The sequence below is a fragment of the Haliotis cracherodii genome, unplaced genomic scaffold (genome assembly GCF_022045235.1).
Source record: "Haliotis cracherodii isolate W230 unplaced genomic scaffold, xgHalCrac1.p SCAF_5, whole genome shotgun sequence".
NCBI lineage: Eukaryota > Metazoa > Mollusca > Gastropoda > Lepetellida > Haliotidae > Haliotis > Haliotis cracherodii.
This window is the reverse complement of record NW_027266308.1, coordinates 31,937,136-32,465,519: the sequence shown is the minus strand read 5'-3', so window position 1 is coordinate 32,465,519 and position 528,384 is coordinate 31,937,136. Positions and strand designations below refer to the sequence as shown.

General features: G+C 38.3%; 4 protein-coding genes, 1 long non-coding RNA gene and 1 pseudogene across 10 annotated transcripts; 3 read left to right on the top strand and 3 right to left on the bottom strand.

Moving 5' to 3' along the window:
* The first annotated feature begins 120,754 nt into the window (after positions 1–120,754).
* LOC139443655 (fibropellin-1-like) lies at positions 120,755–126,457 on the top strand. Its single transcript, XM_071224600.1, has 4 exons — positions 120,755–120,827; positions 124,262–124,782; positions 124,935–125,453; positions 125,606–126,457. The coding sequence occupies exons 1-4, from the start codon at positions 120,755–120,757 to the stop codon at positions 126,455–126,457; spliced, it is 1,965 nt and encodes a 654-aa protein (XP_071080701.1).
* A 951-nt stretch (positions 126,458–127,408) lies between these two features.
* On the bottom strand, positions 127,409–435,389 carry LOC139442525 (melatonin receptor type 1C-like). 4 transcript variants are annotated; one of them, XM_071223342.1, is made up of 4 exons: positions 435,317–435,389; positions 402,259–402,354; positions 189,646–189,702; positions 127,409–131,419 (listed from the first exon to the last, which is right to left on the bottom strand). In XM_071223342.1, the coding sequence occupies exon 4, from the start codon at positions 130,786–130,788 to the stop codon at positions 129,724–129,726; it is 1,065 nt and encodes a 354-aa protein (XP_071079443.1). In that variant the 5' UTR covers positions 130,789–131,419; positions 189,646–189,702; positions 402,259–402,354; positions 435,317–435,389; the 3' UTR covers positions 127,409–129,723. The 4 variants fall into 4 exon arrangements, with proteins under 4 accessions (XP_071079443.1, XP_071079442.1, XP_071079444.1 ...); XM_071223341.1 differs by lacking the exons at positions 402,259–402,354; positions 435,317–435,389 and adding an exon at positions 224,249–225,104; XM_071223343.1 differs by lacking the exons at positions 189,646–189,702; positions 402,259–402,354; positions 435,317–435,389 and adding an exon at positions 224,249–225,104.
* On the bottom strand, positions 296,876–297,811 carry LOC139443654 (uncharacterized; annotated as a pseudogene).
* LOC139443653 (uncharacterized) lies at positions 297,831–299,618 on the bottom strand. The gene is made up of 4 exons (XM_071224599.1): positions 299,383–299,618; positions 298,827–298,954; positions 298,033–298,299; positions 297,831–297,835 (listed from the first exon to the last, which is right to left on the bottom strand). Exons 1-4 carry the CDS (start codon positions 299,616–299,618, stop codon positions 297,831–297,833), a joined length of 636 nt encoding a protein of 211 aa, XP_071080700.1.
* LOC139442528 (uncharacterized) lies at positions 305,202–307,682 on the top strand. 3 transcript variants are annotated; one of them, XR_011651697.1, is made up of 4 exons: positions 305,202–305,307; positions 306,215–306,394; positions 306,938–307,016; positions 307,519–307,682. It is a non-coding gene; the product is annotated as an uncharacterized lncRNA (long non-coding RNA). The 3 variants fall into 3 exon arrangements; XR_011651695.1 differs by lacking the exon at positions 305,202–305,307 and adding an exon at positions 305,881–305,963; XR_011651696.1 differs by lacking the exon at positions 305,202–305,307 and adding an exon at positions 305,889–305,967.
* Positions 435,390–448,791: 13,402 nt separating the features above from the next.
* On the top strand, positions 448,792–514,154 carry LOC139443895 (F-box/WD repeat-containing protein 7-like). Its single transcript, XM_071224781.1, has 12 exons — positions 448,792–448,806; positions 449,152–449,327; positions 450,047–450,171; positions 450,959–451,111; positions 452,100–452,218; positions 452,605–452,756; positions 453,376–453,448; positions 455,081–455,192; positions 470,201–470,325; positions 476,227–476,302; positions 511,903–512,018; positions 512,830–514,154. Exons 1-12 carry the CDS (start codon positions 448,792–448,794, stop codon positions 512,956–512,958), a joined length of 1,371 nt encoding a protein of 456 aa, XP_071080882.1. The 3' UTR covers positions 512,959–514,154.
* Positions 514,155–528,384: the final 14,230 nt, after the last annotated feature.

The window sequence follows — 528,384 nt, the reverse complement described above, 5'->3', positions numbered from 1 at the left end:
TTTCTAAGATGCTGAGAAAATGACCAATGATGAACAGACAATTTTGGGATTACTTCTTTGAGTGGCATTTAGAAGTTGGAGTGATGAAGTAAGACGAGTTCTATGGATGAACAACTTCTTTATTACAATTAGTGCGACGTTTCAGTGTAGATCCTAACACCTTTATCAAGCAAGTGATGGATAGGGCTTACTTACTAACTTACTTTGGAGATTTAACGTGCGCTTTCCGACTGATGCGTATTTCGCACACGGGCCTGGCCAGGCCATTTAATGTGTTTCCGAAAGGGGCGAAAGTGGTGTGTGCAACCCAAGAGGGGGCTTTAGGGGTTGCTTATATAGAATTTGGGAATTTTGAGATTTGGAATAGATGCTGATGGGGTTGGGGAGGAGAACTAAGGGGGCTTGGTATGGTGGATGTTTGTGTGTTTATGTAATTTTGATTTGGTAGATTATAGTGTTTTTAGATGCGTTTTATTAGTTCCGTTTTGATTAAGAATACGCCTAAGGCCTTGAAGTTTTCTAGTTTATTTTGTGGGTTTAGTACTGCTTCTAGAGTGAGAAATATGTATCAGTCGGAAAGTGCACGTTAAATCTCCAAAGTAAGTAAGTAAGTAAGCCCTATCCATTACTTGCTTGATAAAGGTGTTAGGATCTACACCGAAACGTCGCACTAATTGTAATAAAGAAGTTGTTCATCCATAGAACTCGTCTTACTTAATTTTGGGATTGTGTTTTAGAGCTGGGAGTTTAACATGGTGAATACGGTGCTTGTGAGTGGCATAATCGCTATGGCTTGAAGACATCATCCAGTTGTGCAAAGAATTTTGATTGCTTCTAAAATCTAAATGTCATGCCATGGGCTGATCCTAAATGGCGTTGCTGTCACACTGACCTTAGTCAATCCATATGTGACAAAATATTGCAGTCCCAGCACCATCACTGCATGGGCAGTTACTCCCTGATCTCACCCTGTCTAGCCTACAGGGATTGTGCACTTCTTGTGGTGAGAGGGTATTCAAACACAATACACAATAGTTTGGGGCATTTCAAGATCCTGAGCAAATTTTCACAAAAGTCACACATTTTATTTTTTTTCGTTTCAACTCACCACCCCTACAGAAAAGCATTTGGTCCAAGAAATATATTAAACATAAAAATATTTATTTTTATTATGTCTCGCAGCAGTAATATAGACCCTCATATACAATAAAACCTGTTAAGCATAAATTCCATGTGTACATCAATATCAGTGATTCAAGAAGCCAGCTGCAGTTTTAACTCCATGGGAGAATGACTTTCAAATAAATAAATAAATAAATAAATAAATAAATAAATAAATAAATAAATAAATAAATAAATAAATAAATAAATAAATAAATAAATAAATAAATAAATAAATAAATAAATAAATAAATAAATAAATAAATAAATAAATAAATTTGACTAACCTTGCACTGGAATAAATCTGTGAAACTTAAAATTCAAATGTGTGTCCAGAAGGCAAAGATTGGTATTCTGTAATAGCATTTGGTATTTCTTCTAAATTTCATTTCCTTTTCTCCATTGACTGATAACATCTTTTGAAGAAATTTGAACTATAATTCTGAGAACTTCCTGACCATATTCTTGGATATGTTTTATGGAAAAGACTAAACACATATTACAAATTTACAACTGAAAATATCACAAACCAAAAATGAAAATAATTACCTCAGTTATTCCAGTTCAAATAGAAAATAAGTACTTCAAATTTTAAAGAAAAGAAAATCAGTAGGTTATTACTTGATTCCAAAGCAAAATAAAATCAGTACAAGAGTACTTGACGCCACCCAGTAGACTACATGACCTGTGGCTGAACATTGTAAAATCCTGCATGTACAATCCTCCCTTCTTGTTTGTGTATATATAGAACCTTGTTATGACAGAATCATCGTCTTCATGACTGAAATAGCCCCTGTAACTAAGGCCCTAACTAGATTTGAACCCTGTCTGTGTGGTGCATCAGTGTTGTGGTGATTCTTCTAGTTCTTCTGTGTGAAGAGGTCTGGTGGTGCTCATATATACTAAAGGCAAAAGTGTGTGTAACTAAATACATTTATAACAACGATTATGATATTGACGACTCAGCTGATGTACACACAATTGTCAAATACAAAACTGAAATACTTTATAAACTAAATGAGGTCCATCTTCATCCCAATAAAACATCTTCATCCCAATAAAAACACCAGTGCACCATTTATTTCTGAAACAATAGAGGAGTTTTTAATTATTTCTTTTGTGTCAGAGTATATATATTTCTACCTATCATTGTTAATGGACACTGGAACTCTGAAAAGGCATGACTAGGGGTAGGGAATGTCCTAGTTGTCTGAGGTGATGCAATTTGCAGTTCAGAGTTATGTCCCTTAGTATTGCCAGGATCTGATGGTTATGGGTTCCAATTTAAGATTCGGCCCCAATTATGATCCTGAAGCGTTAAACTTACAAGGCCTGCATTACTTCAGATATTCCTCATATAATATGATAATACTGTTCAAATCAGGGTTATATCCATCTCACTCAGAAGTTCACCAAAGTATAGGGTATTTGGCAATTTGTTACCACATATACGACCAACCAATGGGGACGCGGCAAGTAATTAGTCCAGTCATTTGTTCAAATTGTCTTGAGACCGCAAGTGGAAATAGCCTTTAAAAAGAGAGACTGACAATCATACTTTGGAAAATGAAATAATCACAAATAATTAATGTAATTTGAAATTCAATAATAATGGACTTCCGTTTTCTAAACGATAATCAGGAAGTGCATTTTACAAAATGGTAAATGAAATAAATGTGACATCCAAATAATGTAGCAGCTAATGATTAATAAGTCATAAAAAACTACATGAGATCAGAAACACAAGTGACACCATTAATAGCATAGGAAAACATGAAGGGCTTGTTCAGTATGAGGTAATGCAGGCTAATGCGACATAACTCAAAATTTGTTGCTGTTCTCAAAGGAAGACACTGGAATGAGCAATAAAAGCTTGTCCAGGTGCACAACAGAACACTAAGACTCTGGGGTGGTCGGGTAGCCTAGTGGTTAAAGCGTTCGCTCGTCACGCCGAAGATTCCGACATGGGTACAATGTGTGAAGCCCATTTCTGGTGTCCCCAGCCGTAATATTGCTGGAATATTGTTAAAGGCGGCGTAAAATCAAACTCACTTACTAAGACTCTGCTCGCAGTAAAGGTGAAATCTCCTGCTGCAGGTGGGTCGGTGTCAAACAACTTGTGTGACAATTGTATACATAAATATGCCTTCATCTGTACCATGCTGTGGATTATGCCTTAGGCCTCCTCTGTACCACATCCTTTTGAGAAGTACCTGTATACTTGAGGCTGTACTGTTTTTCGATTGCATATGTGTCCTGTGTATATGACTGAATAAAAATTTAAAAAACCCAAAACAAACTTGTGTGACGAGCAACCACACTGACCATTTGGCTACAGTTTCTAAGAACGCCATCATGTGTGAGGGAGCGAAATGTACATGAGATACATCACGGCATGTAGGATTTTATGAGAAATGCCTGAAATCATGGCTTAAATGTTTAGCAGCCTGGTGAAATCCACAAGCACAGGTGCTTACCAAACCAAGAACCATTATCAGAGAGAATCAGTGAGAATAAGTAGTGTCTCTGTTGGCCTTGTACTTCTTGGAAAGAAACTGCTTAATTGTTCATGATTATATTTTTTATCATGTTATTTTCTCAATTGAAAACATTATTACAACCATCTCAACAATGTGGTAACAGAGAAGACATGATGATGGTTGATGACTGACAAGTACATCACTTGGAGAAGGTGAGCTTAAACAACAATCCTTGCGAGATCTTATTGATACTGTTCCTCTCTAAACTAACTACCAAACGACCTGGGCATCACCATTTCAGTAATGGTCAGTTTGAAGTACGTCCACATGTCACTTCCCATAAGGAGACTAATCAATCCTGCCACTACCCACCATAACTGACCATAAGACTGAATGACCACTGTCTGACAGGTGCTCCTACACAGGGACTGGCATACCACTAATGACAATGCATGACAGTTTTTCCCCATACAGGGACTGGCATACCACTACTGACAATGTGTGACAGGAGAGGCCCACACAGGGACTGGCATAGGACTACTGACAATGTATGACAGATGCTCCCACACAGGGACTGGCATTCTACTACTGACAATGTATGACAGAGGCTCCCACACAGGGACTGGCATACCACAACTGACAATGTATGACAGAGGCTCCCACACAGGGACTGGCATACCACTAACGACAATGTATGACAGGTGCTCCCACACAGGGACTGGCATTCTACTACTGATAATGTATGACAGAGGCTCCCACACAGGGACTGGCATTCTACCACTGACAATGTATGACAGAGGCACCCACATAGGGACTGGCATTCTACCACTGACAATGTATGACAGAGGCTCCCACACAGGGACTGGCTTACCACTACTGACAATGTATGACAGAGGCTCCCACACAGGGACTGGCATACCACTAACGACAATGTATGACAGGTGCTCCCACACAGGGACTGGCATTCTCCTACTGACAATGTATGACAGAGGCTCCTACACAGGGACTGGCTAACCACTACTGACAATGTATGACAGAGGCACCCACACAGGGACTAGCATACCACTACTGATAATGTATGACAGAGGCTCCCACACAGGGACTGGCATACCACTACTTACAATGTATGACAGGTGCTCCCATACAGGGACTGGCTTACCACTACTGACAATGTATGACAGGTGCTCCCACACAGGGACTGGCATACCACTAATGACAATGTATGACAGGTGCACCCACACAGGGATTGGCATACAACTACTGACAATGTATGACAGGAGAGGCCCACACAGGGACTGGCATACCACGACTGACAGTGTATGATAGATGCACCCACACAGGGATGGGCTACTGATCATGTCTCACAAGGTCAAACTCTTTGGAGACTCTGTCCAGTTGTCTGGGATTTAGTAATTGTGTCTTGATGAGCGCTGATCAATTATTTGTACTTAACTTTGATCAATACTTATTCATGATGAATATATCAAAGAGAGTGTTGAATTTGTTCAATTCCAATCATTATCCTGTTCTGTGATCACCTCATGATAACATGGATTTACTGGGATTTATAATACATAGATGAATATCTCTCACATATGCTCATTAATGTGACATTTGTGACAGAATACATTACAGCTATGCAGGGTTTGTGAAAGAATTTAATGTCTTTGGGATCGTGTTAGCGTCATGGTCAGGCGAGAGTGAGGGTGAGGGTGAGAGTATATAAAAACTGAAACCATGGGTTTTATTGAAAATTAGGTACATGTCACTTTTGTAAATTGATCCATAATGGCTTTTCAATATCAGACATTATATGTAAAACAATTGGATCTAAATCATATCACTTATCTGAACATTTGTGAAATAATGTCCACCTGCAGGGAGTTTTTCAGTCTAAGTCAGTGATCGCACACAGCTGCAGATGAGCTGCATATACGTTTAAAATATTACAATAAATCACTATTAACCAATTAATTTTTAGTAGCTTGATTACACAAAACCAGTGTATCTGAATATTATTTTTAAAGTACCCAACAGACCCGATTCAAAGGTGTAAGAGGACGTTTAATGTGAATAACAACATGTGAGAATATACTCAGTTGCTACACCAATCATCTGGAGCCCTGATCAATAGACGATAATTTTGTTTTGTTTATAATATCACTTATATGTAGAATGCTTCTAAAAAAATTAAACTGAATTCAAGCCACAGAATAAAAATTTCGTCTTATTCATAAACATCTCCCTCGTAATGGCTGAAGCCAGACAGCATTATATTCATCAGAATGGACATGATCTCTTGATGGCTAAAGGCAATATTAGCTGAATATTTTCCCTCTGTTTCCGCCATTACGTCCAATGAGAGTCGTCACTGCTGAAAAACATATAATATGTCAAAATACAGGAAATTAGAGGCCGCCAACAGCCAGAGTGTGACCTTCCTCTACAAAGGTGACCTTTACTGCTTGCTCATTGCTCGCAGACACACACTACTCATTAAGTGAAATGTACAATTGTCGATTTCGCAACTACATCCCACGGTCCTCAGAGGCATGGTAAATATGATAAGTAAAGACGCAATATGACCTTAATCATAGACAATCCTTTGAAATATACAATCAGAGCTGGATGTCATCTGACCAGTGCTATTGTGACAAGTATGCCATTTCCTATATCTGGTTGTTAAGTACTGTAGACAAACACCACTTGGGGGGCAGGAGATCGACCATATATTGGCTAAACCATGACATTCCAGAGCAATTTGTGTTGACTAATTATGATGAAAAAGGAAATTTCAAGCTGCTGATCTCAAAAAAGAGCATAAATATGATGACCTGAACTCTGGAAGGTCTTGGACAGGAAGGCTCTTGTTTTCAACAAACTCATTTCATGGTAAGAATTGAGACTCCAACAATACATCTATGTCAAAGACTTGTACATCTATATATATCGTGTGTCATTGTTGGCCAAGAATATCATTGAATGTCATTGCTACATTGAACCTTTTTTTCAACCTTCATGAAAGAAAAGTATTAACTTCGCAAAGGAGGGCACGGGTTGAAAAGAGAAAAATGTATGTAGGTATGTGGAGTCACTAAGTACTTACCATAAAGGCAATGATTGATGGTGAACTTTTTAAAGTAATACTCAAATGCTGTCTTAAAAATGTGTTGGTACTTTCGGAAGATATTACATATTTCCAAAAATATTAATTAACTATTCACTGAAACTTCAATTATCCAGCCAGTGTTGTTTCTATTAAATTGCATTATTAACTGTGTTATTCAGTGGTATGCCAGTTCCTGCATCTTTTAATTGGAGATCTATCTTATGTATGGAAACCAAACTAAAACATGACATAATATCGGTTCCTCTGAGAGAAGACAACAGGTGTTGTCAACATGGATGACACCAAAGAACAGATTCATCTGAATGAATTGTGGATTGTGGAGATGGGGCTGAGGGAGAAGCAGAGTTGTGGAGATGGGGTTGAGGGAGAAGCAGAGTTGTGGAGATGGGGTTGAGGGAGAAGCAGAGCTGTGGAGATGGGGTTGAGGGAGAAGCAGAGCTGTGGAGATGGGGGTGAGGGAGAAGCAGAGTTGTGGAGATGGGGGTGAGGGAGAAGCAGAGTTGTGGAGATGGGGTTAAGGGAGAAGCAGAGTTGTGGAGATGGGGGTGAGGGAGAAGCAGAGTTGTGGAGATGGGGGTGAGGGAGAAGCAGAGTTGTGGAGATGGGGTTGAGGGAGAAGCAGAGTTGTGGAGATGGGGGCGAGGGAGAGGCAGAGTTGTGGAGATGGGGGTGAGGGAAAGGCAGAGTTGTGGAGATGGGGGTGAGGGAGAAGCAGAGTTGTGGAGATGGGGTGAGGGAGAGGCAGAGTTGTGGAGATGGGGGTGAGGGAGAGGCAGAGCTGTGGAGATAGGGGTGAGGGAGAAGCAGAGTAGTGGAGATGGGGTTAGGGTTGGGGTTGGGTTTGGGGCATCATGAAATGATATAGAGATAGAGACTTTTTTAATGCTCATGATATCAACTGATCTCTTAAACTATTGAAAGAAATAATACGGTGTAATCTATCTTTTACAACAATGATTTTTCACGGATGGAAATGGTTTTATCTTGTAATATACTCACTGATCTCAACAAGAAATATTAACATTACCTCCTAAAACAAACAAATGGACCAATAAGCATTTGTACAGTTGCTCTTTTATTATATACATATATGTTCAAATTTAAGCTCTAGATAAAACATCACTGCTTTGAAAGCCTGATTTTAATGATATTTGCAAAGCTATAAATCCTGAGGAACAATTTAGTTATTTATTTCAACAAAAATCCTATAAAACCTGGTCGTCAAAGGCAAAGATGTTTTAAATGTTTTCTGTTTTTCTGAAAACTTCAGAGCAAACGTAACCTTAAATGGAATTCAATTAAGAAAACAAGAATCAATTAAACCCTTAACTATCAATCTTGCAATTTATCCTTTTAATCTGTTGTCAAATAAAAGCATTAAAACCAAATTGTAGCAAATCCTGACAGATTGATGCAGAGCAGGCACAAAAGAAGAAAGTTTCTTTTTGCAATCACTGCCGGCATTTGAAGTATAAAGACACCAATATAGCCCTCCAACTTAGACATACAGTAAATATTATCAGAGTCTAATTTTTCACTCAAGTCAAACAACAGAGTTGATAACACCAACTGTTCAAATAAGCAAGGGTTACCAAGATTGCGTAAAGAACACTGCAGACAATTATTACGCTCCAGCATTCTTGGCCCCAGTTATATACTCCAGCAAATGGACATTCTGACATTTTGAATAATTTCAAATTGACAGCTGCAAGGACAATAAATATGCTCTAGCCCCAGCAACGCCTGCCTAAATCTGATTTCCGGCTCTTTTCATGGAATCAAACAGAACCAATTCGTAAATGACCAAGGTCGACCACTGAATCAATTTTCCTTTACATCTTAAGCAAAGTTTCTGCTTGATGACTAAACCATTATATAAAGTGGACGGAGCTGACCGTAAGTCCAGCAATGTTTGATGTGAAAGCTGTGTGGGTTAATATGCATATATGACTCTAAATTAAGCTTGAATAGGTTGCCATTTTACAAATATACCTTGTCATAGTGTTTGCATTTATTGACCAACTGACCGTTTGATGTGGTCAAGTGTCTGAATGAAATTAATTATACCTTCTTTTAACCACTGCATTGACAAATGGCAATGCTAAATATTTCAGCAACTAAGCTTATCTTGTAAGCACATTAAGGCCAAACCAATTATAAATTTGTTTTTACAGATTTTCTGGATCAAAATGCCAAGAGGTCACATGCATGGTAAAAAATATATAATTTCCATAATAAACTTCTTGAAACAAATGATTGAATAAAAGCACCAATATTATTTGCAGTTTCAGTTAAACAATAGTTATTCATCGTTTCTCTTACTTTTGACAAATTTAGAGCAGGCACTTCTATAAAATACAGAAATAAATTGGTCTGGCCTGGAATTGATCAACAATAATCAAAGTAAACAAAATAATCCCTAACAAATATAAGCACTTAAAACTATTGGACTACTTGAACTTAATTTATATCTTGGATTCACAAGAGAAACATTAAGCAAAATTCTCAATACCTCTATATGACCTGATTTACGAGTTTACCCTAGGTTACAATACGGCCTAAACTACAAAAAGGATTTGCACAATGAAGTCCGATAATATGCCGGCCTGGCCCCCTGCATTAGGAACGCTTACATGAAATGTTACTCAACAGCAAGTGACTGAGGTCAATAGTGGTGCTTCTGTTATTTGGGCAGACAGTTTACAATTTGGACTGACAAGCCATTGGGGTGTGAGAAATGGGATAAAAGGTCATATTCTCATTTCTATTCTTTAATGCTTCTCTTCCTATAAGAATGATCTGTGCATATGAATTAGTGACATTTAGATATATTTTTTGTAAAGATGTGTTCAGCTGAGCACGTGTGTTAATAAGGTGCTTTTGGCCACTTTGAACAGTATTTTAGTTAAACCGTAGCGATGTGGGAGGAAGGCCTATAATGATGAAGCCATGGATCTTTATCACTGTGGTGAAACCATGTATGGTGCTAAAAATACCCTGAGTTAATCAGGGATTAAAACCCATGATCCGTTTGAGGATGTAAGCCTGTATTGTGAGTTGAGGTGTCTTAACCACAAGCATGGAGTTGCGAGCCTTTACCACTTCCGGTAGCACTTAAGAGTATTGTCTCTTCTATGATCCTTGGGTCCATTCCCTAAAGTGATCGTAGCCCTAAGATGCTCGTAACGCCTATACTTTAACAGAGACTTGCAACTGTCGTAGCTTTACAGTCGCTTTTGTGGAACGGGTCCCTGCTCTATATTACAGGTTTACATCTTTGACTATCAAGTATATCATACTCACATTCTATTATGATAAATACCCAGGACTTATACGGCCATATAGTTTCGTCTTTGAGTCACACAATGACACAATGAATGACACAATGGTTAAAATAGACCATCAATTAAGTTACACTTTTCTTTCTAACATTGAAACTTTCCAATAGTCCACCTTCACTTATGTCGATCAATATTCCTGCAGCCTCAGCCTTTGGTGTCTACATTTCACAACTTTTGAGATATAATTGAGTATGCTCCATCTAAGAAGATTTCAAAGTATGTCATACGACTTTGTATCCGAAGTCATTTCATCTGGGTGTCTTCCTCTAAAGTTCCTTGATCAGGGTAACAGCATTTAAGATCTTAGTAAAGCTTGCAGTTTTCTTTTCTGTCGACATGTGGAGGACATTTTAAAATTTAAGGCATCAGTGACCAAAATGATGTCTAATGCAATTCCCTATTTTGTACCGTATGTTCCTCTGTTTGTTCAGGTCAACATATTGATTGCCTTTGCATGTGTTTGCGATGGGTGCCATCAGTGTAAGATACAGTCACTTTCATGCAAACACCTGGTATCATCACTAATTATAGTGACTCATAAACACATGCTTATCATATAGTCTGAATTGTACAATGGACTGAAGAAAGTAGTGATTATATCAGTTTTCTAATTGACTTTTGTGTGTCAACTAGAACGTCTTATATAGCAAAAGGGCTCCCCTCCACTGCCCTTAGCATTCATATATTTTAATGTCTTCTAACTTGATTAAATACATCATACACGACCACAATCTTAATTGCAGATATATGGCAAACTTATATTTAGAAGAAGTATTTGGATTGGTTGTTGATTTCAAGCTCATGAGGTGAGGTGAGGTGAGGTGAGGTGAGGTGAGGTGAGGTGAGGTGAGGTGAGGTGAGGTGAAATTGGGTTTAACGTTGCGTCCAAGATTATTGCACTTATATAGCAACGTGCGTGCACGTGTGTGTGTGTGGCTGCTTGTACTACTCCGGACTGATGCACACTGAGATACCATGCCGCAGTTTAAAATGAATACCCCACTCAGACACAGACCCCACTACTGACTCAGAGCCGACCAGTCCTTGTTTTGGCCCCTAAATGCCGAGCGCCAGACAGAGTTACAACAAGTACCTTCTTTTAACATCTTTTGGTATGACACGGCCAGGGATTGAACCCCAGACCTTCCGCTCTCCAGGCAGATGCTCTTATAGTAACCTCTTGACCATGGAGGCGGCCTCATGAGCAAGAGAAATAATGTGCTGAGAATGTTAACGTTGGTGATGCACTACCGAGGTGAAGTTGTATAATGAATGGGTACATATCATAACAAAAAATGGGGATATATAATACATCGGGTAATCAAGGATGTCAAATTTACTGTCACAACCTAAATCAAGAAGAACTGGCTTCACAAGATGCACCAGGTTGGGAATGAAACCTTGTAAGCGCACTTCTCACTAACATTACCTTCTGCCCCAAGTAAATGTAGCAGCCATAAAATTTCCGAGTCCCGTGATAGGATTCGAACCACGGACCTTCTGATCAAAGGTCGGACGCCTTGTCCATATGACCAAAGAGGTTAACCCCCTCAGCAAGCTGACAAGGTAAGGATGTCATCTGTGGGATGACTCTACGCCCTGCTACATACTCCCCCATCAACAGAAGGCACGTCCCGGGCCGCATAGTAGGGTACTGAGGTTTATTTTGCTCAAATTTAATATGAACATGCTCAGCCCTATGTTGGGTGCAAATGTCCCGGGATGGGATTCGAACCACGGACCTTCTGATCAGAGGTCGGACGCCTTGTCCACATGACCAAAGAGGTTAAGTTAACCCTGTCAGCAAGCTGACAAGGTAAGGATGTCATCTGTGGGATGACTCTACGCCCTGCTACATACTCCCCCATCAACAGAAGGCACGTCCCGGGCCGCATAGTAGGGTACTGAGGTTTATTTTGCTCAAATCTAATATGAACATGCTCAGCCCTACGTTGGGCGCAAATGTCCCGTGACGGGATTCGAACCACGGACGTTCTGATCAGAGGTCGGGCGCCTTGTCCACATGACCAAAGAGGTTAAGTTAACCCCGTCAGCAAGCTGACAAGGTAAGGATGTCATCTGTGGGATGACTCTATGCCCTGCTACATAAACATAGTAAATAGAAGGAGAACACTCCAAAAAACTCTACTTACAAATTATTCCTTCTTATCTATTACAGAAAGAGAACATCAACATTATCAGCAATGGCGATAGAGCAGTAGTTTGCACATTTTGGGGGGTAATGGAAGTGAATGCATTCATAAAAAAGATTCTATTTTCGTCCAATTGTTTTTACTCATAAAGATCATTCAATCAACCTATAGCTTCTTGTTGACAAAATCAATTAATGAATTATGCAGATCATCCGATGGTTTCTTGTAAAAATCCTGCTGGGCCTAGGGTGTGTAATAGGAGTATCAGTGAATCAATCACTCATTGTGAAGATCATTATGAATGATAACATCAGACATCCAGCAGTTGCCTACCTTCAATGGTACTCAGAGACCCAGACAGGCTCACATTACAACACTGCACTGACACTGGCCCGACATTTTCTGCACATTGTTCCCTCTTTCATCTTGTATCTGGCTAACAGTTCTTGTCACACAGTGGGTTTGGCTAAGGCCACATCCTTTATTCTTATGGTTTTCATACTTTTTTTCAAATAAATGGATTTGGAAGTGTGAAATAAAAAAGTTAATATCTGATTAATGTAAAGCTTTTTACCATTAATAACAGGATTATAGTAAAAGGCTTTCTCTTCTATCTGAGAAGGACATGGCCTTTTTTGGCTGTTCAATACAGTATCCTCACAGAGTACACTATGTATTTGAGGTCATATCACTGCTATACATTTAATAGTTTTTAGATATGTTCTGGAGTTGTATAAGCTTATTATTTCTAAATAACCTATCAAAACTAGAGCAGACAAAGTGAAACATTTAACTGTGTAATCACTGAACAAAATTGTGTGTCAATCTTGAAAGGAAACAAATTGCATGAGTTGTAAAATAAGAGCATGCTGTTTTGTCTTTAAAATACCGGTACATAAAACCTTCCTTAAGCATTTGTTCATAAAATCCCCACTATCATGGCTAAACTAATATTGATATGATTAGAAAATCCACAATCCCACTTGATCCTTTCTGGATAAAGGTTTGGTACAACCATGGGTCAATGTCAAGGTCAGAATGTGACCTCTGTAAAATGATTCCTGAAGGTCAGCATCAGTGATGTGCTTGATTAGCATTCAGTAGAACCTTGATCTGACTACAGTAAAGAATGACCACCTAATGAATGAATTAGCAATTACTGTTTATCTTGGTAAATAAATATTCACCCCATCAGCATAATGTCCTCATCTGACAAAATGTCACGTTTATTTGGTCACTTTGTTTGATACTGCATGCTGTCCAGTCATGTTGTATTGACCATACACTGATCAAAACAGTCAGGCAATATGTTTCATTTGCCGGCCCTTGAAAAATATAAGTAAAAAAATATTCAACCAAATACAAACTTACTTCTTGTAAATGTTAATACAATATGCCTCCTTGACACATAACTAAATATACCCATTAACAAAAATCAAGCATTTTATCCCTCCAGATACAGGCTGTCACTATAGACTGTATTTATCATGCAGCTTTAGAAATCAGCATGGAAAATGTTCAGACCAGATATTGCTAATACATTATTTACAGAAGGAGAAGTTATGGACATTTAGAATTCTTTTTACATACATCATGTGAAGAACTGACTTAAATGACAAATTATTGGCATGGCATCAATTATTTTCTGTGATAACAGTCCCAATGCTCTTATGCTCTCGTCACTGTATATCAGCAAACTTGAAACTCCAACGATCGTAACCCGTATCGTCCAAAAGCATCCCTGGACGCATGGAATCATTTGTAGGTCAGACAATAATTCAAGTTAATGCCTTGTTACCACAATTCCTGCAATTGGTTTACGAGTCAACGTTCATCAATATGGTAAGCTGACGTCCTTTCAAGCAAATCTGGAGGAATCCTGGGCAAAGAGTGCCCAATATCCCCTGGTCAGCAACATGATGAGAAGCTTGGATGTTATACAGACTTCAATGGGATCAAGAAATATCCATTAGTATGTGCGACAACATTTGTGTTTCAAACTGTTGGCTAGCTCATGTTGCAAGTCCTGGGGGATCTAAGATTACTTGGTCACAAGAAAAACCCATTGTCAAGACAAATGAGTAACGGCGCCAACTTCTAACAAGGTTCTAGTTTTCCATGCTGAAATTAATGCAAATGGTTTTCATAACTCAAAAAAGTGTTTATCATGCTTGTACAAGAAAAATATGTCTGGCACAATGAAACCACTGAGGTGCAGTTATAATAGGATTTATTACATACACTAGCATATAAATCAGTTTCAGAAAATATTGTGTATATCATGTCATAGGTTTGAGTGAATTGTGGCTTTCTTGTTTGAACAAGCTCTCTACAGCATTAGGGAACAGTCAGTTGGAATCAGTGAAGGGTCACCAAAAAATAGGACAGTCTCTAGGGGAGGGCCATAAAATATAATACACATGTTTGGGGACAGTCATGACAAAAAAGTGCTTTTGCATTTTGTTTTTTTCAGGAGAGGTCTTGAAAAATATGTTCATGGATATGAGGATTGTCATTATTTTCAGTACAGTAGTGGATCAAAAACACCCAACATTAGAGACACACACCACGCCACCCTGTATCAAATGACTGGTCCCTTAGCATATATTTGTATGACATCAATTAAAAATATCATTACAATTAGAAAATGTTCATTATGTTACATGAGCAGACAGTACTCAAAATAAAGTCCTATTTACGGAGAAAAAGGACCACGATACATAAAAACAGAACCCAATATAGAAAAAATAGGGTTTCAGGACTTTGGGCCTCTGTATTAAAAAAGACCATTTTTCTTCTTCAGGTATTACAGATCCGCCAAACTGACTTTTCCATGATTTCGAAACAAAATAACGAATAATGATGATTTTCTTTTGTATAAAAAATAACCAACAACACTAAAATATCAATGAATTTCTTAATGAAAGGGAAGTAACTCTTATCACAGAACATTGTCACTTGCCATCAGTAGAAGTGCAAATAATTTCATTGGATGACTGCTGCGTCTCTACCAATCAAATCACTTCTTGCTGAATACTGCTGTTTGCCAATTCTTACAGTTGAAGTTTTTTAATTTTTTTCTTGTCACAATTTCTCATTCAGTTTTGCACAATGTCAACAAAGATCTTAAGCCTGTTTTGTCATAAAACAGAACAGTTAATTTAGAAATTTGCTTACTGATCGACACAGTTTGTGATTTGTCATTGAATGTCACACCCACATGTCCTGCCAGGTCAGATTTACAGCTCCAAGAAGTTTGCTCCTTGGAGTTGCAGAAGTTGAGTATAATGTGCACCCCCCATTCTTGGGAAACTGCTATTTCATGTGTGCTGTCAAAACATGTAGATAACTTATTGGTCAATGAAAATGTGAAATTTATGACAACACATTAGACATGATGATTTACCATTTTGATTGTATTTCCTGTTATTTGTTTTGTATGCAGAGATTGAGATTACAGTGTGAATTTGTCCTGTAAATAAAGCTGGAAAATAGCAATCAGCTGTACACACATTATCTCCCAGATCTTCCAGTGATTCAGTTAAAAATTAAATAACCAACAATATAACTTTGAATTCAAATGCAATGGTCTGATGAGGTGAGGTGAAATGGGGTTTAACATCGCTTTCAAGATTATTGTATTTTTATAGAGATGTGCATGCACACGCATGCATGCATGTCCAGACCAATGCCGATTGTATAGTGTTAGCCCACTAAGATACCACACACAGACACAGTATACTGACTCCAAGCCAACCATACTGACTTTAGCCCCTTAATGCCGAGTGCCAGGCAGGGTAACAACAAGTACCATCTTTTAACGTCTTTTGGTTTGACACGGCCTGGAATCGAACCCCCGACCTTCTGCTCTCCGGGCAGAGGCTCTACCACTGGACCATGGAGGCAGTCTCAATGATCTGATGAAATTGCATCTGAAACTATTATTTTACCAGGAATAATATATTCCAGTATCATGTATTTTTACTACATTATAGCTTTTACATGTACTATATATAAATAAAATAATAAGGCGCATCTTAAGAATTCAGCACCACAAATCCATCAGACTCGAACTCGTGACATTTGGATTGTTAACCCGATAAAAGTGTGTGAGTGAGTATGGCTTTACTCTGCTTTTAGCAATATTCTAGCAATATTCCAGCAAAATTCCAGGAATATCACAGCGGGGGACAACAGCAATGGGCTTCACACACTGTACCCATTTCGGGAATCGAACCCGGGTCTTCAGCGTGACGACCGAACGCTTTAAACAAGTGGCTACCCGACCGCCCCCTTAACCCGACAAGACAACCCACTGAGCCACATCTACACTGTTAAGATTAGTGAAAAATTACCTAGTCATGCCTTAACAGCTTTCGAAATAAATGACAAGGGGCGAAATGAGGAAAGACACTCATGAAGGTTACGGATAACCATGGAGTCTTGAGCCTTTTGTCTACATAAACTAATGAGTGATCCTGATGCCATTTGGCACACTTGTCCTGTTCTGTCATCCACAAGATGTGGAGCAGTTAGAAATGAACTGATACGGTGCAAATTGAAAACATCTCAAGGTGTCAACGTTCAATTCACGAGTATGTGTGTACAAATGACAGTATTTAATAAATCGTTGCATGGTCTTGTGACAGTGAAGTGTGGAAGGAACACTCAAGTTAGGCATGAGGAAAGCACAGGCATGGCTTCCGACATGGCCACAAGGGGGAGGCAGGTTTTGAATCATTACTTTACAAATGTAGTGGCTTGGGTGGAAGTTCCATGACAGTTTCCTGTGGCCAAAATATGGGACACAATTTAATCCTGCTCTCTGATACTGAAAATTTGAAAACAATACAATCCATTGTTGCCATTATAAATCAATTTGTTTACTGCAAAAGATGTCCTATGGTAGATATTGTTTGGACTATTGACGTTTAGATGTGTGCAGTGTTAATAAATTAATACCTACTACCTGCATACCTGTGAATAATACTGAAAATTACTGAATCGAAACATAGAATATATGTATATTATGTTGAAAATAAGACGCTTTCATAAGCTAGCACTTACCACCTCAGGCTATATTTAGGAAACAAGTATTGAAAGCTCTCAAAATCACTGGGATTATTCAATAACATTGCATGGAGAGATGAAAGATTACTAGGGGAGCTTAGGCACACTTGATGAAACCATCAACCCTGCTGCAAGGCCGATGTCACAGAACATCGTTTTTCCGAGATATATAGAAACAAAATTTCACACATGACGACAAAGGGTGAAGTGTTTGTAAACTTGTTGTGCTCAATTAAAAAGGTAGGCCAATAATAAGCACCTTAACCATAGCACTTTCGTATATTGCCGGTTATGTTTTTTTAACAGTTTGACGAGTCGCTGTTTGAGGCTTCCTGCACTTTTGCTGTTTTCATTGCGAAAACAACATGTTGACATACAAAAGTCAAAGAAAAACAAACATGACTTTAAAGAGTCAAAGTATGGCATTTATGGTGTATGGATCCAGTCTCTGACAACTAAAGTTCATTGAAAGGTGTCAGTTGCGGTAATCTGATCTTGGTTCCTGTAAATAACACTAAGTTGGTGTGATCTGTCGATCTCTTCATACACGATTTTGATAAAATTAATGTAAACAGTATTAAATTGAATTTTAAATCAAATTAATAAAATAGATTACAGGCATAAGCCCAGATAAGCAATGAACACTTTTTCTAACCAGAGAGTATAATATCACAATTAACTTTCGTACATCAGTACAGATTTGTTCATATGGTATTTCCGGTGTTACATGCTCATGGTAATGTGTCTTTGCATTGTGCACAAAACCATAAACTCGTTGCATGCATGCATGCATGCATGCATGAATGTGTACCACCCGCTCTACACAGCTGTATTTGTTTTAAAGTGTGCACTAAATACAAAAAAATATGGTTACCAATAAGTCTTTTTTGTTTTTCTTCTCCATCCAACCAATTTGGCTCCATAAATCCGTAAAAAAACATCTTTTTATTAATCGGGGTTTCTTCCCGACATCCATCCAGCCAATTTGGTTCAAATAATTCATAATACAAGAAAAAACATTGGATCTGGTCTTATAATGGATTTCATATTTATTCATTAACCATATTCAACGTATTATGCATCCTACTCTGTTTTTGAAAACACATTTCAAGAATCCTTTATCAAGACACTACAATGTGATTTCTGTAGTTTTTATAATTGTTTTATGGTAATGAAGAATTCAGGAGCTTAAAGCAGTTAAACCCAAGAAGAATGGGTAGTGTTCAGTATGAGCTAACTCTTGGGAACTTTTAATGCTCACTGGGTGATTGATATGTCAAATACGGTAATTGTGTTGAGTTAAAATATTGGCTGAAACAGATGCTACAGTCCTTGGTGTTGCATTGAATGTTTTGCAGGCAAACACAATTGTTAGCATTTCCCTCCAAATGTTGGCACCACAAACATCCTCTATACGCTACTCCTGTGAGCCCCACAACAGTCAATGGGAAGGAGCCACAACATCTATATATTACTCCTGTGAGCCCCAAAACAGTCAATAGGAAGTAGCCACAACATCTATATATTACTCCTGTGAGCCCCCAAAACTATCAACAGGAAGTAGCCACAGCATCTATATATTACTCCTGTGAGCCCCAAAACAGTCAACAGGAAGTATCCACAACATCTATATATTACTCCTGTGAACCCCAAAACAGTCAACAGGAAGTAGCCACAACATCTATACGCTACTCCTGTGAGCCCCCAAAACTATCAACAGGAAGTAGCCACAGCATCTATATATTACTCCTGTGAGCCCCAAAACAGTCAACAGGAAGTAGCCACAACATCTATACGCTACTCCTGTGAGCCCCCAAAACTATCAACAGGAAGTATCCACAACATCTACATATTACTCCTGTGAACCCCAAAACAGTCAACAGGAAGTAGCCACAACATCTATACGCTACTCCTGTGAGCCCCCAAAACTATCAACAGGAAGTATCCACAACATCTATATATTACTCCTGTGAACCCCAAAACAGTCAACAGGAAGTAGCCACAACATCTATATATTACTCCTGTGAACCCCAAAACAGTCAACAGGAAGTAGCCACAACATCTATATATTACTCCTGTGAACCCCAAAACAGTCAACAGGAAGTAGCCACAGCATCTATATATTACTCCTGTGAACCCCAAAACAGTCAACAGGAAGTAGCCACAGCATCTATATATTACTCCTGTGAACCCCAAAACAGTCAACAGGAAGTAGCCACAACATCTATATATTACTCCTGTGAACCCCAAAACAGTCAACAGGAAGTAGCCACAACATCTATATGTTACTCCTGTGAGCCCCAAAACAGTCAACAGGAATTGGCCACAACATCGATATGTTACTCCTGTGAGCCCCCAAAACTATCAACAGGAAGTAGCCACAGCATCTATATGTTACTCCTGTGAGCCCCAAAACAGTCAACAGGAAGTAGCCACAACATCTATATGTTACTCCTGTGAGCCCCAAAACTGTCAATGGGAAGTAGCCACAACATCTATATGTTACTCCTGTGAGCCCCAAAACAGTCAACAGGAAGTAGCCACAACATCTATATATTACTCCTGTGAGCCCCCAAAACTGTCAATGGGAAGTAGCCACAACATCTATATATTACTCCTGTGAGCCCCCAAAACAGTCAATGGGAAGTAGCCACAAAATCTATATGTATTACTCCTGTGCGCCCCAAAACAGTCAATTGGAAGTAGCCACAACATCTATATGTTACTCCTTTGGGCCCCAAAACAGTCAACTGTAAGTAGCCACAACATCTATATATTAATCCTGTGAGCCCCAAAACAGTCAATTGGAAGTATCCACAACATCTATATATTACTCCTGTGAGCCCCCAAAACAGTCAACAAGAATTGGCACAATATCTATGTATTGCTCCTTTTAGTAAAAAACAGTAAATAGGGAATAGCCACAACACCACAATATAGCTCTATTTTACTCATTTGAGCAACCAAATAAACAGTCAAAAGGAAGGAACATTACACAGACAACAGTGAACCAATTCCATCATATCTATTAAGAGCTTCCATGGGAGGTCTGCATTATGTGCTTAAGTGACTATTCCAACTGACTGACCTTCAGCCAAATGCATGTGCTTTAAGGGATATTTATCTGTCAAATTACAGTTGTAGTTGTCGAGAGATTACTTGATCTAATACTGCAGGTCAAGCCCAAGTGACCAGTGGTGTTGCCGAAATGGACAGGGAGGTGATTTGGTGTAATGCTAACATATTAGTCTGGTTGGACATTGTGTTAGCCCATGTTATTTTCGTTCCTGGTTCAAAGATTTGTTCCTGACAAATAAGATGTTGAAGCAAAATAAAAGATTTTTTGCATCCTCTATGTTCCATCAAGGGTGAATCCTCCTAACTTTACACCAACAAGTGTTCATTTCTGTCCGTAAAATGAAATGAATTGTTCTTTGTTTAGGTCTGTGCATTAAAGTGAAAAAAGTGAAAGTCAATGTTCACACACCAGTGCAGCAAATGAATGTTTGGTAATGAACTCAAAGATGAGTGAGTGAGTGAGTTGGGTTTAATGCCACTTTGATTGACTCATAGTCCCCAGTATAAGGATTTCTAAATACAAAACTATAGTGTTTTGTATCAAACATACAAATGGCTTGAGCCATATAATGATATTTGTTTTGTTTTCTTTTATTTTCATCTGAACTGGGCTACAGAAAGAAATGGTATTTGTGCATGTAGTGATTGTTTCCTAACAATTCCAAGGATTATTTGTCAAAAACATTTAAGATAATGTTCGTGGCCATGTTCAAATGTTCATCAGTTACTCTGGGTCAGGCACAGACAGCGTCAAACTGATTAAGAGCCAAATTTACAAACACTAATAAGCCAACACTAGGACAAAATTGAAAACCAAATAGACTGTCCCTTGAACACAATGGGTGACTTGGTGTGTGTTGTCTGGCCATCAAGGGTTTGACCTCAAGGCCTGAGTCCACGGAGATGGGCAGTATCCAGTCAGTGGGAGGCAAAAGGTCACATTGATCCCCATCAGTCCTGATTTGACCACTCTGGGACATTCCTGATGGAAGATTATGATGACAGGTTGCTTGGTTTATGATAAATTCTTAAGTAATTAATCAAATTGAAGACAAAAGTTTGATGAAATCTTACAATGCAGAACAAATAGAACATTAGTAGGAGCAAATCAGGAAATGTGTGTACCATATTTGATATGTTAAACGTTCCGCTCCAATAAGCACCCCTAAAAAACATTATCCTGATATTACATTCCATCACTGCTATTTTGCCTGTTACGCCCAATGGAAACTGTTTCGGTGCATAATCAAGACTGGTCATTCTTTGGCATCAATATATATTTTTTCTTCTCGATAGTTTATAACATTTCATATAAGGTATTCGACGTAATAAGCACCCATTGCCATACCGGGTATTTGTTAATATATTGGCTGGTGAACAATTCCTATTAGCACCCCTTCCAATTGATCAATGTACACAAGACTTATTTATTCGTGTATAATACATGTGTTATATGCATCCTTAATTATGGGCAATTAAATTCTGGAAAAATGTATCTGCCACATATAAACATTTCAGGCTGTCAGCATAAACCATGAAATTTATGATCTTTCAACTCTATTGTTTTTCACCAAAATAATATCCTAATAACAGCCCCCATTTCTAATTTTGAGAGCACTGGGCACTTATCATGTTCAATACAGTAGCAATCAAGTGTTCAGAAGCTTCACTAAATCTAAGTGGTCAAATTTACTTAAAAAGAAGTAAATAGTATGAATATGTGATAAAAAGAATATGCTTATTTGACTATCAAATGGCTTGCATTTTGTTTGACACACTTAAATTCAAAGTTTAATTTAGAACATTAATCTCAATTCAACTAAGACACCTTTCCTTCTTATTTTCATTTGGCCTCCAATCCCTTTTCATGTTGACCACAAGAATCAGTAAAACATGAAGTGAAACTGACCCTGACTCTGACCCTGACCTGATCTCAAGGTTACAAGCAGAGATTTCTTTCCCATCTGTAGTTTTAACATTTTCTATATATCATGAACATATAGAAGCTTAACCAAGATTAAACTGAAGTAGAACAGGTTGTCTATTATGTTGGCACTTGGTAATATTAAACATTATATGAAATATGAAATACAGACAAACAATAATGAAAATGGTAAAATGTAAAGGAAACATGTGAAAGGATGAAAAGTTAAAACTTTTAAGCATTTAAAAGGGTAAAAGGCATAGTGTAATATTTCACACAACTTTCAGTGATATCGACAGAAAAAATTGGCATTAACCATAGTACCTTTGTGGGGTGTCAGGTTAATACACTAAATTACACTAAATCACTTGGTAGCCCCACAATCCCTTATCGAAGACGTTTCAGTGTATCTGATATTGCCGACACATCCCAACAGAGGAAGTCTTAATTGGTGCTGACTAATGGATAGGGATGTATTAATAGAGGTAAACAATGTATGTGTTCAGATTTGTGGTGTTACTGAGTATTCCATGACTGGAAATGTCTTTTGGAGTCGGCAGAGGTTTCCAATGTTAATAGTTCTTCATTTTGAATATTCCAAACGCCCATAAATCTGAAAACGCTAATTGTTTATGGTCATTGTAAATACAAAGTGTTTTCAGAAGGTAAAAAAAGGTGAGGTGAGGTGAAATGGGGTTTAACGTTGTGTCCGAGATTATTGCACTTGTATAGAGACGTGCATGTATGTGTGTGTGTTCGTGTGGCTGCTTGTACTTGTCCGGACTGATGCTGATTTATAGTGCTAGCTCACTGAGATACCATGCCGCAGTTTAACATGAATACCCCACTCTGACATAGTATACTGACACCGAGCCAACCAGTCCTTGTTTTAGCCCCTTAATGCCGAGCGCCAGACAGGGTAAAAACAAGTACCCTCTTTTAACGTCGTTTGGTATGACGCGGCCGGGGATCGAACCCCGGACCTTCCGCTCTCTGGGCGGACGCTCTACCACTAGATCATTGAGGCGGTCCTAGAAGGTAAAGAATGATCGTTTTATGTGTATTGAAGCCGCTGTGAGACATAGATGACATCAGCCTGCAATGCTAAGAGTGGGTATTGTATTCAACGCTTTTAGCAATACTCCAGCACTATCAAAGCAGCGGACACAAATAATTGGATTCACACATAGCAACCATGTGGGGAATCGAACTCAGGCCTTCGGCATAACAAGTATACACTTTAACCACGAGGCTACCATATCGCTACTTGGAGTGCTATGACATCATGAAACAATGGATGCAGTCATATGTGCTTCCACACAACAACCAAAACATCTGAAGAGTTGAATGCAAAGAAAAATCAACTGAAGAGAAGTTAATTCCAGTGGACAGAGCATTTGCCTGGAGAGAAGGTTTGTTGTTTGATCCCGGACATGTCATAACCAAAGACGCTAAAAGATTGTACTTGTTGTTACCCTGTCTGGCACTTGACATAAAGGGGATAAAACAAGGACTTGTTGGTTCAGGGTCAGTATACTAGGTCTGTCTGAGGGCATGGCTATCCATGTGAAACTTTGGTTGGCTAGAACTATAAAACCAGCATAAGTCTAGACGAACACAAGCAGCTACACACACATATGCATGTTGCTATATCAGAGAAATAATCTTGTACGTGATGTTATTCTCCATTTTACCTTACCTCATCTCATCTTAGCTCATTTGCCAAACAGATCCATCCACAAAGAAAGAAACCTGGTCTGGCCTTATATGCGTTTTGATCATGACATGTAGATCTGAGCTGTGTTGGTAGTTGGACAGAGTGCAGACTCTCTCTTTCAAAACACATGGGCCACTGGTAACATAATTCTGTGCCAGACTTTAAAATACTTCTGAAATAAGGTCCTATTTCCTGAGCGTTAATCAAGTAAACACAGACAAACGTTTCACGAACATAATGGACACCTTCATATTCAATTCCAAGATCTCATTATGCTGCATAGATGTGCTGCCACTTTTGTTTGTCACGTGTCATAAACTGTATGAAGCACAAGGCTAAAGGAACATGTGAGCACCCAAATACATTACACTTAAGGAGGACAAAGCCCTGCATGATTGCTATGCTTGTCGGCTTGACATGCGTCCAGAGTGTGATCAAATAACGGCTGACCGTATCTTGGGGGGCTCATCACATGCTTGACAAGAGGACAGTCTCATGTGATGGGACTCCACTCCCAGCCCTCTCAGCTCGTCCTTTGTTCTTAGTAATTCAGTTGGGTTTGTTCACGGAATCAAATTTGGCTGCTGATACCAATGCACAGGTTTCAACATACTTTTGCAATTGCTGGAATTGTAGCCAGATATGGAAAATATTAGCATCCAGCTGAGGCACTGGTTGAAAACCATGGCCTTGGTGATGATGTTTATTCAAAAAAATGGTAGTGGAATCAGTAAACAAAGGGAAAATCTTCCTTTTAGAGTTGATGCGGAATGAAATGCCACTAAGATGAAATGTTGAAGTTGGATTTTCTTGAAGGAGATCAAGCGGGATATATTTCCTTGTGTTATCGGTTTTTGAGCCCCTAAGGAGTATTTCTGATTACATGTCTTGTAACAATCCCAATACAATCAGGTTTTACCTTTGAAAACAATTATTTATGTTAGCACTTGGATGCTCAAATAAGAATGTCTTGTTACTTTTATAGTGATAATGCCACATCGAGCCAGACGAGTCTATCAGGCGCCATCTTGTTACGGTCACATGATTTCGAGCCCCTCCATTACAGTCAAATTGAAAATAGATGCACAACATGATCACACTGGAAGTTTACAAACAGCAACTGATACATTACGAGTGCATACGATTGTTCTGAAGCAAAATTATCATCAGATCAAGTTTAATTAAAATGTGCATTTGTGAAAAAGTAAGTTTTGAGGTATGTTTTAATTACTGAATGAATATTTTACTTCATGTAGCTTAATTCATAACAAAATTTCAGCAGCAAGTGGCGATGTCCTCAGTGGACTTCGAAGCGTCTACCTTGATTACATCATTAAGTGACCCATAAGATCCGGGGTAGATTAGGTCTTCAGCAACCCATGCTTGCTGCATAAGGCGACTATGCTTGTGGTAAAGGGCCACTAATGGGATTGGCTTGGTGACTTGGCTGATGCTTGTCACCGTATCCCAATTGTGTGAATCGATGCTCATCATGTCAAGACTGGAATGTTTGGTCCAGACTTGATTATTTCACAGACAGCCGTCATATAGATGGAATACTGCTGAGTGTGGCGTAAAACAACAAAGAAACATCACTAAGCGAGTGTTACGTATTGTTTACCGCTGTGAAAATTGCTAAAAGCAGCGTAAAACCATACTCACTCACTCATGTACTGTTTAGGGGCTCAAAGAGAGATGAGGCTTAAAAATGTGACGTGGGGATGTATTAGATGATGGAATATTTCAACTGGATATCAGTGGAAATCCAGTTTTATAATAAGCATAAAAGAACTGAAATGAATCTGTGAGTTAGGTTTAATGCTGCTCTGAAAAGTATTTTAGTTATAATATATTAGTAATATATTTTAGTTATATTCTATTTTAGTTATGTTGATGTGGGAGGAAGTCCGAAGTGATGAGGTCTTTGACACTAACCAGGATGATGAAACCCATGAGCAGTCATGGTGCTGACAAACCTAGAAACATTATCAGGGCAAACCTTATAGATTTGAATCTACTTTAATTCTCAAATTGGGATGACTGGGCCACAAGGAACAACATGTACAACATTATTTCAGCAAAGGAATGCTTTATGCCCACTGTATGAAAGTAGCATGAAAGTAATCTGGACTGGACCTGGCACACCAGTGACTGACAGCATGAGCAACACATGCAATGTGAAAGAGCCTGGCCAGCTGAACTTCTTCTCCCTCTCCTTCATAACAATGGGGTCCTGGAGTTCTTTTCTGAACCAGAATTCCAATATAGATCGTTGACCATCCGTTTGGGTCAGCCAAACCAGTGGTTGATAAGATGATCAACGTCCAAGCCATCTGAGTTTGATGACACACATTGTGACCACCTAATCCTCAAATTAGTTGATTCCTGGGGTGTTGACAGCCCGAGAATCACCACAGGGTCCACAGCAAGACAGGTGGTGAAAGAAACAGACACTAGGTTAGGGAGTAAAACATGGTAAATGACAAGGATGAGTTGAAGCGGGTTGTGAGGCTGAAACCATTCACCTAGGGCTGGGACAAATCCGAATGTATTACTAAGGTACCCAATTCCCTATTACCCGACCCTACCAGGATATCCGCTGTAGGTCTCAAGCTGGCAACAAAATGTCCAACTGAGAATTGTTTTAAAGGAGCCTTGGCAAAAACTACATGAAAAATACAGGCACAAAATGATCTGATCATGCATACACTGAAGTTGACTGAAGATTAATAGTTGATAAATAATATATAAGTCAAGAGGAATGCGTGCACAGTCAGAAAGAAATGAGAATATTTGTCATGTAACCATGAACTTTGATTGTTATTGTCAATAACACTTTATCATGTGACTAACCATGTATCTGGGTAGTTCTGTTGGTACCTGGGTCCTACTCAGGACCCACCTGATCCGAGTACCCAAGCTACCCATCCCAGTCCTACATTCGCCTATCCACTGTGATATTTAAGTCAAACATACAAAACATGATACATCTCATTCCGAACGATACACATAATCCAAGTAACTGTTTCAATTATCTGTACATCTCATTGTCTACAAACTGATACTGATTGTAATGTACAAGCCTTTTGTATATTTCGGTCAGTAGTAGTAGTAGTGAGATTAATCATATTGTACATGTTGTATGCAATACAGCATACAACCGTAAAGATATACATTATTGCTACATGAATTAATGTATATCACCACTGATCTTAATGACTGTTTGTTTGAAGTGCAAAAACAAAATGTGAAGACGTTCTACATCAACAGTTTCGATTTGGCAACATGATAGTGACGTCACCTATTTTTGTGAGTCTGTTCCACAAAACTACTTCTTGTAGCATAATGGCTTAAATCTGCCTTGTATGTCTACAAAATTGCATCTAGTCCATCTAAATGCATTGTATATTACTACATAGCCGTGACACGAAGTAAAATAACTTCTGTCACTGGTGGAATGCAATTTCACTACGTCCACTGACCGTATCCTCGTGTGAGAGACTACTTCCGGTATGACGTCACTTTGTTGACAGTTTTGATCAGTTGTAAAATTCTCAGGGAGAAAGAGATTGCGGGCTCCATCCGAGAGATGTGAGTTGTCATTCACATATTTTTTATTTCTTGTATATTTTCTTAACTGAATGAAATACTTAAAAGAATAATTATATTCTTCTCATGTAATCAATGTTATTGTGTATTTCTAAATTGTGAAATTGTTCTGGATAAGTTAAATAATTAAAACTGTGTGGTTGGTGATATTGGGAGTGATCCATGATTTGCTACCCAAAGCTCTACCCCAATACCCACCCCCTGAACCATTGAAAGTAGATTTAAGTGAGTGAGTTAGTATGGTTTAACGTCGCTTTTAGCAATATTCCAGCAATATCACTGTGGGGGACACCAGAAATGGGCTTCACACATTGCACCCATGTCGGTATTCGAACCCGAATGCTTTAACCATTAGACTACCTGACTGCTCCAATTAGATTTAAGCTATGAGGTGAGATGAAATGGGGTTTAATATCACGTTCATGATTTCTGCGTGTGGCTGCTTGCATTAGTCTAGACTAATGCTGATTTTATAGTTCCAGCACACTGAAGGACAATGCTGCAATTTAACTTGAATACCCCACTTAGACATTGTATACTGACTCCTTGTTTTATTGCCATAGTGCCAAGCGACTGGGAGGGTAACAACAGGTACAATCTTTTAGCATCTTTGTTGGACACAACCTGGGATCAATCAAACCACTGACCTTCTGCTCTCTAGCAGATGCTCTATCCACAAAACCACGATTGAAAATATATCATCCATTATCTTTAAATACTATGAACATTGGACCTCAATAGGTATAAAATATTGTAACATGTTCTATTTACAAAATATAAAATCTCAATATGTTCATATGATCAGTCTGCCCTTCCATCTCTAATATTTCTCTAGTCACAAATCAAGCTTGCTAGACCGAGGATGAATGTACCAGAAGATCTAAGTTCTCATCTGCCTCAAAGGTCTTGTGGATAAGATGGAACTTGTTGTTGCCCTGCCTGGTGCATGGCATTAGGGGGATAAAATGAAGACTTGTCACCCCACCCCACCTCACCTCTAAGTGGGCGGTCGGGTAGCCTAGTGGTTAAAGCATTTGCTCGTCACGCCAAAGACCCGGGTTCAAATCCTGACATGGGTACAATGTGTGAAGCCCATTTCTGGTGTCCCCCGCCGTGATATTGCTGGAATATTGCTAAAAGCGGCATTAAACCAAACTCACTAAGTCACTCACCTCTAAGTTTCCATTGACTATGTAAGCACGTTTACAGATTACTTGATTAGAACATGTATAATCCCAACTCCCATACATTTGCCAGACACATGCATGAGTATATAATCTGTCTGCAATGCATGAGAAAGAGTATAAAATTGATAAGCATGAAACCCCTCATTCAATGTTGAAATAAAGCAAAAGTGTAGTTATTATATTCCTTGATGAGTTTATCTGACCTTTACGTGTCAGTGTACTGGGCATTGTCTTTGAAGTAATCTCAACTAACTCAATGTCCAGTGCAATAAATGTCAATATCCTTTAACTTGTGGATCTTCCTGTCAGCATGTCCGGAGAGCAATCAGTCACCATAATCTCATTATGGTAATCAACAAATATAACCCAATTCTCTCAGTTGTTTGCTGATCACAAGAGGTTTAGCTGTACAGTGTAGAAAAACCTAGCTGGTGATATATGACTATCACAACTATTGCTTGTTTACCTAGCAGGTGATATATTGACCATAACAACCATTCATTATTTAACCTAGCTGGTGATATATGACTATCACAACTATTGCTTGTTTACCTAGCAGGTGATATATTGACCATAACAACCATTCATTATTTAACCTAGCTGGTGATATATGACTATCACAACTATTGCTTGTTTACCTGGCAGGTGATATATTTACCATAACAACCATTCATTATTTAACCTAGCAGGTGATATATTGACTATAACAACCATTGCTTGTTTACCTCGCAGGTGATATATTGACTATAACAACCATTGCTTGTTTACCTAGCAGGTGATATATTGACCATAACAACCATTGCTTGTTTACCTAGCAGGTGATATATTGACTATAACAACCATTTATTATTTAACCTAGCTGGTGACATATGACTATAACAACTATTACTTGTTTACCTAGCAGGTGATATATTGACTATAACAACCATTCATTATTTACCCTGGCTGGTGATCCAGGCATATCAAGTTGCAACTGATTTCCATGTTTGCAATGGATAATAAAATGTGTTCAGTTTTCAGAGGAATTTCTTCTATTATTTTTTCTATTTGAAAGCAATATGTGCACTTGATACAATTAACTAAGTAAGATTTTACTAGAAATAAAGAAAGAAGCAAAAGCAATAGATGAAAATGGTGATTGGTCTGTCATACATACCCTGAAACAAATATATCCAATACATCCCATACAAGTCTATAATAGTGAGCACGTCTAGATTACTGCAGTTTCAGAAAATGAAGAGAGTCTCTGGGCTCCTTTTTAATATATTTTATTAACATAATTTAATAACTGTTTTTTTCTGAATTTTTTTTTCATTTCAGAGACTTGATGTTAATCTAAATGGTAAGGGAGACTATAATAAATGAATACCTGCAAATATTGGTGATATTCTACATGTGTACCTGAGTGAGGCCTTTGATAGACACTTAAAAGATTGAAGGTCATAAAGTCACAAGATGTGTGGAGTTCATCTCCCAAATTTTTTATACACATTGTTTCCAAGACACTTCATCATGTGATCATCATTTACTACTGAATTGTAAGTGAAAAAAGCAGCCTCGAAACATTGTGTATAAAAAATAAAGTTGATATCCATAAACATTGCATCTAAAGGAGCCTGAGTCAGAGGCTGTAAAGGGAAAATCCAATAAAAACAGCTTTTGGAAAAAAACCTACTACCAATGAATGATATACCAGAATATAATTGATACTTTTCACTCGTACATGTGTGTTCTTGATTGTAAAATATTACCCATCTTTCAAAACTGCAAAATTGCACGTTGCTAAGCCAATGAATGAATTATCAGTTGGTTGAACAACTTCCATATTATCTCAAACAAAAAACATTCTTCAATATAATTTCCAATCAATTACATGTATACATTGTCTTCATGAATATATTCTCCATAAAAAACTCATTAGTATCTGCATTTCAGAAATAAACGACCATGTTCAGAAAAAACCCTATTCATCAAAGATGATATGATCTCCCACGAACAGTATTTCTTGGGTTACAATGAAGTCCAATGCCGCATAAAAGTGCACTCAATCCTTGCTTAGAAAAAGCAGTCATAAATCTGTCTGTCTGAAAACTCAATACTAAGTATTGCTACTTCTGCTATATCATAAATCGTGAGTGATTTTATACACTTCCTGATAGTCGTGACTTGAGAGCCTATCCATGGGTGACGGAGTGTGAATCAATCATTCTTTCTAATTGTGCATTTGTGGTGCTAAATTTGCCAATTTATGCTGAACATCAAACATGCGCAGTCACTTTAATGTGACTGGCAATTAGAACAAATGTGCACTAGGTTGGTCCTCATTGATTTCAAGTGACCAAATAATCTCTATACGATCCTCAAAGTCCATCTGAAATCTTGCTTTTATGTCCTATTATTATCGGAGCAGAGGTCAATTATTCAGCCGGGATGAACTTGGGAGGACATCAAAGAGCTATGCAATTTCTGTTTTGCTTTCCAGAAGAATTGATGTATATACTATAAATTCCCCCATCATATAACTAGACCAGCATAATGGATTCCTGATCTGTGTTTTTTAAGTAATAAAGACTCTCAGATAAAACTTTCTTGTAATAAAATAAACAGTGACATAGAAATCCTCCTACAGCGGAATGAATACCAGGAATTGCTCCATGGCAAAAGTTTTTTTTATGAACATGATCTTGGAGTCACAGAATCAAATCACGTAACTAACAATGAAAAAAGTGAGTTTTATTAATCTCTGGAGTAAGGAGACACTGTACATGGAAAGAAATCAATGCTCTCATTTTATATCAATGGGCTAATGAAATCAGATGAAGACCTACACAGTAAAATAATCTGTATTCTTATGGTTTAAATCATCACTATCCATGAATTTCCTTATCAAACATCTCTTGAACATTTGCTACATGAGCATGTTCATTTATAATATATCTAAAATTATTTGGGTTATAACTGAAAAACTATTTCAGAATCTTGTCCTTTCAGAAGATATTTGTTCAATTGGTTCCTTGCATTGTAACCATCGTCACATGCTTTAATGATAAACTAGATGCTCAACTGTCTGTTGTCCATTTTCAGTCTATGCCCTATGAGTGAATGGGTCGATGGATGGATGAGTAGATGAATGGATTCTGTTTGACACTACAATCAGTAATATTCAAACTATATCACAGGGGACTAAATGTTATCAGGGGCCCATTGCATGAAGCGATCATAGTGCGATGGCTATTGTAAGTCTGTGTCGAACTATGGGAGTTACGGTCATCTTTGCATTTCGATCACTGGGCCAGGCAAACCATTGACTGAAAGCAAAAAAAAACAATCCACACCATCAGAGTACAACGTCAAGCAATCAGGCAAGACACAACCCTTAGACCTTCCATTCCCCACTGAAATTGACTCTTATTATTATAAGTAAAAGATACTTTAGACCGATTACAAATCAGAATCCACACATGGTTGTCTTCCATATGAACACGCGTTAAATTGGACAAATCTAATAACTGGAACAAAACCAAACCTCAAGGATACGCCCTCCACAAATTCTACAAAAAAACTTTTTTTCCTTTGAACAAGTTTAAGCAGCAAAACATTTCCAATTTATGATGAAGACCTGGTAATGTGCCTTATGGCGTAAGTTCCCCAAGTTGTGTCCGTCCAGGTGAGATGAACATAAAACAACCATGGAGATTTATTATTAAAACTTACTGTATCCCAACGACAGAAATGGATCATTATCCTTAAATAATCTCTCCCCCAATAACATAGCACATCCATCACTAGTCATCGCTTTCGACTGACATTATCAACATGGCGTCTTCTTTCAACTAGTTACACTAATCAAGATGTTGTTGCTGTCCTAGAGGAAGAACATTGCAGTATGAGTTGGCCATCAACCTCCACCCTCTGTCTGTCTGCGTCATATACAAGGGCAATATTAACATTGTTCTTTTCTTCCAGTAATGACATGTCTTGTTGATGTAGCCATTTTTCAGACAATGATGAGAGGATTACATTCCACATCCAGAATACAGACATTATGACCATCTCAACACCATATGATTTACTAATTGTAGACTTTAGATTGGCAATGACAAATATAACAGTTCCTTAAAATGGCAGATGTGAGAAAAGACAACATCAAGTAAGTTTATTATTGTCTTACAGATGACCCTACCTAAATTTGGCAAGAACAAAATACAATTCTAATAATGGGTTAAATCAGTTTGAATTTTTTACTGAACCTTTTAAACAGATTTTTGTCAGGAGATAAACCTTTAATCAATCATGACATGTCTTCATTTGTCTATTTCTCTCCTACCTCTGGGCAAGCTGACCATGACAAGCTGTTAAACAACAACCTCCTGGAGCAATAACAACAGGTCCTTGAAGATGTCGGCAAGCGCTTGGGTGTAATGACTACAGACTGAACCATCGATGCATCACAATTGTCCACGGGCTGATAGCAATATCTAAGTAGCTGACATTGAGCCATACTACACTATTGACAGTATTAATAGACATGAAAATATGAAAACTAACTTCTGTTAATAATTAACGTTTCCATTGGTTTTGATCCAAACTGAACATTATTTCGAGAGGCTCATGAGTTTTCCATTCACAAAAGGTTAAAAAATTATATTAGGCAAAACTCACAGTCTGGAGAACCAAGGACTATGTAAGGCTTTGTCATCATGCCGACCGAGTGAGTGAGCATGTTTTTATGCCACTTATAGCAATATTTCAGTGATTTCACGGGATGATGAGCAAACCACTGGGCCACCCCACCAACCCCTTTGTCATGTCGAAGAATGCAAGAAAGTCTATTTTGTAGGAATGTCAGGCACCTTTCCAATGATCATAATACAATTACAATAGCTGTTCCCATATTGGAACAGTAGTGCAACAGTGTGTTTAACTCTCACTGTAACACTGAAGCAGATAAAATGCTGTCAACAGTCATCCCAAGCAAGAATGAGTTCAGAAGGTTTGGGAAGATACTTCAGGAGTTTGGCAAGAGACATAAAGATTGAAAATGCCATTATAGAAGCCTCTTATAGAAGATAATTACAACATTTTTCCAGATTCAGAAAAAAATAATTAACAGTTTAACTTCTTTGATGTTGTTGTCATGGAAACATAACTTGATGTAAAGATGACGGCCTGTCTAATTATTCGAATAACCACCTGGGAATCTCAAATATATTAGTTTATATAAGTTATTGCTCTCCCCTAGAAATACTGTGAGATAGAGCACAAGGGGCCCACATATCCACAAGGTTGATAGGAATATTGACTCTGTCAAGTAAACCTCAATTTCCTGTCATGGTTTTTCAGCAGCATCAATAGCTGAGCTTGTGGGATTCAGCAAAGTGGTAAATGTCAAAGTGTCTGTGTAACTTTCCTGACACAATATGACAAGAGACCACCTTTATATGACTAAAGTACTTTATAAAAACAGCACCATAAACCAAGCTTCAGTATATTGGCGGTAGTGTATAAGTTTTCAGAAAGTTACGCAAAGTTACACAAAAACAGTGCTGACTTTCCATCCATGCTTCCAGCTCATGCCATCAATTTACTGACCCATTCTGTGCCTATACCAAGGAATTATTACTTCCAGGAAATGGTGAAAATAGGGCCATGAGGCTCTAGTTCACCTGATTTTTTCCTTAGAAATTTTACAGAGGTCATAATAAAGGAATTTCAAAACAGAATGAATATTTCTTGCTGATATCATGTCAGACTAAAAATCCAAAATGACAAATCTAATATGGCTGCCATAGCTGCCTATGTTCAAAATCAGATCAGATATTAGTCTACATTTTAGAGATTCAAGAGCTGGGGTCATCCATGCAGGGATTTATCCTTAAAGGACTTTTGTTTTCAGAGGTGATGCGGAACTAGAAAGGTGTTTACAATATATGCAAAAACAGAAGCAGCCTCGTCCCAACTTTTCCTGAAACCTGCCATTCAGAAACATGTATCAAGAACCACTTTAGCTTCACCACATAGATGTCAGTTGACCTCACACATGCCCAATGCAGAACACCTTTGAAACAGAAAGTTCCATACCTTAATAACAAAAGTTATAAGCACTGTCGGTTAAATGACATCACTTCCAGTTTGGGAAAACACAGGCCGAATGCAGTTGAAATTCAGAACTTGTAGTTACTTTATTAACAAAGCTATGAGCACTAATGTATAATGACTTTTTATAACAACCATGAACTGCCAACAGATCATATACATAAATGTTTCCATTAAATGCCAATGATAGGTGCAGTAAGTGCTCAAAATATAAACAAGCAATTTGGGATGTCTACTTCACACAAGAAATGACATTGACATTCAACATCATCCAATCACATGCAAAATATTACGTGTTGCAATCTTAGGAGTTACAAATATAAAGTCTCCATACCATTCTAAGTATACTTTTGAGATCATACACACTAAGCTCCCTCAAATTCCATTCATAAATACTCAAGTTAATGTGTACCCAAAAACTTTTATATGTATGGTTCATACTTAGTGACCTTGATGTTTAATGTCATCCAATCACAGGGGGCTGCTTAATAAACATTTACAAAAGACTACAGGACCTGGACAATGTATCATTAGCTCACCTCAACTTTTAGTTCAGGTGAAACAAATATTGGGATTTGGCAGGGTAACACAAATATGAACTTGATTGTACAATATGAGTGAAATATGCCCCAAAAGTAATTCATTTTGCTTTATTTATCTCTGCATTATACATAACAGACTCGGTTAAGATGTCGTTGAAGCAAATTATCATCCCATAATCCATTCCTTACTGACATTACTTCATGCAAAAGTTGTGCCATTTGCCGTCACATCTACTTGAGTATATTAGAGTGAGTGAGTGAGTAGGATTTTATGCTGTTTTTAGCAATATTCCAGCAGTATCACAGTGGGGGACACCAGAAATGAACTTCACACATTGTATCCATGTGGGGAATGGAACCCTGATCTTCGGCATGACAAGCGTATGCTTTAAACACTAGGCTACTCCACTGCCCCGAGTATATTAGAGACCATACAAAATACATGAACATGACCTTTAAGAACATATGGAAAAAGTATGTTAGAGAAAATGAACGGTAACTCTTGTATATAAAAAGTTTTCAGATTATATTTAGTATGTCACTTAGTTTGTCTCATGTTAAAACCAAGATCTGGTCGAGTGAGTGAGTGAGTGTGTATGGTTTTACGCCGCTTTTAGCAATATTCAAGCAATATCACGTCAGGGGACACCAGAAATGGGCTTCACACATTGTACCCATGTCGGTAAATCTGGTCAAGACATATTGTCAGTTCCAACAGTAAATCTTGAGGAAGCATCTTAAAACTTGAACTGTTCTTCCACTAAATGTCTGGCTCGTATAGACAAATATAGGAACATAAAATCAAAATAACCATATCAATTACCACATAAGCTCATTTCTCCTCTGCCAAATTCAAAGCTGAGATTTCTGAAAATGTCAATAAATGATCAAAGAAGAAATATGTACAAGAAAACTTAAAGCTGAACCAACATTTTATCGAGTATTCTAAATGATGTGAATGAGGAAGAACACAGTCATGCTAGACATTGAAAAAAATACACACAATCTCAGGGTTACTCATTTGAAGTAATATTCTTGAACTTAATATTCTGAAAGCAGAGTGATCAAAAAGCTCTTCAGTTAAACATATATCACAATCATTCAACATTACAAATCATTTTCAAAGCGAATTTGATTCTTTCAAGCTAGTTAAAATTTCATATGTCTTATTGTTTTGCCACTCAAAGGACATAAAATTGACATGATATAACAGTAGAGACTTAGAAGTGTTGAGGTCATCCAAAATATATCCCGATGACCATAACTTAAGCCAAATCAGAGACTGAATAGTACCTGAAGCAGCACAAAATAAAAAAGTATGTCTTAACAATTCAAACAGAAAAAAATACAGATAATGTACTGCCTAAAATAATACTCTTTCAGCAATATTTCCATCTGTTGCAGAGAGCGTGCCAAAAAGAGATTTTTCAATGTCTCAGTTAAGCATGACAGTATCACGTTATAAGTAGTTTTGACAGGTCTTTGATGATATCTTCCTAAAGACTACTTGAAGTACTGCACTACAGACATTAACTTCATGTTCATGTGCATAACAATGAAATACTTATTCAATAACGTCAATTCTATACATCTGTCAAATCATGTATACCGCTTCTTTCATGTATACTTTATACAGTATTTCTGCTTCAGAAGGTCTGACAAATGATTTACAAGGAATTTTATTTGCCTGACATTAACAGGAAAAAACATACAAAAGCACTGTGGAGAAACAGTTTTATAGCACGAAGTCGACATTGAATACTTTCTTTGTCATCAGCAGGGATAAATGTCAGTGATTATAATGGTCAGGAGTTTTTCCACTTGAAGTGCTTTACATGTCATTACTTCAAAACAAAGTCACACATTTTCAATCTGACAGCAGTTTTGTTTGATCAAGATCTCCACAAAGTTTTGACTTCTGTATAGTGTGAGGTTATTAGCTTTATTCATCTCCTGTCTGAATGATTGTAGTTTTGCTGCTCAGGTCAGCCCAGTAGACACAACTAGGAATTGAATTTCTTGTAATCACTGCATTTTAAAATCAACAATTATGGTTACATAATGTTAAGCAGTAACTGTTAACTGAAGCACTGGTTAAACACTGGTTAAGCACTGGTTGGGCACAGAAGCAAAGGTTAAACATTGTCAAGGTGCTTGCTATTCCTGGGTTATTCTACCACAAAATCACATACACTAATTTTGACCGCTGTGTAAAGGAGACATTCTGTAAAGACAAATTACAATTACAGCCATGTCTGGTTCAGTCAGGAGTTCAATTTTCAATTTTATAACAACCCGTGAAGATCCGTGGTAGAATAGATCTTCAGCAACCCATGCTTGCGATAAAAGGTGAGTATGCTTGTCGTAAAAGATGACTAATTGGATCGGGTTGTCAGACTTGCTGACTTGGTTGATGCATGTATACGATCCAAATTGCGTGGTTTGATGCTCATGATATTAATCACTGGATTGTCTGGTCCAGGCTCAATTATTTACAGACCGCCTTCATATAGCTGGAATATTGCGGCATTAAACAACAAACCAACCAACCAAATTCAAACACAGTTTGAAATAACCATGGTTTTGTGTGAGATGATCATGGTCTACCATGACTATGTCTGAGATGACCATGGTCTACCATAACTATGTCTGAGATGACCATGGTCTACCATGGCTTTGTCTTAGATGACCATGGTCTACCATGGCAATGTCTGAGATGATCATGGTCTACCATGACCATGTCTGAGATGACCATGGTCTACCATAGCAATGTCTTAGATGAGCATGGTCTACCATGGCAATGTCTTAGATGACCATGCTGTAAAGTAACCACAAGTAAATGTGCAATTCTGTTTGTAATGAGTCAAGAGTTGAATGCTCTTGAAGAAGCATACATTGTTTACCCACAAAAGATCTACCATGGTCGCATCCATATGAAATGGAAAGTAAAACAAGTGTGTTTCTGGGTTTTTTTTTATGCAAACAAATGACAAATTACAAGAAACAATAACTAAGCAAGCATATAGTCAACGAAATCATCTATATCCCCTGCCCATTTTAACAGGTTATGGTCCCAAACCAGGTAACTGACCCAACATTTCTCTTAGCCCATGTCAAAGTAGCTGCAATGGAAATTCTAAAATAAACATTTAAAAGACTCCTTAATATCAAATGACACCAGTTCAGTATGTGCTTTATAATATAGACATGCAATGTTTGGCAAGGAAATATTTAACAGTTTATTTGTTATACTCCATAAGTGAACCCACCCTATATCAAAACTTAAATCCAACTTGTTGCCATGGAAACGTAAAAAAATGAATATTTCTAAAATTCCTCAATAGTAAAAGGCACAAGTTCAGTATGTGCCTGGTAGACATTCAAAGTTTTGTAAGAAAGTATTTAACGGTTTTTGAGTTATGCTCTGGAAACGAACACCACCCTTATTGAACTTAAGTCCAACTTGTTACCATAGAAACATAAAAAATATAAATTACTAAATTTCCTAGATAGCAAAAGGCACCAGTTCAATATGTGACTGATAGATTTGCCATGTTTCGATCAAATACACTGAATGGTTTTTGAGTTTTTGCCCCGGAAAAGGAAATGATTATTGATGGATGGACAGACGGACGGACGGCCAGACAGAGCGGCTGATCGCTATATTCCCCCTGCATTATATGCTGGGGGATAATAAATATCAACAGGGGTAATTTAAGATATCCTTTGTGAATATCAACAGAGATAAGATATCCTTTGTGAATATCAACAGGGATGTGGTATCCTTTGTGAATATGTATAGGGATATGTTATCTTTTGGAAATATCAAGAAAGATAAAATATCCTTTGCAAGTATCAAAAGGGATAACATATACCTTGCCAATTTCAAGGCAGATAAGATATCCTTTGTCAATATCAACAGAGATAAGATATCCCTTGTGAAAATCAACAGGGATAAGATGTCCTTTGATACTGATATTTTTGCTCTCAAAAAGAGGATATTTCAAACTCAATCCCCTCCATTCGTGAAACTGACACTATTGGCGCCTCACACTATTTGCCTTATCACAAGCACATAGCTCCTTCTATCACAGCACGTAATGACAACCAATGCTAGAAAGATGAGGCAATAAAGGGTGAGATGGAACCACCACGGTAATTGGACAAGTCCTTTAGGATGCAATACCAATGCAGATTTGCTTTTTACAACATACTGAAAGATTTATGACATTTTTATCATCATCTTGATTTTATCCCCGTAGGACTTTTTTTCTCTCCTCCTGTTCCATGTATTTGTGGATCTTACCAATGCAAGGGAACTGTACCAGAATGAAACCTCGCTGATCAATTGATGTTGATAAGACAACCCTCATGGGACATTTACCCACAAATGTGTTACAATTGGGAGAATTGAGCTCGCTCTATTTGCCTTGACTATCACAAGGTCAAAGCAGACATTACGACGTAAAATAAGTAAAGTTTGACGATAACCCCAAATGATCTAATGGTAATGTGCTTGTCAGATAATGAGTAAAGGCAGAGATGGTCAACAAATCGTATCTTCCAGGCAAAAACATTTGCTATTAGTTTAAAGAAATCCATCAAACAGATATCAGTGGTTAAGGCGATGACAGTCCATCTGCGTGCCAGTCTGCATCTGATTTTATTCAACACAGTTGTCTCCAAGGTTGTTGCACTCTATAAGATAGCTTAATTGGGTATAGTGGTTCTTTCAATGACATCTTGTAGAAAATATTCCTTAAAAAGAAAATTCCTTTTTGATAAAATGTTATTATGAAGAATAAATGAGTGAATTGAACATCGCTGAACAGTGCTTCAGTGATTTCACTGTGTGTCAGCTTAACTTGGTGAAAGGCAGAAGTGACGCAAGTTGGAGAAGTTTTATACTTTGACGAAACCTGCGAGAAGGGAATGGTGCAGACGGGCCAAGGATCATCCCTCGGGGCAGCCTTGAACTTAAGGAATTCTGTTACAGGAATCTCAGGGTTGAAATAAGGGATTGCGCTCGCCGACATGTCCAAAAACAATCTGAATGAAAGAAACTAGTTCATTTATTTCGTCACAGAAGCGCATAAAAGTTGAAAAATTGTGTCCTCATCAGTTTGCAAACCCTCTTCTGCTTTACAAGAAACTGGACTCTTGAAATCATCCTACAAATGTTAATGGACATGATGAAGACCAGTGGACTGATAAATACCAAGAGAAACTCTTTCAGACTTTAATTAACCCAATTAATTCATACTGATATCGATAATGAAAATGAAATGTGGCAGTTGAAAGAGACAGATGTAGAGATGAATTGAAAAACAGACAGAACCCATCTCCATATCAATCTCAGCTTTGTTGAGGCAGAGCATGCTAATGGTCAAGAGTCCTTTCTAAAAAGTGCCATTCTCACTCCAGATTTCTACTGTCTTGAAGGATAACATTCCCAAATAAACTTCATTGAGCCAATAAATCTCTAAATTGAGTCAAGACTATTCTGATGAAATCTTGAAATGGATATAAACTACTCAAGCTGAAAATGCTTAATGCACCTTGAAAAGTTTAATGTGGCAAGCTAGATGTGATATGCACAAGAAGAAGTAACAGATATCTTTTTGCATAAAGCTGCTGGGAGATTTTGATTTCCTTATTTAAGAGCAGAATCATGTGCATGAAAACGTTTTAGATTCAGATTAGTCTTAATGTGGGACTTGTCTTACAATTTACCACATCAGTACTTAAAGTAGAGTGGGGGATGACTTTCTCTACCATCAAAGAAAGACTTATAGATTTGTGTTTACATGATATGTTTAAAAAAACCATCCAGGTTGGCATATGCTGCATCGTTGTGTCTGAGACATTCTTGCATTCACTGATTGTTGGTTCAAATCTTAGATTTGCACTGGATAGGTCCTGTAGGTTCTATACCAGTTTCAGTGATTTCATCAAACTTGCATCAACTGAATTTGGTTTTCAATCTATCAATAGTTGTTTCTGTGATTACCACTGTCCAAGGTCAGTCTGATACTGGACATAGAATCTTATCAATGACTGTTGTCTTTTTTGATAAAATTTTCATAAATCAAAGGATGAGATAAGATTAAGGCTGTTTTGGGCTAGCCTTGCTCCAAGACTGTACTGAATGATAAGCCCATGGGTGGATTGTTATTCTTTACATTATAATAGGCTAGTCTAGATAAGCGAACAGTACATCTAAGGACATGGGTCTCTCATATGGACAACTTGTTCTCATTATTTTTAAAATCTAGAAAGTATGATTTTAATCTAATAATTTTTGGCTTCGAGACTTATGCAAATCTAGTGTTAGGTAAATGAAAATGTTAAATGTTAAAGTTGAAGGAAACTTTGTAAATGTTCATATGGCAGATAACAAGCATTTCTTCTATATTATACTTACAAGATTATGACTTCTTAGATAAGTATAGCTAAAATGAGTGAAAACAGACAATTTTCCAACTTCAAATCTCACCATCTATCTATTGACCTATTGACTATATATTTTATTGAGCTGATGTTTATGCTGTATAAAACACATGCTCATAATATAGTTGGATTCAACTGTCTTTTGACAGAGATTCCAGAAGTCTAGTTTTCATATGAAAATAACTGATAACAGATTTCTTAAATAATGAAGATTCTCTGGGCAAAAATGGGACCTTGTCACACCAAGTCCTTTGCTAAATGTTCATAAACCAAATTGGTCGACAACCTTCACCTGGTGCCCCTTTTCACTGAAAGGAGTTTAAGAGTTGTAGCCATGGTGACCAATACATGCGAAATGTCCAATCAATCATTTTAGGTTAAATTACCCGGTAGACTTGCCATGTATATGTCTAGAATCAAAATCTCCACTGATCAACCCGGACAATGGCCATTAATAACAGCTGGATTCAAATCCCAAAGGAAAATCCAAATCCATCCTCATTGGTAAACTATGGTTATCAGCTAAGCCTTTTCCCTTAGCCATCAATGTCACCTGTGTCAGTCTTCATTGTTAAAATTCGTAAGAGTGAGAGAGTCACTTTGAATAGTATGTTACTGACAAGTGAATGCTTTAACCACAGACCTACCCTTCCTCCCCAAAGAGCACAGGAGCTGACTGATCAAGAAAAAAACCCATCAGGATTCAAACCAATGATTACATTTCTGGAATGCAATGTGATGGGGCATGATGCAAAGTTTACAAACTGGAGTACTGTAAATCTTGAAACAAATGCAAGCATAAATTAAATGTGAGTAAATGCGGGTGGTCTTTGTCAGCATTAATGAAACTTGGCATTTGTCTTGTCATCTGCCTTCAAGTTTGTTGAAGACCTCCTCCGTGGTCTAGTAGTAGAGCGTCCACCCGAAGAGCGGAAGCTCATGGGTTTGATCCACGGCCCCGTCCTACCAAAGGATGTTAAAAAATGGTACTTGTTGTTACCCTGTCTGGCTCTTGGCTTTAAAGGGCAAAAACAAGGACTGGTCGGCTCAAAGTCAGTATACTGTGTCTGAGTGGGGTATTCATGTTAAACTGCGGCATGATATCTCAGTGTGCTAGCACTATAAATCGGCATCAGTCCAGACTAGTACAAGCAGCCACACACACACGTGCATGCACATCGCTATATAATTGCAATAATCTTGGATGCGACGTTAAACCTAATTTAACCCCATCTCACCTCAAGTTTGTTGACACCTTCTCCGCATACCAATCAGTGAACTGTTGTTGGTTCAATAGTTTTATTGCCTTTGAACTTCCTTAATGCCAGTCGACAGAATAAACACATAAACTGAGTGTTGTTTTTAGGAAAACACTGTGTATTGTTTTTAACGGAAGTAATCTACTCAGCGCTAATAGCGATGCTATTTGTGTTTGATTGGATAAAGGTAAGGTTGGTTTAAGGTAAGGATATGTATCATTCCACTGTGAATGGGGTGGGGGGAGTCGCATTGATATTGAGTTGCAATTTGGGCCAGGGGTCAGCAGACGCATTAATTTAGAGATGCATTAATTTCAAGATTTACAGTATCACTGAAGTCCAAGCTCTCCAAATTGCTTGTATATGTAAACCAATTACTTCCTGTGATACACATGGCACTATTACAACCATCATATATGCATTTTTCTGTGAAAATGAAACAACAGCAAATGACATCGATTACAAAATATAATGATTAACTTTACTTTTCATTAACAGTTGAAAGATGAAAGTCAGCGCCACATAATGTAGCTAGCCTCATTTAAATCTTTCATCAGGTGTGCTACAAATCTATAATGATTACCATGGTATTAGGAAAGAAAATCAAACATCTTCAACAAATAACCCCAGATGATCTTCTGTCACCATGGAAATATCACTGGCATGTCCTTCCAAGCATTAGTTAGTACAGCAACTTTAGTTAGTATAGCATTTATAAAGTAGGAAAGCTTAAGAGGCAGGATTGGAAATTGAGCCATTGTTTACCATGACTTAAACATGGTATATTTAAAGAGCCTCCATGTCTGCCCATAAATCCTGGCAGCTGAGACTGTAACACAGTTAGACCATAATGTGCCCGAGAACTAGGCCCTGACAACGTATTTCCTTATAGCAGGATCAAGGTAGCAGTCTCAGCTATATCACATCCCATTCATCATTCAGGGCTGGATGCCGTGGTCTTGTAAACTGGAGAGATATACTTGGACATGGTTTTCAGTGCCACCTGTGCCAGAGCTGGCACATGACTACAATCGTATTTCCGGGACTTGCTGCGGATGTTTTCAAACAGATTATTAGAACTCCATTCAGCGATAAACGGTTGATTATGCAATGAGAAGTGTTATGTGCAAATGAAAAACGAACAACAATACAATCATGTCTGTGTAAAGCTCTCAGTATTAAAAGTGTACATAAATTTTGGGAGCCATGCGTTACCGCGCGTAGTAACCGAGGTAGCGCTTTATCGAAGTGCACAATAGCGAGGGATCACTGTATTATAAAACAAGGACATAAATTGTTTTGACCTTGTAACTGACCCCTTCACTCTCACTTCAAACACCTCTGATATTATTAATAAAAGCTTTTTTTTTGTCTGCCTTTTTTGAATTACTTTTTTGTCATTACATAATTTGAATACCAGTTATGAAGAAAATAAAATGCTTTCTGTCTAAACATTAAAATAAATTGAATCAACGTCACAAATGATGTGATTGTTTGTTCATTATCAAATATTTCTTGTACATATCCAAACTTCTTTAAGAATATGTGAGAACTGCTGAATAATCATAAAATGACTTGCTTCCAGCAAACTGGTTTGGAAAAACTTTGAGTTTAGATGACAAAGATCACCACTGTCCAGAGCAGGCACACCTTAGCTCATAACAAGGGTACAATCTTACACAAGGCCAACAAGGACCTAATAACAAGGTGAGGTGAAAGGAAAGGTTTAACGTCGCATCCAAGATTATTGCACTTTTATAGCAACGTGCATGAATGTGTAGGTGTGTGTGTGTCTGCTTGTACTAGTCCGGACTGATGCTGATTTATAGTGCTAGCACACTGAGATACCATGCCACAGTTTAACATGAATACCCCACTCAGACATAGTATACTGACTTTGAGCCGACCAGTGCTTGTTTTAGCCCCTTAATGCCGAGCGCCAGACAGGGTAACAACAAGTACCCTCTTTTAACGTCTTTTGGTATGACGTGGCTAGGGATCGAACCCCGGACCTTCCGCTCTCCGGGCGGACGCTCTACCATTAGATCATGGAGGCAGTCTCCTAATAACAAGACATCCACCCTTTCAGCCAGAAACAAAGCATATTGTTCAGGTGCTCATTTTAAGGGAGTGAGTGAGTTTGGGTATTTCAGTTAAGTTATGGCATGTAAGTTTAATGTGGGATGAATACTTAAAGTGATGCTATTTTTACTAGTTTACCACTTTGGTCAGACCCCAAAACACTGGTTTGGTGATGATAGATCAAGGATCATAATCAGGGTTAATCTTGGACTGGAAGCTCCTCCTAGCAGAACCTGACATGGCTAAGGGATGCAACTCTGCAATGCAAATGCTCTCACACTGTCTCTATTGTGACATAGTAATTAGCTTGAACTTGTTCACAAACTAAAGTTGAGGATAAAGTGTTGACTATCAAAGTACATGAAATGAGTCAGTCAGTCCTGAGAACTGGCTGATGTTCAATGGAAATAATATACCAGAATAACAGGAAGTTTGTTTGGTTATGATAGTTTCGGTGGGCTTTCATCAGGTCACAGTTTGGACTTGGTGTTGCATCCAAGACCAGTCCAACTTAAGCAGCAATTATGACCATCGGATCTCCATGTGGTCACCCAGCTCTTCTGAAAAAATTATTCTTGCTGGAATCTTGTTGCATATTATCACCACAATCAATGTCCCCAATAAGTTATAAAACATTACCTATCCTTACAAATGTCTATGCAGGCTGGATAAAGTGATCCTATGCCAACATACTGGCATGGTATTAAGATTTTCACTGGTTCAGATCAGTTCACATTATCTGTAGGTTTGTCTATACCCAGCTCAATATTGTTTGTCCACCTCCGTGGTCTAGTGGTAGAGTGTTTGCCCAGAGAGCACAAGGTCATGGGTTTGATCCCCGGCTGCATCATAACAATGACATTAAAAGATTGCACTTGTGGTTACCATGCTTGGAATTAAGGGGCTAAAATAAGGACTGTTCTACTCGGGGTCAGTAAACTGTGTCTGAGGGGGGTATTCATCTTAAACTGAGGCATGGTATATCAGTGGGCTAGCACAATGAAATCGGCATCAGTCCGGACTAGTACAAGCAGCCACACACACTCACACATGCATGTACGTTAAACCCCATTTTACCTCACCTCACCTCAATCATGTGTGAGTGAGTAGAGTGAGTTTGGCATAAAACTGCTTGGACGTCTTTCAGTCATATCATGGTGTATCAGCTTGATGTATAAAAGCCTGAATAAGAGAGTTTGGTATAATGCTGCGCTTAACAGTATTCCAGTTATATCACAGTGTGTCAGCTTACTGTAGTGAATCATGGAGCATGGTGCTTAAAAAACTAGAAAAAAGTCTTGATGAACGGGTTTCGAATCCATGATTGTAGGTTTCTGGCACAACAAATTGCAGCACATAAGACAACTGGGATGCCCATGCCCTTGTACTCTCCACAAGACTGTACAAGAGGGATGATTTCAACTTTCCAATAGTCAACTTTCCCTTCATGTCGAGCAATATTCCTGCTGCTTCAGCCTTTGTGCTTACATTTCACAACTTTTGAAATAGAATCGAGCATTTTCTTTCTTCTAAAATTTCAAAAGCGTCATATGACTCTTGCTCAGAGGTTGTTTGATCAAGATTACAACATTAAAGGCCTCTGTAAAACTTTCAAAAAGTTTTATGGTAGACATGTGGAAAACAATTCTAAATTGATGCATCAGTGCCAAAAATGCTGTCCGATGCAATTCCCTATGTTGACTTGTACCATATGTTCCTATGTTCTCAGGTAAACAATTGACTCGCCTTTGCATGTTTTTGTGAAGGGTGCCACCGTGGGGCAGGATACGCTCACTGTTTTGCAAACATTTGGTATCATTACTATCTGATAGTGATTCAAAAACACATGCTCATGAGAAAGTTGGATATGGAAAGGGTTTTGTTGCCTTATTCACTGAAGAAACCTTTTCATGCTACATTGTACAAGCAAAAATGTTAATATTCAAGAATGCAGGTGATGGACAATGCATTATCTCCTGGTTCACTTGGACCTTCAGTTCTGAAGGGGGCGGTTGGGTAGCCTAGTGGTTAAAGCGTTTGCTTGTCACGCCAAAGACCCGGGTTCGATTCCCGACATGGGTACAATATGTGAAGCCCATTTCTGGTGTTCCCCGCTGTGATATTGCTGGAATATTGCTAAAAACGGCGTAAAACCGTACTCACTCACTCACTCAGTTCTGGAGAGCTAACTTGATGGGAAAAAGGTGGTCGATCCACTTCAATTTTCAATCATTGCATGAAAACTATTAACTGAACTTTACCCTTATTTTGAATTATTAAAGCAATTAAAAGAACATACAAAAAACAAACTACAATCTTAAATACAAAAAAAAAATTAATAAAAAACTTTTGTCAAACCCAATGTAGAGTACAACATACAGTATTAGACATATCAGACACTTACTCATTCTGACAGATAAAGAACAAACCCATAATCCCAGCATATTCAACGAGCTGGTGTCTCCATCAACTAAATCATGCAGAATAAATCATAGATACCCACGTCTTAAAAAATGCATCACGTCTTCTAAGGAGTAAGGAATAAAAATATAATTCCACATGACAAATTTTATCAATACTATAACTTCACACTCCATCACTTTCTTGTCAAATCAGCAAAAACGTTTCATTGTCATTACACCAGATTAGGTTCTGGATACCAGACTTAAATAATATCCTACATTCTTAAAGCATCCCCATAGGCTTCTCTCAGCTGGTAAGGAAATTATTGCTTCCATTATATAATAGATAAGATCCCATTATTGGACATATAACATATCTCCTGTGCAGTCTGATCGGGTAACATCATCATTTTCTGGTAGCACACCAGCTGATTCTCATCATTCAATTCAAATTTATCCCTTAAGCTTGTGTGATCTTGTCATCCTTGGAATTTCCTAAGATGTTTGGCAAAATTAGTTTACAAACCAAAATCACTTTTGTGACAAATTGGTGGTACATATCTAAAAATAGTATAATCTAATTGTTTTGTGTGAGTTTGGGAGCAGACACAGAGAAAGATGGACTTAGAGGAACTTAAACTTGCATCAACCCTGAGGTAAATTACAATGTTTGTAATCTTTTTTGGGTTTCTAGGTTTATCTCCATGTTATTCACTTTCAAATTAATGTGATTAATAATTGATGTATAAAGAGTGGGAGATACAATCAGGCAAAAATAACAAACTATCACAGTCACTCTGGATGTAGCCCATGATGAGGGTGAAGGTCATGCAGATGACCAATCAGGGATTATCAAGTGATGGAGTCGTTGTGCTGTAGTCAGCACTTTCTCAGCCATTTCATTAAGTGATTTTTACTACAATATGATTAAGAGAGAGAATTTATGGATGTCCACTTAATATAAAATTATAAATAATTATAAAGTTATTATTCAAGTTATTATAAATAAGCTGACATCAATAAATTCTCTCTCTTAAGTGTATCAGCTCTAAGTGCCATTCAAATACTAAATTATGATTGATTATATGTGCCATTATGTGTGAGTGAGTTTTACACCATAAGTCCACACAGAATGATCTATTCAATTTTTTTTTTTGAGTGATCGAGTATGGTTTTATGCCACTTTTAGCAATATTCAAGCAATATCATGGCGGGGGACACCAGAAATGGGCTTCACACATTGTACCCATGTCGGGAATCGAATTCAGCTTTAACCACAAGGCTACCCGACCGCCCCACATTTTTCTTTGAAGAAATGTAAACAATGTGTGTGTGCTAATCATATCATCATGCACTGATGGTCATATTAACTACAAAATCACCCCCAAAGTTTGAAAAGGAGAAGAAGGTGTGAGGAGATGAAATTGGGTGTAATGTTGCGTCCAAGATTATTGCACTTATATAGCGATGTGCATGCATGTGTGTGTGTGGCTGCTTGTTCTAGTCCGGACTGATGCTGATTTTTAGTGCTAGCCCACTGAGATACCATGCCGCAGTTTAACATGAATACCCCACTCAGACACAGTATACTGATTCCGAGGCTACCAGTCCTTGTTTTAGCCCCTCAATGCCGAGCGCCAGACAGGGTAACAACAAGTACCATCTTTTAACGTCTTTTGGTATGATGCGGCTGGGGATCGAACCCCAGACCTTCCGCTCTCTGGGCGGACACTCTACCACTAGACCACGGAGGTGGTTGAAAAGAAGAAGAAACCTAAACACTATTACTAATAGTCAACAAGCCTATGATACATACATATATCCAGAGCCATAATGAAATAATAAGTAAATGTACATTTTCATGTGTCATTTTTCATCAAAACATATCTCTGTTGAACCATGGTCATGTACAATACTGTCAACCAGTTGCAATGGTTTACACATGAACGTCACTGACTAAGTCACTTGAGAGTCCACTGCAGCCATTTTGTCCATGTAATTCCCTATACAGAAATGGATACCACCCTGTTGCCAGTTGTAAAAGATGAGCCATTTACGAAGGCAATAGTACATTACACTGCTGCATTTGTAACCTGAGCAATGGCATTGTTGTATACTACTTAACTTCTGACAGGGATAACCATGTGTATCTTTCTATTCAAATATACACATGGCATATTATGAGAATAATTTTTGTGTATCTTGGAAAGATATAAACATCCCCATCAAATTTGGACGCGTATATGAGGTAGAGTTATACAACTGTATACAACTACTGATCTGGTGTTTGCCTTTTTCTAGTCAGTGCATTCTCACACATTTTTAGTCGAGGAATTCTCATCCATTTCTGGCCAAGGCAGCCTCTCCCATTGTAGACAAAGGCATCCTCTCCCAATTTTAGACAAAGGCATCCTTACCCATTTTAGGCAAAGGCATTCTCACGCAATTTAGGTCAAGGCATCCTCTCCCATTTTAGACAAAGGCATCCTCCCCCATTTTAGGCCAAGGCATCCTCTCCCATTTTAGACAAAGGCATCCTCGTCCAAATTAAGCCAAGGCATTCTCACCCATTTTAGGTAGATGCATCCTTACCAATTTTAGACAAAGACATCCTCACCCAAATTAGGCCAAGGCATCCTCTCCCATTTTAGAAAAAGGCATCCTCACCAAATTTAGCCCCAGGTATCCCCACCCAAATTAGGCCAAGGCATCCTCTCCCATTTTAGAAAAAGGCATCCTCACCAAATTTAGCCCCAGGTATCCCCACCCAAATTAGGCCAAGGCACCCTCACTCAATTTAGGACAAGGCATGCTAAACAATTATGGAGCAAGGCATTTCCATTAATTCAGGCCAAGGAATTATGACCCATTACCCCTTCTGTTCAGGCCAGGGCATGCTCACCAATTTAGGCCAAGGCATGCTAAACAATTTTAGAGCACGGCATTTTCATTAATTCAGGCCATGGCATTATGACCCATTTCAGGGAAGAGCATTAGTTCTCCTTCTTTTTAGGCCAGGGTATGCTCACCAATTTCAGGGCAGGACACTTCATCAACATAAGGTCTTGAAATTTTCATCCAATTTAGGCCAAGGCAATCTCACCTAATATTAGTCAAGGCATTCTCAGCCATTTCAGGGCAAGGCATTCTCACCCATCTCCTTGAGGCAATGCACGCTCACCAACTATAGGGCAAGGTATTATGACTAAATGTCTTAACACTCAATGTCCTCATTGAATCTTACATCTGTTTTGTTTGATGCTTCAATTCAATTTATGCTAAGACGATATGCCTCCAAGGCATCCATATTCCAATTAACTCTTACATTACATGTCCCTTGGCTAGTTTGACATACAAGGTACTATGTCTGTACATCTGCAATATGCTGTGATGATGAAATAGCTGTCCTATCTCTGAGACAAAGCTGAAACTCCTCTCCATCAGTCAAATTAACATTAATGCATAACTGTACAATTTCCTAATGACAGCTTCTTCCACTTTTATTTGTAATAAGGAAAGACATATTTAGTATCTAAGAATATTAATTTGATTGATCATCCATTCAGCTTTAACAATATCATTTGATCCACTTTGACGGTTAGACACTAATGGCCAATATTGAGATTAAACAATCTTAATAATAAGCACTTATTCTCGAGAGTTCTTCAGTAGTTGCACACATCACAGTTTACTTGCTTCCCATCAATCAATTTGTCCCATCCCTGAAATTAACTCTCATCATACAACCTTGGGGCATGCATATTATCCTACTGTAACCTGGAGGTAGATATACCAGTCGTGACATAATGGCCCTGTCTGCTACCAGGTCTTTCATGGGCAGTTAGCTAGCATCCAAACTGTCAGAACACGGGTCACTGAGAGGAATTGAAGCAAGCATTGATAGATTTGGAGTTGAAACATATTTAGAAATACACTATATGTTGCATATATCATAGTGTTATGTTGCATATATCACAGTGTCATTTTATTGTAAGGGTGAAGGTAAGGGAGGGGTAGGGGTAGGGGGTAGGGGGTAGGGGTAGGGGGTAGGGGTAGGGGTAGGGGTAGGGGTAGGGGTAAGGTTATAGGTAAGGGAGGGGTAAAGGAAGGGTAGGGATATGAGAGGGGTTAGGGTAGGGGTAAGGTTGGGGAAAGGGAAGGGTAGGGGTAAGGGTAAGGGATGGATAGGAGTGAGGGTAAGGGAAGGTAGCGAAGGTAGGGGTAGGGGAGGGTAAGGGTAAGGGTAAGGGTAAGGGTAAGGGTAAGGGTAGGGTAATACATGTAGGTGTAGGGGTAGGAAGATGATATCAAATAAATAAATAAAAGTATTGATGTTTTCTGTGTTTTAGAAAGCTGCTTATATTCAGGTTATAAAAATATCAAAAGAAACAAGTAAGATCAGCATCACTAACATTTGTAGGCTTCCATTATAAATTCTTGTGCAAATATTTTTGGTTCACTTGTATATCTGAAACAGGAATGATAATTCATAAAAGTCATCAAATGAAGCAAACATCCAAAAATGGCATCACAGAGCAGGATTTCAACCTGGAGTATTTGACAGCAACAATATAGCAACCACCACCACTGACTGATCCTCATGTCGTTTGTTCAACTTGGATCACAAAGTGGAAGAAATCTCCAGTCCATCCAATACTGATCCAAATTACAACATCAGGTGATCAGTTATGTCGATTGTATCAGATCGTTACAAAATATAAGGAGCTTACACAAACTTGAGTCTGTAGGTTTCATGCTATTTGCAGCAAATTTGCAGCCACATAAGAAGAGGAAATACCTTAGTGGGCTTCACTCTGTGTTAAAGGCTTCTTGGGTATCTGTCAATATCACCAGATATACTTCGAAATGAATATTTACTGAAGCTGAAAGAAAAACAAGGAAGCTTTCTGGGTGAAATTTCAAGCTTACATGTTCTTGCCACCATCTTGTTACCACTTTTACCAGAATGGGACATTTGTTCCAATCGATTGAGCATATCTGTGTCTAATACTAATGTTCTTAAAGGAAGCTCAAGATATCTGCCCAAGCCGTGAAATTGTAACTCTGCCAATCAGCCTATTTTACAACTAAATCACGTATCATGCAATTCTGTAATTTGACAAAAACAGACCGTAGAACCTGTTTTGTATCATTTGTCAGTATTATGTTGTAAAACGCCTTATATAATCACATGTGAGCGATACAGGAAGGGTAGGATAATATCTGTCATGGGAAAAGCTGTCGGCTTTTGATTATGCTTACCCTCTTATCAAGTCAAGTACAACCAAGTACTCTATTCCCCTGTACAATGACTTTCATTAATCACAGTCTATGAACAGCTGAAACATGTTATTACTGCTGTGAGGTACACAGATCTTTTTCTAACAGATCCCTTGGACTGGGAATAAACATGGCAATTACAAATCATGCGTTTCCTCTTTGCAAGCTGATGGAAACATTTTGATGTTTGCAGAAACTCATTTAGCAATTTCCAAACAAGGTTTTTGGGCTTCAAATCTTTTAAGACAACAGCCAGAGCCTCATACATCAGAACGTTGATCACTCAGAATGTGATAGTTGTAATGATGCTAGAATGGGGATAAATGAATTTTCTACACTTGAAAAGAAAAGCTGTACCATTTTATGTTTTTTCCAGATAACATTCCATTGTTTTGTTAAAGGACTGAGGTGTTGGTGTGAAGGATTTTAGAAGTTGCTCGCTTTATGTAATGAAATATTTTTAAATCTGAAAGTTGGATAGAGATTGATAGGCTAACCGTTGAATTAACTCTGAAAACATTAAGTAGTGGATAAAAATCTTTTAATTTTAAGATTTTAATGCAATTTCAAACTGAATGAATCAAATGTGTGATTAAGAGGAATAACATAATAATATCATAGCAATAACATTGAAAACACAGAAAACTCATGGAGACCAGCACAACAAAGTCATGTGACACCAACACAGTCAGGTCTTGTGAGACCAGGATCTCACACCAACACTGCCAGGTCATGTGAGAGTAGGATCTCACACCAGGGCTGTCAGGTCATGTGAGAGTAGGATCTCACACCAACACAGACAGGTCATGTGAGAGGAGGATCTCACACCAGCACTGCCAGGTCATGTGAGAGTACGATCTCACACCAACACAGACAGGTCATGTGAGAGTAGGATCTAGAGTAGGATCTCACACCAACACAGCCAGGTCATGTGAGAGTAGGATCTCACACCAGCACTGCCAGGTCATGGGAGAGTAGAATCTCACACCAGGGCAGTCAGTCAGGTCATGTGAAAGTAGGATCTCACACCAGGGCAGTCCAGTCCTGTGAAAGTAGGATCTCACACCAGGGCAGTCAGGTCCTGTGAAAGTAGGATCTCACACCAACACATACAGGCCATGTGAGAGTAGGATCTCACACCAACACAGCCAGGTCATGTGAGAGCAGGATCTCACACCAACACAGCCAGGACATGAGAGAGTAGGATCTCACCCCAACACAGTCAGGTTCTGTGAGAGTTGGATCTCACACCAACACAGTCACTTCATGTGAGAGTAGGATCTCACACAAACACTGCCAGGTCATGGGAGAGTAGGATCTAACACCAACATAGTCAGGTCCTGTGAGAGCAGGATCTCACACCAACACAGCCAGGACATGAGAGAGTAGGATCTCACACCAACACTGTCAGGTTCTGTGAAAGTAGGGTCTCACACAAACACTGCCAGGTCATGGGAGAGTAGGATCTAACACCATCATAGTCAGGTCCTGTGAGAGTAGGATCTCACACCAACACAGTCAGGTTCTGTGAAAGTAGGATCTAACACCAACACAGCCAGGCCATGTGAGAGTAGGATCTAACACCAACACAGTCAGGTCCTGTGAGAGTAGGATCTCACACCAACACAGTCAGGTTATGTGAGAGTAGGATCTAACACCAACACAGTCAGGTCCTGTGAGAGTAGGATCTCACACCAACACAGTCAGGTCATGTGAGAGTAGGATCTCACACCAACACAGTCAGGTCATGTGAGAGTAGGATCTGGCACCAACACAGTCAGGTCATGGCAGAGTAGGATCTCACAACAACACAGACACGTCATGTGAGAGTAGGATCTCACACCAACACAGTCAGGTCATGTGAGAGTAGGAACTCACACCAACACAGTCAGGTCATGTGAGAGTAGGATCTCACAACAACACAGACAGGTCATGTGAGAGTAGGATCTGGCACCAACACAGCCAGGTCATGGTAGAGTAGGATCTCACAACAACACAGTCAGGTCATGTGAGAGTAGGATCTTACACCAACACAGTCAGGTCCTGTGAGAGTAGGATCTCACACAAACACAGTCAGGTCATGTGGGAGTAGGATCTCACACCAGGGAAGCCATGTCATGTGAGAGTAGGATCTCACACCAACACAGCCAGGTCATGAGAGAGGGCAGGGCAGCCAGTGATTAAGGAGAAATAGATGCTCAATTTTCAAATACTGTACCAACTTCTGAAACGAAATGGTTCCTTGGGAGTATTTGCCCCACAATGATACATCGAATCTTAACACTGTCTTCAGACTTCAGACACCTTTGATGCATAAAGGTTTTGTTTCATGTTGAAAGGAAAAGCATATGTGGCTTCTTAAAGGAGATTGTAACTTCATTACTGAGTGAGCTGGGGAAGGTTTGTCAAGTGGCTGATAGTGCCTCACAAACCTGAGGTGACTATAACTTTATTACCCTTCTACAAAATTAGTTTTTGCCACGCGAAAACCTAAATACCAGTATGTGGATAAGAAAGATGTTAAAATGTAGAAATTGAATTAACATGGAGGAGGAAACTGCTTCAAAAGCTCTGTTACATAGCTGACTGTCTCTAGGGAGATGGAAGTACTGCAAGGTTAAGTTTGCATCGATTTCTTGCTGACATGAAAGTCTACTTCCACAGATATCTTCAAATAATATACAACCCTCCAAATGTTGAGACTCATTATAAATATGTGTTGGGTTAAGGAAGGAATATGAACAGCTAACCATTTAATAACTCCCTCGTCAAAATGTTGAAAGTATTCTTATTTGATAGGTAATTATTTACTTAAAACCTGAAGAATGTACAAAAGAAAGGCTTCTTTAGTAATATCATTTTTGTAATAAAAGATGTTTGTTTCACCTGCAACCCCAAATATAGTAGCACTCATATCACACCTATAGGAAACAAATATGAAACAGATCTATTAATATTTATTTATGTAATTAAGCCATGACACTGAAGCTCACCTGTACATATAGTCTAAAAATGTCAGCATAGAAGATTATTGTTAGCATTGCTATATGCAAATACTTTCGGCATATGTACTATTGTCAAAGTATTAACAAATATGAACAAGCTTCGAATGAACGAATGTTCTATTGTTCAATATTCTTAAAATACACAACCGTGAAATTTACTTTACACATAGTTTATACTCTGAGCTTAAGATAATCGCTAATCATTTGAACAAAACTTATGTCCAACAACGAGAAACATTTAAAAAACAGAAATTGTGTTTGGAGCCCCACTACGAAATATACCTATATCAAATTTCATTACATTTGGTGTTAGATTGGATGAAAAATGGCCATAATTCTTTTTATTTCAATATTCTCACTGCGGCAGCTATATTGAAAATCAGATTTGAATCACTTGAGCATATTCAGATGTCATCAATGGTGTGAACAAGTATGTGAAGTTTCAGTTCCATTGGTCCAGTGGTTTGTGCAAAGATGTTTACAGATGGTGCCAATGCTGGACACTGGATGCCAGACAACAAGGCCATGACAGAAACTCATTTCAGTCATGTAAGCTAAAAATGGTACATATGTAGTCCAAAATAGATTACAGTTCAAAAGGCAATCAGAATAAAACAATCATAAAATATTTATAGTCTAAGTGACAATTAGAAATCAACATTAAGCAAAATTATTGATAAAAAAAAAGTTTTGGTAAACAAACTATCTTATTTCCCAAGTTCCACTAAACTACAATCCTTCTTGCAGTACTGCCTATGAACTTGAGAAGACCCTGACTCTTGACATGACAAGGGTCAATATTGTATGTGGAATGAGTGTTTGGTTCTTTTGCTGCACAAGAGAGGTTTGAGCATATGTGTAAGTCAGGTGAATAACACATACTGCTTGTGTTTCAGTAAGTCATTACAGGACAGCTTTTTGTGGACAGCAAGACATATGACATACAATGGGTGGCTTAAAATGTTCTGAGCCTAACTCTGACGAACTGCATTGATGGACATGGCTGTGTTGGATCTCTGATGGAGTACATTGATGGACCTGGCTGTGTTGGAGCTCTGATGGAGTGCATTGATGGACCTGGCTGTGTTGGAACTCTGATGGTGTACATTGATGGACCTGGCTGTGTTGGAACTCTGATGGACCAATGCTACTGATTTGTCAACAAAATCCATTATGAGGTTCATACACTTCTGCCAATGATGATGGTGTCCCTGGTGCAGAAGGCAGCCTTATGGTTGTGTAAAAAGTCATCCACAGCAGAAATGACATTATCACCTTTGAATAATGCTTGTCACTTCATTCTTCAAGTTTGTGGAGAGGTTAAATCTGACAGTGCCAAATCTGGTGAAAGCAAAGGATGTACCAAAAGTTCAAAGCCACACTCATGCATTTGCAGCCACGGCAACAACAGACTTGTGTGTGCATAGGTGCATTGTCCTGGTGGGAAAAACACACCTTTAGTGAGTTTTTCAAGATATTTTGTCTTGATGTTCTCATGCCTTACCAGATTAGCAACATATTGGCTATTAATTGTCTGCCTTTCAGGAGGTAGTCCACCAGTCAATTACCTTAGGAATCCTAGAAAACATAGCCATTGCCTTCATCGTTTGAGATGTTAGAAGTTTCCACTGCATTGAATGTTGTTTAGTGACTGGCTATAGTGGTAAACCCAAGATTCATCTTTGGGGACAAATTGCTCAACAAAATTAGCTGAGTTTGCTTCAAAATGATGTAAATTCTCACAAGCAATGATGAACCTGGACTGTTTCTGATCAGGAGCCAGAAGCCTTGGAACCCAGCATGCTGACATATTTGTCATTTCTAGTTCATTCCTCAGAATTAAAGTTGACACCATGTCAGCATGGATGACTGTTGGAGTTAGCTCTTTTGGCTGGAGATACTTGGAGAGGCAGCATGGTAGCTGATTGTGACTATTTTCACCAACAGAGAATAACTAGGTACAATGAGGCCCACAGAATACATACTGCCAGGTTGTGTATTTAGTTCAGATGCAGCCTGTAAGAATGGAATGTATTGTATCTGAGCAGATAGGAAAGGGAAACAACTCTACACTGAGCGTGAGCCCCTAGATCAAAGGACATTTACAACATTGGTGACTAGGTGAAGCAAATTGTTGACAAATCAAGGATCCAGGCAAGTTAAGGGATACAACTCTGCAATGGCCTCTGGTGGATGGGTCATTTCGTATTCCGTAAGTCCTATCTCAAATTGGTTGTTTATGTTGACATCACAATGAGATGCTGGATCTGGCAAACCCCATGTGATTGGCTCATGTATTCTGGATTTATTGTACATCTTGGCGCCTGTGGGACTGTTATGCACTGACATCGAAATTGTAGATATTTACATTGTTGACACTCATATGATTCCTACACCAGTATTACCTCAAAATATGACAGAATATTGTCCAAAATGATATAAATAAATGTCACACAACTGTAACCATGGTCTAATAAACTGCTTTTGAGAAAAATCTGTCATTAATGGGATCATGCTTCGTTTCATGGGTCCCTTGTTAAGGACATTTCAATGCCAGTCCTTCAGAAGTAAGATTAAAGTTTGAAAAAAACCCACAAAATAGCAACAGGAATATATTCATGTGCAGGTCACGATTTTGCACAACAAGTAACAAACGGTTGAATGATTCACCTATGAAATTCAAATTTTACTGTCTGAGCGGCAATGTTAATCTCTGAGGACAACACCACACTTGATCTAATCAGTGCACTCTATCCTCGAGTCTTGCCACCGGATAGCGTTAGCTACCCATGAAATGTATTCATAAGACACCTCAAAGCTGATTAATGTACATATTTTTTAGATTCTGTTCAAAATACTGATTAAAAATCTCACCAAGTAGATATGAGGCTGATGTTTTTTATCAGTTGGACAACAGACTTATCAACTGGGAACTTATAGAAGGAAAAAAGAATATGCAGTCATCAAACGAATTGCTATGTCTTATTCAAAGGACAAGAGGGAGTGAATGTGAGTGAAATCAGCTGAGAACTCTATTCAAGTTATATCACAGAGGACGGTTAATAATTGAGTCAGACAAGGCAGACCAATGACCTAAAAGAAGAGCACCAACCAATTATGACACACAATCAACAAAGTCACAGAGACTAGTTAATCCCATCCAGTTTCTCTGCCTCTTTAGCAGTGGGTTGCTGGGTACCTTGTTTCTAACTCTGGTCTTCTTAACCATGTCTTTTTATGGCCAACCTTAATATTAAGAGAATAAATTTGGTGAAACACAGCGTTTATCAGTACTCCAGCAGGGACACCAGAAGTGATCTTCCACCATTGTACCCATGTGGAGAATGAAACCCAATAGGTTGCTGTATCCTAGTTTCATTAATGCCTCTACATATTGTCTGCAGGAGTTGTGAATTAACATCCACTGAAATATCTGACCGTGAGTTTTCAAAACATTAACCAGATGAAACAAAACCGTCCCAAGGAAATTAATCTGGTCAAATGTGGAATTTCTACCCCACCATCATAGGAACCTGGTATGTCAAAGGTATGACTTTGAACAAAAAACTGTGGCACCAGAGACGACTGGGCACTTGTATCACTCACCCCAGTTAGTTTGTTTGTTTGCTTGTTGTTTAACGCTGCACTCAACAAACCACCCAAGCCTGTTAATCGCCTCTTATGACAAGCATAGCCGCTTTTTTACGGCAAGCGTGGGTTGCTGAAGACCTATTCTAACCTGGATCTTCACGGTTACTGTCTTCTTGGAACGAGAATGCAGAGAGATATTAACCGTACCAAGGTTTTCTGGCATGTATTAAATAAAAGCTAGAAAACCCTTTCCATGCTCATAAGAAATCTCTGCTAAAAACAGAGTCGACATTACGATTCTGAATATATCATACACAAGTGTTTAGCAAACACAATTAAACAGAGATGACACCAAGTGTTCACATAAAGGTGAGCCTACCCAGCCACAAACACATGGAAAGGCAAACCAACCCCCCAAAAACACGGGACACATGGCACAAGCCAAAACAGCCCCAGGCACCATTCTTCCACCGACGTGCCAAATCTGGAAACAAAACCATCAGAAAGCCCCACAATTTATTTCATAAATACAATATTCAGATCTAAATGTGGAATAGTACATTTTTCAAATTTTAGAATGATAAAAGAATATCTGCCAGGAAAAGTATGTATTCATATATTGCAAAAAGCCAATAATTTTTAAGTTTTTCTTGCTTCAAAACAGGATACAATTTGCTAAAACCAACCACATGGCACACAAAATACTTTACAATTTAATATCCATCTGATAAACTCATTGGGGTATCAATATGATAAACTTGACACTGCAACAAGAGTAATTACCTGTAATTAATGTGTTAAGTACACCATCATTACTGAAGCTATTGTATTCCAGAAAATGCAAACATGAGACATTCAGCTTACATGTATTATCATATTCTTTGAGAATGTACACACATTGTCAACTATAGTAATGATAAACAAACTTCTAACTTTCATCATCACGGCAATGACTTGTGAAACATTAAAATCATGGAGTTATGTTATGTTATAAACAATATTTCTTTGAGAGAATTATTTTCGCATCATTGAGAAAGTCATCTAAACAGCCTTCAAGCTCTTTGTTTTGTCATTTAGTGTTGAGTGACAGAGATCCCTAAATAAACTAGGTGATAGTCATCTTGTCAAAGACTTCGGTATCATAGTGTCTTGTTTCTTATTATGATTCATAATAATGACATTTTGGAATGTTTGTAAGCTGGAAATAATCAAATAAAGTATCATATGATGAAAAATGATATTTTATAAGAGGTGAAGGTTTCAGGATGATGTCATGTTTAGAAGTGATGCCTGCAGGTTTCTTGATATGTGTAACCAGTACAGAGTTACAGAAAAGCCATCTTTCAGCACTTTGTCAGTTAATCCTTGATTGTAAAATAGATTGCTTTCAAGTTCTTTCCCCAAAATACTCTAAATACATCACATATTTCAGAAACTGTATTAAATATCAAAGAGCCAATTTACAAGTCCAACAAATGCTAGATTTAATGACATAACATTTGGATAAAATTGGAAATTTACTTCAAAGTCAATACACTGTTGATCAAAGAGAAGATGCTGCCATATAAGGAGATAAACACCTGCCAACATGTGCAATCTAGAAGACATATATCTGTGTGATGAAGCCCCAGAGGATGAATGGACTTGAAATTGACTTCATCCTTGCTATATTAGCACGGGTATCATGTAAATATGGTGATGCCATGCTTGTAAATAGCTTGTAAATAGGCCATTTTACGCTGGCTTACATGAGCACTGTATGTTTGTGTCCAATTGGCTTCTGGATATCAAACACACTTTATAATCTTTGCTGTGTTATTAGTTTGTGTTATTAGTTTGTTGTTCACCTTACAACCTGTACATGTGTGCTGGGTTCTGTGGTTCACAATCTATACATGTGTGCTGGGTTCTGTGGTTCACAATCTATACATGTGTACTGGATTCTGTGGTTCACAATCTATACATGTGTGCTGGGTTCTGTGGTTCACAATCTATACATGTGTGCTGGGTTGTGTGGTTCACAATCTATACATGTGTGCTGGGTTGTGTGGTTCACAATCTATACATGTGTACTGGGTTGTGTGGTTCACAATCTATACATGTGTACTGGGTTGTGTGGTTCACAATCTATACATGTGTACTGGGTTGTGTGGTTCACAATCTATACATGTGTGCTGGGTTGTGTGGTTCACAATCTATACATGTGTACTGGGTTGTGTGGTTCACAATCTATACATGTGTACTGGGTTGTGTGGTTCACAATCTATACATGTGTACTGGGTTCTGTGGTTCACAATCTATACATGTGTGCTGGGTTCTGTGGTTCACAATCTATACATGTGTGCTGGGTTCTGTGGTTCACAATCTATACATGTGTACTGGGTTCTGTGGTTCACAATCTATACATGTGTACTGGGTTGTGTGGTTCACAATCTATACATGTGTACTGGGTTGTGTGGTTCACAATCTATACATGTATACTGGGTTGTGTGGTTCACAATCTATACATGTGTACTGGGTTCTGTGGTTCACAATCTATACATGTGTGCTGGGTTCTGTGGTTCACAATCTATACATGTGTGCTGGGTTCTGTGGTTCACAATCTATACATGTGTACTGGGTTCTGTGGTTCACAATCTATACATGTGTACTGGGTTCTGTGGTTCACAATCTATACATGTGTACTGGGTTCTGTGGTTCACAATCTATACATGTGTGCTGGGTTCTGTGGTTCACAATCTATACATGTGTACTGGGTTCTGTGGTTCACAATCTATACATGTGTGCTGGGTTCTGTGGTTCACAATCTATACATGTGTACTGGGTTCTGTGGTTCACAATCTATACATGTATACTGGGTTGTGTGGTTCACAATCTATACATGTGTACTGGGTTCTGTGGTTCACAATCTATACATGTGTACTGGATTCTGTGGTTCACAATCTATACATGTGTACTGGGTTCTGTGGTTCACAATCTATACATGTGTGCTGGGTTCTGTGGTTCACAATCTATACATGTGTGCTGGGTTCTGTGGTTCACAATCTATACATGTGTACTGGGTTCTGTGGTTCACAATCTATACATGTGTACTGGGTTCTGTGGTTCACAATCTATACATGTGTACTGGGTTCTGTGGTTCACAATCTATACATGTGTACTGGGTTCTGTGGTTCACAATCTATACATGTATACTTGGTTGTGTGGTTCACAATCTATACATGTGTACTGGGTTCTGTGGTTCACAATCTATACATGTGTACTGGGTTCTGTGGTTCACAATCTATACATGTGTACTGGGTTCTGTGGTTCATAATCTATACATGTGTACTGGATTCTGTGGTTCACAATCTATACATGTGTACTGGGTTCTGTGGTTCACAATCTATACATGTATACTGGGTTGTGTGGTTCACAATCTATACATGTGTGCTGGGTTCTGTGGTTCACAATCTATACATGTGTACTGGGTTCTGTGGTTCACAATCTATACATGTGTACTGGGTTCTGTGGTTCACAATCTATACATGTGTACTGGGTTGTGTGGTTCACAATCTATACATGTGTACTGGGTTCTGTGGTTCACAATCTATACATGTGTACTGGGTTCTGTGGTTCACAATCTATACATGTATACTGGGTTGTGTGGTTCACAATCTATACATGTGTACTGGGTTCTGTGGTTCACAATCTATACATGTGTACTGGGTTCTGTGGTTCACAATCTATACATGTGTACTGGGTTCTGTGGTTCATAATCTATACATGTATACTGGGTTGTGTGGTTCACAATCTATACATGTGTACTGGGTTCTGTGGTTCACAATCTATACATGTGTACTGGGTTCTGTGGTTCACAATCTATACATGTGTACTGGGTTCTGTGGTTCACCTCACAATCCATACACATGTATTGTGTTTTGTGGTTAACAACCTATGCATGTGTATTGGTTTGTTTTGTTCTCCTTACAATCTATACATGTGTACTGTGTTTTGTCCTTCACCTTACAATCTACATTCATGGCTTGGGCCCATGGCGAGTGACCCTTGGATCCAACCATGGCTTGTGACCCTTTGATCCAATCATGGCCAGTGACCCTTGGATCCAACCATGGTCTGCAACCCTCACACATCAGCAAAGTTAGTTCACACTCTTTTCAAACTTTGACTGCAGCATGTTCAAGATGACGTCATATGATAATGCATTTGTACATTTCTGCATCAGGTTTGACAATCTGAAGAGGTCAGTGCCCTGCTATAGATCTCTATTATACATATATAACTGACACTTACTCTATTCAATGTATCAGTTGTCACATCTTTGATGAAACAGCTGCAACAAAACTAATTTTCATGAAGACCGAAACATACATTGAACTCATCACAGACAGGCCTTTTGTTATGACATTATCAGTACAGGGTGAGTTATCTCCCCTCATTAATCACAAGTATTAATTACAACGGGAGACCTAATATGATAGTTGTTGCTACTCCACCTTAGCCCCTACAACAGAGAGCCATACATAACCCATCCCATCGATTCACTGTCATCTTTATCAGCAATTAACACCTCATCTAGTAGCTTTGATAATGGATTAACTTGCAATATCTTCAACAAATGATGATGAACATAATTTGATGGCCTATGAAAAATAAATTAGACGTCCCTCCAACAAACGAAGCCCCATGTAATTAAGCCATTCCTAATGAAGCAAGACATAAAGAACGACACATCGTTAGTCCTCCTCATTAATCATGCAGGTGATTTTTCTCAAAATCATTCCTTCGGTGAAAGAAATCCCAATTAAGAACAGACTCTCTTCCTTTTTCTCACATTATTCATGGATTTGTTGTGTCCCTCATCCTGTGAATTTCATAACTGCACCCAATGGGTGATGCTCCAACCAGCAAACTACACTGTCATCATACTTATAGTCACCCCTCTGTGACATGAAACGTGAGAGTGAGTGAGTTTGGTTTACAGCTGCTTTGACCAGTATTTCAGTCATATCACATACACCATGTCAGCTTGAATTGGGAGGAAAGCCTAAAGTGATGCAGGCCTCAGATGTTAACCATTTTTTATGATGCTGAGAAACCAAGAAACATAGTCCGGGATTCGTACCTATAATCAAATGTATCTGGCATGTTTAAGGGACCCCCATCCCCCCCTCCCCATCCTAAAATCAAAAGGGAACAAAGTCGAAACAAATTGAATGCAACATGCAGAAACATCACTCACCAATCATCACACCATACACAGACACCTCCATGGTCTAGAGGTAGAGCGTTCGCCCAGAGAGCGGAAAGTCTGGGGTTCGATCCCCACCCGCGTCATACCAAAAGACGTTAAAAGATGGTACTTGTTGTTACCCTGTCTGGCGCTCGACATAAAGGGGCAAAAACAAGGACTGGGCGGCTTGGAGTCAGTATATTGTGTCTGAGTGGGGTATTCATGTTAAACTGCGGCATGGTATTTCAGTAGGCTAGCACAATACAACGGCATTAGTCTGGACTAGTACAAGCAGCCACACACACACACACATGCCTGCACGTCGCTTTATAAGTGAAATAATCTTGAACGTGATGTTAAACCCTATTTTACCTCACAACACAATACACAACTGGCCCCAAATTGAAAAAAGCAGTCTGCGTGCTGTTAAACATTGAAACTGAATACCATACATTCCGCATATTTCAGTTGCATTCACTTGTGGCAACATCTACATGAAATTACCACTTCATAGGTGTACCAATTTCTGATATGTTTACATACAATAAACACCATCAAGAAACCAGTTATAAGCCTCACTAAGACTTCAGTACCATATCCATCAGCATGTTCAATGCCATATTTGATATAAAAGTAACTCAAATAAGTAGGCCTGTGGTGAAATGTATCATGTTGCAATACTCATTGTGATTTACTTCTAGATTCTATCTGACATCAATCAGATCTGGGAAAGGGTTCTTCTGTGTGGTGTGCGTGTCTTCTGATGATGCACACTGAAGCAGACATAAGTATTGACAAGAAATAACCAACACTGATTGAAGAATATTCACACGATTTTCCCAAAAAAGGATTTTTGAGATTCCACTGAAAAGAATTTGATCCTCTGCAGTGATGCTGTCTCACAAACAACAGGGCCAATGCACACAAAACAAATGTTTCCACTTATGATGGCTATTCATCATATTCTTTCTTTCTCCGAAACCATTTCTCATTCCTGGTCAATATGGGATCCTATATGTCATAGGTAAATCATGTGATAGTTGAAAACTTTAGCAACAAGTCTCCAAACTTGTCAGTCTTGTTTGTGTCTGTGCAAGGTTTGAAAGGAGTGAGTGAATGCTATGTTGTCGGAATTACTTCTGTTGCAGTTATCAGTGGTGTATACTGGGAATATAGTCATATTGTATTCATATCCACAAGGAATCTGTGGTTTAGAGGTTATATGTTGATCACAATGTTTCTACAAGTAGATGAATCTCAGGAACTGAATCAGGTTCCAAGCATTCAATATTTATTATAACAGCCACCTAAATGAGGACCTGGTGATGAGGATGCTCATGCTATCAACCACCAGTTTGTCGGGGCAAGAGTTCTTATTGTGCTGCTGTGTTATATCAGGACTATTGCTGAGTCTGGCATGAAAAGCAAGAACTTTGGGAAACTCAAAGGATTAAAAACTTGGACAATGTTACCAATTTACATTTTAACTCACCTCACACTTGTAGCAATTTAAACTTCCATTGACTTGAAAGACACATCTCAGTAAACGCATCATGCTTTTGTGGCTAACCCATTGAAGATATACAGAATTATTTTTTCACATGCCCAAACAACAATATTTTAAGAAACAATTTGTTTGTTTTTTATGTGAAAGGTTACAGTTTAAATTCAGTGCTTTATTGAAATGGAAATGAAACAAAATCTTAGATTTAGATATTCTGAATTTGCTCAATGTACATGCTACGTTCTGGAAGATGACTACTTATACCCCACTTTTCCAATGGTTCATTGCCCTTGGATACCTTCAGTTCAGGTGAGAAAAGAATAATGCTGTTCAGTATTTTCCAATATCCCATATCATCAAAAGGCACCAGTTCACCACTGGACTTATCTGTATAGCAAGTTTCAACAAGGAATATTCAAGGGTTTTGGAGTTCTGCTCTGGATATTAACACTACCCTCATTTTCAGTACAGTCCAACATGTTATCATGAGAATAAAACAAAAAGCAAATCCCAAATCATCAAAGGGCATCAGTTCACCACTAGACTGATCTGTATCAGTTTCATCTAGAAATTTTCAACGGTTTTGGAGTTCTGCTCCATAAAAAACAGTGATATAATAAATGGCTGGTAATTGTTGAAAAAAAAACCCTAAATAATTTAGTAACTTGGAACATGTTGTCATGGAAAGTGGAAATAATGCAAATTTCCAAAATTCATAAACAGCAAAAGTTCATGGCTGGACTGATATCTTTGTCAAGTTTGTTAAAGAAATATTGAACAGTCTTTGAACTTATACTCTGGAGCAAAACATGATGGACCTAACGGCACCCATTCTTGTTCCCCCATCCCATTCAGTGGCGGCTGATGATATTTGACTATACTCTGTGTCATTGAACGAAATCAAAAGACTCCAGCAAGGTTTGCTGATGGATGGCTCTACAAACAGTGAGAGAACACAGTATCGATGAGAGAGTATAGTTCTTGATATTGCTTTAAAACGTTCGGTCAAACCAGACTCCACTAAATCAGAAGCAGGCCACATGTTCTGAATTTGCAAACAAGGGAATAATGCTATAAACTTAAGTAACATTCTCAGACAGAAATTAGTTTCCCTAAATGTCCCACAATATTTCACATTTCAGGGACCAACAACAGTTTCATGTTTCAGTACGAACACAACCTCATTCAATTTGATCAATAAAATGAACGTGTTACAGAAAGTGGACTTGACAGCTCATGATATGAATTCCACTACTCGTGGCTGCCAAGACTTATCATACTTCTACCATCCTGTTGGGTTATATAATCACAGGAGACTTCTCTATTGTTGACAATAACCTTTGTTAATTATTCAAATATCACCCAAAATATTAACCACAGCCTGATACCAATAGGGATCATAACAACAAAATCGTTATGGATGCTGCCAAAGAGAATGTCCCAAAATGGGCCAGTAGACAAGCAGACCCCAAATGAATGTCTTTCAGAGTCGATCATGTGTGCATGATGTTATCATTGGTAGAATTTGTGACTTCTATCTACACCCTTTGAAAATTCAGACACCCTTTGTTTGTTTGCTGTGATTTAGCAACACAGATTCTTTTCTAGATTTGATGATGTTGATATTATATATTAAAATGTATATCTTTGTCTACAGTTCAAAAGACATGATTATATATATTGCATGCCACTTCAATAAAAAGGACTCCTTCTAGGAAACACTAAAATGACTTACTTTGAGATTATCCACATTGTTCTCTCACTGCAATACTTTTCTCATCACACATCATTATTTTCCATGATTGGGACACTTAGTAGTATACAAAAGAGCAATAGAAATATAAACTGTCAGGTAATACTTTTTCATAAATAAGAAACACTGAAATAATTGTTTGTGCTCATATCTCTGAGGAGACAGTGTGATTGTCCTGAAATGCTGCCTCTTGTGCAACAAACTGAGTTATTTATGAGATGACTCCAGAACAGAAGAGTATGTTTATACTGGCAATGTTTTCAATCATCATAAAAATGCATACAATCTGAGTTTGAGAAGTTATGATGAATATTATCTCATTAAAATCTGTCTTTTACTCTGGTGTGATACGGGGGCACGGGTGGCCCAGATATCTAAGGCACCGCTGTGCAGAGTTGTGTCCCTTGGGCACACCAGAAACCTCTGATTGTGAGTTTGAATTCCAGTTTGCCCCGATTATGTTTCTAGGTTTGTCAGCACCATACCCTTGCTCGTGGGTTTCACCGAAGTGGTAAACCGTCTGAGACCTGCATTACTTCGGGCTTTCCTCCCACATTAAGCTAACATGCCATGATATAACTGGAATACTGTTAAATACACGGTTAAACCCAACTAACTCACTCACTCACTCACTCTGATGCGATACCTCACAGCATAGAGATCTAAAGGACATAGGAGGTCATGTCAAGTATAAAGCAGCTCTACGATATTGGTGTGGATATTTTACACATCTGGTAATTTCTGAGCACCATGGTATCTGCATCCTAAAAGTGTGAACAATAGAAAGTATATTTATGTACTGTGTCAGTTTTCTTTAACCAAAATCCGAATTTTAAAACTCAGAAGTGTAAAGAAATTAATTTTACTGAGAAAGTGTTAACCCAAATATAACATTTGTTAAAGAAATGAAACCAAATCGGTTTAGAAATGTTACAAAGTTATTGGCTCAAGAACTCATGCATCCTTCATTTTGATTGGATGCACAGAATGTGCTCAGTGTTCAGTTGAAGTGACCTTAGATCTCCATGCAGAGATGTATCGTACCAGAGTAAAAGATCTGATATTGATGAGAATGTGATCTGTAAGTATCAGTCTGGTGTATTGAAAATACAATTATTTGATAATTTCTCCACCATAAACAATTTTCAGACACAATTTTGAACAGCATGGTATTACAGCATGAGAGGAATTTCACAATCTTTCATTTCAGTTTGCATGTTTGTCTGATGCAAATGCTGGTCTGATGCAATACTGGTGTTATTGAGGCTTTGATGCCTGGAAACTTCCATTGGACCCAACAACACCCAGTGATAAACTTTCAGGGCATTGAATATTCAATAATATGAAACATCAATGCCAGAGAACATGAGCAGACTCAATTATCCACTGAAACAGATTCCTTTAGGTGTAAAATGCAAAACAGCAGTGAAAATAATTCACCGTATATTGCTCCCTAGAATTAGTGGGCTTTCAAGGGGGGTTGTCTTATAAACAGGGTTGAATAGTTTTGATGTCTTTTTCCCGAACTCAAAGACATTGTGCTGGTGATGTGGTTCATTCCAATTTGCCTTATAGACAGGGTATAAAAAATTAGCATTGATTGTAAAGGCTTGTACAGGGGGGGTCACCTTATACATTGGGTCGCTTTATAGACAGTGATATACAGTACGTAGCTCACTGATAATCAGTAATGACACCAGTGTTTTCGCAAAAAGAGTATGTCCTACCCCACCTGTAGCACCTGTGACTCACACAAGTTGCACACAAAAGTAAGTCTGTTGGATGAGGTTGTTGGTAACATTATTGGACATTTTCCATGACACTCTCTTTCTGTGTGTACTCAATGTGCTATTAGGAGACTTCACACTGGCAGGAAATATCAGAAGATGATGGATGACATCACATGCTACTGTGAATATGTGTGGTCTACATCATTGTGCCATCAAATGACAAATACTATTCAAAGTGGTGTTTAACCCATCCAACCAACTACCTCACTCACTCAGCTAAATGTGGCGGACAATATCATTCACTTATTCACTCTGTCATACAAAGGAGACAAACATAATTTGTTTAAGATTTTAGGGTATATTGAAAAGTTATTCGTGTGAAAATATCATTGGGAACCAACATTGTTCGCCAGAAGTGTATAATGTTGATGTTGCCATGCTTTATGTTTGGTTTTAATATCATTGAAGTGCTGTATTTAGGACAGGGTTGATGTCCAATGTTGCTTGACAAATTACAAGACAGCAGCAACTGCATGTCACAGCAACATTAAACTCCACTGAGAGCTAATGGCCACGAGTGATCACGGCATTAGAATATAATTCAAAAAAATTCTCAAGTGATGCAGCTCAGACTCTATTTAGTCGAAACAGAAAAACAAACCAACGATCATGATCATGATGAATCTCGGACTGGAACTTGCGATTTGCACAAACTCTTCACAGAAATAGCCTGTTTATGGAACTCTCTACACTATCACTTGCACCAGTTAAACCTCCCCACTGTGATAGGTGACCATGATCATGCTCTGAGTTGAACTCACAACTGATTGACCGTTCTGTATACAAACAAATGATGACTGCCATGACATCGAATACTCTTAACCTTGTTATTTACTTTGTTTGTCAATTTTAATTTCTATTTCATTTCAATTATCATACAATTGGTATAGTAAGAATGTAAGGGGGAAGTTGTATGATTTTTCATTAATCTGCAATCTAAAATCAAACTGATTGAATAAACAAAAAGGAAGATTCATCTTGGAAATCGGGTCAGCCATAAACCTTTTCAAAATTTACTTTGATAGCATTCCTAAAGACATAAACAACAAGCATGAAATACTCACATCCCCCAGCAATATGACATGTCGGGTGTGTGCAATGCATTAGCGCCTGTGAACTATGTTCACTGGGCCATTTTGTAAAGAAATATAGTACGTTTTTCAAGATCTGCTTTGGAAACGAGGACTACCGCCATTTTCAGTCTAAATCAAAGTCGCTGCCATGGAAACTGGAAAAAATAACTTTTTAAAATAATCCAAAACTATCCAAAGGCACCAGTTCACCACTAGACCTATCCATGTGCCAAGTATGACGAAGAAATATAGTACGGTTTTCAAGATCTGCTTTGGAAACGAGGACTACCGCCATTTTCAGTCTAAATCAAAGTCGCTGCCATGGAAACTGGAAAAAATAACTTTTTTAAAATCCCAATCTATCAAAAGGCACCAGTTCACCACTATATCTATCCATGTGCCAAGTATGACGAAGAAATATAGTACGGTTTTCAAGATCTGCTCCGGAAACGAGGACTACTGCCATTTTCAGTCTAAATCAAAGTCGGTGTCATGGAAACTCGAAAAATAACTTTTTTTAAAATCCCAAACTATCAAAAGGCACCAGTTCACCACTAGATCTATCTATGTGCCAAGTTTGGTGAAGAAATTTAGTACGGTTTCCAAGATCTGCTCGGAAACAGCTACCGCCATTTTCAGTCTGAATCAAAGTCGTTGCCATGGAAACTCAAAAAATTATTTTTTTAAAAATCCCAAACTATCAAAAGGCACCAGTTCACCAATAGATCTATCTATGTGCCAAGTTTGGTGAAGAAATATGGTACGTTTTCAAGATCTGCTCCAGAAACGAGGACAACCGCCATTTTCAGTCTAAATCAAAGTCGCTGCCATGGAAACTCGAAAAATACCTTTTTTAAAAATCCCCAAACTATCAAAAGGCACCAGTTTACCACTAGATCTATCTATGTGCCAAGTTGGGTGAAGAAATATGGTACGTTGTTTAAGATCTGCTCCGGAAACCAGGATTACTGCCATTTTCAGTCTAAATCAAAGTCGGTGCATGGAAACTCAAAAAAATTACTTTTTTTAAAATCCCAATCTATCAAAAGGCACCAGTTCACCACTAGATCTATCTATGTGCCAAGTTTGGTGAAGAAATTTAGTACGGTTTCCAAGATCTGCTCGGAAACAGCTACCGCCATTTTCAGTCTGAATCAAAGTCGTTGCCATGGAAACTCAAAAAATTATTTTTTTAAAAATCCCAAACTATCAAAAGGCACCAGTTCACCAATAGATCTATCTATGTGCCAAGTTTGGTGAAGAAATATGGTACGTTTTCAAGATCTGCTCCAGAAACGAGGACAACCGCCATTTTCAGTCTAAATCAAAGTCGCTGCCATGGAAACTCGAAAAATACCTTTTTTAAAAATCCCCAAACTATCAAAAGGCACCAGTTTACCACTAGATCTATCTATGTGCCAAGTTGGGTGAAGAAATATGGTACGTTGTTTAAGATCTGCTCCGGAAACCAGGATTACTGCCATTTTCAGTCTAAATCAAAGTCGGTGCATGGAAACTCAAAAAAATTACTTTTTTTAAAATCCCAATCTATCATAAGACACCAGTTCACCACTAGATCTATCTATGTGCCAAGTTTGGTGAAGAAATTAAGTACGGTTTCCAAGATCTGCTACGAATCAGCTATTGCCATTTTCAGTCTAAATCAAAGTCGGTGCCATGGAAACTAAAAAAAGTACTTTTTTAAAAGTCCCAAACTATCAAAAGGCACCAGTTCACCACTAGATCTATCTATGTGCCAAGTTTGGTGAAGAAATATGGTACGTTTTTCAAGATCTGCTCCGGAAACGAAATGTGACGGCCGGCCGGACGGCACCCATTCCTATATCCCCCTTCCACTTCGTGGCGGGGGATAAAAATATATACTTGTCTAGATTTGGGGTTAGAGGGCAAATTTCAAGATTCTTGTAATAGCTGCTTCCACTCTGATGGCAGTAATGCAACGAAGGAAGGAGCTTGCTTAGGCATGACAAAGGGACATAACTCTGTATAGCAAAACGTCATGCCTAAGTCAAGCCTGTCCCCCAAGAGACCTTGAAATTCAGATGTTGATTGAGTGAGATTTGAGTGAGTGAGGTGTTTACCACCAACCGTATTTCAGTTATACTATTGACAACAGGGCCACCTGTACCCCTCCAACTGCACCTCAGACAACAGGGCCACCTGTGCCCCTCCAACTGCACCTCAGACAACAGGGCCACCTGTGCCCCTCCAACTGCACCTCAGACAACAGGGCCACCTGTACCCCTCCAACTGCACCTCAGACAACAGGGCCACCTGTACCCCTCCAACTGATCCTGAGACAACAGGGCCACCTGTACCCCTCCAACTGCACCTCAGACAACAGGGCCACCTGTACCCCTCCAACTGATTCTGAGACAACAGGGCCACCTGTACCCCTCCAACTGCACCTCAGACAACAGGGCCACCTGTGCCCCTCCAACTGATCCTGAGACAACAGGGCCACCTGTACCCCTCCAACTGCACCTCAGACAACAGGGCCACCTGTGCCCCTCCAACTGATCCTGAGACAACAGGGCCACCTGTGCCCCTCCAACTGATCCTAAGACAACAGGGCCACCTGTGCCACACACAACCTACATTCCAGATATACATTTCTTTGCAACACCAGAATACCACAACTAGAAACTCAAATATTCAACAGCCATTGTTGTTCTTTCAATTGTAAATATCTGAATTTCATGGGAGCAAGGTATTTAAGAAAGAATCAGAGACGAAGTATCTGGTCTTTAGTTTGATAAAATCAAGTTAAATCAAGTACTGAATTTGTACAGTGAAGCTCTCCTAGACAGGACAGTATTGTCACAGTGAAATCGCCTGGATTTACACGTCTGGATAAACAAGTCATGGGAATGCATATATCCCTTTTACTATATATCAATGGTCCAACAGTAACAGTCTGGCAGGCAGGGTTTCTAATGAGGGTCTGTGTGTTGTGTTAACCTCACAGGGAGTGTGTTTACCAAAGGGAGACAACCATGCAAGCCTGTCACCTTCTGTTTACGTGAAAGTTCTCAAACATCCTCTTCGCTGATACAAAGGTAATATGTTTCTATAGTCCCAAAATATGAACAAAGACAGATGCCAGGAATCTTCAATAACCATCCGATACACAGTTTCTGCACGTTAAAACAATTTACAGAAAGGACACACAGAAGTTCAAGGCCAAATTGACAATTTTAAACCAGACTCTTTGAATCCCCATGAATCACATCCATCAGTACACTGTGTTTGCTAAGTGTGATTCCCAAACAAATGGTAGACAAGTATGATAAATCGGTGAAAGCCTCGGGGAATGAACCATTTGAGTAAATTTTTCACATTGGCAGAGCAGAAAATTGCCTAACATAAATTTGTTAAGGCGAAATACCATGTTTACCTGATTCTCAGGCTGTGAGTGGTTGAAAATGTCAAGCTTCACACACTGAAGTACTTCAGAAGTGTGAGTGTATACATGTTGTCAGACAACTACTTCCTGAGTATAGCAACACTTGTTACCCATCTCTACTCTCAAACAAGATGTTTTGCTTTTCAGTAAAGCTTAAGAAAAGAAATTGTAATGGGAATAATATATTTATTTCTATGACCTGTGCCTGTTTTTTCTGCATATCCTACCAAATATTTTCTCTTCATACACATCTTTTAACCTTTTGGAAACAATTGAAAGGTATGGTTAATTTAATGTTTGATGCATGATAATAGTAAAATGAGTGTAACAGATGTGTCCTGCCCTTCTCACATAGATTGGTTACTGTCTGTCTTTGTGTGGTTAAAGCTTTATATGAAGAGAATTCTTTTCATGAAGTACCTATATGCCAAAAGGCCTGCTGGGATTGTTCATAACATGTTTTTATATACACTTGGGAAAAAGTTAAGCACCCAAGACATTTTCCAATGACAAATTATACAAGTGCTGAAATGAAATTACTGACAAAATGAGCTCAGAGAAACAAATGTGATCTGTAAGAACAACCCTCTGAAAATAAGAAACCACCACCAGGGTCAGTTGAGGTAAGATTTTAATCACGATATTGTTGCACAACCACAGGTGATGGTTTCAGCCCTTAACAAAATCCCTTTTAAGAATGGAGCTGTAGAGTTTATAGAGTTAGATAAAAGGTCATGTTGAGTCTCTTGATGACAAAAGTTCAGTGATAGTAAAGCCTCCATGTGTCTGGATGATTGCCTCCACCAAGTGTCTTATCCCTCCAGTAAGACATCAGATCTGGTGAAGATGCAACTGCAGCCACTTCAGATGTAAAGCTGCTTACAATTCATGCAGATTTTGTACAGGAGGCTCCACTGCCTGAATTTGATGTCCTAGCATGTCCCGAATGTGTCCAGTGGATTCAGATCTGGACTTGTCACAGTTCTGGAAGTAGGCTGTTACTGCCTGAGAACGATGGGGTCTGTTGTTATCATCCATGAACTGAAGTCTAGTGGCAAGTGGGTGGTTGTAGAAATGGGGACAACAACTGGTTCCCAAACATCTCGGATGTATTGATTATCTGTGAGGTTGCAATTGTGGGAGATACACCCCAAATCACTACCAAACCTCCACCATCAGGGACAGTTTGCCTAATGTCCCTAGGTGTAAAGGCCTTTTTCCTGTGCCTCCGAACATTCACTCATCTTTCTGAGATATTGAGCACAAACCTACTTTCCTCTATTTGATATTCCGCCAGATTCTCAGATGCCAAGCCTGGCATGCTAAACATTATGCCAAACGGAACCTCTGATGGTTATCTGGTAGTAAGGGACATTTGATGACTCTCCAGGATGACATTCCTGCTGCTGTCAAGTGATTCCTCACGTTTCTGGTGGACAGCCATCTATAGAACGTTGTCACCTCATTGCAAATGGCTATTGTCATACGAATCGAAGCAGTGCCCTGTCTTCTCCCTGCAATGTCACAGGTCATCCTGTCCGTGGTAGGCTCTTTGCAGCAATAGTTGGACTATACTTTCTCACCAATAGTTGATTTCTGTGTAATGGTAGCCTAGTTGATGCCCAATAATGGAAAGTATTACAAATATTTGACATCGTTGCGCCTCTGATATCCTCCTCCGTCCCTTGTTCACAGGGAAGGGTTAAACATTGCAAGACAGCAGATTATACCAAAACATGATCGCTGAACATACTGCATTTTGGAGAATGCATGAGTGGCATGCATGGAACACCATTCGTGTAATAATCATCATTACTGTTAAAAATTAAAATTAACAGTGAAATGATATAATTAATTATCTCAGGGGGTGCTAACCTTTTGTCCAGGTGTATGTATGGTGGTATTACCTCACATACTCGTTAAACAATTGGGAGATATAGTTTCATCTTTCTCAATGTTCGGAAGAATTAATGAGTAAATAGGACACTAAACTGTTTGAAAAGTATTATAGTAATATCATGGTGTGTCAACTTCATGTAAGAGATAAGACCATTGAGGACTTTGATGGGTGCCACTTCAGTGAAACCATCTATCATTATAATCCATAGCTTAAAGATTAAGCCACAGTTACGTCTTTGGTCATGTCAGAATTTCAAAATTTGCAAGTGTAAGAAAGTAAAAAGGCTTGAAAGCCATTTGAGCTTGTCTCATAATTTTCATACCAATATTTCAATTTTTTTTGCAACTTTAAAATTTGACATTTCTCCGTGGCCAAATAGGGTCCTCATCCTTCCTTGTCCTTTGTGGTGGCTTTTCTTGTGGCCTAATTGACAAACTGAAAGCTGACATATATCATCTAAACTGAGTTAGTGATGCTTTTCTGCTTTAGCTAAAAAAGTTTGTCTCAGACAGTTTTTATGATTGTTAATTTACAGCAAAATGTAATACATAATTACTTCACTTCACTACTTGTTTTCAAAACTAGGTCAGCTTGACAATAGCCTCAGTAACTGTTTCAAACCATTCCATTCAAAAGCAAAGAAAGGTCATGTTCAATACTCAAATTTGACCCTGAATATCACTCTGACATTTCCTTCTTTTGCCAAAACACATAGATCATGTCATATAATCTAAGCATGAATATATGACCTTTCCAATATAAAAGATATTCAATAAAAGCAATCTTTTAAACTCTTCATGCAAAATCTATTACGCAACAGACTCATCAGTTTTATATTATGGTATTCATTACCGAACATTGTGCATGATTTATGAAAAGTTCCACCTTGTCAATGTCAATTTGATGGATTCCAATTTCAGTTTATGACTTCTTAATCATACAGTCTGGAGCGTAACACAAATTCAATATTATCCACAGTAGCAGGTGCCCTTTCAATAACTATCAATCGAAGATATGCCCTCACTAAATGCCATTATTAATCACAGTCCCACTGTTCAAAAACGACACGGTCTTTTCTCAACATCAGTGCCGTCTTCAGCAGTCGACAGATCAAAGATTGACGGAAATCAACGATATATCATCTCTATTAGCTTTCCATTGATTCCTTCATGCGTACAACTTTCTGAAGCAATTGGTTGCCAATTGTGAACTGACAATAGCTGGGTTTATGGACTGGGCACATGAACGGCATGTTATGTCCATTATTGTTATGAAAAAGTAGGAGTGAATTCCTCCTGCTGAGTGTAATGATGAAAGACTGCAGTAATCTGGATGATTATGATGATCGAATTGGTTTATTCACACTACAATAGTATCGCTTTTGAGAAATCCTCTAAATGAGCATATTTGATAACATAATCGATGTGGCCAATAGTTGGAAAGAAATCAAGCTGTGCAATGGTTGACAGCTTTCTGTAAATTTTTGCTTGCATGCTGAGATTGTTTTTTTCAAGATGCCATTTTGCTATTTTGTAATGTTATGTTATACGGATGAATTGCTCTTTGATGAATACTGCAAGACATAAAGTTTCCTACAAATTTAGATTATTTCTGCGTCACTGATGAAATGTAGAGTCAAGTGAAGAATTATGTTTTGTGAACTAAATTAGACTGAAAGGCTGCATTGTGTGAAAATGAAAACCATTAAGACAACTGTAAGATCATTAGGGAGTGAGTGAATGAGTGAGGTTTTACGACACTTTCAGCAATATTCCAGCTTTATCACAGCAGGGGACACCAGAAATGGGCTTCACACATTTTACCCATGTTGGAAATCGAACCCGGGTCTTCGGTGTGACGAGCGAACGCTTTAACCACTTGGCTACTGGACCGCCCCCTCATTAGTGAGTTAGTTTGGTTTTACCCTCTTTTATCACAGGTATGTAAGCCTGATTTGGGAGGAAATCCCAAAGAGATGAAGGTGATGAAATTTACAACTGATTTGTTTGTTTGTTTGTTTGTTTGTTTGTTTGCTTAACGCTACACTCAGCAATATTCTAGCTATATCACAGCCATCTGTTTGTTTGTTTGTTGTTTAATGCCTCACTCAGCTAAATACCAGCTTTTTGACAGTGGTCTGTAAATAACTGAGTCTGGACTGGACAATCCAGTGATTGACATTATGAGCATCAATCTACACAACTGGGATACGATGACATGCATCAACCAACTAAGCAACATTAGTCCCCTCTTACCACACACATAGATGTGAAACTTGTGAACTCAGGTCTTCAATGTCACATTTACTTGGAGATGACCCTGTAGAGATACCAGGGAATGCCCCCAGTATCTCATGCTTGTTGAAGAGGCTAACCAACCAGTGATCAGAGGTCACGCCATGGGATTTGGCTGCTTGTCTGTTCTTGTTCACAAATAGCTTTTACAAACAGCTTTTAGTCACTGTTGTAGACATGGTGAGGTGAAATTGAGTTCAACTTTGCGTTCAAGATTATTACACTTACATGTGCGTGTGCGTGTACTAATCCTGACTGATACCTATTTTAAAGTGCTCGCCCACTGAGATACCATGCTGCAGTTTAACATGAATACCCCACTCAGACACAGTATACAGACTTCGAGTCCTTGTTTTAGTCCCTAAATGCCGAGCACCATGTAGGGTTACAACAAGTATCATCTTTTAACATCTTGTGGAATGACACGTCCTGGGATCAAACCCCTGACCTCCTGCTCTCCGGGCAGACACTCCACTTCTAGACGGCAGAGGCAGTCCAGTCACTGTTGTACTTGATCCAGACATGATAAGAATATTGCTGACAGTTGCATTAATGAACTTACACACTTCTGGGCTGCTTTAGTGCCAAAGGGTAAGTATAAATTCTGGACAGTTACAAATACTGGACAGTTACAAGATAGATTGGTAAAAACAATGGTAGCTTACTGCTAAAAGGGAAAGAGAACTCGGCCGCTAGGGCTGGGAAGAGAGTGAATTTTTTTGGTAAAAAATATCTCCAGGGTCCGTATTTTGCAACATAAAATATGAACTCACTCCACCTAAATCATATCATAAATATCTACAAGAATGTTGTATGGTAAAAAGTATCATAGTGTAGGCATATATATATACCAGTTTTTATGTTTTTGCGTGTAAAACATCCTTAAAAGCTCTTAAAGATTTCACGGTGACATTAAGTGTCACCAACCAGAGCATAAACAATGTGGCACAAGGTAAAAAGTGTGTAAACTCATTTCGAATTTTGTTTCTTAGGTTATTAACCCTACTTTCACAGCACATACAACAGTGGGAGACAGATTATACCTGACAACCGGACAAGTCAAGGTTGGGTAGGGCTAAATTCCAGGCCTACATTGTCTGATCTTCTAAATCCTGCAGCTGCAACTCAAGTTAAAGCATACTGTCTCATTAAGAGACTCGGCCATGGAAATATAATCTGAAAACAAAGTATTGAAAATAGAATTGAACCTCTTGAAGATGATGCTGAGGTGAGGTGAAGTGTATCGCACTCATATAGCCACATGCATGGCGCCAGGCAGGTTAACATTAAGAACCAAGTTTAAATGTCTTTTGGTATGACGCACCTGTGGGATCCAACCATTGACCTTCCGCTCTCAGGGCTGATGCCCTACATTGGGTTATTTTACGCGTTATTAGCCCTTTTAATTTGCATTGATTTAATATTTTATGTTAAGAATTAGCTAGCTGTCCTTGTTTTAGGGCACCAGGCAGGGTAACAACAAGTACCAGCTTTTAAAGTCTTTTGGTATACTGCGGCTGGAGATCGAACCCCGGACCTTCCACTTTGCAGGCGGACGCTCCACCACTAGACCAGGGAGGCGGTCTTGAAAGCATGAGCATTGAACTATACCACAGCGATAGGATGACACGCAATCTGCCATGCTTATGATGATGAAGAGAAAATAAAATGTCCCGTGATGCGATTCACTTCAAGAACCTGATCTGAGGTCAAATGCCTCGTCCACATTTCTAAAGAGCTCAACACCATCAGCATGCTGAAAAGATAAGGAAGCAGTCTGTTGGATGACTCCTCGCATTGCCACACTGTCAACAGGCAAGCAGGCCAAAGCATGAAATGGTGATCAAAAGTTGTAACTGCTTTGGCGAAACAATGTTTCATTTATATTCAACATGAAGGGTATTTCAAGTCTTATGTGGTCATGAGATGTGGGAAACACATGTGAAACACAATGCAATTTCAACAAAGTAACCGACTCCCTGCACCCTTTGTGACCAGACAGATACATGAGTCCAGAGCCAGATTAATGATGTAATGATAATACTCGTGATGCCAGGATAGCTGGACAGCAAGTGGCTGAAGCAGACAGGAACAGAAACAAATGGTCAGCTGCTGCCATGAATAAGCTGGCCAGACACAGTAATATCCCATTGATCCATATTAGATGGAATCTGTAACTAGGCCAGAGATTGGACAAAGTGCAGTTTAGGTTTAACTGGGGTTAATTTAAAGTACAAAAGGTTTTGAGTGAGTGAGTATGGTTCAGCACTGTTTTTTGCAAAGTAATATCAGAGTGAGAGAGTGAGTAAGTATGGTTTAACACTGTTTTAAGCAATGTAATAGCAGTGAGGTGAGGTGAAATGGAGTTTAACATCGCGGACAAGATTATACCACTTATTGCACAAGTGCTTGTGTGCATGGATCTGTTTATACTAGTCCAGACTAATGCCGATTTTATAGTGCTACCAAAATGAGATGCCATGCCGCAGTTTAACATGAATTCCCCACTCAGACACCATACACGTATGATGCAGCTGGGGATCGAACTCCGGACCTTCATCTCACCGAGCAGACCATGGAGTGAGTGAGTGAGTGAGCGAGCGAGTTTGGATCTACACTGTTTTTAGCAATGTAATATCACAATAAGTGAGAAAGTATGATTTTATACCTTTTTTAGCAATGTAATACCCCAATGGGCGCATAGGTGTGTTTAATGCTGCTTTGAACTGTATGTCAGTATACGTATATATCATGTCATGTAAACTTGATGTGGGAGGGAAGCACGAAGTGTTATATGTTTTAGACCTTTTCCACTTCGGTGAAATTAAATAAAATTTTGTTAAAGGGTGTGCGAGGAAAACTGTACTTCTCTGCAAGTTGCCATGAAGGAAAGCCTGAATGATGCTTTACAGCATAGTCTACCAGGGTGATCAACAATAACAGCACATTCTAAACAGCCAGTCTCCAATCAGATCGATCTGACAGCTAGCATTGGGCTCTATTTTGGGGTGTGAAAGAGATGATACATGACCTAATCCATTGGTGCCAAAGACTTTAGTTAACATACATGAGACAGAAATTGAATATTATTCTCCTTCTCTTCATCAGTGACAGTAAACATTTCAGTTAAATAGGCTTTGTAAGCTTAATGTATGAGTGAGTGAATGAGTGAGTTGGGTTTAATGCCGTTTTTAACAGTATTCCAGTTTTATCACAGCGTGTCAGCTTAATGTGGGAGGAAAGCCCGAAGTGATGCAGGTCTCAGACGTTTACCACTTCGGTGAAACCCACGAGCATGGGTATGGTGCTGACAAACCTAGAAACACAATCAGAGAGAACCGGGATTCGAACCCACAATCATAGGTTTCTGGGGTGTCCAAGGGTCGCAACTCTGCACAGCAAATCCAGCTCCTTAGACCACTTGGCCACCCATGCCCCCAGCTTAATGAATGAGGAGAGGCCAAAGTAATGTTGGTCATTGACCGTTACCATTATGTGAAAGCCCCAAATGGAACTTGGGTCATTACTGGGCTGAATCTGATATTAGGACCCAAGATCAGTGGATCCTGTCATACATAAAAGGGCTGCTACTCTGCAGATGGAACAGACATTTTTTGGGTGACATTGAAAATGGGGCACAACTGAATCGGGGGGCAAATGAGTGATGATGAGTTGGGTTTTAACCCAATTTGAACATGATTTCAGTTATATCACAATGTGTCAGCTTCATGTGGGAGGAAGGCAACGGTGATACAGATTATGGACATGCAGAGAAACCATGCTAGGATCTCATAATCCAAGTGAGTAACAAACCCACAGCTTCTGAGGTTTTCTAACCCTAAACCTGCTGAATTACCTAAAAATAAATATCACAGCTTTGGTGTGTTACTTAGTCTGAGCCAAAGAAGCAAGTTTAATAGCTTATTTTGTCAGCCATATTCTACCAGGGTAGGTATTCAAGTACCTGAAAATAATCACCTGTTCATGAACCTTGAAAAATATAAGAAGAAAAAGAAGTTCTTGAGGACATTGTTATGAGGCCTATAAAGCTGATGTTGGTGGCAACAAATAAGCCTAGCAGGATTGAAGCTTGTGTCAATGTCCTGTACAAAAGGCTTAATGTTGTCACCTTATTTTGAATGTCATCATTTGGTTCAGTCAGAGGTAATGGAAAAACAACAAGAATTCAGAAAATGCTGGGACATTGTTGTCTCAGGACTCAGTACCTTATTATGAAGGATCTAATGAGGTCAGTGGTGTTTTCCCAAGATCACTGCACGAATGTCACCTCAGCTATCTGGAACTAGATTTTGAACTTGCATGTTTCTGTTCTATTGCCATCTTGTATTATGGTTTAACACTGCCTTGAACCGTATTTCTGCTACATCACAGCTTGTGGGGGGAAAGCGAGAAGCAATCTTAGATGTTAACCATGTTCATGAAACCCATGAGCATGGAGCTGACATACCTAGCAACATAATCAGGGCTAACTGGGTTGCTGGCATGCCAAAGGAATGCAACATGGGTTGTATACTCCCCAGGCAGCTGAGAATGATTGTTGATCGAGTGCATACTGATCAATTGGCGGAGAGGTTGTGTGTGTGTGTGTGTGTGTGTGTGGGGGGGGGGGGGGGTTGGAGAGTCACTTTGAGCAACCGCATTGTGGATGGAAAACAGTGCCAAACTAATGCACTTATTATTATTAATTATCATTATCATTTACAGATAAAAACAAAAAATGTAGCGAAGAGGGTATGGGTGATCCTGGCACAGTCAGGCTGGTTAGACTCATCATCACCTCTGGACCATTACCCCTTCTACACTCAGCAAGACAGCGAGTGGAACTTACCCACCCAGAACTTTTCGGAAAACGTAAAGACTCCCCAACACTGCAGCCTTCTGCATTACACAGGTTTGTTGGCCTGTAAAGGTCTGAGGCTGTTTTCGGGCCTATTCCAAAGAACTTTGTATTTATCCCTTTCCATGATGTCCTCTAAATATTCTGGGCCGTAACCATGGATGGACCTCTGTGTCAAAACCACAAGGATGGCGAAGAGGGTTAACATAAAATGATCGAGCAACACCATCATGTCTCTTAAGATATTGTGTTTGTGCTAAAGATGGACATTCACTGACAATGTGTTGGATAGCCTCATTAAATTCATTGCATATTCTACGTTTCATGTGTACATTTTGATGCAAAACAATACATTGATGGTTTTGAGTGGGAAATGACTGGCCTGTTTCCCTTTTCAGGCCAGCTGACTTCATCCAAGTGAAGGACTCCGCAGGGTTGCTGATCCTCTCAAAATACTGCACATAAACTCAATGCAGTGGTCGTTCAGATAGCCACTCCTTGAAAATACTATTATTATCATTATCATTATTACTATTATTGACCACTTGTCTCAAATATCAGCCAGATCTATTGACAAATGTGAATTACTAGAGACTCTTCTGTTGCTATGGTCAAAACCATAATCTCCCCACTCCGTTATCAAGTTCCCCTAAAGTATTTACTTACCATTTTGCATATTCCACTCACTAAGAACAACTGGATTCACATGTATGCTTATATAAAGTATTTATTTGTTCTAAGTTTGTTTTAACTCTATCAAGAACATGTAGTTTGTAGCCTCTTAATTATAGAGCATTTTCTAATTAATATTATGAGTTGTAAATCATTAATTTCATTTGGCCATACTCACATGTTTTTGTTCATATAGCTGTACCTAACAGAAATTTTGCAAGATTAAAAAAAACCTATGAAATATACTTTTTGTCTATCTTTTTAAACAGAATTAAAAATTTCATAAGTTTTTACTGAAAAAACTAAGAACAAATCATCATTGAAAACATTTTGTGTGTGTTTTTTTTGTCTCAGTATTTTGACAAATGTGTAAATACCTGTACAATAAGGGTGAAATATAGAGTATATCATCAATGGAATCACTATTACATGAGTTCTCTGATCTCTGCTAAGAACTGCCATGGCTTCACAAAAATGAGACAAATAGACATTGCTCTACTCAACATTACCTTCCAATGTGAAATTGTTAAAGGAAGATAATCAATGTAACTTCCTTTGTAGCTGCTGTTTTCCATCCTGTTGATTTCATTTGTTCAATTGTAGATTGACAATAGACTTACAGAGTATGTTGATAATACACGTTTGTCTCACAAAAGACATATGATATAAACGTGTAAGATGTTGGTGGCGTCGCGGTGTGGGTGATGCCATCAAAGAAGGGGCACATCAATTTTGTCTAGACAGAGCAATAAACAAGTGATATAAACAAAGACAGATATCAGCATTCGTACAGGGATTGCCACTTACGGAAAGAGATATGTTGCATTCATAATGATATTGACAAGGTTAACAGACGAACAATCCAGACAGAAAATACTGGATATAGTTCTAAAAGACAAAACGCATTGGACTCAATTTCTTGTAAGTAATAACTGATGAATTAGGTGAGAGAATAAGAAAATTGTGTTTTACAACTTTATATAGCCAGCAATTTTAAAGCAGATCACTGACCTCTGAAAAACATTATCTTCCTTTCTTGGCAAATGGACCTTTGGTACTATACTTCTAAAACCTAGACTCTATTTTCACAGGACCAGATGCTAATCAAGCCTGAGAGTGTAGATCATTGAACATCATAACACTGGATTGTCTGGTCCAGACAAGACTATTTACAGGCCTTAATCATATGGAATATTGCAGACTGTAGTGTTAATCAATGAACACACACACAGTATTGTTGATGGGATATGATCTGGCCAGAGGTGTTAAGCCATGGCTTGATGTCCCATCCAGGTTTCACAGTGTATAACAAGCCTGGTCAGTGTAGGGCTCAGCTGATTCACCAGTGGACCTTCATATACTACTTCATGATACAGCTAAGAACTAATTTTCTTTCAACCAGGATTTCAAAGAGCGTCATGCTACACTTGCTCAGAAGCTGTTTCATCAAGGTTACAACATTCAAGGTCTCACCAATGCTTTCAGAAACATTTATGGTAGATATTTGAGGGCCATTTCCAAATTTGACACATCAGTGACAAGAATGATGTCTGATGCAATTTCCTTTTTTGACTTGTACCATATGTAGCCGTGTTTGTTTTGGGTGAATTGACTTGCCTTTGTATCCAGTGATTAATATGATGAGCATCGATCCACGCAATTGGGATCGATGACATGCATCAACCAAGTCAGCGAGCCTGACCACCCGATCCCATTAGTCGCCTTTTACGACAAGCATGGTCGCCTTTTATGGCAAGTATGGGGTGCTGAAGACCTATTCTACCCCGGAATGAAATATATCATGACTGACAAAGTTTTAGATGTTCAAACTAGATGACAGCAGTCTGTAAACAATGGAATCTGGACCAGACAATCCAGTGATTGATATTGTCAGCAATGATTCGTGCCATCGGGCTATGTTGACACATAATCAACCAAGTCACTGAGTCTGACAACACAATCCATTTAGTGGCCTCTTACAACTAGCACAAGTTGCTGAGGACCAATCCTAAGCTGAAAGCAATAGAGCCCAAGTTGTCAGCGTGACACTAAGCTTTAACCACAAGTCTTCCCCAACGACCCTAAATACACAGTGCTTCTATTTACAAAGAGTCAGTGTTAAAGAACAATAAAGACGCAATCATTACAAATTTGATTGTGGAAAAACATCAAAGATTCTTTCTACTGCACAGAGGAGCATAAGACCCCAGTTGATGACAAGGGCCAACAGGCTGCAGCGTTGATTTGAACACCAGACCTTGTCTTGTCTGTTGCAATAACCCCACACCCTGCAGTAAAAGTGTTTTAGCCTCATCACTGACCTTAGTTGAGACATTTGTTGAAATTGATGGGACCCTGCACCTTGAACAGTGGTTATCTCCTGTTGTGCTATCTTTTGATCCAACACTGATGAGTGATGTGAAGTCCTTAAAGGTGTTATCCTTCTTCTTTGCTTCTAAATAACGAATGAAATCTGGTGTTTTGCAACAAATGATTTTCAGCTTTGGACACATATAATATTTTTGTGAGCAAGGTACTGTCTTATCTTTTGTCAACATTTCTTTCTTCTGTTCTGTATGTAAGGGGTGAAGAGTAGGGTTATGTGGGTTAATGGATTAAGCTTTGGCTCATCACACCATAAAAGTGAGTGAGTGAGTGAGGTCACACCCAGAAGTGTTGGTAAGGTGGCATACTGGCATCATTATAGACTAACATTTAGTCTCTGAAATCTTATATTACACAATATCCTTCTTGACTCTAAAAATAAAAAAAATTCCCTATGCTGATTTCAGAATGTGGAATCAAGCTAGCTTGGGCTAGCTTGAGCTGGCTAGACTGCTTTTGTATGCGTTTCTAGATTTATTTTTTTTCATAAAATAAATTAGTCCACGGTCATGGTGCAAGACTAGCATCATTATAGTGATGCTCTATGACTCGAAACACAGAGATGCGGTGCCTCTGACCTCAAGTCTACCTTCATTATGAACCATATATCATGGTTTGTTGTTCACAATACAATAGGACTGGTATTGATGTTCATACCAAGGCTAAACTTGGATTCAAAACCAGCTACCAGCAAATCCTTCTAAGACCAAGGAATATAACTCTTCAGTGTAACAGAGCCTGTCCACCCAACCCCATTTTAGTTGGCTTTTAAAACAAGCATAAGGAACTGGAGTCTTTTTCTGATCCAGACACCACACAGGAGTTTTTGTTGCCAAACAAATTCTTCAGTTGGAGACAAATTTGAACACCCATGCAAATTTTCAACTTCATAGTTTCTTCTGTTTTGTGGAAAAAGTGACTATACTTTCAAAAGTCAACAATTATAAATGTCATCAAAGACAGTCACAAAAGACAGAACAAAACACAAAAATTTCATGTAAAATATGATGTCATGATAATAAGAACATACAAGCCAAAAGCCAGCTCCATCAATTTGGCAATTTCAGAAGTCTATAGAACCAAATATGTATTTATGAGAATTTAGAAGTATGATCTAAGTTCCAAAGGTCTAAGTACAAAAGGTCCAAACAAGGTCAAAATACAAAATAGTACACACAGAAACAGAACATATATCTTGAGACACTGTCAACTATGGTACACATACACCAAATTTCTTCAAAGTTTAAATAAAAAAGGCAGAGTCAAGGCGATGAACAGGTTTTTCAATATGGCTGTAAGCAGTTTCTGTGAAGTTGATTCTTACAGTTCAATTAAATGCATTTTTGAGAGAGGTTATGAACATGGACAAAGTGCAAAGGTTAAATAAAGGTAAAAACTTATGACATCACAAAAAACAGAAGATATATGTTTATCCCCACTACTAAAAACACATATACAAATTTCATTCATTTTTCAAGACAATGGCTGTGTTGTGGCCATAAGACATTTCACTTTTCAGAATGGTCGAAGTACAAAAGGTCAAATCATGGTCAAAATTCAAATATCACAAAACGACAGAGCATATATCTTGAGATCCACTACGAATGTATCAAATTTCAGTAAATTTTCAAAAACAAATCGCTGAGTAATGGCCGTAAATTGTTTTTTCAGAATGAGACATCAGAATCTAGTTTCTTGAAATAAATTTGGGTGTAAAATTGGTGGGAACATGTATGTGAAATTTTAGCTTCATTGGTAGAGTGGTTTATGTAGAGAAGATGTTTATGACAAGATGGATGACGCTTGGCTGATGACAGAAAATGGACAAACAGGAAATGACATATGAGCTTGTAAGCTTTGTTGACTTTCAGTCAGGTGAGCTAAACATGTCACTTTCTCAAAAAAAACCCATTGTTTCCTGCCAATTACATTAAAAAATGTTTGTTATTTCATTGCACTCTGCAGGGAATATAAGATTGTGTTGTGAAGCGACAGAGCTAATTAGTGTTTTTACATATTCCTCCCGACCCTGACACAAGCTGAGTGACTTGTGGTCGTGTGACAACACTCTTTTACAAACATGGCATGACCACAAGTCACACATCTGTACTTTATGGATCTCTAGAGAATATCGTGTCTCCTTGATCTGACTTGAACTTCTTGCTACATAGCCTATTTCAGGTATCAAAACCACTTTAAGCAACACAGAACTTGATATACTTTCTGCGGGGAAACATTTCTCTGATCATCTGTTTCAGTTTTTAAAAAACATTATTACCTTCGGCATATTCCTGTCACATGAAAAGGAACAAACAAACAATATGGAAGCCACAGCAACAAAACTACTGCAGCTCCCCTGGTCACATTCTCTTCAACAGTCTTAAAATCCTACTCCGCATGACAATTTTGGATCAGGTATCCAGTGTGAATGTTAAATGTTTCATTCCCATATACTGGAAGTTAACAAGCACCCTAAAGTGACCGTGCTGGAATGAGTGGATGAGTTGCATTCAAGGCAGCTTGAACAGAATAACATTTATATTGCAGAATGAAAACAAGACTTTCAAGTATTTGCAGGAAAAGGTGATTCAGTGAAAACAGAAAACAGTTTATAAATTACCTTGATTGTGACCTTGACCTTATTTGTAGGTCACTCACAACCTCTAATGAACGAGGCCCTGTAGCCCTTCTGTGTTAGAAAATGAAAAAATCATTTTCAGGCAATATGACTTTGAAGATGATCTTAAACCTTGACATGACTGATCAATGTTCCAAAAGATTCTTCGTGCTGTAAATATGAATATTCATATGATATTGCAGCGATGTCCAAGTGCAGTGTGATTTGAAAAATGATGGCAGAAAAATTTGGACAAAACCTAAAAGCAGCCCATTTTCATTTAGCTGTTTTGTAATAATTAATTGAAAGGGGCAAATCCTAAGCATGATCATGACAAACCTTTTTTGAAACCAGAGCCCATTGAAAGATTATGACTCTATCATAAGCATGTGTTTATGAATCACTATCAAATAGCAATTATATCAGATGTTTGCAAAAAGGTGAGCATATCCTGCCCATCGGGGGCACCTGTCCCAAACACATGCAAAAGAAAGTCAATTGTTCCCCTGAAAAAAACACGGAAACATATGGCACATTTCAAATAGGGAATTGCATCGGACATCATTTTTGTCACTGTCAAATTTGTAAATGTCCAGCATATGTCTACCATAAAACCTTTTGAAAGCTTACTGATGCCTCGAATGATGTAACCCTGATCAAACAACTTTTGAGCAAAAGTCGTACGGGACTCTTTGTAATCTTTGTAGAAAGAGCATGCTTAATTGTACCTCAAAAGTTGTGAAATGTAGACACCAATAGCAGGAACTGCTGGAATTCTGCTCGACAAAAAGGCAAAGATGTGGAGGAAGAAGGACTATACTAGAAACAACACAGAAGGGCAAAACGTACTAAAACAATTGACAAATTTGTTCCTGCTTTATAGATATAATTACATGCTGACATTTCATTGGTTGTGTCTTGGCTTTCGGGAGTATGTATCTTCTTTCAAAGCACAGACATTTATACAAGAGTATCAAGTCCTGTGGCTTAGTGGCCGTCTGCAATGTTTACTTCTAGTTAAGCAAGTGCAGACGACATCAGTTGACAAAATGCAGAAATGTCATCTGATGTCAAGAATCCAGGTGAAAGATTTCTCAAAATGGTCCAGCTATTAGTGAATTAAGCAGGACCACATGGTATGAGTAATGATGAAATTGAGAAGTTTTTAGCAGAGGGATTGATGGAGAACAAATCGAGGAGCAGCAGGACCAAATAAACAGGATTACCAGCAGCTAGAAAGACTCATGAAAGTCAACAGACGGGACACTCTGAATGAAATATCATTAAAAAGTCAATGAAAACAGACAAGTTCCTCTTAGTAAATGAACAGTTCAGCATTATTTATATTCACATGGTTTAAAACAAACGGTTGTAGTCTGGGAGATCAATCGAATAAAACGAATGGTGTGGTGTCAAGACAAGCAATGGTGGACATTGGATGAACAATGAAAAAAACCCACACATTCTGACCAAAATGTGATTAGATATGATAAGCATGTTTACATGTGGAGACAATGAGTTGCAACCAGATTTAGTGAGCGCAACAACCATCAGAAAGTACCAGGTTACAAAGCGGGGTTGTTCTGCCTGTTTGTGTGGGGACTCCATAATGTCTGTAGATATGCATATACTGACAGTAAGTACCGAGATATTCTGGAGAACAATCTATGGCCAGTTATTGCTAGACATTTCCTAAATCAAGGGTATTTATTTCAACATGATAGTGCCCCAATGCATTGTGCGCCGGGCATCAATGAAAATAATGAAAATAATCAAGACAGTCGTAAAACCTGGAGAGCACAGTTTCCTGATATTAATGTCATTAAAAATGGTGAGGGGGGGGGGAAGATGCTGGTATTTTCGTTAAAGTTTCAGTTGCTGTTTCAAAACATGCAAATATTTTCTATGAAAGGAGAAGCTGAACTCTCAAATCTTTTCCCTTCAATAATATCAAATGGGTTGGTTTCTAATGGTGAAGTTACATGCCTTGCTGGCCTTATAACATTGTTTTGCGAAATACAGGTATACTGCAGGACTTCAAGCCAGAAAGTCCCACATCTTTATACCTTCAAACCAAGTCATATGAAATTTCAGTCTGATGATGTCACTTCCAGGTTTTGGAATACATGCTGGGCTCTTAAAATAACCCAACATTGCTGGTATGTAAAGTGTGTGGGGGTGGGGGTGGGGGTTGGGATTGGGGGAATCGTATTGATATTGAGTCACATTTTTGGCTTGAGGTGAGCAGTTGCATTAATTTCAAGATTTATAGTATTTAAAATGTCAACAAAGATAGCCACTTAGCAGATTTTATATTCCAAAATTTCCTGCATAAGCACTGAGGACTTGAAACAAACACTAAATACTTCAGATATTCACTCAAAAATATATTGTTATCAAAAGAAGAAAAACATGCAAAAATTCAGATTGTCCAGTCTGGCAATTTCAGAGGAAATATTGCTGACAATGCAAGAAAATACATTTTGAGAGAAGTCAGAAGCATGGTCATGCAAGCTATAAAATATCTTGAAATATGAAACAAGACGTCCAGTTTATCTTGTGATCCGTGAGTGAGTGAGTGAGTGAGTGAGTGAGTGGGTGGGCAGGTTGGTGAGTGAAATCTTACGGATAAACCAATGTCCTGATTTTTTCATGAGTGTGCGAAATCTTCCAGATTCACAAATTTCCTGATTCGTCCATCACTTTGGGAGTGAGTGAGTGGGATATTATGCTGCTCTTGACAATATTGAGTGAGTGAGTGCTACATATGGAATGCAGCGTGCAGAGAGCGTGGTCTCATGTTCCAATTTTGCAATTACTTTGATTTTTATTGCCCATGACAGATTGTGACTTTTGTGTCAGCAACTATTATGCTGGACGGACTACTGGATGGACAAACGATGGATAACACACCTTTAAGTCAGGAGGACAGACGACAGAGTGAGTGGGTGATACATGAGTGAGTGTGAGTGAGTGATAGTGTGAGTTAGTGAGGACAGAAGTAAGTGTAATTGTGACAATACATGGGTGAGGAAGATTGTTAGAGTTAATGAAAATGAGAGTAAGTATGAGAGTAAGTATGAGTAAGAATGAGATCATGGATATGAAAGAGAAAAGAATACCACCTCCTAACACCTATCTCACCAAAGTTCAGGTGATAAATATATTTCCGTGCTGTTTGTCTTACATCAACGCCCATGACCCAAAACTGTAAAACGAATGTCAAAATATAAAGAAACAGGATTATCACCAAGGAGCAGGTCCATAATGGCTTTCCATTTCCAAATGGACAGAGTGAAATTGTGTCTTAAACAGAAGAGCAACATGGGACCCTCACTAGGTGTGAACTCGTCAATGATGATTACCAGGCTGCTGCTACAATGGAAATGTGTCCTCTCTGTGTCGTTGCCCAATATATCTGGGGAAATTTGAAAAGTTTTAGTCTAGACTACGCATTTGTACTTAAGAGAATAGGAACTGGCCCTTGTGATCAATACCCTCAAACATGGATTTCACCTTCCCCTGGGAATAAAAAAAAGTTACGTTAATTCTCGTTGTGTGATGTCGACATGCAGAGCTTTTCGCTATCAGTTAAGCAACTGCTGTGTTGGTATGAGCTTCTGTTAGGCAACTTCCCACATCAATCTGGCCATCAACTAGATAATGTTAAAGGTGAAATGTTGCCAGTTTGTTACCAAAATAGCCCATTTGGTGATGCTCTTATGCATAATTTGGGACCATGAGGCTTAAGAATTAATCATAAAATGGTGATGGATCATGTACAGTTTGAAATAATGGGGTCCTGTTGTGAGTCCTTAGGGAAATATTACATTGGGCATAAAAGACCAGGAAAATAATTCTGAGCTCTGTGATGACAGATGTTGTCAGTGTGTCAGTTGTCAGATTTCACCTGGCATAAGCTCCTAACAGGGATAGCTGTCTTCACTCATCTGGCACGATCTGTCACAAGCTCTTCACAGCTACAGCTCTCTATGCACATCTGGCTTGACCTGTCACAAACTCCTCACAGCAATAGCTCTCTATGCTCATTTGGCTTGACCTGTCACAAGCTCCTCACAGTAATACTCTCTACACTCATCTGGCTTGACCTGGCACAAGCTCCTAACAGTGGTAACTCTCTATAGTCATCTGGCACGATCTGTCACCAGCTCTTCACAATGGTAACTCTTCAAGTTCATCTGGTTTAACCTGTCACAAGCTCCTCACAGCAATAGCTCTCTATACTCATCTGGCTTGAGTAATGACCAGGCACAAGCTCTTCACAGAAATAACTCTCTATACTCATCTGGCTTGACCTGTCACAAGCTCCTCACAGCAATAGCTCTCTGTACTTATCTGGCTTGACCTCTCACAAGCTCCTCACAGAGATAACTCTCTATACTCATCTGGCTTGACCTGGCACAAGCTCCTCACAGCAATAGCTCTCTATACTCATCTGGCTTGACCTGGCACAAGCTCCTCACAGCAATAGCTCTCTATACTCATCTGGCTTGACCTGTCACAAGCTCCTCACAGCAATAGCTCTCTATACTCATCTGGCTTGACCTGTCACAATCTCCTCACAGTGGTAACTCTTCAAGTTCATCTGGTTTTACCTGTCACAAGCTCCTCACAGCAATAGCTCTCTATACTCATCTGGCTTGAGTAATGACCTGGCACAAGCTCTTCACAGAAATAACTCTCTATACTCATCTGGCTTGACCTGTCACAAGCTCCTCACAGTGATAACTCTCTATAATCATTTGGCTTGACCTCTCACAAGCTCCTCACAGCGATTACTCTCTTCACTTATTTGGTTTGACCAGCTGGCACGATCTTCTCACAGCAATAACTCCCTATGGTCATCCTGCTTGACCTGGCACAAGCTCTTCACAGCAATAGCTCTCCATGCTCATCTGGCTTGACCTGGCACAAGCTCTTTACAGCAATAGCTCTCTATGGGGTTTAATGTCGCGTCCAAGATTATTGCACTTATATGGCGACATGCATGCATGTGTGTGTGTGTGTGTGTGTGTGTGGCTGCTTGTACTAGTCTGGACTGATGCCGATTTATAGTGCTAGCCCACTGATATAGCATACCGCTGTTTAACATGAATACCCTACTTAAACACAGTATACTGACTCCGAGCCGACCAGTCCTTGTTTTAGCCCCTTAATGCCGAGCACCAGACAGGGTAACAACAAGTACCATCTTTTAATGTCTTTTGGTATGATGCACCCGGGGATCAAACCCCGACCTTCCGCTCTCCGGGTGGACACTCTACCTCCAGACCACAGAGGCGGTCCTATGAACCCTCAAAGAACATTGGGGTTATAAGGGAATTTTTCAAGAATCTTGTAATGGCTGCTTGCACACTGATGGTAGCCATGTTACCGGGAGGGTAACAAAGGGGTTACATGCTGTGAAGGAGCATGGCTTGGCCTGGCGTAAACCTGGCCTAGCTTGAATTTGGCATGACCAGGGGAAACAACTCTGCCCAGTAAGATGAGGTGCTTTGGATCAATGGGTCAACTGTGTCCACACCCTCCACCTGACCCTGGCATTTTTTCTCTCTTGACCCTTATAATAAATTAACACGTGTAACAGCAGGGATATTAAAAAAATAGGTCGATAAAGCTCAAAATAAGCAGAAGAAAATGACCCTGCTTACTTTCGTATGTTTTAACATGATTAAAATCATGATTTTGAATATCAAAGTATTTCATGAACAGCGAAAATCACACATCAAGAATGAAGAATTACTTGAAAATAGTGTGGCAATCTTATTGGCAACATGGCACCCCAAAAACCTCCATTTAATTTAGTGAGAGAACTGAAAACTGAAAACATGATAGCAAATACCTGGTATATATACTCTTTTAACAGTATTCAAGTTAAATCATGGCTTGTCAGCTTAATGTGGGAGGAAAACCCAAAATGAGACATTTACCACTTTGGTGAAACCCACGACCACTGGTATGGTGCCGAGACACAGAAACATAATTGGGGCAAACCAGGAATTGAATCCACAATCATAGGTATCTTGTATGCCCAAGGGATGCAACTCTGCAAGCAAATAGTGGCGCCTTAATGACTGGGCCACCCGTGCCCCATTGTCAATGAGAAACAGTCAATAAGACGCTTGTATCAGCTCTTCCATCACTTCTTCAGTCCACTCTGTAGTTCTGACAGAGTTCACCCTTTCCCCTTTTTCCAAAATGCTAAATCTGTCTGTAGCTGTTCTCTGTTATATTTGTGGCCATTCTGGTGTCATAAAACCACAGCTACCTTACTCTTGCCAATCCTGCTTCTAACTGTGGCCATCAACCCACTTCATGCAAGGTATCCATCATGCAATAAATACTTTAAAAGCTTTGTTACTTTCCACTGTAACAGATTTCATCCTTGATGGTGGTATCAGTGAGGGTAATTCCAATCAGTGTCCAACAGTTCACAACTGTCCATCAACAAACAGCATTCTTCATTGTGAGGTAAATCACACACTTGCTCACTCTGGTTTCACTCAACATGCAAAATCATTCTCATGTCTGGGTTCAAAGAAAAACATGTCTCTGGAGTACTTTCTGGGCATAAATTCAAAGGGTTTTCAAGGTAGAGATTCAGTCAAGTATCTGGTACAAATTCAGACAAATATCTGGTACAATTTCAGACAAGTTTCTGGTACAAATTTAGACAAGTGTCTGGTACAAATTCAGACAAATATCTGGTACAATTTCAGACAAGTTTCTTTTACAAATTCAGAGAAGTATCTAAGTATTTGTCCGATCTTGTACACAAGTACAAGCCATCATGTCCCCTTTGGTCATCAGATCAACTCATGGCGAGGACTGTACCTTAACATACTAAGACATTTGGTGACCAGCCATTTCAAGCTGCAGGACCTTTGCTTTGGAACAAACTCCCTATTTATGTAAGATCAGCAGCAGAACTATTGACTGATTGAAGACGCATCTATTCAATGAAGCTTTCAACATGTCCACAATGTGTTTTTTCTTATATGTTCAGACTCGACAGTACTTTTCAGCAGTGGTATGTACCTGGATACTTGCGCTAGACAAATCATAAGTATCTGTACAAGTGAAATGACTAGTCACTGTGTACAACATGTAGTCTCTGTATCCAGCTAATAGTCTCTGGATACAAATGATTAGCCTTGGGGTACAGTCTTTAGTCCATGGGTACAAACTCAAACCGGTATTTGAGTACAAAGTCCTCCATACCTTTGTGACTCTGTATCTGGATACTAAAATAAAACAATATTCAGAAACATTTAAAAATTCAAGTTTCTACATTAGACATGCTGATGTCTAGATACTTATCTTGAAGACTTCATGCAACCAAATCCAGATCCACTGATCAGTCCCCAAACAAATGTAGTTCTAATATGTGGAAAAGGCTGTGTCATCACTTGTTCCTTTCTTGGAATCAAGAGGGAAGAACATGGACACAGCTATGTTTGTCCAAGAGGGAAGAGTGTTAATGTAGTGTAACATTGCAAATATTACTCATGGACCAGTATCTACTTGTCTCATAATCAAAGTTGTAAATATTCAAGTAATGTCTTTTGTAACTTACAGACTATGATGTAATAGAGGTCCTTGTACCAGAAAGATACATACAAAAACAAAGTGTGACACTGTTGTTGTAATATCCATCAAATGATAGGACAATATCAGTGGTAAGGCCATGCCATTTATTATTTTCGTTTTCCTTTAGCCAACTAAAAAATTTCAAACATCAAAAACACTTATTTTGTTGTTGTGTAACACCAAAGTTTGTCAAGAATTCACAAGAATGAATAGATAAAGCTTGCTTGGTGTGTTCTCATTTTTTGTCAAAACATTTTCAGGATTTTGTTGTGGTAAAAAAATCTCAAATGACAACACTTTGTACTTATATTTTATTTTTCCTCCAATACATCTGTGAAACACGAAACAAAATTAGCATGGCCTTGTTAATCTTCATGATATTAAGGAGAGACATTATCCAACATTTTCCAATGGCAACATACATACCCCTGAGTGATCAGTAAGTAGATAAAAACAGTTGACTAGTCACCTACCTGAAACATAAAAGAAAAGGCATTGCAATGAAATCAGTGAATCTATTGTGATCTGTTTGGTTTCAAGGTGAGGTGAAGCAATGAGAAACCATTCTGCAGTTTAACATGAATACCCACTCAGACACAGTATACTGGCTCTAAGCAGACCATTCCCTTTTTTAGTCCCTTAATCCTGAGCACCGGTGCCATGCAGGGTAACAACAAGTACCAACTTTTAAGGTCTTTTGGTATGATGCACCCAGGGTTCGAAGCCAGAACCTTCCATTCTCTGGGCAGACGGTCCACCACCAGACCATGGAGGAGTTCTGTTTGGTTTCAAGGGATGAACAATTACAAAGCAGGAACAATAAGGTTTAGTTAGAAATTATCTTCCCGAGGCAAGAGAATCAACTTACTATAAAAGTCCAGTTTCAACCCTTGCTGAACTAGGCAGGAATTCATGGGCTCGATCGTAATGCCACCAGTGGCTTCTACGAGTTATGTCCCATATTCTATCTCCCTCCTATGGACAGTCAGATTCCACCTATCGCATCACTTGCATTTGTTTCAAACATAATGGCGGCGCTCAGTCAAAATGATCTGATCAATAATCAAATCTATATTGTGTTAAAACATCATATGCATCAAATCACATGAACACCTTGATTAAAAATATGAAAAGATTTTGAAAATATGTGTTGACAACGAGTTGGCGGTGCACTTGCTTTGCAAATCCTGCAATGGCCAAAATCTGCACGACAGTTTATGAAATGGAGTGAGTGAGTGAGTGAGTGAGTGAGTGAGTGAGTGAGCGAGCGAGTGAGGTATCCATGTTAAACTATGGCATGGTATCTCAGTGGGCTAGCACTATAAAACCGATGCCTAAATCAGGGCTATGAATACAAGCAGTCACACACACATGCATGTTTCTACATCAGTGCAATAATCTTGAACTCAATGTTAAACCTAATTTCACCTCACACCATTAGTTTAATGATGGTGACATTGGCCTTGATCTTGATCATCAATCTTGATGCAATAAAAATCAGACAGGACAAAATGTTTATCATTCTCCACAAAACAAACCTGTTTCCACGAACTACGGGTAATCTTTACAATGATCCGTGAGTTCATCTTTTCTAATTTCTCACTTCCATATAATTGGACTCGTTTCCCATTGACCAAGATATGAATATGAATCACACATTTAATCACCTGGCTCTGATGTTTTATAGATCCCAGCAGTGCAAGAGACATTAAGGATTTCTTTACTAAGAAACAGCTGAAAATTCAGCTCAATCATTAGCAACAAGAGGGATATTAAATATTCAGAAACATATGACGACACAAAAGAATTTGTGTTCACGTGAAGAGTCTGAAACACACTGATGACATATTGTTGCACAGTTGGGCACTATCGAATCTCCCACCTGGGAGCACTAAGAATGGACTTCCTCAATGTTCCCCTGTTGAGAATTAAATCTGAGTGTTATTTCTAGGCCATAGGTCAGCCTGTAGTGGCTAGAGTGTTGGCTGTTCTGGTACAAAGAGGTTGTCGTGTTATGACTGTCATGAGACGACACTAATCTGTGGGAGCTATGGTAGTTGAAGTACACGAAACACTGTAACTACTGTGAGCTATTCAAATACACCAGAAATAAATAACCCTGTTTGATAACCCTTTGGTTTTCATCTATGTAGAGTTGGTATAAACAGAGAAATAAAACCACAGAAAACTGATAATTAGTTTGTAGATTTCTCCCCAAAGAAACATAAGTCGAGTGAATGATAACATTACCTAACTGTTTTTGAAAATTGTAAGAATTTTACATTTGCTTGGCCAATGTTATACGTTATTATCTCATGAGCGAGTGAGTGAGTGAGTGAGTGAGTGAGTGGGTGGGTGGGTGAGTGATTGAGTGAGTGAGTGAGTGAGTGAGTGAGTGAGTGAGTGAGTGAGTGAGTGAGTGAGTGAGTGAGTGAGTGAGTGAGTGAGTGAGTGAGTGTGTGTTGGCAACAAATCGTTCACATCAGGGCAGAGGACATGAAGCGTGGGCTTCAATACATTGTGCCAATGAGAAGAATCAAACCCGAGTGTTCAACACCTCATTCAAACACCTCGGCTATGAGGCTACCAAAAAATTAATGATCCTATAAAATGAGGGAGTATTAATGACCAGATGTGACAGTCTACATTACAGGCTTGTTTCCTTCGACAGACCCTCAACAGAGTTAAGCTCGTTTGGTTTGCAATGTTTCAGACGTATTAGTTTCCTTCTACAAACCTTCATCAGAGTTGAACTATTTTGGTTTGCAATGTTTCAGACTTAATAGTTTCCTTCGACAGACCCTCAGCAGAGTTGAACTATTTTGGTTTGCAATGTTTCAGACGTAGTTTCCTTCGACAGACCCTTAACAGAGTTGAACTATTTTGGTTTGCAATGTTTCAGACGTAGTAGTTTCCTTCGACAGACTCTCAGCAGAGTTGAACTATTTTGGTTTGCAATGTTCAAGACGTAGTTTCCTTCGACAGACCCTTAACAGAGTTGAACTATTTTGGTTTGCAATGTTCCAGACGTAATAGTTTCCTACGACTGACCCTCGGCACAGTTGAACTATTTTGGTTTGCCATGTTTCAGACGTAATAGTTTCCTTCGACAGACCCTTAACAGAGTTGAGCTCGTTTGGTTTGCAATGTTCTGGAAGGTCCTTTTCTCCCACTGAATCACCACAATAGTTCATGATCAGAACCTTCTAATATGAATTTTTTATGGGAAAAGATTATTCTTAAGAATAAACATTTCATGTGTTATTGCCCTTCAGTCATGTTTGTACCATCAATGAACAGTTATACATATATATAGCGTCGGTCAAGCCCATATATTGAGTGTAATTTAATGAAGAAATATGATTCTACAAGATGTTACTGACGTAAAGGATTTTACAACAGTATGTATTTCTGTGGTGTATCAATTCCTGATAGTTTGCCTTCTATTTTTGAAAATGTCACGACATTATGTGGATTTGATTTCGTAATCATGTTGAACATTGATATAGGTTTACTCTTCCACTCTCTCACAGCCCATGACGTCATCTTTGCTTCAGTAAGATTGGTTACCACAAATGAAATCTAAGCAAACAGAGAAATTAATGAATTATTAACCACATAGCAGTTAATTGCCAATTATATTGAAAGTGTGAAAGATAAAATGATGGGATTGTTACTGTATTTTAATATTTGATACTTGTGTCATTACTGCAAAGCAGATGAGTGTGTAAGTTCTGTGGAAATCTAACTATCAATCTTCCACTGGGTATGTTGAAAGACGTATAATCAGATTATGATATCAAATGGTTCCCTGTAGCTTCAGTCTTCATTTCTATCAGTAACTAAAACATAAAAAAAAAGGTTTCCTCAGATTTTACAAAACAATAACTGTTTGTTGGACATGATGGATGCTCTAAAAAATGTGGGGTGAAAAACAATTATATTGTTCGTTGAAACACAAATTGCATGTTTTGATCATACATCTTACAGAAGCCCTAGACTATTAAATGGTGGGTTCCTAGCAGATGAAATGGTTAAAAAGAGATGCCTTGTGTAAAGGATAATTCCTACTGAAATTTTCCACGACAGTTTCTAAAATGGAGTGAGTGAGTGAGTGAGTGAGTGAGTGAGTGAGTGAGTGAGTGAGTGAGAGTGAAATCTTACGGATAAACTTATGTCCTGATTGAGCGAAATCTTCGAGATTCACAAATTTCCTGCCTCGTCCATCACTTGGGTGGTTTTACGTCGCACTCAGCAATATTCCAGCTATATGACGGCAGTCTGTAAATAATCGAGTCTGGACCAGACATGAGCATCGGTCCACGCAATTGGGATCGATGACATGCTTCAACCAAGTCAGCAAGCCCGACCACCCGATCCCGTTAGTCGCCTCTTACGACAAGCATAGTCGCCTTTTACGACAAGCATGGGTTGCTGAAGACCTATTCTACCCCAGATCTTAACGGGTCCAATCACTTGGGGAGTGAGTGAGTGGGATATTATGGTGCTCTTGACAATATTCTCGCACAAAAGCTGGCCATCACAAATTGCACATACCATATCAGTTAATCAAACCCAGCTCTTCTGTGTGATGAGGCAATGTGATAACCACTGTCTCTGTTCAGGGTTCATTTACTTAAAGATACACATATGTATGAAATATTTCATAAATATCATACAAATATATTTGAAGCAAAATAGAGCTTAAGGGCTCTGTAGCTCACCTGAATGTTTTGTTATATATTACCAGTGTACTACATCTGAAAGGTCATACAAGGTTAAAGACGTGTACACTTAACACATGTAATCACAGCATGTTCATTGAATTACACAATATCACATACATAACTTGTTATTTTGATGGCCAAAATTTGACATTGATCGTGGTAATCATGGCAGTGGTGGCAACCACAGCAATACATGAAGGTCAAAATAACACAATACTCAGCAAAATATGACATGATAGTCCAAAAAATAATTGCTGCTGATCAGTCATGTGACGTACAGGAAGTCACTTGACTTTCAGTGAGGTGTGTTAGAAACAAACCTCTGCATGTAGATAAAAGCAACCAAACCCTTTCCATATTCATAAGAAATCTCTGCCCAAAACAGAGTCGATCGTACGATTCCGACAATATCATGAACATGTGTTTATAACACTATCAGATAGTGACGATACCAGATGAACATATCCTGCCTCCTGGTTGAACCCATCACAAACACATGCAAAGGCAAGTCAATTGTTCACTTGAAAAAATTATTTATCTGGAGTCTTATACTTATTCTACTTTGATAACATCAGTTTACACAACATGGCCTTAAAACATTAGATATTTGCTGTTTTGGTTATGTCAGGGGGTTGGGGACAAGTTTGCTTATTGAAACAGTTTTTTCAAGACTGGATTTCAACACTGAAAGCTCAAGGGATAACGTGATAATGTAAAAAGATGTTTCAAATTTTGAATAGAACCAGAGAGGTTTGTCAATTAATAACTGCGAACGTAGAAATTACAAAGACAATCATTAACATTGGTTGGAATATGACAGACATTTAAAGGTGAAAAAATTAACAGTGATTTTGTTGTGAACATCAGTTTTCCTAGATACATAACGTCAATTTTCCGAGAGAGAAAAATCACAACATTTGTAGAAAGTAGAAAAATGTGAAAGTGAAAATACTGAAGTCACACGCTCTGTAATCAGTTTCCAAAACAAACCTATCTGGGGGGATGGCCTGCAGCTACCGGCACAGCGGTGTGTGATCTGGCTGATATGTAGACTTGGTTGCAGCATATATCTTCTCCGTGATCTATCTTGTGATGCTTAGCAGTTATATGGATACATCCAGAAGCGACAATTAAAAAATCATTAGCAATTCCAGAGGTGTGGCTATTTCTGTTGATCCTACAGCATTGCATACATTGTTGAATGCGTGAAACGGCCTTTTATTTTGACACTATAAATAATTAAAATAACAATTAATGTCTGAATCTAGCTTTCTGTGACTAACTTCCTGTTTTGGTACCAAAACCATCTTCTGCCGTTGGTCTTATTCCACACAATGAAAGCCTGTCAGGGATTAATCCCTTGAGTAGACGACCGAAGCCATCTTTTATGTTGTTACTAATACTTGGCATAAGTTTTGCACATGGATGTCAGCAAACAGTAAAGCCCTGTAATGCGATTAAAAAATCAGAGGCGGAAGTGGACAGGTTGGGTGTCAGCCCGATAGTTAAATTGCCCAGCACAACAAACACAGGAATACTGTTTTTTTCCCCAGTGGCGGATTTGTTTGTCTTGGTGACGATGTAGCCTATTATTTTTTACCATCTGTTATGTACTTTTCCATTTTTCAAATTTGATTTCAGTCAAGCATTTGTCTGTTTGTTTCGTTTGTTTGTTGTTTAACATCACACTCAGCAATATTCCAGCTGTATGACAACTGTCTGTAAATAATTGAGTCTGGACCAGACAATCCAGCAATTGACATCATGAGCATCAATCTGTGCAACTGGGATGCGATGACATGCATCAACCAAGTCAGCGAGCCTGACCACCCAATCCCGTTAGTCTCCTCTTATGTCAAGCAAAATCTCCTTTTACAGCAAGCATGGGTTGCTGAAGACCTATTCTACCCCGGATCTTCACAGGTACAGTTGTGCCCCACTTATACGGACTTCAGATATCCGGAAACCTCGGTTCCCGGACGATTTTCATTCAAAACAAAATAATTACTGTATAAATTTACCCGTATATAGGGAAATTCAGTTTCCGGAACCGGATGGTCATTTTCATACACAAAACACTGAAATGCACACAAAATTGTCTAACTTATCTGGACAATACACTTCCGCTGGTGGTAATCCTTTGATTCATAAGAAGTCAATTAACCAAGTGACACTGAGTTACGTTTGAGACAAGCTTGTTTATTGTATACGTAATCCCCTTTGATAAATATGGCATCTGTCGAGGACAGAGGTCAAAGTTGGGTAAGTATGGCCTGTCAACCAGCGAAAAGTAAGCGACACACAGTTACAGCATGCGAAAAAAGGGAAATTTGTCTGTTAAAGGAAAAACACCCGTCAGCAAGTTTAGAAACCATCAGTAAGCATTATGGCTCTGAATTTGGACATACCATAGGAAAATCGACAATTGGTGATATTTTAAAAGACAAACAGAAGTGGCTAAATCTCCCGGAAAATTCAAATGACTTATCACGATCCCCTGTAGCAAAACACCAGAAGATGGAAGATGCATTATATCTTTGGTTGTGTGACATGACATGTCGTAATGTGCCTGTTAATGATGAAATGCTGATAGAGAAACTTCGCGACTTTGGTGGCAAAATGGACATTTCTGACAAATTCAAACCTCAAAATGTGGTAAAGTTCAAACTTCCATGACAGACTTTTTGAAACGTGTATAAATAAAGATTGAATGGATGTATCTGTTTGTTCTGTCATTTGTCATGAGTTGCATAATTGAAGGGAAGTAACTCTTCCAGTAAGAAGCTGGTTTCAGTTATACTGAAATTCGTTTATACGGACGAATTGTGAAATGACGCAAGTGTCCGTATAAACGAGGCACGACTGTACCAATGATTTGTGATTAATGTGCCATAAAGTATCTGCAAGACTTGTCCTGTAACGCTATATATGTATGGCTGACACAAGAGATGCGCATCATTATTTTCATCTCACACATACAGGGACTTTAGGAAAAAGCATATTATGGAGACATGAACAGTGAGGTTAGAAAAAAATTATCTCATAATCGCCTTCCCAATCTACAAGAAGCAATTTTGATCAGTTTGTTTTATGAATTTCTTGGTCAACATGCCTTAGGGTTCAAGGCAAAATCTAAAATATATGTGTTCATGGTTGATTTGATGTTAATTTTCTGTTTTGTTTTTCATAAAATAAAAGTTTAATCAACCCCTCACTTGTCTAGCCATACTATTGATTTTATTCAAGCCTATAAAAATTCTCACGGTTTTAATCAAAAATATTTAAAAGTTATTGGTGCTTTCCGTCACAAAGACCATTTCAAATTATATTTCCAAGACATTACAATGTAATTAAAAGCATAAGTCAAATGTGTAAATGTATTTAAACGTCAAACATGAAGTCTTGTTTGGACTTACGTCATAATGGTTGCTGAACCACATCACTTGAATCATTAAATTCAAAGCTGGCCTTCACTTAACCCCCCACACAAATGAACTGTTTAATTCCCAGTGGAATCTTGCATAAACAAAGAAACCATATGACACTTCCTTGTCAAATTAGGTGAAAATTTAAGAACAGTTTGACAAATAGATCAAAGTAATTTATTTCATTTCTACATTCAATTCACATGAAATTGAAGTAAAGGACGTAAAAACTTTAAGTTTTATGCTTTAATTGAATTTTTTTTTTTTTTAAGATTTTCAATTTCCTGAACAAAGTGAGAAAAAAATTGAAATTTGTAAATTAACATTTGAAGAAATAGCAGTCCTGTCAATCTTCAAGGAAATAACAAAAATGTTTATCAAAAACTTTAAGTGTTTTTTTTCCACCACCTTAACCAAAGAAAGTATCAAACCGAGAGCAGAGAGCTGAAAGATACAAGTATACATGTAATTACAAAGTTCAGACATTTAATGCTGGCAGAGTAATTTTTCTATAGTTCTATAAACATTTGCACCTGGCATTATGTGGTTGGCCATAACAACCTTATTAAACTTCAAATTGATGATTGAAGCAGGAAGTAGGATTTGCTGAATGCCGAAAGAACATCCTGATCTCTCTACAGAAATAAGGAACCCTACTGAGCACAATCCATGAACCAGTCAGTGAAGTAACTTGCCCTGAGAAATAGACTTATGTTAAAACATGTATTTACCTAGTAATAATGTAATTTTTTCAGTGAGAGAAATAAATTATTTAAATGGAATATGTTCCAACCCTTTTGACGAATACAGTGTTAGCCTTGGGCGTCTCAACGTGCGTGATTCCCATGCACCTTTTCGAGTTGAGTTGATTGGTTCAACTGTGTCATATGGCCCTGTGACGCAGGGGTAGCAGTGTGCAGATGGCTGTTTCAATGAATGCTCGTTCCACCCGTGACGAACAGGTCTGGTTGTTGATGAAATATAGTGATAGCTAAATAGACAGATTTTTTATTCATGCACCCATTGTCTTTAAATGTAATATCCAGTTATGTATGACTGTTTAATAATCTCATACAAACTTTGAGTGGAGTATTTCCGATAGATTTTCAGATATTGTTGTAAACGTCGGTACCTTAAATTACCTTCCAGACTATAATGAGGGGGATGACCTGTACATTTAATTGTATCTGTTCAACTAATTAAAAGAATTCTTATGCTGACCTTTAAAACGTATCAATCCAGAATGTGGCTGTTAATAGGTTTTGTAATGTGGTTTGTTTGATGTACAAAGAAAGAATGATCAATATATATAAACATAATATTATCTTATTGTTATGGTAGCATGGTACGCTATATTATCGCGAAAGTTAATTTAAAATGGACTGTAATGGTGAACACTTACTAACATATTAAATATGTCATGCAAAATGTTTCTTGTTCTTTGTTCAACTTTTATGAAACATCAAGTTGACGATGTTGATTTAATGTTAAGTCGTTGTTCGCTACATCTAAAACTGTGTGTCCTTACGTGACCCTTATGACATGGCTTCAAGTTAGGAAGTTGAACGGAGCAAGACCAAGTGATCCTCTCTTTGTGGAATCGAACTCAAGAGCTATTACTAGAACTGTCTTTTTGTCCTGGCTGAACATTGCTCTCACCAGGGCAGGCTTAGAATCCAGTGCTTATTCTGGACATTCATTCCACATTGGTGCAGCAACTACAGCTGCTAGTGCCAGGGTGGAAGATCATTTGATTAAAAAATAGGGCAGGTGGATTTCAGACTGTTTCACCAGATACATCAGAACACCAGAAGAGACATTAAGGAAAGCCCAACAAGCATTATGCTATGAGTGCATGACTCTTTCTTTCACTAGAGGCTTGACCAACGCGTGTGTTGTGACTTACATTATTCTGCTTCTAATGCCGACAGGTATTTTCAAAACCGTTTCATGTTTTTAATCAAGATGCTCAAGTAAGTTTTGCACTTTGCGATGTAAAACCTGTTTGATTACAATATAATTCTCAGATTATCTTGACTGGGTGCTGCCATTTAATTTGAAGCAAATGCAAGTAAATATGATAGGAGGAATCTGATTGGTCAGAAGGAGGGCATACATAACTCGTAATAGACACTGGTGGCGCTAAGATCTAGCTAGGAAATTCCAGCCTAGTTCAGCAAGGATGGAAACTGGACTTTTATAATCAGTTAACACTCCCTTACAGAGGTGCCAGATTTCACATACAATGTTGAGCACTAAGTAACATCATACACCTTTCTTGAGTATATTTATTCAGTTAACAGCAAATATTCTTGAAAGTGGCATCTACTTCTCATAACAACAGGAAACAAGTTGGTGCTGCAGGATAAAGTCAGACAACGTTTCATAGGGGGCTGCATGCCCCTGGCAATATTCCCGTTCTATGGTCAATACTTCATATATGTCAGGACAAGATTAATTACCGATGTGTCTCATATCTTCATTGAATATTTATTGCCATCTATTACTCACTATGTAACTATTTTTCTGTGTATGCATTAATTCAACTGATGTGTGAGTGACACCACTGTGAATGGTACAATGTGTGTGTGGAAAGCCCTAAGTGATTATAGGTCTCAGGTGTTAATAACTTTGGTGAATCACAATAGCATGGGTATGGTGCTGCCAAACCAAGAAACAAAATCACAGTGAAAATCTAGGATCCAAGCACATGATCCTGATTTCTGAAAACAGCTAAGAGATGCAAATCTGTAAAGCAAAATCCGGCACCTGACACAACTGGGCAAAATGTCATCCCTTCAACAACATTCAAAAATTATACATTATGTTGCTAGTATTTTAAATAAAATAAATTGCCAAGCTGCCATCCGGATCCACAGACTTTAAAAGCTGCAGTCCCTGACTAAACTCTTCAAGCCCTTATTTAGATAACTGCTGCTTATTGTGACAAAAAAATTTAACCCGTAAATTTACTGCAGGCCATAAGGACCCAAACAAATTTGAAACTTTGGGAGATCTTCCTGCGATGGCCCCACAGGCTGGTCTTCATTTTCGGGCACTATCTGTTGTCCATGGAAACTGTGCGTCATCTATATATATAACTGTGACACACGAAATAGCTTGTTAAATTGCCAACGACATCATTATTATATAAAAAGAAGAGAATCCACACGCAGAGACCCTGTAGAACATCACTGACTATAGCAACACAAGGCTGGAACTTCTGGATCTTTGTACCTTGCACACTATGTACATACAGTATCACATGGAAACGATTACCCACGTCACACAACTGACTGGCTCAGTGTCAAAGTGGGTTTAAAAGCAGTCCATACCCATATATTACAGTACCATAAGCTGACTTAAATGGAAAGAGATCTGACAGATATTTTCTAATATACCATTTCTGTCATAAGCCACTTTTTCACGAGTCAATAAAAACTTCGAACTTCAGACTGTAACATCACCGGCACATTTGAACAGGCTAATACCACACAGACAAAAATCTGTACCAAAACAGTATGTTTATGAAATCTTCAATCATTTCCATCTCAGTGTCCAAATAGAACAGCAAACTGCCGCCATGAGATAAATATCCTTTAAATAATATTTTCTAAATCTGTTTGCTGGAAAGTCTGAGGCAGACAAATTTTGCACAAATGACTATTTCGAGATCACTTCAGACCAATCTTTCAGACCATCGGTCATGGTAGTCCATTTGAAAGCACAGATCTGCCGTGATACAGTGGTAATGACCATCACATAATACTGGGGGAACAATTTCAGAAGAAAAGGCTTGCTAAAAGGTTTAGAGGAACAGGAATGATTGCTTTTTTATCCGAAGATGGTGCGTTGTTGATGCTTAATGCTATAGGCCCTGAGGGGCCTGCAAAAATTGTGCGCTGTACTCTGCAGTGTGGGTTTGTGAGACTCCAAGACCTACCTTTCTGAATATAAAGTTCTTCGGAAATTGAAAAAATTACCTAGATTAGTTTTTGTATTGACATAATGAAACAAATTTCCCCAGAGATTCAATGAAGGAAAGACCTTAAAACATGGATGACTATCGAAATGAACTGAGGAACATGCATCAATTGGATGGAATCAGTGCTTACATAGTATTTGATTCAAAACACAATGTTGATGTTTTCATCTGTCAAATGTAATGCACCAAAGCAAACACCATTCCAAAGGCCTCTCAAATTGTATTTTGTTAAAAAGGTTTTCAATGAGATTTTGTCAACAGAGCCCATGTTTTTTAAAAGGTTGTTAATAAATAAACAATGAACTGTTCAAAAGTTCGGGATCATTCTCAGACCTGAAGATGTTTGTTTGTTTGCTTGTTTGTTTATTGTTTAATGCAGCACTCAGCAATATTCCAGCTATTATGACGGTGGTTTGAAAATAACATGCTGACATGTGCTGAAAGAACTTCACACTGTCGTGTACTAAGGCCATGCGTTACCGTTGTTCTTCCAGTCTTTGAGAAATGATTCGAAAATATCCTTCAACAAGCAACAAAAGTCATCTGCACGGGGATATAACAGCTATCTACTTTTCAACAGCCCTTTGAAATTAATACTAGCCAGAGCATAGCAGGCAAGCATTATTTTTCACCTGATGCCTGTCATGGGTCAAACCTGTCTGTAAAGTTGTATAACAAGCAACCGAAGACAACCTGCAAACTACATCAGGTAATTCTAGCAGACTGAGTTTGATAGATCGAGAGATATTTCTGAGTATTTTGAGATTCCCTCAGAGCAGGCTGTTCAGCTGCATCATAAGAGGTTCACAGACACAAACATAAAGGCCGACTACCAAACTGGTCCCCGAGCTGACAATGTATCTCCTAATGGATGCCAGTCTTGCCTTACTGCTAATCATCCGCTCAACTTGGAATCAACCCATGTCAACACCATGTTGGTGTCCAACTGTTACTACAATTCACATATGTAAATGTATACAGCATGTAAATACCTAAATGTCAGCACCATGAAGCTGTGTAAATGTATACATAGCATAGATATATAAATGTCAGCCTGTATCGAAGATCTGATAGCACCACATCTCAGTGTAAGGAAACAAAAAGGCAACATAGTGAAAGAGAGTTGAGGCACTATTATTAAAAGAGCAATTCATTTCAAGCAAATCTTTCAAATCCTGAAAGCACTTCAGTGCTTAAGTAGGAGTGTTGATGTTTTCTCTGGCATAGAACACTATTTTGAATTAAAGGGTTTTCCTTTGGAGATAAGAAGAGGATTCTGTAAGTCAAGAACAAATATATTCTGTGTCCAAAGCTACCAGTGACCTGAAGAAAAAGTCCAGTGACTGTCATAATTGTTCTTTTGTAATTTCTGTAACTTTGAATTTGCAAATTTCAGCAAGTCAAACAGGATTATTATCATTATAATATTATCTTTTTTAATTGAGTAATCCTTTACATTACAAGTCTCATAAAATACATTGACGATGTTCACTACAAGGTGACACAGTCTTAAATTTCACAAATCCATTTCTTTCAGGGCCATGACACAATGAATGGCCAAACCATTGGCGCTAATATGTGACTCAAAGGATCCTAAAACATTCCCTATCACCTGCAGGTAATCAGCTTAGATAGGAAAACGTTGTATATATATATCTGTCTCGACAGTGATTACGTAATTGTCATGAGATAAGGCGTCCAAATCACCTTGTATGTTTCACAATGGATATGCTTATCCTTTCAAATTAGTGGCAAATCCTTCAACTGTCCGCTGACTTTGAGAAATAAGCTGCTCAAATCCAGCCAACGGAAATTATGCTTCCCTTAGTTTGGTTTGAGTCTTTAGCAATTAAGACACAGATAGATTTCATTTGTCTCCTGTGCACAATACTGTAACGTCCATGGTATTGATGTATGTTGACAGTATTAACGATGTAATCCTCTCCAATTTCCAAAACATGCTGGGGTTCGGCTGTAATTGGCTAGGTGACAATGTGGGAATATGTTTCTAAGAAATCAAAGACAGATTGACCTCATCAACTCCCATTTCATTTCACAATTTCCAGCCATTATGTCTGTTGTTGAGGCTACCGATACTATCACGAGTGAACCATCTTATTAATATATTGACATTGATGCATTCAATTAATAAAAAACACCTGGCTTTTTATGCCATGGTGTTCTTTGGAAGTTTTACTTTTTATGTTTCGGTTAGATCATGTTCACGACCAGCCACTGTATCCAAGAAACAGCATCGTCTGAAGCAGTGGAATGGTTTTCAATCACAACATGGCAGGTCTTTGAGGAGTTCTTTTATACACAGGAAGACAGATCCTTTTTGAAGTGAAATGTTCCATCCTACGTTCACTCAAGAATGAGAAAATGATAGAGAAGATTAAACGAGGTTTTCTTGGATGCAAGCAAGAGTTTGTCGCATGTTGTGAGTGCAAGCGTCCTTAACATCCATAATAGATAATTGGTGTTTGTCATGAAATGAACTCTGCAACATAAAGGAAATATAATAACTATCATACAACATGGTTGTTATCAAAATGTCTCATTCAGTTTTTGTTCTTTTTTTGGTGTTGATTTGAAATGATGCCTGTTTCATAATGTCAACGAGTTTATAGTCCTTTTGAATTGGTTGCTGAACTTTTTCAGAAAATGGATAAAAGGAATCATTTATTATAGGGGTTCAATAGAAACTTGGGGGAGATGGGGGAAGGAGAAGAGTGAGTGAGGAGGCACGGCCATGAAATGGACAATTATTTTGTGGTTGGAAATATTGAAGAGAGAATATCCTGATTAGAAACAATTTTGGAAGCTCTATTCCTTGTGATACTAATGGACAATCTCTGGGGGAAGGGTCACAAAAACAACAGCATTATGTTCAGGGACGATCATCTATATTTTATACTCATCTGGAGCAACATTCTCATGTAAGTTAATGTTTATTCTAAATGGATTAACTTTGATGTCAGAAGAAAGAAAATTGGAAAATGACTAAAGTCAACAGCTGTAAACTAGTTATCAGAATACACATGAAAATCTGGGTTAGAATAGGCCTTCAGTAACCCATGCTTGCTGTAAAAGGCAACTATGCGTGTTGTAAGAGGTATAGCATGATCGCTGACTTGGTTGATGCATGTCATTGTATCCCAATTGCATAGATCGATGCTCATGATGTCAGTCACTTGATTGTCTGATCCTGACCTGATTATTTACAGATCGCTGTCATATAGCTTGAATATAGCTGAGTGAGGCGTTAAATAACAAACAAACATAACTCTGTAAAATACTAATATGGCTGGCTTTGTAACATAGCTTTGTAACATAGCTTTGTATTGTAACTTAGCTGTAGGGTATTGGAACAAAGCTCTGTAACATTGTAACATTGCTCTTTATAAGACGTCTGGAAAACTGGCTACAATCCCTAAGAACCTAAAACCTTCATGCCAGTGACATGGATACTTTTTTTTAGATCCAGTGACCCTTTGATTAATACAGGATCACATCTGAGAGTCCTGAACGATGATACTATGATCTCCTGCCACACTTTCTAGATTACATAAAGGATGATTTTTGAAATTGCATTTTTCTTGGGACTATCAAATGCATTTATTATGTGACTAAGATACACATTCCAATACATTAATACCCTGACATTTGAATTGATGTATCAAAACTTCATCTCCAGTAAGCCTAAAGTATAAGCTTGATGGAGTAGTGGCAGTGACATCCATGCTTAATATGTTCACCAATTTCTTCATATGACACAAGTCCAGACCAGTTCGTGACACATGCAAGCTATGCATCTCTATAGTCATGACATTTAAATACTTGCTTATCTTAAATCGACCAATCTTAATGTGTGTCAACGACATTTGCTTTTATTTCTCTACAGTGTAGGCAGTTTGATGAGTAGGCAGCTTGACAGGAACTATCAAGCCCAACTGGAATATGAATTTAGAGTGGTACTGAAGCTCACCTTTCTTCAAAGATCATTTGACCAGGGCTTGTGATTGATGTAGAGGTGTAACCTCATGTCACCCAATGAGTGAGTTGGGTTTTACACTGCTTTGAGCTGTTTTACAGTTATTTCACTGCATGATAACTTTCTGTAGAAGAAAAGCCCAAACTGATTCAAGTAGTTGATCCCCCAGAGCATGGCTTCACTAAACATTAAATTGCACACCTTTGACCACAGCTGTTGGGATATGATGCACACTGCATGGTCCATAAAGTTTCACCAACAGCTAAATATTTGGAACAGCTAAATATTGGAAGAATGGGTGGCCTTGCTACCCAGGGTGCCAGTTTACTATGCAGAGTTACAAAAAACTATGATCGTGGGTTCTAATCCCAAATTTGCCCTCCTCAGTACAAGGTTTGGCAGCATCATAAATACTGTCCAATGTTAGATACGTTGTTGGTAAAGCCACCTTTCCTCATATGACAATCATGAGGTAATGAATACCTATTCTGACCTGGAATCTCCTGGGGCTGGAATATATTTTGTTAGAGACAGCATATTTATTCTGTCATTTCTAAAAGACAAACAATTCTGAAAGGAGGAGCTATTTATATTTGTCTTGACCTACAATTTATCGGAACATGCAGTGAACAATTAGTGTGTGTGTGTAAAAGAGTGAGGCAAAATTTGTTATTAACAATATTATACAGTAAACTACAGTTATAACAAACTCAAAGGGACCACTTAATACATTTTAGTTCATATTAACCGTAGTTCATTATAAGCATACATACAGCATATATACAACAAATGGCAGGGACCAAAAAATAAGTTTGTTATATCAGTGAGTTTGTTATAAGCATGTTTGATATAAACATAGTTTACTGTATAAGTAGCATGCCATGACCCTGCAGTTCAGGTGAGCTACAATTCGAACATAATTACATTTTTCAAATATTGTAAAATATATGTGACTGATTTGTTAATTTGGGAGAGCCATTTGTGAAGGGCTGACAAAATAATAACAACAAAACCATTTCCTTAATCAAAAGAAATCTCTGCTAAATGAAATAACTGTAGCCTACTCCTGATACAGTAAATGACCAGTCTCAAATGACACAGCAGTCTCATGCCAGAGGACATCAAGGAAAGGTCTTCACTCCCACCAAGGTCTCCAGTTACAGAAGCATATGCATTGAATATAATGACTACCCCGCCCAACCAACCCCCACATCTACCCACCCTCAACACCCATTACAGGACAGCTGTCCTCGACTAAATCCAAAGTTCACTGTACATTAAAGCCAATTCTGACATTGACTGAGGTGATTGTTGAGGCTCCTTCCGTCCTAGCTTCTTGAAATCTGATGCTGATTCTTCGGAAGGAATCATGTGACATCGGCCAACTCATACCTGTACGTCATTGCTAGTGTTTCAGAAGAAAGGAAGTGGGTTCAAGTTACAATCAGGAGCAATATGATACATTATGTTCAATGTCTTGGTTTACAGCATTGCCCTTTCTTCTGTTCGATGGAAAGCTGATCTCCAAACATAGTGCATTTTGAAACAGGATACTAATTACTTGTTATTCAAAATGAGAAAATACTTTCATCAGGTGCTGTGGAAACATTGTTACCATATAAGACATTTGAAGCATACAGCAGGTAAAATCAATTTGGGTGGGTGCTTATCTGTAACAACCTTTTTCACTTTTATTTGGCCAGATTTTATGAAAATGATAAAGAGTACAGACAGGAAAGAAATCTGATAATCTTCATAAAAATGTATGAATTTTGTTTTCTAAACTTGGGCTGGGCATGAAGTCTTTTTGTAGAAGACTCTGAAGGGCTCTTCATATTGACAGGTGTAAATAATAGCAACAACAATTTAAACATAACAAACTTTTTGTCTAAAGTATCAAGGAAGAAACCTGTCCCAGTTGTCTCATGTTTCACCCTCATGGTAAATATCTGAGACATGCGTCACTTTGGACTTCCCTCAAACATAAGCTGACATGCAGTGATATAGCTGTGATACTGTTCAAAGTGGGGTTATGTCCAACTAACTCACTCATTCTGAAGTAATCACATCATGTCCAGCTTCCTCTCCATTTCTTCAAAATCAGTATGTTGTGTTATGGCTTTTGAAGAAATGATACAGGATTCCATCATTTAAGAGCATTTGAAACTGGATTCTTTTTGAAGTTATGTGTGGGCAGGTAGTTACAATTACATATCTGGAAAGTTTGATCTTATGTTTCCGCATGAATACAGCTTTTCAATTCTTATCTGATGTGTGTAGCAAGAGTTAAGAAAATCAAGCTATGTCCTGGATTTGGAATTTGTGATTCCATAGAAACAGAGTAACATAACTGATTCGAAAATGTAAGTGCTTATTAGGATATAGTTTGTTTTGTTTGTTTGTTGTTTAACACCACACTCAGCAATATTCCAGCTATATGACGGCGGTGTGCAAATAATCTGGACCAGACAATCTAGTGATGACTTCATGAACATCGATCCACATCGATCCACACAATTAGAATATGATGACATGCATAAACCAAGTCAGTGAGCCTGACCACCCGATCCCGTTAGCCGCATCGTATGACAAGCATAGTCGCCCTCTTATGCAAGCATGGGTTGCTGAAGACCTTTTCTCACCTGGATCTTCATGGGTGACAGGTGCAATTAGTATCTTGTGGGAGTTTTGCCTAGTGAACTGAAGGAATACAGCCATTTTCTCTGGTGAACTTCCATGTAGGCAGTTATTGCAGCACAGATCGAGTGCACAGACCAGCTACCAGGGGATTGTGTCTTTAAGTGAATACTCAAGTGACATTTCTTGAATTTATCATTTTACAGAACAACTGGAGACAAGGAGCCAACAATATGAATATAAAACTAAAATAATTGCAGATTATAGGCAAGATGGAAAATACAAGTACTGTACTCAAAGTCACTTAGTAAGTTAATGAACGATGTATACACACACAGCAAGTATGTGGGCAAGATCCACTTTCCTCAAGACGTAAAAACATCTTTTCTGTAAATGTTTATGCTCATGAAATATTTCTTCACTCAGCTTATAGTGCTTTCTAATCTATCTTAATCTTTATTTGTATTCATAAAAGCCCAAACTATTTTTTATGTCTAGAGATGCAAAGCTATTAATTTCAAAGGGTATAGGAAATATCTAAAAAATGTTCCCTCGGGTGCTTTGGTTCTGCAAGAATAACATCACTAGATTCACTTAGAAATGAACATTAAGTATAAAACAGGGGAAATAGTAGGAAAAACACAAGGCAAAAAGTGATCAGGGCTCACTAATATCCCCGACTTCGACTCATGAAAAATGTAATATTTTCTCACTTAGCTAAATCAAACTTTGCACTGCATCTCTCCTATTGATATAGAAACTGTACCCCAAATTGGAGAAGAATCCATGAATAGAAGTAGTTTTCAAGTAAAAGGTCTCACAAATGTTGAAATAAAAAAAAGTTCAAAACATTAAAAAATTAATATTTAAAAAAACAAAAAAACATATCAAAATCAAACTTGGCACTGCATCTCTCCTATTGATATAGAAACTGTACTCCTAATTGGATAGAAATCCATGAAGTAGTTTTCAAGTAATAGGTCTCACAAAACATGAAAAAATTAATATTTTTTTAGAAAATACACATATCAAAATCAAAATTTGCAATGCACCTCTTCTTTTGGTATGGAAACTGTTCCCTAAATTTGAAAAGAATCTAAGCAGAAGTTTTCAAGTTTTAGGTTGAAAATAGCTGTATGTTTCTGAAAATCCAAATTTTGAAATCAAACTTCGTCTGCACCTCTGTTATTGGTATAGAAAGTGTTCACCAAGTTTGAATAGAATCTATGCAGTAGTTTTCAAGTTATAGGTTGCATGAAAAATGTCCTCGGAAGGACAGAAGGAAGGATTGAATTTCTTGGCATAACTACCCCCGCCCTGTTAGGTTGAGGGTATAATAAAGAACTAAAAAAAAGCCATCAAATAACAGTCATGTAAGGTGCATTTTTCACCACTTAAGCAACACCCCAAGTAGAGTGCATATGACTGTCCCAATAAATGCTATGATGAAATCTTAACCACAATGCAGTGCAACAAATAAGCTGTTAGGTTTCTGAGAAGATGATGCTGTGGAATTTTCCTCACTTTTTAATATTCAAAGTGGCATTATAGTTCTACATAGTTTCAAATAGTTTCAGCTCTCCTAAGGTTTCTGAGAAGATTCTGAAAGGTTCGTGAATATTCTTAAAGATGTTGAGAGAATTTTGCAAATTAAAAAGAAAACAATTTTTGTTTTCAAATTAAAAACATTAACAAATTTGAATCAGTTGTGTATCTATACTTCATGACAATATTTCAATCAATGGTAGACTCTGTGGTTTAGTCACCTCCTATTAATATTTTTCATAATTTGAAAATTGACTTAAATGCTACAAACCTATAGCTATGTGCCAATTTTAGGCCCACCACTTTTAGAAGAAGTAAAAAGTTAACAAACCAACAGTCAACTTGGTGAGCTAAACTTTCCTCCACAATGCAATGTTTGATTTGAAACTGTGTTTATAAGAAAGAAGAAAATAACAGAGCACTCAGAATAAAGACAGGTTTATTTGGTCAAACAGTCATTATCTTTGAGTATCAAAACATTCTTGACAAGCCTGCTGGCTTATTTGTTTTAAACATTTTGTCTAAAAAAATGAGCAGATATTAGTCAATCTGACCAAATTTGGGCCTGTCAGATGACCTAGGGTCTATTTTGATTTACGGGTTGACTTGTATTTAGCAGTTTTCTGGGTTAAGTTAATACACTTTTTGATGACGTACTTCCCAATTGTCCGTTCAAGCCATTTTTGAAGGCTGTGATCTAATACCGCCAGTGGTCATGGCATCTGTCAAGGTTGCAAGTAGGGGATGAATTCAATTACATGACATGTGAATCATGCGTCTTTTTTGAACAACCCAGTTTGCTTATAGTAACAAGGAAAACCTTTTCCTGGCGTTAAGCCTGGGGGAGTTCTTGGTAACAGAATCGGTCCCTCTGTTGTGCTTGTTCTTTGAAAAAAATTATATATTGCATTTAAAGAAATTCTAGGTTTCAATTGGGTTTTGGAAACACAAGATATTACCAAGAACAAAACTTTAATAGCATGAAATTGCCAGCTTAAAATATCTGTTTGTCTGGGATTGCCTCTTGCACAGTGGTAGGATAACTGGATAATTCTTCATGGCAGAATGGAAATCTAATATCTCACATAGCATGGGAATCTAATGTCTCACCTACCGTGGGAATCTAATATTTCTCCTAACAAGCTAAACCTTAGTTGCAGAGGGCTTGACAACCTGCCATGGTGCTGTTCCCTGCACAAGGAATGTCTGTGTCATAGCGCAAGTACTGTAGCTCACCTGCAAATATATGTTGTTTATTCGGGGAGATTGATTCTAGATTATATGGCTGCTTATGAAGAGTGTAAAAGTGTGAATATGTTATTTGTTCTATTCTGTTGTTTAATGCCACACTCAGCAATATTCCAGCTACATGAAGGCAGTCAAATAATCAAGTCTGGACCAGACAATCCAGTGTTTTGGATATGATTACATGCATCAACCAAGCTAGCGAGCCTGACCACCATATCCCATTAGTTGCCAATTATGACAAGCATAGTCGCCTTTTACAGCCTAGCGGTTAAAGCGTTTGCTCGTCATGCCGAAGACCCGGGTTCAATTCCCGACATGGGTACACTGTGTGAAGCCCATTTCTAGTGTCCCCCGCCATGATATTGCTGGAATATTGCTAAAAGCGGCCTAAAACTATACTCACTCACTCACTATTAACAGGGGCATGCACCTTGCTAAGCTGAACTCCATTATCTCAAAATATTGTTTAAGAATAAATTACTGTTTGGTCACTATGGCCTAATACGCGTGCTTTGCTTGTCACACTCCATGTGCTTAAAGAATTAACAGAAGAGGGCATTTAGGGGCTGACCATTTGATATTCTGAAATATATTTTAAAAATAAATAAATTGTTCCTGAAAATTTGTAACTGAAAATTTAATCTCAAAACAAACTCCTCCCTCCCCCCTTTGGAAGTCTAAGACAACAACAAACTTAAGTTAACAGCTGATATTACGAACCAATAAAATATTTAGTATAGACAAGGTGACTTTCCACTTTAACTATATTCCCGGTTATGGTGAGCATTATTTAAACACTGTTATCAATAATATTCTGGCAAACTAAGCCTAAATAGCCACATAAATATATACTGACAGTATGTTGTACCTCTGCTCCTGGGTCCCGTTCCTCAAAGCGATCTTAACGCTAAGGTGATTGTAAGTCCCATACTTTAACATAGGCTTACAATCATTGTAGTGCTAAGATCGCTTTGAGGAACGGGGCCCTGTGCTCTACCTACTCAACAGTTAACAATTTCATTCAGTTGTTTTTAGTTCAATCTACAACAATTATTTATCCCTTCTTCTTATTCTGGTTGCTTCTTTGCAAAATTTCTGAAACATAAAAATACATCCTCTGTGTTCAACTACGGCATATGATCAACTTGTTCTGTGCATGGAACAAGTTCTAAAGTCACCGTTTAATATCGACCAATCAGCGGTGTCATCGTTGTGAATCTACAATGATTCATGACTGGGTTTCTGTACATGTGTCATTGTAATATTGCATGGAATCTTTGCATGAAATAGAGATTCAAATATGAATATCCCTGAGGCATTCATGTTTTAAATTACTATGTGTTGCTTTGAAAAGGAAACTTCTTCTTGCCATGAATAGCGGTCTGCCAGGATTAAATTGAGTCAAACACGGAGACAGGCAAATTGAACTGACGATGCAAATCGATCCTCTGTTCCATTGACGTGTGTGCAGAATGAAGATGACACTGTTATAATAATTAGGATACCACAACCTAAAAACAGAATCAAGTTACCTATGAGCTTCTGCAAATAACTGTATGTTCATCATGGCTGACAGGGATGTCAACTCAAGAAAGTTGGCCAAGAATTATATAAATGTCCTTCAAAATCTTGTGATACAAAATGGCTATATATTGAGAAGAATGATACATATTTTAATTTTATGCTATACTGGTAAAAACAGAGCATGTGTCAGACAGAATTCAGTGCTAGCTGCATCGTACCACTATGCCATATATCAAGTGACGTTGAATGACAACAGGGAAGATGTTTGGTTAAATGTGACTTCAAACAGTATTTGGGGGCACAGGTGGCCCGGTCATCTAAGGCGCCGTGATTTGCTTTGCAGTGTTGCATCCCTAGGGCATGCCAGAAACCTATGATTGTGGGTTTGAATCCTAATTCGCCCCGATTATGTTTCTAGGTTTATCAGAAGCATACCCGTGCTCGTGGGTTTCACCCATGGTAAACATCTGAGACCTGCATCACTTCAGCCTCCCCTTCCACATTAAGCTACAACTGGAATAATGTTAAAAGTGGCATTGAACCCAACTCACTCACTCAAGCAGTATTTATATCAGTCTATCAGCTTCATGTGTCAGGGTTCGTCATGCCGAAGACCCGAGTTCGATTCCCGACATGGGTACAATGTGTGAAGCCCATTCCTGGTGTCCCCGGCCGTGATATTGCTGGAATATTGCTAAAAGCGGCATAAAACCATACTCACTCACTCATGTGGCAGGACAGCCAAATGTAATGAAGGTCCCAGACATTTCCCACTTTGATGAAACTTGCAAGCACAGGTATGGTTGATACACCAAGAACCCAAATCTGGGTGAATCTGAGATTCATACCATGAACACTGGATTCTGGCACAGCTAAGGAATGCAACTCTGCACAGCAAATTTTAGATGACTTGGCCATCTGTGTTCCGATTATGTGTGAAGCAAATGTTTTAGCTGTAGTCAGACTTCAAGGACCATCCAATGGAATCATACGTGATGGCCTGGCATCTGGACACAACTCTGCCAAGACTTGACAGCTTTGTGTGTGTCCAAGAGTACATGAGTCTGTGTGAGCTACGTTTCAATCAAAGGAGCAATTCATGCTTCATTGGCAAAAATGGTAGCTTCCAAATGTGCCTACAGTTCCAATGTGCCTATAGTTTAAAACAACATGACATGGTCTGATGGTCAGGATGTAACATGGTCTGATGGTCAGGATGTAGTTTAATTGATTGACCAGGAGATTGCAAGATTAGGATTTGTTTTTCCTCTGATGTTTCACACTGAGATGATAATCCTCAACAGTAAAGACAAGATATACAGGCTCCAGCATTTTCTCATGATTATGCTCATGTTCAGTAAAAACAGATATAATAGTATTGATGTATCTACTCAGGTAATTACAGGATACTTATCAGGGATGTTCCATTATTCTGAGATATAGTCTTCCGCTTCATGTTATTAATGACACTTCCATTATTCTAAGAGGGTAAAAAATCATATTCCACTGTGCCTACACTACTTTCTATAAGCACAATGAGATGTAGGCACCTTGGGACCTAACTCTAAAAATACATCCTATTCTTATTGTGTGGACAACTATGGAGGTGTTGCTACACAGGTCAACTCACACCACTCTTTACAGGTTATGAAAATATATTTGACAAGTTTAGGAGAGTTGTGCCACATGCCTTACTTTACAAGTTACGCATCATACTCCAAGGCAACTGTGTTGTTGACTGTATAAGATTTCACGAACACTTAAATCATAATCAGTATAACTAATGAGGCACACGGAGTATGTCCCAAGCATATCAATGAGGAACTGTCTTAGCATTTGAAATTTGGGAGAGTCTGTGATAGAAGGTTAACAGTCTGTGATGACATGTAAACAGTTGCCGGTGACATGTTAACAGTCTGTGATGACAAATAAACAGTTGGTGGTGACATGTTCACAGTGTGTGATTACATGTTAACAGTTTGTGGTGACATGTTAACAGTCTGCAATGACATGTAAACAGTTGGTGGTAACATGTTAACAGTCTGTGATGACATGTAAACAGTTGGTGGTAACATGTTAACAGTCTGTGATGACATGTAAAAAGTTGGTGGTAACATGTTAACAGTGTGTGATTAGATGTTAACAGTTGGTGGTGACATGTTAACAGTCTGCAATGACATGTAAACAGTTGGTGGTGACATGTTAACAGTCTGTGTTGACATGTTAACAGTTGGTGGTGACATGTTAACAGTCTGTGATGACATGTAAACAGTTGGTGGTGACATGTTAACAGTCTGCGATGACATGTAAACAGTTGGTGGTAACATGTTAACAGTCTGCAATGACATGTAAACAGTCTGTGATGACATGTTAACAGTTGGTGGTAATTAAAAATCATGGTCACACGGATCTTCAGAAATGGGGGAATTGTTTTCTACTTTGATCAACTGAGAGGTTTGCATTCAAACATTACTCTTAACATTACAGTAGCCAGCCGGCCTTGGGACATGTCAGAATCTTTAGCCTGAGCATAATGTTGCTGACAATGGGCTAGCAGGCAGGCAGCTATTCCACACATTGACAATATTAACAGTTTGTGATATCATGTTATCTGTTAGTGGTGCTATGTTAACAGTCAGTGATCCATTGTTAACAGTTTGTGATTCATTGTTAACAGTTTGTGATTCATTCTTTACACTCATTGATCCACTGTTAAGTCTGTGATCCATTGTTAACAGTTTGTGTTTCATTGTTAACAATTTCTTATAAATTGTTAACAGATTTAGATCCCAAAAACAAAAGACAAAAAAAATCTATCAAACACAATGTTGAAGGACATTTCAAGAATAACAACACAACAGATTTTGTATATCATATAAAAAAAAAATGTCACATTTGATTTTACTAAACAGCAGAATTTGGCCTGTCACATCGTCTGTGACCATATGGCATGTTGAAACCAATCAAACAAAGCCCATCTCTTCATCGAGTCTCCAGAAGTCTATAATCATTCACTAATTATCGGTCAGTACCTCTGCTTTGTGCTCATTCCCTCAAGATTCCCCCACTTACAGGAATTTCCCTCTAATTAGTGAGGACAATCCAATATCAACTGGTGGATTTAGGTGCTAACATTGCAAAACAAAATTCATTTTTCAGTTGCCTCTTAGTGTCCTGTAATAAGAAATCAGTGGACCGGGTCTATTTCTGTTGAAACATTTACAGAGCCCATCATCAAAATGATACAATTCTTTGAGGGTTTTTTTATTTCATGAACTCTGAAACAGCATGCTGTTGGAAGAGATTAAACATTAAACTGATGTCACTTTAGTCAAACAAATAATTGATATTTGTTTTAGTGATTCAAAAAATCATTATTTCCTGAGAACCCATACATGATTTTAATTCTCATTTTGTAATCAGCCACCAATGATTAGGTAGATTTCAACAAATGGAAATTGAAGTTAGATCACATTTTTTTTTCTAAAACATGTTATAATAAAAAAGCTACATCACACTACTTCCAAACGCCTCAGTACTGTTACCACTTTGTAAAACCATGACCAACCATGGATTAAACTTCTTCTTCTTCTTAATACATAATTGTGTGCTTTCCTTCCATATGAAAGAACATCAAACAGGCTACATGTTGGATAGAATTGAAACATTGTCCGAACACCATACATTCAATTCAAACGAAAAGACATCAAAAGTTTTTAAAAAATTCCATTTTTTCTGAAACAGATAAAAAATATTCATAACGGTCCATTTACACAAGTCAATATGGATCTAATTTATTGAAAGCATTGAGCTAGTTCAGTTTTAATTTTAGTTTCATCTGAACGTTGCCACTGTAGAATTGTCCACTGACAAAACGCTGCCAACAAAGAAAACTGTCAAGGTCATCACAGGTTTCTGTTCAACAGTGTTTGAAGACAGATGTGAAATGACAAGTAAATTACCAAAGGGCAAGTACAATGTTAATACTGTTTCACAGGAGGGTTTTCTCCTCAATGACAAAACGAGCTTGGTGTGCATATTATTCCATTTAATTTTCCATGATTTGTCCCCATTGAAAGCCCCCTTTTTTTAAGTACGAAAAACTTGTCTTACACAGCATTACATGGTAACTGTATCAAGGGATTCACCACTAACTGTATCAAAGGGATTCTTCACAAACTGCATCAAGGGATTCACCACTAACTGTATCAAGGGATTCACCACAAACTGTATTAAGGGATTCATCACTAACTGTATCAAGGGATTCACCACAAACTGCATCAAGGGATTCACCACAAGCTGCATCAAAGGGATTCATCACCAACTGTATCTAGGGATTCACCACAAACTGCATCAAGGGATTCACCACTAACTACATCAAGGAATTCATCACTAACTGCCTCAAGGGATTCATCACTGACTGCATCAAGGGATTCACCACTAACTGTATCAAGGGATTCACCACAAACTGTATTAAGGGATTCATCACCAACTGTATCAAGGGATTCACCACAAACTGCATCAAGGGATTCACCACAAACTGCATCAAAGGGATTCATCACCAACTGCATCAAAGGGATTCATCACCAACTGTATCAAGGGATTCACCACACACTGCATCAAGGGATTCACCACTTACTACATCAAGGGATTCATCATTAACTGCCTCAAGGGATTCATCACTAACTGCATCAAGGAATTCACCACTAACTGTATCAAGGGATTCATCACCAACTGTATCAAGGGATTCACCACAAACGGCCTCAAGGGATTCATCACTAACTGCATCAAGGGATTCACTACTAACTGTATCAAGGGATTCATCACTAACTGTATCAAGAGATTCACCACTAACTGCATCAAGGGATTCACCACTAACTGTATCAAGGGATTCATCACTAACTGCCTCAAGGGATTCATCACTAACTGTATCAAGGGATTCATCACTAACTGCATCAAGGGATTCACCACTGACTGTATAAAGGGGTTCATCACCAACTGCATCAGGGATTCAGCACTAACTGTATAAAGGGATTCACCACAAACGGCATCAAGGGATTCACCACTAACTGTATTAAGGGATTCTTCGCAAACTGTATCAAGGAGTTCACAACTAACTGTATCAAGGGATTCACCACTAACTGCATCAAGGGATTCATCACCAACTGCCTCTAGGGATTCACCACTAACTGTATCAAGGGATTCACCACTAACTGTATCAAGGGATTCACCACTAACTGTATCAAGGGATTCACCACTAACTGTATCAAAGGATTCACCACTAACTACATCAAGGGATTCACCACTGACTGCATCAAGGGATTCATCACTAACTGTATCAAGGGATTTACCACTAACTATATCAAGGGATTCATCACCAACTGTATCAAGGGATTCACCACAAACTGCCTCAAGGGATTCATCACTAACTGCATCAAGGGATTCACTACTAAATGTATCAAGGGATTCATCACTAACTGTATCAAGAGATTCACCACTAACTGCATCAAGGGATTCATCAATGACTGCCTCAAGGGATTCATCACAAACTGCCTCAAGGGATTCATCACTAACTGCCTCAAGGGATTCATCACTAACTGTATCAAGGGATTCATCACTAACTGTATCAAGGGATTCACCACTGACTGTATAAAAGGGTTCATCACCAACTGCATCAGGGATTCAGCACTAACTGTATAAAGGGATTCACCACAAACGGCATCAACGGATTCACCACTAACTGTATAAAGGGATTCATCACAAACTGTTTCAAGGGGTTCACAACTAACTGTATCAAGGGATTCACCAATAACTGTATCAAGGGATTCATCACCAACTGCCTCTAGGGATTCACCACTAACTGTATCAAGGGATTCACCACTAACTGTATCAAGGGATTCACCACAAACTGTATCAAGGGATTCATCACTAACTGCATCAAGGGATTCACTACTAACTGTATCAAGGGATGCACAACTAACTGTATTAAGGGATTCACCACTAACTGTATAAAGGGATTCACCACCAACTGTATCAAGGGATTCATCACCAACTGTATCAAGGGATTCATCACCAACTGTATCAAGGGATGCACCACTAACTGTATTAAGGGATCCACCACTGACTGCATCAAGGGATCCACCACTGACTGCATCAAGGGATGCACCACTAACTGCATCAAGGGATTCACCACTAACTGTATAAAGGGATCCATCACAAACTGCCTCAAGAGATTCATCACTGACTGTATCAAGGGATTCATCACCAACCACATCAAGGGATTCATCACTAACTGTATCAAGGGATTCACCACTAACTGCATTAAGGGATCCACCTATGACTGTATCAAGGGATTCATCACCAACTGCATCAAGGGATTCATCACCAACTGTATCAAGGGATTCACCACCAACTGCAAGGCATTCACCACTGACTGTATCAAGGGATTCATCACCAACTGTATCAAGGGATTCACAACTGACTGTATCAAGGGATTCACCACTAACTGTATCAAGGGATTCACCACTAACTGTATCAAGGGATTCATCACTGACTGTATCAAGGGATTCCCCACAAACTACATCAAGGGATTCATCACTGACTGTAACAAGGGATTCATCACTGACTGTATCAAGGGATTCACCACTGACTGTACATCAAGGGACAGTACGGCGTCAGCGGCGGGAAGATGCTTCTGACCTGGGTATGGTGCTGACAAAACCAAGAAACATATACGGACTAATCTGGGATTCAAACCCACTGTCATAGGTTTCTGGCAACTTTGAGAGATGCAAAGCTGAACAGTGAATTGTGGTGCCTTTGACGTCTTGGCCACCTGACCCTGAGTCAGGCATATGAACCAGTCATGTTAAATGTCAGCACTTGACAGCTACATGACGGGACCAATGTGGCTTGAAGCTCTTACTTGGAAGCAGTAATTGATTAATATGTTGGTCAAAATATAATATCACTAATTTGGGTAGAACAATCGTGTGCGATAACTTTCCGTTATTTGGATGTGTGCATTTCAGCAATTCTCAGAACTGATTGGTCAACTAAAGACATAATTTGTATGACATCATAGTGTTTTATTGAGAAATATTTGATATGACATTATCCATTGTTCATATGTCAAAACTTAATTACCTTATGTCATCTAAACAACATGGTTCCTCTAGTGAAGCTTCTGTTGAGTTGTTATTCACAAGTTTGTTCTTCATTTTTTTCTTAAAATGTCAGTGAGTACAGTAATATATAGAATAACCTACTTGAAACTTGTAATTAAGGACAATCTGTCCCTCGTGAGTGAATATGCTGCAAGATTAACACCATACATTCACTCAGGACATATGATCCATAATTCCTTGTTGACTATTCTCTTGGTACTACATTGTACAGCAGCGTCAAAAGGGGTGGAGAATATAGTAACTTAAAGCAAAAAGGCCAAAAGTAGTGGAATGCTTATATTAAAAACAAGAAATAAAAGTACTTTGGCCTTGAAAAACAAATATTACTGTCAGTCTAAAAATTCACTACACTCTTTATATGAAGATTATCTTGAACTTAAATTACACCGGGTCTGTTGATTTTGATTATGAATTAAAATGCGCATTACTAAAAAACAACAACGCATAAAGTAAACACAGGCACTTTATTCTGTACTCCTGTATTCAACACATCAGGCAACAATATCGCAACACAGGAGAAACAACTTCCTTACGAGATAAGCTCACATAGATACACGCATAGATCACTTACTGATCTGACATTAGCTGTATCTTAAAACCCATTTCGTCCATTGACTTTGATCTTGGAGATACTGACACTTAAGTTGAAATGGACCACAGTAAATGGATGAAACGTACACCACGATCTACTTAGATCTACACTGTTATATTTCTTTGATGACAAGTTGATGATGAAACTGACAGATCAATGGCCTGGATGCTTACCAGAATGACTGCTGTACTCATTTCTAATCTAAATAAATATCTTATAAAACAGCAATTTTGTTTCTGAAGATGTGTGGACAAACATAAGTATGTGATTTATGATAGACACATGTTCATCCGATAAATAGTGATACATCTGGGAAAGAGCCCAAACATTTCATCTATCATCTGGTGACACTAATTTGACTCTTCAGTCAGTTTGTTATAAAAGCGTATTACTGAACAAAAACGAAGAGATATATCTGAGGTTTTCAAACACTCAACTAACAAACTTGGCAGCAGCTTGTCACTGATATTGCAGTGCTTGTTCAACTTACGGTGTAAATATTAACAGTTGGTTACATGTTAGCAACATTTTCTGTTTCAGAAACTCCTGAAAGGTCAAAGACGGTTGAAATAATTTTTCAGTAGCATCCAGCGTGTCCACTTTTAATATGGAAGGAGCCCAAAGTAATGAAATGTCTCAACTTTAGGAAACGTGCTCAATGATGCAGATCCTTGCCGAATCAAATTTCTTTTCAAAAGCATGTTAAATATTCACATGAAAAGTTTAACTCTTATAAAAGGATGGATTTAACTTTAAAATGATTTTGGTAAACTGAACAGATTAAAAAAATTAATAATATCAGCAAAATAATTATTCACTTATTAAATACTGAACAGAACTGGTGAACAGACCTTATCCTTTGTTAAAGACATTCTTTAATAAGCAGAGTTCCAAAGATGCATTTGGTCAGTGTGAATGGTTTCCTTCCAATGTATTTTCAGCAATAGTGATCATATTCACAAAACCACTGTAGTACCAAATTTGGTATTCATTCACAAACACCAATGATAACAGATATTGAATACAAGTGACATACTTCTAAGTCTAACATGAGGTAGCTTCACAAGGAGTGTGTAGTTCATCTTTTTATTCTGAAGTTCATGCATTTAGAGTTCTGGTAGATAATTGTACTTTTTGTAATTTCAACATAACAACGGACAAGTACAGCTCTCAAGAGCATGTTGAACTATGAATGCATGAAAAGGGGTCTCTTGGATGGAGAACAAAAAGATAAACTACGTTTCTCAAATCTGTGAAACTCATAACAGAAACATTGCTCAGATCACATGGTGCTGAAATATACACAGAAATGGCAACAATATCTTTTTTGATCATATATACAAACAATATTCTGTCAATGCTATACATCACCAATATTTCTCATAAACATATATATGAAAGATGGAAATTCATTTTTAGCATACAAGAAATTCTTCATTTTGTGGAAAAACATAAACATTGTGAAGGGAATTATATTCGAAATAAGTAATACTATTTAACATAGCATAAAGGAAAAAAGAAAAGAATTCTTCAAGTCTACTGTTATAAATCAATTATATGTTTAATGCCAAAACCAAATTATAATATTGATTCATATTATGATATTTAATATTTGTAAATTGAATCACTGATGGTCAAACATTTTACACTATTAATCATATGTGTTTCAAATAAGACTTATATAAATCATATTCAAGAACATAAATTAATTTCTCAAACAATTTTGCACTAATATTACTACATATATTGGGGCATTCATATGAAATGAAACATACATCGTTTGAAATATACACTTTCACTACACACATATATATGTACATATGTTTGTTTTTTACCAACTGGTGTTAAAAACATATATAGTCGTGCTTTTTTTCACAGCCTAAACATTTATACAAGTTAACTTTCTGTCCTGAACATATCATTTGCATTCTTGCTTCACGACCAAGATCTTAGCACAAAAGCAGGCAAGAGCACTATGCAAAAAATAATCATGTGAAGAAAAATAACATGTCTTGTACATGGTTCCCGTGGCACCGAACTTTAAACAATATCCAGTGTTTTTTACCAGTATATACAATATGTACATCATATACCAACATAAATAGCCTACAGTTCAGTATCTAAACCTTTCCATTTTTACAATTGTTCATACAGTTCGCAATTGTTTAAACAATGTTCACCGTGTTCACTTCAGGGGAACTTGGGAGTTTAATGGAACAGCTTCAGTGTTCACATCACTCACAGCGTTCGTTTCACCGTTGGACTTTATGGAAGCTTTTCGTAATTTCGATCGTTCTTCTGTCATACACCTTTCCTCCAAACCAAGAGCTCGGAAACAAGCTCTTCGGATTTTTCGGTCCATAACACCATATATGATTGGGTTACAGGAATTGGCAACTGCGTACAGTACTGTAATCGCAACATAGAAGTCAGCACTAAATTTAAGTCCTTTATCAATGCTACGGACTATACCATAAGGCAAATAACCAATAATAATCAGAAGAAATACAAGCCCGAACATTTTCGTGATTTGTATCTCACGGCGCAGCCATTCCCGTTTTCGACTTGCTCGGAATGCGCTTGACGACTGATGCACTTTGACAAATATGGCAATATAGCACACAATAAGAACAAGCGATGGCAACATCATTAAAACAACGGATACCAACATCGTATAGAGGCCAAAACCTTTTTTCACAACGCAGCGAAGCAGTTTTGGTTGGTACTGGGACATGTAGCCAAGGTGCGGTTGAATGAGAAACAAAAGTGGGACAACTCTTGCAGCAACCAAGACGAATATTGTGTATGCCTTCTTGGAGATTTTCTTGTAGAAGGTGTTGAAAACGACGACGATGAGTCGATGAATAGCTATGAGCCCTGTGTGCCACAGAGACGAACCCATGAGGAGGACTGTGAAATGTGTCACCATCTCACAAACAATGGACCCCGTCGCCCAGGTCATCATGAAGTAAGATACCAACACCAACAGGTTATTGATGCCCAGGTTAAGTATGTCATTGATACATAGACTCACGATGAAAATGTTTGTGATGTTTTTCAATTCCCGCTCTGTAAGAATCACAATCATTGTAAGAACGTTGGCAAAGACGCCCCACATCAACGACATCAGCATCACAATGGCACCGACCTGCAAGGCTGTGGCGGAGGGGCCAGCCAAACCGGAATCATTGGTGTCATTACGATGAAGAGACAAGTTCAAGGAAGAGTTTTCAAAAAGAGCAAGAGACATGTTGAAACTGTTTTATCACAACTTGCCCCCCAAAAATGCAAATATTCAAATTAAAGAAATTGAAATTAAAATTTCAACAACTTGTTAATGACATCATTTCTTCCTGTTCCACTGCCAAGGATTCCAAGCATGATAATCGCAACAAAAAAATACAAACAAGAAATAAAAAAAAGGATAAATGTCTCTGCTTGACAGAGTTCCAAATCCTTAAGTATTGAAAAAGTATGTTAATCAAGTCACGATTTCCCTTCTCCTACTTTTGAGGATCCACAGAAATGATCACACTGTATCCCAGCTGCAAGGAACGTCTCAACAAGGTTAAGCAGTTTACCACACACTCTGTCAACTAATTCTCAATATGGTGAAAGAAATTCTTTTGTTGCAGGTTGATCACATCCTCTTTGGCCACCACTGAATCACATATGGTCGAGCGTGCACGAAAGGCAGTTCCACAGCTCACACAGGTGTTAATAGCAAGGTAATTTCTGTACTTTGTACGAGCCTGACTTGCCAATAGCGATTTCCTCGGCAGTTATTTCACGTTCATTACGCCTGTTGTCGATATCGCTTCGCAGCATACCTGTGCGAGAGGGCGGCTGTCATCGTTGAGTTGGTCGTCGTGATACACACTCTGCAAACAGCAACAGAAGAAGGTTATTGACTGCATAGCCAACGATCACTCATCAATATACTTATGGCATTAACCTGTCATTAAAATCATGATATAAGCTATCCTGTCATTTTCGGGATAGTTGGATTTATTGGAAAATCAATTTAATGAGTGTATAATTCTTGTGAGATGGTAAAGTCAAATAGTAATTTCAGGAAAGTACATACTTGTGCACTGAGCATCCAGGAAAAACATTGATACAGTCAGTATGAGAATCCAGAGTACAATGAACCTTTGACAATTTCAACAATAACAAAGAATTTTTTCCTGCATGCCAGACATTATTAATGACATATTTAAAACACATATTTTGAAATATTCACCACAAAGTGAAAAACTAACTGTTTCATTCTGTTGGTATGGGTAATGGGATCTAAGTGGAATGAATGCCAGGAGATAGAATGATCATTAAAAGTTTTATGTCCATATTGTGTTTAATCTTCTTCTCTGTTTATTCCCATAGGGGAATTCAAATAAATACATATGTACACAAAGTCACAGTAAAGGTTGCCAAAAAAGATCTCAAAAGACATCGTAAGAAACCAAACAAGTGTGCCCGATGAAGGAGGCAGAAAGCTTGTCTGTGCATATTGTTTTAGTTAGAATGACCTTTAAAATTCATACTTTGTGCAGTTGGAACGCTTAAACTAATATTTTAATCAATAGTTTGACAAAATAGGAAAATAAAAATACTATAAGTTATTCATCTCAACATCTTTGCAGATACCTAACAAATGGAACAATACAGACTTTTTAGATAAGTATTTCAACGCCTGATTGATCAAAATCTACCAATTTATTCCATTTCTTATCAGAGCAAATCAATAATAATATTGATGACATTGTCTATAATTAATGTTGTATACAATTAGACAATTTACCCATCAAGGCACGAATACAATAGCTGGGTTCCAATCCAACCATGCTGAGGATAGGTAATAATAAACACTAAAACATGTATGAAGTCTACTGCTGGTCACAGCTCCAAGTTGGCATAAATTGATTACTTGAACTTGATTATAGTCCGTTTGCCGACAATAGTAGGTTGGCCTAACATGGGCAAGTTTCATGTGCGAATGTTTACAGTGCAGACCCCCTTGATGTTTGTTTGTTGTTTAATGCCTCACTCAGCAATATTCCAGCTATATGACAGTGGTCTGTAAATAATCAAGTCTTGACCACACAATCCAGTGATTGACAACATGAGCACTGATCCACGCAATTGGGATATGATAACATGCATCAACCAAGTCAGCAAGCCTGACCACCTGATCCCATCGGCCGCCTCATACGGCAAGCATGGGTTGCTGAAGACCTGTTCTAACTCGGATCTTCATGGGTCGCAGACCCCATTGTAACAACAGGCTTACAAAACACCCACAATTGTTGTGAAACAACTTTTTGGTGACGAGTTGGTAGAGACAAATAAATAACTGTCATGCCATTTAAGATGAATAGTTGCTTAGGGATTTATATCTATTTTGCATTTCATCAGTATGATTTGGCAGCAAACAGACTATACCTGATGTAGATTACCAATGATGTGTACAGTTCATGGTGTTATTTCATAATACATCAGTCAAAATGTTGATCAAAGTATGAAACTAGAAACTGATGTATCGGATATCTATATTCTGTTTGCTTCAAGATGGATGCAAATGACTGAAATATATGAATGAAGAAGGAAAAGACTATTATAACTATTTTAACTCCTCCTCCTATAACCCAAAATCTCTCCTATAACTACATACTCTATGTATTTGACTATATTGGGTATACACATATGTAGAGTTATAACTTGGAGTGAGTTGGTTATAATCCCAAATTATGTCAATTCCACACAATGTAGGATATTTGTCATGATGTCATCAGTGCTAATTCACTTTGGTGAATTAAAAATCCACAAGCTCAGGTAAGTTTGTTACAAAACAAGGATCATAATTCAGATAAATTGGTATCTGATACCAAGATCAGCAGATCCTGACATAGCCAAGGGAGGTAATTTTGCAAGAAGAAGAAGAAGAAGAAGAAAGATTGAGACCTTTGACCACTGGGCCCTAACCCCAAGTTCTTATTTATGATAAGCATAGGTAACTGGTCCTGGAACCTTCAAGAAGCTTCATGTGAGTATGGTTTTATGCCATGTTTAGCAATATTCCAGCAATATTGCATGGTGAGAGACACCAAAACGGCGCTTCACACATTGTACCCATGAGGAGAATCAAACCCGGGCCTTCGGTGTAATGAGCGAATGCTTTATCCACTTGGCTACACCACCACACTATCTCCAAGAAGAACACTGACAAATACTTATATTGAATACATTGCCCAACATAACACAATAGTCAGATCAGCAAGTTCATCACTGACTGAAGCCTTGTGATGTGTTCAGTCAGGTAAGTGAATATATAGTATCAAACAAACCATATCAAACAGTAGTAGAAAACCCATTCATCGCTTACGCATCGTGAGCGAAAGCATTTGGCTTAACGCCGCTTTGAAAAGTAAAGAAGTTAATGATATCACAGAGCCAGCTTCATGTGGAAGAGGATGCAAAGATGCAGGGAGCAGAAACATGATCTGGGCAAATCTGGTTGTTTGCAGAAGTGTAATAGGGGGTGAGTGAGTAAGTTGGGTTTAACGCCACTTTTAACATTATTCCAGTTATATCACGGCGTGTCAGCTTAATGTGGGAGGAAAGCTCAAAGTGATGCAGGTCTCAGACGTTAACCACTTTGGTGAAACACACGAACAGTATGGTGCTGACAAACCTAGAAACATAATCGGGGCGAACTGGGATTCGAACCCACAATCATAGGTTTCTGGCGTGCCCAAGGGATGCAACTCTGCACAGCGAATCGCGGCGCCTTAGACGACTGGGCCACCCTTGCTCCCTAGAAGTGTAATGAAAAGTACTTAGTGTCTAATATGGGATACCCATGGTTTGTTTGTTTGTTGTTTAACGCCGCATTCAGCAATATTCCAGCTTTATGACGGCAGTCTGTAAATAATCAAGTCTGGACCAGACACTCCAGTGATTGATATCATGAGCATCGATCTAAGCAAATTGAGATACGATGACATGCATCAAACCAAGTCAGCAAGCCTGACCAATGTACTGATCCTGATAGTCGCCTCTTACGACAAGCATAGTAATCTTTCATGGCAAGCATGAGTCGTTGAAGACCTATTCTAACCTGGATCTTCACATGTAGTTTGCAGAAGTGTTATGAAATGTAATTAGTGTTTCATTCAGAGAATCCAGTCTAATTTGGCATACGCATGGTATGGAAATAGTAGAAATATATAACGGTAGATAGTCATATTCATGTGTACCAGTGCCAGTGCCAGACCAGTGCTGGTAACTCATTTCAAAAGTGAGGTAGGCAAATAAAAAAAAATATAAAAAATAAAAACTTCTTGGACTTTTTATACTTGACTTTTGTCCTAAAAAGTTAGGTAGGTATAAAAAAAGATATTCTGAAGTAACAAAAGTAATACTCAATTTTTCAAGATCATTTTATTATATCCACTAATGGCAATATAACAATATTCATGTCATGGTGATATGCATGAAAGACGCCACCATTTTGGCAGCATGGGTGATGATTAAACTGGTCACTACTGTGCTTTGCGTTGACAAGCTTTGATGGTATAAGAGAAGGATCCCAGCGAGAAATATCAGAGTGACTACCTTTTGCTTAATACTCAACGAGGAAATGAAATGTTTTTACATTTTAACTTTTTATGCATTTCTTAAAGTAAATTTTGGCGGTAATAAATAAAGGAGTAAGTTGTATTTTTAATTTTTTTTTCACCATTTTGACTTTGAAAGAGCGGTGCATCCGAAAGACCAAGAAATAAAACAAATGTCGCCCAACCTGTCCTTACAAAATTTTGGCTAAAAATCCATTTTGATATTAATTAAAGAAAACTACAGTCGCCTACAATTTCCTTCCTTACAATGACATAGGAAACAGAGATTCAAAGGCCAGATAATGTTAATGAATAATGCTGTAAAAATCTCTTCCTTATTAGCCAAACCATGCATTTAAATGTGAATATTACAAGAAATACATTAATATTTTATTTACACACACATATAAGGTAATCTGAGACAGACATTTGTGAACAGATCTCAGAAATATTTGATTTGAACTTAATGTAATACAGTGCTAGTTGAAGCAAGTTTAATTCAAAATTGTGCTTAATACATTGATTTTAGATTAACAAATGTCAGCAAACACACCCACACTTTTGGTGAGTCCCTGAGACCATGCATTTCCAGTATACAGAGCCTTGTTTTACCTGAATAATATTCTGTAAAGGTTAAAGGACGTCCGAGTTAACACTTTCAGTTCCCACCCAAACTGGCCGGTTATTGATTATTTGTAAAGAAGGGCAACATAGTAACCATCAAATTTATGTTTCAAAATATCATGGTTGTGTTTAAAAGAATTACAATAACAACATTAATTATCATGCCATATCTTCTGTGTTACACTGACAAACTGAATTATTTTATTATACCTCTAATACACATCAAATAAGAGAGCAATATTTTCTCTTTAAAATGAATACCCACACTGTATATAAATATATTTAAATGATATTAATCTTTTGAAATTTAATGTCGACCACAAAGAAGACATAGGGTTAATGGCACAACCTATAATGAGATAGCACCGAGAGAAGTGTCAAGTTTACTCTCTGCCTTAAGTGACCCTACTTCTTCAAACTCTTGTAATACCCTTATGCTGGCAGACAAAATAAAGTACTTCATTGCCATGGAAACCCCAACCCGACCATGACAATCTTAAATGCCAACTAGACGAAAAGTATGGACTTCTTTATAAAGATGTGCTCAATTGCTTGTGTATTGCTATAATACAAAACATACACATTAGAACGGCGATCAGGCAAACACGTCACTGCTGTATATTGTCATTAACCTTTCAAAATGATTCGCTGCGGATTACGTCACAAACACAACACGTATATTTGAAAGGGATGCACTATCTGAATAGAAAATAAAGCTTTATATATGTGTCAATATTTTGGAAGCGTAATGTACCAGAAGAAATACAACACATGTAATTGTTATGTAAATACAGCAGAATTGGTCTTAACACCAAAGTCACTAAACCAAGCTTAAGTCAATTTATCTGGTGTATTTCTTTCACACAATCAACCCTAGGTCTGCCTGCCCCAGACTGGGTATTTACTGACTGATGTGATATTGCTGGAATTGTACTCGCTGCGGAGTAAACAACATTCACTCACTCACCCTGGTGTAACATTGTCCACTAAGTCAAGGTATCTCTCATCCGATTTGGTACATAAACAACTTTTGATAAACATATATGACATGCTATTTATACATACACTTGACATATAACGAGAATTAGTTTATCATTGAAGATAAAACTTTCCCAATCAATTGTGCAGTGGAGTAGTCTTTTAGTAACATGCAGAAACTGATGAAAATTTGGAATGCGAAAGTGAGAGAGAAATATTTTTGAGAAATATCTTCTTGTGTTTGTTGAAATAGCAGCATGTGCATGACAAATATATCACAAGTTCAGAGAATTTCACAACTATCGATTTACTACCTTGATAATCAAAATATGAATATGAGAATTGGGATATTCCTACCTCAATACACTCAACGAAGGAAGATTATTCCATCATAAGCCAAACGATCACATTCCAATTTCCGGATCATGCTGTGGCTGCATACACCAAATCCCATGATCATATTCTATGTAGGAATATTGAAACCTTTATCAAATATGTCTCAATACATGTCTCCATGCGAGAGCTACCACAATGATCAAACACTCTCACAGATGAAACCCAAATTGCTGTTAGCACCGTTGCCGTTATAATCTGATGGGTCTGTATCTTTCACGGCTAACAAGACACACAGGCGTCACATTTCAATATGTTTGTCGATAAATAAACCCGGTGACAAGGTCTATCCCAAATCTGATGTTATTGAATACAAGATAGGAGTCACAGGAAGTCAGCTTAATGGACCTTGTGAGAGACCCTCGGTCAGTTTCATTCTCTTTGAAATGGACAACTGTCAGAGGCATGTTGATTGCTAAAACACATGGCAGCTATTGATTCACACTAAATGATTAGCGTTAATTTCCTGATTGACACGCTCGTTCGTTTGGCTACTATTAACAACCCAGATTTCCTGAAAAGCCAAGGACAGTCGGATGATATTTTCAGCTGTGAAATATTGATAAGAAATGACACTATTTTTATTCTTGTCCTTCTTGCAAATTTGATGGACTCATTTTTAAATCCATGTGTGGCATAATCAAGAAGTTTAATTCTCATTCTAAACAGACACCATATTGAACGTATTTAGCACCATGGCTCATTAAATGCCAGGTGAAGACTGCCTATTTCACTCTGATTTAACAAGGTAAAGTTTCTTTATACTTATTTTTATTAAATATTAAAAACTACAAATGGGAAGGAGACTCAACAAAGATCATGTGAAAGCCTTGTTCTTTGGGTGGGTGGGTGGGTTTGAGTGAGTGAGTGAGTGAGTGAGTGAGTGAGTGAGTGGAGTTTATCACTGCTTTGAACAGTATTCCAGGTTTATCACTGCGTGTTAGTTTGATATGGGATGAATGCCTGAAGTGATGCAGGTCTTAGATGTTTACCATTTTGATGACAAATCTAGAAACATGACCGGGCAAACCGGGATTCGAATCCACGATCACAGGTTTCCAACGTGCCCAAGGGACGCATCTCTGCAGAGTGAATTGGGGTGCCTTGGATGACAGGGCCACCCTCACTCATAAGGGACAAGCATCCCTCTGTTACATTGTGTATTCTGTGGAATACACTTTCAAAACTCTCAGCCTCATCAAACAACAGCTCTATTTGAATACTGACCTTCTAAACAAACAGTGTTCATCACATGTGTATGAGCGACCAAAAAATCCTGTCACGTGATCCATTCATCATTGGTTTGGTGCAATGAGTGTTCCAAGGCCAGTTTTTGAACCTGATCACAATGGACCTGGATGTGACAAACTGTTTTCCAATATTGAACAGATGTCAGTGGGTTAAATAGATAATTCCTTCATCGTGTAGTGGCCAAACTCATTATCTGTTTTAGACTGCTCCAGTCAATGCTTTAACTGCTTTAATAGGTACTCTCCTATATACTATTGATGTGTGTAATAATATGGTAGTACATAACTCTAAAAAATGCTTCAATGAGAATACTGAGAGAGTTTTGTTTTAGCTGCAAATACAATATTCCAAGCATATATTATGGAGTGAGTGAGTTTTATGCAACATTTAGCTATAGTTCAACAATATCATGGCAAGCAACACCAGTAATAGCTTCACAAATTTATTCCCATATGTGAAATCGAAACAAGTTTTAGATCCTGTTCACAATGGACCTGGATGTGACAAACTGTTTTCCAATATTGAACAGATGTCGCCAGTGTTTACACATTACTTAGAAACCAAATTATCATAGGTATTAATTTCCATGAAAGCGCATGGCTGTATACATCTCATAGTGCCTCTGTTATAGTCAGTGGGTTATATAGATAATTCCTTCACGGTGTAGTGGCCAAACTCATTATCTGTTTTAGACTGCTCCAGTCAATGCTTTAACTGCTTTAATAGGTACTCTCCTGTATACTATTGATGTGTGTAACAATATGTTACACTATAATGAGTTTTCACATCAATGGGCTATTTTTAATAGCCTTTTTCTTTTGACAAAATTTGATTTGGACGTCCAACTTAACCTTGAGAAACCATACAAAAAGCAAGTTGTGCCATCTGATCCTCATCTGTGTTGTTCCTCTGTCAACCCTAAGGACACAGTCTCCCTTTGAGTGAGTGAGGTTTTACGCCGCTTTTAGCAATATTCCAGCAACATCACGGCAGGGGACACCACAAATGGGTTTCACACATTGTATACCCATGTTGGGAATCGAACCCGGGTCTTCGGCATGACGAGCGAACGCTTTAACCACTAGGCCACCCAACCGCCCCTTCTCCCTTTCAATCCCCAAAGACCGACTTAAAGCAGTCTCTTACCATAAGTATTTTGTATATTTCGTCTCCCATTTTAGAACGTACATAACTCTAAAAAATGCTTCAATGAGAATACTGAGAGAGTTTTGTTTTAGCTGCAAATACAATATTCCAAGCATATATTATGGAGTGAGTGAGTTTTATGCAACATTTAGCTATAGTTCAACAATATCATGGCAAGCAACACCAGTAATAGCTTCACAAATTTATTCCCATATGTGAAATCGAAACTGGGTCTTTGGTAGTCATTACAAAATTAGAATCAGACAATATATACATATGAGTGGAATCAATATCTTGACAATAGTCAGCTGACTATCCTAATAATGACTTGATTGTGTTCTTCATTCTGAATTCAGTAATAATGAAAATAACAGTGTCATATATGCTTCCATGCCTTAATGCCCATGGTGGATGAACCATGGCAGAAGCTGTTAGATTCTATCTTTATCACCCTATGAATAGACTGTTCATTAACTGTGATACACAATCATTTATTAATATTTATGAATATCAGAATGAGTGAGAGAAAGTTGTTTGCTGGCATTATTCCATCACTGGGTCAGGCAAACCATGGCGACATAAATCATGTGCTACTACCCAAGTTATTCTGCTCGATCAGTAGGAGGACTTATATAATTTTCCATAAAATATACTCTAATTTGTTTTGTTAAAATACAAAGTACCGGGTATCAGTGGTCATTTTACTTCAATACATACACTAAATAAAATGAAAAAAAGATAATATAACCTGCAATCCCAACACACCTACGAGCTAAGACTTTCGTTTGAATGTTGACAAACTCTCCACAGCTCAGTCTAGGAAGTCTCATTACTTTCATAGCTAAAGGAGTTCAAACGCTAAACGTTTACTTTCATGTTTTTATTCTTCACAGCAGACACCAATGTTAGCATCAATACCTTCAACTCCACCATTGACTTTTAGCACTATTTCAGCAATACCACAGCAGGGGACACCACAAATGGGCTTCACACATTGTACCCATTGTTGGGAATCAAACCCAGGTCTTCAGCGTGCCAAGCGAACGCTTTAACCCCTTAGCTAGACAGAATTTATCATGCTCAAACTAAGTATGGAAGACATAGCTATAACGGCTACTGTCTTTCAAAAGTATATTTCCCTCTGGCTTCATCAGTATTCCTTTTTATTTGTGTGTGTGTGTATTTCATGAGGGCTACTCTGAGGAAGACTCGGACTCTCCAATTCCCAAGTCAATGGATCAGTTGTAACCACACTAACCACAATCTTAACACATATAAACATACAAGACACAGTTAATTACCACAAAGGCATCAGTTTGAAATTACTTGAGAATAGTTAAAAAAAAAACCTGAAAGCAGACTGTTAACTATAATGGCCTACAAGATGCACATCACTTTAACCAACATCAGCAACACCACAGTGTACGCCAAGAATGAGCTTCATCAGACCTGGAATCTCAAACCAACCTCAAACCCAATACTTCTTTATGATGAATTGATTATACATTTAAGTTAAATAACTTTCTAACAAATTGTAATCATGTTTCTGATAAAAATATTTTGAAAAACTTACACAATTCTTCATGGCCGAGACTGATACATTTTTACACACTTAAGGCTGTCAATTCAATGGCAAGAAAATAAGCGAAATATTTTTGTTCTCTGTGGCCAGAGAGTGTTTTCTGATGACACAATGGTCATTATAACGATGACAGAGGAATGAGCAACATTAATTTCCTGGTGGACACATTAGTATAAAGCCTGCCTCAGAAGATGAAAGTGACAGGAGCATCATTGGATAAACACATTGAAAGATGGGCCATCTTCAAAGTAAAATTAACTAAAAGAGAGCGTGATGATGACACAAGCAAGTGATGGGTTGCAGGAGAACAAAATTGATTCCAGCCATGACTGTCAATGACATTGATGAAACTACCAATTAGCATAGAGCTGTCACCATTTGTGTTTAATTAATAGACCACAGTGCCATAAATCTTCATGGAAGTGAGAGTGTCAAAGTTGTCACCGTCATTACAAAACGAATATCAATTAATTTACTTGATAATCATGTTAGTGAGTGACAAGGGTTTAATGCTGCTATAAATAGCATTCCAGATACATCACAGAATGTCAGCTTCAATATGGATGGAGAGCGCCAAGCAATGCATGGTGTGGACTTTTACCACTTCTGGGGAAATGGTGCTGACAACACAAGGACCATGACCACAGCGGGTCTGGGATTCGATCAGATGAACAACACCTTCAACCACTCAGCTACTATTCCTTCAGGCTCAATGCAATTGAACACAGCCTTAGGTGGAAAAGAATTATTGTGACATTTTCTTTCAGGCATGTAATGAAACGAAAAACATTTCTGTTGATTTTGTCTTTCAGACTTCTTCAAAAGAAACTAATTTTCTTTGCATGTAATGAGAATAACATTTCTGTCGACTTGCATTTCATATTTCAAAAGTAAATATCAATTGTCATGTCAATGAATGCTTCATAAAATATTTTAAATTCCAGTGTATTTGAGTGACATGATGTGAAATTGCTTTCACACTTATCACCACCTATTTAAATTTCTATCAATCAGTTTGGTTCCATGAAAGTGTGATCAAAACCAAATTCCACAACTAAGAAATTGTTTCAAAACTTTCTGAGATCTATAACTACAAATAGCAGCAATCACTCAGAAACAGAAATACAGTCGCACCTCGTCGTGTTATCCAGGGTTTGAGTGAGCGAGTGAGATGGGTTTTAACGCCGCTTTTAACAGTATTCCAGTGATATCGTGGCGTGTCAGCTTAATGTGGGATGAAAGCCCAAAGTGATGCAGGTCTCAGACGTTTACAACTTTGGAGAAACCCATGAGGATGGGTATGGTGCTGACAAACCTAGAAACACAATCGAAGCCAACCAGGATTCGAACCCAGAATTATAGGCGTGCCCAAGGGATGTAACTCTGCACAGCGAATCGCGGCACCTTAGACAGTTTGTCAGCACCATACCGAAGTGGTAAACGTCTGAGACCTGCATCACTTTGGGCTTTCCTCCCACATTAAGCTGATACGCCATGATGTAACTGGAATAATGTTAAAAGCGGTGTTAAACCCAATTCACTCACTGATCTTGAAGGTCCATCTGTGTAACAGAAGCAACAAACTTCACAAACTGATCTTATTTGCTGCTTATATAGAGTGAAGCACACTTCTTATTTGGATTAAGGAACTAACATACAGAAGCATCACGGTAACTTAACTATTACTTACACCCAAACTTATAAACTACAATTTAAGCAAAAGAAGATAATTACATCAAGTTTTCTTTTCCAAGAATGCTGGGAAAATGAAACCAAAGTTACAGCTTAAGGGCACATAATTATGATTCCCACCAAATTCATAAAATGACCTAATTTTAAGATGAATATTCAGGACTAATTTTTCTGAAATTTGCAACAGGAAGATATGTTTTTTCTATTCATCTTCTATTTTTGATTGGGATCCGGTTTCAGGTAATAATAATATTATCCGTGTTTCACAATTTGCCAAGAGACATACACCCATGTGTGATACACTGACTTTTTCAGGTCAACGTAGAGGCATAAAATTGACTTGTATGACTCATACAATTACAGCACCCAAATTAAAATGAATTTAGAGTAAAATGACCAAATTATAAAAACAAAAAATAACATATGGACAGACTTCATTTCCTGATTACTCCATCTAAGACATGCTTGCTTTTCTTAATCTAGATAAAAAAAACCTGATTGGACGAAATGTCTTTTGATATGATGCAAGCTGGGATTGTAATTGTCCAGATGAAATTTATTTTAGTAATTGTATTCTTGACCTCAAATACACAGGCCATTTCCTCTTCCCTTCCTCTGAGGCGTTTGCAGAATAATGAACTGTTTTGTTGCAAGGTGGTTGTGAAATGAGGTTTACCATCGAGTTCATGGTTTTTGCACTCACATAGCGATGTGCAAGCACTTGTGAGTGTGGATGTATGGCTGCTTGTACTAGTTCAGACTAAGGTCTGTTTTATAGAACGAATGAGTAAATATTGCTTTACCCCGCTTCAGCAATATCCGATTTTATGATTCTAGCCCACTGAGATACCATGCCATAGTTAAACATGAAAACCCCATACACAGACACAGTATACTGACTCTGAGCTGACCAGACCTTGTTTTAGCCCCTTAATGCTGAGCGCCAGGCAGGGTAACAACAAGTACCAACTTTTACAGTCTTTTGGATGACACAGCCGAGGATCAAACCTCCAACCTTCCACTCTCAGGGCAGATGCTTTGTCCACTAGACAACTTCAGCAGTCTTTAGTGCAAGTTGTAGAAATATTACAGAGAGGTGAGTGCAAAGCAAGTGAGATGAGTGACACCAGCATCAGTCATGATACACAGCAACCAATACTGGAGCCCTGCCACAAACAAACCTGCTGTTTCACAGTGTCATTATCGATCCTTAGGGAACAATAAATTTAATTATTTGATTTTCATCACAGCCTGCCTTACAAGTGAGTAAGTGAGTATGGTTTTACGCCGCTTTTAGCAATATTCCAGCAATATTACGGCGGGGGACACCAGAAATGGGCTTCACACATTGTACCCATGTCAGGAATCTAACCAGGGTCTTCGGCGTGACGAGCGAATGCTTTAACCACTGGGCTACCCGACCGCCACTCCTGCCTTATGAGCAAACACCTTGCTCACAATTTAAATTTTCCCCAAGTACTTACAGAGATAAGATAAATTGCTAAATGTGTTCCCTTCTTTCATAACTTGTTGAGTGAGTGAGTGAGTGAGTTTGGTCTTACACCGCTTTTAGCAATATTCCAGCAATATCACAGTGGGGGACACCAGAAATGGGCTTCACACATTGTACCCATGTTGGGATTCGAACCCAGGTCTTCGGCATGACGAGCTAACACTTTAACCACTAGGCTACCCGACCGCCCCTCATCACTTGATGAAAGACTGAGTCCTAAATATATCATGGCTTAACCAATCATTTCTGTTGACATTTAAAGTATACAAAATGCCTTGAAGAGATTTTAGAAACAATATTAGTTTAAAAACTGCCTAACATTTTAAAATATTCGGGATGAAAATCAAATAATTAGTTTGGGCCAAGTCTTAGATTCAAACCCATGACCAGTATTTGTTTGCAGATAAATGATGCAGAACTTACAGTGTACTGAAAGAGTCTTAGATGAAGCCTCCTTTACTGGACAATAATGAGGTCAGAGTTTTTTTTCTCAATCCTTCATGGAAGGCTACAAGTGCAGCAGGGCATTAGCCCTTGCCTTAATGGATGAAGTGATGTCTGTTTTGGCTATGAGTGAGTGAGTTGGGGTTAATGCCGCTTTTAACAGTATTCAAGTCATATCACGGTGAGGATGGGTATGGTGCTGACAAACCTAGAAACATAATCAGGTCGAACTGGGATTCGAACCCACAATCATAGGTTTCTGGCGTGCCCAAGGGACGCAACTCTGCACAGCGAATTGTGGCGCCTTAGACGACTGGGCCACCCGTGCCCCCGTTTTGGCTATGACCAGTCAAGGGGTAACTGACAATCTTGTCAAATTGGTCTTTTAGAGACACCATAGCTGGGAACATTCATACAGTGTCTCTTTGGAGGAGATGTCAAAATTTAAAATCACTCATATATCAAGTGTTCATACCAAAAGATATGTAAAATGTATGAAATACCTTGTTATATTTCAGATTAGCTGTGGGAAGTAACAAAAAGCATGTTTTTGAATACAATTCCATTTGCATTTCTCAAAGGAATAAAAGAAATATTGACATTTATCTCAGCAAGTCAGAAAACATTTGAAGCGTGCTAAATCCAATAAAAGGAAACATTTTCAATAAAAATAATATTTGATTTTTCATCTTTTCCTTCTTTCAGTCAGTCTGATTGCAATATTTCTTATTAAGCTATCAATAGCCTCACAGTAATATTTCATTATAATAATTTACCATTCTGATACAATATTTACTCAGACATTATTAAAGAATAATATCTGGTCAATAACATTCATTCACCTGATTTGTGGGATTGGTAAATCCAGAGGTCTAAGGTATGTTTTGCTCTGAAACAATATTGCTATATGAGTCCATTAATCATATCTTGCCATGATGGTTAATGGAACGCTTTGTGTCTCTGAAGTCCTGGTAAGTGTACTTACTTGAACTCTTGAACAATAACCATTTCCCACCAAGATAAAAAGATGTTTAACTTCAAATTCAAGAAATTCTGAAACTTAGTTGTTAGGTAGATTGATGGATGTCAAGAATGCTGGGTGTTGAATGTGAGATTAAAACAATTAGTGATGAATGTGGGTTCAGTATTATAGGACCCGTGAAGATCCGGGGTAGAATAGGTCTTCAGTAACCCATGCTTGCTGTAAAAGGCGACTATGCTTGTCGTAAGAGGCAACTAATAGGATCTGGTGGTCAGGCTCACTGACTTGGTTGAAGCATGTCTTTGATCCAATTGAGTGGATCGATGCTCATGATATCAATCACTGGATAGTCTGGTTCAGACTCGATTATTTACAGACCACCGTCATATAGCTGGAATATTGCTGAGTGCGGCGTAAAACAACAAACCAACCAACCAATCAGTATTATAGCACTTATATGGTGACATGCACTGATAAATCATGCCACAGGTTTAACATGGATACCCCACTCAGAGACAGTACGGGTATACTGCCTCCAAGGGAACCAGTCCTTGTTTTATCCCTGTAATGCTGAATGTCAGACAAGGTAACAAGTCCCATCCTTTACTGTCTTTTTGTATGACATGGCTGGGGATCGAACCACCAACCTTCTGAAGATCCATATATAGTGATACATGTTTGCTGGAAGGCTGACAGAAAATACTGACTGAAATGTTGGAACATTTGGCATGAGGATGGACAGATGGATGAAGGGAACAATAGTCTGGTAGATGAATATATACCAGTTACAGTGATGCAACCCACCCTCCATCAAAGAATGTCACCAGAAACCGAGACCATTTGTGACAAACAAACCAGTTTAGTGGCACTGTAAGGTATTATCAGCATGTTTCAATTAATAACTTTGTAACATCCAAAACAGCAGTATTAACCCTGACAAAGACATGCTATTGACATTAATATGTTTCAACATTTCCTTCAAGAGTTGAAAATGTTTTGACAGTGGTTCCATAGTTTATGAATTATTCATAGAGTCTCTGCCTGACTACACATTCCAAGTGACAGCTCTGTCATCCAGTTTAGACAAATCACTCCTATCAGATAGAATTCCAATGAAGACAGTCCATCTCCTAATGTCACTCAGTACAAGATGTTCATCCTTCTCTGCTGAGAATAGAGTCACATTTTCTAGATATGATAAACTTGACGATTTAATCACGACGCCCAGGAGTAATTCTGGCAATTCAATCAAATTGCAGATGCACCTGATTTTTCTTTAACAAATCTAAAACTCAAATCCCAGTAACGTTTTTCATTGAAAACACCTTATTAAACAAAAATACAAAATCTGACATGTTATCAAATTATGAGAAAACATTCAAGAAATACAGAGAATTTCAGCAGGAGCTACAGAAAGGCTTCACATTGCTGAGGGCGTGAATTCCTTGAAAATCAATGACTGAATGGGAAAATAAAAATTATGGCGAAACCATGAATCCTTACAAACTTCTGTAGGACTTATACCAAATAGCCTCAATTTCACTCACAGAATTAATTTTGGAATTAGAAAAGTGCAATTAACATATTTACACAAAAGTTGAAAATGGCAAACATGTGTACATCAGTGTCAAAATAGATTTCCCCAACATGTGAATAGGATAAGGTCAAACAGGAAGACTTGAATGACCACAGACTGTGGAACATGAAGACTTGAGAGGCCACAGACTGTGGAACATGAAGACTTGAGAAGCAACAGGCAGTAGAACATGAAGACTTGAGAGGCAACAGACAGTAGAACATGAAGACTTGAGAGGCCACAGACCTTTGGAACATGAAAACTTGAATGACCACAGACTGTGAAACAGGAAGACTAAAGAGGCCACAGACTGTGGAACATGAAGACTTGCGAGGCCACTGACTGTGGAACAGGAAAACTTGAATGACTACAGACAGTGGAACATAAATCCTTAAGAGGCCACAGGCAGTGGAACAGGAATACTTGAGAGGCCACAGGTAGTGGAACAGGAGGACTTGAGAGGCCACAGACTGTGGCATATGAAGACTTAAGAGGCCAGAGACGGTGGAACATGAAGACTTGAGAGGCCACAGGCAGTGGAACAGGAAGACTTGAGAGGCCACAGGCAGTAAAGAATGAAGACTTGGGAGGCCACAGACTGTGGAGCAGGAAGAGTTTTTGTGAAAAAGCAAGCTATACATGCACATTTTCAGTTGATGCTGTTACAAAGAACAAGGATGATGTTAATCATTGATGAAAAAATGCTGCAGTCAGCTGCTGAGTTTCCCATCAAATGTGACCATGAGATGATTTTAGTTGCTTTTATACTTTAGAATAGCAACCAACTGCTATTCAGCTCCTAACTGTTGACTTTAAATGATACAAAACTCACAATGCATTACTTCATTAAAAAAAATAATCTGAAAGAATATTCTGAAATCCCTCCTTTTCAATTCTCCATAAAAAAATAATACGTATACTTTAACACTTTTATCAAATGGTCATAAAGTGTAATCGCACTGACTGAAATTTATTATGTTTTACACATGTTTTTCTGATGAAAATCAATTTCAATTCTGAAGCTGACATTAATTTGGAATGAAACTGACACCTAAAAACATGTTCATTGCATGCCCATTTCAACATCCATTTAAAGTTTCAACAAAACTCTTCAATTAGACATGGGTGGTATTATCAAATGGATTTCACATCTAAATGCTGAAATATCCATGGTTTACTGTCTCCTATACCAGATGCAACCGTTTTCACCATCGACAGCTTCCAGCCTCTTCAAGGCAAGAAACCTAAGATAAGGCCATTTCAATTTCATGTTCTTGTACCCCTAACCAGCACAATTTGCAGCAGTAATCCCTGAATTTGGGCAAAGCAGTCAAGCAAGTACTGCAAAGAGAGACTTTTTCCCCCAACAAGATGAGAATCCAGAACCAAGGCTGGAAATGAATTTCATGGAATGCCCTTCTCATTCTTGTAGCATGTTGGAGGAGGTGTTAAATGCATTTTACTTGTAAAAATAGTTGCAGTCAAGTCTGGAGAAAGTGTGATCAAAAGCCCTACCATCAAAGTAACAAATCAAGTTGACAGTGATTCGTTCCACTGCTATTTTATCTATTCTCTTTGCAAAAGGTGGCATGCATAAAATGCATGTGAGTAAGCAATCTGGGTTTAACAACGCATTGGTGGGTTTTCAGTATCAATTTATTGTGGGTGGAATTCCCTGTGATTGTGGCTGTAGATGATTGCCACCTGATGAAACAAGCATAGGCATGGTGTTTCAAGCATTATAATTGTGGCACTCACAACCAGTTGATCCTGGTAAAGTTGAGTCTGAAATTATGACGAGTTAATCTTGGCATGGCTTAGTCTGAACTCACAACCAGTTGATCCTGGCACAGCTAAGTCTGAACTAATGACCAGCTGATCCTGGCACAGCTGAGCTCACATCCATTTCATCCTGGCATGGCTTAGTCTGAACTCATAACAAGTTGACCCTGGCATTCATCAGTCTGAACTAATGGCCAGCTGATCCTGGCACAGCTAAGTCTGAACTAATGACCAGCTGATCCTGGCACAGCTGAGCTCACATCCATTTCATCCTGGCATGGCTTAGTCTGAACTCATAACAAGTTGACCCTGGCATTCATCAGTCTGAACTAATGGCCAGCTGATCCTGGCACAGCTAAGTCTGAACTAATGACCAGCTGATCCTGGCACAGCTGAGCTCACATCCATTTCATCCTGGCATGGCTTAGTCTGAACTCATAACAAGTTGACCCTGGCATTCATCAGTCTGAACTAATGACCAGCTGATCCTGGCACAGCTGAGCTCAGAACCATTTCATCCTTGCATGGCTTAGTCTGAACTCACAACCAGTTGATCCTGGCACAGCTAAGTCTGAACTAATGACCAGCTGATCCTGGCACAGCTGAGCTCACATCCATTTCATCCTGGCATGGCTTAGTCTGAACTCATAACAAGTTGACCCTGGCATTCATCAGTCTGAACTAATGGCCAGCTGATCCTGGCACAGCTAAGTCTGAACTAATGACCAGCTGATCCTGGCACAGCTGAGCTCACATCCATTTCATCCTGGCATGGCTTAGTCTGAACTCATAACAAGTTGACCCTGGCATTCATCTTTCTGAACTAATGGCCAGCTGATCCTGGCACAAAACCATACATCAGTTCTATCAACTTTTGACTTGACTCTAAAACCTGAAGACATGTCCTCTTTTGTACTGGATTCCGTTGTAGAATAGGTCTTCAGCAACCCATGCTTCCCGTAAAAGGTGACTATGCTTGTCATACGAGGCAACTAACAGAAATGGGTGGTCAGACTCACTGACTTAGTTGATGCATGTCATCATTCCTAATTGCGCGGATCGATGCTCATGATGTTAATCACTGGATTGTCTGGTCCAGACTCAATTATTTACAGACCACCGTCAATTAGCTGGAATATTGCTGGAATATAAACAACAAACAAACAAAACAAACAAACACTAATTAATAGTGATTCATTATAAAACTCATGCTTATGATACAATCAGAATATTACACGGACTCTGGTTTCAGCAGAATTCTAATGACTCTGCAAATGTTTTCTATCTAGCCTGGACTGCTGCATTTTAACAAAAACAATCTTCACATTAATTGTTGTGTTGTAACAAACATCAGGAGTTTCAAGAAATTAATTAACTGTGTTCCATTTGAAAAGGCCTGAAATATTAATCCAATAAGCACGCTGTGTAAAATGTTGTAATTTCATGATCACAAACAGGGGGATCGAGACATGGTTTTGTTACATGTTTTAAACATGTGGCTCTGTCGTATGTTCTAAATGTATGGGTCAGTTGTATGTTCTAAACATGAGGCACTGTGTATGTTCTTGAAGTGAGGTTCTGTGGAGAGTATTAGATCGAAATGGCCACGACAAACCAACATTGCAGATTCCCTCTTACCACTATCACTCTTTCACCTCATATATCCACACTGAGAAACCATCGTGTTCACTAACTTCCCCATGTCACCTGTGCCTTGAATATGACAGTTATGAACAGGTGTAAACCAATAAGTGAAAGAGCTCCAAAATCAGTGCCTCCATCGATGGATAAAAATATTCTACCATCATCAAATAGAACAGTTCATAATTGCTCCATCAATGTGCAGAACATTTTCAGATGATTCCATGAAAACATCTAAACTATTGGTTCAGCTTATTACAAATAGTCCAAAATGAGGTAAAAATACTTTTTCTATTTTCTGTCAATTTTGCAATTTGGGTGACTCAACTCTCCAATCAGATCTCCCTGTCTTTTTCACATTCAATGTGGTAAGATAGCACAGAGGAAATGCCCTTTTCTAGGTGCAAGAGATTAAAGATTTATGCCCCGTCACCGCAATAAAGGATGTATTATACAAGGAACCTGCTTCCAAACAGCCTTCAGCTATGTTTCAATACCAGAACAGTTCCATCAAATTTCAAAGAAAGAGGTAATAAATTCATGCTGATTGGCATCAGACCATGCATTCAGCACTTCTTGTTACAAATTCTTGCAAATGAATATCACCATTCAAGAATTCATCACCGTTTCCCAGCCAATTGATGCCTCAAATTTAGAAGAAACTAAACTAAAGTTTCAGTGTCCAATTACAAAATCAATGCCCTGAACAAAATCATATGCTTTTTCAGCAACATCACACAGTCACTCTCCTGTGTCAAAGGACGGAGAATCAATTGACAACGTGATTCTTGATTCAGACAGTGTATTTTCATACACTGAAATCAGATTCATTTGAGTTCAAACTTTCTTTGAAAGGGACTTTAAATGATTGATAGTTGACATTCCAACATGACAATTTGCTGCATGCTTGTTTTCAATTCAAAGTGAACAAATCCTTCATTAATTGTTAATGATAACAGTTAATCAAATAACTGTCAGTTTAAAAACCTTGATTTCTTTATGACTGTCCAGTTAAAAAATGGAACAAATGCATTAATGCAACAAAATAAAATTAAAACTAGAATATAAAAACCTTGATTTCTTTATGACTGTCCAGTTAAAAATGGAACAAATGCATCAATGCAACAAAATAAAATTAAAACTAGAATAAATGTCACTAAAATCTTCATGTCTTTTAATACTTGCTCAGGATGCTACACAACAACCATCTTTGTCCCTCCACCTGTCACTGGAAAGGCTCATACAAAGCATTATTCTGAAGTAGCACCAATGTCACATCACTTTCTAGCAGCTTTATGACCAATACCTTCCATCTTTCAGTCAAACACAATGGAAACCCCTTATAACCCTGACAAAAAGTAGCTATCCAAAGTTGACTTGTGAGAGTTTCTTGGGCTCCTATGCTGCCCACACTGTGTGGCTAGTGACTTCACTCACCCAGCAGCAAATGCAGTTCTACCAGGACACTTTGATCACATACTCCTAAGGGAGTTGAGAATGAAAACTGATTGTAAACCTGGATAAAAAAATATAAAAAGCTATAAGCATGCTTTGAATTCTAGTATCCAAATGTATATATATATTCTCCCTTCATCATCTTCTTCTCCATCTTCTTGAATGAATTATGTTATGAAAGACACTGACTGATTATTAATTGTTTATTTTTCCCCTGATAAAATGCATTAGACATCCTAGTCACGGAAGCATAATCATAGATCTATAATAATCACATTCATTGTAAATCCATATGCCACTTATACACAATCATGTCAAACTGACATCCTTGTAATTGACAAAGGTTTGGTTTAATAAATATACAACGGCACTAAGACTCTTATCTTGGATTGATCTATGGCAGGCCATCCTGCTACATCTGAACATGAATATCTGTAGGAATCAGATCTCCAATCTGCTGGATGTCTAATGTGAGGAGGTACAATCATGTCATGACCGAAATGACAAACAAACAAGGAAACAATAAAAGATTTAGGGAAATAAGCTTAACTGTCAGTACATTTGAACTAGTGTGTTTAAAGGTTCTACTACACCAAATGAAAACCAGTTTGGACAGTGCGGTTTTCGTAGGGAGCCTTCAGTGCAGATCGAGAGATATCTGCAGGCTGTGATTGGAGGATATTCTGTAAGATTTTTATGTCTTTCAAATGTACATCCATCCAGTTATTAAAACTGACCATGTTTTTCTATATTTAGTACTGTCTTTTTCAACGTGATGACTTACGCTGAATGTGACCACAGCTATTTTCAAGTAGGTGACATTTGGTGCGAAACTGGGGGTGGTGTGTTTAGCTTCCGGTACTCAGAAAAGGAGCTGGCTAAGCTAGTCATTTTTTATTTTTTTATTGCTGATCTAAAATCAAAATATTGCCAAACTGTGCACACACGTACAGGTCATAGCTGTTGAATGCCTTGTTATTTAAAAAAAAAATAAAACGTTACTATAGAAGTCTATGGGAAAACATTTGGCTGTGTGTAACCTAAAAGTTCAACATGTCAGAGTCAATTGTATGTGTACATTATTTCCAAAACGCATTTGGTAGACAAGGCTGGGAACCCATGACAGCATATGACCTTACTGCATCTAAAACTAAGTGATCTCTTGTCATTTCCACCAGTATACACTATGTTCTGAAATATGACTGTTGTTCCTGTTCCTGTTCCTGTTCCCCTTCCCCATCGGGTCAGTTTTTTGTGTTAAGATTGGATGACAATATGGTTTCAAGCATTACATCAGCAAGGTGGACGTCAAATATGCCAATATCTGGGAATTTACATTAAATCTCATGGGAGTGAGTGAGTATGGTTTTACACCGCTTTTAGCAATATTCCAGCAATTTCACGGCAGGGGACACCAGAAATGGGCTTCACACATTGTACCCATATCGGGAATCTAACCCCGGGTCTTCGGCGTGACGAGCAAACACTTTAACCACTAGGCTACCCGACCGCCCCTAAATCACATGGGATAGTCTTACATATATATGTAAAAACATTGCAAAGATTATAACTTGCTCACAAGAAGTCCTTCTGATCCCATGATATTCATATTCAAACGTTATGCAAATTCATGTACACCCATCCAATATGGATAACATTAGTCATTTAAAATTCAGCCCAGATTCAACAGGCCAAAATAATATGCAACATTTAATACCAGTGAAATCCATCACGTATGTTTGGAGACGAAGGAACCATGATAAAGATAATAAAAATAATGTTAACTACCTTTGACAATGACATGCTGTGATATTTCCAAATTACTGTTAAAAGCAGTTTTTAAACAGTGTGAAACCTTCTCCTTTTCCTTCATTATTAAGCAAGATGATACTGATGATTTTCTCTACAAATCCAAGGTAATGTGTCATAAAAGATTTCATGTACTTCCCACATAAAAACCTTAACAGTTAACAAAGCAACATCAGTATCTTACTTGCTCTTTCTGAATTATAAATGACCATTGTGAAAAAACCTACAAATACAACTCATTCAGTTAGGTTTTCAATTCAGTAATTACCGTATGTAATGTGCAACTCTGTGTTTATTCTTAAAGATCAAAAGGCATTTTCCAAAAGGTCAAAAGTATTTCATTTTTGTAATTATATTTCAATCACAACACCATATCACACTTGTTGCAATTCATGTCTCATCTATCTCATTTACCATATCAAGTTGTCACAGGAGATTGGACACCATCCTCTTGCAATACATATCTTTGGGCAAAGGCCATCAGAACACTCAAGTTTTCTGTTTAATTGTCTATAATCAATACTAAACCACTATACTTTATTCATTTTACTTTAGTGTTGAACTGGCATCATGTGAGAATAACCTTACCATGAAACTTTAACATGAAGCTCAACAATACTTTGGTAAGACAGAACAGATATCTTTAAATAAAGTGGACTGAAAATGGATTTGTTTTCATTCAGAAGAGAATTTATGGATATCAACTTCTTTATTATGAGGAACACAATGTTTTGATGATGAAAGAGTAAGCATATAATCCAAAACATTGTGTACCTCATAATAAAGAAGTTGACATCTATAAAATCTCTTTCTTATGTGTATCACTTCCAAATGCCTTTCAAAGTCTTGTTTTCATTCATCTACCTGTCGTGAACTAACATTGGTCAAGACAAAGAGTGTAATAATGCTGCTCTTCGTCATAATGTGATAGGGTGATCAAACAATGAATATCACAATTGGGACCCATGTGGAAATCAAAGATGGGCTTTCATCAAGAACACTGAAGGCTTTAACTGCTAATCAGCCCCCCACCTCCTAATAAAGTGTACTAACAGTGCCATCACCTCCAAGGGGCGGTCGGGTAGCCTAGCGGTTAAAGCGTTTGCTCGTGAACCTGAAGACCTGGGTTCGATTCCAGACATGGGTACAATGTGGAAAGCCCATTTCTGATGTCCCCCGCCGTAATATTGCTGGAATATTGCTAAAAGCGACATAAAACCATACTCACTCACTCATTACCTCCAACCCTGGTTCAATGTCCATCTAAACTTATCAATAAGGCAGTACGTAGGGTTTTACACATCAATGACAAGTGACAAAACCATTTCCATAAGCATAAGAAATCTCTGCTAAAAATAAAGTCAATTGTACGATTCTGACTGTATCATAAGCATGACGTTGTGTTTATCAAATATTGATACAGGTGTTTGTGAAAATGTGAGCGTATCCTGACCCATACCAATCAGAAACTGATACAAAGGCAAGTAAATTTTTCCCTAACAAAACACAGGAACATAACATAAAGTCAAAAAGGTAAATTGCATCAGCCATCATTTGTCCCCAATACATCAGACCCTCTCTGTGGTCTAGTGGTAGAGCATCCACCCAGAGCGCGGAAGGTCTGGGGTTTGATCCCAGGCTGCGTCATACCAAAAGACATTAAAAGATTCTACTCGTTACACTGCCTGGCGCTCGGCATTAAAGGGCTAAAACAAGGATTGCTCAGCTCGGAGTCAGTATACTGTGTCTGAGTGGGGTACTCATGTTAAACTGTGGCATGGTATCTGAAACGGGCTATCACTATAAAATTGGCATTAGTCCGGACTATTATATAAGTGCAATAATCTTGGACGCTATGTTAAGCCCCATTTTACCTCACCCCAATACATCAAATTTGGAAATGTCAGCCACATAATTATGGAATGGATTTTGTCACTTTTATTTATAAAACCATTTGGAAGCTTTACTGAAGCCCTGACTGTTGTAACCCTGATCAAACAACTTTTGAACAAGAGTCATAATATCACAGAGGCACATGCTTCACAAACTGTTCAATTGAACAGAATTAAATCCTGTCGTCATCTAATGCTTCAACCACGAGGCTACCACATCCACTTGAATTATCATTTAAAGCAACACATTTCAATAGGAGTGTTCCATTAAAAACATATACACCTTGATCCTTCTGCCAAGTCAAACCCAAACCCCAAGACTGTACCTTAAGCTACCATTAGACGGGGATTACTTCTGCAGAGAAATTGTGACAACATCCTGCGTGGGTGATTACAGCGTCAATGTTTTCAATCCAGAAGTGATATAGCCATACAAACATTCAGCCACATTCTCCACTGAGGTCAGAGCATGTCAAGTATTACAGAGTAATCAGGCTTCTATAATTCAGGGGGAGATGTAGACTTTGTAAGGTTTGTAACTGTTTACAATAGGGATGATATGCTGTGATGCAAGCTAAGATGCTGCATGAAAATCAATAACTCATTTTGTGCCAAATTTGAAGGCAATTTTTTATGTGAGAGAAAATATTTTTATTTCATTTTATACTTTTGTGCAATTTCAGCTATTTGTGTGAAAAAACACCCCACCTATCATCCCATAAAGAACAGTCTCAAATCTAAAAAAAGACGCAAGCTTGCTAATTCTAATACTAAGCCCAACTTGTCCTTTCTCATCTCCTCTAGGCAATAGCTCTTACTAACATAGGCTGTCTATGGAATGCTTATGCAACTGAAAGACATTTCACTATAATCGTAATTTTAAAAAGTGGCTAAAGTGGCAGTCTGTCAAAGTAAATTTATTCAAATAATTTTCAACACATCTAAGTGTTGTTTGTTTGAAGATGACGAAAGTTTTGACACCGAACAAGCCCCAAACAAACACAATGTAGCTGTTAACCGCAATTGCCATACAGTGTTATAAGAAATACTCAAGACACTTTGGAAGAAAATCACATACCTCAACTGTATTTTCAAAGTTACAATAAAATCAATAGGCCTAATAATTAAGTTTTACCCAACACTCGATAATATTCCAAATCATAGTGGTCTGTTAATAATAATAATCGTAGCATTCAGGCAGGTGGGACATTGGGACCACCCAATCCTCACCTGTCAGCTCTCACAACAAGCATGAAGTACTTAAACACAAACTATTTTAGGCCTGGAATTACTCATGAATGCATAAAATCTTTTGGAGTGAGTTAATTTGGTTTCAAGCAACTTGGAATAGCTTTCAGCGGTGGTAACTTAATGTATGAAGAAAGCCTGAAGACAAGCAGGACTTAGATGTTTCCACTTTGGTAAAACCCATGAGCATGGGTATGGTGCTGACACACCATGCAACATACATGGAACATGTAACAATTTGGAACTCAAACCTACAGTCCTTGGTGTCTGGTATGCCTTAGGGAACCAACTTTTCACACCGCATTGCAGAGCTTTGCTATCGGTTGGACAGGACATGCTTACCCTTTGAACGAACATCTTTAAGTGATCCATTCATATAATTTTCACAGCTATTTTGCCTTTTGTGCCCCAGGGAATCTGTTTGGGCTGTTATTCGAGTCTGTTTTCTGGCATTGACATTATATTTAGACAACTGAACCCATGACCCAAGATCAAATATGATAAGAGTAGGGTTTTATGCAAATCTTAGCATAGAATAGAGGGTGAATGTTAGTATAGTTCAGCTGGTGAATGTTGGTATATTGCAGTGCCTGAATTTGAGCATAGTCCAGCGGTAGAATCTGAGCACAGTCCAGCGGTAGAATCTGAGCATAGTCCAGCGGTAGAATCTGAGCACAGTCCAGCGGTAGAATCTGAGCACAGTCCAGCGGTAGAATCTGAGCACAGACAAGCAGTAGAATCTGAGCACAGTCCAGCAGTAGAATCTGAGCACAGACAAGCGGTAGAATCTGAGCACAGTCCAGCGGTAGAATCTGAGCACAGACAAGCGGTAAAATCTGAGCACAGTCCAGTGGTAGAATATGAGCATAGACAAGCGGTAGAATCTGAGCACAGACAAACGGTAGAATCTGAGCACTGACAAGCGGTAGAATCTGAGCACAGTCCAGCGGTAGAATCTGAGCATAGACCAGCGGTAGAATCTGAGCACAGACAAGCGGTAGAATCTGAGCACACACAAGCGGTAGAATCTGAGCACAGTCCAGCGGTAGAATCTGGGCACAGTCCAGTGGTAGAATCTGAGCATAGACAAGCGGTAGAATCTGAGCACAGACAAGAGGTAGAATCTGAGCACAGACAAGCGGTAGAATCTGAGCACAGTCCAGCGGTAGAATCTGAGCACAGTCTAGCGGTAGAATCTGAGCACAGACAAGCGGTAGAATCTGAGCATAGTCCAGCGGTAGAATCTGAGCACAGACAAGCGGTAGAATCTGAGCACAGACAAGCGGTAGAATCTGAGCACAGTCCAGCGGTAGAATCTGAGCACAGACAAGCGGTAGAATCTGAGCATAGTCCAGCAAATGAATCTTAGCATAGTGCGGCGGATTGAGGTGAGGTGAAATTGGGTTTAACGTCGCGTCCAAGATTATTGCACTTATATAGCGACGTGCATGCACGTGTATGTGTGTGTGTGTGGCTGCTTGCACTAGTCCGGACTGATGCCGATTTATAGTGCTAGCTCACTGAGATACCATGCCGCAGTGTAACATGAATACCCCACTCAGACACAGTATACTGACTCCGAGCCGACCAGTCCTTGCTTTAGCCCCTTAATGCCGAGCGCCAGACAGGGTAACAACAAGTACAATCTTTTAACGTCTTTTTGTATGACGCTGCCTGGGATCGAACCCTGGACCTTCCGCTCTCCGGGCGGATGCTCTACCACAAGACCACGGAGGCGGTCGCGGCGGATTGACACCAGAAATGTACCTCACACATTGTACCAATGGTCTTTGGTATGATGCAAAAATCTTAACCCTGAACTCCAGCCAGCTGCGTCTTATTTGGTATGAAAGTGCTATACAAGCACATATATAAATTGTCAATGCAAAAGAATAGCCAGTCCACATTATCCACCAAAACAAGACAATACTCATTCAATTATCTCTGATGCAGGTGCCCATCACACTTTTCTGATTCACATTGTATTTCTAAAAGTAAAGATGTCACACATCGTCTTTAGATCCCCAAAACTATAAATAAAATGCCTTTCTGCAGCTGTGTTGCTCTCATTGAACAAATCAATTAAATGTTTTCTTGTTTCAGTTCAAAATATGTGTAATGATATAATTAACTTTATATGTGCAGACTGCTGAAGTGAGTTATGAACATGTTCATGAGTTGATCAAACTGAACACTTCAAGGCCAACCAAAATATCATCAATCAATAATACAACATTTGAGACAAGAAAGGGTATCCAAAAAATATTATCTGTAAATAAAGTGAGGATTTAACACAGCTCTGGAGAACCATCATACAATGGCAGAAATAACCACAAAGATTCATAAGAAACCAAACACAAGAACTGAGGTAATCTAGTCAGTTTTGGACCCGCAAACGAATGTAAATGTGTAAATGTAAGACATATATATCATAATAGTTAATCAAATAAAACCGACAGAACCCTTTCCATATTCTAAGAAATCTTCGCCAAAAGCAGAGTTGATTGTACGCTTCCTACTATATTATAGGTATGTGTTTATCAATCACTATTAAATAGTCTTGACACCAGGTGTTTGAGAAAAGGTGAGGATATCCTGCACAACAGGTTGCACCTGTCACAAACACTTAAGGAAAGACTCCATGATATAAATGTTTCAGACATCTGAAATTACTCCTTCTTTTCCAACTACTGCTGCATCATATGATTCTTACTAAAATGTTTTTTGATCAGGGTAACAACATTCAAGGCCACAGTAAAGCCTTCAAAAACATGTTGAGGAGATTTAACATTTACAAATTGGATGCATCATTGCAGAATTTTTCCTATTTTGACGTTTACTATGTGTTGCCATGTTTTTATTGAGGTAAACAATTGTCTTGCCTTTGAATGTGTTTGGGATGGATGCCACCAGAGGGTCACCTTTTTGCAAGCACCTGGTATCATCACTACTTGCCAGTGATTCAAAAAAACATTCTCAAGATATAGTCAAAACTACAGGGGACTGTTAAGAGACTTCTTGTGATTATGGAAAGGCTTTTGTCACTTTTATTAAGATTCTTGTTTTTCTATTGGAAAAAAGGTTGCAACATAATAATCAGTTTGGTCAGTAATATAATATTCAGATTCTCAACACTTCAGCTGCTTAAAATGATCTTGTCCCAAGCTAATTATACACCGTCATTCTTATATTTTCTGGTTTCTCTCTCAAACTAGTAGCCATTAAATAACTAATAACAATTAGTGCAAAATATACTGATGTAAAGTGTCAAAAATGTTTCCAGTTTCAATAGACATTAATTTTTAGTATTAACCCCATAAATTATTATTGTTGCTAGGGTTATCACAGTATCACATGACCAAAAACAGCCTTACTCTTTTGAGATGGAATCTGTTTAATCACAATAAAAAATGCTACACAAACTCAAAGAAGAATCATATCAAGATTTCTTTAAAATTGATTGTAAAATTGGCATTGTGTTGCCATAGCATTGGAGGTTTTAGAGACTTAATTACTATTTCCATATTTAGACAACATCCAAAACTGATTTGAACAGCAACACAAAATGGGCTACTCTAAATCATAAAACAGTTACCATGACGATGACAATTGGTGACACTGTAAATGGCACTAAAAAATAGCTGTGCACCAATAGCACTTACACATGCGCTACACTGACAAATCGAAACAAACTTAGAAACTACACAATTGGCAGACATTTCTGCACTAGACAGACTATATAAATGATAGATAGGAATCAGGTCATAGCTCTACAAGCGACTTTTAGGGCTCTGATTTAATAATAATGACATGTGGGGTCAGTTCATTAATTCAAAGTATTATCGACAAACGAAAGTGGGCCAAGCATGCACATCCGATTCAGAGATCGAAGAACCTTGAATTACTCGCAGTCCGATCAGAACCCTGGTTGCGAGGCTAATATACTTGCCTGCCGTCAAGTATTGAAGATCTATCAGCTGTAAGGTAATCCCAAATGGTCAATTACACTGCAAGATGGCAAAAAGGGGGTCAGAGAATGAAATGGAATAGATTAATTTTGTATCTATTTGACCCGAGATAAACTGTATCATGAATGACGACCAAAGAACTCCATTTCACAATGGTGCTTAGAATATAGTGTATACTACCTCTTTCCAATACCCTTTCTTCACATGTTACAGAAAACAAGACTTTATCAACAAAATATACAAAATTGATAAACTCAGTGATATTTATTTGACATTGTGATTCTTGAAATACCGTATGCTACATAAGTCAATCATAAGTTAATAACTGTTGCTTTTCAATGTTCTGTCAAATATCTTTGCTTTTGCTCCACATATGACAAATGTTGCACATTATAGGGAAAGATAGGAGGCCAAATGTTTGTTTACCTTTTGGGACAGTTTTATGGATGTTGAACCTCTATTTGGAGGATAAATTATATGATTTGTGTTGAAATCAGTGGAAACAAAAAAGGCCAATCATTTTCATCCTATTCCCTCCCCCACATCTCCACATGAGCAATTGAATCTGTAATCCAGGTAATTAAAACAGGTTGGCCCAACCATTGATTTGGCACATTTTCAGTTCCAACACATCAGCATCTATGGCGCCTGATATTTTAAAGAGAAAGTACTGTCTGTGAAACTGACAGGACAAGACCAGCGGGAAAAGACTAAATCCATTTTCGTGTCCGCACCTCCAAAATAGCCATTAAAGAATTCACACTACTTTCATCATCCCCGGCTGTTCGCCAGCATGCGGAAAGATCCCCTCCACGGTAACATAGTCTCAGACCATCAGACTGAATCTGTGAAATGTTCTTACTTATCATCCTTACCATTACGTTGTACAAACATCACCACGTCTCCTGGTCCCTTGATATATAAACCCAATGAAACTATATTGGATGTAATATTTATCAAAGGTCAGTGAAAAAAACACCATACTGTTTAGTTGCCAATTGTGAAGTCCCCAGTGGACTGCATGACTTATTGGCAAATGATAGGATATGTTGCTATGTTCAAAACTATAATTTGCCTTGAAAGAGTTGACGTATGGACTAGATCTTCCCTGCAATATGAATCTAGGTTGAAGCCTTGCTGGGATCAATATCAGAGAAATGGCGATTGTCAGAAAATGTACTGTATTAGTGTAATAATCGTAAAGAATTAATTCTTTCTTTCATCATATGCGTGAGAAGACTCTCAGTGTCATCAGTGTGAAAGGATGCAGGTGGATTGTAATCCACACTCGATGAGAACTGATCCTTGTGATAATGTGCAGACAGCAACAAAAGAAACTCAGATGTAAGGATTGATCACAAACTGAAGTTCAGTATTACCATAGTAAACACGTATTAAAACTAAATACAAGTTAAATTTGTTGTCAGAGATTGTTTTGTGGGACCGATTTCCTTCTGAAACAGAATATTTCTCAGTCGGTTCATTAAAGCAAAATCTTTTCTGACAGGAAGAGCCTAATATTTTTCGGGACCCACATCTCATTTATTACCCTAACGTCTCACAAGTCCAGTGGAGAATTATTTTTGTGCACAACCAGAGGACAATTTTTTTCTACAATTCCCACTTACATGTCATTTCTTTTCCAAACATTTCTTGCCCTGTAAGAGACCAGTAGTCCCAGGGACGTCACAAACCAAAAGTGAATGAATCAGCAAGTAAATGGTGCTGTTTGTCACAGACAGCATTAGTGCACTTCTATCCTGATTTCCTGTAAACGTTGAAGTCTGGATAAAACACACCGGTTGATAGTGTCAACAAACAGCCATTCTGTCTGAATAATAACATACAAACAACCAGTACAGTCCCATAAAGTCCCCCATGGTAATAAAATTAGGGCTGCAAAGACTGATCCAACTGTCAGTGCACCACAAATTTTCACAGCCAGATGGCATTACCTGATGACATGTTAAAATATTAACAGTTAACCTCAATGGATGTGTGTAGACATAAACAACAAACACTGTTGATCATTAACTTGTATTACTTTTTGTATCCCAAATGCACTGTGTTTGAACAGCCTTGTGTACATTCAGAACATGTTCATACAGTTGCATCAGACAATTAAATAAACAGTGGAATCTCCCTGAATTCCCAAACAACTTCATTTGAATAATGTCAATTATCATTCAAAACAGGCTTGGGTGGGATCAAGCCTCAAAGTAATAAACTTATATCTACTTGTCTTGTCAAAAGATATGCAGGAGAGATGCTCTAGATACCATAAGGAATTCTACATCTGGGGAAGGCAACTCTAATAAAAATTAGCAAATTTCAGATCTTTTGAAACCTGTGAGGCCTGTCAACTAAAACCCTGACATTGCCTGAACTGTACAGAACATATGGGACCTTAACAGATCCTACTTCAGAAACATTGAGACAAATCCCCACAGCTTCATTTCAGTTGTTCAATGAGACCCAATTTTCCTGACCATTAACCATGGACACAGAATCCTTGGCTGCGACAAGAGGCTACTAACCAAAGGCCCTTGAGACAATGTTGGCCTCTCCAAGTATATCAATCAGCAGAACCCAGTGTTAGCAGTGTGGCACTAGCTCCTCACAGTAATCTATCAAATGAGCATAAACATAGTCTCTCGGGTACACAACAGACTGGTTTTTTTTCGGTTCCATGAAATGTTCACTACTGTCTTGACTCTTCTGGAATGACAGTTTTCAACGCATCTGTGAATGGGACTTGGACTCAAATTAAAAACTGCCGAAATACATCCATCATTTGGAGAATTGTCTTAAAAAATGGAAATGTTAACTGAATTTGTTCCAACAGTTTGGCAATGTCACCAATGGGATCTGTCAGAGGGGGCTGTATTCATTCTATTTCAACACACAATTCTCACCTTTACAGACTAATTTACTTTGTTGTACAATGAGAAATTGCAAATGTATTCAGAATCTTGACAACCCTAAAGTGAATGATAATCTTCTACTCATGTAAAACAAATGTCAGACAACTTTGTAGAATTAATCAAGGATACTGTTATGCTCAAAAACATAGTGAATAATCATTTGAAAGAATATTACAGTAGCTGGGTACGTAGACATAGCGATTGATCCCCTCTATCTATAGCACCACTACAGCCTACATGTAAACTTCATATTGGAGGCCAGAAAATTTTGTTTTAGTCAATCAGTGTCATCAATACCATACAATGATTTTAAAAAGTAAGTAAACACAACGTTGATAGCACAAACAAAATTCATACAATCATGATGTCACACAATCTGCTTTGAATCCCCAAGGAGTTCCTGAGAAAGAGCCTGCTCTGTTAATTTTGTCATGGAAATGTCTTCTTCGTCAAAGTGAGTGAATTGAGTTTTACGCTGCTATGAACAGTATTTCAGCGATATCACAGGTGTCAGCTTCAGGTGGGAGGAATCCCATGAGCATGAGTAGGATGCTGAGAAATGGACAAATATAATCAGGATGAATATTGGTTTCTGGCACGTCTGATGGACACAATTCTTCACAGTGAATGGCTGTGCACTTAGATTTGTTTTGTCTGTTTGTTTGTTGTTTTATGCCACTCTCAGCGATATTCCAGCTATATGACAGTGGTCATTGACATCATTATTGATTTATGCAGTTGGGAGGATATGATGACATACATCAACAAAGTCAGCAAGCCTGGCCACCCGATCCCATTAGTCGCCTCTTATGACAAGCATAGTCGCCTCTTATGGCAAGCTTTGGTTGCTGAATAACTGTTCTCCACCTGGATCACTGTGGCTTAGATGACTGGGTGACACATGCTCCCGTCCCACCTACCCTCACCCCTACCCCCACCCCACTGTACCCCCAACCCATATCTCTGGACAAGTTTGGGGGAAAATAGCCCTGTTCATTTTAAACTTGAAAAACACTGACCTGCTCTAAATTGTCTTCCTCGTAACATTCAGCCACTTGGGCCATCCAAGCTGCAGTTCAATTGGCAACATAAGTCTCAACAGAAACATGACCTACTATAGTAGATGTACTTGTGAATGAATATTTCATTGCTTTTCTGACATGCTATTTTTCAGCATTTCATAATTTATAAAACTCAATATTTGAAAACCAGCAGAACAAGAACAGAATCCAGACGAAAGTGATGCCTGTTATGTCCTGTTCTTATGGAGCCGGGGGCACGGGTGGCCCAGTCGTCTAAGGCGCCGCGATTCGCTGTGCAGAGTTGCGTCCCTTGGGCACGCCAGAAACCTATGATTGTGGGTTCGAATCCAGGTTCACCCCGATTATGTTTCTAGGTTTGTCAGCACCATACCCATGCTCGTGGGTTTCACTGAAGTGGTAAACGTCTGAGACCTGCATCACTTCGGGCTTTCCACCCACATTAAGCTGACGCGCCGTGATATAACTGGAATACTGTTAAAAGCGGCGTTAAAAACCCAACTCACTCACTCTTATGGAGCCACAGACTTCACAGCTGGAGCTGATTACTATCAAAGCTCATTTACATTGTGGAAGAAATATAGCCACATAAAATATTATGTGTCATGCCTTTATGAAATATTCATATTTGTCTGGTGGAGTTTCAAAATAGTATAATTACTCTTCCTTTGGTAATTTCAATGTGTGCTTTAAAGTACAGCTAAAGTAGTGTCCTGGATATTCAGTTTGACATAGCATGGTGTAGCAGATTACACCAGATCGATTGATCATGACTGTGAGATACATTTGAGATACATATACAGGATATTATTATTAACATTATTACAATACAATACATGAACTACTGTTTTTACTACTCTATTTACTGTCTTGTGAGTGAGTGAGTGAGTGAGTGGGTGGGTGAGTGGGTGGGTGGGTGAGTGAGTGAGTGAGTGAGTGAGTGAGTGAGTGAGTGAGTGAGTGAGTGAGTGAGTGAGTGAGTGAGTGAGTGAGTGAGTGAGTGTGTGAGTGAGTTGGGTTTAATGCTACCTTGAACAGTTTTTCAGTCACCACCTGTCAGGTTAGTCCACCCAGGTTAGAGAAAAGTGGTGAGCGATGCTTGTCACTTGGCTGAAATCCAAAGTGAGTGAGTGAAGAGGGTTAACATTGCTTGTGCAATCATATTTACCTGGTCACAGACATATCTACCAAGTTACAGTCATATCCACCTGGTTATAGTCCAATCTACCTAGTTACAGTCATATCTACCTGGTTATTGACCCATATACAGAGTTACAGTCATATCCACCTAGTTACAGTCCCATCTACTTAGTTACAGTCATGTCTACCTAGTTACAGTCATTTCCACCCAGTTACAGTCACAATTACCTGGTTACAGTCATATCTACCTTGTCATATGTAGGGACATTACATATCGCCAATGTCAAGTCGGCTTCCGGTATGTGCAATATAGATGGACAAAGTTCTTTTATGACTTCTTAAACATCTGTGATGGACATTTCCTCATTACTAGGAATGAGACCAACATGGGATCAACGGGCATAAGTGCAAGTTACAGGAACACTTTGACACATAAAGACACCCACCATCGAGGGAACCATTTTCCAAGTACTGGTGTCATCTCCAAGTGGTTATTCTAGTGCCTGCCATCAGTCACCCAGGTCATAAAACAAGGACTAGTGCAGCAGATACACACAAGGTGATGTCAGAGATCTACGAGACTCGAATGGATAAATGACCAGCATACTTCAGAAATAAACAAGGCCCACAAGTCGTGTATTTTTTACATGAGATTTCAACATTATGTACAATCACTTTTAGGATATAAATACAAATCCATTTTATGAACAGGGGAGAAAAGCTATTTCCTGGATATTTTCACAATTTTCACATTGATTATCTGTGCCTTTTTTCCCAATACTGATATCATATCTCACCCACTTTTGGGAACAACCCTTCAGCCATTGCATTTATCTGCATTTCCCAGCTTCTATGGAAAACAACTCACAAGACAATTTACGATGTCATCAACTTTCAAATCTCCAGGAATGAAATAAACCATGCTTTGTTCTTCATTGTTCTGTGCGATTTACTGCATAGCTGTGTTAGATATGCAGACATATAGATGACCCTGCAGATATTTGTGAACTGACTGACTGAACGGTAGTCTCTGCAGCAGCACTGGATACATGATGGCAAGGTTGGATGAGTGCACCCACACCTGCATCCAAGGGCAACTGTTAAAATACTGGGACCCTCCCAGGTATGCATGACACATTCCTTTCACCAATAGACTGCCTCCGCCCAGAGAGCAGTAAGTTCGGGGTTCGATCCCCGGCCGCATCACATAAAAAAACGTTAAAAGATGGTACTTGTTACCCTGTCTGGCGCTCGGCATTAAGGGGCTAAAACAAGGACTGCTTGGACAGTCGGTATACTGTGTATGAGTAGTGAAGACTAACATGAAAAAAAATATTTTTCATGAGTTTCAAATCATTATCTTTTATGAAAAATTTGCTAAGCACAAATCAACAAAGCTGAACAAAATAAATCTCTTCAGGGTGTACTGTCCTACTCTCAAGGATCTTGTGGGGATTCTAGGTGAAAATAGGTCCCTTGTGATCCGTATTTGTTCCCGAGGGGACTCAAGAAGTCTGCAATATCAAATGCTGTAAGAGCTGACTAAAATGATGATTAGGTGGTTAATGTGGCCCAGACCCAGTATTATTACTCGCCCGTGAAGAGATCACACGTTTAATAAAATTACAGCTGTATTATACATTGTCAAATACCAAGGGTGTGCTAATGTTCTGCAGGAACATGTTTCACCAACAAATATTGAAAACTCCCAACATCCCTGGGCTAATTCAGTGACATGGCGTGTTGAGAGGAAAGATCACTGAGAGGAGCTTAGCACACACGTTGACTCCAGCAACCCTGTTGCTAGGCTGACGTCACATGGCATTGTTTCACCAGTGGATCTTGCAACAAATTGCACCATAGGGTATTGTGACATGATGGTGGTGAACTTTGTAGAGCCTAGTCTCACAAGGCAATCCTAGCGCACAACAGTCCTAAGTCTATGAGTGCCGATAACCTAAGTGCTACGACAGCTTTGTGGAACAGACTCCTGAATTCTAAAGGAAGGCCAGTGTATGGTATTAAATTAATATGTGTCAACTTTTAACATGTTTGAAGTATGATTCTGTTAAACAGGATTCCGAGGATTCATAATGAATTGGATTATGCTGTGGTTTGCATAGATGTCAGTCTATTCACAAACGACAGTGAAATCTTTTAAAAAGTCATAAGCTGCAAGTAATAAATAAAATACAAAACTCACTCCCGTGTAATACCAGTTTTATTAAACTTGTGGATAGTTCTGGTATCTGACTCGCATTTGCTAATCAGATACCATAACTCTTTACTCGTTCACAAAATTGGTACAACATGGAAGCGAGTTTAGAATTCTATATATCAACAGCCCGAATATTACTGGCTGTGGCACAGAAGATTCAGTCATTCATTCAGAGGTGACTTATTTGAAATGACGGTCAAGTATTGAAATGTTGGCAATATGACATCATTCGTCCTGAAATATCAAAGTATTTCAGGTACAGCATACTAAGGATTGCGTCCATTAAAATAGATGCTCGTACAACAACGCTTAATGTGTTGATTAAGTAGTATCCTATTTGTTAGAGATTATGGAGTTATTTCCAGAGGGCTGGTAACAAAAATAACTGGCATCAACCGATCAATAAGACCTCTTAGCTACCTTGTATCAAGTGTCCTCGAAATATCACTGTTTTATTTATGTTATAGAATATTCACAGCAGTATGACACGAGCATCAATGACGCAGAGTTACGTGTGCATTAGCTGGAGGTAACTCAATCATACCAGCTGAATGGTCTCTCGCCTCTCCTCTCCCCTCCCCTTTTTTCCCAACTACAGGTCAACAGGAACACGTGATCTAACGTTCAGCTTGTGAAATCCTTTTTCATTATGTGCAATAAAATCTAGCAATCTGATAGGACCGTCTTGTTACACAACACACACTGTTCGTGAAAAGGGTAAGCCCATCCTGCTCTACCAGAAGCACCCTCCACTCACACAATTTGCATGTTTAGTTCCCTGACGCCGCACAGCAGTACTCCTGTCAAGGGGTCCCTGTCGTTACCCTAATACTAAAAGATTTAAGGGATCCCGATATTCAAACACCTTAGGGGAAGACCTCAAGGGGCCCAGGACCCCACTTGACTCAACTGTTGAGTAAGAGCAATAAGACCATACCTGGCAACTGACAAACACTGAATGTACATCATTCATTCCAGTCAAGACAGTGATATACTCCAGACACAGACTGGTGTAACTCGAACACCACTTCATGGCTGAGGTCGGGCAGTCCATTCACAAGTCTTCTTATATGCTTGGTCCATGTTATATAACATGCAGACATTGTGCCATACAGCTGAATCAGGTGTGCATTGACCTGATGTAAGAAATACCCTCATAACCAATAGCCAGCAAATAATGACGAAATAATAATCAATAGATTAAACAATACATAACTTGATCAGCAAATGCCAACATGTTATGCAAACGTTCATTCCGTATTGATGGTTGTATTGGATAATTGATATGGCTGTAGGCATCTGATCAGGCTCTTGAAGAATTAGTTATCTTTGAATGCATGTTTGGAACCATATGTTGACTCACATTAGGAGTCAGTAAGTGTGTTCGTTTTTATGCCTCTTTTAGCAATATTTCCAGTGAGTGAGTGAGTGAGTGAGTGAGTGAGACGCCATACTGAACAATATGTTCAAAGAATAAATTCAACAAATAAATCTAAGAAACTCGGTTGTAAAACACCATATGGTATTATCAAACAGTGACTATCATTATACTTCACAAAATAGTATGCTCTTATTACCAATTAGATTATCTTACAGGACTCTAATTTCATTCAAAGATAGACGATTTCATTTCCAGACCATACAATAAAAACACAAAATCTACCTTGGGACCAACAAGTAAAGCAAAGTAATTTTCCAAAAGGATGCTTGGTGTGACAATTTAGATGACATTTTCAGATCGGGACAATTTGCCATTAACGGCCTTCACAAAGCTGTCTGAGATCCAAAATAAAATGGACAGGTGCATTTGGTGGTGTATGTGCTTAAGAACTAACCGATCATCGTACCCTTCCATTTATGTTATCGTGACTCCAGTTTAATCGCAGGAAAGAGCAGCTGTACCCAGATCCATCTGATTTCGCTTTATTGACTCTTGCCCATCCTCTTACAACCTGGGCTAACAAACAGCAAAGGTTAATTTCAAAGGCCATTTCAGTGTCGCCAATTGTGAGGGCATCGTTGTTGAGATCAATCACCAAATAAAGACTTTATAGCACTGTCCGCGCCGTCCAAAACATCCACACGATCTCAGAAGGACTGAGTCCTAATTAGTTCACTCGCAGGATAAATTTCAATCGAGGATCACATTTGAAGGTTATAGTCTATTTCAATTTGCCAGAACAACCAGTCACGAGAGACAAGGAAGGCAATAAAGAGAAAAAAAGGCCTGCTGTCGTAAATTTCAATCAGTGTAAATGACACAAGACAGGAAATGGTGGTCATTCTGGACCATGGCACAGCGGACATATCCGGGATGGCCATCATGAACATGAGATTGGTGTGACTGCTAATGCCACTTGTTCAGTGGAAACACATCATGGATAAAACCTTCCAATTCAAGATTTCTTTGCTGAACATGTCACATTTAAGAGCAGATTCATTTATGTAATAAAATATCAAGCTTGGTTAGATTTGAAAGGATTAAACCATAAAGTTTTATGTACACATAATAGCATTGAGAAAGAGGTCAAATGTAACAAATTTTATATATGAGATAACACTTTCTTTGTAAAGTACAGATTCTCATACTTTTTTGGGTGGAGTCCCTTCCCGTCCGAGTACAAAATCTGTACTTTACAAAGAAAGTGTTATCCCAAATATAACATTTGTTACATAATTTTTTTAATTATATTTGGTCAGGACAGAAAAATATAAGGTACAAATGAAACTATCGAAATCACTTTCATGGCACAATTAAGACCACATTTAGATATGGCTTGAAAGCAGTGATTCAACTGCAAACAGTTTAAAATTTCTGTATTCAATCACTTGAAATATTTATATAACAGCCTGGTCAATTACAATAGTCTCAGTTAAACAAGAGTCATCAGGAGGTGACATATCCTCCTTGGTTCCATCCAACTTAGGTGAAATAATATCCCACAGTTTTGAAATTAGTGGCAGAAACACTCAACTGTGAGTTGCTGTTAAGTCCCACTTGTTTCCATGAAAATAGCACCACCACTCAGTGGATATGTGTGCACAGTTTCATGATGAAATTGTAAATGGCTTTAAGTTCGACTTCAGAAATAAACTTCACCAACAGCTGAAATTGAATCCAATTGATTCAGAAAAAACCTTGTAAGTATCCAGTAATAGCATGCAAAATAAACTCTTCATGTTCAAACTGATACATGTGCACAGTCAACTGGAAATATATTCAAATCTTAACTTTCATACAAACACTTTCTTTGTGTCATTCTTCTGAAAATGATTATTTTATTGATGTACAAACAGACATTCAGATCACTCATAGCCAATATTATATGCCAAGGAAAGAGTGGGTCATTTCTGATACACCTTACATCCAGGGCATTACTTTGCAAATATTATATGTATGTCGATCATTATTGGAAATATGTAATGTGAAAATGAATATAAAGTATGACATCCACTTAATCCCCTGTTGGGCAAAGGGTATGAAAACTGTCAAACACATCTTCCATTTCACCCCAACTGGCCAACACTGAGGACATTTACATGCCGGGAAATGAAAGCCACAGTGTCCTGGTTCGATTTCCTTTCAAACAATGTTGCGTCAAACATGGGTCTTCTGCACACAAGGGCCATTGAGGTGTCTCAAGATGCCCTCAGGCAGGACAATAATCCCCATGGATAATTCAAGACAAGGCTTCTTATTTACTCTACTTTTCACATAGGTTTTAGGATTGCATTTAGGTCTGTAGCCCTTGGACAGTTCCTTGTCTTAACTGAGTGAGTGAGAGAGTTGGGTTTAACCAAGCTTTGAGTAGTATTCCAGTCATATCACAGCATGGCAGCTATAAACGTCATGGAGGAAAGCCCGAAGTGATTCAGGTCTCAGATGTTTGCCCCTGAAACCCTTGAGCACGGGTATGGAGCTGACAAACCTAGAAACATAATCAGGGGCAACCGGGATAATCCGGGAACATGCCAAATCAGGATTTAAACGACAATCATTAGGTTTCTGGCGTGCTCATGGGACGCAACTCTGCACAGCCAATTGTGGCGCCTAACTGAAAGTAATATATAAATATATATCATAGGTACATCATGAGGAATTGTTTTGAATACATTATTTAATAACTTTTACACTCAAAAAGGTCATAGATTATCTCAAATGCATATATAAGACTTGTTAAAGAAATCTTCATACCAGACTGAAGGAATATTTTGAACACACTTTTGAGACATGGGGAATAAATTTTTTATATTTGCGCAAAATATTCATACACTTTAAAAAAAAATCAATGAAGTAATCTGTGTCAAAATGCCTTACTGTCCTCTTAACTTAATTACAAAATGAATTAAACTGAAAGAGAATGTGTAATCTAAGCCAATAGTTCAACAAGGGCACTTCAAGATGGTTGCCATAGCTGCCATATTGAAATTAGGATCAAAATTGCCTGGTCAAATAATTTGGTGAGATTATGCAGTATAAGCAGGATTGATTATGTAAGATGGCAAAGATAAGATTGCTCAATGTATAAGGATGATACACTGATGAAGGAGGTGATTGGCCTACCAAGGTCATCCATCTTCAGTCCATACACCCCCATGAAGATCATGGTTAGAAAAGTCCCCATCACTCTTTTGAGTGTGGTAAGAGGTGACATCAATACATCAGGTAGTCAGACTCAGTGACTGGTTGATTGCAAAATGTCCTTCCCCGATTAGGGAGGTTGCTCATTATTTCAATCACTGGTTTGTCTTGTCTAGATTTGATTATTTACAGGATGTGGTGATATAGCTTGAATATTAATGACTGTAGCATAAAAAAATAACAACAATCTATACACAACTGCTGTTGCCAAACACTCATTTTTGTCACTTTAACCAGGCACTGGCACAGTGAAGAAAGGAAACAGTCAGTAATAACTGTTTCCTCATAGTGGTCATATTGACATCAAGAATCAAGCTTAAGTCATTTTTCTAAAAGTGTTGTGTGGCAGTATATATTGTAAGTTTATTCCTGATGATTGTTAGTGGCAGCTTAACTGAAGCACTCGTAAAATGCATTAACTCATGTGACTAAATTATAAGTAGAATGTGACAACCAGAAATTAGAGTTATCTCCCTTCCCAACTTCCTGGACAAACTACTGCATTCGAGCAGCTTCGCAAGGTAAAAGTTTCAAGGAGGCTGGCTGTACCTATGTGACAGTGAGACAAGGGTGAGACAAGGGTGAATCAAGGCTTATACAACCTGATTTGCGACTTATCTACATGCCCAGGGCACACAGAATACCAATCTGAAAACACCAACTATTCTGCACATTTTCCTGGATTCAAGATCGGAGCATGTGTCTCACCTGAGATATTCGACTTTGACAAATACTGGACATTCATGTTAGTGAGAGAGTTGGATTTAACGCCGCTTTTAACAGTATCACAGTTATATCACGGCATGTCAGCTTAATGAGGAAAGCCCGAAGTGATGCAGGTCTCAGACGTTTAGCACTTCGGTAAAACCCACGAGCAGGGGTATGGTGCTGACAAACCTAGAAACATAATCGGGGCCAACCAGGATTCGAACCCACAATCATAGGTTTCTGGAGTGCCCAAGGGACGCTACTCTGCACAGCGAATCGCAGCGCCTTAGACGACTGGGCCACCCGTGCCCCTATGAATGCATTAACTTAATATGGCCTATTAAATATTGTAAAACTAATCCTGTGTGTGTAAATATAATTTGACGATTGTTCATCGATCTTATGTGGTTATTTATTGATTTCACAATTTAGTTCTGTACATCCTGATTTCTGGTTTAGCCTTTGCATTTCAACTTGGGAATCAACACGTAGCAGCTGTGACAGGTACACACCATATTTAAATTTCTGGATACTCTAATGCAAAGACTTGAGAACAGAAAGAAAGCTGAACACCTTGAGTATGCATTTTTCTGCAAGGACTACAGATACAATTATTCCATGCCAAACAACATCTGACAACACAAAGACCAGTCTTGTGTATTGTCTCCCCCGAGACCCAGACTAGCTTGTACTCACACGTTTCTTTCACAAGACAGAAATGTATTTGTGGAGAATTTCTGTTTTGCATTTTTATGCAAGTCTTTTGATGTAAAGACACTGAAGAAATTCTGAATGTCCTGCAGCAGCCAATTTCACTGCATCTTCGTAATACACACATGCATGATGTGTGAACAGAGTGGAACACCTTTGCCAGAATTATTAAGTCTAAATCCGAAATATGGGATGATTTTCTTCATTCATGTAGTTTCTTGGCAAATGTATGCCCAGACAGTGAAATGTATGGTGGCCTGTAAAAAAACAAATATGGACCAGACAAACCAGTAGTTGATAGCATGAACAACAATTCAAGCCATCTTGGTAAAGAAGACAGTCACATCACCATTGTAAGAAACCAATTTTCCATCTTTGTCAGCACCATTCATCGGGCAGAGAGTACTAGAGATTTATTCTGCACAATAATCCCCACATGATGTGAGTGTCTGTACTATCAGCTATCAATATTTACAAACTTGTTCTCAATGTAACCTTTCTTCATTACAATACAATCAAGAACTGACCATGTAATATCTGGTCATTCTTTCCATATGATCATAAAGTTGATCCCATGAGATGCAAATAAATATGACTTAATTTCTCTATTGGTACAATATAAGAGCCATTTATAGCCATACAATCCTCCAGCTGTTGTCACTGAATGCAATCAGGACTGAACTCTGCAAATATGTTTCAACAATTATCATGCTGCATCCATTAACACCACGTGGGATTCTGTTACAGACTAGGTCCCCCAGCAACCTGTGCTGATGGTAAGGGGTGACCAAATGGATTGTGTGTGGTCAATGACTTGGATGAGAGTGTGTCATGGAACCCAGATCCATAGATTGTTGTTCACAACATCTATCACTACACTGTCTGGTCCAGACTCATTTATTTACAGGTCATTGTCAAATACAGTAGCTGGAATACTGCTGTGGTGTAAAGCCACAAACAAACAAAGCACCCATTGACACTGGTAGGGCCAAATGGTCTCACAACAGCAGAGATCCAGGAAACATTTCTAGGAAACATTTCCAGGCACGTCCATGTCACCCTGTCAGTAGCTCATAAACATGTCAAACGCACAGGAAATCAAACCAAAATGCAGATCAACCTTGTCACATGTCATCAGTGACATTTCATGTATCAAGAAATCAAAGCTCTTTTATTCCCAGTGTGTCCTCATTTGGATTCATTGTTGGAACACTGCCTGCAATAAAATGTTGTTTTCACAAGTCATCTGAGGTTATTCAAACCTGGTGTTGCCAATCCAATGAGTTCTCTCACTTACCGTGCAGTCAATTGTTCAGATTATGTCAATCAGGACAATTCCGATTCCATTGATTAGCATATTGATCTTCTGTGACCTTTGACCTATTGATTGGTCAAGGGTTCCATGTAACATCAAGAATAAGTTTTCAATTCAAGATTACCTCAATACAACACAATTCAAATGCTGACAATATGTTTTCTTGCTTGGTTGCCACAAAATCATGAATGAAATATTCTACAGATTCATGCTGCATAGATTCAATTGATCTCTGCCAAGTCTGGTAGCCTGATAAAAAGGTCTTCTGTAAACAACTATCACCATACAATTTTCATTAATTTTGATCAAAAACATCATCTAAATATTGATTGACATGACAAAAGAATGAAAGACTGTTGGATATATTTTTACAGAAAAGGTAACAGACATAAAATCAAGTCAGTGAGTGAATGTATTTATTTACACCGCTTTCAGCAATATTCCAGCCACATCACAACTAGTGGATCCAAGAACTGGCTTCTGACATTGTATCATCTTATGATGAATGTAAACTTTCATCTTTGCTGTGACGAGCAGATACTTTAACTACTTGGCATCCCTAGCTCTTTAAACATCCATAAACGCTTGTCCACCACCCAGTCATATCAGTTTCTGTCAGTATTGTTTGTTTGCTTGTTTGTTGTTTAACACCACACTCAGCAATATTCCAGCTATATGACGGCAGTCTGTAAATAATCAAGTCTGGATCAGATAATCCAGTGATTGATATCATGAACATCGATCTATGTAAGTGTGATATGATGACATGCCTCAATCAAGTCAGCAAGTCTGACCACCCCATCCTGTTAGTCGCCTCTTACGACAAGCATAGTCGCCTTTTACGGCAAGCATGGGTTGCTGAAGACCTATTCTACCCCGGATCTTCACAGGTCATTTTCGTCAGTAACAGTATTTGTAGGTATGTATCCAAACGTGAAAGAGTAATCTATTCCAGCCATATTCCAGCCTGACCATCTGATCACAATTTTATTCCACTCTTATGTCAATCACAGGGCGGTGGGTGAGACCTATTCTGACCAAGAATCCACACATGGCTAAAACCTGCTGACGAATATGACAGAATACTTATTTCAGGTATAGACAGAATACAGAATTGACAAAAGTTCAAAATTGTTTCACAGCTGTCTGTAACCCATTGTCCTGATGTTACGACAGGATACATAAAGTGTCCATGTCTGGGAAACTAAATACCCTGAATGGTGGAAATACAAGTCAGGGAATTATGTTGCAGAAGACAAGATATTCATTGATTTCCCATCATCTATAAAAGGACATAACACATAGTGTTATACCCTTCAAAACAATCTGGAAAGTTTTATCTCTGCATTATTATTTATATGCCTGTGATGTAATTCAATGACTGACTGTGTGACTAGGCTTCTCTGGTGTTGACAAAGCTATTGAGTTTGGTCTTATTCATTTCAGCAGTGAGTGCTTGTAAACATACACCATGTAATGTTTCATGTCACAGAGATAAAATGAAACGCTAGATTACCAGCAGATATTCATTATCAAGTTTACATAACATCAAACTCTCGGAGAAAATTAACAACAGTTGCAAAAATGTCTGCCATTGAAAATTAAGCCTGACATACGCCGATCAGCAACTGATCGAACAATGTTTATAAAGGACAGACAATTTTCACAAAATATTGTTTCATCCGAGCTACATATTTTTACAGAGACAAATAATTATCTTACATGGAACATCCCAAAGAGTATTTTTCAAAGGAAATGTTTGGCATGAATCCATCCCTGGAACCAAGTTCATAGTCACAACACAATAGAAAGTTACCAGTTGTCCTAGAGATTGATAAAAGGTAAATGTATTCCTTGATTAAGCCACTGTTAAAAATGTGTGAGACATCAACACCTCTTCAAATACCTTCCCTCCCCTAGTGCAAGGTAATTAACGCTGGAAATGAAAACTAATTAGTTCAGGTTCATTGGTCTAGACAGCTACATTGCCCATAACCTACAACGTGTCATTTCCAGGCAGAAAACATACGAAAATATCTTGAAATTACTGGTGGTGAAAATATTTACATGCATGTTTATGACAATGCGGTGTAGTTAGGGATGTCTTGCCAGAACTTGTTCCATGATAAAAATGAAGGATATAAGGTTACTTGCAGCTTAATGTACAGGAGCGTAATATATTAGATGCTTTTTATGAACATCTTATAGACTTAACAGGGACAGGTCCAACTTTTTGGAAAAGTGGAAGGAATTGCACATGCAAATTGAAAATGTGGGCCAGACAAGAAATATGGTTATGTGTTTCATACTGTTGTACATGGAGGATAGTATGGCCATATTCTTTTGCCAAGGAGTTACATATAGTCTAAAAGGGGCACTGGTGCCCAAGTGGTCTGAAGAGTCACAATATATTATGTAGAGTTATGTCTCTTAGATGTGCCCCCCCTCCCCCCATACCCCAATGATCTATGGATTAAAATCTCTCTCTGAATCCTTGGTCTGTATAAGCAATGTAATATGAACAGCCAAGTGTTGATAGCGTGACTAAAACAGGCTGTAAATCAAAACATGAAGTTATCTCAATGAACAGGATATGTGAAGCTCGTTTCTGGTGTTCCCTCTCTGTGGTATTGCTGAAATATTGCTAAAAGCGGGGTAAAACTCTATTCATTCACTCACTCACTCAATGAACAGCTTTACCGAAAAATATAAATAAATCATTCCTTATTCAAGGTTCTAACAACAAATATCTAAAAATAATTAAAGGTACTTTATAAAACATTTTCAAAAATATTCGGTCTGACTAACATTCTAAACTTTCATTTGCAGATCCACAATCATTTGGAACAGAAACCTGTTTAAGTAAAAGTAAATTTTCAAAGTCTCAAATTTCAAAATCAATTACACTGCCATGATTGAGTTTTTGAGTTGTTATTTGCATCCCTTAGCGCAAGTGTTTAGATACAACTCTCATGAGAGAACTATTACCTGATTGATAAAACAACAGTTTGTTACTGTCAGGCAAATAAAAGACCTATCTAGACCATTCTACGCCTGTCCATAAACGCCAGTGCCATCGAACCAATCTGACCACACCGAATAGGCAAAATTGTCAATCTAAAATTGAATCGACTGAGTCTACAAGAATGGCGAAATAGAGTTATCAAGTTTCAGCTGATAGATGAGACAACTGATACACTGATAAAAACTCCACCAATGCAATATTACCAAAATGGACCCTTGGGCTGAATATAATAGAACGTTTCAAGATAACATTACATTTCACTCAGGTATTGCATTGTTAATGTATGTGCCTGAAGTAGAAAGGGTCTGATATCAGGTAGATAATGGCCATTTTACATAATCAATGATATCATACCATATTTTGAAAAAACGAATTCACATGCACAAACCTGATCTGATGAACTCCACAGGTAACTTGTGTCATTGGCTATTAACTCCCTTGTTTTCAATCTTATTGGGCATTTTCATTTTTCATTGAGCAGCCCATTTTTTCACACCCTTAAATTTGATCAATTGGGTACTTTTGAATCAATGTTTTGTTTTGCAGCCAAACACTCAATATCAACAACAATATTATATTACAAACAGCATCACAGGTCATTATTAATACAGTAAGTTACACATTGGATTGTTGACCTATTGGGGTTTGGGCATGCAAATGACAATGAATTGCATAAATGTATTTTTGTGTGTGCATTTTACGCAAATATGCTGGTTATCTGGATCGCTATGCTTGCTCAAAATATTGCACAAATATTTAAGAATATTGAATTCAATGCCCAAGGGGTATTCATTTAAGAATATCAGTCACACATGAAATATATAAGTCTAAGAAGTCCACAGAAACTGTAAAAAACAATGAATTAATAATATAATGATCTCTACACATTTCTCAGTAAATACATAGATTCTGTGTCACTTTATCATTACAGAATTGAGCCAATAGAGTAGAAAAAGCAACAATAATTAAAGTTTGATTATTTTTATTTACCTGACTGATTCATCATTCAAATTAGAAAAATGACAAGATGCAGCTTCACAATTCTATCAGAAGTTAGTTAATAACTTTATGAAGGATAGATAGTGATATGTGTTGCATACATTCTGTGGTCATGACAGTCAGCTAATTTTTTAACAAAGCCTCCTGACTGAGTAAATCGAGGTACAGGTTACTGTAGACATATTAAACATCCATCACTTTAATCAGAGGAAGCATTTACTTTTTCACAAATAATCTGACCAGCCAATACAAAAGAAGAAAAAAATTAAAAATTTAGTTACACTTAGTAAAAATGTTCTCCCAACCCATTACAACATGTTTAGCAAAATACATGTATTCGAAAAAAACATAAAAACAGATGGCCGATGTTCAGAGTCAGTCAATTAAGCTCACTCAGAAAGCTGATTAACTAGAACCTTTACCTATATTGCCTGACCTTGTTCCAGATCTGTAGACTAAACAAGATCATGCAGCAAGAGATTTACTAGTCATACCTCTAACATAAGCCTGACTGACCAAGGCTTTCTAGACTAAACAACGTCTGGGTTCGTCTAGACAATTGTCTTAGCATCAATCAAATACTAAGTCAGTTGGGAAACAAAGTTACTTGGATGCAGAAGGCCAGATATGACAACAGCACATGCATCAGTGATGGTTAAAGTGGGAACAAGCACTGTTAGACCATGAAAATGATGTTGAACGAAGTCTTGATTTGGTGGGTATAGCCTATCTCAGATCAGTGGATTTCATGTTTATTTAAGACTTTACTTACACAATAGTCTGGAGTGTTATCTCAATTGGCTGGGTTTACAGTTCCCTTTGATATTTATCACATTATTAACTACAGTCAATGAGCTGCTTATCAGACATTTTGTAATTGAAGGGGTGAGGGAAGGAGATGATAGCTTCACTTACAAGCAGTCTTGTCTCTGAAATTAGGTTGGAACCGATTATACTTCTCTGAGAATCATACAGCAGCGTTGGGCAAATAAAATGCCTGCAGTTATAGGGCACTATAAGCTCTGCATGTTCATTTTGGCCAGCCAGATTACTTAAAGGGCAACTGTCCTTCTGGACAAGTCTTCCTTTGATTGAATATTAAAGGAAGCCTCCCACGAGAAGTCTGATGACCCTTGCTTCCAATTTGACCAGACTGTCTTCTTACTGATAACTGCAATTAAGCAAGAAAAGTTCACTTCTCACATGTCCTGTAAGTGTGTGAGTTGGATTTAATGCTACTTTGAACAGAGTCATCAGTTTAATAGGGGAGGAAAGGGCATGGTCATCCAGGTCTTTTATGTTTACCAATGTGGTAAAAAAAAGTAAAGGGTGGTCTGTAACCTTTTTTGTGCAATATACATATTTACTTAGGGATGGGGGTGGGGCATGGGGTGTGTCGATTTTCAGGAACATGGTTTTGTTAAAAAAAAACTTCTCACATGTCCTGTAAGTGTGTGAGTTGGATTTAATGCTACTTTGAACAGAGTCATCAGTTTAATAGGGGAGGAAAGGGCATGGTCATCCAGGTCTTTTATGTTTACCAATGTGGTAAAAAAAAGTAAAGGGTGGTCTGTAACCTTTTTTGTGCAATATACATATTTACTTAGGGATGGGGGTGGGGCATGGGGTGTGTCGATTTTCAGGAACATGGTTTTGTTAAAAAAAAAAACCCCGCAAGGTGCTTATCTTTGCATCCCCAGAATTGTTTTTCAGTGGGAATCTGAGGGATTTTCAATCTATGTACTGGATGTGCTGTAATGTGCTCATCTCTACAACAAAATCACCATACATACTGACATTAAAGCATTTAAACACTTAAAGTAACAAAAACACCAATGTTAATTTTAGATTGTCAATACACCTATTTCCATCATGTGAAGAATCTGTAAGACCACACATCATCCTGTAACATCTGCAAACTTCTCAATACAAATCTAATCACATTTGAAAAACATCTACCTACCTTGTTTCAAACACATGAAAAACTATTCAGCAGCAAAGAATTTCTCTCCTGCACAACGATTTTCAAAGATAACGATTTTTCTCTTCCTGCTAGCTACCATAAGTGTTTGCTAACCAATTTAAGCATTTACTCAATTGATTACCTTCATATTTGACAGACTGATAGACTCATTCAATGTTTCAAGCTGTGAAACTATAGGCGCTTTCTTCACAGTTGAAGCCATTTTGCGTGATGGATGCAGTGTGAACGTATTAGCTCACTGTTATAAAGGCCATTAATCCGACAACATCTCACATAGAAACATTGGAACTTCACTTTTATCACACATTTTACACAATACATGGTTTAGGTTTTAAGACTGATGAAGAAAAATTTAGATCAACCGTGAACAATCTCGTTTGTAACTTGACTCTAGATTTTTAAACCAGTCATCAACACATTAATTCCTCAGAAATATTTAATGAGAAAAGTTCAACTAGAAAAGTTTTCAAATTTGAACTATGATACTCCTAAATGAAACAACATGAGAATACAGACTCTTAGAAAATTGCAAACTTCCCTTGAAAATTATGTACTGAATTGTTGAGTCAGCTAAATGAGATATCGTACCGCAGTTTAACATGGATATTCCACTCCCAGGCACAGTATAATCATGCATCAGTTTTGCAACAAAACATTTACAATGCAGATTATACAGTTAGGTATACTTTAACATTTCAACCTGCAGATCCTCAACCTTCACAGCCATGTTATAGAACACCTGCTGTTATACTTTTCATTCCTGTTTGGGGAATCATCATAACTGAAGGGGAAATAGACATATTACGAACTGGAATGTAACTCTAGTTCTATCTATACATGTGATATTGTGTCATACCAATATATCAAGCTGCAGCGTTGACATCACCATCAATCAAATCTTTCAAACAGAACATCTCACCAACCAATGATGATTCTCAATTGAACAAGCTTCTCAGGTTTCTACTGACCCTTCCAAGTTATCAACAAGCAAGAATGTTGATCAAAACAACCACTGCAAAGGTAGCATCAGATATTCAAAAGAATGTAGTAAAAAACAATGTTTTGACAGATCAATGGACAAACACTCTTTAGGATCTTATAGATTTCAGATGATCAAAAAAGTCAAAACTTCTAATTTAAATGTATTATCAACATGCCTCCGCACATCAAAGCAGAAAACAGCAGCCAATAAATGAAACAGCAACTAAACGATATTTCCTTTCAGACCAGAAAGCTATAAACGCGGTTCAACTATTACTAAAAGACATGTTACTGACTTCATGTCTCTGTGAGACGGAAATGTCACTCAGTGATGAGTGTTTCTCACCTTCATGTGTCCCTTGGCAATCAGTGCACATGCAGGTGATTCTTTGATGGGATAGTAACAGGGATTCACATAGACTCATTAAAAATGACAGTTGGGACCAAAATTTAATAAGCACTTGAAACAAAGAAGTGGTATTTCTTTGAACTTTGTATATCTGTACAGTATAAGACGGACTGAGAATGGCAGTCAGGTTGCTTGCAATATCTCTTTAAAGGGCCAGTTCTTCGACCATTCTGAAGCATTGTTTGCAAACAATAGCCTATAACCCCTGAGCTTACTTTCTCTGCTTTCTTTATTCTGTGAGAGACATTTCTGCAACAGTGACCATGTGGGGTGTAGGCTTATCACTTTGAAATAAGAACAGACAGGCCTAATGCAAGCTTTTTGGTGTGTTTTACATATTGTTTTGCAGAATTACGTAAATAGGCTGTCAGAGTGAGGTGCATGACAATATAGCTTTACACATTTTCGGTTTCTATGACAGCACATGGAGGATAAATATGCAAATGGAAATTGTTTTTCATGTTTTAAGATATTTTCGCAATGAAATAAATAAAAACATTTGCAATATCATGAATGAACTGTGTAAGATGTGACGATATGACAGGTACTACGCTGGCCACAAGGAACTCTGGGTAGGAGAGTGGCTTTAAGCGACTGACACATTTATATTGCAATCTAGGCTTTGATAAACACTGGCTCCAAATCCAATCAAGCTGGCAATTAGTATTTTGTAACTAATCTGTCAGAAAAACACATGAGATTGCTCTTCAACTTGCGTCTGAAAAAAACATGACCGAAGCCTGTTTTTCTGCACAATGATGAGTTGTTGGCTTCGCTGTGTGGAGCTCTATATTGTTTTGGTTGAGAATTACTGAATATATAGGGCATGAACTAAAGTTGTGACGTCACACTCTGTAATTATTTCAAGCATGATTTAAAGACACCAAGAACCGTCAAAGTACTTGCCTTTTAAATCCACTCATGGAGACTTCAGGTATCTGGAAACATTGTTTCTCAACAATTGTTATTTGGAATTGACAAAGTAATGATTTGTGGGTCTAGATTACCATATTTAGTAACCAAAATATTTAAAAATAAATAATACTGATTTCCTTGTGTTGGTGAGAGAATGTGGAAGTGGATGGGTGGGTGGTTGAGCAGATGGGTGAGTGGGCTTGTGAGTGGATGGATGCGAGTGAGGGGAGGTGGGGGCCGGTGGTGGGGGTGGTGGTGGTGGGGATGGTTTGTGTGTGTGTTAGTGGATGGGTGAATGGATGGATGGGTGAGTGGATGGATGGGTGAGTGAGTGAGGTCTCATGCTGTTTTTTGCAATTTTCCAGCCATATATATTGGGTTCACCTGTATTAAAATATTTTTCCTTTTTGTAGTACCAATAATCCAAATATATCTTATCATGACTTAGCAAGAAAACAACAACATACATTTGGAAAACTTCCATCACTGATGAGATGAATAAAATCTTATTTAATTTCAACCCCTTCAAACAAACAGGGACATAGATAAGCAGACAATTACTATTCCTTGTACCACAAAAATATTTGAAAATGACCATCAGTAAATGTATTCATTACCTTAAAAAAATACATAAATCCCTGCCAAATTGATGGAGCTATAACAAAATCTATTTGGTATAATCAATACATCAATTAGAAGGAATCAAAAATAGCAGAAGAAAAAAAGCAATTCAGAGAAAAAAAATTTAATTTTGCTTCCTTCAGCAATGAACAAATCATTAATGGCATGCTTGATAGACGTGTGTGCAATCAAGCATACTCAATACATTTCAACGGAACTTGGAAATATGAATCTCATTGGTTTTGATGTCTTTACAGAGTAATAAGCATCTACCGGGGAGCAACACGGAAATATCTATGGTGCTTACGTTAAGCCATTATTTCACCAACGTCAAAGCACTATGCACAACTAATACCTTTGAAAGGGAATTTTGCGAGTTCCTCTTGGCGATAGCAAGAGGTCACCAGTGTTTAATCGCCCACACTAATGGGAGGAAAATGACAAACAGAGTGAGAACTATGGGTAAATAGGTCAGGAGGATAGAAGGCCCACAATGCACCAGGAAGACACTCCACGATCAGTCAAACTATGACACACACATTGGGGCACTGACTTTCTTAATGTCAAACATTGAGGCAGAGAAAATAAAGGCCTACTAGAGCATGGATGTTTAGTAATAATCTAGTGCTCATTAATGCTGTCCTGTGCTTTTCTAGCTATGTCCCAACTCTTAATTATCTTTACTTCAGAAGCAAGTGTTGAGTAACTGGTGCTAGCAGGACACACAATGCAATTTCCATTCTGTTTAATGGGTAGTTATCTGTAGATTATGCGACATTCATGATGGCAATGTACGAAAAGAAACCTTGAGACACATAAATATGTATGACTGTCAGACCATTGCCAAACAAATGTTTGGCCCAATCTGGCTCAGTTTTCCACCAGGCCTAAATTGGCATCATCACACGACATCTATAGTGAATCTTCGTTCACGAACCACTCCAGATTGTGTGAATGCATTCAGATTTTGATATTACAGAGTCATAAGACATACTCCCTTAGTCATAGGAGATCTTAGAATGAGTGAATGATTGAGAAGGGGTTCAACAGATCATGCACAGGATCAAGGTGGGAAATTGTCATGTGCAAGGATCACAGATCGCAAATCAGGTGGGTGACAGGACATGAGAAATTCTTCTGCTTCAGTCCTGCCCCACACTGAAACACAATGTTGTCCTTAAACATGGGGTGTCACCTTTGGCAAATGTCTGTTTTAAATTGGGCTTTTTCCACCCTGCAGCAAATGGGCACCCAGTAGGATGAGAGGGTGATGTGAATGCTAACAGGCACTAGGGTTGCATAGTCCCAAGGGAGCTGAGAATGTAATTTGTGTGAACACACTGGATCCACTGACCAGGGTGTACAGTGTCATATGAGTATGCCCCATGGCAAGTATATGATGCAAAAAAAGTGCATTTATTATTTTTCATTATTTATTCATCTCTGTACAGAAAGTTTAAGCACCTTGTGTGGACCATAATTGTTACATTAAATTCTGACCCCTCAAATTAGAAATAGTAATCAGCACCAGCAAAAAGTCACTGATACATGATCACTGATCAAGTTGCACCAGAAAGATACCTTTTTTCACAAAGTTTGCATCATATAATTTGATAAGAACAGGCCAAAATAAACATTTCTGCCCAGCCTTGAATCTGGGATGTAATGCCTGAGAGTAGTGGCACACCCCTATCTCTCCCAGACATAACCAAATGGCCTGTGAATAGTTCATTACACTGCATTCAACAAAGATAATTGTTAATTTTCTTGTCCCATAAGTAATATACAATTTTCTGTGAATTGAACATAGTTTTCCCTCCCATAAAGACAGCTGTCTGAGGCCTAAGGACAATTTCGTTATCTGTATGTATGCTGTTCCAAGACGTTGACATGCACTGTAAAGACTTGCTGAAAAGATGCCTTGGGAAAGGAACTATCCAAACTTAACTAGACACAGTTTGGCCAGATAGAATTAGTAGGTTGTTTTTTTTACAGCTAAATTACCATAAGTTTACGAGAGTTAAACGAAAACAAGTGACAATGTCCAAAGTATCTGTAAAAAGTGTAATGCTCATTTCAAATTTTTTCTTGATAATAATGGTATCTACCCTTTAACTCTAATTCAAGATCTGTTTACAGGGGAAAAGTATACTCATGAAGTTGTCAGATGTATTTCCTAAACATCTTTATGCTTGTATCAATCTTTTACAAAATTGGAATTTCTCTTTTGTCCTGAAGTAATCCAAGACAATGAGGAAGAAATAAAGAAAATAAAGACACAAAAACATCAATCAATTAAGCAAACATTGAGGATGTGTGTTTTCATGTATAATATTGTTCATAACTGTTTTCTTAACCTACAGTTCCTTGATTTTGCATCTCTAAAAGGTCAATAGAACTATAACAATACCATCTCATGTCTGGTGCAATAAACTCTCTGGGTCCTGTGTTGACAAGACAGAATTTCTTTGGAAAGTCTCAATATCAGAACTGGCAACATCTGACTGAACAGCCCCGTTGTCTTGAGACCAAACTTGGCGTCAACAGAACTAATCTATTTACTATTTTTGCTACTTAGCAAGTCTGATGATGTGGGTCTGTCTCAAAAAGAAATTGAAGCTGTTATTTGCTTACAAATACCTACAAGAAAGCAAGTAAATCAAACTATAGTGTTTGCGTACATGACAAAAATATTTGTCAATTTTCCTTCATTAAGGGGAATTTTGAAGGAGCAGCATCAATAATTACAAATCATGAGTTGTGATTATTCCCAAAATACTGTATCCTAGTCACATAAATGGTTTTAATGGCAAAAACTGACAGAAATGCACTCACAGCAAGAACATTCTACTCCATCGTAAATAACTAACAAGTCCATGTCAACTCAAGCCTTGATCATTGTCATGTACTTTGTAACAGAACTGTTTTCGAGAGGATCAGGCGATATTGTCTATAGAACATGAAAAATAATCTCATTAGGACCCTCGGAACTAACTCGGCAAACAAATCAGTGCAATTCTCTTTGCAAATATGACAATCCTTTCTCCAGATCACTTCATCACATCGTGTTGGGGCGCTATTGGCACCAGGTCCTATTCCTAATGATGACGATGTTAACAATAGCAGCAAGGGAGACAACCCACCACCTACACCCAATCTAATCAGGCTGTGTGATACTGACAAGTGATTGAGGGTTCCTGACCTAGAGTCAGCGCATTCTTGAACAAATCTACTATTCATTTTCATAAGACTTTTACACCATGCGAGAAATACCAGGTCCCATCCTAACCTTTGCAATGGTCAACAATAAGCTCTTCCTGAGAGAGCTACTATCAAGGGATTTCAACTGATTTCAGCAACATTTAAAGAGAGAAGCATCCAGAAGTTGGGCAGAGGAATATATCTACTTTGAACTGACATATTTCACGACACTTTTAAATGATTTTACTGACAAACCTCAAACCCTTATTACTCACAATTGAAGTTCAGTTAACATCAAACAGTAATTAACCAGTGTAATCTTTTCTTTAAAACATCAATTGTGACCCACCAGGAGAAAAGGGACCTTTAAGGTGCTAGGATACAATTAAGGTGTGACATAATAAAGATGTTTGATGTCAAATTACTTCCATAAAAATCACCATGTGTGTAGGCTGTACAAAAATATATTTCTCTCTCATTAGTTTGTAATGAAATTAAAACATTATTTCAAAACATTTTAGCACACGTCTACTTTTGATTAATCAGACATCATATCGAAAACCTGCAATCATTACATCAACAGTTATAAGTCATCTTCCTGAAGCAAGGGAGTTAACTGACTATGAAAGTCCAGTTTCCACTCTTGCCGATCTAGGCTGGTATGGAGTTATATTTTGGCTGGACTAACAAGTCTATGCAGAGTCCAATCAAAATTGCAAAACAAAATCAACATCCGGTTCGTAAACTGCCAAGCAGATTTCAGTTGATTGCAGGTTTTGCAAAGCATGTGTACTGCCAACTTGGTGTCAAAAGATATTTTCCAAATCTTTTCATGTTTTTAATCGAGGTGCTCTAGCGATTTGATGCACTTTGCAAAGTAAGACCTGTTTATCACAATTTAGATCTTGATTATCTAAAAGATCGTCTTGACTGGGCGCTGCCATTTTGTTTAAAGCAAATGCAAGTGATATGCAAGGTGGAATCTTATTGGTCAAAAGGAGGGACATAGATCATGGGACATAACACTTAATAACCACTGGTGATGCTATGATCAAGCTCAGAAATACCAGCCTAGTTCGGCAAGGTGGAAAACTGGACTTTTATAGTCAGTTACCCTTGTACCCAGGTACTCCTTTGTCTCAGGAATTGGTTATAAGTCTGAAAATGGGACTTTGTAGAAAATGAATCCAAATGTTTGGTGTCATGTATCTCTGTAATAAATATGAATTCAAGCTTGTGAATTGTATTCTGGTGTTCCTAAGATCTTGTAGTTTTAAAATTTAATGAAAAGTCAAATTTGTTTTCTTCACCCATAAGGTACCGAATCTCATGGTTGGTCACAATTTATCAAATATGAAATCTTATCACTTGACAAACCACTACTATTTCTTTCCTAAAATGTTAAAAATTATCACTTAATTTCATGGAGACACTTTCCAAAATAATTTTCAGACCAAATGACTTACAACAACAATGACATTCTAATCAATGGGATTAAAATAATTTCAAAATCAATCTCATCCAGGTTTATTTGCAGAACACCACCAATAAAAGTAGAAAACGCCCACACGACAATACGTTCTGCAGCACTCAGACGGTCTTTAGGTTCTTCGTTGGTCCTTGGAAAATCTTTTAATCAAAGGATAAGTCAATATCTTACGATGGAAGCTTTGAGAACTTACCATTTCTTGTACGAGCACTGATGTTATCATTGTTTGTATTTGCACTGGTGTCTGACACTGTCATTGGAAAAACAAAAGAAGAAAGTGTATGTAAAAATTCAATTGTATTTCAACCTAACATCTGATTCATCAATAAGTTAAGATTGAGAAAATCCATACAGAACCCACAGTTGGAATGTAAAAAAATGAGGAGGCGTGAATCGAAACGCAAAATATCTGTTGAAAAATTAATCACACAGTGTATCATTTTCAGTCATATTTAAGAAACAAACAGCTTGAAATATCACCGAAGAGAAAAAGATATCCTAACAAAAAAAAGTAATCTTTCTTCATTTTGAACAATTTGAGAAGACAGACCAAGGGTTGACATGGTGTAATATAACTTCTAAAATATGCAACAGAACGGTAAAAAGTGAACACTTACCAAGCATGGCACCAATGGACAATACATGAGCTAATCATTTTAACTTGACATGACATGAAAATATCTGAAAATATTCTAACTGACATCAATGTCTCATGTTGATGCTGGCAGAATGTCATCGGTCACTGCTGTCAATGTCCTTGGACACCTGAGCAATGTCTTGCATTAGTGACAGCCAACTTAACATGACCCATACGGCTCTAAATCATGCTTGATTCAAATCAACATGACCATGCTTTGTTTCACTAGCTTCAGGCATGGGGATTAACAGGGTCGTCCAACATTGGTTGGGACTTACTTTGCAGTACAACTCAAACACACACAATTTACATTACTACCATGAATCCATACTCTTTATTCATTTTCAGCCAGCTTGAAATATCTTTCGCTCAAAACTCATTGTGCATCAAGTGGCTTCAGACCACATCCCTTCATTGACCATGTACTGACCATGTGAAATGACCTCTCTAAGCCTGTCTGGGCAAGCTCAAGTGGTCGAGCTCTTGAAATAACTGGACTCCACCTAAGTGTTTAAATGAAAGACTGCTTTTAATCAAAATAATCTCTTTCATTATCTATTTGTCTGTTAGTTTAACAGCAAACAGACAAGGCTTTCATCATGATCTGTAACTCAAAGTCGGAAAGCCGATGAGTATGTTCCTGGATACCATAAGCAACAAAGCATGGACAAAGCGTCAGACTGTCAGAATAATGCTTTGACATTGTGTAACTGGACACACACAAATTTGTTTTCTAAGACAACCATTGATAGTCAGTCACATAGCTTTATGCATTCAGTGAATTTTGTTACACTGGTTTGCACTGTATGTCAATTTACTGAGGGAGGAAAACCCACAGTGGTGCAGATTGAAGACACTTACCACTTCCATCACGGTTATGGTGCTGACAGATCAAGGATCATAATCTGGTGTAATGGGGGGGGGGGGGGGTTGAACCTCAGGCTATTGGATCCTGGCACAGTTAAGGGATGCAAATTCGCATAGATTTGCAGCACCTTAGATCACAAGCATACCATGGATTCAAATCCAAGATTTGGCCTGTTTATGATTGGTCCTGTGTCTGTCAACGCCATACCAACTTGTGGGTTACCAAAATGAATGAATATCTATGTGATATATATGACCTTTGTCATTTTGAGCTCCCATATAGCTGACATGCAATAATATATCTGAAATATACTGTTCAAAGCTGCATACACTTCCAACTCACTCAATTTAATATTTTATCTGAACTGTGAAAAATAAAACAAAATGGGACATAGTAGTTACATATCCTCATTAAGCCACCCATGTGCTATGGAATCATTCAGTGCTTTGTGAAAAGAAGGGATTCATTTTCACCTAATATTGCCACTAAAGTACAACGTACCATTTCACAAAACTCCCTCTTGGGCTGGAAATAGTTTAAGACTTGCCACTTTAGAATAGACAGCAAGACAGGGTCAAGATCAGAGCTTCATTGTACTCTGTCTCTCAATGGATCTATCAATGGCTAACCTCCTTTTCAACCTCCTTACACTCTCAGCTGAATGCTCCTTGGTGACAAAGTTTTTCCAAATTGGCCATATAGTAATTGCTCAAATGACAAGGTTTCTAGCCTGGAATTTGAGCAACATAGAGCAAAAAATCTTACATGAGACAAGTATTTATTGTCAAGTCCAAGCAAGAGACAGTGGAGTCAGCTGAAGTTCCTGTCTGACCTCCATTTCATTTTGTGGATTGAACTGCGACAGTGACTGATTACCCTGTAAGTTAACTAAACAGCTTGTGGAAAAATTGAGCCAACTTCAATGGGTGGCCATCTTTGTGTTATGAACTTTCCAACCTTCCCATGAGGTCTGACTTTTACATCTTGGGATTGTTAAAGAGATTTCAGTCTTCGTTTGAAAAACATGGTAACTAAAGCTTTTATCACTTGTCACTTTACTAACTTATCAACATTCGAAATGTCTTAAAATCTTTACCTGTATGTACAAATTATCTAAATTATTGTCTGCAGTAATGTCTGACCTTTCTATATTACAGCTTTTTTTATTTTCCTATTTTTTCATCTGTGACACACAAGAATGCTTCAGTGTCAAAAACACCACTTTCTTCACCTTCTGTGACATCGAAACTTGATTCCATAAAAGTTTCATTCAATTTCAGAAATTCTTTGATCCTAGAGACAATAGAGAGACACTGCAATAAATCGTATTTCGATGCCATCTGCTTCAAAGTTTTTGTCCCCATTGAAATATTTCGATGGAAGGATACAATCAGAAACCTCTAGACAGGCAACTCCCACTATTACAAAAGAAATTTTGTTGAACTTTCGTACCTAGCAGACAATAATATTTCTCCTTTCTAAACAATGACCCTATTGACCTGAGGGACTGGTCGATGCCCTGCTGCCCTTTGATGCTTGAAGTTCTATGCCTGTCTGGCTTGGTTTGAGAACCTTGTGAGCTCTAAATTCTCCTGGTACTTGAAATTGTCATCTGCCGATGTTACGTAATTACCCTTAGTCTGCTCCAATCACACAGGAAGCTCTAGTCAGTTACCAAGTTGGTGTTGAATGACAACAAAAATCCCTCATAATTACTGAAGAAGGATTTCGGTTAACTAATGGAGAAATAAACTTGGAATTAATTACTTCCTTTGGTTTTTTTTACTTTAAGAATTGCAAACTATTTTTGCAAGTCTTTTAAGTGAATCAATGAAAAGCAAAAAGTACTTGATTTTATTAGAAAGTTCTTGCTGTGACATTCTGAAAGAAAACACGAACAAAAGTGGCTTGAGTTTTTTCAGCAAAAAATAACTTTAAAATTTGGTGCATTTCAGTTTATATTCTTTTAAATTTTAATACATATTTGTTAAACAAAGTAAAAAATTATTTTTTTTAATGAGATATCTTGGACCACTTTGAGAAACAAATTTCGCAGATGCTCGATGTGTTGTCCAACAGTGCTTATTTGTTGGTAAAGCTACATCAAAAGATTCTTGTTAACACCACAAGGTTTGTTCAAATTCCCATTCCAATTAAAACCATCATCATCAGCTAAATTAAGTATCCTGATGGGGAACTGGCATTCACACTGTCAATACAATCCCGGTCTCATTAACCCAACAGTTCGTGGACTCACAGACAGTCAAAAACTTAATCAGAAGAATTCTCATTCACAGCCGTGATAGTAAGCTAGACCTTGTTGTACCAAGTTTAAAAACCAGAGGCCACTTTCAGCCTTACGTTCACTTGAGCATGGTAATCCCCTGCTATTAGAATACTCCATGTTGGAGGTTATTCACCAAGTGGTAAACACATGCTGTATGGTCCTCAAGACATACCCACTTAGGGCTGGTCTGTCACGGACACATTATCCCTTCCTAAGAAAATGACATAAATTCCTTGAAGCACCCCAGACCCTATTGTTGTATAAATGTCGCAACTGTGTTGGAGTCTAAAGGACGACACTAAATCGTCTCCTGTGGATCCGTTAAGCTCTCTGGAGTATAAATAATAGAATGTTATACAGAAAATGTCATATGTGCCTTCAGTATTGTCATAAGAACTTTCAATCTGTTTTCTCTACTCATATATGTTGCATTGATTATTTCATATTCGTGTACTTTGTTGTTGAGGATAAAAGTTTTGATGAGGCCCATGTCCAGGTAGTCATCATCAGGTAGGATTTGGGTGATGACACAGAAAAATGTATCGGGTGATATATGAGAATGGGTTAAGTAACACAGCATAGTTGAAACAAGATTTCCATAAAGATTGAAACATGCTGACATCTGCAAGAAGGTTTTACTTTTGGAAATCCATCAAGATTATTTTTTTCAAGAGACATTAGATCATGAAGTTTGCATACTATTCGCTGCGATATATTAAACTGTGCATCTGTTTGAATAAGAACATCTGACCTTGCATGAGGTTTGCCTGATATTCATGCTTATGTAATTTGAAGATATGATTGCAAGGCTATTTTTCTTGCTTGCGGATGTGCTTAAATTACTTAATCACTTAAATAAAATATATTTTTTGCTTGTCAGATCAGTAATGCACGATACACGCAATGATAATTCCATCATAAGCATGCAACTCTTGATTCTTAATATGGACTTGCAGAGATTAACTATCCTGAGTTAACAAGCGTGTAAAGGAATTAAAATAATTACTATTTTGGCAGACTTGTTCTAAATTACAAGAATGTAATAATAATGATGATACCATGACCTTGTCTATTCAATATTTAATCTTGAATTCTTGATTAAAATCTAAGCTAAAAATGCCATGTGTCTAACATGTCAAAACATCCAATGTTTTTGAAATTATACATCCCAAACAAGGCAAATATGTGTTGCAAATGAAAACAAATCACAAGTAATATTTGCTTTTTGCATAGTCAGGACATAATAAAAGAAAATCAATTCAAAACAAAAACTCTACATAACCATTAACACAGAACAAATGAACAGTATTAAACAGCGAATTATCAATCTGTTTCTTGCTAGGAGCAGCCCATTTGGTTTTGGAACATGCAGAGATGCAGAAGTAACAAGCCTTATTGAATAACAGTGTAGCAATTGGGTGAAGGGTATGATCAAATTGAAAAAAACATGGCGTTTATCAGCAATGATATTAACAACTTGGCTTCAGACTTTATGTCTTTGGTTGAAATCCCTGCTGAATCCCACAGAGGCCCTGCTGAACTTGCCGTTTAAACCTCCAAATTGGCACGAAAGCCATCTTCTACAGGTCGCCGGTCTCGGATGAAACACTACACGGAATTTCATTGTGGGTCTATACCATCGATAAGTCATGATATATCTTTCTTCCTTACCATTATCGCTTTCTGAAAAGCATTTAAGCCATTTGTAATTGATTGGAGATTTCTAATGGCATTCAGTGGATCCACAAGGATTACCCATTGACTTTGAAATTTATTCATTGTGCCTGAAAGACCATCTAAGCATGTGTCCCTTCCCAGACAGATTTTCCTGTCCGTCTTGAAATGGAAACATTAATTTAACATTAACAAATCACTAATGGTTAGACAGCAGCAACTAGTATTCAAATGTTGTCCAAAATAGACCATGTTACTTTCTTCAATACAACCTATCAAAGAGAGGTTTCAGGAAATGTGAGATGTTGCATAAACATTAATACTCTTTGTAATTTGTTTCTTACCAAAACACCTTCAAGCTTGAAATTTTACTTCAACCTTTTTGCTTCAAAGTGTTAACTAAGATGGATCCAAAACACAAAATACAAGTTGAAAGAGATATGCCAATAGCTTCAAACAAGATGCTCTCAAATCTAGATTTCGATTTCCATTACTTTTGCTAAAAACTCTTCTCCAAGTTTTTACAAACCAAAAGGCTCCAACGAAGTGAGCCTTGTTTCCCTTAATGGAAATTCATACAAAGACATTCTCAGATCCCAAGTCTCATTCAATATATAACATTAATTGAAAATAAAACAGGTAACAGGTATGATCAATGATATATTTTGCAATACAAAAATATAACTGGTGGTTTGAGGTCAGGGATATCTGAAAGATGAACAGATCTTGGAGAATTGAAGACCAGTTTATGCTTGACAATGCTGTCAAAGTTGGCCGGAACATGCTTGATATCACCACCAGTTGATGAGGTATACATAGCATAACCAGTAATCATCTGTCACTGATACTACACAGCATTAACACCTCTACACACATGCTGAAGGGGCTGTCCAACAATACTGTGTCTGGCAGACCCTCATTGACATATTTTTAACCTTCATTACAAGGTATAGGCTTTGGAAAGATGGACATGTCACAGACAAGAAGCCATGTTGGTCACAGGAAGTGCTGGAGATCGATGTCTGGTCAACGTTCAGCTGTCAGCCAGATGAGATTAGAACAATACTGCTATCAAATTGCATGTATGATGGATGAGTGAGCAGTTCTTACACTACTGTTGCAATAGCTCCAGCAATATCCCGTTTTCAAGGCATGTCTGAGACAAACAGCCATGATGGTCGCAGGAAGTATGTGGGATTGGCGTCTGGTCCAAGTTCATCTCAGTCAGGTGAGATTGGAATGATATTGCTGTCACACTGCATTTTTGACGAGTGAATGAGTAGAGTCTTATACTGTGGGTGCAATATGCCAGCAAGGAGGGACAATGGGGAGTGGGCGGTCACAATGGGTGCTGAGAATAGTTACAGCTTTGATGGGTGAAAGAAGAATCTTGCCTGAGACCATGTTGGTCTTTGGACCAGATGAAATGGCTCATTTACATAGTATCAGCCACTGCTTCGTCTTATCCACATCAGCACCGTGACATTAACAATTGTTAACAATATATAAATAGTTTAAGTTGACCGGAAACAATACATTAATAGTTAAAGTGTTTCTTTTCTTTAACATGCCCTGAAATTTGAGTCTACTGTTCTGTAAACAATGTAATAAAACAAAACATGTTGTATTCTGTAGGTTTATCCACAAAGTTGCTTATAATTTCCAGTTGAATAGCTTATATAACCAAGGAAATGCAAACACAGATCAGCACAGCACATTTAGCTCATGACAAACAAATTGTTTTCTGTGAAAGCTAGTACTTTCTAATGACCAAAAAAATATTTATGCATAGAATACTGATCCCTGTTCTACCACTGATTTATATGGAAAAGAGCAGTTTTTCAGCTTGATTGGGTTAGTATCCCCTTTTCTCTCACATTTACAGTGTAACGTTCTGCAGTCCTGCTGAATGAAAGACAATGCCTTGATGCTCTGGAAGTAGGCCCAGGCTGTTGATGATGCATTGTACTTCATCCTTTCCCCATCACTTCAGTCCACCCAGCACAACTCTGAATCTAATGTGGTCATTATTGTCCAAGGGAAAAAGGGCAATAATTATCATCTCAAGCAATAAAAAGGCCATCCTTTGTGGGGGACATGACAGTTTCCCTGCCATGGTTCTGAAGAAGAAGAAACAGCTGAACTTTTGAACTTAATCCTAAATTGAATGCACTGTGGGACAAAAAGAAGGCATCCACATCATGTCATTTTGACATTCCACATTTTATTCAGAATTGTTTTGACAGATTTGACCTAACTCCAATTCACCAATAAACATTTGGTTATAATTGCAATATAGTTGTGAGTGTTATAAAATTCTTTAAACTCAGTAAAGAGACTATATCTAATAATAACCTGTCAATGTCTAAGGCGGGATAGGTTATATGACTGTGGGAGAAATCCCAGTTATGGTCATGTGGGAGGAAAGAGATGTAGCTCCAGGGCCCCGTTCCACAAAGCGATCGTAGGACTACGACTGTTGCATGTCTATGTTACAGTATGGGAGTTACAATCATCTTAGCACTACGATCGCTTTGTGGAACAAGGCCCTGCATGTTTAATTCTTGGGGAAACCTACAAGCCAGGACACGGTGCAGACAGACCAATGATCATAATCATAGAAAATTTTAACAGACGATCAGTGGATCCTTGCACAACTAAGGGCCACAACCATGTACATATAATTACTGCACTTCAGACCTCTGGGATTTCTGTCCCTCTAAGCATCTGAGGGAAAGATACAGTAGTGGTGGTGAGTGAGTGAGTGAGTGAGTCACCATAGATAGCTTCAGAACAATTCTAAGTTTTTTTGGTTGGTTGGTTTGTTGTTTAACGCCGCACTAAGCAATATTCCAGCAGTATGACGGTGGTCGGTAAATAATCAAGTCTGGACCAGACAATCCAGTGATTAATATCATGAGCATCTATCCACACAATTGGGATCGAGAACAATTCTAAGACTGTCAATGAAATATTTACTCTAAAATTACATGGTTGACAACATTTTCAAAGTGAGGCAATCATTATAGCTTACATTGGCAGGTGTCTTCAGTGATAAAGAGGAGTTCTGAAGACCAGAAATAAGTCAGCATTGCAAACAGGTTTTGATGCTTTTGAAATGAACAAACCCTGGGATGACATATTTCATTTTTATACATTTAAATCACATGAAGTATCAGTTGACAGCAATTATGAAAATTAACTGTCAAATAACCTGTCACTTTCACTACCAAAGGCATCTTAAAGTCTATCAAAGGACATTAATATGACTTTTTCATTGTAAATTTTAGTACAAATTCCATAAACCGTTCCATTAGGGCCACTTTATTTCATTGTGTAGAAGGATGAATGGGAACTCTTCAGAGCATGTCAAATACAAACTGCTGCCACTCCTTTTTTGCCCATCAAGTATTTCTCAGATAATTCTTTCACAACGAAACATTCAAAAGAAATTACAATGAATAAAAGTCATTTTAATTTTCATTTTTTTTTTACACATCACAGAATTATATCAGCTTCTTCTTTCATTAATCAAATTTGACAACAACAAATCAATCATTTGTTCTTTCAGAATAATAACTTTTTCTTTGTAACTTTGTCAATTTATTTTTTAACATTTTATACAGAAGTGATTTTCTGATAAATAGCCCAAAAAATTAATTTAAAAAAGTAAACAGAAGGCAAAAAATAAATCAGAAAACAATGTTTCAGTGATCTCCCATAACTGATACAAGATACAATTAAGCCAAAAATATCAATATATCATTCAGTCCTATAAATATATTGTGATGTGACTAAACAATGAAAAGCCAACAATTTGAGTTCTACTCACTATTATTGAGACTGTATCTTTTATACCACAGACCTTCCTGCACTGGCCACAAGTAGTCAATTTCAAATGTTGAAACAGCAGTTTCAAGGGGAGATAACTCACATCATGGGGGGCAACGGCAACATGTATTTGAGGACTTCCGTACTAGTGTGTTGTGAAGACCCACTTCTGGCGATACCATCTGTACATGTATCAAACTGCTTGTCTTAAACCAGCATCATTGACTAGCCTGCTCCAGTACTTGGCATTCACAGAGACAGTGTTTCATCACTTCAAACTGACCACACCACATGGGGCTTGTAGGCAGTTACCAAGTGGTCATTTATCTTTGTGGCTTAAAATAGCAATGCCATCCCATCTTCCCACTATCATTTGCAAGTGGGTGAAGTGCATCTATAGGAGGACACTGCTTTGAAAATATTTGAGTTATATCAGGGATTGTCAGCTGTGAGGAGAGCCTCAAGTGATGACAATTGTAGACATTTATCACTTTGGTGAAACCTATAAGTATGAGTATATAATGGAAACAAACTATGGGTCCTAATCAGTGCAAGTCTGGGATTCAAACCCATCATCAATGAATGATCCTCAAGTAATACACACCACCTATAACATCCCATATACATAGTGATAAGTTTCAATAAATATAAAATGTCAAAGCCTGAGAATAACCAGTCTTGATTATCTGCTGAAACAGGTTCCATTGGGCATAAACAGCACAAAAAATCCTGGTATTATGACATTAATTTTCCATACATGAAATAAATCCAAAATGCAAAACATTATAACTGTGCTATTATTTTATGCACGTATTAATTATTTCATATGTCTGGGCTGACAAGTGAATTCTGTGTGCACGCTTCACGGCATGATGTAACAATTGATGTATGGCAGGAGATAAACATTAATCTTAACTTACACACAAAACTGTCAAATAAAAAATCTCTTAAAATCATGAAATATCCCAAAATTAATGCTTCCTAATATGGTAAAAACAAATTCATTCAACAAGACTAAATCATTTCTGTAAATCAACAGAATGAAATACCAGTTGAAATTTAGGTCAAAATATGCACTGTTCTCAGAGTATAAATAAATATTTATATTGATCAGCTTGCAAAAATCTTGGGTAACATCACCTTGTTAATGTCTTTTGAAAACATGCACAATCAATGATTATTAACTGCTGTTGAGAGAGCTTTTCATATTTCTATACTTAAGAGACATATCTTCACAGCGAGTTTGAGGGCTCTTATATAACTCGACAAAAAGCTTGTCAGTGTTGATGCATGCCAATTTGTCATGAAAAATGCAAGTGCTGTCATGAATTAACGTGAGGGGGAAAGCTTTCTGATCGATTGCACCACTGGACATGAGTGCACATTAGTATTATACCTCATTCCATTCTATACTACATGGACTTCACTGGTGATGCTTGGCATACTGCAGTATTCCCTGATGAAAATGTTTTATTTAGCACTGATTTAAACCTTGCATGTTTGTTATCAATGATTTATTACATTCTAAGCTTTATTTACACCTGCTCTGTTCATAATGAAGTCAGTGTCAATGTTAATTCCAGGAACATCAATCATTCCATTGATAACTGGGCATTAGACAAATCGCACTATCAGACAGCCATGGGTTCCGAAGCTCACCTTCCGGTTTAGCAAACTAACTTTATCTCAAAGCAATTTTTCATTTCTTAAAAGATGACCTATATTCCAATAATAAAAACTTCATGAATGTTGATTCACTTTCTCTACTTTTATTTATCTTTCTTTTTCAATACACTTAACAAAAGAGCTGCAGCAAAACTAAGAAATTGTGTCCTCAATTTCTCCATACTACTACATTGTGCTAATTTGAACCCCAAATGACCTTGTCAAGATTTAATGTCAGTGATAGAACAATGGAACATGAAGCAAGGCAAAATCCACAATATAAGGTCAGAAATAGTATCAAGAAAATGATATTTGCGATAAAGACTCAACAAGTCAAGGTCAAATTGTGAATTAGATTTTTCAAACTTATGGCTGACAACTGTATCTGCATGTGACTCCTCCGATTAAAAACTGCAAAATCCAAATATTATGAGATTTAATTTTGTTGGTAAATAAAATCATTAAAGAGCATTGTGAGAAATTATTCATTTCTTTTTAAATATGTTCAGTGAGTATTTGGACAGACATTTGAAAAGTCAGTGTATGAGAAATATTCTACGTTGCATTTAACTAATACGTGTTCACAACCAAACACCAGTGACAAGAACAAATAGCCCATCCCGTTTGTGTGTAAAACACTTCCTTATACAGGACACATGAATTGTCTTGCTGTTCATCTCAGAATTCTTTTTGATGGTGATAATAAAACAAAGATGATTTGATATAGCACAGGCATAAAAACAATGGCGATGATAAAACTGAAGCTACGATATTTGATTATTGTATGTTCCTTCAGTGAATATTTCAGAGCCATTAATTATCACAATGTGTGATAAATCTATACAAATCCGGAGGAGATTTGAACTGGGAAAACAGAACTATGTGACAAAATAATAATTTCACTGTCAAGTAAAAACTGACTAAACAGCGAAAATCGGAAAGATTATTGGCACTTTAACCCTTGATGACTGACCCTGGGTCATTCCACAAACAAATTAGTCATCAGATTCTGAAATGACAAAATGTCAAATCCCATCCCCTGTAGGGAAATACAGATCACTCAGAAGGCTGTTATATATAGAATGGTGGATTCAGGCTTTGCAGAATTTTTTCAGATTATCTAACCAAAAAGGTTCTAAACTGCTTATTCTAGCATTATCAAGCTTTATTATGTGAGTTGAGATTTACCTTGACATACAACACAATTGATACTTTGTTGCAGATCATTTCTTATTGATTACTTGATAAATGCTTTGTTGTTTCAGTCTGATATTAAAATAATTAGTTGCTGCTGTGATAATCTATTGATGGAAACTTATGTCTAATCATTTAATTGATATAAGTGCTTTAGGATATTGTTACACAACCAAGTGTCATTGTTTCCTCCCGGATGTTCAATCATTAAATGACACATGGAATGATTCAGTCACATATTGCATGCAGATTGGATATGAATTCATTCACTGACTGTTATTATTAGTGTGCAGTTCTGTGTACATGAAACATTTGTCCTGCTTAAAGAGCTGATGATGACACTAAGCGAGGCACACCACACAAACATGTCTGGGTTGAAAGAAGAGGGTTTCATGCCAAAGAATTATTTCAGCTTTGTCATTGTGGTTGCACGAGGCGACCAATGGTTGATAGTTGGAGGGGTGACATGTGACCTACACAGTCACAGCTGAGAGTTGTTCTTCAATGATAGTCCATTGTTCCTGCAAGTATGCTTAATACTCAGCAGCTATAGAGAGCACAAAAGACATTTGATTATGAGCCTTTTGTCGCCAACTGTAACTGTCAAATTTGCAGAAGTTGCAGAAATTGACCAGCTTGACAGTAATGGGACTTGTTATTTTTACTGACAATTTGCCTTATAGAAGCACACAGATAGAATGAAAAAAGAGGCTGATTTTCAAAACAAAACCTGGAACTATAGTAAAGACTATGCAAAGGGTAATTTTTAACTAAATATAGTGACTAAACCCTTTCCATATTCAAAAGAAATCTCTGCATAAAGCTAAATAGCCGAATGGCCTTGTTTTTATCTACAGAAATAAGCTTCAATCAAATCTGTATCCATGTTCAAATGATTTCTTAAAAACTTTAAAATAAACATTTTTATACATTTTAGACCAATTACTTTTAGATTTGGTAGAATTATAGACTATTTATCATTTAAGTAATACCCAAGGCGTATATGTCCTAACAGACCTAATATCATAAATAGAGTGAGTCGGATATTTGAAACCACAATCAGCAGGTCCTGTCACTGGAGACCACAGAGGGTCATTGAAGTACCCTGAACATAGACAGTTTAACTTTAAGTTCCCTAATATTCTCCAACATGGGGGATGGTTTCATCCAGTCGGCAACCTTCCTTTGGGTCGAGCAACAATATCCCAGCGGCTCCTTTTGAAGTACAATCCCAAATGCTCTTTCTATGCAGATTTCAAAGAGCATCATACAACTCAGCTTTATGGTAGATATGTGGACCACATTTCCAAATTTGACACATCAGTGACAAAAATGATGTCTGATTAAATTCTCTTTGTGATGGGTGACACCAGTGGGGCAGGATATGCTCACCTTTTACACCTGGTATCATCACTATTTGACAGTGATTCATGAACACATTCTAATAACGTAATGGTATCATACAATGGAGTTTGCTTATGATTAAAGAAAGGGCTATGTTGCTTATATTTACCACAACAAGTTCCACCACTATATTGTGTGACTGTTTTATTTTTGCTGAATCAGTAAATTTCGGAATTACCCCTACCTCCATTCAAAATTAGTTAGAAAAGAACCAATTGTTTGGGCGATGTCCCTTGACCAATTCTAGGTCATATGCATACTGATTATGCATAATCCAAACAGGATGTGATGTAAACCACATATTTCACACCACAAAACAGTGATATACTGCGATAATATAGAGTTGCCTGCCCTTGAGTTGCTAATGACATGTACATTGTTTACTCAACAAACATGCATCACAGTGGTGTCCTTTCATATCATATGCATGTGAAGGCTCAAAACACCCAGAAATGTTTCTGAATGGTTGCTGATACTGTCAGTAACACTAGAAGGTCAAATTTGACAATATTTACAAAACATGATGCTACTTCCTGAATGTTAAATAATGCCACCTGCATCTACCATTCTTCAGAGACTTTCAGGAATGATGATTAATTCCACAGAATACGAAAGAAACAGTGGCATGTTTCAATTCCTCTGCAGTATTCTTGGCAACTGAGCAAACAGGACCAATAAACAGAACATATTTTTCAGTTCTTTTCCCAGTAACCATGACAACTTACTGAAAGAATTCTTTGAGAACTCTCCTGGGTTAACAGAAAACATAGACTTACAAAACAAGGAATTGAAAAGAGCACTCGCCACTGACAAATTGAAGAGGTAAGGTGAAATGGGGCTTAACATCGCGTCCATGACTATTGCACTTATAGCGGCGTGCATGCACATGTGTGTGTGTGGCTGCTTGTACTAGTCGGACTAATGTGGTTTTTCTGGCCAATTTTATAGTGCTAACCCACTGAGAAACTATACAGCAGTTTAACATGAACACCACATTCAGACACAGTATACTTACTACTAGCCGTCCAGTCCTTGTTTTAGCATCTTAATGCTGTGTGCCAGGCAAGGTAGCAACAAGTACCACATTTTAATGTCTTTTGGTATGAGGTGGCCGGGGATCGAACCCCAGACCTTCCGCTCTCCAGGCGGATGCTCTACCATAAGATCACAGAAGCGGCATACAGATTGAAGAACAGTGTCAGAGTACTGTCCCATATCTTTCACATTTTTCAAAGAATTGATAGGTCACACTGGAAATGATATTTCAATAAAACATCCATCCATTAAATGATAAACCAATATACAATGAAAACGTATCAATGTACATGTGAAAGTGAGTGGATTGTGGTAAACATCACATTTAGCAGTATTACAGTTTTAGCACATTTTCTCATCTTTGAGACCCGAAATCAAATTTCTGATTTCTTCTTCAAAACCATTTTTATTTAGATATTAATTTAACAGATAGAGGAATGTATGGATGGATACATACCGTAATCACAATAATAAGTGCCCAGCTTCAATAAGCAAACTAATCTGCCACGTACTTACCCAGAAGGTCTACATTACAGTTCAAATTTCCTGTATTTCATAAACTTTTAAATAAAACAGCAGTGTAGAAGGGTCTATGCTTGTTTGGTAACTATAATAAAAAATGTTTGGGTTTCATCCATGTAGAACTAAGTTTGTTTTCTACGAACGACGTCTGACAACAACATGTTGGGTATGGGTGTACTTCACTCCCCAGTTTGTCAGTTTTCTTATACACGGTTTGCTTATTGCATCCAATTCAGTTAATATATTTATTTTCAGTATAAGGCTTCTGGCCCAACACTCAGTCATTTGTCGGAGTATGATCCTATCAGCAACTGTATTTTGGGGCTTCTTACTGAAAGCAAATCTTCTGTCTTGCTGCACATACCACCACTATTCATTGCTGTGTCCAACAGAGTTTGCTTCTTTTTCCCCATGCTTTTTCAATCTCCCATCAGTTTGAGTAGCAAGCTAACAATAAACCAATCGAGATCAAGTTCTGCATACAACTGCAATATATCCCAAGTTAGTTGGAGAGAAATATCCAAAAATATCTCCCTAACAAAAGAAACCTATTGTCATTATATATCGCAGAACATGCTTCATGATCATGTAGGTTAGCTTTACTCTGATTCCTCCCTACATTTAAATAGACTTCAGTATAGATTCAGGCAGATCATATACAGCTAAGGTATACATAACTAGGCTGAATGATAGTTCGGAAGAACAGATTCTTCGTAGAAATCTCACTGGGCACGACACACTGCAACTGGACACAGCACCATATCAACACAACAGCCTTCAGCAACACAACACAAGAATCACTCTAGAAGGTGAACAAAATAAAAAGCAGTGAAATATCAATTGTTTGGTAATCCTACCCGTACAGATTCCCTTGTCTCTTTAAACACTCCATTATCAGAAGGGATAGTTACTTAGGAAAAGAAAATCGTTCTGAAGATTGCAAATCGTTGATCACTTGATGGAAACAATAACTATAAAACTGGTGTGTGAATTCCAGAAATGTTTTCCATAACTTTCCATAATTTGCCAGTTAAGTTACCAAATTTTCATAAACAAATCAGTTTCTTTTTGCAATAGTCTAAGAGTGTAATGGGTGTGTGGACTGAACAGCCATTATCAGTAATGTCGCACAAGCACAACATTGTTATGGATATGGAAATACAGTAAGTGCCCTCATAACACTTATTTCTTTACATACATTCTACATCTTCTCACAGTACCACTCAGAGGCAGAGGCAGTCAACTTGATTGGTTCCGTTTTTCAGCCTTCCACTTTCATGAAACCCACAAGTATATGGAAGGTGCTGATAGACCATGGGTCATCATCGGGGAAATCGGGGAATCAAACCTACAATCAGCAGATCCTGACACAGACGAGGGATTTCAACCCATGACATGTTCACTATACATGAAATTAAGGGGTGAGATATGGCACAGGTCTGACATATGAAGCTGATCATGTATGACATAGGTCTAAAGTATGAATTGAGTCAGTGAGTGAGTATGGTTTTACGCAGCTTTTAGCAATATTCCGGTAATATCACGACGGGGGACACCAGAAATGGGCTTCACACACCCGTGTCAGGAATCAAAACTGGATCTTCGGCATGACGAACGAACGCTTTAACCACTAGGCTACCCGACCGCCCCTGTAAAGTATGAAATAATGGAGATATCGGCCTAATGATATAGAAATGGTATGATATGACATAGGCCAAATTCTAAGATAATGGATAAGAGAAATGAAATATGAGATATGACATAATGATGGTTGAATTTATATGACAGATAAATGCACATCCAATTCATGCCAGATTGCAATACAAACCTCCCAGTCACTATGTCTACACAATCTCCAAACTGGTTCTCAATTGAGTTGAAAATAATGCTTTTTAGGAAAGAAAGCACAACTCCCATTGCTTAACCTCTGGTCTACATAACCTTTAATTGATGTAAATGGTGATGTAATAATGGAACTGTTGAAAACCAGATAACTAGGCAACGCCACATAAAAATAAGTCCAAAATCTACATGCAAAAAACACACTTTAGATTCTCAATCTTTCAGAGACACAAATTCTTATTGAAAGCCTATTTTCTTTTAAAAAAACCCTGACATTATATCAGGACTAGTTATTTAAAATGCCTTCCAAGAAAAACTAACAGTGCATAATAGCTAGGTTTACTAGGTACTTGATGGGATCAGCTGTCTGCTTTAACTTAAATTGAAACTGAACAGCATTTTCTTCAAGAACGTTCTTCCTAGATGCTATGACACGGCAGTGTTATGCAGGCATTGCACTGAAAGAGTACAAAAATGGACACTGATTCATTTATGCTATTCAAAGTTGCACATGTATTGTATTCTTACATGCTCAAACAAATACACATTATCCTGTGGTCTAAAAATAGTCAAACTGTTTAAGCATCTCTCTTAACCATGCAATCAGGTCAAATCACTGTAAAAAGGAAAACTATTCTTCTTTAATAAATTTGATCTGAACCAAAAATCGTTCATTAAATTTTAATAAAGAGGAATATAGAAGAGAATGTGAAATTTTGAGTAAAAAGCCAAGTATGTAAATGAATGAGAATGAAAAGGACAGTTATTTACAAATCACAGAAAGATACTGAGCGCCAGCAGTAATTGAAGTGATCCAGGAGGTTCCTCAGAAAACCATCTGTTTTAGCAGTAAAAATCACTATCATGTGAGGAGCCATGCTATGTATGACTGTCATCAATATTGCTATAGATCTCCAGCTTTGAGAAGGAACCGTAATGACTGCTGATCAACTTTGAAATTGACAGGAAGGTATCTGACAGAGAGGAACAGATCCTGGATGATGATAGTGTTGGTAGCATCGTGCAATAGACATAATTAAGTATGCAGATCTAAGCTCGGGGATACTGATCACATTCTTGCGAAATTGACAAGCAATTTACATCCAATAATGCATTGCCATGTTTGGAGATATGAGAACTGCAATGACCTTGGGTTGGAAATAGTTTGGTCAGAAGACATTTAGCCGGGTGACTGGGTCAAATTTCAGCCAAGACGGCATCTTCATGTAAATGAGGACAATTTGTAACAATAATAAGACTGTAAAAATAGTTGAGGAATTTAATCAACAGTTTCCGGGACATTTCCATAAACTAATGGTACATCAACACCGACATGTGCCTTCCATGGAACAGTCAAACTACTGATGTTAATACATCTACAGAAACAGAAAAAAAGTTGTATTTACATCATAAAGGTTACAGTATGCTAATCATATTTTTCTTAATTGGAAATCAATATTTTGAAATAATTCATCCATCATCATAAAACATAGAATGTCAACTGTTGCATCGGAGATTCAAATACCTGAAAAAATTATTTAAAAAGTTTCACTTCCGACACTTTGCAAATTGAATAAATGAATAAACATCTGAGTGAGTGAGTAAATGTTGATTGATGAGTCAGTAATATTCAAGCTCTGGCATCTTGTATCATTGATTCTGGGCTAGTCAATGTAAAGGTTGACTGCATGAGCAACTGCTGTCTGGACAAGATGTACAATCAGTATCAGATCATTGGACAAGCATGGATGCTGAAGACCTATTTGAATGCAAACCAACTGTGTGACAATCCTATGTTGACTGCTCAAGTCTCAATCTGTCGGATGTCAAGTCAGATGGTTTGGGTTTAATTTTTAGGCAAATCAATCATCTCTTTTGAAGCTAATGTACAGCAGCATGGTGTGTCCCTAATGGTCCTGGAAATTGTGCCGGAATGACGCCAACACTCTCACAAAGATTATACTGTGTGTTCCAACACTGATTCCTGTTGTCAATGTACTTAAAATCTTTCAATGCCACTGTTGCTCAAGTAAATTTATTTTGACTGGAATCCCTTACCCATGTTGACTGGTCCATGTCATCAGTATTACACCAAACCATTCCTTGTAGCTTCCTATTTAATATTCCAGATTTGCTTGACCAGTGTCCTTCCGTCCCATTCATGCTACATTAATTTGGTTTCCCATGAACAAATATTGATCAGAACATGCTCCTACCCTGGACGTGATTTATAACCTTACACCATATACAGAATATCCCCTCTCAGAACAGACATAATGGCCATGCATGCTGCAGGCAATATTCCCTGCCCACCATTACCCTAGAAAAACAAGCCACACCAGAAATCTGCCCTATCAAACTGTCCAAGTACATGAGGACTTAATTTTCAGTCTGAACACTATAGAGTAAATTACACAAAGGTTTTCCAAAAAAATGTATAGTTCACGACAGGTTCTAAACAAGTCTGTTACTCACCGTAACGAACAGTTTCCGGCAGCCAATGAGAAGGCCTTTCATCCTTCATATTATAATTCTATTGTCATTCGGAAATAGAAAGTTGGTAGCTTGGGGGCACATGCCCATAATGTCTTCACTCGGATCTATATGGAAACCTCACTGAGCTAATTTGGTGGAAAAATTATATTTGTGCTCTCCCTGTCACCTTCACAATAATAGGGTGAAATGTGCATGCCCACTTTTCATGAACTTGCTTGTTAAATTTTGTGTGTACAGAGATATAACGGCTTAACTTTCATGTTGACCCATATTTTATTTACCAGTGGTTTCTGCAAATTTTGACAAAGGTGTTTGAAGAAATGATACAAAGGCCAGTTGGTTAACAGATGACTTGCAAATACTGCTTCTGGAAACCTTTTCTCTGTAATATCAACATATCAATGCAAATACCATGTCGGTGTTTTAATGCCATGAACATGATGAAAAAAAGATGGGAAACCAGTGATCAGTATCAAGACATATCAGCTGTTCTGACACATAAATAGAGTAAGTGAGTGAGTTGGGTATAACACTGCTTTTAACAGTATTCCAGTTATATCACGGCATGTCATCTTGATGTGGGAGGAAAGCCTGAAGTGATGCAGGTCTTAGACGTTTACCACTTTGGTGAAACCCACGAGCACAGGTATGGTTGTGACAAACCTAGAAACAAAATAAGGGCCAACAGGAATTTGAACCCACAATCATAGGTTTCTGGCATGACCAAGGCATGACGTGATATGACCCTAGGGCACATATAATTTTTTATAAACCTGATATGTGTGCCCTCGTAGGTAATAAATAGTCACATCAGCTGTCATGGCATTAACAGACACATCACAAAGTGTAAGCTGGTCTTCCTTGCCATCCTTCCATCAGCAGACAATATAGCCAACCAATACAAAAGCTAGTCACCTCTTACGTCATGCATGCTGTGTATGAAGATATTCCTACTATAAACTGAAGAAGGAACAACTCAATGGAAACCTGATGATGAAAAAAATGATTCAAAAAAAGATTCATCAACCAGTTATGATCCTGTGACAGCATGCTGCAGCAGTCTGTGGTGACCAAGGTCTTCAATTTCATCCTCTACAAATCACTGACGTAAAACAGAAAAAAAATCCTCAATCACTCTTATAAGAGTTTATGATGACACTGAGGTTTTAATATCTAGCTTTGTCCATTTGAAGACCTTCACACTTGTGATCTGTCAAATGAAATCAACACCATCAGGTGCATTCATTGCAAGGGTATTTGTGAAATATTCTCTTGGTGTCAAGGGTCACGGATTTTACTCGGTCATACCTAAACCTAAAGAAGCTTTTAAGGTTTTTAGAATTGCCCCAATACATTCCTAGATCATCTGTCTAACCCAACTGTCAAATGAAATCGACATCATTAGCCATGTTCATTGCAAGTGTTCTGGGGAATGAACAGGCATCTATTCATGCTAGAAGACGGGCTTGATGAGGCTTATAATGAGGCATATTGATCAAGATATATGACGAGTACCGATTTCAAACCGAGAACAATAGTATCCTTCACCATAATCATCGGATGCCAGCACTCTGACCTAGCTTTCATTGAAACAGACATGTGCAAATGTTTGCCATGGAAGAAATCTTTTTATATTACAGAAAGTCCCAGGGGTACATTGGTCTGAAATTTACTTTTCGTATAATGCTGTGATTTGCAACAATCTTGTGACAGAGTTATCTTCCCTGATTCCATCACACAATCATATATCAAATTAACCCCTGGATTAAGCATAAAGACCTTATTTTCCTGAAAAAGGAGATCTTTGTACTTGTCATCATCTAATACCTATCTATTAATAGAAAATATTAACAAATGTTTCATCCTTAATCAAAGCAGAATTCCACAATATGATCACGGTTAACCAAAATATCTGAAGATTTTGTTCTATAACATAATATTTTCTAAAAGGATTTACGAATAGATTTTCAAAAGGTTTGGAGAATCTGATTGAAATTCTTTGACACTTCTTGATTCAATATTCAAGAAGAATCTAAACACATTCTATTGGAAATGCCTGTATTTCTGTCTCCTCAAGAATTCCATATTTTGAAACTACAGTACCAAAAAGTTAATTAAATCTACCATGCTGTGGCAGAGTCCTTGTGCTAAACATGCTGATTTGCAAAGGATTTATAGAATGTCATCGTGGCTAGGCAATTAAATCTAAAAATGCTGGCCTTCAGTACTTGAGCCTATCTTCATTGATTACTAGAGCCCAATTTCAACAGTAGCACGTACGATGGTGACCAATTGTGCAGATTACAAAATCTTTTTTTTTCCAATTCATAAAATGAAATAGACAAACCTCTTCACATCAATTGTGATAATCAATTCCATATGTTACAACAATGAAAACTTTCTATAGAAAATTTTTTTAAAAATTTAAAAAAATGTTTCATTTGAAAGAGTTTGAAGGAAATATACTGAGATAAAATAAATGTTGATACCTTTCCTGTACTGATAATTTCAGACAAGTTGATTTACAATTTCACATGGATGTACAATCTTGTCTTAACAAAGATTTGTCAACCATATGCCTAAAATAACTTCCAGTTAATAATTATAATAATCTTCAGCAGCAGCAGCAGCAGCAGCAGCAGCAGCAGCACATAACGTCAGAAGGTTTATCCTGCTCGGTACCCATTTGCTGCAGGGTGAACAGTTTGTTTTGTTTTGTTTGTTTGTTGTCTAAAGCCACACTCAGCTATATTCCAGCTATATGACGTCTGCCTGTACATAATCGAGTTTGGACCAGACAACCTAATGAGTAATGTCATAACCATCGATCCACGCAATTGGGATACGATGAAATGCATCAACCAAGTCAGCAAACTCAACCACCCGATACCGTTAGTCACCTGTTACGACAAGCATGGACTGCTGAAGACCCATTTCTAACCCAAATCTTCTCAGGGCGCTGGATGAAGAGAGGCAAATGTAATACTGTATCACCTTTGTTTTAGGGTGGGCAAAGGCTTAAGTACTAGAAACTCTCAGTAGACAAGCTTGCCGAAAAGTGTCACCAATCCGCCTACTTTCCACCACCAACACTGCTCAACTTCACCTGACCTGTGTGCTGCTGTGCCAACAAGGACAACTTGACACAACAGTGAAACTGTGTTTACTCACCAATATATCAAGTTATCCATAGTTTCCAGCTAGGCAGGGTGCCAATTTTACACCAAAGCGCCGACTACGATTGTTCTTGGACCATTAAGGTACAATGTTTTATATAATATGTCAAGTTAATGAAGTTCAAGCAAACAGTATTTTACAGTAGGTCGGATAATGAAAGAGTGGATGGATGAGGGCGGGTTAAGAATGCCATCGTTACCAGTATTGCAGTTATTCTGCAGCATGGCAGATATTGAAGGGGGAATTATCAGTGTGATATACAAAGTAGATGTGTACCACTTCGGTGAAGCTACAAGCCTGGGGGTGATGCTTACAGACTTAAACACATAATCTGGCTGAAACTAAGATTCAGACTCATGAAATGCAGTCCCATGGTGCCAAGTTTTGTTTATGTTGTTATTACCACATACTCCAGCTATACAGTGGTGGTCTGTAAAGAATCCAGTCTGGACTAGACAATACAGTGATTGACATCATGAGCATCGATCTACGCAAATGCATCAGCCAAGGCTGTGCTCAATATTGAGGGGACATACGAAATTAACCCTTAAGGCTTCTAGCCTGAGTCAGTATATGTAATGTATCCAAACTGTTGGAAGAATTAAAGTCTCACAATTACATAGCGGGTACTATCACTATTCTGGAAAGTAAATGTTTCAGCTGACACGGTAAAACAATCAACATCCGCAAGTAGCGACCCGGAAGTACTGTATAAAGTTGAAATGACCCACGCCTCGATGCAGATTGTCAAACCAGCTGACACGGTAAAACAATCAACATCCGTGAGTAGAGACCCGGAAGTACTGGTAAGCATTTGCATATTGCACATGTGACCTAACATGTGATAACCGGTGAAGCTGAAATAAATTCCCGCTGTTTTTACAGTTGTATTAACAACTGTTGGAGACAGATTGTATAAGTGATTGTGGAATAAACACGCTGAATGTGAAGCAAACATAGCCAAGTTAGTTACAACATAGTTAATTGGCAATTAAATTACTCACCATTGTCTCTTATATGTTATTACTTCATAAATGAATTTTATTGTACGGGCACCTTATACACAGCGATATATGGTAACTACACTAAAAATTTAACATCCACAGCATTATTTAAATTTTGCAAAATACTACCGGCCAATAACTGTATAAAGCACAGTTGTTATTGCACCATTCTCCGAAACCAAAGGTGATTGCAATAAGCAGGGTAAGTTAGTGATTCATTTGGGCCTTCTGAGGGTTCGTTTTGAGGGTGAATATGGGATATTCAAATCTAAAAGTAGCAGATCCAAAAAGAACTAAGGGCTATAACTGACATTGCAGTCTGTTGGACATTGCAATACTGCATTGTGTCAACTTGAATATATCCAACAGACACTATCATACATCCATGTCATAATGATGAGATCTGATTGGTCCACATGATATTGATAAAATACTATGTAAGTTTTAAAGCGTAAGAATAAACTCCTTCTACCATGTCACAAAGAAACAAGCTGCACATTGATTTCTGAGCAGGAGAACAAATCCCTTATACCCTGCTTCGAAGCAAAAGGCCACACACTTTTTCTGAGTCAATGAAAGTCACAAGACACAGCACAAGTTAACCTCAGCTCAATTGAACAGCTGTTTTCTATCAATTCTCAATTTGCTTCAATTCCTTTACAATTGCAGATTGATACATGTCGGTAAGATTTGTTGTAGCAGTAACACAAGGTATACATGTGGTTTTATGCATCCCTTGTAGCGAGCAGGAGGCGAGGGGTATCAAACCTAACGTAGGATGCATAAAACCCCATGTACCCCTGGTTACGTCGTTGTTTGTTGTTTAAGGCCACACTCGACAATTCTGCAGCTATATGACGGCTGTCTGTAAATAATAGAGTCTGGACCAGACAATCCAGTGATTGATATCATGAGCATCGATCCACACAATTGGGATACAATGACATGCATCAACCAAGTCAGCGAGCCTGACCAACCGATCCTGTTGGTCGCCTCTTACGACAAGCATAGTCGCCTTTTACGGCAAGCATGGGTTGTTGAAGACCTATTCTACCCTGTACCCTTTGTGATACTGCTACAACTTATAATAATTCTTGCGATATGATCAAGATTTAAGAAGATTTTTGTAAAAGTTTCCATTTCACATCACTCTGAGATAAGTTTAAGTTATGCATGGACAAATTATGTATACTGTGACATATGGTCTTCACAAATAAAGGACTTAATAACATTTATTTCATAAAGCGCATAAAAGTTTCAGGAACTTGACATTTCAGTGGCAGTGTTTTTACACATGCACCCAGGCGAACATTGAAGAACAATATGACAAATTGGATGTTTCTGATGGAACATTTGGTCACCTAATCATAACATGCAAAGGCTTGGGAATTACAAACATACAAGTGATATTTCATCTGTCTTGCAATTCCAGCACAAGCGTGAAAGCAACGTTACTTCCTATTCATGAATTCATTAACAGTATTTCATGAATACTTACATACAAGAATGAATTCTTGTATCCAAAAGCGCCAAATAAAGTCACACTTCCAGCTGTGTGCAGACAGAACATAAAATTCATGAGTTGCCAATTGTATGGAAAAAGTGATGATAAAAAGTGATCATACTTATTGATTTCCTCTCAGTTGTTAAACGAAATACATGATGACATATTTTCTTACATACCATGTAACAAAACCGAGTTAAAAACAAATCAGAATTTATTACTTGTGTTTCTTGTGTTCTGTTAACAAAAACATGGCTTCTATCTTTGTCTGCTTGCATGTTGATATGCTTGATTAAGTTTGAAGATTCATTGTCTTTTAACTTTAACTCAATAATCATTTGTGAATGATCATGTGAATGACCAAATTATATGTAGTAAGTCATAATTAAAAGTCTTCCCCAATATAGATCTGTTGTTCAGCCACCTTTATCCAATTGATTGTTTGAGAAAAACACTTCTCTGAAACAGGGCCTCCATTTTGCAACTTATTCCAGTCTTTGATAACCTATTTCTGTGCACTGGTTATTGGTTTAAACTTCCCTTTAACGGGGCATGAAATATTGGGAACAAACCCTTTAATTCAAACTGATGCTCTGAGATCACTATTAGCAATGAAGCTTTGTTGACATTAAGTCTTGGAACTACCAAACACATATTGATGAACTTGAGAAAGGCTGACATTTTACATAACAAAATAGTTTTGAGTATAACAAGGATTCTAGTCTTTATTTAACCTTACACAATATCACCTGTCTTCAAACAACACTTGGGGAGTATTTTCAACACTGACTGGGGCGAGTTCAACAAAGTTATCTTTGCCAGTATAATGACGAACAACTGTCATGTTGCCCAGCACAAACTGCTTTGAACGAGTGAGTGTGTGAGTTAGGTTTAACGCCGCTTTTAACAGTATTCCAGTCATATCACAGCGTGTCAGCTTAATGTGGGGGGAAAACCCGAAGTGATGCAGGTCTCAGACGTTTACCACTTCGGTGAAACCCACGAGTACAGGTATGGTGCTGACAAACCTAGAAACATAATCAGGGCAAACCGGGATTCAAACCCACAATCATAGGTTTCTGGCGTGCCTAAGGGATGCAACTCTGCATTGTGAATTGCAGCGCCTTAGACGGCTGGGCCACCTGTGCCACCAAAACTGCTTTTAAATCCAACATCAGTCTGAATGATATACAAACATTTAGTCCCCAAAAATAAATTCATCCTATTTAAAAATATATATCTACAAAATAGAATCCAAATGGAGTCCAGAACAATGATTAATTTTGGCTATCAATTAACACTTGCCAAATCATTCTAGACTTGAGTTGAGATTTCTTTTAAATTTTATTCTCTTGGGTCTGGGAGACAGTCTACCTAAATTAGAGCAGGGTCTTTACACCACTTAGGCTTTACTTTAGCAATATCACAGAGGGAGGTACCAAGAATGGGCTTGACATTACACACTGAAACCACTTCAGATCCTGGTCCTCTCATCAGGAGCAAATGCTTGTTTGTGATGGGTGCTACCAGTGGGGCTGAAATACACTCACCCCTCACAAACACCTGGTATCATCACTATTTCATAATGATTCATAAACACATGCTTATGATATAGTTGGGATTGTACAGTGGACTCGATTTCGGTACTTCACGAATTTCGGTACTTCGGAACTTCAGAATTCTGCATTGATCTTGATTTCAGCAACCAGGTACTAATTTAAGGGACTTGATACAACTTGCACCAGATGTATGCATGTTGACATAAAACCTAGTTTCGCAAGACAAAACCAGGTTACATCCTGGTCCCATAAACTTATCAAAGTTGAAACAAAGATGCATAGACTAGTCTAAATAAGTCAAATCTCACATCTCTGATGACTGTCATGTGGCATGAACTACACTGAACACGGGGATTAGTGATTTAGTATAGTTAATACAGCATAGAGGTGTTCAGTGTGTTCAAAGATCACATAAGTATACGTAAGTCAGACAAACATGTGAATATCATTTACATGCATTTGGTGTTAAGATCTATACAAAGCATACATTCCAATATTCCATGGTTCCATTTGAATAAACACCTATGTTAAGATCTATACAAAGCATACTTTCCAATATTCCAGGGTCCAAATTGCATATACACTAATGTTAAGATCTATACAAAGCATACTTTCCAATATTCCAGGGCTCCATTTAAATATGTTAAGATCAATATTAAGCATACTTTCCAATATTCCAGGGCTTCATTTGAACAGACACCTATGTTAAGATCTATGCAGAGCATTCTTTCCAATATTCCAGGGCCCAAATTGCATATACACCAATGTTAAGATCTATGCAAAGAATACTTTCCAATATTCCAAAGCTCCAATTGAATATGTTAAGATCTATATTGAGCATACTTTCCAATATTCCAGGGCTCCATTTGAACAGACACCTATGTTAAGATCTATGCAGAGCATTCTTTCCAATATGGAAAACATGCTATTATTTTTGTTCTTGCCTTCAAGTCAAAGATGAAGTACAAGAAGAATTTTCATTTAATTACCACACCGGTGTTTAATATTGAAAGAGAGAAGAATCATAAGCAGCTAAAAATGATGGATTAGCTGCCACAATCTCTGACAGCTCTTACACAAAGCTGAAACAATTGGAATACATCAGGCGACATGACTTCCAATGTCTTAATTTGAAAACAATAGTTTTAGAAATGGACCAAGAACAAAAAAATAATCAGGCATGGTACGTCCTCTTGGGAATCTAATCTTCGCACCTCAAAGATACATTAACATGACATAGTAAAGCCGTGTTCAATATTCCCTTATTGCAGTTATCATATAATGATATATGGTATTATCATCTAATCTTTGCACCTCAAAGATACATTAACATGACACTGTAAAGCTGTGCTCAACATTCCCTTATTGCAGTTATCATATAATGATATATGGTATTATCATCTAATCTTCGCACCTCAAAGATGCATTAACATGACATAGTAAAGCTGTGTTCAATATTCCCTTATTGCAGTTATCATATAATGATATATGGTATTATCATCTAATCTGATGCACCTCAAAGATACATTAACATGACACTGTAAAGCTGTGTTCAACATTCCCTTATTGCAGTTATCATATAATGATATATGGTATTATCATCTAATCTTCGCACCTCAAAGATGCATTAACATGACACTGTAAAGCTCTGTTCAACATTCCCTTATTGCAGTTATCATATAATGATATATGGTATTATCATCTAATCTTCGCACCTCAAAGATACATTAACATGACGCAGTAAAGCTGTGTTCAATATTCCCTTATTGCAGTTATCATAGAATGATATATGGTATTATCATCTAATCTTCGCACCTCAAAGATGCATTAACATGACACAGTAAAGCTGTGTTCAATATTCCCTTATTGCAGTTATCATAGAATGATATATGGTATTATCATCTAATCTTTGCACCTCAAAGATGCATTAACATGACACAGTAAAGCTGTGTTCAATATTCCCTTATTGCAGTTATCATATAATGATATATGGTATTATCATGTCAATATGAAATTTGTTTCCAATGCCCTACCTGACATGCAATACATGAAACAATAATTAACATGAGAACCAAACACCTGCATACCACAAAAATAACTAATATATCGCTCATGAATTATAACAGTTGATATAGGATAACATGGATAGTACATCCAAACTGAAGATAAATACAAAAGAAGGTTACAAGAAAATAATCCAACATACCTTTAAGGCTAAATACCATCAAGCAAGAAAGAGACCTGACCAAGTGTTGAGGCAAGCATGTGTGTGATACCAGCAATACTAAATGAGTGGCGGTGTACATTGCACAGCGAAATAGACAAGCTCGCTATTGACGTCTCGGTTAACTCAAGCAGCCTCTACTCCACTGGAACCTTTAACTGTAACAGGTTGTGGCTACAGAAATCAAGAATTCCGCCCCAACATGTGACTTCTATTCTAATTGTCAAGCTTTATTGATAATACATGGATGAATGCATACATAGAGTTTATACTTTACTATGAATGTGGTTGGAAGCGTTACTGTGATACTTCATATATTTTTTAAAAATCATAAAAGCAAAAAGCTATGTCCTACATCCATGGTTGATATCAACAGTATTTTTTGTCAAATTAACATATTTTCTTTCTTTACAACCACCAAAAAAACAACATTCTCTTTTCCATGAAGTGTTAAAATATAAAGAGAGTTATTTCCATTAATATCTGTTATACATTATATTGCTCTTAACCATGAAACGTGTCTTATCAATACTTTATATTAATGTGTATATTATATTCTGATAACATTTTTTTTTTAGAATTTGCAAAATTTTGCTACATAAAGCAAAACCTATGACATTTACTGCTGCTGTTTTAATTTGCTGCACAGAAATAATAGGCGAGATTACATTAAAGAAAATACCCATTCAACAGAAACCATTTCAGAAAACTGTTCTCATGAGGTAGCATCGTGGAGTAGAGGAGGTGACTATAGACGAGCTTCTGCTTGAACATGTAGAAAAAGAGGAATTTGACTTTACAATATATGCCTTTTAGAAGCTGGAGAGCATCATTAGTGACATCAATTGTTGCTGGCCTGTCTGGGAAACCCAAGGACATTTAATTCCATTACCAAAAGAGACACAAATAACCGGTCATACCATTAACATTGGAATCTTCCCTCCACAATCAGCATTTGTGCAAATTGAGATGAGGGCTTGCATGAGACGGTACAATCAGGGGATGAACAGAACCCTGCAACACTGTTAAGTTCTTTTAACATGTGAGGGTTGATGTAACATGAAATACAAATTGGGAGAGGTTCTAACTCATTACACCTGGTAAATAAAATGGAGTAAAACCTGCAGACTTTGTTCTTCCTGCACTGAAGTGGAGCAAAACCTGCAGACTTTGTTCTTCCTGAACTAAAGAGGAGCAAAACCTGCAGACTTTATCCTTCCTGAACTAAAGAGGAGCAAAACCTGCAGACTTTATCCTTCCTGAACTAAAGAGGAGCAAAACCTACACAGACTTTATTCTTCCTGAAGTAAAGAGGATTGCAACCTGCAGACTTTATCCTTCCTGAACTAAAGAGGAGTAAAACCTGCAGACTTTATCCTTCCTGAACTTAAGAGGAGAAAAAACCTGCAGGGTCTTTATCCTTCCTGAACTATAGAGGAGTAAAACCTGCAGACTTTATCCTTCCTGAACTAAAGAGGAGAAAAAACCTGCACAGTCTTTATCCTTCCTGCACTGTTTGAACAACGATGTGCATGTGGTAACTCAAAGTGTTATCATAGAGACCATAGGCCACACGGTTTGCATTTACATGAAGCTTATGGTGTCTTCAAAAAGAATTCATATTACCCAGTGAAAATTTATACCACTGAAACAGTAATAAAATGTTACCTGCAGAAAACGGGTAAATGAAGTGTTATCTTCTGAAAGCAGTGAGTTTAAATATTACGTACTGAATATAAATAAGTGTGACCAAAGCCTTCCCATGATCATAAGCAATCTCTGCTATAAGCAGAGTCCATTGTACAATTCCGACTGTGTCGCATGTGGTGATGAATAACCATCAAATACAGCAGGCATATAAAATGTTACCTTCTGAAAGTTCAGATGACATTGCCTTTTAAACATGGTCATTATTTTCCTCAGCTTTGTCTACACTGGTTGCACACTGACTCTTAAGCATCACTCAGTGGCTGTAAGCTAATGACAGGCATAATCAAAGATTTCCCCCAACAACACTTGCATGACATGTTGTCTGATGGAGGTCTCCTGTGGCCAACACTATGAGACAGGATGGCTCAAAAGGATAACACCAATTTCATTTCCCTTCTAACAGTTTCTGAAACATTGTTACATTGGGAAGTTCATGACAGTTTTTAGTTATTTTCTACTCTGAAGCTATGGAATTATCAAGTACAGAATTAAGTTCTGAAGACATGGGAGATGAAGTTACATCCACTGATTTAGAAAAACATCCATTTTAATTTGTTTAGTTTTCAATTAACTTTTCAACTAATTCTTAAGGATGCTAGTTTGAAAATCTAGGTCTGAAAACAGCATCGCTACACACCATGCAAATTACTTCTTTCTAAGAGCAGGCAACAGTGAGTGAGTGAGTGAGTGAGTGAGTGAGTGAGTGAGTGAGTGAGTGAGTGAGTGAGTGAGTGAGTGAGTGAGTGAGTGAGTGAGTGAGTGAGTGAGTGAGTGAGTGAGCGAGCGAGCGAGCCAGCGAGCAAGCAATATTCCGGCAATATCATGGTGGGGACAATTGAACCCAGGTCTTTGTTGTGATGAGCAAACCCTTTGACCACCAGGCTACCACCCACCCTCCCACATGGTTTATGAAATCACACCAGTGCAACTGGACCTGTAATAGTTTATAATAGATTTTGGCATCAACAGCAAACTATATTTAAGACCACAGCAATCAACCTTTACCCAACCCTCAGCTAAGTTCAGTTCTTTTATGAGGAGCATGAGATAGTGTGGACCAATTCAACACTCCACGAGTGTGAAGTAAAATAACTGAGAGGATCAGGGAATGAATTCACTGCTGCAAGGATGCTGTAGATACAGTAATCAGGTTCAACATATGGGCAAATGTGTGTGACATCCCCTGTTGTCTGGGGCTGTGACGCATCTTTAGAATGGAATAAATATTGTATAAAACCTATCTTATTCACTGCAAGAAGTCAGGCTGAAATACCTTATAATTCATTACACAACTGGGATAACCTCATCACTGCAGATGGTAGAAGCTATGCGACACATTTTGCTTCAATAATACAATGGGTATTGAATGAAATGCCTGCTGTTCCTGACAACAGAAAATTAATCTTCTGTGGTTCGCTTTGCTGCCTATACATTTGCTCAAAGTATAGACAAACATTATACAGCCACTATATCATCACACAGTGATAGCTACAGTTTTGTGTTAAGGACTTACCTTCAGTGCCATGGCAACACGAGGACTAAAGTACAAAGCAGTGAATGGCTTGACAATAATATCCCTATTACAAGCTTCTCAAGAGAGTGGTGCACAAATCACTACTGCCTTCCTTCAACCAGTACACTTGTCTCATCTCCTGCTAACTCCACACACTGGATAAGGGCAGCTCATTTACAAATGGGCAAATCACAAAGCTTTGCCTCTGAGGGATTTTGGGACAACCAGTGTTTAAACTCTTGTAAAGAGGCTGTGTTTGATTGCATTCTTACAATATTATGGACAACAACTGATCAACAGAAATGTCCAACAATTAACAAAGCCAAATGCCAGAATATTGTTTTTGGAAAGAAAAAATAATGAGAATTCTAGATCCTACTTACTCTTGTATGAACAAGTCAAGAACTGACCATAGAGATTCCTGTGCAGGGCAAAGAATAACATATACTGATTATGTGGGATTTAGGTATCTTAGCATCAGGAGAGAAACTGATTTTTCCTGCCAATACAGACATAGAAGGTGTTTTCTGATGGTACTTGAAACACACCACATAATGTTAAGCACATCTTAATATCACTAATAATGTTATTTGATATACAGATTTTAACCAATGACGCCATACATGACTCACAGTTTCTTACAATGCTTTAAACTCTTAGCAATGTCCTAACTTTCCTGACAATGCTCAGGGCAAGCCTCTCATAATGTTCAATTCCCTGACAATAATACATGCACAGATTTAAACTTCACAATTCAATACATGCCCCCAAATCACCAACAATCTGATCCACCATTCGAAACTCTATTACAATGACAGGCATGCCGCCCCAAAATCACTAACAAACTGATCCACTTGTCTAAAACTGCCTTACAATGACATGCACGCAGACAAAATTCGCAAACAATATGATCCACCATCCTTAAACTCCCTTACAATGGCACACATGCCGAGAACATTTAGCAGAAACTTTGAAGAAGGCTCTGCTGATTAAGCTTTCTCACACTCAGACAAGCCTTAACTTTAAGGTTTCTTCCCAAGCTATGGACATTGCTAGAGCTTCCTTTCAGCTCTATGGACAAATCTAAGCAAGGACATATTTACACAAGAAAAAAGCCAGGGCATCCTTACAATGGTTCAGACATGGAGCAGAATGCATGCTCCTAATGAAGTCACATTCACGTCAAATTTGGCCTGACAATTTCAAGTAGCCAAGAACATGTTCCGATGTGTTGGAGTTCACTGTTACAAAGCTGACGAAGTTAACATGCTGGATACTCTCACCGAGGAGAAGGTAGTGTTAACTGCTCAGCACTAAAAGCTATATCAATCATGGGAATTCTTGTCAATGGCTGAACACCTTCACAGCATTTCAAAGTGTCACCATCTGGTAAATAGCATGTGGATGGGATGATTTCTTGCTCTGGACAAGTGCAAAGTTGAGAAGAGATCGAGATGCACATGAGTGTGTACAAATGTGACACGCTTCAGAGGGACATTAGTGTTTTAGGCAATCACAATGATGTCGTAAATCTGTGAATATATTTTAAAAATGTATTGATGTTGCAGATCAGAATAACATGCTTGTGCATTTGCCAACACTGGACCACATTTGCACTTTGCACAGAGTGCCCAGTTCCTTGTTGGCTTGTCAAGTGTAATTTAAATCCACAGCACTTTTTCTCAAACATCAAACAATCATTGACAAAAGGTAAATGCATTCATTCTTTGAATGAATAAAACTTTGCAGGCTTTTTCTCTTCAACATTTGATGCTTGTTCATTAGAAGTACCTGTTTTTACACTACAGGATTGATAATCAACGTCAAAGAATAAAACTGAATGATATAGCTTCAACGAATACAAGCAAACACTTTTCAAAGGAGTATTCTACATCAAACCAGGGGCATCAAAAGGTCATGACATACCTCAGTGCTTGGAAACTTTTGACATAATGAAAGAACATGTCTAGTTTTTCAGACTGATGTCATTAAAATATTTTACACACAGACAGGAGAAGCTCAGTTATCATGAAGCAGCCAGTGTATACAGCATCCGTGAGGCAGATAATCAGCTCTCATCAGACCCATCCTTGATAGTTTTCTCACGACTTCCAGGCAGTGTTTCTTGTTTTCAAATATTCAATTTCACTTCAAATATATAGAACTGTATAGAGGGAGATAATTTCAAATTGAAACGAAAGAAATCATCAGAATTTTCATTCTTCTGTGTAATTTTGATTACTGGTGAATAATTCAGAAACAATGAAATAGAACATCCTAACCAACATGCTCATAATAACTACATTCACTACCACTACTGCAACCTGCACTACAGCATCATCTCTACTGTCATCTCCATCAAGACCATCAACACAATATGGACAATCCATCATCAATGCAATTGACTAATCGTGTTTCACTAATTTCAAGGCACTCATTTATTCTTAATCAACTCATTGCACAGGACCTGGAAATATCCCATTTCATTAGTGACATAACTTCTTTCAAAACCCAAACAACATGACTACCATACAATCCTTCGTCTGTTAACTAACCCATTGCAAAACATGACAGAGCCTAAATCCTTCCCACTGAATAACATTCCAAAGGGGAATCACTGACATTAAGAAAGAAATGAAAATAGGCTTACCTGGAATTTTTCAAAATGTAAAGCTGAAAGGCAAGAGCACGTCCAGGCTCTGTAATGACATAGATGTGTGAGCTTGTTAGGTATATTAGCAGCCGTCCCATTAACACAAACCTATGCAATGTTTGTTTATAAATACCTCAGTTGACAAGGGAGGCGGATTGTCCAGAATGGTGAAGGCAGACACGATGAGTTCTGATCAATAATTGCTCACTGTCTCTCAACAACACAATTGTCAAAGTCTTTGCAATAATATCGTCCTGAAAATATGACTGTCACCAATTTGAGGCTTTCAGAAACACAAACTTGACAAAAATGAAGTTTTTCCTCATTAAACTGATATTGTATGGAGGCCCAACTGTCAAAGGAAGCTGACAGGACTTTCGAAATCTTCGGAACTGAAGAGTTACCTGTCAACCGCAAAGCATGATTGGATGACTTAAGCTCCTCACTGTATAAGATAGTCTTCAGATCTGCCAGAAAATAGCAGACAAACACTTCTCCATTTGTTCCAGTTGACAAATCTTTCCAATGTTGTCCCCTTGTAATGATGGCCACAAAAAAGCTACAAAGGCACAATTACCACAAACACATCTCCGACTTTCTCAACAGTCAAAATCAGACGACGACAATAGTACCTTCAGGATTTTTCTGAAGGCAAAAAAAGTTGAATGGAAAGTTTAAGTGAATGAATGTCTGACAATTCCAAAGGCACAGATTTCTCTAAGCGATCTCCATTAACAAATTTCTTCCAATAGCAGTGCCAGTTATAGCCTTGATCTTCTGTTGCACAGGTGTTAAAATTGTCCGTCTGCTCCTAAGGCAGATCTGCAGACAGGGGCTTCACAGAGAGCGTATGTATAGCTTGACAGGGCTGGAATGATTGATATACATGGTTAGGGCCTAATGTCATTATCAGCATATCAGGAATAGGTATAGTCATCAGAATCAGGGCAGACAATATGGCCATGCTTATGACTGGTCAGCCAATGGCAACGCCGGTGACAGAAGTACACACTCACAAGGCTGACGAAAACTTTGCCAATGGAAAAATTTGATTAGGGATTAGAGGGATCGGTCTTCTCGACAATGTTTGCAGTTCAGACCCTCACCCGATTGGTTAAAGTGCCTGTCCGGTATTATTAATCAATACCTCTTCAGTGGAGGGTTCCACAAGGGTTGTGAATCAATTAGTTGATAAAACACCAATCGTAATGCTTCATGTGTTTGATTGACAGCAAAAGGGGCAAAAACTAAACACGTACATTTCATACATGATACCAGCATTGAAACATGAGGTGAAGCTGCAGATGTACACTGCTACAAGGCATTTGTAAGGCATGGAGGATGAGAGGAATCATGAAACTGTTAGATAGCCCAACAGCGGCTGCTGGAGAAGAATCCAATTGCAAGTTTTACAGTCATGCTCTGTAGGAATGATGCTTAGCTGACAAGAGGAAGCTGGTATTGATTTAGATGTAATGGAAATACACGGCAATCTACATCCCATTTTACACGTCAATATCAATGCCCGCTGTCACAGTTTTTTTCACAGGCTAGTCTCTTCTACTGACAAGTTGGGTTCAATATGGTTGAAAAATCTATGACCGTTTTAATATCTTAAGTGGATCTTCAGATTCATCTCTTGAATTACAAGAGCGGTGTACAAAGTTTATAAGTATTTTGTCATGTATAAGATTTACCAAACTGGACGAAAAAGATTAATATTGAGCTGATCAATTATCAAAAATTGTTTATTTGAAGATAGGAAATTAGTTTCTTAAAAAGAAATCAGTAAGTTTGGGAAATATTCTGAGAGAGTACAAACACGCAAATTCTATCTTTAAACACACTGAACTAAGATCTTAACTTTTCGTTTCATTATTTTAAAAAAACCACAAACATATTTTTGCATTTGTATGTGTTTATAAATTACTGTCACTTTCATTTTGCATGTTTCTGTCTTTTCTCGTAAGAGATACAAATGTGAATACTGCTGCTAAGCCATCAACGTTTTTGGTTTAATTCTGTTAAAGGTTATGCTTTCAGACATGCAGGATATTGGTTGATTCAATTTGATATCTTGCAGGAATAACTAATCCTGTTACACATTTGGTTCATTTTGTTAACAGTTATTTTTCTCATAAATATCTTAGAAAAATTTATAGCAGCATTGTTTCAATTCAATAACCTGGAATTCAATAGTGTTGAAAATGAGCGTGTCAATAGAGTTTGCATTTCAATTAGGGCATTTTTCAAAAATATCAGTGAATTAATATTGTAATACCAGGATCAGTATCAAGTTCAAATTGCATAAATCAAACTGTCTCAAAGATCCAATAATTTCAAAATCTTTCATTCAAATTTTCCAAGGACTGACATAGTCGTGCATCTTTCTACCCAATAATACTATTTACATATTTGTAATGATGTTAACGCCTTTTGCAGATGAAAAAACAACAATGTACTGTTGCTCACCTGGTCATATATTCAAAAGACATAAAATGCTGCAAACACAGATGCTTACGTCTCTATAGTCAATTCATTTGTTTATTTTATGTATGAAGAGAATACAGTTACAATGGTGAAAATAAAAATGTGAAAAAAATGTTATCTCTAGGAAGTAATGATGGTTGCGTAAAATAATGCAAACACAAGCAACACCTCCACCCCAATTTCTAAAAGGCTCAAGAAAATATTACATCCAATCACATATTTACTGGTAATCCAGGATCTATTGAATCAACTCACAAAATGTGTTTGAGACAAGTTGGTTGTACACAAAAGTTGGGCAAACATATTTGGTTTCTTACAGAACGAGAGGGAGTGCGCATGTTGTGCATGTCCAGGTTATGACAATGAAATTTACTACGCTCATGTGGATGCACGTTTAGCTCATGAGACTATTAAGAGGTTGGTGCTATTGAACTTGCCTCTTGAACTGATTGTAAGCCTACAAAGGTCATATCCATTGTTCTACATGTCGCAGACCACATGATACCCCTTCCTTCACAATGGTGTGCACCAGTGGGTGGACCTCATACATAGTCAGTCATACAGGGTTAATTGTCAGGTCACAACTCAACTTATCCAGGCTTACAAGTAGCATCTGATACCATCATCATTTGTTTGGAGAAATACAGGCGAGCTACAACCTCAAACCAGTCTACTGATATATCATTTCTGGTTTGTCAAACACATGCCCAATGCAGTAGATCTTTTGTATTCGGTTTACTAATACAAAAAAAACCCTGTTCCATAATCATAAGAAATCTCTTCAATGTATTATATTACTATATCTGACTTAATCATAAGCATGTGTTTATGATTCACAATCAAATAGTTCATGAAATAGTCCAGATGTTCTTTGAAGAAAGAGCATGCTCGATTGTACCTCAAAAGTTGTGAAATGTAGACACCAAGGGTTGGAGCTGCTTGCCAGACACAAAGGGAATGTTGACTATTGGAAAGTTGAAATCATCCCTCTTGTCATACAGTCTTGTCGAAAGTTTTTGTCACTCTGAATCTTTATGCATAAATCTACAAATGAAGCAGATGAGGCGGTCTCACTGGTCCCTTTTATTCCTCATTCAAGTGGGTAAATCAGTAGAAGAGAATTGGTTATCTGACCATTATTGGAAGATATAAAGGTCATTGATATATCCTGAAGCTGAAGTTAAACTTCTTGGCTCAATTCCCTTGTTTTGATGTTGCCAATCAACCTTCTCAGTAAAATACACCACCGAAACAGTTTTGTTACATTATATTATCTACTTGTACAACAAGCATGAGGGAAATATTATGTCATAACTGCAGTTTCAGAATAGGTCTTAACCAAACTGGGCCACTAGTGGCCCAGTCGTCTAAGGCGCCATGATTCACTGTGCAGAGTTGCGTCCCTTGGGCACGCCAGAAACCTATGATTGTGTGTTTGAATCCTAGATCACCCCGTTTATGTTTCTAGGTTTGTCTGCACCATACCTGTGCTCGTGGGTTTCACCGAAGCGATAAACGTCTGACACCTGCATCACTTCAGGCTTTCCTCCCACATTAAGCTGACACGCCGTGACATAAATGCGGCATTAAACACAACTCACTCACTCACTTGACCAACCAGATCTTGCCATAAAAGGAGACTACACTTGTAATAAGAGGCGACTATCAGGATTGGGTGGTCACGCTCACTGACTTGGTTGGTTTGGATTGATGCTCAGGATGTCAACCACTGGATCGTCTGGTCTTAACTCAATTATTTACAGATCACCATCATGTAGCTGGAATATCACTGAGTGAGGTGTTAAACAATGAACGAACAAACAAACAAATACTAAGGATTCACTTGATGAAGGAGCAAGAAGGAGCGCTGTAACGTCGTGACAAAGAATAAAAGAAGTTGCTATACATAAGAAGCGTCAAGTATGATCAAGCTCAAAAGTCAAAATACAAGAACGGAAACATTGAGCACAATTTACTTCTACAAAAATAAATTTATTATTCACTTCTATGGGAATTGAAGACAATAATAGACAAATGTCAAACATCAATACTGTTTTAATCTGACACAATATGTTGTCACGCAGCATAGCCTAGTTGCCACTCAAAAGAGTGATATTGTTTTTCCAAAGAGTTTTATACATTTTTAATAAAGAATATCTAAAAGCATATTGTTTTATTGTTCCAAACTGTTTCTCAAAAACAGAACTATCAGTTTTGACACAACACAATTTAAGACTCTTTTGATATGACAAATATAACCATGTTAAATGTCAGCACATTTGATTCTGAACATGCAGGAGAAAAACACTTATAAAAAAGAACAGCTGGAGGTATGATGCTTCAATAAATACTGGTATATGTCAAGTTTCATCTTCATATTTCTGGGAGTTTCTGAGGAGAAGAAAATAATTATTTTATCTTCCCACAAGTTGGACAGGATATGTTCCCCTTTTCGCGAACACCTGGTTTCATCACTATTTGATAGTGATTCAAAAACACATGCTTAGGATATAGTCATAATCGTACAATGGACTCTGCTTTGAGATTTCTTATGATTATAGAAAAGGTTTCACTTCTATTTAACTATTTTTAAGTTCACATGGGTAGGTTGAAATAAAAACTATTTGCTCCATAGTTTTACTTTCTCAAATGGCATTCAGAGTTATTTTACTGTGGAAAATAAATGCTCATTCTGATTAAGCGAAGGATTTGTAATATTTCATAGTAACATTTACATGCATTTACCCCTGTCTCCATGTCAGAATGATGAGATCTAATTGGTCCATGTGATCTTGATAAAATATGATGTATCCCATCTTGGAGGTAAATAAATTTCTCAGGGGAAGAATAAATCCCTTATACCCAGCCACTAACAAGACAGGCTGCTCATGGATTTCTAAGAGGCAGAATAAATCCTTATACCCTGCTTTGAAGAGCAGCACACTTTTTCCGAGTAAATGAAGGTCACATGACATCGCACAAGCTGACCTCAGGTCAATAGAACCGTTGTTTCCTATAAATTTTGAAAGTTTTATTTCTTTTACAATGTCATATTGAAACGTCAGTTAGAAAAATTCATTGTAGCAGGCTCCCTCAAGTTACATGAGGTTTAATGCATCCCTTGTTTATGTTTTATATGGCTCCGGCTCCTGGTATAAAACCTCACGCGGGATGCAAAAAAACAACATGAACCCCTCATGATCCTGCAACAACTCATAACAGTCGAACATCATTGTATTGAATTTGGGTGTGTGAAATTCCTGGTTCTCTCGAACTTACCTTCCAGTCCCTGCAAGTTCCATCTATATTTCTGAACATTTATACTCAGATCTGTCGAACTGGATGTGTCGAATTCTTTGTTGTCTCCAACTCATTTGTGAATCAAAAGTATCCAAATTAAGAATAATTCCCCTAATGACCCGAACACAGTCCGGATGAAGATTGTGTTAGTGAATCTATTATTCAAGTCAAATATTACCAATTAAACATGGCATGAAACAAAGACTGAAACAAAGACTAGGTTACATGTAATAATCTCTCATAACTTTATGTTTGATTTTCGGAAATTCACTTTCTACGTTGTCCCGAAAGCCGGATAACTCAAACCTTTTTCCAGGTTCCCACAAGTTTAACACATCGAGGTTTGACTGTATGTTTCCTTCCTGGGAAGGAAATACATTTCTGAGTGGGAGAATAAATCCTTTATGCCCGCTTAGAAGCAAATAGCCACATAAGTCAATGAAAGTCACGTGACTTAGGACAAGTTGACCTCAAATGTTTTCCATCAATTTTGAATTTGTTTTAATTATTTTACAATGGTAGATTAAAACATGTCAGTAAGATAAATTTGTTATAACTCTTGGTACAAAGCCTATTATCATACCTCAATGTCAGAATGATGAGATCTGATTGGTCCACGTGATCTTGATAAAATACTTTGTATCCCGCCTTGGAAGTGGATATATTTGTCAATAAATTCTTGTACCTCGCCATGAGCAAGTCAGGCTGCACATGGATTTCTGAGAGGCAGAATAAATCTCTTATACCCCGCCATGAGCAAGTCAGGTTGCAGGTGGATTTCTGAGAGGCAGAATATATCCCTAATACCCCGCTTCAAATAAAAAAGCTGCACACTTTTTCCGCGTCAATGGAAGCCACGTGACCTCAGCTCAATCGAAGAGTTTCTGTCAATTTTACATTTGTTTGTTGTTTATAACACAGGACACATAAAACCCCATGTGCAACTCATGATGCTGCTACAACTCATAGGGCTCTCTTTCTAAGGGTTTCCTGTGGTCAAAGACAACACACATATGCAATAAAATAATTCACACACTTTGACAAGTGACATGGTATTTTTGGTATGATACAAGTAAAAGATTAACTTGACATGCCAAAATGATTCAAAATATACATAAAATACTTAGGGCTTGAAATCTGCCCCATCACCACATCCAACTTAATGACACTACCCAGAGTAGTGAAGTCCTGCATTCCATTAAGAACATAACCTAACAGCCTGGTTCATCATGATTGAATGTATGTGTTGCAGTTAACAAACGCATTCATACATATTGCTGCAACTGTCCGGAGTAAATGGGCCAAATTGACTCTATCAATATGACAACTATGTATAAATTCAGACCTAAATTCTACAACACAATATATCATCGAGGCATTAACAACAGCTTGTTGTGTAAAGTCTCAGCTTCAGATAGCTTTGCATGTTGTTGCTTCAGAGAAGTTCAACATGATGGGAAACGACAAATGAGCAGGTGAGCTATTATAATATATGATAAGCATGATGACATCTGCCATTACAAACCATTTAATTGAGCATAAACAAAAATTACAAAATGTAAAATGTGTGTACAAAAAGCCTTTTCTGCCATTAAGATCCTGCTTGATACAACAAATTGAATACTGAAATAAAATTTGGAATCATATATAAAAGAAATTATACATTTTAGTTCAGTGTCAGTTGATTATGATGATAAAGAATAAATACATTATTCGCTGATCTGAAATACAAAAAAAACACATGCATATTAAATTCCCGACTTGCAATAGTCTCTGTCTGGTTTACATGGTGTCAAGGTAGACGACTGTTCATGGGGTCTGTATTTGCAGTAGTCTCTATCTGGTGGACAGAGTATCTAGGCATACTACTGGTCATGGGGTCTGTACTTGCAATGTCTTGTCTGGTTTACAGGACATCGAGGTATACTACTGGTCATGAGGTCTGTACTTGCAATGTCTTGTCTGGTTTACAGGACATCGAGGTATACTACTGGTCATGGGGTCTGTACTTGCAATGTCTGTTTCTGGTTTACAGGACATCGAGGTATACTACTGGTCATGGGGTCTGTACTTGCAATGTCTTGTCTGGTTTACAGGACATCGAGGTATACTACTGTTCATGGGGTCTGTACTTGCAATGTCTTGTCTGGTTTACAGGACATCGAGGTATACTACTGTTCATGGGGTCTGTACTTGCAATGTCTGTTTCTGGTTTACAGGACATCGAGGTATACTACTGGTCATGGGGTCTGTACTTGCAATGTCTATTTCTGGTTTACAGGACATCGAGGTATACTAGTGGTCATGGGGTCTGTACTTGCAATGTCTCTTTCTGGTTTACAGGACATTGAGGTATACTACTGTCCATGGGGTCTGTATTTGCAATGTCTTGTCTGGTTTACAGGACATCGATGTATACTACTGGTGATGGGGTCTGTACTTGCAATGTCTCTGTCCGGTATTCATCTTTGAATTAGTGGAGACATGAAGTCTTAAACTGACTGAAATAAACACTCCAATTTGCCAAGTGAGGGAACAAATAATATAATGTAATCACTTATGTTTGTGATTGTTCATGCTGTCAACCACAGGTTTGCCTTGACTAGGTCTGATGATGTTCTGTCCATCCCTGAGATCACTGGAAGTTTGCTGACGTATTACACACACAATCACTATTCCTATTTCCTTGGAGTCAAATCAACTGTCTTCAAATCTGATGCAATTCTTTCATATTCTGGTTATATTTAAAGTTCTTGAAAAGACATAAAATATGTCATGTCTCAAGCACATTGTGAAAGAAAATACTCACTCCATTCATCAGATTGTGTCCAGTTCACAAACCACTAAATACATTCATTAAAAAAACAAAGCAAGACAAAAATATCTACACAAACACAATTACAGATGAACTCGAGCAGTAGACACCATCCCCACATAACACTTCTCCCACTCCATAAATCATTGACACATTTCCCATGCAATTATTCCACCACTTGAAAAACCGTAATAGAGGTACCAATGGCCATAAGGAAATGTTAACTATGGACCACTACTGATTTGAATGCTCTCTTGGGTTCATCAATTTATAATATCATATTTTCAGTGGCCACTGAAATGGCCAATCCCTGACCGAAACAGCATGGAGATTCCAAACCCAGCATCACTGATAATTTGATTGTTCTTTGGCAATATTGCAAGCAGAATCATACAATTCAAAATGTCAAAACCAGAAAATAACTAATTATTTGATTCCATTCAGTGTAAAATGTGAGTGAGTGTGTATGGTTTTACGCCGCTTTTAACAATATTCCAGCAATATCACAGCAGGGGACACCGGAAATAGGCTTCACACAATGTACCCACGTCAGGAATCGAACCCGTGTCTTCAGTGCGAAGAGCCACGCTTTAACCACTTGGCTACCCAACCGCCCTTCAGTGTAAAAGGCAAACAGATAACATAGTTAATATGAATGGATCACTGAAACTCTGTGATGACACGAGGTGTTCATGATAAAGGGTAAGCATGTCTTACTCTACTGGTAGCATCAGCCATTCACACAATTTGCATAAGAAATAAACCTTTTGTACCAAGCAATACTCATGTCATACGACAGCAGTCTGTAAACAATCTAATCTGGACCAGCTTATTTACTGATCTTGTTGAATCTAAGAACATTATGTTAACTTGGGATTACTTCTGCTGCTAAAAGTGCAGGGATTCTGCTGCATGCAGCCAAAGAGAAACACTTGAGAAATATGTTCTCTTCGCAACACAGTGGGGGCAGTTTTAATGTCTCAGCCCTAACATTCAGTATAAAACATTTTTGTTCACTTATTAACGGCACAATTTGAGAAATAGCAATATGAGTTACTTCGTAAAAACATGAAAACATCAAGGATGACATCTTGGTTTGTTGGTCAATTTGATGCAGTTGTATGTAATATTAATCTTTTTTTCTGTTTGATCCTTTGTGAAAGCTGGATGCCTATTTGTCACAACGTGTTGCTTTATGAAACAGGATTTTCAGCAGGCACTGAAAACTGACATAAGCTAATATTTTATACTACTTTAGATAAGCCAGGGTTTCTTAGATTCAGATTGACAAAACACTCTCCACATGACTGTTTGACAAGAGGGATGACATTAACTTCCCAATAGTCAACTTTCCCTTTATATCGAGCAATATTCCTGCAGCTCCCTCCCTTGATGTCTACATTTCAAAACTTTTGAGGTAAAATATTTCTACCAAGATTTCAAAGAGCATCATACAACATTTGCTCAGAAATTGTTTAATCAAAGTCATAATATTCAAGGCCTCAGTAAAGCTTAAAAAAAGTTTTATCTACCACATGTGGTGGACAGTTTCAAATTGAAATGCATCAGTGACAAAAACAATGCTGTCCGATGCAATTCCATATCTGACTTGTACCGAATGTTCCCATGTTTTTTCTGGTGACTTGCCTTTGCATGTTTGTGATGGGTGCGAACACCTGGTATCTGCTATATTTGATAGTGAATCAGAAACACATGCTCATGATTTAGTCGGAATTTTACAATCGACTCTGCTTTTGGCAGAGATTAATTCTGAATATTGAAAGGGTTTGTTGCTTTTATTTACCAAGAGGAACTGTATTTCAGTTATATCATGGTTTGTCAGCTTGATGTGGAAAGAAAAGAAAATCTGAAGTGCTGGGTGTGTCTTAGACATTTACCACTTTGGTGAAACCAACAAGGATGGGTATAGAGCTGACAAACCTGGAAAATAATCTGAATGAATTTGCGATTCGAACCTATGACTAAACATTTCTGGCATGCCTAATGGAAGAAATCTGCATAGCAAACGGCTGCGCCAAAGAGGCTTTGTTTGTTGTTAAACACAGCACTCAGCAATATTCGAGCTATATGACGGCTGTTTGTATATAATCATGTAGGGACCAGACAATCCAGTGATTGACATCATGAGCATCGATCCACGCAATTGGGATACGATGACAGGCATCAACCAAGTCAGCGAGCCTGACAACCCGGCCCCGTTAGTCGCCTCTTACAACAAGCATAGTCGCCTTTTACGGCAAGAATGAGTTGCTGAAAGCCTGTTTTAAACAAGATCTTCTAGGAGGCACCCATTTCCTCACCCATTTCTACACAAGAATTGAAGTTCAATTATTGAACCAAGGTCCCACAAGACAGGAATTGAACCAAGGTCCTCCACCACAAGAATTAACCAAGGTCTTCCACTACAATAATTGAGCCATGATTCTACACTTCAAAATAAAGCTAAGGTACATTGCCAGGCGAGAATCATCAAGATCCTCAACCACCAGAGACAGGAAAGGTTCTACACAAGAACTGAACCCTGGTTCAAGTCAAGGTAATTACCAGCAGAGAATCAAGATTCTCTTCTATAAGAGACATGAGGGTCCTTAAAACTGATGCTTTTCATGTCCCATATTCAAGACTCTGCTTTTCTTGCTATTGAAGATTAGCTTCTAAAACGTTGATAATGAATGGTGTGGATTCAATGGTTCACTCATCTTCATTCATTTAACAAAAATTACACTTCTATTGCAAATCCTTCTATATCCGTTATTCTTGTCATTTTTTTCAGCATTTCTCTTATGGGACCACAGTGTGCTACAAGCTTGAGATGTCTTAATGATGTTCCCGACACGATAGCTAGAGCAATGATCGGTTTCTTTGTACTGGGAGTGTTAACATTCTTAAGCTGTAAAACACTTCAGAGAGTTTTATTGGTTTTATTAGTTTTATTTATGACTAAAAATGAATCAATGGTGCAGACATCGCAAGCATTAATCATTTTGATCACGTTGAACTTACAGAAATTGTTGGAGTATATTTTTTCTCTGTTCAGCTGATCATAGATTCTGGATTTTTTTATCTGAAACATCATATAATCTCGTTACTTTTACACATTTATTGGTACCTTGTCTCTTTATTTACCTCCATATTCAAGAAACCTATTAAGAAACATGTTAACTTTGCTTGCATAGACGTTACATTAATAACCAACTTTATCATCAGGCAAATATGCTTATTATACAACTTCTCGCAGTATTGATGAAGGAGCGTCTAGACCATTCTAGAATTTAGATGTTCAGAAATTTGTTTCAAAGCAGAATCAGGCACATAATACAAACGGAACTGAATAGGTACAGTCTCCATTTTGGATTTGATTTCAACATGCCAAAAAAAATCTGTTATTTGTGTTTACAACAGAGTATAGCCATGGTTTCCAGGAAGGAGTCGTGTTCCATGTGAGACATTGTGGATGCTTCATTGGGAAAGGGATGGGCATCTGGTGTATCTCATACCTTATTATTCAGAAAATATAGGATCTTTTTCATAACAATTTTGCACACTGGTTTTGGTAATTCCGATAATTAAATTCTGCTGAAGTGTCAGATTTGACTAAACACTTTGATCAATGAATTTATTTGGGGAACAAAATCTGTATTTATTTTTCATTTTGACTATTTTCTTATTGCAAATTTATCCATACTGCATGTTATAATTGAAACGGATTAACTTTATTAAAGACATGTGTTCTTAATTGCACTGTTGCGAAGTGACTGAATTAAACATATTTTTTGCTTGTCACCAGTTTTCTACCTGTATCGTAACAGCCTGTAAATAATCAGGGTGACAAACGCCAAAACTTATTACCACTCATCATTAGACTGCTCTTACTACAAGTATAGGATGTCATTGTCCTGTCCACACCAGGCTGATTAAAGAATATTAAACAATATTTTAAGAGAGAGTGAGTACGGTTTTATGCCCCTTTTAGCAATATTCCAGCAATACCACGATGGGGGACACCAGAAATGGGCTTCACACATTGTACCCATGTCAGGAATCAAACCAGGGTCTTCGGCGTGACAAGAGAACACTTTAACCACTAGGCTACCTGACCGCCCAATATTTTAAGATGCTTTGGCCTTCATCTTGTAATATGCAGTTTCTTTTTAGAAGAAACAAAAGTGTGTGAAATCAATTTTAACCTCTATGGACTTTTGTTATGACTTCTGGAGAAGAGTGTGCCACAACACAAAGTAAAAGCTGCAGGACTGAGGATGGATGTGAACATATAAAGGTCAGGACTAAAGGTCAAAAACAAAAAAGTCCACAAAAGGAAATCGGTTAGGCTAGTCTTACACCTGTCAATCACATGACTCAATGTGATCAATCACTTCTTTAACCTTTGCGACTGAATGGTATACTTTCATCGATTTGAGATACAGAAAGTCATGATAGTCATACAGAAAGACATGCATTCCCAGCAACACTGCCACAACCACACAATAGTTATTGACTGATCATCGACATAGATGATTTTAATGAATTCTTTCAGATAACAATAACGTTTGTATAAATTATACCACTTATTAATATCACTTTTCTTATTCAGAATATCATGGCCAGAAATTTACTGCAGGATCTGCTGTTCAGGGGTTCAGAACAAAGAACAATATCTCGTTCATTACCAATAACAGTAATATCTCAGCGACTACAAGGAAACCTTTTTTTGATACAGGCTTGTACTCAGTAGTGTTTTTCTGTTCAATGTTTGTGATGTATTGAGATTGATGCAGGTCTTTTGTCTCTTTTGTTCATAACTCGTTCCGGTATACACATACATCTTATTTTTTTCTACACACAAAGGCTTGTTCAAATTCAATTCATGAAAGTTTTTTTCAAGGAAAGGCATTGGTAGTAATGCATCCAAGACCAGTGTTGTATGCATCATCTGATGCAGTGTATGTAGTCTTTAGTGAGTATAAAGATACCAAAAGGAAAAGTAGTTTCACATTTTCATTGGTTTGTCGAATATATGATGACAGGAAGACAAAACTGGATTCAAACTCAGGAATGTTTAAACCCCACAGACACCAGGATTTATGCGAAAACACAAACTAATCATTTACACCAATGACCTTGGAAAATCTACACAGGCGTGCACCTCTGACCAGTTTAAGCAAGTCAAGTAGTCTCTCATCTAAATCCCATAAGCTGCATTGAAGTGAAGTTAATGCAGAAATGTGCTGTCTATAATTGGCCACCAGTTCCCCCAAATATACATATTTATGTACTACATCATCAAAACATGCTCACCTAATTGATCCCGGTGACTGCAGCCACAGTGACAGCCCTAAGCCTACTGTTATACCATATGATGATTGGGACGACTTGATTCCTGTGTACACGGTATCTCTTCCTTTAATATTTACTAATGGCTGCAAGCATTCATCACTTAGGTAGTAAATCTATCTTAATCCACGTACAGCTTTCTCCTTGTCTGGAGCAATGCTGCAAAACAGTATCTTCTGAAAAACAGTTTGGAATGAGTGAGTGATTTATTATTATAAAACATGATCTGAAAAATATGTGGGAATGAGTGAGTTATTATTAAGTGGGGCTGGGACGAGTTCAAATTGACAACCCGGGTACTCTCCACCCTATTACCCGACCCTACCCGGGTACCCGTTGCAGATATTTAGAGACAGGTATTTGGAGACGTTTGACCGTAGCCCTGGCAAAATGTATTTAGATACATGTGTAAAATGATCTGGTCATGCATACACTTACCTGCATGGAGTTTTATCTTTATTCAAACATATAAAAGTCAGAAGGAATGGGTGCATTGTCAGAAAGAAATGGGAACATTAGTGACTTGTATTGTAACCATAGTTTTAGATAATTTTTTGTCATTAAACAATATATCATGTGACTAACCATGGGACCGGGTAGTTCTGTGGGTACCCGAGTCCTACTCAGTACCCAACCATCCCCGAGTACCCCAGTTACCCATCCCAGCCCTATTATTAAGAAAACTGGATCTTCTGAAAAACAGGTTTGAGTAAGTGAGTGCGTCATTACTATTAAAACATCTTCAGATCTTCAGATATTCAGAAGTTCCAGGACTTACATGATTTTACATGCAGTCTTAACTGAACAGAGCAATTTTGTTGAAACCAAGAGCTTTGAGTGATTTAGTTTATGCCATGTTTAACAATATTTCAGGTTATCATGATCTGAAAGTCAGCTTAGTGTGGGAGGGAAGCCCGAAGTGATGCAGGCATTCATGAGCATGGGTAATGTGCTGATTATAATTAATCCTGGGATGCGAACACTGCTGTGAAAGATGCAGTGACTTGGACCACTGCCAGGGCACCATGGCCTTTCAAAGTAATGTCACTATCATCTTAGTCAATTCTGTCAAAGCCATCTCAATTTGTTTCATACAAAGGGGTATTATTTACCATCCTTGAGCTCCTACAAATAGTTGAGTGAGTGAGTGAGTGAGTGAGTGAGTGAGTGAGTGAGTGGGGAAAAACAGTGATTTCGAAAAACCAACCACAGTTTATGGTACAAAATATTAAATGTGTATGTTTTGCAATGGTTAAATAGGAATTCATCATTAGTGTGCTTTCAGTATCTGTTGTTGGTACAATGTATCAGTCGATTGGGAAATATTTTTGAATGTGAATCATTTGAAATATTTCAATTGTGGTTTGAGATAAAACACAAATTATACAGTATTTTAGTGACCAGAGACACAAGTCTGAGGTACAAGATATTGTTTGAATGTGAATCTTGAAGTTCGAGACATGTACAAAAATAATGATACATATACAAGGAGATCTTCGATGTTTGGGACCAAACGTTTGGTTCTAGATAGGCACATTGAGGGAGTTTACTGTGTGGGCATTGGTTGAAATGATACCAATAAATGAGGCTCTTCAAATGTGGTATATGTTTGAAAAAATACATGAATATATTTTCATCTTATTACTTTTATCAATATTATTGATCGCGTACAGCTTGGCATTATTGAATTCATAACTTCATCAATGTTTTGATCAATGAGCAACCTGTTCAGAGCATCTACCCCATGGAGCAGCCATGTTGTTGGGCTTCATCTACTGTATTTCTTCTATTAGAACCTGGGCCATTTATAACTTCAGTTTACTTTTACCAGCCCACAGAGGAAGGTCTTTGTAGAGGATAGGACCTTATTCCTTTCATGCCTGTGACAAGAAGGGATGGCTCGATCAAGCTAAATCAGGGTATACAAATGTAATGGTGAGAAATCATTAGCTGTAGCTGACTGGTTCTTATAAGGCTGGCCTTTCTTAACCTGACCCTCAGACCCAGCTTGTAACTGAGGACAACTATAAATACAGGCAGCTGTCAACAAATCCAGGTTCCTAATAACGTCTGGTTTAAAAAAAATGGCTGGTTTTTAATAAAGGCTGGCTATTAATAATGACTGGTTCTTAATATAGGCTGGATTTTAATAAAAGCTGTTTTTTAATAGAGGCTGTTTCTTAATAGAGGACAACTTGTAATACAGGATAGCTCATATTTCATTCAATTGTTTGTTGTTTAATGCTGCACTCAGCAACATTCAAGCCATATGACGTCAGTCTGTAAATAATCACGTAGGGACCAGACAAGCCAATGATTCACATTATGAGCATCGATCCATGCAACAGGGTCACGATAACATGCAATCAGCCAAGTCTGACCACCTGATCCATGTAGTCGCATCCCAATTGCATAGATCGATGCTCATGATGTCAATCACTGGATTGTCTGGTCCAGACTCGATCATTTACAGACCACCATCTGGAATATTGCTGAGTGCAGCGTAAAACAAGAAACAAACGAATGTAGTTCCAGATTGATGTGGACCTACTCTTACCCAGAATCTCACAGGTTTGAGTTAGGAATACCTCGTAACAGATACCGACTTTTAATGGATGAAATCCAGACTTAATATCACTCAATGGATGTCTGAAAATGTGTGATAATGTATGACAATGTATAACAATATGTGTGGAACACATGACACCATAAACATAACTCATCGTACTAGTGTACTCAAATGTGGTGTTCACCAGTCATAATCTCATAATCAACCACGGTTAATTATCCTAATAAACGTGTGACCATTATTAAATGTCCCACTGTCGCCGGGACACTGTAATGTTGTTATTAAATCGTGATATATGATATTATGGAGCACAACAATACATTCCTGGGAAGATTAGTAATCTTACAACTTGGAGCCATTAGTATGACAGCTGATATGATTATTGTGCGTATACAATTCCTGTTCATTATCATAACAATAGCCACATCGTATTTACAGTGTGCATGATATATCAGAACAATAAATATATCAACTGATAACCAGTAATTAGTGACCAAAACATGAGCAATGAGTAATTCCTGAATGTCTCCAATGAGCAATGAGTAATTACCAACTGTCTCCAATTAATAAGCAATGAGTAATTCCTGAATATCTCCAATGAGCAATGAGTAATTACCAACTGTCTCCAATTAATAAGCAATGAGTAATTCATGACTCCAATTTATCTTTCGCACTGGATTCCAAAGCACCACGAAAATCAAAATCAGTACAAGGAGCAATATATTGATGGCTCACGCAAATGTACCGACAAGTCTCCATATACTATAATCCTAAATACAAACAAAGGACTTTCTGTATTTTCACAGAAAGTATTTCAGACAAGTGGAATTAATACCATGTGGATTCTCGAAAAACTCCAAGGAAATGCTTTTTGCAATCTGTCAAAACATTTGATTAATCAACTTAGTACATCCTCATTCCCTGATCCATGTGTGAAATGCTGTACTTCCTCATTGATAACAGCTTTGTAAAATATTGGGATAAGACATTCAGGCAAGAAGTAGGCATCCCCTTGGGCACCAATTGTTCCCCTCTTCCTGATGATCTGTTTTTATGCATATGAATCAAAATTTCTGCTCGGATTTGCAAAGTCAAATTAAGGGAATTTGGCCAAGAAGTTAAACTTAAGCTTTGGTATGTCGATAACGTTCAATGACCATCCATTAGCCAATTCCCTTCCATTGATTTATCCACCTGAACTCCAAAAAAAAGGCGACAAGGTAGACCTCATCTGTTTCATATTTGGATCTGTGCATAAAGCTTCAGAGTGACTAAACACTCTCCACAGGGCGGAATGACAAGAGGGATGATTTCAACTTTACAACTGTCAATTTTCCCTTTATATCAAGCAATATTCCTGCAGCTCCAGCCCTTGGTGTCTACATTTCACAACTTTTGAGGTACAATCGAGCATGCTCTTTCTTCCAAGATTTCAAAGAGCATCATACAACTTTTGCTCAGAAATTGTTTGATCAAGGTTACAACATTGAGGCCTCAGTAAAGCTTTCAAAATGTTTAATGATAGACACGAGGACATTTCAAACTTTGACGCATCAGTGACAAAAATGATGTCCGATGCAATTCCCTATTTTGACTTGTACCATATGTTCCCATGTTCTTTTCAGGTCAATAACTGACTTGTCTTGGCATATGTTAGTGATGGTGGCACAGGTAGGGCAGGATAAGCTCACCCTTTCAGGAACACCCGGCATCATCACTTTTTGAAAGTGATTCATACACATATGCTCATGATATAGTCAGAATCGTACAATCGACTCTGTTCTAGGCAGAGATTTCTTATGAATATGGAATGGGTTTGTTCTTTTATGGAATATCTGCTGAAACAGATTCCACACAGAGTAAAGAGCAAAATAGTGATGAAACTTATATGACTGCATCAGAGTGATGGCACCAGGTGTAGCATGTCTTGCTCTATTGGTAGAACAGAAAGTCATTGCCAGTGAGCAGGGAGGTGTGAAAATGTCATGGAAAGCTCTAAACCTTGTCAAAGGAGTTTTAACATGAATTTGTGAAGGAGAGATAGTCCATAATTTGCTGAGGCGAGTAGGTTATTCTATATTTTATCAAGTCATTCTTTGTAAAAAAAAAGTAAGGGCTTGGTCATTATATAAAAGCGACATCTGTTCAGTCAACCAATATTTCCCCAACGATGCCATGAAAAAAAGGACAATGGATAATGTCATCTTCAAATATTATGTGACACAAGCTGATTCAAAATATCATAACCATCGACATAACCAACAACAATGAGACAAATACACTTTTCAGGGAAGTTTGCTCAAAATAATTTTTGATATCTTTGCCCCTACCAGTAGTATTCAGGATTGAATGCTCAAGGTACGAAATAAAATAACACAGATCGAGAATTGTGAGTTGATGATTCATGTTGATTGAACAGAATACCATTTTTGTCACTGAATGAGCAATATTTGGAAGGAAAGACAAAAATGAGGGAGGATGAAACCAACAAGCCAATAGCCAACACTGACAGAACTAGGATCATAATCAGACTAAGCTCATCACCAGCTGATCCTGACAACTAAGGGAGGCAACTCTTCAAAGCAAGTTGCATCGCCTGAGACCAATAATCCTTTACCGTTTTATGAAAGATACTCAAAATGGATTTTAGTTCCATTATGTATGTCACAACGAAGAAGTCACTGGTAGTCACTGAATACAAGGATGTAGCATCATATAAGTTTTTTCTGTACTTATCATTATTCTTTTGGTGGCACATTTTGACCAGTTCTCTACCTTAAATACGCCAATGTACAGAGTTGCATCCCTTACACATGACAGGATCCTATGAATATGGGTTTCAATCCTAGATTATGATAATTAATATGTCAGCCCGACACCCCTTCTTGTGTGTGTTTCATCAAAGCGAATAACGTCCATGACATGCATCACTTTGAAGCTTTTCTCGAACATTTAGCTGATACACCATGACATAACAGAAAAACTTTCAATGTTGCATAAAACCCAGTTCACTCACTCATAATCCCTTAACAATGTTCCATCATCCTAGCTGCTGGTAAATCTTCCACACCTGGTCATAAAAGTCTTCTGCTGACGAGAAGTCTGGACTCTCTTGTGACTCCAAGATGCCACCGGACTCTCTAATCCCTGCAAACATCCTGGCGGCCAGGCATTTTAGATAGGTATACGTACCACAGGCCGAGACAGCCCTTTAATCCTGTCTCATACATGATTAAAAGTCTACACTGTCGTGTGTCACAGACACACAAGATAATTTACAGTCAACATGTGTGAGTCATTTCTTATTTACTGTTACTGTTCCTCAGATTAACTCGAACTTCAGGTGATGGAAATTCTAGTCTTTGTTATGTCATAATTCAAGATGGAGGATACTTTTATTTATAATCATTTCTTTCTTTACCATTAAGATTCTTTAAGAATATTGACAAATGTGCAGGAAAAATGTAAAGGTGAGGGAACAACAAATGTATTTCAGATAACAGATACACTAAGCATGTATTTTGGGGACATAATGCCCCAGCATTTATTGGTCATCCAGCATCTGTCAGACCCTCGGCTTCCATTTTTTCATGGCTCCATGAACGGATCAGTTCTATGTCCTGTTAATACCGGCACATTTGGACATTATTAGAGACCGGACCCAATTCTCCTGAATAAGTTTGAGTACTGATGTCTATTTAGGTCCGAAGACATAGTACAGTAAATAGTGAGTGAATTTTATGTAATGGTTCACTCAGCAAAAGTCAAGCTTTATCTTAATGATCAAACACATTTTTAAAAGTAGGAATTATTTGTTCAAGCTATTTTCAAGAACTATTGAAGTAATTTTTGTAGCCTAAGGGATTGTTTTCTGGATATTCTGATTCAAAATAACTACAAAGTGAATATTTTTTACTAAAGAGAAAAGAATTAATCCTAAACAAATTATGAAATATCAGGAAAAGTGTTATCCCAAATATAACATTTGTTACATTTCACCACTTTATAAATGGCATTCTGTCTTCATTGCTTTCGGCCATGGGAGCCGTGCCAATTTACCTTGACTTACATTTTTGTGGAAAGCCTTGGTGGCCGAGTTGGTTTAAATCGCTGACTTTGTGTGCTGTTGATTAGGTGTCTCATTCTGGCAGTGTGGATTCGAATCCTAGATGGGACTCAACCCACAAAAGTATGAAAATCTGTACTCTACTAAAAGTGAGTGAGTGAGTGAGTGAGTGAGTGAGTGAGTGAGTGAGTGAGTGAGTGAGTGAGTGAGTGAGTTGGGTTTTAACATTATTCCAGTTATATTGCTGCGTGTCAGCTTAATTAGGGAGGAATGCCCGAAGTGATACATGTCTCAGATGTTTACCACTTCGGTGAAACCCACGAGCATGGGTATAGTGCTGACAAACCTAGAAACATATAGTTGGGGCAAACTAGGATTCAAACCCACAATCATAGGTATTTGACTATGCACAGCGAATCACAGTGCTTTAGACAACTAGGCCACCCCATGCCCCCTACTTTACTAAGAAAGTGTTATACCAAATATAACAATTTTTACATTTCACCACTTTCTAAATGGCCTACTGTGTTCATAGACAAATTAATAAATGAAAAACATCCTTGTTGGAAGGTCATTAATGTTTTCATCTAAATACCAAAGCAACATAAAGAAAAACAATTTTGAAACATCAAATGCCTTACCTGAACAGAATCCACAACAAGTCTATGAAATACATAATGCTTATTTTCCAAATGACCAAGTTTCTTAGCTTTAACTTTTTTCTCACTCAGTTGGCAGGAATTTAAAGCTAATTCAAACTCCTCTGTAGCCATGGCAGTCATATTTTAGTCATACTGAAACATGACCCTAACATGAAAACCTTGACAATCTTTATAGTCAGAAATCTGACCTAAGAAACAAGACTTGACTAGAAAAAATAAACATATCTTTTTTTAGTTAAAAAGACTCAAACGAATAACAACTATTCACTGTAATTACATCTTGTAAAAAACATATAAAGCATATATCCTCCCAAGCATTACAAATTCAAATCAATGACAGAAAAACTTATTTTGTGTGTTGTATCAAACAACAAGATATTTTTCACCAACATCCCACAGTGAAACCAAACATGTGGCTTGCCTGTTGTCGTGTATGCGTAGGCCGATATTTTGTCATTGAATTTTGGTTATCAGGGACTATTGGCCTGAGGGCCAGCCTGATCAGGCCCATATTAGAGTGAAGAACGCGTATAGAGCTAATCCCAACACATTTCTAATGAATGAATCTTTGCCGAAGAATATTCCTGGCTATTCTAAGAGTGTGGGCCGAGCAGACTGGTTTCCAGACAAGTAAGTTCAGTATTAGATTTGTTAATGCAATGTACCGGAAAGTGTTATCATTGCCGGAGATAATAAATGGACAGAGAAGACACTGATGACCAAATGGCTGTATTGATGCAGATTTGAAGGACTTTACATAACATATTTTTCTCCTTGTTTACCTGAAGGCATTGACAAGAAACACAAAAAATCAGCAATCAATATTGAACAGAATAATTAGATTTCAAGGAAATACCATGGAAATCTTCAGCGTCTGTCAATTTGGAAAATCACAGATTTTTACATAATCAATTAATCAAATATAACAAAGAATCTTTGGAGAAAAGTTTAAGAAGGTGTTTAGGCATCGTTAGGGTGCCTACTAGGTTCATGTCTTTAATGCTTGAGGTCATTTATATTGATCTAGGCATTGTGCAAGTAAACCCACATCATAGGGAGTGAATGAGTGAGATTTTCCGAAACAGTTTGCAAAATTAAAGCCAAATTACAGTGTCCTGCATGTTGTTTTCAATCAGAGGAGCCGACTCCAAAGGTTGTCAGTGCTTGCATGGATTCACATCATGTTGTTTATTTGTTTTTTTTAAATTCCAGCAACAGAGATGTTGCCAGAAATTAATAAATGAGGGGGAGATCACCCCTTAAGTTCCAGAAAGGGGGATTTTTATTCAAATAGTGGATGATCGTACAAGACTAAAAGCAAAGATCATAAATGTGTTTTTTCATACCTTCTTATTAACACTGATATGTTTGTTCATCACTTAACATTCATCACATGTTGCATCATTGTCAATACATATCGCTACATCAATCCAGCTTGGGAGGACATTCATTACCGCTACCTCTCGTATTCTCATTGTGATTTATTTACAACTAATTAAAGTTCCATTGATAAAAATATCATGCACTGTGAAATCTCAATTGCAATTGCTCGTTCTTTCATGCACAACTCGTTTTAAAATGCATGATTAATGAAATTAGCGTGAATCCTGCAATCGGGCAATCGGGCACTCAGGCAAAACCTCTACAGCTTAATGTTGTCGGTGAATAACTGAGTCTGGACCAGACAAAAAAGACAAATCTCAGAATGTACATGTTGACATGCTACTGGGTTGTACAACCTTGTTCTCACATACAGTATCTCATCCCTTCAAATAAAATATTGGGGGGCCTCTGTACTCCCAGAAAACAAATCAGTCGAACTCTTTGGACCAACCTATACTTGACTTCTCTGAATACAATTACATCAAGGAGTAATCTTCGGAACAATGCTCCTAGTGCTAATATATATACTGGCATGAGAAATGTTGTTGTGACAGTATTGAAGAGCCTGCTGAGAACTTGACTGTCTCAGCTTCATGAAGGTTGCTGATAAATGAGACAACTTTCAACAGCAAGGCACCTTCTGAAAGAACCAAATGGCTAATGGATTCAATCGTTCATAATATAAATTTCACGTTTTAGATATTCTGTATTTCTTTATCACACACAGGAGACAGTTCAATTTTAAACTTCATCACTGAATAACAACCTTGAACATAAAAACATTTTAATATTTGTTCTTCTTTTAAAGGCGATGCTTATGAGGCCCGTGAGAGAGTAAATGGGCAGAATGCATTAAATACGCACTTAGTCTTCTTGTGTTGCACGAAGGGACACTTCACAGTTACAATGGTGATATAGGGAAAATTTTAAAGCTAGTTTTTTCATGGAGGCTATTCTGTTATAATAATGACCTCTGGTTAGGATGTTTTAATTTATTAGGTGATAGTGTTCAAAGCTGAAATATTTGTGCCAAATGTCAAATGATTTGCATAAAAGCTAAATAAAAACACTATATTCCCTTCCCTGTCAATAGAAATAACACTCACAGTGAAGTTACAATGATGTGTCAAGGTGTTTAAAATTAATCTCAAGGTCGTCACACAGAAAGCCCAAGAAAATATTCGTTGATTGTTTTACCTTGATAATGAACCAGTTGACAAAGCAGACAATTTATGGATAACAACTTCTTTAATACTGTAAAGGCACATATCTGGTAAAGATCCTTATACCATTTTCCATTTATTGTCCTAACATAACAGCCATTGTACCCATCTGTGCCCTAATCAACAGTCATTGTTCCCATCTGTCCCCCACTCAACAGTCAATGTACCAATCTGTCCCCACTCAACAGCCATTGTACCCATCTGTCTCCTTATCAACAGTCATTGAACCCACCCGTCTCCTGATCAACAGTCAATGTACCAATCTATCCCCCACTCAATAGCCATTTTACCAATATGTCCCCCACTCAACAGCCATTGTACCCACCCGTCTCCTAATCAACCGTCAATGTACCCATCTGTCCCCCACTCAATAGCCATTTTACCAATATGTCCCCCACTCAACAGCCATTGTACCCATCTGTCTCCTAATCAACAGTCAATGTACCTATCTGTACCCACTCAATAGCCATTTTACCAATATGTCCCCCACTCAACAGCCATTGTACCCACCCGTCTCCTAATCAACCGTCAATGTACCCATCTGTCCCCCACTCAATAGCCATTTTACCAATATGTCCCCCACTCAACAGCCATTGTACCCATCTGTCTCCTAATCAACCGTCAATGTACCCATCTGTCCCCCACTCAATAGCCATTTTACCAATATGTCCCCCACTCAACAGCCATTGTACCCACCCGTCTCCTAATCAACCGTCAATGTACCCATCTGTCCCCCACTCAATAGCCATTTTACCAATATGTCCCCCACTCAACAGCCATTGTACCCATTGTCTCCTAATCAACAGTCAATGTACCTATCTGTACCCACTCAATAGCCATTATACGCATCTGTCCCCCACTCAACAGTCAATGTACCCATCTGTCCCCCACTCAACAGTCAATGTACGCATCTGTCCCCCACTCAACAGTCAATGTACCCATCTGTCCCCCACTCAACAGTCATTGAACCCATCTGTCTCCTAATCAACAGTCAATGTACCTATCTGTCCCCCACTCAACATCCATTGTACCCATCTGTCCCCCACTCAACAGTCATGTCCCATCTGTCCCCCACTCGACAGCCATTGTACCCATCTGACCTCCACTCAACAGCCATTTGTACCCATCTGTCCCCCACTCAGCAGTCGTTGTCCCATCTGTCCCCCACTCAACAGTCGTTGTCCCATCTGTCCCCCACTCAACAGTCGTTGTCCCATCTGTCCCCCACTCAACAGTCGTTGTCCCATCTGTCCCCCACTTAACAGTCTTTGTACCCATCTGTCCCCCACTTAACAGTCATTGTACCCATCTGTCCCCCACTTAACAGTCTTTGTACCCATCTGTCCCCCACTTAACAGTCATTGTACCCATGTCCTCAACTCAACAGCCATTGTACCTCAAAAGTTTGAAAAAGCACATCAAAGTTCATATAATCCTAATAGATAAATAATGACCCCAGTGCAGGAAATAACATTACATTTCCACTATTTAACAGAAAACTAACACTGATTATACTCAGAAAACCCCACAGAACCTTCAATCCAACCATCCTGTAGAAGTACATTTTTCAACAATATCTCCTCTCTCTGCAGCTGTGCATCACAATTGAAAAGAAGTCCGAACATATGATTCATCATGATCACTCGTGACTATCATTAACTTCAACTCACAGCTGTAACAACTGCCTTGATCAATGTCATGTCCCTTGTCCTAATGACCATTACTTGACATGACATAGGTTGCAAGATATTATTGTCTCTTATCGGAAGCTTAGTTTCCGGTCATCAAAGAGGCCATAGAACACCTTTCCTGTTTCGTGTGCTTCAGAAGAATGATTTCTTTTATTACCCATTTCAAAAACAAGGAACAAGGACAGGACAAAACTCAGCCTCAAAATAGTCTGGTCAATGCTGAAACAAGTTCACACACCTGGTCAAAGTCGAGGACAAGAAAAGCATCTATTGTCATGTATGCCATTGTCAGCATCTAGGTCAAATCAAGATGACAAAAAGCAATCAGATGCCTCTCAAAGGACACAAAGATGCTATTTGAAGTTTGATGATGTGAAGATAGAGTTTAAATCTTCTTAGGGTATGCAAAGGTTGATATCTGTGTGTTACAGCATATCAAAAGGCATATCATAAAAGAGATGTTTCAGGTTCCATAGGTTTCAATCAAGAAGAGACTCCTTTAGGTTCTACACAGATATAATCACACAGACAACTTGATCTTTGTTTACATAAACACATTCAGACTTGGAATCCAGACATGTTCCTTCATTCTGTTCTTCTAGGCCTCTGTTAGCCTTATTCCAGTATCCCCGTGGGGATTCCAGGAAAGAACAGGTTCCCCGTAACCTAGAGGTTGATAGCATGAGCAATCATCTATGCTAGGAGTACAATGACACACAATCAGCCCGGTTATCCATTATTACAACATCCTCATTTTTGTCAGCTGCTGTGATATAGCCAGAAAGATGCTGACATGGCATAAAGCAACATCCACTCGTTCCTTTCAGTCACCTCTTGAGAGAAGCTGAAACATTGATACATGGGGTGTTTTTCTTCCAAAGATTCCATGGGTATCATTTCGGGAGAACGAAGCAGCAAGTAATATTCTTTTATTTTGCCTTTTTCATTTGTATTACACACATAACATGACATGGTTATTGAGTGTCAGCCAGATTGAACCTATAACTGAAGCTTGTAGTAGGTGGGGTAGAGTCAACTCCTCGTTCAAAAGCTTAGAGTCTGGACATGATTCTAAAAAAGCTATAAGACGTTTTGCAATCATACCCAACAACTATTTTCTTCACTCAAAAAATAGTGTTGCCTTTTGTGTTCTTGTTTCTTTGTTGTTTAATGTCGCACTCAGCAATATTCCAGCTATATGACCGCAGTAAATAATCATTTTGTGTTCAATGAGTGATTTCATGTGGAATGAGCACTGACAGTGTCTGCACCACCAGTGTTTCAGAATTCTTAATTTGCACCATTGGAAAACAAACAGCAAGAATGGAGCTACGAAGGAAACCAAGAATCAGCAAGATGTGCTGTGAAGTTCAGAAATCATCAAAAGTTCAGATCAACAGTGTGGGTCTGGCCCTTTGCACAGTATTTTAGTTACACTCTGTGTGTCTTTGATGTGGGACAAAACACAAACATGTCTTTCTTAGATGTTTACCACTTCGCTGAAACCCACATGCATGGGTATTGTGCTGACAAACGTGAAAACATATACAGGGTGTATCTTGGACCATAAGTTTCTGGCATGCTTGAGGAATTCAATTCAAGTGTGACCTGGACAACTGGGACACCAGTTGTTTGAATGATGTAACAATAGAACAATGTTTGATAATTTCCTGAGTGAATAGATGATGTTTCCTCCCATAGTGTAAGCAGCCATCTCACACTGGGATACTATGACACCCAACTAAACCCTGACATCCTAGTTCAGACATATAGCCATCTTCCACTGGGATACTATGCAAGGCATTGGCCCTCCGGAAATGAGCACTGCCACATGGACAAAGTCACTGTTACAGAAACTCAAATGGGTTTTTTTAAAAATGTAATAGGTGCCTTCTAAAGCCTGTAAAAGGCGCCCAGTGACAGTAAAAATAGTTGACAAAAGGTCTGATTTTTACGGGGGTGCTTTGTGTTGTGTACTCATCTCCCCTGGGCAGTATTCTTTTGTCTTTATGTTCTAGGAGGCTCCTGACCGGGTTACCAATTCTTATTATAGATATAGCACAAAGAGCAAAGTTGGATTCAAAGTTTATTTAACAAAACAACAACGAAAAAAAAAAAAAACAACAACAAGGGCAAAATCCTTCTCCACTTATCTATAACCTACCTATTATTCCCCCTTCCCTACCCACGTAAACCAATTCAACCTTCTTACTTACTTTATCCTCCACCTATCTTAACTCCCGAAAATAAAACGCCTATAAAACAAACCTATTCAATCACTACTGTATTTTTCCACCACCCATACTTCCTAATCTAATATCCCAATGAAAGCCCTATAATAAATAATAAATGGTCCTGATTCAGGGCGCAGGAGCCGACTGTATCTTACCAGTGATGACTGACGATTCCCTACCAAAGGTAGGCTTATAAAGCCAACATGCAGACCATGTGACCCAAAAAATGGACACAACCAATGAACACACTCCTTACATCTGAGCTTTCCGTATCAAGGCTTCCGCCTAGCCGAGCATGCAAGAAGCATGGCATCATCACGTCTTCCCAGCCACTACGCCCGTGTGGTAAAAGCTTCTACAACAAGGAAAACAAAGATAGGTACTACGTCAGCCGTTCAACTCCCTCTTAAAGTAACCCACCCACTTCGTTCTTAAATATATCTATCTACCCGTAATAATGCCCATTCGACCATAAAAACATCTCAAACTATCAAAAGGCATTAGTTTACCACTTGACCTAACTATGTGCCAGGTGTGGTGAAGAAATATTGTACTGTTTTCAAGATCTGCTCCAGAAAGTAGCACTACCGCCATTTTCAGCCATTGCCATGGAAATTCGAAAAAAAATAGAAAATTGAAAACTCCCAAACTATTTGAAGGCACCAGTTCACCACAAGACCTATTTATGTGCCAAGTTTGGTTAAGATATCTCTCATGGTTTTTTAAGTTTTGTTCCAGAAATGAAATGTGAAGGGATGGAAGGACAGACAGACCACACACATTCCTATATCCCCCTTCTACTTTGTGACGGGGTATAATAAACTCATGGGAACTAACAGTCCTGCCTATTATATTGAATGTAAATTCTATATATTACTGGAACTGAAATTTCATATGACATCCATGCAAAGTCTCAACTTTACTGCTGGTGAAGTTTCAGAAGAGGTAACCAGCGTGGTCTATTGGCCAAAACAGAGTCTATTAGTTGTAAAAGGCAAAAATTGCCATGAAAACAATATGAATGGATCACTGAAAATGACACCTGATGTTAGCGAAAAAGGTAAGCATGTCCTTAAAGAAGTTGAAAATGAAAACATTTGTGAGAAACAGAACGACTCACAGACAGAAGGACATTAACCCGAAACACAAGTTCAGATAATGCTTATAACTGTTTGCTACAATGATGTGGAGAACTGCAGAAATAGAGACTATACACAAAAATATAAGCAAACATGTGGATGAGGTGAGCTAAACAGTGATGATAATGCTCCAAAATGATGTAATGTTCCACAGGTGTCCACCCACTATATTCAATGTATGCACCAGTGGCCCAGTCGTAATTGCTGTGCAGAGTTGTATCCCTTTGGCATGCCAGAAACCTATGATCATGGGTTCGAATCTTGGTTCATCCGGATTATGTTTCTGGGTTTGTCAGCACCATACCTGTACTCGTGGGTTACACCAAAGTGGTAAACGTCTGGGACCTGCATCACTAATGGTTTTCCTCCGACAATAAGCTCACACGCCGTGATATAACATGAATACCGTTCAAAGCAGCTTTAAACTCACTCACTATAATACTCATTTCACAGGCGGTGGCAATTAGTTAATGTGGGTTTATTATGCTTGGTTGGATTAAAACAAATTGGTCCTCTGGGTACGGCAAAGTCCTATGTTGAAAAATATGAGCAATAATTGGGAATATTCTTACTTAGTTTGGCTTTTAACATGCGCTTTCCAACACATGCGTATTTTGGGCACGGTCTGGAATATTCCACTGTTCAAGTATATAGTGAATAAATGCTGATCTGGAAATGGAAGAATCCACTGTTCAAGTTTATGGGGAATAATGGGTGATTTGGGCATGGAAGAGTCCACTGTTCAAGTTTACAGGGAATAATTTGTGAACTGGGTATAATCAAAGATTTTTAACAAAACACAATGATCAATGTGTTATGGATTTTCTCATCATTAACTTCAAAATAACAATTTTCATTATCTTTACTAATAATTGAATAAACAACAAAGTATATGATATGTACCGGTAACACTGTTATCTGTCCCCTGCTAATACAAAGTAGGTCAAAGTGACCTAACTCTTGAATGGTGTGCTGGTCATCATTGTTGGAAACCATCTCGATTCCAAACCTTACTTCATCAAGAGCAAAGCAAAGTCTTACAACAGGCCTATCTACCTTGACCATAAAGGTCAACCGAATGCCCTAAGAGGGTTGACAAGCATCACGTTTCCTTCCTGTGTATGAAGCAATTGGGGGCATGACCATGAGAATATCCTTGACCTTTAACAAAAGTTCTTTATATGAGAGAAATTGAAAGAGTGCTGAGAGAGTCAAACAAATTCTCCACAGCTGAAAACAATTAAGATTTTCCAAATATGATTCCCCTCAAGTGTCTCATCATCTCATGGTTTAAAGAACAAAGTGTATTGGTGCCAGTGGTGATGGCAGCTAGACAAATACTGACAATATCATTGAGCAGACAAGTCTCTTGCTTTGTAATTAACTTACTGCATGTATTCAACATATTTTCTGCCTTTGGCAGAAGTGGAAATTGCTTTATGTAAGGAACAGGCTAAAAACATAAACACTCTCATATCGTCCTGTAAGAATACAGTCTCTTGCATAAATACATGACCCCTAAATGTTCTAGTGCTATTGTGAAATTCTTGTGGTCAAATAAAGTGTGTGAGTGAGTGAGTGAGTGAGTGAGTGAGAGATCTTTGAATGCTTTAACCAATATTTCGGCTTGATCATGGTGTGTCAACTTTAATGGTTACCAATTTGGTCTGTACAATTAAGATTAAGGTCATCATAGGCTAGTTCATCTTTCTACTTGACATAAAACATGAATATTTTTAGATGAAATATGGACACTGTGGTGAAACCTATGAGCTTTGAGATAGAGCTGACAATTTATGGGGCATAACTGAGATTTTGTGTTTGTTTGTTGTTAAAGGCTATACTCAGCAGTATTTCAGTGATACAACAGCGGTCTGTAAATAATTGAGTCTGATCCAGACAAACCAGTGAGTGACATCATGAGCATTGTTCTATGCAATGGGATTTGAGAGTCTGGTCCTATCCTGTGGTTGACATAATGAGCATCAATCTACACAATTTGGATACGATGACATGCATCTATCGAGTCTCTGAGCCTGACAACCCAATCCTGTTTGTTGCCACTTTCGTCAAGCATTGGTTGTTGAAGATCATTTCTAACCCGGATCTTAACGGGTCCACAACTGAGGTGAATCTGGGTTCAGTCTCATCATCATCACCTTGGATCACACGGCAAAACCAGGAATTGCTTGTCCTTTTAACCCAGCCCGTACTTTGGCATATCTTTCTGTTAACACCTTGATAACAAGGCATAGACACCGTCACTTAAATGAAAGATTACAAAGACATGTAATTGAAAAAACAGTACATGGGCAAATCAGTCCATAAACAAGGTAATTCCAAAACTTAGCATTTCCCTCAGTAATTGAGTGATATGTATGTCAGATCCGGCATGGCAGGAGACTGGCCATTTCACAGTGGCAAACCAGCATGAACTTCCATACATCATTGGGGCAGGTTACAAATAAGCATACAATGCAATCAGACACTAACAGAAATTTAACAAAACCTTTGGCGACCTCAAGACGGCTTTGCATAAGCTCATTTACCGAGTCACAAATGAAGGCAAAGTTCTCCCACACTTCGGGCATTGATTGATCATGGCTGAAAAGTGCTAATTTAGACCTTTTCATCAAGTCTGCATTTTTATTAATCTTAAAAAGAAATTGAATATATACATAAGAATATTGGACTTCAAATTGTTTGTGAGACTTTAAAGAGATATTGAATGCTTCCATATTGTAATGTGTCAGACTTTAGAATGAGAATCAGTGTGCTGGGTTTAACACAGCTATGAACAAAATTTCATTTGTATATCAATATTAATGCCAGTGGGGCACTAGCTGATGACTACAAAATCCAAATATGGGCAGTTAAGTCCAATCACAATATATTGATTAATTGACTAAGTTCAGGTTCTTTTTACACATCTTTCAGCAGTATTCCAGTAATACCCAGGCCGGGGACACTAGAAATTGGCTTAACACATTGTACCATTGTGTGATATTGAATCAAGGCCTTCAGCTTGATGATTTGTTAGTTTGTTCTCTAAGGCCGCAGTCAGCAATATTCCAGCTACATGATAGTGGTCTGTATATAATCGAGTCTGGACCAGACAATCCACTGATTGTTATCATGAGCATCAATCCACACAATTGGGATATGTTGACTTGCATCAACCAAGTCAGCGAGTCTGACTACTCGATCCCTTTAGCTGCCTAATACGACAAGCATAGATCGCCTCTTACGGCAAGCATGGGTATCTGAAGACCAATTCTAACCTTGATCTTCATGGGTCTCGGAATGAAGAGAAACACTTCAACCACTGAGCTACCCCAATCATTATACAGCTCTACCTGTCTCTGTACATGATCTCTACAGTCACTCCAAATTTGTGAGTGAGTTTGGTTTTAACCTGCTGAAAACATTATTTTGTTTACACCAAGACATGCGTGATGAAACCCACAGGCATGTGCATGGTGCTGACAAATCAAGGATCATTATCAGTGCAAACCTGGGACAAAGTTAAGCTTAAATTCATTGTGGTTTATTATTGGTCTACATGGTACTGACTTACCTGGGATCAGTATTGGGACGTATCTGGCAAAGCCACAACAGCAGTGCCCATCTGCAGGGCAGGACCTTGAACAATCTATCCCATCCCACTCTATCCCAGCCATCCACAATCATCTAATAACAAAACCACCACCACAACCATGTCATTTGTAGCATTGGTTGATCACAGTCGTTTAACACCATGCTCTGTTGCGAACATAAACATTCATAATTACTGGCAGATATTTTGCAAAAACTAAACTAAATATACATACAGAAATTAAAATAAAAAATAAACCATATTTATGATTGTATAAACATATCACACAATGCCACATTCCCAATAAATTTTATTGAGTAAATTTCATTCGTCTCCCAACCAAAAGGGATTTCAAATTGAACTTGAACTACTAAGAAAAATGCACTATCCCTGCAAGGCATCTAGCATCCTGGATTATCCCTTGTCATGACATTTCACGGTATTTTCAAACATGAGAAGTTTCCCAGCAGAAACTTTTCTTGCGTAAATGCCATGTGTGATCAATGTGGCCTTGATAGCACAGTGTTGCATCCTCAATCCATCTACCTGCTCTCTTCACCCCTAACGAGCAACACCGATCAGGTTGTTCTGTGAAATGCCAGCAGGCGTCTTCCTTCCACTGACTTCCCTACCACAAGCTTGATTAGGTAACTTGTATTTCTGGAGTTTGCGCACATTGTGTTCCATGTTGTTGAGATCTTGGTGACAGTTGATCCGTCAAGCTGCACTGAGTCAACTCATTTGACTTCTATCACACTATCTATTGAAAGAAGGTGAAAACAGGGCGAGTGAGTGAATGAGGTTCGTGGCTTTGTCATATTTAATGTACATGTCAATACATGGTAAATCTGATGGTAATTTATTTTCCTGCTTGGCTGGGCAATGTTAAATGTTTTTTAAAGTAAATACGCTCCTAAAACTGGGTCACTGAGTGGCCCACTCCTCTGATTGGGGCACCTAATAGGACAAGCATAGGTTGCTGTGAACCAATTCTAACTCAGAATCCCCACTGGGACTTTCTTCAACCAATGATTGAGAATCTATTTTTGGGAACACTTGATGTTTACTATGTTTACAGGGGGCAACCTCATAGAAAGCATTAACTTCTATGGCTTGTGTCTAGATTCAATATCTCTTCAACTAACTACATCCAAATGATGATATTTGACTTTGAATGTTACCTTGAACTTTAAAAAAGTAGGATCCAATCACTGTTTGTTTGTTTTTTGCTTAACGCCGCATTCAGCAATATGACAGAGGTCTGTAAATAATCAAGACTGGACCATTAAATCCAGTGATTGATGTCGTGAGCATCAATCCATGCAATTGGGATACCATGACATGCATCAACCAAGTCATTGAGCTTGACCATCCAATCCCATTTGTCGCCTCTTAAGTATGACAAGAAAAGACACCTCTTTCAGCAAGCATGGGCTGCTGAAGACCTTTCATAAACGGATCTGGCATGGGGCTCAGTGGCTGTGAAGATGCATGTGTTTTACATACAACTACCAACATTTAGATGTGCTTTGCAAAAAGTTAGTCTATCAAATATAACCCAAAATATCCTACTAAAAATGTGATTTTTAGATTAGAAATTGGAATTGCCTGGCTCTTTCACTGTGAATTATGAATATTTAACTGTATTTAGAACATGGCTATAACAAACTTCAAGGGACTGGAGAAATCAGTTCGAAAGATACGTTTTTGCTCAAAAACATCCGCCATCTTGGCTAAAACAAAACACTATACGCATACATGTTTATACACGTTTCTTCACGTGATTCAGTTAAAAAGTACCCAATGATACAATTTCTTCTGACTATTGCATCAAAATTATCTTAAATTATTACTTTATCAGAATACTATATTCCAATATCGTGTTATTTTAGTTACAGCTTTAGCTATATATATTTAAACTAATAAGAACCATAAGCATAGCACTTAGGTACAGGTGATGGCTTTTGCCAGATATTATGACACATGGAACAATTTCACCAGTCACTTAGGGACTTACGTTATGTTGACATTTAATAGTCAAACTGCCTCAAATATGACTTTTAACATGTCAAAGTATGGCATTTATGATATATGTATCCATACACTTGCAACTAAAGTTCGTTTCAAGGCATCAATAGCGGTAAACTGACCGTGGTTGCTGAAATGACATAATTTTATGGAAGAACAGTTGACATTAACAATTCATCATGACAACACAGTAACAGTATCTTGATCACCCAAAGTTTTGGTCCTCAGCATATATTGAGTAGTATAATTAATGTACAGTCAAGTCCCATTAATCCGACTCTCGTTTATCCGACAATCGGCTTTATCTGTCAGTAATGATGGAGACCTATTAAATCAGTGTTATTTGGACCCGTTAATCCAACAGTCTCGCACTCCGACACAGACACACCTCATTTGCAACAGCTTGCTGAAATCTCTCAGTTATCAGTCTTGTTATTCCGACACACTGATCAGCTTACTCCAGGTCATCTGACCATGAATACATAGCCCCATGTTTTGATGCGGGACGAGAAAGCTAGTAGCTGCATATTGTAATGGCTGTAAAGATAAACTTGCTTAACCACAAACAATTATTCCAGTAAATAGTAAATTTGAAAAAAAAAAAAAATTCATTAAGACCAACAGCTACCGCTACACAAAGATCTGAGGCGACCAATTACAGGTCATGTCAGAAGGACTTAATTCCGCAAACTTTGACCAACCAATGAAACGACTAACAGGAAGTCGGCATAAGCCAAAAAAAAAGCAGCTTTCTCGAGTATTAAGTTTGTAGTACTAGTTTGAAACTGGCAACTTCCATTCCAGACTGTGCTTTGATATATTTTTTTAAATCAGTCATACAGCTGTCGTTCAGAATACCTTTGTTAACCTTTTCAAGGTTGCATATATAATTAAAAAACACTTTCCGCTTACTATATAACTATAACAATAAGAATATTTCCTGTTTAATTTTTTCATTATAACATACATGTATCGTTGTTATGTGTCATTTAGTTGTTCAATTTTTATCACAACCATTGATAATACTTAACTTTGTTTATTTGTCATACTCGTTAATCCGACATAATCATATGGATTAACGTGACTTGACTGTGTAACTTCATTAACAAGCTCTGAAGGCTTGGATGGAATGCTGTTTGTTTGCTTGTTGTTTCACCCCTTACTCAGCAATAATAGATGTTAGAATAATAGATGATCGAAATAGATGTTAGAATGACTTGAATCCAACTTCAAAGACTGTCAATTGGACTGGACATTGCCACCTTCCAAAAGAAGAGCAAGCTTCATGAAGCTACTTTTTTAGTATAAATAATGTGTCAGTGATACTTCTGAAATGACATGTTGTACTCCAAAATCAAGACAGAGGGTATTCACATAATAACATGAATCAACTGCTTGGTGTGCACTAAAGGATGCTCACATGGTAATTAATCATTCCAAAGAAATGGCATAAACACAGGGCACTTTTGTAATACAGGCATTCAAGTTTGAATTGCTTATTATTTCTCCTTTTTTATCATTTACTTCACAGTAGTCTGATATTTTAGTACAAAAACCAAATGATTACTGGCCTCAGACCCTCCCCCTGCAACATTACATAAGGATCTGAAATATATCTTTCACCCAGTTTTCTGACCTTATATTGACAAGAGGCGATTCCAACATCAGGATAATCTCAATGCTGAATGAAATAGGGGCAGTAATGGATGCTATCATCATTATGGATGAAAAGATGGTCTGTGAGTCTCCCGGATAAACCTTCCAGCAAACATAAGTACCATAATACAGCATAACATGGGCATCAAAAACAAACTATTATTGTCTTTTATGTTCCAATTATCTTTTCAAACCATGACAAAAAATACTCAATCCCGAAAACAGTTGTACACTCTCTATAAAATAGTTCTTTTTATACATGACTAATTAGCTGAACTTTACAAACGGTTATTCTGTTGAAGTCAATGACCAGCAAAAATACATTACTAGAGCATGGGTGTGCCAGTGATTGGCAATTTATTGTGCAGAGTTAGGTCCCTTAGCTGTGCCAGGAGTGGCTGTCCATGGATTCAATTTACAGATTGGCCCTGAATTATGATGCTTTGTCACAGCACCATACCTGCTCTCATGGCTTTCATCAAATTGGCAAACGTCTAAGACCTGCATCATCCATAACTGATTACTGTCCATCAAAGCAGGTAACCAAATTTACTCACTGTTCAATCAAGCTGGGATTCCAGTTCAGAACAGGTCCGAAGAATACTGTGCTGGTCGTAAGAGGATTGTGTGGTAAGGCACAGTGACTTGGTTAATGGCATGTTATTAGACCCCAATGGTGTGGATCATGGCTCACAATATCGATCACTGCATTGTTTAGTCCATACTAGATTATTTACAGGCCGCAGTCATATAGCTGGAATATTGCTAAGTGTGCAAAAAAAACAACCAAAAAATGTTCTGTTAAAAAAAGCTACACCAATGACCATTCTGTTCAGTTTGTCAACACTGTTCTGTTCAGTTCAATTATGATATATGTAACAACTCAATTAAAACTGACAAATTAAACCAAATCGGCAAAGGGGCTATTTTACATGACAGTTAACCACAGGTTACTGAACACAACTCAACTAACACCTTCATTCAGGCAATACTACAAAGCAGGCTTAGCGGTGTAAGTGAGAAAGAATTTATCATTCTCATCACGGCCAGACATTAAATTTGATTGCTTGATCAGTTTACATGATGTGGCATGGTTAATTTCCGGCCTTGGTATCCACCGCAAGCATCAATAACATTCATCATTCGGATGGAGCGGGGAGGTGTTTCGAGAGACAGGTTGGACTCTTGAGAGTGCTTATTGTGAAAACACTGTACAAAAACCATTCATCAATACATCCTGACAATATACTCATGACTGTACAATCAATTACATGCACTAGACAGCATGCCTGGATATCAGTTCAATAACACATCACCTTGATTGTACAATACATTACATACACTAGATAGCATGGCTGGATATCAGTTCAATAACACATCACCTTGATTGTATAATACATTACATACACTAGACAGCATGGCTGGATATCAGTTCATTAACACATCACCTTGATTGTACAATACATTACATACACTTGACAGCATGGCTGGATATCAGTTCATTAATACATCACCTTGATTGTATAATACATTACATACACTAGATAGCATGGCTGGATATCAGTTCATTAACACATCACCTTGATTGTACAACACATTACATACACTAGACAGCATGGCTGGATATCAGTTCATTAACACATCACCTTGATTGTACAATACATTACATACACTAGACAGCATGGCTGGATATCAGTTCATTAACACATCACCTTGATTGTACAATACATTACATACACTTGACAGCATGGCTGGATATCAGTTCATTAATACATCACCTTGATTGTATAATACATTACATACACTAGATAGCATGGCTGGATATCAGTTCATTAACACATCACCTTGATTGTACAACACATTACATACACTAGACAGCATGGCTGGATATCAGTTCATTAACACATCACCTTGATAGTACCATTACATGATTACACAGCAAGGGTGGTAAAATACATGACCGCATCATGACAACATATAAGGGTTGATTGAGAAGTTCAAAGCCTTACACAGAAGGAAATGCCTCAAAGTGAAATCTTTTGTTGCGGACATTACATGTTGTCAAAGAGGGATATAAACAAAATCTGGAGTCAATTGAGCAATTTTGCTGTGATAAGTCAGTAAAATAAGCAGGAGTCTGTGACCTCTGTGACCTTGGTAAAATGGACAAACATGAGGAATTTCAAGATCTATTCACAGCCAGTCAGCATACACAAAATAAGAAAACTTAATGCAGATATCTGACATTCAACTCTTTGGTATAACACCTGACTATTGTGTGTTGCTGTTATGGTTGCATATTGCACCGATTCTTTTCTAAACATACACAATGTGGTAAAGACTTTCAGTAAAATATATCATTTGGTTCCTAGCATCATTTTCAATAGATTTAAGCGTTATAATATTTAATATATTATCAGCTGAGCTTACAAAAATACAGAATTTTACTAAGGTTTAGGACATGTCCTGTTAGATGCAGTACTGATATTATCCCATAACCTACCAGCAAAGTGAGTACGGTCTTACACCGCTTTTAGCAATATTCCAGCAATATCACAGCGGGGAACACCCAAAATGGGCTTCACACATTATACCCATGTGGGGAATCGAACCCAGGCGTGATGAGCAAAGACTTAAACCACTAGGCTACACCACCACTCTGAACAGCAAAGGGTCAACACAGATAGTTCTCTGATGTCATTACACGAAGCCAACAACAGGAACGGACATATAATATACTCGGGGGTTTGGGAGTTTTGTCTGAGGCAGAATAGCATTTAGTCACTAATTAAAGATAAACCGTTTTTTTTCTCTGAATGGAGTGAGTATAGTTTTATGCCACTTTTAGCAATATTCCAAGTAATATCACGGCAGAAGACACCAGAAATGGGCTTCACTCATCAAACCCATGTGGGGAATCGAACCCAGGCCTTCGGTGTGACAAGGAAACACTTTAGCCACTTGACTACCCCATGGCCCCTCTCTGAAAGGAGACAAACGATTTAATTATTTTCAACATTCTCATCTGGACATTCAGAATATCCAGAGATTGTCTTTCTCTTAAAACCTGTTGTCAAACATTTTGTAACAATTAATTTAAAAAAAAAAATCCCAGGCCCCATCCCCCAAAATGTCAATGGTTGCTCCCGATGTATGGTTTTGATGGAGACAAACTGTTGAATATTCTGATGTGTCTTGAATACAGTCTTTTAGGAAAAGAGAATATTTATCAGTATATTTCTTCCAAATAACTATAAGCAACCTGTGTGATTTGTCACTGTTGGTGAGAGGCATACCGGTGGCTGACTTGATGTGGGATGCTATCAACACTGAGCCCTGTACACTGGGGATCCATGTCTCTTCAAGTGTGCTGATAGGTGGGCTTGCTGATGGAAATGATGGATGAATGGAGCAGGTACAGACAGCCAGACAGATGGGGGAGACAGGTGGATGTACATTGTGAAAGATGAGGCAGACAAAAATGATGTGGGGATGCATGGAATATCATTTAGATGAAGCGTTTTCTCTCTTTTTTTTGTTTCAGCTCTGCTAACTCTATAACCAAATACACTGACAACAAACTTGAATTGAGATAGATCTCATTGCCTGCCAGCTCAATTCTGGAAGACTAACAAAAAGATAAAAGAACCTCATCTGTATATCACAGAATACAACAAAATAAGAAAGAAGATCAAGAACAAGAAAGGGGTGAATCATAGTCAAGGAGCACTTCATTGTGGAACAATAAAACATTTCTTAAGGTTTGAGACATACCTGAGCACCAATCAACCAAAACATTAAATTTTGAACATGTTGACATCCTCCAAGAGATTTGTTTTGGCAAGCAAGTCCTTGTCACAGAATCAGGAAACTAGTTTGATCAATTAGATTTTTTAAAAGGTTTCAGTCCATTGGTCCATTGAACATACATGCACAAAATATTTTACAAAGCAGTGTATTTGAAGAAAAATTACATATTCATGGTTGATTGCACTATTTAAATTACATATCAAATTATGATAAAAACTATGGATGTTAATGCTATGTATATCAATACTGCATTGGCACGTGACACTTAAAAGCAAAATATACAAAGTTTGACAAAGCTACGTCAGTAAAACATGATGATGACAATAATTCACTAAATTGTTGATGCGTAAGGCGAACATTATATTGAGTATGTAGATATTTATTTCTAAGCTTTGAATAAGCTTTGCATTCTCGCAAAAGATTATATTTATTTTCTACATCATTTCCAAAATGAAGGCAGTTGGCACAAACTCGATTTTGCTGATCTATATTTCGTTGTCGACCATCAGGAAACTAGTGATGCTGAAGAATTTTCATGTATGTCAAGTTGACTGCTTTTTCACCCAATTCGTATCTATACCGCTACCTACTGTGGAGATATTGATCATTTTCAGATGATTGGATCTGTTATTCTTGACTATAACTGTAAATCATCTGAACAGTTGATTTTGTTGGAATGAAATCTTGCAAATCTGTTAATCCCCACTCCTTAAAATGAAGGAATTACGATTTTTATCCAACATCAAACTTTTGTCATTTTTTGCAATCACATGGTGAATTGATTTTTTTCCAAATATCAAATTCAATTTTGGGGTCAGCAAGGTTAAATTAAAACAAGGAGACGAATTCATCAATATGGATGTATCATGCTAAAACATCCCATCCCAATCCCAATAATGTTCAACAATAAAATAGCTGAATTTTCCAATTACATGCCATGAAGAAATGAAAGTCAGATTTTATGGTCCCACACAACTTCATAAAGTTTCAGCTCTCTTGGTCTTGTGGTTTCTGATATTTTATCTTTTCTGATTATATTTTTATGTGACAAGAATAAACAAATGTAAAAACCAATGTGCTGCTTAACACATCACCACATCAATGTTTCAGATTTCAAGACTGTGTGGTTTCTCAGAAGGGGATTCTAAAGTATTTGTTACAATTTCATTTATTCCTTTACCATTCAAAACAACCAATACTTAAACTGGTTAATTTAAAGTGGCAGTTACAGATTTTGTGTGATTGTGTCACCTAAACAAGAGTAAGCATATAATGTAGCTAGCATTAGTATTAACATTAGCATTTAGTTACTAGTATTATTAATATAAGCATTTAGTATTACTATTATTAATATTAAGATTTAGTATTACTATTATTAATATAAGCATTTAGTATTTGGATTAGTAATATACACATTTAGTAGTATTATTATTAATATCAGCATTTAGTATTACTATTATTAATATAAGGATTTAGTATTACTATTATTAATATAAAACATTTAGTACTTGGATTAGTAATATACACATTTAGTATTACTATTATTAATATCAGCATTTAGTATTACTTTTATTATCATATACGCATTTAGTATTACTTTTATTAACATAAGCATTTAGTATCAGCATTATTAATATTAGCAATAAGTATTAGTATTATTAATATTAGCGTTTAGTATTTAGTAATATTAATATTAGTATTTAATATTACTATTATAAATAAAAGCATTTAGTACAGGCATTATTATTATTATTATTATTATTATTATTATCATTTAGTAACAGTATTAATATTAGCATATAGTTATTAGGATTATTTTGCAGTATGGGCTTTAGGGATTTTAATGAAGAGATGACACTGCACCTTTAAGTCAGTTATACTTGGGGCAGTCACAACCCTACCTTCCCAATAGTTTCAGCCCGGGCAAATTCTTCATTGCCTACGTCCTTTAGCAATTTAGGGTCCTTTCTTTCTTAAGTATAAATGTTCTTTCTTTTCAAATGACGTCCTTTCTTAGCATTTTACTATTATATTCCGTACTTTTGACCTTTATTTCAAATTTGTATTTTTTAACTGGCGTCTGTTTGTTTTCTATTTTGACCTTTATTAGTAACATTTAGTACTTTATCAATACATTTGACTATTATTGCGTACTTTTGACCTTTATTTGAACTTTTTATTTATGCCCAAATGGCCACCCCTAGGTGCGGAGATGAGAGTAGAGATTTTAATTTGTTTTATTGGTTCTGATAGTGAGTTTATGTATTACTCTTTCCTAACGTCATGGGGGAAAAACCAGATTAAATGTCCGGCCTGCAATAAGTGTTGTCTCATATTTTTACGCTCATGCTGTGACCGTCGTTGTGTTTGTAAACCTGGAATCTGATGTTTGGAATGTTCTCGCCTATCAGACAAGGCCTTTACTAATTATTTGTGTAAATGCCAGAAACTTAACATCGATTGGAGATCTATATCTATTTGTTGAACATGGGCCATCTACAACCAAGAAGCCTAATCTCATTACTACCAAAGCTATCATCCACTCCAGCATCAAATCCACTGTCAAACTACCACTGACCCCTACCATCACATCCAGCTGAAGAAGTTTCAGCTCTGCCCAAACCTTACTGTCAACTATTTCTATTGCTCTGCTATGTCTGGCAAAATCTCTATCATCTTCATTGAACAGGCACATGAATCTGGCAGTTAATAATACAGACCCATCTACAGTACTACCTATGATGTCTGGTGCACCTGTCATTCTCTGACCATCAGCTGAAAGTCGCCTGTCGCTGCCTTGACATGATAGCACAATTCAACCTGAAGAAGTTGTCCTGCCATGTTCTACCTCCTTTTCCCAGGTTCCACCGATACTATAGACCCTGCCTTCTATCGACGCTTACCGTATAAATTCCACCTCGCCTACAGGGAATAAGCAGGAGTAGGAAACTCTCCCAACACGCAGCAGAAGATCAACAGGGGCAGAATCACTGGTCCAAGGAGAGACATTCCAAGGATCAACAACTAGGGAAGCAACATAAGGGTCGACATTCCCAGGATCAATCTTCCAAGGGTCCACATTCTAAGCAGAAGTCTCAGGGAGATTGCCGTTGCACCAATGAGGATTATTCTGACTCAACTGAGTGAGTGAGTGAGTTGGGTTTAATGCCACTTTTAACATTATTCCAGTTATATCACAGCGTGTCAGCTTAATGTGGGTGGAAAGCCCGAAGTGAAACCCACGAGCACGGGTATGGTGCTGACAAACCTAAAAACATAATCGGGGTGAACTGGGATTCGAACATAGGTTTCTGGCGTGCCCAAGGGACGCAACTCTGCACAGCGAATCACAGTGCCTTAGACGACTGGGCGACCAATACCCCCCCTGACTCTACTGAGCGTCATCACTCTACAGATCGATCCTACACCTAAAAACATGGTCGCCCCAGTTCTACCAATCATCATTGTCATCCAGATTGATCGCGATCATCTGACCCTTAATAACACTCATTTGAGCATAGATATCAAACTAACTTAACGACTTCAGGCTTTGATTCCCTTCAACAGTCTTCTTCTGCAGCACTCTGGACAGTTGACATTACCACCCAGGAACTGCAACTGCATCTCAGTCAGCTCCTACTATTACTCCGGCTACAGCTCGTCTAGACACTATGCCTACGCAACCGCAAGCTACCCAATACAGTCAAGCTTCGCCTCATTCGTCTACTGGCAGTTACGCTATGGTTCACCCTGCCTTGGTACTTCCCTGGATCATGAACACGCTCAATCTCAGGTCAATTGCAGATCTTTCAGTGATGATCTACTCACAGGTTTTGTGATGTCCTACAAAGCTGCCTCTTCCATTACACTGACCCCCAAGCCAATTATGACAGACCTGCCGAAGAAGTCGGATCAGGACTTTTCAGCTTTCTGTCGTCAAAAGGATAAGCTGTCTGCACCTCGGTTTAACATTGCAGATACTGGAACTCATGGGATGTCATGCAGGATATCACAAAGGAAACTCATCTACTCAATACTTCAGTGGACAGAGAACGGATACATATGTCATCAACGTCATAAGACTCGTTAAAAGTCACGTTTGTTGTTGTTTGACTGTTACATGTAAACATAAAATTTTGGTGATCGCAAGTGCTTCGACGGTGACTGGTCAAATTATTCCTTCCATAAAAATATCCGGAAATAGTGACCAGCTGTACCAAAGTTCTATGCTTTTGGTTATTATTATTATAAATATAAAAAGTAAAGCTGCATCTAATATAACACGATATTGGAATATATCATACCTGATAAAGTAATGTTCTCAGACACAATTCTACAAATTATTGCATCAAAATTCTTTAAAGTTATTATTATTGGGAAATTGTTAACAGAATCACAGGTAGATAAAGATAAAATTTTCAAATTTTCACAGATCAAATTTGTGATCACCTGTTCGTTTACCTAAAAATCGACATAATTTTTTTCCAAAATACTGAATCCCCTAGAGGCCCAGGGTGTTCACACTGTACTCAAGAAAATATGAAAAGTGTAATTCAAGGTGGTCTTGATTGATTTCATTTACAGCCAACATATTGTAACACCAGTGTTTTTTTTACATGCAGCAATGATTTATCTACTGATGCATATTTGTGTGGAAAAGGTATCAAAGTAACCATATTCTTATGACGATTAGAACTGTCCATACATACAGCACTGAGTAAGTGTATGATGTCTGTGGTATGAATTAATGATTAACAGGTCAGATGAAGTATCTTGCTTGGGTTTTAATTTTTATATTTAACACTGTGAGGAATGATATTCTCCTGAGCATCTTAATGTATTTCATGGTGTATACACACACAGCTTAGTTATAACTGAGTCATCAATAAATAGAATTCACTCCATTAGCTGTGTTGACTTTATTCTGCAAAGCACACATCTCTGCTACATTAAGACCATGAACAAATCTCTAATTATGATGCAAGACATCCTTCTAAAACTCTCTGGCTCATCCCTTTTGCCATTTTCAAGAAATTCATAGACAGAAAGGCAGACAATCGACAGACAGACAGTGGACAACATGTCTGAGACTGTTTTGTTTACAACGCTGTTCTTCCATAAGATGATGGCACACAAAGTTTGAACCACCACTAGTTCACTTAAGTTATTCATGTGCAGTCTGCAATGACAATGATGTCTGATTGAAAGGGAGAGCCAGGAAGGCAACTAGGCATTTCACTCCACCGTAGATACATCGTTGTTATCTTTCTACCACATGTGGTGATTCTGTAGTAACACTGCCCAAACTAGGCAATTACTTATTGGATAACATCAGAATTTATATAACCTTTCAATCTCAGTGCCCAGTACCAAGCTTGGATAAAACATGAACAGTTAACTTGTATATCATATGTAATCAGGATATTGAGTTTTTGGGTGAGTGAACACTGCTCAACACCATTAACTTTGAGAACCTATATATTCCAGCTTTATAACCATGACCTGTAAACAACCAAATCTGGACTGAACAACAAAGCAACATCCCATGTGACACCAATCAGTTAAATCTACATTTGTGTAATTCATCAAACAATACCAAACACTAAATACGCATTCGCCACTATCTCAAAGTCAAATCAGTATTGAATAAAGTGGAAATAATCGCTAAATCCATAGATTAAACTTCAACCAGTTTGTCTACTGAACATAGCGAATATTGGTTATAGGTAAATTTATCATCCTTTTGTTGTCTTTCTGCATGTATATAATATGCAAGGGCCAACTAGACGATATCACTTAGATCATTACCAAGGTGTTTATTCTAATGGACTACATAAATAAGCACTTACCATGTATCAATGTGACAATTAAAAATGATTTGCATGGCAATCCATCTGTATGTAACTAATGGTAATACTAAGAGTCTGGGGGTAGAATAGGTCTCCAGCAACTCATGCTTGCCGTAAAAGGCGACTATGTTTACCTTAAAAGGCGATTAACCGGATCGGGTGGTCAGGCTCGCTGACTTGGTTGATGCATGTCATCGATCCCAATTGCGTGTATCGATGCTCATGATCTTAATCACTGGATTGTCTGGTCCAGAGTCGACCACCGTCATATAGCTGGAATATTGCTGAATGCGGTGTTAAACAACAAACAAACAAACAAAACCAAGAGACTGAAATTGCACATGATTGCTTCAGATTTATACAGAAAGATATGTACAGAGTAGAAACGTGACATTAGGCCTTGACTGGAGATGTCCTCTTTCTAAAGTCCTACTACAGTAACTGCTATGTGTAAATATCATATATCATAAAACCCATGAATATCCCAGTAGACAATACATCTTCAACAACCCATGTTTGCTGTAAGAGGCAAAAATATTTTTCGTAAGAGGCGACTAATGGAATCAGGTGGTCTGAGGCTTGCTGACTTGGTTGATGCATAACAATTGTGTAGATCAAAGCTCATGATGTCAATCACTGGATTACCTGGTTCAAACTCAATTATTAACAGGCTGCCATCATACAGCTTGAATATAGCTGAGTGCGGCATTAAAAAAATTATCAAATCACAAATAAGAAACATTGCATTCAATCTGTAGCCTGTTTTACCATAAAAAGCAAACTATGAACTCATAATGCAAGACTACATCAAGCTTTAGAAAAAGGACAAGCTGAATATATGTATATCTCTTTCACTCTCAATTTAAACTTGTCAACTTCCAAACCCAATTTGAGTCTAGACCGCCCCCTGCATCACCTGCCGCACTGCACACCTGGCTTGTCCATCTCACTCTTCATTTGTTTAGTCTACTGCCAGGGTCCGTTTCACAAACTGACCCAACACAGACATTGATGTGTCTACCACTCCTAACTTTGATGAATACACTGGCTGATTTTATCTTGGACGGACAGAACAGTTCAGCTGTCAGTGATAACAAGATGTACCTACTGGTCAGCCGATAACATCAACTTCCTTGTTAATTCTGTGTTTTCTTCATGGATATGACTTTTGTACAAAATTCATATTTCAAGCTTCATTATTTCAGAAGTGATATACACATGAGTAGTTGTAGAATTTCTATGTTCAATTTTTATTTGATAGTGATATGTTCTTGAAAACACACAGGTTAGGATCTACTGGTTTGACTGCTAAATCTGCTAAATGAATAGTTAATAAACCGGGGGGAAAGTCTTTGAATAACACCAAAACATATAATCAAGTTATGCTAGAAGCCTACAGTAAAGATCCTTATGAATACTTTTCACCACATGATTCCTTCAATTAAGGAATATGTAAGCTCCACAATCCTGGAGCGCATTCCAATCTCGGCCTGTAAATAGTGCCACCTGACAAGCTGAGACACTGCTTTGTGTCAGTGCAGTCATCATTAACTGTTAGAGTGACATGCATCAATAAATTTGAGTTACCAGACAAATAGAGTTGTGTCAAACTTGCTAGGGCTGCCAATTTGCCAGAGCATTGTGGTGTCGTACCCTTCCTGCACCTCCCACGCTGGGTCTGGATGCAGGCCTCATGACTTGTCATTCTACAGCCTGCATGAAGATCCAGTCACATTTACTTGTGTTTTTGTATGTCTTAGAATACACACCTTGTGAGCATTGTTTCTATGTCTTTCTATGCAAAAGATTGCTGCATCCTTGAGAAAATTGTTCACTGTTGAATGGAAGATGAATCACAATTTGTGAACTTTAAGGTGAGGTGAGGTGAGGTGAAATTGGATTTAATGTCGCATTCAAAATTATTGCACACACATAGTGACGTGCATGAACATGTGTGTGTGTGTTTGTATAGATGCTTGTACAAGTCTGAAATTATGGTGATTTATACTGCCTGCCCTATGAGATACCATGCCGCAGTTTAACATGAATACCCCACCCAGACACAGTATACTGACTCTAAGACGCGACCAGACCCTTAATACTAACTACGAGGCAGTGTAACAACAAATTCCATCTTTTAGCATCTTTTGGTATGACATGGCCAGGGATCGAACCCCCAACCTTCCGATCTCCGGCCAGATGTTTATGAGTTACAGAAAAGTATAGTTACGATTGTTCCCACATCATTGACCATACTGAGTCATTTATAAATTAAATGCTATTCAGCCATTAATGAAGACATCAATGAATAGAAGTTCTAGTTGTTCAAATTGTCAACAATATATTTTCTTGAAATATATATGTATATGGCACTATGAGCTTAATTCAGAACATCGAAAAGAATGATGAGTATATGTAAAAATCTAAATGATCACCTAAGGGCTATAGAAGCTACAGAACATTATTTAGGGGAAACTGGGATTAAACCCATGACACTCAGATCACGGCAGACAAGATATTCTGCAGTAAATACTGAAACAACAACCAACATCTCTCTGTCATAGCAACCGATTTGGGCCATTCGCTAATTGTAGGGCATACTTCATCATGTAACAATCAGTAATAGCGAATCATATTCTTTTTATTGTTTAAATTGTAGTATAAGATATTGTTCATTCTGTTCTTGTTAATAAAATTGTGACTCTGGCTCTTTGCTAACTCTTACCCCACAACAACAGCACACCAATTTGAAGCTTTTGAAGATCAGAACAACAGGACCATAATATCTCCATCCCACCAACCCACACACCACCCCACCCCCCTCCCACACACCATCCCCACCCCACTCTCTTCTTCAGAAATTAACTGCATATGTAAGAGTGAATATTATCCTATCCTATTTGTTATCCCAGGGATGAAATTCTCTAGTGTCAGGATGATTCTCCCTAGTGAATTTGAATCCATACCAGTGTGGCACTAAGGTAGGATACTATACTCTGGAGTAGAACTTCCCCCGGGATGATATTTCGGTAGGATATAATCCTTGCTTACACATGCAGTTCAATGCAGTTGTAAACAATTGTGACATGACTCCTGGCCAGCTTCATATTGGTCAGATTGAATAGGTCCTGGTAGACTGTGGTTGACAGTGTGCACAATGATTTACAGAAGAAGTCTAGGCACATCGGAGCATGTGGCGTCCCTTGTGGTCACTGAGGAACCAAGTTCTGTCTGCTCTGTCATTCTGGTGAGATTAGCAGTCCCATCTATTTATTTTGTCTTTGAATTATTAAACAAAAACTTGAATTTTGATTACTTTAACAAAATTACAGCCCCTTGTGGTGAGAGACAACTATGTTACGTTTCAACACACTCCATTCAACAGCTCTAAAAACTTCAAAGTAAAGGAGAAATTTTTATTGTAATCACATTGTCTACAACATTCGAAGTTCCATGACTCCAGATACTTTATTGGGCTATGGAGTGAGTTATTTGGTTTAAGGTTGCTTTTAATGGTATTTCAGTTAAACTGTTATTCTGCATTCCAGCTTATATGTGTGAGTAAAGATCAATGTGGAGAAAGCTTTATCACTATTTCTCTCTTCCCCCCCGCCCCCCCCCCCCCCAACACACACACACAGAGGGCGCATAAGAATTTAGTTTTTTCATATAGTACCGAATAACATAGATGTTATATGTTAACTCCTTTACGATCATGACCAAGTACTATTAGTGTGTAAAATTTCATTTTTCGTTTTCTGGAATTCTACATTTGGGCTTTCCCTGGGGACATGCTTGTTTGCTGTCAAATACACAGTGACCGCAGTAAGGTCTAGACAGAAATACTCGCAGCTGATTGGCTGGTGTGCAGTCATGTGCAGTTATGCTTGCAACAGTGATCTATAAATAGACATTAGAATTCCAAGTTTCTATTTTATGAAAGTAATTTCAGTCTCATTAATTCTGAAAATTTGTAGATTTGATTATGCACACAACTAGAGGAGTAGCAAAAAATAATGGTAATGTTGACAAGTACCGAGTATTCATTTCTTCGGTCATGACTCATATCAAAAAGCTTCGCAAGTATTTCAGGAAATCATTGCGTCAAACACGCAGAAATTACACATAATGTAAAACCCCATTTTTCTGCTCTTACAAAATGTTCATCTTTGTTTTCCTGCTACCCTTCGCCATTCATGAATGTCACACATGGCTGTTGAACTCGAATAACTCTATAGTTGCTGTCCTTCAAAATTATTTCCACTGTCATCTCAGTCAATCCCAGAAGCAAGTCCCCATGTTTTCAGAGAAAATAAACTGGATCATTGTTTTCCTGAGTGAGTTGAGTATCACACCGCTCACCACAAGTATTCTAGCTCTCTCACAGCAAGTCACCTCAATGTTGGAGAGCCCAAAGTAAAGCAAGTCTTTATGACAAACCAAGGTCTGTAAACAGGGAGCCTGGAACTGAAACCCATGAGCCCTGCATTCTGGCATGCCCAAAGGTGCAAACATTTCGTCCTACAAATACGATATCAAATAAAAAAAATGTTTAAAATTAATGTTCTAATTATCATTTGATCAAAAATCAAATTGTAACTAAAACAATGGCTGAACAATAGCAATAGCATACTGTACAATCCCTCCATGATAATGATGTATTTCTTCTTAATTGCAGACTGATTCTGCTGACACGCGCAAAGAGTTGGTGGGTCACGTTCTAATTATTTGGCTCTAATTTGGTAAATGTCACTGATACTCAGACATTCATTCCAATTGAGATCATCCAATTTGAAACAGACTCGACCTAATCAAACAATAAGCATTATGAATGGAAGTCATGGAAGTGGTATTACAATAAAAATATCTTCCAATTCTAATGGGTTTTTTTTTATAAATGTCATACGGAAAAATATGAAATGATAGACCAAACAAATTTGATTTCAAAATGAAAAAATATGTGCCTTATCCTTTTCTGTATTGTAAAGTTATTCTGCTAAATATAATTTGCCATGATGTGACACAATTTCTTGTATTCCAAACAAAAAACACGAAATGTTTTTGACAAATAACATAACATTATATTCACCTGTCAGTCAAAAATGTCAATTTTGGATTGCTTGTATGGCAAAAAGACCACAGTTTATATCTCAAAGTAAATATTATCATCAATAGTCTGGATATATAATTTTAGCTGTGAGTTGGGTAGGAATGTAATGCAGCTTAATTTGGCCAATATTTCTGTTAAATCAGGGCCAGTCAGCTGAATGTGAATGTGAGGGGACAGACAAAAGTGATGCATATCTTATAGACATACACCACTTTGGTGAAACCCACAATTTGACAGGGTGACATGCAATCCAGCATGGCAAAGTGAGAATCATCCTCTGTGGTGGTCACCTTTTCAAGTTATCACGATTTTCAGCTATTATGACTATTGTTATTGGCAGTGACGATGTTTTATTTGTAGTGATTGTCAGTGGCAGCAAATGCCTGAATCACTCGTAAAATATTGAGTACTGTTGTGGCCTGATTGTAACAGGACATGTGAATTAGAGTTACCTCCCTTGGATGATGACAAACAGGTGTGACATTATCGTTTGAGAACTTTTTGGAATGAGACAATTTCAAAAAGGCTGGTCATACCTATATATATGTGTGTGTGATACAAGGGCAATTCGGGGGCCTTCACAACCTGACTTGTGTCTTATCTATTGGATAGTACAGATTGGATATCTGCATGACTCAAAACACTGCAGTCTTCCGATAATGCAGCTTCCAAAACTATTCCAGATTCAAGAACGGAGCAAGGGCATCTTTCAAGACATTTAACAGTGACAAATTCTGAACATCTGTGAGTGTATTGACATTATGATATGTTATAAGGCCTAATACATTCTGCTGCTGTCACTTATTTGGCCAATTGTATTGCATTTTGTGACTGTAAACCAAAACTGCGTTTCAGTATATTTTGTTGATTATTCATCGATCTTCTCAGGTCATTTGTTGATTTCACAATTAAGTTCTGTTACACGAACGGATTTCTGGTTTGACCTTGCTGTTTCAATTTGGAAATCACCTCGTAACACCATTAAATCTCCATTTTGAACACTTAATCTCCATTTCATTAGCTTCTACAACAAACATGATTGTAGAGTAGCTCTGTTCTGCTTTAGAATCCTCATGAGAGTTAATTGCCTTGACCAAATTTGAAACCAATTTATGCAAAAAGCATGTCTTAAAGGTACATTTTTGTCAAGCTCCAATTAAGTGATTTCTGATAGATTTTCATTTCTCACAACAATGTTGAAAGTTTATCGTAAGTTTTCACTTTAAAATGTAATGAATGAAGAAAATAATTCTTTTCTTTCCAGTTCTCTTGTCACATTTGCAGCAAAAAAAAAACAAAGTCAATCAACAAATATTTATACCAAAAATTTCTTAAAGTGCAAGCTGATTTAGATAATGCTGAAAGTTATCTGGAAAAAGCTTTTGACAAGGCCGGCTCTTTCATGTAGAAGTGAAAAAACAGACCCTGAAAGACTTCTAATGAACATTTCCAGAATAATAACTATTGCAGAAGTTCCTCAATATTGAGGTCCATGTCTGCTGTCAGAAACTCCTCCAATATTCAGGAAACCATGTTCCTAGTCAGCTGTATGTTTTTCTTGCATAGGTGATGGAGACAGTTTGATCTTGATCCATCGTCTGTTGACACATACATGCCTTGCCCCAAACCTAGTATCACAATCTCTGTAGTGTTTAATATCCCGCAGATATAGTCTGGCATTACTGTATTGTATACAATCAGTGTAATCAAGAGGACATAGTAGACACCACTTTCACCATGGTAAGCAGTTTTACTCAGACAGTATTATTTTCATGGCATCCCAGTTCAGTCATGAAGAAAATGGCAGGAAAAATGGTAAGCAACAAATTCCACAATTGCAACCCGTCAGTCTGAACCCAATATCTCCTATCTGATGTCCGAGTATGACTGCAAGACAACTCTCAACATGACAGTTTTCCAATTTAGTGTCATGACGTTCAGGTAGTCAAAGGTAGTCATGTGATAGGAAGTTAAAATTAGGTCAGTGAGGAGTATCAAGATCACAACTTTCATTTTTGTATCCTTCATTAAGGCAAAACAAATAACTACTTGTGTTTCAGGTCAGAGAGAGAATTTCAAATTTGATGAATCAGTGACAAAAATGATGTCACGCAATTCTCTATTTTGACTTGTACCATATGTTTCCAAGTCATTTTTCAGGTGGACAATTATTTAATTGACTTGTGATGTGTGACACCGGTGGGGCAGGATACGCTCACCTTTTACGGAACATCTGGTATCATTACTATTTGATGGCGCTTCATTAAACCAATGCTTATCATATGGACAGAATCATACAATAAACTTTGCATGTAGCAGATTTCCTATGGTCATGGAAATGGTTTAGTCAGATATGCGAGAAAGTGAGTATTTCACTTCCATCACACTATGTCAGCTTTATGTGGGAGGAAAGCGCAAAGTGATACAAGTCCAAATTTTCACCACTTGAAACCAATGAGCACAGGTTTGGTGTTGATAAACCAGGAATAACAAGAAAACAATCGCTATCCCAACGACCATGGGGCACAATTGTACATATAATAGTGATAATAAGTTATAAAAAAGAGTCCTATAGAGCCTTAAGAAGAGGCACTTGGATTGCTTAATGTCATCAGAAAAAAAAATTAAATGTGAATTTAATACACACAATAGGCCCCTTCTCTTGAAAAAATAATTCATGGTACCAATTCTCCCACTCAGCTTATCTAAGAGATACTTATCAAGAAAAACTGAGAAAACTTGTCCCCTTTGCAGACAATTTGTAAAATAACATGGATCAAGGGCCAAAACTGTATGCTCAAAATCTAAAAATATGTCGCAAAGAAAGGAACTTTGAAAAAAATAATTATGGCACCAATTCAGACTCAGTCCTGACAAGTATCTCTCAGCTAAGCATGTAAATTTCATTCATGTTAGTTCAGAAGTTTCTGAGAAAACTTTTCCCCATTGAACACCCCATGCACTAAGTTAAAAAGCATGGAACTGAATTTACGACACCAATTGTCAAACTCATTTGAGATTGTGACCAGTAACATCAATGCATAAAATTTCATTTCTTCAACGTAAATAGTATTGAAGAAAATTTGCCCACTCTGAGAAGCAGATGGACAGATGGATGGATGAACTCTCGATCTTCCTACATCCCCCTCCCCACTTTGTGGGAATCTGGGATCCAAACCCATTATCATCAGATTCTGACACTACAAAGGGACAGAATTCTGCACAGCCAAACCCAAACAAGCATTGATTTTATCATGAAGAAATTCACTCCAGGTAATTCAGACTGATGGCTTCATTGGTAAGCTATTGTTGTAATATTTAAAACTAATTATCTTTATGTAGATAATTCCATGACTCACAAGCAAAAAACTAACTTCAACACATCACAAATGCTTCTGAACATAATGAACAATACCAAAAAACAAAAGTTTTCATGTCATTTCAACAAAAAGGTTTCTTGAAGTTATCTGTTCCAAAATTCATAAAACAAAAAGTTTGATCTGTAGAATATTATTGTAAATCAAGTGTACATGTGTGATTAATAATCTTTTATAGCATTGTATGCAATTTATAAAGCTAACTGAACCCCTTGATACAAGTGATTCCATGAACTAGAGCTTTAAAGAAATCTATTATCTACTGGCCTTCTCTTAAAGGTGAACCATCTATCTCATCTTTTAAAAACTTTATATTCACTTCATTTATGTAACAACATGCAAGAATAGTCAAGTCATTCGATCAATGTTAGTTATGCTTCAAAGCTGGTCCTGTTTCACTGTATCATTTTTTCTAAAGCTTAATACAGACTAAACCATTCATTGAAGTTCTTTGAATATGTATATTGGGAACAATCAACTGTATTTTGTAACAGCTGAAGGTCTTGAATCAAGGAGTGTTTAAAGCTGGCAAAAATTTGTTGTTTATTACTTGGTATCCAATCTGCATTTGGCAAGTAGTTAAGTCACAAGTTAGGTAACAAAAGCCTTGAATTGCCCTCTTGTCACTCCAATATAGGTACAGCCAGCCATTCTTGAAACTGTCCAGTTTCGTAAACAAACAACTTATGATCCATCATAAGAGTGGGCATCAAGAAGGGCCACTAAGAAAGGAGAGGGCATCAAGAGGGGGCACAAAGAAAGGAGAGGGCACTGAGAGTGGGCATCAACAGGGGATGCAAAGAAAAGAGAGGACACTGAGAGTGGGCATCAACAGGGTACACAAGGAAAGGAGAGGGCACTGAGAGTGGGCATCAAGAGGGGACACTAAGAAAGGAGAGGGCACTGAGAGTGGGCATAAACAGGGGACACTAAGAAAGGAGAGGGCACTGAGAGTGGGCATCAAGAGGGGACACTAAGAAAGGAGAGGGCACTGAAAGCGGGCATAAACAGGGGACACAAAGGAAGGAGAGGGCACTGAAAGTGGGCATCAACAGGGGATGCAAAGAAAGGAGAGGGCATCAACAGGGGACACAAAGAAAGGAGAGGGCACTGAGAGTGGGCATCAAGAGGGGACACAAAGAAAGGAGAGGGCACAGAGTGGACATCAAGAGGGGACACAAAGAAAGGAGAGGGCACTGAAAGTGGGCATCAACAGGGGATGCAAAGAAAGGAGAGGGCATCAACAGGGGACACAAAGAAAGGAGAGGGCACTGAGAGTGGACATCAAGAGGGGACACAAAGAAAGGAGAGGGCACTGAAAGTGCATGGGCATCAACAGGGGACACAAAGAAAGGAGAGGGCACTGAAAGTGCATGGGCATCAACAGGGGACACAAAGAAAGGAGAGGGCACTGAAAGTGGGCATCAACAGGGGACACAAAGAAAGGAGAGGGCATCAACAGGGGACACACAGAATGGTTGGGGACCTGAGAGTGGACATCAAGAGGGGACACTTGAAGAATTATGTTTTTATGTTCTGATGAATCCTTCCACAGAAACATTTTCCTGGGTTTTGTATACACCCAGAATGATCTCTGATATACAAACTTACAGAAGATAACAGTACAGATATTTTACACAATCAACTTTCACTTTAATCTGAGGGAATGTGCAAACACCTAACATGCCGAGAATCTAAAGGCACAACTTACCTGATGACATTTTTACATTTTCTACCTCTAGATTGAGGCTCCTTGTCATTCATGTGATGTCTGTGATAAGAACTATATAAGATTATCTTAAATCAATACATGTAAAACATTTCGAATTCATATTGATAATGGTCGAACTCTATCTGATGTTCTGAGTAACAACACATTTGTCTCTAATGGTATAGCAATAGATCCTTCCACAGACAGAATCGTATCATGTGCCCATCATGTACTCTTTTCTAGTAATTTGTTTACTCTCAATTCCACTCTGGTCGAAATTTCACTTATACCTTTAATTTGGAACCCAAAGAAAAAACTTGCAGATTCAAGAAAATAATATTTACATCATCTCATAAGTTGCACAAGATCATTAATGCTTGAGTTATTTTCAGACATTCTTGAATAGGACATTAACTTGGCAAATGACAAATTACATGATATATTTATATCCTCAACTAGGGCTAGGACGGTTACTCGGGTACCTGGGTCAGGTAGGTATTGAATAGGACCCAGGTACCCATAGGACTACCCGGACCTGTGGTTAGCCACGTGATATATTGTTTAATGACAAAAATTATCGAGAACTCTATGGTAACACTACAAGACACTAATGTTCGCATTTCTTTCTGACTAAACACCCATTCCTTGGGACTTTTCATATGGTTGATTAAAGATATAACTTATCTTCAGTGTATGCATGACGAGATAATTTAATACATGTATCTAAAAATGTTTTGCAAGTGCTGTGGACATTTTGTTTATCTTGAGACCTACAGTGGGTACCCGGGTAGGGTCGGGAAATAGGGGGGTGGGTACCCTGGAAGTAAATTTGGACTCGTCCCAGGCCTATCCTCAACATCTTGTTCTGGTGCATATTACCTTATATCCCATCATCATAAGGTTCAAACACCTTGGTATGACAGGGAACACAGAGAGTAGAAGATAGCAAAATACAGATCTGTCAATAAATTTAGATTTAAATGTTAAAATAATCTTGAAAATTACGTTCCTCTTAAAGCCAGATATGGAAAATGTTGTGCCTTAAAAAAGAGATTTTATGAAACTATTATATGTGCTGTGTCAAACATTTCCCCAACGAACCAATTTACACTGGGTGTTTGGATTGATTATTTTAAAGCTTTATTGTCTTCCGATTTAAACAGCATATCACCTAACTTTAATGAGCATGAAGTTAACGCCAGCAACAACCTCTATTGTGATGACTGTATTAAGAACACTCCTTCAGATCAGACTCCCTAGTCTCGTGGCAGAGCGGAACCTCGGGGGTTCGATCCCTGGCTGCGTCATACCAAACAACGTTAATACATGGTACTTGTTGTTACCCTGTCTGGCACTCGGCACTCGGGCTGGTCGGCTCGGAGTCAGTATACTGTGTCTGAGTGGGGTATTCATGTTAAACTGCAGCAAGATATCTCAGTGGGCTAGCACTATAAAATCAGCTTTAGTCTGGACGAGTAAAAGCAGCCACACACACACAAGTCGCTATATAAATACAATAATCTTGAACGCGACGTTAAACCCCATTTCACCTCACCTCACCTACAGATGATTTGCTAAAAGTTGCTATTTCAAGTGAAGAAATCAAAGAAGCAATAAAGTCTGGAGAAGACAGAATTGCATTTAAATTTTATACATTTTCTGAAGCCCTCATACCATACTTGTATTCAATAAAATACTGGACAATGCAATCTTTCCAGAACACTGGAACGTAGGCATGATCATTCCTCTATTTAAATCTGGATCAATGACTGGCCCTAAGAATGACACAGGAATTTCAAAATTAAATGTTCCTGGGAAAATCTTCACTGGTGTAATAGAAAACAGATTGCCAACATGGATTGAAGTAAAGGAACTGATTTCCGATACACAAGCAGGTTTCCATCAGGGATATTCAACACTTTTACATTGCAAATTTTATGTTCAAAATACCTACCGGTATGTAAACGCTGCTTTTATGGTGCATTTAAAAACTTTTAGAAACCCTTTGTTTTGGTTGATCGTAAAAAAAAATGCTGTATATGTCACAAATTAATGGTTGTCATCATAAATTATATAATGTCTTTAAAAATATGCACTTGGGTGTTTAAGCCTGTCTAAAAACCATATCTGGTATTACTGCAAGTTTTCCTACAAACACTGGTGTGAGACAAGGTTGTTGTGAAGGGTAGGGGATACTATGATTGGACATAAACAGGAGATACTCAGAAGGGAGAGGGCATCAACAGGGGACATTAGAAAGGGAGAGGGGACTAAGAGTAGGCATTAACAGGAGACACTAAGAAAGGAGAGGGCACTAAGAGTAGGCATTAACAGGATACACTCAGAAAGGAGTGGGCACCAAGAGTGGGTATCAACAGGAGACACTAAGAAAGGAGAGGGCACTAACAATAGGCATTAACAGGAAACACTAAGAAAGGAGAGGGCACTAAGAGTAGGCATTAACAGGAGACACTAAGAAAGGCGTGGGCACCAAGAGTGGGTATCAACAGGAGACACTAAGAAAGGAGAGGGCATCAACAGGGGGACATTAGAAAGGGAGAGGGCACTAAGAGTAGGCATTAACAGGAGACACTAAGAAAGGAGTGGGCACCAAGAGTGGGTATCAACAAGAAAGGAGAGGGCATCAACAGGGGACATTAGAAAGGGAGAGGGCACTAAGAGTAGGCATCAACAGGAGACACTAAGAAAGGAGAGGGCATCAACAGGGACATTAGAAAGGGAGAGGGCACCATGAGTGGGCATCAACAGGGGACACTAAGAAAGGAGAGATATCAATACTTGAATACATGAATCACAAGAATTCAACCATGCATACCAATTACCTAGGACTACAGTAGCTGATAGTTTTGATGGTGCAGGTCTCACATAAAGGAACACATGAAACAACTTTGGTGACAACAGAAATATTTCAAGCAGGGTAAATATTGCTACATATCACAACTGGCCAAAAAGTATTTCATATTGCAATACATGAAGAGGACACAAAGAATTGGCTCCACAATTACAATTACAAGCTGACCAGAGAACATTTTCAAGAGCACTGATTCAGCTATTTGAAACTAACACTGGAGCTGGGTCTTGTCTTTCTGCCCATTTTAACACACTGGCTACCTAATCCCCTTGTTAACTATATTTAGATGCTGATGACATCAAAGATGTCTTAATTACCATGTTAACCATTCTTGTAATGGAATTAACCTCGTTTCTGTGCTTCCCTCCCATCAGAAGTCTAATGACACATATTCCAAACTGACACAGTTTCGACTCTTGGTAAGAATATAGGTCCCTATCAGCCTCATAATGCTTGTTGCAAGAGGCGACTAAATGGTTTGGGTGGTACGACTTTGGTGACTTGGTTAATTGCATGTCACTATATCCCAAATGAAATGAGCAATACTCATGATGGCAGTCACTGGCTTGTCTGTTCCAGACTCGATTATTTACAGAACTAAAGTTGTAATATTGCTGAGTGCACCTTCCACAACAAGCAAACAAAGTATACTTACATTGATAGCTTCAGGCTCAGGTTTCATCATGTCATCCTATAGCTTTACACACTGAGGACAACTGTACCCAAAAGACTCTTTCTGGGTTCCATCCACAAAACCACATTTTTTTAATCTTTGGAACCATTAACACAAATTCTCTATTGAAAACAGGGACTGGGCTAGGGCTATTTACCTGTCCTGTTGACAGGTTGATTCAAGTCCAGGGGTCACTGTAAACATTTGATCATGACAAGCACCCCAATGACCTTCATTTTTATTTTCAAACAATGGAATGGTAAATAGAATGAATCACTGTTCAGACAATTGGCTATTGGTCTGTCACGTCTATACTTGTCTACTTTTAAGGTCTATGCCATATGATTACTGTAAGTATTTGATAAAGCATGGGAGTTATGATTGTCTTAGCCCTGTAACTGTATTCTGGAACTGGACCCTAGTCACAGCAGTGTCTGCCCACCTGCCTGCCTGCCTGTAGCTGGTATCTTTTCTGTCGGCCTGCATGAAATTTTCCTGCGCCTGCCTGACAGTCTGGCAGATAAATATAAGACTACTCACATATTCAGTTTTATCATAACTCCCAGATTCTCAAGTTATTGTTTGCATTATTTCAACTGAATAAAGAATTTTTCTCTAAATTTCAAAATTGTCAAAATGTCTGAATGGAGGCATGTTACTTTGAAGATGAGCAGGCAACATTTATGGGTCACCTGCCCGACTGTCTTGTTGGGTTTTAATGTTATTTCAAACACTGGGTTACAGTGACATTGCTGCAATGTTACTGTGACATAATCCCTATTCAATCACTAATCTTTAAACCAATAAACAGGCTGACATTTGGATGTAGACTCGTATTATATCATCAGATCCTAGTCCTTGCCAATAACGCTCAGTGTTTTATCACCAACGTATAGACATATAATCAGTTGGATAGTTGTGCAAGACATCATTTGATCAATATCACAACATTAACATTAAAACTGTTGGTACAGCTGCCGTAAACTCTATCTGCACGAAATACAACTTCATGAAAGTTATGTCATAGCAGGTGATTTAGTACAACCTATGTATGAATGAACATTTCATTCCAAAGGCTCATCACCCTAAAGTCAGAACATGTACCAGTATATGGCTTGAATCACTTTACTGCCATTAATTTAGAATACTAATATCAATGTTAATCCCCATTGTATTCAACATTGACTGTCCGCCATCCTGAATATGTGAGCAACTATGTGCCTCGTGATTTACTGTTTTTTTAGATTTATGACCTAATCCGTGTCAGATGACCTTGGATATAAGCCTTGGTCCAGAGATGAAAATAGAAGAAAGTTTTACCCTCAGCCTAGCTCGGGTTAGGCAAGGTGCTCCGGGGCACCCACACCACCACTGCTATTATTATGTGCTGACCTGATACATACTGCTTCTTGTATATATTATAAAATAAACTTGTATAGACTCCATGTTGCCACTTCCTGCCGAGACCTGTACATTGACCCCCTGCACATAGAAATTTTCAAATAATCATTATATATAACGTTTGTACGTCTCTCATGCATGCAGACAACACGTTAATTACATGAACAGTCTGCAACAGGGACCACTCTTCCGGAGCTGAAACCTAGTCTTGTAGTTGAGGACTTTCTTTATATTCACAGAATGTACTAGAGACCAGTGGAATTAACATCATGAGGGTTCTTAAAAAATACAAGGATTTGCTTGACATTTTTGCTATCTCAGAAAAGAACTGAGTCAAAAGATTTGATTTTTCCATTTTGTACACCACTATCCTACATGACAAATCCATGGGGCTTTAGTTACAAAACATGGTGACAGATAGTTACGTATCTTTATACTCAGAGGTCCAGGACAATTTGTCAAAAAAGAAAGCAAATGCCATCTGAAGTAAACTGAAAAAACAATATGTGAAATGTTAGACTTTCTCATTTGGGGGTAAGACATTAAGGCAGCAGTTCCAGGCTTTGCATTCTCCAGCTCACAACTTTTGAGGTACAATCGAGCATGCTTTTTCCAAGATTTCAAAGAGATCCTACCACTCTTGCTCAGAAGTTGTTTGATCAAGGTTATAACATTCAAAGCCTCTGTAAAGTTTTCAAAACATCTTATGGTAGACATGTAAAGGACATTTAAAAATTTGATGCATCAGTGATGTCCGATGCAACTCCCTATTTTGACTGCTACCAAATGTCTTCGTGTTTTATTCAGGTGAACCATCAACTTGCCTTTGCATGTAATAACAGTTCACAGGAGCTAATGAAAATCATGTCAAATTGAAAAAACAATTTGGGTACATTTTTTGTACAGTCTGCAGTCCATGCCAAGACATTACTGATAACCTGGCTGTCCGTTAAAAGTCTCTTGATATCAGAAGCAGTTTATATATCTATATGCAGCTGGCTCAGGGGAATTATACCACCAGTTAAGTTGAATGTGTTTCCACAAGAAAACAATTTAAATTCAGAGAGGCATATAAACAAGAGTGAGTGAGTGAGTATGGTTTTACGCCGTTTTTAGCAATGTTCCAGCAATATCATGGCAGGGGACACCAGAAATGGGCTTCGCACATTGTACCCATGTCGGGAATCGAACCCATGTCTTCAGTGTGACGAGCGAACACTTTAACCACTAGGCTACCCGACCGGCCCATATAAACAAAAAAACAGTATTGTCGCTATCCTCGACCATATGGCACAATAGAATTTGGTTTGTTCATATATTAGTAAACAAACATGGAGAAAGGAGGGCAGCTCTAGAAAATAGAAATACGGCATCTTCACAAGTTTACTGGAACCTATAGTAAATGGCCTAATTGTAAGCACTAAAACATTATTAATCCACTACAAGGAAGTAAGCAGTTTCGGGGGCCACTTGAAGATTATAGTACAAACCATTCCCAGGCAAATTCTGTTGTAAAATAAAAACAATTCTGGAGCTAAAATGACTAAATATTATGGTAAAACATAACTCTTTCCCTCTCAATGATTAATACAAACTCACTTTTCAAATAGAAATAATTTCACAAAATGTCATCATTAACAGTAATTAACAAAACATTATGCAATTAAATATGCCTCTTGTCACTGATAGTTTCATAATAAAATATCAAACGGTTTCTGAGTTATGCTCTGAAAACATATGCTACACATATTCGAGTCTGAGTCTGATTTGGTGCCACGGAAAGACAAACGAAATATCTTTCATAGAAATACGAAAACATCAAAAGGCACCAATTCAGCATGTCTTTGATACATATGCAAAGTTTCATAATAAAATACCAAAGGGTTTCCGAGTTATGTTCCGATTGTGACACGTATTTGAATCTGAGTGCGGTTTGTTGCCTGGAAATGCAAAAATATTTTTTGTCAGAAATGCCAAAACTTCAAACGGCACCCTTTCAGGCCTTGTCTGATACATATGCAAAGTTTCATAATGTAATATTAAACAGTTTCCAAGCTATGCTCCGGAAACAAAACCTGACGGACAGCAACCATTTCTATATCCCCCTCCCACTTGTGGTGGGGGAGAATAATAGGTACCAGTATTGTGTGGCACTGATCTCATTGTAGCTGGTACAAAATAATACTTGCATACTTGCAAACTTTCACAGTATTGATCAGAACTGACCTCACTGTAGCAGGACAAAATAATACTTGATTATATGCACAATATTGTGCAGTACTGACCTCAATGTAAACGGGACATAAAATACTTGAATAAATGGGCAGTATTGTGAAGCACAATCTTGAAAGTGAGCAGCTTCTTACCAGATATTCCCTTTTGAATCTGGTGATTTATACAAGAATTTAATTGGCATAACATCAAAATGTCATTCTAAGCTGAACCTAAATAACAGTAACATTATAATTCACCATACATATTTGTACTACAAAGGTGCTGATAAATCATTTATGGAAAGTCCAGTATGAGCAGAAAAGAGAGCCAAAAATACAATAAATCCACATTATCAAAATGTCATTGCTTTTAATTCTCACCAACATGTGAATACGAACATTTCCCTTCTCAAAGCAGCCATAAATTTTACAGAACAGAGTTACTGAATCAACATGATCCAATGATCCTTCACAAACACACCAGTTGACAGTTAGAACAAGATTCAGGGACAATAACATAACAGCTTCATATCTCATTCTGAAACAGATCATGGAGGTTACGGCTGCGCTGATAAAACACCAGCACATAAATGGTTCTCTTTGATGGGTAATGTACACTCTGGGGGTCAGTGCGTCCTTTCATTTTGATAAAACATCCCCCAATATATCTGGATCTCAGGCTTGCAGTACACAAATGGAATATTACGGAGACCTCGATCTTCTGACAAAGCCATAACGTCTACACGACACATTTCAGGATCACACATTGACATAAAGCTGCTCCCAAGGGCAGGATTTAACACTAATGTTGATAACATTGTCTCCTGCATATTGTAGTTTTGATACAGGCAAAATAGTCCGTTTTTACGAATTCAGCATTGTGTTATACAGACAAACCCAGTGAAAACAACCATCAGTGTTACATGCATCTACATTACAGTATCCAAGTCTAATCTGCAGTTGTCCAAAACAGAATGTTTGGTCACGATTGTATCTTTTTATAATTCATGCTAATTTGTTTATGTTCATAAATGAAGATTGATGTGACATATTTTTTTTTTTATTCCTTGCAGTGAGATCATGCATGAATCTTAAAGTCGAACTGAAAAAACATAAAATAATGCCATATTGTATTTTCACTAAATGAAACTGACTTCCACCAAGGATTTGGAAAATACTCAATCCTGATGGGAGTTTTCAAATAACAATGACAACCTGTGCTAATTTAACATCTTAAACCTCATAGTGTTCATTCATTTCCAAACTCAATTTAGTGAAGTTAGTGAAGGATGGCAGGAAAGTTCTGAGCCTAATAATGCTGCACTGCCTTCATGGAGTTGCTAATTATTTTTCGACATTATAAGTTGTAGCAGGATCATGAGGGGTACATGGGGTTTTATGCCTCCCTCATTATGTTTCATACCACTCGCTTCCAGGACGCATAAAATTCCATGTACCCCTTGTGATCCTGCTACGAGTTTATCTTACCGACATGTTTGAGTATGACATTGTAAAAGAATTCAAACAAATTCAAAATTGATAGAAAACAGCTGTTCGATTGGGCTGAGGTCAGCTTGCTCTATGCCAAGTGACTTCCATTGACTTGGAAAAAGCTGTGCGTTATTTTGCTTTGAAGCTGGGTTTATTTGATTTATTCTTGCTCTCAGACATCCACGTGCAGCCTGATTTGCCCATGGTGGGGTATATGAAATTTATTCCCCTCCAAGGTTGGTTACATAGTATTTTACCAAGAACATGTGGACCAATCAAATCTCATCATTCTGACATGGAGGAATGATAAAATCTCCTCATCAGACAGAATATAGTATGATAATGCAGTTGTGGGCTTTATATTCTCAAGGAAATGTTTAATACTGTTATCATACCCCTGGCTGTTGAGCGTGATGCAGGGAGTAACAAAGATCTCTAATGACCTGTGTATCTATTGTTCCGCTTAAAGTACCACAAAGAATGTGGAATATCACTTTACACCAATATATCTGAAGATAAATCATTATTTGTCACTTCATTTTTGCACTATTTTCAAATTAAAATTTACTTGAAAACTTTTAATGAGTCTATTCTAAACATATTTTTGGGGAAAATATGAATCTTTATTCAACTGGCACTTTCTAAAAGTGATTCAAGAGTGTTTTAATAGACAAATGCACCAAGGGAATTCAGGTTAACTATCAAAGATCTCTGAAATGGCAAATTCATCACAGTGTCTAAAAACTCTGATTGATCACATGAAAATGGATGTATAGATGCAATTGTTTTGCCGTTACCTTGAGGGTCCGAAGTCAAACCTTACAACCAGTTAACCAAATTGTGTTAAAAAGGGTCAGACAAAAAATGATAAGGCACATACCAAAGCTCCAGAAAAAAATTAAGACTATTCAACTCACTTCCAACATGAGAATCAAACCACAAAATGGCAGCAAAACTGTACTCTATGTGTTATTATAGAAAATTTATGTAATCTGAGAGAACAGTTGAACCCTTCAGGAATACAAGCTTTGCAGAATAGGTTTCCTTTCTCTCAATCAGGCTGTGCCAAAACTGAGTCCCTGGGGCAATTCTGTTGCATTGTTTCGAGAAAATGTGTTGTTAACCTAGCAAAGCCAGTAAGCTGATACAAATGTTAAGGGTCACAAAAAAAGGAAAACATGTATATTTTGAAATTTGAATCTGTAATTAAGGTTTTAGAAGTAACATCAGATGACCTGGTTGTTCTGTAGTCAAGCAAATGCAGAAAGGATTAAGTGTTTCACATAGGAATGTAATGACTTTCATTACCAGTATGTGTACAAAGAATCCAATAATTATAACTTTTTATAGATAATACACATTCCGCTTATCTTCACACTGCAAGTATTTATAAAAGCGGAGAAACTGGTTTCCTTCTCACAAATAAATCAAATTGTTAACAAGAAAAAATATTTTTGTTTTTTTAGCTGCAAGATTTTTGTAAACATTTCATATTGTTATCTGATGGCGTGGTGGGATTTCAGAAACATTATTGACCATAGTGGTATAGAAAAGATGGTATTATCATAACACTCAACAGGAGTATGTACTGTAGCTCACCTGCATGACATTTAGTTTTGGCTGTGCGTTCGGTTCCAAATTAGCACGGTTAAATCTACAGGTAACCTATTTTTTTAGCATGTGCTTCTACAGCATCCAAAATGATTTCAAATTATGATCCCAATTTGTTGGATGCTGCTCACTATATTTTGGTCCATATTTGAATAACTGACGGTTGTTATTATTTGTTTGTTTGTTGCTTAACGCTGCACGCAGCAATATTCCAGCTATATGACGGCGGTCTGTAAAATAATCGAGTATGGACCAGACAATCCAGCGATGAGCATCAATCCACGCAATTGAGATCAACCAAGTCAGCGAGCCTGACCACTCGATCCTGTTAGTCGCCTTTTATGGCAAGCATGGGTTGCTGAAGAGCTATTCTACCTCGTATCTTCACGGGTAGGTTGTTATTGCCAACAATAGAGAAGTCACCTGTGATTATATTGCCTACAGGTTGGTGGCAGTTATAATGATGACTCTTGGCAGCCACAATTAATAGAACTTGAGCTATCAAGTCTATGTTCTAGAACACATTCCAATAAATAAACAATCAAGATGATATTGTGTTTGTAGGACTGCCATTGTTGGTGGGTCCTGAAATGTAAAATAATGTGGGACAACTGATTTTTGTCTGACAAGGTTACTTAAATTCATGGCATCAATTCCCTTGTTTGCACATTTCAAATTCAACCACCGATCTTTGGTCTGATTTAGTTTCGGGTTTGGCCAGACATCTCAAAGCAACATCAAGAACTATACTCTCAAGGCAATACTGTGGGCTCGTATTGCTTGCAGACTCACCTATCAGCAAAAGTTGCTGGAACAGAGTATAGTCTGTTCAGCCCCAATATCTCCTGAAAGAAAGGCAACAAATGAATGGGATCATTTGACCTTCATGACAATGGCTGTGTCGATGTCTTTGGGATGCCCAAAACAGACTCAAAACATTGACGTTGGCAGTTTGTTGATTTTGAAAGACTTTGTCATTACATCCCAATGGCATTGCTGTACACAACCATGGAACCCAATGATTTTCTCTCAATACATTAACGATGGCAGTTCATTGGTTACAAAGACTTCATTTAGTAATTATATCCAAAAGACATTGCTGTAAGCAACCATCGAATCCAATGATTTTCTCTGGACATGAAGCAGTCCATGGAAGAATAATTTGAAAGTCAAAGTTCACATGCAGAAACATGTTCCTTAATCGCAATTGTCATGTGACTTTATCAACCTTGACCAATCTGATACAAAGAACTTTCCAACTAACAACTATGGACACAACCCATCGATATCTGTTCAGGAGATAATCTGGAAATGAGTTCTAGATCACAATATCATGTGGACTCAATCTGTCTTTAAAGAGAGACTACATGCCTAAACCACATTTGGAGGAGATTCATTTTGATTTAGTTGATTTATGAACAAATAACAGTTGCTAGCACTGAAGAAAGTTTGCTTGCCTTCATCCAAGTGAGCTTAAAACTTTCTCTTCAAACAGAAACACAACCTTTGACATAACAAGGAATGTGAGATTAAAAAAAAAATAGAGCTGAAATGTCACAGCTATCAGACCTATGCCTTCCTTACAACTTGTAATGTGCCAAAATGAAGTTGTATATGTGTAAAATCTGTCATTACAGACATGTCAAATCCCAACATAAACATGCAGATTTAACAAACACCATCATTACTTACTGAGAGAGACAGCACAGGAAGGAAGCCTTCATTTTTCTGTCGCCGGTTGTAGAGTAGTGAGCACAAAAGAAGCTATTTATGTCTAAGTTTGACATTTGGAGTCATTCACCTGGTAACCCTTTGGTTCACTTGGAATAAATAGACATTCATTAATTTCCCTGTGGCTTGTGACAGCAAAAATAAAATAAAAGTTGAGATGCATGCAAGAGAAATATTATGTAAATATCATCTATCTATCATTTTCTTTTTAAGGATTTATACAGGTGCTAATGGGGTTTCCTTTGCTTGGTAGTTAGCCCCAGAGGTTGGTGTGTTGGTGGTTGGTGTGTTGGTGGGTACATAGATTGGTGTAGTGGTGGTTGGTGTGGTGGTGGTGGTGGTGGCTGGGTACATAGGTTGGTGTGTTGGTGGTGGGTTACATAGGTTGGTGTGGTGGTGGTGGTGGGGTACATAAGCTGGTGTGGTGGTGGTGGTGGGGTACATAAGCTGGTGTGGTGGTGGTGGTGGGGTACATAGGTTGGTGTGGTGCTGGTGGTGGCTGGGTACATAGGTTGGTGTGGTGCTGGTGGGTTACATAGGTTGGTGTGGTGGTGGTGGGGTACATAAGCTGGTGTGGTGGTGGTGGTGGGGTACATAGGTTTGTGTGGCGGTGGTGGTGGGGTACATAGGTTTGAGTGGTGGTGGCAGTGGGGTACATAGGTTGGTGTGGTGGTGGTGGTGGTGGTGGTGGGGTACATAGGTTGGTATTGTGGTGGGGTACATAGGTTGGTGTGGTGGTGGTGGCGGGGTTACATAGGTTGGTGTGGTGGTGGTGGCGGGGGTACATAGGTTGGTGTGGTGGTGGTGGCGGGGTACATAGGTTGGTGTGGTGGTGGTGGCGGGGTTACATAGGTTGGTGTGGTGGTGGTGGTGGTGGTGGTGGTGGGGTACATAGGTTGGTGTGGTGGTGGTGGCGGGGGTACATAGGTTGGTGTGGTGGTGGTGGCGGGGGTACATAGGTTGGTGTGGTGGTGGTGGCGGGGTTACATAGGTTGGTGTGGTGGTGGTGGCGGGGTACATAGGTTGGTGTGGTGGTGGTGGCGGGGTTACATAGGTTGGTGTGGTGGTGGTGGTGGTTGGGTACATACGTTGGTGTGGTGGTGGGGTACATAGGTTGGTGTGGTGGTGGGGTACATAGGTTGGTGTGGTGGTGGTGGTGGTGGGGTACATAGGTTGGTGTGGTGCTGGTGGCGGGGTACATAGGTTTGTGTGGCGGTGGTGGTGGGGTACATAGGTTTGTGTGGTGGTGGCAGTGGGGTACATAGGTTGGTGTGGTGGTGGTGGTGGTGGTGGTGGTGGTGGTGGGGTACATAGGTTGGTGTTGTGGTGGGGTACATAGGTTGGTGTGGTGGTGGTGGCGGGGTTACATAGGTTGGTGTGGTGGTGGTGGTGGTTGGGTACATAGGTTGGTGTGGTGGTGGGGTACATAGGTTGGTGTGGTGGTGGTGGTGGGGTACATAGGTTGGTGTGGTGGTGGTGGGGTACATAGGTTGGTGTGGTGATGGTGGCAGGGTACATAGATTGGTGATGGGGTAGGTTGGTGTGGTGGTGGTGGTGGTTGGGTACGTAGGTTGGTGTGGTGGTGGGGTACATAGGTTGGTGTGGTGGTGGGGTACATAGGTTGGTGTGGTGGTGGTGGTGGGGTACATAGGTTGGTGTGGTGCTGGTGGCGGGGTACATAGGTTTGTGTGGCGGTGGTGGTGGGGTACATAGGTTTGTGTGGTGGTGGTGGTGGTGGTGGTGGTGGGGTACATAGGTTGGTGTTGTGGTGGGGTACATAGGTTGGTGTGGTGGTGGGGTACATAGGTTGGTGTGGTGGTGGTGGCGGGGTTACATAGGTTGGTGTGGTGGTGGTGGTGGTTGGGTACATATGTTGGTGTGGTGGTGGGGTACATAGGTTGGTGTGGTGGTGGTGGTGGGGTACATAGGTTGGTGTGGTGGTGGTGGGGTACATAGGTTGGTGTGGTGATGGTGGCAGGGTACATAGATTGGTGTGGTGGTGGTGGTGGTTGGGTACATAGGTTGGTGTGGTGGTGGGGTACATAGGTTGGTGTGGTGGTGGTGGTGGGGTACATAGGTTGGTGTGGTGGTGGTGGGGTACATAGGTTGGTGTGGTGATGGTGGCAGGGTACATAGATTGGTGATGGGGTAGGTTGGTGTGGTGGTGGTGGTGGTTGGGTACGTAGGTTGGTGTGGTGGTGGGGTACATAGGTTGGTGTGGTGGTGGGGTACATAGGTTGGTGATGGGGTAGGTTGGTGTGGTGGTGGCGGGGTACATAGGTTAGTATGGTGGTGGTGGGGTAGGTTGGTGTGGTGGTGGTGGGGTACATAGGTTAGTGTGGTGGTGGTGGGGTAGGTTTGGTGTGGTGGTGGTGGTGGGGTACATAGGTTGGTGTGGTGGTGGTGGCGGGGTTACATAGGTTGGTGTGGTGGTGGTGGCGGGGGTACATAGGTTGGTGTGGTGGTGGTGGCGGGGTTACATAGGTTGGTGTGGTGGTGGTGGTGTTTGGGTACATACGTTGGTGTGGTGGTGGGGTACATAGGTTGGTGTGGTGGTGGGGTACATAGGTTGGTGTGGTGGTGGTGGTGGTGGGGTACATAGGTTGGTGTGGTGCTGGTGGCGGGGTACATAGGTTTGTGTGGCGGTGGTGGTGGGGTACATAGGTTTGTGTGGTGGTGGCAGTGGGGTACATAGGTTGGTGTGGTGGTGGTGGTGGTGGTGGTGGTGGGGTACATAGGTTGGTGTTGTGGTGGGGTACATAGGTTGGTGTGGTGGTGGTGGCGGGGTTACATAGGTTGGTGTGGTGGTGGTGGTGGTGGTTGGGTACATAGGTTGGTGTGGTGGTGGGGTACATAGGTTGGTGTGGTGGTGGTGGTGGGGTACATAGGTTGGTGTGGTGGTGGTGGGGTACATAGGTTGGTGTGGTGATGGTGGCAGGGTACATAGATTGGTGATGGGGTAGGTTGGTGTGGTGGTGGTGGTGGTTGGGTACGTAGGTTGGTGTGGTGGTGGGGTACATAGGTTGGTGTGGTGGTGGGGTACATAGGTTGGTGTGGTGGTGGTGGTGGGGTACATAAGTTGGTGTGGTGCTGGTGGCAGGGTACATAGGTTTGTGTGGCGGTGGTGGTGGGGTACATAGGTTTGTGTGGTGGTGGCAGTGGGGTACATAGGTTGGTGTGGTGGTGGTGGTGGTGGTGGTGGTGGTGGTGGGGTACATAGGTTGGTGTTGTGGTGGGGTACATAGGTTGGTGTGGTGGTGGTGGCGGGGTTACATAGGTTGGTGTGGTGGTGGTGGTGGTTGGGTACATAGGTTGGTGTGGTGGTGGGGTACATAGGTTGGTGTGGTGGTGGGGTACATAGGTTGGTGTGGTGGTGGTGGTGGGGTACATAGGTTGGTGTGGTGGTGGTGGGGTACATAGGTTGGTGTGGTGATGGTGGCAGGGTACATAGATTGGTGATGGGGTAGGTTGGTGTGGTGGTGGCGGGGTACATAGGTTAGTGTGGTGGTGGTGGGGTAGGTTGGTGTGGTGGTGGTGGGGTACATAGGTTAGTGTGGTGGTGGTGGGGTAGGTTTGGTGTGGTGGTGGTGGTGGGGTACATAGGTTGGTGTGGTGGTGGTGGTGGGGTACATAGGTTGGTGTGGTGGTGGTGGGGTAGGTTGATGTGGTGGTGGTGGTGGGGGGGGGGGGCGGGGGGGGGGGTACATAGGTCGATGTGTTGGTTGGGTAGATGAACTGGGTGGTAGTGAGTTCTGAGGTGAGGTGAATTGGGTTTAACGTCGCGTCCAAGATTATTGCACGTATATAGCGACGTGCATGTACGTGTGTGTGTTTGTGTGGCTGCTTGTACTAGTCCGGACTGATGCCGATTTATAGCGCTAGCTCACTGAGATACCATGCCGCAGTTTAACATGAATACCCCACTCAGACACAGTTTACTTACTCCGAGCTGACCAGTCCTTGTTTTAGCCCCTTAATGCCGAGCGCAAGACAGGGTAACAATAAGTACCATCTTTTAACATCTTTTGGTATGACGCGGTCGGGGATCGAACCCCGGACCTTCCGCTCTCTGGGCGGACACTCTACCACAAGACCATGGAGGCGGTCTTAGTGAGTTCTGAAATCAGCTTAACAACTGATATCACATTGTCAGCAAGCAGCAGATGCATTTGCCAATTCTGGCCTAAACTTAAATGTAAAACTTTGGAAAGTAATCTTGAAGCAAGAGAAGCAGAAATCATCCAAGTCTGGTGAGCAAGTACTGCAATGTTCTCTGACTCATACCGAGAGTCAAATATGGCCTCATTCACATGGATGATGCGAGTACCCTCTCTGTAATGTATATCTGCCTACCATTGATGTCATGGATCAAGCAGATATCAATCTCTTCATAGGTTTATTCTGACAGATCATCTCTGATGAGGCCAACCATACATTAGCCCTGTCAAACCCCTCATCATGACAATGGGGGATATTTGCCTTAAAATGTGGGAGATTTGCCTCCAAAGCGAGAGGTTTTAAAAAAAGTGACAATAACACTTGAAGATAATTTACAAGCTTAATTATGGCTCAGAAAAAAAGGATCATATCACACTGAATTGTATCCATTTTACAAATAAAATAAACCATAACAAATTTCTCAGATCCCCCATCTGTCTTTATTTTCCTCACCAATGAAAACAATCTCTCAGTGTCAGCATTTGAATTGGGAATTAGACACAGCTTCATGGCTAGGGTAGACAGAGATCGAGACTTTAATCTTCTGGTGCCCATCCAGAGTCTTCTGGTTCTGTAGCTGAAGCCAGTACTGTTCTGGCTTTTGCGTGCTGAAGGGAGCTCCTCCAATGGTGTCAGGCTGTACGCCAGAAACTCCTTTGTCAGCTAATCTGTCACTGGAAATGCTATGACAGTAGCAAAGGCAAAGAACATCACGAACATCTAAACTGCTATATAACTAATCACATCATGTAATATATAAATAATATATTTATTGTGAAATAATCAGGTAATTTACATAAATAAGTGAAATGTTTTATCATACGTGACTACACCTGAGTCAGATGTGAATGCTTGCATTTTTTCGGGGTTTTTAAGAACTGCATTCCCCAACGGAAACTTCTTAAGAATTGCCTTCAGTTTTCCTGGGAGAAGAGCCTGATGTTTCTGAAATAAAGAGGTTGCACTATTTAGTTTTAATAAAGAGCAATGTACACATTTTATGTGATATATTGCAGATATAAGAACATATGCTCCATATTTCTGAATATCATAAAATAATGAACTTACTTCAAGAACCTGTTGATCAGATCAAGATCATCCAGTCTTGAAATGAACTCCCTTGCTCTAATGCCCACTGCCATGACACTGTCAGGAGGCTGGTTGTCCTTTTCAGTGAATGACACATCTGTTAAGAGACACATCTGTTCGAGGGTGGGTCTTTATGATCTCAATCTGGACAATTTTTGCCAGATACTTCCTCAGAGGCTTGGGCATTTCTGTGTACATGAAGCACAGATTGACTTCATCAGCCTAAAATAGATAATAGATTTGTAGCTAATCAATGATATTAAGCCAATGTAAAATTACTTAAATTACTATCTATCTTTACTCACCTCATCCAAGTTTATCATCAGACATTTCAATTCTCACCAACATCACTTTACAGGGAAATACACATTACTTTTTTTACATAAAAGAGCTGTACCTGGTATTGTGTTGAACTGTACCTGGTATTGTGTTGAATTCATTCAGTGGTGGCAGGATGAACTCGATGAAGAGGAAGTACAGCTTCATCTCATCATTTTTTAGGTAGTTTGAGCAGGCCTTCACTCTTCCAGGCTTCTCAATGTCTTCATGGCTTGTGAAGTAGGACGTGAGTGCTGACCATGCACTGCTCCAGTGTATCTCTCCGAGCTGAGCCATCTTGTCTGGACATGTTTCAGGAACCTGTCTCCACATTGCAGAACTCCTGAAAGGACTCTGTCCTCTTTGCACTTCAAACAAACAAAAAAAACACTACTTTGATATTCATCTATTATTTGATGACAATGTTAAAGTTGGATAGATTCAATACATAGCCATGATTTACAAAAGTTGATGCTTAACAAGAATATTTCATCATAAGCTAGCAGTATCTGAGGTGAAAATGAAAATGAATCTCAATAAGCATGTGATCAAGAGAGCATGGTAGTTTCTTGAGAACAGACTTGATGATAGTGAGTGAGTTGGGTTTAACACTGCTTTTAACAATTGTCCAGTTATATCGTGGCCTGTCAGCTTAATGTGGGAGGAAAGCCCGAAGTGATGCAGGTCTCAGATATTTACCACTTCAGTGAAACCCACAAGCACGGGTTTGGTGCTGACAAACCTAGAAACATAATCGGGCAAACCGGGATTCGAACCCACAATCTTAGGTTTTTGGCGTGTCCAAAGGACGCAACTCTGCACAGCGAATCGCGGCGCCTTAGATGACTGAGCAACCCATGCCCCCACTTGATAGGGTTTGCCAGGTGCCAAATACAGCCAAGGTCGAATACTGCCGTCTGCCTCTCCCTTATCTCTGACAGAACAGAATTGTGTAATCCAACCATCACACTTGCATTGTCAGAACAGTATGCTATCAGGTTCTCCCAGTCAAGGCCACCTACTCTGTAAGTAGATTAGAGTGGCCATTTGTAGCAGGTGTCATTCAATCAAAGTCCAAACTAATTTCAAAACAGCCAATTGGCCATGATCAGTTTCTCCTCATTGCTTGTTATATATGTAACACAATAGCAGTTTAAATGAAAACATGTTTACAATAGCAATTTAATTATGTCAACTAAATACATTTACAGACGTTTTAGTAATCTTATGAAGAAAACAAAAATATATTTTAAAACAATTTAGAATCGCATATCATAGAAAAATCAATATTAGATTTTAAACATTTTCTATTTATTGTATCATCCTTTTCATTTACTTGCAGACGTTTCAACACATATAGTTCTCAAAAATTATTAATTGCAGAGGTTTCAACATATTCATGGTTATCAAAATTAACAATGTGATAAATCTTTAAAAACATATTTACTTACTCAAAACACTTGTCAATGGCCCCAAAAAGATTCACTGCTGATGAGAGATTGCACAGACATATCCAGGAACTCTGTGACTTTTCTTCCCGAGTATCATCGACACACTTGACAAGAATTGCTGAATTATTATCATCACCTTGATCATTGGACTCATCCACAAGTAAACTGAACAATCCTTGGCACATATCCTTAACTTCAGTGTCAAAGGTGGGGGCAAGGGCATTCTTTTCCACCATAGTCGTTTTCATCTTTCTGCCCTTGGTTTTTGCTTCAACCACTTTGGATGCCCCGGTGGTTTTTTGCATATGTGAACGACGTTATCAGTTGAACATAATAATAAATTAATGTTTGTTTTCCATGTAATTTTAAAATGTGGACCAAGACTGAATGACTTTGACCCTAGACCGACGCTACGACAATGGAAGGGCAGGTGAAACAGGCAGATAGATGATACAGGAAAAGTTGCAAATATGGCCTTGTCACTTGTTATTGATATTGATATTTATGTATGCATATAAAACAACAAACAAATGAATATCAGTGTTTATATTTTTTATTTCATCATATTATGAATACGTAACAACTTGTAATGTGCGTGAAGAGTCGTACTAAAATATGCTATTTGAAGGGGGCTTGGCCTAAATGGAAATGTCCGATTGGGATTTTAAATTTTCCAGACCCCTGGTTGAAAGGATGAAATCTCCTTTGCAGCCTGACAATGTTTTACTCTTAATGTGTTGCTTCACGTCATAATATACTAATGAAGAAATGTTGATTTTAACTTTAGAAAGCGAACACTTCTGTCCCACATTTTCCTCGATGGTCTTTCTTCCATGTTTCTTGATACATGCAAGCATATTTCTTCTTTTGCAAAGTCGATCCAGGTGTTAAATGTATTCTCAGGGGGTTTGGTTACCATAGTTAAGACAATCTGAATTTCTAATCACAATGCCATGATCATAAAGCATTCATGTGTTTGTTCGATTCTTGTAATCATCAAGTGTTAATGAAAAGCTCTGAGCGTTACACTGAGAAGGCCGATTGCACACAAATTTAATTGGAAAACTTACTTGTAGATTTCAATAAATGTCAACTTCCTCTACTTTGTTTTTACTTGCGGGACAATGGAGACTCAAAATAATTTATTGAAAAATGCTGTTTTGCCAGAGAAATAGTCCCTCATGTGGGCTATTTAATCAAATGCAGGAGGGTTGACAGGTCTGCCACTTGTGGGTCGGACTTCACAAGTGTTAGGCTAGGCCTGAATCTCTGAAGAGGCCAACCATACTTCAACAGGACTTCATGGGACAGGAAGTAGGCAGAGCAACTTTGAATCTCTGAAGAGGCCAACCATACTTCAACAGGACTTCATGGGACAGGAAGTTGGCAGAGCAAACTTGAATCTCTGAAGAGGCCACCATACTTCAACAGGACTTCATGGTACAGGGAGTTGGCAGGGCAACCTTGAATCTCTGAAGAGGCCAACCATACCTGGAAAGGACTTCAGAAGGTGGCAGGCTAGAAGAGGCCAACCATACTTCAATTAGGACTTCAGAGGACAGGAAGGTCGCAGGTTTGCCCTGAATCTCTGAAGAGGCCGACAATACCTCAATAGAACTTCAGGGGACAAGAAGGAGACAGACTTGCCCTGAATCTCTGAAGAGGACATACAGAAAGTTGATGAGGTGGGACTGAATATAAAAAGGTCACAGTGGCAGACATGGAGGTAGGATGGTTAGTTGGTTATTCAGAAATAAACCATATTGGAAAGAGCACAACAGTCTCAAACACAGACAGAGGAAGTTCCTTGCACTGGGTATGTGAGGTGATGAGGAAGCATATCCAAAATTAAACGGGACACCGTTTTGAGATGCTTTCAGTTGATATAACTCTTTGATTTCAGGCGTACATATTCTTTGGCTTCTGACTTCGAACCCAAACTGAAGTCCCAGCTGATTTGTGATGAAATATAGATAATCAAGACACATTTTGATAAGCAGCAACAGTAATTAGTTTGATCAAATAAACAAGGAAGGTATGGAACTAGAACGTTTGTGAAAACAAACTGACAACAAAAATTCTGTGTATCCAAAAATCACTCTAATTCTGGTTGAGGCAGATACTAATAGCTGGAAATCAACAATTACGTCACTGGTATTACAAAATCCTATCACTCATGGTAGAAATGCCCAACAAAACATGTTTCACAAAACAAATATTTTCATACATTCTAATCCAGGTATTCCTCTATTCAGCTTTCAAAATCATTTCACTGTTTGATCAAGAACAATGACACATAAGATTCAAAAGTGAAATTGATAAGGGTTATCTATTTACAACAGGAATTAAATGTGACATTCTATTTGAACACACTATACCAGTATCTATATACATACAATACTGACAATAAATTACTCATTTTAAGGGCAAATCTTTCCAAGCAGAATAATGCCCGTTTTGTTCAGTACAGTTGATTATTCAAAGCCTCATGTTTACTCTCAGGCATGCACATCAGCATCCTGAAGTAGAGTCATCACTCTGTAAGAAATTAAAAAGCAATCTGTTCTGTACTATTTACTTGCCACATTTACATCATGCACTGAGTGATGGATGACCACATTTACTTTTAGCAAGGAGAACTGAAAACAAACTTTTCTTCTGGCTATGATGTTGAAGTTGACCTTGACCCTTGACATGACAGATCAATGTCTTCTCAATTTAACAGAGATATTATTTCATATAGTATCCCTGTGATGTCCAAACAATGGTATCAAAAACAAGGTGTTGTGAGATCAGTCAAATTCTGAAAAAAAACCTTAATGCATCTCAGTACCTGTTTCATGAGAAAAAAAAGAGGCCACTATTTATAAAATTAGGCAAAGTTGAGTTGGGTAAAACACTGCATGCTTTCAGCTATTTTTCAGTTATATCAAGTTTTGTTTGTTTGTTTGTTGTTGAACACTGCTCTCAGCAATATTGCAGCTAAATAATTGAGTCTGGACCAGACAATCCAGTGATTGACATCATGAGTATTGATCCACGCAATTTGGATACGATGACCACCCAATCCCGTTAGTAGCTTCTTACGACTAGCAAAGTCACCTTTTACGGCAAGCATGGGTTGTTGAAGACCTATTCTACCTCAGATCTTCACGGGTCATTTATATCAAGTAAAGAGCCCAAAATGACTAGTGACAAGATTGAAATGAAGCCAAATATTGCTTCTATCCCTTGATGTACTGATCCTGGCAGCATTAAGGGATGCAAATCTGCTCTCCAAGTTGCTTCTCTGACCTAAAACCTAAACAATACCCTTACAAAAAAAACCCCAGAAAAGATGTACCCGAGACCGCCCCGAGACCGTCCCGATGCATCTTTTGTGGGATTTTAGCCAATTTTTATGGTCTCGGCTAGCCGAGACTTTGCGGAGACCCATCGAAGACTATTCTAGGGAATAATCAAGTACTTCCCCACAAAGGCATTAACCTACCGATGACGTTTCTAGTGCATCTCCACTAGCAGGGGATGTCTTAGGAGATCTCTTAAGATGTCTCCGATACATCTTCGCTCGCGAAGACCTTCAAAACAACTTTGCAAAGACTATTCGGAGACTTCCTCAGAAGGGCCATAAAGTAGCTGAAGGTTTGCAAAGATGTATCAGTGCATCCTCGCTAGCGAAGACCCCACAAAGACTTTGTGAGGACTATTCGGAGACTTCCTCATAAGGCAATAAAATAGCTGACTGTTTGCAAGGATGTATTGAGTGCATTCTCACGAACGAAGACCCCACAAAAACATTTGTGGGGACTTTTCGGAGACTTCTTTACAAATAAACAAAATTGAAAAGATACTGTGGAGTCTTCTTTGCTTGTGGAAATCTTCGAAAGAACTTTGCAAAGACTATTCAGAGACTTCCTCACAAGGCAACTTGATAACCGGTTTGCAATGATGATGTGAATGCATCCTCACTAGCCAAAACTATATTGTAAGCATATATCTTTCAAAGACTTCCTTTCAAATGATACAGATCAATACATTGAGCTTTAGTCAAGATCTCGGAAAACTAGGTCCCTTGCTTGGGAGAGATGACATGATCATTATTATTTATTTTGAATTTTCTTTAAGGATGATACTAAAGCTCTTTATCTAAACACATTCACATGCAATGAATTACAAATCCTATATATGTCAGCAAGGACATTAATAATTAAATACCCAACACAATTAATGCTTCGAGGTATATTTCTATTAAATACAGTTAAAACAAATGCAGGAATTATCAGTATGCAATAATCAGAAAAAAGAAAGAAATGTACAATATATTCATAAATTCCAATCAGAAAGTAACAGTGTCCGTGTGCCATATAACAGTCTCCTCAGAAAAAGGTATATAAGAAAAGGCAACATAAAGTAACATTACTTGTAGACATAGTGGCTGATTTGTGGCTCAAGATATACATAACAGGAATCGAAATTAAATTTATTTCAAGTTTGCCAATGGGCACAATTATGCCAAATTAAGTGTGCCATTACATTTTTAGGGGTGCCAGGGAATACATGATTGGCTGTTTTAATGGTTATAATCATAATTCAAATACAAGTCAAGTGACTGTCATAGTGTTTATTCAAGTTAAATTATACTTAGAATGAATGATCAATCAGAAAATTCAAACACATCACTCAAGTTACTCATTGCCTTTGTACCTTAGTAAGTACTGCAATACCAGTTATAATAGTCTCAGGATTTATGAGCTTCTGTTCACAACTGGTATATTTTAATTGTAGCTGTTCTGTGTCCATTGGGTGTGGTCCCTCTTCACAGTGTGTTGTAAATAAAAATAATCCAAGCTAACACATTCATAACGTCCAGAATAAGGACAGATCGAGGAAACAAAATTTGACGATTTTCAGAACTTAGATCTACCAAAGACGTATATATACGTCCGTGGATCTACCTATTTATTGTTGTTGTTGTTTTTCATATTTATTGTATACGTAGATCTAGACTCTAATCGGAAAATATTTTCAAAAGAATTATTAATAATATCTGTCATCATTTTCCCGATGACAGTGGCTGTCCACTCTGTAGCATGAAGAAATATCTCCGTTTTCGAAGCTTCGCATGAATAACACGTACCATGTGACACACCATTATCTTCAACGTTTATTTTGTCATCTACACGATAGTCAACTCGCCTTGAGTATTCACATTACTATAACATGCTATTTTATTGGTTTCTGGTGACGCTTTCTTGCCGAAATCTGCTATAAGATTCGTGATTGGTCAAATTGAGCACGTGACCTTATACAACCAATTACAGCAACGGTACTCGTGTATATCAAACTTTGACGAAAGGTTTTTGTTAAATCGTGTTCTGAACGTTATAAGCAGGAAATCGCGATCTATATAAAAAATATGAAACTTCGTGGATGTATCGTGCCAGGTTACGAGCTGAGACAAAGATTTTTCTTGCATATATTTGGCATTAAACATTGTGGAGAAATCGAGGCGATAAAACTATTAAAAGCCGCGATGCCATTTGACTCGCATCACACGCGATCGCACGAAAAGATGGAAATGATAACTTATATCTTAGTTTGACAACTTTTAGACAGATAAATAATTTTGTTGATTTCATTTATTACTTTGTAAAATATAATCTAAAGATTTGATTGACACGTTTTTATTTTGCTCTTTGACTTGTTCGATGTAGACCCATTGTCAAAGTGTGTGTCGGAGAATTCTATTTTCAATAACATTGCGGGAAATAGATCTAGTGAATAATATTTTGATCTATCGATAAAAAATAATAATTTGAAAGAGAAGCAAAAACTGAAAAAGAAAGTCACCAAACCTTCATCGAGATAGAATCTACGCCGACTCTGAGTTCAGCAAGGATGACAACGTATGTTCCTGAACAAACGGTAGGTACACTTTAGATCTGTTTGTGTTACATAAATATATTTTTAAAATATAGCCCTCTATATTGTCTCCATAACAATTATGCTAAATAAATCCACCGAAACGACCCCCGATCCAAACCAATTCTCACTTAGATATTGAACTTAGTTTTAGCATTCGCTGAAAGAGAAATCTTTTTTCAAGCCCCATTTATAAATCGTACATTTATGTTCTAATTTGGAACCTCAAACTGATCTAATTTGGGACTATTTATGAAAAATAATAGGCGCAGATGTAATTTTGTAATATTGCGCAGGCCTTTCAGATTTCATGTTTCGATCACATCGTGGTTCTCCGTAAAACTTACGGAGAGCACCGATGTGGGACTGAGATAAAAAAAGGATTTCTTCAAAACAAATTATGTATTTGGTCATTGAAATGTGAAATATGATCGCAGACTGTAGTTATAAGTTTATAAAATTATTGAATTAATAGATTACAAATTATATATTTGTATTATGTTAAACTCTATTTATCTTAAGTTGTATTTGAAATTAAAACTTAGGTTTTTGTACAAACAAATGTCCATTGTTGTATGGTAATTAGTACGGAAATCGCCGCCATTTTGTAACCTGCTGTTTTATAACGAGGATGTTGGTTGATATTTTTTTAAGAACTCGTAAGTAAGGGAAACTCATGTTTTGTAACGTTTGTTTGAAAGAGATATATATTCCCAGTAAATGTTGTTGACTTATCGTTTTCCCCGTCGACATGCTCCATCGCCATCGCGGTATAGATCCTGAATTACGTTTTGGACTGGCACCAGTTTGTTGAAATTTTGGCAAAGTTGCCTGTGTCAACTTTGTTTTGTGACCAGCAATACCCGCCTTTTAGTTTTAGGTTATTAATGAATGCAACTTGATTTTTCAGCCCCCTTCCTTGTGGTGATTTTTGAAGACAAAAAAGGAACGATACTTCATAGGAAGACGTGAACTCCTGCTGATGTGCCTGTTTCATGAGAAGAGATCAAGGAAAAGAAGCCAGTTGCTGCCTGGTGGCCAGCAACTTGGTGTTTTTACGATGCTACCGACACCGATGTGGTACTCGAAGGTCAGTATCTTTGTTAAGTGTCAGGTAAATTTCATTTCAGGTTAATGGAACTGTAACTAAATAAGTTATGAAACTAACTGGTACCTACAAAGTGCACACACAGACTTGTAAGGTAAAGGTTTAATTTTTATAATTTAATATCAGAATCATAGTAAGGAATCAATAGGTTTTTCAATCTAAATATCCTTCCTGTGTTTAACTTTTGAGCCAATATAAGTACTTGTAAATGTCAAAACCATTTTTTACATTTTTCTAGAACACAATGACATTTGAATGTGTAATGCTTTGGTCAACTTACATGGACATATCAATATTAAGTGAATATCTAATCACAAGATGTTAACTAATTGACATCATTTAAAATCTAGTTTTGGTACAAGTGGTAAGTTTTGTAACTTTCAAGTCATCATACATTTGGACTGGAACCATTTCACCTGAGTGCAATTTTAATGCTCTTATCTTGTTTGCAATTTATTTTTACTGTATCATGAATTATGAAGCTTTGATTTATCATCCAGTGTAACATGTTATTTTTTTCATCAGTTCTGAAAAAACAACTGGAACTTTGTGGTGAGCAAGAAGATCTGCACGCTTAGGAATGCCTTCAAGTGAATGAGCCATGGTTTGTTTCTTTGACCATAACATCAGTAATTTTGTAGCCCCCAAAAAGTAATTTTTGTAATAGTTTTTAATGAGTCTCCTTGACGTCTGGGGGCGGTCAGGTAGCCTAGTGGTTAAAGCGTTCGCTCGTCACGCCGAAGACCCGGGTTCGATTCCCGACATGGGTACAATGTGTGAAGCTCATATCTGGTGTCCCCCGCCATGATATTGCTGGAATATTGCTAAAAGCTGCGTATAACCATACTCACTCACTCACTCCTTGACGTCTGACATAAAGTAATTAGTGTATGGCACTGATTGGGGCTGTCCGGTAGCCTAGTGGTTAAAGATGGTTCGTCACGCCAAAGACCCGGGTTCAATTCCTGACATGGGTACATTGTGTGAAGCCCATTTCTGGTGTCCCCCGCCGTGATATTGCTGGAACATTGCGCAAAAGCGGCGTAAAACCATACTCACTCACTCATTATGTCACTGATATACAATAACATTTGATCCCATTTCAGCCTCTTGAAGGACAGCTTCCATGACGACCCCTGCCAGGACGAGGATGACTTCCACTTTCATATGATGACTTCCACTTTCATATGATGGCTACCATATAATGATATCTTCTGTTGATGATGTCCACCTCTGTCTACTTGTTATTGCTGTTATTACTCCAAATAAAGAGAATACTATACAACTTCGTTATCTCATTTTTGACAGTACAGGTTTGGCAAGTATGTTTCACAGACACTTCTGGGATGCTGTTGAAAGACTAGATTATGATGTAAGCACATCTTTTGTATTACTGAAAATGATGGAAAGGTAAAATGTCTCTGAAACATCTTTGTTATGGAGACTTCCTTAGAACTTTGCCGGGATGGTTTAAAGCATGTTAAATTACCCATGACAGGTTTGTGAAGACACTTCAGAGACTTCCTTGCAAGTGTTGCGGGGATGCTTCAGAAGCATCTTTGATTGCATAACACAAGTTTGTGGGGACTTACCAGGGACTTCCTCAGAAGGTTTCCCGGGATGGTTCAAAGCATATTTAATTACCCCTAATAGGTTAGCGAAGATGCTTCGGAGACTTCCTTGCAAGTTTTGCTGGGATGCTTCAGAAACATCTTTGATTACCTAATAATAGTTTGTGGAGACTATTCAGGGACTTCCTAAGAAGGTTTCCCGGGATGGTTCAAAGCATATTTAATTACCCCTGATAGGTTTGCGAAAATGCTTCGGAGACTTCCTTGCAAGTTTTGCTGGGATGCTTCAGAAACATCTTTGATTACCTAATAATAGTTTGTGGAGACTATTCGGGGACTTCCTAAGAAGGTTTCCCGGGATGGTTCAAAGCATATTTAATTACCCCTGATAGGTTTGTGAAGATGCTTCGGAGACTTCCTTGCAAGTTTTGCTGGGATGCTTCAGAAACATCTTTGATTACCTAATAATAGTTTGTGGAGACTATTCGGGGACTTCCTAAGAAGGTTTCCCGGGATGGTTCAAAGCATATTTAATTACCCCTGATAGGTTTGAGAAGACGCTTCGGAGACTTCCTTGCAAGTGTTGTGGGGATGCATTAGAAACATCTTTGATTATGTCACACACGTTTGTGGAGAATAATCAGGGACTTCCTAAGTGGGTTTGCCGAGATGGTTCAAAGCATATTTAATTAGCCATATAAGGTTAATTCTGAGGAAGTATCGGAGACTACTTCAGTAGGTACTGTGAGGAAGTCTTGGATACTTCTCAGCAAGCTGCAAGTTGGAGTAGTTTGCCGAGATGGTGTGGAGACATTTGCCGGGAATATCTACAGACTTCCTTAAGACCCTGCGGAGAAGGTAAAAATGTGCCTTGCGGGGAATGATTAAGGCGGTCTCGGATGCATCTTTTCTGGCCTTTTTTTTTTGTAAGGGTACCCTGAATGCATGATGAATATATTCTAAATGAAGGAACACACAACCACAGACTCTGCACTGGCAAACACATAGGTTGATAAAACAGCTGTAGTCAGCGACTATTTGACATCGTCTACATCATCATTGTCTGCATCTGGCGCTGTACCATAAAATAATGTGCCATAGTGATGTGTTCTTCCCCACATTAATCCATTCTGCTTTTTAAGAGACTCACAAACATGCTATGATGAATCATGGATTATCTTGCCACAGTGAGGAATGTGTACCTCCTGAGTCAATGGCAAGGAATTAACTTTATTATACATTATTATCTCACCAGTAGCACACACTATAAATCTTTATCCTACAGCCCTTGCTTGGATTCAACATTACACATAACTTCAACAGTATTATATATTCTTTACGATGTAATTCAACAACAGTGATATGAGACTATTGGCAAAAGCAAGGGTTGATTAATCGGATTGAGGCAGCGACTATTTGACATTGTCTACCTGAACAGCACATACCGGGGTACATCTGGTGCCTTACCATAAAATAATGTGCCACAGTGATATGTTCTTTCCCACATCAATCCAACTTGACATTTAAGAGACTAAAAAACATTTGGATGAATCAAGGATTATTGTGTCACAGTGTAGAATGTGTTCTTCCCAAGCCTATGACAGACAACATTCCTTCTCAAGAGCAAATCAATGATCTGAGTTTCTAGTAATAATACTCATTACTGATAATAATTTAAGAAAATCATAAGAAAGGGTTTAACAACACTTTGAACAGTGAGTGAGTGAGTTTGGTTTTACGCTGCTTTTAGCAATATTCCAGCAATATCACGGCGGGGGACCCCAGAAATGGGCTTCACACATTGTACCCATGTCGGGAATCGAACCTGGGTCCTTGGTGTGATGAGAGAACGCTTTAACCACTAGGCTATCTGACAGCCCCAACTTTGACAGTATTTCAGTGATACAGCAGGTCAGCCTGAGATGGAAGGAAATCCCAAACATCAATGTTTATGACATTGGTGAAACACATTGTTCTCACAAAACAAGAATGGCAACCATGGCAAAAATGGGATTCATGATAGGTTTCTGGGATGTATAAGGGCAATAACTCTGCACAGAAAATTGAGGTGTTTTGGATGACTGGGACTACTGTGCAGAGAAAAATGTATGAGGTGTTTCTCACATACCAAAACTTAAGACAAAAGTTACCTTCTAATTGCAATGAAGAAGACCCCATCAGAATTTGGGGAAATTGTAGGTCCCCAGCACCACAAACCATTAAGTTCTCAACCAAGAAGTCAAGCTAAAAAAATGTCAATTGATCGAGTTGCCACAAGTGTTTGGCTCAGTTGAAAAAACACAACTAAGGTTAACAGACATATAACTCGATCATTTAACACCAGTATATAAACAGCATAAATTGATGTGATGCCAATACCTAACTATTTACAGGCTCCTGCAAATGTCAGTAATGTTATTTGAGAGATTTCAATGAAGAACATGGTCAAAAGGAAAAGGTCAAAATTATAGAGGCATGTATCATGGAAAGTATCATGGAAAACGTATTACATAGTACCTAAAAAACTCATCTTAAAAACAGCAACTAAGTTTTCAATGGTGAAAAGTGCTAGCTATTTTTAATCCCATTTTCCTAACAGCTCGTGACTCTTTGCTGCAGACAGTAAGTTCACTGCTATGATAGTGTGTTCACTGCTATGATAGTGTGTTCACTGCTATGATAGTGTGTTCACTGCTATGATAGTGAGTTCACTGCTATGACATTGTGTTCACTGCTATGATAGTGTGTTCACTGCTATGATAGTGTGTTCACTGCTATGACATTGTGTTCACTGGTATGACATTGTGTTCACTGCTATGACATTGTGTTCACTGCTATGATAGTGTGTTCACTGGTATGAAATTGTGTTCACTGCTATGCTATTGTGTTCACTGCTATGAAATTGTGTTCACTGCTATGATATTCTGTTCACTTCTATGCTATTATGTTCACTGCTATGATATTCTGTTCACTGCTATGATATTGTGTTCACTGGTATGATATTGTGTTCACTGGTATGACATTGTGGTCACTGCTATGCTATTGTATTCACTTCTATGCTATTGTGTTCACTGCTATGATATTCTGTTCACTTCTATGCTATTGTGTTCACTGCTATGATAGTATGTTCAATGCTATGATATTGTGTTTACTAGTAAGCTAGTGTGTTCACTGCTATGATTATAGTGTATTCGGTGCTATGCTATTGTGTTCACTGCTATGCTATTGTGTTCACTGCACAACTCAGATTGTTGTGTCTTACACATCTGTGGGTGACAACCCATTTGAGATATCTGTAATCAAGCATGTGTGAGATTAAATTACAAGTCTGTGATTAGCGACTCATTCATTGATAAGTTTCTCATGCTTTTTGTCAAATTTCAAAATCCGTGTGGAAACTGAATAGATGTAAAGTGTTTCATACATGTTCTTGGATCTAGTTTGCATTATCATCATCGCCGTGACCACTTACAGTAAAAGCTGAAACTTATTGTCGAGGGTCACACGTGGAATGAGCAGTTAGCAGTAGGTCGGATGACATCACTCATGACTGTTGTGTCACGTGTCAATGTGTCAATGTGATCAGCTTAGTGCCCCCTCTACACACAGCCTAGACAGTGAATGTTACTTCTCCCAGGAAGCGTGCCTGGTCAAACCCAGCCAGAACCTTTAGGAGAATGTAAAAACTCCCCAACACCGCAGCCTTCTGCATTACCCAGATTGTCAGTAGGGCTGTATTCCTGGTAGCAAACCCGGGTACTCTACAAATGTCAGTCAACAGTATTAATTATTAATTATTAATGGGCATGCATACTCCCCTTCTGGATTGGTGGATGGGTAGAAAAGCCTCTGTCATCTTCATCCACCCTTCTAACATCGCAGGTAACTTGACACATTCGATTAATATCATTATCTTTATCTGATAATTACATACATTGGTTAAATTTGTCTAACCATGTGACAACTTGATGAGTAATAAAGGCAACACTTTTAGAACTATCTAGACAATTATCTACTCAATGACAAATTTGGTTGAATGATTGTCAGGAGATAGAGATACTATTTGTTAACATAATTGATCTATATCATAACACAGCCACCAAAAATAATTTCCTACACTGCTTTTCTTATGATTATTGTCATTTTGTTCCACACAATTTGGGCTTTGTGCCAAATAAATTATTAATTGTGTTTCTTTGAGCAACAAGATTCACAAGTGGGTAGAACTCTTGACCTCAGCAGTGATAACTCACCGGATGCCCATTGTGTAATTCCTATTCTTTGAATGACAGTGTTATATACTTGTTACAACTGCCGTTCAATAAACCGTGTTTGTGTTTATATTAAAAATTGGTATTTCCGCAGTGAGGTCACCTTATTGTTGACAGTCATTTGGAGACATTAATGCGAAGTTAATTAATGCGAGCAAAGACCACTCGCATTTTTCCCTTTTTATTCACGCTCACGTTAATTACAAGATTTACAGTAATCACGGTATCTCTACCTTGTGGTGTGATACGTGTGGAATATGTGCTTTACATCACTTTCTGTTTTGGATTATGAATAATCAGTATGCCTACGACCTAGGTTTGGTCAACAAACGGGTTGCTTTCTGACCAATTGTGAATGGAGGTAGGGGTAATTTCACTTAAAAAACATTCCATAAACTATCATAAACAACGAAAGGCACCACTTCAGGATCTGTTTGATATATCTGCCAAATTTTGTGAAAAAATAATGAACAGTTTTTGAGTCGTGCTCTGAAAATGAAATGATTATGGACGGACGGACGAGGCATCAACTATATCCCCCCCGCATTATATGCCAGGGGGACAATGAACTATTTCATCGTTGCACCACTGAATAAAGTCATTCTTTCAATCTCTACTGCAATTACTCAAGTTTCTCTCAATGTGTAATTTAAAGATATTAATAGTAATGCAGATTTGATTTCATGGCTTCATGAACAAGAAATTGTAACTTTGAAAAACTTCCTTGCTTGATGTTTTTGATAATGTCACAGTGCTAAGAACAAGCCATGAAGGATCGGGAAATAAATTCAATTATCCTAATGGCTACCAATCTGGGTTTTTATGTGGATACCCAGTGATAGATATTTTTACGTTAATGAATTCCTGTTAAGTGGCATTTTAGAGGTTTGGAATTGAAATAAGGACAAAACTGCAACTTCATAGTTAAACAGCAGCAAAGCTGAGCTTTGGTTCTTCAGCGTTTGTTTCACATTTGTGTGACTGGGGGTATGGAGCATTGACAAAGTGATAAAAATGCTAATCTGTTGTAGTGAGTGAGTGAGTATGGTTTTACGCCGCTTTTAGCAATATTCCAGCAATATCACGGCAGGGGAAACCAGAAATGGCTTCACACATTGTACCCATGTCGGGAATCAAACCCGGGTCTTCAGCGTGACGAGCGAATGCTTTAACCACTAGGCTACCCGACCGCCCCCTAAGCTGTTGTAAGCCTATGTTATAATATAGGCACTATGATCTCCTTGTAAAGGAGCCTGGGACCGTTATACCCTAAATTATCCTGTGTATCATATCTCCATTCTAGTCAATAATAATAGATAAATACTCTGGATTAACTCATTACCATTACAGTTTTTTGAGGCTGATGCTAAAAATAAAGTGTTGGAGAAATTGTGTGCTTATTGTTGTTTGCATCAAGGGACAAAACTCTTTCAAGGAAACGCTGTGCCGTCCAGATTAACATGTCAACATAGATTAACAGTCAAAGACGATTTTGACAATAATTCTGAAAAAATGCTATGGTGGAGTGTGGGCATTCATTATATCATGGATGTAGTTCCCCATGACTGAGGTGAGGGGAGGGGAGGGGAGGGGAGGGGAGGGGAGGGGAGGGGAGATGAAATGGGGTTTGACATCGCATTCAAGATTACTGTTCTTATATATCATAGCAACATGCATGCATGCATGCATGCACGGGTGTGTGTTTGTGTGGCTACTTGCTTGTACTCATACTAGTCCGGACTTTTGCTGATTTTATGATACCATGCCGCAGTTTAACATGAATACCCACATGACACAGTGTACTCACTCCAAGCAGACCAGTCCTTGTTCTAGCCACTTAATGCCAACCAGGCTGACTGACTGGTTCTCACAGTGTGGATTGATCTCAAATTATAAGCTGTGAGCCAATGGTTAAATTGCCTCGTCGTCTTGATTATTTACAGGTTGTCATGACATAGATGTAATGCTGCAATCTGTTGTGTCAAAGAACATTCACTCACTCACCCAAAATTGACAATACCCTCATTTAAGGTTAAAACAGATGGCCACAAAATCCTGTTCAAGTCCAGCCATCCTTCTGTTAACAAACTAGTATTTAGGGGAGTTTTCCCCCCAAGTCTGATGTGATCAAATGTTGGCATGGTCATTCTTCAAAATTGGATGATTAAAGACAACTGTTCACTTTGAGGTATGAAGTTTTCTTTCAAGTGCACATGAGGCATGACCTGAGCACAAGGAATCATCTTGTTGTGAAACATACTTCGTCAGTCATCCCCTTCAAATCCCCTCTCAATCAACCTTAACAAGCTTCACAAAGAACTTAAATTGTGTGACATTTTTTGTGGTACTACCTTGCTTCACTGAATACTCTAGCAGTCCCGCTGTGTTCTGCAATTCTGCTATTGTGAAATATTTTGCAGAAATGCCCACTTGGTGAAGAAATATACCTATCTTGCTGAAAATCACAATTTGTGCAGAGCTCGTGGAGAATATCTGCTGCAGAATTCATAAAATACACAGCAGAATTGTAACATGCAAGTCGAAAGCTGGTTTTAAACCTGTAAACGGATATTTATATTGTTTTGAAGTGAAGTTGATTTTTCTATATTTGTTAACCGAAAGTGCATGTTTGTATTTCTATATACACATCAATAAGCCATCCAACCATGGGTAGGTTTATCATACAAAAACCCACCACTAGTCAAACAGGCAAATCTACCAAATCTACAAAATAAACAAAATCTTCAAAGTTTGCAGAAATGTTTGCAGAATTGCTAAAATTTTGCTGCTGAATTTACCAAAATTGACTGCAAAATTATGAGATTTTGTCCATGGAGTACAGCAGGAACTGATCCAGTAATCCTCAGTTTTTCTAAACAGTTAAAATTTACTCAAGCATTTATTTTGTTACCACTTTTAGACCAACCCTTAATTCCACACTTTGGTAATCAGACAACTCTTTGACATGTTTTATGCATATTTGTATGTAAGCAACTCAAACTTAATATGGTTATGGTGATTTATGTTGAATGTTTTACCCCAATATGTAACTACCTAGGGCTCTATATATGTGGAGCAATAAAGATTGAACATGGAGTATCACTGTTGTTAAAGATGTAGGTCCAGAACTAGATATGAACCCAAACACACAAAAACTGACTGAACATGTTTGATGCAGTTGACATGATATTCAGGGGAACTTCAGAAAGCCAATGTTGTTTTTGCAACATACATTATCTGCAAAAGCCAAAGTTGGGAGACAATCATGATTCTTGGCAGATGATCTTGAAGCTGTTGTCATTATTATTCAGTCCTGGGTCTCACAGTTAAACTGCAAAGATCTTTGAATATATCTAAAATCTGATGCATTCTGATGTATTCTTTAAACCTATATATACACATATATATATCAGGATATAACAAGTATTTGTCACAGAGTGACGAAATATCCCCCGCCTGTACACCATAGTACCAAATATGAAGACAATCCAGCGATTAGTTCTTGAGATATTGTGGCAACACCGTTTTCCAACTCCAAAAACAGATTTGCCTGCTGTGACCTTGAAAATGGGGTCAAGGTCACCAAATCTGACAGGTGTATGCGGTGTCTGTATATACACTATAGTTCCAAATATGAAGACAATCCAGCGATTAGTTCTTGAGATATCGCGGCAACACTGTTTTCCAACTCCAAAAGCAGATTTGCCTGCTGTGACCTTGAAAATGGGGTCAAGGTCACCAAAACCGACTGGTGTCTGCGGAGTCTGTATATACACCATAGTTCCAAATATGAAGACAATCCAGAGATTAGTTCTTGAGATATTGCGGCAACACCGTTTTCCAACTCCAAAAGCAGATATGCCTGCTGTGACCTTGAAAATGGGGTCAAGGTCACCAAAACCGACTGGTGTCTGCGGAGTCTGTATATACACCATAGTTCCAAATATGAAGACATTCCAGAGATTAGTTCTTGAGATATTGCGGCAACACCGTTTTCCAACTCCAAAAGCAGATATGCCTGCTGTGACCTTGAAAATGGGGTCAAGGTCACGAATATTGCGGCAACACCGTTTTCCAACTCCAAAAGCAGATATGCCTGCTGTGACCTTGAAAATGGGGTCAAGGTCACCAAAACCAACTGGTGTCTGCGGAGTCTGTTACCTTGAAAATTAAGTTAATGTTACCTTGAAAATTAATTTAAGGTCACGAAAACCGACTGGTGTCTGCAGAGTCTGTATATACACCATAGTACCAAATATGAAGACAATCCAGAGATTAGTTCTTGAGATATCGCGGCAACACCGTTTTCCAACTCCAAAAGCAGATATGCCTGCTGTGACCTTGAAAATGGGGTCAAGGTCACCAAAACCGACTGACGTCTGCGGAGTCTGTATATACACCATAGTTCCAAATATGAAGACAATCCAGTGTTTAGTTCTTGAGATATCGCGGCAACAAACAGGTGGGACGTACGGACGGACGTACGGACGGACGGACGTACGGACGGTCGTGAATACTATATCCCCCGCTTCGCGCTTTCGCGCGGCGGGGGATAAAAAGATTTTAGCTCAATTTACCACAACTCAACCTCAAACTTACGATTTGGCCTTGAGAACCTCATGATAATTATAACTGAAATCTTCTTACCCTGAAGTCACAAAGAGCACCAAGTACAAACTATACTGATGTGCATGCTCTTACTCCAGCAGTAATATTAATGTATACTTATATGTCTGTTTTATTTTTATTACAACTATTAGAATAATCTTAGTATAATGTGACTTAAAATTACTACCAAGTGCTAGATTGTTACTACTATTAAAATAGGTGTTGACTCTAGCACACACAGGAAAAAAGTGAGGTTGCTGCCATTATGACGTCATGGCTTGGGAAGTTACGAGACTACTTGGTGACAACTAGTTGTGTGTGTAATTGGCAGTGAAGAGGACGTCTGTTGAAAATCTGAAGATTTTAGTTGGTGTGACTGAAGCCAAAATACAGGATTTATGGCAGAGATGTAATAGAGGTAGAAGTTTCATAAGAATTATTTAGTTCTACACTGGGACTGTTTCAGTGGCACTGGCACCATTCCATAGATGGTATGTGGGGTTCCATCACAAGACTTAAGGATACCATATGTTTCATAGTATCATAGAGAATCTGACTTTCACAGATGGTGAAGACTGATGTAGAAACTTAACACTACCTCCTTATAGAAGTACGCAACAGTGTGGCTCAAGTCTGGGTAAAGGCCACAAAATGACAGAAGCTTGGGTTTATGTTTCCCAATCCAACTGTTAACGTATTCATATTTCATTTCACATTCAAATTTTAAAATTTAATTGAAATGTCAAACCATCACATCAGCAGGCACAGATCCATAATTGAGTATCTCTTCTCCTTTAATTAATATGTATCAGAGTATTAATGCCACATGTAGTTAGATTTAAATATTCTGTTTCACTAACACATGGGCCCCTTTAAAGTTGCATTGCTTTTAAGTTCAGGTGTATAATGTTAAAGTCATTAAAATCATCGACTCTTAACTACCGTTCTGCAATAAGGTCATGATCTGGTTTCCATGCACTCAAGATAATATTTCCTGAGATCAAAATTGCAGCAGTTATCAGTCCAGGAATTCGTTCATTTGAAGGGCATCATGACAATCTGTAGGTCCTCTTATTGTTTGTTTCTTTGAGGTATAACACAAGTCTGGCCTGAAAATATACCAGAGACAGATACCATTAGCAACAATCCACAAGGTCAGGGTACGATTACCCTCAATCTACCATTTACAGAGTCTGACCACCAATCCATTAAGTCGCTTCTTATGACCAGCATAGGTTGCTGAGGGCCAATTCTAACCTTGAATCCTAAAAGGCTCTTATAATTCTAAAAATAAATATAAATCAGTGGTTCATAGTATGATAAATGATTCATGTTGGCAGGGCACGGTGACACACACACACATGGGACACGATGATACCACACAATATCATCTGTGGCTCAACATTATGGCCAGCATTGGATATGTGTGTACAGGAGAGCAGCCGTGGTCAGCCCCGGAAATCTCTCTGGGGCTTAATATGCGAGCAAAGCCCCAGTAATACAGTGGAGGCTGCAGACAATGAATTTCGACTTTGTCAGCGACTAGACCATTGCAAGAATCATAATTGGCTTGAACTACTGCACCACCTGTGCCCTCAAATCATAGTTGTGTCATTAAAGACATAACAAGGATTTCACATATGCTGAATGTTCATCAGGTCAGGCCTTAAAATCCCAGTCCCAACAGTCCTATAAACTTGTGTGCATCAAGGGACATAACTCCTTTCAAGGAAACACTGTGCAGTCCAGATCAACAGGTTACAAACTGAATGTAGTATTCAACAAGCATGAAATACTCATATCCCCCGCCAATACGACATGTCCAATTGTGTACAAGGCATTAGCTCCTGTGAACTATTTTTTTTAAAATAGTTTACCACCTGACCTATCTATGTGCCAAGTTTGGTAAAGAAATATTGTATGGTTACCAAGATCTGTTCTGGTAAGGAGCACTACCTCCATTTTCAGTCATTGCTATGGAAACTCAAGAATCATTTTTTTTTTAAATCTCAAACTATCAAAAGGCACCAGTTCACCACTATACCTATATATGTGCCAAGTTTGGTTATGATATCTCTCATGGTTTTTGCTACGGAAATGAAACGTGACAGAGGGACAGCACCCATTCCTAAGTGGCAGGGGATAAAAATTAGGCATGGGATACAGCAACACCCACAGTGGTACATGTACATTGACAAATGGAGTCACCAAATGTCTCACCTTGCACTTGAACCACATTTTCTCCACAATGAAAATGATGTGAAACAAACAAACCATTGTCCGCTTAAAAAAATTGCTGCCCATCACTTTACAAATTCTTATGTACACATGTATCTTTCTGAAAATACTGTCATGCCTTCTAGGTGTGCAAAGTAAATACAAATTGGAACATTTCGTGAGTTGGAAATTTCTGATATGAACCTGAGCTTGAAATAACTTGATATTGCAAGCAGAGCCAATTTATTTCTTGCTGGAATTTCCTCTCCTAACATTTCTTTGTTTCTCTAATTGTGAAATGTGATCACTCAGATTACAGATATAAGTCAGTTTCCTCCTCATCAGGTCCACCTGTATGATACAAACACAGCAATGACTCAACTTACTGGAGTATTGCTGGTAAATGATGGTGTCAATTATCTCTCCAGCAGTTCATAATAGCTTCAGTAATCTTGAAGTAACTATGGAAAGTTTGTAGGACTTCAGTTAATCAATCCGATAAACAATGAAAAGTTCCTGAGCCAAAATCTCAACTCACAGTATCAATGATCTTGCAATGAAGCCAGAAACACATGTATAAGTTTCAAGTCTGCAGGATTAAGTCCCGTGAACTTTCCAGGATAGAGTCTTCAGCAACCCGTGCTCGTTGTAAGAGAAGACTAATGGGTTTGCATTGTATTCCAACTGCATAGTCAGTCAAGCATGTATACAAATCCTGGGGTAACCACCAGAATTCAGGCAAATAGGTCTTCACCAACCCATGCTTGCTGTGTGAGGCAACTAACAAGATCGGGTGGTCAGGCTCATTGGCTTTGTTAATGCATGTCATCATATCCCAACTGTGTTGGTCGATGCTCATGATGTCAATCACGGGAATGTCTGGTCCAAACTCGTTTATTTACACACTGTCATCATATAGCTGGAATATTGCTGTGTGCAATGTTAAACAAACAGCAAAAAACAAACAAACAGCAGTATCAAAGCCACATGATTGAGGTGATCAATAAGCTCTAACACCACTCAAAGTGTCATTCAGTTACAGCATTGCATGTCACAAGTGGTGGTGGAAGAGCCAAAGGTGCATGTTTTAGAATTAAACCATTGTGGCGAAACACACAGGCGTGGTGCTCACAGAATGAACTATTGAGTCAGTTGGGTTTAATAAACTTCTGAAAAGTATTTCGGTTTTATCATGACACCCATCCAGATTCGAACCAATATCCTGTAGATCCTTCTATGGCTAGGGCATGCAACTCTACACAATCACACCACTAGACCACCAATGCACACAACCAATGTACCAAATGTCTTGTCCAAAGAGGCATCTACATGGATCTGGTCAGGTTCACAGGCTTCACTGATTGTCATCAGACCTTGCCGGCATGGGTTGCTGTTCATAATATCAATCACCAGTGTATCTGGCCCTGACTTGATTAGTGTGATAACTTGCATTCACACGGCTGGAATATTGCTGAATGTGGTATTTAACATCAAATAATCTTGAAGTTTGTTAGGTTTGTTTGTGGCTTCATTTCATTCCTTCAGACATAAATACACGGTTTTACCATGACTTATAAAAGTGGGGGTCCTAAGGTCCTTGCAGACAAAATGACAGTCCTCTAAAGTTATGAAAGGGTGTTGGTTGGTTGGTTGGTTTGGTGTTTTATGCTGCACTCAGCAATATTCCAGCTATATGACGACGGTCTGTTAATAATCGAGTCTGGACCAGACAATCCAATGATTGACATCATGAGCATCGATCAACGCAATTGGGATTGATAACATGCATCAACCAAGTCAGGGAGCCTGACCACCCGATCCCGTTATTCGCCTCCTACGACAAACATAGTCGCCTTTTAAAGATTATGAATGATATGAGGCACAATGCAAGCCACATGTACCCGTTACTAGCGATGATATCTTTTAACACAACTGATCCTGGCTCCCACACACTCACATAGTTGTAGTGTGAAGTATGCTGTGTGAAACACAGTCCTTGTGTTCCCTTGTAATTTATCATTCATACTCAGAAGTCATTGTGGCCACCCAATACACATTTTAGTAAGCATGGAGACCAATTCTCCCAAATTCCCATGGAGTACACTGAGAGAAAACCACCGCCAGGGATTGTGAAAACGCTCTTAAGACATCAACACTCTAAGATTTCCATTCTTTTAGCCATGTAATAGGTTATAAAATGCTTCCTGACTTACAGCCCTGCATGTATGATTTCTTCTATTTGATCTTCCCTGAAAGCAAATTATCAACCAATCTTCCGACATCGTTTGTTGATGCAATACAAAATCATCCGCCACATGGTATCACTTACGACTGATGAGCTCAACCCCAAACAACCTTGATGAGCTCATTCTGCATCCATCACCAGCTGATCAAGGCACAAACAGGTGCTTCATGTGTTTTACTATATTATGTTCATAACAAGTAGCTTCCACAGTTACACAGCCACTGGACTTGAACAGAAGATGAAACATATGACCATTATTACTCCAAGAATGAAACTTTGCAACATGTTGGATTTAATACTGCTTTATCTGTTTAATTGTTATTTACTGCAGCATGCAGCAGTTTCCCAGCTATTTTGGTCTGTATATAATCAAGTAGTCTGGATCACGCACATCAGGGATTGATATCATTAGTTTCAATCCACCAAACCTGGCCACCATTCCATTTATTCACGTCTTATAACAAGCAGAGGAAGCTTGGGACCAGTAATCTGACCCGGAATCTCCACAATTGAACAGCAATTCAATTATACAACAATATGTCAGCTAAACGTCAACAAACAGCAATGGTTTTGACATCTTCCACAATAAGTGGATATGCCAAGAACAGTACTGTTTAACGTTAGTTCTAAAAAAATAATAACAATAAACTGGTATATTTTTAACTTTAAATCCTAACCTTGACAGGCAGGTATTTTAAACACAGATAAGGCACAGATGAACCATAGACCATAATGAGGCAAATTCAAGATTCAAACCCAAGACCACAGTATCACAGCACATATGAAATTGGATGCTTAAAATGCTTTCTGAATGACAAGTTAGAGTTACTTCCCTTTCCATATCAATATTCTTATAAAAGAAATATGTCAAAGACTTATTAACAAATGGTTTTGAGATTTGCAGGAGGCTGTTAATCTGTCAAAGTGACTGAGCTGAATGTTATATGAAGAGAAATCTTCAGACATCAAGAAAAGAGAGTGCATTTGACTGATAATTGCCTTTTAATGTGGGCGTTTCTCATATCGTAAAGAGACAGTATGATCTCAATGTATTTTGTTGTGTTATGAAACATTCACAGTATCACTCCATTTTGTAAAACAGTTTCTGAAATGCAAGATCTTATCTTTTCACATAATTAACAAACGGCAGTGTTGATTGCTCACAGTTGTGTCTAAATGAAACTCAAATGCATTATTTTAAGTGCAAATATTTCAGCACTTATACAGTGGCATGCACTGATAAACCATGCTGCAGTTGTAACATGGTTACCCAATTCAGACACAGTATTCCAACTCGGAGCCAACAAGTCTTTGTTTTTCCCTCTTAATGTCAAGTGCTGGGTAGGGCAACAAGTTCTAGTTTTTAATGTTGGTGTGACGTGGCTAGGGATCAAACCACCGACATTCCACTCTCGTCTTTACTAGACTACAGGGGTAGTTGTGTATCTCTTGTGTAAACAGTGAGTGAGTGAGTGAGTGAGTGAGTGTGTGAGGGAGTATGGTTTAACGCCACTTTTAGCAATATTCCAGCAATATCAAGGGGGGGGGGGACACCAGAAATGGGCTTCACACATTCGAATCATGTCGGGAATTGAACCCGTGTCTTCGGCGTGATGAGTGAACGCTTTAACCACAAGGCTACCTGACCGCACTTCACCAATTAACAGATATATCCCTATCAATATTTGAGCAGTATTCTTAATATATTTGGCTTCACAAGATTTAGTATCTTATTGCTAATCCATATTCTCACATTGTTGAACATAAGAGATTTCTGTTTAGGTTGCAGTCTACTTCCAAGTGTACAGTCTCAAAGTGTTATCAAATTTATACTTTTCAATATTGTATGGCCATCCAAACTGTCTAGACTGAGACAATGTTAATGATTTTGAGATTATATAACAATATTTCACAGTCTGGAACTTATATTCAATGTAGAGACATGGTGCAAGAACACCAGACTGTGTCAAAAAGTGTTGCACTCCACATACCAAAATCAATGTAAAAGTTATGAAATATCTAACCATTTCTGACAGTGAGTGAGTGAACTAGAACTTATTACATATTTCTAACAAGCATACAGAGTACAGAGCGTCCGCCCAGTGAGCGTAAAGTCTGGCAAGTTGCAGTACCTTAGCCCTTCAGGCCACCCATGTGCTCATCACTGATGGTGAAAGTACAGCCACAGTTGAGTCGGAGTTGAAGGGACCTACATAAATACTTCCAGTCATGATAAAAAAAATGATAAAAAGAGAAAGTATATGCAGGGACCAAGCTTTTCCTGCAGCACAACCATAGGTACAACACATCAAAATTCAACACAATGGTGTTTGACAGTATGTGAAATGAGGAAATGTTGTAGTTTTTATGTAGTGTTGATATGTTTGTCTTAAAAAAGTACACTGAGGGGCAATTCTGAAATATATTTAAATTAGATTATCATATAAATGGCTTCAAGAGGTGCAGCCAAAATACAGGTTTTAGTGGCAATGATGTAATAGAAGTAGAGGATTCATAAGAATAATTACTGTTTCCAAACTTAAAAGGTTTGAAAAATGATTTTGGATGATATATATAGTGGCAATGTAGACCCCGTGACTGACACTGAACTCGAATATTGATTCGTCACATGATCAGTATTGACGTGTCACATGATGAATATTGACTCGCCTGCCAGAAAACAAAATGGCGCTTCGCAGCTAAGTTACTGTAACGAAACAGAGGACAGTTTAAAGGCTTCAAAAACTTTAGAGTGAATTTGATATAATAAAATGAATGAGTACTCTTGACAAAGTCGATATGCGAAAACAAGGACCCTCGGACCCAACGAGGCATGCAGCATGCTGCCTTGGTCCGGTAAGACCACCTCAGGGGCCCAGTAAGACCACCTCCGGGTCCGGTAAGACCACCTCCGGGGTCCTGTAAGACCACCTCAGGGTCCAGTAAGACCACCTCAGGGGTCCAGTAAGACCACCTTTGCGTCCGGTAAGACCACCTCAGGGGTCCAGGGTCCAGTAAGACCACCTAAGGGGTCAGATTCTCAGGCTCTTGTTTTTGCATATTAACCTCGTCAAGAGTAATCATTTGTATAATATGCAATATCAAGACATTCTCGTAAGATTCTCAATGTAATTTCAAGGAGCTTATCTTCCCATATAATTTTCAGTGCTATGTACTGCTCTGAGCACACTGACCATACCTAGACTAGGATGTAGAATAATTTGAACCATACTCCACTTGATCCAAGAATCTTGTCGCTGTAAATCTGTTCTGACCTTTTCATAGAACTCTCGGTTTTCAAGAGTTACTTTTCTCTTTGATATGCTCTGGGTAATCAAGATCTGCAACTCCAACAGATATATAATCAGGTGTCATTTGAGATATCAAAACAGAATATATTTCCAGCATTCAGTACAGAGATTAAGGATGTGACAAGATTGGTCCAAAGAACATTAGCGTTATATAGATCAAAAGATGGCAATTTAATTCATTTTCATTAGAGAGATTTCTTCCAGTTTCCAGGTAGTTTGAGAACTATCCATTCTCAGACTAGTAGTCAATTTGTTGGAGACAAAATACGTGTGTGTGTGTTTATGGTGTACATGTGTTCAGTTATGTGTATATTACATTCAAACTGTGGGCATCACAGGTAAGTACTTAGATTCCGAGCCACGAGTGACTAAATGGAACAGAGTCAGGCTTGCATCACTAAACAACAAACAAAAACAAAAGCATATATATTGTGTTCATCTTGCATTTGTGCTTGTGTTTTTACCGTGTTTACAGTTACAGCCCAGGTCAATTCCACAGAGCTGTCGTAGCGCCTAGGTGATCAAAACTCCCATACACATACTTACAACCTTCGCTGCACTACACACATTTACTAAAGAGGTGATGTCATGTGCATTTTTAGTGAGATAAAACACTGTTTTCCAGTCAACAAATGACAGTTTGTACGATTGAAACATTCCTGCACATGATACTGAAAGTTCCAATGACTGCAGAGTTTTATACAAGAGTCATCAAAAGATGACAAATTCCAACGGCCACCACAAAAGCAAAAGGCATCACTTCAGTCCCTGGTTAATATATGTACCAAGTTGGGATGAAAAATCTTTCACTGTTTTCAAAATATGCTCCGGGAACAAAATACGGACAGACAGTCAAACCAGGTGATGACAGACAAACCACACTTGTAAGACACCCCATTTGTTTGACAATGGAGAAGAGATGGCTTGTCAAAACATATGAGATTGACCTGTTGTGGTAATGCACCAGTTCTAATAGACTTAATCCTATAATTAAGATCAATAATTCATCTACTCAGACACAATAGGATTGTACGCTGATTTTTCTTCTACTGGAATAGATTTAACTAATGAACCATTTTATCATGAAAACAACTTTAATTTAAGTTCTCAACAGTTCTCACCTCAGTTTGTCCTGAAAATGTTGGGTTTTCACTAAATGCTGCATATATTGGCAGAGATATGTGAATTTGTCACAAACATGGCTGGTTTGCAGAAAGTTGCCTTTGAACAATTGCAGAGAGGTACGCCCCAAGTACTCTTTCAACATCACCTCTACAGCAAGAATACCTCAAAATGCATGTTCGGCCTATTGTAGGTCAACCTTTTTCTCCAGGTAAAATCCAGACAGATTTTGAGATGGCTGCCATCCAAGATGTGGAGATTGAGCTACCTGATCCAGATGTAATGTGGAGAAAGGTCCATACCCTTGGACTGGTGCAGTACTACTGGGATGATCCTGAGGATAAGAAGTGGGTTCATCGTCCCTCGGCTGTGCCCCTTCTTCCCATCCCTCAAGTTCAAGATGTGTGGACAGAGGCAATGGAAACATGCCCATGACGTCTGCCGAGCACAACATTGTCACCACCTGGGTTTATGATGTGTAACTTTTCACTGTTCCAGTGAAGTCCAAGAACCAACAACAGCCATGAAGGTTTCAACAGTCGTTTGGATGCCAGTCTGTCTGTCTAACATCCAAACATTTTCTGTCATATCGAGATCATAAAGAAAATCGAAAAAGAAGAGAAAATGAAAATTGTTCAGTTGAACTTTGGTGCTGCTCTTCCACCTCAGAGCCATGTTTCTCCAAGAGATAGACAACTGCCTTGGCAGATTCAAACACCAATTGACTCAGGGGTCAAGGCCCCAATGCAGTATTTGGATGCTGTGAGCAGACTGGTGAAATTGGGTTGACTCTTGTTAAATTATTTGAATTATTTGTGTGACAATTAAAACCTGTGACTATTAAAGCTAATTTCTTATTTGTTTATATTTTCGTGAGGCGTCTGACAAATGGGGTGTGCTTGGGACTTATTCATTTTACCACTTGGACATTGGGAGAACTCAACTGTAAATTCATGTTCAGTAATATTCACGCTATATGATGGCGGTCTGTAAATATTCAAATCTGGGACAGATAATCCAGTGATTGAAATCATGGGCAATGACCCCCCCCCCCCCCCCCCGTTAGTCACCTCTTATGACAAGCATGGGTTGCTGAAGACCTATTCTACCCTGCTACCTACCCCGGATCTTCACCGGTTTGATGGATATGTACGTGTCGACTTAAACAAGTTCAAAGGGCGAGTTCAATCGCACATAATAGTCTTATGAGCTTCATGTGTATCCACGGGAGGGATGTCAAATTCATTGTCATGACCCACGACTGCATTGTTTTCCACAGGTGGGCTATTCATAAATTTTAGGGAAAATGACTTCAAAACGACACAGATCCCTACAAAAAGTCTTTAGACATGGTTGTTGGCCTTATGATATCTTTTAATAAATTCATTTTTACAAAAACATCATTTGAGACAAGAATTACATCATTAAAAACTGTCTGCCATGACACTGATCATGCCATGACATTCTGTATGTTTATAAAAGAAAGTATGTTACATCTATGGGAATGAATATTTTCTTGTGCAAACAGAGGGTTGGATATCTTCAAAAAATTAATCACATGTCATCTGCTACCAGAATACTGTAATGTATTGCAGTGTCAATTTCATAATCGCTGAGTGAGCAGTGAAATGTTGACACAGGAAGAATCGTGTCAATTTCAGCTTCATGCCAGCCTCTGGACCAACAGAAGCATATTTACTTGATCTCCATTTTGCTGATGATGGATTTATATAACCTTGGTGACAGACTGTTTCAACAGGAGTGACACACTTTTGGTGTTTTTAATCTATAAACTGGTCGTTATTTTACATATGTGACTTGTGAGAATGTATGTTTGCATTAAAAAAAACACATCACAGTAAATCTGCAGGTGAAAAGGACTGATATTAGGGCTCCTTCCTGTGTTAAATGGTGACAAAATGCTTAAAAATATGACGCAAAAATTACACCTTATCTTATGGCTTCCCTCTTTTATCATTTCACTGAACTAAGTAAACTCTGTTAACATCAAACGAAACATCTCAACCAAACAAAATTATTTATACCAAACATCAATCCAAACCTGATTATTTGCCTTAATCCTGGATGCCCAAATTACTTAGACCAAAGTTGACCCAACTCATCCCAATTTACTTGAGTTCAAACCCAACTCATCTGACCTTCCTTGTTATGACACATCTCCAAAGATCACACCAAAGCCATCTGATCCCAATCCAGTGCATCACCAAGCCACATCACCAACCAGATCAACTTATTCACCCAACTTGCCAAACTCAACCAAACTTAAAAAACCCACAATAAAACAAGCCAAGACTTCACTCAACTCAATCCAACTTCCTAAACTAAACAAGGCTTCACACACAAAATGATTCTCTGAATCCTTGTTGAGACAATACTTAGAACTACTGTATTTTTCAAAAGGTTGATCCAGATGTGGCAATACATAAAGTATGAGACTGCCATCTTGCTGGTGTTCAGCATCATCAACTGCATGTAACCTCATCCTTGTTTAAGTAGCACATAATTTACATCAGCGATACCACATCCATTACTCTCTGGCATCTACAATGGCAAGGTTCCATGCAGCACTGGGATGCACAGTTCGGTAATCAGACAAGACAAACAACAGACTTAACAACCCAACACCAATTAGATGCATATTTGTCATACTTCTCAAATGGGAGTAAACAGAAAAAAGTCACATTTGAAAATACTCCAAAAACAATATGGTGCTCCACTGCAAGAGCAAACTTCCTCCGGTGACAGCTGATCATATCAAGTCTTAGTGATGTCTGGTGAATTGTGAATGAGTGGATTGTTTTGACTTGAGTTCATTTCCCATTTGACAAACAACTTCTGCACTTTGGCACATAGGAATGTCATCCAAACAGACAAGTATGAAATAGGAGTTACACAATACGTGGCATACACACTGCTGGTGAAACATGTTTCTCGATATAATAAAAGTTATGACCAGTGAAACTTGGTCATATAAATAAGCAATAGCTCAAGATGTTTTGTATATTCCATGAACTACTATTTTGTAATTCATCTATATATCATTAAACATGTCCTCCTCACAAATACATGATACACGATGCTTTATGATGCTTGAACATCTGCTGAGGACATCACCATAAACACCTAAAACTAAAGCCTATAAATGATGAGTACCCCAATGATAATTCTACCAAGACGTTCTTGAATCCTTTCTGGTTAGCGCCAGGGATGGATGGATGATGCATCAGCAGTATCAAATCAAAGCTAGTTAATACCACATGCATCACTGTAAAAACAATTATTTAAAAGTAATTCAATCTCAAAGCAAAGATGTAGACAATTATTACTACTGATTTTGAACATTTGTACATTATGTTTTGAGAACATGAAAGCTAATTCAGCAGATCAACACTCTGTCATTGATACTGGAATTCTACCATCAACCTACCGAATCAATCATTCAACACTTTCACTTGTGGATCGATGCTCATGGTGTCAATCATGGTGTCACACCGCTGTCATATAGCTGGAATATTGCTGAGAGTGGCGTCAAACAAACAAACAAACAAATAAATAGAGGGATAAAAGCGTTCATGTTATAATGGTCAAAAGGGGAAAGGTTCAGTTCTGAGGTATCAAATGGTTCAAAAGCTGAAAATGTTTCATGGTTCAAATAAAACTATGGTAAGAAACATCATAGATTAATATCCGAATTAGGGCTGGGGGGGTATGTGTGTGTGTCATTCCGCAGCAAGATATGTTTACATCATGTTGAAGACCTCCAGGGTGTCAGTCAAATGTCTTAGTGAAGGATAAAACTGCCTGTTCAAATTTATAATAATATAGCTTGAGAAGTCTTTCTTTTACATAAAATATACGGCAATGAAAAGCAATGGGTTTTTTTTTATAATGAAACATAGGTCCAATTTAATGTCTGAATGATTGCTGTGTTGGGACTCGACTCACATATCATCACAGAATCAAAGTTATCTTCTTTAAAAATATATATCTACAAAATAAAACAAAACCAAATCAAAATGGAGCCCAGAAAAATCCTGAATTCCAGGAGCTGAGGCAAGTTAGACTTGCCAAATAATTCTTGACTTGTGTTGGGACTCCTTTTTCAATCTTATTTTCCAGGGTCTGGGAGAGAGACGATGTTGGGACTTGGAAGGCTACATCTCACCATCAACTCCATATTGGAGTCCATTGTAGCTCGGTCTTGATGTCAGGGTAGACTTATCAGTATCACCTGGAAGATGTGTGTCATAACACACCAACATCATGGCTTGTTGCTCATGCTGTCAGCCACTGGTTTACCTGGCCCAGGCTTGATTTGATTTGAAGACTGGTGCATAAAGCAAAATTCCTTCGTTCACAAATAACACTAACTTAAAAACAGCCAATGATATATAGTTAAACTTTGCTTACAGGCAAAAATGCCTAATTACGAACAATCCTGCCTTTCACTTGTTCGTGTCGTTCTGGTAACCCCCGGGTTTTAAGATTTCCCAACATCCCATTTCCTGTAAGCACCATAAAAGCTCAGTGCACGTGCAGTCCATGCTTTTCACTCCAAATCATTTTGGAATTTAACCCACACAAAAACATTAAAGGCAACTTGACCTTGGACTAATATTGATCAAAACTGTCCAAAAGCCCCTGTCCTAAAACAAACATAAGTTTGGAGACAAAACCATTATATGCTTTGTGAAAGTACCATTGAAAATGTTTTAATGAATATTTTGATCTCGTGAATTTGACCCATGAACTTCAAACATGTTCCAAAAGAATTCTCAAGAACCATGTAGAGTCAAACCTTGGTAGGATATCTTCTCATTTCCATGAGAAATACATGAAACCATTACACAAAGTTAAAAGAGTCCTTTTTCAAACAGGTGTTTAATAACTTTATACCTATACATACCAACCCATCTATGGCAGGTGCATGCTCCCTGAAACAGTATTTTGTTTAATGGTCTGACACCATGCTGGACTAATCAACATATCGGATGGGTGACTTAATATTGTCAGGACTTAAACTGATCATGTCAAGGTCAGCATTACGCCCACCATCAAACTGACAGCAACTATTAAAGACTGCTGTTCGTCTCCTGCAGACATGCACCCAGCTCCTCTAACAAAGAATGCTTTGAACATAAACTGAAACAGCACAGGTATTACAACTATGTTACATCCTCACAGGTGTGTTAATAGTCATTTCTAAGAACTTGACTCCATCCAACAGCAAGCTTCACATGAGACCATGGACTTGAAAGTGTTGCCCCACTGCAGGCCGACCACTGCAGCTGGGATTACAAGGTATTATTGTCGTAAACACCATCAGGATTGACAAAGACTGATGGGTCCATCAATGTAATGTGGCAGGTATTTCAACAGTTATTGGGAATAAATATAAACAGAGTTGAAACCCTCACGAAGCAGTGCAGAAAGCAGCCTCCACACTGCTGACAATAGTTGGCTTGATGGGCTTAAAATGATTCTCCAATATTTCCTTGTTCACAACAGTCTACTTACTGTGGGAAGACAGCCTGAAGCATGCAGCCACACAGACATTTATTGCTCAAGTGAAACCAATAAGGCAGGGATCAGGGAAAGTAAGAACATGCCTAATTCATGAAGAAAGACAAGTGCCCGCTGCTGCACAGAGCTTGGCTGACTCTTGTGCAACAATTGATTGCAATCGATAGGCCATCATATTGCATCCATATGCATACATTTTGAGGTGAGGTATTGATTTGTAAGTCAGGTAGGTAGAACTTTAATAGGAAACTGTAGTGCTAATACTGGTACCTGGGCTTTGAGAGATACAGTTCTCCAGCTTGAAGCAGAGGTATAATCGTTACAGTGATAATACTGGTAGCAGATGTTTAACGGCTATTGTGTAAATACTGGCAGTGGATCATTAATATTTGTTTTGTTTGTTTGTTGTTTAAAGCTCCACTCAGCAATATTACAGACATATGACAGTGGTCTGTAAAATAATCGAGTCTGGAGCAAACAATCCAGTGACTGACATCATGAGCATTGATACACATATTATTGGGATACGATGACATGTATCAACCGAGTAAGCGAGCCTGACCACCCAATCCCATTAGTCGCCTCTTACAACAAGCATAGTCGCCTTTAACGGCAGGCATGTGTTGCTGAAGACCTATTCTACCCTGGATCTTCATGTTAATATCTGTAATATGAATACTAAAAGTAGATCTTTAACAGCGATTGTGTTAATACTCCATCAGACTAATAAGGGATAATGTTCCTTTATGTAAATAGATCTTTAACATCTATTGTGTTAATGATGGTAGCAGATCTTTAATAACTATAATGTTAAATACTGGAAGTAGAAGTAATAATGCAAATATACACTGTAACAAAAGTTTAGCAACACCGTATTTAAATACACAAAATAAGAAAACTCAACAGAGAAATGGGTTTTTTATTATCTTGACCATTGTGTTGTTCAATGTGACATTCAGGAATGTTCAACACAGTTGTGACAGCAATAGGAGAGATTAGGAAAAGTCACTCAGAGGACATGGGGGTTTGTTGACCATTTTCACACATGACCGTTGCTATCCCTCAGTAGCGAGTGTGACGCCCACCGCCCTGTTGTACCGCCACACAACGTTTACGCATTCCTCTAATGAGCTTCCTGATCTCACCAAGAGTGATGGTTGCCCATGCTTGTTGGAGGGCAAGGCCAAGGTCACGAATATTGTAGACGTTAGGATGGTTCCTTCTTAAAGGTCTCCCAAGGATATCCCAGGCGTGTTCAATGGGAGCAAGATCTGGAGATCTAGCCGGCCAATCGAGGACGTCAACATTGTGTTGTTGCAACAGATTCTGTGTCAGTCAAGTTGTGTGGGGGCGCACATTGTCTTGTTGGAAGATGTGTCCAGGGTGAGATCTAATGAACGGTAGAACCACTGGCGTTATCACCTGAGCGCAGTACCGTTGGGCAGTCAGGGTGTTGTTCAGCGCAATGAGGTCTGTTTTCCCACCCAAGTGGATTCCTCCCCAAACCATTACACTTCCTCCACCATATCGATCATGTTGAATGACGTTATTAGGGTCAAATCTCTCTCTACGTCGTTGCCATACGTGGGCTCTTCCATCCATAAACCGAAAGCAGAAGCGGGATTCATCTTGTGAATACACTTGTCTCCATTGTGAATGGCGCCATCTTTAGTGGATCCGTGTCCATGCCACTCGGTCTTGGATGTGACGTGGCGTTAAGGGGATGCGTCGAAGTGGACGTCGAGCCCGCAAACCAGCTGAATGGAGGCGATTACGGACAAGCTGTGCATGTACACGTGTTCCAGTTGCGCGATGAAGTGCTTGAGCAAGTTCTGGTGCACTGTTTAGTCGATTACGTCGTGATGACGTCACAATGTAGCGATCTTCCCTTGCTGTGGTTTTACGGGGTCTACCGCTGCGGGCTCGATCTTTCACGGTCCCAGTCTGTGCAACACGTGTCTGTAGACGGGAAATGGTGCTGTAATGCACATTAAAGTGTCTCCCAACTTGTCTCAAGCTCATCCCTGCCCTTAACATGCCAATGGCTTCATGTCTGGCATTTTGAGGCATTCCTCTCCGTCGACCCATAATTTAAATCGTGTAGCGTCCAGTGTTTTCCTTTCAACAATGAGTGCCACTAACATTTCATCGAGCTTTTATAGCGATTCATGTGACGAGATTCACGGGAGTCCCGGTGTGAATAAAATCATGTGCAACGGACGTGTAAACGAAAATGTCACTAAAAATCAGCGTAACTTGGTGTGTTGGTGCGATATGTTCTCTCCGTGAAGGCAGTGCATTAGTCCGTTTCTGACATTTTCTCATTTTCAAATAATGCTCAAGATTTGGGTGTTGCTAAACTTTTGTTACTGAGTGTATTGGTGGCATGGAGAGCACACCTGACTCACAGCCCTCAATCTTATCTCACACGTCTCCTGCACAAATGAATGTCTTACCATGGAGAGCACACCTGACACACAGCCCTCAATCTTATCCTACATGTCTCCTGCACAGATGAATGTCTTATCATGGAGAGTGCACCTGACACACAGCTCTCAATCTTATCCCTCACGTCTCCTGCACAGATGAATGTCTTACCATGGAGAGCACACCTGACACACAGCTCTCAATCTTATCCCACACGTCTCCTGCACAGATAGATGTCTTACCATGGAGAGCACACCTGACACACAGCTCTCAATCTTATCCCACACGTCTCCTGCACAGATGAATGTCTTACCATGGAGAGCACACCTGACACACAGCCCTCAATCTTATCCCACATGTCTCCTGCACAGATGCATGTCTTACCATGGAGAGCACACCTGACACACAGCCCTCAATCTTATCCCACATGTCTCCTGCACAGATGTATGTGACATAAAATCCCTTATAATGACATTGGTATATATAACTGGGGTTCAGCTGAGACTGGGAGATGATGTCAACACACAGTAAATAATACCTTCACATACAATTCCAGGCTTTTATACATTACTTGAACTTATTGCAATCAAATCAGGTTTGATCATTTCACCACCTCAGGTGATTCTCACCAGATGAAAAGAGATGACCGGTCCGTGTTTCTAAAGAAAGGAATACAGGAAGATGCGTATTCTAGGTAATTGCAAATACTGAGGACAGGTAGAGTTACTTCACTTGGAGAGGTGTGTTGGGGACACTTCAAAGGATCACAGGAGCATCACAGGTGGGAATGAACAGTGTTGTGTGCCACTGTTTGTTATCATGATTGAGGAAAAAGGTCACACTTCATATGTTTAATGGTCTACAGAAATGAGAATGAGTGAGTGAAAACACTGACAAATCATGAGGTCAGGATCTGTGATTGCCACTGTTTGTTAATGTGATGTGGTGAGTGAGTGAGTGAGTGAGTGAGTGAGTGAGTGAGTGAGTGAGTGAGTGGTTTAAACCTAGCATCAACCTTCTGAAAATATTACAATCACTCAACACTTTCACTGAGAAGCATCCATGTTCATGTCATAATTACCAAAAGGGGATACACCTCCATTATGTTCAGTTTGGAGGCATCAACATGGTTCCAAACCTTTTAATGTTTCACATTTCAAATGAAACAAAGGTTAAAAACATTGTACATAAATATCCAAAAAAGGGACAGCTCACATAACAGTCAATGAGTGAGTGACACGATTATTTACAGACCATAGTCATACAGCTGGAATATTGCTGAGTGTGGCCTTAAACAACAAACAAACAAACAAATCAGTTACTTTTTATAGATTATGTTTACATAAAGATCCTATGGACATAATGGCTGCTAAAAGTTCATTTCTTTCCACTGAAATTAACGAAACCAAGATCAGAATACATAAATGTTCCTTAGCTTGGCAAATCACTGGAACCAGGAAGAATCTATTCCACAATGCATGAAACCCACGACTTCAGTAGTCCAAAATTCAGTATGCCAAAATACTGTGAAATCAAGCATGTGGAATGAAGGAGGAACACAGGTGTATTCTGAATTTGTATAGTGTACATCTAGTGTATCTGTAGTACCATGAATGACACCAACCCCTTCAGTGACGGCACATGAAAGTACCCTTCTGGAAAGATGGTCTCTACTTGTGTCAGTGTACTCAGATATCAGATCATCAGATCCTTTCCCCTGGCAGTGTTGTCAGCTCAGTGCCTCATGTGGACTTGTAGGTTTGATCAAATATCAGATACCGCCTCACTGCTGTGTAAAATCCACTTACTAAACAGAAACAAGATGGATCAAGTTCACACAAACTCCAATGGGTAAAGGTCATCAACAAAATCAGGCAAAAGGCAGGCATGATAATCTTGTCAATGTACGGCTCATATCTTGATAGATCATAATGAGAAAACAATATGATACACAGGACTCAACACTTTAAGTCAAGGAAACCAACCCAAAACAGATTCAGTCCGTGCCACATACTTTTAAGTCCCCAAGTAAGTAAGTGAGTATGGTTTTACATCGCTTTTAGCAATATTCCAGCGATATCACGGCTGGGGACACCGAAAATTGTCTTCACACATTCTACCCATGTCGGGAATCAAACCTGGGTCTTCAGCATGACGGGCAAACACTTTAACTAGAAGGCACCCTGACCGTCCCTTTCAGTCACCAAGCACACACTTGTTTTTTGGCATCAGGTCTTCAGCATACCAAGCATACGCGTTAACCACCAAGTTAAACAATAGCCAAAATTTTAGTGGCAACATAATGGCCATAATTATTTATAATCTTGCAATATATGCACCACTTTCAACCTCTCCTTAAAAAATGTAACGTGGATATTAAGTAAATCATTAGTACTCACTGACTAAAGGTGTTTTCAATAGATATCACATGTTTAATTCATTCATCTTAATCATCAGAAACTATCAATAGGGTGGCAGTTAGGTGTCATGTGTGACACCTGATATGTCAGCATGTCACTGATGTACTACACTGGACCATGCACAATTTCAATGCATCAACAGTTCGATCAATCATTACATTCTATTTAGCCCATGACAATCCACAGGTCTCATCGTGCCACCAGTGTGGTCGGTCCTCCAGTGGTATAACACTGTTTAGAGTAATGACTCACCGATAGCATCAGATCAGGTTATGCAATAAGCTGTTTGCAGTATCCATCTTGAACATGGAGATGATCCTGTACAGGGGGCTTGTAGGAGATATACCTTCTTTCATCTTGTGACTACAAACCACTCTCAGTATTGACAATCTGTCACTTTATGAACTGGTCAAAGGGTCATACTGATATGCAGAAATCAATAGGTATATTTCCAAAACCCACATGCTAAGTGACCTGATAAAACGTACAACCACATATTACTTCATCTAAATAAATGTGCATTTTACTTCACACTTCACATTGAGTGAGTGAGTGAGTGAGTATGCTCTTACACCGCTTTTAGCAATATTCCAGCAATATCACGGCTTCACACATTGTACCCATGTCGGGAATCGAACCCAGGTGTTTGGCATGACGAGTGAACGCTTTAACCACAAGGCTACCTGACTTCACATTGAACAAATCAAGGAGTTAAATCAAATAGTCAACCATGTCTTTAGTGATAAATCAAAGAAATAAATATTAATACATTAGAGATGACTGGATTAACTAAACCATCCTCATGTGCTGAAATAATTAAAAAAACAGACGTACACAATGCACAAAGTTGAAAGGCACAGAGCAAAGGCAATAAGTCTGCAAAGAAGAAATGTATGGCACCAATTTTCAACTCAGTCTTGACAAGTCTCTCTCATATAAACATGCAAACTTTCATTCATGTAATTTCAGTAGTTGTTGAGAAAACTTGTCCACAATTTCACACAGTTGAAAAGCATGGAGCAAGGGCCATAACTTGGTAAAAAATGAATGTACGACACCAATTTTGAACTCATTTGAGATCATGAGATAAGTGTGTAAAACTTCATTTCTCAAATTTGAATAGTTTTTGAGAAAATGTGTCTACATTGAGAAGCGGACGGACGGAAGAACTCCGTTCCTATTGGCCCAATGCAAAAGAGTGAGTGAGTGAGTATGGTTTTACAACACTTTTAGCAATATTCCAGAAATGGGCTTCACACATTGTACCCATGTCGGGATTCAAGCCTTGGTCTTTGGCGTGACGAGCAAATGCTTTAACCACTAGGCAACCTGACCGCCCCTAATGCAAAAGAAGTGCACTCTTTGCAATGTCACTTCGTTGTAACCATACATCATGTGGACAAAGTCAGGTGACTTGCAAATATGCTGCCAAAGTTTAGAAACACTAACAGTGCCTTTGATGCAAGACTTAACCTCTTGGTATTTACCATGGCGAGATTATTGACACATCAGGCAGAAAATATACATCTGTAAGCAGCTTAGGTTTCAGATAGGTGATATTCTTTTTAAGAAATGTTTTGAAAAAAAAGATTGTGTAACATTAAAGAGTTTGTTACACAATGGTCTATCGCCTTTATAAAAATTTTAGTGAATTAAGATCTTCACTGTTCAAAAACCATCACACCATAGGTCAGGTAAATACCCACAGCGAACTATCAACATTCAGGAGATGTTTTGTTTTCATTTACCAATATCTTGACTCATGGAGATTTGTGTTTTCACAGAGTAACACTTCAATGTTTTCATCCTGGTATTAATATTTTACCCAAGTAGTATTTAGAGATTTTATACGAGCATATGTGTCAAAGTGATTTTATAAAACAGGTGTAAGAATTCTTGTATTTCCCAAGCAAGAGCAAGGGTAATACATAAATTCTTACACAAGTTTTGTCTCATCAGTAGGACAAACATGCCAATGTATTAATTTCTTTATTATTCATTATTTCTTAATCCTTTTGAGCTCCCCTTTAGAAAAATGCACTGATGACCACAATTGTCGAATAAGGTCAACAATCTTCAGCTACAACGTCGTTTCTAGTGACATCATTCACGTAATAATTTGAATTATGTTTTCACATCATCAATATTTCACAGGTTTGTATACACTGTTCCTTTTGTGGTGTAATAGTGATGTGTCTGGTTGTACTCAGGTAAAGATGTAAGGCCATGTATAACTCACATTATCAACATGTCACAGGTTTGTATACACTGTTCCTTTTGTGGTGTAATAGTGATGTGCCTAGTTGTACTCAGGTAAAGATGTAAGGCCATGTATAACTCACATTATCAATACTTCACAGGTTTGTATACACTGTTCCTTTTGTGGTGTAATAGTGATGTGCCTAGTTGTACTCAGGTAAAGATGTAAGGCCATGTATAACTCACATTATCAATACTTCACAGGTTTGTATACACTGTTCCTTTTGTGGTGTAATAGTGATGTGTCTGGTTGTACTCAGGTAAAGATGTAAGGCCACGTATAACTCACATTATCAATACCTCACAGGTTTGTATACACTGTTCCTTTTGTGGTGGAAGCAGGACCTGCCTTTATTCAATGGTTAAAAATAGTAACTACATTACATATTCAAGTGGCTCTATGTAGGGTTTGTTTGTTGTTGTTTGTTTTTTTGTTTAACGCCGCACTCAGCAATATTACAGCTATATGACAGTCTGTAAATAATCCAGTCTGGACCAGACAATTCAATGATTGACATCATGACCATCGATCCACGCAATTGGGATACAATGACATGCATCAACCAAGTCAGCAAGTCTGACCACCCGACAGGCATGGGTTCCTGAAGACCTGTTCTACCCCGGATCTTCACGGGTCCTATATGTAGGGTTGATAGAGGGACGTAGCTACAGCATACAGTCCCATGAAGTATTGACAAAGTCCGACAGATGGTGATTTGTGTTGTCAACCATGTAGTATTTTGATGCCACAGTTTCAGGATAAATGTTTCCATGCAAGTACCATTCCAGTGAGACTAACATTTAATCCCAGACATAAAGTTATCTTATTCAAAAATATATATCTACAAAATAGAAAATAAAAAATCCAAATTGAGTTCAGAACAATCCTTCATTCCTAGAGCTGAGGCAATATAGACTTGATTTGGAGTTCTTTTTAAAAAAATTCTAAAGGGTCTGGGAGACAGATCACATTCCACTTTAACTGGCAACCAGATTAAAATGTTCCCCATGTTCAACAGAAGTCATCCTTTCATCTCATCACCATTTTCAGCAGGTTGTACTTTGTCCCCTGTGTTCTTGTCCACAGTTTAAAGAACCATTGTGGCAGGAACATGCATCATGTTATATGTCATGTTTATAAAGTAGCTGATAGATCCATTTAGTTCATCAGTATAATGTGATGTACACCTCTAATTCTAAATTACTTTGCTTTACAGGTTAGCTGAAGCTCTGTCCAATCCATCAATGCATGACACTATCTTACAACAGCCAAAACTCTGACCTGTCCATGCCCTTTACTTAAATTAAATTGTTGCACTGCCTAAACCAGTGTTGGCACCGATCAATTAGTCGCTCTCTAGCAGTCAGGAAGTCAAATTGCTTATTCAGAAGTTTGGAAGTCATTCGAGATAAGCAAACAACTACATACTCCCACGTAGAAATAGCGAGTGAGTTGGGTTGAACACTGCTTTTAACATTATTCCAGTTATATCACGGCGTGTCAGCTTAATCTGGGAGGAAAGCCCGAAGTGATGCAGGTCTTAGACGTTTACCACTTTGGTGAAACCCATAAGCACGGGTATGGTGCTGACAAACCTAGAAACATGATCGGGGCGAACTGGGATTCAAACCCACAATCATAGGTTTCCAGCATGCCCAAGGGACGCAACTCTGCAGAGCAAAGTACGTCACTAGGTACATCTAAATACAGAATATCATAAATAACTAAAAGATAAATACAGCTTTACTTTATTTAATACAGGCACTGGTTTATTAATTTGAGGGTTTTTTACACTTTTCATGTACTCACCACAGAACCTCGGTCTCCTGATGGATGGGTTGACACATTATAGCCCCCAACTGATACCTCTGTCTGACAAACAAGCTCCTAAACTGGCAACATTGATTAGCTGAAGAAATACTAGTAAAGTCACCCCCAAACTGTACAATGGGACTGGTTCTTCCAGAACAGAAAAACACAGAGGTACTACCCAATTTCCCAACAAATCCATGATCAATGCAAAGATTTCACCAATGAAATCAGTTCATATGTGATGTCAACCAATCATCTGTCCACAAAGCACCTATTCTAAAAGAAAGAATATATTACTAGAACCCATGTGGTTTAAAAATGCCACTGAATAAACTAGCAGCCACTAACTCCAAGACACAGATCAAAGGGCAAATGTCATCAACAACCACAGAATGTCAGCTTCTCTCGTTATCTTCTGAAACATTGGACATGGTAGCACTTTCACAGGCTTCATGAATATTTAACTGTCATCAGTGTCAATCAAAACACCTTCAAGATTGAGCAATTTGCTCCTAAATTAGTATGTATCCCTATTTCTGGGTTACAGGAGCAAGAACTTCCATTCCAGACACTCTGATTTTGCACCAGACATGGGGTAATGACAATTATTAGCCACAACTTGTGTCAGTGTCAGAAAAGTTTGGGAGTATTTTTATCGCATGTTCTGTCTGATAAAAAAACAAATATGGATTGATACATTGAGAATTTAAAAAAGATGTTTCTACAAACTGAATAAGCACCTGAATGACGACCACTGTTCCTACTGCACCATGAGTGCTAACTTGATGAATGAAGGTTTCTTGTCAATCCCTAATATTAAAACTTTTAGTTTATGTGGAGTTCCTAGTCCTGCACCATGACCGTTGAATATATTTTATTTTATGAAAAAAAAATCAATCTAGAAATGCATACAAAAGCAAGTCTAGCCAGCTCAAGCTAGCTCTATTCCACACGCATAGGGAATATTTTTTTATTTTTAGAGTCAAGAAGGATATTGTGTAATATAAGATTGCAATGTCAGTCTATGGAGTTACCTACAGATTCAAATACTACTGGAATATATCACAAGGACCTCCTAATATTCACCACTGCTGTTCTACCTGGTAGACTAGATATGCCAACAACCAATATGTCATTACGGATATGCTATCATGAGAACAATTGCTGAAAGGTTGAGAGCAAACACCCTCACTTCTTCTCACATAATATATGTGTCATTCCTTGTTTTGTATTTTTAACACATTTCCATATTTCTCCTCAATTTTAATGTCTACCAATTTACCATATGGAACCCATACATTGCTAAACTCTTGAACTGCATAAAGACTTGCAGGAAAGTGTGAGTGTATATATGGTTGTATAATGAGCAGGAGTGTGTGCTGCAATCTTTTCAACTGGAAAATGTAAAAAGGAAACTGAAGGTCAGAAATCTTCACGACTCTTTTCTGCCAATGATTACGGTTTAGAATGTTATATCCACAAAATTATACTTTTTCAAGAATTTGTATCTGAAAATTGTGATTATTTTTTTTTTCCCCATTTTGCTTACCAGGTTGGTTCAGTTCCCTTGGGAGCATATTCAATCATCCATTGTATCATTATGTCATGCAACAGTCCGGAGAAATGCCCTGTCTGCATGACACAGAAAGAGAGTGCAATTACTGACTATATAAGTAGTAGCAGCATCCTGAGGGGTACATATGCTTTTATGCTCCACATGTTAGGTTTTATACCTCAAACCTGAGGCGTACCCCTCGTGATACTGTTAAACATGAACTTATCTTACCAACATGTTTGAATCTGCCATTGTAAAAGAAATGAAACAACAATTTATAATTGATGGAAAAAAGCTATTCAACTGAGCTAAGGTTAACTTGTGCTTGACTTGGAAAAAGTGTGCATTTTTTTGTTTCGAAGCGGGGTATAAGGGATATATTCTACCTCTCAGTAATCCACATGAAGCCTTTTTAGTTCATGGTGGGGTATAAGAGATTTATTCTCTCGCTGAGAAATTTATTTCCCTCCAAGGCGGGATACACAGTATTTTACCAAGATTACCTAATTAAACCAATCAGATCTCATTATTCTGACATGTAGGTATGTCAACATTTCGTATTTACCATGTTTGTAACATAATGTTTTTGCAGATTGGCATGTGATGCTGAGTATTCAGTGCACAGAAATATAACACTTGAAACCTCAGGCTTATGTCACTGATTCTCTGAACAGAAATTTCAGTTCAGAAAATACTCTACAGTACATGTGAAAAAGAATAATGTGTATCTTGAGAAACTTTCTGTTTCATCTCTCATTTTTCTTTATTGCATGTGCTTTCAAGTTACCAGTTTTAATATCTAATTAAACTATATAAAAATTAAAACGTTTGCAAAAAGACATAAACAGAGGTCATAAAGCTTAGATCTTTTATCAAGTTCAGGGATATTAGCTCAAGCTTATAAACAACCTAATAAATAATATTTTTTAATATTTTTATATGCTCTCAGGTAGCAAAGTAAATGTACTGTGTGATGTCAGTTAACGAGGACAAAATCAAACCTTCATGTGTCTTAGGTTTAAAGTAACAAAAACAATAAAACATAGTGCAAAAGGCAACAGAAAAAATAATATAGAACCATGAGTTCAGTATCTCACCTGCATAGTGTGCTTTTATGTATCTAAAATCATAAACATACAGGTCATAAAAGCAACAAAACTAAAATATTGCAGAAAACAAAAAGTAGGATTCCACATAACAGATATATTCTTTGAATATGAAAAAACACAATGATATATGAATGAACACCTGAGTACAGTATGAACAAGCATTTACAACTGCCCTTGTTGATATACATACAATTGTCTACATACTCTTTACCTTTTCAAATCCAAAGACCAACTTCCACCCAAATTCTTTTTCTTACAACCACACTCTCAACCTTCCTCCACCCCTTGCCTACACATCTGATCCATGTACTGGGCAGAGTAAATACACAGGGTCAGTACTGCCAAACTAACCTATTATGCACAAGAAAACTATTGGAAGATTTAAGCTACAAATTAAGCATAGTCTCTAAATTAAATCTGCCTTTCACAACAGGACATATTCACCCTGTAGTTCACTGAAGTAACCTCACTGCCAGACAATGTCAGATACTTCCTGTCTTTTCTCCTTACCAAAACCTCCCTACTATTCTTCACCGGATAATACCGGTACACTTTTCTACTCCAAACTCAAACCATTTATCGTTACGTTGCATCAAGCTCTGACCTATTTTCTATGTAACACCACCAATCCCTCCTTTTCTGCTCCCTAAACTACTCTTTACTTGTTCTATACACTAACCTCCCAAATCTTTAAACCACCTTCTTACTTTTCTACTCTAACACTTTACTTCTCACTGATCTACTCACTCGCTCCACCACCATCCCTCTCCTTGCACCTTCCCTAGCTGCCCCAAACTCCCTGCATCAATGTCCCACACCCACATCCCTACACACCCATCCTAAACCCCATCCCTAAACCCCCATCCCTACACTCACATCCCTAAACCCCCATCCTTAAACTCCCAAACCTGATCTATATCGTACTGCTAACACAAACATCTTTCCCTTTGAAGCCCTCAAACCAACTCACTTTTCACATATTCACTCACTCGCTCGATTACCATCCCTCTTCTTCCACCCTCCCTAGCTGCCAATTATCACCACCACATCCCATCCCAACACTCCCACACCAATTCCATCAATACATACAGGTACAGGAGTGAGCAAATACACAGAGCTACAGCTGCCACACTAATCTCTTATGCATAAGATAACTATTGCTGGAATCAGATTCTTCTTTATGAGTGTCGTGTCTCACAAATTAAGCATAATACATTTACAAAGTCTCACCAACTAAATCTGTCTCCCTCGGCAGGATATATTTAACCTGTATTTTCTAAAGTCGCAAACAAACACTTTTTAAGTCCAAGCAAGGTATGGATCACCCACAGACCCATTTAGCTGATCCTTCAAAGACTGGTCAATTAAGACCACAGACATTTTGTCCATTACGACTGACCAACAATGCTGATTCTCACGTTTGGCTCACAATGTGCCTCAATTCTGATAGCCAATGTCTAGGAATGAATAGAAGAGTACCGGGTTGCCAGACTTTGATTTCCTTTTTGAGACAATATTTCTGGGACATTTTGTGGCAATATAATTATTGAAAGACTGCCTGTATGGTTATTGTGCAGCTGAGGAACATTCACAAAGACCACGTTCACTAATGAACATATATTGTACCACAAACAGCAGGGAACACGCCAACATTCAAAGACATTCTTCTCTTTCATCTACTCTAGAAAATGAAGCAATTAGATTTTCCAGGTAGATTCAGTGATATAAAATCTGCTCCTGAATGAAGAGAATAATTCACAAAATGTACATGACCTCTTTCAAATGTCATTACAAAGAATTCTTTTCAGACTTGAGTTATAACTATTCAACATGTGTTATATTAAAGAAATGTAAGAGTTCAACAACTAACATACAGAATGCTGTTCTGCAACATTTGAGGATTTTTTTTTTTATTTATATTTCTTTCTTGTATTGTGGAGCAAAGGTTTTCTTTAATATATTTTCTAAAGAGCAAGGACTTTTATTGTATGTGTATTTATATCTGATTGGTCCAAGGGATCTTGATAAAATACTGTGTAACCTGCCTTGGAGGGGAATAAATTTCTAAGCAAGGGAATAAATCTCTTACAAAACACCAAGAGCAAAGCAGGCTGCACATGGATATCTGAGAGGCAGAATAAATCCCTTATACCCCGCTTCAATGCAAAAAGCCGCACGCATTTTGTGAGTGAATGGTGTGAGTGAGTTCGGTTTAACACTGTTTTTAACAGAATTCCAGTCATATCACGGCGTGTCAGCTTAATGTGGGAGGAAAGCCCGAAGTGATGCACTGGTCTCAGACGTTTACCACTTCGGTGAACCCCACGAGCACGGGTATGGAGCTGACAAACCTAGAAACATAATTTGGGCAACCCGTAATTCGAACCCACAATCACTGGTTTCTGGCGAGCCCAAGGGACGCAACTCTGCACAGCAAATCGTGGCGCCTTAGATGACTGGGCCATCCGTGCCCCCCCCCCCCCCCCCCTCCCTGATGAATGGAAGTCACAAGTGACATAGCACAAGTTAACACCAGTTCAATCGAACAGCTGTTTTCTATCAATTTTGAATTTGTGTTAATTCTTTTACAACATCACATTAAAACATGTTGGTAAGATAAATTCTTTGTGGCAGCATCACTCGGGGTATATGGGGTTTTATGCGTCTCTTGTTAGGTTTCATACCAGTTGCCGGAAACCTAACAAGGGATGCATTAAACCCCATATACCCCGAGTGATCCTCCTACAACTTATAGTGTGCACATGTAGATCTGCTGAGGAGATATACACAAAGTGCGCAAACAGGTTTTTGTGTTAATGGAGGTTCATTACCCATAGGTATTTGGACTCGTGCAAATATCACTTCACATGAAGCAGTGTGGTGTTATCATCATCCGGATGGCATTGTTGACATCATTCAAATCTTATTGTCACAGAAGGTAGGAATGACGTCACACTAGAAACAACGTCATAGCTGAAGATTGTTGACATCATTCAACAACTTGTGTTTTACTAGGACAGCAGTGATCAGTGCATTTTATAAAAATAAAGCTCAAAAGGAATAAAAAATAACGAGTAATTAAGAAATTAGTACCCTCGCATATGTGTCATACTGATTTTACAAAACATGTCTAAAAATTCATGTAATGAAAACAATTATGAGACCCGTTTCATAAAATCAGTACGACACACATGCTTGTATAATAATCTCTATACATTCTTGAAAATAAAGTCCATTCTTACAAATAAATAAGCCTACAATAATAAATACACAGACTGCTTATAATCATCATCACCCAAAACTGTAGACTACGATACAAAATCAGCCACAATGTTCAGCGCAATAATGAAACATGCATCCCACGCACTCTTTATCAGCCAATCAAGAAACAGTAGTGTTGGGAGTTACCCAATCAATACCATGGAATCACTTACAAAATAATGATTTTGGATATATAGTGAAAGACTGAGACATGATTGTTCTTCTGAAAAAAACTAAATTATCTGATTCTTCATGCCTTCACACACCTTGGATTTACTCAATAATCTGTGACTTAACAATTAATGTTGTAAATAAAAGTGACAAAAGCCTTTCGCAGAAATCTCTGCCAAAAGCAAGTTGATTGGATGATTATATCATGAGCATGTGTTTATGAATCACTATCAAACAGTGATGAAACCAGGTGTTCAAAAAAAAGGTGAGTAAATCTTCCCCCATCGATGGCCACCATCACCAACACATGCAAAGGAAAGTTATTGGTTGAGGCTAGAGATTTATTAATACACTTAGGACAGAAAACATGACATCTCTTGTGAGAAACTTTCAAAATATTCACATAAACTAACTCACACTTAACCCTGTTAGTTTAGAAGGTATCCACTAAAATCATTAATCATTGTTTCAAAGCACTGTTTTCAACAGAAATGCCACGATACAATGTTTCCAGATTAATAAACTTCGTGACAAACATGTCTTCACAGTCATCGTCTGCACAATCTTTACTTTGCTACTATTTATATTTGGAAGAATTCTGTTGCTACAATTAAACAATGAAGTATTAACTGTTGTGGCTCTATACACATTTAACAGGAAAAATTTAAATGCTAAATATCCTTAAAAACATTGAAGCTAACTTCAGTTGAAAAGTAGCATTTGTGGCACCCACACTTTGAGAAAATTTTCTATTTGCTTCTGAATAATTTGGGGTTTAACTGAAAAAAAATAACCTATTACTGCAAAGTTCAAATAAATCTTAAAAGAAATCTAGTTTTCAAGGAAGGATTCTCTCACATTGAAAATAGATCTATTGTGAAGACACGTCTCTTTAATAAGATTATACTTCATTACCGAGTTTGTCACATAAACAACTTTACAAGAAAACTTCCTAATTGAATTTTGAATAAAGTGTATGGAGAAGGTTAATAGAAAATAGATCATTTGTTTTTGGGTGTTTATGGGGGAGTTTTTCTTCCACTGCACAAAGTGGTATTATGAGAGCAACAAATTCTTGAAGCTATGATGTTCTGGAGTGAGAGAGCTGGGTTAATGCTTCTTTACAATATTATAACAGTCAGTATTTCAGTTTTCAAATCAGCAGATCCTGGGACCACTAAGGAACACATCTATAAACAGAGAATTACATCACCTTTGACTGCTCTGCCCCCAAAATAAATAAGATTACAATATGGACCTGAATATTGAACTTCCTTTTGCATTGGATTGCTTTTACTGCTTAAAGGTGATTCGAAGACACACCCTTTGAAGGGGAGACAACTGTGACAAGTCAGTAAGCATTTATTTCCCCTTCTAGTTACATATACGATTGCAACTACAAAGGGAGTATTTCTTAACACAGCTATTTTACGTCTGTAATTGTGGAAGATAATCGAGTAAATTACCCACAATAACCTCTCAGCACTGACAATTAAACAAGAATGTTTTGCAGCAAAACATATTCATCAATTAATCCTAACTGCCAGATTGCCATTACCCACATACCTCCATTATCCTTAATGTACTTACAATACCTCAATATCTCATGCCATGGTGGGTTATGCTGACAGACCACAAGTCAGGGATGATCAACTAGTGTCAACAGTATCTCCAGATACTACTTACAGAGATATGGTTGACTTTCATTAGTGCCAATTAAAGGGACATTCCATATCAGTTCAAAACAAGCTATTATGTCTCAGACCTCGAGGTCAAATCGTGTTCAAGATTACTTTGGTCTACTGCAAGCATGAATAGTGGTTACAACACCACATCTTTTTTAGGGGAACAATAACTAGGTTTTTAACTGCAGTCTTTTATGTAGTTAGCAAAATACATTTATTACATTCCAAACCCCATCAAAAAATGATGAAAATTTCTGGTATTTTTATAGAGAGTGAGTTGGATTTTCAGCTTGTAGGGTATTAAGTCCATAATATGCTATGGCAAGAATTGGTTTCTCATAGAGTGTCCACCTAGATAATCGAAACTGGCCAAGTTCAGACAAGTCAACACTCAAGTGATTCAACTATATTCACAATTTTGAAGGTTTTCCAAACATGTATTTTCAAAATCACTCAAAATGAACAGAAACATGGAAGTAATATCAAATATACAACAAATCAGATTTCAGCTGTTTCCTTTCTGGATTAGCAGCAACAGTTCTTGCCGACAGGGCGCTATTAGACTTGTAGACGTGTGCAGTAATCCTGGTAATAGTCTGCTTGCTGTCCGAAGGCGCACAATGCTGAAGATGTCTGACAGGACAACAGAGCATATTACACCGATGTCCAGTCTTGCCAATAGACAGAAGGTCAGGCGGTGCTCAACAAATGAGTTAAATGCTTCCTGCATCTGAAATCTGCACAATGTACTTCAGTATACCGGCAATATATCTTGCAAAGGGTTACCTTAGAATAGGTTTCTGACAAATTACACTTGTGGGGAAACAATCCAAGGGTTTTGGAGAAGTGAGTGATTGCTTTTCCACAAGGATACCCAACTGCACCCATAAGTATAACCTCTGTATCTCACATGTTACTTTTGGCCGTGTGCTTTAGCCTTTACCTTGTGGTTGTGATGCAGACAGTCAGCAGGGCTTATTTTCATTGGGAAAATCTTGAATGTAGGTTAGGACAGACAACACTGACATCCAGTTAGGCTATTACATTTCAAATTTCGTAATAAAATATTCTCATGACAGACTAATTACACTGATTACAGAGTTGATTGTCTTGTCACAACAGCTATTTTCTTATTTTATGTACCCGTGCTCGTGGGTTTCACCGAAGTGGTAAACCTCTTAGACCTTAGACTTTTGGCTTTCCTCTCACATTAAGCTGACACGCCGCAATATAACTGGAATATTGTTAAAAGCGGCGTTAAATCCAACTCACTCACTCACTCACATTTTATGTTCCTGTGAGGTTCCTGGTTAGAATTGGTCTTCAGCAGCCCATGCTAGTCGTAAGAGGCGACTAACAGGGTTGGGTAATCAGGCTCGCTGACTTGGTTGATGCATGTCATCATATCCCAATTGCATGTGGATCTATGCTCATGTTTTCAATCACTGGATTGTCTGGCCAAGACTCATTATTTACAAACCGTCGTCATATAGCTGGACTATGCTGAGTGTAGCTTAAACAACAAACAAACAAATCTTGTTTCAAGTACAGAACATATGACCTTGACCTTGTACATATGGCACACTCCAGTGCCCCCTTCCATCAACTCTTGTGGTAATTCTATACCAGGAGTCCTTGATTGTTCCTTTTATGTCAACTGTCTTCCTTCTTGGTTGACAACAGTGAGTGAGTGAGTGAGTGAGTGAGTGAGTGAGTGAGTGAGTGAGTGAGTGAGTGAGTGAGTGAAAGTTACACCACAGTCAGTCAACACTAAAACCTAGTTACAGTTTTGAAGAAACTCATGAGCATGGCAAAGTGTAGGGTCAAAGGGTCAAAACTATGACAAACCTTGTACCCTTGGCAAATTGTGGCCCATTTGGCCACCAGACAACCCCAAACATAACCTTGATTGTAGGATGAATATTCCTTCCAATGGAATACAGTATCAGTGACACAAAACTATTGGCAAACACAAGGGTTGATTAATCTACTTGACATCATCAACCTGGACGGGACTGGACTACCTTGCGCTGAACCATACCATAATTTGCCATAGTGATGTGTTCTTCCTCACATTAATCCATTCTGACATTTAAGAGACTCAAAAACATGCTATGATGAATCATGGATTATCTTGCCACAGTGAGGAATGTGTACCTCCTGAGTCAATGGCAAGGAATTAACTTTATTATACATTATTATCTCACCAGTAGCACACACTATAAATCTTTATCCTACAGCCCTTGTTTGGATTCAACATTACACATAACTTCAACAGTATTATATAGTATATCTCCATCTATATAGTGATTCCGCCTATAAGGCGACCCCCTGTAAAAGCCTTCAAAATCAATGCTAATTTATTAAATCTCTAAAACGATCCAGAATGAACCACATCACCAGCACATGCACAATTCCTACATTTGTAACAAAAAGGTGTTTGTCTTCCATGTTTTTTTAAAATGATGTTTGGTTGTGTGTATAACTCCAGCATATGGCATATGGCTGGAATATCAGGAATAATATATACCAATATCGTGTTATTTTAGTTGCAGCTTTACTAAATATATGTAAAATAATAGTAACCAAAAGCGTAGCACTTTTGTACATCTGATCGTTACTGAAGGATATTTTTACTCATGGAACAATTTAACCAATCATAGTCGAGGATCCAGTCCTTGTGATTGCATAAACTTTATGTTGTCACATAATAGTCAAACTATAACAAATATGTGTTCATTTTCAGGCATCAATAGTAGTAATCTGAATATGGCTGCTGTAAAAAACAGGGAGTTGTGTGATGTACCACTTCGCACATACTTTGCCGAAGTGAATGTACACAATATTTAATGAAATTTTGAATAAAATTAATAAAATAGGTTTCAAACATAAGTCCAAATATATACATAGTAGACTTTTGATAACCAGAGAGTGTAATGACATGATTAATTTGTCTACTTCTGTACAGATTTGTTGACATGGTACTTCCAGTGTTACGAGCTCATGGTAATAATGTCTTAGTGTTTGGGGAAAACATCAAAACTCTTCTACCGTGCGTATAGGGCAACCCTCCCTTAAAATCCCCCTAATTCTAGGAAGGAAAAACTCACCTTATACATGGCGATATATAGTATACAATAATATACCTTCAAAAGGATTTATTTTATAATACCTCTCTGATATTATACATTTTTTCCAACAAAAGAAATAATTCCATAAAGTACAGATCTTTGATGGCTGAAATTGAAAATAAACAGTAATGTCATTCTGTTATATCTAAGATTAATATGTCTCTTAAAGGATTTAGTAGAGAGCAAGATTTCAACGGAAGAATACGAATGAAAGTAAATACAATATAAGACCTCTTCTCCCTCATGCATATACTTGACCTTTGTCCAAACAATTTGGTCTCCAACCAAGGACATTCAAGAAGCTTATGGGTCAACAACATCAACAATTTAGGAAGATTCACAGGACAAAATAAGATCTGGTAACAGACTAAAGAGGAAGCAAGTTGGATTTTTACGCAGTTTTTCAGTTATATAACAGCATGTCACCTTCATGTAGGATCAAGGAAAGGCCAAAGTGACACAGGTCACAGAGGTTTATCTTTGGTGCTGAGAAACCTACCAAAAAACACAATTGACAGAATCTGACAGCAAAGGGACACAGCTTCTGTGCAACATCAATGCCCCAGTTTTCAGCTCAACAAACATCACTATACATATGTTCAACTATACAGTAGAGTGAATAACAGAGAGAAGTCCATTTTTATGCTGATGAACTATGTAGAGGGCTTGACTAAAAGTTCAAAACCTCACTAATTTTCAACTGTAACAAAGTTGCCATAACAAAGTGAACTAGTCAATGTAATACATTGTTTGAATAGTTAATTGCAAGTGTATTTGATCTGTTGAGGTCGTTTGTTTGTTAGTGACAGCCAGTTGAATGTGATAGGGGTCAAAATGGACACAAAAAGAAAAGAAGGCGTACTGAAAAGTCATCAAGTGTTTGACTTTAGAGAAAAGTTCTCTCCAAGAAATTGATGACCGCAGTGTATGGGCATAAGTGCCCTAGCTATTCCACTGTTAACTGTTGAGCAGCTATGTTTAAGCTGCGGAGAACAGCTAGGCCTTGATGAGGACCCTAGGTCTGGACGCCCCTCAACTTCCATCAATGAAGATTCAATCATGGAGACAGAAAAACTTATACAGTCAGATACACGTATTACCATTGCTGAACTTGAGGAAGATGTAGGTCTTAGCTATGGATCCATTGAAACTATTATTCATGAACCTTTACAGATGAAGAATATGTATGCTCGTTGGGAGCCAAAGTTTCTAAATTCTGATCCTTAGGAAAAAAGAACTGACATTGCCAGAGTAAATTTAGAGATAATTGAGGAGGATTTAGTCAGATTCCAAAAGAGATTAGTAACGGGCCATGAAACATGGGTCCACCACTACGATCCCAAGTCAAAACGTCAACCCATGGAATGAAACCATTCCACTCCCAGCCACTGAAGAAATTCAAGTCTTCAAGATCAGTGAAGAAAGTTATGGCCACTGTATTCTGGGATGCAAAGGGTGTGATCCTTGTTGATTACTTAGAAAGTCAAAAGACAATTACTGGTGCCTACTTAGTTAATTTGCTTTATCGACAGAGAGATTCTATCAAAGAAAAGCAGTGAGGAATGCTGACTGCTGGAGTTCTACGATTTCACGACAATGCCCCTTCTTACACCTCTCGACTTGAAAAGGCTGCTGTGTGACAATGTGGGCCCAACGAACTTCATCACCCTTCATTCTCGCCAGACCCAGCAACAAGTGATCTCCACCTGTTTCCAAACTGAAAGAAATCCTTCATGGAAAGCACAAGGATGACCTCAAAACTGCCGTGAATGGGTTTTTCAGGGTGGCTTCAGAAAACTTCACCATTGATATGAGAAGTGTATTGAAAAGCAGGGATATCATGTTGATAAATAAAATTAAAAACACTTTCACAATTGTTAGTTTTGTTTATTAGGCAAAGAACTTTTTGACCAGCACTCGTATAACATCTCCCTGTTATTCAGTACTGTATGTGTGTTGGGGTAGCCTAGTGGTTAAAGTGTTTGCCAAAGACCTGGGTAAAAATCACAATGTGTGAAGCAGATTTCTGGTCTCTCCTGCTGTGACTTTACTAAAAAAATGGCATCAAACCATACTCATCCACTCACTAACTCAATACTGGCATTCAACTGGCTTACAATCTTTACAAACTGAGAGTCGTAACTGGGCACATCTGATCATGAAATCTTTGCATCTTACCTGGTAATTAATCACAAAAACATAAGCTTTAAACTTCACAGACATTGTGTCTGTTGATCTCAAATACTTGGTTATTTCAAACTAAATCGTTCAGTCTACTAAATTTCAAGACAAAAACACATTATAGTTTGCACACATACAAGTGCAAAATAACCATGATCTCCAGGGATAATCTGTCCTTGAAATTTGTTGGCATTTTATTGGACCAAATTTGAGCAAAGAAACTGCTTTGGCTACTTGTTAAATCCTTCATGTGTCCATGAAATGAGACATAATATTCAAGTGCCTGGTGATGTCTTCAAAGTTACTGATAATTGTTTTGATGGCTGGGAGTGAAGCATCTGTTAATGACATTCATTTTGTGGGAGGTCATTAGAGTTTGATCCTTTAAACATAATATAACACTGTGTACGTCAAGCTTGCAAAGACAATAAATTCATCATCAAAGTGTCTCAATGATCAAAAAAAAGCTTTCTAAAAGAATTGTTTCCCTTTGGATGAAGTAGAAGATGTCTAAAGTTGGTTTATGTCATTCATGGAAGTCTCATAAACACGTATGAACATAAGAACATCTTATATGTTTCTGAAGAGCAATTTGAAGAGCAATTTGAATGTCATGTTACCTGACTCTGTTGCAATAGAAATGATATAATCTTGATGCAGTAAATTATTCAGTCAAAATTTTCAGTGTTGCATGCTGAAGCCACACTGGTTAAATGTTATAATCGTCCAGGGAATTTTGTTTACCAATTAACACAGGTCAGTCAAAATGAAAATAAACATATGTAGCTCAGTAGTTGTTTTTCATTTAACATAACGTGGTATTGGTAGCTTTTTTGTGTGTTAAACATAACATTGGTAGATTAGTGGGACACAATAAATGCTAATTCTGTTGGAAGTGCAGAATATTTATTATTTACACAGCAACATGAATGTATTTGCTGTCATGCAAAACATCTTACCAATTTTTACTAAAAAATGGACACACTTATCTATTTGATTTTTGTAGTTGTGTCTTTTCACTTCCTACTATATTAATAATGATTTGAACTATTTTTGCACGATATAATATTCTGATAAATTCTGTATATTTTCTGTTTGTCATTTTTGGATCTGTTTATAGGCAAATCACTAAATCTTATGACCTAAAAATGTTACACATTACTATGATCAGATGGTAATTAAGCCAACAGGGTACGAAGTTGGACATAATGACGTGTATTGACATGTATTGTTTCTTAAAGTTGATTCTCCTTCCATTAGTTAATCTTTAAACTTTGTGATGTTAAGAGAATCCAGTTTACACCCTGAAGAAAACTCATGAATTTTTCAGAAAACTTTCTTGAGAGCTTTTTGAAAGATCATTTGATCGATCTGGTAGTCATCTTAACTGGGAACACATTTTTCTCAAGCCATTGAAATGTATAGAGGATACAAAATAAGATGGTTTTAGTTAAAACTAAAATATCTGATGACAATTTGTGTGCTTATTAACGCTTTAAAATTTACAGTGCTGAAAGGTTACCTGATGTGAAGAAATTGGCTGAAGAGTGTGAACGTTTTGTTTAAAATTTTGGCAAAAATAATTCTTCGAAAGAATGAAAGTTTGAAACAACTAAACAAAAAACACTGCAAATTCTTTGTAAATTTCAAGTGTCTTGAACTATCAAGTATATCCATTTTCCTTTATGTACTAATTATAAACATGATAAAGATTCCGTCATATGCTACAATGCTGGGACCCCTACCTAGCTTGGTAAGGGTATACCCTTCTGTAACAGTTTTTTTTTTCCATTATGAAAATATTAACTATAAAACAAAGAAGTTTTATTTGATAACATGGATCAACCCATTTCACAAGAAATTTTATAACTCACTTTAATCCTTATTGTTGCAAAGAGTATCTTTTCAGAGTTCTTCAAAATCTATCGGAATAAGCATTAAATGATCATTTCGCATTGGAGTTCTACCAGAAAGGAGGGAAAAAGGATTTCAAAGGAACCAAAGAAAGCTGGATAAAAATCTGACATTATTTATGAAAATCATTCACATCGTTTCCTTAGAAAATATCGGCCAAAGAGAAGACCTTGACTGACGACCAGAGCAACATGACATTTCAACGGAATAACTTCTTGCTTCACGTTAATGTGGATAAAGAACTGACAAATGTTGACTTAAAAGCTTTCTGCCTCCGAATAACTTGGCAAAAAACTTGTTACTCCATGTCAGTACAAGAACGATATGTTTGCCATACTCTGACACAACCCAGTCTATGCTGCTAATTTGGCTATTTTTTATGAAATCGGTTACTTTCCCTGCCATTCACTAATCTCGCTCTTCGACGAAGATTATGGTTCAAATTGAAGACAAGACAAAGTGGCTTAAATTCAACCCTGTAGGCGAATTAACCTCTCAATACAAAATCCTATCATCAATCAGGATTTGCATTGGAAGAATTTGAGATCCTTTTATGGTGAAATTAGATGGGGCAAAGTCCATCCCTAAACTTTAACATGAAGTAAGGATTGTGTGTTCAGTCTCACAGATTACCCTGTTCCTTTGAAGTTCAGATAATCAATTGTTTGTGGTTTGTCTTGAAGACTTTATTGATCATTAACTGGCTGGCAAATAAGTATCAGAATGCTTATGTACAAAAAAGATGTACAACATTATTATCTTGTAAGTGTTTGGCAACATTATTGTTCTGTAAGTGTGTGGCAATATTATTGTCTTGTAAGTGTTTGGCAACATTATTGTCCTGTAAGTGTGTGGCAATATCATTGTTTTGTAAGTGTTTGGTGATATTATTGTTTTGTAAGTGTTTGGCAATATTATTGTCTTGTAAGTGTGTGGCAATAGTATTGTTTTGTAAGTGTTTGGGAACAATTGTCTTGTAAGTGCTCGGCAATATTATTTTTTTCTAAGTTTTTGGCAATATTATTGTTTTGAGTTTCAGGATGAGACAGTTTCCAGAAGGGAGGCTGTACCTACAAGAGTTGGGGAAAGTGTGCTTTGAGGCCTTTTTCAACCTGATTTGTGCTGATCTATGTGCCAAATGTGGATTGGAGGCATTTGAAATCATTAAATTCCCACCAGTTTCCAACACTATTCTGGCAAGAACTAGAATGGAGACAGGCCAGTTTCAAGACATTCTACAGTGACATAATTCTTCAGTGAACATTAGTGATTGCTATTACATTAATTCTAGGGCCTATCACAGATAGCTGCTGCTACTAATTTGACCTATTGTATTGCCTTTAGAGATTATAAACCTAAAACTGTGTGTTTCAAAATAAATTTATTAATTATTCATTCATCAGGGTTTGTCATTTAGTGATTTAACAATTTTGTTCTGAGCGAACAAATTTCTGGGTTAACCTCTGCTTTTCAATTTGAAAATCATCTCGCAACAATATCAAAACTCTAAGAATCCACCAAATTGAAATGCATACCATATTTTGACTTCCACAGCTCATGGGTCAGCTGCCAGATCACTGTACAGCATGATGTGATGAGGTTCGGATCAGGTAAACCAGTGCTTGATAGTATCACCATAAATCCAGTCCACTAGGGTTTAACACTGAATACATCAGGGGCACCATACATAAAATACTCAGCAGTCTGATATCAAATTCAAACCCAAACAGAAGCAATGTCATAGCAGCCCGCAAATACTTTAGTCTGGATGAGGCAAACCAGTAGTTGACCAACATGACCAACACCCACCCTCATCAGTGTATGAGTGAGTGAGTGAGTGAGTATGTTTTACACCACTTTTAGCAATATTCAAGCAATATCATGGCGGGGGACACCAGAAATGGGCTTCACACGTTGTACTCATGTCGGGAATCGAACCCGGGTCTTCGGCGTGACGCGTGAACGCTTTAACTACTACGCTACCCGACCGCCCCCCATCAGTGTATGAAGCCAAACAATAAATCCTAACACCCCATGAAGATCCCATGTAGAATAGGTCTTCAGCAAACCATGTTTGTCAGAAAAAGGTGACTATGCTTGTCGTAAGAGGTGAATAATGGGATGGGTGGTCCGGTTCGCTGACTTGATTGATGCATGTCATTGTATCCCAATTGCATGGATTGATGCTCATGACATCAATCACTGGATTGTCTGGACCAGACTCGATTTTTTTAAGACTGCTGTCATATAGCTGGAATACTGCTGAGTGTGGCGTTAAACAGACAGAACAGACAGATCTTGGGGTGGGGTTAAACAAGAAACAAACAAACAAAGTCCTGACTCCCATTTTTTTCTACTCTAGAGACAAGCATAAGTAATTGGGGATCCATTCAGATGTGGATTCCCCTCAGGACTTTAAGGAGAAAGATAGAATGCTTGTGATAAGATGACAAAAAATGAGTGAATGAGATTACACAACTTTTAGCAATATTTCGGCAATATTGCAGCAAGAGACATCAAGAATGGGCTTCACACATTGTACGCATTTGGGGAATACAACAAGTGTATTTCACAAGACGGGCAGGGTTAGAATAACTTCCCAAGGCAATGACATTAACTGACTATAAAAGTCAAGTATCCACCCTTGCAGAACAAGGATGTAAGTGCATGGCTCGATGGTAAGGCCACCAGTGGCTATTATGAGTTATGTCCCTTTTATGTCCCTCCTATTGACCAATCAGATATCACATCTCACATCACTTACATTTGCTTCAAACAAAATGCAGCGCCCAGTCAAGACAATCAGATCAATAATCAAGTTCTATATTGTAATAAAACGGGTCTTACCTTGCGAAGTGCATCAAATCACTTGAGCACCTTGATTAAAAACATGAAAACATTTAGAAAATGTCTGCCGACGCCAATTTTAGTTGGCAGTACCAGTTTTGCAAATCCTGCAGTCCACCAAAATATGCATGTTGAAATCCATGTAAGGAACCAGATGTCTCGCAATTTTGATTGGACTATGCATAAACTCGTTAGTCCAGTCAAAATGTAACTCCAGAAATCCAGCCTAGTTCAGCAAGGGTTGAAACTGGACTTTTGTCGTCAGTTAACGTCCTTGCCTCGAAAAGATGGAAAAAGAAGATGACAATTCATGAAGACATCTGCCTACAAAATGATCCCCACAAGCATGGAGTATCAAGACACAAATCTTTTCTGAAGAACATCAGTTTGAGGAAATCTGCTATTTGAAGAATTGATTTCTCCATAAGTAAGAATAAAAGTTTCTTATTCTTCTATTCCTTACACACAAACAACTGAAAAAAACGTGGATAATACACAGGGATGTTCACTTATGGTGGCACAGACATTAATTCTGCTTCAAGGAAGAGACACTGAATACTTATCCTACATTTCTCTGAATACTGGTGATTACCACAAGTACTGCAGTTGTAACAAATACAGACATAAGGCACTTTAGCTTACCTTCATCTATTGGTAACATTAAATCAAAAAGGTCATACCACCTAACCACTTAATCGGTTACATAACTTCAAATTTACATTTGCATTCTGATTGCCATGTCATCTAAAGTCAAACATTTTGCCAAATTACAAATAGAAACAAAAACATAGACCATATAAATGAAATGACAGCAGATTATTATTATTACCAAATTTTACCATGAAACATGGCATGTCATTTTTAATTAATGTCATTCTAAGCGTATAGTATTTTGAGACTCATTTAAACAAAGTTTCAACTTCATCAGCTTTATGGTTTCAACCCGTGAAGATCCAGGTTAGAATAGGTCTTCAACAAACCAAGCTTGCTGTAAATGGCGATTATGCTTGTCATAAGAGGTGACTAATGGGATTGAGTGGTCAGACTCACCGACTTGGTTGATGCATGTCATCAGATCCCAATTGCGTGGATTGATGCTCATGACATCAATCACTGGATTGTCTGGCCCATACTCGATTATTTACTGACAGCCGTCATATAACTGGAATATTGCAGCATGCGGCATTAAACAACAAACAAACATTACAAACTTTATGGTTTCAGATGAGATGTCTGATGTAAATGTTTATGACTGATCAACACATGGTTACCCTTTCAGCAAACCCCTGGCATTATGTTGCCATGCTGTAACACATAAAAACATACTAGCTAACATTCCTTTCAGGTGAGCTAACAATTGTAATGAGTTGTTGTCTTCTTCCATCTGATCCTAACATCATGTAAACTGTTACACTGTCGCCGTCTCTACTTCATTTAAACAAAAGAAAAGTCTGGCATGAAATTTGAAAACAAAATTTTCAAACAAAACCTAAGAATCAGTTTCCATGGTTTTAAAAGCATTCAGAAAACAGAAAAGACAAGAAATAGAAAACAAGAGTACTTTGGGATTTGTTAAAGAATATGTATGAATTGAATTTGGAAATAAAGATGGATTAAAGTCCGGGAGCTTTTTTCCCTGCAAAGGTTTTCTGTTTTAATGACCATGCATTTCAATGTTTGATTCTTGTTTCCATATAGTCTGTCTGAGCCAGCCATGATGGCTTGAGTAAGCTTCAAATCAAGAGTGAAGGGGGGAACATTGTTTTACTCCTGTCAGCAATACCAAAGCTTTATGCCAGCTGTCAGGTACACAAGCCAACCATGGTAAATTGTCTACACCTCTGATGTGTGAGGGTAAATAGTGTCTCCAGTGACTTTGATGAATGAGGGTAAATAATGTCTCCTGTGATCTACACCTCTGATGTGTGAGGGTAAATAGTGTCTCCAGTGATCTACACAATTGATGTGTGAGGGTAAATAGTGTCACAAGTGACCTTTGATGAATGAGGGTAAATAGTGTCTCCTGTGATCTACACCTTTGATGTGTGAGGGTAAATAGTGTCTCCAGTGATCTACACAATAAATGAGTGAGGGTAAATAGTGTCACCAGGGACCTTTGATGAATGAGGGTAAATAGTGTCTCCTGTGATCTACACCTCTGATGTGTGAGGGTAAATAGTGTCTCCAGTGATCTACACAATAGATGAGTGAGGGTAAATAGCGTCACCAGTGACCTTTGATGAATGAGGGTAAATAGTGTCACCAGTGATCTACACCACTGATGAGTGAGGGTAAATAGTGTCTCCAGTGATCTACACTGCTGATGAGTGAGGTTAAATAGTGTCACCAGTGATCCACACCATTGTTGAGTGGGGGTAAATAGTGTCTCCAGTGATCTACACCTTTGATGAGTGAGGGTAAATAGTGTCACCAGTGATTTACACCTTTGATGAGTGAGGGTAAATAGTGTCTCCTGTGATCTACACCACTGACAAGTGAGGGTAAATAGTGTCACCAGTGATCTACACCATTGATGGGTGAAGGTAAATAGTTCACATCACACATGGATCAAAGTGGAAAACATCAGAAATTTAAGCATGAATGCTTTGGAATTTCATCAATCTGAAATCAGTCTACACAGAAACATCCAAACAGTACTTTGTCTTCAAAGGAACTTATACAAAGGAACTAATATAAAAATACACAGAGGGGTCAATATTTATTTTTATTCATTTTCAAACATTTACAATAGCCAGTTCATTAGTAACACTAAACAATCATCATCGCTGATTGAAAATTGCATTGAAATGTAAACAAAGTTTAAGGGAAATGTGACAAAATATATGCAATAAAGTCTGGACTAGTTTTCATGGAAACTTCAGTGAAGAAATTAAAAGAATCGCCATGTCAACACCAAACACCTCAATACCATGTTGTGTACATTTGTGCAAATATTTTGTTTGTTTGTTGTTTAATGCTGCATTCAGCAATATTCCTGGACCAGACAATTCAGTGATTGACATACCATGTGCAAATATTGATTGATGTTCATAAAAAAGAAATCTCTACAAAAGGAACCAAGTCGGCTACCAATAATACTCATTAAAGCATAATCTACCGTAAGATAACAACCAATGTAACTTTGGTGTCTATACATATGTGTCTAAACATGTTTATCAACTTACGATGAGTAGGTTTTAGGTAACTGAGATAACGTCTTGAAATGATCCCACTTATCCTATTTTCCTCAGCAAAAACAATGATTTGAAAATTGTTCATGACACAAAGAACCACTAAAGCAGTTAACCTATACTTCCACAAGTCCAAAGTTGAAGATAATGGGTCTTGAATTGGTTTTGATTTCAGACCCTTTATCCAGTAATGCATGATCTTGTTTGAAAGAAATAAGCGATGAAAAAACAAATTCAGAAACTAATGCATGTACAAAGCTTGTTTGTATGGTGGTATTAAAACCGTTAGTGCCAATTTGTCAAAATACAATTGCAAGTGTGACTGTGAAAAGTGAAAGCCTAACCCTCAGGGGCGTGACAATTGGGCCACACTTCTTTTACTCGCTTTACAGCTCTTTTACAGGTAAATACCTGTTGGTAGATGGGGAAAAAAATCATTGAAAGTAATTCAATTATTTTTTTTTAGTTTTCTGCCTCACTACAGGTTGGCTGGTATAAAATAATAAAAATGGTGTTATGTGGGAGGCAAGCCTGAGAAAATGCAAACATGATGAATCAAGCGAGAATCTTTTGTGCATCTATTAATCCTATAAATTTCAGAAAAAACATCAAACTTTATTTTGGTTCTTATGTTTTAAATATACCAACTTCAGTGGGATTTTCAGAGACTCAATCATATAATTTTCACCATTATTTTCCTTTCATGCCCTATGGAATCTGTTTCAGCAAATAATCGAGAATGACTATTCTCTGGCATTAACATTTTCTATTTACAATGATATAACATTATATACATTTCATGAATTTTGGCCCAAGACATCGTAGATTGAAAATTACAGTTCCTTACAAAAGTATGGCTTTTCGAAAATTGCGGGGTTTCAGCATCAGCGCAGTATACAGAGATCATGTTAAAAACTGCAAGAGTGGCTATGTGGTCATGTAAAAAATTATCAAAAACACGATCAACCCCAATAATATGCTGAAGTTAGCTGAAACCTGGATATGGAGAGCGAGTGAGTATAGTTTTACGCTGCTTTTTGCAATATTCCTGGCTGGGGACACCAGAAATGGGCTTCACACATTGTTCCATGTCGGGAATCGAATCAAGGGCTTTGGCGTGACGAGCGAATGCTTTATCCACAAGGCTACCCCACCGGCCCTGGATATGGAGAGAATTTGATATTACAATTTAACTATAAGTCTTGCACAGGAATTCGCTTTCAAAGCATTGGCTGTACTCAAACCTGAAAACAAAACATACTTCCAATTTTCAGTCAAGCAAATCTCTGGATGGAAATAAAAACTATATTTTTTCCTTTCAGAATTAATTAACAGTGTAATCCTTGAATAAATGCTTAGACAGCCTGCCGATTATGTATCAATTCTTAGTCAATGCTGAAAACTCAAAACTCTGAGTTCGTTGCTAAACAGACCTTTGGATAATGATTTTTGAAGATGTTCAAAGAAAATCCATTAATGCCAAAAAACATGATAAAACTTCTGATCTAATCAGTAAAAATACTAGGGAACATGTTTTCATGAAATTTAACATTGAAATCCACAACCCAACAATGTGATTCCTGTTATTTAAAAAATCTGATTCCACTGCGAATACTTAAACATGTGTTTATCTCATTCAATAATGTCAATTGAAAGGTAAAACCATTTGATATGCATGTATTTCTTTTCACTGTCGACTTTTGAAGGAATTATTCGTGAGAACAATTATGGATCGTTTAGAAGATGTGTTTACCATGAGCAGCTGTTCCTTTCATTGGCATGCGGGAGACAACACTCTAAATTCCTGGTCTTCTACAATGTGTGTTTAAATCGTAACTGAATACATTCAAAATCAGAAGACATGACATAGCAGCTGTTGTAAATGGTGTTACATTTTACTCGCATAAGCTACATTATGTACTTTTGAAAATGATATTTGATGACACAGTGCTGTCATCAGTTTGCTGTGTAGTACCATCGCGAAGTAAATGTTGAATTCTCAATTGTATTGTAGGTATCTTCCTATCTCATAGTAACCTTATGAATGGTGCTACTTTCAAGTAAGACCTGCTCAGAGGTACTAGATTTGATTGGCCAAACCCTAGGTTTTAAAATTGAAGTTTTATAAACCTTTGAGGTTTTGCATTTGAAGCATAAGACCTAGGTATGAATATAATGTTGATTTTTGATTGATAAAACTCACAATTTTTGTTCACATGAGAATTCAATGATGTGAACCTGCAACCTCACATATGGTGTGAAGTTTTGTTACCCACTGTTTTCCCACTGAGCCACCTGGGCAGGTGATGAAAGGTTGTTCAATTTTACATGTCATGACTTCATTAGTGTGCTTGCTGCACTTGGTCTTTCTCTCGCACGCTTTGATCGAATTCCTTTCAGACCGCAGCAAACTGTATTGTTTCACAATAAGGTATCCCAGTGTTTTCTTATTTTGTTCCAGTATTCATTGCATTTAGATGGTTCATAAGTTGGATAAAACATGACTGAGGTTTTGGTTGAAAATGAAAAATCTTGAGCTCGGGAAAAGCCAGGCCCTCAGGCTTTTCTCTCAATCATGGTAACACATATAATGATTTTTAGGGACAGTTGCAAAAGCTACAACAGGACAAAATGATAAAATTAGGTGAGTTTTGCAGATACAAATCAAATTTGTCCAATTCAGACATATTCAGATTCAGTAAACTACGTTTATAACGAACACGCCTATAATGAACTGATGGATATAACAAACTGTTTTTTCGGTCCGGGCAATTCGTTGGATATATGCTTATGAGGAACTTTGGTTATAACGAACTAAACTTAGTGGTCCCTTTCAGTTTGTTGTAAGCAGAGTATACTGTATATTATACGGGTGTATACAGAAGCATCTCACAACTTCAAAAACATTCAGTGAAACTTCAATTGATGTGATTAGTAAACTCTATTTCACTTCAAGAGGGTTTTTAAATTAATTCAGCAGTCTAAGGGCGAAAGGTAAAAGGCCTGAAGTGTTAACCAATGGTGACTCTAAAAATCTATCCAGTTCAAAATTATGGTCACTGTGGACAAAATAGATAAGATAGTTATTAAAAGTAAGAAGAAGAGAAAGGTTTACAGCTAATACTTCTGAGAGTTCACAGAGTGGATGGTGATCATATGATCGCTCATTACTAATCTTTATACAAGCAGTCATAAGGGACAGCAATTATAGGCTACTGGGAACCTATTCTGGCTAGTACAATCCTCCTTGAGACATTAATAACAGCAAAAATAGACTACTGTGAATCTGTTCTGGCCGGTACAACCCTCCTTGAGACATTAATAACAACAATAAAAGACTACTGTGAATCTATTCTGGCCAGTACAATCCTCCTTGAGACATTAATAACAACAATAATAGACTACTGTGAATCTATTCTGGCCAGTACAATCCTCCTTGAGACATTAATAACAATTACAGGCAACTGGGAATCTATTCTGGCCAGTACAACCCTCCTTGAGACATAAATAACAACAATTACAGGCTACTGTGAATCTATTCTAGCCAGTACAACCCTCCTTGAGACATTAATAACAGCAATAATAGACTACTGTGAATCTATTCTGCCCAGTACAACCCTCTTTGAGACATTTATAACAACAATTATAGACTACTGTGAATCTATTCTGCCCAGTACAACCCTCTTTGAGACATTTATAACAGCAATTATAGACTACTGTGAATCTATTCTGCCCAGTACAACCCTCTTTGAGACATTTATAACAGCAATTATAGACTACTGTGAATCTATTCTGCCCAGTACAACCCTCTTTGAGACATTTATAACAGCAATTATAGACTACTGTGAATCTATTCTGCCCAGTACAACCCTCTTTGAGACATTTATAACAGCAATTATAGACTACTGTGAACCTATTCTGCCCAGTACAACCCTCTTTGAGACATTTATAACAGCAATTATTGACTACTGTGAATCTATTCTGCCCAGTACAACCCTCTTTGAGACATTTATAACAGCAATTATAGACTACTGTGAATCTATTCTGGCCAGTTCACCCTCCATGAGACATTATTAACAGCAATTATAGGCAACTGGGAACCAATTCTGGCCAGGAATCCCACTCTATAGTCTTCTACAACAGCACCCACAAAGTTCTGGAAACCTAATTTTCAAAGGAACATGATGGAAACTATGGATATTTTCATAATCAAAAGTTAATAAGATCCTCAGTAGATGGAATCACCACATAACACTGTTTACACTACATCGCTGCTCAACACCCTTATACACAGCAGGAACATGATTCCATGCTTATGAGCATTAAAATTTGTCGCTGATGGGCCTTATGAAAATTATACATGTCTCTTCTGGAAGTGTGAAAATTACATGATACCTTATATCGCCGTCTATAAAGCGACCCCAACTAAGAGGCTACCCCTCCTGTAAAAGCCTTCAAAATCGATGTTAATTTATACACCATGTCTATAAAGCGAATCAGATGAAGTACATCACCACACATACACAATCCCTGCATTTGCAATAAAAACATGTTTGTCTTCTGCAGAAAAATAATTACATCGTATCCCTTCAGCGAATTATGGTAAATGGGCAGGTGATACCAAATAAACTTGGTCAAGTGAAATTTGAGATAAAACATGACTAGACATGATGCTTTAGGCATCGTTTTATATGCAGAGATTAAGAGTACCTTGTGTATTGTCCCTAAAAATATGCCGGAAGTAGCAATCAGCTGGTACACATGTTTTCTCGGAATCCACCGGTGATTCGGTTAAAAATTACTAAATAATATAACTTTAATGAATTTTGATCGGAAGAATTCCAATATCATGTTATTTTAGTTGCAGATTTACTATATATATTTGAAATAAATTAATAACCATAAGCACAGCTCTTTGGTACAGCTCCCATGCTCACGATTATAAAAACTTTATGTTCACATCCAATAGTCAAACTACAACAACTAACAAGTCATAAAGCGCTAGCCAAAACTGTGTTCAATCTTACTCCACTTATTTAATTTTATACATTCTCTGTCCACTAAAGTTCATTTCAAGGCATCAATAGCGGAAATATGACTGTGGTTGCTGTAAATAATGGTGAGTTGTGCTATCTACCAATCACTTCACACACAATTCCGCCGAAATGAATGTACACAATATCAAATGAAATTTTGAATCCTATAAAATAGGCCATAAACATTAGTCCCGATATACAATGAACACATTTTATAACAGTGAAATTTCATGACCACATGATTTACATTCTTCAGTACGGATTTGTTGACATGGTATTTCCTGTGCTACATGCTTACAGTAATGTCTTTGTTTTGAGGAATAAAAACATCAAAACTCTTCTACCCTGTGTATAGGGCGACCCCCCTTGAAATCCCCCCGAATTCTAGGTTCGAAAAACTTGCCTTATACACAGTGATATTCGGTTTGTAGTGTGAATGTGCAGATAAATAAACACTGGAACAAGCATAAGCACTTGCAGATGTCGAGGAACTCCCCTGCTTTCACAGTGAAGTGTCTGCTTGTCATGAACTCTCTGGGTGTGTTGAGTTAGTTTTTAATGCAAGTACATGTGGTTTTTATCACCGTAAATCTTAAAACCTCAACTTTTTAAATTGCTCAAGTTGCCAACTTCTATATGTCATACGTTGAACATTAAGACACTCAAACCTTTTATCAATTAAGCATAAGAGGTCTAGATGTATGACTGAATGAGTAAGTTGCTGCGACATGCTGAGCAGAATTTCAGTTGTACACGTGTCAAGGTGTTGTCAGTCAGTGGGAGAATAACCTGGTGCAGGTCTTTGATGTTCACCACTTAACACCCTGTTACACTATCCAAAACTTTGATCAAATCTGTGTCAACAAAAACTTTGACCAAGTTTTCTTGGTCAAAGTCTGGCTGTTTACAATCATCAAAGTGTTTGACAAGCCCTTAAAGTTTTGGCGGGAATTATCTTGCCATGGTGGATGCTGCCTAGGAAGACTGTTATGTTGTTATGTGTATTTTGTGTATTGCCATATTAAGGAGGCAGTGTCAGGATAGGCAAAGGATTGTATGGGATTGGCTACAGAGGAGGCACCAGCTTACGCTACTCTTCTCCAAGAGTTGGATAGAGAGGATTCCAGTGCCTATGTCAACTATCAAAAATTGGTTTCTTCTCGGAAAAAGAAATGGCTAACATTCAAAGGCAGGACAAAAGACTGAGGGTTCCAATTGCTAATGTTTCTTGCATTCTGATTGGCTACATCACACCAAAGTCCATCAAAGTATGATGAGAAATAGGATCTGTTTCTATCCCATCAAAGTCCGTCAAAAACTTTACTCTATCAAAAACTTGGTATCAATTGTGACACTGATCAGATTGAATAACTACTCTCTGGACAAAGTCTTTGATTGTCATGTAGAAGTGTGAAGAACATGAATACATGATATTTTTATGGACTAGCAACTTCTTTTATTCTGTCACGATATTTCAGAACTACTTTTTGCTCCTTTATCACGTGAATTCAAGTTGCTACCGTTAAAAAGTGTCAGATATCATAATCTCTAAATATTTAAACATATGTCAACATGTTGGTTCAGTTAAGATCATTTCACAGATTCATAGAAAGTTTTACTGCCCACAATGTAAATCTCAGATGACAGTTAATAAAAGCGACAAAACCCTTTCCATATTCTTAAGAAAAATCTCTTCTGAAAGCAGTCGATTGTACGATTCAAACTATATCATGAGCATGTGTTTATGAATCACTTAACGTACACAGACGGTGTTATAGTGTGATATGCTCAACAATATTCCATATATTCATGTGTATAAGACACACTTGCAGTATCAAGAGTATCCCCCATCATAAAAACAACTTTGACTTATTGTGAGTAAAGCATTTAAGTTCCTTCTCTGACAAACAGGGTTCGTTTCGAGGCAATGATAGCGGTAATCTGATTGTGTTTGTAAGTTATGGTGAGGCAGTGAAATCAGCGGTTCACTTCATACACCATTTTACCAAAATAGATATGCGCAATATTGATTGAAATTCAAATATTATTAAGAAATTAATTAAATTGATTAGAAATGTGGAGCCAGAAATACATTGAACACTTTTGTTACAAAATGGGAGTATCTGGAATATGTCACTGCAGATTTGTTGGCATGCAGTTTCCAGTGCTATGTGCCAGCAGAAACATTTTAACTTTGGAAATAAATCCAAACTAATTATATACATGTACAATAAGCAACCCCCATCTCCACAACTGAATCTTTTCAAGAATGTACATTCGATACTCACGGGTGTTACTGTATGCGTTGTCCATCAATTAAAACTCAGATGGCCATACAATTTCCACAGGCTTTGCTTTGAAGTGTTCTGTTTGTTTTATCAAAAAGTTGTTTCTTTCCACATGTCTCAGATTTCATCTTCTCACAATGGCAACATTATGACTGAATTGAATCAGAAGTGACTTCACAAAACTCCAAACCCCATTGCAAAAACTACTGTTTGTGTAAACATAAACTTTCCATTTTTAAAGGAAAATGAAGACAAGGAGCCTCAAGAGGTGATTTAGAAATAACATCACATGCTACAAGTGCAAGATCTAATCATTGAACAGCATATCTATCCTTGTTGTTTAAAGTCAGACCTGACAACATTCTTAAAGATGTTCAACAAACTCCTGTTGTGTAAGACAACATTATCAACATATTTCTGAACATGTCATATATGGGACTTAGATAATACATGATTTGTAGGAACATGAATTCTTTTGACAATCGTTTGAAAGAAGGTTCTAAAAGCAGCCTCTAGAAGTAGGGTCTGAATTCAGAATTCAAAACTAGATGCACATCACCCTGGAGCAGGAATTGGAACTAGGAATTTCCTCTCAATAATGTGCATTGTTTGGTGGATTGAAAGTACCGGTAGTGTCCGGAAAGCATCTTATTATTTGATGCCAAATATTCTAACTTTCAAGTGTAGTGAATACACTGTGATTTTCCAGAGGCAGTTTGATAGTTTGTAGTTAATATACCTATAAAGATGGAAAAAAAGAAGGTAGATCTCTTCTTGTATCCATTGTTGAACCTTTGTCAATGTTCTGCAATTCTGAAGCAACAAGTTGAGATCCACATAGCAGACACAATATTTTATGTCCAATTTGTAATTGCTGATTGGAACCATTGATACTGCTATGAAAATAGAGCCAGTCAGTTCGTCTGAATTATTATCAACATGGCTTTACAGAAAAATACCCTCATCGATAAATCACATCCAATAGTATATCTGGTAGGAATGCTTTTTATGGGACACTTTCCACCATTTTGATAAGGGATGCGGACAAGCTCCTTCCTCAGTAACGGATTCTATTTTATTTTGCTGCCATTTTTATCTCACAAAAATAACAGGTAGTTGGGGGGCTTGCCATCAGCACTGAGGCTTGAAATGAATACTTTCGTAACTAAATGTCATTTTTAGTTTCCAAATAATGAACTGTGGCCCCAACAGGTGTCAGTGATGAGGTAGCCGCACGCTATATGGAACTTCTATTTTCAAGTACTTTTCAATGTTGATGTCCAATTTCTTAAGTCTAAAACATAATGTTCAAGGATCTGTTGGTGATGGGTGACGTTGATACCTAAATTGTGTCAGTACCATACCCTTGAATTTGACAGCAACAAAGTGGTAAACATTTATTAACTGCAACACTTATGGGCATCACTAAAGTTACAATGACGACACAAGGTGGACAATGGTCCAGGAAGCACAGAATCTACTAGATTTATTTCCCTTAGGATTCTCAGGATCCCATGATCATGGATAATCCCAAACATGCCCTGATTATAATCATTGGTTTGTCAGCATTATACACATGTTTGTGGGTTTCACAAAAGTCGTATACATCTAAGACGTGCATTCCTTTGGCTTTCCTGCAACATTAAGCTGACATGCTGAGACTGAACGGAAATACTTTTTGAATTAGCATTGAACCAGACTTAGTCAATAACTCTCAAACATTGGCTCCCCTCGTCACTCCCTTAACATACATGAATATACTTCTATTATATAATGGTGTAAACACTAAGAATTAGTTTTAAATATTGTACACATGTTGAGAATGAAGAATGGAGAGAATCATGCAAGCATATGTCTTAAGCATGGCAGGTGAATATTTTTAACACCATGGCCTACCCCACCACCCTGCTATTCATTGTTCTGTCAGTGCAAACAATAATTTTAAAATGGGATAATTTTCCAAATCTCAACCAAAAAGACTGATTCGCATCCTTACAAATTGTAAATAAACACAGCAAGAAGCCAAGAGCATCTTAACCATGCAGTACAATACATCTTGATTAATGTTACATAATTACATTACATTCTTCATGGCAGAAACCAATTTCAAGTCAGTCCCTACATTCCACACACTTTTCACACCATCACCAGCACTCTGTGTCTTTTGGATGATCCCAACAAAGAAAAGTGATAATTGGTCAATTATTGGCCAGAGTGGCTCAAGAATGTGTGCAAAGCATCCAAACCTCACATTTAGAAACATATTTAAACATTTCGGCAATGTCCACAACATCACATACAAAAAAGGGACATACATTTGCCTTCACCTTCTGCAATTTTACTTGATATCACTTCCAGATTAATGACATTACCTTAGAAATACATTCCAGTCAACTCTGGTTCTCTTCCATTTTTGGCGCCATCGAACCTGAATTCTTTGAATAGATGCATCCTGAAGAAATTATCAGATTATACGACTTGAAGAAAACCTTGGCCTATTTGCGGCTACTGTCGAAGTTCACTAGGTTTTCTGAAGGTGTGTGCTGCTGCACTTGAAAAATGCAACTGTGTCATGAGTCAGCAGTTAAACCTGGTGTTTCAAATTCAAAGTGAGTGACTGAATGATGTTTAGTTTCCATCAGCAATAATTCAGCTACATCACTGTGGCCAGCATGACCATGTTCGGAGCAGGCACACTCAAAATTTAAATTAGACTCACAAAAGATCGAACATAGTGATTGTACAAAGTGAACACATTCACTCAATGTGCAATGTTTAAAGAACCTTTAGTACCATAGATGTGCATGACATAACCAGAGTACTTCTCCATCACTAGAGTTCAGATATTTCATAGATAAGACCATCCCTCCATTAAAGAATACAATGTCAGCTACTATACTCCCTAACTTACAGAAGGAGTGAGTGGGTGTGTATGGTTTAGCAATATTCCAGCAATATCACGGCGGGGGACACCAGAAATGGGCTTCACACATTGTACCATGTCGGACTAACAGAAGGAACTTACCAGGGCTGCATAGGAGGGTACTGAGACTTGCTCAATTTTTTTCTTTGAGAGGCATTTAGAAGTTGGAGTACTAAGTAAGGATAAGATATATGGATGAACAACTGATGTTTACCTCCCCTATGATTAGAGTCTTCCCCACTCCACTGTTACAACATCCCAATCTACTTAACTGTATAAACACTGCCTTGTTCCTGTATATATGCTTGTCAACCATACTCTGTACATCACTCACTTGAAAACGGTGTAAGAACCTACACCGACACATCGAGTTATCTCCCATCCCCTGCTGGCCTACTTTAAAATTTGAGGTGAGGTGGGGTGAAATGGGGTTTAATGTCGTTTCCAAGATTATTGCACTTATATAGGGACGTGCATGCATGTGGGTGTTTGTGTGTGTGTGTGTGTGTGTGTGTGTGTGTGTGTGTGTGTGTGTGTGTGTGTGTGTGCGTGTGTGCGTGTGTGCGTGTGTGTGTGTGCGTGTGTGTGTGCGTCCGGGCGTGTGTGTCTCTGCTTGTACTAGACCGGACTGATGCTGATTTATAGTGCTAACCCACTGAGATACCATGCCGCAGTTTAACATGAATACCCCACTCAGACACAGTCTTCTGATTCCGAGCCGACCAGTCTTTGCCAGGAAGGGTAACAACAAGTACCATCTTTTAACATCTTTTGGTATGACGCGAGTGGGGATCGCACCCCAGACCTTCCTCTCTCCGGGGGACGCTCTACCACCAGACCACGCAGGCGGCCTTTAAAGGTTGAGTGTCATTGAAATGTGTTACACTGGGTTAGGTCTGTAAATATTGTGATCAAAACTAAAATGCCTTACCAGTTGCACAAAAGTTGGTAACCCAACAGCTGATCTAATTCTACTTTAAACTTAATGTCCTTCAGATAAGCCACTTTAAATCCTTCCAGTGAAATATGAAAAACATCCTTTACACCACCAATTATTCTTGTCCTCCTTCCTCGTACACATGTCTATTATGTGAAGAAGATGCATGGGTCACGTTAGGTCTCTTGACGATAGGATTCTCAATAAATTACTTTGTATTGACTTAAAGTCTTAGTTTCCTGAGCATTTCCAACTCTGGCCACCTTCGGGATAATATTAATGGATTCGAACACCAATAAGGAGACAATGTTAAAAATATGATCATTTTCTTTCATCCCCCCCCCCCCCCCCCCCAAATATTTTGATTGATTTACATTTAGGCCACAAAAAAATTGGTAATTTTTTTTTTGGCTTGTTTGGTCAAAAGATGAAGACTGACACTGATGCATCATTGTTTTTTTAATTGCTTTTCCAGTACGCACAAAATGTCCCAGTAAATTTAACAATGCATTATTTTCTCACTTGAGGATCCAGGGTAGAACACGTACCTCAAGCGCCCATGCTTGTCAGTACAGCTTGTTAATGATGAGAGTATGGTTTCATGTGACTTTTAGCAATATTCCAGCAATATCATTCGCAGGGGACACCAGAAATGGGCTTCACGCATTGTACCCATGTGGGGAATTTAACCCGAACATTCGGCATGACGAGCAAATGCTACCTCTCCTCCCCTAATGACAATGGAAGGGTTACAATGACAAGGTCATTCGCATAAATCTGTAAGCATGGATCATGGCTCATAGCACATGCTTCCAACCATTTGCCTGGTGAAGATGTGAATATTCACAGGCCGCCATGATATATACTGCAACATCAACATTACCTCCATGTCAGAATAATGAGATCTGATTAGTCACATGATCTTGATAAAATATGACGTATCCCGCTTGGGAGGGTGAGAATGAATACTTATACCCCGCCACGAAGAAAATGATTGCACATGTATGTCTTAGTGGGGTAATAAAGTCATGTGACACCACACAAGTTAACCTCAGCTCAAACAAACAGCTGTTTCTATCAAATTTCAGTGCGTTTTAATGCTTTTACAATGGCAGACTGAAACATGTCGGCCAGATAAATTGTAATATATACTCGGCCTCAGGCTTGTGGTATATAAACTATAGCAGGACACATAAAACAACATATACCGGTAGTACTGATACTGCTCCAACTTATACTATCTACTTCACCGACAATGCTTCACATACACAAATGGTTATTTAATTAAACTTCATGCTCTTTCTTTAAAACCTTGGTAGGAGGATTGCTTCAAGCATACAACTTTAAGAGGAAAAGAACTCACTCTCCATCGTGACATGAGAGCACCTAAACCACTCGGCCATTCAACTGTTCCATACGTACATGAATAAAAAATCCAAACCCCCAAAATAGAGTTGATGTAATCAAGGAAATAATAAAAACACAAGTGTCATGGAGGAATCCTGACAGAGTCATGGACTTAGAACCAACGAGTTATAAATGATATTCATTTTCACATCCAAAAGATGCATTACCCTCAACAACAATATTCTGAATCATCATTCTAGAGTTGAAGCTGTTCTGGCATTAATAACTATCTGGATACCCAAGTTTCATGATATCAACATTACTCCTAAAATTACAGGAAAATGTTTCAATCAGTGAACATATAGGCAATCAATATCTCGTTTGGAAAGAAATACTAATATCCTGGTGATCATTCATAAAATTATTTGAAATACACAATAACTATGATAGATCACATTCATAATATATTTTGTAGATGCTCCAGCATATTAAGTAATAGGACTCCTGTAACTATGGTAACCAAGGGAATTTCAATGAAAATGACAAGAATAGGTATTACTTTTCAATCATGCTGAAGTCGGAAGGGATGATCATAAAAATATAAATACATATGACAGGTGTGCGCTTGTGTGCGTAGTAATGTGTGTATACTGGTAGCAGTATAACTATTACAATATCATTATGTTAATGTGAGAATGACCTTGACCTTCCCACCATGTAGATTTCCTTGCATAAGATGATGTTTCGTCAAGCCGATCATGTCCTCGATGCATTAACATGGGGGATAAATTGACAATGATGTCCTTCAATAGCAGAATATTAGGAAGACTTTCCTAAGATGAACGACCTATTTGAGAAAGAAGAATTTTGCAATGTACTAGTTGCTGGACACCAATTTGGAAGGAATGATAATTAGAACACAGTGATTGCTATCCTATCCTGGCACAACTGATTCTGGATGTGTTTGGCCTCATTTTCAAGAGTGAGTGAGTGAGTATGGTTTTACGCCGCTTTTAGCAATATTCCAGCAATATCACACCAGAAATGGGCTTCGCACAATGTACCCATGTCGGGAATCGAACCCGGGTCTTCGGCGTGACCAGCGAACGCTTTAACCACCAGGCTACCGGACAACCCCTTCCTTTACAAGAACAATTTTTCAAGTCCTCACTGGAAGATAAGGTGATTTTATTACTGGACATTGAGAAAAGATAAAACATAATGTTTGTTAATGTACAACAATAATAACTAATTGTTCTTTGAAAATATTAATAAATATATTCTTGAGACATGTGTTGTTCCCTGCAGAGATTGGGAAGTTGTGGAACTGCAATGTGGATAGACTTAATTATCAATAAGACTAACAATCTTTAATATCGGCAACCATTTCATTGTTACTGATCTATGGTGAACATACAATCCAGACAGTAAAAGATAAAAATTGAAATGAAAACTGTTTAATAGTCAAGACCCAATTAGTTCTGATGAACTATCCATTGTTGAAAATGGCTCCTAAATATGATCACTCTGTTTACACATTAAAATAAGTCTTCCTTCTTTTGAAGTGTGTTAATATTTTATGTCATATCAGAAACTTTTGCAACTATATGGAGATGATACATTGAACAAAGGATGGGAACGATTGGTTTAATAATTGATTTCTGAAAGATAAGGAATAGATAGTGAGAAAGAGATGTAGAGTTAAAACCAAGAGCCTGATACAGTGCCAGTTTCAGGTAAGAAATGGTAAGGGACATGGAAAATACTATCGTGGTGAAAATTATGGACTCAGACTTCGACTCCTTTGGGGAAAGGTTCATTCTTCGGTAGAGTCTTCCTCTTAAAAATGACAAAGGGCGGCAACTTGTTGCCATCTCCCGTGACACATAGCATGACCGTGAAGCGGTTCTTTTCCTTTCCTGTTGTTGGGATGGTGACTGTCTTTTTTCCCTTGAAACTGACCATCTGCTGATAAGGAATATCGAAGGTGACAGGAGTCTGATCTGTATTTCCGATCTGGGCGAGGCTGTAATTTTGACAGGTCATGACGACTCATGACCTGTCCCCATCCAATGCTGGCCTTGAATTCACTTGGGGCGATGCCTAACTTCTTGGCGATGTCGAGGCCCTTAATGCAGCTATCAGTCGTACTGATACCCACATCTGCCATCTGACGCTCCTTCACCCAGTCTATCAGCTCTCTCTCTACCGCGGGAAAGGCGGCTGACTTTCCCCTGTCAGTATGTAGATTTTGACTCAAATATTATGTGGTTGAATCAATAAAATGGACTATAATCTCATATCATACTCCAAAAGTTCTGAAGAATAGATATTTTTCAGAAGTTATTAGAATTAGTTGAGGAGAATATTGCCAGGGGGCACCGTTCTTATTCATTCTCTGTGACGCCTTGGACGACTGGGCTACCCGTGCCCCTTTAATTATTCTGAATTATACACACGACAATACATGCACCACCTCAGAAGGTGCTGATCAGTCACACAGATATACCTTAATTTGATGAATATGCTAATTCTCAAGCTAAAAAACAACTATAAAGTAATAAATGAAAGACGCACCATACCTCAACTGACATAAAATGAAATATCTACATGTGGACACAAAGTTGATAAATCAAAGGTTTGACACATATAAAAATATTCAACAGAATGAAACAGTTGTATGCCAAGAAATCAACTAGTCAATCAAAAGAAGTTCTAAATGAAATTCTCAGCTTGGAAAGATAAAAAGTGTGGCTGTAATTGTCCGTGTCATGCAGACTGTTTGATTTGAGACAACAAAATGTTTTCAGTGGGATACTCCTGAAACTTTATAGAAAATTCTCATGGTAACAACTATTCATTTTAACATTCACAATGAAAGTCTTAGAAATTGTATTTTCTTTTCAATTTCATGAAAAAGCTGATTTTTTTATATAGGCACCATGATCAAATGTAAACCCCATTGTAGTCTTACATATTACCAAAATGTCAGATAATCTGGAAAAAAAGGATGCTTATATATTTTCCATCATTGAAGAATATGTTTTTAATATTAAAAACATAACACAATTTTCCAATTCCATGCCATGAACAAATCCAAATCTCATGCATCTTCATTACGTTTTTGCACTCAGGGTTTCGTTATTCATGAGAGAAAGATTATTAAAGTTCGTCAAAGTTAGATTTTTTTCTCAGTTTTGAAATTACCAGCATGAACAAGCCTGAAATGGTTGGACACACATAATATCAGATTCCTAGACCTTGTAGATTCTGAGAAGATTTTCATTTTTCATTTCTAAAAAGGCACAATAATATTTTTTAAAGCCATGAACAGATCAAAGATAGATTATTGAGGTAGACATTTTCCTGAAGTTTCAGGATCTCCTTGTCAGATCTTTCAGAGTAGAAGTTAAGAGATGGACAACACACCACAGGAATGACATCCAAACTGAGGAAATTCAAACGACTTTAAACATGTTAAAATGAAACTTTATTCTTAACAGTTTCGTCATATTATAAAAAATGTGCGTCTTCAAATGACATCAGTATCATGTTACCTAATTATCAAGCTTGAAATCCTAATATCTAAAAAATTAACCAAGTTAGTGATGATAGACATATGTCAAAAAGTATTGCAATCACATTTTTTTGTTTCCTCTTGTCTGGATCTCTGACCCTGCACAAAACAATCCACAATTCCTGTAGAAGCCATACAGATTTTACCTGGTTATGATTTATGGGATGTTCATGACTGATTTTTTGTTTTTAGTTTTATGCCCCTTTCAACAATATATTCCAGCTATATGTCAGCAGTCCATAAATAATCAAGTCGGACAAACGAGTGGTTGGTAATATTTGTAATAAGTAACATCCCGAGCCATATGTGTACCAGATTACCAATTCTGATTTTACTGATAAATTAAATGGACTTCCCTGAAGACAAGCAATAAAGTGCCAGTCTCCACAGTGATGATAACAAACTCAAAAAGACCAGAATGATACCCCCACGACTGGCACAATGTTTTTTAAAAAAAACACCTCTCTATCTGACATAATACCTAAGAAAAGGATTAATGCTACTGAATTGGCAGAAGAACCAACGACACTATGAACAGTATTCCAGTTCCTGAAATGATGCAGGTCTCAGATAGAGACCTGGTGCTGATAAACCTTGAAACATAATCAGTGCAAACCAGGATTTGATCCAACATTCATAGGTTTCCGGCGTGTCTAAGGGAGGCCACTCTGCACAGAAAATTGGGGTGCTTCAGACAATGGCCACTCATGCCCCTAAAAATAAGAAGAAGAAGACACCACAAAGGGATCAAGCTCATTATTACCCCGTCAACAGATTAGTGTGGCTTCAAATTGCATTCTCAGCTTCCTTGGGATTATACAACCTAAGCTGTCTGTTGGGGGCTGTACATTACATGGAAGCAACATATTGCAAATTTTCTCCCCTGTCTGTACATGCTATTCTTGCACACATTTTGGGTTGGATTCCTTTATTGGGGCAGATCTAGATGATTTATGATAGCGTGAGCTGAGAAGAGTCATTTGGATGTGCTTCAACTAACACAGCCCCACCATAACTTAACATATCGACAGAAGCAACTATCTCACTGCATAACAAAGCGATGAGGCCTCATACATCATATTGAGCTCAGTTTCACAACAGTTTCAGGGTTACCTCAGATGAGTGAGTGAGTGAGTGAGTGAGTGAGCAAACAGTGAATGAGTGAATGAGTGAATGATGAGTGAATGATGAGTGAATGATGAGTGAGTGAGTGAGTGAGCGAATGATGAGTGAATGATTGAATGATTGAATGAGTGAATGATGAGTGAGCGAGTGTGCTCTTGTTTTTTGTTTTTCTTGTGATGCAAAATACAGAGAAGTATCCCCATTAAAATAACAAGAAGAAATTGGCTAGGCCATAGTATTTGGACAAGGAAAATTTTGAAAGACACAAAATATATCTACTCACTATGTTTTATATGGCAACTATCTGCCAAGTATGGTGCTGACAAATCAAGCATCATTATCAATACTAATCTGGAATTCAAACCAAGCCCAATCAGTGGATTCTCGTGAGACTGAGAGATTCAATTAAGCAAATTCCATCTCCTTCGACGAGCATACGTAACTTTTGCATGTTTTTACAACGCAGAAACACTGTAAATCAGGATTCATGAATCATTGAAATGATGTAAAACCTTTGAAATTAACGAACATGACATATTGTTGTACACTGTGAGAATGAAAATAGAGTGCATAATGATCCATTGACTGGGTTGGTGACGTAGGACTTTGAGCATGCCTTTGAATGTGGATTTGGCTTGTTATAAATAAACATGTTATTAGTAGCAGTAGCAGTAGTAGTAGTAAAGGACTTTGATTGGGTTTAAGTTGAAATATTTTTTATGGTCCTGAGGACCAAATGAATGATTACAGTTTCAGTATTCATGCAGCCAATGAAACTTGCTCAGAGTTATCCCCCCTGCGCTGTGTGAAATTCCAGAAAATAAACACATCTTGGGCATGGTGTAGATAATGCAAGCAGGATCGTGAAGCATGAACATACTTTTTCAGAGGCCCTTCTTTAAGCAGGAGCATAGAAATAACAACTGAATTTTAAGAATGTTAACATATTGTCAGTAATACTTATCAGCCTATATACACTTGCCCAGGACAACCAAATAAAACACACCAATGTGAAAAAGAGTTGTGTACGTGTCATTGATGAATGCAGACAGAACCTGCATTTGTTCCAGAGAAGAAGACATAGAGTGAGCATATAAATTACTTATCACATCCATTTATCACCTGTCATGAATGGGAAATGAAGAACTTTTACAATGCCACCTGAGCTGCATGAGGATTCAGTGCCAAACCAGATGCCTAGTTGCCTTCCAGTATTTTATGTTCCAGAGATGATTTTTCTGGACTTTTTAAACTGTGGATCACAGCTGACTTGGCTGCAAACACGTGTGACTTTCTAGAATACAACTGGTCATCAATGATTAATAAATCTCCAAAAGTAAATCCTTTTATTTGTTCTTGTGAGTCATCCCCAGTTTTTGGTTCGTACAGAATCCCAGATTAAAAAAATATCATTGTTTACAGCCATTAGCTTCTGTGAACACAAAGGTGATGATTGTGCAGCTGGGTGATTTTGAACTTTCCGGTCATTTGGGTAGAATAGAAAACAATATCCCATTCCGGTTTTTGTATGCTTCGTGTTGATGAAGTGACTTAACACAGAATTAGCTGGGACCGACGAGGACCCTAAATGATCCAGAAGTCTTTATGTGCACCATTTCAAAACCTACAAGTGAGAATCGATGAATGACGAGGCCGAAAATAAAGATTGTATATCTTCATTATTCACATTAATGTTTGCCTGGGGTATAAACATTGAACATACAAGACTGAACATGTGCTTTAGAATCGTTTCCAGTAGATTTTTATCTAACCACACAGATACTTATCGGTGAAGCTTACAGGACCAAATTCAACTTACTGGACTATTGCAGTGGTAAAAGTCAGAGACTGCTATAAAGAAATATACAGTCAGAACTAAGTACACTTCCAAAATGGTGAGCTGCACATGAGATTGGGAGTAGGTTGTGTTTAAGGGACTGCACAAGAGATTGGGAGTAGGCTGGGTTTAGGAGCTTCACAAGAGATTGGGAGTAGGTTTGTGTTTAAGGGACTGCACAACAGATTGGGAGTAGGTTTGCGTTTAAGGGACTGCACAAGAGATTGGGAGTAGGTTGTGTTTAAGGGACTGCATAAAAGATTGGGTGTATGTTGGGTTTATGGGACTGCACAAGAGATTGGGAGTAGGTTGTTTTTAAGGGACTGCACAAGAGATTGGGAGTAGGTTGTGTTTAAGGGACTGCACAAGAGATTGAGAGTAGGTTTGGGTTTAAGGGACTGCACAAGAGATTGGGAGTAGATAGTGTTTAAGGGACTGCACAAGAGATTGGGAGTAGGTTTGGGTTTAAGAGCTGCACAAGAGATTGGGAGTAGGTTGGGTTTAAGGGACTGCACAAGAGATTGGGAGTGGGTTGTGTTTAAGGGACTGCACAAGAGACTGGGAGTAGGTTGTGTTAAAGGGACTGCACAAGAGATTGGGAGTAGGTTGTGTTTAAGTGACTCACAAGAGATTGGGAGTAGGTTGTGTTTAATGGACTGCACAAGAAATTGGGCGTAGGTTTGTGTTTAAGGGACTGCACAACAGATTGGGAGTAGGTTGGGTTTAAGGGACTGCACAAGATATAGGGAGAAGGTTTGTGTTTAAGGGACTGCACAACAGATTGGGAGTAGGTTGTGTTTAAGGGACTGCACAAGAGATTGGGAGTAGGTTTTGTTTAAGGGACTGCACAAGAGATTGGGAGTAGGCTTGGTTTAAGGGACTGCACAAGAGATTGGGAGTAGGTTGTGTTTAAGGGACTGCACAAGAAATTGGGCGTAGGTTTGTGTTTAAGGGACTGCACAACAGATTGGGAGTAGGTTGGGTTTAAGGGACTGCACAAGAGATTGGGAGTAGAATGGGTTTAAGGGACTGCACAAGAGATTGGGATTAGGTTGGGTTTAAGGGACTGCACAAGAGATTGGGAGTAGATTGAGTTTAAGGGACTGCACAAGAGATTGGGAGTAGGTTTGTGTTTAAGAGCTGAACAAGAGATTGGGAGTAGGCTGGGTTTAGGAGCTTCACAAGAGATTGGGAGTAGGTTTGTGTTTAAGGGACTGCACAACAGATTGGGAGTATGTTTGCGTTTAAGGGACTGCACAAGAGATTGGGAGTAGGTTGTGTTTAAGGGACTGCATAAAAGATTGGGTGTAGGTTGGGTTTAAGGGAATGCACAAGAGATTAGGAGTAGGTTGTGTTTAAGGGACTGCAAAAGAGATTGGGAGTAGGTTTGGGTTTAAGGGACTGCACAAGAGATTGGGAGTAGGTTGTGTTTAAGGGGCTGCACAAGAGATTGGGAGTAGGCTTGGTTTAAGGGACTGCAGAAGAGATTGGGAGTAGGTTGTGTTTAAGGGACTGCACAAGAGATTGGGAGTAGAATGGGTTTAAGGGACTGCACAAGAGATTGGGAGTAGGTTGGGTTTAAGGGACTGCACAAGAGATTGGGAGTAGATTGAGTTTAAGGGACTGCACAAGAGATTGGGAGTAGGTTTGTGTTTAAGAGCTGAACAAGAGATTGGGAGTAGGCTGGGTTTAGGAGCTTCACAAGAGATTGGGAGTAGGTTTGTGTTTAAGGGACTGCACAACAGATTGGGAGTATGTTTGCGTTTAAGGGACTGCACAAGAGATTGGGAGTAGGTTGTGTTTAAGGGACTGCATAAAAGATTGGGTGTAGGTTGGGTTTAAGGGACTGCACAAGAGATTAGGAGTAGGTTGTGTTTAAGGGACTGCACAAGAGATTGGGAGTAGGTTTGGGTTTAAGGGACGGCACAAGAGATTGGGAGTATGTTTGGGTTTAAGGGACTGCACAAGAGATTGGGAGTAGGTTGTGTTTAAGGGACTGCATAAAAGATTGGGTGTAGGTTGGGTTTAGGAGCTTGACAAGAGATTGGGAGTAGGTTTGTGTTTAAGAGTTGCACAAGAAATTGGGAGTAGGTTGGGTTTAGGAGCTTCACAAGAGATTGGGAGTAAGTTTGGGTTTAAGGGACTGCACAAGAGATTGGGAGTAGATTGTGTTTAAGGGACTGCACAAGTGATTGGGAGTAGGTTTGGGTTTAAGGGACTGCACAAGAGATTGGGAGTAGATTGTGTTTAAGGGACTGCACAAGAGATTGGGAGTAGGTTTGGGTTTAAAAGCTGCACAAGAGATTGGGAGTAGGTTGGGTTTAAGGGACTGCACAAGAGATTGGGACTTGGTTTGTGTTTAAGGGACTGCACAAGAAATTGGGAGTAGGTTGTGTTTAAGGGACTGCACAAGAGACTGGGAGTAGGTTGTGTTAAAGGGACTGCACAAGAAATTGGGAGTAGGTTTGTGTTTAAGGGACTGCACAACAGATTGGGAGTAGGTTTGTGTTTAAGGGACTGCACAAGAGATTGGGAGTAGGTTTGTGTTTAAGGGACTGCACAAGACATTGGGAGTAGGTTTGTGTTTAAGGGACTGCACAAGAGATTGGGAGTAGGTTGTGTTTAAGGGACTCACAAGAGATTGGGAGTAGGTTTGTGTTTAACGGACTGCACAAGAGATTGGGAGTAGGTTGTGTTTAAGGGATTGCACAAGAGATTGGGAGTAGATTGTGTTTAAGGGACTCACAAGAGATTGGGAGTAGGTTGTGTTTAATGGACTGCACAAGAAATTGGGCGTAGGTTTGTGTTTAAGGGACTGCACAACAGATTGGGAGTAGGTTGGGTTTAAGGGACTGCACAAGAAATAGGGAGAAGGTTTGTGTTTAAGGGACTGCACAAGAGATTGGGAGTAGGTTGTGTTTAAGGGACTGCACAAGAGATTGGGAGTAGGTTGTGTTTAAGGGACTGCACAAGAGATTGGGAGTAGAATGGGTTTAAGGGACTGCACTAGTGATTGGCAGTAGGTTGTGTTTAAGGGACTGCACAAGAGATTGGGAGTAGGTTTGTGTTTAACGGACTGCACAAGAGATTGGTAATAGGTTGTGTTTAAGGCACTGCACAAGAGATTGGGAGTAGGTTGTGTTTCAGGGACTCACAAGAGATTGGGAGTAGGTTGTGTTTAATGGACTGCACAAGAAATTGGGAGTAGGTTTGTGTTTAAGGGACTGCACAACAGATTGGGAGTAGGTTGGGTTTAAGGGACTGCACAAGAAATAGAGAGAAGGTTTGTGTTTAAGGGACTGCACAAGAGATTGGGAGTAGGTTGTGTTTAAGGGACTGCACAAGAGATTGGGAGTAGGTTTGTGTTTAAGAGGTGAACAAGAGATTGGGAGTAAGTTGTGTTTAAGGGACTGCACAATAGATAGGGTGTAGGTTTGTGTTTAAGGGACTGCTAAAGAGATTGGGAGTAGGTTGTGTTTAAGGGACTGCACAAGAGATTGGGAGTAGGTTTGGGTTTAAGGGACTGCACAAGAGATTGGGAGTAGGTTTGTGTTTAAGAGCTGCACAAGAGATTGGGAGTAGGTTGGGTTTAGGAGCTTCACAAGAGATTGGGTGTGGGTTGGGTTGAAGAGCTTCATCAAGAGATTCGGAGTAGGTTGTGTTGAAGGGACTGCACAAGAGATTGGGAGTAGGTTTGTGATTAAGGGACTGCACAAGAACTTGGGTGTAGGTTGTGTTTAAGGGACTGCACAAGAGATTGGGAGTAGGTTTGTGTTTAAGGGACTGCACAAGAGATTGGGAGTAGGTTTGTGTTTAAGAGCTGCACAAGAGATTGGGAGTAGGTTGGGTTTAGGAGCTTCACAAGAGATTGGGTGTGGGTTGGGTTGAAGAGCTGCACAAGAGGTTGGGAGTAGGTTGTGTTTAAGAGCTGCACAAGAGATTGGGGGTAGGTTGGGTTTAGGAGCTTCACAAGAGATTGGGTGTGGGTTGGGTTGAAGAGCTGCACAAGAGCTTGGGAGTAGGTTGTGTTTAAGAGCTGCACAAGAGATTGGGAGTAGGTTTGTGTTTAAGGGACTGCACAAGAGATTGGGAGTAGGTTGGGTTTAGGAGCTGCACAAGAGATTGGGAGTAGGTTGTGTTTAAGGGACTGCACAAGAGATTGGGAGTAGGTTTGTGGTTAAGGGACTGCACAAGAGATTGGGAGTAGGCTGGGTTTAAGAGCTTCATCAAGAGATTCGGAGTAGGTTGTGTTTAAGGGACTGCACAACAGATTGGGAGGAGGTTTGTGTTTAAGGGACTGCACAAGAAATTGGGTGTAGGTTGTGTTTAAGGGACTGCACAAGAGATTGGGAGTAGGTTGTGTTTAAGGGACTGCACAAGAGATTGGGAGTAGGTTTGTGTTTAAGAGGTGGACAAGAGATTGGGCGTAGGTTGTGTTTAAGGGACTGCACAAGAGATTGGGAGTAGGTTGGGTTTAAGGGACTGCACAAGAGATTGGGAGGTAGGTTGGGGTTTAAGGGACTGCACAATAGATTGGGAGTAGGTTGTGTCTAAGGGACTGCACAAGAGATTGGGAGTAGGTTTGTCTTTAAGGGACTGCACAAGAGATTGGGAGTAGGTTTGTGTTTAAGGGACTGCACAAGAAATTGGGTGAAGGTTGTGTTTAAGGGACTGCACAAGAGATTGGGAGTAGGTTTGTGTTTAAGGGACTCACAAGAGATTGGGAGTAGACTGGGTTTAGGAGCTTCACAAGAGATTGGGAGTAGGTTTGTGTTTAAGAGCTGCACAAGAGGTTGGGAGTAGGTTGGGTTTAGGATCTTCACAAGAGATTGGGAGTAGGTTTGTGTTTAAGGGACTGCACAAGAGATTGGGAGTAGGTTTGTGTTTAAGAGCTGCACAAGAGATTGGGAGTAGGTTGGGTTTAGGAGCTTCACAAGAGATTGGGTGAGGGTTGAGTTGAAGAGCTTCATCAAGAGATTTGGAGTAGGTTGTGTTGAAGGGACTGCACAACAGATTGGGAGGAGGTTTTTGTTTAAGGGACTGCACAAGAGATTGGGAGTAGGTTTGTGATTAAGGGACTGCACAAGAGATTGGGAGTAGGCTGGGTTTAAGAGCTTCATCAAGAGATTCGGAGTAGGTTGTGTTTAAGGGACTGCACAACAGATTGGGAGGAGGTTTGTGTTTAAGGGACTGCACAACAGATTGGGAGTAGGTTTGTGTTTAAGGGACTGCACAAGAAATTGGGTGTAGGTTGTGTTTAAGGGACTACACAAGAGATTGGGAGTAGGTTGTGTTTAAGGGACTGCTAAAGAGATTGGGCGTAGGTTGTGTTTAAGGGACTGCACAAGAGATTGGGAGTAGGTTGGGTTTAAGGGACTGCACAAGAGATTGGGAGTAGGTTTGGGTTTAAGGGACTGCACAATAGATTGGGAGTAGGTTGTGTCTAAGGGACTGCACAAGAGATTGGGAGTAGGCTTGTCTTTAAGGGACTGCAAAAAGAGATTGGGAGTAGGTTTGTGTTTAAGGGACTGCACAAGAAATTGGGTGAAGGTTGTGTTTAAGGGACTGCACAAGAGATTGGGAGTAGGTTTGTGTTTAAGGGACTCACAAGAGATTGGGAGTAGACTGGGTTTAGGAGCTTCACAAGAGATTGGGAGTAGGTTTGTGTTTAAGAGCTGCACAAGAGGTTGGGAGTAGGTTGGGTTTAGGATCTTCACAAGAGATTGGGAGTAGGTTTGTGTTTAAGGGACTGCACAAGAGACTGGGAGTAGGTTTGTGTTTAAGGGACTGCACAAGAGATTGGGAGTAGGTTTGGGTTTAAGAGCTGCACAAGAGATTGGGAGTAGGTTGGGTTTAGGAGCTTCACAAGAGATTGGGTGAGGGTTGAGTTGAAGAGCTTCATCAAGAGATTTGGAGTAGGTTGTGTTGAAGGGCCTGCACAACAGATTGGGAGGAGGTTTGTGTTTAAGGGACTGCACAAGAGATTGGGAGTAGGTTTGTGATTAAGGGACTGCACAAGAGATTGGGAGTAGGTTGGGTTTAAGAGCTTCATCAAGAGATTCGGAGTAGGTTGTGTTTAAGGGACTGCACAACAGATTGGGAGGAGGTTTGTGTTTAAGGGACTGCACAACAGATTGGGAGTAGGTTTGTGTTTAAGGGACTGCACAAGAAATTGGGTGTAGGTTGTGTTTAAGGGACTACAGAAGAGATTGGGAGTAGGTTGTGTTTAAGGGACTTCACAAGAGATTGGGAGTAGGTTGGGTTTAAGGGACAGCACAAGAAATTGGATTTAGGTTGTGTTTAAGGGACTGCACAAGAGATTGGGAGTAGGTTGTGTTTAAGGGACTGCACAAGAGATTGGGAGTAGGCTGTGTTTAAGGGACTGCACAAGAGATTGGGAGTAGGCTTGGTTTAAGGGACTGCACTAGAGATTGGGAGTAGGTTGTGTTTAAGGGACTGCACAAGAGATTGGGAGTAGGTTGGGTTTAAGGGACTGCACAAGAGATTGGGAGTAGGTTGGGTTTAAGGGACTGCACAAGAAATTGGGTGTAGGTTGTGTTTAAGGGACTCACAAGAGATTGGGAGTAGGTTGTGTTTAAGGGACTGCACAAGAGATTGGGAGTAGGCTGGGTTTAGGAGCTTCACAAGAGATTGGGAGTAGGTTTGTGTTTAAGGGACTGCACAAGAGATTGGGAGTAGGTTTGTGTTTAAGAGCTGCACAAGAGATTGGGAGTAGGCTGGGTTTAGGAGCTTCACAAGAGGTTGGGTGAGGGTTGAGTTGAAGAGCTTCATCAAGAGATTTGGAGTAGGTTGTGTTGAAGGGACTGCACAACAGATTTTGAGGATGTTAGTGTTTAAGGGACTGCACAAGAGATTGGGAGTAGGTTTGTGATTAAGGGACTGCACAAGAGATTGGGAGTAGGCTGGGTTTAAGAGCTTCATCAAGAGATTCGGAGTAGGTTGTGTTTAAGGGACTGCACAACAGATTGGGAGGAGGTTTGTGTTTAAGGGACTGCACAACAGATTGGGAGTAGGTTTGTGTTTAAGGGACTGCACAAAATATTGGGTGTAGGTTATGTTTAAGGGACTACACAAGAGATTGGGAGTAGGTTGTGTTTAAGGGACTTCACAAGAGATTGGGAGTAGGTTGGGTTTAAGGGACTGCACAAGAAATTGGATTTAGGTTGTGTTTAAGGGACTGCACAAGAGATTGGGAGTAGGTTGTGTTTAAGGGACTGCACAACAGATTGGGAGGAGGTTGTGTTTAAGGGACTGCACAAGAGATTGGGAGTAGGCTTGGTTTAAGGGACTGCACCAGAGATTGGGAGTAGGTTGTGTTTAAGGGACTGCACAAGAGATTGGGAGTAGGTTGGGTTTAAGGGACTGCACAAGAGATTGGGAGTAGGTTGGGTTTAAGGGACTGCACAAGAAATTGGGTGTAGGTTGTGTTTAAGGGACTGCACAACAGATTGGGAGTAGGCTTGGTTTAAGGGACTGCACAAGAGATTGGGAGTAGGTTGGGTTTAAGGGACTGCACAAGAGATTGGGAGTAGGTTGGGTTTAAGGGACTGCACAAGAAATTGGGTGTAGGTTGTGTTTAAGGGACTGCACAAGAGATTGGGAGTAGGTTGTGTTTAAGGGACTGCACAAGTGATTGGGAGTAGGCTGGGTTTAGGAGCTTCAAAAGTGATTGGGAGTAGGTTTGGTTTAGGAGCTTCACAAGAGATTGGGAGTAGGTTTGTGTTTAAGAGCTGCACAAGAGATTGGGAGTAGGCTGGGTTTAGTAGTTTCACAAGAGATTGGGAGTAGGTTGTGTTTAAGGGACTGCACAACAGATTGGGAGTAGGTTGGGTTTAGGAGCTTCACAAGAGATTGGGAGTAGGTTTGTGTTTAAGAGCTGCACAAGAGATTGGGAGTAGGTTGGATTTAGGAGCTGCACAAGAAATTGGGAGTAGGTTGGGTTTAAGGGACTGCACAAGAGATTGGGAGTAGGTTTGGGTTTAGGAGCTGAACAAGAGATTGGGAGTAGGCTGGGTTTAGTAGTTTCACAAGAGATTGGGAGTAGGTTGTGTTTAAGGGACTGCACAACAGATTGGGAGTAGGTTGGGTTTAGGAGCTTCACAAGAGATTGGGAGTAGGTTTGTGTTTAAGAGCTGCACAAGAGATTGGGAGTAGGTTGGATTTAGGAGCTGCACAAGAAATTGGGTGTGGGTTGGGTTTAAGGGACTGCACAAGAGATTGGGAGTAGGTTGGGTTTAAGGGACTGCACAAGAGATTGGGAGTAGGTTGGGTTTAAGAGCTGCACAAGAGATTGGGAGTAGGTTGTGTTAAAGAACTGCACAAGAGATTGGGAGTAGGTTGGGTTTAGGAGCTTCACAAGAGATTGGGAGTAGGTTTGTGTTTAAGAGCTGCACAAGAGATTGGGAGTAGGTTGGGTTTAAGGGACTGCACAAGAGATTGGGAGTAGGTTTGGATTTAGGGGCTGAACAAGAGATTGGGAGTAGGCTGGGTTTAGAAGCTTCACAAGAGATTGGGAATAGGTTGTGTTTAAGGGACTGCACAACAGATTGGGAGTAGGTTGGATTTAGGAGCTGCACAAGAAATTGGGTGTGGGTTGGGTTTAAGGGACTGCACAAGAGATTGGGAGTAGGTTGGGTTTAAGGGACTGCACAAGAAATTGGGAGTAGGTTTGTGTTTAAGGGACTGCACAAGAGATTGGGAGTAGGTTTGTGTTTAAGGGACTCACAAGAGATTGGGAGTAGGCTGGGTTTAGGAGCTTCACAAGAGATTTGGAGTAGGTTGGGTTTAAGGGACTGCACAAGAGATTGGGAGTAGGTTTGTGTTTAAGGGACTGCACAAGAGATTGGGAGTAGGTTTGTGTTTAAGAGCTGCACAAGAGATTGGGAGTAGGTTGGATTTAGGAGCTGCACAAGAAATTGGGTGTGGGTTGGGTTTAAGGGACTGCACAAGAAATTGGGAGTAGGTTGGGTTTTTAGGGACTGCACAATAAATTTGGAGTAGGTTTGTGTTTAAGGGACTGCACAAGAGATTGGGAGTATGTTTGTGTTTAAGGGACTGTACAAGAGATTGAGAATAGGTTGGATTTAAGGAACTGTATGAGAATGTGGGTTTAAGGGACTGTATTAGAGATGGTGGGTTATAGGGACCATCCATTGAATATTCTTTGGAGGAGACCTGTGATTTTGTTTGAATAATACGTTCCAGAATAATGTGAAAAATATATTGTTGGATGTCGTGAGAAATAATTTGTAAGGAAAATAATCAATTGTTCGGTTTCTCATTTGAGACAAATAAATTGAATGTTTTGAAGCATTCTCTGGTTAGAATCTCAGGGAGACCAGTCAAACCATACTCAGTAAGCTGAGTCAATGATCTAACCAAGGCTTGAGAACTTTTCCATGCATTTTCATATTTCAATTTGGATCGATACATGACAATACAAGAATATGATCATGGCACCATGTGCATCGAACATTGGTGAAGAGCTACAACCCAATAGATATCCTTTTTTCGATATGAAAATTTAGAACATACCTTTGTTGTCAGGATAATGAAGCTTTTTCCAACTTTAAACAAATGAAACATAGACAAATATCATATTTAGGGATCAGAACCATTAATGAATACAGGACAGTGATCTTTACCTACAACATGAGTGATCGCAAGATGTTGATAATCAAAATGCTAAGTCATCATTACCAAAAAATTATCTCATAATCAAGTGAACAGAAATTGGCAGTGGTAATCTTCAGTCTTCATCACTGATATTTCTGGTGACCTTGTCCTAGACTGAAATGAGTAAAAAAAAAATCGATTGGAATCTCCACTTAAATAAGAGCCATGTTTACCTAGTTGTGAAAATATTAGTTCTTTAATTCTCAAGTTATTTTCAACAATTCCTGACAGCTTTTAGTTAAGTTCAATATTGTGTCAGGAAGTCTTTTCTTTGTCCACTGAAATATTAAATGGGATAACTAGTTACCCAGGAAGTGTAAAATGATGCCCATACAAAGTTATCAGCACGTTTTTTCAAAATATTTAAGAAATTACACAGGGCAAAATGCTCTACATTACCATTTGTTCTACATGTGTATGTTGTGTAACGCTGTGCTCAGCAACCTTACCGCTGAATGATCATGGCCTGCAAAGTCTGGACCAGTGGACAAACCAGTGATTGATGTTATGAGCACAGATCCATGGAGTAGAATGATATGCTACCAACCAAGTCACAAGTCTGCCCATACCCATTCCATCAAGTCACTTCTAAAGCCAAGCATAGGTTGCTGGGGGTCTATTCTCACCTGGAACCCCCACAGAGTTTCCTAAATACATTAATCTGTTCAAGAAATGAGTCCAACTCTGCCATTAGACATATTCATGTTGCTTCCATGGAAACACAAAAAATAGTGGAATTTGAAATTCAAATGACAGGATCACTTACTCACAATGTGTACAAAGATTGATAATGGCACTGAATGGCTTTTGATGGATGTTCTGGCTGCCAACCCAGCCATCACAAGTACTTCATTATTTCTAGGAGAACACCAAAAATAATGAAATCGGAACGTTCTTAATGTCAAAAGGCACCACATGATTGAGTGTATACATATCTTAGCACTTTCTTGAAGACAGCTTCAAAATTTTAGAGTTACAATCATGGAACACACAGAACAAAACTTGTTGGTTACGAGTTTTCAGAAAATTCTAAAAAGAAAAATATATGCAGACAAAATACTTAATGATCAGAATAGGACAGAATATGATAAAATATACGCAGAAGAAATATAATCATTTCCAGTGCAACATGGATCTTGCACAGCTAAGAGCAGTGGGAAAAAGACCCTCATTCTGGGGATCCCTGTCAACAGCGCAACTAAGCCCATGACTTCATATTCAAGTCTTCAGCACTTCAGGTACCACTTGAGAAATAGAAAAGAAATTGTAAATAAGTTTTCTTCTCTTATCAATACATTTTGTTGTCGTGCACTTCTTGAACATGCATTTCTAACAGGAAGTAACACTTTCCCTCACTTTGAAATAATGAGACACTAAACATGATGGCTGACTCTCCTGTTGGAGCTAACATTGGGGAATTACCTTAATGAGTTCCTTTTAAGTGTTTCTCTCACAGAGAGCTGTGAAGACATATGCTTATGCTTACATGTGGTACATTTCCTTCAACCAAAAACACAATACATTCATGAGACACTGTAGCTCACCTAGTATATTTAAAACAATTATCAAATTCACAATGTCTTATACAGTCCCTTAAACCCACCATCTCTTATACAGTCCCTTAAACCCACAATGTCTTATACAGTCCCTTAAACCCACCATCTCTTATACTGTCCCTTAAACCCACCATCTCTTATACAGTCCCTTAAACCCACCATCTCTTAAACAGTCCCTTAAACTCACAATGTCTTATACAGTCCCTTAACCCACCATCTCTTATACAGTCCCTTAAACCCACAATGTCTTATACAGTCCCTTAAACCCACCATTTCTTATACAGTCCCTTAAACCCACCATCTCTTATACAGTCGCTTAAAACTCACCATCTCTTATACAGTCCCTTAAACCCACCATATCAAATACAGTCCCTTAAACCCACAATGTCTTATACAGCCCCTTAAAGTCACAATCTGTCATAGGGAGCTGTGAAGACATCTGCTTTGGTATACATGTGGTACAATTCCTTCAACCCAAAACACAATACATCTATGAGACACTGAAGTGAGTGAGATGGGTTAAACAGCGCTTTTAACAGTATTTCAGTTATATTGTGGCGTGTCAGCTTAATGTGGGAGGAAAGCCCGAAGTGATGCAGGTTTCAGACGTTTACCACTTCGGTGAAACCCACGAGCACGGTGCTGACAAACCTAGAAACATAATCGGGGCGAACCGGGATTCGAACCCACAATCATAGGTTTTTGGCGCGACCAAGGGACGCAACTCTGCACAGCGAATCGCGGCGCCTTAGATGACTGGGCCATCCGTGCCCCCTGAGACACTGTAGCTCACGTAGTATATATATATAATTACCAAAAAGGACGTCTTTCTTAATTGTAAAAAACATTCAAATTTCTGATGGTATCTTATGTGGACACCATAAAATGAAGTTTCAGTGAAGATATTTCTATTGGAATGAAATTTCAGTGAAATATTTCAGTTGGAGTGAAATTTCATTGAAGATATTTTTGTAAGAATGAAATTTCAGTGAACATAAGCAGTCCATGCTAACATCTTCCCGAAGCAAGGGCGTTAACTGACTATAAAAGTCCAGTTTCCTCCCTTGCCGAACTGGGTTGGAATTGGCGGGACCAATGAGTCAATGCATAGTCCAATCAAAAACATGCAACGAAATCGACATCTGGTGCATAAACTGTAGTGCAGATTTCATTCAATTGCAGGATTTGCAAAGCATTTTTACTGTCAACTGGGTGTTGACAGATATTTTCCAAATCTTTTTATGTTTAAATCAAGGTGCTCAAGTAATCTGATGCACCTTGCAAGGTAAGACCAGTGTTATAACAAAATGGATCTTGATTATTGATCAGATTGTCTTGACTGTGTGCCACCATTTTGTTTGAAGCAAATGCAAGTAATATGACAGGTGGAATCTGATTGGTCAATAGGAAGGGACATAAGAGTCACTGGTGGCACTATGATCGAGGCACAAATATCCAGCCTAGTTTGACAAGGGTGGGAACTAGACTCTTAAAGTCAGTTAACTCCCCTGCCATGGGAAGATGCATGTTAAGTGCCCTACAAAGCATCAGCAATGCAAAATAACAACACATACGAGGTACATCAGTGCAAATATCACCTAATGAAAATACACCCATACATCATCTGAAACCAAGCCAATTAAGCATCCAGGACAAAATGGGATCTGAACCTGCGTCTGTCTGTTCCAAATGGCAAAGCTCCCTGCACCACTCGCGTAATGTCAGTATAAGCCTCAAGCCAAAATCATAAGGTCTGGTGGCATTTATGAAATACTGCACCTGCCTCAATTTTCTATCACTGATACAAAGGGGACATTCATTCTTTTTAATATCATTCATTTTGTGTTATTTTAAGCTTTTGACGGGCACTTCAAGAAGATCATTATCTAATACATCAAACCAAAATTTAATTTGTTTTTCCTGATTTTTTTTAATGGTCAGCTTTTGTCCTATTAAGAAAGATTAAATGTAACAATGTTATCAGGACCCCACTCTGTTGGTGCTAATATCTGTAATAAAGTCCCTTAATAGCTGCACTGCAAAGTAGGATCAAAAGAAAATCCTAATGTAATTTATCAGTCATTTAGCTAGAAAACAATCACTTTTAATTTGCATCAAGATAGAAAATAACATTTTCCTTACAACTGGTGACGGAACTCAGGTGTTGCAAGCTGGACTTGCTGCTAAATTAGACCTAATTAGTTTTGATTTCCTTTGAAAACAGTTTCATTAACTTTGATACAGAACAGATGGAGTTGAAAAAACAAAGTGACATCTTTTTCAGTTGTGAACCATGATTTCAAGGACGGGAAGTCAACACTAGGATATAATTATCCCATTTCAGGTGTTGCACACACTCATTTCAAGTGACATCATTTCCTGAGACGATGGGTGCTATGCCTCCCAGTACAGTTTCATCCTAACGGTGCTCTGACAGACATTTCAGAAATATCAGCAGCAGCTGAAGGTGGTTATTGCAATTGGTACCCATAAACCCATAAACCCATAAACCCATAAACAAACAAGCACACATCATTAAAAAATGTGTACTTTATTTGATTCTACAATTACAATTTTACAAGTACAAACATTTTCTTCACACGATTTGTCCTATTTATACCAGAGGAGGATCCGAAAATTTGAATTGTTTTTATTAAAAACACTACACCTCCAGTGTACTTCATTGAATCCTCTCCTGTTAAACCCATTGGCCTCGTCATTATTTTGTTATCTTTTTACATTCATCACACCTTGTGTCGTTTAAACATAAATCTATACACTTACTCAGTATTCACCTGATGAAGGAGCAAGAAGAATCTCTGAAACATCGTGACAAAGAAAAAAAGAATTTGCTATCCCTAAAAAGTGTCATGTATTCATGTTCTTCCAACTTCTAAATGCCTACCAAAGACTTCATTCTGATATGGCTTCTATATAAGATACTTTAAGCTACACGCCATAAGACATCTCCATTGTGTAGCTGCTACGCTAACAATGGTACTGTTTAAAGTAAAAAAATAATCTATCGTACATCAGACTAATACAGCTGATAGTTTTTTTTGGTGATAATAGTGATGATAATTCTGATGATCGAAGTTCAATCTTGGAACACAAAAGATGTCTGGCTCATTTGATCAGTTAGTATTCTGAGAGAAACCATTTCTTTCTGCTGTTGAAGCAAACAAGATGAAGGGTACAAGTTCAAAGAGAGCAGTCCTAGAATATCAACATACCAATCATGTATATGTACTGTTCATGATTAAAGTTCAGACTGGTATATTCTGAGAATGATATTGATATAGAAGCCTGATGACAACTAAATGTGTTCAAGGATGTAATATGCCTGGAAACAGCGCAGGTGGGGAAATATTTTAAGTATAAGAAGGTTACAGCTGTGGGTCAGTACTGGTTAGGGAAGAGATGTTGAAGGTAACAGCTGTGGGTCAGTACTGGGTAGGGAAGAAGTGTTGAAGGTTACAGCTGTGAGTCAGGACTGGTTATGGAACAGATGTTGAAGATTACAGCTCTGTGGGTCTATACTGGTTGGGGAAGAGGTGTTGAAGGTAACAGCTGTGGGTCAGTACTGGGTAGGGAAGAGGTGTTGAAGGTTACAGCTATGGGTCAGTACGGGGTAGGGAAGAGGTGTTGAAGGTTACAGCTGTGGGTCAGTACGGGGTAGGGAAGAGGTGTTGAAGGTAACAGCTGTGGGTCAGTACTGGGTAGGGAAGAGGTGTTGAAGGTTACAGCTGTGGGTCAGTACTGGGTAGGGAAGATTTGTTGAAGGATACAGCTGTGGGTAAGGACTGGGTAGGGAAGAGGTGTTGAAGGTTACAGCTGTGGGTCAGTACTGGGTGGGGAAGATGTGTTGAAGGATACAGCTGTGGGTAAGGACTGGGTAGGGAAGATGTGTTGAAGCTTACAGCTGTGGGTCAGTACTGGGTACGGAAGAGGTGTTGAAGGATACAGCTGTGGGTAAGGACTGGGTGGGGTAGCAGCTGTGGGTCAGAATTGAGTGAGGAAGAGAATGCTGAAGGTCACAGTTGTCCTACTGGCTGATACAAGGGCCAGTATAGACCCACAGCTCTAAATGCCTTTATACAAGGATCTTATTGCCCTGATACAAGGGTCTTATTGCTCTTTAAACAAGGGTCCTATTGCCCTGATACAAGGGTCCTATTGCCCTGATACAAGGGTCCTATTGCCCTGATACAAGGGTCCTATTGCCCTGATACAAGGGTCCTATTGCCCTGATACAAAGTCCTATTGCCCTGATACAAGGCTCCTATTGCCCTGATACAAGGCTCCTATTGTCACGATAAAAGGGTCTTATTGCCCTGATACAAGGGTCTTATTGCCCTGATACAAGGGTCTTATTCCCCTGATACAAGGGTCCTATTGCCCTGATACATAGGTCTTATTGCCCTGATACAAAGGTCTGATTGCCCTGATACAAAGGTCTGATTGCCCTGATACAAAGGTCTTATTGCCCTGATACAAAGGTCCTATTGCCCCCAAACCCCAATAGTTCTTGTGAGTGAAATTGGCTTTCAACTGCATTTATGTTGTTTCTTGTGGACGGGAGTAGCAGGCACTAATATATAATGGTAATAATGACAAGAATATAAATTCAATGTGGGTGGTAAGGAACATTTCCGTCAATGGGGCAGAAAATTCTCAATTGCCCAACATTCACAGCAGGGGATGTATGCTAACTTCCTGTGTTGTAAAATGGAAGTCAACAAATCATTCCACCTTGCTTAATCATTTATACAATGAAAGCATTCCCATGTATCCTGTCATGTTCTTGAAAATTCGGCCAAACACATTCACATGATATCGTAAGACAGGAAGACATTTCTGGAAAGTCTACTACAGATTAAAACTCTTGTTTGATGCAAGTCAAAGGCTTCATGAAATGGACACATGTGACAATAATACCATCACAAAGCTTCTCACTGCAGGAACTTTTTTCTTTCATGTCACAACTATGTATATCATGAGCCATCACTCTCAGGATGGGTTATCTTGAAATCTGTTGTTAATCTAATGGGACATACCACCCAAGCTATGACAAAACCATGCCACATGATTTTAACATGATTGTTTTTTGCAGTTGTTGGACGTCCGTTTCATCCTTTGGAGACATCAATGCAGCTGACAATCCTAATCAATAGCAATCATGCTATCACCTGCTCAATCTCAGTAATGAAAAAGGGTAGCATAACATATTTATAACGTGTAATCGTATTGACAAAGCATTCTCGGAATTGACTTGTTGTTTCAAGGGACTGCTTTGATGAGGATAATAAATCGACAATTGGCCTTGTATTTTCAATAAAGATTGTAAACTGCCATCAGATAACTGCCAACACTGATGACACAATTCCATAGGAACATGTTTGCCCATACTGTATTTTAAAACATTACATCAAGATATCTCATTGTTGGCAGATAACGAATTGAAAACTAACAGACCTCCAATTCCCTGTTAATAACAAATTAAAAAGATCATAATTTTTTTCTTATTATATTTTTGGAGAAGGGGGGGTGAAGAGTTAAATTTAATCTGAGAATCTGATTCGATTAAAAAGATTGAAGAGATCAGTAAAGGTGACGTTGAATCACTTTTTGTAAATGATAATCTCTGATAATAATAACCTCCTTGGTCATGTTGCAATATTTATCTTTTGCATTGCGTAATTCAGGTTTAGGATGTGTCACAAGTTCAATATTTAGATTTATAGTGAATTGACAAGTTTGATTGTCAAAACACTGATGACCTTTCCTGGTCTTTTCAACACACATTTCTCTGTAGTCAGACCTGTTTCTTGCCGAATCAAGTTGCCATGGAAACCTGTCAGCTTTGAAAATAGTGAAAAAGGTATGTCATAAGTAAGATTTTTCAATCACAATATCTGTTTGTGATATCAATGTTATGAAAAATATATATTGATCAAATGTTCATTAGCTTCAAAAGTAGTGACGTTTGCAAGTGGCGGATAATGACAATAGTTCAGGAGCACTGACCTTACAGTGCACTACGACATGGACATACAACCCATATTGTTCAATATCTCATGACTGAAATAAACAATTTTGTCAGTCAAGCTGTTAATTACCCATTTTGATGTCTGTGCAAAATCCTATTTGTTAAGACAAAGAAGAAGTTACATCACAAATTTATAATTTGCTTCAACACATTGACACTACTTTCCAAGCCAAAGTTTCATGTTTTCAAATTATTAATAAATCCAAAAGTACAGATAAATTTTGAAGATAACACTGAACCAATACCACTTTCATTTTGACCTTCCAACATATCAAGAATATTGGTTGAACTAAAAAATATTGACCAAAATTTGTTGTGAATCCTATCCCAGGATGAATAACGATAGATACAAATGTAAGTTTCAAATAGTAACACTTCAGAAACCATTTGACATAATTTTATCAAAGATAATAACAAGATAAGTGTCTCCTACAGATGATTGGTATTTCATATTCTAGACAAACACCAAATTACTTTTGCAAATAATCCTGTCAATTATCCACAAGTTATGGCACCTCTGTTCTAGAAATGTTCTGACCATGGTAGAATGCGCCATAACAGCCATATTGGAAAGCAATAATTTTCACAGAAGTCCAACATATTAACCTTTGAATTCTATTTACCAAACTAGGTGCTTGGATGAAACCCATTGGCATCTGAGTGACCCGAGTCATCATCAGGACCTACCAAGTTAACGAGGAAACAATTTCTTACAGAAACAGTTAATCTGTATGTTTCGCATATCGACTCAAATACCACAGTTGATGCCTGTATTAGAACGGTGTGAAATATGGGTACATTATGTAACTGAAAGGGAGATATTTTTTCTTTCATCACCTATAACTAAAACTATAACTACTCAGTTACCTAGCAACCATCACCAGTGTGCCAGAAGTCACACCTGTACAACTGGGTTTTATATATCCCTTTAATTTGATCCTGTTGAAGAAACTTCAGCATCTTATTTCTTGCTCTTTTAGAATAAACACCATGTGTCTGATATTTTAATATTATATCTATTCATCCTAAACCCTGCTGAGAGTTACTGAGGATGAATTAAAACTGCAAAGATTATAGAGAGAGAGATATGTCTCCATGGCCAGCAAATGTCCCCCTTGGCACCAATGCAGCTCGTTGTACATCATGGCAGAACCTACAGTTATACATCACTGATCCCGATTTCTACACTTTTGGATTTCATAACTAAGGGTATATTACACAAAATAGCATGCTGTTATGTTTTTAACTAAGAAATGTTACATCGCTAGAATAAATCTTTCTTGAACCCTGTAGTTCACATTATTTAGAATTAGGCTCTTTGTGAAAGTTTTTTCAATAGATATTGCCTTATCTTCCAGGGTCCATTGCACAAAGTGATCGAGAGCAGTTATTGGTCAGAAACCAAGTAACCAAACAAAACATAATGTTTTCATAAACAAGTAAAAAACAATGGAGCTTATTTTCCAAAGAGGAGTGGAAAAAATACCTTTGATTCGCAAATATTTCCAACACTGTTGACGTGGGTATAGCTTGCACAGGCTTCTTGAGGCACAAGAAGCCTTACATTTCCTGACAACTGCCTCCAGCTATTCAATACTCCCAGCACATCCAAAAATCTTATTAAGGACATGTTTTCATTCAGTCTGTTGACATGCCTTGTTTCTCAATCTTGTGGGGGCGCTCATGTAACCTGATTGTTGCTCTATGCACTGATCGCATAAAACTGACCAACAGGATTATATAAGAAGATTACGCCCCTCATGGTTTATTCTCCCAGCAGTGTTTTATGGTACAATAAACAACAACCACCAGATGTTTAATTTTCATATGAGATATCAATATTATATACAGCCTATTTCAGGATGATGATAAAATGTACAAGCTTTAAAAATAATTACCCGCTTTTTAATAATGATGACTCCCTCAATAGAATCCAACCTAAGCAATGTTGGATAAGTCCATTTTATGCGCAGGTTGGTATTTCCCACATATTCTCAATACCCTCACGTCAATTACCTGTTACTTTCCTCCTAATACCGATTGTCATTTCTTTCCCACTTTTGGATGCGATCGTTCAGCCATCATGTTTATCTGCATTGCCCAGCTACATCTATGGGGAACAACTCACTAGTCACTCACCACTCAAAAATAACCTTGTCCAATATACAATGCCATAAAGTTGTAAGCGCATGTTCGAACAATGTTTTATCGTGAAAAATAACCACGCTTCATTCTTCATTTTTCTTTGTGGTGTAGTTATGTTATACATATGAAAATATAACCTACCAACATAGGTTGCAGTTATGTGTAATATCCAAATATGTTGATTCACATCTTCTACTCACAGCATCTGCTATTTTATACAATACCCGTTTCTTATAATAAATATCTCATATTTGTGACATCTGAAAGTGGCGAACATTTCAGTTTTCAAGAATTTGATTCAATACCTTCATATTCTCGGTATGCCATCTTCAGTGCATTAAACACTCCAATGTCATAAGAACAAAAAAATGTTCTTCATCTTCAGAAAGATGTCAAATCGATTTGCTTACCATCTGTAGCTTTTATTACCTTCACATGATAATGAAGTTAAACTGAATTGGCATAAGAAGTCCTTCATAATCATTATCATTACCATGTGTAGTGTGTGTCTTTCTTCACTCTTGCTTGACAACGGTATAAGGATCTATACCGAAACATCGCAGCATAATAGAATATGAAGTTGTAATCCATATAATATGTCGTGTTTACTGAATATAGTTTCCCCATATGACATGTTCTTTATCCTCACCTCTTTTCGAGCCACTAAACAATACATGACCACCCGCTCACTGACGTAATCAAGGTAGATGCTCACCAAAGACATCAAAGTGTTCGCCACTTGCCTCTGAAGTTATGTTGTGAATTAAACTACATAAGGTGAGATATTCAATAAGTAATGAAACCATATCTCAAACCTTTCTATTTCACTAATGCACATTTTAATAAAACTTGATCTGGTGATAATTTTGCATCAGAACAATCGTATGTACCGATGATGTATTGGTGCTATTTGTAAACTTCCTGTCTGTAATGTCATGTGACTGATCATGTTGTGCATCTATTTTTAACTTGACTGTTATGGAGGCGCTTGAAATCATGTGATGGAAACAAGATGGCACATGATCGATTTGTCTCGATCAGTGATGTATTATCACTATAAAATTAACAAGAAATGGTCATTTGACCCATCCAAGTGTTAACAGAAATAAATATTATCCAAGGCAAGACTTAATTTGAGTGTTTGGGATTGTTATTTGATGCATAATGAGAAATACTTCCAAGGGGCTGGAAAACACAGTATACAAGGATATCAACATATCTAATCACAGTTTTACATGTAACCAAAACAACTAACCTTCAAGATGAAGTGTTTTCTCCTGGAGCATCTTCTTCAAACTTCTTTATCAGTCCAAGCATGTTTCAAATCCATTAAAACAGTAGTATTCTGATATTTACAAAGTTCTTGACACAGATGGTATAGACATTAGCAAAGATGTTCTTGTTAGAACTGATCATTGTTAATCTGTCACTTGGGCTTTGTCTTCAAAACAAAACAGCTTGCTTTGCGTGCTCGGAGCATGACGTCCATGACAGGCATCTCTCACCATTGTCTGACAGTGCCATTAAGGCACTTCAAGTATAAATGATGTAAGTGTTTGTACTGTAATGCAATTTGTCTCCTTGCATCATGACAAACGTTGAACTATTAGGTGTGTGGGAAACCTTTCCAACACATTATACTAATATGCGTTTGATTGAGCTCTGATATACACTGATATGTTTGTGACAGAGCACTGATTCTCTCACAGACTGAGCTTGTAGTACCCTTCTATCACAATATACTGACACTGTTCACCGTCTCCTGTGTTCACTGTGACCTCTACATGTATGCACTGTGTCTTCTGGAGAGGTGAAATGGGGTTTAATGTTGCATTCAAATTTATTGCACTTTTATAACAGTCTGTGACTTACACCACTAGTCCGAAGCCTGACTCTAGTTAAGTTCTGTTCTGTCTAGGACATTAGCTTATAATAGCCCATATGAGAACACTAAAATCGACTGAAAAGATGCTGAGAGCCATGTTTATGGGCTAGAAGTCTCAAAAGAGCTTGGCACAGACTGATATAGTAACATGCATGCATGTGTGTGTGTGGCTGCTTCTTCTAGTCTGGTCTAATGCAGATTATATAGCACTAGCCCACTGAGATACCATGAACAGTTGAACATGACACCCCATTCAGACACAGCATACTGACTGCAAATTGACCAGTCCATGTTTTATCCCCTTAATGCCAAGTACCAGGCAAGGTAACAACAATTATCTTTTAACATCTTTTGGTATGGTGCAGCTGGGGATCAAACCACCACACTTCTGCTGTCTGGGCAGACGCTGTATCCACTGGACCATGGAGGCAGTTGCTGTGACAACTGAGTAAAGTGTAAATGTTTACAGTGTAATATGTTTACTGTGTCTCTCCCATGTTTACTGTCAACAGTTAAGTGTCCCTGTTGATGTTCAACACACAGAAATGGTAGAGGTGTGAAGGTGATGCAGAAAATATGAAACATGTCCTACCTTAGGGAGAAGAATAGGTTGTATGGACTGGTACCGGTAGCCTTGGTATTCTATACCAGGATCCTTACTGTTGAAGACAACACTTACAAGTTCTTCCTGAAAATCAAGCCAGTTATTATGTCAGGGACAATTAAGTTCAGGCAAACAAAGTGTGAAAATTGGCAGTGTTTGTTTTTGCTTAATGCTGCATTCAGCAACATTCCACTGATAGGATAGATGCCTGTCTGGACCAGACAAACCAGTGATTGATACAATGTTGAAAATGCCTTGCTGGGGTGTGATGATGACACACATTCAACCATGTCAATTAACCGGACCATGTGATCAATTTGGTCATCTCTTATGACAGTTGCTGGGGGCCATTCTACCCTGGAATCCCCACTGGGGAAGTGGTAATTTAATGTTGATTAATGAAAGGGTATTCATTAAAGTGAGGGCTGAGGGAGGGGGGAGGGAGAGCATGTTATGTGGCAGTAGAAACAGGTATGGATATGTATCTAGTTATTGTCAGTGTCAGCAAATGACTAAAGTATCTATTGCTGAGTGGCCAGATTATAACAGGAAGTGTGAGTTAGACTTATCTCCCTTAATTGTTGACTAACCCTGGACAGCTTGATCATTCAAGAAGTTTTGGGATGAGACGGTTTCTAGAACGCTGGATAAACTAAATGAGGGTGATACAAGGTCCATTTGAGACTTGAGTCTTATCTATTTGCCAAGTGCAGTTAGGATTCCTGTCTTAATTCACCCAATTCCTAGCCGTTTCTGACACTATTAAGGATTCAAGAACGGGGCACATGCCTCTTTCAAGACATTCAAAGTTACAAATTCAAGGCAATCTTTAGGCGAGATGAAATGGGGTTCAACATAGCATCCAAGATTATTGTACTTATATGGCAACGTGCATGCAGGTGCGTGTGGCTGCTTGTCCTTTTGTCCCTCGTGCTATTGCATACAAAATGGGAAAGTATGGGAAACTAGCTATTATCATGTCATTCAAGAACCATGATAATGTAGGTCTGGATATCATTTGAAAGTGCTCAACAACAACCTTCAAAGGATTTCACAGGTTATATACATGTGGATGACCAAACCATGCTAGCCATGATCTCCAGTCTGACAAAACTGCCCTTTACCCATCGACCTGAGCACAATAATAAGCCATCAATCATTCAGATATACAGTGTCAGCTACGTCTCACATTGCCATACTCTTTCACAGCTCATGTAAGGACATGTCTGAGACTGGACTCAAGACAATGGCAGTCGTAACATCCCAAAATAAATTACTTTTGACATTTTAGATAAACACTGACAAAATGCCCCTTGGCCTATACAGTTGAACAGATCATGAATAAAATAATGCAACTTGATGACATCATATTTTGGACGATGTTGTTTTTCTAGAGGGAAGTGTCTGGTAAGTTGTTCCCCTTAGATGTAGCTGAGCTACGCAGATAAACACAGTGACCGAACAATCGCATCCAAAAATAGGAGATATGACAATCGGTATTATGAGAAAAGGTACAGATAATCGATGTGAGTCATCATTATCAAAATTTGGGTAAGTACTTTTAAAGCTTTTACATTTTACTAACATCCTTAAAGAGGCTATACATAATGTTGATATCTAAATAAATGACTTGTGGTTGTTGTTTATTGTACAATAAAACACTACTGGAAGAATAAACCCTGAGGGGCGCAACTCCCTATGGTTTATTATCCCTGCAAATATTTATTGTACGATAAACAACGACCACAAGTCGTTTATTTCTTGAATCATTTTACGTCTGCCAAATGCGAGGGGAAGCCCAAGATGACAGGTGTAGATGTTGTCCACTTTGGTGCAACTAAGAGCATGGTGCTGACAAACCAAGGATGATAACTGGGGCAAATCTGAGCCCCTGTTATGACTAGTGGAAGCAACTCTGCAACAGCTAGCATGTTCCTCAACAATCCAAGCAGACAATGCCTCCAACTTTCACAAACCTTCTTAACTCTACAACAGTCACTGCTTCAATACCTAGATGACACCAAGTTGGGTTTCTTGGGTAAAATAGGACCCCTGTACACCAACTGCTTGTGCTTGTCACAAGATTTGTTTGTTTCTTTGTTGCTTGAAGGTGCCCTCTGCAATATTCCAGCTACATGATGGCAAGCTGTAAGTAATTGAGTCTGAACCAGGCAATCCAGAGATTGATATTGTTTCCAATGATCCATGCCACATTAACCAAGTCACCAAGTGTGACAACTGATCAGCATGTGTGAGTGTGTGCGTCCGTGTGTATGTGCGTGCGTGCGTGCAAGCAACTGTACTTGTCCAGATTAATGTTGATTTTTCAGTGATAGCCCAATGAGATACCATGCTGCAGTTTAACATGAATACCCCACTCAGACACAGTATACTGACTCCAAGCCAACCAGTCCTTGTTTTAGCCCCTTAATGCCGAGCGCCAGGCAGGGTAACAAGTACCATCTTTTAACGTCTTTTTGTATGACTTGACCAGGGTTCGAACCCGCACCTTCTGCCCTCCGGGCGGACGCTCTTCCACTAGACCATGGAAGCAGTAATAACAATAACAAGCAAACACCTGAACCACTCAGCCTACCTATTAATGGGTATCAGGTCATCAGGCTCGGTAACTCACTGATGGGGTGTATTTTCATCCACTAATTAGGATCATGGCGCATACTTTCAGACACTGGTTTGTCTGGTCTAGACTTGATTATTTACAGGCCCATGTGATATGGCAGGAATATTGCTAATTGACGGCATTATCAAATAACATTCAGTCACTCAATAGACACATATTCAGTATAGGTCAAAGGACAAATTACAAGATACAATTGACATAAAGATACAACAGCACACACACTAGAACTGGCTCACACATGTATTTTTTAAGAACTTCATGTACATATGTATTGGAATACACACATCCCATCCAACCCAACCCTACTTCTACCCAGTGTTTGAGTAAGTAGTGAGTAAGTATGGTTTTACGCCGCTTTTAGCAATATTCCAGCAATACCATGGCGGGGGACACCCAGTGTTTGAAATAATTCTACAACACAAAAGACAGTTATGCAGGTGACCCATAAATGTTGCCTTTCCACCTTCAAAGTTACCTGCCCACATTCCTACATTATAAATATTGAAAAATCACAAAAAATAAGAGACAAATCGCATCTTGATTCAGATGAAATAATGCAAACAATTACAAGAGAATCAACAAAGAGTTATAATAAAACTGAAGACTTAAGTATGTATAAAATTATCTGCCAGACAGTTGGACAGGAGGAGTAAAATTTCATGCTGACAGGCAAGCCGGCAGGCATTTTTTTCTGACAGTCTTTCAACCCGTTTGGACATTGACTTTCGTGGCAAGGAACACGCACACAGTTGTGCAAAATAACCAACATTTAATCGACAATAAAAGTTAAATTTGTTTTGTTCATTCATAATGTGAAAAATGCATTCTGACAAATATGAAATATGTTGGCGGTTATCGTTCAATAGGCTGATAAATTTAAAGATACTTGGTTTATTACAATAATTTCTTCTAAATATCATTGCCTAAATATATAGTACATATATATATATATACATGATATTTGTCTCCTAAAAAGAGACAACCATATTCATAGTTAAGTGTACCCGTGAAGATCTGGCTTAGAATAGGTTTTGAGCAACCTGACCATGCAGTAAAAGGCAACTATGCTTGTCCAAATAGGCAACTAACGTGATCGGCCGGTCAAGCTTGCTGACTTGGTTGATGCATGTCATCATATCCCAATTGTATAGATCAATACTCATGATGATAATCACTGGATTGTCTAGTTCAGAGTGAAATATTACTAAGTGTGGTGTTGAACAACAAAACAAACAAACAAACATACCTCAGTGTGCACTATGTGGAAAACAACCCTGGTGAGACTGAAAATTACACCTAGTGTATATTGCCGTTGTTTATAACGGCAGGAGAAATGACACATGGTAAAATCTACACATAATTGAAATAGTGAGTGTGAGTGAGTATGGTTTACGCCGCTTTTAGCAATATACCAGCAATATCATAACGGGGGACACCAAAAATGGGCTTTACGCATTGTACCCATGTCGGGAATCGAACCCGGGTCTTCGGCGTGACGAGCAAACGCTTTAGCCACAAGGCTATCCAACCGCCCCATAATTTAAATAGATATCATAACGTACTCATTGTGACAATAATCATTATTGACTTGTGAATGTGCTTAATATTAGCTCCCTGTAATGTTTTTATGCGTTTAACTCTTTATGTGCTGTTATTTTTTCATCACTCCTAAATGCAGTACGTATTATAGATCAGTATGAAAACTCTTCTTGAAGGTTTTAGTTACAAAATAAAACTTTAAAAAAAACTGACAAAAAATGAAGACACAAAACATATATCTATTTGCTGTTCCAGATTTACATGCTTAAAGAAGCTACTTAATTATCAAGTTAGATATTGTGATATTTTGTAATGCTCTCTTTCTTGCAAAATACATAAGCTCGACCAGAGGAAAGCAAATCACAATAACATCTTATGTTCAGCTCAGAGAGTTGGTTTGAGTTTTTGTTGCAGCTCTATTACCATTTGGGTGAAGTCTAGGTGAGACGAAGGCACCGAAGACATCCAAGTCTAAACTTAAGCTTGATTGGTTGGAGAGATGGAGAACTAAGATCAACAATCATACCAAAGCTGTTCATTATCAGTTTTCAAACATGTCACAACCTATAACTTGAGGAAAGATCAGATTGTTGGCATTACAGTTCATAAATGTACAGTTTCAGAGAAATTGAATTAGATCATCCATGCTTTTTGAAAAACCGTTAAAGACAATAAGAGAAGAGCCCATTTCTTGCCTATTTCACTCATAACCCAAAGATTCAGTGTTTCATAAAATGTGTTTTGATGTTTAAAAATTGTTGCAAAAAGTACTTCATGTGCTTTTCCAAAGTAAAAACATTTCACATTCTATTTCAACTTGATTAGCAAAACACCAACATGAAAGACCAGAAATCATTAGTTTCTGAAAATCCACTTCTCCAAGCATCTTTTTCATCTTAACTTTATGAAAAAAGTGAAGGAAAGAAACTGAAACAAAATTAATTAAACAAATCTAACCATAACATGTTCTGCCTGATTTATAATGTTTTCAACACATTGAACAAACAATGTTTTCTTTGGACGGAGATTGTTCTACAAAAGGTTTATGTTTCTTTTATAGTCTAAGTTTAGATATTTATATATCTGGCTCTTATTTCATTTTTAAAATCCTAATAGAGACAAAAACTAAAATAAACTAAAATATAATAAATGTTAAATTAGATTTATTAAATGTGATGCGGAATGTTTTAATGTCCACTGCATTCAAATTGTTATTTCTGTAAGGAAGATATCTTTCAAAATTACACACATATGTTAATATCTTTGCAAATGAGGAAAATAACAGTCTACTTCCCTTAATACCTGCATGATGGATATAATTCTTTTGAAAAGAGGTTGTTGAAAAAAATGATATGCCATGGTAGTAGTTACAGTGAAAATTGGATTTAAACAGAATAAATTATAACACTTCTTTGTAAAGAAAGATGGTGTAGACATAGAGCAGTTAAAGCTTCACAGAGAAGCAGAGATGGCTGGTGGTCTTAAAACAATTTATTCGAACCTCTGTAATTCTGTACTTTCAATTGAATGTACAAACATATGTATACTTATATTGACAAAATGTTTATGAAACTATTCTTTTCGTTTGTTGTTTTTGGTTTAAAGTATCAATGAAAATATTAATAGACTTTTCTTACATAATTATGTTTGTTTGAATTTGCTTTTATGTAGCCAGTGTGATGTACAATATGATGGCCAGGAAAAAAGGTGTAAAATGTTAACAGCACTGTTGCGCCTCAAAATACATAAAAAATTGTTTGTATGTTGAGGTCAGTATTTGTAACAACCCAAACGAATCTGAAAAGCACTAATGAAGGAGTTATGTATATAAAAGTATATAATAATACTAAATAGATTCCATTTACATCTAGAGTATGGCTTGTGGAGAGGTGTCAAGTAACCTTGATAAAACATGAATTATACCATTTTAACATTGTAAGATATTTTCTTTTTCAGTTTTAGAGGAGCGTGTTCCACCCCTCAATTTGTGTCGTTATAAAGATTGACATCAATTGATCTTTGTAGTCATGCAATTAGTGCTAATTAACCAGAAGGATATTTGTCACACCGGCAGTCACGAACATGCAACTGCAGTAGATTATTGCAAAATGTATGCCAGCAGTCAGTCCAGGTATTGTAAAACACTCAGCCAATTGTAGAGTGTAATGCAATATGTTAGCAAGTGACACGGATTCACGGAGTCTAGGACATGTCGCTTCATCTTTGCAGCACAACTTCAGGGACTGGAACAGGATGTTGTGATTTGGAGCAAATATACCAAACAAGCAAACCAATCTGTGTTTTGCAATCACTTGTAATCAATGCATCCAAGCTGGGGATCGGCCTGATTTTTTTTCGTCACTATTGTTGGTCACAGATTCACTTGTTCTTCTTCCGAAATCACCAAATCATCTTCCAAGAAACATTCACATATAACAGATAACACAGATAACTTGAAAACTATCGTCACTGTCAGAGGCAAACAATATTATTGGCAAGTCATGATCAGGATACCACAAAAACAGGAATGAAGTAAGCACGATCGATGCTTCATCATTATATCCAAAGGTCAGCAAATATATAACACAGAAAAGTCTCACAACAAAAGAAATAAGTACCAAAACGCGAACAATAAAAGCAATTGAAGAAATAGTATGTTTCATACATTGTTTTCTTACTGAATCATGAATTTGTGACATAAATGGTCTTTGTCTGATTTCTGTTGTTGAAAGAAAGAGGAGTATATTTCAATCCTTTAATCTCACTCATAAAAAAAGGTAAGTACAGTGTACAAATGGTCATTGCTTAATTGTGGATAGGAGAATGTTAAAAAGGGTGAAGAAAAGGTTTGCTTTGCCTAGGACACGTGCAGCCTATCATGACCGTGAACGGTGGCTTGCTTGCCAGGGTGAGAGCGGAGGGGCAGGAGATCATGTTGTTCGATCAAGCATGTAATTTTGGAGGAAATTACCTCCAACATGACCATATAAGGAACCTCTACATCCACCGCCACTGTAGTTTTGTTTCAGCCTTTGAAATTGATAGACAGGACTTAATCTTATTTTACAACCGCTTTTGATGATGTTTTGAATACAATACTTGCGTTAACAATGTTTGATCTATCCAATTCTGCAAAGTAGTATATACCCATACTCCATCAATTGCATTCAGTTTCACATTTCTGTATGTGAAGCTACAGTGTACTTGCAAATACTGAATAATTACCAGTTAGCAGAGCATTTGCAGTATTTTCACTTATATTGAATAAACGTTTATAAGCAACATATTGTACTCTCTCTCTGCACTCCTGCCTTCGGTAAACCCATATTTCTCAACTTGCGTTATTTGAGAATCAAAATTCTAAAGTAAACATTCTACGTAAATAGATCATAATAATGGCATTGTAAATTATACTTCAAATAATGCTTTCTTAACCGACAATGATGGATGTGCATTAACTGTGTAAAACATTTAACTGTCTCTGTACTCCATATACAGTGACTTTCTGAAACTAGAACTATATCAGCAGCAAAGAGTAATAAAAACAACTCCAATAAATCAGATGATAACTGAGCACCTATTTCACATGACTTAAGAACTTCCGTAGCTACTTCAGTAATAAATATAGAAAACAGAATTGGATTTAGGACATGACTTTGTCTTAATCCAACAGAACAATCAATAAATGTGTAAAATGTTCATTTGTCTTAACACATGATTGAAATACTGAATACATACTCTTTATACTCCCTTACATTCCAATAACCTCAAGAAGACATAAGAGTTTGTACCTGTCCACTGAATCGAATTCTTTTTTTTAAATCCACAAAGGCATACATATAATTTACCCTTTTTCTTGAAATATACTTCTAAATAATTACACATAATGTGAATAAATTATCAGCTGTGGCATATTCAGTAATATATAAACCATATATGTATATATATACATACATAATTTCATACTTTAAAGTTTACACTGTTTCTTTCACGCTGATTGGCTGAATGAGTAGTCACGTGATCTGATATTTGAAGTTCACACTCCTGTGAACGGACTGAAAAGTTCACACGCTGTGCACAATTTTTTGTGAAATTGATCGTGTGAACATTTGCTAGAACTACTTTCCGGAGTTTCCCCGAATTCTCAATCAGTGTTTACAATCAACTTGTTTTTCTATTTTCGTTTTAATCCCTGCATTCATCAGGAATATGATTAATGTAGTATTTGTGCCTTGTCTTCTAACATTTCATCTGACTTAAAAAATAAATAAATGCTTTGGTTCTGGTGTTTAATGTCATCAAGCTGCTAGATGAAACAAAATGGATTGTCCTTACGTTGATTTGCATATGGAATGGCTATCTTTCAAAACCAATAATGCAAGTGAAGAAAATGAATTCTGTAAAATTACTGAGGTGAACGAACCTGATTTATTGAGCGATATTGACTTTGATAACTTGTTTTCTGAAATGACAGGAATCTAGCACCAATGAGAACAATGTGGCCAATGTGGCCAATGTGGCTCAGATGTGGCCTCTGACATTGATCAAAGCGACTACTCCTGATCAATACCAAACTAAAACCCGATTCACTATTGTATTGGGAAAAAAATTATAAGATTTTGAGACACCATACAATATTAAAAGGTAAGGAAAGAAAATTTAATTAAAAAAAACCCCAAAAAACTTGCCTACCTGCTTTACCGATTGGTCATCGGAGACAAGAAAATATCCGTAGATGGAAATACTATTCTGGTTTCTGGGTTGGCCGACCTTCTCAGTATGTGGCGGCACGGGGCACAGAAACGAAGCTGGCATCAGGTCATACAGTTGGTCCATCTCAGGTGACAAGAAACACCAGCTAAGTAAAGTATTACAGCACACACGACAAATCCCAAACGATGAATGATGAACCATGCTCTCGGACCAAGTCACCAAGCCTGCCCACCATCCTATAAGTCGCGAGCGACCATCATAGGCTAATGAGGACATATTAAGATCAGGTTTCTTCATCATTGTCATCAGTCATTGCACCATTGAAGTGGAGTGAGTAAGTGAGTGAGTTGGGTTTAACGCTGCTTTTAACAGTATTCCAGTTACATCACGGCGTGTCAGCTTAATGTGGGAGGAAAGCCCGAAGTGATGCAGATCTCAGACGTTTACCACTTTGGCATGGGTACGGTGCTGACAAACCTAGAAACATAATTGGGGCGAACCGGGATTCAAACCCACAATTAAAGGTTTCTGGCTTGCCCAACGGACGCAACTCTACACAGTGAATCGCGGCGCCTTAGACAACTGGGCCACCCGTGCCCCCTCCTATTGATAAGTCTTGTTGTTGATTTGTTACCTTCATACAGGCTAGATACTCATAAAAGGATTACAGTTTGAATCATAAGTCAAAGAGCTATGCCCCTTGCAATGTCAATTTGTATAGCAGCAATTTTGCTTGCTCAGAGTTACTGAAATTACAGGACAGAGAGAAACATGGACTGTCATCTAAAAAAGAAAAAGCCTCAAAATTATTCAGTTCAATTTCTCCACAGCTTCAGGTTTGCATAAACATTTTAAATTACTACGAACAGGATGGAAATAACAGGAAATGTAACACGGTAAGATATCGCTTTTGATTCATTTCAGTGACATTACAAACCACTGACAGATAAGCTTACACATATAAATTACATTACTGCCTTAAACATGAAACTGTAGTTTGATTTCAAAGAGAATAAGCCAACGTCAAAAAGCAGAAGATTATTAAAACATGACCTCATATTTGCATTGAGAAACACGAACAAAGGGTTTGTGTAGATTAAATATTAGCTTTGTAAACAAAGCTTAAGGAAATCAATCTGAAAGGACAAAATAAATGTTTTTTACTGAATGTCAATCAGAAATCTTGGAAAGTCATTATCGAAAACAGAATGCATCATGTCACAAGATTGATCAGTAAACTTCAAAACAAGGAACCAGTTTTATTGCGTTCACCTCTTTCTAAAAAGGCTGCCTAGTAATATTTGCTCTCTGGAAGCAAACATTGAAGAATTTCAAATGTTAACAGTGCTTCCATTCACAATTCATATAATTTGAGAGAACATGTCATGTCAAGGTTTAACATTGTTTGAACAGTATTTCGTGGCATATCACAGTTCAACGTTGTTTGAACAGTTTTTCGTGATATTCTTGAATTAACATTGTTTGAACAGTATTTAATAACATATCACGGTTTAATGTTGTTTGAACAGTTTTTTGTGACATTCTTGGATGAACATTGTTTGAACAGTATTTAATGACATATCATGGTTTAACGTTGTTTGAACAATATTTCGTGATATTCTTGGATTAACTTTGTTTGAACAGTATTTAAAGACATATCATGGTTTAATGTTGTTTGAACAGTATTTCATGATATTCTTGGATTAACATTGTTTGAACAGTATTTAATGACATATCATGGTTTCATGTTGTTTGAACAATATTTCGTGATATTTTTGGATTAACATTGTTTGAACAGTATTTAATGACATATCATGGTTTAACGATGTTTGAACAGTATTTCATGATATTCTTGGATTAACATTGTTTGAACAGTATTTAATGACATATCATGGTTTCATGTTGTTTGAACAATATTTCGTGATATTTTTGGATTAACATTGTTTGAACAGTATTTAATGACATATCATGGTTTAACGTTGTTTGAACAATATTTCGTGATATTCTTGGATTAACATTGTTTGAACAGTATTTAAAGACATATCATGGTTTAACGATGTTTGAACAGTATTTCATGATATTCTTGGATTAACATTGTTTGAACAGTATTTAATGACATATCATGGTTTCATGTTGTTTGAACAATATTTCGTGATATTTTTGGATTAACATTGTTTGAACAGTATTTAATGACATATCATGGTTTAACGATGTTTGAACAGTATTTCATGATATTCTTGGATTAACATTGTTTGAACAGTATTTAATGACATATCATGGTTTCATGTTGTTTGAACAATATTTCGTGATATTTTTGGATTAACATTGTTTGAACAGTATTTAATGACATATCATGGTTTAACGTTGTTTGAACAATATTTCGTGATATTCTTGGATTAACATTGTTTGAACAGTATTTAAAGACATATCATGGTTTAACGATGTTTGAACAGTATTTCATGATATTCTTGGATTAACATTGTTTGAACAGTATTTAATGACATATCATGGTTTCATGTTGTTTGAACAATATTTCGTGATATTTTTGGATTAACATTGTTTGAACAGTATTTAATGACATATCATGGTTTAACGTTGTTTGAACAGTATTTTATGATATTCTTGGATTAACTTTGTTTGAACAGTATTTAATGACATATCATGGTTTAATGTTGTTTGAACAGTTTTTTGTGACATTCTTGGATTAACATTGTTTGAACAGTATTTAATGACATATCATGGTTTAACGTTGTTTGAACAATATTTCGTGATATTCTTGGATTAACTTTGTTTGAACAGTTTTTCGTGATATTCTTGGATTAACATTGTTTGAACAGTATTTAATAACATATCACGGTTTCATGTTGTTTGAACAGTTTTTCGTGATATTCTTGGATTAACATTCTTAGAACAGTATTTTATCATGGTATAACGTTGTTTAAACAGTATTTCGTGATATTCTTGGATTAACATTGTTTGAACAGTATTTAATGACATATCATGGTTTAACGTTGTTTGAACAGTTTTTTGTGATATTCTTGGATTATCATTGTTTGAACAGTATTTAATGACATATCATGGTTTAACATTGTTTGAACAATTTTTCGTGATATTCTTGGATTAACATTGTTTGAACAGTATTTCATGACATATCATGGTTTAACATTGTTTGAACAGTATTTCATGACATATCATGGTTTAACATTGTTTGAACAGTACTTCATGATATTCTTGGATTAACATTGTTTGAACATTATTTCATGATATATCGCGGTTTAACATTATTTGAACAGTATTTTGTGGCATATCGCGGTTTAACGTTGTTTGAATAGTATTTCATGACATATCGCGGTTTAACGTTGTTTGAATAGTATTTCATGACATATCACGGTTTAACGTTGTTTGAACAGTATTTCATGACATATCATGGTTTAACATTGTTTGAACAGTATTTCATGACATATCATGGTTTAACATTGTTTTGAACACTATTTCATGACATATTACAGATTAACGTTGTTTGAACATTTTTCCATGATATTCTTGGATAAACATTGTTTGAGCAGTATTTCATGACATATCACCTTAATGAGAGAATAAAGAGCATTACATTACATTTAGTGTAATATGCAACCTGGGTGCTTAGAAAATTGTCAATGGGTGATTCTTCGAATTGAAATTATAATAATGAAAACCACAATATAGCTGGTGCAGTACTGTTATGCCTGCACAAAGTTGGATATTCTGCAACATTGTCCAACAACTGCACCAACTTTGTATGATGAAGTTTGCCCCAGTGTCAATGGGTTTGCTGTCAAGTGAATAAAGGATATGTTTGAACCAAGTTCTCATTAATAGTGAGTGAGTGAGTGAGTGAGTGAGTGAGTGAGTATGGTTTTACGCCACTTTTAGCAATATTCCAGCAATATCACGGCGGGGGACACCAGAAATGGGCTTCACACATTGTACCAATGTCAGAAATCGAACCCGGGTCTTCGGCGTGACGAGCGAACGCTTTAACCACTAGGCTACCCGACCGCCCCTCATTAATAGTGAGTGAGTGAGTGAGTTCTGTTTAATACTTTTAACAGTATTCCAGTTATATTGCAGCGTGTCAGCTTAATGTGGGAGGAAAGCCCGAAGTGATGCAGGTGTCAGACGTTTACCACTTCCGTGAAACCCATGAGCATGGGAATGGTGCTGACAAACCTAGAAGCATAAATGGGGCAAACCGGGATTCGAACCTACAATATGGCGCACCCAAGGGAGGCAACACTTCACAGCGAATCGAGGCGCATTAGACAACTGGGCCACCCATGCCCCCTCTCATTGATAAGTCTTGTTGTTGATTTGTTACCTTCATACAGGCTAGATACTCCAAAAACCATTCTGAAAAAGTGTGTCCACAGTTCCAGCTCTGGTAATGGTGGAATACAGACAAACTATCATTTAACTAGAGCTTTATCATGTTTATAAATCCATGGAATATTATCAAAGCAAATTAGATGATTGAAAACAGAAGTATTTTCACCAGGTAGTAGATCTGTAATAATATTTGTAAAAAAAAAAACAGCAGTGAATATAACCACCAATAATATAACTTTGTCAATAATACTTGTCAAAATTTAGAAAACAAATATATGTAAATATCTATATTCGGGTCTCATACTACAAATCTTAACAAATAACTGAAAAATAACAACATGTGTGAATCAAGGACAAAGAAAATAAATACTTTGTAAAGTAAAAATATGACCTTGGAGCAAAAAAACCCAAACCAATTTAGTTGTTTTCTAATACTTATTCCACTAATGAGTAGGTGAGTTAAGACAGGGTCTAAATCCTCTTTTCAGCAGAAATAATGTTCACTGTGCAACTATTAAAACAATTGTTCTCAAAAACTGACACTCATATTGAATTTAAAAAAAAGATTCTCTGTACACTACCAAAGGAAAAAACTCCAGCCAGGGTTGTAAGCATGAATTGCAAACATTTGACTTCAATCTGAAAAAAAAGATATACCAGGTCAGTTTGCAATCAACAAAAACACTACTGTATGGTTTCTGTCTGCAAATGACGTAACATATTTTTTACACAACCCTGTGAGAACAAGACAAAAAGTGAGCAGGACTCTCTAATGCCCCAAACTTCGACGCCAACATATTTCAAAGTTTAAAAAATGAAAAAAGCAATATTTCTCAGAAAATCTGTAATTCAAAAACAAACTTTGCACTGCACTTCTCCTATTGGTATAGAAACTGTACCCCAATTGGAAATGAATCAATAAGTAGTTTTCGAGTGATAGGTCGCACAAATGTTAAAGTAAATGTTTTTTAATAAATTCACAAAATGAAAACATCATATTTTTTCAGAAAATACATATATGTATATAAATCAAACTTTGAACTACACCTCTTCTATTAGTAAGGAAACTGTTCCCTTCATCTGAAAAGAATCCATGCAGTAGTTTTGAAGTTAGAGGTCGCACAAATGTTTCAGTAAAAAAATGAAAAAAGCCGTATTTTGGCAGACAATCCAAATATTTGAAATCAAACTTAGCACTGTATAAAAAGTGTTTGAAGTTTGAAAAGAATCTGTGCAGTAGTTTCCAAGCTATAGGTCACACCTAAAATGGATGGAAGGATAGACAGACAGATGGAATGAATTCCTTGGTATAACCATGATAACGACATACCCAGCTCTTTTAGGTTGGGTATAAAAAACTTGAATTGTTTTCTTTTATCATTCCTAATGAAATATTCATTCATGGTTAAAATGTTTTTCAAACAGCATGCAATCCATATACAAACAGCAAGGTACCATCTACACTCAATACACGCAATATATACTGAACAACAAAAGTTCCTGTGACATTGAATAAGATTTCATGCAAAGTTATGTTTTTTACCAAATCTGAAACAATTTCAGTTTGCAACAGATAAAAGACTCCTGCAAGCGTTCAAATGGTTTAATTTGCCTTACTGACTTCAGAAAATGCTTGATTTCATAAAAAACATGAACATGCCAAAATGTCAATATACAAATCAATAGTGTGTGTGTCCACCTCTGGTTGCGATGCAAGCAACACATCTTCGTCTCATGGAATGGACTAGGCGTCGCACAAAGTCCTGTGGGATATCTGTCCATATCTGCTGGAGCATGTTTCGAAGTTCCTGGAGTGTCTGTGGAACATGTGGTTGACGTCGAAGGTGCCGATCCATCTCATCCCACATGTGCTTGATTGGTGAGAGATGAGGGGAGCGAGCCGGCCAGGGATGACATTCACGTTGTTTTGTTGAAGAGAATCCTGGACTAGTCGAGTAATATGAGGCCGGGCGTCCCACCCCATACCATAACGCTGCTGCCTCCGAACTGATCTTCTTCCATGACACAATGATTGACGTAACGTTCACCTCAACGTCAGTGCACTCAAATCCGCCAATCACTGTGGGTGTGTTGAGAACGAGACTCGTCAGCGAATAGAACTCGTCCCCACTGCTTGGCCGTCCAGCGTAGAGGCTGTCTGCACCACTGTAGACGTGCTTGACAGTGGTTTCCTGTCAAAATGGGAGGTCTGGCGGGTCTTCTAGCGATAATCCCTGCACATCTGAGGTGACGACGTACGGTTTGTGAATATATTCGTTGCAGGCCAGGGATGCTTCTTGCAGTCACTGTTGCTGGCTGGAATCGATTTTGTAGTGTATTGTTCGAAACAGTTGTCTTGTCGATTATTGGTTTCGCGTGGCCTGCCACTCCGAGGATGGTCTCTGAATGCATTCGTCTGTTGCCAACGTTGCCATAAACACCAAATGGTGGCATTTCGTACTGTTGAATAATTGCGTAATTTTGTTGTTTTTCTGAGTGGCTGTTGTCAGCACGATGCGAAACAATGCATATGGAATCCCGTTAAAGGACATGTTTTTATACCCATTCTTGGGTAGTGAAATGCATGGGGCTTGCATAAAAGTCAACTTTTGCATGGAATGCATGCTTTTCTGTAGCAGTTGCGTTTTTATGACTTGATTCCATACATGTACTGCAATATTGAAAACCAAACTTTACTTAATTGAAAAATACACTAAAATATTGGTGTCACAGGAACTTTTGTTGTTGAGTATACTTCATACATGGTACAGGTCATCAAAGGGAAACCACTATCACTCACTCCATAAAATAACTGCTCTTGACAAGAAAACATCGTTGCTATTATTTTTCTAGAATCTGCTGTTAATTTATTGAAAGTTCAAGTGCAAACCGCTTGGTTTTGTAGAAATAATATGGGTACTGCCGAATCATTTTCTTAAACAAGTCATCTGTTGTCCATCATTTTACCTGTTGTAAGCTTCAAAGACAGGTCTGACTGTCATAAACTTAAGTGAGTGAGTATGATTTTACGTCGCTTTTAGCAATATTCCAGCAATATCATGGCAGGGTACACCAGAAATGGGCTTCACACATTGTACCCACGTTGGGAATCGAACCCGGGTCTTCGGTGTGACGAGCGAACGCTTTAACCACTAGGCTACCCGACCGCCCCTCATAAACTTAAACTTAAGATGACTTTGTGCTAATGTGGCAGCACTGTATATATGTGTATTTCCTGTATTTTATATCTTTGTATACATATAATTATTTGTAATGAAATGATGTTTTGACCTTTTATTGTGTTGCAATAAACTGAATACACCTGTGTAGCTGCTGTATTCTTTCAGCAGAATAATGACTTCATCTCTGTGTGGAGTTTTGTTTTATTCAACTTCTGGGTGTGGGACAGGGAAGGGCAGGTAGCTGGGGTCAGTCCTTTGTTTAATTCGGCTTACGCCTGACTGGCTTTGTCTAAACCTAGCATTTAACCAGCACTCCAGCCACTACACCTTGACCATGCTGACAACAAACAACTTTTGCTTTGTGTAATATTTTCACCTGAGATTGTCCTAACAGGTGAGTAATGTTCTATAAGTATTGTAATAATGTACTATTGAGTATAATGTATCTATTTCTTCTTTCAGTGGCATTTAGAAGTTGGAGTGATGAAGTAAGACGAGTTCTATGGATGAACAACTTCTTTATTACAATTAGTGCGACATTTCAGTGTAGATCCTAACACCTTTATTCATCTATTGCTTGTTAAGGGGTTAGGATCTACACCGAAACGTCGCACTAATTGTAATAAAGAAGTTGTTCATCCATAGAACTCGTCTTACTTCATGTATCTATTTGTGTAATCAGTTGTAGTGTTACTAAGTCTTAATACTTATTTAGATAAGTCATTACATACAGTCATATAATTGCAGCCATTCAAATGTTTTAACTAGGTCAGAAAATTCTTAGAGAAATCCAGCACTGTATATCTTCACCTATCCCCTGTGTTTTATTTGAGAATGAGTGAGCAAGTGTGTACCATAGTTAATTGGCGATTAAATTACTCACCATTGTCTCTTATATGTTATTACTTCATAAATGAATTTTATTTTACGGGCACCAATTTGGTGTCGTACCGTGTAAACACAAAATGGCGACGTGTGCCGGAGTTACACACGCGACCTATCATTGTAGAAAAAAAACAACGCAAGATAAACATATTTTTATTGCATATATAAGGTTTGTGTGCGCACTTGTGATGTGTGCGAAATACGCATCAGTCGGAAAGCGCACATTAAATCTCCAAAGTAACTAACTAACTAATTTGTGATGTCCGTGTGCGAAATACGCTACAGTCGGCAAGAGCACGTTAAATCTTCTACCGGTATATCAGTCAGACTTGTCATGTGTTTCATTCCAGGTCGCCTTATACACGGAGTATAGGATTTTGGGTTGATTTTTAAGGCGTGTACAGGGGGGTCGTCTTATACGTGGGGTCGCCTTATACACAGCGATATACGGTATGTATTTATCATGTATGTGTTTGTTTATAACCATGTTATTTATGTATAATGTCAAGAGTTTGTAGGTATGTTATTTGTAACATATAATTCGTGTTACCTAAGATTACCAGTTTTTCCTAAGTGAGTATCTTTGTTTTTGTACTTGTATTTAGGTGCAGGCATCATAGTCTTGTCAGTTTGTGTTTTTGAACTCAGTTCGCACCCCAGTTTCACCTACAGGGTATGATTGTTTTTTCTTGTGTATTAATGTAATCAAACATCATATTTATCATATCATTACACTAGCATAGGGATACAAATGTATATATAGTTATGGTGACTTATAACACATCCTTCAATGTATTTGTTTTAACATGAGTTTAATCTATTTCAACGATGTCATCCGTGTGACGATGTGAATGAATATAACTATTACTGCATGTGAATGTGATGTGCCCTTAAATGCTTGTGTCTGTGTTTATTTACATACATATATATATATATTTACATGTATATTCATTTTTAAAGAATATGTCTCAAGGTGTTTGCTCTCACCGTCATGAATAAATCCTCCTAAAATATGACCCGTGTTATTTATGAACACCCCCGGTTACACTAAGATGGCTTTGAGAACAGACTCAGCTAAGATTTATTTCACTTAACACCTTAACGACAATCTTAACACTTAGATAGCTTCGTGAACAGGACACCATGCTTTGTAACTTGGTTGCTTTTGTACCATCACACCCCAAATGAATGGATCATTGCTCATAATATCAATCATTGGCTTCTCTGGTCCAGACTCCAATCAGCCCATTTCTGGTGTTCCCTGCCATGATACTGCTGGAATGTTGCTAAAAGCAGCGTAAAACAATACTCACTCACCCAGACTCAAATAATCACTGGTCCATTTGGTCCAAACTCATACAGGTTACCAGCATACAGCGTGTAACAACAAACCAACTTGTAGCTTCACCAAATGTACCCACGACCATTTACACTGTAGTGAGTGAGTGAGTTGTGTTTAAAGCCGCTTTTAACAGTATTACAGTTATATCGCAGCGTGTCAGCTTAATGTGGGAGGAACGCCCGAACTGATGCAGGTCTCAGACGTTTATCACTTCGGTGAAACCCACGAGCATGGGTATGGTGCTGACAAACTTAGAAACATAATCGGGGCGAACCGGAATTCGAACCCACAATCATAGGTTTCTGGCGTGTCCACAGGACACAACTCTGCACAGCAAATCGCAGCGCCTTAGACGACTGGGCCACCCGTGCCCCCCATTTACACTGTAGGAATCTCTGATCCCCAATGTCTGTGAGCTAATTTCACATCTACAAACATGATACATATATAGCACTAACTTTTGTTTCATATGTATACACCTACACTGATCATTTCCCATTGCTGACTTTCCAGACAAATCTCATATTCATTTCAGCATTGTATACAAAGCAGACGTCATGAATCCTTTAAAGATGGTTGGAATAAAACCCTGATCTTTCATGAATAAAACAAATAATTTTTAAGAGAGTTAAAGCCCATGCTGAATATTCATATGATGAAGTAAATATGGTGATTGCTTCAACAGTTATACATCTGCAACACTTGGGGATAAGTGTCAAGTTTTAAGCACACTCAATATTCATAGGGAATGGAGTCTTTAAATCATGCAAATGAACCAGAAAGATCCAACATTCCAGAAACATTCTCTTACGATTCCAATTATTCTTCTTACCGAATCCCCCTCAAGCCTTGGTTCCAGCCGGACGATGATGATCAAGATGATCAACTTCATAACACTTACATAGGCTTAATGTCAGATGGAATCTCAGAGTTTCATATAGATGATAGTAAATCATTCTGCAGTTGTATGTGTCCATAATCAAAACAAGAAAGCTGCTAATATACTCTGTCAAACCAGCCCCATCTCCACCATCTTCTGAATCCCTGTAAGTTGTACCCAGGGCAGTTACAATATTTATGTTGTGAAAAAAAAACACCCATTCAACAACACAACTGCATGAGACGCTGGTATTATATGTAAGTAATATTAGTGGGGTTAGAAACTGTTGTGAATATATTTTTAGGTATTATTAGTGACAGCAAACAATGGAACGGCTGGTGAACAATTTTGGTAAATGCTCTTGTGTGGTCATTTAGTGATTTCACAAATTAGTTCTGAGCAAACCAATTTCAGGGTTAACCTCTACGTTTCAATTTTGAAATTAGGGCTGGGACAAGTCCAAATTTACTACCCGGGTATCCGACACCTCATAACATGACCCTACCCGGGTATCCACTGAAGGTCTCAAGAGTTGGGAACAAAATGTCTGATTATCTCTACTCACACATATACAAGTCAAAAGGAAAGAGCGCATCGTCAGAAAGAAATAGAACATTAGCGACTTTCAGTGTAACCACTGAGCTATAGTGAGTTTTTGTAATTAAACAATATATCACGTGACTAACCACGGGTCCAGGTAGTACTGTGGGTACCCAGGTCCTACTCAGGACCCAACCCTATTGAAAATCATGTCATCACAATAAATGCCCTTCTAAGTCCTCTTGAATGATATCTTGAAAGCAAAACCTTGGCAGTTGAACAGAAGAGGGCTTGATATCATGAATAAAAAGGTGTACTTAAATATTTGAAAAGGTCAATATGTACCACCACAACATTCCATCTTTGTACAAACAAGTCTTTTTACATTACTTTACATTATTATGAAGATATTATACTGCTCATATATAACATATTGTACAATCACACCTACATAACAGCAATTTTAAGCAATCATGCGATAAATTCCAGAGTTCAACTCTTTTTGTATTTCAGTCATATGACATGGATAAAATCGTTTAAACAAGTTCCTGGTGCCGTAAGGGCAAACATAGAAATAATTTATTTCAGCAACACCTTGTGACAATGTTGATTATTTGAAACCTCAAACTAACATGACAAACAAGCTTTATGCACGGTATGATTCACAAAGTAAATCTGGGTATTCCAAAATGAAAATGGGCCTAATCAATCCCTTAAAACAAACTCTCGAGAAATGATATTGTTTAGCTACAATAGCTTGTGACAATATTAATGAACTTAACCCTGTGATAAGTGTTCTTTCACACAAGTAAACAAGACCAACACATGGCAAATTATGACCATTGAAACTAATTAATGCTTATTAATGCAAATTAATTTAATGCTTGTATAATTCCCCCATTGAAACATGCTTAATTCACAGTTTAATTCACATAATACATCAGGCAATTTGGAACTTGAAAAGAGAAATGATAATCAATCTCAATGAAAACAAGAGTCCTCTGAGAGCACAACATCCCCCGCATGAATTATTTTAACAAGTATGAAGCTCTGTAAAACAGGGGCAGCAACTCTGTCAAAATATGTCGAATTGAAATAGACTGCGATATGCGTATCATCAACTTGTCGAAATCTTGTGTGTAGAGTGTCAGGGATATTCTCTGGAAACTGGAGGAGTAGATTTCACAAGCTTAGTACCCTCTCTCACAATTAGGCAAATGAAGCTCCGTAAAACAGGGGCAGTAACTCTGTCAAAATTAGTCGAAATGAAACGGGACTGTGATATGCATATTATCAACATGTCGAAATCTTGTGTATAGAGTGTCAGGGATATTCTCTGGAAACTGTAGGGGGAGTTGATTTCACAAGCTTAGTACCCTATCTCAAAATTAGGCAAATGAAGCTCCGTAAAACAGGGGTAGTAACTCTGTCAAAATTAGTCGAAATGAAACGGGACTGCGATATGCGTATCATCAACATGTGGACATCGTGTGTGTAGAGTGTCAGGGATATTCTCTGGAAACATAATCCCCCTTCGGCCATTCTGGCCCAGCGGGAGATAAAAAAAGGGTCAACCTTTCAAACTTGGCTGGCCTTTGTGAAATGACTTTCACCTAACAGGGATCGATTTCGCTATATCCCATCTGCAGGTAACCTTTATTGCAAGGATCCACCCAAAACAGGTAACATTTCCGACCACAAGTGCAGGGTTGCAGTTATACATGATTTCGATTAAAGTGGAAAACTGAATTCTTTAGAACTGGCTGCACATCATTTAGAATCCAAGAAACAAAAGTTCATGAAAATAGTGAAATACACAGGTGGTCTGAATGCAGTGAATTTGCAGAACTAATTCTTCACCAGAACAGTCACTCATGAGGTTACAAACACAACAAACAGACACTTTGAAACATTTTTTTTTCAGGCTGTTTATTGAATATCAAAATGTTAAAAGCCAGATTTCCCCAAATAAAATACAGTAAAGTTTATTTTCTCTTTGAATTTATTTAATATTCAAAATAACTGAAAATACGGTGTTTCAATAAAATAAAATAAAATAAAATAGTGCAGCCAATATTTTGGAGGTGTAGCCTGATTAATTCACTTGGTTGCACCTGGTGCAGACAGTAAAACAGAACGAAATCGTACCCAGCCGTATTTGATAATGGATCCAGCCTATTCTTCTCAGCACATTTTAAGTCCACAGGGCACACCAAAATATCTTAATGAGTGCCCAATGACACAAAAACAAACTTCTATCCCTGAATTCCATGTTTGTGTTAATTCAGACATTGCAAAATGTCACGAGACTCCATGAATGTATTCCCTGATTTAGAATATCTTGCATGTAGACATGGTAGAGCTTGAAGCAATTCTGCCGATACTCTGGTCTAGTCGCTGTGTTTACAAGTGGAGACAGAGTGTATGTACTCATCAGGTTCCTCCCAGAGGAGGACAATTGTCCTTAATGTTGAACCAGACCCTGACGTACATGGGTGTGATTTCATATTTGGTTGTGTCTATATTCTCTCTGAGCGGTCATTGCTCTTAGAAGACCCAAAGGATGATGATATTGATGTGTCAGACATAATGGTATCAGATATTAAGTGCCAGTTTGGGCATAAATATTGATGTTTTATTATCATGGGATTTTAATGCATGGATCGGCAGTGTGAGGTTTTTGTAATGGAAGAGGAAAATGACAGTACTTATTTTCGTCTTACACCCCGAAATATTTCAATGAACCAAAACATCTGGAAGATTCTGTTTGTTGTTTAACACCGTACTCAGCAATATCCCAGCTATATGATGGCTTTTGGTAAATAATCAAGTCTGGACCAGGCAATCCAGTGATTGATGTCATAAGCATCGATCCATGCAATTGACAGAATGATACAAGCAGTATTAATTTCCATACAAATCTAGAGTCATGTACTGCTGATGACATAATTGAAGATTTTTTAACCACAAATAAGGCTGATGTAAGAATGTCTTTAAGTAAAATTGAACAACTGCTGACAATCTTAAACTGAGTGAGTGAGTTGGGTTTAAACACAGGCTTTGATCAGTATTCCAGTTATATCACAGCATGTCAGCTTGATGTGGGAGGAAAGCCTGAAGTGATGCAGGTCTCAGACATTTACTACTTTGATGAAACCCATATTTATAGGAACAATAGTTATCATTGGTAATACTTCTAAGAATACTACCTCTATTAAATCATTGCCAAATTTCTGTATTTTGGCTGCAATCACACTATAACTAAATCTTCACAATTTCAAATGAAGATCTCTTCACTATCATCTACACACAAGAGGTCACCACATTAGCACCAATCAGCTTATAGCTCTTCAGCTTGCAAAGGCAGGAAAATACTCACCACTTTCCCAAACGTCTATCAACTTGAGCCAGATGAAAGGGGAGATGGGAGCGGGTATTTCTGATGTCATAGAGGGGGTATTCTTAGAATTATTAACAATAATTACTTTTGTTCCTATAATTCTTACAAATCCTCTACCTCTATTACATCACTGACAGAATGCACCAGAGAGATAGGCAGGCCCTGCTTCAAGTAGACTCCCAGTATTGTTAGCACTAGATTTCCAATTTCTTGTGATTCCATCCATAAATATCCATAAATAGTCATATCGAAATCAGGTATAACTATCAAATCACCTCAGGAGGACCTTGTTCTAAAACCATCTCTCACACCGTCATCTGGTTTGCTGTTTCTGATGTCACTTCCAGTCACATTGTCACTTCTAATTGTGATGACACTTCAGGTTATGACATCACTTTCAGACCATGATGTCACTTCCGGTCAATTGCCCCTGATGTAGCAAGTACATTTACTCAGTAACTAGGGTCATCAAGACGGTGTACCCCTCACCTGAATCTGCTGATGTCTGCTCCTCACCTCCCTCTGCCCCACCTTTTTTCATAGAAGGATGGAAAACTATTGGCTAATTGATTGAGCTGCCACGGTCCCAGGTCTGGCTGAACATCATGCAAGGAAAATTATATGAAAGTGTTGTGCAAGCCCCACTGACAGCTGGATACTAGTTGTTCTATTGATACTGTATTCCACGATGCAAGACTCATAGCCAAGGCTCTTATTTCATGGCCCGAAGATGTGAGTAGATGTGGGGAATCTTGGCTATAGAAGACTTGAGCCATCCTACCACTGTGGCTTTGGTAATGTCTCTGTCAGAGAAAGTCTTTTTCTTTGTCTCCTGTGTGGTTCTGTAGTCTTCAGATAGAACTTAAGTAAAGACAACAGTATGGATGATCAACCACTGGAGCCAATGCAGGGACAGTACAAGGTCTGTGGTCAAATCATCTGAGGGATGTTAACTGATTTTTGGCAACAAAGTCCAGGAGCGATCTCACGGTAATGGAGCTCCATTCCTTGGCATGAGTAAGAGTTGAATAGTCCAGAGGGTGGAGTTCTGAGATTCAAGTCACTGTGGCCATCTCTAAGAGGAATGCAGTCTTCCTTACCTTCTGAATTAATTTAGCTTGGGCCAGAGCTTCAAACAGTTAGAAGGGCTGCTGGAACTACTAATGGGAAGGTACTGGGTGATTTCACATCTTCCATCAGAAAAGACTGCATGAGTCTGTTTAGAGTAGGATGATCTACGTTGGATAATCCATCAAGACGTTATACAGAATGTAGAGCCGACCTTTATATTCTTTTGTATCATGGCAGAGCTTGTTTTCCTGACAAAGGTGTAATAAAGTTTGCCACCATGGGAATAGTTTCAGTTCTATCCCCCGACCATGTCGTTGTCTCCACTGGACAGACTTGTTGCATCTGTTGTCATAAAGGAGAGAGGGAGGAGGTCACCAGGACTTGGCCACAGCTGTAGAGACAGATTCAGAGAAGCCAGGATCCTGTATATTCTGCGAAATAGCTTCCAGACAGTTAGATGGACGATGGAGAGATTGTTTTGGAATATGTCCAACCTTTGTTGACGTAGAAGATCTCGCTAAAGTGATAGGTGGTGAGGATCTTCCATTAGCACAGTCTGAGAAAACATGCTCTTCCTGGACATATTGGAGCTTTTAGAATGATGATACAGTCTGTCAGTTCTTCCCGTTGTTTAGAAGAGCCCATGGCGGGAAAGCATAAGCGAATTGGCTGTCCTGGTTGTTCAGGCAAGTAGCAAAGGGATGCACATATGTCCCATACTGATGTTATCCACTTGAAAACTTCTGGATAAGTGACCACTCTGTTGCCACTATTCTCTATGGTCTGCTAAGATGTTCAGTTTCCCGGGAATATGTCTTGCTTCTATCCAGTAGCCAATGGAGTCTGCCAAGGCACACAATCGTATAGTCTCTGTCATCAGGGAGCTGGACTTGGTTCCTCCTTGCTTCTGTATGTAAGCAACCACTGTGGTATTGTACATGGCTACAAGGACTGTGGAGTGAGTTAGATAGACTTTCCACTCCTTGAGAGCATAAAAGATTGCCTTCATCTCTAGGCAGTTATTAGGGAGATCTTTCTCGTTCTTCTTCCATAAACCCTGGATCTTGGGGTCATCCATATTGGCTCCCCAACCTGTGTCTGATGCATCTGTAAACAGATGCTGTTTGGGTGTCGGAAATACTATGGGAATGCTGCTCATAACATGATCTCTGTGAGTGCGCCAGTTGAGTTCCTGACTCTAGTTGTCTTGTATTTAGAAGAGAGAATCTATGGGCTGAGATCTCAACGAATTGATCCAATTCTCAAGAGGTTGTAATATCAGTTTTCCTCTGTATTTCATGTCCTGGAGAAGTTAGATTAGAGGAAACATCCACCATCGGAGAGATCGTGTGGGACAAGATGTTACCATGCTAAGCATTGTCAATGTCAATCTTCCAGGAGACAGAGACGTCCAACTTGTAACTGGAAATGGGCCCCAGTGTACACTATGTCCTGTGTTGGGATGATCTGTTTTGGTTGGATGCATGAGGAAACTTAGTTAAGTCATCAGCTGGATCAGGAAGATTTTGTTCATTTGAACCCGGGATCTGTCTTTATCTGCCTTCAAGAAGTGTAGATATCTGTGTAGACAAACTGGCTGTAGGTGGGCAAAACTTATAATGGTATTTGTGACTCTTGTGAATAGCCAAGGTGCTATGGAGATCGCAAACGGAAGAACTTGGAATTTGTCTCTTCGTGCATTTACTGCAAAGTACAGATAATTCTGCAATGCTTGATGAATGGAGACATGGAAATAGTTGTCTTGCAGATCTAGGCTGATCAGCCAATCTTCTGTACTGGAACTTGGGAGGAAGGAATATTCTGAATTGTGTTTTCTCCAATAGTGTTCCGACGCCTGTAATTTGGTCCCTTCCAGATGGAATCTTTGGCCTACTGGGTGCTGGGGTACAAGGAGAGGATGATTGCAGAAGGGTAGCTTGTATCCCCTTGAAATGACGTGGCTGGCTTTCAATTTTCGGCTTATGACAAAAGACACCCTGCCACTGGATCCCGAGTTGGCAATACGTCAAAGGTCTGTAGGCGTAAATTGGAGAAAACCATCTCAATAAGATCGCAAATGACTGGATGGTTGGTAGTGCAGGCAGAATCTGCAATCACTCTGACCTTGGGATCTAGGTTGAGAACTTCTGGTATTTTCAGGAGGTTTGACTGCTGAGCTATATCTCTTCTGCAGCTGGCTTGAAAACAATCCGTCTGTCGTGCTAATGGGAATGTGATATTATGCAGACCAGACAGAGAAAATCCTCATCCAAAACCTGAAAGTCTGCGAGAGGACAATCGAGAGTCTGGCATAATTGCTTCATCAAAGACAGTAGGGGGAGATGATCGTCATGTCCCAGATTCAGTAAATTGTTGGACACTGGGTGATAACTTAAAGAGTGTACCTTGGCCACAGGAGAGTATGATGAACGTCAGCTTTGGATTCTGTACAGTAAAAATTAACACCCAGGAGTGAAGTAGAATGATGCTTTGTATCCGTAGTCATCATGGGGTGGTCTCCCAGTGTGGCCTCGTCCAACAGTGACCAGGATTCTGGAATGATCAAAGTCTGTGATCTCCTGCTATAGCTAACGGAGCCCGAATGACATGCTTGTTCTTCACGAGACCCGGTTGGGATGTCATCTTTGCAAACTGTATCCCGCCTGGTGGCCGTTGCTGATTCTGTGCGCTTCTGAAAAGCCAGTAAATCTGTTAGCAGGTTTCTCTTAAAGCTTCCACAACTTGAGGACAGCCTACCAGCCATCTGGTCCTTGTGGATACAGGAGATTCAGGAGATACAGGAGATTCCAAATTCAATTTAGCGCGGTTAAATCTACAGGTAGCCTAGCTCTACATTGAAAACACAGATGTTTATCTCCAACTTTGCATGCCACTTACACACATAATAAGAAAATTAACCACAGATGCAGACATGGCTAAGTAATGAGAAAAAATACACTTTTATTAATTTTATCTGGTTTAAAATTAAAGATGAATTGGATTTCTGTGAATGCATTTTAGAGACACCATAGCTTGGATCATTCATACAATGTCTCAGTTACACAGGCCTGGGAGTTTCAGAGGTAATGTCAAAAACTCAAAAGTTAACAACAGACAACTGAATGGACAACCACATGACAGACACTTGACCTTCAGTTAGGTTTGCTAAAAATTAAAATCCTAATATTTATTTAAATCAATACAAATTACTTTCAATATGTTGATAACAACAGGTTATTACAAGTTTTGAAAATTTGATAAATATTAAGAGATTGTAAATTTTAAATTAGCTGTGTATTTCAGGATAATTCTCTGACCTTGAATTTCCCTGACCCATCAAAATCCTTTTCTATTTTAAATTCAGTATGGCAATTTCAATCATACCGGTACTTATAAATGGCTAGTTAGATTATATCATTTGCACAGGCAGAAATGAAGGAACAATTGTATCATTCTTTCTTTACATGAAACCAATAATTCATTTACAAGCATTGATATCAAGAATATGAATACCGGGTAAGCAGAACTTATATAATAACTCAAATTTAAGATATCAATTAGTGTCAAGCATTCATTGACATCACAAAAGAGATTTTAAGATATATATTAAATTCTGTTTTAGTTATAATGGAGTTGTATTTAACTCATGACTTTTAAAGATGAAATTGGTGAGATAAATAATTCATGTCTTGCAAAATCGAAATATGGACTGCTTCCTCAGCAGGAAATGTCAGTATGATGGATATTATTGTATTTTTCTATAGTTTCATCAACATTTCTGAAATCACCCAGTACATAACTAGTTAGTGAGTAAATTTGGGAATAACAGAGCAGGCTATTTATATTGTGCATCTTTCCACAACACACAGGGGGCACGCTCAAAGCGCTATTATTACCCTGGTCACTAGATCATTGTGCACTCAAGAATTATTCTCAGCTCCCTGGGGTGTATACAACCCAAGCTGCCTGTTAGGAGCTGGAAAGTTAACAACCACATTGCCATCTCATCCTAGCGGGTACCCATTCACTGCTCGGTGACCAGCGGCACATTTTGAACAAAGTCACTTGCCCAAGAGACAGCATGTGTTACATATATAATGCTTCATTGTGTGGCAGGACCGAACTCCTAGCAACTCTCAGGAGCCATGCTGCCAAAATGCGGTCACCCATCAGAGGACTCTCCGCTACCGACGTTGTTTAACTTCACCTGATATGTGGCCTGTGCGCTGTGCACGGCATCATGTGTGTATGAACAACACACATTCTACAAGGAATTACATATTTAAGGGCAAGTAATAATAATGTGTACAATCCAGCCTTGGCGAGAGGCAATAAAAGTTCATTTCACGAGGGACATACCGTATTCGACGTAATGAGCGCCCAGGGCGCTCTCAAAATTAGAAATAGGGGGCTCTTATTAGAATATAATTTTGGTGAGCAAAAAAAACAGAATTGAAAGATTGTTAATTTCGTGGTTTATGCTGACAGCCAGAAATGATACAAAAGAAAAGTCTGTGCGTATTATACACAACAGATATATTTTCCAGAATATAATTACCCATGATTAAGGGTGCATATAACACACGAGTGCGTATTATACACGAATAAATAAGTCTTGTGTACATTGATCAATCAAAAGGGGTGCTAATTGGGATTGTTCGCTTTGGGCGCTTATCACGTTGAATACAGTAATAATCTATAACACTGAGTGTTTAGTGGTTTCGTATTATTATTACCCAAATTCATTCATTTTTGGTCATCACTTACAAATCATATCAGCTTTAGACAACTGTGAGAGATGACTCTTTAGCCAGTGAAAGTATCCAGCCATATCTCTTATGCACAACATACATTGTCACATTTGTTCACAAAGCCAATGAATAAACAGTCACATGAAACAAAACACAGACCAGTGAATTCTGTTTGATCCTACAATAACTAAACACTTGAGAATGATCTATAACAAATAAATCACCTCCACTGTTATGATATGAGTGTAATTAACACTGACAAGCATCATTGCTAGAAAAACAAAAGCCAATTTTGGACAGGATGCTAGCGGCATGCATTGTATTACATTTGGAGAATCTGACGTCTAAATTTGGTGTCAAAACCAGCAGAATATGCCGATTATTCAACAATTCATTTTGTTACGTGTTGATTCCCAAGTTAAAACGCAAAAGTTAATCCAGAAATTGTCACGTACACAACTAAATTGTGAAATCAGTTAATAAACACACACGATCAATGAATAATTAACAAACTATATTGGAACACACAGGATCTAATAACAAACAGCTGCTTTAAATCCCTGCAACCAGACTGAAATCATTTGGTCAGAGAACTTACAACACTTACACTACACTCTGAACCAACTGCCACAAGAACTGAGACTGTCAACTACCTACTTCTGTTACCCACTAGTTTTTACACATGGGTATTTAAGTTAGATATTTAAAAACACTATTCATCTAGTCCCTGCAAACTGGTGATACTTCCACAAGAAAGTGTGATGGCAAATGATCATGATGTAACTGTCATCGTGGAGTTTGGCAAGGTTGACGGAATATTTCTGCATTTCTGCATTTCTGATGCATATTTTACGCAGATACGCAGCTTATCTGGAGCTCTGCATGAATTGTGTTCATTATATCATATCTGTAGCGCTAGGAGCATCGACTTGAAAATGGAATTTGGCGCAATACAAATGTATTATTATTATTATTATTATTATTATTATTATTATTATTATTATTTCAATAACAAAGGCAATACATTGTGTCAAATATGTGTCCAAGTTAATTCATCATTTGTTATTGTGTTTGGTGGAATAAATTACAGACTCGAACTCCTGATGTCTTAATATCACAGCAATGTTTTAATTTTTTATTGTGTTCTTCTAAACATAATATACACTCCACTTACATAAACTTTACATTTCCCAGTGTATTCCAAGATGTAATTTTGCTGATATCAATGAATAATACATACAGTTTGCACATCAGTTTTTCGATTCATACTGCAATGAACCGAAAAAAATACAGTCAATCTTTAAATACTGGAAATATTGTGAAAAGTCATGTTCTGACAGTATTATAGCTGTAAGCCTGCTCATTGTGCACAGCACATCATCTAACCCTTTACACACCCATAAAGTTGATAGTGAATCCTCCCTGCTAATGCAAACCCTGTTCATCTGGACTCCCTGCCCTCTTGACCAGCGAATTAACTTTTGAGAATATCTTTATCTGAGTAAAAGGACATTATGTGCTGGAATTTATTCATTTGTTACTTGAAGCAATTTTACTTGGGACAACGCTGTTTCAATCATGAGGTTTTCTTGTACTAAGGCCCTGTTAAATATAGCAAATAAGAACAATGAGCACAGTCACTGAATAACATAGGGCAAGAATTATGCTTCCTCGATATTTTTGTCCCATTGTTGCCTAGTGCAATTTTTACCAGCATGAAATTCCGATTTTCCAAACACGGTCAAGGGGAGAGGACCCTGATTTCTGCTGATGGCTAGAAGTCTTACGGCTTAACTCCCTTTAGAGAAATTAACAAATAATATTCATTGCATTCTGAAAGAGAAAACAAAATCAAAAGCATACACAAATTCTGCATACACATTTAAAATTTATAAATATACATATATTTGCATTTTTCAAAATGTCAGTTTTGGGTAGATCATGCTGATGTGTTGATGATGCTGAATGACAAGAAATAACTATTACAGATGTGCAGAACAACACAGGGTCTGAGAACTAGTGCCAATGTATGGTCTAGGCAGTGTAAACTCTGTAATTAGTGCCGTGATAAAACTTAAGACATTGTGTGTGTGACATGGGTTTGATTCAATGACCATTAATAGTTGAGACAGTAAACAATGTGGTGTTTGATTAATTTGATCTCAATCTTGTCCGGACGTCAACAGTCACCCGGCCAGAGACAAGGACCTCTTGAAACATTATTAAACAGTACCAAAGTACAAAACAAAATTAAGAAAAACAAGACAGGACAAAAGCTCTAAAAGGAAAAGAAATGGATCAGACACAACCAATACCAGATAAGGAAGTGACAGTTGGAATGTGTTTTCTATCATGCAAACACGAAATGGATAACACAGGGTATTCTGAATGACAGTTACAGCACTGAATCTGCCAAAATCATTATCTCTCTCTCACTTCAATGGGATTAAGATTTGAATGGGAAAAGTCTTTACAAAGCCCATGGGAAGTACTGCCATACAATCTCGGCCATCTATTAGACATTCCAGAATTTTCTTTTGTTCAGTTTTCAAATTATGAATCAAGAATTTTGTCAAAATATTTTTCAAAGGGTAATCTGTAATGGAGTGAGTGAGTGAGTGAGTTGGGTTTAACGCCGCTTTTAACAGTATTCCAGTTATATCGAGGCGTGTCAGCTTAATTTGGGAAGAAAGCCCGAAGTGATGGAGGTCTCAGATGTTTACCACTTTGGTGAAATCCATGAGCACAGGTATGGTGCTGACAAACCTAGAATAATAATCGGGGCGAACCGGGATTCGAACCCACAATCATAGGTTTCTGGCATGCCCAAGGGACTTAACTCTGCACAGCGAATCACTGCGCCTTAGACGACTGGGCCACCTGTGCCCCCCTGTAATGAAAGTCGTATAGCTCCAGAAAGCTGCTTTCTCACTGGCTAATGTGGACATGTTTGTCATTTCATTAGTCATTTCATGAAAGGTCGTCCTGACGTGAGTGGGTGAGTGAATGAGTGAGTGAGTGAGCGAGCAAATGAGCGAGTATGGTTTTATGCCACTTTTAGCAATATTCCACATGTTCCAGCAATATCACTGCGGGGGACACCAGAATTGGCTTCACACATCGTACCAATGTCGGGAATCGAACCCGGGTCTTCGGCGTGACGAGCGAACGCTTTAACCACTAGGCTGCCCGACCGCCCCCGTTCTGACTTGGCCTGTTATGGGATGCCCTCAGATCTTGGCTTAGCATCAGTAAGAACTAAGATCGGATTTGAATGAGATTGGGATAAGACATGGGTTTCCAGTGCTCAGATACAGGTGGATGCATACACAGAACATACACACAGAGAATGAGAGAATGGTTTAAGTCAGTCTGGGAAGAGTCCTACCAGCCTATAATACTTGAGCTACAAAACTGATACAAATCCTTGCTCCAGTCTATATTAGGAAACGCGTGTTAAAATGTTCAAAAATCCTGGAAAATAACATTGCAATTTCAAAAGTCTAAGAATGAGATGGTTTTGATTTTTTAGTGTTGAAATTGACATACTTTGATATTCTGACAGAGTGAATGTTGTTCAAAGCTGCAGTCAGCAATATTCCAGCTCTATCACGGCATCCAGGCAACTAGTGACAGTCACAGAGTCCCATTTGTGTTGGATCCTGTGACATTCATGAGGTAGTGGGTCCTGTTCTAACCCAGAGTCCCCTAGAGGGAGATAATCTAAGACAACTTACATCTGTTACACCATCCCACAGAGTGACAGACACCGGCCCGGAGAAGGTTCTTCGGATGCCTAGTCTTTTTAACTGAACAGGGTGCAAGACCTGAAACCAGGGAATAATCAACTATGTCAGATAAAAAACATTATAAATTGCAGCATATTATTGATGACATATGGAACATTAACCGTCCTTAACACAACTGGTATGACTGGTATTGGAAGTGGCAATAAAATACAGCTGAAGCCCAGTGTGTCGGGGAAATTAATTTCAGTAATTCCACAGAAATCAATGCATTATTAAAAAATCTGCCACAGGATACTCATAAAGATGTGTGTACCCAAAAGAATCAAACGGCAAACTAGAAGAATAATTTTGAGCCATCATCAAACTTTAGATCATAAATTTATTGTACTTATACAGCGATGTGTGAGTATGTGGCTGCTTGCACTAGTTCAGACTGATATCGGTTTTATAGTGCTAGCCCAATGGGATACCATTATTTCTTATCATTTCTTGGTTTTTGTCTAAACATAAATGGCATTGATAAATTTCATGGCATCTGAACAACTGCCTGAGATTATCAATTACCACCTGCATATTTAATGTGTGAGAAATACACTTTTATGTGATTTGAAGTAACATTATTTTTGATAAATGAGCGTGAGTAAGTACTGAGTCACACTTAACACATCTTTGAACAACTATTGCAGGTACATCACACATGAGAACAAAAGGAGAAATACTAACACAGAACATTCTGATTGTCGCCCAGCCACTTGGACTGAAGCATTTGGAAACTATTTCTTGTTTGATATGTTAAAATGTTTTTTGTGAATGTTTTTTGTGAATGTTTTACGTGTGTTTCAGTCTCTTTCAGTCAGTTGTGACACAAAAACATCACATTTGATAAATTGAGAAGGTTAACAAATATTTCTCACTCATAGTAGGGTATAAGTCATTAATACTTTTTTAAAAAGATGTATTGGCCAATAAACCAACAGTTTTATAGAGGGGAATGCATAAGCATGAACTAAGTTGCATAGCAGTGAATGTGTATTGGCCGGAACAACAAGAAAAACATTGTATAACTATTATTTCTGCAATGCCTCCCCTGGCCACGGTATTGTTAGTGTTTAAAAAATATTTTCAATCAAATACTTGGTTTAAATAAAAAAATACTTTCAATCAAATAATAAATCGTAAAACATAACTTTCAATACAACATTTAGGCATACATAAATGACAAAGCGGTCCTACCGAAACAGCTAATCTTCTGATGACAGTGTGGCTAGACACTTCCTGTGTCTGCATCTTCTGCAGAGAGAAGGCTGCCATGTCTGAATTGTCTGCAACAAACACTGGGTGAGTGAGTTGGGTTGAACAGTAGTTCGGTTACATCACAGTGACCAGCAAAAGACCAAAGACACAGACTAGACTGGTGTAACCCACATGCATGGGTGTTACGTTTCAGTCATATCACAGCATGTCAGCTTGAAATGTGAGGAACGCTCCAAGTGATGCAGGACACAAACAATAACCACTTGCAAGGGTATTGTGGATTACAACATGAAGTTCCAAACAATCTTGATTCTTTATTCTTTCTTATTCTTGTTTCAACTCTCATGTACAAACATTAGATTAACTGTAACAAATAGAAAGGATTTCATTGAGTATATGGCTTTTCAATTTGATTAATTTACACATTAACTTCATAATACAGCAATATTATACTAAGTTGGGCTTGTTTAATTTACAAAGGTATGAACATTTAACAATAAGGTGTACAACACAAACCTGGAAATTGCACTAAGTACATAATAGTCCAATAAATGTACAGAAACAATGCCTTAACTGCACTAGATAAACAGGAAGCTTACAATTTCATATACCTTTCATAAATTTAGGCCATGAGAATATTATAAACAAAATTGAAGTCTAGGATGTATTTCCATGAGCCAAGTGTAAACCAGCCACAAACCCTCAATTATGAAGAATTAAGATACTGTGTATGGTAGAAATTAAGAAGAGGCATTTCTAAACAAATTCCTATTTATGAATTTTCAAATGAGTGACTAAATGTGCCATACCATTACTTTTGACTTCACTGGCTCCTAGCATGACTTCCTCCTGCATGCTGCTTAAAGCACATGGTGACATGACCACACCAATCTGTGCTTATCTCCCTTCTTAATAAGGTTGATGTAAAATTGGCACATGACCAAAAAATGAAACATAACATTCTAACCCAGGAAATTAAATAAACATCCGAACCATAACAAATATTTAATATTGTATATTGCTGTTGTTATATGTAATACATAATTTATGGAAATTCTAGAAACCAGATTTCATACCTCCTTCACCAATTAAGCTATCATAATTGATAGAAAATAAAATTAAACATTTTGACCATTACATACCGGTCTCCTCATTGTACAATCAGGGAGTAACAATTACAAAACACAGTACCAAAAATGGTCAAAACTTCTCTGAATTTTAAACATTCTATAATGAAAAGACCTGAAAACAACATAATTTGTTTGTTTGTTTGCAATATCGCCGCAATCAACAATATCCCAGCCATATGACGATGGTCTGTAAAAAGTCGAGTCTGGTCCAGACAATCCAGAGACTGACATCATGAACATCGATCCATGCAATCGTGAAACGAAGACATGCATCAACCAAATCAGCGAGACTGACCACCCAATCCCATCAGTCGCCTCCTACAACAAGCATAGTAGCATCCCACGGCAAGCATGGGTTGCTGAAGATCAATTCCAACCCGGTTTACCATGGGTCGAAAATAACATAAACCTTATAAGAGTTATCAACTTCACTCTAAGTAGGCCAAATAAACCTTAAAGTTTACATATTCACATTCTTTCACGATGACTTTCAGAAGTGTTCATTTTGATCCACGCACAATGACACACAATTTGTTTATAGGACGGACAAGCTCTGTAAAAGCTGTCCTCACACGCACGATACGTACAGATCCCTTTTTGTCCATCATGATCTCAATGACACGTCCCAGTGACCATGAATTACGAGGAGAACTGTCCGCCAGAAGAACAATGTCTCCAACTTCAAGATTGGGCTTCTTTGTAACCCACTTTTGTCTTTCTTGCTGCAGTGTAAGGTATTCCTTTACCCACCGCTTCCAAAATATATCAGCTAAATACTGAACTTGCTTCCATCGTCTGCGAGAGTAGATGTCATCTTTACAAAATGTTCCTGGTGGCATCTTTCGACCCGATCGAAGAAGAAAAGATGATTTGGCGTGAGGGGGTTTAGATCATGAGGATGATATGGTACATCAGTGATAGGTCTACCATTGAGAATAATTTCAACTTCACAAAAGAGAGTACTCAGACCTTCATTGTCAAGCTTAAATGCTTGTTCCTTGACAACAGCATTAAGAACTTTCCTTATTGAACGGATCATACGCTCCCAAATCCCACCATGATGAGATGCTGTAGGAGGGTTAAAATGCCAATCAATTCCCTTCTCAAGCAGTGATGAGTGCAACTTGGACTGGTTCAACTTCAAGATTTCATCTTTAAGTTCACGTTCGCTGCTTGAGAGATTGGTCCCATTGTCGGACCTGATCACTTCTGGTTGACCTCGTCTTTATATAAATCTCTGTATGGCATTGATACAACTGTCAGTATCAAGAGAACAAGCTAGTTCTAAATGCACTGCTCGCATGGTCAAACATGAGAAGACCACGCCATACCTTTTCACAGTTGCGCGACCTCGTCTAACTAGAAAAGGCCCAAAAAAGTCCATGCCTACATGTGAAAAAGGTGGCTTATCAGGTTGAAGACGATCATCAGGAAGGTCTGCCATCTGTTGTTGTCCAGTTGGTGACTGATACTTCTTACAAATGACACACTTGGAAACAAGACTTTTGATGACAGCTCCAGCTCCTAAGATCCAATAACATTGCCTCAAATAGGTAAGTATAGCATTTGTACCCATATGACCTACAGCCGTGTGAGCATCTTTGATCAGCAGCTTTGACAAGGGAGAAGTTTTAGGCAATACAACTGGATGTTTTGAATCATGCGGAATCTCTGCTCTTTGAAGACGTCCACCAACCTGTATGATTCCATCTTCAATGAAGGGATCTAACTTGTACAAAGGACTAGATTTACTAACCCCTCTTCCTTTCTTAATCTGGCTTTCTTTTCCTTTCAAAAATTCAATCTCTTTCATGAAGTGTTGACCCTGCACATAACGAGCAAGTGCAACTTCTGCATCCTTTAATACTGAAACTGTCAGCTTGGGTTTTGCCCGGGATAATTTTTCAGATCTGTCCTCCACTGCTTCTGACTCCAAATGCCTTGCTTTCATCTTTCTTCTTAGCTCTCTGATAGTCAAGATGATCCAACCAACTGCTTTTCAGAGCTGTAGCCAGCTTGAATAGTGATTCAATAGTGTGTCCAATATATTTTGGGACTGGCAAGTTACTAGACAACTTACAGAGTTCTTGACCTCTGGGTCCTCATCAGTGACAGATAAGTCAGGAGAAATGGGCCATTTGACTCTTAGTCTCAACAGAAAATCTGGTCCTTCAAACCACTGATGTGCATGTTTGAACCTGTCGTAGGTCATTCCCCTTGATGCTAAATCTGCTGGGTTGAACTTTGTGTTGACATAATTCCACTGCTTGACCTCAGAACCTTCATGGATAGTGGTGAGCCGATTTGCTACAAAGGTTTTGAATCTTGATGTGCTGTTAGAAATATATATGAGCACAGACATACTGTCTGTCCAAAAGAAAGTCTCATCAATTTTGTATTGCAACTCTCTGGTCAATAGCTTACCCAGGTGAACTGCAACTGTAGCTGCTGTTAGCTCCATGCGGGGTATTGTCATTTTCTTCAAGGGTGCCACTCTTGACTTAGCCATTACCAAGACACAGTGTACACCATTATCTTCATTTGTTAGACGAAGGTAGGTTACAACGCCATAGCCAACTTCAATTGCATCAGAAAACAGATGCAACTGACACGATGCAATTTTGCCAAACCCGTTTGGTTTGTAACACCGTTCCACTTCTATCTCATCCAACCTTGGCAAGTCCTTTAGCCACTGAAGCCAAATTGTCAAAGAAGCTTCATCTATTACTTCATCCAATCTAAGATCTTTCTTACATAATTCTTGGAGAAGACGCTTGGCGATCAACACGTAAGGTGCCACAAACCCCAGTGGATCGTATACACTACTTACAACAGACAATATGCCTCTTCTGGTGATTGTCTTTTCCTTGCCTTGAATCTTGAAACCTAGCGTATCTGAATCAACAAACCAAAAGACGCCGAGAGCTCTCTCACTGGGAAGAGATTCACATTCCAGATTCAATTCTTTCACCTCCTTGGCCCTCTCCTCAGTAGGTATAGCTTTCATTACAGATCTGCTGTTGGAGACCCATTTTGTCAGATGAAACCCTCCATCCATGCAGAGTTTTGATACTTCATTGATTAGGTAAACTGCCCTTTCTTCATCTTCTACAGAAGCTAAACAGTCATCAACATAGAAGCTGTCTTTAACCATGCTAACAACTTCAGAAATATATCTTTCTTTGTTGTCCTCAGCAGTTTGTTGTAAGGCGAATGTGGCACAACTAGATGAAGAAATGGCCCCAAATAAATGGACGCACATTCTGTATACTTCTGGCTTCTCATCACAGTCACCTCTCGGCCATCAGTAGAAGCGAAGGTAATTACGATCTTCTTTGGGCACTTTGACACGATAAAACATCGACTCAATGTCTCCCATTATCGCAACTGAGTCTTGGCGGAACCTGAGAAGAATACCAAGTAAGTTGTTTGTCAAGTTTGGGCCTTGTATGAGCATATTGTTCAAGGAAACTCCTTGATAACTAGCTGTACAATCAAACACAACTCTTATTTTCGAAACCTTTCTTGGGTGGTATATCCCATGATGAGGAATGTACCATACCTTTCCTGTTTGGCCCTCAAGCTCCTCAATAGGTACCTTCTCAGCATATCCCTTGGCCAGTATGTCTTCCATGAATGTTTTGTAGTCATCACTAAACTTTTGATCCTTATTAAACTTCCGTTTCAAGCTGTCCAGGCGTTTTAGAGCTTGCACACTATTGTTGGGCATCTGCACATTTGAGCACTTAAAAGGTAGACTAATATGATAATGACCTTCTTGTAAGGAGACAGACTCATTAACCTTGTCAAGAAACTTCTTGTCCTCTTGGGACATTTCTGATTTGTCGTCGATGGAGCTTTCAGGGAAGTCAAAATTTATGCTCTTCCTAACCAAACTATTCAATTCACTGATTTTCTCAACATTTCTGACACTTACAATGTCTGTTCTCATAGATGGAAAATGTTGTTTTCCTTCTTCTCCTGAAGGTCTGACAACGTTCCATAGGATCCATCCTAATCGAGTTCTGGTTGCATGAGGGCTTCCCCGTGGACCAACTTTGACTTCAAATGGAGAGTAAGCATCAGGGGCATTAGCACCTATCAGAAGATCGACACCAGATTCAAGTGAAGGTAAATGAATTCCACCAAGGTGAGACCACTCTGCGACATCAGAATCATTTGGAATGTGCCTACTTGTTACTGGGATATGGCTCCTAGAATACACTGTAGGAAGGACAACAGTATTCTGCATATCCATATCATGAACTTTCAGACCAGAGATGGCATGCACAAAGGAAGTATGAGACTCCCCTAGTGTATCTATAGTTATTTCAACCTTCTTTGACTTTCCACTGCATCCAAGCTTATTCATCAGGGATTCTGAACAGAAAGAGATGGTACTTCCGGGGTCCAAGAATGCATATGTCGATATCACTTTCAATGTATCTTTGAATGTTACTTTCACACGGATTACAGCTAGTGTACATTCACCGCTGCTGTCACCGGTCTCCATATCTTCACTAGCTTGACCTGTACATGCACTTAAACATTTCAGGTTTGTCTGGGAGTCAATATGCAACATTGTCGAGTGATTACCTTTGCAGCACTGACATATGACAATTTTATGACATTCCTTGCTACGATGACCCTGCTCAAAGCAACGAAAACATAGACCCTTGGATTTGAGAAAGTTCAAACGATCAATGTGGGGTTTTGAAGCTAACTTCTTGCACGAGTCTATTAAATGTCCATCATTTCCACAGTAGTCACATGGCCTTTGGACATTAGTATCAAACCTAGATGGCTGTTGATTATTGTAATCCTTTCCCATCTTGTTTGCCTTTACTAGATCAGTACCAAATGTTAGTTTGGTTGGAACCTTTACAGTGCTGGGATTAGCCCATACTCTTTTTTGAACCTGTTTTTTGTCATCTGGTCGCATGGCTTCTTTTCCATACATTGGATCCATAGCCTTTTGGGCTTCTTTTCGGACAAACTGAACAAGGTCAGAAAAGTCTACAGTTGATCTAGAGAGACGAATTTGTAAAACAATACCTCTCCACTTCTCCTGGCAGTGAAATGGTAACTTCATTACAAGCTTCCGTATGTTGTCAGGGTACTCAAGTACCTTAACCGAGTACAAACTCTTCACAGCATTCTGGCATTCATTCAGGAACACAGCATATTCGTCCAAAGATTTCACATTATCTGCTTTAATGTTGGGCCAGCACATAGCCCTTTTTATTAGGGCATTTGCAATTGTCTCTTGATTGCCATACCTTTCTTCAAGCTCGGCCATAGCAGCTTTGTAGCCACTACTTGCATCCAGGTAGCTAAAACTTTTAACAACTTGATGTGCCTCTCCCTCAGTGAACTGCTCAAGGTAACACATAAGCTCATCTTCAGAACTCGAGTTGCTAATTATCTTTGTCCCAAATTGCCTCATGAACTTCTGGAATTCTAAGGGATTTCCATTAAACCTTTGGATGTCTGGCACTGGTTTACGAAGTTGTTGGACTATTGATATAATCATGTTATCAGATGGCTGTTCATATGCATAGGAAGAAAATGGAGATACACTGGGATTACGATTTGCCCCTTCAGACTTTTGCATATGTGGTATGTGCTCTCTTATGACATGATCTCTATGCATTTCAGACTTCAGGCTTTGATCAATACTACCCTCGTCAAATGTCATATATTTTCTGGCAGAGTTCCTATCGTCCTGGTCATCGTCATAAACATCCAACACCTTAGACCTGGCCTCCGAGATCTCCAGTTGTGTTCTCAACTCTAGCTCTTCCTCTTTCATCTTAATTTCTAATTTTGCTTGATTAAGTTTTTGTTTCTCTTTCAGGGCTTTTACTTTAGCTTGAAGCTCTGCTTTTCTTTGCCTTTCAAGTAACATTGCTGAAGAAATAGTACTGGCCAAAGGTGACAGGCCAGTTCTACATGATCCTGACCTTTTACTAGAACGACTGGGGTGTAAAGAAGCTTCACTCTGGCTTTGGACTGATCCATGCTTCACAAAAAACTGCTCAATTGCTGTTTTAATATTTGAAAGAACTTTATCTCGAGATATGCACTCCTCTTCAAAGTGGTATTTTCAGGCTCTTTTAACAGTTGTCTATAGTCTTCTCTAACATCAAATAGCGTTTTGTAGAGGAAAAGCCAAGATGCATACTCTCGACGTACATCCTCAATTGTGCTTTTATTCACAACCCCCGTAGCAATTACTAAGTTGATGTGGTCAAAGTCTCTTTCAAGTTGCCGGAAAATGCCTTGTACCCATTTACCTTTTGTTTCAGATGCATAAGACATGCCCTTATCAGTTAACTTTTTTCGTCTGGTTTCTTTTCCTACTTTTTCTTTATCTTCTTTCTTATTTTCCTGATCCATTTCCAAAGTCAAGTAATGTTAATGCTATGCTGATTACAACATGAAGTTCCAAACAATTTTGATTCTTTATTCTTTCTTATTCTTGTTTCAACTCTCATGTACAAACATTAGATTAACTGTAACAAATAGAAAGGATTTCATTGAATATATGGCTTTTCAATTTGATTAATTTACACATTAACTTCATAATACAGCAATATTATACTAAGTTGGGCTTGTTTAATTTACAAAGGTATGAACATTTAACAATAAGGTGTACAACACAAACCTGGAAATTGCACTAAGTACATAATAGTCCAATAAATGTACAGAAACAATGCCTTAACTGCACTAGATAAACAGGAAGCTTACAATTTCATATACCTTTCATAAATTTAGGCCATGAGAATATTATGAACAAAATTGAAGTCTAGGGTGTATTTCCATGAGCCAAGTGTAAACCAGCCACAAACCCTCAATTATGAAGAATTAAGATACTGTGTATGGTAGAAATTAAGAAGATGCATTTCTAAACAAATTCCTATTTATGAATTTTCAAATGAGTGACTAAATGTGCCATACCATTACTTTTGACTTCACTGGCTCCTAGCATGACTTCCTCCTGCATGCTGCTTAAAGCACATGGTGACATGACCACACCAATCTGTGCTTATCTCCCTTCTTAATAAGGTTGATGTAAAATTGGCACATGACCAAAAAATGAAACATAACATTCTAACCCAGGAAATTAAATAAACATCCAAACCATAACAAATATTTAATATTGTATATTCTTGTTGTTATATGTAATACATAATTTGTGGAAATTCTAGAAACCAGATTTCATACCTCCTTCACCAATTAAGCTATCATAATTGATAGAAAATAGAATTAAACATTTTGACCATTACAGGTATTCAGAAATATTATTAGTTGTAGCAGGATCACTCGTGGTACATAGAGTTTTATGCATCCCTCCTTAGGTTTTATACTATGAGCCAGAGGCAGGATGCATAAAACCCCATGTACCCCCAGTGATTCTGCTACAACAAATTTATCATTACTGACATGTTTTAGTATGACACTGTAAAGTAGGGAAGAGAATTTGTTCTATCATCTCTACACACATTGTCATTGAATAAGCCGAGGGATGTTTGGAGCTTTCAATATATGTAGGTGAAACTTGTTCCAGCAGTACATAAGCACACGCTTTGGTATTAAACAATATGCAATACAGTTGTATTTTTATTGGATGTCAACTTCTTTATCATGAGGAGCTTCTTCATCATAATAAAGAAGATGACATTCATAAATTCTCTTCTTTACGTGTATCACTTTTAAAGGCCTTTCAAAGACTTGATTGTAAAGTAATTCAAACAAATTCAAAACTGATCAAAAATAGCTGTTAGATTGAGCTGAGGTTAGCTTGCGCTATGTCACGTCACTTCCATTGACTCAGAACAGTGTGCTACATTTTGCTTTGAAGCAGGGTATAAAAGATTTATTCTGCCTCTCTGAGATCCATGTGCCGCCTGTCTTGCTCGTGGCAGGGTAGAAGGAATTTATGCCCTGCTGAAAAATTTATTCTCCTCCAAGGCGGGATACACAATATTTTATCAAGATGACATGGACCAATCAGATCTCATCATTCTGACATGGAGGTAGGATAACACTTCATGTCAGCCTAGTGGTGGAACAAGGCCTGAAGCTACACAGGTTACAAATGTTAACAACTTTGGTGAAACCTATGATCAGGAGTATGGTGACAACAAACCAAGAATAATCATTCAGGGTGAAACAGGGAATTGAACACATGACCAACAAAGCCAAAAAGCTAAGGGACACTACTCTGCATTGACAGTATCATGTCTTCAGACACTGGGGCACTCAACACCACACGTAGAAGATATATAGCATACTGAATTGGCTCCCGTGTAATATCAATTTTATGAAACTCGTGATAGTTCTGGTATATGAAGAGTGAGTCAGATGTGACTATGATCACCTTGTGGAATGGGGCCCTGCACCACAAAGTTTACAATCACGTCTCAATACCCTATGATGTAATTTATGTTGCAAGATCCACCGGTGAAACAATGCCATATGATGTCAGCTTAGCAACAAAGTTGCTGGGGTCATCGAGTATGGATGAGCACTTTTACTGATCTATCATCTTTACACACAATGTTGTTGAATAACCTTAGGGATGTTTGCAGCTTTCAATATTTGTAGGTAAATTTGTTCCTGCAGTACATAAGCATGCGCTTTGGTATTAAACAATTTGTAATACAGCTGTATGTTTATTAAACAGGTGATCTCTTCACTGGCAAGTTATAAATATCAAGGAAAGAACAGGCAAGCAACCCTTGCAGACTACCAACCTCATATTGATTACAACCTCGGCCTTACCACTGTTGTTGGGAATTGGGTAACAAAAATTACATTTGATCTTAAACATCAATCTATGATCAATTATTACCCAGTTCCTTCTTGTAAGCATGATAAGTTTTTTATCAAAACTCTAAAATATTTAACTGTACACTGCAACATAATCACATCAACATTTCAACAAAAAAAGGGCATTGAAATGGTGTATTTTTACTGACTTTAATGATTTTATCATAATTCATAAACAACATGATATGTGATATACTGTGTGATCAATTGCTTGGTTGAAACAGACATCAACCAATAGTTGATGAAACTAGAAAATTAATTGGAACATGCCTGGTCATCAAAGAGACCAGCCTTGCTCTTACCTGGTACTTCCGGTGTCCACTCTTCACAGGTGTGTGGGTCAAGTCTGTCGAGCGGAGGAATATCACAGGCTTCGTGTCCCACAACGAAGAAAGCCTTCACTCTTGAGTGGTGACAAAAGGGATTGAATTGAAAATTTACATATTGCACCAAATTCTTAACAAGAAACAAAGGTCCTGTAATTAAAATAATTAATATATCTTACAGTACCACATCATTTTATTACTTTATCCTGTAGGACCCTTGAAAGTAAATATATGGTCTGGTGCCCATTTCCAATCTAATTCTTGGTGTATACATTCGTGTCAATGTAATTTAGGGTAATCATTATTACAGCAGACAGTGGTCCCACTTGTAACCAAACTAGTCCCTCATCATGCTCATTAATGTGTTTAACACCTGCAGCATATGAAGAAAAAAACAAATGTTCAACCCAGGAATTGTCACTACTGGTTACTAATGATCACTTACTTTTTACTTGTGATCATTGTGAGACCTCTCAGCCATGTCTCTCGTATTGCTTGCCTATGTTCGAAGTTGTTTCTTGCTGACATGATGCACACAGCCAGGTCTAGTTCCTCCTTGTCACTGCCTGTCAATGATCGGATATGTTAAACCAAGAACCGTCTGAATACCCCTCGTCATGTTGTTGTCTTTAAAGTAAGACTACATGTAGGGCTCAGATCTAAATCAGGTTTCTATTCTGTGACAGATTCTGTCTCATTCATGGTAGAATTACTTGAAAAGTGGGCAATAACATTGTCATATGATGTCATACCCCTGGATGATGTAATTCCCTGAATGATGTCATACAGGTCACACATGATCAACATGATGTCAGGGGTAGACATGTCTTGTATAAGAGTGCCAATGTATCCGTTAAATTCAGAAAGGCATGGTTAAAATCAGTTCTTGCGAAAAAAAATGCATTGTGACAATGTTTATGAATTGAGCTGGTGATAAAACCTGGAAATTCAGAAATTAAAAAGAGTGACAACTGCCAAGATACAGTTGATAATAATTCTATTCATGCTGTTAACTATGAAATCAATGTATGCATAAGATCATATCAGACTCGTTAGAAAAATTCGATTGGTGTGTTTATCCTCAACATGGAAGCTCTACAATTTCAACAACCCATAACAATTTGGTATTTCAAGTAAGTGAAGGTCCTTGGTACCCCATGCTTGAAGCGCAGCAAAGTGACTTGTGAGGATATGTGGGATACGACGGCTGTTCTGAGACCTTATCTTGCACGGCCGTATTGAGCGTTGCTCATAATGTCAACCACTAGTTTCCTGGGGTCGTAAGCAAATATAATACAGTCAAGTAATTTGAGTAACAAATAATACACCACAAATTCAGTATAGACACCATTTTGACGCGACATCAATACGCTTTTTCGGACGAAATGATTTACCATGTTTTCCATCATTTTTCAGCGTGTCCAGTGCACAGTTGAGAAGGAGGGAAATTAAAACCCCGCTTAGAAAAACAAGTACAAATGTACACGAACACATTGGCATGTCAATAAAGCCAAACAGGTATTTAAATCAGCTGATTCCCGCTGGTCTGACACACGTGTGACAAGTGCCCGGAAGTTCGACTCGAAGCGCCCTCTATAAACATCGTGTATTTTTTTCTATTCCCGGATCAGAGCTTAACCGAAACGCACCTACTTATCATTATTTAGTTTATTTCTCGTTTTTACACGGTATATGATATACTACAAGCAGATATACTGATATGGATATATCATACATATTACAGTATATAAATGGATTTCTAATGAAGTAAGCTAGAGAAATATGAGGTATGTTCAATAATTTTATATGTACTGCTCGCATTTTAATTAACAATGGCGACTCCAGAAAGCGTCGTTAGTAGCGCTTAGTTACTGGCATCGTTCCTTGGTTTACTGACTTTACGCTCGTGTTTTTATGCATGGTCAACCAGACGGTAGATATATTTGAAACCATCACATCTTCTTAATAATTCGATTTTGTATATGTTTTAAAAAAATTAAAGAATGCAAGCAAAAATGCATTTAATTTTAGATCGTGTCGCATTTCCAAACAAAATTAATGCTGGTGACTCAGGAACTGGTAAATTTGTTTGAGATTGGTCTTCGGACTGAATCACATTTTCCTGCCGCCCCAAAATTTATGTAATTTTTTTAATGCTCCTCCCCCAGTCCTATAATAAAATGTTTAAATTTATAACGTTTTATGTGAAGAAGTAGAAATGCAAAAAAAGAAATCTATTGTAGCATTTTCTTGAACTATTTAAATTTTATTATTTCAGGTAAAAAAGACACTTAAAAAAACATCGAAAATGACATTGTCGACATCTGACTTCACTGAGCACCTCCCCCAGGAGCTTTGTAAGAAGGTGTTGACATATCTAGGTCCTAAAGACCTGGCCAGTTTCTCCCAGTGTTGTGTGAGGTGGAGGGAGATGGCAAATATAAACCCCTTATGGTAAATGACATATATCACACTTTGTCCTCAACATTATGAGTTGATGTGTTTTGCTGTCTTGATCGAACTATGTCACTAGTCCTAAGCCTGAGTCTAGTAAAATTTTGTTTGGACTATATATAAGCTCATGCATGCCAAAAATATCTATTGAAAATGAGGCCAAAGGACAAATTTGAGGTGGTAGATTCAAACATTGTTGCCACAGCCTGTGTAAGTTAAGGAAAGCAAGATCAATATATTTTCTGGACATGCATTCACTAAATTTGGCAAAAGTGAAATAACAACTGATTTTGTGTGAACAGATTTTTTTTTAACACTTTGTTTTGTGAAATAAAATCAGACATCAACACTGATAACATTTTGATAATATCATGTCTCTTGGCTTACTGATCAAGAATGTATAGTAATCCGTATGACAAGAACAGACATAGGTCTGGGTGTACTTCAAAGTTCACAGCTTCACATGCAACACAATTTTCATGATTTTTTGGCACTTTTATTTTCATTACAGTGTCTTTTGAGTTAATTTCACTAGCATTTTTAACTGCTTTAGTGCTATAATTCTTCCTGTGTAAGAAAACACTTCTAATTTTTTTTATTTTTTTTGGGGGGGTGGGGGGGCATGTAAGATTGCAAGTTGAAATTTTTTGTGTTCATTTATTTCATTTGGCTGTGCTTGTCACTGCATGTCTGCTGTTCTCTCTGTACTGCATGTGTAGGCTGCATCACTGCATGGTCAGACACTGGCTCAAGTTTGGTTTGCACACCGACATTCTCCATGAAGAAACTCTCTACCCCAAGGCCAGCAATGTGTCTGGGACGTCGCCTACTTTCAGTCTGCAGAGTGAGTTGATAGTCATAGTGATTACTGAAGAGAAATCTCCACATCCACATTATCCTTTTACACATAGAAATGGACAGATATACAGTGAAATCCCTGTTTATCCACATAAGAGGTTGATTTCATTTTTAAAATTACAAAGGGCTCAGGTCCGGCCACTTCGCAGCCTCCACCATTTAGTTGTAGGCCAGTTAGTTTAGAGAAGGGCCATTAACTTTTAAAGGAGCAAGCCCTGTTGTCTACATTCAAATTGTTGTTAAATCTACCCCTGCAGATAGTACTGATCTAAGTTTGATTGTGTTGATGAACAAACGTATTGATTAATGAACTAAGGATATATGTTCCCATATCAATACGTGGACCTTTCCAAATATATACACCTGGACAATGGGTTGTTTCTTTTTATGAGATGGGTCCAGGCTAACAGTATTCCACTATATACAGTGGCTATATTTGGACAGTTTAACTGCTTGGTTAGTGGTAAGTAATTAGTAGATTTGTCCTTAGACGTAGTAATGCAGGATAAGTATGCAAATGTAAAAATTATTTACATTTTACTAAAATTAATGATTTACTGTTTGTGATTGTTTAATGTTGGAAGATCAGATTTCCAAGCTCTTGGGCAGAATGTTCCCAGTATTCAGACTTGTCACATGAAAAGCCGACTAATGATGAATGGAAGCTTACGATAGGTTAACTGCAGTTGTTTTTAATGGCATTAGGTAATTTATTATGGTGTCTTTTATTCAGCACCAGACTGTAAACAATATAAACAGTATTTGTATTTCAGTACCAGAGGGCAGCAAGTTGAGTCCTATCTGTAAATGGAAGCACATATATGTCTGTGTGTGTCACCTTCACACCAACTGGGCTCAAGGTCGGTACACAGTGTCCCCCATCTTCAGAGGTCACAAAGAGAAGGTCACAGCTATGGATTGTGATAGTGAGTCATTCTAATCTTTTTCTTAAAGATATATTTTACACATGTGTATTCAGTACAATTTCTTTTCAAACAATTAAGTTCCATGTATGTGTAGTAATACCATAATATCAAGTGACTAGAGATTTCCGTATTGTACTGATTTATTCCTGAGACGTTAACGTCCAACATGAAGGTAGCAACCGCATGGCCCCCAGCATCCAACAGTCTAAGCCGTAAAGACCCGGGGTGGAATAGATCTTTAGGAACCCATGTTGATAAAATGGTGACAATGTTTGTCGTAAGAATAGACTAACAGGATGGGGTGGTCAGGCTCACTGACTTGCTTGATGTATCCCAATGGCGTAGATCGATACTCATGATATCAATCACTGGATTGTCTGTCTAGACACAATTATTTACAGACAGCCATCATATAGCTGGAATATTGCTCAGCGTGGCGTTCGAATCCCATCACAGGACTTGGACATTTTATTGCTTTCCCCTGAAAGCTGTTCATCTGAAAACACCACCTTCCAGACATTACTGCTGAAATTACTTACCCATATATCTGGATGTTAGTTTAGGTGAAACTTACGGTTTGATGAACGGTAGCTTTCCCCTTACAGGATCCCATTGTATACAGAACATGGACCAGGCCTTTATTTTGAGAACTGACAAATCATGAAAACAAAAGAAGCGCCAAAACGCTCTCTAGTTCACCTGAAGTTTTCATGGCATAACCTCTCTGAAATTTCTGGCAAGCCATAACATCAAGTTTTCCCCCTGTAGATATCAGTATTGTGTTGACCTAGACTTTATTCATCAATGCATACCCCATGAATAGATATTTTGGGTTTATAACCACTAGATAACCAAAACACCCTGCACAGGGGGGTAAATATGAAACAGTGTGATTCTACCCCTAGACAATGCTAATAATATTTAGCAGCGTTATCATCAGTATGTTGTATAAGTAAACTGGTGTCATTAGTGATGTGATTATTTCCAGACCACTGTATCGTGAGTGGCAGTGAGGACAAGGCACTCCGTGTGTGGGACATACACTCCACAACATGTATCCACACCATCAACTGTCACTCCGACACCGTCACTGCTGTCAAGTTGAAGGTAGGCCTATCATTACTGACAGTTTTTAATGCTTGGCTAAAAGTATTTTTGAAATATAAAAAAAAAGATGCCATGTTTTTTTAATATCTTTTTTGTTGGGATTATGTCAACAAATGCTTCTTTTTCAAAATGGTGGCCTTGGACAGTGGTTAATTGGCAGTTTCACCGACATTTGGTGAAGGGAAGTTTGACGATGATTCTGGTTGTTATTGTGTAATCAGGAGTCTGGTACAGGGGTAGTAAATTTGGACTCATATATGATAGATGCACTATACATATATGTTGTGTGACAAGTATAGGTAATTAAGTATTGTCAGTAGAGACTGGAACAATTGTCTGAATACTTTAACATTGAACTTATTATGAGTTTTGATACTATTTTTCAGATTAACATGATAGTGACTGGTTGTGCAGACAGTAGTATCCGAGTTTTAAATTCTTCATCAGGAAAGCTGTGTTTCTCTCTCCAAGGACACAGTGGTAGCGTAGATCACATTCAACTCTCAGGAGATAAAATCATCAGCGCTGGAACTGACAAGTATGGAATTTGATGTTAATATATTCGAATATATGAAGCTTATTTAAGTATCAATTAACTTTCATTTTCTTAACTTGAAACTGTTAACATGGGTTTTAGAAGTTTCGTTATTTGTGCCTGTGTGATAACTGGGGGTCCATCACTGAATACTATGTGCGCAATAACTGTTGGTCCATCACTCAATACTGCATTTGTGATAATTGTGGGTCCATTTCTCAATACTGTATTTGTGATAACTGTGGGTCCATCACTCAATACTGCATTTGTGATAACTTCGGGTCCATCTCTCAATACTGCATCTGTGATAATTGTGGGTCCATCTCTCAATACTGCATTTGTGATAACTGTGGGTCCAACACTCAATACTGCATTTGTGATAACTGTGGGTCCATCACTCAATACTGCATTCGTGATAACTGTGGGTCCATCACTCAATACTGCATTTGTGATAATTGTGGGTCCATTTCTCAATACTGTATTTGTGATAACTATTGATCCATCTCTCAATATTGTATTTGTGATAACTTCGGGCCCATCTCTCAATACTGAATGTGGACTTCAAATTCATGTCCTAACTTACACAAACCATAATGTCTGTTCACTCATTCTGTTTTCTCAGGACAGTACGAATCTGGTCAATCAAGGACAGGAAATTATTGTGTATTTTACGTGGACATACCGATGAAATTGAGGTAATTTGATCTGTGATGTTTGCTCCCTGTATTCTTCTGCTAAGAAAGCCATCCATTCGTATTTCAGGGTGCTGTTGTACAAAACAACCTCAGTGCTACAACTGTCGTAAGTCTGTGTTAAGATATGGGAGTTACTATCACCTTAGCGCTAAGATCGCTTTGTACAACAGCACCCAGGTCTGTACTGGTCCTCAGTACCCCGTCATTGTTCTAAGAAACAACTCAAACTAAAATTGTGCAGTCTTCATGTTTGACTTCACTGACTGTCTGTCATTTTACCCTGATGGTGAAGAGAGTTGTTTAAAATTATCAACCAGAGTTAATCTTTTCCAGAAACAATTATTTACAGGTCTTTGTGATATAGCTGGATTGTTTGATACTGACTGTCATGTACTGCAGCCTAATACTCCTTAAATAATACCGGGTTTTTTTAGATTATAATCCGTTAACCCAGAAATAAACAGAACATGTCCAAACTGTAACACTGAGTACAAGTAAACATGAAATCAACACAGAGAATTCCAGTGTCTCTCATTCATGATTAAGGAACAAGAAGAAATACCATATTTGATGTATTTGGCACCCTGCTCCAATGAGGACCCCGGTATGTTTTGAAAATTTGTTAAGATGCAGAGATTTTCTTCCCTTCTGTAGTTTTTGTAATATTTATGAAGTGCTTTTGAATTTTGTCTCTTCGAGGAGGGTCATGAAAACAATGTACAGAATATGGGAACGGTCAACCCAAAATATGACAAGCAGTAGGGGGGGGAGTCATTATTTTTAGTACATTAGTGAATCCTAAACCTCATTAACCCTGTAATAAATGAACGGTCCCTAAGTAGTGCCAATCTTTTGGTACCCTGGGGGTCTAATAATTAACATATGGTGTCAAGACAAATACACTTTTACTGTCTATAGTACACTTCAGAGTTATATATAATATATACAATCCATCAAAGGATCAGTAGTTATATATATATTGTTCCACAGATGATGGGTTCAAATCCCAGTTTCACCTGATTATGTTTCAAGCAGTGGTGTAACAATACAGCAATATAGAATTATGTCACGATACGAGGCCCACACTACAATACATTGATTTACAACCTCTGTATTGTGATACATAAAATGCATTTCATTACAAGTTATATTGGTGTAAAAACATGAAGAATAACAAACTGTTCAACCACCAGCTCATGCAGATTCTCTAGTATTTCATGGTTGGACATAAATGGCATAATATTCCCAGTGCCCTCTACCAATACGTTTCTGTCTACAATATCCCATCTTTGATCTGTGAAATTTAATAACAAATGATTCAGGGCTGTGATTCACCTGCACAAAGAAAGAATATCATCTTGTGAAGTATAAGAACTGTATCGGGATACGAATCATATCACACCCATGGTATCGGGATATGCATAGTATCGTGACCACACCGTATTGTTACACGTCTAGTTTCAAGGTTTGTGAGCACCATACCTTTGTGCAGGGGATTCACTCAAGTCACTGCATCTGAGACCTGCATCACTTTCCTCCCACATGAATGTACTTTTCATTTTGGACAATAGAACAAATGCTCTCTTTTTTCCTCTCTTTCCCCAAATGATTATATTTCTTCATTGATTACAGTGCTTATCAAATGTCGGCAGCTATGCCTTGACAGGTTCCTGGGACAACACACTTATGCTGTGGGATGTGGAAAAGGGGAGACTACTCTTCCAGCTCTCTGGTCACACAGAAGGTAATCTCACATATGGCTTATATGACTTCATGAAAACCTGGCTGTCCAGGCACCTGTGTATGTGAATGTGTGAAACAACACAGAGAACTGGTGTGGGTTTCAAGTTATTTGGCAATTTATGTCATTGATTTTGTGTGGAACAGTATGCAGATGGGCTTCAGAAAGGTAACTTGTATCTTTATGCTGAATTAAAATGCTTTGTTGCCTTGGAACAGACAGTGTCATCGGACAACTTCTAAATATTATCAGGTTGCCCAAATAATTTGTGTGCAATGGATATTGATGAATTTTACATGCAGTATAGATAAAATTCCAGTAATGGCTCTTTATTGATCCAGTCATGCTACAGGGTAGCTAAACTTTATGTCTTTAATATATGTCTGACAAGTCAGAGACAACACATACTTCTATGAATGGGAGATAACTCTTTCAGCCTTAGTTGGACTTGTTCATGCAGGAGAGGATTTGAATGACAGTAATTTGGTAAATTATCAATGTGGATGAGGACAGAGTTGGTTCAGGGAAAACAATAAGTCTGCACCCTTGTTAATCTGGAAACCTGCCTTAATGTAAATTTTCAATAACGTATACATGCTGTGATTTTTATAAGAGGTGATGAAATGGATGGGGTAGTTGTAGCACGTTTCATTCTGTGGAAAATGAATAGACCCCCAGGTCGCAACCAACTGTAACTAAAAAGTGGGGTCATTTCCAAAAAGGGGTCAAACAAATGTTACTTCCTTTCTTTGAACAAACTGTCATTCCTAGATGATGCAAGGCCTATAGTGACAGCAGAACTGTCATTGGCTCCCTTTTCCACTTTCTATTTCTCTCAATAATCAAAAGAATTTGAACCAAAGACCATGATTCAACTGTGGCATCATTCGTCACCACTCGCCCTTTCCAAACCAATCAAAATGTGCATATCGGTCAAAGATTCTCTCAGGAATAATGTTTTAATATACATATGTCTCGCATCTAAAAATATACCCAAGATACAGTTAAATGTGTTCAATCATACTGTATAGTACTGCATGTCCTGATTGGCTTTAAATTGCATCTGAACTATATATAATATATGGGGGAAATATACGTGAATAATTACGCAACTAGTTGAAAATTCTTTTAACTATGCCCCTTTGCGCTTAGACGGAACCCGGTCGCAAAAATGGCCATGTTTGTTTTTTGTTTGATTGTTGTTTAATGCCGCACTCAGCAATATTCCAGCTATATGACTGCGGTCTGTAAAATAATCGAGTCTGGACCAGACAATCCAGTGATTGACATCATGAGCATCGGTCCACGCAATTGGGATCGATGACATGTATCAACCAAGTCAGCGAGCCTGACCCCCCGATCCCGTTAGTCGCCTTTTACGACAAGCATAGTTGCCTTTTACGGCAAGTATGGGTTGCTGAAGACCTATTCTACCCCAGAATCTTCACAGGTCAAAATGACCATGAGAAGGGCACGAGACACTATTCGGCTTGTCCGAGAACACAAATACTGTGGCATGTAACAAAATTCTTTTTCCATTGCTTGTTTTACAAAACACTCCAAAAAGCTGACATAAAAGACTTGGCACCTGCATTATCTTTAACATCCTGGTAGTGATCCAGCTTTATTCATATTAATGTCAGCCAATTGTAAGGTTGATCCTAAATTATAAGAGCCAATCAACCAGCCTGTTTCACATGCCAGGTAAAGTAATCATCACATTTTCTGTGAAGCTTTGCAGTAATGCTCTTCACAGGGTTAGCTTTTTCTCTGGGTTCTAATCTACTGCTATGTTGGTAATGGAGGTGGCATGCAGTGGGATGGAGCTTGCTTTGTATACACACCGCTCATGCATTTCCGGTGCAACAATGCCTGCATGTGGAGCATGTTGACAGATGTTTCTATTTTAACTTCAAGTTTTCATGGTCATAATATGGTGTTTATAGGAAGTGTTTATGTATTTGAAAGCAGGCACCCATGTGATGCATTTAGGGAACAATTCTTGCGTCATTATTGAAGTTAATGCGTCAGTACAACATTCTACAATGTTTACCGAAAAAATTACAATACATAATTATTTCCTGTTATGGAAAATGGTGAAAGACAGGTGGATTTGTAAAACAAGTGCTTGAATTTGTCAGGCCTTACAAAGACATGATCTATGAAAATTATGAAAGAAGATCTTGAGAAGAGTACTTTGAATAGTTAATACGCTTCTTGTTAGAGACCATATTATGGTGCTAGGTTGATAATGTAATTACCGTATTTGAAGTAATAAGCGCTCCACTCTAATAAGCACCCACTGCGATATTTACTATAAATATATTGGCTAGTGAACAATCCCAATTAGCACCCTTCTGATTGATCAATGTACACAAGACTTACTTATTCGTGTATAATAAGCACTCATGTGTTATATGCACCCTTAATTACAGGCAATTAATTTCTTGAAAAATATATCTGCCGTGTATAATACCGAAAACTTTTCTTGTGTATCATTTCAGGTTGTCAGTATAAACCACGAAATTTACAATCTTTCAACTCTTTCACCAAAATTAATTCTAATAAGAGCCCCCTATTTCTAATTTTGAGAGTGCCCTGAGGGCTTATTATGTTGAATATGGTATGCTTTTACAGTCTCAACAAGACTCCACAACACACTGGCCTGCATTCAATGTTCTGCTTACTGATTAGGGATAGATACTTTGACAAATATCTATCAAGTCTTTGTTGAATTTCGTTGTTAATGTATTTATCATACTTGGAGTAACCTACTTGTGTCTAACTAGTGGCTATGGTGAGCATTGCAACAACTAAGAATTCAATGTGATTAAGCTTTGGTTTGGGGACTTGTAAGTGTCATCTTTTATGGGCCATGAAGAAAGCTAAAGTTGGAAATTTGTAGAAAAATGCAGAAAACATTCATCCAACATAGTGCTTGGACAAGTCCAAATTTACTACCCGGGTACCCACCCACCTATTACCCGACCCGACCCGACCCGACCCGACCCGACCCGACCCGACCCAACCCGACCCGGGTACCTACTGCAGGCCTCAAGAGATAGGTACAAAATGTCCGATTAGGAATAGTTTGACCACAGCCCTTTAGGTACACATATGAAATGATCTGGTCATGCATACACTGAAGTTGACTGAAGTTTTATCTTTATTCAAACATATGATAGTCTGAAGGAATGGGAACATAGTCAGAAAGAAATGTGAACATTAGTGACTTGTAGTGTAACCATATTGTTCCACATCATTTTTGTCAATAAACAATATATCACATGACAAACCACAGGTCCGAGTAAGGTCCTCAGTACCCACCCGACCCGAGTACCCGATATATTTCAACATACAGTAGTCTCGATGATGAGATGAACAATTGATGAACCATCCTGACCTTTCAGAATGAGATATATTTACGTCGGTCTATCTGTGAATGAGATGCTCATTAAGGTACGGGCACCCCTTCCTGCACCTGACCATCCAATCTATTTAGTCACCTCACACAGCACCTGGCCGATAGAGGAGTAGACCTGCACAAGTCTCAAAGGCAAATATTAGTTAAAATCATAATTTCTAGATCATATAAATAATAAGAACAAGTTGTCCCTCCAAGAGACTGGCATCCTTAGTACTGTCCATTTATCTAGACTTGCCTATTAGGAGGATAGAATTACTATACACTCATGGACTTATGATTTCAGTACAGCCTTGGAGCAAGGCTAATATAAGAGGTCTACAAGTTGTCCTGCACCATGACTGTGGAATTTATATTTTTTAGGTATTTTTTTGTGCTAAAACCTAGGAAAGTCTAGATTAAACTAACCAAGTCTAGTTTGCTTGAAATCAGCCCAAGAGGAAAGGTTCTTTCAAAGAAAAAAATAATTTAAAGACATGTTTTTCACTGACTAAGTGTTAGTCCAGTCTACAAGGAGAGAGCTGAATTTCAGTGCTTCAATTCACTGGCTACATCAAACCAAATGACATTAAAAGATGGTTCCTCAGAGATACCATAGTTTCTGCATTGATGTTGCTATAAGAGTGGAAGAATCTTGAACGTATTCTTAAACTGTGACTGTAGCTGAAAGTGATCCAGACCCGGCTTAGCACCCCGATTCTTACTAGTATTTCAAAATGTACCCAGCCCTTAAAAGAAACTGGCCCTTAGTAGAGGAAATATGGTAAATAGGTTTCACCATGGACGTTGTTGGCATTCATTCTGAAATCTATGCGTCGAAATGTAGTATTTGCACCCAGTCAAAAAATATAAACAATGTAACATACATAATCATTTGAATGTGAATTTTCTATTTTTAGAAAATTATTTAAGGAATATTTTCAGTCCGTTTATTTAAAATTATTTTGATTTATTTCTTAGTTGTGTTGAAATGAAGTCACAGACAAATCCTATTCATTCCTCTTAAGTCATTGTAAATATTTGACACTTTTTTTAACAAATTAAAATGTCTTCCCCAGTTTGATTCAAACTGTGCCCCGAGGTAAATGACACATTCCTCCTGGTGGGGATTTCAGTGGGTAATCCATTTCATGTCTGTCATAGACTAGATCATATTTCATCAACATCTGTTCAATTTGGAAAATTAATGAATCTTTGCAGACTAATAATTAAATCACATTTAGGAGTTGATAATATGCAGGAATAATAGAATTATTTGTGAAGATTAATCGTTGGTTTTATCTCAGCTCATTAGAAGCTATATCCCCATTGTTTGAGGGGTAATGAAGTGTGCTGCAAAGATTATAAAATTTGGACTTGCATGAGAAAAATTGACAAATTTTGTTAGTGGTTTAGAGTACACACAAAGAATTCCTATTATTTCGAGATGGGAAGTACCACAACTATGACACATTGTCAATATCAGTTGTCCCCTTCATTATGACTTGTAAATTTCATTCATTTTCTGATAAATTTGGTTTGACAGATGAATTAATTCACATGGGATGATGTTTTTGATTTCTGCTTGGATAAAACAGGTTGCTTGTCATTATCAATATCGGCAACTCTATCTCACTGAGGCCTTCAGTTTTTCATTGTGTACATATTTCAAATATTGTTGATTTCAACTGACAAAATCTTCTTTGAACTATTGTCGGGTTACAATCAATCTTTTAGAAAGAAATTTTTGAATTGAGTGTTTGTGATTCTTTAATGATAATAGTGATGACACTGATTTATTTGGATTTGAGTTCATTTACCGTATAATGTAAGATAAAGGCACACTGTTTTCACCAAAATCAAATGGGGTAGAAAGGAGGTTGGCAAATAATCTATTCTAAATGTCAGTCTTGGACAGCATGTTCTATGCACATTGGAGGGAAAGTTCTATGCACATTGGAGAGCATATTCTATGCACATTGGAGAGAATGTTCTATGCACATTGGAGAGCATATTCTTTGCACATTGGAGAACATATTCTATGCACATTGGAGAGAATGTTCTATGCACATTGGAGAGCATATTCTTTGCACATTGGAGAGAATGTTCTATGCACATTGGAGAACATATTCTATGCACATTGGAGAGCATATTCTTTGCACATTGGAGAGCATATTCTTTGCACATTGGGGAGCATATTCTTTGCACATTGGAGAGAATGTTCTATGCCCACTGGAGAGCATGTTCAAAGCACACTGGAGAACATGTTTTATGCACATTGGAGAACATGTTCTATTCACATTGGAGAGCATGTTTTATGCACATTGGAAAGCATGTTCTATTCACATTGGAGAGCATGTTCTATGAACATTGGAGAGCATTAAATTAAAAAAAATGATGACCCTTCAGTTCTGTTTCTTCAAAACAAGCACTGTTTCAAATGTTATTCTGGAAATGGTATCTCCTCTCACAAAAGGAATTCCTCTGTAAACATATTGTCCACTGAGACTAGATAAATCACTGTATTGATGTACATTCAAAGAATCCTTTCAGAATTTACATTTAATTCGGTTTCTTGAAAGGTTTTAGTTCTGATTCCAAAACTATATCTTTTCTATCAGTCTGAAATCTGTATAATAGGATAATAGAAATAACATTGTTTGCATTAAATTTACTGAAATCAATAAAGGTTGTGTGTGTTTACTTTGAAGATTTCCTGATGATATGACATTTTATGATTGTTTAAACTTACAGTATTTACATACTTTCCTAAGTATTCCTGACTATATAAAACTTAGGTAGTTGGACACTATCGCTGCAAGAAATAACTTGTTTCCGTTTAATTCAGTAAGTGTAATGTGGTAATTATATAAAGGTTAATTATGCAGATAATCAAACTGGTCATTGACATCTATGGAAAAAATGTTTGACTTTATTGTTGACAATTACAACATTCCTGAGATTGCTGTCAGTTCCAAACATGTTTGCAATTTCATTGGTTGGCTGTTGAGTAAGTTAACCAATCAAACAACAGCTTGGATTTACAGCACTCTGTCTGCTACAACAGTTAATGGATCAGTCCAACACACCATCTTTAAATAATGTCTATGAAATGTCCTTAAACAATTTCAGCCTTGTGTGATTTTCTGAAAACTTACACAATCTCATTAATATCAGATCTCAGTTGTAGCTACTGCTAAACAAAGATCTGAAGACATCCCATTACAGCTGACATCAGAACGACCTTTCATGACCTTTGACTGACCAATGAAATGACTAACAAGAAGTCAACAGTCAACATTAGCAAATCAGAGAGCAGTTTTCTCGAGCAAAACGGCACTAATTTTGAACTAGCAACTTTCATTCTAGACTGCATTTTGAAAACATTTTTGACAAAATTCTTGTTTCAAAATTTGATACCTGAACTAAAGGACAATCGGGAATGTCTAATAGATGGCCGAGATTTGTAGTACTTCCCTTCATTCCAATGTTTATCCTAATGAAGCTAGAGATTTTGGTGGTATCACATAGTCGTACAGCCTGTAAATGTCATTTGGAATACCCCACGTTTACCTTTTCAAAGTTGCATGATTAGAAAACACATTCTGATTGTCAGTTTCCTGATCTGGAAAACGATGCTCTGATTTCTCAGATGAAAGGTCGTTCTGATGTGACCCGTAATGGGAGGAAAAATATCAGCACAATTTGTCTTTTTCTTATAGCCATCATATTGATCAGCAAGTTTGTTTGTTTGTTGTTTAATGCAGCACTCAGCAATATTCCAGCTATTTGACGGAGGTCTGTAAATAATCGAGTCTAGACCAGACAATCCAGTCATTGACATCATAAGCATCGATCCACGCAATAGGAATATGATGACGTGCATCAACCAAGTAAACGAGCCTGACTGACCAACCGATACCTTTAGTCGCCTCTTACAACAAGCATACCGTAATTGTTTTTTATGGCAAACATGGTTTGCTGTGGACCTATTCTACCCCTGATCTTCACAGGTACTGGAGTCCACAAATCCAGACCCATCCATGCCCTAGTCTTTAAACATCATAAATGTGATGCAATGCAACTACAGGCAAGAACCCGTCTATATTGACAAGGACGGCAGCATGTGACACATTTGTTACACAGTGATGACTTCAATATCCCTGTGTGGAGCTCAGGGTATTCTATGAACTCACGACACAATGATGTGAAGAGGGGCTAAAGCTGTGCTGCACTATCTGGTGCCCTGTCTTGGTCTCTATGATGTGCCATGTGTGAAACTGGGATACTGTCTGTATGTAATTTGGGTGATTGCAACAGCTATCATAAACATCATACAATTTGAACAAAGTGTGTTTTTTCAGTGACTGCTAAGCCTAGCATCTCTTTGATAGATGTGGGTGTGCGTGTTTTGTGTTAATTTTAACACATGCAGATGTAACAATTTTTTTCAAAATTTGAATGTGCACTCTCTCGCAACCAGTTATTGCTGAGAACCAATCATCATCAACACCCTGTTACATGATAGCAACTTATTTACTTTTGCTCATTTTCATTAGAAGGGAGAAATAATTAGCCCCTAACTGATGAGCAAACTTGACTCTTGTTAGGATATTAGAATACTGTAGATCATGAAGTTAACGCGACACCACAATAATGCGATTGTTGACCCCTGGCTTCAAATACATCAGACCCATGTAGATCCAGGGAAGAAAAGGTCTTCAGTAGCCCATGCTTGCTGTAAAAAGCGACTATGCTTGTCGTAAGAGGCGAGTTAGGGATAGGGTGGTCAGGCTCGCTGACTTGGTTGATGCACGTCATTGTATCCCAATTGCGTTGATCATGCTCATGATGTCAATCACTGGATTCTCTGGTCCAGACTTGGTTATGTACAGACCGCCATCGTATAGCTGAACTATTGCTGAGTGCAGCTTCAAACAACAAACAAAACAAAAAGTCAAATGTGTCCTGAAATTTATGCGAGTAGCCCAACCTTTCATCTATTAAAAACTAGCAAACAATAACACCTTTACGGTAATGATCAAACTATAGACTTCGAATTCCATGATATAGTATGGGGTGAAACTTATCTTTAACTGCTTGACAGGTGATGCACCTTCCTTGAAATGAAATGTAGGAAATTCAAAATAACACACATTCAAATGAGATAGGTAAGGTTACCAAGGAAGATCGTACAGGTACCAAGTGTCATTATATGAGTTAGCACAATCCTTTGAACATCATCTACCTGAGGCAAGGGCATTAACTATGAGAGTCCATTTTCCACCCTTGCCGAACTAGGCTGGAATTGCAGTGTTACATTTTGGCTTGACTAACAAGTCTACACATCGTTCAATCAAAGTCGCGTAACAAACTAGACATCCGGTTCATAAACAATATGGATTTCAAAGTGCCTTTTTCGGTCGACTGCAGGATTTGCAAAGCATGTGTACCGCCAACCGTCCGTCGACAGATATTTTTCAAATCTTTAATATTTCAAATGATCTGATGCACTTACCGGGATAAGACTTGTTTTATTACAATATCGACCTTTATTATCGATCAGATCATCTTGACTGGGCACCGCCATTTTGTTTGAAGCAAATGCAAATGATATGAGAGATGGAATCTGGTCAACAGGAGAGACATAGAAGGGGCATAACTCAAATTGTTACTATGTTGGTCACTATGATCAAGCCTGGAAATTCCAGCCTAGTTTGGCAAGGGTCAAAACTGGACTTTTATAGTCAGTTAATGCTATTGCCTCAGGAGGATGTCGAATGTAAATTAGCAGTTAACTGTATTCACCACAACTGCCATTACTCTACTACCACAATTTTGGTTCCCAATCTTCATGGCATAACATTTATGTCTTAAATGAACACGTTTGCTCTGTTTAAAAAAAACAGTCTGTATGTACAGTAACTATAATTTCAAAATATTTCAGAAAAAAACACAGAACAAAATGGGGCTAACTGGTCATAAGACAGTTGAGGTTTCTCTGTCAGAATATGCAGAAAACACTTACCGGAAGGTAAAAAAAACCCATAAATCTCTTATTGTATCTCTATTTTGTTTCCAAATTGAAACTTTCAGACTGTTTTGTCTCTGATAAATGCTTGCATACTGTCAGAAGCAAACTTCACAGAATATTCATCTGTTATGCATCAGATGTATTCACAAGTGAAAGCAATTAGCAGAAAATGTAAACGTTTAACAGCAATCATTTATTGACGAGCTGAAGCGAATTTTTTACATCTGGCAAAATATTTCTGATGCTTATCAGTTGGAAATTTTGGTTTGAACAGCTAGTTTGTTAACGATTCAGTTGTTTGTAAAATGTGACACATTGAAAATGCAGCATTCCGTAAGACTTGACACTGATGTTAATTTCAACCTGGTATGTCACTGTTGTACATAGCTTTCAGTCATGTTATTGACAACATTCTTATATGCAGTAATGTTCATTTCTCTTAATTCCCAAACATCATATGTGCCTTAAAGCAAGTATCGCAGTTGAGTAAATAGATTTCAGCAATCACTTCTGAAAGAAATATACCAGACTCTTTTCCTTAAATCTTTTGGATGTCGATTTAAAAAATGAATCGGTTTCCTCTGCCGGAGAATCATGTCAGATTTTTTTTTAAATAATGGCAGATGTAAGAGCAGCTAAAAAGTGAGTATGTTCTCAATTTAAATAAAGCCAGGTGATTTTGTCAGAAGCGCGTTGGCTGATTGGCAGCAATTGACTCAATATGTGAAGCATTCAGCCTGATTTATGGTAAATATAGCTGTCGGCAATGAAAAAATCTTGTTGATTTTTTAACACCTCACTTAATTGATTCCAACCTACTGGTATCTCCATTTCAAGAAAAACGAAGTGTTTTAAAACATCGTTTAGATCTGTCTCTGGCTTTAAAAGCTTTTGCCTCAACAAGGGAGTTTTTTCAAGCAATAATCCACATCTGTTAAGTCATATACCTTTCTTCCACACAGCAGGAGCTTCCCCAAGATATGTATAGATAGATGCGCTCTTCTTTGTTAATGTGCAAGAGAACCCTTTTATTGTGTACGGTTGCAAGTGACCTGTGTTGGTGACTTGTGTGAGTGGGAGCTTGCTTATGTTAGTTGTTTCTGTTCATGGTATGTGTTCGTGGCCTGTAGTGGTCTGCGTTAGTGGCCTGTGTTAGTGGTCTGTGTGTGTTAGTGTTCTGCGTTAGTGGTCTTTGTTAGTGGTCCTTGTTCATGGCTTGTGTTAGCAGCCTGTGTTAGTGGCCTGTGTTAGTAGTCTGCATTAGTGTTCTGTGTTAGTGGTCTGTGTTAGTGGTCTATGTTATTGGCCTGTGTAAAAGTGGTCTGTGTTAGTGGCATGTTAGTAGCCTGTGTAATAGTGGTCTATGTTAGTGGCCTGTAAGTGATCTGTGTTAGTAGCCTGTGTAATAGTGGTCTGTGTTAGTGGTCTACATTAGTGGTCTTTATAACCATGATCTGTGTTTGTGGCCTGTGTAAAAGTGGTCTGTGTTAGTGGCCTGTGTTAGTTGTCTGTGGTCATGGCCTGTTAGTGGTATGTGTTCATGGTATGTGTTAGTGGTCTGTGTTAGTGTTCTGTGTTAGTGGTCTGTGTTAGTGGTGTATGTTAGTGGCCTGTGTAATCGTGGTCTGTGTTAGTGGCATGTTAGTAGCCTGTGTAATAGTGGTCTATGTTAGTGGCCTGTTAGTGATCTGTGTTAGTAGCCTGTGTAATAGTGGTCTGTGTTAGTGGTCTACATTAGTGGTCTTTATAACCATGATCTGTGTTTGTGGCCTGTGTAAAAGTGATAGTGGCATGTTAGTAGCCTGTGTAATAGTGGTCTGTGTTAGTGGCCTGTTAGTGATCTGTGTTAGTAGCCTGTGTAATAGTGGTCTGTGTTAGTGGTCTACATTAGTGGCCTGTGTAACTGTGGTCTGTGTTAGTGGTCTGTGTTAGTGGCCTGTGTAAAAGTGGTCTGTGTTAGTGGCCTGTGTTAGTGGTCTGTGTTAGTGGCCTGTGTAAAAGTGGTCTGTGTTAGTGGCCTGTGTTAGTGGTCTGTGTTAGTGGTCTGTGTTAGTGTTCTGTGTTAGTGGTCTGTGTTAGTGGTCTATGTTAGTGGCCTGTGTAATCGTGGTCAGTGTTAGTGGCATGTTAGTAGCCTGTGTAATAGTGGTCTATGTTAGTGGCCTGTTAGTGATCTCCAGTAGTCCTTGCCAAACTGCCCAACAGTTAAGGTATCATAAGGACTAGTAGAAATGTGCCATTTTTTAGTGTTTTGCTATTTGTTATCATTATAAAGACTTGGGACTGAAAATGTTAGTTTCTATCTCTGTTAAGTTGTTTCTGTTTATGACTTGTGTTTGTGGTAGTGGCTTGTGTTAGAGGCCAATAGTCATTTTATTGTTTCCTATCACTATATGATCACAATGAATGAAGACCTTTCCTTATGTTCCATGCTATGATACGGATAAGAATATCGCCGAAACCATACACACTTAATGACTCCATTGTGACTCAAGTCGTGGACATCTGTCGTGAAACATAAACATGGTTGTGATTTCGACAGACCAAAAATCATAATCAGAGCAAGAGTGGCATTGGCATGCCTGAGGTACAGCAATTCTACAAAAATCCTGGTATCTGAGGCTGCTGTGCCCTCTGAGATACTGAGGAAATATAATGACATTCGCCTCACTACAACGTTTTCTGCACATTCCAGCCTTGTTATGAAGTGGTTGTTTTTCAAGACTCCCACAGATAACATTAACTTTTTCCACAACCAGATGCAACAAAAACATGACAAGCTGTGCTACTTTACAGCCCTTTTAGACAGTTATTATAACTCAGGGAGTCAAATATTTTTTTAAATGTCAGCATTTCAAGAATTATTAACAAAAAATGGACATTTGTATGTGTTCATGTTATACACTTGAACGGACATGATAGTGGTTGACAAAAACTTAGAAGGGAGTGTAGCTCACCTCTCCCATGTTTGTAAACTACCGTAATCGACGTAATAAGCGCCCAGGGCGCTCTCAAAATTAGAAATAGGGGGCTCTTATTAGAATATTATTTTGATGAAAAAAATAGAGTTGAAAGATACATTTCGTGGTTTATGCTGACAGCCTGAAATGTTTATGTACGACAGATATATTTTTCTAGAATATAATGGCCCATAATTAAGGGTGCATATACCACATGAGTGGGAATTAATAAGAAGTCTTGTGAACATTGATCAATCGGAAGGGGTGCTAATTAGGATTGTTCACTAGTCACTATATTAGCAAATACTATCGTGGGCGCTTATTCGTGCGGGGCGCTTATTACGTCGAATACGGTAATTGACTGAAAACTATACAGTACGCCGGGCTAGATGTAACACTGCACATGCTTTATTGGGACTTTTGTTACATGGTGTTGAACATTAGAGTAATACTATGAGTCATGTGTATTCAACCTTTTCTCCAGTTTAGATCACTTATTACACATTCACAAATTCCAAAGATTTCCTCAGATTAAAATATTTGTGTCTTACAGTTAGGGACTGACCATTTGATATTCGAGGGCTGTGCTGGGATTAGATGTATCTTGTGACTGTTATCACCATCTTGTGATAAGCAGGATGGTATGATATTGCTATGATATCATGATGCCCATCTGATCTTCAGCTGGGGGCACTGGTGGCCCAGTTGTCTAAGGCTCTGTGATTCACTGTGCAGGGGCGCATCCCTTGGGCACACCAGAAACCTACCGGAGTGGTAAATATCTGAGACCTGCATCACTTCGGGCTTTCCTCCCACATTAAGCTGACACGCCGTGATATAACTGGAATACTGTTAAAAGCGGTGTAAAACCAAACACACTCACACTCACTGATCTTCAGCTGATTGTATTGGTTTGTACAACATGGTGATGGCAAATCAGCTTTTATGAAGAGTAATGATAAACACATTTATGAACCAGGGTAACTACAGTAAAATGTCTTTCATGATTTTCAGTATCAGATCTTATGTTGTAGAAAACATCACAAAGAAATAGGAAAAAATAGTACCATGAATATATATAAATAGGTAGCTATTTTACAAACTTGCCACATGCACCCTAGGCTTTGAAGGCTAATACAAGGACTGGTCAGTATACTGTGTCTGAGTGGGATATTCATGTTAAACTTTGGCATGGTATCTCAGTGGGTGAGCAATAGTCCAGACTAGTATAAGTACACATACACAGAGGCACACACACACACGTGCAGGCACATCACAATATAAGTGCAAAACTCTTGTCACGTTAAACCCCATTTCACCTCACCTCACCTCACCTCAACTCACCTGACACAATATTTATCAGTTATGACAAGGGCCCCTTAAGTGTATTTTATCATTGACTGAAATTATTGAACTGTGAAAATACCTGTCATGTTTGTATTGAAATGAGAGAAGACTAGTGAAATTGTCACTATTGCCAAACAATCTTTCATTTTTGTCATTTGAGTACATCTAACATTTCAAATACTTATTTTGAACTTAATGAAAACAAATGACATTTGAATTGCTTTTTGCAATATGTAAATATGTTTTTGAGGAATTACTGGAGCACCATGGCAATAATGCATGATTACAAGATATGAAAAGCCTTCTTTGACCCACTCGATCTGCATACATTAAGATAGGAGCAAAACGTTTAAAAGTCGTTGTGAAAGTTCTCAAATGAGAACTAGACTTTGTTAATTAAACACTTGCATAAACGCATAGGTTAAGGTAGTCTGTCTTACAGACCCTGATACAAATATATCAAATACAGCCCATGCAAGTCTGTTCTGTTTGGCAAGTCTAGATTACTGCAGTGAAAATGAAGAGAGTCTCTGGGCTCCTTTTTATAATACTTTTATTAAGATAATTGAACAGCTGTTTTTTTCTGTATGATATGTTCATTTCAGAGACTAGATGTTAGTCTAAGGTTAAGGTTAAAGTGTGCAAACATGAGCAAGTCTTTAAAACAAACAATTGCAAATCAATTTGTCTTGCATCACAGTCTTGTGCATAGTTGGAAGTCTAAAAAATTGGCCAATTTAAGTCATTTCTGTCATACCTTCAAACTTGATCATGCCTGAAGTCCTGAACTAACAAGTGTTAAAAATAAGTTTTCAACTGCCTTTGATTCCAATAATTTTCACACCAATCTTTCAAATTTCCCGTTTGACATTTCCAGTGTATTATCACACCTCATCCTTCAGAGTAAGATGAAATAGCTTCGAATATGTGTTCATATCTTTGAATTTTGGTATTCTTCCCACATTGAGCTGACACAGAATTATCAAAATGCTGTTCAAAGTGGCAATAAATCCTAATTCACTCACTCATTGATAACGAGTAGCAGATTACACATTAAGAATAAGTCCTGGATAGGAATGAATCAAAACAGTGATTGTGATGGATGGGTGGATTTTATATAGACAATTGCATGTAAGTACAGGTAAGGTAATTGAAACTGGATTTCATCAGTAGATTGGTAGCGTCAGTTTCCAGTCAGGTGCCTTGACTGAAGGCAGTGGAGACGAGCAATTGATTGCAGTGTTCCATGGCATGTGTTATGTTTCAGTGATCAGTTGCTGTCAGTTTGACAGTGAGAAGATTGTGAGTGGAAGTGCAGACAAGGATCTCCGGATCTGGAGCATGTCCAGTGGGAAATGTACACACATCCTGTCCGGACATGATGGAGAAGTTGTAAGTAATGCTGATGTCTCACAAGCTAGTCAGTAGTGGACTGAGTGAGTGATCTGGGTTATTGTGTGTGAGTGAACAGGACCCTTCCTTTTTGTTCCATCCTGCTTCCACCTCCTCTCCCTTCCTGCCTCACATTCTCTCCACCCCCATCCTTACTCCCTCCATCCAGCTTCCACTTCCTACCTACATTCTCTCCATCCCCATCCTTACTCCCTCCACCTTGCTTCAACTAATTCTCCCCTCCTGTCTTCCCATTCTCTCCACCCGCATCCATGCTCTTTTCCCCCTGCTTCAACTACTTCTCCCCTCCTGTCCTCCCATTCTCTCCACCCCCATCCTTACTCCCTCCACCTTGCTTCAACTACTTTCTCCCTCCTGTCTTCCTATTCTGTCCACCCTCATCCATGCTCTTTTCCCCCTGCTTCAACTACTTCCTCCCTCCTGTCTTCCCATTCTCTCCACCCTCATCCATGCTCTTTTCCCCCTGCTTCAACTACTTCCTCCCTCCTGTCTTTCCATTCCCTCCACCCTCATCCATGCTCTTTTACCCCTGCTTCAACTACTTCCTCCCTCCTGTCTTCCCATTCTCTCCACCCTCATCCATGCTCTTTTACCCCTGCTTCAACTACTTCCTCCCTCCTGTCTTCCCATTCTCTCCACCCTCATCCATGCTCTTTTCCCCCTGCTTCAACTAGTTCTCCCCTCCTGTCTTCCCATTCTGTCCACCCTCGTCCCTACTCCCTCCGCCCTGTCTCTCCCCCTACTCACCGTCATCACATAATTCCCCCAGATTAATGCCCATGTCAGAAGTGATTGTGTGATACTGGAGGCTATCTACCTCAGCTGCTTCAAGACATCCAGGTGTCATTGCTAGATAACACAGACGCCATATTTTCTCATGTTTAATATTTTTTCCCAGTTGTCTCAGGACCAGCCTGATCGACTGGATGTATATGAAAGCAGGGGCGAGCTATTCCCAGAGATATCTCACTGTGTGAAGTAGCTGATAATGTCAGTTTGCTATGTGATGAATTTGCTGCAGAAAACTATCTAATAATATATGAGATTTGTTAGATTGAAAACATTTTTGACACCTATACTGTCCTGAAGTCATTCTCATGAAGAAAAATGAACTTTGTCAGGGAGATGTTTATGATCATTCAACAGATGACAGGGATGTCTCATAACACCATGACAATGGCAAAGTGTGATGAGGAGAAATAATTTCCAAGTTTTACTTTTGAGATCTTGGACTAAGATTGAGTCCAATAGGTTAACCTCTTTCCAAGATGTTCATAAATGGAATGCAAAAAGGATTAACTCTTAAATGTAAATTGCAATTGGTTTTAAAATATGTTGGGTACAGTATTATTTATTGTTAGACTCGAAGGGGTTAACCCCTAAATCTTTGATTATCAACATTAATGTATGACAAGCCCCCCCTTCATTGACTTCCTGACATTCTGAATGGGAACCCTGCAGTTGGAATACTTTTGAAGTGTATTCTAATTTTCTGAAATCAATAGTAAAACATACACCTCATTAGTTTTCGTTTTATAGATCGACTGACAAAACAAAAAACTCAAATCCAGAAATAAACGTATAAAATTCCAACTTATTTGTAACTGCCACTTATTGTGGATGGATTGGGACAGAAAACTGTGCAATGCAGGAAGTTAATATGGAATCGTTGTCATAAATCTTTTAGGTTGTAAGTTTGGAATATCCTACATTTTAACTGTTTTTTTAATTTTTCCTGCTGAACCATCACACTTAAATGAAATTAGGAATATTCAGCTACTCAAATGTATTTGTATTGTATCTGTATTTGAACCACCACAAGCTATTCCATTTGCAAAACCTGTACATAAGTTTCAGACCAGTGAAGATCCAGGGATAGAATAGGTCTTTGCAACCCATGCTTGCCGTAAAAGTAGACCATGCGGCGACTAACGAGTTTGGTCAGAGTCACTGACTTGGTTGATGCATGTCATCGTATCCCAAATGTATAGATCAATGCTCATGATGTCAATCATTGGATTGTCTGGGCCAGACTTGATTATTTTTTAGACTGCCATCAAAAAGCTGGAATATTGCTGATTGTGGCATTAAACAACAAACAAACAAACAAACAACATAAGTGTGAATTTGGTTTTTTGGAGTCGCATAATTAGTGTACCAATTGTTACAAAATAAACAATTGAACTTCTTATTTGATGGAGTTCTAAACAGAAAATTAGCATTTTCAACCAAATGTAGCTTTTTAACCTTTGCATTTTTATGTTCTGTATTTAAAAATGAAGAATATTTTACTATGTACATGTACCATCTGGTTCAACACACTAATCATCTTGTCATCTCAATTACTGAATATGAATATTAGATTATGTTATTTTGACTTCTTTTCGAAAAAATGCAAAATCTTCCAGTTTGGGATTTTATATGCTCCTTTTTAGGATCTTATATTAACAACATGTGTTAAAATGGGCAAAAAGAATATGTCTTTTTATTATCTGAGAAGACATTGATTCAAGAAGATTTCGTTTTAGTAAACAAAACTATGAAATTTTCCAAACGTCAAAGCTTTTTTATAAAATTGTAATTTTTGAACCCTTCTCAAATTACAATTTTCCCCTACTAATTGGCCATTGTGAGAAAAACCTACCCAACCTATCTCTGAAATAGACCTCATATTTCATCCTCATTAGGGTAGCGTCTATTTCTAATTGACAGCTGTTGTCTCAGACTGGGGTGTATATCAGGCAGCCGTGTGATCCCCGAGACATGATTAAACTGATAATCAGAGCAGATATGTACGCACAAGGAGGACATTGTGTGCAAGTTTACAACCAGGTAGTTAGGTTCATCATGGAATGGCAGTACATTATCTTTATTATCTGCATGGATTATTCTGGCTGAGAACGTGAGAGGAAATATGCAATGGCAGAAAATATGTTTTTTTTATAGATTTTCCATTGTACATTTTAAGCTCACCTGAAAATGCTTTGTGGCCATTATTATCAACTGTTTAAGTTTAAATGTAATGATATTTGGTACATGTGTAAATAATAGTAAATATAAATAATAATAAATATGTACATTCTGTTTTGCAATATTTTGAGTTTTAACCTTTATTTGATTTTTGCACTTTTTGTCCTAAATATTCTTAAAATACCTTTTTTGAATTATAAAAATCTCCTCAGAAACCACAGGGCAAATGAAGGTGAAAATTCACATGCCTATTTCCCCCAATGATGACCTGATAGGGTTTGAATCCCAGATTTACCCTCATGATGAAGTTGGTTGGCTGGTTTGTTGTTTAATGCCGAACACAGCAATATTCCAGCTATGAACTTAAATATGCCATCACCAGATTTGTTTTACCAAAGTGGTCGTGATTTCCTTGTTATCTGGGTTTCATACCCCACATGGGTACAATATGTGAAGTCAGCTATAAACTAACTCCACTCCAGACAACCTTATACCCCTCTGTGATATTGCTGCAGATGCCCAAGGGTGTTATTAGAACCAGGGGGTGAATACACCCCTGGGTGCTGAGGATGGTTTCACATACAGTATTGCTGTATCTGTTTCCTGCCTCCCACACTGAAGGGGTGATGGATGGCAAACTTCTAAAACCTGTCCTGAATCAATCTCTTCCACCTGTCTCAAGCCTTATCTATTCATTCAGCATGAAACTTGCAAGGTGCAAGATACGATCACTTTCTACACCAATTAGTTTATGTTTTGTATATCCTTTAAAAATATATGCTGCATACTCATTCAATTATTTACATTTTTTCAAAGTTGTAAAAATTGTTTCATTTAATGCTAAAGAAAGTAAATCTTAACTCCCAGATCAACATTAGTTATTATCTTGAACATAATTAGCTTTCACTTTTATTACCGTCAAAAATAAACAGAAAATGAAATATTACTGTTTTTTTAAACTGTCCCTTAACACACAATTAATTGTCTTCCATTTGTCTAGTCAGCATCCGATACAATGTCATGCAGACAATAAAGAGCGTTTTCAAAAACATGGCATTTTTAATGAAGGGAAGCAGGTTCCTCATTAGACAGAGTCATGATGTTCCAAGCACAGGAGTGATCACATTAACAGATATAGATGTTTGTGGGTTCCTTGGCTGGTGCGTTGTTTACTCTTGAGAGGTGGTTTGTACTTTACTAGTTCTACTTGATATTAGCTCACCTGACTGAAGGGGTGAGGTGAAATGGGGTTTCACATTTGTGCATGTTTTCTTGTACTAGTCCAGACTACTGCTGGTTTCAAAGTGCTAACCCACTTGAATACCATGATGCTGTCAGACACAGTGTTATGACTCCAACCTGACCAGTCTTGTTTTAACCCTTGCACCAGCAAGGGAAACAACAATCTTTTGGTATGATGCGACCAGGGAATTGAACCATGGACCTTCTGCAGACACTCTATCCATTAGACCATAGCGCCATTACCTGATTGAAGAATTAAACAGTAAGAAATGGTACCCAGCAATGCATGCTGGTTGTAAGAGGCATTTATTTGATTGGGTGGTTAGGTTCGGTGACTTGGTTGTTAGTGCGTCATACCCTGACCTGACGGCATAGATATTCTGTTCTTGATTCACTTATGTACAGGTGAACATCAGATAACTGAAATATTGCTAAGTGCAGCATTAAACAACAAACAAACAAACTTTGAGTACCAAAACAACCTATTCAGGATTCAATTATGCTACTTTATTTCAAATCGAGATAAGACACACTAACTTTTTTTAATTCCAACATTTACAAGTTGAATACACCTTGCTCCAAAATACGTGGTTCCTTGTGAATCGATTCCATATTCATGTTTACTTCTGTTATATGTTTCTGTCAGTCAGCAACACTCAGAATCAGCTCACAACGGATCCTGCATAAAAGCATACAGAATTACAGGAGCTAGATAATGTGATAAATGATGGCAAAATGTCCAAAACTTGCAGTTTGTCCAGACCACACTGACAGCCATGGCTCTAATGAACCCCAGGAGGCGGAGTATATATGAAGCTCTATGCCTAATGACTATTGACCATCTGTGTGTCTGGTAACAAGGCTACTTCAATGCTGTTAGTGTTGTCACTCATGAAACCTGTACTACCGTACAACTTCAAATAAATCATCATTATTTGTTTTTATTCTCTAATTTTTTGCAATTGTAAAATTTATATTTTGGGGAATAATTGAGAAATTGTCAGATGAGTTCATATTTTGACATGTAACCTTTTGTTTTTGTTTTAATTAAGTTTTGAAATTATAGGATTGGGTGAACAGGCTCGTTGACTTGGTTGATGCATGTCATTGTATCCCAATTGCAATGATGTCAATCACTGGATTTTATTCGAAAAAGATTCCATTATTTACAGACCGCCGTCATATAGCTGGAATATTCCGCTGTGAAGTATTCAATCTTTCCTGACATATATAAAATGTAGGAAAATGATATATTATTGCTTGATTAGACAATCTGAGTGTGACGACCCCTCACATCTGCCTGGCCCATGGTAGAAGTAAGAACAAGGTTGGAACTGTACAGTAGAGATATGAAGCCATCCTAATACTACTCTGTGTAGGCACAGACAGAACAGTTGTCTTTAGCACTGCAATTTGCTGTGTAGAGTTGCATTCCTTAGGAATGCCAGGATCCTACAATCATGGGCTTTATTACCATTTTGCCCTTATTTAATCCTTTGTCAGAACTTTGCGACTCTGTCATTGGTTTGACGAAAGTGGTAAAGACGTGCATCACATTGAGCTTCCCTCCCGATGGAGCAGACACACTGTGGCATGAAGACATTCTGTACAACGCGGTGTTGAACCCAACTCACTCAATATTCCCTCACCATATCATGTTTATTGCAGTACTGCCTCGCCTACAACAAGGAAGTGATAGCGTCAGGGTGTTCCGACAGTGCTGTCATCATCTGGAATCTGGCAGGTACGTCATTGCAGATGTATAAACATGAACACTCACAGTACTCAAAAAAGTTCCAGGTATCAAATATTCAATAACACCTCCATATATGTGTTCCCATCGGCAAACATTTTTTTTAGGAGTTGTTTACCAGTTCCAGGTGTTGAATACTCATTTACACCCACACATCGGAAATCTCCTAAATGCAAATATTATCGTAATATTCCTTAGCGTTTTCTTTGTATGTGTGCTCAAGCACATGTGAGAAAGAAATGGCATCACGCTGGATTTGAATGACGTCATCAAACAATGGTTGACATATGTATGTTACTGTCTAGTGTTGGCAGTTTTTTTCGCACTACATATGAATTGTGTACCAATTGGCAGAACAGCACACTTGTCAAAATTGTCAAGTTGGGATTTGATCACTGGACGATTTCACGACTTACTTGGGTTAATAAAACTACTCTCGCCTTTGTCTCAAGCGTTACCTTCGATCTGATGCCCTCTAGCACAGGTACAGACAGACCAGTGGCAATGCTAGCTTTTGACAATGCTCGAGATTTATTTGTACATTCTTTCGCCATGGAATTTATGACATTATAGCCCGATTTTCGAGCCTGAGAATGTATGATCCAGCCATGCTTGACAATCTTTGACTTGTTTATTTGTTTGTAAGTAACTTCTATCAAACGACTACTAGAGAATTCTGGTATTGACTACCTCTTAACAGTCTTATGAGCAACATGTGTGTCTACGGGAGCGTTATCAATTTCATCACATGCACATCATGCGTACACCCTCTCCACCTGTTACAAACCAAATATGGTTGCCCAAATTCTGTGCACCACCTACTTGTCTCAAACACATTTTTTGAGATGGTTCAACTTATCCTGGTTTACCAATTGTTGCTGGGGACTCCCTATGGTGGTGATTTAAAGATTATGCAAGTGTAAATGTTTTAATTCAAGTTAGATGAGGAATGAAATACAAGATACACCAGACGTACAGACATGAATCTTAACACAACATTGTTGATCCATATTGTCCGTCTAGTGACAAGTGACAATAAAAGCCTGGATCAATCCAGTTGACTGGTGACTGGTGACCCCACATGCTGCAGGTAAAGGGAGGATTCCATCCCTGAAAACTCAGTAACGATCGGTCACAACTGAATCTCAAGAGTGAGTGAGTAAACGTTGTTCAACATTACATTCAGTAATATTCTAGCTGTATCTAGAACACGTTAATAAAACAGATACTTGTAAATCAGTTATTAATTTTTCTGGACTGTTTCTTTGTATGTCCTTATCAGCCTAAAACATGCAAGATCAGAATTACAATGGTAGGTCTCCTCTGATCTGTTAATACTTGTTTATTTCAGACATTTTTTTACGTTTAGTTTGAATTGACAGTGTACACCCCAATCCATGTTCTCTGATATCAGTTATCACGCATTACATTACAAATGTAATTTCAAGTAAGTCATGCTCCCATATAAAGAAAAACTCAGATACAAAATGAAATAAATAAATTGCATGTGATTCCATGGCATTTTTTGTTGTTGTAATCTTAGAAAATGCAATAATATTTTTTTTATATATGCAGATGTATTTCTTTTACAGTTTGTTTACAGATTAACGTTGTTACATCATCAAGATTTTGTTTGTAAAATGAGCATTATTTTCCTAATGTAAGCATAGACTTGATAGAGGCGTCAATTATCATGAAATACTTGCCATCATCATTCCGGAATTCTTCCAGTGTGGCATCATCCATGTCAAAACCGAAAACATCCTCAAAGGTTCCCAAATTAAACTGTGGCTAGGAAAAAATTTCTTGAGACATTAAGACTTGTCTTGAGAAATAGTACTGTTTATTGATTCCTAAGCCTGTAAGGGGCTTATGTGGATTTGTGTGAATCGAATGATATCCGACGAGGGAGGCTGACCAATCAGATTGGAGAAGACAATAACTATTGGTTTACAATTTTCTCTAGACTTAAAAAATGAGACCTGTTTTGCATTATTGTGGTCACTGATTTCATATCAACATCTTGTGTATGATTTTAAATTTGTGAGGTTATTATTGCTAACTTCAATATATTTTGGGTGTTTATGGAAGTGTAAGTTATAAACTTGGCATGACTAATGAGTCACACAAATTAACACAGTGTACACACCATTTTTCACTTTTATACCTGTGTAAACGCAATCAAAAAAGTCAACTTAAGTAAACTTGCGACTCTAGATCTGGTCATGCACCTTTAAATATGTAGACTTTTCTCTTGTTGACTCAGAGCCAAATGTGTTCAATTTCAGTTATTTCCAAGCAGTCACCAGTGCAGCATTGTGATGATATATTTCATGATTGCTGTCAGTGACAGTATCAGATGTGTGTTTCACTTGTGTACTTCTCCAGCCCTGAGTGAGGGACGGGAGGCATGTGTGACTATAAGCCCCTTTATTTAAGTGCTTGGGGGGATTTTTACAAATTTGACATAATCTACAATGACAAGGTAAATGCCCTGCCCTTGCTCAAATATTTGGCTTCATGTAGACTTGCTGTAGCTTGTTTTTGTTATTTACATGGGTAGCAGATTCACTGCTTCAAAAACAGTTTTTTTATATTTACATTCTATCATTTCATGTATAAATTGGACAAACAATATCTGTACATGAATACTTATCAGTGATACAGACAATATCTAGCCATAAATAATTATCACTGAAACAGACAATATTTGTACAGTCAATATCTACACATAAATAATTATCATTAATACAGACATTATTTACACATAGATAATTATCAGCAATACAGACACTTTTTACACACAAATAATTATCAGTAATACAGACAATATCTAAACATAGATAATTATCAGTAATACAGACAATATTTACTCACAAATAAATATCAGCAATACAGACACTTTTTCACACAAATAATTATCAGTAATACAGACAATATCTAAACATAAATAATTATCAGTAATATAGACAATATTTATATATAAATAATTATCAGTGATACAGACGATATTTATACATAAATAATTATCTGCAATACAGACAATATATATGTATGCACAAATAATTATCAGTAATACAGACAATATTTATACATAAATAATTAGGCTTGGTATTGGAACCCCTTTAATGTTTGTCTTCACAGTTTGGGGGCATGGGTGGTCCAGTTGTCTAAGATACTTCAAACTGCTCTGCACATCGCTTCCCTCCAACATTATGCATTAAGGTGACACAACATGAATAACTGAAATAAAGTTCAAAGCAGTACAAAACCAAATTCTCACTCACTTAATATTTAGATCAATTCAAATAATGGTTTTCTTTCTGTACTAATATTGCAGCATATAATTTTTATCAAAGTGCACTTGTTGACCAAGTGTCAGTTGGCTGTACAGGGTTATGTCCCTTGGTCATGCCAGGATCCATTTCTTAGGCCAGATTTGCATTCATAATGATCCATGGACTTTCAGCTTCATACTGTTTTACTGAAGTGGAAAACATCACTTCAATCTTTCCTCCCACACAAAGCTGACAAGCTGGGAGATCACTGAAATAATGTTCAAGATGGTGCTAAACCAACCATATGGTCCCAGTTTGAAAATCTTACAGCTGCCACTGTCACATGTGACAAAAGCACATATGTTACATTCCTTGGCAACATCAGCAATTCCTCATTTGTTGTAGGTCTAAATAGTTTTAAAATATCTTCATTAGAAATCATTTTACCATTTTGCAAGATGTGTAAGAAATGCCTGAACAGGTGAGGTTTCACTGCACACAGTAACATGAACAAATAGAACCATCTTTTTGTGACATGTACAAGTTATGATTCATTCAGCAGTACCAGGCAATCCCTCATTGTGGCACCTGGCCACAACACACGCAATTATCAGAATATGTTTCATTCATACGTAATACAATTCTGAATATTCAACGAAAATGGACTAAAATTAGTTCTAACATGACAATTGTTTGTCAAATGTGTCTATGTTATGTAAGAGATTTGGAGTATTTATTTAAATGTCTGCATGGACATATACGCATGCACATGCACCCAAGCATGCATTTACATTTGTGGTAAAAAACCTGAACCATCGTGATACTGCCACAACGGATTGATCTTACCGACATGTTTTAATTTGCCATTGTAAAAGAATTAAAACAAATTCAAAATTGATAGAAAACAGCTGCTCGATTGAGCTGAGGTTAACTTGTGCTATGTCACGTGACTTTCATTCACTCTGTAAATACACGACATTTTTAGCTTTGAAGCGGGGAATAAGGGATTTATTCTCCCCCTCAGAAATGCATGTGCATCCTGTCTTCTTCATGGCGGGGTATCAGAGATTTATTCTCCTGCTCAGAAATTTATTTCCCTACCAGACGGGACACATACATGATCCAATCACGTGAACCAATCAGATCTCAACATTGGGACATGGAGGTATGATACTTTAGTTTAGTCTGCTTTGTGTGAAGTTATTTGGGGTAAACATTAGAAAAATCTGTTTTCTTCCTGCTAAACTGTCTGACCCCATGTCATGTCATTTGAAATGTAAAACATTCCAATAAGAAAAAAATGTTTAATCTTCAAATATTTATTTATTTTTAGAATTAATGGTAAGCCAAAATATAGAGGCACAAGGTTCTGTAGTTCACCTAAACTTTTCTTGAATACATACAACATTAGATAAGAATTTTGATACAACAAAACAGCTTGTTTCATGATAGGCCAATGCAAGGTCAAAAAGGTCACCGGAAGAATATTGCATTTCTTATTCTGCAAACCACATATTTAATGTGTATATTTCTAATGTCCCAAATGAAGCATGTTCAAAGCGTTACACATGGCCAGGCAATGGATCACTGGATTTCCTCACTGGGGAGTATAAAACCTGCCTAAGGAGGTTCTATAATTTTAACAGTCACATGACCATCTCATCCTACCGGGTACCCATTCACTGCTGGGTGAACATAGCCATATTGCGAGTATCTTGCTTAAGAAAGACACCGCATGTAACATGTTTCATTGTGGGGTAGGATCTAAGGCCAAGAAACTACACATTTGTGCATAAATATAAACCTTTTATCTATTTCATTCTTCCTATACATATTGGTTCAAATAAAATATGTATAGGAAGAATGAAATAGATAAAAGGTTTATATTGGTTCAAATAAAATAGGGGCAGTCGGGTAGCCAAGTGGTTAAAGTGTTCGCTCGTCACGCCGAAGACCTGGGTTCGAATCCCAACATGGGTACAATGTGTGAAGCCCATTTCTGGTGTTCCCCGTCGTGATATTGCTGGAATATTGCTAAAAAAGCGGCGTAAAACCAAATTCACTCACTCACTCACTCAAATATAATGTTTTGGTTTTTTTTAATTTAAACATACCTCGGTTGATGTGAAAGGAATAAAAGTGTGTGTATGCTAAGTATGTAACTATTTGCACAGTGTTGGGCTTGTTTTTTTATGTAACCTACTGTAACCTTTTGTCTTTTGATGTAACCTATTGTTGTATGGTTGTTTGACCTATGGTATGCACAATTTCTCCTACAGAATGAAAGACATTTTTTCAGATTATTTTTTTTCAAAACCATAAACCCAGAAAAAAGTCTTCACATAAAATCATAAACTTTAAGCAGGCTTGACTTTCAGCATATGCTATGGGTGGTCTGGTGTGCCATCGTACCCAGCGGTGTAATGATAGGGCTCAGATATTGCTGACTTAACCTTGTTTACTCACTGTTTGAATTCAAAGCAACTCTGTCATCAAGTGCCTCTTGAAACTGGAAGCATATTATGTGCACGTCAACGCCTGCTGTTAGAAAGAAGCATATGTCTATTAAATTATTGAAAAAATAAATATTTTTATATGGTATATGAATGTTGAATTTGTTATTAAGTGGCAACATTTCATCTTTTTGATCATTAGATTAATTTTTTTATGGCTGTTCAGTTCAAAGGAAAAGATATTGTTAAAAAAGATATTTTGAAAAGTGCTGTCGCTTATCACTGATTCATACAATGATAATATCAAGGCCCCTTTTAAGTACAAAATGGGATTTGTTTATTACCGCGGTATTATTTTGTCTTTTGACTTTCCAACCTATGCCTTGCCTTTTAAATATTTGCTCTGTAGTTTTTGAAAGTGTATTCAGTACACCTCTCTTCATGAAATCTGCAACATTTGTGATAAAGATGAACACATGATTTATCAAATCAAACCCAAAATGCTTAATAAATCCCTGTACTTAATGACTTAAACAAAGTCTACGCATTTTTTTGGAATTAGCAGTTTTTGTTTGGGTTCAGTGTACCAGACTTTGAAATGTGCAAGGAAGAAAGAGCTGTTTTATTAGCCCTAATTGATGATGTCAGGTTTGTTTTGACATTTGTGTCAAAACTGCACCAAATGCATCTTCGGTGTTACTCCTCCGCATGAACGAATCCCACCGAAGTAATGTACGCATGTCAGTATCAAGAACACATGGAAGAGAAATGAGCATGGAGTTTGGAATGGGTGTTTATTGCAAATAGACATAGTGCAGAGGCAATGGTGTAATTCTATGCCAGGAACTCTGTTATTCCTACATGACAAGATTTGGTATATGGAAATGGATTTACAGGAATTTAAAGGGGCTTGTCTGCTAGAAAAATGTCCGTGAATGTGCATGGTCTGTGCTTGGGTATAGTTTTGTATAGTTTGGATGTATTTGGTATGATTGAACCTGTAACATGTTTATTTGGAACCTACCCGTGAAGATCCGGGTTAGAATAGGTCTTCAGCAACCCATGCTTGCCGTAAAAGGGACATGCTTGACGTAAGAGGCAACTAACAGGATCGGGTGTTCAGGCTTAATGACTTGGTTGATGCTTGTCATCGTATCCCAATTGCGTAGATTGATGCTCATGACGTCAATCACTGGATTAGATTTGGTTAAAATTTGATTATTTACAGACCCCCATCATATACCTGGAATATTGCTGAGTGCATCTTTAATCAAGACACAAACAGACAAAATCATTCGGAATTTGTCACTTCAAATTATAACCATTGCATTTTTTTGTTACAGAAAATAGGATCAATATGTTCTGACATTTTAATTAAATACATTTACAACATATTGACATTTAGGACATCATGTCAATGATGATATTAATAATTAATTGAGTCTGGATTTGTTTTTGTTATTTTTTTAAATCATGCAAAGATAACCACACTTGTGGAATTTTTTTCAAGGAACAATACCTGTTTTCTTCAACTTTTGAATTAACTAATTGGCTGCCTTAATTCACAGAAAGACGAACAGGTCAAGGTCAAGATGGTTGATGGTATCTTAGGGGTTGGGCCTATATAAGTTATTCTTATGCATATCATTGTTATACAATTGTATACAACTACGTGTCAACAAGTTTTTTTCCTCAGTTGCAGACAACAGTAAATGTACATGGAACGTTTAAATGGTATAAATGAATGAAGCAGGAAAGGCCCATATTTTACTGTATTTTCCCCAAATAGACACAGGGTCTCTTATAGACGCCAGTTCAAAACTATATTGTAAAAATAGCGATCAGGTGTATAATACACTTAATGCTTACTAAAACACAGGATGCGTTACTTCGCAGTCTGCTGAACCCGATCAGTTAAGTACTTATTACAGTCATAGTCCTCACCACTTTGAGTGGAATCATAAAATATAGTAATTATTAATTAAAAAAGATAGCTGCAGATCACTTGTAAAGTGAAAACAAGCCATTATGGTGATAAGAAATATTGCTTACAGCAACGACAAAAATTGCAAAGTGCACTTTTCAAGAAATATCCATTTTCTTTATGATAAACATTATCATTGAGTTTTCATCACACAATGCAGGAGAGGTTCAACAGTCAGGTGACTGCAAGCTGTTATATTTAGCAGTGTGTGCATCTCGAACAGGTACAATTATTGTTAAAATGTGTGGGTAGACTGGGGGCTGATTTATTCAGTAAGCTATGAAGAAATAGTTTGATTTATGTTTAACGCTGCACTCAGCAATATTCCAGCCGTAGGACGGTGGTCTGTAAATAATCAAGTTTGGAACAGACAATCCCGTGATTGACATCATGAACATCAATCTATGCAATTGGGATACGATGACATGCATCAAACCAAGTCTGACCACCAGACCCCATTAGTCACCTCTTACGACAAGCATAGTTACCTTTTACGGCAAGCATGGGTTGCTGAAGACCTATTCTACAAGAGTAATGAAGAAATAGAGTCCATGTCTCAAAGAAATGCTAGGACATTATGTCTCAACAAAACACACAAGTGTCATCTGTTTAAGGAAATATGGTCTGTAAAAACACAGACTGAATACCAACAGTAGCAGAATTTACCGGTAATGGGAATGTGAACAACTATTTGGTGCAAAATTGATGATTCAGCAAAAGGGACTGACTTCATGCGAACATACACCTTCTCAGTTTCTTATGCAAAGTTCAACTTGAAACTGTGATGCATATGGAAAATAATTAAATTACAAAATAATGGAAGCAGCTTTAAATGAAAATTGAGCTTCTAGAATGTTATGCTTTTTTTAATATGATGTATGTTAAGTTTCAAGACATCAAAGATGGTTTAATGATGATAAATGTTGTAATGTTAAACAGGGGCAAATCTTCAAACAATTTCAGCATAGTGCACAGTTTAATCTGATTTAGGGCCAAATTTTACCATCTCACCAGGTCCGAAGGTCCAATGGTATGCCATCCGTCATCTGTCCGTCAGTCCATCTTCTGTTCATTAACTTCATCTCAGAAACAACGAAAGGGATGAAACTAAATTTGGAGGAATTTTTCAAGCAATGTAAAAGCACTCAGATTTGTTCAGAACACTAAGGATTTAATTATTTCCCTTAAATCTGACCACAAAATAAGAAGACATTCAATTGAAAACCAGAGAGACAGAAAACCATAGGTACAGAAGTTCACCTTTATTCAGTGATAAAAACTTGAGTTGTGAGAATGTGCTGAACCATATCATCCACTAATTGGATCTTAAATGATTTTGAGTTTTCATTCATGTTTTCAGAAATTCTGGGATACCTTTTTATTAGTTTGGGATATCTGAACTTAGAGGCCGAGAAATCTGACTGAAAATAATTCTGATCATGTTGATGTTTCTTCATGTAATGTTCAGAAGTGTGACCAAGTCTTTTTTTTCTTATAAATCTGTTTTCTTTTGCTTCAGTACATTACTTGTATACAATCTAAATAATATATAAACTTGACTAAAACAAAATCAAAGCAATGAGGTAAGGCCATCTGTTATTCCAGCATGACATCCCCGAATGCCAAACTATGAAACATGCAAATGTTCCCAAATACCTGTGTTGTCTTCTTTGTTTACTTAATGAAATACACTTCAGACATTATTGTTTTCACAAGAATCACATCCTTTGACAGTAAATGTTCACTAATGCCTTGATCAGTTTATCTAACACCAACAACATTTGAAAAATATGTCTCCTGCTTCACATTTTTTATAAATTTAGATGAAAAATATTAGTATAAATTTACTGTGGCCTAAAGTGATGGCATTTTAAAATCATACAAAGTACAAGTGATTACTGCATTTTTATTAATGATGATTGAGTGAGTGAGTTGGGTTTTATGCAACTTTTAACAGTATTCCAGTTATATCATGGTGTGTCATCTTAATGTGGTGTGTAAGCCCGAAAGGGATGCAGGTCTCAGACATTTACCACTTTGGTGAAACCCACAAGCACAGGTATGGTGCTGACAAACATAGAAACATAAATTTGTTAATCAGGATTCGAAACCACAATTAGACAGCTCTTTCAACTAGTATTGGGTATTGGGGACCTATTCTACCTCTCACAGAGATGAATGCAGAATAATCTTGTGATGTAAATATGTTACAAAACCTTTTCAACAAGGAAAAGCAAAGTTCATTCTAAGGTTCCAGCTATATCATGTTTATGAAAAACTATCAAATAGTGATGATGAAAGTTGTTCATGAAAAAGTGAGTGTATCCTGCCCCACCTGTAGCGCCAATCACAAACACATACAAAGGCAAGTCAAGTGTTCACTTAAGTTCATTTTGTATCGAGCAACAAGGTTCTATTAAAATATAAAAGATGTTAAAAGATGATACTTGTTGTTACCCTGCACTGTGATTAGCATTAAGGGGCTAAAACAAGGACTGGTCAGCTCAGAGTCAGTATATTGTGCCTGAGTGGGGTATTCATGTTATACTGCTGCATGGTATCTCAGTGAGCTAGCACTATAAAATAAGCATTAGTTTGGACAATCATGCACACGCACATGCACACGCACACACACACACACACACACACACGTGCATGCACCTTGCAAAGTAAATGCAGTAATCTTGTATGCAACTTGGAACCCCTTTTACACCCCTCTATTAAAATAATGATACACTTAAATAGAGCTTAACTCCACACAAAAGTATTCTCACAGTACATTGCCTGTCATTGCTTCAGTCTCAGCTCTGGGGAGTACAGATATCAATATTGGAATGATGAGCAAAGGAGAGAGACTGTGTAAATGATTTGTTCCAAACTGTTTTGAAAGTACTGCTAATCAAGTCTAGACTAATGAGATTTTGCTGTTTCGTTGTACTAATGGGATTCAGTTAACATTTCAGCAGACAAAGCACTTTGCTAAAATTTCTCCCCTGGATGCAGACATATTCTTTTAAATGATTTCGGTGTTTATGCTGGTCTGAAAAGGAAAACAAAATACAATAAAAATAAAATTCGCGGTTAATGTCATTTTCATTCAAGCTTAGCTAAAACAAATGTCTCCCACTAATAATATCAATTCAACTTTACAACTTCCAGCAACATGTTTGTGCACATGCATATATCCTTACAGTTCACATTTAAATATTTATTCTTTCCAAAGCAAAAACATATTTTAGTCATATTTTAGAACCAGCCATGTTGCTTTTTCCAATTGCAGACTTACTTTCAAAACCATAAATTTGTTTTTTAATGTCATTTACAGGAACGTGGAAACAGATGCCATGCTGATTTTCATTTAATGATGTATTTTTATGATAATTTAAGTCTTTTCTGCTTGCAACATGCTTGTGCAAGGACCTTGACGAATGTTCCGATGTGTCTCTGGCGTCAGCTGATGGTAGGGTAGGGAGTTGAGGTAATCATAATATAATTCCCACTGACACAAGACCAAAATGGCCATAAAATGGCTCCTTTATATTTTAGAAAGTCATCAATTAACATGTTTGTCTTATGATAGAAAATGTTCCGAAAACTGTTTTAATTGGGCATTTAATAGGATTTATGTCTTAGTGTCACTACATTTTTTTCTACAAAAAAGTACATATGAGAGAGTGAGTGAGTGAGTATAGTTTTAGGCTGCTTTTAGCAATGTTTTCAGCAATATCATGATGGGGTACACCAGAAGTTAGTTTCCCCCATTGTACTCATGTGAGGAATTGAACCTGGGACTTTGGTGTGAGGAGCGAAAGCTTTAACCACTAAGCTACCTACCACCCCCATGTTGAGAGAAAAGAATAAGGGAATATAGATAGAAGGAAACATGCATTAACATGGATGTTTAAGGTGGGGCACTTTTTCAGCCAAATTAGGGTGACCTGTGAAAATCCAAGTCTAGGCCTATCAGATCAGTGGTTGATAGCCTGAGGAACAGTCAGACAGGTCATTCATTTTGACCACCCAATCCTCATTTAGTCTGGTGTGAGTTGCTGGGGACCTATTCTGCTTGTTATGACACTCTGCTTATACATGATACATAGTTCCGGTGCGATGAAAAATTTAACTCACTCCCTCACTTGCCATGGGTATGATTCGTTTGTTTTGTGTGTTTGTTGTTTAACGCTGCGCTCAGCAGTATTCCAGCTATATGATGGCAATCAGTAAATAATCGAGTCTGGACCAGACAATCCAGTTATTGATGTCATGAGCATTGATCCATGCAATTGGGATACAATGACATGCATCAACCAAGTCAGCAAGCCTGACCACCCATCCTGTTAGTCACCTCTTACCACAAGTTGAGTCACCTTTTACAAAGCTATCCTCAAGCACAGACCATGAACATTTACAACATTTTTCAAGGTAATGGTCAGATTGGCACAATGTATGACCTGGCTGATGATGTGATTCATTACCATGCTATTAACACAGGTTTGATTGAGGCGAAATATTTACCGGCCATTCAGGTATTGCAGGAATATTGTGAGGTTGGAATACACTCACAACAAATGAGCAGCCCAACACTGTCACCTCCGATCATCGTTTTCACGGGCTCTTTTGAAAATATGAGGGGGGCAAAGGTAGCCCTGTCGTCTTAGGCACCACGATTCGCTGTGCAGAGTTGCGTCCCTTGGGCACAGCGGAAACCTATGTTGTGTGTTCGAACCCCGGTTCGCCCCGATTATGTTTCTAGCTTTGTCAGCACCATACCCGTTCGTGTGTTTCACTTAAGTTGTAAACGTCTGAGACCTGCATCACTTTGGGGGTTTCCTCCAACATTAAGCTGACACGCCATGATATAACTGGAATAATGTTAAAAGCAGCGTTAAACCCAACTCACTCACTCACTCATTCACTAAGTCACTGAAAATATAATATCTCAACACCAGAGAATGACTATTGTCACCATTATACACCGAAACAGATTCGACCTAGCATAAAAGACAAAATAGTGGTGAAAATTATATGAATTGATCACTGAAAATCAGTGATGACACAAGGTTTTCGCGAAAAGGGGAAGCATGTCCTGCCAAACCGCTAGCATCCACCACTAAACAGTTGCATGAAAAAGTAAGTGTTTGTTAGTTGCCTGACAGCACGAAGTATTTGGACTCATCTTTATTTTGTTCAGGTTATCCAAGGAAGGTTTAAGTCCCCAGCTGGATCAATCAGTTTAGATATCTAAACCTAGCTGATAGCTTTCACGGAAGGAAGAAAATGAAGTACCATCTAATATGTATTCAAACAAACTGAGAGAAAGTATTTTCCTTCTCTTAATACCATCTTGGTGGATCGACAGCGCCTACCATGGTAATCGACCGTCTGTGTCTATGCTCAGAATTACAGAACAGAAGGGGTTGTTACACCTTCAACCGCAAAGTTACATTTGTCAGAAAATTAAATTTGTCATCCGAAGATTGAAGCGCGTTATTTCGAGCCTAAAGCGTAATCTGAAGCTTTCCCTTGAGGCGCACGTGCCCCTCCACCAACCTCAAGCACAATCGGACGATTTCTTCCTATCATAAGATGTTCATTTCAGTGATCAAAGTTAAAAGCGTTCAAATCATGTTGATTTCACAACCGTGCGTGTAATGCACGCCACGAGCAAATTATGAAACGTCAATCAAACGCACCTTTGTTCGTGATGTATAAGGTCGGGGGTTAGAACCGTGCGATATTTCACACTGGAGTACATAGGAAAATTTGGTTCTTCATTATGTAACTTGACTCATAAAGTGTTCAACGCACAATAAGGCAGGCTCGATCTATCTTGAAAGGCGGTTATGGGGTTAGGCTTTTCAATTATATTCTTCATCTTTTCTCTGCTTGCGGGCACGAATTAAATTATAGGCAGCAGATTGCGTGAACCTAGAAATTCATGTAGTCGGCAGATTTGATTTAAGGCCGTGCACGTCTTTGAAACTACAGAAGAAGAAGTCCACCGCCTGTCGCTCAAGCAGCGAAATGAACATGCCACACGTATACATCAGAAACGGTCTTGTTCTATTGCCTGTCAATCAAACTGGTAATGAACATGTCATGTATATGCATAGCATACATGACATTGCGCAGCTACGATTGAAACGTATCAATGTTATCGTGATAAATATTTGAATGATAGACATTTTGAGATAATTTTGAGATTTGATTGAGTAGAATTAGCGTCGGGATATTTATCAAATAAATATATCATTCTCACAAATCGTGCATATAACGACGGCGAACACCAAACAGCAAAATGAGAACGACATCGTGTCGGAACACATACAAGTCCAACAATTTGTAACATAAAACGTCAACACTAGAATGAATGTCATGATGAAGAGAGGTACCTCCTAAAGATGAGATTTGCCTCCAATAGATGCTATATGTCATCTTCTGCGATAAATGAAATACATGCAAGGTGGGTGGGGATTAACGCTGCTTTGAACAGTACTTCATTTATATCACAGCATGTCGGCTGAAGGAAGAGATGGTCGTCCATGTTTCTGCTGGAACTGAATATGTGCTTACACTTTTGGGGTGTAACGATTTATCGAACCGACCCTTCAAAATATCAACCGTTTACTTCGATCAACGGGACCTAGGGTTAACTGTTACAACAATTCATTTCCGAAATCAATTTTATTACCGAAAGTGACTGCTAAGTTACAATTCCTGTCCAATGTCCTTGAAATATTTCTGGGTAATTTACCAGCTTTGTTCGCTAGCAAATGCATGTATTTACAATATCGCCAATGTTGTCCAATGTTGTGTTCGTTTGTTGTTCTTTAACGCCACACTCAGCAATATTCCAGTCCAGTCTAAATAATCCGGACCAGACAATCCAGTGACTGACATCATGAGCATCGATCTACGTAATTGGGATACGAGGAGATACGTCAACAAAGTCAGCGAGTCGCCTTGCAGTGTTGTGTAAGGGTATTGGTACACGACCACATCAATTTAGTCCCTGAAAGACGTTCAACATTATTCTTTCTGTTTCTGTATGGATTTCGATACATCACTATAGGATAATAATCATCATTAGTCAACCTATAATACACATGCACCCGTCGTGCTGAAGACTTTTTTTTCACAAAATGGGTTCAACACATGACGACTTCTCTCGTTCTGCTTTGTCAGACACTTCTACAATACTTCAAAGACGTGAGGTAAAAGCTCATTCAGTCAATCCTATTTACACCTGTATCGAACACCGGGTTTGGATACTAATATCCAAATATGTCCCTTGGTCTTTCCGGACCATTGATGCGCTAGTGGATTTCTCAAGGAGAGACGAGTTGTAGAAGGTTTCTGGCTATCCCTGTGCGTTGTAAACGTGTGATATGAAGAGACGGAGCCCAGCCATATAAGAAGCCAGGCGTAGATGCAGGTATCAGTTGGCGTGCAAAGTTCCCTCTGATGACTGATTTATGCCCCCTCTGCACGAGACGTTCATGGCTTAAGCCTAGTGTATGACCTTGTTGAAGTGATCGGATTCCAGCAATCTCAGCAGTAGGATCACCACAAATATTTACGAGCCAATGTGTACGAGTCTACATACTGTGGAGACAACTGTCAGAAAGACAAGTGAGTGAGTTGGGTTTAACGCTGCTTTTAACAGTATTACAGTTATATCACGGTGTGTCAGTTTAATGTGGGAGGAAAGCCCCAAGTGATGCATATCTCAGACGGTGAAACACACGAACGGGTATGGTGCTGACAAAGCTAGAAACATAATCGGGGCGAACCGGGATTCGAACCCACTATCATAGGTTTCTGGCTTGCCCAAGGGACGCAACTCTGCACAGCGCGTCGCCTTAGACGACAGGGCCACCCATACCCCCTCAGGAAGACAAGCTGACTTGAGCCCTGTTCTAATCATTGTGAATCACTCTCTTTTAACAAAGACTTTCGTCAAGTGTGGCACTAACATCACTTAGTGAAATCGGCCCCATAAGCTTCGATAGACCTCAATTGTTGGTGCAGTTGCCTACATGATACAGTCAAATGATGTCAGCAGATAAAAATCCAGTCAATTAATAGTTTCGTCAAACATTTTATATGATCCTTTTCAGTACATAAATTACACTAAGTTAACCTATTCTTACTTGGCTTTCTTTGCGTGTTCTTTTGACCTGACCATGACCGGAGTTCGCCCAAACGAACAAGCCAAATATTAACCAATGGCCAAGTGACGGTAATCGATGACACCCATTTATTAGTGGCCATCTTGTATTCACTAAGATTATAGCATGTCAACTCGTCTCAAGTCGCGTGTCATCAGCCAAAAGGAGAAATCGAGGCCAGAGTTCTCCACCGAAATTGAATAAAACTTGTATCACTTGGGGTGAATCCTACTTTAGACAATTTGATTCTTGCAGTAGTTTCCGTGAATTAGATGAAGTTGGTACAAATCCAGACACACTGTCTGTTTGGGGTTCCCGCGTTGGAATGCACGACCGCTCGGATATCGATGGACAGGTCTGTTAAATATATCCTGGGGGAATGCTTTCTGTGTGGACGAGACATAATGACGTCTTTAAATATTAAGTATGGGTTACGTGATACTGGGTTTGTGAAGGAATGCACTTGTATCCCTTAGTCCTTAGGGGTGGACAGTTAAAAAAAACGGCTCATAATTTCGTGTAAATGAAAAACTCAGTCTTAAAAGACAATGAGACCGTTTTGCGACACTTTATCAGTAAAAAATAACACGCAGACTTTACTTTCTTGTAGAAGTGCAACATTGAATACCTTCCAACAACGAAATGTTTTGGGTTGTTTTTTAAAAATATTGTTTCTTTTTTTTAAAGAGTATATATATGCGTCATTTTTGCATTCCTTTCAGCAGACACGTTGGGAAGTATCAGAAATGCTGTTCAAAGCAGCGTTAAAAACTCTTATAGTCATTGTATAACCAGCAATACTGCGCATAAAGATGCACATAGAGATTATACACATCAACACCAGTCCGGTCCGTCACGCCGATGACCCGGGTTCGACTCTCTCTATGAGTACAATACGTGACCCACATTCTGGTGTATAGATTGTTAAGATCAACGAAGTAAACCTAACAAACTGACTATTTCCAGTTAAGTGCTGCCGTTGACTGTTTATTGACACTCATTCCAGGAACCCATATTTAAAGTAGGCACCTTAAAGGGAGATTAGATTCTGGATCTGGTGTCCAGTTTCGGCCAATGTCAATATATTGTACTTATAGTCTTGTGGCAAACTGTATCTGCATGAACTGTGTGTTTAGGTTATCCATCAACTGCTTGATTATATTATACACATGGGAGTTTGAGTTTGCAGACAAACAATTTGGATTTGGATTGACTTGCTTTGTCTGACAATTAGCCCCAGCCCTGTGTCCTTGTGGGTGATAATGGTTGAAGGGTATGGGCATATCTTTCATGAAAAGATACCACCCAAATAGCAGATAATGTGGCTGAGGATTCATATTTAATTTTATTATTCAAGGAAGAGATTTATCCAGCCGTCAGCGATTACTTTCTTCCCCCTTGCTGACTAATTCGAAAATCTAGGAATTACCCCCAAACTCTTCCAACCTCTGGGGCGACTGGTCATCTGGCACTGTCCGCAGGGTCAATAAAATGCCCATAATTCTATTTCATTTCAATCCAAGTGACCCAGCCTCTCAGGGGACATTTTATTTTGTGTCAAATGATTCACCTATCGATCTCGAAGTGTAGATTTATTGCTAATCACGACTTTTCATTTTGGGCTCAGAATTTCAACAGATGGCAGACGAGTCCAACATCGTGTTTTAGATAATTCACGACATTTATATTTTAAATTAGATTGTTAGGAAAGAATTATGACTGTTCCATGGCGTGAGGTACTGAAAGCAATCTGCTGCGTCAGCGCAAATTAAATTTATATGGTAATGAAATTGCTTTTGTTTTAATTGATGGAGTGCATGGCAGCTAATGCTTGATCCATGGAGGACCACGTCCTAGAGGGAACAGGACACTGGACCAATTATATTGGAGCCTAAAGAGAGGGTACTCCTGTATCGAATTTGGTTTTGATTTTTTTAAACAGGACTAATTCTTGAGGCAATGTGTTTAACGGAGAAAACACCCTTTCGTTCAGGAGCTGATAGACACTCTGGGAGAACATTTTGTTACAGGCAATTTTTGTTTTGGTAAATTGGAAGCAGTGGACTTAATGAGTGATTGGTTGGGTAATATATCGAAGCAAAGGGCAATTTAAATAAGAAATGTACGCCACATGTACTAATAATCCAGCGATATCATGACGGGGGACACAAGAAATGGTCTTTACAAATTACACCGTTGTGAAAATCGATCTCGCTCTTCCGCGAACATGGCAAACACTTTGACCACGAGGCTACCCCCAATACCCCATACGCTTAATATTTGACGCGCTGTATGACATGAAATAGAGCCATTTATTCCTAAACAGGGAAACTATGGCACCGCGCGTCACTGCATGGCTCTATACAGAAACGTCAGTACCTCGATTAGAACTTTATTATTAATCACGGTGAAGAAACAACATGCCATCATGTTGAATCCAATAGGATCGACATGAAACCAGATGTTTATACTGAAGACGTGTATTTCTGAACTCGACGTAAAACCATACCCACAAACGCGATCGGATGATCGCGTTTGTCTGGACATTGGTTCGTTCGTTACCAATGAAACAGAAAGTCCCCGTGAACGTTGGTTGTAACCAGTTTTGTATGTCGACATTGGACATTCGAGTTAGACTGCGAAATGGGAATAGACGAATTTTCAATATATGCATCATGCTGAGGACATCTAATTTTACACCATCATGCAATCACTGAACGTACTAGATCTGATAATCCTAAAGATAATATTACAGATTTGAAACATGGTCACTTAGAAACAGCCGGTGACTGGTCATGTTTCAAAAACAACCTTCTTCTGCATGAGTAAAACATGTCTGTAAATTCTGTGTCCTGGGGTGTCGTTTTAACAACTCTCTGCATTCACCCCACTGTCTATTTAGAAAGAGGGCTAAAAGTGGTCATTAGATCTTGCTTCAACCTCTCGACAACATCCGCAAATTGAATCACCTAATGTTCCCGCTGTGTGGGTAATGGCAGTCCCTTGAGGCTGGTGGCCTGGGGCTGTCTTGGTGCCATCGTAATGGCCTGGCTATGAGGTCGAGGGTTAGGTCGCCGGCCATTTGCAATGTTTGTAGAATTTCAATGTAAAGTGTCGTCATCCATTGGTGCATGGTGATTTATATTAACACACACGCGCCGAGTGTCGAGATGGGGGGTCGTGGCTCACGTTAACCCGGAAATATCCGGAAAGGGGCGAAGTTGCTTTTAGCCTTGAGTGATTGTCTTGAACAGAATGTTGTTGAAGGCATATTGTTGGAACTTAGTTAATGAAATTAGTCAGAACACAGTGTTAGTGGCGCGTCGTGATTTGGAGACAGAGTTCCATGAAACAAAGGTCGTCGCATTGCGGACAGACGGTGCCATTAGCAGGCCGTTTAAAGGAAGGACAAGATTCTTGTTAACAGTTTGAATACTCAATTAAACTCAATGCTGTATTTGCATATTAAACAGTTTTTGCCAAAGGATTCGTGTAAAATGTCAGTGTCAGTGATTTCTGTCCACGTGGTTAGATAGTTAACTGTACGTGAGCTACATCTTCCTATTTATTTATTTATTTCTTAAGTAAAATCCTCTCAATAGAACGCTCTATATATACACATGGTCACTGGTCACCATCACTGGTTTGCCTGACCACATTTGGATTATTACTCGTGGCATAAAACAACATTCACTTGATCGATTCTTGATTTCTTGTCTCCTCTGTGACAGATAAACACAATATCTGAAGACGTTCTAATCTAAACTCTCTCTCTCTCTCTCTCTCTCTCTCTCTCTCTCTCTCTCTCTCTCTCTCTCTCTCTCTCTCTCTCTCTCTCTCTCTCTCTCTCTCTCTCTCTCTCTCTCTCTCTCTCTCTCCATAACAGTCTAAACCGATGACACAGCAGTGTCCTTTTCTGTAGATTCCATAACTCATTTGTGTTAAAAAATCACTCTGTCCTTGTAATCAATCATGTTTGACTCGTAGAGTGACCTGGCGATGTCATTCGTTCCCTGTGCGGACATAGTCATCCTCCATTTGTCAACTAGCCTGACAAGTGTTGGTCTCACTGGCCTCCATCTCGACCTCTGTGAAATTACATTCACATGGACTTCACCGTGTTATCCCGATATGCTGACGTGTCGTATTATATCGACAATAATCCAAAAAGTTTCGATCACTCATGACCGATGGTGCCAGTATAGGTTAAGTCGAAAATGAAGCCTTTATCATCATTCGTCACTTGCCGGAATGAGACGATTGGTCACGAATGAAATGGCACCAATGCTATTTTGTTAACTAGTTCCATTTCTGTAATGCGTAACTTACTGTGCGCTTTGAGATGCAATTAAGTTCGTTGTCGGATAATTCTTTTTAACTTCCTGAGGATTTTTAAAAAAATATTTATTTTTTTCAGGGTTTGAGGGTGGGGGTTGAGGGCAGTGTTAAGGGCTGTTCCAGTTTACTACCCAACCATGGCCACATGGGTGAGCATTCAAGTCAATAAATAACGTATATATTATATAATTTACGACATTTCTGTGGTTTATGCGAGGTTAAAAGCAGGGATGTGTCCCAAAGGTAACGATACGCCTATACATAATTAAGTTTACTTTTAAGAATATGGGGAATCTGAGTTTGACTTGCATGTTTCAAGATAACTAATTTAGTTTCATGTAACTGTTTTAGAAATTCTTTCATCGGAGATGTCTATCATCGTAGCTTGTCTGAACAAACCCCAGGCGTCTAATTGAATTTTGATGAATAAAGTTTATTTTTCCATAAAACAGGACTCGCATCTGAAATAAGATAAAAAGGAATCGAAAACAGTTGTTAAAAACCTGTTCGGACAGTCTCTAGTTAGACGAACACCCGTTATTTTTATCCATCGGATATACCTATCGAAATTCATCTCTTCTTTAAAATGGTTTTGAGATATTGGGGAACACAATTACCAAAGATTCGTCATCAAACTATTTTTGAATTTCATATCTGCGTCTAAGGCGATGCAGTATAAGACAACGTATTAATATAAAAATGTATTAATGGATCTTGATATCTACATTTTCCATTTAAATGTGTATCGTGACGCCAATATCGTTAAGTTTTCATCCGTAATCCGGATCAAATTCATTGACACTTTTCACCTTTAGCCAGGCTTAAACTGGTTCCACTTTTGATACGTGCGGCTAGCTGTGCGTTGAGTAAAGACGGAACCCAGTCAAATCCTCCCACATTCTTTTCACCCCCCTGTCTTCACCCTCTATAGTTTGATTCCATTGTCTGCAACTACCACACAGCTTGACCTTAGATCTTATACATCTCACGTGTAGCCAGACTTGACGCTTTAATTGTTAGCCTTCGTTTCGTCTACAAAATGTCGCCGTTAAGATGAAGTGTCCTCATCTATTCCCCATCTGTGTGTCTCTCCTCTCCGGTTACCTGTCTCCCACAATCAGGAGGCTAATTGCAGAGTTGTGAAATCACATGTCAGACGATTCCTTTATCAAACAAACATTCGCCGCCCTCGTTACCTTCATGAAGAGTCGCGGTTTGGTCATACCAAGCCGCTCTGTGGCGTTTCATGGTGCCGTCATCTATTAGACAATATTTATCCTTCCTAGACTGTGACAGCGAAGGATGGACTTTCACACTTTTTGCAACATTCCAGCCAGATGAGTTGGGTTTTTGGAGCATGAGTTGGTGAATATTGCTTTACGCCCCATCAGCAATCTCGAAGCTATTCCCGGCCAGAAACTTATAGATGAGACTAAATTTAATGATGTCGGAGATCAATGGATTTACAGTCCAACATCAAAGTAACTGAAAATAGGTCCTATTATTAGTACGGTAAGACTTGGTGGAAATGAATGATATTAGAAGATTCGAATTATCCAGAAGGTATAACAGAATGAACGAATCAATGAACATTTAGAAACTACCAGACGTCTTTGACAGTATGTGGATTATTACAAGGCATTCATTAAGCCGGGTCTGCTTCTTTTGTTACAAGAAAGCAATGTGTTGCAGCGGTATAGACGTACACAATTACAGAAACCAGAAACTCCCCGACAACCGTCAGTTGGATGTCATGTACATATTTAAGGCTTTTTCATTCTAAATATGATCTAGACCGCCTCCGTGGTCTAATGGTAGAGCGGCCGCCCGGAGAGCGGAAGGTCCGTTCGATCCCCGATCGCGTCATACCAAAAGACGTTAAAAGATGGTACTTGTTGTTACCCTGGCGCTCGGCATTAAGGGGCCAAATCAAGGACTGGTCGGCTCGGAGTCAGTATACTGTGTCTGAGTGGGTTATTCATGTTAAACTGCGGCATGGTATCTCAGTGAGCTAGCACTATAAATCGGCATCAGTCCAGACTAGTACAAGCAGCCACACACACGCACATACACGTGCATGCACGTCGCTATATAAGTTCAATAATCTTGGACGTGACGTTAAACCGTGTTTCATCTCACCTCCAAATATGATCTATGATCTTTCACATGTGTTAACATTCGGGATGTCACAAGAGACCGCACGTCAATACGCAAAGTTGCGTCCCGTACGCGTGCCAGGACATGATCATGTCCATGATTCGCCCTGACAATGAACCTTCGTTTGTTCTTACCACACCGTGTTGGGAGTTCAAAAAAGTCATTAACGTCTGAGACTTGCATCGCTTTGGGCGTTCCTGCTTTAAGCTTTCACGATGCAACTGAAATACTGTTAAAAGCTTTTAACCCAACTCACTCAAGTCACCCGTGAAGATCCGGGATAGAATAGGTCTTCAGCAACCCATGCTTGCCACAAAAGGCAACTATGCTTGTCGTAAGAGGCAACTAATGGGATCGGGTGGTGAGGCTCGGTGACTTGGTTGGTGCATGTCATCGTATCCCAATTGCGTTGATCGATGCTCATGATGTCAGTCACTGGATTGTCTGGTCCAGACTCAAGTATTTACAGACCGCCATCATACAGCTCGAATATTGCTGAAAGTGGCGTTAAAGAACAAACAAACAAACAAACAACTGATTCAAGTCAGCGTTGTGGAACCGAATTCCAATCAGATTCAGGTTTTATTTGCTTGTCGGTTTCAGGAATGTGATCGATATCTATCATTGGTACCGCTAAAAGACACAGCCCAGTCACCGTACAAGTTGTATGTGCACGTGATCTTTGTGGCGAACACTTTCAGTAAATAATCCATTTGTTGTGATCTGACGTAGGTCCCAAACTGCTGGTGTGAGGTGATTAAGACCATTCTTAATCGCTAACAGCTTGTAGTTCAGGGCGTTAGCTATGAAAAGATCATACCCCACCAACTAACTTCTCCAAGACTACTCAGCTCAACACTGCACCTCTCCACCAGTCTGATGACAATAAAAGAGTATAATGGGATTTCGGTGAAGGGCCTACGAGGGTCAGGGGAAATAGGTACCAAATAAGGATCGTTCTTGAGTCGATGAAATGAGTTTTAGGCCACTTTCAACAGCATATATGACGACTTGTCAGCTTAGTGTGGGAGGATGCTGAAGCTGTTGCAGCACAAAGACTACTCAGAACAAGTCTAAATGTGAAGGGCAGTAGTTTTGTAGGGTTTGTTTGTTTATTGTTAAACGCCGCATTCAGCATTATTCCAGCTATACGACGACGGCGGTCTGTAAACAATTGAGACTGGACCAGACAATCCAGTGATTGAACAAGTATCGTGTAAACCTCGACAGACTTGTGATCACATCATTATGCCACACCTGGCTTGTGTCAGTGACTGGTAGTGGGAAAAGGATTTAGGGCATCAAACAGTCCTTGAAACTTTCCTTCATTAAGATTGTAAGTTGCTGCGTTTATCGCCTCTGAACGCTGTTTCACTGACTCCAAGCATGTCATGTAACGTATTGTGTCAGGAAGGAGAATAATCAGGCATGTCGTAGACGATTATCTCGACCACAGATATATGGCAGTGATAAAACAAACCAAATGATCAGAATCGTGGCGAAACCTGGATCCGAACCAACGATCCGCGGCTACCGGGACGCAATTCTGCACAAATAATTAAATTAAATTTATTGAAGTCAGACCAATGGACAACCCGTGCCCCTGGGATAGTTGTTGAGTCACCATTTGGTCAGGCCACTTGACACGTCATTGTTTGGTAAGCCTCAATGACCTGCGTCACATTTGGGTTTTCCTTCCAAGTCGCTACAGTTGAATAAACTGATATACTCTTCCAAGCGGCGTCTACGTAACCTATCAAATCTACGTGGTAGTGTGTGTTCATTGTTTACCGTTTACTTTTGCTTCCAAAACCCGATCGCCACAACCGACAAAAGTATGAAAGGTCACAGGTGCCATCTTCCCCCAGTTGGCCACGGGTCTAATTTCTGTATTCTGTCCAACCAGCGTCTATTTCCTCAAGATGTTTCTGGAGGCACGATTACCCTCCAAGTCCACCTTTACCATTTCCAAGACCCGCGCGGCGGCACACAACGTGCCTTGGAGGGATAGAGGCACTCAAGGTGGAGCACGAGTTGAATTTATTTGTGTCATATTCCATAATGTTTTATGAAAGGAGTATTGTTTGGAAGCCATGTCTAGATGGGCACAGAAGCATAAGTTGGCGCTTATTGCTTTCAGTATGTTTAATATTAGCTCATAAGGGTCATCCAGCCTGTGCCGTAGGCTCTGCTTGTTTCCCCGATGTATTTCAGATTTTTGTTGAAATGGGATTTCGTGAAGCTTTTATCATGCATATGGCCATGGATATGACATGTTTTGGACTTTGATAGGCACTTAATTTCCAGAAACGACATATGCACCAGTCTGTGCGTTGTGTGGTATTTATTTGTCAGTTTTGTGAAAGACAACATCAAGAGTTTGCTTCGTCTTTGAGTATTCAGCTAACGCTCCAAGTGTATATTATATATAATTAATTGAATTAAGATGTCTGAGCCCCGTTCCACAAAACTTTCTTAGTAGTTTAACATAGACTTACGACAATCGGTGATGATCGGTACGATTGCCGCCGATGTTGAGAACAAACAGGGCCCGGAATTCATTGTTGACCATTTATTCGCCAGTGCAAATTTAATGTCAGTAACATTTGTGATGCTCTTATATATGTTTATCCTTGTTTATCAATAAGCTGAGACCTTATGCTGATGTAACCCAAAATTTCTTCGGGATGATCTTTGTCTACCCATTTATAAAAATTGTGATGGGAACGATGTTAATAATTATAGAAATATCACACAAAACAGTTGTTTTTCAAAACTGTTAACACATGAATTACTGTTAGTACCATTAAGACTTAATGTTGTTGATTCATCTGTAACACCAACAGTATCCTACGGTTCGGAAATATGGGGTTTGGAACAGGAATAGGCGATCTCCGTTTAACACTCTGCAGAAACATTATAAGTGCCCTTGTTTAGTGGCCGTTTACGGCCGTTTACTTGGTAGATACCCCTATATATAAACATATGTGTTCGGGACATAAAATAATGGTTTAAGTGCCCGGTTTTTTTCACAGGATATATATCGTAGCAAGAACAAATTCAAATGAAAATAATGTAACCGGGGCAAATAAAGTTACAAAATTTTTGTACAAATATGGATTGAGCTGCGTCTGGGAGAATCCTCATTGCATTGATAGCAAGGCATTATGTATAATATTCAAACAAAGGTTGATAATTATAGATGGCATGTTGAGGTACAAAAAAATGTTAAACTATTTCTGTCTATAAATGTAAAGGATGAGTTCCATTTTGAATCATATTTAGATATAATACCTATAGCTAACAAGTATTTATGTAATGCAATTACAAAATATTGAATGTCTGTACATAAAGAAAACAATTGAAAGTGGACGATACAATAATAAACTAAGAGAAATGGTGATTATTGCCTGAGATGAATATCATTTTCTACCTGTATGTCCAATGTTGGTTAATTATCGTAAATTGTGCATAAGAAATATCATTGGTTTGTACTAATGCAGCTTTTCCAACGTAAATGTAAGATTTTGGTAAACAACTGCTTAATTTGATAAGTATAAGATGAAAACGTAGTATGGCTCTTTCTCAAATTTAAAAAATGATTATGTTCATACCCAGATTGTACAAGTCAAATATAGCTCTGTTCTGTCTGTAATGCGCCTTGTGAAGTGACGCACACATTAGTGCATTTAGAAACATGCCAATTCTGTTGCTGTTTCACAGTTGCTTTGCTATCGTCGTCTGGTTTGCCATGTTTAACATGGGTTCTTATATCAGGTGCCTTCGTGTGATTGGCTTATCACACAGTGCGTATTTCAGTCGACTTCGTCTGATTGGCTCAGCTTCACATCTTTGTTTCAGTCGACAATAGAATTCAAAATGTAAAAACAATCATCCCACATCACAGAAGTAAAAATTGACACTCTCATACTCTGAAGTCGAGAATTGATATAATTTGAAGCTTCCCCTATAAAAAGCCTGGATCCGCCTCGGAGTTTACACAATTCCCATTTTAGTTCGTTTTTCATGACATCCAATGCACGCAATGATATCTGAAAACATTTCTCAGTTTTAAGTGTTATATCGCAGTTCATGAAGTATATTTGACGTTCTTTCAGCACACGTACTGGCGATCAACAGTAATTAAAATGCCAACCGCTTGAGAATTATCTTGAAATGTGTAAACACAAATGCGGCCCCATGAGTTTTTATTCTCCTTTATTCACTGAAAAGGACATGGCAGACAATCAGAAGAATTGTCAGATTGTCTTTACCCTGTCGAACACGTGCCGGCAGTTGCGCGGGAAAGCGCAGACGACAACTGTTTGCGCAGACGATAAGTAAAGGTCGTCTGCCCAAGTTTCAGATAACAATGCCAACATTTACATTACTTTTTTGTCGCACCAGCTGGATGTCAAAATGAACAAAACGAGACACTTTTTGTGGGGGAAATTAATGAGAGAACTACACTTGTGGCCTTTTCGCACACTGCAGCATTTGGGAACGGGACGCCTGACACTTTCTCTGTCCTAATACGAAATGTCACCGGATAATTGACACTCCCGAACACTTTTCAACAGCATAGGGGTGGTTGGTTTACATCTCTCTGGTTCAACTCTGTCTTGTGAATAATATATTTATATTTCACTCGCGCCTTTTGTGACAAATAAACACGACAAGATGTCCGCCCTTTGCTGTTTCTTCACAGCACAGGCGCTGTTCGCCAGGTCTGGACGGAACAGACGCGCACTTCAGTTTACATGTTTGATAACCTTCTTAGTCTTCATATGCCAGGATGGGTCAGGTGAACTGCACCTACTACTCACCTATAGAAAATAGATAAATGGGAAGTGTCTTAAATTGCCTGCATGTACACAGAAAGCGGCCTGTTCAGCCTCTGGCCTTCGTCTGAAATGTAATTACAACAGTTAGTGATCACTGATGGCATTATAAGATGAATGTTAAGATGTATAACTGTCATACAATGCAACACTGTCTAGAACCGCTTCTGCACAGCCTCGGATAGCTTTAAATGTATGTCTCTACTGTATGGTGTAATTAAAAATCTGGTGCCTTGACAGATTACGCACACACCTAAGAAAGGTTAATCCTGTATTATATACTTAATTGAAGAGTTGAATTTGGTGTATGGGAAATTGTTACTCATTGGTAAAAAGTACTAAAAACCTAGCAGGGTATTTGGATTCATGTATTGTTCTACTTTCACTAATTAGACCATTTATTGACTGTCGCCGCATCCAAACACCAAAGCCTTTGAAAGGCCTTAATATAGAATATTACACAGTTATCATAATTCAACTTTACCAAAGGACTTTACAAAGCGCTCCTTGAATACTTGGTTGTAAAGCGAAAATATTGGAATATTACAGTTCAGAGTGTCTTAGCATGATTGCCAGAATAGACAATTTGAAATGGTTGGATCCATGCTAAGAGTGAAACCCGGGGGCCGGACCTTCGATGTGGCAAACCAACGTTCTGCTTATTTTACTATGGTATAGTAATATCAGACCACAACCAAAAACATAAAATTGCTTCTTAACTCCGCTTTCCTACTGAAATAAATCCGTGAAACCCCTTCCCCAAGTCGTTCCACTACACCCACATCTGACATAACGCCTCGCTCAGTCCTGCGCCGTGACTGTGGAATTTATATGTATATTATTATTTTTACTAAAAGCCTAGGCAAGTCGAGATCAAACTAAACCAAGTCTAGTTTCCTTATGAAAACAGCAGGAGAGGAAAGGTTCTTTCGAAGAAGAAAAAACACATTTCAAAGAAATGTTTTCAATGACAAGTGTTAGTCTATACCTCGCTGCTTGTCGCTGATTGTGTTATCGTACCGTTGCTCATGCTATTGACCATTGGTTTGCCATGTAAAGTCGATTATTTACAGACCACCATGGCAAAGCTCGAATATTTCCGACGTTTGTGATAAAACTAAAACACTCTGAACAGCAGAAACCATTGCGCGTGGAGATACATATATGTTTGTATGCATATATAATACCGCACGGGCTTCACACATAAACGTTTCGATGAACGTTTTTTCTACGATAAACAGTGAATTTTGTTTTGGATTACCCATGAGTAGGGGTGTACATTGACCCTCCTTCCCTCCCGGTCGGCCGGCCGGCCACCCATCTTGACCATCTGTCTAGTAATCTTCTTGATGGTGCAGGGGATACACCGCACCTGTTCGTTGAAGTATTCATGGTTGCTTTATCTCCGCTCTACGATAAACCTTAGATGAAATCTAATCTCCTAAGCCTTGACACTTTCTAATATATCATATCGAAATATTGGGTGAATCTTTCGGTTGTTTGGAGTTCATATCTACCAGTGATTTCTTTTATCACTAATTTACAGTAAATCCATACATATAAATACAACAAGAGGCACAGGAAACAAACTTAGGACATATAGGATAGTTAAAAATGAAATAAAATTAGAACCTTATCTCAGTCACTGTAAAGTAAAAAAATATCGAGTTCACTTTTCTAAACTAAGATTAAGTAACCATAAATTAAATATTGAACTTGGAAGACACACAAAGCCACCAACCCCACTACATCAGAGGCTATGCTCTACATGTTCAATCATTGATAACGAAAAACATTACTTACTTCACTGTATTAAACACACTCGAGAAAGAAATATACTCTTTGAAAAAATATCTAGACAAAATGTAAATGAAAATGTCCACAGTCATGAAGATAAATTATTTCAATACATCCTATCAAATAATGAAGCAGTCAATATCAACTGCATTTGTTTCCACATCTATAATTTCAAACAATAAATACCCCTCCATAATCAACCGTTGACAATTTTATGTATAAAAAAGAATATCATCACATATATAATATTGATTATTTTGTTTGTGTCTACAGGAATGTAAATTATGTATGTCTGTACATATGTTTATATGGATCATAATGTCTTGTCTTTTAAAATTGTATCTGTCCCGTAATGGAACGATTCTGCAATAAATATTATCTTATCTTATCTTATCTTATATTTCTTTCATCACAATTGTTCCTTGTATGTCCAATGAAATCTGTGTCGACAGATAATTGTGACCCTGGCGTTGGCGTGTTATATTTCAGGGAAAACAAAGACCATTGGTCTTGTTATATAGTCTTGCACATTGAGTATGGAATATGTGTATTTTATGAAAACAAAATCAATCTAGATTTATATAAAAGCAAGTCTAAGCAGCTCTATTCCACATATGAAATCAGCATCAGGAAAAAAAATTAGAAGAGAGAAATGTATTGCGAAATAAAAGATTTCATAGACTATGTGTTCGTCTCGTGTTGTTACAATACATCGAAAAGTATACCAACACCTTACATCCGTATAACGATTGACTCACCATAATCTCAGGAGACGTAATGCAATTCAAAACATACGCATATAATCACCAATAGTACCTTTATCATAATCACTCAATCAGAAAATATCCATAACTATGCATATATTACAGATCATGATCTTCACTGCCTCGCTCGACTCTGAAACAACTTCCCAAACATTCTGCCACACGTGTTGGACGTTGATTCCTTTCGTATGAAGCCAAGCGAATGATTTTTTGCGAGGTTAAATGCATTCCATCGAAATAATACCGCGAGAGAGTTTTAACAAAATGTACTTACAATTCTTCCAGTAATAACCATTAACATTAGTATTGCTTTCAACTACCGCCATCCTTGGGTGTCATGGTGCAGTTATCATGACCCCACACACGGTTTCAAACCCAACATTGTCACGGTGAGAAAAGACTTTTTAAAACAGACCTGACTTGAAAATTCTGCTCGGCTCGACATTCCGAACATATTTTCACAAGATTATTCCCCATACGGTGTTCCATATTTTACGTCGACTCCCAAATCTTGTTCCCTGAACAGCTGCGGGGTTGTCAGTTCGGCCCGACCACCTCCCTCCCCCCTACGTCACCCCTAATCCATTACCGTAGCACGAGTGATAGCGCCGCGCCTTCCCCAATTACTGTCAATTTGTTGATAAACAAAATCGCACAGGTTCCCATGCTCGGCCCATTCTGTGTTGTAGGGCGCGCACAAGTCGTGTCAAACATGCACCCTCATTTCTGTCAGGGCGGGAGGACGTAGCTGGGTGCATGGGTAATATCTGCTGTTTCCTGTCTCATAATCAGCGCTTGAAAATAGAAATACATGTACTCTCACATCACTTCTTCAGCTGTAGACGTGTACGAGTTTTCACAGTCAAACACCGTTGTGTCGAACTTGGATGTGTCGAACGTATGGTCGTCTCGAAGTAATAGATAAATGTTCCTTTATTATTTATCATTTTCGGTTATGTCGAACCTCGGATAACTCGAAATATTTACTATGTACCTTCAACTTCGACACATCGACTTTATTTTTGTTCATCTCATTATTTATACGAAAGTGAGTAGATGGTGACATTTTTTATATAATTTTGTTACATCAATTAGAATATAGAAATAAGTCAATGTTTTACCCTGAAAGCGTCTTGTACTTGTTGTCCCTACTCTGTGGAACAAAACACCCAATTTGCACTTAAGGTTATTATAGTTTGTTGTTTAGCTGCTTTGTAGGTAGGCTTTCATCCCCCCTGAGTAAATTGTTCAGCTAAATATGTTTTGAGCCTCATTATAAACTCCCAACCAAAACTTTCTATTTTCAAAGTGTCAATGGACTTCCGTCGAATTATCGATTCTTTTGTGACTTAGACAATCATTATCAGTGACTGTATATCTTCAACTTGAAAGCACGGACTCGCAGGAGGTAGACACCAATAGTTGGGTATCCCTCCAGTGTGAAGGTAACAGTACTTCATGTCCTAGGTATAAAATATAGATACCAGTTCATCATGAAAAAATCACCATCCGGAAAATCATAATTAAAAAGATTGGTTTAAGAATACAGAAATATAAGATTAATTAATTCGTTGTCTAAATGTGTATTATTGATTAGAACCTAACACAGAAATGTCATTACAAGGATAATTACAGAACCTGTATTAAATCAATTTTCATAACTTGATCATTCTCCCAGATATTGTTGAACTGCTTCGTCACTGTCTTGATCATTTCGTCACTGTCTGGATCATTTCAATTAAACTATTTGCAGTGATCAGAGATGGTTGCAAACTTGCCCAAATACTGCTGGTTTCATCATTATGACTAGCACTAGACCGAATGACTGTTGACTTCATTGCTGTTAGATCATTTCAATAGGACTAGACCGAATGACTGTTGACTTCATTGCTGTTAGATCATTTCAATAGGACTAGACCGAATGACTGTTGACTTCATTGCTGTTAGATCATTTCAATACTGCTAGACCAAATGACTGCTGACTTCATTGCTGTTTGGCCATTTCAATAGGACAAGACCGAATGACTGCTGACTTCATTGCTGTCAGATCATTTCAATACTGCTAGACCAAATGACTGCTGACTTCATTGCTGTTTGATCATTTCAATAGGACTAGACCGAATGACTGCTGACTTCATTGCTGTCAGATCATTTCAATACTGCTAGACCAAATGACTGCTGACTTCATTGCTGTTTGACCATTTCAATAGGACTAGACCGAATGACTGCTGACTTCATCACTGTTAGATCATTTCAATAGAGCAGGCCCATTGTTAGACTAAACTCTAGTCCCTGAAATGGACATATCTTTCAGAAAAAAAACAGTTGTTTAATCATCGTAAAGAAAAACAATTAAAAGGAGCTTAGACATTCCCTTCATTTTCAAAAACTGCAGTTATCTAGATCTAGACTTGCCCACTATTGTAGACTTGCATGGGCTATTTTGGATATATTTGATTCAGGATCTGTATGGCAGACTAACCCAGTGACTGCTGACTTCACTGTTTCACAATTGAAATAAAGCACGTTGCAATGACTGCTTCATCGCTGTTTTTATCCATCCATTTCCATCTGCTTGGCAGTATCTATAAGTAGACGTATGCATGATTTACACATCTTACACCTGCGCCAGGCGTGTCACCGAAGAAGTAAAAAAAACGTTCATGTTTGCTTCAGGCGTATCTCTTAACAACAAGTAAAGAAAGACAGCTGCAATAAAAGAATGCGACAAGACCGGATCTACAAATGCTATTTGGTTCAGGGGATGCTACGATGATGGCTAAATGTTCCCATATCCGAGATAATAATCTTCACTATGGAAGCACTCAATAGTCGATTAATTTTGACGATAGCCACAACTCCGTCAATTATATTACTGTAGCCGCGGGACAAATTACTTGGTATACTGATGGGGAGAACCAACATTACTTGTCGGGAGGGCTTCAGTTGGTGGCGTGCTGGACATGCGCCGACAATCCGGTTATTAATTTAGATTAATAATGAGTTACATGTATTGGCTGTCTCGCGTTAGTGTTTTTGCATGTTGTCTCACGTGAGGTTTGTGAGTGCTTATGTGTGGATTTTGCATGTTTTTTGTGTTTGGATTAGGATGCCGCGTTTGGTGAACGCATTTACGGGTTCTTTCAGTGAGTGAGTATAATTTTTCGCCGTCAACCGAAACGGCGTTCACCCATAGGGGTAATTGCTTTACCCTCTCGGCACTGGGGGAAGTCCAAGGCGTCGCACTTCCCTATGCAGAGTTGCGTTCCTTGAGCACGCCAGGACCTTATGATCGTGTGTTCGAATCCCGGTTCGCCCCGGTAATGGGTCTAGGTTTGTCAGCACCATACCCACACACCATAGTAGGTTTCACCAAAGTGGTAAACGTCTGAGACCTGCATCACTTCGGGCTTTCCTCCAACATTAGGCTGACACGCCGTGATATAACAGACCAATTTTTAACATACTCACTGTATTATTAATTATAAATATAGCATCAACTCAGATATATACTTCGATTGAAGGACATTAATTGTTACCGTAGTTCAACTGTTGATGAACATTAAAATGTTGGACGGTCCACATTTCACTTAGTTCTTTTGAGAAACGGTTATCAATTATTTTCCAACTGACAAAGTATCTAATTATTAATTAGTTTTCAAGATACGTGTAGATACGTGGCGGAAGAGTAAACTTATTGTTTGTTCCTTCGGTTAATCCGCAGAAGTCCGGGGTTCGATTCTGTGTGAAGTCAATTCTATTCTTTCATTATAAGACTTAACTTACTATAAGAATCGCATCACTCAACTTAGATTTTTAACGCAGCTTTTAGATATTTCTGCCATAGTGCAGCATGGGGCGCCGCAAATGGGCTCACACACTGTACTCATGTGAGTAATCGAACCCCGGTCTCCATTGTAACGAGATAACGCTTTAACCACAAGGTTTCCGAAACAGCTTTCATCCGCGAGTAAGACCACCTCCGTGGTCTAGTGGTAGAGCGTCTCCCCGTAGAGCGGAAGATCGGGGGATCGACCCCCGGCCTCGTCATACCAATTGACGTTATAAGATGCTACTTGTTGTTACCCTGTCTCGAGCTCGGCATTAAGTGGTTAAACACGGACTGGTCGTCTCGGAGACAGTATGCTGCGTCTGAGTGGGGTATTCATGTTAAGATGCGGCATTATACATTCGGCATTAGTCCGGACCGGACAAGCACGCACGCACGCGTGCATGCACGTCGCTTTTAAATGACGTTGATAATGGCTTCATTTCATGATCTCATACATATTATTATGACCTAGTCGTAGCCTGTCTTTCATACGTCCTAACGTTCAGCATTACTGCACCGGAAATAAAGATCCGCTCATGCGCAACGGGGAGGCAACTCGAGCAGCTTGTCTAAATAATGAATGTTTTGGCGGAATGACACGGGTTGATACGGTCGGGCACTTCTTTTCAAATGTCACTTTGTTTTGTTCCCCTGTCTTCTAATTGGTGAACCGTGATGGGGAGGACAGGGGTTGTAGAAAGATCCGTTTCATCAGGATTAGTGTAGGAATGTGTCATCAAATATTACATTGTTACAGCTGTACACGGCTCTTTACAAATCGTGTTTTTAAGGAAGCTGATAGTTATCTTCCAAGAGAGTGTCGTTTGTGCAATACGAACAACTCCTGAGCCACGTTTAAAAACTTTTATTGTCAATACATTTTGTTTTTGTCCGTCGTATTGTTTACATGAGGAAGAAACTTGAGGCGAATATTCTTTACAAATGCCAAATCCTTATGAAAAAAAATCTTTATTTCTACCATATGGTGCATGCATATTATCCTTATTGTCCGAGGCTGTGTTGAACAAGGTATTACCCAAGAATAGACTTTTAGGATTAAGATTTAGGCTTTTTTTCCATAAACTATGTCATTTTGTAAGTAAAATAGTAATATCAATCACATTAGCATCAATTGGAGGCCTATTAAGAATTAAAATTTTTAGAATTAACATACGGCTTTTAATGTTGAATGAAGTCTATACGTATTAATGACTTAATCTTGAACTTTATCTTACTATTGACCTGTGATATGGTGATAGTAGCTTAAGAATTATGTTAAACCTTTACTTGTATATAATTCACAAACATAGTTCGATGCAATGCGTTCCATTTATGTTTCTCTATTTATGCAGAGCTTTACTTTAATTTTATTGTTGCAAATAGTGAAAGGCCTATTTTCGTCTTGATGCTGCATTCACGAACCCTAACAATGCAGCAACACTGTCATGACAAACATTGCCATGAAACGAGGTGAGGCTGTCAGTTGTGCTTTGTGATGAGCTGCAAGCATAAATAGCCGATGTTATCACTTCGCGCTGTTACTTCAAACTGATGTGTGTCTACCGGAAGTTATCATCGACTGATATTGCCTTCGACCATGCCGAGTTTCTATATTTAAACCACGCTCGATTCGTTAATTATTCAACCAGGTGTGTTATTAATATTTGCTCTAATTGTCCGTCGCTATCGTTATGACAAGGGTCATACATCAGGCGCAGCTGTTTCCGCACGTGCACGTTTAGAAGCGGATCCAGAAATGTCCACCCAATATAAATATATAATCCATATCTCCCAATCACAGTACATGAACAGTCATTATTAGATTCCATTAGTTGCCTCTTACGACAAGTATAGTCGCCTTTTACAGCATGCATGGTTTGCTGAAAACCTATTCTAACCCAGATCTTGACGGGTCACCAGTTGAAAGTCTTTGTAGGATACAATATACCTCCAACGTCGCTCTTTGCCTGTTCCAGGCGAACTGTTACACAAGCAGCGGCAGCACCTGGGCATCGTGAGATGTATCCACCTGAATGACGACAGGCTGGTCACAGGGGGAGATCAGAAGAAACTTGTTGTTTGGGACTACAGAGTAAGCCGCAATTTTGTATTTCAACAAACATAATTTTGTATTATTTGAGGAACGATGCACGCTGTGTTCGGTCCAATGAAGACGCTAATAGTTTAGAAGTACCATTAATCAATAAAGAAACAGCAATATTTTCCGGCTTTGAACTGAAGCCATTCGTTCCTCCACCCTTGGGAGTTAACACTTCTGAAACCACAAGGCGTATGAAGCTAAACCTGTGCATGGAAGATCTCAGCAATGGTCTCTCTGGAATTTGCTCCCCAGAGACTAATTTCAAATATACAGTTTTGAGTTCCCCCACTTCATAGACAGACATTATATTGGATGCGTTATACGTTATGTTGTGTGTGTGTGTCAATGTTTGCCAAGCAGTTGTTCATGCTTAAATGAGTAACTTATTGTACAACGAGATATGACGTCTGTTGTTCATCCTGTATATTTCCAGGGCTCGCATATCCGTGTAGGGGTTTACCGAAATGCGAGCCCTTGAGATACAGAGGATGACTGTTGTGTACTTATGTTTGTTACTTATGTAAGTCTCTTCTTGTGTGTCCTTGTATTATAAGTGTGTTTTTCATCTAATTTTGAAAGTATTTCAGAAACAACCAGGTGAACTACCTTCCCCATGGCTCTATTGTCATTGCTAAAAGTTGACAAACAAAATAGATTTCTTGACTTTTACATTGAGGGGCTATCCAGAACGACAGAAAGACACTTCTTCATTGTAATTTGTTATTCCAAGTGGGGTATTTTACCTGACCATTAGAATCTTATTGGCTGTACGAGAGAGTATTAATCTCATATTTCATTTCAGAGTGGACAGGTCTTAAACTGCATCCATCGTCATCCCACGCTGCTTCATCTGATGAAAGTCAGCGATCTCCGTCTCGTGACAGCTTCTCCAGAGAAACCAGGGACCATAACTGTACTCAGTTACTGGTGACGTCATCATTATGTGTGCAGCTTGTCATCAGTTGTCTTGAAAAACTACAAATGTCGAATGTGGTACGCAAAGAAGCGTCCTTACGGTTTTGTATGCGAAACGGCTCTCATTGAAATGTGCGTACAATTAGTGTCAGATTAGCCGTGATGTTTGCTGCTGTGAACGAGGACGATCTCACCCAGCAATTAAAATAGCACACTAAACTTCAAGGAGATATATGTGCTTAAAGAGCAGAAAAATGGATGGCAGACAAAAACCACCATGTCATTGTGACCCCATCGTCGGGGTAAAAAGACAATAATTTCGTGTTGTGTATGTGTAGTCATAGCTGCGATATGATTATGCTTCCTGGAAGCCAAAGATATTTCTGATTCTTTAAAGAAAATATATACACGAGTCAGTATTCCCACACGCCAAAGAATGATCGGCTAATGTCGTGATACACTTTAAGGTCAACTGGATATACGGCAGATTAACATGCGGACTTTTTCACAAAGTCAGGCTTCCGAAAGATATATGTTTCTGTCACGACTGTAGATTAAGGCCTGTTTTGTGTAACTGGTGAAAGTATGGAGTATATAATCCTGTCAAGAAATAAGAGAACTGGTATTATGGGACGAATTTGTTTGAGGTGAGGTTGTGAGGCAGTATGATGGCATGATAATACATCACCCTATGTTCTGTTTTGATGATGAGCGGTTAAGTACCTAAGAGAGAGAAAAAGAGAGAGATCTTTAGATCAGAACTTCAGAACTTCAGATTCTTGTGTTTATTTGGACTCTTCTGTTGTTGAGATGAATGTTGTTCATGCCGCGAGTAATATGATAATCCAACCTTGGTTAGGCAAACCAGTGGCCGTTAGCATAATCAATTATACACTCCGGGGTATCGACACTGACCACCCAATCTTCATTTTGTTTATTGATTAACGCCGTTCACGTTAAACGTTTTGTTTGTTTATTGGTTAACGCCGTTCAGGGAGACGGGCTCCTTTGCTTCGGCTTTACACAATGTGTAATACAGCTGGGCGATCTTTAGTAATAAATGATGGATGTAACTTTGTGGCAACTGTATCAGCTCTGTGGACTGCCTCTCTGTCGACACTCCGCTTGTCCCGAGGGGTAATCTGACATAAAGAGTCCCAGTGATGTCGAGTTCAAGAGGTTTAACACAAGTTTATTTTTGAGTATGGTATCTTATAGGCATGTGAATCACTGATGAATCATTGGAGACTACTTACCAAATTCCAGTTCTGTGAAAGAAAACAGTGACAATAAACATTAAAATTGAGAATGAGTAAGTCGTTGTTATGTTTCACTGAAGAATCTTGATTTCGGGTTCCAGCTGAAGTATTGTTGCAAATCTGAAAATTGGCGAAAGGGAACCATGAGGATTGGAGCCTGTGATTTGATTTGACTCAACACTGGAAAACCAACCTGATCAGGACCCTGGGGGTATTTGACAGAATTGAGTAAATTAACAAAACATCTGTTCAATCTTGGGATCTCGTGAGTTTTGTATTAGCTCACCAGGACCAAAGGGTTCATCATCTTTCAAATTGAACAACAAAATCGATGTTCGATCGAGGTGAAACTTTGTATTTGATAATTATTTAAACTTGAAGTTTCTATTTTGTTCAAGCATCATTGTCACATGCACTCTCAACCGTGGCCACTGTTGACAGGGAAGCGAAAATGAAGTATCCTAGAAACTGCTATACGTAATGTGTGACCCCTCTACATAAAGAAATGTTACCATAGAATTGTTCGTTACAGATTAGGGGCGGTTGGGTAGCCTAACGGTTAATACATTCGCTCCTCACGCTGAAGACCCGGGTTCGATTCCCCTCATTGGCATAATGTGTGAAACCCATTTCTGGTGTCCCCGCCGTGATATTGCTGGAATATTGCTAAAAGTGGCGTAAAACCATGCTCACTCACTCACAATTTAGATTTTAGAGACTATTACATTTATGCCACTTTGTCTTACATCTAACATTGCGCACAACACAGCCAAACAAGTATGAACAACATTTCGGCTGCATAAAAACGATCTAATGTTTCTCTTACATATTGTTTTTAACTGAAGAGGGAGGAGAGGCTTTATTGATTCATTCTATTTTTGTAAGAAAAGGTAAGGGAATTTTAAAAACAACACCTTTCAATTTCTCACAGTTGCAGTCTGACGTTCGTGACGCCCCACTGAAATACCCCATGGATGTCAGACATATACATAATACCCATGACACGTCAATATACATTCTCCCTACATCCGCCACCCAGTCGGATACAGAAACACACACGCCCACACACACATAAACACACGTGTGTGTTAGACGCTTGCCCAGCGGCTAGACCAACCTTGTATTTCCAATTCAGCATATACAACGACAAGCACAGAGATGCGCTGTACTGATCATTGCCCACACGAAACTCGCCAAATATTGGATATGATTGGCACCACTGGCGTCAGGGCAACTATACACTGCTTAGCGTGGTACACTGCAGTGTCGTGACTCACGTCTGTCGGCTTGACAGGTGAAGTGTATAAATGCTATATCCCCATTTCCATATGCCGGTATGATCCATTGAACGTCGGGCCGTGCACGTTACGATCGCTGCTAGGAATACATCAATCTCTGTTTGTGAACTTTAACTGAGAAGGGAATCAGATGAACCCTTGCAATATATCACGCATGTAAGATAGTTTCCTATATCCACAGTCATGTTTAATATCATGTAGTCGACAAAGTTGGTAGAAATTGACATATATGGGTGGTTTTCATTGAGGTTTACGTTTGTAAAGATTGCAACACTTTTATCAAGATTTAAACAAGACACAATTTAATATGTTTAGCTCAACTTTTGTTAGGTTTGAACTAGACTAAGATCTAGTCTCTGAAATCAATATATTTTACGGATAAAAACAGTTGTTAATTTATAGTTGTGAAATATAATGAAAAGGAACCCTGAGGCCTCTCTTCGATACTCTAGACTTGCTAAATATTATAGAGTTACATGGACTGTATTGGATACATTTGTTAAGGGTCTGTATGGCAGACAAGGTTTGAACAGTATATTCCAGTTATATCACGACGTGTCAGCTTAGTGTGGGAGAAAATTCCGAAATGATACAGGTCTCCAACAATCCTTGCTCCAACGCTGAACTGAAAGAAAAGTCCATGGGTGTAAAGTAATTCTATCCTAATAAGCAAGTCTAGATATGTGGACAGTACTAAGGACGCCAGTCTCTCGTAGGGACAACTTGTTCTTATTATTAACATAATCTAGAAATTATTATTTAAACTAACAATTGTTGTTTTATCAGACGTTTACCGCTTTTGTGAAACCCACGAGCATAGTGCTGACGAATCTAGAAACATAATTGTGACGAATCGGGGTTTCTGTTATGTCTTCTGGAATCTCTATTTTTGTAGCAGAAATATACGATCCAAGCAACGATGCCTCGAATTTGCTCACAAAATTCTGAAACGAATGCCATGGCAGCGATAATAAAAAATGTCACTATCGCCTATTTCTCAGCCATTTCTATTTTGAAAGGTCATATTCAGTAAATAACACATTTCATATTTTGCTGTGTAGTGTGATATTTGACATAGGTTCTGCTCTACCTCTGTACCTAATGTACCGCTGTGGTTGCCAATCGTGCCATGTTAAACATGATGCATGTCTGTGTTTGGTCGTCTTTATAGCCAGTTATTCATGAACCGGAAATATGAATAGGAAAATGGAATTCACGAGAGGATGGAAATATGTGTCTGTTGTGTAGAAAAGGTTCTTTATTTTGCTTATCATTCTTTGCCTTTGTATAATCTGCTATTCAATAAAACAGTATGAATATACTGTTATAAGACGCCATCATTAGAAACGTTTTCATACATTTTCGAATATGTGATGGATTGAAGATTAAACCCTCGTTATCTGGAATTCGAATTCGCGATCATAGAATCTTTGGGTGTCTAAAGGATGCAACTCTGCATAGCAAACTGGCCCCCATAACAAAATATATTTGGTTACTCCTGCCTCAAGTCAACACAGATTACCAAACATGAATCGTACGATTTCTACAGGCACTTAAACCATTTAATTCTAAGTGAGTTCAAGAAAACGTAAACATGTGACTATTTCTATGCTGTTCAGATCATCTTAAGATCTTGCAGTATAAAACCTTTTCAAGTAAAAGGTAAAAGAAACCATAAAAAGACCCGTGGCACGTTGCTGACATGTTTTTGATTGATGGGTGTACTTTTAGCCTCATGTCAAGTTAAACAAGATGATTCAGCACTACAGAGCCTATTCGTACATTAGTACCATCAATCAACCCAGACTATATTCCAATTGAAACCGTTCTTCAGACGGATAGTGTAAAACAATATCACCTGTTGATCATTGAATTGATCATTGAATGCCAAAATGGATGTAACCTGATACCAATTTAGAATGATCTTATGAGTGTTTAACGTAAGAGCATACATGAGACAAGTAAATACTCAAAACACTTATAAAACACGCCTGGATTCTGTCCTGCGGCCAAAGTGATTGATATATTTCCAACACGGGAAATCTAATTGATTTTGTGCCTTATGAATTTTGATGTATTCCCCCAATATTGTCTTCTTGCCAGACACAAGGAGACGCTAGAGTCCCACACGTAATCTGCTTAAAAACTGAACCCTTTTTCTTCGTCTAACTTAGGCCTCGTGGCTTTGGAGTTTATTAAAGAGGTTGGAAAGATGAGTCAAGTTAAATCACAGAAAACTCAATCAAAACAGGGAATGTTGTGAAGCAGGAAGATATCTGTCTTCTGTAATTCTGTTTGTCGTGTGTTAAAGTATTAAAAAAATGTTGTTGGTTTTCTTAACTTACTTGTTCCTAAATGGGTAAATATATGTTCCAAATTAAGTTAAATTGTGAAGTTTATAACATCGGATAGTAATACGTTTTCAATTTTTCCTTAAATGTTTACACATAGTTTAAAATAAAACTGACTGAGATAACATGATTGGCATTTATGAAAATATGTTATGCACTGCAAGCTGTAGAATACTAACATGTTGATCTGATTCTCTGAGGCACACGACAAATGGAAGATGCCCAAATATGAGAACTCAGTTCTTTATCTGATTGCCGTAATATGTGTATGCTTGTGTTATGGGTTTTCGAGCCCATAAGACGTATATCTCATTACGTGTCTCATAACAATTCCTTTACACTAAAATTAAGTCTTACCTTTGAGAACATTTATTTCTGTTAACACTTGGATGGTCAAATGACCATGTCTTGTTAATTTTATAGCGATAATGCCTCGCCGAGCCAGACGATTCGACCAGGCGCCATCTTATACCGTCACATGATTTCGAGCCCCCCATTACAGTCAAGTTAAAAAATAGATGCACACCATGGTCAGTCACATGGCATGAGACAGGAAGAACATTTTATTTTCATTTTTGTGCCTTACCCTTCTTGCCTTTAAATGGGCAGAGTATTTTTCAATGCAGTCTCCGCCGTGATATTGCTGGAATATTGCTATTGCTAAAGCGGTGTAAAACCATACTTACTCATTTGAATGCAGACTGGGACAATAAGCAGAACATGCATATGCAAACACCATCTATCTATCTACTACTACTACTACTACTACTACTACTACTACTACTACTACCAGAATTTCATTTTATTTTTACGCTGAATTGTCATGTCCACACAACAAAAGACAAAAATAATCCGATAAATAATAATCTGCCTCGAACTGATGGTTCGTTAATGCGTAAAATTATTGATTGTGACAAATTCACTTGGAACGTTATCGTTTGGATTAACGAGGGCTTCACTGCAGTTTTCAAGTTATAAATGTAAAGAGGTAACATTCATAGGGTAGATTTCTGGCGTTCGTAACACAGGAATAAATTGTTTACCACAACACTGAAGTTATTTACAGGCCCGTGAATGTAAACGTTGGTATTTGTGGGTTGAAAAACATCAGAGAAAGAATAGGTGAGCTCGTTTGCGTAATGTTAGATTTAAAGATCAGCGAAATATGGAATGTGGGTAATCTCAACCTGTAATATTCCAACAGTTTCGTGATATGGCAGGTATTCGCATGTTACCGCTTTTTCATATGTTTATCGGAATGGTTTGAATGAGAAGGCCTCGGGGCATGATTTGTGAAGACAGGAACTGCACGTGCAGTTGACCAAAGACACCTGGGTAACACGTGACCCGGAAGTTGACTTCCCCAGAGATAGGGTAGATAAATCTGTCTCAAGACATGTGACTGAATATGGTTTTACGCCGCTTTTAGACTATTCCTGCACTACTATGGTGGGGACGTCGATAACTGACTTCACATATTGTACCCATGTAGAGTGAGTGAGTTGGGTATAACGCTGCTTTTAACAGTATTCCAGTTATATCATGGCGCGTCAGCTTAATATGGGAGGAAAGCCCGAGGTGATGCAGGTCTTAGTGGTTTATCACTTCGGTGAAACCCACGAGCACGGGTATGATGCTGACAAACCTAGAAACATAATTGGGGCGAACCGGGATTCGAACCCACAATCATAGGTTTCTGGCGTGTCCAAGGCACGTAACTCTGCACAGCGAATCGCGGCGCCTTTGACGACAGGGCCACCCGTGCCCCCGAACCCATGTGGAGATTTGGACTGGGAGAGGGACACTTCCGAGCACATCGAACGTAAATATGATTGAGGTAAAACATGGTACCGAAAATATTCTCGGAATACAACGTTCATTAGGTATTGGTTTGTATTCAAAATGCAAATGAGATGTTTTCTCAATTGAAACGTCTTACGATTGACATAATCGTACTCTGTAACACAAACAAACATATATTTATCGTCACGGAGTCTATATCGAATGACCGCAAGCTTGTGAGAACCGACTAAAATGGGGAACGGTAGGCCTTGTTGTTTTGGCGTGGTCGTACCTCTACGGCGTTGATGCTGCTTACGTGGTGCCTGGTCCAAACGCGACGCTGACAGCCATGATAGAGAAGGGACGTGAAATAATTTATTCACTTCGTCGAAAAGAACTCAGTGCCTTTGTGACAATCATTTAAGTAACAACGCGTTTCGTCAATCCAATAACATTGTCTTCGTCGTCTTCGTCTTCGTCGTCGTCGTCGTGTATCATCAAGCATAAACTGTTTTCTCATACATCATGCGTGAAACGAGCATTACAAGCATGGAGCCATCATATCAAGCCAACAATCCGAGGTGGACGCAACATCATGTTTCAAACATCGTAAGAAAACAGCGGCATGGGTTTATTGTTCCAGATCTTGGAGCTTATTTGAGAAACCGGCACGCTAATAGGCGATTCAAATATGGAATGAATAATTTGGGAAAGTCATAGGATGAGGTTAGCCCAGAATGCCAACAGAAACACAACGGCTGGTTCCATTCAATGCCACGGTACCAGTGTAAATAAGCTGTTCTGGCTGTGACTGGGAATCGGCAATACAAAGTGACGGGGATGGGCGGAGGAGGGCATGCTTGTGTGAATTGTATATTTCTACGGAGGGGAAGCTGGAAAAGGAATATTTTCATTTCTGAACACATCCTAAACTGTTATTCAGGGTTGTGGGAAAACATAGATTGAGTGGAACGCTGATGTGACGTCATTATGGAAGGTGGCGGCACCTGGGGTCCAGTCATTGTAATTGTATTATGTCTGTTGAATTTTCTGTATGCTGAGGTAGCATCAACATAACCATCATTACTAATGTCATTACTATCATCATCATCATCATCATCATCTGCATCATCATCGTCATCCCCATCATTATCATCATTATTACCATCTTAACTAATGCCATCATCATCATCATCATCATCATCATCTGCATCATCACTACCATCTTTATCATCATTACCATCATTACTAATGTCATTACTATCATCATCATCATCATCATCACCTGCATCATCATCATCATCATCATCTGCATCAACATCATCGCCATTATCTGCATCATCGTCGTTATTGTTATCGTTTTCATGTTCAACATTTCATCCATATTGTTATTTTCACTGCCATTAACATAATAGCCATCATCAGAAGTATCACTAGTAGTTTTATTGAGGCGTTATATATTTTGATTATGGAAAGGAAAGACGTAAGAAGAAGCAGACAATATAATTAAAAACTATGATGACGTTTGGATGAAATTACACACCTGTATTCAAACTTGTGAATTGTTTACAGATCAACATCGTCATGTTTATGTGTATCTACTTATAACATGCTCTATATATGACTTGATGCAATTAACAAGCATGGCGATGACGTATAGGAAAAATATGTATATCAGACATGCACCTGCCAGTAACAAGACAAGGGGAACTCAAATACCAGCTCGCAAACATTATTCACACACTTGTTACCAATTATGTAAATGTACACGTGCGCCCATTGTTTGTTCTCATCAATACACAAGGTTGTTCTAAAATGTTGACAGACTTTATGTTATTTTGTCATTACCCATGCATGCTCGAAATTGGCAAAAACTCTATCCAAACTGAATTGTATATTATTTCATAAAATCATAATTTTGTGTTTGGGTTTATTGATTACCTACTTACAGCCCTTGGGGGTATTCACGGTTACAAATTGTTATAATGTTTTATCAGAAAACATTAGACAATAATCGACATTTTGGCAAAGAAGCCTAAATAATAAATGTTATACATGTCGTGAAATTAAATCCCGGTTCCATTTTCGGTCTGCATCGGTTTATTTCGTTCGACGACAAACTAGAGAAACAAAGATCCCCTAATTCGATAGGACGTCCAGTTAAATGAGCACCGTGTCTTCAAGAAATACATTTCCACTTTTCCCTGTCATTGAGATTCCGAGCTCAGATTGATGGATCTTACAATTTCAGCTATGATTTGAATCAACATTGATTTAATGAACTCAATATCTAAAGCAAAGTCTGGGATTTGTTTTTCTTGCAAAATCTATCGGAATATTACATTTGTGGAGCGGAATCAAAGCGATATTCAGAAGGCAATATTCGGCCGAATACCCAGGATCAAAGAATGATGAAATATCTTCTCTGATTTTCAATATGGGGTTTAAGGATTGGTGTTTAATGCGGTTCCTGTGGCATGGTGAGTATCGATAGAGGATCTCGGAGTTAATGGACGGTAGCGATTCGATACGCTGAAACAGGGAGGTTAAGATTTCATATTGGATATGCAGGTCCGTTCTGAGACCAGAGGCACGATTCCACATTTACGTAATGGGATAAAAACAATTTTCTATTCGGAGTTAATATAAATAATCAACGAGCTGAACAAATCAGTGTTTTGGGATATGATATTTTAAATTATGGGATGAAATATCGTTTTAGATAGTTTTGGAAAATAGCATGTTTCTCTCGGGATCTCGGCCAGGATTGATCAAGGGAGCTGTCTTGTCCTGGGAATAAAACGACACAGATGGTCCTTGAGTGTGAGGGTTAGAAAGTACCTGGACTATATAGGATACCCTTAACTGAGAACTGGCTTCCAAAAACACATCACGTCTGTCATGTGGCTGAATAATGCGTGTCACGTCACGAAAGAATCATGCACTATAACTCTCCTGTATATTATTTCAAATACATTACCATTATTTTTTCAAAAAACATTTATTCGTTTGGTGGGCGGTACCATGGGGTAGGTACATGTATAGCCTCGTGGCTAAATCGTTCCCTTGTCACAATTGGTCCTTCCCCCCTTCTTACGCACGTTGTGTGAAGCCCAGTTCTGGTCTCCCCTGGCCGTGATGATGATGCTGGAATATTGCTGAAAGCATCTCACTCTCTCAATATGTGCTTCCGTTCTTGTAAAATACAGGATTGACACGAACTATCAAAATGTGTGTATTCTGAAGTCAAAATTGATCCGTCCAGCTTAACGTAGCAGTGTTCGTATATGCTTCAGCATTCCGGATTGTCGAGTCAACCTTCCGGAATTCGATTCGGAACACCCGAGTATTAGAAAGAAAGCGCGTTAGGGTCATCGGATGATATTTCCATGATATTTAGCAATTGCAGAACGTGTCACAACTAACATTTTACCGTTTTGTAATCTGCGACAGTTTTTTGTGCACCAAAACAAACGGTCTGTTTCGACGCTAGTCTTTTTGTCTGGCATTTGCCCTTTCCGTGACCTTGGGGGAGTGCACGGGAATGGGTAGTTTATTTTATTGCTGTTTCTCTGTAATTTTCTTAGAATAATTGTTGTCTTAAACCACCCTAAATGTCTTATCTATCACCCCGATAACGACTTAGTGCATAAAAACTGAGTAGAACTTATGTCATTCCGCATTTTATTCTGGCATATTATGAGCACCGGCAGTGCAAATGATATTCCCCCGTCGCCTCCCTGACAATCCCAGATGGGCACTGTGCACTCGTTGTGAAAGCGGAATCACGGGATTTATTTTGTTAGGGAAACTGAATACGAGAAAGTACAACTCTCGTGCCACAACGCGAGTCTAGTATGGCCGCCCAAAGGAGCCTGCCTGCGTATGCCATCGATTTGCGTAACCACCAGATATTCACTCTTACCTATCTCCAAGTCCCATGAAATTACATATTTATTTCATGATTATCAAAGGTTAAACAATGTAAGAACAAAAGTTCACAATGCCATCTATCGCCTACATTTTGTAAACACGGTGTCAGACATCGTTTAGATCTGGGTAACAAGTTTGTGTGTGTTCTCTCACCGTGCTGTTCGAAACATCAAACTATGCAGTACTTGATACGACAGATAGACGCGATCGCACGTCATCATTGGCTTCATCCTTAGTAACAATTCAATGTATTCGTTGCAAGAAACTGAATTTCACAGATCCTGAATCCCGATGATGGTCTTGTTGATTCAGGATTTGACTTAAGTATATATGATAATATATAAGTAACGTGTCCAGCACCAGAGGGTTTTACTGTACAGCTTGTGCTGCCATCGTGCTGCTGGGCAGAGCAATTCTTCTTTCGAGTGGTAGTTAAACTTCCATGATGCATCCGCAATGGTTGGTTGGATAGTTGGTTTGTTGTTTAACGCCGCACTCAGAAATATTCCAGCTTTATGTAGGCGGTCTGTAAATAATCGAGTCTGGACCAGACAATCCAGTGATTGACATCATGAGCATCGATCAACGCAATTGGGATCGATGACATGCATCAACCAAGTCAGCGAGCCTGACCACTCGATCCCGTTAGTCGCCTTTTACGGCAAGCATGGGTTGCTGAAAATCTATTCTACCCCGGATCTTCACGGGTCGCATCCGCATTGAAAAAAAAGTTATTTACTGTCAATCATTATAACGATAGCTGCATAAATTGAAATATAACATGTATTTCATGAACTTATGGGAATATGTTATAATGAAATATGTTGACTAGTATTTTGATGTATCTCCGCACCCTTTAACATGTCTTTTCTCTCGTAATTAACTGTTGATTTGTTTTATAGAAACAGTTTACTGCACCAGATTTCCAATCTTGCCTTTAAAATCAAATGCCAGGTAATACCTATTAATACTGATCTTCAGTATTTTCAACTACATAACTGAATACCAGGAAATCAGTGCGATGTTCCTGCCACCAGCGCCTGGTTTGCCCGATAACGATAAAGCGGACCAGTCCTCACAGTGGCTTACGACGACAATCACTCACAATTTGTGGAAATATAGATGAAACATTTCTTTCAGCGTAACGTTAAACAATCCCAAGACCAACCATATTTCCATGCACGTGTTCAGTTAAACGTCAAATGTCCACTACCTTTCAACAAAATACCATACCATATCACCAATCAGTTTCCACATCCGGGCAACACGACTCGTCCATGAGGTTCCCATAAATACATTGTGTCTACAGCTGTCAGGTGCTTGCATGTGGGGCCCTGAAATAGTTTTGAAAGCTTTGTCCAATTCCGTCGTACCTACATGCACGTGCGTTACATGTCCGCGTTCACTTCTATGGTGATCCTTCATCTGTCAACACCTTACACACGTGCTCGTGGGATGAACGTCCAGGAAATGCATCACTTCAGTCTTATCTCCCACATCCAACAGGCACGCTATGGTTTAATTGAAATATTGTCGATTTCGGCGTTAAATACAACTCACTCACATTAAGAGTTGCTCCTAAGAATCAGAACAAAGATAATTTGGAAACAGATAAAATGTATTTTCGCTGGACATGTTGGATGTCCTGAAAATATTTTTGTATGATTAATATAACATGCAGTTCCTCCTAAGAGGAAATGAGAAAATAAATGCATATTTTGAAGCAATGACCGATAAACATCGCTGTCCCTATTCCCCCAAAACAGCTCTCCACTCAACCCGCCCTTCAGAACTGGTCGACGAATGTTCTTATAATTAAGTCTTGTGTGCATGAGTAAATGCCACACGCAAGAGATAGCTTTCAAATTATGTTTACAATAATGCTAAAAATAATCATGGTTACGAACGAGAAAAAAATGAGTAAAGATATGCCCGTTTAATTTCTCATTCAGATAACACTTACCATATCGTGTTTAATTGCATTAACAGAATGGACCAGAGAACGTGTTTTTTCAATCCTGTTTCAGGATTTATTTTTAGGTTCAATCACCTCTTTAGACAGGTGCTTGACTGAAAAACCGTTCACAAACAATCTGGAGTGTTGATCGTTAGTTTTTAAACCAGCTTTGTTATTTTAGTAAAAATTGTTTTGAGATACGGTTAATTGATTAGGGCCACGTTTCTCTCGTTTAAGCAAGAAAACAAAGCTACGCCATGTAGCTTCAAATACTAATGGATGTTTATTTACTTAAAATATGTTCCGTCATGGCTTCCCTACTATCGCTATTCATCTAGGAGGGTGAAAATATTTTGTTAGGGACAAATTTACACATTTACGTAGTCACTTTATTTTCAGTCGAAATGTACAAATAGGCGTTTTATTTTTCGGGGTATTTTTTTAACAATGCAGTTACAGCTAATTCAGGAAACTCTTATGTGATCGCATGTTCCGAAAGGTCCATCAGTTGAGAAGGAATAGGATACACAGTGACACCTCCTTAACTCGAAGTCCGCGGGGCCACCGAAAAAGAACCCGTGATTACCCGCAGTTCGAGACAAGCGGACCGGCGGTAACTCCCTATCCTTACTTTAACATAGACTTATCGTTGTTGTAGCGCTACCATTGCTTTGTGCATAAACGAAATATAGACGCACACACACACGCACGCACGCACGCATGCACGCACACACACACACACAAACATATATATATATATATATATATATATATATATATATATAAAGTGATTGATATCATGAGCATCGATCCACCCAGTTGGATTACGATGACATGCATCAACCAAGTCAGTGTTCCTGACCACCCGATCCCTTTAGTCTCTTCTCACAACCACGGGTTGCTGAAGACATATTCTAGCCCGGACATATCACGGGTCGAAAACCAAATGAGCTGATGTTATGGACTGCTTGTCCCCGTCCGTCTTCCTCTCAGAAACCACTGGACCAGTGAAGCTGAAATTGTACATACTTTTTCTCAACAATGATGATATTCAAGAGGCTCGAAACCTATTTTCAACATGGCCGCCATTTCTGCCATGTTGAAAATGCTATTTATGGCCAATACACAGACATTCTTTGTCCAAAATGTAATGAAATTTCCTCTATGTATAAGTAAGCACTGGGGCTAAACAGATATGTTCAAAATTGGGGGTGGGGGTGGGTATATTTGAAAATTTGACCTTTATTTGAACCTGTGAACCATGCTGTAAATTCTCTCAACATGGATTTCCGGGCATTGTAATCATTTTCTCCACAGAAACCACTGGACCGTTTCCACCATTGATGATTCCTGAATTTGTTTAAAATGTGCGAATGAATCCGATGTTCAATATGACCACTGACAGCACATTTTGTTAAGTGGCTGTTTACATTATAAACAGTAGGTTTTTTACCATCCATGAAAATGATGAAAACGACCTGCTTCTATAACCTGCACGATAGCTTGACCCAGACTGACAGTCGAATTCAAGGAACTACATGGGATACACCCATAAATAATCGTCTGTTTGATTTGAACCATATCTGGACCCTAACTGACACTGTCATGTTACATTAAAACAAACACACACTTTTGATTTTTGTTTTTGACGTTGTAACCTACACGACCCTGGGTGACAATTCAAGTTCAAGAAAAATGAACGTATAAAATGTTATTCTTGAAATAGTTGTAAAATATATAGAAATACATAACAAAAGATACACCAACAAATTAATATAGCTAAAATGCATCAAATATATGTTGTAAATATGACATTTTTAGTTGTCCCGATGCGTTTCCTGTGTTATGTGGTATACAGCAGTATTTAAATACCATCAGATATAAAACAGTTGTGAATTCCCTCTCCCACACGAACGCTTTCTGATAAATGTAAAACACCGCTTCACACAGCAGGCGAATTGTCATTGGAAATGTCAGACACGTATGAAATGTGCAACAGCATTTATACATCAATATTATATTGGCATTTTTTTAACGCGACCGTTAGCCCGAAAACAACGATGTGTTTAACATGGTTACTGGACACACGAGGTCTAGATTAACAAGGGTCCTGGGTTAACGTCATCTGGATTAACAAGGGTACTGGGGTAACGTCAGTTGGATTAACAAGGGTCCTGGGGTAACGTCATCTGGATTAGTAAGAGATCTGGAGTACGTATTCTGGATTAACAAGAACACTGGATTGACGGGGTCTTGATTAACAGGGTCTGTGGAGTAACGTGATCTGGATTAACAACGATACTGTGGTGACGAGGTCTGGATTAACAAGTGAACTGGGATAACTGGATATAGATTAACAAGGGTACTGGGGCAACGTAGTCTGGATCAACAAGGGTACATGGGTATCGAGGACTGGATCAACAAGGGTACATGGGTATCGAGGACTGGATCAACAAGGGTACAGGGGCAACGTAGTCTGGATCAACAAGGGTACATGGGTATCGAGGTCTGGATTAACAAGGGTACATGCGTATCGAGGTCTGGATTAACAAGGGTACATGGGTATCGAGGTCTGGATTAACAAGGGTACATGGGTATCGAGGTCTGGATCAACAAGGGTACATGGGTATCAAGGTCTGGATTAACAAGGGTACATGGTTATCGAGGTCTGGATTAACAAGGGTACATGGGTATCGAGGTCTGGATTAACAAGGGTACATGGGTATCGAGGTCTGGATCAACAAGGGTACATGGGTATCGAGGTCTGGATTAACAAGGGTACATGGGTATCGAGGCCTGGATTAACAAGGGTACATGGGTATCGAGGTCTGAATTAACAAGGGTACATGGGTATCGTGGTCT

Excerpts from the sequence above, each read along its gene's own strand:
- LOC139443655 (XM_071224600.1), top strand. The coding sequence starts at position 120,755 with ATGGCCTGGCATCTGGACACAACTCTGCCAAGACTTGACAGCTTTGTG. Across the intron at positions 120,828-124,261 it reads CCAAGAGTACATGAGTCTGT|GGATTCACCACAAACTGCAT; the intron begins GTGAGCTACGTT and ends AACTGTATCAAG. Across the intron at positions 125,454-125,605 it reads TCAGGGATTCAGCACTAACT|GGATTCACCACTAACTGTAT; the intron begins GTATAAAGGGAT and ends AACTGCCTCTAG.
- LOC139443653 (XM_071224599.1), bottom strand. The coding sequence starts at position 299,618 with ATGGTGGAAAAGAATGCCCTTGCCCCCACCTTTGACACTGAAGTTAAG. Across the intron at positions 298,955-299,382 it reads GCCATTGACAAGTGTTTTGA|AGTAGGTGGCCTTGACTGGG; the intron begins GTAAGTAAATAT and ends ATCTACTTACAG. Across the intron at positions 298,300-298,826 it reads GGCAGTATTCGACCTTGGCT|TGCAAAGAGGACAGAGTCCT; the intron begins GTATTTGGCACC and ends GTTTGTTTGAAG.
- LOC139442525 (XM_071223342.1), bottom strand. The coding sequence starts at position 130,788 with ATGTCTCTTGCTCTTTTTGAAAACTCTTCCTTGAACTTGTCTCTTCAT.
- LOC139443895 (XM_071224781.1), top strand. Across the intron at positions 452,219-452,604 it reads TCACTGCTGTCAAGTTGAAG|ATTAACATGATAGTGACTGG; the intron begins GTAGGCCTATCA and ends ACTATTTTTCAG. Across the intron at positions 453,449-455,080 it reads GACATACCGATGAAATTGAG|TGCTTATCAAATGTCGGCAG; the intron begins GTAATTTGATCT and ends CATTGATTACAG.